This window comes from Schistocerca cancellata, chromosome 1, assembly GCF_023864275.1.
Source record: "Schistocerca cancellata isolate TAMUIC-IGC-003103 chromosome 1, iqSchCanc2.1, whole genome shotgun sequence".
NCBI lineage: Eukaryota > Metazoa > Arthropoda > Insecta > Orthoptera > Acrididae > Schistocerca > Schistocerca cancellata.
The window spans coordinates 988,861,268-989,426,259 of record NC_064626.1 but is presented as its reverse complement, the minus strand read 5'-3'; the positions used below and the strand labels follow the sequence as shown (position 1 = coordinate 989,426,259).

At 42.6% G+C, this 564,992-nt stretch overlaps 2 protein-coding genes across 2 annotated transcripts; one reads left to right on the top strand and one right to left on the bottom strand.

The window, feature by feature from the left end:
- Positions 1 to 44,319: 44,319 nt before the first annotated feature.
- LOC126088584 (serine/arginine-rich splicing factor 11) lies at positions 44,320 to 66,569 on the top strand. Its single transcript, XM_049906787.1, has 2 exons — positions 44,320 to 44,453; positions 62,471 to 66,569. The coding sequence occupies exon 2, from the start codon at positions 62,484 to 62,486 to the stop codon at positions 64,635 to 64,637; it is 2,154 nt and encodes a 717-aa protein (XP_049762744.1). The 5' UTR covers positions 44,320 to 44,453; positions 62,471 to 62,483; the 3' UTR covers positions 64,638 to 66,569.
- A 59,749-nt stretch (positions 66,570 to 126,318) lies between these two features.
- Positions 126,319 to 471,027, bottom strand: LOC126088591 (LIM/homeobox protein Awh). The gene is made up of 6 exons (XM_049906798.1): positions 470,912 to 471,027; positions 245,549 to 245,730; positions 199,073 to 199,290; positions 151,883 to 152,122; positions 141,829 to 141,975; positions 126,319 to 129,833 (listed from the first exon to the last, which is right to left on the bottom strand). Exons 1-6 carry the CDS (start codon positions 470,915 to 470,917, stop codon positions 129,766 to 129,768), a joined length of 861 nt encoding a protein of 286 aa, XP_049762755.1. The 5' UTR covers positions 470,918 to 471,027; the 3' UTR covers positions 126,319 to 129,765.
- Positions 471,028 to 564,992: the final 93,965 nt, after the last annotated feature.

Here is a 564,992-nt window from a genome sequence, read left to right as displayed (position 1 = left end):
ACGACATTCCCCAAATATTTTATAAGTCCGAAGCGAAAAACGTAAGAATATTTCGTCATATGCAAAATATTACTGTCTCGCCCCCATGTGGATTAAACCACACCAATCCTAACCAAGTTCCTAACCATGCGGGCCTCCAAAGAATATGAAATGAAATGAGGTGGCCCTGAACTACGCACCCTCCTACTCAGTGTTGAAATATTAAACGTTTTGGCTGGTTTCATTGTCTAGGGGCTGGGATACGTAGTTGCCGCATTATAGGCCAAATACTGCTGAGTCTACAGTATATGATAAGAGTACACACATAATCGAATGATCGAAGGTTTCTATCACTCGGCAATTGCGAATTATGAATGTAACATAAAAATTTATAAATGAAAGATTGCAATTAAATAAAATCTGCAGGTACTACCTTAACGACTTTAAATGATGAGTACGATAGTAGAAGTATTTTTGAGAATGCGGTATATTTCTGCTAAGCACTTATTGGTGTCGATGGCCCAGCTATTAAATAAAGTATAAGTTAAATAACAGGGAAACAATAGCTTCCTGCTTCACACAATTAGTTATGAACAACAACATAGCTCGTGAGATATTCACTTCCAAATGCGTACTACGTACTCACTGTAGAAAACACGTAAATTTCACAAGTTAACAAATCGGCAATCCAAAGAATTTCTATCACTCGCGACCACGCGTAAACCACTCCACTCTCCAAGTCCTTCCGCCGACTCCGCGTACGTCGCGCACTTGGTCCAGCACTTCCCCTGTCATGTGCCGTACTCCCGTCTCCCGAACTCACTTCCATCCAGTCTCCCCATTCACGAGCGCTGTGATTGGCTAGAGCACTCGCGCCATGTCTTCAAACCCACGCACCCACATAAACATAATGAAACACATTCGAAATACTGGATTTACACTTAAATAACTTGAAATTAAATAAATATTCCTACGACTGGACAATAAACACGCTCTAACACACATTATTAAATACATAAACAATTAAATAACATATACCAAAGGAATAGCAACAAAAGGTAGGCCAGTAGCCTAGTGCCTCTGTGTTTTCTAAAAAACTGTAAATATTTAAACAATTTCTTCATGAATAATATATATAGGATAAAAACAAAGACATAGACGAATAAATATATTTATAAGCATGCTGCTACCATTTTTTCTTGTAACTGTGGAGTACTTATGGTCTGACGCAATCATTGTAATCGACCACTTTGACCTCCAATAACTCATGTACTATTCAAGTTACATGCCTGTAATTCATACCAATTTGGGCTTACACTAATAGCTTTCTAAATACACGTAGATCGACAAAATCGGACGAATCATTTAGATTTTGGAAATTCGTTACTGGGTGTTACTTGTATAATTTATCGTCAGATACTGAACTTTAAACTAATAAATATATTGAAAATATGATTACACCATCAGAATCGTCTTGCAAATAATAGTAATGTACGTGTTTGTTTTTTAGGTTTCATCATTAATCTGGCTACTTTTAATTCCCATACAAACTGTGAAATGTCTGCCATTAGGGTTTCACAAAGTCCACCATCTTTGGCACTCCCGGTATGTCTCCATCAACACAGAGTCACAGTGGAATTCCCAGCCACGCAGCTGGACCATGCGCCACAATTCGCCCATTACCTCACAATCAAGACTCTCTCTTTCAAAATGACAGCCAAGCTTATAAACCCTGTACTGAGGTGAGTCAAAAGAAATATTATGTATTGCCTCAAAACACTGAAAAACTGGATTTCAACATTTTAAATACATGTTATCCATCAAATAACAAGTAAATTTTCTTAGCTTTTTGTGTACAACTTTTGTTTTTTTCTGTCTGCAGTAGATGATTTATAAATAATGATGCTGTGGGAATGATCACATTTTTTCCACTTTTTGTAGAGTAAATAAATAAATACAGTTTATCATGTTGATGTTTCCCACTTACATCTAGTCTTGGGTACTGTCGCTACTTTTACGCTTTTAATTATTATTTAGTCAAAAAAATAAAATTTTGTAGCACATAAGACACACTTCACACTGAAATTCAAAATTGTATACTATTTCAACATGTCTACTACGACTGCCTGATCTAACCACTGAAACCTCATTTGATGTAAAAGCTTAATGTGTTGCCGAAATATAAATTCTTATAGCTAGAATATATACCGAATATTCAGTTTGCAATAGCTTCTAAACTATTTCAGATATTCACAGCACTTCTTTACTGGCATAATCGTCTTATTCTTCCAGTTAAAATGAGCCTACTGGCTCCTCATTACCTCAAATGGATTAATATTTATTAATTTTAGTCTTATTTTAGTGTTTTGCAATGGCTGGGTGAGTGGCCATTTGGACTCTCTCCACTGTCCCAGTCCAATGTCTTGGCTTTTCTGCTCAGAAAACAGCCCAGTTGCAGCTGTCTGCCTCGCCACCAGGATTTCTCATACCTGAGAGCGTTTCAGTCACAAGTCAAGGCAATCACATCTGGGGGAAGAAGTGTGAACTCATCCCTTTACTTGTCTTTTAAACTGTCCCAACGGACACACCCTCTCGTATGACTGTCAACACATGCACGCCGGCCAATTGCAAACGCATTTTCCTGCCTGAATTCAGCATGTCACCACTCTAGTAGGCTGTACGCTTTCATTAGTTAGCTATACACAATCACATTTAAACAGCTGCTCACAGCAACAATTAGTTAACCTTTTACTGTTGGTGCATTTCTTACACATGGTTAGTATTTAAACTTTTTTACACAGATTTTTAGTAAGCTGATCATCTATAGTTACAGGTTGTTAGGCGTGTACAGGTTCTAGAAGTGAAGCATTTTCAGTTCTAAGTGGTTAGCCACTTACATTGCCATCTAGTTAACCACTTATTATTATTGCAAACACTAAACCTTCTACAATCTACAGGTAATGATTTATTTTTGCTGTAGGTGGTTAGCTGTAAGTGAACAATGGCCTACAGACATTCTACTTTGAAGCTGTACATGCTCTGTTTTATAGTTAAAAGTAGTGTTTATGGTTAACAAGTACTTTTAGTCATTCTCAGTTAGGTAGTCAAACCTATTGTACTTATTTCATACGACTTATGCGAATGTTGCTACTTATACTTCCTTCATGAAGTGTCTTTAGGACTTTTTATACATTTATGAACTAGTTATTCCGCTGTAACAAAAGTATACAACAATACTACCATTCCCTTTCTGCTATAGTATTTCTGACTCTTCATTTTTCTACTGACTGGGAACTGTTTCTTCATTTACTCCAGTTATTGCTTCTCGCTCCTTGGTCCATCTCATGCACTGTTTGTATGGCCGTATTTCCTGCTACCAAGCTACTGACATCTCTACATCACTTCAGCAATCTGTTCTAAAACTTACAGTACCATACATTTGGCATAAATGCCACTAGTTTCAATTCTTTCACGAAACATACTTGCGACCTGAATATAGTCCAGAAAAGTGTGATAGGAATTGACCTAGATTTTTTCAGTGCCTTTGAGTCAGTAAACCAAACTTGACAAACTGGAGGCCATAGGCATTGTAGAATAGGAAGGACATTGTCTGAATCCTATCAGAGGCTAAGAAAGTGGAAGCAAATGTTCTACGGGATAATGTTTTTGGCCCCCTATTATTCTTGATCTATATAAATAACATTAAAAGCCTTAACAATTCGTTCAAAATTATGTTATTTGAAGATGATACAAACATAATTGTAAGTAATGACAGCAAATCCTCATCCACTATAGCTGAAAAATTTCTAAAGTGTGTGCAACAGTGGTTTCATGCTAGTAAGTTAACACTTAATTTAAATAAAACAAATTACATATAGTACAGTAAAGTAAATTGGAAGGATGACCATTTATTACTGAATGACCAGGAAATAGGGAAAGAACAATTTAAAAAATTTTTGGCAATGTGTCTTGATCATGACTTGAACTGGAAAGATCGGGCATATACATATCCCAAATACTCAGTTCTGCACGTTTTGCACTAAGAACAATTTCTAGAGTTATTAGCAAAGAATGTGTAAGGTCAGTGTATTTTTCTTGTTTCCATCCTATTGCATTTTATGGAATTATGTTTTGGTGTTAACAAAATATCACTTGGGAGACATTTTTAAATTACAGAAAAGAACCATTAGAGTTCTTACATACTGCTCTCCACAAACACATTGGAGACCCTCATTGAGTGGATTAGACAAGAACACAGATAAATTCAGATTTTGTTAATTATGATACACATAGCAGTAAGAATCTGTGTGTAGAAATAGCAACTAAAACAAAAACTCAGAAACATGTGAGCCATCAAGGAATAAACATGTGTAATGTTGTGCCAATTTGCATAAATGGAATAAAAAAAGAGCGAAGTTTAAGTAAAAAATTAAAAAAATACCTGTTAAATAAATGTTTTGACAATCTAGAGAAATATGTTTAATCCCTAAATCACTAACAAACACTTGTACTTATATTTTCTTTATTGTTATTTCAATCATGCTATTCTCATTGTTAATTTTATATGTTTTCTTTATACTCTTTTAACTATAAATGATGTGATAAATTTGTTTCTTGAAGTGTACTCTGTGTATGTCAAATTATTACTTACTTCTTCAGAGAGCATGTATAAGATCAATGCATCACTTCATTGTAACTGTTAATTTTATATTTATTATATTACTTTGTAGAATTGTGCTGTGTATATGCTGCATGGTATTATAACCATTCCCATATCACATAAGTAATGCAAAGGATGCTAATAAATTAAAGTAAACTAAAGTACTAGTTGTTCCACTATAATATAACTTTGCCCACACTTCTTTTTTTTAGGCACTTTCTGAAACTTAATATTAGCCAATGATTGAGAATTGTCTCTCCACTTACTCCAATTATATTTTATAGCTCCGTAATGCTCTTTGCCCTTTGTTTACACTGACAGGTACCCTGCTGGCATGCGTGTATAAAGATTAGTTCCCATATTTCCCATCCATAGTGCGACTTGTCATTGTCATTAACTTATTTTATTTATCATTGGTTTTTTATACATTACTTATTATGCTGTTTATGCACATAGTTGTGTAAGCTATTGTTTTATTATTTTATCATTTTATCGTTTTATCATACTTTTGCTCACACCCTGAGACCAACCTCAAGATTTGCATTTCATTAACTGATTCGCTCTAATTCTGTACGTACTTGGCTTCTTCATATCCTTTTTCTATAGCCACTATGAAGCACATGTAAACATTTATGATTCTTTTTGTATTAATGGATTCATTATTGTGTTACTTATCGCTCTTGTATTTTTAGGACTACAGTATTGTGATGCATGCATCTTATTGTTGACACTTGCAAATAATGAGATGGTTATAAGCATGTTCCATTTTATCTTTAAATTATTAAACTTTTTTGAACTTTTTGTTCTTAATTTTAATAGTGTTATCTACCTTCTACTTATTTGCAGTACAGCCTTCTGAAGAAGGGCGTTTAGTATCTGAAACCACTGAAGGAAATCAAATTCTTTTATGGAACTGATTACTGATTATTTTGATATATATTGTAATATAGTCAATGATTTCCTGAAGTTATACTGCCACCGGAGACCTTGTTAGTTCCTCTTTCAAAAACAGTACAATAATCTGAATATGTTCTTAGTATTGCATTAATTATCGCCATTTGTAACATTAAGTGGGCTGCAGTGAAACTACAAATCACTTTTTAATAATTATTCAATAATATTTGCTTACACACAGATCTTATCCATATATCATTTAATGGAAACATTATACTCATTCAACATATAAATTGACCATTATGTGCTCATAACTGTAGTAGTACAACCTTGAACTACCAGCAACCTAGAGTATATAATGTTAATATTATGTTCCCATTAAACTGTACACCATGGCTGAGGGCTGATACTATTTAGAATAAAAACACACATATCTTACTGTCAGAGTTGCTTGATAATCACCACACATAATGAGATCATAATGAAGACCATTTTATTGCAAAGATAGCTTACCATATAGCATAAAATGATCCATTTTTTGTATTGGCCTAAGTACAGTAATAGCACTGTCTTTATTGAACTTTTACAACTATCTCACTTGTATTTTAAAGGAAATACTTGACATTTTTTCAGAATGGAAGAACATAGTAAGGTTTCTTAAGGAGGCTATAATTTATTTTAACACAACTACACTGCTACTACATAACTGTGTGCAAGAGGTACTGGTAGAAGCATCAGTCTTATAAAATTTCGAAATTTTTTGTGTTAGTTGATGCAGACATTAAACATGCTGCTTGTTTTAGGTTTTGCAATACATGAAGCACAAATGTGGACAATTTGTTACATACAATCCACAGTTTCAAGCAATTCTTGATGTCTGCCTTTGTAACACTCTTTTTTGTGTTTCTATATACAAGACCACTCCTTGTACTGTTCAACTAAATGTACAGATGTTGTAAATAGTCTTCATGGGTTTGCCGCAGGATGACGTTGTGCAAATTCCACAGTAGTTCCTCAGAGCAACTGTCCGACATCTTCAGTCGGTTTCACCTTGCTGGTGGCTAGGTATCACTGATGGTATCCTCACGCCGACGCCCCTGTGTATAGAATACCAGCGTGAAGACAGTTTAGGCGCGGAAATCATGCTTGCACAATGATTTGCAGATAGATGGTACCATTCTCAGCGGCCCTCCTGTGCGTGTGCTGTACGCTATGTTTTCTAACAGTGCGGCCACACATCACTCACTAAAAACCACACTAGACCAATGCTATGACGGATCTGTTACCGAGAAAATCTTCATTTTCTCGTCGTGATTTAATAGCAGCCAATGCAGGATTCCAGGCTGCGCTCAGCTGAAAGCCCACATCCCTGTTGATGAGATTATCAGCTGTACAGATATATATTGCTTCCTTAATGACGCAATCCCACAAAGACGATGCCATGGATAAAACTTCCATCTTTTCATAAAACATGCGATGTCCTGTATTCAGACAGTGTTCTGGAATTGCTGACTTTTCCGGATGATGTAGGCTTGTATGACGCTCATGTTCATCGCAGCACTCTTGTACTGTGCGACATGTCTGGCCTGTATATGCCACCCCTCACTGACAATGAGTCTTGGACACACACCATGTTTCCTCAAACCGAGATCATCCTTAAACGAACCCAACAGGTTCCTCAGTCTTGCAGATGGTCGAAAAACACAGTTAATGTCATATCTTCCCAGGACACCTTCGTTTCTAGACGTCTTGGCACCAAAACACAGCAAAAAGGCGAAAGTGGTGGGTGTCTTCCTATCTTCATTCTGCTCCATAGGGTGAACTCGTTTGGTCCTGAATGCATTGCGTATCTGCTTCTCAGAATAACCGTTTTGTCGGAACACTGTCTTCAAATGTTGTTCTTCAGTCAACAGGCTATCGGGATCAGATACTACACGCACTCAATGAACTAACGTATGTAATGCGCCATTGTGCAGGATGATGGCATCTTGTGGCCTGCATATACGGGTCTGTATGTGTTGGCTTGCAACAGAGGCTGTGTCCCAAGTTCTGCTTTTCTTCATATCAAAACATCAGGAAAAGGTAAAGTACCATTTTTATATTCGGCTGGAGCGAATTTAAACGTTGAAGAAATGTAAGTAGAGTATCAAGTCCATGTGGCCAGATCACAAATGTATCGTCAACATACTGTAGAAAACAAATGGCTTTGAGAGTGGCTGAATGTAGTGCTTTTGCTTCAAAGTCCTTCATAAAATAACTGGCCACCACAGGGACAGAGAGCTTCCCATGGCGACACTTTCCACTTGTTCAAAATATTGGTCACGAAATAAGATCTATGTTAAAGTAAGCACATGTTTAAATAATGCCATTATGTCCTCCTCAAACTTGTTGTTAATGAGGTCTAAAGAGTCCTGCAAGGGCACCTTTGTAAATAAGGACACAACATCAATACTTACCAAGAGATCCGACGATTGCAATCGAAGAGTTTTCAAGCGACCTATGAAACCTTCAGAGTTTCGAATATGATGGTCCCAATAGTGATCTCACATATTTGGCAACAAAAGAAGTAGGTGCTCCTATGTTACTTACAGTGCGACGGAGATGCATCACATTCTTATGGACTTTGGGTAGACAATAGAGTCTAGAAAGAACTGCAGCTTGTTGACGCAAACCCTTGGTGACTTGTGCTGCAATCGACTTCTTCCTGATGAGTTCCAAAGTCTTTCTCGGGATCTTACCCGTCGGAACACTTTTTTATTTACTGTATGCGAGATCGCCGTGCAATTTATGTTCCTTGCTATTACATTATGTGCGTGAGAGAAGCACAGTAACATTTCTATTGTGAGCAGGTAAGATGACGACTTGCGTCGTTTCATAAATCATGCGATGTCCTGAATTCAGGGAGTGTTCTGGAATGGCCGAATTTTCCAGTTGATGTAGGCATATATGACGCTGATGTTCATCGCAGCTTCCTTGTACTGTGCGACTAGTGTGCCCTATATATGCCGTCCCACAATGACAAAAATCTTCTACACACCACATTTCCTCAGGCCAAGATCATCCTTAAACGAACCCAACAGGTTCCTCAGTATTGCAGATGGTCGAAAAACACACTTAATGTCATATCTTCCGAGGACACCTTCGTCTCCTGACGACATGGCACCAAAATACAGCGAACAGGCGAAAGTGGTGGGTGTCTTCGTATCTTCGTTCTGCTCCATAGATTGAACTCGCTTGAGCACGAATGCATTAAGTATTTCTCTCTCAGAATAACCGTTTTGTCGTAACACTGTCTTCAAAATTTGTATTTAAATCGTCAGGCTTTCAGGATCAGATTGCAATCTATGATGTAACGTATGTAATGCGCTACCGCGCTGTGTAGGATGACGGCAGCTTTTGGCCTGTAAATATACATCTGTATGCGGCGGCATGCGGTAGAAGCTGTGTCCCAGGTTCCATCAGTTTTCCTTCATACCAAAACATCAAGAAAAAGTAAAGTACCATCCGTTTTCATTTCCATTGTGAAGTTTATATTCGGATGGAGTGAATTCAAAGGCCGAAAAAATAAAGGTAGAGTATCAAGTCCATGTTGCCACACCACAAATGTATCATCTATATACAAATGGCAAAATACGATTGATTCGAACCCGAATGCAAGAAGGCATGCCGAGAAGACGTACTGTGTTTTATCGCACAGAGAAGACTTTGGCCAACGCTGCAATTTCGGTGCTAGAGAAATGTCTGAATTTTGCATCCACACTGGGGACCATTCCCATCCGAGATGTGATTGGTAGAACAGAACAGGCTTTTTCGAAACTTCTGCTGCCGAATAGATAAGGCGTGATGCATCTTTACTCGAGCTCCACCTAAGGAGTTCAACTTTAACATCACCTCAGCTGAAAGAAATGCTCTACGAGAATTGAGAGGAGACCTAGACACTGTCGTCTTACCTGCTCACAAAGGAAATGCTACTGTGCTTCTCTCATGCACAGAATATAATAGCAAGACATACAGACTGCTCGACTATATTGCTTACAGTAAATTAAAAGATGATCCAACGGGTAGGATCCAGAGAAAGAATTTGTAACTCACCAGGATGAGCACGATTCCAGCGCAACTCACCAAGGGTTTGTGTTTTTCCTAGACTCTATGGTGTGCCCAAGATCCATATGAATGTGGCGCCTCTCTATCCCACTGTAAGTAACATAGGAGCACCTATTTATTTTATTGCCAAATATCTGACATCACCATTTGGATCTCTTGTGGGCAAGTACAGCCATCATATTCAAAACGCTGAAGGTTTCATAGGTCGCCTTAAAGTAGGATAATTCATTAGGTTCTAGCTCAGTTTTTGCAAGCTAGCTTACTCACTCATTTCACTTGCTCTTCACTAGCTCACAAAAACCTACCTAAAATCTACTGAATTGTCCTACTATAATCCAGTTTTCAAGTCTAAGTCACATAATTTCATAAAAAAAGGAATATTTTAGTTAAATTATTTGAAAAAATTAATAAAAAAGACAGTTTTTTGTATCACATTCACCAGTTTTCACAATAATTACTTTTTTCATACAAAAGATGAATGTAAGGAAATAAATTTAATATTTTTTTATAAAAGGTAAACATAAGAAAATAAATAAAATGAATTATGGTGAATATAAAAAAGTAAATAAATAAATTCACAGAGTGAATTCCAGATCATGAAAGACATTATTTTTATTTTTAAGTTGCTTCAATCCTTTATATTTCAGTTTGATCTGTTCTCTTTCAATGAATTGAAAATCCCAGTCAGTAATTAATTTAGTATGTCTATCTGGTAAAATAATCTTAAACTCATTTTTAAGCTCCATAAAAACTTTTTCTCCATATCTAGCATACAAATACTCACATCCAGTACTGTTATATAAAACATTTATCTCTAACTCAGTTAGTTTTTTAATCTTTTGTAAGACCCTTAATTGTTGAGATTCTTGATTTGAGCCTTCTTTTATATAGAAATATTTTCAGTAACGGTGTTTTCTAGCACAGCACATCTGTGTGGAGCTGAGGCAGGTGGCGCAAGTATTATTATAGACCCCATTTGCGGTATGTAGGGTGTGTGTTATGATCTGTAGATGAAGTTTAGGAGTGTTGGTGTAAAGTTAACAGATGCTATACGCATTTGTAGCAAAGCTATTAAGGCTCAAATTTTAGTTTCATATTAAACGTGTTGCATTTGAACATGACTGTTTAGCAGGTCTTGATAGAGTGCTGCAGTAATTGCGGGGTAGATAGGTTAAAAAAAACTATTTATAAAGACAGAGACGATAACGTTTTAGAAAAGCACATATTGCATCAATTAAGAAGTATGAAAGATGTTAAAGAAATGAGACTGGAGAAAACCTCTTTGTAAATACAGGGTATATCAAAAAGAATCATCTGATATGGCATGTCTATGTTTCTGAAACTAATAAGCATATACAATGCATTTTATTTTTGATGAACAGGAAACTCTAAAAGTTATTTCATACATTTTCATAGATGTTCAATAGCCTGCATTAAGATTCACGGTATATGCCAATGCAGTATTCAAATTATTCCCACATTGCAGCGAGCATGTCTTGAGTTACATCTTCCACAGCTGCTGTTACACGATGTCTCAGTTCATTCATTGTTGTTAGTAACATAGGCACATAAACAGAGTCTTTTATAATCCTCCACAATAAATAATCACATACAGTTAGGTGCAGTGACGTTGGTGGGCGGTAATGTAAGGCTGAACCATTTGTTCCAGTGTGATTATTCATCACTGATTTAAAAATGTTCACACTCCCAGATGCCAGTGTGACTTTGTCCCATCCTGTTGGTAAAATCAGTCTCCAACTGTGGGAACGGAAAGTTTTCAAACATATCTAGATATGTGCTTCCTGTAACAGTATTCCTAGCAAAGAAAAATGGACAATACACCTTTTCAAGTGAAACTGCACAAAAAACATTAAATTTTGGAGAGTCCCTCTCATGTTATACAACTTCATGTGGTTGTTCTGTACCCCATATTCTCACATTATGACGGTTCATCTTTCCATTTAAATTGCTTGTTGCTTCGTCATTAAACACTAAGTCTGGAAGAAAACGGTCATCCTTCATCTTCCCAAGAACGAAATTACAGAACTCCACACATTGTTGTCTGTCACCTTCACGAAGATCTTGCAGTAGCCGAAATTTGTATGGTTTCATGTGTAAACGTCGACGCAACACACGCCAGACGACATCAGGCTCGCGTTGAGCTGTCAAGCTGCAAGGAGACCAGATTTCTGTGGACTCCTTGTGAAACTATGGAGGATGCGTCAGACACTCAGGGATGGCCTTTACACAAAGGATCTGTTTCTCGAAATTATTCATGCCATCATCTAATGGTCTGTTCTGTAGGAGGATACACACCATGTTGTTGTGGTCTTCAGTCCTGAGACTGGTTTGATGCAGCTCTCCATGCTAATCTATCCTGTGCAAGCTCCTTCATCTCCCAGTACCTACTGCAACCTACATACTTCTGAATCTGCTTAGTGTATTCATCTCTTGGTCTCCCTCTACGATTTTTACCCTCCACACTGCCCTCCAATGCTAAATTTGTGATCCCTTGATGCCTCAGGACATGTCCTACCAACCGATTCCTTCTTCTAGTCAAGTTGTGTCACAAACTTCTCTTCTCCCCAGTCCTATTCAATACCTCCTAATTAGTTACGTGGTCTACCCACCTTATCTTCAACATTTTTCTGTAGCACCAGATTTCGAAAGCTTCTATTCAAATACCTTCAGAAATGACTTCCTGCCACTTAAATCTATACTCGATGTTAACAAATTTCTCTTCTCCAGTAACGCTTTCCTTGGCATTGCCAGTCTACATTTTGTATCCTCTCTACTTCGACCATCATCAATTATTTTGCTCCCCAAATAGCAAAATTCCTTCACTACTTTAAGTGTCTCATTTCCTAATCTAATTCCAGCAGCATCACCCGATTTAATTCGACTACACTCCATTATCCTAGTTTTTCTTTTGTTGATGTTCATCTTATATCCTCCTTTCAAGACACTGTCCATTCCGTTCAACTGCTCTTCCAAGTCCTTTGCTGTCTCTGACAGAATTACAATGTCATTGGCGAACCTCAAAGTTTTTATTTCTTCTCCCTGGATTTTAATACCTACTCCAAATTTTTCTTTTGTTTCTTCTACTGCTTGCTCAATATACAGATTGAATAACATCGGGGAGAGGCTACAACCCTGTCTCACTCCCTTCCCAACCACTGCTTCCCTTTAATGTTCCTCGACTCTTATAACTGCCATCTGGTTTTCGTACAAATTGTAAATAGCCTTTCGCTCCCTGTATTTTACCCCTGCCACCTTCAGAATTTGAAAGAGAGTATTCCAGTCAACATTGTCAAAAGCTTTCTCTAAGTCTACAAATGCTATTAATGTAGGTTTGCCTTTCCTTAATCTTTCTTCTAAGATAAGTCGTAAGGTCAGTATTGCCTCACGTGTTCCAACATTTCTACAGAATCCAAACTGATCTTCCCCGAGGTCGGCTTCTACCAGTTTCTCCATTCGTCTGTAAATAATTCGCGTTAGTATTTTGCAGCTGTGGCTTATTAAACTGATAGTTCGGTAATTTTCACATCTGTCAACACCTGCTTTCTTTGTGATTGGAATTATTATATTCTTCTTGAAGTCTGAGGGTATTTCGCCTGTCTCGTACATCTTGCTCACCAGATGGTAGAGTTTTGTCAGGACTGGCTCTCCCAAGGCCGTCAGTAGTTCTAATGGAATGTTGTCTACTCACAGGGCCTTGTTTCGACTCAGGTCTTTCAGTGCTCTGTCAAACTCTTCACGCAGTATTGTATCTCCCATTTCGTCTTCATCTACATCCTCTTTCATTTCCATAACATTGTCCTCAAGTACATCGCCCTTGTAGTACGAAAGTAACTGTGAGCAGTTATTACTGACCTGCACTGCACAAAACGTAGTACACGAAATGCTTTCTGTTGTTGAGACAGCATTTTTACTAGAACTGAAGTGGGTGCATGTTGCAGTGACGTTGAAGGGCGGTAATGTAAGGCTAAACCATTTGTTCCAGTATGATGATCCATCCATTCGAGAGTTTGCTCTTTCCAACAGCACATTGTTCACGCACATATCTCAAATAACATAACTGTTATGATTCTTTGAAAGTGGGCGGTTCTTTTTGATACACACTGCATTCTACCTCACATAATGCCGCCATAAGCTCAGGGCAAGGTGCAAACATGTGAACAAAATTACAAGGTTAAAATTCATTTATAATGGATCTTTCAGAACTGAGAGCATTCCTTATCCAAATGCTTTCTGTTCCCAGTCTATGGTAGATATTACGTGTGTGTGTAACATTATAGAATTGAAACTTTATCAGAGTAAAATTGGTTAACTTGTGGTCTATGCAATATTATGTATATATGAGCAAAGTATTTAACGCATATGCATGAAAATACAAGTGAAAGTTCATTTTATAATGTTTGCGACCAGGGTGGCTCATAAAAGTTTTTAGTACAGCAGAAGTTATTGTAATGCAACCGAAGACGATTTTCTTATTTTAACAGTATTTGTCTAAGAGAAATGCTATTTCTACAGTAATTAGTAGTAAAACCATTAGTGTTGAAGGATTAACAATATATTTTGAAGTATTGTTTGTAATTTGCAGGTGACTACAATAAATCACAAACTAAATTATTAATTAATGAATGGACTCGGTAAGTGAGGATGGTGATAGTCCTAATATGCCCCTATGGACATTGCTAAAATGCATCTGCAAATTTTGAAACATAATAATAGAAATTTATTGCAAATAATTTAAAAATGGTGTTGTAAAGAATGTAGTTGGCAAAGTCAGGGCTTTTCCTATGTATAATATCAATCTTTTATCAAAGATAATCAAGGCATGACACTAACATCATTGGCACATGAGTGCATGCACCAAGGAATTGTGAACTGACAATGAGAGAGACTAGATGTGAGTAATGTCGAAAATGCATGTGAAACTTTGTGTGTGAACTTTGTGGTGCTGAAATGTTTGGCAAGGGATTTTGAAGATACTGAGCAATAGTATGACACACAGAACAGCATTTATTTAAGAAAGGTGCGAGAATATTAATGGGAGAAGATTACAGTGTGACCAATGTATTCAGTTCACAAAACTGATCATGAAACCTTACAATTTATCGTTTGCAAATTTAACCATATTCATTATTTTTTGAGAAATTATAAAGTTAATTCTTCTGGTAAAGCAGAGGAGAAAACATTAATTAACATTATGTTATAAAATCTATGTGTTTATCTCTATGTTGTGTGATTCTTGGCTTCTGTAATTCTGATGTTGCCTTTTTCTTTTACTGCTGAATGTAACATATTCAGTGCACATTTATTGTGTTGCTAGTAATGAATGTTATTTATTAACAAGAAATGATAAGTAACAATTATAAACAGGAAACATTACAGTAAAGTAACATTTCTCTATCATTACCGCATTTTGTGTCAAAACTAATAAATGACTTTTGGTTTTGAATTACTACAAAGTGATTAGTGCAATGCAAATAAATAACGTTTTCCAATTCCAGCTGAGGCCTCATAACATGCATTAAACATTACAGTGTACAGAAATTTCAGTAATTATATATGTACATTCCCAGTTTCACTCAACACAATCAATTTCATAACTTTTGCTCAAACACGAGCTGTTGACCACATTATTTTAGAAAATAATTATAGTTTTGCAAATGTTCAGTTCAAAATTAATAACATTCTCATTGACTATGCTAAAGGGTTTAATGCACGTATACATTTGTTGGTTTTGACCGTTATTATCGCAGTATATTTTCTGGCACAATAACTTTCTGTTATATAATTACACACATTCTGCTTGTACGAAATTCTTCAGAATAGACGCATTTTCGGAAAATTACAGGACATCAGATACACATGTCATTATATTCCCAGAGAGTGTGGATGTGTTATACGCTGAATTTGACAGTGTGCTGTGAAAGATTAGTTTTTACAAGAAGCTCATTTATGAAATGCAGCCACAAATAATCCAGAGCTAATAGAGATCATCATGACTGATACAGGGATTAGTGATCACAAGGTCGTTGTAGCTAGGCTCAATACCGTTTCTTCCAAATCCACCAGAAACAAACGCAAAATAATTTTATTTAAAAAAGCGGATAAAGTGTCACTAGAAGCCTTCCTAAGAGACAATCTCCATTCCTTCCGAACTGACTACGCAAATGTAGACGAGAAGCGGCTCAAATTCAAAGATATAGTAACAACAGCAATTGAGAGATGCACACCTCATAAATTGGTAAGAGATGGAACTGATCCCCCATGGGATACAAAACAGGTCCGAATGCTGGTGCAGAGGCAACGGAAAAAGCATGCGAAGTTCAGAAGAACGCGAAATCCCGAAGATTGGCTAAAATTTACAGACGCGCGAAATTTGGCACGGACTTCAATGCGAGATGCCTTTAATAGGTTCCACAACGAAACATTGTCTCGAAATTTGGTAAAAAATCCAAAGAAATTCTAGTCGTATGTAAAGTACACAAGCGGCATGACGCAGTCAATACCTTCGCTGCGCAGTGCCGATGGTACTGTCACCGACGACTGTGCCGCTAAAGCAGAGTTATTGAACGCAGTTTTCCGAAATTCCTTCACCAGGGAAGACGAACGGAATATTCCAGAATTTGAAACACGAACAGCAGCTAGCATGAGTTTCTTAGAAGTAGATACCTTAGGGGTTACGAAGCAACTCAAATCGCTTGATACGGGCAAGTCTTCAGGTCCAGATTGTATAACGATTAGGTTCCTTTCAGATTACGCTGATACAATAGCTCCCTACTTAGCAATCATATACAACCGCTCGCTCACCGATAGATCTGTACCTACAGATTGGAAAATTGCGCAGGTCGCACCAGTGTTTAAGAAGGGTAGTAGGAATAATCCATCGAACTACAGACCTATATCATTGACGTCAGTTTGCAGTAGGGTTTTGGAGCATATACTGTATTCAAACATTATGAATCACCTCGAAGGGAACGATCTATTGATACGTAATCAGCATGGTTTCAGAAAACATCGTTCTTGTGCAACGCAGCTAGCTCTTTATTCGCACGAGGTAATGGCCGCTATCGACAGGGGATCTCAAGTTGATTCCGTATTTCTAGATTTCCGGAAAGCTTTTGACACCGTTCCTCACAAGCGACTTCTAATCAAGCTGCGGGCCTATGGGGTATCGTCTCAGTTGTGTGACTGGATTCGTGATTTCCTTTCAGGAAGGTCGCAGTTCGTGGTTATAGACGGCAAATCATCGAGTAAAACTGAAGTGATATTAGATGTTTCACAAGGAAACGTCCTGGGACCTCTGCTGCTCGTGATCTATATAAATGACCTCGGTGACAATCTGAGCAGTTCTCTTAGGTTGTTCGCAGATGATGCTGTAATTTACCGTCTAGTAAGGTCATCGAAAGACCAGTATCAGTTGCAAAGCGATTTAGAAAAGATTGCTGCATGGTGTGGCAGGTGGCAGTTGACGCTACATAACGAAAAGTGTGAGGTGATCCACATGAGTCCCAAAACAAAACCGTTGGAATTCGATTACTCGATAAATAGTACAATTCTCAAGGCTGTCAATTTAACTTAGTACCTTGGTGTAAAATTACGAACAACTTCAGTTGGAAAGACCACATAGATAATATTGTGGGGAAGGCGAGCCAAAGGTTGCGTTTCATTGGCAGGACACTTAGAAGATGCAACAAGTCCACTAAAGAGACAGCTTACACTACACTCATTCGTCCTCTGTTAGAATATTGCCTCGCGGTGTGGGATCCCTACCAGGTGGGATTGATGGAGGACATCGAAAGGGTGCAAAAAAGGGCAGCTCGCTTTGTATTATCACGTAATAGGGGAGAGAGTGTGGTAGATATGATACGCGAGTTGGTATGGAAGTCATTAAAGCAAAGTCGTTTTTCGTCGCAGCGAGATGTATTTACGAAATTTCAGCCACCAACGTTCTCTTCCGAATGCGAAAATATTTTGTTGAGCCCAACCTACATAGGTAGGAATGATCATCAAAACAAAATAAGAGAAATCAGAGGTCGAACAGAAAGATTTAGGTGTTCGTTTTTCCCGCGCGCTGTTCGGGAGTGGAATGGTAGGGGGATAGTATGAGTGTGGTTCGGTGAACCCTCTGCCAAGCACTTAAATGTGAATTGCAGAGTGATCATGTAGATGTAGATGTAGAAGTAGATGTAGTATGCCTCATTGACATATGGCAACCCTTCCATATGTTCTCGAAAAATTCCTTGGTCTAGTACAAAAACTGAGCAATGTTGACCCCAGTGATGTCTCTTCATTGTCCTCTACTTCACGTATTCTATAATATGGAGAATTCAGTCTGTATCCATCCGAGAGGTCCAGACTCATTACCGACACATGGGCCCTTGTGTCCACTAAAAATCACTTGTGTTCCATACCGTTCACCATGGCAACAAGCCACATTCCGCCTCTGCATATGTCTTTGTAGCACTGAATTTCACAGTGAACACCAGTTGGCAATTATGGAATTGCAGTGGTGATTAATGTCCTTCTACAGCCCCATTTCTTATTCCTAGAATCCTGTGCCCAGTGTCCTGACCTTCTCACTAATAGCATTGTGTTTGATGGCATTGCTTCTGAATGTGGCCAACACATCGACACTTATAACATTTTAGTTCCAAGCAATAAGCACTTCACTTATCCTGCACTCGCATTGCTATATCGTATGTTCCAACATTAATGGCACCAGCCAAATTTTTCGAATTCTTCATCTGCATTCTATCAAATCGAAGCCCTTCAAAAAATATCTAATGCTCTATGCTCCGGCTCCTGAAGGATAATTTCGTCTGACACCTCAGTCTACAAAAACTCTTAAGTTTGTTCATTTATCATCCTTATCCTATTTGAGAATTTTTGCATCAATTCGTTCTTATTTTGGGATATTCCATTGAGCTGCTCCCTAAAGAATCTAGTATGGCCCTGTTTGCAGTAGCGCAGAATGAGCCCAATTTTGAGTTGCTGCAAGGTATGTGCCCTATTCAACTCTTTGTCCTACATTACTATGTCTTTGCCTTGCCCACCAACTGCAATCTGACCATGTGCAAACATGCTTCGTCTGACCAGTCACACAGCCTCGCAGCAGCTTCCAAATGATCAATGAATGCTGCCACATCATTGACCAAAACAAGGTTAACTAGATTAGCTGCAGCTAAATTCAAGAAAGGAGTGGATATTGTGAATGAAGCTTTTGTTTCTACTGGCCCAGCTAGTTCAACCTATCTACCCACATTGCATGTCATCCAAGTATCCACTTGCCTTTGCAAAGCAGCATCATTTTCGTTCAGCTCAGCAATCTGTTCCATGAAGGGGTTTCGATTATTCGTTTTTCTAACTCCAGAACTCATGGAACCTCTATCTACCACAAATACAATATACTTAAACCACACAAACATTAAAAGATAACCAATACAAGCATCCCAATATAACAACATGAAGAAATGCCTTCAATCTTTACATTATATAGGAAACCATTTCGATTCCATATACTGATGTGCCTCATGCCCATATGGTCTGGAAGTACTACATGTTACTGGCACTGACTGTGTGCAAGGAAATTCATGGTCCAGCAAGTTACATTGCCTGAATATCATGGACCATAAAAAGTGCTCCCCATAATTTCCCTAAAACTGAGTCACATCTATTGGTACTTCTAATTTCTTAAATCAACCCTGCAGGTTTCTTCGCACATCAGATCTCAGTACCATGCCTGTGTCCAAGAACAGAAGAAGCCACAAAAGTAGAAATGCTTATTACATTCGTACCATCAAAATTGCAACCCAGAGTTGGCAATGAAACCGAAGTTAGAGTGTTCTCCCAGTAGATGTTAGCAGTCGACACTGCAGATAATTCTGACACCACAATGTTGGCGTGTCGGAAGCAAATTCTTCCTTCACAGATGGCAGCCGTCAACATTGCAAAATGTTTGGTCGGGATGTGACTCTTGGGTGGCAGAGAATTGGCTGTCTGTATGTCAAGAGAAGATGCTGCTTCCTCGCTGGGACTTGGTTTATAGGGGTGCTGGTGGCTGTAAGTGCTTGGCGAGCCGTTAGTGAAACATCCTATTCATTTTAGTACAGGGATGGGTTATTGCAGATGGGATGCTATTGACCCTCAGTGATGTCATTGGCTCCCAGAATGCTGAGTGCTGTGGTCAGCAACTGCCAGCTCAGGAGCAAGTACAGTATGCATTAGCAGTGACAGGCAGTGGCATCAGCGAAGCTGCCCCAGAAGTGTGGCAGCCTGGCCAACTCGTGGTCGCCGCATACCACAGTGGGACAGATGGTGTTCGAACTGTACCATCTAGCACAGCCGAATTCGAAGGTGTGTGCCCACAATCCGTGGTGATCAACGACGATGGAAGACTTCAGGAACTGATGTACAGCAACGGAGAGACTGGACTGCTCTAGCCCAGGTTCAAACATCCATCCCACAAGGTAAGTGGCCACCAGCAGGAGGCAGTCACCCAGCAGGACACTCTGTGACCGGAAGGCGCCAGGTCACGCGCTTAGGGTCCCCACCTTGGGCAGTAGCCTGTTGTTATTGGAGACGAAGTGCTTTGTAGGCGATTGGGCACTTAACCTTGCACTTCAGTAACCTCCACTTCAAATTGAGCAGCTGATGAAGATGGCAGTAGTCAGCATCACTTACACACCTCGATACTTTCGTGTACAGAGAGCATCTGAGAACATCTGAGAGTGAGTGTCTGATTTGTGGGATATTTATGAGAGTCTTCTGGCCAGTACTTCTATAGCAGCATACAACTCAGTTAGAGGTAACAGGCTGTAGTAACGAGATGCCGCCATTGTGTGTTGACGATAACTTCATTCGTTCAGATTTTGTTCTTTAGTCAGTTCCTGCAGATGCCTAGCCAGACCTGTAGAACTGTCCAACTTCATCTTTCAGTTGACTGACTAACCTATTCCGCTTCATCAGCTTTCTGAATAAGAGTTTTTTCGTTCTGGAGACGCCTTATTGGGAAACAGTGTCTGGGCTTCAGGCTGATGCTCGCTTGCCCCTGTATGATGTCATTGCAGCAATTTTCTTAACTGCAATAAATACGCCACCGCCATTGGCCTCTATCTTACATGTACGATTACTATTTCCATCTGTTTTTAGGATTTCGTTGCTAATCAGTTCCAGTTTAAACCAAGTTTCTATTCCTAATACTATTTCGGCATTGACATCTTCAATAAGCGACACTAATTCTAGGACCCAACCAAGTATGCTCCTGCAGTTTACTAATATCATATCACCCTTTCTATTTCGGATCTGCTATGACTAACGTTTCCTGAAATAAAGGGGATAATTGGTGTTCGTGTCTGGCAAGCATTTCACCACTGAATCCAGGGGGGTTGCTCCATGTGGGTGCCGCTTCCTCCACGTAGTGCACACCTAACCACATGTGATTTTGTCACAGAATCATCTGAGCATCTGGTTTAGGCCTCCCAATCTGGTCCAAACCAAAGGACTGTGATCGACTCTGGGTACAATGCTAGAAGTAGTGAGCTTAGCCTACACCCCTCATGTGATGTTAGCTCTTGTTATAAAATAATCCAACAGCTGAAAAGGCACTGGATGCCTAGAAATCGATCGGTAGGCGTCATTTGTGCTGGCATGAGCCAGGATTCGAGGCTAGTTGCACCTATTGCGTTGAACAGCTACTGTCAGAGCCTCTAGCATGTCTCAGACGAGATATTCTGACAAACATACTGAGTGCACACTGGCATTCTATCCTGATATGCATGCTATTTCACTGTGTAACATTGGAACTGCCAATGACTAGCATGCCAATACTCTGTGCTTGTGAGGACTGGGTAGGAAAACCAGCCACTGGTCCAACAGAAGAGGCATCCTGTGCTGGCTCAGATATGTTATCCACACTGGGTAGCACCCTGCTCATGTTGCTAAAGCATAAGTATCCAGTCATAGGGCCCGTTCTCACTTTCCTCCTCCGCCTGGAGATCTGCAAACACACCACTGTCCACCAATACTCTCGAGTGAAAACAGACCGACCGATCAAATATTCCCTTTCAGAAGATACAGCGAGAACAGGATTGCCACGAGAATCTAATGGCACCAAAGCTGTTGCAGACTTCGTCACCGGTGCCCCAATGTCGTACCAGCTTTGAGTGTTAGACCTAAGCCTGTCGATTAAAAAGAATTCAAATTCCAACTGTTTTTGGATAATGGTCAATTATGCTTGCGTCCATATACAACTGTCACAGTTCCTATCCATATCGTAGTGTTTAAAAAACTATATAAAATCTCAAAAAATTAAAACAAGGTGGTCATGATTAATTAAGAAACAACAAACAGACCCCAACAGCACCTAAAATTACACTAATGTGGCGCTACTGTAGTTGGGATGCACACAAAATACAAAGAAGATGAATAAATAAACATTAAAATCTGCCCTGCAAAGTTCCCAGTCTACATGAAGGCCAAAAAAAAATAAATTGTACTACTGGAAACAGACATACTAACAGTTACTTTCCGCTGGAAAGTCAGCGCACACGAAAGGTAATACACAAAATAAATACGCAAGCACTCATAAAATGTATATAAATAGTTAATCAGAAGAAATATTCACTCCTTGCCAGAAGCTCATGAGAAAAACACTAAATACTGTGTACTATCTGAAATTCCTGCTGCTGCTATTGGTGGCTGCTCCCCTCACTTGGGTGTGTGGACCTAGACTCCATGGGATATTAACCCTAATCTTCCATTCTATGGATCTATCGATGCGTGGGTGGATCTGTTGGGTTTTGTGGGTCATGTCAATCAACTGCTTGTTTAGAAACTGTTTTGGGGACATACAAAAAATTAAATAACAATTAAACATGGTGTGTGTGTGTGTGTGTGTCTGTGTGTGTTCGTGCGTGCGTGTGTGTGTGTGTGTGTGTGTGTGTGTGTGTGTGTGTGTGTGTGTGTGTGTGTGCATATTTAACTACTGAGGTAGCTCTTGAGGAAAAAAGTGATAGTGTTGTAAGTTTTGACATTTTTGTCATTTAGTATGGACTCAGCTTTTTCCTTTAGTATTTGCATATTTAGGGTGTTTAAAGGATGTCAAGCTTTCGGCCTTTAAATTGGACATATAGCATGCCAATGCTTGTGCTCTTAACATGATACTTAGTTTCATCCAGGTGGCAACTACTGCTGATATGTAGTATTTTTTTGTTTCTATGTGCTGGCATATGATCCCTGAATCTGATCTCAAACAATGTTCCTGGATGACCTATGTAGAGACAGTCACATTCCAAATAATATTCATTTGTCAAATTTCGATAAGTGTTGAGGACGTTACATGGCTGTATTCTCCTAATTTATTTGAACATTCTACAGGTCTTGTGAGAAGCAAGTTTTCCATTCTTAGGAGAATGTATATACACCTTTAAGTGTCCATATTTGATCCTGTGCAGTTCATTTTGTGGGCAAATTAACCTTTATTACTGCATACATCAAACCAGTTTCTTTCTATGTGCTCATGATACAAATATATTTGTTGTGAAATTCGAGCCAATCCCGTGAGCGCCGCTGCTGTAACTGGCATGCTAGAGTACCTTCTGTGTAAATAATCCCTGGTATCATAAACTGCCATCAGGGACCACATGTACCATATTAAATGTACTGTTTTGTTGTTTCCTATCTCCTGTATTCATTTAAACAAATAGTTTTGGAACACCCTGTATAATTACATAACATGGATGGAGCAGGTGCTGTGGTTCCATTAATGTCGACTACCTTTCAGACAATAACTGCCCAAACAGCTCCATGAAATAATTTCACAACTAAAGTATTCTGCCAGTCAAAAGTCGGCAGCCCAATGAAAGCATTTCAACTAGTCATTTCCTGTTCCCTCTAACAGCACTATCCTGTAAGCTGCTGCCTTCTACCTGGACTTTCAAAAATGTTCTTTCTGATGTGTGCTGAAAAACACAGCAGTCACAAGCATTAAGCCAGTCTAACATACTTACACTATAACCCACTTTGTAGTTTTACAGAAAGTCCAGCTCATCAAATGATCATTGGCGTTCATGGAGCCACAACATCAGCTCTCTGTTCACTGCCATCCCCTACCATAAATGGTTTAAAGGTGGTCACGTTCTGACTGAAACAGATCAATGTTGCAATATTGTTGTGGTCAATACTATTTTAAATCAATTTTTAAAGTATTGAACCCACATCGCTGATCTTCTCCTGAAGAAATGTTCTCAAAAATTACGCATTTATTAGTGATACAGGAGTAGTGACAATGTTAATCCTGTCTTACATGTCAAATTGAGGCTGGTGACACTCATGTAGACTGATTTAGTAATGTAACAGGATTACTTGGAATCTACTAATAAACGTTTTCGAGTAGATTAATAACACAGCTGTGAGTGGAACCTGGCATGACGCCACACTAGATTCGAGTGTAGATGAAGGGGACATTTTATGATTTACAACTGCAGTAAGAGCCAGAAATTCAAGATTGTTTCTGAAGTTAGTGGGTAACATCCTGTTAATGAGGAAATCATTGTAGATGGAGCACGTACTTGGAGTGGACGATTAAGAAGGAAATCGATTGTGTCCTATGCCAAAAGAAGCATCTTGACCTATGCGTTTTTAGCAAAACTGTGGAAATCCGAGTCTGGGACAGTCTCATATTATCTTATAATTGCGAGTCCATCTTGGCCACATTTGTCTGGTTCTTTGTCTGTCATTGCAAATGGCATGTACTTTTTATGTTAATTTGTATCAGTCCTACAAAAAAAAAAGAAATAGAAAACAAGGTAGGAGAATCTCCTGTCATTGAAGTGTCGCTTGGTTTCGCAAAACCTTACTGTTTACATTTCTAAAAAGTCACAAAAGTTTCATTTGAGTGCCTTTGCAGTTGTAGCAATATTATTGTGCATATGGTTAGGATATAGTAAGTGTTACAGTAAGGAAATACGGTGCAGAAATGTATTCCAGCGAAGGATAAGTTTTAATTTTTAATTTATAAAAAAAATTAATGAATTTATAGACTTATTTGTTCAGTGTCAATTTAATATTCACAAAAATGTAGTTGTATGTTATCCAACTAACGAATTATTATGGTTTATTTTAATTGTATAGTGGCTGTGAATAACAATAAACTCCGTTTCTATGGCAATAAACGTTCTTTTGGTCAAGTAGTGTTTATTATTTAGCTTTTTAGGTCAAAGAAACTGCCTTTACAAATTGTGTGAACACAGTACACAAACATAACTTCAATTGTCTTTAGTAAATAAAGTTTTATTCCTTAATTAATTTTCATTTTCGTACATAAGTAAGTTTAATTAAATCAAACTGCTTCAGTTTAAAATTACATTTGAACTACATAATCCAACTGTTGCCAAATAATTCTCATATATTAATTATCTTATCAAAAATTAGATTTAGTTATTTCTTAGGCATTATCATTCACTGAACATAGATTTTTAATTGAATATCTGAAGAAAATTTTACTATCAAATTGACACATTAAAAAACTATTGTAGATTCGTCAGAAGTGGAATTCATTGTGATGAATGTGAGGTGTTGTGATTCAAATTACATAAAGATTGGTACTGGCAGCTTCTGGAGATACAGTGGTTGTCACTATCACTGCACAATAGAACAGCTAACCTTGAGATCTCGAGGTGAAAAGATTTAGTTTTGCAAGCTGCAATTAACAGTAGTAATGTTAGCATTAGACCAAAACTGTGTATTACGATAAGTCATTCAACAGTTAGGTTCAGATCACAGAAGAAAACAGCTGTATCACACAATCATTAGGAATATTTGATTCAATTTGTTTTATTGATTCTTATTTAAGTATTTTCCATCCAACAGATGTCGTCATTTTACATAAATTTTATAGCTACAAAATGAGTCATACATTTTTATCATGTTGAAAGAATAAATAGTATTTATACTTTTCACATTCAGTAATCATTAAATAAAAATATGTAATGCAGAATAACTGAAGGAGAAAGAAAATGTGTAACACAATGTTCATGCTAAGAAACATTTTAACGAATATAAATGAGATATGCTTGATACATGGTAATCATTAAGTATAAATGCATTATGAGAATAAAACACCAATGTTTAAAAAAAAATTTTTTTTGAAGAGCTTATGTAATAAAAAGGTCATATCATACAGCAGCTTAAATAGATTAGATCATTTCTGGTACACATTTTAAATTTTTCTATCGTATAGAATGCTTTTTCTTCAAGCCACCTTTATGTAATATTTCTGAAGACGTTCAGTGATACACTGTGTGCTGTAGGTGGTAACATTAAATAACTGTATCTCTATGTCCATGTAACTATTTTGGTTTTTTTAAAGTCTAATAACTGGGGTGTCTATCATCTGCCTTTGACTTGTGTCATTCCTTTGTACAGACTCTTGCACTTTATGGCTCTCTCGGTTTTTCTTGACATGCACCAAGCGGCTGAGAATTAACAGTAATGCAGCTGTTAGTATTTTGAGCTCTTTAAAGTATTTATAAACGTAGGCTTCCGTACCCATTGTCACACCCAATAAAATTTTTCTGGGTTTCCGACCACATTGTCAATATTTAAAACTATGATGTTGCGGTCCCTGTTGCAAGTGACCTTCTTCATGGTGTTTTTCTGTACTGTTGAATGAGAAAACTTTGTTTCTTATGTACCAGCAGATGTGGCTGTAATCTAATTGTCATAGACTGTTAAGGATGAAGAGGAGGAAAATAAAAGTTTTTACTGGTGTTTTTATTGTTTCTTTTCATTGGTGGAAACCCGACTTTTTGATTCCTGTTCGCTTGGAGGAAATCGGTGAATGGACAACCAGGCGGCAATTGTGACGTGGCGTTTGTTTTCCTGCTTTCTAGTGCCGGCTGAGGCTTGCCAGTCCAGTACTCTACGTACATGCGGCCGCTGTGGTCTCCCGCGCGCCTGTGTGTATTGCTTCACGTGAGCTGTCGTCCCGTAACGCTGTTGTTGCTGGCAGCCGATGCATCGGAAGTCGGTACCCGTCTTCTCTGTTCATTTGCCTCTCTAATCTTCCTCCTGAAATTAAGAGGCTGTTTCTGTGGTGTCACCACCAGACACCACACTTGCTAGGTGGTAGACTTTAAATCGGCCGCGGACCGTTAGTACACGTATCAGTGATTGCAGACCGAGCGCCGCCACACGGCAGGTCTAGAGAGACTTCCTAGCACTCGACCCAGTTGTACAACCGACTTTGCTAGCGATGGTTCACTGACAAATTACGCTCTCATTTGCCGAGACGATAGTTAGCATAGCCTTCAGCTACGTCATTTGCTACGACCTAGCAAGGCGCCATTACCAGTTACTATTGATGCTGTAAAACATGTACCGTCAAGAGCGACGTTCATCATTAATGGATTAAAGTTAAGTATTCCACCAGCTACGTCCGTTTTTCTAAATTCTAATTTCCTTGCCCTGTTCCAGACCTCACGCCAGCCTGCGTGAGCTAAAACGCGTGCCTTTCGGCTTCCTCTAGTAACACGGTGTTGGCTCTCCTGCCAACCACAACAGTTTCACCAGTACGCGAGCTTCACCAAAATCAATCTCTTCTCCATACTCATCCTGGTGTTCTGTCACCGCTGACTTCTTGTTTTGTCTTAGTCAGACATATCCTTCGTGTTCAGATGTCCGTGTGCTGATAGGTCATCTCGTCTCGCCTACATACTCTAATCCACATTCGCCCCTGATTTCATATCTCCAGCAGCATGTAGTTTGTCAATTGCATCTGTCGTTGTGCGAAGAGCTTCTTTTATTCTGATGCTGCTTCGGAAAATCGGCTTGATGACTGCTCGGCGGAGAATTTTGTCCACCCATTCAGTGACACCCTGAACATATCGTTACAGAGAGATGTTTTTTTGCTTCCTTCTGCTTTCCTCTGTTGCCTTCATTCTTTGTTGCCATAGTTTTATCTACTAGTTTCATTCCATTCCATAACTGTTCGCACCAAAAATGGCCTTGAGGTTTTGTAGTTCACGCTTTAGATGTTCCTCATCGCTGATCCTATGAGCAGCCGGCCGCGGTGGTCTAGCGGTTCTGGCGCTGCAGTCCGGAACCGCGGGACTGCTACGGTCGCAGGTTCGAATCTTGCCTCGGGCATGGGTGTGTGTGATGTCTTTAGGTTAGTTAGGTTTAAGTAGTTCTAAGTTCTAGGGGACTTATGACCTAAGATGTTGAGTCCCATAGTGCTCAGAGCCATTTGAACCATTTTTTTTTGATCCTATGAGCCCTCTTGGTTAAAGTGTACAGGGCAGATTTCTTCAGCGTAGGCTGATGATGAGAGGAGGCAGGTAGGTACATATCAGTACTGGTTGGCTTGCTTTACACTCTATAGCCCACTTTACCACCAGGCTTTTTGTAAATTTCCACCTCGAGGAAAGGCAGCACACCATTCTTTTCTACCTCCATAGTGAACTAGATTCTGCTGTGCTGTGTTGGTGGAAATTTCGTAGCTCTTCCTCTCCACGTGTCCAGATAACGAAGGTATCATCAACTTATTGGAGTCCACATTCTGTGTGTAATGGTGAAGACTTGAGCGCTGTTTCTTCAAATGCTTCCATGACTAAGTAAGCTGCAATAGGCGAGAGAGGGGAGCTCATAGCTACACCATCTGTCTGTTCATAGAATTCCCATTTCCACCTGAAATAGAAGGTCGTTAAACAGAGGCGCACTAGCTCGCACATATCGGATGCCATGCGTTCCTCTAGGATCTTCATGCTGTCTTGTACTGGTACATTCGTGAATAAAGACTTCATGTTGGACCTAACCATCAGGTCTGTGGCCGAGATACAATTTTCTTTTAAAAATTAACTCGACTAGACTATTGCACATTACTAGGATCAGGAGGTCCGTATTTTAGCGCCGCACACAAAAATAAAGTTCCATCGTTTAGTTTAACGTATTCTTGTGCACGCATCATTTCTGTAGCAGGCATGGCCGAGTCGCAGATCTAATTCATTTACACTGCAGCTAAAGGGCGCGAATAAAACCAGCGCCTCTGGCGCCGCGCACGTGACCACTGACGTACGCCAGAAAATTTGACGCTCGCGCACTAACACACATGGTAGGCGACTGCGGGCCGCTACAAGCTCCTTGCGCGACCGTGTGCATCGTGCGAAACAAAGGTCGTGTCTCCAAACGGTCGGTTTCCAGGGCGACCCACCGAGCGTCGTGTCTTTCGCGGACGGATGAAAGACACCGCGAAATGAGCGAATGAGCAAAACTTCGAGTAAGCGTTTGTGGTGAGTCGTGTTATCTCGACCCACGTGGTCCATGGCGAGAAATATCAGAGACGCGTGTCGCGTTGCGTTTTCCAGCTGTCACTGACTATTTGCTTTGGCTCGTGCGGGCCTGTGCACATGCGCCGTCGCCAAAATATGGCGTAATGGTAAACCTGCGCGTACTCTCCGGCGAATACTGGGCACTGTTTGCTTGTGTCGGCTGTGGTCGCAGTTCCACCGTTCGCGTGTTTCTCCGTTACGGCCGCCACACAGATCCTCCTTTGGAGAGTGGAGCTCCATGGCTGCGAGAAAGCGCGGCGATCAGCCTGTGGCATGCATTTGTTTAAAGAGTTTGCGCGCTGCCTAGGCCTACGAGAAAGACAGGCTGCGGCGAGAACGTCACGAAAGTAGTCCTGCGCTCGCTCGTTCGCTCAAATCAGCAAACTACGTTTCTACACGTGTTAACTCGTAACTAGGCGTGTCTGTTTAAACGAAAACTGAGTCTTCTACTGGAATCCGCTATTATGGAATCTTACTGTTATTAGCCCTGTTATGATGGGAAGTCCATGGGCCTGCTTATAATTTGTTAAGGCTGTACTGGTGTACAATAAAATAAAATCATGCTAAAATGATTATCAGTTGCATAAGGCACCAATTCCAGCATGTAAGCAGAAGAGACTAAATGCTATAAGCAAGCCGTTATACCATTTATTGATCTTAAATTAAATTTTGCTGTAGTACTGTTCATCAGTAAGACTTCATAACAGCAGATTCCAGTGGAAGACGCAATTCTAGTTAGTACTTACACGCCCAGCTGCGAGTTAACAGGTTTAGAAACGCATTTTGTCTGCTGAGTTGAGCGAGCGAGCGAGTTCGGGACTACCTTTATGACGTACGCGCCGCGGCCTGTCTTTCTCGTGGGCCTTGGCACGCTGCGTGGTGACGTCAGTGCGAGCGCGATGGCGGCAGATCGCTCAGCGGTTCAAGGGCAGCAGTACGTGACGTCATCAAATGGGGTAGGCGAGCATACGGTGGGCGTCTCCTCGCACGGTTGACTAGTGAGAGCAGTGGCAGGCAGCCACCATTAGCTAAGAATGTGTCTCGATGGCTGATGCACTCATAGCTTAGTAATGACTTAAAGCGTTCACTAGTGCTGCAGTTAATATACTACAATGGAATGAAGTTCACTATTTGAATTCTTCAGAATGACATCCTGAATGACAAATCCACACACATACTGGTATGTTACACTATCCCACAAGTTTGCTTATAGACATAGTTGCGGAAGCACAGTGCGGCACTATATCCGGCCTCAGTACTCAAGGCAGTGGAGGTATGGAGGTTGCACATTAAGTATAAACTTGCGTGAGTCAGGTGTCGCTGTGACTTGATTGTTGACTCCTGGAGCTGCAACAGATAAGCCCACAGAGGCTGCTGTCTGCAGCTCGACAGGAATTCGAGTACGAAAACCGGAGCAAACGTCGATCTGGCCTCAACGCCCGACGCGGCAGGGGCACAGGGAGGGGAACACAAGTCCAGGAGCTATGAACGACAAGCAGTTGTTTTCTGAATATTTTCGTGGTCCACTGGAACTTGTGTGTATGCCTTTGCGCAGTCGATATTACTAAATATGAACAGCCCTCTATGGCCTAAAACTTGAAAGTGCGGTTCCTGTTATCGATCTGGCACTGTTCGTGAATTAAGGGCGTGATAGTCCCCACAAGGGCGTCATGAATTGTCTTTTTTGGAACCAAATGCATCGCAGTCGACCATGGGCTGCTTGACGGCCGAACGATGCCTTGCCGCAGCACAGCCTTGAACTTGACCTTTTCTACTGTGAGTCTATCAGGCGCGAATCGAATTGGGTGGCATGATGTGAGTGGGCCAGGTGTAGTTATTATGTGGTGCACTGCTGGATGCTTGATGTCCCTCGCTGCACCAGCCAGGCAGGTGAGTTCAAGAAAATTTTCCAGAATGTCAGCATAAGGTCCAAGGCACTTCACCAGTTTTATGCTATAGAACGCTGCCTGCCAGCTCTGCCCATTACGATGGATGTGATACTTGGAAATTTTTCTGCACTAATTCAGTGCTATCTTAGAGAAATCCGTAGCGGTCGGGACTCTCACATATTCTGCCAGTAATTCAATGGAACTTGTATTTTTCGTGAGTTAAGCTGATCAGTCTTGGAATTACTTGAACTGAGCCTAACTTTAACTCAATTTGTTGGTGGGGACTTTATTTCAACACTTGTTGACACTCAGATTCGTTTCATCGTGTATCTATCAGATTTGTATTTCATGAGGTTAGTGTTGATTTTCCTTTCAACAATTTGAGCTGTCAACACTCTCTGTGTTTTCTAGTTTTCATAATTATACAGGGTGCTCTCAAATTCCCCTTACAAGCTTCTAAGGCTTGTAGAGGGTACCAAGTAGATAATATTCTGTATTGGAATCCATTTCCAGAGAAGTACCATTTCCGTGTTACAGCAACTTGAAAACATTTTTGTAACTCGATCACTTTCACAATAATTTATTAGGTGTGACCCAGTACATCACTGGTTTTGCAATACCACTCGTTAATACCCAAACAAGCAAAATGGAAACTTAATCATCTTTTGCAAACACTGTTTTTTTACAATTAAACGGTTTTTATTTCTTTTCAAAGGAGGGTTAGCATTCTGTTCCACAACATGTAAAGTTTGATATATCAACCACCACGTTTGGTGCTCACACCACAGCTATGAATTATGCTGTGGTGCACACAGTCTATCACACCTGGTGTATTTGCAGTCTCTCCTGCAGAGGCCATGACTTGTGCCACTAAATCTTCATCTGTCGCTACAGGAATCTCATAAAACAAACTCTTCGTGCAACCCCAGAGGAAAAAGTCCAGGCCGGCCGGTGTGGCCGTGCAGTTCTAGGCGCTTCAGTCTGGAACCACGAGACCACTACGGTCGCAGGTTCGAATCCTGCTTCGGGTATGGATGTGTGTGATGTCCTTAGTTTAGTTATGTTTAAGTAGTTCTAAGTTCTAGGGGACTGATGACCAGAGATGTTAAGTCCCATAGTACTCAGAGCAATTTGAACCATTTTTTTAACCATTTTTTGAAAAAGTCCAATGGAGCCAAATCTGATGATTGTGGAGGCTAAGCAATTGGACCACTTCTCCCTATTCATCTGTGTCGGAATCGTTGGTGCAGATGTTATCCAATATGAAGTGAAAAGTGAAAGGATGCGCCATTATGCTGGAAACATATGTCTTGTCTTCAATGGTACAGCATCAAATAACACACCCAATACTTGTTGTAGGAGGGTCAAATAGATGGAACCAATGAGCTTGGCCGAAAGCATGTGCAGTCCAATCACATAACTGTCCAGAATAACTGTCCACACCTTGATACCAAATCTGTGCTGGAATCCCTCAACATGCGTGGCATGTGGGTTTTCGGCTGTTGCGACATGGCTGTTTCAAGAGCTAAGAACACTATTTACATTCATCTGTGAGGAGGATTCGCCAAGGAACTATTAGGGGCTCATTGATACTGCAGCACAGAAAATGCATACAGAACTCAACGTGTGTGAAAAATCAGCTGGCATTAGTGACTGTATCCTTTAGAGGCGGTATGGATGTAGTTATTGGTCATAAGGAAGATACCAGACAGCACTGGGAGCCATTACACTGGCAATTGCTAGTGTACTTGTTGATGGGTTCTCTTCGATGTGATGCATTACTGCCTCTTCCAGTTAAGATGTGCAATCTCTCCTTGGAGCACCACAGTCATGCTCTCTGACGTGAAGGTATCCCTTTTTCAAAGTCGTCAGGTAATTATGGCGAAAAGGGTAAGCAATCGAGTCAGATGTTGTGGGTAACGATCTTGACAAAAGCGACGAGCGGCTGTTTGATTACCATGAGCTTTGCCATACAGAAGAATCATGGCAGTGTATTCTTCAAACTTGTACTCAACCATGTTGGTCTAACACTCCCAGATTAATGAATAAGCTCGAACCATGTCAGAGAGGTTGGATAGACGCCAGATGACATCAGCTGATCTGACCTAAGCACTGTCCACCATGACTACCCTGTTGCACACCTACCTATCAAACTAGCAAACACGTTTCCAAAAGGCTGTTGCACTGAAACAGTATGTTTCTGGACATGGTTTATCATTCAAAATATTGTCTGCTTGGTCTCCTCTACAAGTCCCAGAAATTTATGCAGGAATTTTAGAACACCCTATATAGTGTGACCACTTACCAGTATCTTGACGGCTTGAGCTACTTGTGATTCATTATGTGTGGTGTGATTAAGGAGAGTAGCATTATTATTGAACTTTCACAGTTTGTAGTTGGGGAAATTTTTAGATTGCTGCACCTACGTTCAGTCTAACACTACTTAATTATACCAAAAACATTTTTGTTACTAATTAATTAAAACAACATTAATTATTTTTAGTTATTATCCCATAGACAATGAGATCAGCATCGCTGTCACAATTTTATTAATTTATGTCTGGAATTATGGAGATTTTCAAATCCAGCATTTACTTCAGTTAAACTCTTGGACTGAGAGGCTGCAGTTGGCACTTAAAACAATTTCTGTTTCATGTCCAGCTGTGGAGATATGTCTGGAGGTAAAACGCCAATTGCATCAAGGGATTTAATTTATAGATGTGCATAGAGGGCATTACTTTCGTCATGTGATGGCACAATTATCACTGGCTAGCGCCATCATTCTCGATTAAAAGGGAGTTATCATCATTCTGTTAGTGCAAAATCGACATCCTTATTTCACCTAAATAAATGTTAAAATTGGTATGGTGTTTTGTGAATCTTACGTCCTCTCTACACATATGAATATGATAATGCATTTTCTTTGCTAAAATGCACATCTCACTAAAGTTTATTTCATGGTTCCATCTTTTAAAGCATGTTCTTTTAAGGCCGATTTGTCAGTATGTCCCAAGTGGCAATTCTTTTGCGTTCGGCTATGCCAGTATTAATACTTGTTTTTGTGATTCCATTGTTTACTTTTTAAAAATTACACAGAATTTTACATGCCCCAGTTATCACTACTTTGCACTGTACATACTTTGCAGTTCTTGAACATACTTTTATCTTCTTGGTGGTTCTAAAAATCGTTTTAATCCCGTATTTTGCCACAGCCTTACTGATGCAATCTGTAGTCTTTTCAGTAAATGGTAACAAAACTTCACAGTTGACAGCCATTAGTGCTGGCCTACTCTCTTCTTGCATTAGTAACCATTTTTCCCTGAAAGCCAGCTGTAAGTTATTGAGCTCATCTTCTAATAAACTGGCTCAAAAATTTTGTTTGCCCTTCACACAAATTTCTTAATGGCACACCTTATTTGTCTTGGGATATGGTAGGAGTCCTTATGGTGGTATCAGTCAATGTGTGTGACGTTCCTATACACCTTATGACCTAAGTCCTGACCATGCATTTGATTACAGATACATCCAGAAAATTAAATTGTCAATTGCTGTCTTTCTCCACTGTAAACTGAATTTTTGTCTTGATGCTATTGAACATACCAAGAAGACATACAACTTCCGCTCATTGTGTGTCCACATTACAAAGGTATGATCCAGTGTCATCAAGCTAGTCTTTCACTGGTTGCCTTTAGTGGACATTGTTCGAAAATCTTCATAAACAAATTGACAATAGCTGGACTAAGAGGGTTGTCTACAGATATCCCACCAACAGCGTGGTAACGACCAGAGAAAACCACCCAATCAGTATTACCTGGCGAATGGTACTGTCCTCTATGTAGCTTTAAAATTCTGAATCACTTTGAGCCCTTGACGCAGTTTACTTCTGAAGATATCTCTCACATTCTGAGATGTTAAAGAACAGTTTTAAATACCCATCATAGACTCTCAGCCCAGACGTTTTAACTGAATCTCTGTCAAAGTTCACTTGGTTGGATTGTCATTAAATTTTGACAAGACACAGTAATTTTCACAGAACTCCATAAACTACAAAAATAAGTCTCCCAAACAATGATATACAGGAAGTATCTGTTGAAAATCCACTGCCTAGATTAATGAATCCCATTGGTTCAAATTTGTTTGCAGTACACATGATTACTGCTATAGGAGATTTAAAAGTGAGGCAAACAATATATTCTGCATGTTTCAAGTCGATAACGAGCTGTAGAATCATTACCTGCAGAAATTCAAGTTACAGGGATAGTATTTTCAGTATGCAGATGTGTGTTACACATTATATCTAGTGCTAATTGAAGAGGATCCTGCACAGATCTCTTAACATACTGGGCATTTTGACAACTATTTCACAATATTCCATTAATACCCTTTAACATTCCCAAAATTTCTCTTTACTCAAAAAAATATACCATTAGGACCAAAAACAACCTCTACAAAGATGTCAAAGAATTAATGTTAGTATGTAAAGCACTCAGATACACGGGTGCTTATTTTTTTCAGTGACCAGCCAGAGTGCATTAAATGTCATGTGGATAATGAGGTGTAGTTTAAGACTGAACCAAACAACGTTCTAATGGAAAACTCCTACTCCACTGAAGAGTATCTGAGCAAATTTAATATTTTTAAGTCAATGTATATTTAGAATTAGCACTGTAATACAGTCCAGTATTGTTATTTAATTATTTTACATTTAATATAAATTAAATGTATATCATTTACTCCTTTCCACATCCCAGAGACCACTTTACATCGAATTCATGGAATACAATTAACATAATATAATGTTATTTCACTTCCATTTACTCTGGTGTAAACAAGGATCTACTTTTTGCATACACTGCATGTATCACAAAAAAAAGACATTGGTTTAACATTTACAATCCATAAGATGACAAAACCCACTGGGTCACTAAGAAGAGATAATTTTTGAAGCTGTAAAGGTGTTTCCAATAAGTTATTAAAATCTTGTGCTGACTCCATAGAAGTACCATTATTTTATTACTGTGGTCAGTCATTGTCTGAAAGGGTATGTATACTTCAGTAATGCTTATGCAAAACTGGAAATAATAAAGGTTATCATTTTTTAGCTTTAGAGTACAAAAATATCTGAGGTCATAGGTTCTCAGTTCTTGTAAGTACAAACTAATTTCACTCTTTCCAGTTTCTTTTCCAAAACGCCCTGGGCGTAATTTTCTAGGAAAACTGACTCATTTTTATGAGTATTGTTAAATGCGTCTCAGTTTGGTTTTCATAACGTATTGCCTGGAGAGAAAACCTTGTAATACTCAGAAATGAAGTCCAAACATAGCTAATCAAAAAAATTGTCTTGTTGGTACATTCTGTCTCTTCAGTAAGGACTTTGGTTTTGTGGGCAATGAAGTTCTACCCAGGAAACTAAAATATTATGCCATTAAGAACTCACTTGCATGGATGGAGTTTTACCTTCAAACAAAGTGACGAAGTGTTGTCTCACCCAACTTTTTCACATGAATAAAGCTTATCTTTCTCTTTCTCTCTCTCTCTCTCTCTATGTGTGTGTGTGTGTGTGTGTCTATATATATATATATATATATATATATATATATATATATATATATATATATATGTGTGTGTGTGTGTGTGTGTGTGTGTGTGTGTGTGTGTGTGTGTGTGTGTGTGTGTGTGTGCATGCGTATCTGTACTCTGGTGTGGCAATGAATTTATTCTAAAAACTTGCAAGTTTTCTTATTCTTTTGTGTGAGTGTCAATGAATCAACACTTCTGCTGTTCAAAAGAAGTATACACAGTAAGCTCATCCATAATAATAAATTTAGCAAGATAATAATGAATTTGTATCTAATTATGTATTATCTGGATTTAACTTACATTTTACTTCTATGAATACACAAAGATTTATCGACAGCAGCAGGTGCAATAGTGGAGGCAGAATATGGTCACACAGTCTCAGACAACATTAAAGTCTTGTAAGCTATCACTCACAAATTATTGAAACTGGTATCTAAAGGAGAGCAAGAAATTGGGGATTCATAGAATTTCAAGAGAAAATTAAAACCATACCTCATGAAATACTTCTTTTACAAATTATCTGACTATCTACATACAAGAGTTGAAAATTCCTGTTACTTGTAAGACAAGAAGGAGTCTTATTTTTAAGGCTGCATGACAAGTGGTATTGTATTGTAAAATGGCCTCACTTGCTATAGACATAAGTAACTACTCACCTTGGAAAGTATCACCATATTCATGGTTTTATTAACTTGCCGTAGGAGGAATGCATCATATGTTTAATATAACTGGGAAATAAATGCCTTTTAGAAAACGTGAGTTCCCTTATTTGTTTCAGTTACCTAGTCTAAGCACAAATAATATTAAGCAATATATTGATAGTTTATTGCTAATACAATATACGGATGAAGTTTCTAAGAATTTCTTGGCTTTTTGGTCAAATGTTTGAGTGAAGCAAAAACAAGACTCCCTATAAATTACACAGTAGGATTTTGTAGGAATTTTCCTAGCTGAATGAAGAGTGGGAATTTTGCAACGTGAGGAATGAGGCCAGTGTGATATTATGAAATATCTTGAAAGTAATCATGGAAATTAAGAAAAAATTAAAGCCAAATGAAGAGCGCAAAGTGGACAAATGGCTTTTCTAACTAACCTGCATGACGAATAGCTCTGAAAAAAAACACAAACGTTAAACTGCTTGAAAGTAATCAAGGTGATTATGAAAAACTTAATTTTTGGTTTAAGGGGAAATTTTTTCTGGATTTTAACATAAAAATAAAAGTGCGAAATGAACAAATGGGGTATCAAATTGACATACATGAGGTCTAGTTCTGCAAAACCATATTTAATTACTTGAAAGTAATTAGCATAGTTAAGAAAAACTTAATTGGTGACTTGTAAGAAAATTGAAATGTTTCATGAACAGCAGCTGATAGCAAAAGTAGATGAAGTGTCAAAAAGTTCTGTTGTCCAAGGCCTAGCTATTTTGCGTACAAACAGTTGCACTGGTGTGATGTATGATTGTCAAAATGCCTTTCTTCAAATCAGTTACTTAATCCAGAAGTTTTGAAAACAGAAGATGCTAAGTAACCCAATGTGGTGTCAAAAAAGTCACACTTTCTGAACAGATCTTGACAACAACAAAAAATTGGAAAAAGGTTAATTGTTTTGCGAAAAGATTTGTCTAAAAATAAGAAATAAAATAGTTTAGAAAAACATTTGATGCACACCTTGAATGATGCTGAACATTATGTACAGCAAATAAGGTGACGACTCAGGATTTAAAGTTCAATTCCTAACTGAGGGCCGATTGCGTAAAGCATTTAACCATAGATTAAGACAGAAAATGACTTCAGATCAAGCTTAACCTGTAAATCTGAGTTATATAAACGTTAATCCCAGATCGTAATACCATGAAGTCGGATCATATTTGACTGGCGAAAATTTGTGGTTAATATTCAACATCTTTTATATACGTTGTCTCTCAGCTCAAGTAGCAGTAACTATGCAACTCGTATTAAATTTTTAACTACCAAACACACCCATAAGCTGCTATGACAGTTCCATGAACGTGCGTCGACAGATAGAACATGTACAAGTATCTATATATAGCAGCCTACCCAGTTAGCTGTGCAGTCTAACGCATGGCTTTCCGGGCAGGAAGTAGCGCCGGTCCCCGGCACGCATCTGCCGGGTGGATTTGTGTCGAGGTCCAGTGAGCTGGCCAGTCTGTGGATGGTTTTTAGGCGGTTTTCCATCTGCCTTGGCAAATGCAGGCTGGTTCCCCTTATTCCGCCTCAGCTACACTATGTCGGCGATTGCTGCGCAAACAGGATCTCCACATACGCGTAAACCATCATTAGTCTACCATGCAAACATAGCAGTTACACTCCTCTGGTGTGAGACGTTCCCTGGGGTGTCCACCGGGGGCCGAACCACGCAATAACCTTGGGTTCGGTGTGGGACGGTGGAGAGGTGAAGTGGACTGCGGCAGTCGTTGTGGGGTTGTGGACTAGTGCGGCTGCTGCGGGGATGGAGCCCCTCCGTCGTTTCTAGGTCTCCAGTTAACATAACATACCATAACATAACATCTATATCTACCCCCATGCAAGTGATATAGACGAGTCAGTGGCTCAGAGGTTGTGGTAGTGATCACTGTGCAATAAATCACGTGTTTGAACACACTTCGACTCACTGATTTTTTTTTCATTTGTTTCCAACTTCAATCGGACTTGTACACAACCTTTTACCATGACTCGTCTGCAAAAGGGGTTCGGTTGCGCACAGTTGCATTTGTGCCCTATATTGAGTAAATAGCCAGCCTAAGTACAGCAGTGAATGAATTCAAGTATTTGTCTGAATCACGATCGTTCACAAATGATTTACACCAACAACAGTTTAGAATGAAAACTTTTTTTTTTACTAACTCACATCCACAAAACAAACTGACGGCCACGTGATACTATGTCGGCGGCTCGTAGCCGCACTGACGGACAACGATCAAAAGATCTCGACCTTTGTCCCCTATCCTCTGTCCTGTGTTCGGTCACGTGACACTACATTAGTCAATTATTTCTAAACATAGCCATCATGCATTTATGTAGAACTAAATACCTTATATTATTTTGTAGACAGTCATAAGATTATTTACATATTTAAGGGCACTCCACTTTTTGGCAGTTGCACCCCTCTTCTTTTGTTTAATCACGTCTTTGCCTAAAAGGTGTGGCATTCGAAATACTCATTTTGCTCTATATAGATCGAAAAATGAGCAGTACCTTCACAATAAAAGGCAATAACTTATTATGCAGAGGTTCTCAAACATCCTTACAGCTTAATTATTATGCAGAGGTTCTCAAACATCCTTACAGCTTAATTTTTATATAAACATTTTCTTTAATGTCCAAAATATTATCTATGCTACTATGCTTCAAATTTGAGTTTTGACTATTTTGAAGAGCTCTTATGTTTATGGAGTACTCCTATTTCATTGATCAGATACCCAGCAAATCCAATGATTAGCAAGACAAGCACACCTTACATTATTAACATATGTACCAAGTTATGCACTTAGGCATAGGCAATTATGTAACTAAGTAATTCAATGTGAAACTGTTATATGCTGCCTCTTCTCTTTATCAAGAAGGTGACTCCATAAATATTGACTTGTGGTTGCTACATCCGAACTGTTCTTCCACAGTAAACATTACCACATCCAGCAAATTAGTTATACTATTACAGTATCCTTTGTAACCTCACATGTTACTACTTGAAGATAACAACATTCCGTTCCATACCATTGAAACCATGCCATACTCTCCGTTTTCCGAACGTTCTGGACCATTGTTGGGCAAAATTCTGTGTACAACAACTCTATGCTATGTGAATTACATTGTTACTTTCGTTTTCTTTATGTATATCTGAGTTTTCAGATGTGTCCACTGAGGACGACGACGACGAGATCAATTGAGCTCCCTGCATGTTCCATGAAAGGGTGAATCCACTCTTGCAATTAAATAACAAGTCATTTAAGCTAAGGTTTCGTTTGGAAAAAAGTGCTGTAGAGCAGTTAAAATTAAGGCTTAGAGGGTATCTGATGAAACCAACCAAAAGAAACGAGCCACTGACTCCAATGTGCTTGTTGCTGTTAACCTTAACATTTTATGCCACAGGAACCTTTCAGATGGTGGTCGGTAATCTGCTTAAAGTAGACATAGAAACGGCTTGTAGAGCTGTCCATAAGGTATCGGTCTGCATTGATTCATTGGAAAATGAATTTATCAAAATGGCAATGGATGAAAATGACGTTAAGAACACCCAGTGTGATTTTTATCAAATGGAGCATTTTCCTGGCGTTTTAGGTGCTGTTGACTGCACTCGTATTCCCAAAAAATCGCCATGGTGGCGACAATGCTAAGATATTTAGAAATCGTCATCGGTGGTTTTCTTTAAATTTACAAGTCGTTAACCTCCGATGTTTAACTATCGTAGCTAAATGGTCAGGATCTGCACATGACAGCAATATTTTCGGAAACTCACACGTGGATGTACATGTTGGAAACAGGAGAAATTATTGAAGGCACACTTCTGGGAGACAATTGCTACCAGTGTTGCAGGTATTTGTTGAGGCTGGTACTTTGTGAAGAAACTGCAGCTGTGCAGATCTATAACTGTGCCCACAAGAAAACAAGATCAGCAGTTGAGAGATTGTTTGGGGTAGTAAAAAGACGATTTCTCTGTTTGAGTTTAGTACTCAGAGTGAAAGTAAATCGTACAGCAGTTATAATAGTTGCAGCATTTGTCTTGCACAATATGGCTGTCAAAGCATCAGCACAGCAGCCTGAACGCATTTGCTTGGAGACGTATGTGTGCAGAAATTCCAGTACCTGCAGGGCATGAAGTCAACAGGAAAAAAAAAAGCAGTGAGAGCGGCATTCATTAACAATGTATTTATGCAAGAAGTTAAAAAATAGGAATAAATGTCGGTTTCAAAGCCAGATTTTCTTTTCCTTTCTTTTAGATCTAGTTATTTTTCTGTATCCTGGTTATTGAATTCTGTTTCAGAACAGGACCACCACAAATAATATTATAAACTACCGGTTGCACAACAAATTTGTCTCAAAACATTTACCAGAGTGTATTAAAATGTATACAAAACACAGTTTATAACTTCAGAATGAAAATATGTCCACAGAGAAACTCCAGTAGGCTACATACTAACAGAAAACGAAGGTAACAGCAATCATAATGCAATGGTTGCGGAATTTATTAATAAGGTATTTATACAACAAGTTACAAGACTGGAAAAACTTACAATGTGTCAGATTAAAAGTCTGATTGTCTTTGCATTTCTTTAAGTTCCAATTCTTTAATTTCTTTATCTATTTTTTTTAGGGCTACCATTCTTATTTCACATTCTGCAAGCAAGCACTCTACTTGGATTTTATGTTGTCGCTCGAGGCATTCCAATCTTCTCTTGAAAAACTGGTATTTCTTATCGAGAACATTATCTGTTCTTTTGTTTTTGGTACGAGATTCTGACTCTATAACAGAATCCTGGCTGGAGTGTTGCGCATCTATCTATAATTAGAAGTTATTATCTGTGCTGTCACGGTTATTACATTGTTTTAGTGCATTACCGTTGTTACCAGCTCAATATAAACATTCTCTCCTTCGTTTTATTTTTATTGTCATCAACAAGAGCAATACTTTCGTTTGAAGTTACAGCTTTCTCCTCGTTTACTGATGTTGTGAATGAACTGCAACCAGCGTTATCTGAATCTGTATCAGAACAATAACGTAACGAAAAACATTATGAAATAGCTTTTACGCAGCAAACTTGCTTCAAATGTATTTATGGGATCGTAACAAAAGGTTTACAAACCACTACACGTAACTTCATGATGAAAATCTGCATCGTCATTGTAGGGGTTGGAACCAGGAAAAAATTGCGGCTTTAGGACTGCAATTAGCTTTTGTCCGCTTTCTGTAAGAGTAGGCCTAACGAAATTATTGCTTCCAGTTTTACGCATTTCAACCTTAAAAACATCTGACATTGTTTTTGCTCCAGTTTACTTACCACATACATAAAAAATGAAATGTAATAATTGGAAAGTACGTCTTGAAATTATACCTTGTCGTGCGCTAATGCTTTCTTCGTCCATTTCTTAACACTTTCGTAACACATTTTCAAACTCTTCCAATCACGATCTGTCCCGATGTTACAAAAGTTAAAGTCAACAGAAACTTTTCTCAATGTCTTTACCTTGTTGGCAACAGTGACCTTTTCTGCTATATTTGCCCTCATTATATCTTTAAACTGCCCCAACAAAATTTCCAGCAGTAAATCTTTCTCGTATTGAGAAAAGTTTGAGGATCGCCCCTTTTTCTGTTTCCTTGCGTTCCACAGCTATAGCGTGACCCCATCGATAATAAATACTGTGTACGTATGATGTACGATAAATATCTGTTGTTGAAGCGCAATAATCGTGTCGACAGCTGATTTCAGCCATACTCCAAGCAAGTTACATGCTACCATAGATCAAATCTGAACCTGCTTCGGTGGTTCCAAATTCAGCGTTATAGAGTAGAGATGAGTCCTGAACGTAGCTCAGTTTCTGATCTAATGTCAAATTTGATCTCCAGTTAATTAGGTAGTTATACAATGGGCTCTAGAATCCTAGAATTTTAAAGAGTGGTAGAGGACATTTTTGTGGTGGATTGTGTAGGGTGTGAAGTCTGCCTTTGTGTGACCTTGACACATTTCTATCATCTATGACCGAAGGTGTAAGGAAGTTCCAACAACTTTTCAGCCACATTTTTTTTAAAGTGGAGAATCCCTTAAATGTCTTAAAAGCAAATGTACATCCAACAACTTTTCACCATGAAATTTTTTTTCTATTGAGAATCCCTTAAATGTCAGAAAAGGAACTGTGCATTCTCAATCAAAACATTAGCTATACTTCATTTTGGGCTTCATTCAAAGAAGTGTCAAGTGTTTCTCTTATCTATTTTTTCCGACTTTTGGATAAATGATTTCACAAAGCATTTGCCCGTTTCTTCTTCATTTTTTTCTTTCTTAAAGCGTATCGTGAAGTGTTTTACATATCTGAAGATTCTCCTTCACAATGTAATCTACAAAACATAGCAAATGATTGAATTAGCGCACAATAATTTGCCAGTATTTCTACTAGTAGTGGTTTGCGTTTTATTTGACACCATTGTTCGCAGTTGTTACTAATGCTTCCCTAATATTTTGACCACAATGATCTCAGAAACCTAAAATATATCGTGTGTGGTTGTTGCTACTGCTCCTTGTCCGTAACGATTGTGAAACATTATGATTCTAAACAACGTTTCAATACGCGTGATCTTTCAGATTAGTCAAATTGCTCGGGATATTCCCATTGGCGTTTGCAAGAGTATAGGGAGACCGAGAGGGGAAACTTGTACCCCTCCTCCGCCGATCCTAGAATATGGAGTAGGCCTACAGAGATTTTATTCATTACACAATCCTCATACCCAATGGATAACCGTCAATTGTCTCGGTAAGGTATAATAAGTTCCTTGTGTCACTTGTAAAATTTTGTTCTTGTGGCATGACACGTCTCGAACTTACCAACTCATTTATATTAGAAATGACAGTATTGGAGTCTTCTTTCCCTGAAAAAAATTTAGCAGACTCTCATGAACGTGACCGATTTCACACAAAAAGTTTATGATGAACAAAGTATTTTGCTAATCTCCTTGTGAAATATTTCGCTGCAATATCAGATGGGCAAACTAGTTATCGTTATATAAAAATTGCGTGGGGTTGCTGCAATCCAGCGATCCAAATAGACGTTACTGCTGCAATCTGTGTATATTTCTCGTGGTTAAGCAATGCACAGCCTCCTGTAATATATGGAGCGTGAGCAATGCAATCTCTTTACGACCCATCTTTGGATTGTTTCGATGAAGCGAGGGGTGTTTTGTGGTGGGTCGCGTTGCCCGGTTGTTATAGATATTAATCAAACTCAATAAATAGTGAAGAAGTTATTTAATAGTGTATATTATATTTCAACGCAGGTATGTATTACCAGTTATTATCTGCTACGTAGTGCTTATGTTGTACGTCGCTGAATAGACTTATTTTTGTTAGCGTTATGCACAAAATATGCTTTAACTTTCGAAACAGGGAAAAATTGTGTGTGTATGCCACATACTGTCTCCGTAACGTTTTTTAGAAATCTGCTAGGACAGCTAATATGTTTTTTTGACGAGTGGGTGTCTCTTGCAGTGTGTTGCGTCTATTGGTGTTAAAACTAGTCCTACTTTTCTAAAAAGCTTTACTCGAAAATTTTTGCGAACTACTAACTTCGCTCATTATTATTTTCAGCTGATAAGCTTCTTTCAGCATAAGCTAAAATAACATACAAAAGACTTTGTTTACATTCTCTGTAGCAACAGGAATAAAAAATCTTATTCATATACTTATCTGTTCTTAAAACATATACAACTCGTTTGATATTTGTTGAATTGTTCTCGTATTTTGTAAACATATGATAATTTAACTTTAACCAGTGTGCTTACAGAAATTGACAGCAGGTGTCTTTTGGTTGTCAGATGTTAGTTTCACATCTTTCAGTAAATGGGAAACTTGCCGGGGAAGGGGGGTGAGAGTTTTAAAACTGCATCATATTTGTACAACAAACAACAATTCGTTAAATATGGAACTAATTACTTGCTCAGTTGATAGTCTGTCTCTAGTGAACTTGTAGTAAAGAGAGTAGTTTTGCCGTCCGCAGCTCGTGGTCGTGCGGTAGCGTTATCACTTCCCGCGCCCAGGTTCCCGGGTTCGATTCCCGGCGGCGTCAGGAATTTTCTCTGCTTCGTGATGACTGGGTGTTGTGTGATGTCCTTAGGTTAGCTAGGTGTAAGTAGTTCTATGGGACTGATGACCATAGATGTTAAGTCCCATAGTGCTCAGAGCCATTTGAACCATTAGTAGTTTTGCCCAAAGTTCTGTCACTTATTTCCATTATGTATATTCCATTCATGACTGTAGTGAGAATTTTCTCTACCCAGCCCTGTGTATTTATTTTTGATCTTAGCTGTCCAATCACCAGCAAAGGTTTGTGTCAGCAGCAGTTTTGGTCTGTTTATCATCTGCCATTGTGTGCTATAATGGAAAGGGGGGGGGCACATTCCAAAAAGTCATTTTTTTTTTTTTTTAAGGCCTACTGTTACTGTAGAGTAATACTTGTAAATGTGGGTTGATATAAATCCACTAATGTTACTGTTGCAAAATGGGAAAAAGGTAGAGAGTTCACTGCATTTATTTTGCTTTCTATTTTTTTATCTTTTTTCCTGTTTGCACAACAAATAGAACTTCATTGTTTTTCCAAACTGCACATCATTTAACTTATTTGCGTTCATCAGAGCATCAATTTTTAAGTCTTCATTCTTCAGGCACTATTATTTTGGGACTACTCATCAGTAGTTGTTCAAGATATCCAACCAGATTTGTCTTGTAAAAGAGCTTTATCCTCTTCACTATCAGAAAATTCATCCACTATAACTTTTCTTACAGCCTTGCATTTAATTTGTCTATTCTTCAGATTTCATATTATTAAATCTCATGGTTCAGATTAATATTAGCCTTTGATATTGCTTAGCCAACTCTGAAGCCAATTGTCACCTTGAACCTAACATAGACCTTGATTGTGCTACGGATCAGTTTGTCATCACAACCTTCATTCCAGTAAATGGAAACAGAAAAAAATTGCATTCTGTTCTCTTTCTGTAAGTTTACATATCACATTGCATGACACAACCTCATTACATCAAGAGACAAAGCAGACCTGTACTATTAGTAGTCTTAGTTGACCCCACTTTCCACTCTTTTCCTGTCCAGTTTTTCGATCTGACTTTATATTGTCAATTCTTCTCTTTTCTCCTTCCATCAGCTTTATGTTTGATTGCTGCCTTTGGAAAGGACTAGACATCTTTATAGGTGTCTTTCCCTGTTGCTCTCTGTGCAGTTCTTTACTTTTTCTGTTGTAGGTCTAGAAGTAGACATTAAAAAATTGCATTTTCTTTATTTGTGCTTGGTTCATCTATACTCCAAACAGTGGAAAATCCAGGATGGAATGATGACACTATTATGAAAAGGATTTATTGCTTCTTACCAATGTAGTGGAGATGTTGAGTCACTGACAGGCATAAAAAAAGGCCTTCTTTTGAATTGGACAACATACATGGCCTTGGCAGCTGGAGACAGTGGTCATGAGTGTGTGAGGTGCATTTGCATGAATATGTATATGTGTATGTTGTATAATTCAGAACGATGGGACGTTAAACACCACTAACCTAACCTATAATTCCGAAGAATGCCTTTTGGCTGAAAGCTTAATTGTTTAGCAGTCTTTTTGTTAACTTACCTGTGACCCAACATCAGAAGCACACTTCAGTGTGACACGAACCAACTACAGCATCCAGATTGTATACTCAGTCTCGTGTGAAATCATTTGAACAAATAGGTCATTCACAATAGTATAGAAAAATTGTGTGTTTGCCATATTAGAAGTGTTCCATTTTGTAAGCTAGTGTTTTGAAGTTTTTGTAAATTGAGCTGTTGACAATGGCTAGTGTAACACTTCAGTTCCAGCTTTTTTAAATACATCCCAACTACTTTGCCCACTTAAGCCCAGCCTCTTCACATATTCGTATGCAAACTGTCATGTCCATTTGTAAGTTGAACCATGGTTCACATTTTTAACTTTTAATTATGTAATTGTAAGGCTTATCTTCCTCATTATCTGCTGAAATCTTGTTGGCTTTTGTGCTTAGAATGACAACAGTTTTGCAATGTTGGTGTTTGTCTACCATCTTTCATGTTTGTATTAAATGTGTTGGGCATTACAGAAGTGTCCGATTCCACCCCTCTGCCTTGACCCATGACATATGAATATGGTGGAAACAGCTGGTTCCAGCAAATACAATGTGGTGACAATGATGTCACTACATACACATGCCAACAAATATCACTCCAAAAATAAAATGAAACTAGTGGGACACCTGCAGAAAATTGGGGGTTTTGAGTGAGGAAAAGCTAAAAATACATCAATAAAGAAACACTGCACCACCCTAAAACAAATAATATCCAAACAAATTTAAATTAAAGAATTCTCCCATCAAAACCACAGGAATGGGGCATTTCACTAGACCTATATAGCGCAACCATAACCATCAATACCAAAGACCCAACACCCATAAGTGTGAATAGTTGAATTGGTTGTCTCTCTTGACCTCTATAGCTCAACTGCAACTATCAGTACCAAAAAACCAACATCTCTAAGTGTGAAAAGTAGAATCGGGCATTTCTCTTCGCCTCTATAGCTCAACTGAAGCTATTAGTACCAAAAAACAAACCCCCAATACTCTAGAAAATAGAACTAAAACCCCAGCACTCAAAAGCCCAAATACAGTACATGAATAAGAAACACCCGATCTGTAATACATGTAAAATAGACAAAATATCACAATTACTGTAGAATAAAACCAGAACAAAAATTCATTACCAACAAAAGCCTCCGGCAATACCACCTGGGTTTCCCCCTCCTCCACACACACACACACACACACACACACACACACACACACACACACACACACACACACACACACACACACACATGAAGTTCACTGTCATATACATATCTAACTAAAAAGAAAATTCTTTCCACACAAACACCAAACTAATCAGACCTGACAAAAATTTCAAACACATAAACAAAAAAGAAAAACTTTAGTAACTCACTGAAAACACTTCCACAACATACAGTACTGCACTAACAACCTAAACTCAAAACCACGTGAGCATGATGACAACCAAAACTTAAATGAATCCACCACCACATACTAAACTTAGCAGTCGACATCCACCACCAGAAGGCACCATCAAATTTTAACAGCACAATGTCTAGTCCGCCACACACCATCAGGTGGCTTGCGGAGTATGGATGTAGATGTAGCTGCCATAGTGATGACACACACAACGCTACCATTACGTCACGGGTCAAAGCAGATGGGTGGAATTGGATGCTTCCATTGACCCAATGTATTGCTGTTTCCATATATGTCAAATAACTAGGAATAATAATTCTATATAGAACGGCAGCTGTTCTAAGAGAACAGAGAGGTGAATGTAGATACGGGGTGGATAGCCGGACAAGGGTGGGGAAGATGTTTTGTTGTCTGTAGGAGCATGTAGGGACAGGACAGTAGGCTGCTAGGTGGAGCATTGGAAGAGCAGTGTTAGGGTGGGAGAGGAGAGAGATGGGCAGTAAAAGGCAGAGGACTGCTTAGGTGAGCTGGGGGTAGAAGGCAAGTGTGAGATGGAGTGGGAACATCAAAGGGAAGAGGGCAGGTACTAGTGAAGATTGAAGCCAGAGGGCTGTGGAAGGAAGGAAACCTGCGCTATTTAGAAGAAGAAAGAGGAGGAGGAAAAGACACTACCATTACGTCACGGGTCAAAGCAGATGGATGGAATTGGATGCTTCCATTGACCCAGTGTATTGCTGTTTCCACATATGTCAAATAACTAGGAATAATAATTCTATATAGAACTGCAGCTGTTCTAAGAGATATGCCATTTTATACGGCTTTCATGATTTTGCAATTTCTTCCTCATTCACTTCTAGTTTCGTAGGCATATACTTTGGTGTGCATCTCACATCAAGTTACCCAAAGTATAAAAGAAATAATTTTTTTCACATATAATTTAATATAGTAATACATCATTACAGACAGAGTTAGGTGGTGCAGTGGTTAGACACTGGACTTACATTCGGGAGGACGACAGTTCAATCCCGTGTCCGGCCATCCTGATTTAGGTTTTCCGTGATTTCCCTAAATCGCTCCAGGCAAATGCCGGGATGGTTCCTTTCAAAGGGCACAGCCGACTTCCTTCCCCGTCCTTCCCTAATCCGATGAGACCGATGACCTCGCTGTCTGGTCTCCTTCCCCAAAACAACGAACCAACCATCATTACAGAAATATCTAGAGGAGGCTTTGAACAGCAGACAGGCACATTTAACTCCCCTCCTCCTCCTCCTCTCTCTCTCTCTCTGTGCCACTGTCTACTGTTCTTTGCGTGTGTAGCCCCACTGAGATGAGGAGAGTTATCTCAGCTGAGGTGGGCAATGGGATATGGGAGAGGTGAGTGTAGATACGGGGTGGATATCTGGACAAGAGTGGGGAAGACGTTTTGTTGTCTGTAGGAGCATGTAGGGACAGGACGGTAGGCTGCTAGGTGGAGCATTGGAAGAGCAGTGTTAGGGTGGGAGAGGAGAGAGATGGGCACGGAAAGGCAGAGGACTGCTTAGGTGAGCTGGGGTAGAAGGCAAGTGTGAGATGGAGTGGGAACATCAAAGGGAAGAGGGCAGGTACTAGTGAAGATTGAAGCCAGAGGGCTGTGGAAGGAAGGAGACCTGCGCTATTTAGAAGAAGAAAGAGGAGGAGGAAAAAAAAAACTGGTATTGGTGGGATAGGTCCAAATGGCATAGACTGTGAAGCCCCCACGGACCTCACGAACACTGTGTCATGCAGTGTTTTTGGCAGTTGAGTGATCCAGTTGTCTCTTGGCCCCTAAACCTTGGGGACAGGTAGTTTATTAATGGTCAAGCCCACAAAGAATGTCGTGCAGCAGTTGGAGCTGAATTAGTTACTTTCACATGTTGCCCTGCCTTTTGTTGACAGGAAATAACTGTGACAGATCTGGTGTAGGTCTTATCATTGACTTACCTAGTAACTGCACAGAAGTTGGGTAGTTACTGCTAGCCATATAGCAGGTACATTTTGTAGCAGAAATTGCAGTAAGCCCTACCATTTCTCTTGCACGTGGAGCTCTTTGTTGATAATTTACCATGAGCATTGTGGTCATTAGAAGAGTGGGTGAAGCAGAAGTGAGGTGTTTAGATTGGTAGATGTGAATGTGTTAACCATAAGGTTAACACAACTTCGATATAAATGAGACCCAAGTTTGTTTTCAAAACCAACCAGTCCCAGAAAATTGCGAAGTGTAAATCACATGATGAACCATACCTTGATGACATTTAAAATAAATGTTAGTGTGTTCAAGTGATGTACACTCATGGGACTGTGATGAGTGTTCCCTTAATTACTCTATTTTTTCCGCATCATGTCTTCATGGTACGACTACCTTATTTAATTATAATGCATGCTACAGAGCTGAAGGTGCTGTAGCAAAGATGTGATTGACAGCTAGAATTCTTCATCTGTTCTCCTGTCTCCTAATGCTGTGAGAACTTGCCAAAGTTTGTTGGTGGTAGATGAAAGAGCCTAAAACACCCAGGGTGCCCTACTCTTTATGTAAAGGTAGAGCAACACTGTTGGGCTGTCTAGGATGAATTAACTGAATGATTTGTAGACACTGACAGGTAGCACAATAATACACTGACCTCCCATTTGGGAGAACTAAGGTTCAAGTTCCCATTCAGCCATGTAGATTTAGATTCTTTGTGGTTTCCCTAAATCGTTTAGGGCAAATGCTGAGATGGTTCCTTTTAATAGGAAACAACTGAATTTCTTCCTCGACAATTCCTAACCCTCGCTCTATTGATGTCAGTCTTCCTCCTGCCTTTTCAGTGAGATATCTGACTACTTACCAGTTTCTGTGGCATGCTGATTTCAATAAATCCTGTTTTATCGTGTTGCTTCTTATTTACTAACTAGCAGGGTTATATTGCTGAATTTTTAGATTTTAGTATGTCAGAGCTCATCCCTCAATCATTAAAGTGCAAATTTTACTATGTGCCTCTGTTGGTTTATCAATTTTTTGTAGGAGTTCATTGATCCCAGTTATCTGACTTATGTTGTTGTTGTGGTCTTCAGTCCAGAGACTTGTTTGATGCAGCTCTCCATGCTACTCTACCCTCTGCAAGCTTCTTCATCTCCCAGTACCTACTGCAACCTACATCCTTCCGAATCTGTTTAGTGTATTCATCTCTTGGTCTCCCTTTACGATTTTTTACCCTCCAAGCTGCCCTCCAATACTAAATTGGTGATCCCTTGACGCCTCAGAATATGCCCTGCCAACCGATCCCTTCTTCTAGTCAATTTGTGCCACAAAATTCTCTTCTCACCAATTCTATTCAATACCTCCTCATTAGTTATGTGTTCTACCAATCTAATCTTCAGCATTCTTCTGTAGCACCACATTTCTAAAGCTTCTATTCTCTTCTTGTCTATTTATCGTCCATGTTTCACTTCCATACATGACTACACTCCATACAAATACTTTCAGAAATGACTTCCTGACACTTAAATCTATACTCGATGTCAACAAATTTCTCTTCTTCAGAAACAATTTCCTTGCCATTGTCAGTCTACATTTTATATCCTCTCTACTTCGACCATCATCAGTTATTTTGCTCCCCAAATAGCAAAACTCATTTGCTACTTTAAGCATCTCATTTCCTAATCTAATTCCCGCAGCATCACCCGATTTAATTCGACTACACTCCATTATCCTAGTTTTGCTTTTGTTGATGTTCATCTTACATCCTCCTTTCAAGACACTGTCCATTCCATTCAGCTACTGTTCCAGGTCCTTTGCTGTATCTGACAGAGTTACAATGTCATCGGCAAACCTAAAAGTTTTTATTTCTTCTCCATGGATTTTAATACCTACTCCGAATTTTTCTTTTGTTTCCTTTACTGCTTGCTCAATATACAGATTGAATAACATCGGGGGTAGGCTACAACCCTGTCTCACTCCCTTCCCAACCGCTGCTTCTCTTTCATGCCCCCTCGAATCTTATAACTGCCATCTGGTTTCTGTACAAATTGTAAATAGCCTTTTGCTCCCTGTATTTTACCCCTGCCACCTTCAGAATTTGAAAGAGGGTATTCGAGTCAACATTGTCAAAAGCTTTCTCTAAGTCTACAAATGCTAAAAACATAGGTTTGCCTTTTCTTAATCTATTTTCTAAGATAAGTCGTAGGGTCAGTTTTACCTCACGTGTTCCAACATTTTTATGGAATCCAAACTGATCTTCCCTGAGGTCGGCTTCTACCAATTTTTCCATTTGTCTATAAAGAATTCGTGTTAGTATTTCACAGCCATGGTTTATTAAACTGATAGTTCGGTAATTTTCACATCTGTCAACACCTGCTTTCTTTGGGATTGGAATTATTATATTCTTCTTGAAGTCTGAGGGTACTTCGCCTGTCTCATACATCTTGCTCACTAAATGGTACCGAGCGAGGTGGCGCAGTGGTTAGCACACTGGCCTCGCATTCGGGAGGACGACGGTTCAATCCCGCGTCCGGCCATCCTGATTTAGGTTTTCCGTGATTTCCCTAAATCACTCCAGGCAAATGCCAGGATGGCTCCTTTTAAGGGCACGGCCGACTTCCTTCCCAATCTTTCCCTAATCCGATGAGACCGATGACCTCACTGTTTGGTCTCGTCCCCTAAAACAATCCAATGCAATCCACTAAATGGTAGAGTTTTGTTAGGACTGGCTCTCCCAAGGCTGTCAGTAGTTCTAATGGAGTGTTGTCTACTCCCGGGGCCTTGTTTCGCCTTAGCTCTTTCAGTGCTCTGTCAAACTCTTCACGCAGTATCATATCTACTATTTCATCTTCATCTACATTCTCTTCCATTTCTATAATATTGCCCTCTATATACTGCTTCCACCTTACTGCTTTCCCTTTTTTGCTTAGAACTGAGTTTCCATCTGAGCTCTTGATATTCATGCAAGTAGTTCTCTTTTCTCCAAAGGTCTCCTACATTTTCCCGTAGGCAGTATCTATCCTACCCCTAGTGATGTACGCCTATACATCCTTACATTTGTCCTCTAGCCATCCCTGCTTAGCTATTTTGCACTTCCTGTCGATATCATTTTTGAGACATTTGTATTCCTTTTTGCCTGCTTCATTTACTGCATTTTTGTATTTTCTCCTTTCATCAATTAAATTCAATATCTCTTCTGTTACCCAAGGATTTCTATTAACCCTTATCTTTTTACCTACTTGATCCTCTGCTACCTTCACTATTTCATCTCTCAAAGCTACCCATTCTTCTTCTACTGTATTTCTTTCCTCCATTCTTGTCAATCGTTCCCTAATGCTCTCCTTGAAGCTCTCTACAACCTCTGGGTCTTCCAGTTTATCCAGGTCCCATCTCCTCAAATTCCCACCTTTTTGCAGTTGCTCAGTTTTAATTTACAGTTCGTAACCCAATAGTTTGTGGTCAGAGTCCACGTCTGCCCCTGGAAATGTCTTACAGTTGAAAACCTGGTTCCTGAATCTCTGTCTTACCATTATATAATCTATCTGAGATCTTCCAGTATCTCCAGGCTTCTTCCATGTATGCAACCTTCTTTTATCATTCTTGGACCAAGTGTTAGCTATGACTAAGTTATGCTCTGTGCAAAATTCTACCAGGCGGCTTCCTCTTTCATTCCTTGCACCCATTCCATATTCACCTACTATGTTTCCTTCTCTTCCTTTTCCTGCTATCGAGTTCCAGTCACCCATGACTATTAAATTTTCGTCTCCCTTCACTAAATGAATAATTTCTTTTATCTCATCATACATTTCATCAATCTCTTCATCATCTGCAGAGCTATTTGGCATATAAACTTGTACTACTGTGGTAGGCGTGGGCTTCATAAATATCTTGGCCACAATAATGCGTTCACTATGCTGTTTGTAGTAGCTTACCCGCATTCCTAATTTCCTATTCATTATTAAACCTACTCCTGCATTACCCCTATTTGATTTTGTATTTATAACCTTGTAGTCACCTGACCAGAAGTCTTGTTCCTCCTGCCACTGAACTTCACTAATTCCCACTATATCTAAATTTAACCCATCCATTTCCCTTTTTAAATTTTCTAACCTACCTGCCCAGTTAAGGGATCTGACGTTCAATGCTCTGATCTGTAGAATGCCAGTTTTATTGCTCCTGATAACAACGTCCTCCTGAGTAGTCCCTGCCCGGAGATCCAAATGGGGGAACTATTTTACCTCCAGAATATTTTACCCAAAAGGTCGCCATCATCATTTAACCATACAGTAAAGCTACATGCCCTCGGGAAAAATTACGGCTGTAGTTTCCCCTGCTTTCAGCTGTTCGCAGTACCAGCACAGCAAGGCTGTTTTGGTTAGTGTTACAAGGCCAAGTATCTGACTTAACAGTTTATATTTTATGGCATTCTTCCGCATTGAAACAATACATTTTGCATCAAACCTGAGGACTTGGTCACATGCACCCCAAACCAAATTCACAGTCTACTTCAGTGATAACTTTCCCACATAAATTTGTTTATTGGATGGTGTAGGTTATTGGAAAGGATGGTGTAGGTTATGGAAAAAAGGCCACTTGAGTGCATTTTCTTGAAAAGTGACAAGTTGCTCTGCTGCCAGTTGACTGGATTTAGAGCCAGAATTCAAAACATGCCTAGATTCAACACACCTGTGAGATGTCTGTTCTATGGTCTTCGGATCAACTTAACAAGGGCAGAAAATTTTTTCTTCCCATGCATAGATAGGTGAATGATGCTGTTACAGTTAAAGACTAGGAACATACAATAACCAGTGCCTTCAGTCTGAGATAATTGTGCTTTACTATATTACTGGATGGTCCTGTAGCTCCATGGGCTAGTAAGTAGATTAACGCATTAGTTCTCTTGCTTCTGGCTAAAATGAGATCACAGAAATATGCACTTTGGTTAACAATATTATTTTCAATATAATTTTAATTTTAACAATATTGAGTCAGAAAAAATGAAAGAAATAAAGGAGTTTATTGAGAAAATGTGAGGAGCTTACTGAAGAAGTTGAGAGGAACATAACTTTTAACAGTATGTTGGTAAGATTTCATATTGTCATCTGCACTTTACAATATCTCCACTCATAAGAATTCAGAGATATAGTAGAATAAGAATTAAACACATACGTAACTTCTCATTAATACAGTTAAATTATTTCATGTTATTATATGCTGTTACAGTTAATATATGTCTTTTTAATTAAAATAAATGTAACCAGTGAAAGGTCTGAATCCATGCTGAATGAGAAGGTGGCACCAGACACTTAGGTTCAGCAAGGCCTTGTGTAATGACAATAAAAACAAATATTAGTGACTAAAGGTCTCTGCTGTGTTACTCCTTGTGCAATGAATATCCTCATGTCCCCAACAAGTGAATCAAATTAGTTGAAGTGGTATGTCGAGTACTGTGTTCTTAGTGTAGGATATTGGCATGGAATTAATCCCATAACTGTTTCAATTAGACACAAATTTGGAGGGGGGTGGGGGGTGTTCATGAACAAGATGGAGGAAAGTGGCATAGGATAACTGAATTTATATTTGATGTGCAGGCTTGAAATTTTGCAGTTCATTCAAAAGATGTTTCAGAACATCATAATTACTAAGACTTGGTCAGAAAGTTAAAATTTTCTGTGGATATATATGACACTCTTCTGATAATTTTTCATGCACAAATATTACATCTTCTTGTGGCATTTTCCTTTTTGTTTGTAGCTGCCACATGCAATGGAAAATATCTTTCAAGAAAGTGGAGAGGTTAAACATCATTTGACAAGTGACCTTGCTTTCCAGGTCTGTCTTCCACATCTGAGTGATACTTCAGAACCACTTTTCCAGCCATCCTCTGAATTATTGATTGACTCTTTCAGTCTTGGACTTCCAGTAAATGAATACTTTGTTGGTACAAATACAAATGCGTTGCTGCACAAATATGGTTAAAACACATTCACTGCAAGCTCCATATGTCCTGCTGATCAAACGATGTGGACAGTGCAACTTCATTGTCGTATTCACTGTCCTCTTGAATCATTCATCATGGTGCTGCTGCATACTTCACTGCTTTCACTTAATGTTTTAGTATAGACTTCATCGTTGCACACTTTTGATCATGAAAGAATACATTCGCAATCATCCCAAGTATGTTGATCTGATGACCCACCTATGTTAACACAACAATTGTCAAGTCACTGCTTTCTAAATATTTGTTTTATAAATCTACCTGCTTAAGAAGGTGGAGAGAATTCAGTTATAATGCTGATGATGCCAGTAAACAGGTCATATGACATATTATGACAACCACAATATTGTGACAAGGATAGGGTGCTTCTCACTGTAAAGATAGTGAAAATACAGCTAAACATTGAACTTTCAGCCAAAGCCTTCTTCAGAAAGAAAAACACACACAAACACAAGCAAGCACATCTATGCACATATGACCACTGTCTCTGGCTGCTGCAGACAGAATGCAACTGCATCACATCAAATGGAAACAGCAGACCAGATCAGGGCAGTGAAGGGGCGAGATGGGGAGAAGTCAGTGCTGCCTTGTGGAGCATCCAGGGGCTAGATGATAGCAGGACAAGGCTGCCAGCCAAAGTGTCGGCTGATTTTATTTTTTATTCATTTATTTATTTTTTTGGGGGGAGGGGAGGGGAGTGGGGAGCAGAAAAGGAAAGGAGCAGAGAACGGGAAAAGACCAATAGATGGATTGGCAGAGAGTGGTGTCCAGTGAGGGTGAGGGGATATTAATTGGGAGATGATGATAGGACAGAGTGTGGAAACTGTTGGATGGAGGGTGTGGGGGCAGTTACAATATGTTGAGGCCATGATGGTTGTATAAGCGGAGAATGTGTTGCAAGGATAGCCCCCATCTGGGCACCTTCAGAAAAATTGGTGATGGAGGAGAGGATACTGATTGTCCACGCTGTGAAGCAGCCATTGAAATCGAGCATGATATATCCAGCTGCATGTTGTGCTACAGGATGGTCCACTTTGCTCTTGGCCACAGTTTGGTTATGGCCATTCATCCTGGGTTGACAGTCATCCCAATCTAAAAAGCTATGCAATGGTGGCAGCAGAACTGGTATATAACATGGCTGCTTTCGTAGGTGGCCTGCTCTCTGATGCGATGGGATAAGCTTGTGACATGACTGGAATAGGAAGTGCTGGGTGGGTGGATTGCACAGGTGTTGCACCTGAATCTTCTGCAGCAATATGATCCGTATAGCAAAGGGCTGTGATTGGGAGTGGCATAGAAATGGACTAGGATGTTGAGGTTGGATAGGTGACGGACCACCTCTTTCAGAGAGGAAGGAATGATTTTGGGTAGTGTGTCCCTCATTTCAGAGCGTGATGATAGATAATGAGAAAGTGGTAATGAAGGATGTGGTTGACTTGTTACAGTCCAGGGTGGTGTTGGGTGACAAAGGGAGTGCTCCTTTGTATCAGGTTTTTGGGAGTGGGGGAGGTGGAGTGGGGGTGTTCGGGAATATGGAATGGTATTGGGTCTGGGGGATAGTGCCTGTCTGCACATGAAAGAGCATTCCTGACACTGCCTCTATAGGTTATCCAGCCTGCTGACATCCCACTTCCACCTAGTGGCACTATAATCCAACCCCTATCCTACCCACAATGTTCCTCCTCATCAACCCCTCATAGCATCCATACCCTGCCCAGCTGACCTTTCCAAATTGACACATCCCCAAAACTCCCTGCCAACCCTCCACTAAATCCAGAGACGAAACAATCCCAGAAAACTTCTGCTAACCTTTCCACCAAAATCCGCAGGCCCGAAAAGGCCTCACCTTCAACACTACACCCAAATTTAGTATGTTAGACATGTCAGATACCTGCTCTTTTCCTTCAGATTCTTGCAGTGGAACAATTTATTTGCCACCAATCCCTCCAACAAAAGCCAATGCTATCCCAACATTGAATACTGCGTCTCCCAATTCGTACCACCAACCAACTGTGATCCTACTCTCCTCCCACCTTACCACTTCCTGATCACTTTCCAGGAATTCCTTACCTCGCAACTCAGCAGTACCATCCTTCCCCAGGTACCTTCCTAAAGGCCACCAACCTCTCAGCAGAAGAAAGGACAACTTCAAAACAGATCTTGACTATTCGTCCTACCTGCGGACAAAGGTTCCACACCTGTGTGAATTGTGGTGACTACCTGGCAGAAGACATCTGCCTAAACTCTGTCAGAGTGACCCCTACCAGAAATCAAACAAAACCTCCAGTGCCTGCTTAAAGCCTTATGCCCTTCCAGAACATCTTCCCTGAATCTGTTTCCCTCCTCACCCCTTTGACACCCTGCACCTGTACTTTCTGCATGCTCTCCAAAATCCACAAACCCAGCAGCCCTGTGTACCCCATTGTAGCTGTTTGATGTGCTTCCACTGAAAGAATTTCGGTCCTATTTGACCAACACGTCCAACCAATTGCCCTGGGTGCTAATGACCATTGAAGTTGTGCGCCCTAAAACCACCGACTCTCCATCATCCCTGCCCCTTTACCTCCTGAATCCCAACTCATCACTTTTAACACCACTTGCCCACACACCAGCATCCCCCATGCCCTTGCTTGCTGCTATTCAGCGCTACCTCTCCCAATGTCCTTTAGACTCCAAACACACTACCTCATTTCTTTGCCAACCTGCTTATGCGCTATCTAGAGGGATCCCCCCCCCCCCACCACCACCACCACCACCACCACACCACCCCTGTGCCACACCCCACCCTATCAGTCCTCTGATTGGTTTGGCGTGGCCCACCACAAATTCCTCTCCTGTGTCAACCTCTCCACCTATGTCCTCAATTATTTGCTGGATGTATTCCACTCTCGGTCTTCCTCTACAGTTTTTACCCTCTACAGCTCCTTCTGTTACCATGGAAGTTATTCCCTGATGTCTTAACACACATACTGTCATCCTTTCCCTTTTTCTTGTGTTTTCCATATATTCTTTTCCTCTTCGATTTTACAGCAAACTTCATCGTTCTTTACCTTATCGGCCCACCCAGTTTTTAACATTCGTCTGTAGCACCACATCTTTGATTCTTTTCTGTTCCAGTTTTCTCACAGTCCATGTTTCACTACTATACAATGCTGTGCTCTATAGCCACCCCTAACCACTGGTCTGGTTCATGTTCATTCATGATATCTTCATATTCTGGGCTCAGGGCCAAGACATCCTGTTCTCATTTCTTCACAACCTTGAAACGTCTCCCATCCACTTCACCTGGTCCTCCTTAACCCAGTGTGCTACCTTCCTGGATACTGACCTCCTCCTCTCTGAGGGTTCCATCCACACCTTTGTCCACATTAAACCCACCAACCACCAAAAGTATCTGCTTTCTACATTTGCCATCCCTTCCACACCAAAATATCCCTCCCATACAGCATAGCCAATCGGGGATGGCACATCTGTAGCGACTTCAGTTTCCTTGACCAGTATGATGAAGCTCTTACAAAGGCCTTCACAGACAGGCACTATCCCCCAAAACCTAGTCTGCAAACAGATTTCTTATCTCATATCCCCACACATCACCAGTCGTCCCTCCACCCCTGAGAACCAGCTATAGAAGACTTGTCCCCTCACTCTCATTATGCATCACTCCCCGCCAGTGCATCCACCTGTCTTTCACCATTATCTGATCCTCCTCTGTTCTGCTTCCTCTTCCCTCTTGACCTTCCGCCCCAGCCTCCTGACAGTGTGTCTTACTACGAACCTGAATGTAATATCCTTCAAAATAGAAATGGGTGTGAACTGACTCAATGTAATATTGTGTCAAATACATAAGAGGTTAAAGATGGCAAACAAAGAACACAGTAAGAGGTTCTGAATTCTATAAATGGAACAGTCATTTTCTTGAAGTAAGGAAGATTATTTGAAGTACCATTGGAAGACTATCAGTTGCAATGCTTTTGAGAAAAGGTTGAACTTAATGGCATTTCAAAACTGTGGTGAGGCAGAGGCAAAACATGTAGCTTATCCATTCTGACCATTAAGCACTGTACTGTTTTAAAAATAATGGTTGGATTGCAACTACCACAGTGAAAAACCATTTTGCTTGTACAATTTACATTTATTATTAGTCATCTAAGAATCATCTAGTGGTAATACAATGAAAACAAATAGCTCAAAATGCAGTTATACACAGAATATGTAAGTATGATTTATGAGGATAGGACAAGTGGTCAACCAAGACTTTGAAGGAACAATGCCAGCATTTGCCTGAAGTGACTCAATAAAACCTAAGCAAGGATGGCCAGACATAGTGAACTCCACAGTTCCAAATATGAGGCCAGTGTCTTAACAGCTGCACTGCCTCATTCAGTTGGTCCCTGTTGTACAATGTTCTTTGATTAACACGCAATTTGCATATTATAACTGACACTATAAAACGTAGATTTGCTCCTCATCGCTGCACACACACACACACTAAGAACACCTGCTTCTGGACCATGGCAATGCTGATGTGTCATTTGCACTGACTCCAGGCCTGTCAACATTCAATTATGCCCCATGTATGTTTACCTGTCCTTCCCTCTGTCCATCTGAAAAACTGGGTTAGTTACTGCAACTGTCAGCCAAAACCCTGTTTTCTTGTACTTTAGTGTTCCATTGTGTTGAGATGTTGCTAGTTGAACTTGCACTGAGGACACAACCATTCTTTCGAAACGTGGAAAAGAGCATTAACCTGGCCGTTGCAACATTACAGCTGGTTGTCACCTAATTCAATAAAGTTTGTCGTTGTTTCTTATAATTGGATCAGAAATTTGATGTATAGAAACATTTGGAGGGTGGTAGTACGTTTGTGATATGTCTTACTTTGGGGAAGAACCACATGTAGTATTTTAATTAGCATGGAACAGCTTGGCTTGCAGCCAGATGACATTTTGCCTTGATATTTCGATTGACAACCATTTGGCCATCTTTTGTACTTTGGGTATTGCAGGTGCGCAACATGGCTTTATATAACAAATTGGTGTTGTGGTGGATGTGTATAGGTTTCCACTACATTATTGCCCTCTGTTGAATTAGCACACTATTGAATATTGCTCCATCTGAGACACACTGTTGCATGTGCACCTGTGATGTTACAAGCACGCCCTTTGTTGAATTATGGACCTGTGGAGTTAAAATTCAGTCCTCAACATAACAAAATTATTGTTGGATGTGTCATTAGGCATAAAATTCTCTATATTTGTGAAGAACTGGGAAAATCACAAGGTCCCCAAGCGTTACCTGGTTTAAAGCCACTATCACAATTAATGAGATCTTCTGCCAAATGCAATTTCGTAGATTCCCTAATAATTGAATCCCAGAAGGATTTCATCATGGCCAAGCATTTTGTAACAAAATACGATGCATATTCAGAAAGTAAGTGTGTTGTGGCCATAATGGGCTGTAGATTTTTAAATTTTTTTGAGGGTTGGCAACACTGAGTAGTAGAGAGGAATCCCCTGGCCAGATAAAACATTGCAGGAACACAGCAGTATGTAAACTCACATTGCAGTGTCTAGTTGCTCTTCTTCCCTCTTTATCTGCCCTTCCACCTACCCCCATGTTTGTGCATATTATTTTTTCCACCCTGAAGAGCAAACCTGCATTTGACAATAATCACTCCTTTCTTGTATTTCTGGCCATCACTCAATAAATTCATCTTTAAGGTTAATGGTCATCTGTCTAGTCAGTCATTGTGATTTTAAATACATAAAAAAATTGTATTTCCTTGGCACAGTTAGTTCAAAAAGTCAGTAGGATGAGTCATGTCACAAAGAAATCCTATACGATTTGATTTTTATCACAAGAATGTGTCTTGTAGCAATACATACTGTCCATATTCATATATCTCATGTTTCTATTCTAGTGTGTTCAAAGGTAACGTCATGCATGAGTTTTGTGTGGGAAATTTGAATATTCATCATTAAGTTACTCTCAGAGGAGAAATCTGTCCTTGCTGTGTGATATAAATAGTATCATGTGTAGGATGGGTTTAGTAGATCAGCATCAACTTTTGATATTTTGGTTTTCAGAGTTTTTGTATTTTTTCTTGAAAGTGAAAATTATGTGTGTTATAAACCAATTCTATTATCTTTGTTCACTTTAAGAGTATTCACGCAATAGCTCAGCTAGTGAAAATGTCTCCAGTGACACCTAAGTTTGTAGTTTTATGTGATCAATAATGTTTAGTTGTTAATTATTTATTATTAATACTGTATCTTTTTTTTGCAGGACTGTTGCACACATGAAGATGACGGCAGGAAACACCAAAGTTGTTCAAATAACAAATATTGCACCACAGGCAACAAGAGATCAAATGCAAACATTATTTGGATATTTAGGAAAGATAGAAGATATTCGCCTATATCCTACAATTCGTGATGTTGCTGTTCCTGTACAGTCTCGCATTTGCTATGTGAAATTCCATGATCCAGTTTGTGTTCAAGTTGCACAGCATATGACAAACACAGTGTTTATAGACCGTGCACTTATAGTTATTCCATTCCAGAATGAAATTCCAGATGAACAGAAGGCACTGGAGCTAACAAATCAAGGAACCAGTCTTTTTCCAACAGCAGAACCAAAACTTCCACCAAATGTAACAAATCAGCTGGAGGGTGTACCACCAAACCAAGTTATTACCACGCATGATCCAAAACTGATTGCCAATGGTCTACCGCCATATCCTCCTCTTCCGGCAACATTAGACTCGAGGAAAATAGAGGAGATACGGAGAACATTAATTGTAACAAATATTGAACAGTCTTTAGGTGCGCAAGATCTAATGGAGTTTTTTTCCACTGCTGGTGAGGTGAAATATATGAGATTTGGTAACAGAGAAGGGGATATGGAGCGATATTTGCTTATTGAATTCACAGATCAGGCTACCATAATTCCAGCACTGAAACTTAGTGGGAAAGATGTAAATGGAAGGCCGATAAAAGTTTATCACTCGACACAAGCTATTGTGAAACCTCAAGCTAAAAGTAATGAGGCTGCACAGAAAGAAATTGAGGAAGCAATGACTAGAGTAAAAGAAGCCCAGAATTTAATTTCAGCTGCCATTGACCCTGTCATTGGTCTACTAGCAAAGGAAAAAAAACGAAGTCGCAGTGGATCTAGAGGGCGACGATCCAGGTCACTTTCCCGCGGAAGGAGGAGATCAAGATCCCGTAGTAGAAGATCACGTTCAAGATCGAGAAGACGATCCCGCAATAGGGGCCGATCAAGATCTAGGCGTTCACGCTCTAGATCATCGAAACATTCACGCTCAAGGTCAAGGAAGAGGAAATCCCGTAGTCCAGGAAGAAGGCGCAGAAGCCGCTCTAGAAGTCGTTCTAGAAGCAGAAGACGCTCACGTTCCAGATCAAGGAGGTCAAAGTCAAAATCTTCAAAAAGTCATGATAAATCAAAGGACAAGAAAGAAGATAAGAAAGACTCCAAAAAAGAGAGCTCAAAGAAGGATAAAGAGGCTGACAGTGAAACCAAAGCAGACAGCTCAAGCAATGCAGAAAAGGAAACCTCTGATCAAACTGCTATACAGAACTCCGACACAAAAGATCACGATAAAGATAAAGATAAAGATAAAGATCAAGATAAGGATAAGGATAAGGACAAAGACAAGGACAAGGACAGGGACAGGGACAAAGAAAAAGACAAAGACAAAGATAAAGATAAGTCTAAAAGTAGGAGTAAGGAGAAAAGTAAAGAAAAGAGTTCTCGTGAGAAATCAAAGTCATCAAGAGGAAGATCGTCATCACGTTCAAAGTCACGACATCGATCTCCACGGAGAAAAAGCCGTTCGCCAAGGAAGAAAAGCCGGTCTCCTTCTCGAAGAAAAAGCCCATCTCGACGTAGAAGTTCATCTCGGTCCCGCAGAAAAAGTCGGTCACCTCGCAGAAGTCACAGCAAACATTCGCCATCACGTAAGCGGTCCCGAAGTCGCTCAAGATCCAGAAGAGATTCTGACAAAAAGAGAGAGAAAGAAAAGAGCAGTGATGACAGGAAAGACAAAGACAAAGATAAAGACAGAGAAAGCGATAGGGACAAGAAGAAGAAAGATAAGAAAGAACACTCAGAGAAAGAAAGTGATTCTGGATCCTCTTCAAAAGTTCCACGGAACTATGATGAGGAGGAAGAAGGTTTTGATACAAATGAACAGGATAAAGGGGATAAAAGTGACAAGAGTAATACAAAAGCTGTTGAACAGAGGAACACGGGAGAAACAGTTGCTAACAAAGGTGTTTCAGAAAATGTGGGTGATGGAAACTCCTCTCAGGCTGATGGACTATCAGATGGAAAGGATAGTAGAACTCCAAATGGGAAGGTACAGCAAAGGGAGATGCAGGAGGCGGGACAAAGTGATGCAGATGATATGGACATTTCTACTTCTCCTTAGCATTTTCGGTACATCCATAGTTGTCTGTGAAATGGAAAACTTATTCAGCAGCTTGAACATTTTGTGAGGAACTACATGCTTACTGTAAAATTATGTGCAGTTTGTTAGAAAGTGATAAAATTTTTCTTATATGTATTCTTACATATTTGTAAGTTAAAGGAATCCATTCAACCTCAAAAATAGTACTGTTCCACTTTTTTCATATTTTTGTTGTTTTTAAGTGATGTGCTGTAGAATAAAAGGAGGATTCTATTGTGTTTCTGATACGCAATGCACCTATAAAGAAGTTGAGCCAGTAGTTGGAAGCTTTTTGGGTCTTAGTTCATTTGTAATTTATTACTGTGCTATTCATAACTGAATCTTTCAATACTGCAACAGATGAGGCGCATATTTCAGTTTTCAGTTGATTAATCTGTTTTGCATGTGTATACAATTGATTAGTAATAATCCACTTGATTTGATTCTGTGTTTAAGAATACCAAATTGTGAATTACTAAAGAAGCTGGAATGGATCAGTGATACTTTGGTTTTGTGTTTTTATATACACCAAAAACATTTTATGAACACTGTGTAAATTGGTGCGAGCACTGTGAATAAAATGGGTTGTAAAAAAGTCTAAACATCTAATGAGATTGAAAATGTTGAATTTTATAATTTTACACCATTTTTTTTTAATAAGAGAAAACCAGATAGCATGTTATTGTGACATATTTTTGGTTTAGGGCATAGCATTTGCTGCATAAAGTGTCAGTGATGTATGTGTGTGTATACTACTAAAATCGGTCAGAATGTAATTACTCTGTAAAACATTAAAATTCTATTAATGTTTCTATAGATTTTACCAGGGATCCTTTGAAGAAATTCTGTGGCGCTCATTTGTGGTTTACCTTATATGTGACAGTACAAGTAACATGCTAAAAATAATACAAAATATGGTAATTTTATGTTAAAAATGAATTTTTTTGTGAAAGAATTTATAGTCAAGTTGTAAATATGAATCGAATATAAACTGTAAAATTTTGTGATATGAAATCCCATTGCTGTATATAAATAACACACTTTTGTATGTAAATATTGCATTTCTGGTGAAGAAAATGTTTATAAACTTAAATAGGAGAATGAATTTTAATGCTACAGAGAGATTAGTGAAAATAATTTGGAGTCGCCTAGTCTGAAGTGGATTGTTAGAAATGCAACTGCAACATTAGACTCATTATGTATTGACCATACATATGTAGGTTGTTGAAATTGAGAGAATATTTGAGATGAAGCACAATAATAATACAAGTAGTTATTGATGATTTAAATGGTAATGTTGGAGGAGTTTCAGATTTAAAAGACTTGGCTAGCAATATACCTATTTCCTATCTTCACAAGTTATGGTACCAGATGGTAGTGAACTGGACACTTATAGACTTCAGCAGATTAAGAGGCTCATTGTAAAAGAGGGATCTGATATTTAAAGATATGTCCTACCATTAAGGTAGTGTTGGTATTTTTTCAGGCATTCTGATACTTGGAAAAAGATTGAGAAGTTGCTATAATCATACTTTTAATCATTGTATTGAAATACTGTGTAGGATCAATCCCCCTCTGTAAGATGTAGAAAGAGGAATAACTTTACCATCTCAGAGGTACAGAAGCATATTAGGAAATATTTTCTGAAGACATTTGTGGGGAATGAAACTTTATGTTGAAGTGAATGTGAACAATAAGTAGTTCAGACAAGAAGAGGTTAGAAGCTTGTGAAATGTGGTACAGACAAATTATAAAGATTAGATGGTTAGGTTGAATAACAAATGAATAGGTACTGAATTCAATGGAAGGAAAAAAAATGTGTGCCACAAATTGAGTGAAAGGAGGATTGTTTGATAGGACACTTCCTCAGGCACCAAGAAACCATCAATTTGTTATTGGAAGAAAGGTTTATGTTCAGGGGGGGGGGGGGGGGCAAGGCTCAGTACATAAGCATGTTCAGATGAATTTAGGATGCATTTGTTATGTAAAGATGAAGAGGCTTGCATTGAATCGACTAGGGGGGGGGGGGGGATGAGCTATATTGAACCGATCTAGATCTGAAGAAGAAGAAGAAGAAAACAACAGAAGTGTGTTGTGGCTTATGATTTGTGTCTGTTTCATACTCAGAATTCAGGGTATGATGAAGTATATTTAGTTCAGTTCCATCCCACCCCTCCCACTGGTGTATGTGTGTGGGGATGACTGTCAGTTAACAATTGACTGAATGTGAGTGCCTGGTTGTGAGACTTCTGACATGGTAGCCACTGACCACCATTACACTTTTTTCACACTGTGACCTCTCCTGGGTCCAATTGTTAGTACTCTTCCATCCTCTTTCAGTTGAACTTGACAGCTCCCATTGACACTTTTTGGCCTATGTGGTCACAGTGTGTTTATGTCCTTAAAGGCGGAGAATGGGAAAGTGTCTTGGGTGTCCTTCCATGTCATGCTGAATGGAGCAGATGTTTTCTTTTTTCTTTTTCTTTTTTTTTTTTTTTTTTGTGGGGAAAGTAAGGTCTTTAACATCTGCTTATGGTGCTGATGTCTGGTTATCAGTTTGCACACGTCATGCCTAATTGGGGCATTTGTTGCAGAATTGGTAATAGCTGGATGGTAGGTAGAAAGTATACTTCTGTTATATGCAGTTGTTAGTTATTTTGATTATGTCAACATTTTTGCATGCGGCTGCTGACAGTGCAGCAGTCCCTGGCTCAATCAACAGAAGAGACATCAACTTAAGTCATACTGCATGACTGGAAAATATTTGGCTTACTTCTGAACAAAAAATTTTAAATTTGTAGATTTACCTCGTGCAGTTTTGATAATAATCATACCAATGTTGTATAGGATTTTTTACGTACGTGATTGACAACAGTTCCTTCAGCAGCTCCAAGAAGACACATAGAGAACAGTTTTACATAATAGAAAGGAGCCATGTGTATGGGGAAAAGCACTACATAGTTCGTAAAATTGAATTTTGTTGAAATTTCACATAACTCTTTTTATAAGTAGAGTTTTATACACTAACACCATGACTGGTTTGTCCAAATGTCTGTAGGGGCTAACTCTCAAAGTGTCGCAAGGACAATTTTGAGGAATAGTTTCAGACAGGCTTGTGGACCTTACTGTGCATTTAGTCCATTTACAGAGAAATGTACATTTAGCTGGTTGTGCAGAACCAACAGAATGGGCCAGTCTTTTGTACCAACCAGTTCCTTCCATCCCACCTTTACTTGGTGATGTAGTTGAATGTCAGATTAATAACATGGAGTTATGGGAATTTAAGATTTTTCCATGGTGTTTAGCATGAATTTAACTTCTTGAAAAGTTCTGTCTGTGAATTCCGTCAAATAGCAACATTGTATAGTTTACGCAATAAACCGTATGTTGTACATGTTAACAGTTGAAATTGGTTCAGACAATGAAGCAAAGCAAGGGTACACTATATTAATTTTTTAAATTATGTCCAGTAAACCTTATTAATGACAATTTGTGTTCATGGACAAGGTAGAGACCAAAGTCCATAACAGCGGAAGACAAGTAATACTTGACAGTGAATCATGTTCTGCTTCATAATAATTGCACCTGCACAGAATCTCCCCAGCAAACAATGGAATGGTATTCAGGTTTCCCATTCTAGTATTCACTTGTTTATTTCATCTTGCATTGGTTTGAATTATTGTGTCAAAGTATCAGAGCAGAGCTACTGCCTCTGATGATCTGTTACTGACAATAAGGTAAAAGACAGTTAACATCTAATCATGAAAATTGCATTGTATTTCTTTATGCTTAATCAGCTGAATAGTGCTTTATGTCTTAAATATAACTATAGTTAGTTCTCTTAATGTCAGAGATTTAATTGTTCGAAGATCACTTCATTAAATAGTAGAAAACATTGGTTGTGTGAGTAAGGTATATCATGTTAATTGTCTCATTGTAATTCAGCTTTGAACCATGTCAAAGACTGGTAGTTTTTTTACTGGGTTTGGTCACATTGGAGGTAGTATGCCCTTAACTTCCTCCAGTCATTGAATTATTTAGACAGTTAATTACAGAGTGACTTACAGTTCAACATGATTGTAAGTGACATTACAATTTAGAGAAATCTAAGACTGAACTGTAGATCGAATCCTAAACCATAGGATTTGCAGTCTGTGCGTATTGAGCCACCTGGTTTAACAGTATACAACATCATGGCGCTGTATACGGTTGCTGCCGTCCAAGATTGTAATGTTCATTGAGCTAGAGTATGTTATCTTGTTATATCTTAACCAGATTGATTGACTTTTTTGTTTGATCCTATTCAGTTACATTATGTGCAGAGTACTTGTGTGTAAAATAGGACAAGTAACTAAATCTTATGTCTTAGGCTGTGCAATGCAATATAAAACATTATGTTGACAAATATGATAGTTATGTTGTATACATTTTTCTCTTGATTTATATCTAGATCGTGAAGTTATTTTCATTCTCTTTAATACAGGTTGCTACAGTACATGCAGGTAATAAAAATTTCTCATTATTTACACATCTACTCCTCTACACTATAAAATTCTTTTTCCATTAAATAATCCTTGTGAAGTTTCTGGTATATGTTTTCACTTGTACTCTCCTATAGACTCGAGGACCTTTTTTCAACAATTCTGTCTCTGTGGTATCTTTCTCCACAGGTCTTTATTTCTTGTGTTATATGAATGAACATCCATTTTTTCCTGGTATTCATTTGCCATAGATTAATAATATTATTATCCTGTGTAAGTACATGTGGAAATATTATAATTTTAGCTTATCAATGGTAGTTTCACATGAGTCTCTTTGTTTTTCATTCATTGTAGTTCTAAAGGCCTTTTTTTGGTACAAAAATTATTTTCCTATTGTTGGTGGTGGAGTTTCCCCAAAAAGTAATTCATTACTGTAAGTATGGTCCAAAAAGACGATGGCACACTAGCCTGTATACAAGTTATTCGTTGGAATTATGTACAGGCTGTTTCATAATAAATATTACCATGGTTAATTTACAGCAGACATTGTCTGTATGTTGTCTCCATTGGTGCTTGTCACATGTAACTCCCAAAAAATTAAAAAGATAGCTTCTTTCAGTCTTGTTTCATCTATGAATATATCTGTGACATTCCTTTTCTCTGTTCATGAATATTGTCTCGTTTAGATTTTTAGATAAGTAATTATGTATAAAACACTGCACTGTTATTTGTTGAAATAAATGTGCTTCTTTCCATTTGTTTCCTAATTTCTTTCTATGTTTACTAATATCATTTCGTAAGCATAATGTATTTTGCACTGATTTCAAACATCACTTATAAAGTGAGTGAAGAAAAGTCATCAAAGTTCAAATCGAGGTTCACCATACTCACTGGCCCTGATTTCAGATCTGCACCCAGATGCGGTAGTCACATACTGCATGTCCATAACTGTATAGTTTATCAGTTAGTGATGTATGGATGATTGTGTCAAAAGCTTAAGATAAATCTAGAAACATATTGGATACAGAGTTTATTTTGCTTCATGGAAATAGGTGTTTCTGTAGATTTCCCGTTTTTGGAACCATGTTGTGCTGCAGTCAGAATTCTCTGCCTCCCAAGGAACTTATTCAGTATGCTGTGCACAAGCATGTCTAGTATTTTTTGAGGAACCAGGCGTTAAAAAAATACTGGTCTGTTGTGATGTGGGTCATCTTTTTAACATTTCTTGTATATTGTTACTAGTTTGCTTATTTTTCATATTTCTGGAGATGCTCCTCCTCTGAATGAGCAATTTGCTGTATCCTAAACTATTTCAAGTATTTTTTTGCTCACATGCTTAATCCCGTGTCGGTGGCCATGGTTGTGAATACACAAGTGTGGGATGGCACTCAACCCGGGGGTAAGCTAGTTCATATCCTAATGCTGGAAAATATTTTCACTGCAAGTATTCGTCCGGCAAGGGGGGGGGGGGGGAGGTGGTGGCGTAAATTTCCTGATCACCAGACTTTGTGCCAACAACCTGGTTTAAAGTACCACACCTCTCTGCATTGTCTCATGAAGTGAGGGTATGTGACACTTCATGGTGGTCTGCCTGTTGAATGGGGATGTTAAGCTTGGCAGTCTCCTTGGTGCTATTCGTGAGGAGTAGGTTATGTGTTGGCACGGGTTTCACCCTCTGCCTTCTCTCATCATCGTCGTCATGATAATACAACACAAACTTTACACTACTACTACTGCCACACTCTCTCTCTCTCTCTCTCTCTCTCTCTCACACACACACACACACACACACACACACACACACACACAGTGTTAAAAATAGCGTGTGATGGAGCATGTTGTTGTAAATAAACAAACAAAAATTCGCATGCTTTATTAGACAATTTGATATTTTTCATATACTGTAGACATATTGGATTTTAGTTTCTGAATTATTTTTATGAGTTCCAGGAACTCTGAGTTGGATGGTTGACCATTTGCCCAGAATGCGTCAACCCTTGAATTTGCTGTTAAGTATATTAGCAATTGTTGTTTCATCTGTAACTTCGGTGTTCTAAATCTTCATAGACTTAATAATATGAGGGTCATTTCAAAAGTTCTGCACATTGTAAGATAGAACTGAAGAAAATAAATTATTTTACAAGATACCTTTATAGGCCTTCAATATATCTCCATTTTTGCTTTTCACAGGTGCTCAATGTTTTGGCAACTTCTGTATTCCAGATAGGACACCTTCATTATTGAGCTACCTGATTACTTGAGCCACCTCTCTGGAAGCTTCATCAATTGTATCAAGACGTTTTCCATGCAGTTGGACCTTCAGTTTGGAGGACAGATCAAAGTCTGGTGGACCCGTTTTTGGATTGGGGGAAGTATTTCCCATCCATATTTGTCAAGCGTTTCTGTCACTGGTAGGGCAATATGCCGTCTTGCATTATTGTGCTAAATGAGGATCCAGCTGCAGTTATGTCAGGCCTTCTTTGACAAATTTCTGGAAACAAAACATTTTGCAGAAACAGCTTATATGCACCCGTTACAGACATCCATCCCGTGGGGTGCTACTTGTAGGTATGACTGAATTTATGTCATGTGCAAAGATCATCATAATTTTCACCTTTCATTGCTGGTGTCAGAATTTTTTTGGCCGTGGTGAGTTGGAGCTTCTCCATTGTGGCAACTGAGACTTAAATTCTGGCCCAAAATCTTGTATGTAGGCTTCATCAACTGCAACAACCCCTTTCAGAAACTGTGTATCTTCTGTTCGATAATGTTGAAGAAATTCTGCAATCTTCTGTGTGCTCTTTACTCAGATAATGTGGAACCCATCTGGCAGCAACTTTTCTCATCTTTAACTTTTCAGTATAATTCTGTAAACTGAAGGGATAGGCATTCTGGCCCCCATATGCAATTCCCTCATGTTTTTCATAGAATCTCTCTCAAACTGTCATTAACAATAACCTGAGAGGTGTAGTCTGTTGTAATAGATGGCCTTCCACCTCTTGTGTTGTCCTCGGTTCTTACCCAACCTTCACAGAAATGAGCAGACCACTGTGATATTGTGCTATGATGCACTACACTATTCCCACACACATTTCTCAAACTATTGTAAATTTACATTGTGTTCTTTCCAAGCAGGGATTCGATTTTGGCATATGAATGCTTGTCAATACATGTAATCCAACCTGACTCAGTTTCAACTACCATTTTAAAACCGAATTACTCATGACACAGCCATACGAACCAGCACACACATATAAGACCATCACGCCTAAAGTCTTTCTAACAACTGACGTGAACTTCAACTTTATTGTACAACCGTAATGGCCTTGCATAAGCTGTGTGCAGGACTTTTGAAATGACCATATTTACGTTATTTGCACTCTTTCCACTATATCTGTCAGTGTTAATTACATTCCATATTATTTTACTTTCGTGACTTGAATTTTTTTATGGATTTGTTTATTGAACTTGCCTTTGCTTCTCTTATTAATTGTCTGTACTTCGTTCGATACTGTTTGTGTGTCTCCATATTTCCTGTTTGAGATCCTTCAGTCTAGTCTAGAGTTCGATTATTTCTTTGGTAATCCATTGCCTACAGCGACCTTGCTTTTTCTGACAGGTCAGTTTGGGAAAGGCTGCATGAAAATGGTGCATTGGTGTGTTAAGAAAGGCATACTAAGTTAAAGAAAGGTAAAGTACATATTTAATCTAAACAACAACAAAAATCTGATTTAAACATATTCCTCACCTACATAAAATTTATGTATGTATATTTCAGGGACAATAAAAGAAAAAACCCACTGAAGATGTTGCAACTGTGATGAAACATAGTTGGGGATTCAACAAAACAAAACCAAAAATTTGTGTTTTTACTAGGTGGACCTTCTTTTGAGTCATCATGAAATTCATCATACTTTCCATTTTTGCCTTGTGTTTGCATTGTTTCAGTCCTAACTTCTTTCCTCAGTGTTGGTTCTAAATTTTTTTTTTTTTTTTTTTTTTTTTTTTTTTTTTTTTTTTTGCACTGGTAATCCTGACTTCTCTATAGTCTTCATTCATCTTCAAGATATCTTTGTAGATATGACACCTTAACCCGTGATGATCAGAGATTGCTGTTTGTAGAACTTTTATTTCACAATCACTATTTTCAGTATTGGTGATAATGTTGTAACAAAGGTGCATATACTGTTCCTTCTGAAAGACTTTTACTAGTTAATGTATCTTAAAGTATTTTACACAGAAGAAGATGAGTGGTGAGGCTGTGGGCTGCGGAAAGACTGTGGTTTTGAAGCTGTGGGCTGCAGAGAGAGAGAGAGTGGTGTTGAAGCTGTGGGCTGCAGAGAGAGACAGTGATGCACTGACCAATAGTGTCGTTCTCCTGATACTGTCTGCTGCGTGCACTTTAAGGGTGCATGTTGAAATTTATTGTTGGTTTTTGTTTTAGTGAACATACGATTGCGGACATTTTGACAGTTTGATGTTGCTTATGCAGAACCTAAATCACACAACAAATATTACCTTAACAAGGGATAGCATAAATGGTCCATAGCAGTGGTTGTCAACCAGATCCCTACTGCCCACTATTGGGCATTGCAGTTTTCATGGAGGGCAGTATGCTTACGAAGTAGAAGGGAAAATGCTTGTTTCTAAAATCTTGTGTTGTTCTTGCTACTTGCTTAATAAAAAGTATTTGACTAATGGTTAAGTTATCAACCGTTTTCATCAGAGTTCTCACGTGCTTCAGCATGAATAAAAAATTAAGTAAAGCAAGAAAAACACTGATGATAGAATGAAGGCTTTCACAGCCAGATGACATTGCTGCTGGAAGACCTTTCAGGGTATAAGGTTGTGATCCATAAAAACTCTTCTGTTCCTGTTTCATCTAGGACTGCACTGGACGTCTTCAGAGGCATTTCTTCTCCATTGAGGCATGCCGACTCGCAGGTCGGAAGTCTGAGAGTGACGTATAATGTAGGAAAAGGAAGCGTGGTCAGAGTTACATGTGATAGGCCGAGATTATCCTTGTCAAAGATAAAACTTAGCTATCAATTGTCTTTTTTGACAAGATGACATTTTTGACAAGATGACAATCAATAGTAAGTTTTATCTTTGACAAGGATCATCTCCATTTATCACATGTAACTCTGGTCACGTCCCATTTTTCTACTGTATATATCCGACCTGTGAGTCGGCAAGATTCAACGGAGGAGCAGTGCCTCTGAATATGTGCAGCAGAGTTCTGAACTAAACATTAGGATCAGAAGAGTTTTGTGGACCATGACCTTATACTCTGACAGGTTTACCAACAGCAAAGAAAAACACCATTTATAGGACTTCCCGGTGCATGCTTGAATTTCAAAATATTGGCTTTACTGCTATCCAGGTGCCTACTAATGCATCGGTCACATTTAACCCTAAATGAAGGCATACATGTGTTTATTAAAATGGCAGGTAGGAATTAGCAATGAACTTATGTTAACTTCTCACTTTTCACAGACTGAATTTATTCCAGAAAAACTAAACAAAATAGCCTTTTACACTATTTACAACAGTTTGTTATTTTAATAATATTTGTTAGGTCGGCCAGTGTCATTTGCTTGCTTAATCTTCAGAAAAGCTATGAAAATTATTCGAAATGCTTCAGTACACTTCTAACTTGAAGTTCTACAATAATGAACTAACAGTATTTGTAATTGCATCATCACAATTAACTGCCAAATAGTCCATAGACATTTAGACAAAGTCAGCTAACCCAGAAGTATTCAAAGTCCAAATGCTGAACAATGTTTCAAACTGTCTTTGATCAACACTCAAAAAAATGTTCCAACGATCCATTCACACAATATGAATTTCTTCTTAGTTCAAACAAGCTAAAATTATTTCAGAGTTCCTCGCAATTTTCACAGGTGAAACTTTTACAAGTCCCGACCAAATATTTAGAAAATATTTTGGTTACATATGTATGGCAACTTCCAGCTGCACATACGACCTATCTGTATGAGAGTTTGGCCGCTGGTACTTACAGCCTTGCTCTTCCTGAGTCAACTTGAAGTATTTCTGACTCTCAAAAAAAGTGTATAAACTATAAATTAAATGCTATGTAGATATACTGCAAGTGAATTTTGATGTAAATTTGATCAGCTTTTCAATGCTGCTCTTAGTTTTTGTTTTGCTTTAATGGTTTTCACAAAAATGTTTTTGCTTACATCACTAATAAATATTAAACAAACTAATTACAGTCATACTTCTCAAATTACCTCTATTTACTAATGCTGCTGGTACTTTTACTCTTACATGTTTTATTTACCAGAAGATATGCACAGAAAATCTACTAGAACAGTTCCATAGTACTCACTGAGCCCTGTCCATTGATACTATGTTTGTCTGGATCACTTTTAGCCTTTGTGAGCTATTAATTTTTAATGACTGTTTTACATCCAAAACATTTACTAACTTCTAAGCCGAACCTTGCTATGTGGGCGCATCTTCACTCACATAGTCCCCTATTTTTTTTTTCTTTAAAACCATGTGACTGGTTTCTCTGTCACTGGTCTGGCTTTATTTTTATGTAGATTTTCTCTTATTTCATATTTTCATTATCTAGTTAGTTTGGCCATGGCATTTGGTGATACTGCAAAAATATTCTCTTTGGCACATAATGCACTATATACCCATCTTTTCAGCTGCGCACTGCTCTAATAAGTTCAGCATACTTTACATATTGACTGAGGGACATCGTTCTCTAGCCTGTAGTATTTGATAAGTTACACGCGGCAAAGAGCCAGTGCCTCAGGCATTCTTGGATGGATACTGTTTTGGTAAATTAGGGGTTCTCAAGCTGGTGATTGCTGAGCATTACCTGTCATAAGTTCCAAGTATGCATTACTGGAGGGTAGATGGTACAACAGTAGAACATTGTGTGTCGCAGGGAATCGTGATCTCGGGTAAACTGCTGTGATCATGAAGACACTACAGCGATCTAAAATAAATCCTCAACTTTAAGGTGTGTTACTTGATAGTGTGATGAATGACTTTGCACAGAGACTGATTAACCTCCACTGTCTGTGAAGCAGTAACTTCTCATGTGTGGAATTTTGTTTACAGTGCCCCACAATCCCTGGCACATTCCCAATCGCATGACATTATGTACTTGCGAGCAACAGTGTTTGTCTGGGATGTATACAAAGATCTATTTTTAAGACATGGGCATGTAATGTATTTGTGCTTTGTACTTAGCTTGTTATAAGTCCAGAATAATTTTAGGTCATATACATTTTAAAAACAAAATGTGCCAGAGTGAAGTTTTTAAGATACGAGGGCTGTCTAGAAAGTAGCAAATGTTTTGAAATAAAAAAATTAACAACGTGGAAAAACCAAAATTTACTGTATACATTTCAGATTCACACTCTTAAGCTATTTTTCTATTTTTGTCACTGCCATAATCATGAAATGATGACTCGCTTGAATTTTGTCATTAATTTTTATCACCAGTTTATCAGTCACAAGGGTAATAGGCCCCCCCCCCCCCGCCGCCGCCCCCCCCCCCCCCCTCCCCCCCCGGTATTTTTGCGGTTCCAGTGAAATGAGGAAAGAGAAACAGCAGCCAAGGAAGCCTGTTTGGTAAACATTACAATGTAATGTTCTTTCACCCTGTGAGTAGTTACACTGCTGTAGAGTCAGAAAGTCATTAGCCATCAGGAGGAAGAGTGGAAGTGACAATGAGATGCTAGGATCAGTGAAACTGACTATTCTTGGCGGATCTCCTGGTCACAGGCGCAGGACAAAATGACACTGTTTATGGCCAATATTTTCTAAAACATGGATGTGCAGTCTGCTGAGAGAATCTAGCTGGTTGCAATGCTTGTAAAGTATACATTTAAGGAGTAACCACTTACTGGAGTGATGAGGAAGTACATGTAAATTAAAGGGAAAGAACAGACACTCTTTGTTTTAGCTGAAGACAAGGTGAGTGTGGAATGCATTTTGAAATTTGGATATTGTTACTCCTTCCTAAACCAGTAAGTTGGAGGGCCTAGTGTGACACAAAATGACTGGCTCATCCATTTTAGTTAAGTGAGCCAGACTGCTGTAGTATTTTAGTGTCAGTTGGCTTCCATGTATAATTTTATCTAAGATTTTATGACCTGAGCTATATAATTGTGTGTGTGCGCGTGTCTGTGTTTGTTTTCATTTTAGGAAAATTTCTTATTTGCTTTAGTAGAAAAGTTTTTAACATTTTATGGTTTTTATGACATTTATTTCAATATATCATATATCAAGTCCCTGAAAAACCATTGACTATCATAATTGATTTTGCAACTTTAAAATTCAACTAAGTACCCTTTCTCTTAAATAGTTATTCATTATGCGTGGTTACTAGTGTCAGTTCGTGTGTTTTCTCACGGGTCCTGCTACTTGCCATCTCCTTCCTCTACACCTCACACCACTGTGATTGCAATTTGTAAAACAACAGTTTTCACATGCAATAATGTTTGCAACAACATAAAATATCTCTGTAGTTACATGATTTAATAAATGTTAAATACTGAAATATTGTGTGACATGTTCATTACAGCTATGACTAATTCTTAATTGAAGATATTTAACAAGATGAGTAAGTGATGTGTGAGCTGTTTAAACCTCTAAGAGGATTTTTGCTGGGATTTCCATCTTAAAACCCCTATTTTGCATACAGTACACTTTTACCAATTTCAGAATTTTCATAAACAGTCACATTTGGCTAAATCAATTAAATCATGGAATTTTTTTAAATGTGTGCAAAACTTTAATAAGGCATTTAATTTTGTTATGTTGTGTTTGAAAGGGTTGGAAAGATATTTTCTTTAATTCAGTTGACATTTGTTAATAAGATTTTTCTTAAATAAGGACTTTAATGAGCTGGATGATTTCTCCAGTTCACTGCTTCAAGCTTTGTGTGGAGGTCTTGAGCTGCTTCTTAATTTTAAAGTATCTTTAATGAGAAATATTAAACAACTCTGTGCTTTCATTTTATTTATCTTGGTTAAAATTTCTCTCATTCCCTAACCATATAATTACAAATGGGCATGATTCTTAGTTTTCTTTTTAAAAGTAGATTAATACAGCAGAGCCAGGGCTTAATACTTATTGGTTCTTAAATATCTAGTTTTCTCTTCTGTTGTGTCTATGTTCAAAGTAAAATAGTCTTAACTCTCTTTAATAAACCATTTGTTCCAGCTGTGGCTGCACATTTGTGATTTAAACATTGAAGGTATTACCTTGAGACTATTTTGTAGACCACATGCATTTATTTCAGCATATCTTCTTGCATTGGCAGTCATTTTAATTGGGGTTCAAAATGGTCAAAATATATATTTACCTGTTGATTTCAGAAGTCCAAAGTGATTTTAAGGTTAACTGAGTAAAATAAATAATTTTTATTCCAGACTCTATGTTTAAAAGTGTGTTTTCTTTTGTTTTAAGTGTATTTCAGGGTTTTATTAATTATGTACTAATGGATTGCTGAAGGGGATATCCTTGGCTGTTCTGCTGCTTTCCTTTATTATGTGTTCAGCTTTTGTGTTCCAGAACACTTGAAAACCGTGTGGCTGAAATATATGCACTCCTAAAGGGACTGGAGCAAGTGAAAAACTGTAACAGGAGAAGGTAATCATTTGCTCTGATCTTTTCAATGGTGTACAAGCAATGCAAGAAACTTGCGAGCGGATGGGGGCAAAAAAAAAAAAAGATAAATAAATTCAGAACAACCAAAGTAAAACAGCAGATGAAAACCAATGTAGACACATCACATTTTATGCTGGGCACCAGGACACTGTGATGCAGGACCATGCAAGTGATGAAGCACCCTAAGATGCATGTAGGTGAGGCAGTTCGACCCATCCTCAGCGTACTATGAAGTAACAGTTGTGTAGAAGAACAGTGTTGTTGTTGTTGTTGTTGTTGTGGTGGTGGTCTTCAGTCTGGAGACTGGTTTGATGCAGCTCTCCATGCTACTCTATCCTGTGCAAGCTTCTTCATCTCCCAGTACCTACTGCAACCTACATCATTCTGAATCTGTTTAGTGTATTCATCCCTTGGTCTCCCTCTACGATTTTTGCCCTGCACGCTGCCCTCCAATACTAAATTGGTGATCCCTCGATGCCTCAGAATATGCCCTACCAACCGATCCCTTCTTCTAGTCAAGTTGTGCCACAAATTTCTCTTCTCTCGAATTCTATTCAATACCTCCTCATTAATTATGTGATCTACCCATCTAATCTTCAGCATTCTTCTATAGCACCAGATTTAGAAAGCTTCTATTCTCTTCTTGTCTAAACTATTTATCGTCCACGTTTCACTTCCTTACATGGCTACACTCCATACAAATACTTTCAGAAACAACTTCCTGACACTTAAATCTATCCTCGATGTTATCAAATTTCTCTTCAGAAATGCTTTCCTTGCCATTGTCAGTCTACATTTTATATCCTCTCTACTTCGACCATCATCAGTATTTTGCTCCCCACGTAGCAAAATTTCTTTACTACTTTAAGTGTCTCATTTCCTAATCTAATTCCAGCAGCATCACCCGATTTAATTCGACTACACTCCATTATGCTAGTTTTGCTTTTGTTGATGTTCATCTTATATCCTCCTTTCAAGACACTGCCCATTCCATTCAGCTGCTCTTCCAGGTCCTTTGCTGTCTCTGACAGAATTACAATTTCATCGCCGAACCTCAAAGTTTTTATTTCTTCTCCATGGATTTTAATTGCTACTCCAAATTTTTCTTTTGTTTCCTTTACTGCTTGCTCAATATACAGATTGAATAACATCGGGGGTAGGCTACAACCCTGTCTCACTCCCTTCCCAACCTCTGCTTCCCTTTCATGCTCCTCAACTCTTATACCTGCCATCTCGTTTCTGTACAAATTGTAAATAGCCTTTTGCTCTCCATATTTTACCCCCACCACCTTCAGAATTTGAAAGAGAGTATTCCAGTCAACATTGTCAAAAGCTTTCTCTAAGTCTACAAATGCTAGAAATGTAGGTTTGCCTTTCCTTAATCTATTTTCTAAGATAGGTGATAGGGTCAGTATTGCCTCACGTGTTCCAGCATTTCTGCGGAATCCAAACTGATCCTCCCCGAGGTCGGCTTCTACCAGTTTTTCCATTCATCTGTAAAAAATTCGTGTTAGTATTTCGCAGCCGTGGCTTATTAAACTGATAGTTCGGTAATTTTCACATCTGTCAACACCTGCTTTCTTTGGGATTGGAATTATTATATTCTTCTTGAAGTCTGAGAGTATTTCACCTGTCTCATACATGTTGCTCACTAAATGGTAGAGTTTTGTTAGGACTGGCTCTGGCAAGGCTGTCATTAGTTTTAATGGGATGTTGGCCACTCCCGGGGCCTTGTTTCGACTCAGGTCTTTCAGTGCTCTGTCAAAATCTTCACACAGTATCATATCTCCCATTTCATCTTCATCTACATTCTGTTCCATTTCTATAATATTGTCCTCATGAACATCACCCTTGTATAGACCCTCTATATACTCCTTCCACCTTTCTGCTTTCCCTTTTTTGCTTAGAACTGGGTTTCCATCTGAGCTCTTGATATTCATGTAAGTTCCCTTTTCTCCAAAGGTCTCCTACATTTTCCCGTAGGCAGTATCTATCCTACCCCTAGTGATGTACGCCTATACATCCTTACATTTGTCCTCTAGCCATCCCTGCTTAGCTATTTTGCACTTCCTGTCGATATCATTTTTGAGACATTTGTATTCCTTTTTGCCTGCTTCATTTACTGCATTTTTGTATTTTCTCCTTTCATCAATTAAATTCAATATCTCTTCTGTTACCCATGATTTCTATTAACCCTTATCTTTTTACCTACTTGATCCTCTGCTACCTTCACTATTTCATGTCTCAAAGCTACCCATTCTTCTTCTACTGTATTTCTTTCCCCCATTCTTGTCAATCGTTCCCTAATGCTCTCCTTGAAGCTCTCTACAACCTCTGGGTCTTCCAGTTTATCCAGGTCCCATCTCCTCAAATTCCCACCTTTTTGCAGTTGCTCAGTTTTAATTTACAGTTCGAGTCCACGTCTGCCCCTGGAAATGTCTTACAGTTGAAAACCTGGTTCCTGAATCTCTGTCTTACCATTATATAATCTATCTGAGATCTTCCAGTATCTCCAGGCTTCTTCCATGTATACAACCTTCTTTTATGATTCTTGAACCAAGTGTTAGCTAGTTAGTTAGTGATTAAGTTACGCTCTTGCAAAATTCTACCAGGCAGCTTCCTCTTTCATTCCTTACTCCCATTCCATATTCAACTACTATGTTTCCTTCTCTCCCTTTTCCTACTGTCGAGTGCCAGTCACCATGACTATTAAATTTTTGTCTCGCTTCACTATCTGAATAATTTCTTTTATCTCATCATACATTTCATCAATCTCTTCCTCATCTGTGGAGCTAGTTGGCATATTAACTTGTACTAGTGTGGTAGATGTGGGCTTTGTATCTATCTTGGCCAGAATAATGCGTTCACTATGCTGTTTGTTGTAGCTTACCCGCATTCTTATTTTCCTATTCATTATTAAACCTACTCCTGCATTACCTCTATTTGATTTTGTATTTATAACCCTGTATTCACCTGACCAGAAGTCTTGTTCCTCCTGCCACCGAACTTCACTAATTCCCACTATATGTAACTTTAACCTATCCACTTCCATTTTTAAATTTTCTAACCTACCTGACCGATTAAGGGATCTGACATTCAATGCTCCGATCTGTAGAATGCCAGTTTTCTTTCTCCTGATAACAGTGTCCTCCTGAGTAGTCCCCGCCCGGAGATCCGAATGGGGGACTATTTTACCTCCGGAATATTTTACCCAAGAGGACGCCATCATCATTTATCCGTACAGTAAAGCTACATGCCTTCGGGAAAAACAGTGTATCAGCAGGGAAATGAATGACTTTGAAATAGCAAATACCTAGTTGCCTGCCGGTTCATTCCATGACCATGGTATTGCAAATCTCTTGCCAGCCACACCCGTGGAAGCAAGTGCAGTAGAGTGTCGATTATCCGAACTAATCAGGGGATACGGGTGTTTGGAAAGCCCGTTTGTTCATATATTATATTCGAACTACATATTTCTATTTACTAATAAGATGTAACAGAGCCTGCTTTCCTGCTTACAAGTTGCTTGGTCTGATTGTGACTGCTTTCATCTTGAGCTGCAGTTCCTTCTCTAAATCCTCGCACCAACGAAATAATGGCAGACATCGAAATAAGTGTCCAAGGAATAGAAAAGCAACTGAAATCACTCAACAGAGGAAAGTCCACTGGACCTGACGGGATACCAATTCGATTCTACACAGAGTACGCGAAAGAACTTGCCCCCCTTCTAACAGCCGTGTACCGCAAGTCTCTAGAGGAACAGAAGGTTCCAAATGATTGGAAAAGAGCACAGGTAGTCCCAGTCTTCAAGAAGGGTCGTCGAGCAGATGCGCAAAACTATAGGCCTATATCTCTGACGTCGATCTGTTGTAGAATTTTAGAACATGTGTTTTGCTCGAGTATCATGTCGTTTTTGGAAACTCAGAATCTGCTATGTAGGAATCAACATGGATTCCGGAAACAGCGATCGTGTGAGACCCAACTCGCTTTATTTGTTCATGAGACCCAGAAAATATTAGATACAGGCTCCCAGGTAGATGCTATTTTTCTTGACTTCCGGAAGGCGTTCGATACAGTTCCGCACTGTCGCCTGATAAACAAAGTAAGAGCCTACGGAATATCAGACCAGCTGTGTGGCTGGATTGAAGAGTTTTTAGCAAACAGAACACAGCATGTTGTTATCAACGGAGAGACGTCTACAGACGTTAAAGTAACCTCTGGCGTGCCACAGGGGAGTGTTGTGGGACCATTGCTTTTCACAATATATATAAATGACCTAGTAGATAGTGTCGGAAGTTCCATGCGGCTTTTCGCGGATGATGCTGTAGTATACAGAGAAGTTGCAGCATTAGAAAATTGTAGCGAAATGCAGGAAGATCTGCAGCAGATAGGCACTTGGTGCAGGGAGTGGCAACTGACCCTTAACATAGACAAATGTAATGTATTGCGAATACATAGAAAGAAGGATCCTTTATTGTATGATTATATGATAGCGGAACAAACACTGGTAGCAGTTACTTCTGTAAAATATCTGGGAGTATGCGTGCGGAACGATTTGAAGTGGACTGATCATATAAAATTAATTGTTGGTAAGGCGGGTACCAGGTTGAGATTCATTGGGAGAGTCCTTAGAAAATGTAGTCCATCAACAAAGGAGGTGGCTTACAAAACACTCGTTCGACCTATACTTGAGTATTGCTCATCAGTGTGGGATCCGTACCAGATCGGGTTGACGGAGGAGATAGAGAAGATCCAAAGAAGAGCGGCGCGTTTCGTCACGGGGTTGTTTGGTAACCGTGATAGCGTTACGGAGATGTTTAACAAACTCAAGTGGCAGACTCTGCAAGAGAGGCGCTCTGCATCGCGGTGTAGCTTGCTCGCCAGGTTTCGAGAGGGTGCGTTTCTGGATGAGGTATCGAATATATTGCTTCCCCCTACTTATACCTCCCGAGGAGATCACGAATGTAAAATTAGAGAGATTAGAGCGCGCACAGAGGCTTTCAGACAGTCGTTCTTCCCGCGAACCATACGCGACTGGAACAGGAAAGGGAGGTAATGACAGTGGCACGTAAAGTGCCCTCCGCCAAACACCGTTGGGTGGCTTGCGGAGTATAAATGTAGAATGTAGAATGTAGAATGTCATCACAAGGCAGCGTCTTAACAAGGAAGTGCTTCAGAAGCAGTCGGTATATTTTCATCTTCATTTTCTGGTGCAGTAGTTGATGAGATGCTTGAAACATCAGCTTTATCATTGAAACGGTTTACATTTTCACTATTGTGCATGATTTTGTGCCCTGGATCTGCATCATCATTTTTGAACATCTTCATCACATTCATAGCAATTGGATTCTTTTAACATAGTGAGCATTTTGGGCATCTCACTCTGTTTGTCATTTTCAATTAGACTTGGAGAAGTTTCCACGCCAGCCAGGGTGGCCGAGCGGTTCTAGACGCTAATCTGGAACCGTGCGACCGCTACAGTCGCAGGTTCGAATCCTGCCTCGGGCATGGATGTGTGTGATGCCCTTTGGTTAGTTAGGTTTAAGTAGTTCTATGTTCTAGGGGACTAATGATCTCAAAGTTAGGTCCCATAGTGCTCAGAGCCATTTGAACATTTTTTTTTTTAAGTTTCCACAATACCTAAAGTTTTTTCCATACTTCTTTCAAATTCTGTTCCTTTACACTAACCCATGTTGCTCCGATCATAGGATACTTCTTTCAAATCAATGTTTTTATTCTTTCTTTACAGACTTTCATCCTCCACCCCACCTCCCTTCCCTCTGGTCTTCTCTTTCCAACAATAACTTACATAGCAATTCTTTTCTGTAATAATGTTCAAAACTGTCAATAATGCCTTGATCAGTGGGCTGTAATAAGAGCTGCAGATGGAAGAAACGTCTCTTTTATAAACTCTTCCTCTTAGTTTATGATAACATATGATGGACAAATTGTTATATTGTCAAGAAAAAGTAAAGTTTCCATTTTTCCTCTTTTGCTATTCTTTAAATGATGACCTTTTACAGAGGTACAGAAACTTCCATAAACCACTCGTGAAGATCATACTATACATCCAGGGACTGTTTTGTGTGGTTTAAACAGTAGGCATCGCAGACATATCAACATGTTTGAAACAACACTGTTTCTTACTGTCACCAATGCAAGGGCAGTCGGTGTCTACAAGTGCATTAGCTGAAGCTAAAGTAGTAATACAATACTTGCTTATTTAAGGACCAGGTGCTGCTAATTTATAACATGAAGAAAGAGTTTTTGTTCGCAAAATTTCCAATTGAGCCCAGTCTCATCAGCATTGTAAATGCTTAGAGAGCATAATCTTCTCCCCTTAATAGGTCCCTTATTTTGGTTTTGAAAGAATTAACTGCTGAAAAATCAGCAGACAGATTTTCTCCTTGTATTTGAAGCTCACGAATGCAGTGTCTCAACTTAAGCATTTTAACTATCCTTACTTTAAAATTCGAAAGCCCTGCAAGATTTTCATTGATTTTCTTTGTGATGTTCTTTCTGTAAACAGCATAATCTAGATCCATGTTTGTGGTGAACTTCATTGTTTTATGACTTATTGATCCATCAATAGAATCAAACAGATGTAAAATTCATGCTCATCTTCTCTATTTAAAAAAAAAAAAATATCCATAATTGTCATCTTACCACCCTTCATTAGATAACTTGGTTGCAGATTCACCTTCCTTCAACCTTTTATTAATCTCATGTGTATATCTCACAGAAAGGACAACACATTTATGTCTAGGCATTTTATATCGCAAGTCTAATTTATGCAGCAAAGTTGACACAAGTCATCGTAACAGAGTGCAAATGATTAGTATTGTTGGCAACTTCGCATTAGTGAGACAGTGAGGAGGGTGGAGGGGGTCGGCGGTGAGACAGTAGCAGGGTATGGCAGTATGCGCAAGCAACATGTTGATTATGCTGTTCAGTTGGTGGAAGTTCAGATAATCGACTCTCTTCTTCAATATCTACTAGGCTAAGAATAGGTTATTGTCTGTCTTCCTCGTGTAATATCTACCACCTTGTAAAAGTTGTGGAATATTTCAGCTGGGAGTGTTTAATTTGCTGCTTAAAACAGTACATTTATTACTTTGGAGTGTTTCAGACACTGCAACAGGTGTAAGTAATGGCAGTGGAGTGCTGTGTTTGTGCCAGTCAGTTGCTTAGGCTCAGTGTAATAAAATGGGTTGATGTGGAGACTGAACCAAATGGCAGAAATGAGCTATTCTGTCTGAACATGCTCATGGCCACATTGTGAATGAAGTTGATTGATTTGTTGGTATAGTGATGCAGGTTAATCAATGTGTCTGCAAGGAATGGTGTACTACTGACAACCATTTGACAATGTAAGAGCAGTGGTCATAAAAAGAAATGTCATTGTGCAAGTTGTTTTGTTTGGTGTCACTCCAGCAATGTATGTGTCAAGAATAGTATGAAATGATGACAACAGAAACTCCCAGTCCCTGAGAAGAGAAAATCTCTGACCCAGCTGAGAATCAAATCCAGCATACCTGGATCTAGAGGCAGCAATGCTAACTACTAGACCATAAGCTGTGGGAGGTCATAAAATGATCCTAACCAACAGGGGCTGGAGATGTAACGTGCCATGACAATGAAAATCAGTTTCCAACCCAACATGAATTGTTGCTGTCAGTGGACACATCCACCTCAACCAGCTGAGCAAACAGTGTTAATGAAACTGCATACAATGGATGTTTGGAGTCTTCTACATTCAGAGTTTCAAAGGGAGCATTTGGCAAAGACTAATTGAAACAGGGGAATGGAAAATTAAAAAGAGGTGTTTGGCAAAAAGAGAAGCAGCTGTATGAATATGGAGAGCTCAGATAGAAAACCAGTACCAAGAGAGAAGGGAAAGGTGGAAGAAATATATAGAGGGGCTACACAAAGATAATGGACTTCAAGGCAATATTATAGAAAGGGAAGAGGAAGTAGTTGAAGACGAAATGGGAGGTATGATACAGCAAGGAAAATTTGACAAAGCACTGAAAGACTTTAAGAGGAAATAAGGCACCTGGAGTAGACAAAAAACTGGGAGAAATCAATACCATAGATCAGTTTGTGTTCCAGAGTAATGTTGGAAGATAGGTAAAAGGAAGGTCAACCTCTGTTAATAGCTTTTGTAGACTTAGAGAAAGCTTTTGAAAATGTTGACTGGAATACACTCTTTGAAATTCTGAAGGTAGTGGAGGTAAAATACAGGGAATGAAGGGGAAGCAATGGTTGAGAAGAGAGTGAGACATGGTTGTAGATGTCTCTGATGTTCTCCAACCTTTGTATTGAGTAAACTGTAAAGGAAGCCAAAGCAAAATTTGGATTAGGAGTTCAGGGAGAAGAAATAAAAACTTTGACATTTGCCAATGACTCTGTCATTCTGTCAGAGACAGCCAACGGCTTGGAAGTGCAGTTGAACGGAATAGCCATAGTCGTGAAAGGGCAATGTTGAGAGAAACATTAACAAAAGCAAAATAATGCTAATGAATTGTAATCAAATTATATCAGCTGATGCTGAGGGAATTAGATTAGGAAATGAGCACTGAAAGTAGTAGATGAGTTTTCCTACTATTGCTATAAAAATCAGATTTTCAGTCACAAGATAATGGTTTCTGAAGGAGAACTGTTTAACAGCAAATCTAAATTTAAATGTTAGTAAGTTTTCTCTGAAGGTATTTGTGTGATGTGTCACCTTGTATGGAAATGAAATGTGGATGATAAGCAGTTCAAACAAGAAGAGAATAGAGGCTTTTGAAATGTGGTACTACAGGAGAATGCTAAAGATTAGGTGGGTCGATAGCATAACAAATGAAGAATTCCTGAATAGAATTGGAGAGAAAAGAAGTTTGTGGCATAACTTGACTAAAAGAAGAGATTTGTTGATAGGATATGTTCTCAGACATCAAGAAATTGTTTGTTTATTATTTATATGCAAGTCTCTTCATCTCTGAATAACTACTGTAACCTACATCCACATGAACCTACTTACTATATTTTTCTCTTGGTCTTACTCCTTGTACGCGTGCGCACACATGTGCACGCACAGTCACTCTCTCTCTCTCTCTCTCTCTCTCTCTCTCTCTCTCTCTCTCTCTCTCTCTCTCAACATAGCTGTTAGGTAAACTAATCACAGGGTATTCACCCATATTAGTAAGAATTGGATGAACAATGTAGACGTATTATTCAGTGTGTCATTTCAACACAAGCCAAAATAGTGAGAGATTTTAATGTATTACGAGGCTGCAGGTCAATACAAAACCAACGACATATGTATGTGTTACACAATTTTATTTGTAGTTTTTGCTCTTTCGTAAAAGTATAAGGAGTAGAATTGTTTATGCATTCACTCCAAACTCAAATTGTTTTTGTTATTCCCTTTCCTAGGCATATAATATATCCAGTTATTTATCAACAGCTATAGCTCTTTGTCTGCTGTGCAACCACCTCAGCCTTTGACGGCAGCTGGACAGGCAGTGTTGGTGTTGGTAGGGGTCAGCTCTTCTTTCAGGTTTGGTTTGGAGGAATAAACTTCACTGTCCTCCTAAATATTGATTTTGCCAATTGTTCTCCAAAACTACTGATAAGTGAAAATTAACACCAACATTGTCATTATGAAACACCTAATAGTGCAATCAGTCCCAGGTCATCATGTGATCAGGCAAAAAAGAATTGCATTTCACAGGAAAGAAGTAGGTTTATCATCAAAAGTCATTTGACCACTACTGTATAAAGACTCCCACTAGACTTCCTCATGCACTATGATCTACAGATGTATACATATGTGTCGCCCCTGCACGTGTTCTAATATCTACCCACATTATCTAGGTATTTCATTACATCTTGGAATCCAGGAATGAATGTACGTGACCCACAACCGTCATTGTATCTGGCTATGTCTTCTGCCCACATCCATTTCCTTTATCTTACAGACATAATTTTCTTTCACTCTAGTGTGTTTGTTTTTTTTATTTTTCTCGCTCTCTCTCTCCTAATTTCCATCATGTATGTTTTGATTGCATGGTAGGCAACCCTGGCTTTAATGGACCAGTGCTATTAACCAAATTGGACAATACATACTGATTGTGACACTGTATTTTGAGACATATGTGGAGCTGTTTTGAAAATTCTGTTTAGTTTACTGTAAAGATTCCAGTTCACTTTTACTCTTCTGTTTTATGTATTTTGTTGTGTTCAGTTGGCGTACCTATAAAAACTCATCACCAGGTTTTGTGACTTATTTGTTAATAGGTACAATTATCATTTTAATGTGTTGATTATACCTGCGTTGGAACTTATATAGTGGCAGCTATTTATTCACAACCGATCTTTGCACCTGTTACTGTCCTTCAAAGTCGTCACCAGCATTGTGTAGAACCCATTGCCAGTGATGTGGAAGGCGTAGTATACCATTAGCAGAGCCTATTCTGTTGATGGTGTGAATGGAGCGGTCTACTGCCTGTCGAATCTCTGGAACAGTTCTGAAGCGAATGCCACGAAGTGGTTCCTTTATCTTCAGGATAAAATCGAAGTCCAGGGAGTGTGCTGGATGGTACAGTACTTCAGTCCCATCAACCAAACAAAGCAGCCACAGCTTGCGCTGTATGCGCCCATGCCTTGTCGTGCAAAATGATGGGTGGGTTGCACAGAAAGGGTCGCCGCTTCTTTCGCAAAGCTGGTTCAGACGATGCTCCAAAAACTAACAGTAATACTGTACATTGACAGTCTGCTGTGGAGGAACGTAATGCGTTGGGATAACATCATCATAGTCGTATATGAGAATCACCGTAACTTTAGACTGCTCCATTCACAGCATCAACAGAAAAGGTTCTGCTAATGGTATACCAAGCCTTCGACATTGCTGGCAATGGGTTCTACACAACACTGGTGACTACTTTGAAGGACAGTAGCAGGTGAAAACATGTAACTCTTTTGTACTGGTTGTGAATTTAAGTTCCAACCCTCGTAGACTTACTATAATTTAATTCTCTCTCTACCTTCAAACTGACTCTATTAAGTTTTTCCCCATTAGATGTAAAGAGTACAGTGTAATCAACAACACAAAGGTGATCCTATAGAATGAATTAACACACTTTTGTTCTGTATTATTCCAGCATAAGGGTCTGAAAACGACATGTAGGAAGACTGTGAAGAGTTTTAGTGATATGGAAGTTCCTGTTTCGCTTGTGAATTCCTCACCATTGTGATGAAGTCAAATAGAAAATGTAATATTGATGGAATGGCATTCAGTCCACTAAGCCAAGTCAAATAGTGAAAAATCTGGGATGGAGTACAGTTATAAAAAACAGTATATATTTTACTTGCCACATAGAGAAGGTGATTAGTGGCAGACAAGCACATTGAGAGGAGACTGCTTGATATTATCTTTTATCTGATTAAGTCCTCCATTCGATGTAGACCACACGCACATGGGTGCACACATCTCTGCTGTCATCTCCAGGTGCTAAGGACCAATTGTAGCTTCTGTAAGTGGCAGTCTCAGCTGGGGAGGGCAACAGGAGTACAGAAGACGTGTGGGATGGGGAGGGTGACGGATAACATGTCAGGGGTGAGGGGACTGACAAGTGCAGTATCAGGAGGCTATGCTGTGTGGGCAGAATGGAAGAGGGGAGCAGCAGAGGGGGGAAGGGACTATGCAGATGCACTGGGTGGGGGAGGGGGGGGGGGGAGATGTAGAAGGTGAGTGTGAGAGGCTAGATTGGGATTAGGGAAGAGGGTAGGGCTAGGTGGAGGACGGGGTCCAATGAAGGTTGAGGCCAAGGAGGTTTTGGGAACAAAGAATACGTGTGACAGATTGGAGTAGGTGGTAATGGAATTATGTATGGGACAGGTCTTGCATCTAGGCTGGAGTAGATGCAAACTGTCCCATACATCCTCATGCTACCACTTACTCCCATTCTGTCACAGGCATCCCCTACCCAACCAAAGACAGGCCCACGTGTGAAAGCAGCTATGTGGTCTACCAGCTTAGCTGTGACCATTGTGTGGAATTCTTTATGGGAATGACCTCCAACAAGCTTTCTGTCTACATGAATGGCTACTGTCAAACTGTGGCCAAGAGACAACTGGACCATTCAGTTGCTGAGCATGCCATGTCCCCTTCCATGCTCGCTTTCCAGCCTCTCACATGTGCCTTCTGTCCCCCAGCACACTTGCATAGGTGTTTCCCTCTTCCCATTTGCCCCCACAGCATAGCTCTGTGATGCTGCACATAAGTAGCACATCACCCTACCCCTGCCATGTCTGTCTGATCTGTATCTACTTACTACCCACTTCAGCTGAGACTGCTGCTCACTGCAGTCACAATATTGGGCCTCTGGTAACAGGTATTAAACCTCTGTGTCCAGAGGTGACAGGTATTGGGCCTTTGTGCCCAGAGATGGCAGTTGCTCCCTCCCCCCCCCCCCCCCCCCCTCTCTCTCTCTCTCTCTCTCTCTCTCTCTCTCTCTCTCTCTCTCTCTCTCTCTCTCTCTCTCTCAGGACCAACTGTAGCTTCTGTGAGTGGCGGCAAGGGTATATTACAGTCTATCCTTTCCCTGTCCTTGTTATTTCTTCCTGAACTCCCCTCAGGAGACACACAACTCTCCTGTGAATACATGGGTGATGAACACAGGGCTCAAGCTATAGCAGCACTTGCTCCCTTTCCCTGTGCTTTCATCTCAGACTATCATTTCTTCTCTTACTCTCTTTCTCTTGGTGGCTGCCTTTGATGATGACCTGGCTATTACATAGGTTCTCCTTTCCTTTCTCAGAATAATCATTCATTTACTTTGTGTCACATTTTGCCTGAAGTAAGAGGACTATCCAGAAAGTAACAGACGTTCTGCACTCTTGTGGCAGTGGCAGTGGCTGGGGCTACAGCCACCACCTTGGTGTCATAATGTTCCTACATTAAGTGGTGGTAGTGTGTGGTCTGTGTCTCTGCTTGCTTTCTGTGGTGTGTTAAAATGTGTGCTGCGATAGAAAATCATGCCACTTGTGAGGTGTGTTCTGTGATTAGGTTTCTGTTGGCAAAAACTGCAAACCGTATGAAGTTTATCACAATCTTCATGATGTGTATGGAAAAGGAATGATGAGTGAAAGCCAAACATTGATTCTGTGCCAATGTTCATGATGAGGACCATAGTGGGAGACCTAGCTTTGTAACTGACAAACTGGTGATGAAACTCAAAAACAAAGTTCATGAAAATTATCATTGCATGATTATGGAACTTTTGAAACATTTTCCTCAAATTTCATGAAATGATCATGGAGAAGTTTGGTTATAACAAATTTTGTGCTGGGGGGGGGGGGGGGGGGGGGAGACTAACGGAAGCCCACAAAAAAAAAAAAAAAAAAAAAAAAAAAACAGAGACTGGCTGCAGCACTGACCTTCCTTGAAGATTACAAGAAAAATGACAACAAAGTTATCAGTCGTATCATAATTGGGGATGAGAAGCATGTCAGTTATGAAACAAAAAGGCAGTCAGTGGAATGAGGGGAGGGGGGAGACACATTCTCCCAAGGAACTATTTGCTTATGCTGTCAGCAAGAAAGAACATGGCTACTGTGTTTTGTGTGTGTTTCATCCATTTCCTTGAACTTAGCTTGGAGAGCTATTGCCAAAAACTGATAAAATTAAGACAGGTGATACAAAACAAGAACTGGGAAAACTAAGTGCAAAAGTTTTGTTTTTTCATGACAGTGTATGTCCTGAGAGCTCCTCTGGGGTTTTGGATGGGAGGTGTTTGATCATCCATCATAAAGCCTGGATTTGGTGCCAGGTCACTCACACCTCTTCCCAGTAATGAAGACATGGCTTGCTACACAACCCTTTGATACTGCTGCCAAATTGCGTGCCAGTATAAACTGGTGGTTGCAATCACAGGCGGCAAATTTCTACAGAGATGGTGTTGGAAAACTCATGCCATGGTATGATAAGTGACTCAGTTTGAAAGGCGATTATGTAGAAAAAATCTTAAAAATATATATAACAACATTTGGATTTTATTTCAAAATGTCAGTTACTGTCTGGATAGCTCTCGTAATTTTTAGTTCCTTTCTGGGTTTGATTGTCATTTTCCAAAGCCTCTGCCCTGCTTCTACCTTGGCTGCCTGCATTGTGCAGTGCCCCATTGGATTTTGTGTTTCACATATGCCGTGCCGTCTCTGTGCGTCGTCTGCCGCGCAGTGTCTGGCGCAGCGTAACTTCGCATCGCACTCTGTCGGCGATCGTTTCCGTCGCACGTCCTGCCCTCTGGGCAGTTGATGCGAGCAACAGGACAGAGAGCCACCTAGCGGATAACATAGGAACTACTTGCAACAACCTGCTCGCAAGGGAACGGACGATTTGTCTCGGAGCGGGTGAGTTCACCGCTCCCCCCACCCTCGGAACTCGCCCGCTCAACGCTCACCCCACTGTCTCGACTCTAGCCAGAGCGATGAGCAAAGCGACTCAGGTGTCACTGTGGTCTCTGCAGTCTCAGCTCATGCAGTAATACAGCTCGCGGCTCGACTCAGCGCCTCTGCATCGGAGTTCGTCCCTACTGGATATTGTTCTTCGTAGTAATATCGCTATGTATATTACATTATTATGTTATGTATACATCAATTGTTTTTATTTTATTTTTATTTGTTTAAACTGATTAGATTAGGTTCCTGATGACTCCTCTTACTATAGGATTTTTATTATGGACACTCGAATTTACGCTTTAATTACGAGCGAACCGATAAACGTATCGCAAAATGTGATACACCAATATTTTCCTTGTTTTATTCTGCGTAAGGCTATATGCAGCACTTTCGTTTTACAGTCAAATTTATATATTTTTTTCTTATTCTGGTACGGATTATGCGATTTTAGGCGTCTTCGGAAGGAAACGTTCACTTTAAAAATATATGGCTTGCGATGTATTTGTATGAGGTTAATGAAATTTTAATACATTATAGCCAAATATATTGTTAATGTAAATCTCAAGTTACAACATTTTCCGATCACCCAAAAAACCACGATAGTGCAAAATAAATCAATAATCAAAAACTTTGTCATATCGTGGAAATTTCAATAAACAATACAAAATTCTTACTCATTATCTGTGTTACTTCAAAATAGGATCAAATAAGATCAAAATACAGGTATAGTACTGGAATAAACCAAGTTTAAAGGGCAATGTGCCTTCCATTTATTTTCTATTGTAAATGAGTGGTGAGTCATGAAAAAGAGCTAATTCATTTCAGGGAGTGAACAGTTCAGATCCAATCTCTGAAAAGAACAGTTTTGCCCATCTCTAGTCACTACCACACAGGTCATCATGTGCTCTCCAGTGGATAGATGGGAGAAGGCCAGGACTGCAAACCAAGAGATACATGGCCGAATATGTGCCATGTGCTACACTGAAATGTGTGGGGCACCTGTATGTAAGTGGCAGAGGTCGAGTTGTGACAGTAAATTTTCGACTTACCTACCTCGGAAAGTAAGCATGGCGTCACTCCGCAAAGGGTGGTTCCGGGAGTTGATCAATCAGGGCAGCCAATATGTTCAGGGGTACTGCACCATCTGGAGGAAGATATAAATTGCATACAGTTATTTCCTGCCTCATCCTTATCCTGACAGCCACAGCTTCAAGAGGGGTTTGAAAGGGCACGGGTTCACTACATACTGAGTTCACCTGACACTCTATTATAATCACTACAGTTCCTGTAATATCCCTTATAGCCACAGAGGGCATAGGTCGACATTGCTGGGAACCAGGTTTTCTGGAGGGCAATTCAAAAAGCAGGTGTAAAGATTAACAACTGCCGTAGCTCAGCCAGGTGGTGGAAAAAAACTGCCACAATTCCACCGGAGGATTATGTGATCATGAGACTGGGAAGAAATGAAACACTCAACGAGGCTGTCTACACCTTAGGGTCACCTGCTGCCAACAGATGAGTACCTGTGCAATCAACATCCATTGTGTCTGAGGACCCAGCGAGATCTAGGTCCTCGGTGGACGCCAGAATCTCCACCTCATCCTCAGGCACAGAGCTTGTAGGTAGTGGTGGTATGGGTGCCACCACAATGCCTTGGTTCTTGGGGGTCTTTCTCTTTTTAGGTTTCTCTTGCTGCTCCTTAGGTTTGTCTAGCTGGGAGGGCTTTACTGATTCAGTCTCAGGGACTGAGAAGGAGCGTGAAGCCCTACAGCCAGCTACCTGCGGTTGCTTCAGCCACTGGCGTGTGTCAGCTTTGCCACTGGTGGGAACCTTGGAAGGGAGTGACCCAAGGGTTCCCTTCCAAAGTAGGTTGTGCAGGAGCAACAGGGAGGAAAGTGTCCCACATCATCAAGGGGGCAGGTGGAGTCTGACGGCTCTGAGAGCAAACTGTATGCGGCAGAACGGATGATGGTAGAACCGCTGTCATAGCGGCAGCATAGGTTGATGTCATATGCACAGGATGTAACCTCTCATATTTTCTTTTAGCCTCAGTGTAGGTCAGTTGGTTCAGAGTCTTACATTCCATTATTTTTCTTTCTTTCTGGAGAATCCTGCAGTCTGGCGAGCAAGGTGAATGGTGATCTCTGCAGTTCACGCAGATGGAAGGCAGGGCAATGGGAGTATTGGGATGTGAAGTATGTCCACAGTCCCAACAGGTGACGCTGGAAGTACAGTAAGAAGACATACGGCCAAACTTCCAGCACTTAAAGCACTACATTGGGGAGGAGGGGGGGGGGGGAAGATATATGGCTTGACATAACAGCAGTAGACCATCACCTTGACCTTCTCAGGAAACGTGTCACCCTAGAAGGCCAAGATGAAGGCACCGGTGGCAACCTGATTATCCCTCAAACCTCGGTGGATGCATCTGACTATATGGACACCTCACCACCCTAAATTGGTGCACAGCTTACCGTCAGCCTGCAAAAGGAGATCTCTGTGAAATATAATACCCTGGACCATATTTAAGCCCTTATCGGGTGTGGCGGAAACAGAAGCAACCCCCGGCTTGTGACAAGTGAGTAGTGCCCATGACTGGGCAGATGATGCTGTTTTGATCAAGACTGACCCTGACCACATTTTGGACAAGCTCTCCACCTCCACAAACTGCTCCTCTAAATGTTCCACAAAAAACTGAGGTTTCATTGACAAGAAAGATTCCCCATCAACACTCTTACATACGAACATACGAAGTTCCGGGATGATTAAGCTTTGCTGCCATCCTTAGCCTGGCGTTCCTCCCATGGTGTGGCAGGAGGAGGGGGAAGGGGGAGACAGTTTGGAGTTATATTTCTTAGCATTGAAGTTACAGTTAGACCTTGACCGCTTAGAGGCTGCTGGTGTTTGGCCACCAGCAAGAGATGATGTACTACACTTATACTACACTTCATGGTGTGTCATCTGCCCTGATGCCACCCACTCCGACCAGGGGCCCTTCCCACAGGAGCCACCCAGTCACAGCAAAGGCCACCTGGCAGGACGGCCATGGCCGGGAGTCCCGATGCCCCAAGGTGACAGGCATCTACTCCTTGGCATACATGGGGAGTTAATGGTGCAGGCATCAGCAGAGTGACCCCTGTGTGGTCAGGGGGCTACAATCACCAGGGTACATAGCAGCCCACCACAACAGACTCGTTACTATGCTGGATATCAGGCACAACCAAGCTAAGAAGTCCATTATCGTCAACAGCACAGAAAGCGATAATGTACAGTTGATGGAGTAAAATGTGCCCAGGAGGGTGACCTCACCCAACAGCTGGAGAATGAAAGTGCAGCTCCACATCAACGAATGATGTGAGAGGTCTCAGCACGTGATGAACACTATGTACCATGTAAGGAGCCCTTCCTCAATTGGCTCGCTCTTCAGGAAAATTTTGAAAAACGGAGGTCAAACCCTACAGGGGACCATCACATAAAGGTTAAAACGTGAGAGACTCCTTTTAGTCACCTCTTACAAAAGGCAGAAATACCTCAAGACCTGCAGAGGGAAAGGCGGGGGAGGGGGGGAGAGAGAGGTTACAGTTGTGGATCTTTAGTGGCCCAGAAGCCTATGGAGGTTGGCAAACACCTGGGATGATAAGGCATACATTCCCAAGGTGGAGATGTAGCATCCCCAGCATTCCTTCTTCCTGCATTTAATTAGGTAGTGAGACTTACCACAAAGTCACTTAAAAGTGAGAAGGTCTGTCTGCAAATGGATTCACTTTAATAGTTGCAGGGCTCTTCACAATCCTGAACAGCTACCACAATGTCTTTGGTCCACCATGGCACCATCTGGTGATGAGGGGACTTGTAGGAAGGGAAGTAGCAGTTTCAGCAGATTGGTGGTTGCTTCAGAGATGTCTTATACACTCTCTTCAATGCAGCCTCACAGATGGAATGAAGGTAGTAGCAGCAGCATGTAGCTGCTAGTTGGCTCTTCGTAGCACCCATTGTTGTAGTCTGTCTGTCTCTTGGTGGAAACGAAATGACAAGATCACCGGAAAGTGGTCACTGTCACAAAGATTGACAAGTGGTGATCACTGTATTGAAATTATGAGCCTCAGGAAAAGAGATCTATAAGGTGAAAGCCGAAAAGGTGCATGAATGGGTAGGAGTAAGATCATTGAGGGGAAACTGAGCATGCTTTTGACAAGAAGCTGGTCAATTAGGAGGACCCTACCAGACAGTGTTACTCCTACACTGTGACAAAGGGGAAAAAAGGAGAGGAAAGTTGTTGGATTAAGTGGTCAGAGTTCAATGTTAGTAAGTGGCTTTCCACGTGGCAGGGGTAAACAAACTTTGGAAATCACGATCGCTGGGGTCATTTCCACCTGCATCGCTATTGGAATCCACTTACTGATGACATCTGTGCAAACCAATTTACAGACCATTCTAGATGCTTTCAGTTCCAATAGGATGCATGATAACCACAGAGTATTGATGAATGATCATCAGTTAATCACGTTATTTGTAGAGCGATGCAGCTTTCAGAAGAGAAAGAAATAAGGTGATGTAGTTCTGGCAGGTGAAAGTAATATCCATTAGTTGCACTGAATGACTATGTTGTGAGTGTCCACGTAAGGTGTGATGAGGCCAGGAGGATGCATTACACCTCAGGGTCACTGCTTGTCACAAGTTGGGATACAACCACATCAGTAAGCATTTGTTCACAATCTAATTGCATTGGGGGTTCTGGCACTTCAGGATCAATCGAATAGCCTTGTCATCTCTTCCTTTACAGCTTTGGTGGGCAAGATTCTTGCAAGAGCCCTTCCATTATGAGCGTGGGGCGAAGAAGGAAGAGTGAGCAGCCCTGGGACCCCCAGGCTGTAGTTCTTCAGCCATTGGCTGGCACAGGGCCTCTGATCTGTGGATTTCTGGGTTTAGGGGACCTGAGAGGAGCCCTGTCACCATTAGATGCTGAAAGAGGAAGCTGCTTCTCCGGCCAAGTGTGGGAAGTGGTTCCTGAAGATGATGCCACCAGAACACAAGAGAGGAGAGCACTGGGAGAAATGATTTGAAAAAGAAAAATTAAGGTACCAGTGGTATTTCTCATAATATGAGTCATCATGTCAACAGGATGTAGATTATCATATTTTTCTTGTACCTCAATATATGACAAGTAGTCAACAGAATTTGACTACTTGTGGTCCTGCATTTTTTTTTCTTTCTTGAAGACTGGGCAAACCAGTGAATATGGAGGATAGTGTTCCATGCAGTTGTGTGGCTGAAGCATAAGGATCAGAAGCACCTAACGGGTGGTGTGACGTAAGATTCCACATCACATCACTACATCATGACTGACTTTTTGCAGAGAATCTCCCCTTCAAAGGCTAAGATAAAGGAACCTGCACTTTTTCTACAATTCTTGGGACATTTTTGACATGTTGGACAAAATGTACACCTCACAGCTCGAGATTAGCTCGTACCTCCTCATCTGTTTGGAGCATCTGTGGAAGATGATTCCTTGGACCGTATTTAAAGTTCTGTGTGGGGCAATGGTAACTGGTATGTAAGCCAGATGGTCACATGTCTAAAGAGCTGCTGGAACGTATGGTATGCGGCGGTTGGGTTGGGTCCTGGAGTCACGTGGCTTGCCGTCTCCATGTCAGGGCAGCTTCTGCCAGGGTTGCTCTACCACTGATAATCTTGTGTCTACAGAGTGTGCCATCCGAACAGCCTTTTCCAGATGCTAACATCTCGTTGCTGTCTTTTTTGACTTACGTAAAGCATACGACACGACCAGTTGACATCACAACCTTACCACATTGTATGAGTATGGTCCCTGGGGCCTACTCCTGATTTTTATCCAAAACTTCTTATCGCTCTGTACTTTCCATGTCCAAGTCAGTGCCTCCTGTAGTTCCCCTCGTATTCAGGAGAACGGCATTCCGCAGGGCACCATATTGAGTGTAACTCTCTTTTTAGGTGCTATTAACGGTCTAGCAGCAGCTGTAGGGCTGTCGGTCTCACATTTTCTGTATGCAGATGACTTCTGCATTTCGTACTGCTCCTCCAGTACTGGTGTTGCTGAGCAGCGCCTACAGGGAGCCATTCACAAGGCGCAGTCATGGGCTCTAGCCCATGGCTTCCAGTTTTCATCCAGGAAGCTGTGTGTCATGCATTTCTGTCGGTGTTGCACCATTCATCCAGAACCAGAACTTTACCTTAATGACGATCCACTCACTGTCGTGTAGACATTTCGATTCCTAGGACTGGTTTTCGATGCCTGATTGACTTGGCTACCCCACCTTCATCAGCTGTAGTGGAAGTGCTGGCAGCACATCAGTGCTGTCCACTGCCTGAGCAACACCAACTGGGGTGCAGATTGCTCCATGCTGCTGCAGCTCTAGAGAGCCATTGTACAATCCTGCCTTGACTATGTGAGTCTGTTTTACAGTTCGGCAGCACCCTCAGCATTGCGTTTACTCAACCCAGTGCACCACTGTGGCGTTCGCTCAGCAATAGGAGCTTTTAGAATGAGTCCAGTAACCAGTGCCCTGGTGAAGGTCGGAGTCCCTCCATTGATGGTTACGCATTCACAACTGCTTGCCAGTTACATTGGACACGTTCATACTTCTCCTGTGCATCCAAATTACTGTCTCCTTTTCCCAACCTTGGCGGTTCATCTCCCGCAACGGCGGCCCAGGTCAGGGCTTACAATTGCGGTTCGCGTCCGTTCACTTGTGTCTGAACTGGAGTCCTTCCCGTTACCACCTCACCACCCCTCCTCGAAATCCATTCTTGTTCACCTCTATGGTGTACACCTAGGCCACAGATTCTTCTGTACCTTTTGCATGGCCCTAAGAACTCCATTAACCTTGCAGCTCTCCACTATCATTTCATCTCGATTCTTGATATGTACCGGGCCCATGAAGTGGTTTACACTGGCGGCTCGATGGCTGATGTGTACTTTCAGGGAGGACATATTGCACAGCACTCCTTGCCAGATGGCTTCAGTGTTTTCACCGCAGAGCTGGTGGCCATATCTCGTGCTCTTGAGCACTCCGTTTGTGCCCTGGCGAGCCATTTCTCCTGACTCCTTGAGCAAGCTATCGACCAGTGCTACCCTCACCATCCTATGGTAGCACCAATTCAGGAGTCCACCTATGCCCTAGAACAGTCCTGTCATTCAGTGGTGTTTGTGTGGACTCCAGGACACGTCAGAATCCAGCTGACAGGCTGGCCAAACAGGCTATGCAGAAACCGCTTCTGGAGATGGGCATCTCTGAAACTGACCTGCATTCTGTCTTACGCCGCAGGGTTTTTCAGCTTTGGGAGACAGTATGGCATAGCAGTAGTACGCACAAAAAACTGTGTGTCATTAAGGAGACTACGAATGTGTGGAGGTCTTCCATGCAGTCCTCTCTCAACGGATCAGTTGTCCTCTGCCGGCTGCACATTGGCCATACATGGCTAATGCATGGTTACCTCCCCCAACGTGAGGACCCACCTGGGTGTGACTGTGGTTCACAAATGACGGTCGTCCACCTCTTGCTGGACTGCCCACTTTTAGCTGCTTTGCAGTGGACTTTTAACTTTCCCAGCACCCTGCCTTCGGTGTTGGGCGAGAATGCTTCAACAGCAGCTTTAGTTTTATGTTTTATTTGTGAGGGTGGGTTTTATGATTTGATCTAAGTTTTAGCACATGTCCTTTGTCTCTCTGTGTCCTCCACCCTAGTGCTTTTGGGGTGGAGGTTTTAACATGTTGCTGTGTGGCTGGCTTCTCATTTTTATTCTCATGGTCAGCCAGCCAGCCATGGTAATCTGCTCTCTTTTTTTGATGTCTTCTGCATGTTTCTTGCTTCTCTGTGTGGTTTTTGTGTCCAATTTTGTCCGTTTTGTGTTTGTTGCCCTTCTGTCATTTTTGTGGTTTTCTCCTTTCTTCCAGCTGTGTTTTGTATGTCTTGATTATTTTACTCCCACCCTTGTGGAATTATTTTAATCGGAACAAGGTACTATTAACCCAGCAGTTTGGTCCCTCCCTCCTCCTCCCCCCCCCTCTCTAGTAAAACAACCTACCAATCACAACTGTATTGGGTCTCTTCCTTCAGGATGGTCTCTGTACTGATGTTTTGGCTACGCGTTGGCTCTTGTTGAAGAGCTTGCTACCCACTTCGTGACAGCACCCTCTTCTTACATGGCTGCTTTTCTGGATGAATAAGTGACAAATTGAAACAGCCCTCTCTCTTTCATCCCTAGGCATGCCAAATTATACAATGAACCATTCACTAACAAAGATTTGCTTCAGGCTCCAGCCCCGTCTCACGATTTGGGCCCCGGCCCTGGTTTCATTTACAGTTGGATCATGCAGCATCTGTTACTCAATGGTTCAATCTTCTCTGGATCTTCAACCATACGTGGCTCAACAGTGTCTTCCTTTGCAACTGCAAGATATTCAAATCCTTGAACCAAGCAAAAGTCCAACTACCATTGACAGTTGCTGGCCAATTAGCCTCATCAGTGCTCTGCAAACTGCTTTTGAGGAATTGTTGCCCCTGCTAGGTTCTGAAATGTCAGGGCCTTTTGTCATCCTATCAGTGTTTTTTCTGAGAGGGTTGATCCACTACAGATTATCTGATTAGATTGGAAATGACAGTCTGATAGGCTTTTCCTAAATGCTATCATTTTTTATCTTCATACGGCACCACCTGGTGCCATCATATTTTACTTACCCTCGGTTACTCCAGATTTTGAGGCACCCTACCAGCTTTTATTCACCAGTTTTTATCACACTTGTTGTTCCAGGTTGGAGTTGGTACTTCAGTCAGTTCTCCATGAGTCCAAGAGAACAGCATCCTGTGTAGGGCTCTGTGCTGAGTGTTGACTCTTCCTCATTGCCATCAATGGTTTAGTGATCTCTGTCAGGCCATTGGTCATCTCCATATGGTGATGAATTTTAAATTTGGTACAGCCTTGGTTGAATGCCAGCTCCAGTGTGCCATCTGATGGGCCTGTGCTCGGGTACAAAGTGCTTGGACAGTGTCGTACATTCCTGATTTTTCTAATTTGCCTTTGACAAGAAGCTGACTTGACTGCCTCAAATTCATCAACTAAAGGCTTACTGCACATGAAAGCTTAAAACTCTCTGCTTCCTTGCCTACACCTGTTGGATGTGGGTTGTATTATTCTTCTTCATATCTACCAGGCTCTGGTCCAATCACACTTGGACTATGGTTGCCAGGTTTATGGCTCAGCACCTCCTTTGGCTTTGGAATTGTTAGACCCAGTGCATCACTGTGGAGTTAAAATGACCATGGCACCTTCGAGACTAGTCTGATAGACAGTCTCCATACCAAAGCAGAGGTCTTCCCTCTGCAGTTAAGACAATATGAGCTCTTGCACACTTATGCAACTGCCATTCAGCAGTTTCCTGATCATCCAACATATACTATTCTTTTTGCATATTAGTGGCATCTATCCCCTGACAATTGCCCTCTGGTGGGATTACCAGTTGGAAAGCACCTTGTAGCCCTCAGCCAGGACTTGCACCTATCCTCCTCCTTGGAATGTACTTCCCTTTTTTTCTCACCTCCTCGCTCCACACCTTTTGTTGGTACCCAGGCCATGTTTTTATGTGGAACACGTCAATGAGCAGTCTTCAGGCAATTGACCAATGTTGCACCTGTAACACTGTTAGTCATGACCTTAACTCTGGACTTAATCATACAGCGTGCTCAGTTGCCTTTCTCTGGGTCCCAAGTCATGCGTGTGTCCCAGGGAATGAACTGGCCAACCATTTAGTTAGAGATAAGATTTACCCCCCCATTTGCTTTCATGGTACAAGGTACAGATTTGCTGATGCAACAAAAGCCTCTGTTCACTCAGAGATGGAGCAGTATATGTTGGGCTAATACCCCCTTTAATAAACTCCATACTCTCATGAAGACTGCAGTTGCATTGCACTCTTCCTTCCTTTCCTCCCAGAAGAATCCATCATTGTATGACACCTCTGCATCAAGTATATCAGACTGACCCATAATTTTAGTTTACGTAATGAGCCACCCCTGCGTTGTGATTGTGGAACCTTCCTGAAAGTCACTCATATCCTGGTGGAGTACTCCATCCTTCTGGCTCAAAATGCTAAGCACGGTTGTCCAAATTCCTTGTCTCTCATTTTGGCAGACTAATCGTGGCCAATTGATATGGTTCTCCATTTTCTCTGTGGCAGTGGTTTTATTTGAAACTTAAATGTAAGTGTATTAACCTCAATTAAAATAGCTTTGTGATTGAAATTTCAGTGAGTTGAGTGGTGAGAGCCAGGTGTCAGCCAAAGATAGATGTTTTAGGGCTCCATGTGCTCAATGTGTTACCTCAGTCACAAACTTATCTGAGCTACAGTTATGGTACCATCAGCAATGTGCCACTTCTTAAGAGTAAGCAGTCAGCTATCATTTCAGCAATAATGACCAAAATGCATTAGAGGCTGGGGACAAATTTGAATGAGATCCATACTCTGAAAATATCTTTAAAAGAAACTGAGGTTATGGCATGATTGCTTGAACAGAAGCTGATAAAGAAATCTGATAAACTTGAACAATATCAGAGATGTAATAATCTCAGACTTTTTTGGGTTCCTGAGAACAACAGAGAGAATACAGGCGAATTAGTGATCAATCTTGCTTGAGAGAAGCCAGGCCTGCCGGTGACACTGAGTGACATAGACAGAAGTCATAAGACGCTAGAATCTTCGAAACCTAGATCCATAATAGTAATCAGAATAAGATCTGAAATCTTAATAGGGAAGAAAAAACTCATGAAATCACGTCCGACAATACACGAGGATCTCACCTCTAAAAGATTAAAGATTTTGGACTGTGTGACCTCAAGATTTGGGCTTCAAAACATGTGAACAAATTACAGCAAGATTAGGGTGAAGACAGAAAATTGGAAATGATCAGTCTACAATGCAGATGAACTTGAATGCCTGTACTTTAGTATTTAAGAAACATGTCAACTCTTGCTGCCTCTAGTTTGTATGTTTACTTTTGTGTCTTTATTTTGTAAAGCAACTGTTTATTTTGTAATAATTTCCTTAAAATAGCTTCCTATTATTATCAATTGTTTGTTTAGGTTTACTTTTAGTACTAATTATAAATTGTTTGTTCAGTTTTTATACTTCCAGTACCACTATAGTTCATTATTTCACTATTTCTTCACTATTTTGACAGGGCTCTGATTCAGATGATTAATTTGCTGTCTTACTTCAGTTTTTATTTAGTAATTTATTATCATGTCACTGTTGTTACTCATCATTAGAACTGTTAACAGTACACTTTGTTTTTATTCTATTGATCTTATTTTCAGTATTGTGCACACAGATTATTTTAGATCTGTTTAGTGAGTTTTTGTTCTGATACTAGTCAACTATTTAATGACTACTGTCAAAGCCTGCTGGCTTAGGCTATAAAACATCTCCCCTTCCTGAAGATATCTGCTACTTTCACTACCAGGAACCAGAGCTCCACTACTGCAGAACACCTTGCATCTGTGCTTTGGTCAAAAATAAAAAAAAAAAGTGTTAACCCTCTTCGATGAACCATTTTCATATGACTGAGAATTTAGTATTCTGAGCTGCAACATCTTCCACTTTGGTATCATAATCAATGATCATCTTGACAGATAACTTTGCTCCATTGAGTGATTCTACTCAGGATCAAAATGTTTTACACGTTCTTAATAATTCTGCACTGAGAACTTGCCTTCCGACTCACTGAACACTTCTCACAGTTTTTACATTTGTTTCGACATTATTCTGCTTTTATTGGTTATGAATGAATTTGTACGTAGCGCGTATAGTGCAGGAATACTTAATATACTTAGATTTTTTTGGAGTGGATGACATGATTTTCTTTGCCCTACATTGTGCATATCTCTAATGATGGTTTTCTGAAGTTCTAGTATTCGACACATATGGTTTGAGTTACCCCAAAATACAATTCCATACCTTATTACTGTCTCAAAGCAGCTGTGGTATACTATTTTTGTTGGTATCCCATCCCATCACATCACATCCTGCTGATATTTTACTTTTTAGTGATAGCATCGAGCCAAAGAACATATAATTAACACAAACATATATGTTTGTAATGAATGATGATAAAAAAGTCTCCCATAGTGCAATACTGTTCCCACCAGCTTCATTTATGGTGCACTGCGTGTTTTAAGCTGCCATTCACCTTGACGATGGCATTTGTGGAGACGACCATTGACCTAGTGTAGAAAAAATGTAATTAACTCAAAGATATGCCTCATTTTCATCAATGGACAGTTGAATCCTGATGGTCTTGTGCCCACTGCAGTCGCAATTGACAATATCGTTTGGTCAACACGTGAACACTTGGGGGTGATCTTCTGTACAACAATGTGTGCTGAACAGTTCTGAAACACTAGTGCATGCACCAGCATTGTGCTCTCACCATCTATTCTACTTCACAGAGCAGACAAGGGTCAGAACCCTACATTCTGTGAAGGGTCATGGACATCCAACAATTTAGCACCTAGTGATAATTTCACTGCCCTACTTCTTTTCATAGATGTTCACAACAGTAGCATATGAACATTCAACCAACTTCATTGTTCTCAAGATACTCATTCACAGACTCTGTGTCACAATCATCTGCCATTTGTCAAAGTCACTTATCTCAATGGATTTCTCCTTTTACAACACATATCTTCACTAAGATGATTCCCCATTCGTGTCTGTTTGTCTTGCATACTTTTGTTACCATGTCATGTGCCCACATTGCTGCCATGTGGCATTTTTATTAACTGGCATAATGTCATCATATTTTAACTGAGCTGGAAAACATCCCTCTTCAAAAGAGTGTTGATTACGAGTAATAGTGGATGTGCAATACTATGATGTATTGATTTTATTATTCTAGTGGGAACCTCATCCCATCCCAATGAATTTAATTTTTTTTTAGGGACATTATGATTTTAATGACATCAGAGCTTGAAACAGATGAAAACATAAAACCTAAGAAATTTCTCTCTGCTGCACTAGGAATTGTACTTAGTGGAGAGCAGTCACGAATTTTATTACAACTAATGAAGAAGTTATTGAAAGATTCACATATGGCACTGGGATCTGTAACTGTCCTACCATTTATAGTTAGTTAAGAGGGCCATTTTCTCTCTGCTTCTCTCCTAACCTCACTTGTTAGAAGAGACCAAACAACTTTTTGTTTTTGCATTTAACCCTTTAACTGCTCTGGATGTGTTAATGCATGCGCCTTTGTACCTGTCCCTGAGTGCTCTGAACGTGTTAATGCATGCACCACCAGTCCTTCTACATGGTACTTTGAAAGTGTCTATGTGTAGACTCGTTCAAAGTACCAGGTAGAAGGACTGGTGGTGCATGTAAACACATTCAGAGTACACATGGACAGATACTAAGGCGCGCGCGTTAACATGTCCAGAGCAGTTAAAGGGTTAAAATGAATGTATTATTTGCAGAACGCTTTGCTAGTTTAACTACTTCCTCAAATGTTTTTTTGAACGTGCTCACATATTTAAGAAATTCAGGAGTTTGATTAACTTTTGCCTCCATTGCAGTTTCCTCTTCTTAATGCTACAAACTCTAATTCCTTTTGTTACCCATGGTCTACTTTATGAGACTCAGTCCATATTGTTACAAAAGGGAAGCATTAATTGAATATGCTCATGATTTGTCATTTGTTGAAGTGTGTTTGCTGACTGACCATACAGTGAGGCTTAGTTTTTTTAATAAATACCCCAACATTTTCTTGGCTGGTTTTCCTACATCTATTTGTTGTGCAGCCTGAATTTAATTTTGATAATGATACAAATAGTGTAGTATGGTCTGATACTCCTAAATCTAAAACACATTTTTCTTTGATGCTGTAATTATAACTATGTACACTGAAGAGCCAAAGAAATTGGTACACCTGCCTAATATCGTATAGTGCCCCTGCGAGCACGCCCAAGTGCCGCAACATGATGTGGCATGGACTCTACTACTGTCTGAAGTAGTGCTGGAGGGAACTGACACTATGAATTCTGCAGGGTTGTCCATAAATCCGTAAGAGTATGAGGGGGGTCGAGATCTCTTCTGAACAGATTGTTGCAATGCATCCCAGATATTCTCAATAATGTTCATGTCTGGGGAATCTGGTGGCCAGTGGAAGTATTTAAACTCAGGAGAGCATTCCTGGAACCACTCTGTAGCAATCCTGGACATGTGACATGTTGCATTGTCCTGCTGGAATTGCCCAAGTCCATCAGAATGCACAATGGACATGAATGAATGCAGATGATCAGACAGGAAGCTTACATATGTGTCACCTGTCAGAGTCATATCTAGATGTATCAGGGATCCCATATCACTCCAACTGTACACGACCCACACCATTACAGACCCTCCACCAGCTTGAACAGTCTCCTGCTGACATGCAGGGTTTATGGATTCATGAGGCTGTCTCCATACCCGTACACATCCATCTGCTCAATACAATTTGAAACAAGATTCACCCAACCATGCAACATGTTTCCAGTCATCAACAGTCCATTGTTGGTGTTGAAAGGCCCGTCAAGATGTAAAGCTTTGTGTTGTGCAGTCATCAAGGATACACGAGTAGGCCTTCAGCTCTGAAAGCGCAAACCAATTATGTTCATACGCTGATGCTTGTTGATGGTCCAGCATTGAAATCTGCAGAAATTTGCAGAAGGGTTGCACTTCTGTCACATTGAATGATTCTCTTGAGTCATCATTGGTTTCTTTCTTGCAGGATCTTTTTCCAGCCACAGTGATGTTGGAGATTTGATGTTTCACCAGACTCCTGATATTCACTGTATACTCAAGAAATGGTTGTATGGTAAAATCCCCACTTCATCGCTATCTTGGAGATGCTGTGTCCTATCATTCATGCACAAACTATAACACCACATTCAAACTCACTTAACTCTTGATAGCCTGCCATTATTGTAGCAGCAGTAACTGATCTAACAACTGCGCCAGACATTTGTTGTCTTATGTAGTAGTTGCTGACCACAGAATCACATTCTGCCTGTTTATATACACTCCTGGAAATGGAAAAAAGAACACATTGACACCGGTGTGTCAGACCCACCATACTTGCTCCGGACACTGCGAGAGGGCTGTACAAGCAATAATCACAAGCACGGCACAGCGGACACACCAGGAACCGCGGTGTTGGCAGGCAAATGGCGCTAGCTGCGCAGCATTTGTGCACCGCCGCCGTCAGTGTCAGCCAGTTTGCCGTGGCATACGGAGCTCCATCGCAGTCTTTAACACTGGTAGCATGCCGCGACAGCGTGGACATGAACAGTATGTGCAGTTGACGGACTTTGAGCGAGGGCGTATAGTGGGCATGCGGGAGGCCGGGTGGACGTACCGCCGAATTGCTCAACACGTGGGGCATGAGGTCTCCACAGTACATCGATGTTGTCGCCAGTGGTCGGCGGAAGGTGCACGTGCCCGTCGACCTGGAACCGGACCGCAGCGATGCACGGATGCACGCCAAGACCGTAGGATCCTACGCAGTGCCGTAGGGGACCGCACCGCCACTTCCCAGCAAATTAGGGACACTGTTGCTCCTGGGGTATTGGCGAGGACCATTCGCAACCGTCTCCATGAAGCTGGGCTACGGTCCCGCACACCGTTAGGCCGTCTTCCGCTCACGCCCCAACATCGTGCAGCCCGCCTCCAGTGGTGTCGCGACAGGCGTGAATGGAGGGACGAATGGAGACGTGTCGTCTTCAGCGATGAGAGTCGCTTCTGCCTTGGTGCCAATGATGGTCGTATGCGTGTTTGGCGCCGTGCAGGTGAGCGCCACAATCAGGACTGCATACGACCGAGGCACACAGGGCCAACACCCGGCATCATGGTGTGGGGAGCGATCTCCTACACTGGCCGTACACCACTGGTGATCATCGAGGGGACACTGAATAGTGCACGGTACATCCAAACCATCATCGAACCCATCGTTCTACCATTCCTAGACCGGCAAGGGAACTTGCTGTTCCAACAGGACAATGCACATCCGCATGTATCCCGTGCCACCCAACGTGCTCTAGAAGGTGTAAGTCAACTATCCTGGCCAGCAAGATCTCCGGATCTGTCCCCCATTGAGCATGTTTGGGACTGGATGAAGCGTCGTCTCACGCGGTCTGCACGTCCAGCATGAACGCTGGTCCAACTGAGGCGCCAGGTGGAAATGGCATGGCAAGCCGTTCCACAGGACTACATCCAGCATCTCTACGATCGTCTCCATGGGAGAATAGCAGCCTGCATTGCTGCGAAAGGTGGATATACACTGTACTAGTGCCGACATTGTGCATGCTCTGTTGCCTGTGTCTATGTGCCTGTGGTTCTGTCAGTGTGATCATGTGATGTATCTGACCCCAGGAATGTGTCAATAAAGTTTCCCCTTCCTGGGACAATGAATTCATGGTGTTCTTATTTCAATTTCCTGGAGTGTATGTCTTTATTTGAATACGTATGCCTATACCAGCGTTTTTGGTGCTTCAGTGTACAATATTAGCAATACATATTGAAGTAGTTGCTGTAACTCATATGCTTTGATGAAAATTTAGATTCTTTACACGTGAAGCAAATTTGTCATCAGTTCTTACATCTTTGTTGAAGTCAGCACATATAACTAGTTTCTCATGCAGTTTTTCAGTTTTTAATTTATCTGAGAGTAGATAGGAGATAGGAAAGTAAACATCTTTCAATAGTCATTGCCAGTAGAACATTACCAAAATATGAAAAGATTTATACCATTACTAAAAAAGAAGTTTTGGGAATTCACTAGGCATTTATTAAATTCAAAAATTACTCACCTACAGGAATGTTATCACAAGACGGGCACTTTTCTTACAACAGTTTGATTATTCAGTAAAATAAATTAATGGGAAGGAAAATGCTATTGCAGGTGCTTAATCTAGTCTACAGCTGGGGAGTGAATATGAAGACAGCAATGAGCATGATGAGAGAGATTTAAAAATTATTTATATGTTAGGAATTAAGAATCAAAAAGAAATCAGGGAAATTTGTAACAAAATAAGGAGAAAAAACCATAATGAAAATCGGAGACTTGTGAAAAGTTATTTGGGGAAGAAAGGAAAGGAAAAAGTAGAACAATATTACAAAATTCACAAGGGCGTTGTATTTAGGAGAAAGAGTCCAAACAGATATAAATGTAAATTACATTGGCCAAAATGTTAAACAGATACTCTCATAAATTATGTACATGAAACTTTTGGGTATTGTAGAGTCATAAAGTGTATTCAAAAGAGTCAGGAGAATTATATTTTTACAACCTTACAAGAAGAGTTAGAAAGAATTTGGCTGCTTCTAACAGATATGAACATGTGGAAGTCAGTAAACCTGCATGTAGGGGACATGTTCAAAACCTAATTGTGAAAAAACAAATGCATCTTGTGGGAGTCAATTTTTTTGGACAATTATCATAATTAAAATGGGGTTTTAGTTACATCTTTGTTGTAGTAGATCTATTTTCCAAATTCATAAAATTGTATCCTTTACACAAAGCAGCCAGTAAAAGCATAATATAAAAAAATCAGGAATGACTATGTTCAAAATGTAGATGTCCCAGAGGCTATTCTTTCTTACAATGGAACCCAGTTCACTTCTTGTACAGAAAGAAACTTAAAGCATGTATTAATTTCAGCATACCATCCATCTAGTGACCCAACAGCAAGATATATGAGGGAGATAGAGAGACTGTGAAGGACTTTCTGCAGCAAAGACAACTGTAATTGGGCTGAATACATAAGCAGTCTTGAGGATATTTTAAATGGTTCACAACATTTGTCAACTGGTTTCTCACCTTATGGAATTTTGTATGACAAGAAACCTGCCATTCTTATTAATGAGTTAACTGAATATCTAACATGCAAGAGTCTTACTGCACAAGAAAGGGGAGAAATACTCAGTAAAACTGTGGAACAGATATGTAACATTAGAAAACAGAGACATGACAAGATGCTGAAAGTGACACAATTTAAGGCGGGTGATGCTGTTCTTTTGAAAACCTAATAAAAACTCTGAGGCTATAACAGTGGTGAAATTAAATTTTTTTTTTTTTTTTTTTTTTTTTTTTTTTTTTTTTTTACAAGCATGCAACTAATGTTGATAGTTAATTTCAAATGTGCCAAAGAGTAATAATCTTATATCCACTGTGTATATTTATTTTTTTGTGTTTTTCTGCTGTCTAAATAGATCCCTCAGTGTGATGCTCATCCATTAAACATCATGTGTGTGGCAAACACAAGGTGTGTGGCCTTGTTTCAATGTTTTGATTTTCAATGCTACAGTCCCTCTTTCTTGTCTTTAACTCTGTCCACCACTCACACATACCTTCCTTTGTTAACACACTAATTACCTTTTTGTCATATTCACTGTGCTTTATTATATCTATACCATGGGTTGAGATGATATCAAAATCATTTTGATATTTATTGTGAGCTGTATTACACATATACCAAAACCATGATACTTGCTCTGCACTACGCTACATGATTTGTGATATGCTCATGAATTTTGTTTAGATGAAGCGTAACACATCGTACTTACTGTCACAATCCATGTGTGGAGTTGGAAGTATCTATGTAAATGTTGTTACAATTACACTTTGTTGCATATGTGGTAGCCATACACTTGAATTAATGCATACTCTAAAGCATATCGAAGTGAAAGGATTCATATATATTAAAACCAGCACTTGACAGATGGCATATGATAGTCAATATTTCTTTGGCTTTGTTGTGTGCAACAACTTTAAAATAGAGGATAGCACAAAGAAACAACCAAACATAAGAAATTGGAGCCTCCCAAAGTATCATGTTTTATTTTTGGGAGAAATGCAAAAACCGCAAGTTTTATGTAAACTTTATTATACCATAACTAAAAAATGATTAAAGGTTATCTTAAAAACCATGATCTACATCAAGCAGATGAAACCTAAAAAATGTATGAATAAAAAAAAAAAAACTTGTCTTGTGATGTCCTACAGTTGATGAAAATGAAGAGAGAACCAGATTTTGTTGTTTGTTGCCTGAAAAAAATTGTGTAATACACTTTTTATTTTTATATAAGTTATATGATGATAAAAAAGTTATACAGTGAATAGAATATGCAAAGAAACAGAAGTCAAGATTAAGAAAACAGTAAAAACATTGAACAACAATTTGAGACTGTAATAGGAGTGGTAGAATTGGAATGAGGAGTGAGTTACTATCTGAAAAAGAGCAATACTGGCTGAAAGAGACTGAAGTGGGATGAGGAATGGAGAAACTATATCAGGAAGGAGACTGACTGAAGGCAACCGACTGCAGAGAATGACCATTCCGGGAACACGGCCAGCCATGACCGAAGTGAATGGGGGTTGAAACCAGCTGTGTCTGAAGTGAATGGTGAAAGACCATTCTGGGAATGAGGCCAACTGCAACCAAAGTGAATTGCAAAAACCATTCCTTAGTGCTTCTGTTTACTTTAGTGGATTGTTCCTTGGACCTATTTGTTTGTGAATGACCATTGTCTGTAGAACACTTCATGATAGGATGGAACCTCCTTGGTATAAAGTCTCTGTAAGGAAACTTCTAAAGGAACAGCAACTGTTACACAGTACATGTAAAGCTTAGGGCTACAAACAGAGAAATGCTAATTGAAACACATTTCATCGTTAGAATAGCAATGTGTGAATCCTTCAGCAACTACTGCAGCCTTATCTTATTGACAGATATCTCAAAAAACTGAAGAAATTTTAGTTGAATATAAATGCTGTCAGTGGCAGACAGACTACAAACGAACTAAAATATAGGATAGCTATGCAAAATCAGAAATGCTGAGGCCCAGTTTCAAATGGTACTTCACAACAGAAGAACAGTAGATGGCAGGATAGTATTGTACTTGAGACTGTCTTAAGTATGTGGAAGTTTCCCCAAATTTGAAATTTAAGCATTGGGTAATGCTATTTCTTTCCACCAAGAACTTTGACCTGTGAGAGATTTATCAGAGTGAATATATATTGAATCTGAGCATACTGTTATATTCCAGCAAGGGAAGAGATATTATCTCAGGTCAGATAGCTATGAGTGCTCAGCCCTGCTAAAAAGAGCTTCATATTGCGAATAAAGCTGTTGCTATACAGGAAGGCTTAGGAAAAGTTCCTTGCATGTATGTGAATGGAAACAGGGAAGTTCAGCCATGGAGAGGTTAGTGCTGTCTGTTGTACTAAGCTGGGACATAAAGTATATAGTGGCCATTAGTGTAGGCATACTGGCACCTATCTTAGATGTGGCTAATTCCTGGAGGAAAACCCACGCATTACAAATTGAAGACGTACATAAAAGCTGGCCAGTGTGGCCGTGCGGTTCCTAGGCACTTCAGTCTGGAACCGCGTGACCGCTACGGTCGCAGGTTCGAATCCTGCCTTGGGCACGGATGTGGGTGATGTCCTTAGGTTAGTTAGGTTTAAGTAGTTCTAAGTTCTAGGGGACTGATGATCACACATGTTAAGTCCCATAGTGCTCAGAGCCATTTGAACTTACATAAAACCACTAAACTTGAGGTTCCAGAGAGCAGGGAATTCTGATAAGGTACACTGAATGCCAAAGCCTTGCTGCACCTGTGCAGAGTTATTGTGTAAATGTTTAGCTGTAGCTCTAAGACAAGGAAATGTTAGGCCAAATAAATGATCAGAGGTGCCACAAACTGACCGTTGGCAGTAAGTTATAACTATATTTTCATTGGTATTACCTTGTGAACTATTGATTTAATATTAAATAAGAAGTAATTTTATGTTTATATGTTTCATAACATCAAATTAACGTGCATTTTGGGAAGCTTCATACAAATCTACATTTATGCAAGTCTGTCAATAGGCTCAAAAACTATAAATATTGTATTTTATTAAGCTACATCGTTAGTGAGGTAGTGAAAAGGAACAGCCAATTGGAGGCTATAGCGTATAGCTGTGGTAGCAGCAAACACAAAGGATGGAAGAATTGGCTGAAAATTGTTTGGTGATACACCTGCAAGATAGTGACAAAAACATTCATGCTGGGGAGTTTGGTGAGTGGAGACTTCAGGAGAGGACAGTGCAGACAAGTCAGTCTTCTGAGTTTCTGGGCAATATATAGCCACGAAGTGGAAGGTTATAAATTTTGTGACAGAAGTCAGTGTGGAATTTAGATGTATACACAAAGCATTTTATGTTGTGGACCATAAAGTTTTCATCAAGTATTATGACGAAACAAGTAGTAAGTGTAGAAAATAAGTTTTGGTTTCCATTTAGTGAGCTATTAGTGAAGCATTGTGTGCATTGGCTGCCACCTTGTGTTATCATCTCAACTGTTTTGAACTACAAAAGGACTTGTGTTGTTGAAAGTATAAACTACAGCATTGTCTAATTTGATCAACCATACTGACAGCCCCACTTAAATTCATTTTATGCTGCAGTTAGCATCTCTGCAAGGAAGCTTGATAAATGTTAATTTCAGAAGTTTTGGACCATTCATGATCAGCCCACAAGTAGGCAATTTTTTGAGCCAAAGACATTATTTCAAATTCAATTGTGAGCTCAAATTCTGCACCCAGGATGTTAAATGAGTTTATAATTTATTTGTTGAACAGAGAGTATTCAAAAATATCCCAATGAGTATCGCAAGGAGCACTGCCTATTTCAGTCCTCGCCCCACTGCAAATGTGATAAGGATGTTAAAATCAGTGGCATGTCCAGGAGGCACTGCCCTAAAGTAGTACTGCGCATGAAGATGAAGAGGGCTATGCTAGCAGTAGTGTATCTACTGGCAGGGTCTCCCAAGATGGACAGATCTTAGTTGATGAACCAGCAACAATGCCCTATCTTCCCACTCTCTATCTTTCATCCTTTCACATTGTTAAGAAAAGGAGACAGGAACGTTAGTAGTTTTAGAGAAAGAAAATTGTGTAGGGAAAGGTTACCCCAAAATCAAAAACCCTGGTCCTCCAGGTTGGGGTTGGTGACAGGTTACCATCCCATCACAGGAAACTTATTAACAGTAACCAAACAACAAGGAAGCCTTGGAATTTGGTAATACAAAATAGAAGAAAAGTGCAAGAACAAGGTGTATGATTAGAAACACGAAATATTCATAATTTATATAAAACAGGTGCCTCAATCAGCCTGTCCAAGAAATTTGAAAGATGTAGGACAGATTTAGTTACTTTACAGGAATTCAATGGGAGGATACTAGTACCCTTGATGTTGGAAAGTATACAGTCTTTTAAGGAAGCTACGAGACAGGATACACAGTAGGTACAGAATTTTGTGCGAGTAAGGCTCTAGCTGCTAATGTATCTGGGTTGTCATCGGTGACTCCTAGAATAGCAGTATAAAGGTTAAACATGAGTATATGTAACCTGTTATTTATGAATGCACATGCACCCTCAGAAGAAAGTACATGCCAAGTAAAGAATGAATTCTATTCAGAATTGGAGGTTGTCATGGATGCCATTCCCAACAGTAATTGTAAAGTCCTAGTGAGTACCGTATTTACTCGAATCTAAGCCGCACTTTTCTTCCGGTTTTCGTAATCCAAAAAACCGCCTGCGGCTTAGAATCGAGTGCAAAGCATGCAGAAGTTATGAAAAATGTCGGTACATGCCGCCACAACTAACTTCTGCCGCCGAATATATGTAGCGCTACGCAGGCATGTTTTGTAGGCACAAGGATAAATACTGGCGCCAAAATCTCAGCGTCAGTAAATAAATTTAAAAAAAAAAAGTGGAAGACGACCTTTTTTTTCTCCGCCGCGAGTTTCGACCACTGCATTTTCAGACATTATCCAACGAAGTAAATACAAATTTCGTATTGTTCATCTTCGAATGTAGCACAATTTCAGTGTACTACGAAAATCTGACTGGCAAGACTGTTTGGGATGTTTGTCAATATGGCCAACTCTAAGTTCTGAATTTTTTCCTATCTGTGAGAAGAGATGGTTGCTAATAGGAAACTGATGAAATTTGAATCATATACAGTATTCTCTTCACCATAAGAATTATACGAATATAAACATTTTGCCATATATTCTTTCGTGTTTGCTGCTATCTCATTTAAATCCTGTCTGCCTAATAAACTACGAAACTAGAGTGAGACAACAGCAAACGCGGAAGAATATACGTATCGTGTCATGTTTATATTCGTATTATTCTTATGCCTAATAGTGATACAGTCAGAAATGAAGCACGGCAAGTGACGAGATTTTTAAATCTAAAATGACTAATTTATGTGCAGAATTTGATGTAATAAAGAAGCGACCGCAAAGATTTTCAAACGGAGAAAAATTTTCGGCTAACTTTCGTTCAGAACATGTTCTATCATACGCAGTCTATTATTTGATTCTTGTTGATCGTTATCAAAGAAAGCAGCAGTGTAAGTAACAACAAATTGCGGTCTCTTGCCATTGTTTCGCTAATGAGACTATTCCTCTTTTTTTTTTAATTGTACGCGGCGGTAGTGCGCACAAAAGCAAGCCGTGCCGCGAGCCGCGACAGGCCGTAAACACGCACTATCAGAATGCGACAAACAATCCATGACACAGTGCAGTAATGCATTTTCAGCTTAAGAGTGACGCAAACACCTATAACAAAGAAAACGGCAATTATCAGATCAAAGCAAAATAAGCAATCGATTCAAACCAGACGAAGCACGTGAAAAAGGAAGGGCACCCGTATAAATACGGACGGAGCGCCTGACGCATAGCAATGGCTACGTGGTAAAGCTTAACTGCTAAGCTTAGACACGAACCAAACTACTGTAGCTGTATCGTCATTCATTCGACCTAAATTGTGTCTCATATTACAATGGACAAACTTTGTTTCGATTTGGAGGTGCGGCCTAAAACTTTTCTCTCCCCTTGAATTTCGAGTCTCAAATTTCAGGTGCGGCTTAGATTCGGGAAATTTTTTTTCCTTTATTTCGAGTCTCATTTTTCAGGTGCGGCTTAGATTCGAGTGCGGCTTAGATTCGAGTAAATACGGTAGTATGAATGCTAAAGTGGGAAGAGAAAACATATTCCATTCAATATCTGGAAGACACAGATTACATAAACTCAGCAGTGACAATGGTATCGGTTTCATAACCTTTGCAACACTGAAAGGGATGTTCATCAACAGCACAAATTTCCAATGGAAGGATATACAGTACATAAAAGAACTCTGGTGCTTCCAGATAGTAAAACAGTTAATCAGATAGAGTACATCGCAATTGACATCAAAGCAAAGAATTGGGTTCTGGATGTAAAGACAGCATGGGATGCAAGATGCGGGAGGAACCACTTCCTAGTAAAAAAAAGCAGCTATGATCATAACCCACACCTACAGTTAGAAACAATTTTAGGTAAGTAGATCACTTACCAATCGATGGACTCAAAGGTACCACACCACAGCTGCAGCCTAGCCATTGCTTTGAAATTCTTCAGGAAGCGGATTCACGTGAGAGAGAGAGAGAGAGAGAGAGAGAGAGAGAGAGAGAAACATGCAGGAAGTGTGGAAAGAACTCAAGGATGCAATAACTAAGGTGACAATTGCAGTCACCAAGAAGCAGATCAGGGACAAGAAGATGTCCTTTCATACTGTTCCTTCTTCTAGTCAGTGTTTACCATATATTCTTTTCCTATCTGATTCTACAGAGGACCTCCTAATTTCTTACCTTATCAGTCCACCTAATTTTCAATATTCTAAGTGTAGCACCACATCTCAAATGCTTTGATTCTTGTCTGTTCTGGGTTTGCTGCAGTTCATGTTTCACTACCACATGATGCTGTGCTCCAAATGTACATTCTCAGAAATTTCCTCCTCAAATGAAGGCCTATGCTTGATATCAGTAGACTACTCTTGGCCAAGAATGCATTTTTTGCCATTGCTAGTCTGATTTTTATGTCCTCCTTGCTTCATCTGACGTGGGTTATTTTGCTTCCAAGGTAGCAGAATTCCTTAACTTCACCTACTTCGTGATCACAAATTTCGATGTTAAGCTTCTCGTTATTGCCATTCTGCTACTTCTAATTACTTTCGTGTTTTTCCGATTTAGGCTCAATACATATTCTGTACTCATTAGACTGTTCATTCCACTCAACAGATCATGTAAGTTTTCTTTACTTTTACTGAGGACAGTAATATAGTCAGCGAATCTTACCAATGATATCTTTTCACCCGAAATTTAATCCCACTCTTGAGCCTTTCTTTTATTTCCATCATTCCTGCTTCGATGTACAGATTGAAAAGTAGGGCTGAAAGAATTCATCCATGTCTTACGTCCTTTTCAATCCTAATATTTCGTTCTTGGTTTTACAATCTTGCTGCTCCTTGTTTGTTGTTGTAGATGTTGTATATCACCTGTCTTTCCGTAAAGATTACTCCTTTTCTTAGAATTTCGAACATCTCGTACCATTTTACATCGTCGAACGCTTTTTCTATATCGATAAATTCTATTAGCGAGTCTTGATTTATCTTGTCTTGTTTCCATTATCAAGCGCAACGTCACAACTACCTCTCTGGTGCCTTTACCTTTACTAAAACCAAACTGACCGTCATCTAACGGATTTTCTTCTCCATTCTTTTGTATGTTATTCTTGTCAGCAACTTGGCTGCATGAGCTGTTAAGGTGATTGTGTGATAATTCTCGCACATGTCGGCTCTTGCTGTCCTCGGCATTGTGTGAATGACGTTTTTCCGAAAATCTGGTGTTGTATCTCGAGTCTCATACATTCTACGCATGTAGAATGTATGAGACTCGAGATACACCACCAGATTTTCGGAAAAACGGCTGCAACATGGATAGTCGTTTTATTGCCACTTCCCCCAATGATTTTAGAAATTATTTATCCCTTCTACCTTCTTTGATCTTAAATCGTGCAAAACTCATTTAAACTCTAATTCTGGGTCTCCTACACTATGTGATCAAAAGTATCAGGACACCTGGCTGAAATTGACTTACAAGTTCGTGGCGCCCTCCAATGGTAATGCTGGAATCCAGTATGGTGTTGGCCCACCCTTAGCCGTGATGACAGATTCCACTCTCGCAGGCATACATTCAATCAGGTGATGGAAGGTTTCTTGGGGAATTGCAGCCCGTTGTTCACGGAGTGCTGCACCGAAGAGAGGTATCGATGTCGGTCGGTAAGGCCTGGCTCGAAATCGTTGTTCCAAAACATCCCAAAGGTGTTCTATACGATTCAGGTCAGGTCTCTGTGCAGGCCAGTCCATTACAGGGATGTTACCGTCGTGTAACCACTCTGCCATAGGCCGTGCACTATGAACAGGTGCTCGATCATGTTGAAAGATGCAGTCGCCATTCCCGAATTGCTCTTCAACAGTGGGAATCAAGAAGGTGCTACATCAATGTAGGCCTGTGCTGTGATAGTGCCACGCAAAACAACAAGGGGTGCAAGCCCCCTCCACGAAAAAAACGACCACACCATAACACCACAGCCTTCGAATTTTACTGTTGGCACTACACACGCTGGCAGATGACATTCACTGGGTTTTCGCCACACCCACACCCTACCATCGGATTGAGTCCGCCGCTCGTGGTCTCGCGGTAGCGTTCTCGCTTCCCGAGCACGGGGTCCCGGGTTCGATTCCCGGCGGGGTCAGGGATTTTCACCTGCCTCGAGATGACTGGGTGTTTGTGTTGTCCTCATCATTTCATCATCATTCAGGAAAGTGGCGAAATTGGACTGAGCAAAGATTGGGTAATTGTACGGGCGCTGATAACCACGCAGTTGAGCGCCCCACAAACCAAACATCATCATCATCATCATCACCATCGGATTGCCACATTGTATACCATGATTTGCCATTCCACACAAAGTTTTTCCACAGTTCAATCGCCCAATGTTTATGCTCCTTACACTAAGCGAGGTGTCGCTTGCCATTTACCGGCGTGATGTATGGCTTATGAGCAACCACTTGACCATGAAATCCACGTTTTCTCATCTCCCGCCTAACTGTCATAGTACTTGCAGTGGATTCTGATGCAGTTTGGAACTCATGTGTGATGGTCTGGATAGATGTCCGCCTATTACACATTACGACGCTCTTCAACTGTTGGTGGGCTCTGTCAGTCAACAGACGAGGTCGGCCTGTACGCTTTTGTGCTGTGCGTGTCCCTTCCCGTTTCCACTTCACTATCACATCGGAAACAGTGGACCTAGGGATGTTTAGGAGGGTGGAAATCTCGCATACAGATGTATGACACAAATGACATCCAATCACCTCACCATCTTTGAAGTCCATGAGTTCCGTGGAGCGCCCCATTCTGGTCTCTCACGATGTCTAATGTCTACTGAGTTTGCTGACATGGAGTACCTGGCAGTAGGTAGCAGCACAATGCACCTAATATGAAAAACGTATGTTTTTGGTTGTGTCTGGATACTTTTCATCACGTAGTGTTTGTCTTCCCCATCGACTACTTTTTATTCTTCTGTCATGTCATCAGACAAGTCTTCGACCTCACACTTTCCGGAACCAAAAGGATGGGCCAGATATAATAGGAAACAGTTTGAAGACACCAAAGTGTTTACTCCCGTAATTGATCGATCCTTATGGTTCATGTAAGTGTATGTATAGTGTGTGGCCACGAATCAAGGGAAGACACTGGCACCTGAGTCAGTCATCAGTTGCTGAAACCTGTGCAGTGCATTTGTCTCCACACAGTCCTGATGCCTGACATCCAAATCAGCGGCGAATAGACTTGCTATAGAGAAAGCGGTAAGGTTCTGTGGAGGAAGTATGATATCAGTTCATTAAAAGATTGTTGTCATCCTATTTGATGGATCACGTGTGTGAAAGCATTGTCTTTTTGAAGATTCACTCGAAACTCGAATTCTTGTGTACCCACAGATATGCTATGACCCATGCATCGTGCACTGACTTTCATCCCACGTTCAAAATCATTAACTAGCTATGTGCTGCCATGTATGTCTGCCTGAAACACACAGCTCTGACATTGTGGCTTCACTCAGTCCACACGCCACACCTACCCACATGTGGACATCATACACGGCACATCTTCATACATGACAACCTTTCCAGTTACTTTTGACCACTCAGTTTATATGTTTTATTCAGGCAGAGCTTATCCAGCTGATAACCTCAACGCATTTTGCCTCAAAGAATGAGTCACATACCTTCGAGATAGAACAAGTCAGAGGGCCTAACAAAGTTTAGTTAGTGGGTTAATAGCCCATGTCTCAGCGGAGTCAACGTTGAGTGGTGTTTGTTTTAACTTGAGACAACTAAATTTATCGAAAACGGCGCATTTTATGAAAAAAATGTTCTACATGAAAAGTTAATATTAGTAAAGTGGATATCTGTCTGTGCTACAACTGGCCATATCCTAACCACCCCTCCTGTGTGGGCGGGGTGAACTTTGTATTTTCAAATGGGAAGTCCCCATTTCATTGCATATTCGGATTCTGCCCTAAAAAAATATGTACAGTTTACTCAAACCAGTGTTTTTAATTCGCGGTAGATGGCACTGTAAGCGACATACATCAAGTGCGTCTATTTTTGCAAATAATAACCGACACATTTGATTCTACATTTCATTTACGATGTAAATGTAGGGCAGACCTTTATTTGTGTCACACCGGGTTATTCGACCTAACATACGTATAATGCTTGTCTTTCGAGGGAGATCCCCATGACAAGTGCTGAAACCTAGCGGACAACCCCCAAAGTGCTGTCAGTTTCCTTTCGTGCCTGGGGTGAGAACTATTTAGCGTGAGTAGTAGTTTTCGTTTCTCTTGAAGATTTCACTTAAGTTTTGGCTTTCAGACTATTGAGGTATGTAACATTTGCACTTAAAATAGAAACGTAGCGTTGGTATATATTTTGCACATTTAAATGTCATTAGTTTTGTTTGTTCTGTTCCCTTTTCGTTGTAGGTTACTTATGTTCGGTATGTTAGCAAATCGGGTAATGACGCCACCATATGACGGGGCTATGCTGCCATCCTATGAATGTGGCGTCATTATGTTTATGGGATTTTCATACAATTTCAAATGCCTCGTGTACGAATAAGGACTACAGAGAAGGCACAATGGTCTCAAGAATATCTGCAGGCTGTCATGCAACAGGTTGCTGAGGGAAAATCAGTTAGAAGTGTTGCATTGGCATTTCAAGTACCTAGGTCTACGCTTCGAGGTAGATTGAAAAATAAGAAAAACCTTGAACCCCATTTTGAGTAGACCTCCAATTTTTAACAAGCAAGGGGAAGCAGAACTGACAAAATGAGTCATTGGTCTAGCAAACCTTTTTCATGGAATTACTGTTACAGACTTGAAACAGTTGGCATATGATTCGGCAGAGGATCTTCAAGTAAGGAAAATAGCAGGGGAGGATTGGATATGAGGATTTGGAGGGAGAAATCTTCAAATTTCTTTGCGAAAACCGTCTGCAACAAGTATTAGCAGAGTGACAGAGTTCAATAAAAAGGAAGTCGAACAATTTTTCAAAAATCTCAATTCAGTTATGGATAAATATAAATTTGAAGCATACACTGTATTCAACATGGACGAGACTTATATTCCTTCATTGCAGAAACTGGGTCATATTTTAAGGCCTAAAGGTCAAAAACAAGTTCGAGATGTGACCAGCTGGGAAAGAGGACGCAATATTACAGTTGTGTGCTCTACGAGTGCTTCTGGACAGTATATCCGGCTGATGTTCATTTTTCTCAGAAAAAGGACGACTCCCTTACTCAAGAGAGGAGGACCAGCTGGAGCCCATTACAAATGATCACACAATGGATGGTTTAATGAAGACGTTTTCCTTGATGGTTTTCCTTACTTCAGTAAATTCACAAAGTCTTCAAAGGATGAACCAATTCTGCTCTTACTCGAGAATCATATAAGTCATATATGGCTGGATTCATATGAGTTTTGAGAGTAAAACCACATTCATGTGTAATCAATTCCTTAGCTTACATCCCACAAAATACAACCACCTGACGTCACATTTCCTGTGTCTGCTGAAAAATGCTTTCAATAAGGGATGTGACATTTCATGAGATCAGATTTATACGGAAAGAAAACACCATATGACATGGCAAACGGATTCAATGTTGCGTCTTTGAATGTGGCAACAATTCAGGAACGCTTTTGTGTGTTTGAAAGTAAATGCAGATAAATTTAAAGAAGAGGACTTTGCACCATCTCTGAGTGTATAACCATTCGTAATAGATGACCGAGAAGATGAAGCGGTCAGTCATTCCAACGGTAACGACGAATCCGCAGAGCTTCGTACAAACATAAGTCGACCTATACAATAACAGAGGAACTACCCTCAAGAGACAGAGAACAACCCTTTTGAAGCTGAGGGGCTCGATGTATACACTGTAGATGGTTTGCTTGGAGTTCCTGAGTACTCCAGAACGTCGTCAGGAAGTAAAGTTGGAAAAATTTTCTAAAGTTTTTCGATAAGCTATCATCAATGCCCAACGCGGCAGTGATTAACGCTGAGGGAAATCCAAAGCGAAAAAGTCACTCTGCTATTTTAACGTCTACTCCTCTGAAAATTCTTGAGGACAGCGAATATAAAAGAATGGAAAAATTATCAAGGAAGAATTAACCGCCAAGAAAGCAGCAACGAGCCTTTTGGAAGGAAATACGACTACCATGAAAAACAGGTGTTATAGTGAAAAGAGAATTTGTCATCCAAGAAAAGCAAACTACTATCTTCAATCTGTAGAATTAAATTGGAGGAATCGTCAAGCGAACACAACATAGATTTAGACGAAAAAGTCTTATGCAATGACGATGAAGACGACATTTTCGACAAAAGATCAGATAATCTTTAACTGTGCCTTGTTTGTGGAGAGTACAGCTTCAATGAGTCTTGCTTCAGCTGTAGGCAGTGTGGACAATGGGCTCACTTCGTGTCTAGTGGTGCTGATTCAAATTGGTTCAAATGGCTCTGAGCACTATGGGACTTAACTTCTGAGGTCATCGGTCCCCTAGAACTTAGAACTACTTAAAGCTAACTAACCTAAGGACATCACACACATCCATGCCCGAGGCAGGATTCGAACCTGCGACCGTAGCGGTCGCGCGGTTCCAGACTGTAGCGCCTAGAACCTCTCGGCCACTCCGGCCAAGTTGCTGATTCCCCAGACAATTGTTTGTGACGTTGGACAGAGACTCTAAAACTTAACTTTAACCTTTTTCATGTGTATTAATGGTTGTAAACATGAATTGTATAAAAATATTATGATTATTAAATAAATCTTTTATTAAATTATTTGATTTACTGTATTTTCCGTTATTTTCTTAGTTTTATAGCAGACGACATGATTATTCCATGGGTGTGGCAGAATTAGTCAGATATGGGAAAATGGCACCACTGTGCAGACATTTAATTTAAAAAATTTTTAATGCAATTAGAGTGAAAATACAAGAAACAAAAAAGTGGATAACCAAATTTCTGTAGAGTCATATTATATTTATGTAATTATAATTAATTTTTATATACGTCAAAAGTCATTTTCCCTTATGGCGGCGCGATTCCCCTGGTCTCCCTAAAGCTTTGTGTTCTACCGGTTGATATCAATATTCGAGATTTATTTGGTGTTGGAAATTTGACTGTACAGTAAAATATGGTCAACCGTTTCAATGTCTGGGTAGAAACTACGTTAGGGTGAGCCACGAACAACGATGTGGATGTAATAGTTTTTCGTTGCCATCGGAGTGCTTGATATTGGTGAGTCCCCTTGCTTCTCACCAGGAACAACGATGTGGATTTAATAGCTTTTATTCCCACCGAGAAGCTTGATATTGGTGAGTGCCATGCATCTCAGCATTGGGGTGCTTCATTTCGGTGAGTATCGACGGCACGTGCGACTGTCACTGTCACTTTATGTACATTTTACCTTATTATAATGGTTCTGGTTTGTATTCTGCTGGTAGCCGCGTAGCGGCCAGTGCGAGAGTTAACGGCGATTGGATGGAAACACACGCCGAAATCAGTCACCCTGATGGCGGGGCTCTAGGGTGACCACCGAAGTCAAGCATTCCGATGGTTGGAGTGTCTCCGCAATTAATCCAGTAGGGAACGGAAACTATGTTACCATTCATGCAGCTAATCTGTCATAAATGTCAGTATCCTGTACAATCACATTTGCAGTACTCAAGCAACGTTTGAACATCAATATCAAGCATTAAAACACATAGATTTACGTTTACATCGCAAATGAAACGCAGAATAAAATACATCGGGTCTCATCTAACACGCACGAATGTGTAACAGTGGTGGAAGTAAACAGTAAGTATTTTTTTTTGGGGTGGAATCCGAATATGCAGTAAAAATGGGAGCGGGGGGGGGGGGGATACCATTTTAAAATACAAAGTTGATCCCCTCATACAAGAGAGGTGGTTAGGCGGGGTGAAAATACAAGAAACAAAAAAGTGGATAACCAAATTTCTGTAGTGTCATATTATATTTATGTAATTATAATTAATTTTTATATACGTCAAAAGCAGTCAGATGTCACCTTTTTTAATATTAAATTTTTAGCTAGTTAATTTTTTCGTACGATTTGTAGTTTTTGAGATATTTAGTTGTCTCAAGTTAAAGCAAAAACCCTCAACTAACTGTGAGGTATGGAGAGAGCCAAACAGTCGGAGGGTAATTTATTTGTGAGGCCTTTTTGTGTTGTACGTGGCGAGAAAGGAAAGGCACAGTACAGAGTAACAACTAACTGGATGTCTGTGTCGATAAACATTCAGCTATTGAAACAAGAGACGTTCATTTTTTGTTGTTACGTTTGTTGCAATCAGCAAGAATATTTAGAAATTACTAGTTAAGTATCACATTAATTACAATACCTTGAGCAAAGACTCTGTTCAGAGCTTGCAGTCAACAGCTTGAGATGAAATTGTACATTGATCTCCGTGGATGTGAGGACTGGGTGTAATAAAATGCTTTGTACTTCTCATAGAGATATAATATATATTATTTACAAACAATTTATGTACACTGAAAAAGATCTAATCCATAACATGAATATATACAAAACACTATAGCACAGACTGGTGAAATTCTCAGGCTAATATGAAACAGTGACATTACAACTTAGTAACATTTTTGTAATTAGAAAGAAATTGCTCTATATGTGTCTTTGGTATGGAGACCTCACATTCAGACATCTTAAACAATTGCTAAAAATACTGATGTGGCAAGTAACAAATTTGCAGCGTTAATCATCTTGTCTTTTTTCGAGAATTCGTCTTATATCAAGACAATACTTTTTTAATCTGGAACAGCGTTATTTATTTTATGCATTGTCTTATCATCATACACGTGATACATTCAGACTTAAAGTAAAATTTTGGTTACAGGACTCATACTTCAAGCAAAATCTCACAAATTTGCTTTGTTTAGATTGTTTCTCTGAAGGTCTTCTGACCATCACACGAACGGACCTTTGTTTTATAAGGAATGAATGCCTTTTCTTGCAACCGTCTGGCTTTCGATGAACATCAGTAATAGACTATTGTAACAACAAAAACGGCTTACTCGCCAAAAATCAACTGAGAATTCAAGAAAATGAGTGAGTGGGTGCAAACACACACCGTTAGAATTAACGACATATTTCCATATTGGAGCAGAACATGCTCGCATCAAAGAAAATTACGAATACAAAGGCGAGATTGCAGTTGAAATACAAGAGAAAAGTTACAGGTATTGAAGAAGGTTTAGATGGTGTGGTTGAAATGCCTGCCCAGAGGAGGATACGGTGAACATCTACAACAATCTGCACAAAGCATTCTACCGGAAATAATGCTCTGAAGATAAAACAGTGTTGTTTAAAGAGTATGCATTGTGTATTGCATATTACGGATGACAGTACTTACATAAGAGAGCGATTTTCCACGGCTGCTCACTTTGCCCATTAACTTCCACTATTAGCGCCAATCAATACATCCTCCAGGCACCTTCGCAACAAAATCGGCAGTGTCCTATTCATAGGATCCATCTCGCCATTCGCTTTCAGCGATTTGGAAAATGCTAAATAAGAGTGAGCCGACGGGGATCTGAATCCCACTCCTCCCGAATGCCATTCTACTGCCTTAATTTGCATCTCATCGACCGGTCTGAAATACAGGGCACGAAAAGGGAAAACAGAAGGTTCAATGTCGCAGGTTGACAAATCACTTCGTTGTCATGGATGTCCTCAAGAAGCGAGAGTTGTTTTGAAAATACTGCACTGACATCAAATGTCGAAGCTATGTCCCAGTTGCGGTCAGAATGTGTTTGACAATTTGTTTCTGTTAAATAGACTGATGACGCTATGGTTGGTTTCAGAATATGTAATGTTCGCAAAATATCTTCCACTGCGACGCAGTCGGCACCCTTTCCACTGTCAGGGGCAAAATCCAACGAAATAGCTCCCATCTTTGCTTTTGTACGGCCAGTGGCCCAGAAAATGGATACGTCGCACCTGGTCAAATGCAGCATTGGTCCAGGCTTCCCGGCGTGTCACCTCAGCTAGTAACATAATTTTTTAAAGTGTTGAAGATATCGAAATGAGGTGTCCGTGTAGTGAGGGTACACAAAGGAGAGATTATTATGGTCTCAACTTCGCTTTTACCCATCCAGAAACTGAGACAGCTACGTATTATTATTGCAAGTAGCTACAACTGTAACACAATTCATGTCCTTGAAATGTAGGGTATAATGATTCATGTTGGGGTTTGCAACGAAAAGTTTCACAAGAGAATATGTTAAATACGAATGTTGGTTCAGTACAGTTTCACCTGCTTTGCCACGTAAACACTGGGTAACGGGGCGCAAACAGCTCTGTGCCGACTGGCGACCACCTAGGTCTCCATATTTATTACATTTACTGAAATTTCTTGCGAAAAATTTTCACTGCACACCACAACCAGCATCAATCTTCATACTCTTCATTTCAATGGACCTTGAGTGCTGTAAAGAAATTCATAATGTCATTCAAAATGCCTCACTGGTTCTAGTATCCTGCTAGAAATGAAAACCACAGTCGCCTAGATTTCAAAGTAGGCGAACATAAATACTATCACAAGTCAATAAGTATGGCAAGATTAATTTCCTTACGCTCTGGATGTAAGTAAACGACATAAAAACATTAAAATTTTTCTCAAGAGATACCGTATACATGTTAAGATGAGAACGACGGGAATTTTATTGTTAAACTGGTAACTGACAACGAAGGCGAAGAGTACTTCATTAACACCTTGTCGATAAATGTGATGAGAGCTGCAGTAAGCATTTGTTTCTAATTACACTGACAGTCTCCATACCAAATGACTAAATAGTCAAACATGTAAGATTCTACAGGTAGAGAATACATTAATACCGGAAAGCTTAGTAAATAACTTTTTAGAACTTTTTAACATCCAAGTACTGTACACAGTTCAACAGGTAATATCTTGGCTTCTGAAACAGAAACACAGTTTCAAAAAGTTTTGTCACTGGATACAGTCATTTGTATAAGAAATTCACTCATGTCCTCCATTAGGTTCTTGGGGCTGATTTCAAACAGTACAAGAAATGTTCGTAGGATTCCATCTTTTTCAGAACGGACAGTTCTCGGCAAAATGCAGTGACTTAAATAAAGTCAATGTTCATACAAGAGTTTAAGCAAAGCTTTGAAATTCCATTTAATACACTGATGTTACACTATGGTGAAAAGCACGGATGACAGATAACTGGAGAAAAACTCGCTCCACATTTAATATACGATATCTTCTGAAACGAGGTTACATTTGCGTGATCAAAATAGTAAAGGCATATCCTCCAGCAGTTTGTGCAATGCACAGCTCTGTGGCGATACTTTGTGGCATTTAAGCGATATTCTGAAGAGGACAGCTTTTTCTTTGCGTCGATTAGATCATAGTTCCTAAAGACTGCAGTGAGCTCATATATACACAGCAGCACTATTACGCGCCTGAGACTGTCTTCAGAACTCAAGCCGTGAAAACTGAAGGTCTCATCTTAACGTACGTTTTTTCTATCAGTATCTGTGGCGAATTAACGACTACAGAAGAAAAATAAATTATGTAGGAGCCACACAGACAATGACAGTCTTCTTTTATCGTACAGACTAAGTCTAGCAGCATAGACATAAGTTACTGGTTTACAATTAAGGCAAGAATCATTCGCATATTTCAGCTTTCAAGTATAGGACGATCAGTAACAGAAACAGTGAGAAGGATAACCAAGTATTAGCGTTTCCAGCAGTCCTTGTGGTGCCAGTGTGTAACGTGGACGAGTAGCTTGCTTATCACGTCCCCTAGTAAGACGCGCAGTCCGTCCACTAACGGAGACGGCACCGAGCGAGCGAGTGCGGCAGTGGGCGTCATAGGCAGCTTCGATCGGCGGCCGCGCGCGGCGCCAGCAGTCACCCGTCGTCCAGGTGTCCCGCCAGCGCCATGGGCGCGTCTCATACCTCACCGCGCATGCACTGCACCATCGAGTCGGAGGACAGCTCGTCCATCGAAGAGTCTTGCGCTGCAGACACAAAATCAGGGTGCACGATTAACACACAGTATGAAGCAAAAGGGTGCTTTGCAACTTTTAAACCATTTTATAAACCACGAGCAATGCTTGCTGTGTCTCGGAGTGCCTGTGATTAATTTTCTACCGAAGTGAAAACTATCCTACGTCAACAGTTGAAGTCCGTTACCATAGTCTGCAAAAGGCGTGGGAAGAGAGCGAAAATCCCTAATTCTCTCCTTGGGAAGATCCTAGAGCAGGCGGTTTGCCTTGGTTTTCCTGCTTCATGAACACCAAGTGTACGTCCATAACGTGTTGATAGACGTGGGGACTGCTAGTATAGTGCATCGTTTTGGCAGACAAGTGTCTACATAACAAGCGAACTGACACAGTGGTAAAACAGCCGTTTGCTAGAGGGTAGATCAAATCCCTGTCCAATCATCTAAGTTTAGATTTTCCATGTTTACCTTAAATCGTTTAAGGCGAATGTTGGGAGAAAGTTGGAAGAACACCGCCGATTTCCATCCCCCCCCCCCCTCCTCCCCATTCTACCCCAATTAGAGTCTTGCTCCTTCTGTACTAACGTTAACGTTAAACACTGTTACACGTCCTTAACTCATGAGACACTGAGCAGAGATTTTCGACTTGACCTGGCACAATGTCGCACAGCCTGCAGAGTTTGCATTGTAGGCACTGCTCTCCTTTTCTCGCTGGCCAAATATTGTTCGGATGGAGCAAACCGCACTATTGTGCATTAACGACTTAAGTTTATGTATTCCCTTCACTATACTACACCGATACTGACAAATAATGTACATTTCGGTCAGAAATTCGAAAACAGAAAACCATATTATCTATTGTGGACGCATCTTTCTGGAATGTTTTTGAAGTATATCTTAACTGCGCAATCTATACAGTGATGCTCAGTCTAAGTGTTCTCGAAATTACCGCTCAATTATTCTCGAAGGAAGATAATGCACTGCGATAAAAGTTTTATCTTCGCATGCACTGTAGAAGGACAATGGTACATTGAAATTGAGTCTCAGTAAACAACCGTGACTTCTACGATACCCTCCCTTGGGCTCACCGGAAATGAAACAAAAATCTAAAAAGAGAAAATAATACGAACGAGGGTAACTGAAGAGCAGCGTGAAAACTGCATTTTTATGACTCTAATACAAACGGATTATTGTAGAGTGCCACAGAAAATTGAGACTTATCAGATTCTTCACTGACAATTCTGCAGCAGCCGCATTCCATTAAAAACCCAAATGAGGAAATGCAATCAGGAAGTGTGACAATTTATGGTCCGTGCTTTACTACTTAGATATGTATGTATGATTATGTATGTATGCGTGTCCTCCTTGAGAACTAGATTATGCCTAACCTTCTGTCGAATGTGAGTTCCAGTGATATTTCCTTAGATATTAATGGCGCCTGTACGAACGTTCCACACACCTTAATTAATGAGGATCCATGTAGATCAAAAGTCATCGCCAGACACCCTCGTGATGTGAAGGGTGCTGCGGGGAATAATCTCGGACGGTAACTGCATGACTCTCCCATCCGATCTTGGAAATGTGTCTGCCTCGTGCAAAGATGTGCCAGTGGCGTTGACTGCAGAAAAATATGAAGGTGGATTCTCGACGAAATATAAGAAAAGTATATTTTTTAAAAGCAGGATTAATGAGGTGCAGCTGAAATTAGTTCTACACAAGCAGCGAGGAATAACTGTGTGCTGATATGAAATTCAATGATCACAACATGGGTATAAGAAGTAAAAGAATTTGTTCTTAATGTGCTTATAAAACCATTTTAGGTTGTCATCAAATATTTTTAGAGTAAGTGGTATATGGATCGGTTGGATTAACATTCAATATTGCGGAGAAAAATAAGTGGAACAGATATGTTTGCTAATCAAGCTATGTCACATAAATGACGAGAAAATTTAAGAGGCAGAGAGTGAATGTGTTGCAAGCAAAACTCCAAGCATACTTTTACAAACGCTAAGGAACGTTTGTGGTAAATGTTGTGAATATGAGATAACCGTATATCTTGTGCTGAGACCTTCATTCCAGGCTTCGTCCATCAGTACATTGGAAAGGAATTGCATGGTGCAGCAGTAAGTACAAAAATGGCTAAAATGGCTCTAAGCACTATGGGACTTAACATCTGAGGTCATCAGTCCTCTAGACTTAGAACTACTTAAACCTAACTAACGTAAGGGCATCACATACATCCATGCCCGAGGCAGGATTCGAACCTGCAACCGTAGCACCAGCGCGGTTCCGGACTGAGGCGCCTAGAACCACTCGGTCACAACGGCCGGCGCAGTAAGTACATAATTGAGTGCCATTGGTAGTAAAAGCCCATCAGTTATTGGAAATGTTAGTTGCAAGGTTGCGGATGCTGTTGTTGTGTCTCAAAATTTGGAATTCACAGCAAATCATTCGCAATTCAAAAACAGGTATTGGAAATCATCGAGAGATCAGAATCTAACCCAAGCAGAGGACGTGTTAAGCAGAAGTTAAGAAAAACCCCAATACCATTATTTTATCCTTGATAACAATTACAGAGAATGTAAAAGAAAGTTTTTTTTGCATACTTAGTTGGTATTTTATGTGACTCTCCTTGGGACAACATCTAGGCGGTAATCAATTTCACGTCATACATTTTGAAGTACATGTGGAGTAACCGCGGCGAACGCATTGTAAATGCGTGTTTTGAGTTCTACAATTGTTTTCGGTAAAGAAGGCACGTACACGAGGTCTTTCACATAACTTCATATAAAGAAACACATGAGTATGAGCTCAGGAGATCTACGTGGCCAAGAGCAGAACACAGCGTTGTCGTGTCCAATATGATCAATCCAACGGTTTCGAAGATGAGGATTTAAAAATGTGCGAACCTCCATATCCCAAAATAAGGGTGCTCCACCCTGCCGCCGGCCACTGAGGCCGAGCGGTTCAAGGCGCTTCAGTCTGGAACCGCGCGACCGCTACGGTCGCAGGTTCGAATCCTGCCTCGGGCACGGATGTGTGTGATGTCTTTAGGTTAGTTAGGTTTAAGTAGTTCTAAGTTCTAGGGGACTGATGACCTCAGATGTTAAGTTCCATTAGTGCTCAGAGCCATTTTCCACCCTGCCGAAAGATGTAATCCGTGCATTACGTGTCAAACTGCGGCATTAGCTATTGCTCAAGCAAGTCCAGCGAAATGTTTGTTGAAACAGGTAAATGAACAGAAGTGAATCATTCAGTCTTATCTACACTGTGACGATAGAACGACAAATGTTAAATTCTAGCACCCAGAACTCTGCATGACAATCACTACTTTTACTTTTGGCACGGAACTTTTCACTTTTGTTTCACAGCGCATGCGCCGGTTTCCTTTTCGCTGCACTTTCACAACGGTCGAAATTTTAAAAAGTCTTTTCCATTCTCTGTATTCTTATGGATGGATCCCTATAAATTAAATACTTGTAGCCGTCTGCACTCGCTATATTAATTTTGAATTGCCCTGTATAGCGTGATTTTTTCGCATCATTACAACGGATGGTTTTTACGGAAGATAAATGCACTGTATATCATTTTCAAGAGCTAAATAATGGTGAAATCATGCGTCTTGGCGAAAACAAGAGTTAGTGGCGTGTGTATACTGGTCTACGTTGGCTTTGCAATCTGATGACGAGGTGTGAAATCTTATGGGACTTAACTGCTAAGGTCATCAGTCCCTAAGCCTACACACCACTTAACCTAAATTATCCTAAGGACAAACACACACACCCATGCCCGAGAGAGGTCTCGAACCTCTGCAGAGACCAGCCGCACAGTCCATGACTGCAGCGCCTTAGACCGCTCTTCTAATCCGCGCGGCCACAATCTGATGACAGCGGTAAGGCAGAGTAGTTAGCGATCATACAACAGAAGAGCAGGACATGGCGTGTTCCAAATGCAGTGGCACGGTATGATACATTACGTTACTTTGTTAGTGCTAAGAAAACGCGGTCTGTTGGGGAGCTGCATCTTTCGTATTTTTTGGCATATCTTTCCTGAGTCATGGCTTAGTTAAGTATAGATCAGTATGATACAGAAAAACAGAAAAGAGCGAAGCGAAAAGGAAAGAAATACCATAAAGGAATGCTAGGAGGAGCACGAATCTGATTCAACACACGGTTGATGACATTGCATAATCAATTTAAGCTGCAGACCATATGATACTGGGCGTGGCGATGCAGTTAGGGAAGTCGTATTTCAACAAGAGAGGTTTCCAAATCTACGTCCAATATTTTTTAGTTTTCGTGGTTTCCATAAGTGCTTCAGATGAATGCTGGGATGTTTTCTTTGAAAAGGCACTAGCTGATTGTATACATCATCCTCTCCCCTCTGAGCCTTTGCTTCGTCTCTGTTGATATCGACGCTGAAGAGACGTGAAGCTCTACCGTTGTTTAAATCTCTGGTTCGAAATCGCTATTCTTTAATGGATCTACTCATATTAAGTCCTGGCTGTCTGTGGCACACCAATAGGTAGCAAATGACGATTTACGATGCATGTCTGGTTGAGGACAGTAAGTAGTTGACCAATGAAGAATCCCCTTGTGCTGTGTTCCAAAGAATGGATGCTTCAAATGGGATTTCGTAGCATCGTAGTGGGAACTGGGCATGGCGTTTGTACGCGTAATTTTCCTGAAACAGCAATCGCTGCTAAGGATACATAAAGTTCGCAGCAATCGTATCACACGGTAGTAAGCTACCGGTCATGCCGGTCACTCTGATATCGCTTCAAAACGTGTTGGGGCATGCCCAACATCTGGTGGAGCCTCGAGAATCACCGGAAACAATAGTAAAGTCGATGATGTGCGGTTTGTTGTTTTGTCGATAATCTTCTCTATATTATGTGGACAGGCATCTTTTTTCTGTACATTTTAGAACGAAGAAATGAGAGAAGACAAGAGGTAAATGAAGAAGCCCCATTCGGCTTAAGAAATGTGGGAGCGGCGATGGCAGATAAAGGCTACTGTGGCTTAAATTGTATGTACAGTAATAAACGAAGGCAGTGAAAAAAATTCCTCGAAGCGAAAAATATAGAACGGCAATACATATGTCACAGATGCTATATACTTTCTGCCTGAAAGGAAGGAAGATGAGGAATAACTGATGACGAGTGGGCAGTCTGCTTGGTAAAGACTTTGGGTTACCTAGAGGGTAAATCAGAGAAATTCGGTTGTGTAGTACAGCCGAAAACATTCAATTCCGTGTTCCATCCGCGAATGGAACTCTAAGTGAGGATTCTGAAACATCACATATCCCCTGTACATCGAAGCAGCAATGACGGAAATAAAAGAAAGGCTCGAGAGTGAGATTAAAATCCGGGTGAATGGATATCAATGATAAGATTCGCTCACGATATTGCTGTCCTCTGTGAAAGTAAAGAAAACTTACAGGATCTGTTGAGTGGAATGAACAATCTAATGAGTACAGAATATGGACTGCGACTAAATCTAAAACAGACGAAAGTTATGAGAAGTAGCAGAGGTATCAATAGGGAGAAGTTTAACATCAAAATTGGTGATCACGAAGTAGGTGAAATTAACGAACTCTGCTATCTTGGAAGCAGTATAACCTGCGTCGGACGAAGCAAGGATATGAAAACCAGACTAACACAAGCAAAGGGGGCACTCCTGGCCAAGAGAAGTTCATTGGTATTAAACATAGGCCTTAATTTGAGGAAGAAATTTCTGAGAGAATCGAAGTGTTTGAGATGTGGTGCTACTGACGAATGTTTACAATTAGGTGGACTAATAAGATAAGAAATGAGAGGTTCTCCGAAGAATCGGCAAAGGAAGGAACGTATGGAAAACACTGGCAGTAAGAAGGGAGAGTATGGTAGAACATGTGTTAAGACATTACGGAATAACCTCCATGATACTAGAGGTAGCTGTAGAGGGTAAAAACTGTAGGGGAAGATAGAGATTGGTACACTATGTGATCAAAAGTATCCGGACACCCTCAAAAACTTACGTTTTTCATATAAGGTGCATTGTGTTGCCAACTTCTGCCAGGTACTCCATATCAGCGACCTCAGTAGTCATTAGACATCGTGAGAGACCAGAACGGGGCGCTCCGCGGAACTTACGGCCTTCAAACGTGGTCAGGTGATTGGGCGTCACGTGTGCCACACGTCTGTACGCGAGATTTCGACACTTCTAAACATCCTTAGGTCCACTGTTTCCGATGTGGTAATGCTGTGGAAAAGTGAAGGGACACGTACAGCACAAAAGCGTACAGGCCGACCACGTCTGCTGACCGACAGAGACCACCGACAGTTGAAGAGGGTCGTAATGTGTAATAGGCGGACATCTATCCAGAACATCACTCAGGAATTCCAAACTGCATCGGCATCCACTGCAAGTACTATGACAGTTAGGCGGGAGGTGAGAAAACTTGGATTTCATTGTCGAGCGGCTGCTCATAAACTATACATCACGCCAAAAAATGCCAACCGACGCCTCGCTAGGTGTGAGGAGCGTAAACATTGGGCGATTAAACAGTGGAAAAACGTTGTGTGGAGTGACGAATCACGGACACAATGTGGCGTTCCGATAGTAGGGTGTGGGTATAGCGAAAGTCCGGTGAACGTCATCTGCCAGCGTGTGTAGTGCCAACAGTAAAATTTGAAGGCGGTGGTGTTACGTTGTGGTCGTGTTTTTCATGGAGGAGGCTTGCACCCCTTGTTGTTTTGCGTGGCACTATCACAGCACAGACCTACATTGATGTTTTAAGCACCTTCTTGCTTCCCACTGTTTAAGAGCAATTCGAGGATGGGGATTGAATATTTCAACACGATCGAGCACATGCTAATAATGCACGGCCTGTGGTGGAGTGGTTACACGACAATAACATCTCTGTAATGGACTGGCCTGCACAGAGTCTTGACCTGAATCCTATAGAACACCTTTGGGATGTTTTGGAACACCGATTTCGAGCCAGGCCTTACCGACCGACATCGATACCTCTCCTCGGTGCAGCACTCCGTGATGAATGGGCTGCCATTGCCCAAGAAAGACGGGTGTCCGGATACTTTTGATCATGTAGTGTATATATCCAACGAATGATTGAGAACGTAGGGTGCAAGTGCTACTCGGAGATGAAGAGGTTAACGTAGGAGAGGAATTCGTGGCCTGCCGCATCAAATTCAGCAGACTGATCCTAAAAAAAATCTATTTTGGAAGAAGAGACATGAAAAGTGGCGAAGGGACTGGAAACTTCGATACATGTCAGCAAGGAAAGAAAGGCTAGGACTCATACTCTGCTACAAAACGACGTGAATGTATTAAGCAACGTTATGTAAAGAAACTAATTAACCAGAAAGCTACACAAGTAGGTGTCAGAGGTTTGAGATGGTCTTCGTCTTATCCATTCAGTTTTGAAAAAAGACTGTTTCATGTATACTGAGAAATATGATTCCGTGTCTGAAAGAAAGAAAACACTCAAAAAACGTCGCGGAATGTTTGAAATCCATTCTTTGAAACACACACTGCTCGAGAACGCGGAGAAAAGCGATGGTTATTTCGGTAGAAAGTTTGCCGAACTCGTCAACAGTGTTTTGTTCTTAGTAGCTACAGAAGTTCATTATCATCAAGATTTCAATAAAAATCCTAAAAAATATGTTGACTGAAAATTACGCGGTGATGGAGTCTTCTTTGCCACAATGCCAGCTCCCTGGCCATTGCACCTCGCCTCCCTCTATCCGCCGCTCTTTGTTCATTTTCTTGGCAATGGCCGAACTCTGTAGAACCAGTGGTACAATTAACGAGCTGTCATTGAAGAAGATGAGCGAATCAGTATAGTGGAAGCAGCTGCAGCCATCATCCATGAAGAAACTGTACCCACAAGTTGTTATTGTGGATCAAGATGTTGATCTTCTAATGCTACTTATAGCTCTTGTTCCAGCTGACAAAGTTATTATCATGATGAAGGTAAAGGCAGCCTCAGAACAAGGTGCAGGTAACACCACTCACATCCACAGCTCCAAGGAATCAATACTATTTCTTAATGCAGTAAATGGTTGCAACAGCACTTTAGCTATGTTTGGTTAAGGGAAGTTATAGACTTTCCAACTATTCAATCGATCCATGTATTTTCATAATATTTCACAAATATTCAATGATCGAACTTCGTCTCCTGAGGCCACTGCAAAACTGTTGAAAAATCCATCCTCTCTCTCTCTACACAAAAACAGGAAAGGATCTTGGTGGTGACACCTTAAGCGATATCAGATTTCAATGCTGTAATGTACCTAAGGGGCAGGCGAGCAATGCTGTCATATTCTCACCTTCGCCACTCACTAGTAACACTGCATGCCTCCACCCCGATTGAGTATACACACAAGTTCAGCCATTGTTGGAAAACAGCTCGAATCCCAGAAACTGGGGTTGGAAAGAATCAAATTCATTCCACTCTCCAACCCACGTGGAAGTGTCATCAGCTCCAGACAACATATTACTCGATTCAAGGTTGTGGAGGAAAATGCAAGTGTGTGAAGGCTGACTTACACTGCACATCTACTTGTAAAAGCTGTCCAGAACAAAACCGCAATAAGTTGACTGACAATGATTTGGCAGAAAATGTAGAGAATGGTTTTCTGTAAATCTGTTACATAAATATAAAGGAGAGTGTTTGTATGTATGTCCAGGATCTCATACAAATCCCCTGGATCGATTTCAACCAAGTTTGGCACAGAAACAGTAGATCTCATGAGTATCAGCAATGTATGCTTTACAACCTCCTGGCTCCAATAGTTGTGGAAATACAGATGAAAACTTGTTTTCCCAACCCCCTGTCATATAGACATACCTGCATGAAAGGTATGTTGTGCAGGAACAGTATCAGTTTGCCTAATCGACTTGCTTTGCATGGATGCCTGTACATCAGAGGCAAATGATTTTTAAGCCCCTTATCTGTAGCTTACACTGCATGATGGGTATTTTAGGCAGTAGTAGCAGCCTACTTTATTGAATTATACTGCAGAGGTTACACATGGCGATGAGGATGGCTGGTGACAGGTTGAGATGGACAGAGTGAGGGGAGAAGTAAATGGACAGAGAGAGGGTAGAGGGAGTCTATGAAGTGGGTGTCTGGCTTAGACAGGTAGTGGATAGGTGGGTGAGGTAGAGGGGGAGGAGGATTTGATCAGAGGGAGGGTAGAGGAAGCTATGGTCATAAACAGGGGGTGGAGGAAATGGACAAAGAGAGAGGGAGGAAGAGATGAAGCGAAAGAGAGTGTGAGGAGGAGGAGATAGACAGATAGAGGTAGTAGGATGAGGTGGACAGACAGAGGGACGACGAGATGGACACAGGGAGAGGGAGAAGGAGTTGTGGTCCACATGTGTCAAACACATACATGGGTGAAGCAGCAGAGAAAAGCTAGTAATTATGTACAACGTGTTATTTGTTCAACAGGTACTGTGGAATTTTAGTTGTAAGAGTATTATAATATGAAGGGCTTATTTCAATAGTGGTATAAGTCCATTTTCGTTCCTTCTGAGATACAGAGTCCTAAAGTTAAATGAGCGCTGAAAAATCTCAACTGCAGATTTTTCAGCGCTCATTTAACTTTAGAACTCTGTATTTCAGAAGGAACAAAAATGGACTTGTACCACTACTGAAATAAGCCCTTCATATAATGATTGTAAATGTAGTACAAAGACAGTAATTGTTAATTAATTTTACAATAACTCACAATTCTCATGACAAATGATTTTTATTCCAAAATAAAAATAAATATGCGTGATACAAAACAAAAGCTGTATAGTAGGATTGTTCTGAATCAATAAATGTTAGTTTTAAAAGGAATTTCTCTCTCTCTCTCTCTCTCTCTCTCTCTCTCTCTCTCTCTCCCATCTTCAAATTTTAGTACTAATGTTTACGTGCTACATATACAAGTAGTTGTGGAGAAATAGAAGAAACTTTTAACTGAATTAAAATCGAATTTGAAAATTATGCGAAACTCTCCCACATAGAATGTCTCGAAAGCTCGTTATCTTGCTTAAAACCTGCATGTGACTATCTTTGAGCCGAATTTCATTAGAAATGTGTCAAAATGTGTCTTCGAAAAATGAACCCTTTCTCGTAAGAACTGAAAAAGGTTGAATTAACGGTTGGGGGAGGGTAATTTCCATCTGCTGGGGGAGAGAACTTTTCTGTTTCTTACCATTAAATCCCCTACGATTGTTTTCCCAAAGTTTCAAAACTTTATAATTATTTCCCCCATTTTTTTCTAATTTGCCTAGGGTAATAGAGATAAGTGAGAAGATAATGTCTAAAGCGTATACACAGTTCAACAAAAGTGTGGAATACTAACGTAAAATGTAGTCTACGATACTAGATGTCTCATTGACCTGGGCACTTCTTGCATCATCCAGTTAGTGCCCATATACTGGACGGTGTTTACTACTGGTATGTTTTGTGGCCGTTTCCCAGTTACGTAAACATACCTCTGCCTTAGCGGCACACCGCGAGCGTCCAGTATCAATATCAGCTTAATTCAGCTTGTGTTCAGCATTGCAGTAAAATGCCGTGTAGTGGTATACAACAATATGATAGGGTCAGGATAGTGGCTTTACTTTCAGCAGGTCATACACAGCAAAATGCTGGCGACCGGTTACATGTCACTGAAAGTGGTGTTTATAAGTCGTGGAGAAAGTACAGAGAGATGGGAAACGTGAAAGATAGATCTCGCAGTGGCCGTCCTCTTATGACAACACCAATGCAGGATCGTTTGCTCCATCTGTCGGCTCCCAGGGGCCCACATCAATTGCCAGATAAACTGGAAATGACTTCTCCCGGGCAACAGAGACTCGTATCTCAGAACAAACAGTGCGTGGAAGAATGCATCAGGGTGGTCTTCAGTCGAGAAGACGAATAAGAAGTCTTGAGCTGAACCAACGCAATCAATGAACCTGGGCTCTTGCACATCAGCATTGGACCATTGCAGAATGGAGTAATGTCACGTTTGCTGACGAGATAAGGATTGGTTTGCAACCATCACTAGATGTGTTAGGGGTCGGAGAATCGCTAGACAACACCAGGAACGCCGATACGTTCAGGAAGCCGATCCGTTTGCAGGTGGAAGTTAATATCAATTGTGTGTGAAGTCTTATGGTACTTAACTGCTAAGGTCATCAGTACCTAAACTTACACACTAATTAACCTAAATTATCCTAAGGACAAACACACACACCCATGCCCGAGGGAGGACTCGAACCTCCGCCGGGACCAGCCGTACAGTCGATGACTGCAGCGCCTGAGACCGCTCGGCTAATCCCGCGCGGCGGAAGTTAATATTCTGGGCGGCAATAATGATGGGACGGCGAACCCCTCTAATTCCCATCTACGGCAATTTGATTATTTCCCGATACTTCCAAGAGGTCCTACAAACGATTGTAAGGCTCTAGAGACGTGAAATCGGTGACAACTTCATCCTAGTCTATGATAATGCAAGACTGCATCGTACTTTAGCATTGTGTCGGTATCTTCGAAGATGCAACATCAGCAGCATACATTGGCCAACGTAGTCCCCAGACGTGAAAGCAACTGAGCATGCGTGGGACCTGTTGAAGGTGGCCATTGCACATCGTCCAAATTCACCCGACAATCATCAGAATCTCACTGAAGGAGTGGGACGTCATACTCCAAGATAAACTTGATGGCCCCATCCAGAGCATGCCTTGCGGGCTGGAAGAACTCATCCGTGTGTGGGGAGGACACTGATAATCATCATCATGAGATAAAGATTTTCACTGTTATTGTTTTCATGATGTATTCTTAGGAGGGGGCCTACTTTGTTTTCTAATGAGTTTGTGTAATTGAACCAATTTTTTTTCAGGCGGTATTATGTTTACTTTGTCAATAAGGTATTGTAAAAACCTCTGTGGGTGTGCTATAAGAAGTCACTGTAATAAACTCCGCGATGTTCCAAACTTTTGTGGAGATGTGTATCTGGTCCAGCTTACCGTGTGGCACGAAGAGGGCGGCGGCGGCGGCCTTGGGCGGCGGCGGCTGCTGCGCCTGGAAGGAGTAGGTGAGGTGCAGGTTGATGTGCCGGCCGAACGTCGCCGCGGCTTCAGCGTCGCGAGACAGCGGCGGCGGCGCGTGGTGCACTGCGGCAGCACAACACACAGCGTTACTGCGGCACGTGCTACAGTCAATGGCAGCTACAAATGCAGCCAGCCTGCTAGCTCGAGTTGCAGCGTAAATTCGTGCACAAGGCCTGTGACCATAATGTTAGTTGAGGGCATTTTGTATTGTAAGTAGGCTCTTTAGCTTTTTATGTTGGTAACGCCACGTAGCGCTCTATATGAAAATCACTGGCTGTGCTGTGTGCAGTGTGTGGCTGGTTGGCATTGTTGGAATATTGGCTATTGTAGTGTTGGGCAGTTGGATGTGAACAGCGCGTAGCGTTGCGCAGTTGGAGGTGAGCCACCAGCAGTGGTGGATGTGGGGAGAGAGACAGCAGAATTTGAGAGCGGACGATTTGCACGTGTTCCATCAGAAAGAGTAAATTTGTAATACTGTATATCATGAACTGATTATATATATATATATATATATATATATATATATATATATATATATATATATATATATATATAGTTTGTTCTCTATCAAAATCTTTCATTTGCTAACTGTGCCTATCAGTAGTTAGTGCCTTCAGTAGTTAGAATCTTTTATTTAGCTGGCGGTATTGGCGCTCGCTGTATTGCAGTAGTTCGGGCAAAGAAGATTTTTGTGAGGTAAGTGATTCATGAAAGGTATAGGTTATTGTTAGTCAGGGCCATTCTTCTTCAGCAATTATTGCAAGTCAGATTGCGTTGCGCTAAAAATACTGTGTGTTAGTTTAGTGTTGATCAGAATAAGTAAAGAGAGAAATGTCTGATTACGTTCAGTTCTGCTCAGCTGTTTGAAAATCAAAGAACGTAAGAGGTTTATCAGCACAGTAATTCATTAATTTTTCTAGGGGGAAGTTTCTGTATATACTACTATAAAGGATCGCTTAAATACAACACGACGCCTTTTGGGCGTAGTCCAAGTGTAGCGTCGCAAGAATCATTCTCACACATTCTCTTACATATTCATGTGACGCTATAATGTGAGTTTAATCTTCCCAGGATGGGCTACGCCCAAATCACCTGAAATATAATTTTTTAATAACAAGCTATCTTAGTCACTAAAACGAAGAAACTTCTTAAAGGCTCAGATATGTTTGGTAATTTTGCACTGCTTTTTAAAATTTGTAAACAAGAACAATAAAATACGACTGCTGAGAGTATCTTTATAGCATGTGTTTTTTATCTGCTATTGTATAACGCTTCATTCATTCTCGAATGTAATACACTTTCGAAGTTATGATTATTTCTTAACTAAACTCTTCTTTGTTCCCCTATTTAATTTACAGTGTGTTTATTCATTTAAATGGAGGCAAATTTCTTTAACTCTCAATTATATACGGTAAATTTTACACGGGCTTTTAAAAATTAAAAAAATAAGTAACAAAAAAATTTTAATGTGTGTAAGTAAGAACAAAAATGTACGTCGCGTAGGGTCCTGTCAGCATGTTTGTAACATTTTTTTTTCTTTTATCTACTGTTGTCTAACGTATCATTCCAGCTGAAATGTACTACAGTAACGTGCCCTTTAAGTCTCAATTTTTTTTAAGCAGTGGGAAATCCAGGATGGGATGTAAAAATATTATGAAAAGGAAAGTTGTCACTCACCATACAGCGGAGATGCTGGGTCGCAGATAGGCACAACAAAAAGACTGTCACAAATTAGCTTTTTGCCAACAATGTCTTTATCAAAAATAGACGACAGACAGCTGTTGCTTCAACTGCCTGAGACTGCATTCAAGTGTGTGAGAGTCGCGTTTGTCTGAGTGTGTGAGTTTCAGCTGCCAGAGACTGCAGTCAGGTGCGTGTGAGATGCGTTTCTGTGTGTGTGTGTGTGTGTGTGTGTGTGTGTGTGTGTGTCTGTGTGGTCTATTTTTGACGAAGGCCTTGTTGGTCGAAAGCTTATTTGTGACAGTGTTTCTGTTGTGCCTATCTGCGACTCAATTTTTTTAACTTTTTTAATTTAATTATGCATCGGGAAATAGTTTTAAACTGTTTAGATGTGCTCATCTATGACTTACCCACATGCCACGTGACTACACGACAAATTTTCTCCCCGCCACATCCTTGTTTTCTACATTAGTTCCACATAACGCTGACAAACTGAACTTTGCGGCTCCACGTATGTATGAGTTCATAATATCTTGTCATTTCTACTGTGCATGAGACAAGTGTCCGTAACATCACACTTCCGTTAAATTATTATTGTTATTGCCTTTTTGTTCCAACCTAGACCTGAAGAAGATCTGCATCGCACATTGAACGGTTTTCGTAAGTAAAAAGTTGTGATCGTTTGTTTATTTATTATAACAAAAGGGTCATGCACCCCAAGATATTGCGTCAGTTATTAGGAACAACGGCCCGTTGTTTTTAAGCGGTCCATTACAACAGTATATAAGAAGTTCTCACATCCTGGTAGCCACCACATTTACTTATTTACTCGATTTTTATTTTATGCATGCACATTTCTACACGGTAGCATGTACCGATTTCTTCAATGTACGCAGTGGTAATGAATCTATCACTTCGCAGCGGAGTATATGTTGTTTTGAAACTTGCTGGCAGATAACAACTGTGTGCTGGACCGGGATTCGGAACCGGAACATTGACGTTCGCGGACAACGCCCTTATTGGCTGAGATGTCCAAGCTTAGCTCGCGACCTCCTCTCACAGCTTTACTTTCACCAGCAGCCCTGTTCTTACTCTGTCGAAAAGTTTCAAAACAGCGCACACTCACTTGCAGAGTGAAACATTCATTCTGGAAACAATCCTCTAAGCTGTGCCTAAGCCATGTCACCACAATATTCTTCCTTCAAGGAGAGCTTGTCCTGCAAGGTAAGCAAGCAGAACTTCGGTGAAGTTAGGAAGGTGCGGGAGAGGTACTGGCGGAAGTACAGCTGTAAGGGGGAGGGGGGAGGACAGGAGGGGGGGGGGGAGGGGATCGTGCGTCATGACTGGATAGCTAGGTCGGTAAGAAAATTGCCCGTGAAAGCCTACGCCCCTTGCTCGAAACTTATCCGCCACACACCTTTAATTCGCCAGGAAGTTTCAATATTATGAGCAGACAAATAATTAATGAATTTCTCACATGCTGCAGTGCCCTAAGATTAGCTGCTGACCAGTCAAAAAGTTTGTAAGTGTAAGACACCATTTTGGCTGACGCTTGCAGTTTCACTCCAATTTCCTGGCATTTTTGTGTGTGTAAATAGATCATAGTTCGTTGCCATATATTTTGTTGTGATAATAGCGGTCGAAATTTTAATGAGACAGTGTCATTATGTATTGTACTGCACATTAACAGTATTGTGGCATTAATCTTTGTTTTATAACCTTTCCTTATGTGTCCCTATACATGCGGTTGAGTCATACCGTTGTCAAGAGTTCGATCGTAGAGAGGAAGCCTGAAGACATCTGTGTTGTCAGCAGCGACTACTGCGAATCAATGAAAAAGCTTTCTTTACAGACGTGACATACATTCCATTCTTCACACATCTGCACTGATGCACAGTGCGGCTGTAGATCTAAACGGGATGACAAAGCGAAAAAAATTATTCCGTGACGAGAAATAGAAGAACCGGGGTTCCCCAAATCACTTAATGTCGACATGGTTCCTGTCGAAAGGACATAACCGATTTCCTTCTCGGTTCTACACGATTCAAGCCTACTGTCCATCTGTAATTCAATAAGACGTTAAACCCGATTTTCCTTTTCTTCTTCGTGATACAAAAACGCACACATTTATGTACAAACTACAGATATAGGGTAACTATCGAGGACCCTCCCTGCTAAATGCTACATATAAAGTATTCTCCAAGATCCTTACTACGAAGCTTACTCCCTTTGTGGAAGAGAGAATTGGAGACAATTAGAGTGGCCAAATATTCACATCACGCATACTAATTGAAAAAAGGTTATGAACGTCAAATAAGCAGACACCAGCTTTATATCGAATTTAAACAAGCCTATGATAGCATCTCAAGAGTAGCATTGCGAAATGTAATGGAAGAGGATGGAATACCTAAGAAGCTCGTTAATCTTATTATGATTATCGTCAGTGAAACCAACTGTAAAGTGAAAATACAGGGCGAAATCTTCAGAGAAGAGGAAGTGAAGAAGGGACTGAGGCAGGGTGATAATATTTCCTCACTGTTATTCAACTTCTGCCTAGAAAAAGTCACAAGTCATGTAGAATAAACAGAGGAGAAACCATTTTTAACTGTCCACGTTCACTGCAGTACCTAGCTTACGCAGACGATGTGGTATTGCCCGCACGAAACACTGCTGCGCTAGGAGATGCCTATCAACAAGTGGAGAGAGGTACAAGGGAACTTGGCCTGGTAGTCATGTCAAAAAGACCAAATATGTGGCAATGACCAACCAGCGAAACCTACCAAATCTCAGAATAGCCGACAAGGAGTTTGAAAGGGTGAGAGACTTCAAGTATCTCGGATCGACTGTCACAGAGACAAATGACATCAGCAGCAGCAGGCAGCCGATGCTACTTTGCCGCACTACCCACGCTTAGGAGCTCGCTTCAATCACGAAAATCTAAAATCCTCATCCATAAAACAATTATAGCAGCAGGCAGCCGATGCTACTTTGCCGCACTACCCACGCTTAGGAGCTCGCTTCAATCACGAAAATCTAAAATCCTCATCCATAAAACAATTATAACACCAGTTGTTATATATGATGCCGAGACATGGACCTTGACTGCAAATGCGGATAGGATCCTTAGCATTTGGAAGAGAAAGGTTCTATGTAAAATATATGGCCCAATATACGATCAAGAAGTTTGGCGCATCAGTACGAATGCAGAATTAGAGCAACTTTTTGGAGAACCTGACATTGACACTACCAGTAAAATAAGAAGACTGCGGTGGGCAGGACGTATGATCAGAATGGAGGAAGATAGAACATGTAAGAAGACTTTTTTGATGGCGAGGCTGGAGGCAGACGACGGAAGGAAAGTCCCAGAAAGAGATGGGTGGACGGAATTGAAGAAGACATGAAAAAGCTGGGCGTCAGAGTATAGAGATGGAAAGCCACGGACCGGATAGAATGACAGGATATTGTGATGCAGGCCAAGGCCATTCAAGGGCTACAGAGCCGAGGTGTAAGTAAGTAAGCAAGTTTGTAACTGGAGGATTTAATACACACTGTAAATATTTCATGTATTCGTTCAAATTTAGCCTTAGTATAATTTATAGACACACCAAAAAAAGTTTTTATCACCCCGGTTCCCAGAGCGCCTGAAGACAGACGTTGACTGTGGATATTGTATCACAGACACAGTGCATTTGACTGTTCAGAGATGTCACTAAACCCGCCGAAAGATGTAAACAACCATGCAGGAGCAGCGCCTATTAGACGGAGAGGGTCCGGCAGCCTATCATTTCCAGTCATTCCACCAGGAAGGAGGTACACGGCTCCTGTTGTCTGTAGTTCAGCCATGCCTAGACGGTCAATACCGCGGTTTGATCGCGTCCGCATTGTTACTTTATGCCAGGAAGGGCTCTTAACAAGGAAAGTGTCCAGGCGTCTCACAATGAACCAAAGCGATGTTGTTCGGACATGGAAGAGATATAGAGAGAAGGAACTATCGATGACATGCCTCGCTCAGGCCACCCAAGGGCTTATATTGCAGTGGATGACCGCTACCTACGGATTATGGCTCGGAGGAACCCTGACAGCAACGCCACCATATTGAATAATATTGAATAATGCTTTTCGTGCAGCCACAGGACGTCGTGTTACAACCAAAATGTGCGCAATAGGCTGTATGATGCAGAACTTCACTCCCGATGTCCATGGCGAGGCCCATCTTTGCAACCACGACACTATGCAGATGGGCCCAACAACATGCCGAAAGGGTCGCTCAGGATTGGCATCACATTCTCTTCACCGATGAGTGTCGCATATGCCTTCATCCAGACAATCGTTGGAGACGTGTTTGGAGGCAACCTGGTCAGACTGAACGCCTTAGACACACCGTACAGTGAGTGCAGCAAGGTGGAGATTCCCTGCTGTTTTGGGGTGGCATTATGTGGGGCCGAAGTACGACGCTGGTGGTCATGGTAGGCGCCGTAACGTCTGTATGACACATGAATGCCATCCTTCGATCGATAGTGCAACCATATCGGCAGCATACTGTCGGGCACTCCTCTTCATGGACGACAATTCGCGCCCCCATCGCGCACATCTTGTGAATGACGTTCTTCAAGATAACGACATCGCTCGACTAGAGCGGCCAGCGTTTTCTCCAGACATGAACCCTTTCGAACATGCCTGGGGTTGATTGAAAATGGCCGTTTATGGACGACGTGACCCACTAACCACTCTGAGGGATCTACGCCGAATCGCCGTTGAGGAGGGGGACCATCTGGACCAACAGTGCCTTAATGAACTTGTGTGGATAGTATGCCACGACGAATGCAGTCAAGCATCAATGCAAGAGGACGTGCTACTGGGTATTAGAGGTACCGGTGTGTACAGCAATGTGGACCACCACCTCTGAAGGTCTCGCTGTATGGTGGTAAACATGTAAACATGCAATGTGTAATTTTCATGAGCAATAAAAAGGATGGAAAGGAAGTTTATGTTGATCTGTATTCCAATTTTCTGTACAGGTTCCGGAAGTCTCAGAACCGAGGTGATGCAATACTTTTTTTGATGTGTGTATTACAAATTTATGATAAACAATTTGCAGCATAAGCACGACACTGACGTTTCGTATTGTCAAGCTATATGCTGTTCGTAAAATCCTAAACTGAAAACTGGAAGAGATAATTTATAGGCAGAGAATAAACAAGTAAGTAAAAATGTGGAATATGTTAATGTTTATTTTGAGTAAAAATTTTCTAGGCAAGTGCAGTTTGACTGCTGGCGGCCGTATACCAGCTATACATTTTTCTGAAGTAAAAACACTTTTCTGGACAAGAACTAGAATCTGAGCTTTTAGCTTTGGTTGATAACGTATTATCAACTGATAAAATCAACAACGTCCTTCGGCTAGATCATTTTCTGTGAAAGGTCAAGATGATGTGGCACCGAATTTTGATGTGTCTGGAAGTCTCAGTATTCTTTCGCCTTGTGAAATGCTTTCGTACGTTCCTAATGCACCGCTGGAACTGTGTCTGTGTAACTACGCGTAATGTGAAGCGGTAGCTACACTGGAGTAGCTGAAGTGATTCTGCTATTCGACACTCCCCAGCAGTGGACAGGGGACCGCAGGGCTTCGGATTCACTCTCCTAGTCCCAGGAGGCGGATACTGTGGCGCCTCTAGGGACCGCTCCTGGCTGCGCGAAGCGTAATTGTCCGTAATAACATCAGCGCGCCCACTGGAGAACTCCGCTTATCTGTGTTCCACTGAGATGGGGCCGCAGCTTCGGCTCTACTGGCCCTCACGTTCACGGCAAACTAAGATCGAACTTTATCTTTTCAAATCCTAGTAACGCAGTTTTTCACATAACCTTCGTTTAGAAGACGCCTCATTCGAATGGAAACGAGAAAATCAATTGCATGGTTTCCAACAGGAGAGGAAATGCTTTTCTTTTCATTTTATTCGGTTCTGCAAGACTTTGCAACAGTAATGACTCTGCACAGTAACTCGTGCGCACGTGAAACGTTAGTACCTCCGTGTAACTTGATAACTAGTCAAAGAGGTTGCTTCCGCACTGAGATACCTAATGAAGTACTGCGCTATCCGCCTTCAAGTTTCTTTTGGGCAGAGACATGGACATAAACCAGGTGCCGATCCAGAGGACATTTTACCAGAAGAGTTACATACATCCACTGCCAAATACCACATCTAACTTTCGAAGAAGCTTGAGGCTTGATCGGCTGCAGAAAACACTCCAGCTACGTAAGGGCAGCCATTCCGACGCTAACCATAGCTGCTGCCTACAATAAATGCGACATGGATCGTATGAGTCCATTGGAAAGTCCAGTAAGACAGAAGGGGGCCGCATCGCAGCGCAGGTGGACGAGCTCTTGGAACAATGGGATATGCGGCGAATGGAAGGACCTGCCCGTTCCCTCGACTTCAATTCCATCGAGAACACGTGGAATGCGTTGGGGAGACGAATAGCAGCACGTCCAAGTGTACCAACGACCACCCAGCAGTTATTAAAAGCGCCGTGGAGGAATGAACGCCCTGCCACAAGGAATGCTTACCAACCTTGTGGCCACCATGGAAGCGCGTTGCAGAGCATGCATTTTTCCGTCCATGGTGACCACAAGACTTCTTAAGAAACGTGGTCCGCCTTTTGTAACGTTCGGAAGACCAACATGACCCGTGAATTTAGGGTAATTATTGCCTTTGAATAAAGTATCATTTCGGTTAGCCTCATTCCGTATTTCTTTCAGTTACTTTCTGAACTATTCTGCAGCACTTCTTTCTAAGTATGGTCCAAGTTTCTTTGAGCTACGTAACTTGGCAGTGATGCTCCATGGGGAAATGACTTTCAGCCTTAGGTTTTGCACTCCAGAGTAAGCACACACTTCGATTTTACATCGTGTAAATTATGACGTTGTCAAATTCGTTTATTGCCATTATAATTCTTAAATGAATTGCATGACACATGTAAATCTCAAATTTTCGAATGAATGCTTTTCAGATTATGTATTTCTTTGAACTGTGATTTCTTGAAAGAAGTGTTGTAGCGATATAGTGAACAATGATGTAAATAACTTGTTACTACAATAAATTGTTACTACAACGTATTTCACTGCTAAAGTTCTAGGCATCAGTGGCACCTTTTTTTAAAGAGTGGGGATGACGGCAAGTTATACACTCTAAGAAAAAAAAGAAAAAAGTGATGACACACTGCGAAGGAATTATCCGAATGGGACGGAAATCGGTAGATGTGACTGACTGTACAGATAAACAAATAAGTAGACGGCAGTATCCTACCGCTGTCCGTGGCGTCCTCAGACACTTCTAGGTTCGTCATCGGAAAGTAGAACTCATCACTGAAGACAGTTCTACTCTAGGTAATGGGAGTCCAGGCCGAAGACAGGTCTGGAGACGCCCTCAGACAGCGATAAGATACCAACCTGCCTATCACCCACAATATGGCCCGACGACCAGTATTTATGGTCTCAGGTGTCATTTCCTTTCATAGCAGGACCCCTTTGGCTGTTATCTGTGGTAACCTTATACCACAGCGGTACGACGACGATATTCTGCGCCCAGTTTTATTGCCATTCATGGCAGGGCATCGTCGGCTTACATTTCAGCAAAATAATGCCGCCCCCCCCTTTACGCGGCGACAGTTTTTACTACTTGTCTTCGTCCTTGCAAAACCCTCCCTTGACCAGCAAGATTGTCGGATCCCTTCTCAACTGAGGATGTTTGGAACATTGTGGACAGGGCCCTCCAACCAGTTCGGGATTTTGGCGGTCTCGCGCGCCAATTGGACAGAATTTGACACGATATCTCTCAGGACGACTACCAACAGCTCTATCGATCAGTGCCAAGCATAAGGGTTAGAGGTGGACCAACGCGTTATTGACTTGCTCAATTCGTGAAGCTGTTTCTCTTGAATTAATCATCCATCTTTTCCAAAAATTGTAGTTATTTGTTTGTATGTACAGGTACGTCACATCTACCGATTTATGTCCCTTTCACGGTGCTTCGTTTTTTTTGTGTTGGAGTGTACGAGTATTTATGAGGGGGGGGGGGAGGGGGAGGGAGGAAGAGAACCAGAAACAAGGATGACAGATACCAGCTTCATATAGAAGCTCCACCTCCACTACCACTACCACTACCACCACCACCACCACCACCACCACCACCACTACTACTGCTAGAAACGAATTCCGGATCCGAACACGACGTACACATTAAAAGCTTTAAGCAGACCTTTCAGGCTTCGTTGGTGGCAGAAGCGTACTCACTCTGTGTCTTCATCTTGCCGGTGTGCAGGTGCTTCTTCTGGCGCGCGCGCGAGTTCTGGAACCAGACCTGGGTGACGCGCTTGCTCAGGCCAGTGATCTGCGCGATGCGCTCCAGATCCTGGCCGTCCGGGTTCGAGTCCAGCTGGAAGTTGGCCTGCAGCACCTGCAGCTGCTCCTCCGTGAACGTGGTGCGCACGCGCTTCGCCTTGTTCTTGTGGTAACTCTCCGAATCGCCGCCCTCTAGACGACAACGCAACAACAGAACAAAGCTAGTCTGATTACGAGACCTCGGCAAGCACAAGTCATTAACAACTAACAAAAACAGGACTATGTCGTAGCTCACCGTTTCACACTCCAAAATTGGTCTCCTCGCCTAATCTTCGCTTTAAAAATTAGTGTGGAGTGCTATTAATGTTATTCGTTTAGTTATTTATTTACATTGTCCTTTATCCTCATGAGATTAGGTCTTCGTGACCTCTCCTTCATAAGACTAGACACCTTAAGCTTTACAGGGTAGACTTAGATACTGATATGTAACAACTCGTGACAAGTACTTTCCTTGGCAGCGTCACATGTCTGGAGGTTCAATTTTTTTCAAATTGTCTTTCCTCAGCACAGACACCCATGTATCAACGACGGACAGGATTGAGAAATCCATGCAAGTATTACAAGACGCCTAAAGCATAAAACCAGGGCAGCCTCAGAAAGCATCACAGAAAACATCTTCCACTGTTTCGACCTTCAGATTTAAGGCCGCCGATATACATCGATCCACAATGCAAAATTTACAGATATATTTACATCTACTGCATAGAAATAGAGAACACACTGATGCAACCCTCAGCAAGACTATACCAACAATTAATACAAGGCGCTCCTATGCACCCTATGGCAATAAAATATCCCCGCACAAATTCGTCACAATTTTGGAGAAATGTGCAGGCAAAGATTTTACTCACAAATATTAGACCTGTGTGGCTAGATGTCATCATCAAAACTTACCCAAGGCTTGCTGCGAAACATAAAATCAAACCGACCTCCTTAGCCTTACGCAATATGTGTAGCATTGAAGCGAACATAGAACACTTATCTATATAAATAAATAGTACTTGGAACTGGGTGAACAAAAAAACGATATTATCACGAGAACCACCATAAATATGTAAAACGTAGACAAAGTTTCTGCGACCAGATTGGAAATTTTTCCGTGACGCTAAAAGCAATACAATTGCCTGGCTTGTTGGACACTTGACTTTTATCTCGCCACATTGGAGGGCACTGATGTACAGCAATTTATCCACTATTTGTCATTGCAACATCTGAGCCTTAAATCTCATCTAGGAACCAGATATGGACCGTCAGTGCACTATTATCTCCTTATGTTTCTCGAGACAGTTTAAGAAAGGAAAACGATGAAGACTACGCGTTAGTCAGTAACATAATCACCTGTTGGAACAAGACAGTTCTGAAAATCAAGGTAAGTTACAAAGAAATAGACTTATAATGCAATCTGTTTTGTGACCACATATGAGAATGCGTCAGTGTTACATCACTGTTCAGTGTAACTTTCTCTTTTTTTTAAAATTTTTATTATTAATATTGTAAGTAAGAGAAGCAAATGACGTGTTTTGTATCTCACAACTAATTCAATATGTACACAGTTTAATTAACAAAAATTGGGCAGCACACTTTCATCTGCAAGAAAAATTGCACCAATCATTCTTATCATTAACATAAATATCGTTTGTCGATTTTCTTGTAATAAACGTGAAACTTTTAATACAGGAAAAAATTAAATTCTGTATCAATTTTTGCAATTCTACTGTTTAATTTCTCCAATTTTCTTCTAAAATCAGTTCAAACAACATATAACATAGTAGGAAGAAAATATTGTGTAAAAAGAACTAAAAAAATTATGTTGTTTTAAAAATTAATATTCCTGTAGATACAAAAAATGGCAATACATAAGAGTATGCTTTCGATTTATATTACAAAAACTGGTTAACTTTTACTTCGCGAACTGTAATACAAAATCTAAACCTACAACAAGAAATGAAAGAAACGGGAAACAGAGAAAAATAAAATGGAGATGAGTAATTGTAGCGTGTCTAAAATTTTGAGATTGCAGATGGTGGTGCACACTGTCTCAGTGGAAGTTAAGGGGGAAACATCATTATTTCAAGAGATAAGCGATCAATTTGTTTCTGAAATTGGCGAAACGTGTAACTTCTATGATGCTGCGTGACAAGTTATTCCATAACCAGGCATCAGCAACACAGGAAGACATGGCGTACATGCATCGGGTGTAGGAGAAGGAATGAAATTAGTTTGGAATGTAGAGATAAAGTGTCTTATGACTGTTCTTGATGTAGGAATGCTGTATTTGAGGACAGATATTTAGGATACTTACTATCAACGAGCTGATAGATCAAAAAGGGCCCCGAGACGGTACATAGAAAGGAATAATGTGAACACACTGTGGTGTTTTAGTAAGATTGATTAAGCATAAATATATATTTGCCAAGTCAAACATAATTCAACATTGTCTGTTTGTGAATAGAAATGGACGAGCAACGGGGAATAGTTTCTATTCTTGGGAAAGGAAATTAACTCTGCTTCTATTTTCATGACTGATCCAATAATCCCTGACCTTATCATGAGAAAAATGCATACTTAGAAAGAATATTACTGATGCTATATCGCCGGTACACGGGCATACTAAAGAGGCGAAACAAAATCACTTTTCGTAGGAACGCCTAGTTTACTGCCGACAGAAAAATTCGAGGTTTACTTCTTCTTATTAAAATTGTGACAACCGTGATTTGACATTGTCAGTATCACACTATCTAACCACAAACAGCCATTAACATTTATCGTGCAACTCCTGCCTCATTGGGTCCAACTGTACTTAGAAGAGTCGTAGACGATAAAGTGCATATGCGAAATTTATGCATGATAGTGTGTGACCCTCCACGTAAAAACAAACATAAGACTGAGCGGCTAAGTGTCGATGAAAGTCACGAAAAACCATTGCACAGCCAAGATCTGGCGTCGTTCAATGTGTCCTTCTCGGTCTATCAAATGACTCCCAGTCCATACAAAAAATTCACGGACGTAATCTACATCTGCATCCACACTGCCCAAAGCACTGTCAAGTGAATTTCAGAGGGTACTTGAGGTTGACGTATTTATTAGGACTCCTTCCCGTTCCATTCGCTTATGGAATGCAGAGACAGTGATTGCTTTAACGCCTCTATGAGTGCTGTAATTACTATCATCTCGTCTTCGAGGTCTGTACGAGAGCGACAAGTTGGGAGCTGTATGCTATTTCTAGAGTCTTCACTAAACGCCAGTTCTTGAAGCTTAGTAAGTAGACTTTCGTGGGATAGTTGGTGTGTATCTTGCAGTGACTGGCAGTTCATGTTTTACGGCATCTCACTGACGTTTTCTCGTGAGTCAAACAAATCTGTGAGCATTCTTACTGCTCTTGTTGTGTACGATCATTGTCCCTTGTTAGTCTTATATGGTATGAGCCATATTCTAGGTTGGGTTGCATGACTTTTCTAATTAGTCTCCTTTGTTGACTGATTACATTTTCCTACTATCCCACCAATGAACCAAAGTCTGCCACTTGCTTTACCTATGAGTCCATGAGATTGTTCCATTTCATATCCCACAAACTGGTACATCCAGGTATTTGCAGGAGTAGACTGGTTTCAAATGCGACCTATCGATATTATAGTCGCACTTTTCTCCGTTTTGTGAAGTTCATAATTTTACATTTCTGGACATTTAAACCATGTTATTTTTTGCACCATCTGGAAATCTTATCACGATTTGAATGAATATTTTTGCAGCTCTTTTTGAAACAGTACTTTATTATAGATAAATGCATAATCCGCGAGAAGTCTGAGGTTACTATTAACGTTGTTTACTAAGTCATTAATATACAAAATGGACAGTGAGGATTCCAACACATTTTCCTGGGGTACGTCTGAAATGACTGCTACAGCTGTGAATGACCCTCCATACAAGATAACGTGCTGTGTCCTCGCTACCAAGGAATCTTCCATCTAGGCAAACATTTTCTTTGATACCCCCTAAGATCGTACCTTTGTTAGCAAACTTCGGTGTGTTACTAGTCAAATCGAGTGTAACTCAAAATTGGTGCCCTGGCATACGATGTTTCTACTGTTTAGTTTTTAACTTTTGTGTTGATCATTTGAGACAAGTTAAAAGACTGAACCCGTTTGGGACTAATGAGGACACCTCCCTTTCGCAGGCACTGATTTTTCTATCGATCTATCCGGAATGCCTTGTGGACCGATTAGAAGCTTCATTTTGTCACTGTTTTTCATCCAGTGCTCATCATAGCATAAAGACAGCCAAGAGTAAAATAATTTTTGTGGATTACAACTCCCGGGCTGTGGTTGTTCCACGCTCTTCGCTAAATTTGTTCACGACTGGTGGGGGGCTATTTTCACAGAATCATAAAATAGGAGTAGCTGATTAAGGCTTTGAACCCGTTCGCTAAAGGTATCTGGTGCTTCAATCGAAGCAGCACTGACTGAGAAAAACAGAAACCCCCTTTCGAGCCCCGTCCGGCCCACGACACGGTTTTAACTTTGTCACAATTTATGGAGACATCGCGTACCCTTATTCGGCCAAAAGTAAAATACTTTTATTCTTCTGAATCTCTCTGGATTAAGACAGAAGTCAGCGAAAGAGCTCGCAGCGGGAACTCCTTTATTTTAGTTCTTTTCCTCTGAGCATTGGGGCTGTGTGACAACGGTTAACATACGATGCGAAGGTCTCACGTCTCGCCGATTGTGGGATCGCTGCACTTAGCATCAGCTCATTACCTCTGTTATGATCACCACAGGCCTTGTAGGCATGCACTAGACAACAAGAGATTAACTATTACGACTGGCGTCTCGTAATTTATTAAGGAGAAAGAGCGCTTCATCATGACCCTTAGTAATGCCAGTTATGTACTTTCACCAGACTTCTAACTTCTATAACGGCGTTTTATTTACGATAATCCGAGGCGAACAGAACATAAATTTTCCCTTAAACTTACGCAGGGGGTAAAGCTGCCATCTAACTACAGTATATCCTAACGGGATCGCATGGCTCTTTTCCGAATCCATGGTACAAATCTTCAGCGGTTGAACAAACACAGACGGCGCTTTGTACAACACATGTGCCAGCGAGAAGCAGTTGACAATAATATCGACACGAGCTCATGTTGGGACATTGTTTATGGAGTTCTTTATGTTCTGTTTTTCGCTGTGAAAAAGAAAGGTACAAATTTTTGGAGGTCTCGAGTCTACGAATCAACAATGATATAACTTCCAAGGGGTAAGTACATAAGTACAGCTACGGAGAAACTAAACGAAAAATTATTCTCCACAATGACTGCCACGTTTTTGCGTGAAAAACAAGCCGATAACGATGTATAATCAAGTGACACAATATATCAGCATAGGTACTGAAATTACATAGCGTTCCAGGCTGTAACATCCCAGTCCTTCCGGCATTTGTAAGAATGAATTCGGAAAACGAGCGTGAGCTTGTTTTAGATAATTTTTCTTAAAATCTAAATTCGTCAGCGAGTGCTACGATATTCGTTTGTGACTGTGACCGGTACGCTCACTACGACAACCCATTACTTTTGATAGTGACACGAGTTTTCTGTTCGCAGAGTCCTCACTGAATGCTACAGTCTGCACAGTGTCTGTTGGTTATGCTTTAATGGCTTCCGGTTTGGCGCACTTACGAATGCAGTGACTAAGACGTTACATTTAAACTGAACTGTGGCATTTTGAAATGTCAGCATTCTGCGCTTGCTGTCTAGCATCATAAAAATTCAAGCAACTGCTTAAGATTGGTGTCGTAAGAACGTAAATGTTTTTAGTAAATGTCAAATTTTTCTCCTTAAAAATCGGTGTATTAAACACATGCACATGAACTGTTTATGTTAAACTGAGAATATTGTTTATCTGTAACAGATCTGACGATACATTTTTTGAAGCTACGCTGCCTCTGTACTAAAGCTTACACAGAACTGTAGCAGACAACAGTCCTCCTACTGTGTGTGTGTTCATTGCAGCTGTCAAGTTTTCCTCTAAATGTCTTAATACAGCCGTGTGGGAAATATGCTGTAGCATCTGTTTCGATAATAATCGATCATCGTGTTGGTAGAAATCAAACTCCGATGATACTGACATATCTTGTTTTCTGCTGACAATGGGCACAAGAATATTCTAGAAAAGTGTGGTTTAAATAGCGTTTTACCTAGTGCTGAGCATCTAAGGCTGCTTAACATCGACCACTTTTCTACAGTGAGTAATAGGAAGCTAGGAAACGTGATGGTAACTTGAAAAGACGTTATACAGCATGGACTGGAGAATTAATGTATACATTCCTAAATTAATTGTATCTTTAATCAGTCGGCGTTCTTTTCCCACATTTTACTTGTGGTGTTTTATTAGTGTAGAGACTAGGCTAAACGCGCCATGTTTATTTAAAATTTACTCAATAAAACTTTTGTTCGTCGTGCGTCACACGTTTGCATGAGTAACCGATACACACACAAAACTGGGCTCAGTTCAACCTTCGTTTGGATGGCCGGAGGAAGCCGCTTGGATATCATTCTCTGGCTGATTAATACGTTTGTACTCTGAATTTGATTAGTCATGCAAGGTGACTATTAATCATGTCACGCGGAGCTCGGGTACCGTCATTCACGCACGCTTATTGTTTTGCTCTGTGCTGACTTAGTAATTGTTTAAGAGTCACCCGTGCTGCTAGGGTGCCTAATTCTTTGTCCTAATCGTATCGTGGGCAGATACCCTGGGGCCTTGCTGAAAATGTAGCCGCAGATACAATTTACCAGTTCGTCTTTGGATGTCTTATTCTGTGACAGAGCCCCCAATATTTGCTTCGTCGTGACCGATGCTGACACGTAGCTTGGAGTGTTGTGCTCTGCAACAGCGCCAACATGTTTGACTGTTGTAATCGGGCGTACTGTGGTGTTCACGTCAGCGCAACGTTTGGCCTATGAACATCACTCCTCATTGGTAGGGTATTTCGTATACCCTGGCGTTACGTAAGCCGAGATAATCCTTTACGCTAACTAGCGTTGCCCTCATTTTGGCTAGGTTCAGTAGATGAGGAGCAGACTGTCTTAAAGCGGTGTTTTCTGATGATCCGTCAAATCTTCCCTGACACACCTGCAATATATCGGACGGAGGCTGTGACCACTTTTTTTTCGCAGTCTTCTTCTGTCTTTGTAGGTCATGCTGTCATCGTAGCGTAAAGGGCTCCTCTGATCTGCCATTCCAGATGCCACTCAACTGGAACACCGTTTTTAGATCGCCATGTTCCATGGCCGCAGTTTGATTTTTTGGTGGTAATAGTTACAAATATCTTGTATTTATAAAGTTACAACTGAGTCTTTCTTCCATCCGTATTGAATATGAAAGATACTTTGTCTTCGGGCACTAATCTACGGATTGGTTGTGTGTATGTGTATTATTATTATTCTATTAAATATTTTATTTAATTTGTGTGCATCAGTGCTTAGTACATCGATTCAGCTTAACTTCTAACGAATTGTAGTTCAGTTAAATACATCATCTCAAATGCATTTATCATCATCATCATCATCATCATCTTCTACTTCTTCTTCTTCTTCACTACATGGAGCCGGCTGTACGACCTGTCCCGGAAACCATCTTGGCCTCGTACGTCCGACACATTAGCTGTGCAGTGGGCTTGCAGGTCATGGTGACTCTAGACAGACGATTTTACTGCTTTCTTTGTAAATGGTTACCCCGGTTGACCTTACATTTTTCAATTTTGCTTTCCAAATCGAAAATTTGCAGTTCTTGTCTTATTTTTGCGTTTCGTATTTTATTCATGAGGCTTTTGACTGCTCTGAGAAATTTCGGTTCAGTTGTAATTTGCCTTCTGTCTTTTTTCTAGAGAACCCACGCCTCAGTTCAATATAATAGCGCCTGTACCGCCAGTTTTTATAAAGTTTCTCTTTAGTTTCCTTTCTCGTTTTGTATTTTAGAGTTCTGTGAACTGTTCCAAATATATAGGGTGTATTTATGTGAGCGAGGTCACAGTAAGGTGGAAACAAATTTCACGTATGTTATAATGCTCTCACCGCAGTGTAGATTTAGTAGTATGATACATGCAGAAGATATTGTTATTTTACGACAGACAGAACATAATTTGCAAAGAGGGCTATACATCTTAAGAACACTGCAAAACAATATGTACTGATAACGTCTCTTTATAAATCAAAAGTGTACCGAGACGAACGGAAAAATATTGGAGCAGGTACCCACCTTTAACTCCTTGTATCTTAAGAGCTACAAGCACTTGTTCATCTTCGCTGCTGTGAAACGCATCTCTTCTATTAAGAAAAAAAATTGCTCATAGCTCTTAAGGTATGCATTTTACAGCCCATGTCTGCCGGACAACTTTTTCTTATGTTGAGCCATACAATCTCCTGCCAAAATATCGAAAGCAAAGAGATTCCCAAAGAAAAGATTTGTTTCGCTGTATCGAAACTGAAGAGGTGCTCATAGCTCCCAAGGCATGCATTTTAGAACACTTGTTTACTAGACTTTTCTGTTTCGAATGATCGTTTCTGTCATATTTCTGAATATTGACCATTCCTACTCAGTCTGGGTATTTGCTCCAATATTTTGCCATTTATCTCAGTTTACTTTCGGTTTGTGTGGAGATATTATCCGTCCATATTGTTTTGCTGTATTTCTGAAGATGTATAGCCCTCTTTGTAAATTAACTTCTGTCTGTTGCAGAATAACATCTTCTGCATGTAACATAATACATAATCTACATTGCGGTGAGAGCATTATACCATACTTGAAAATTTGTTTCCATCTAATTGTGACCTCGCTCACATTGATATTAAGAGGCGTTGGAGGAAAAGAGCAATTTTGTTTAACTCCTTTATTTGTTTTTATTGTTGCTTTTAGTGAAGCATCTATTTTCCTCTTCTTTGCGTTTCCTCAAATTCCCGTGCTTTGTCGGTTGACCTGTGGACTCAAGCACCGCTTCAGAGTTGACGTTGACAGCAGTGGCGGTCAGTCTATAATGGGCCCCTTTAACTGCCTCAAACTAGTCCACGAAGACAAACCCTCACGAAAGCATTTAAAAGGTATCCTGTGTTAATAGAAGCTTGTAATTTTTTGTTTAGAAATACCATTTTCGAGACTCTTAGTTCTCAAAATAATGCATTTCCCGAGAAGTAGCTGGAGCATTTGGAAAATAATGTATGTAAAAATATTAACACTATTAGGAAAGTGTTGTTTAGTGAGGGGGGTGGGGTGAGGTTAAGAACCAAGACACTTATATGATCCCCTTCTTCATCCACTCCTGTGGCTTGTTTTTTGCGTGTGTCATCGGTCTTCTGGCTGGTTTGATGCGGCCTGCCACTAATTTCTCTCCTGCCAACCTCTTTATCTCAAAGTAGCAGTTACAACCTACATCCTCAGTTATTTTCTGGATGTATTCCAATCTCTGTCTTCCTCTACGGTTTTAGCCCGCTAAAGCTCCCTCTAGTACCATGGAAGTCATTCCTTTGCAACGGTCGCAGGTTCGAATCCTGCCTCGGGAATGGATGTGTGTGATGTCCTTAGGTTAGTTAGGTTTAAGTAGTTCTAAGTTCTAGGGGACTGATGACCTCAGAAGTTAAGTCCCGTAGTGATCAGAGCCATTTTTTTTAAAGTAATTCCTTGATGTCGTAACAGATGTCCTATCATCCTGACCCTACTCCTTGTCAGTGTTTTCCACATATTCCTTTCCTCTCCGATTCTTCGCAGAACCTCCTCATTTCTTACCTTATCATTCTACCTGATTTTGAACATCGTCTGTAGCACCACAGCTCAAATGCTTCGGTTCTCTTTAGTTACGGTTTTTCCATAGCCCATGTTTCACTACCATACAATGCTGTGCTCCAAATAGACACACTCAGAAATTCCTTCCTCAAATTAAGGCCTATGTTTGGTACTAGTAGATTCCTCTCGGCCAGGAATGCGCTTTCTGCCAGTGTTAATCTGCTTATGATATCCTCCTAGCTCCGTCCGTCATTGTTTACTTTGCTGCGTAGGTAGTGGAATTCCTTAACTCCATCTTCTTCGTGACCATCAATCCTGATTTCTTTCTGTTCTCATTTCTGCTACTTCTCTTTATTATAAATGCTGTAATTGCGGCGATGAACTCTTAATAAACCGGACAAGTGCGAACAGAACTCGAGTGTTCCGTAAAAACTAAATTATGTATATAGGTAGTACATCAATAGATTTTGATGAATGACTTTTGGAGTACCAAAATATGCGACATAAATGCCCGTATCTTTTGATTGCATTGACTTAGAAGATTAAATTTCTTACACCGCCAACGGACCGTAGACCTTAGTAAATGACATAAATTTTATCTTGTACGGCTAACCATTCGTGAGGAAAAGAAGTTTTAACAGACGGACAGATAGACAAATGGACAACAAAATGATCGTATAGGGGTTCAATACTTACTGACTGAGGTACAGAACCCTTAAAAAGGAACGCAAGCTGCTGAAGCCTGTGTGACTGCCCGCTGTTAGCAGCCGCAGGCCCAGTTACTGTACGACGTGCCCGGGGCAGGCGCAGCCGCGACAGGGGACCGCCCAAGGCGGGCCTCATTGCTATGCAGCGCTGGCCGCGGAGGGGCGGGGAGACAGCGGCAGGCGAGTTCCACGGCACACACGCCGTTAGCACAGCGTCGGCAACACGAGAGCCGCCTTGTAGCGGCCCACGCGCCACCGGTTCTCCGCGACACCTCGCTCCCGGCTACCGTCACAGCTACAACCACGTCGCGCACGTTACCCATCACGGAGCCCACCGCTTTCCAAACCAGTCCTATTTCGTACGGTGTAAACAGTTCCCTTTCGAAAGTAATTACACCATCTCTCTGAACGGTATCCTGCTGACAAGCGGACTGTCGTTTTCGAAGTATTTGTACCTTCATATCGATATGTAAGTTCGCTGGACAACATGTTAGTCGTGGCATAGACGTCTGCTCCTTCCTCCTTTTATCAGGCCCTATAGATCCTCTAACGCCATGCACTCCTCCTAGCCTTTAGAATCCGCTTACCCTTCCCCTCTTCCACCGCCACCCCAATCCACATCCACTCAAGCTTACCAAATTTCCCTTCCTCCTATTCCATCTTGAACATCTCCGAATATCCCCGCAAACTCGACAATACCCATCCCTTAGCTTCCACGTGCTCACTGCTCCTGGTACTCTGTCGCGCACATTCCCCCAACGCTACACCTCCACATCATCTTCCAACGAAACTTCAATCGCCTTCCCTTATCTGACCATGAAATCCGCCCTGATATGTACCCATCCTAATAGATTGAAAAGAACTCGCCCCACCTCCCCCGGTCAGGGCCCCTTCCTCAGCGCCGTCCACTCTCATCCTAAGCCTTGGTCGAGAATGGCATCGCTCTTCGCTCTCCAGAATTCCCCACCTATCCACCAGCCCACACACACAGACACCCTCCGAAGTACTACCCCAACTGCTACATCCTCATGACATCCCTCTTCCTGTCAGTCCAGGCCCACTCCTTACTTTAGACTGGCTTTCTACTTCTTTTAACTTATGCTCCCGTCCCTCTGCCTTTTATCTTTCATGAAACTTTCTACTGCCGTATCCTCTCTTTTTTAATTAATCAACTAATCCGCCTTTTACATTTTAAATTAAGCAACTCTTAAATTAAATAACTGAATATAGTCTTCTTATTATGTCAACATTGATTTTGTCCCCTGCCATGTCCAATTTCATACTATGTTTTTTAACTTTTTCCTCTCATATGGCTGAAGAGCGGCGCCTTGTTTCCGCTGAGAGCCCACCCGCTCTTTCTAAATGATGCGAGGCGTCAAGTGCACCGACGGCCGAAGGAGTCTTGGATCAGAAGTGTGTCGGGGATATAACAGGGCTAATCGCAAAGTAAGGTCTGATCGGCTGCGAAACGAAAATAAAAAAAGTTTTATTTGCAACAGTAGTTAGCTACACCTTCCAGTTACGTCTCTACATAGTCGCAGCCCCGACTCACACATCTGTCGTAGCGTTGTACCGACTATCCAATACCCTCGTCAAAGAAGGCAGCAACTCTCTCCGCTGGTCTACAGCTCGTTGTTTGTGCCAAAATGTTGTCTTCATAGCCAGCGGTTCCCGTGAGTAATGATGAAACTCAGAGGAGCCAATGTGCGTGATCAAACACTTCCCATCGAAAACGCTGCAGGAGTATCTTCATTGCCTCTAGAGAGACTGCGGCTGAGAATATTATCATGAAAAAGGAAACACATGTCAGTTACGTTCGTGGAATGCATGACATCATGTGAAATCTCTCACCAGGCTCTCATACTGGGTGTGGGATACTATTTATCTAGATACATTTACGTGCGCACTGTGCTCTCAGAACTAAGAGCGACGTGACACGATCGACACTGCCCAAGAAATCTGTGCGAAGCTTCATGGGATTTTCACTGTGGCTTCCATTTCGCGCCAGATCGGACCTTGCTTTCTGAATGGCTCTCCTTGTTTCGGCCATAGGTGGTCATAGATATCTGAGATTAACTTGAACATGAACCGGAATGCGTCCGGCCATCCTGATTTAGGTTTTCCGTGATTTCCCTAAATCGCTCCAGGCAAATGCCGGGATGGTTCCTGTCAAAGGGCACGGCCGACTTCCTTTCCCGTCCTTCCCTAATCCGATGAGGCCGATGACCTCGCTGTCTGGTCTCCTTCCCCGAAACAACCAACCAACCATGAACCGGAATGTTAGTTTCAACACGCTCTGTGACTAAGTATAGCCTCATCTTCTACATCTTCATGATGAGTATCTTCCAAAATATCAGCCGTATTTGCAGAGCTACATAGGCACTGTTTGACGAGCACGCTGGCATTTTTTCGCATTTCGACTGATCTGCTAAATCACTCGATGTTAATACTGCAGAAAATGTTTCCTTTCGCACTATTCGCGACTGGAACAGGATGGGAGGGGAGGGGGAGGGGATATCTGCATTCAGTCTTTCCGCAGATATTGTGTTCTACAGGCAGTATTTTAAGGGGATAAAGACGCAACATTTGGAAGTAATCGATAATTTTATCATTATCCACTACTTTCAGAATATTGCAAAAAAGGGATGATTGTCCATGGTACTGGGAATACCTGGTAGCTCTCACAGTGGGTATGTAGTTGCAAACACGTTCTTAGAGGTGGAGGAGAGACAGCGGGTAGGACTTCCGCTGCGCCGCCACGTTATGAATGGAGAGAAGAGCCGCGGATGACACAATGAGCGCCTGCGTGACACACGGCAGAGGAACGCGACGGCGCTGCGGGACAGTATAGCTGCAGGCGCGGGACCTGCCTCACTGCACAGCTACCGTCTGTTACGTGGCGATGGCGGTTATCGCTGAAACAACCAGTTTTCAATTATACCGGTTTCTTTCCACGCCAGTTTCACCTGATTGTTAAAGCCGCTCAAAATAAGCGGCTTCTGAAATAACCGATTTTCGGTTTTTTATTCCTATTATTTACAGTAATAAACGTAGAAACCAAACAAAAGTTGAAAAATTTAGTCCCTCTCAGTTTCAAGATACATAGAATCAAAATAGGAAACTAAACAGACAAATAACGTAAACTTAGTCTGTCACCGTTCTCTGCTTTTCTAGGAAAGTGATAAGTGGTTGAATACCACAAAAAAATCACCAGTACTTTCCTCTTGATTCTAATTTTTTTGAAACTGCTGAAAATTCATGTTGTAATCGGTGATCACGCCGTTATTCGGGCATTACGAATAGTCAGTGCTAAAGTTTGAGAACTGAGGTTGAAGATTACTTTTCATGTTAATTTGTCCGTTTTCATGGACTACAAGCAGATAAAGGCGTATTATGTAGACACGGGCAGTGGACCAGCTGCTTTCTATTTTTATTGTATACTACGAATGAATTTTTGTTAGGTAAATTATTAATTTATTACTGTCACCGTAATTCCCTTCTTTTATTATTTCATAGAAAAGGCAGAAAATTTTTTAATCTTTTACAGCAAATGAAACATTCTACTTCATTGACAATGCACTTCTTAGAGATATTTCCAGTCTAACACAACAGATGCCCGGCGACGACAGCGAGAAACTGCTGTATAGACCAGGCGGGGTATGTCTTGCACAACGCAAGTACATGCGTACCTTAAGTCACACCACACGGCAGCACAGCCATTATTGTTTCAGCAATGCTGCATCAGTTCTTAGTCAAGTGTTTGTTGCTGTCGATACTGTTATTAAAATAGAACTGATTGCTTTTCCCATTTTCTATAATAACGTAATATTTCAAAGTAATGCAGATTTGACGAATAAAAAATTACACCCCTTTTAAAAAATATTTAATTAAAAACGAAGAATTTTACCACCACTGCTATGACTAATAGATATTTCGGTTTTTTACTCGGTCATTAGTGATAAAAAATAAAAACAGTGCCGTGGAATCATGTCACAGTATTGTAATTCATACGGACGTAGCAGATGGATAAGAGAAACTCTAACACAATTTAAAAAAAAAACCCTAGATTGATCTGTGTGTAGTCCCAGAGTAACAGTGGAAGGTAGGAGACTTTCATTTCACTATTTGGTCGCATGTCATTATAACATCTATTACCATCAGTATCCGTACTGTACCGATTGTGTTAAGATATGCTACAGCGTAAATCGGATGATAGCACACGACAGCTTGGTACTAGTATGTATCTGGTTAATAATTTTTTCTTTCCGGTTTTGGTTTATGAAATTAAAAACAAAAAACACATTAACTTTATTCGATAGAAAGCTTGAAATGTTATGTGCAAGGTTACATTAAAATCATCGTGCAGAAAACCGTACGGTTTACTCCTTCACCACATGAAAAAAATACCAAATACTGCAAATTAACATAAATGAGGTAACAAGGACTAGGTTCTGCATAAATGTCGACACATCAATCTGACACTGTATACAGCCATAAATAAAACAACTGTAAAGTCAAGCGTACATATGACAGTCATATCTGATGTGTCATTGGTTCATTCTCCCATCAAATTATGTTCCATTTACGTAGTTGATATTATGAAGATCACACTGTCAAGTTAACTCTAAAGCCGTATACGTGAGAAGAAGACAATTTCTTCCGCGTAAACATTTCCCATTTTTTTGCAGCGATTCTCTTCTTGTCTGAACTAATTACCGTCCATATTTCACTTGCTGTGGTAGGACACTGATATTCAGGAGGAATAGATTTAGATGATTGAGAGGTGTCCGTGAAACCTTGAGGCGAATGTTCCCTCAGTACATTCCTTCAGTAAGTTCACCGACCAATATACAAGTCGAGTCAGGAGGAGAGGTACATGCTTTGAGGTATGATACTATTGGTGAGTCTGAACAAAGAACTTCGAATTAACATATTCCCTTTTCTTGAACGTATACGACATATAGGTGTTTGACAATTACGGGCGTCAGTCTCAAGTAATTCTCTCACCTGTGGGCAGGGAAAATCTACATTCTACTGTGGAAACAAAATTTCAACGACTTTTCTCGGTGAACGTGTGGTGCAGAATTATTGATGACCAGCTTTCAGTCCAGTTATTTTAGATAACCGGCTTGATGGAGCGAGGTATCTTTATTTTCAAAATGTGATACCAGACTACTTGGAGGATATTCATTTGCCAACACGACATCGCCTATACTTCCAGCACGACGGAGATCCTGCACATTTCGTACGGCCAGTGACACAATACCTCACTGAAACGTATCCTGGGCGTTGTATCGGTCGCCATGGAGTCATTTCCGACCTTACTCCTTGGATTTTTGTGAGGTTGGCTTAAGAGAGAAGACTGCAAGCGCAGACTGGAGGAACTTATCTTTCGTGTTTTACACGCGTGTGCTCAAGTAAAGCGACGTACGAATGAGCTCAGATCAACAACACAGCAGCTGTTTACAAGGGCTGCAAAATGCATTGCAGCTGAGGGTGGCCTTTGTTCCATTTACTGTAACCTGTATTTGTCCTGTTTAAGCCGGCCGAAGTGGCCATGCGGTTCTAGGCGCTACAGTCTGGAGCCGAGCGACCGCTACAGTCGCAGGTTCGAATCCTGCCTCGGGCATGGATGTGTGTGATGTTGTTGTTGTTGTGGTCTTCAGTCCTGAGACTGGTTTGATGCAGCTCTCCATGCTACTCTATCCTGTGCAAGCTTCTTCATCTCCCAGTACCTACTGCAACCTACATCCTTCTGAATCTGCTTAGTGTATTCATCTCTTGGTCTCCCTCTACGATTTTTACCCTCCACGCTGCCCTCCAATACTAAATTGGTCATCCCTTGATGCCTCAGAACATGTCCTACCAACCGATCCCTTCTTCTAGTCAAGTTGTGCCACAAACTTCTCTTCTCCTCAATCCTATTCAATACTTCCTCATTAGTTATGTGATCTACCCATCTAATCTTCAGCATTCTTCTGTAGCACCACATTTCGAAAGCTTCTATTCTCTTCTTGTCCAAACTATTTATCGTCCATGTTTCACTTCCATACAAGGCTACACTCCATACAAATACTTTCAGAAACGACTTCCTGACACTTAAATCTATACTCGATATTAACAAATTTCTCTTCTTCAGAAACGCTTTCCTTGCCATTGCCAGTCTACATTTTATATCCTCTCTACTTCGACCATCATCAGTTATTTTGCTCCCCAAATAGCAAAACTCCGTTACTACTTTAAGTGTCTCATTTCCTAATCTAATACCCTCAGCATCACCCGACTTAATTCGACTACATTCCATTATCCTTGTTTTGCTTTTGTTGATGTTCATCTTATATCCTCCTTTCAAGACACTGTCCATTCCATTCAACTGCTCTTCCAAGTCCTTTGCTGTCTCTGACAGAATTACAATGTCATCGGCAAACCTCAAAGTTTTTATTTCTTCTCCTTGGATTTTAATACCTACTCCGAATTTACCTTTTGTTTCCTTTACTGCTTGCTCAATATACAGATTGAATAACATCGGGGAGAGGCTACAACCCTGTCTTACTCCCTTCGCAACCACTGCTTCCCTTTCATGCCCCTCGACTCTTATAACTGCCATCTGGTTTCTGTACAAATTGTAAATAGCCTTTCGCTCCCTGTATTTTACCCCTGAAACCTTTAGAATTTGAAAGAGAGTATTCCAGTCAACATTGTCAAAAGCTTTCTCTAAGTCTACAAATGCTAGAAACGTAGGTTTGCCTTTCCTTAATCTTTCTTCTAAGATAAGTCGTAAGGTCAGTATTGCCTCACGTGTTCCAGTATTTCTACGGAATCCAAACTGATCTTCCCCGAGATCAGCTTCTACTAGTTTTTCCATTCGTCTGTAAAGAATTCGTGTTAGTATTTTGCAGCTGTGGCTTATTAAACTGATTGTTCGGTAATTTTCACATCTGTCAACACCTGCTTGCTTTGGGATTGGAATTATTATATTCTTCTTGAAGTCTGAGGGTATTTCGCCTGTTTCATACATCTTGCTCACCAGATGGTAGAGTTTTGTCAGGACTGGCTCTCCCAAGGCCGTCAGTAGTTCCAATGGAATGTTGTCTACTCCAGGGGCCTTGTTTCGACTCAGGTCTTTCAGTGCTCTGTCAAACTCTTCACGCAGTATCGTATCTCCCATTTCATTTTCATCCACATCCTCTTCCATTTCCATAATATTGTCCTCAAGTACATCGCCCTTGTATAGACCCTCTATATACTCCTTCCACCTTTCTGCTTTCCCTTCTTTGCTTAGAACTGGGTTTCCATCTGAGCTCTTGATGTTCATACAAGTGGTTCTCTTCTCTCCAAAGGTCTCTTTAATTTTCCTGTAGGCAGTATCTATCTTACCCCTAGTGAGATAAGCCTCTACATGTGTGTGATGTAGTTAGGTTTAATTAGTTCTAAGTTCTAGGCGACTGATGACCTCAGAAGTTAAGTCGCATAGTGCTCAGAGCCATTTTTTTGTCCTGTTTACCCACTGTTTTCATTTGTTTCCTCTGAAACTTAAGAAAAGGACATACGTTCATATGACATATTTTGTTCAGAATCACTAATACTGTCACCTCTCAAAGCATGTACCTTTCCTCCTGACTAACACTGAATGCGAAGAAGACAATTTCTTCCACGTAACCACTTCGCCAGTTTTTTTGCAGAGATTCTCTTTTCGTTTGAAATGATTAACATCCACGTTGCAAGTCCCGAGTAGGATACTGATATTCAGGAGGAACAACAAATCCTATTCAGATCAAACATATTCAGATTTTTGAGAGGTTTCCGTGAACCACTTGAGGCAAATGTTCCCACAGTAAGTTCATCGTCGAGTCCTTCACTTACTTTGTCGTCGGACTAGCAATAGGTCTCTAATCACTTCGAAGTCAACTGGTTGTACAATACCAGAGGAACTGTTGAAAGTATCTGCTCGGCTGCAGGCGGCCCTGGGTGGTCGCGAGCCGCTGCCCCGCTGCAGGTGCGCCCTCTGAAGCGACAGCTGCTCACAAAGAGCTTCCTTCTTCCTCGCTACAGCGCCGCTCGGCCGACACCTGTTGGCGCCTCTGCCTGCCTCCTGGGCGGCTAGCCCCTATTTCAGGCAAAGATTCCTTCCACTTTGGGTGCCACGTGCTTACATTCAGAGCGACGACGAAACTAATTTGTGTTTACGCACACAGCGCTCAAAGATGTTTAAAAGCTAATATCACTGTTCATCGGACGTTACACAAGTTCTCCTCGTAGAGGTCAAGCTATACTCTGAAGTACTAGATTATAATCTAGTGATGGAAGAAATTATGGTTACCACTTTTTTGGCCAGCAATGGGACAAGAGCTCACGGATAAAAATTTTTAAACTTCCGAACAGTATGTGTTGGGCCTGTAAACAGTCTCACCAAAGACTTAACCGCCTTCAAGACAAGCGGTATAGTAACACGTGGTATAGTACATAGATACTTACCTACATACATACATGTACAGGGTGGTCCATTGATAGTGACCGGGCCAAATATCTCACGAAATAAGCGTCAAACGAAAAAACCACAAAGAACGAAACTTGTCCACCTTAAAGGGGGAAACCAGATGGCGCTATGGTTGGCCCGCTAGATGGCGCTGTCATGGGTCACACGGATATCAACTGCGTTTTTTTAAAATAGGAACCCCCATTTATTATTACATATTCGTGTAGTACATAAACAAATATGAATGTTTTAGTTGGACCACTTTTTTCGCTTTGTGATAGATGGCGCAAACGTATAAGTACGTGGTATCACGTAACATTCCGCCGGTGCGGACGGTAATTGCTTCGTGATACATTACCCGTGTTAAAATGGACCGTTTATCAATTGCGGAAAAGGTCGATATCGTGTTGATGTATGGCTATTGTGATCAAATTGCCCAACGGGCGTGTGCTGTGTATGCTGCTCGGTATCCTGGACATCATCCAAGTGTCCGGACAGTTCGCCGGATAGTTACGTTATTTAAGGAAACAGGAAGTGTTTAGCCACATGTGAAACGTCAACCACGACCTGCAACAAACGATGATGTCCAAGTAGGTATTTTAGCTGCTGTCGCGGCTAATCCGCACATCAGTAGCAGACAAATTGCGCGAGAATCGGGAATCTCAAAAACGTCGGTGTTGAGAATACTACATCAACATCGATTGCACCCGTACCATATTTCTATGCACTAGGAATTGCATGGCGACGACTTTGAACGTCGTGTACAGTTCTGCCACTGGGCACAAGAGAAATTACGGGACGATGACAGATATTTTGCACGCGTTCTATTTAGCGACGAAGCGTCATTCACCAACAGCGGTAACGTAAACCAGCATAATATGCACTATTGGACAACGGAAAATCCACGATGGCTGCGACAAGTGGAACATCAGCGACCTTGGCGGGTTAATGTATGGTGCGGCATTATGGGAGGAAGGATAATTGGCCCCCATTTTATCGATGGCAATATGAATGGTGCAATGTATGCTGATTTCCTACGTAATGTTATACCGATGTTACTACAAGATGTTTCACTACATGACAGAATGGCGATGAACATCCAACATAATGGATGTCCGGCACATAGCTCGCGTGCGGTTGAAGCGGTATTGAATAGCATATTTCATAACGGGTGTATTGGTAGTCCAAGCACGTTCACCGGATCTGATGGCCTCGGATTTCTTTCTGTGGGGAAAGTCGAAGGATATTTGCTATCGTGATCCACTGACAACGCCTGACAACATGCGTCAGCGCACTGTCAATGCATGTGCGAACATTACGGAAGGCGAACTACTCGCTGTTGAGAGGAACGTCGTTACACGTATTGTCAAATGCATTGAGATTGACGGACATCATTTTTAGCATTTATTGCATTAATGTGGTATTTAGAGGTAATCACGCTGTAACAGCATGCGTTCTCAGAAATGATAAGTTCACAAAGGTACATGTATCACCTTGGAACAACCGAAGTAAAATGTTCAAACGTACCTACGTTCTGTATTTTAATTTAAAAAACCTACCTATTACCAACTGTTCGTCTAAAATTGTAAGCCATATGTTTGTGGCTATTACAGCGCCACTTATCACAAAGAGAAAAAAGTGGTACAACTAAAACATTCATATTTCTTTACGTACTACACGAATATGCAATAAAAATGGGGATTCCTATTTAAAAAAACGCAGTTGATATCCGTTTGACCTATGGCAGCGCCATCTAGCGGGCCAACCATAGCGCCATCTGGTTTCCCCCTTCAAGCTAGACAAGTTTCGTTCTTTGTGGTTTTTTCGTTTGACGCTTATTTCGTGAGATATTTTGCCCGGTCACTATCAATGGACCACACTGTATACATACACAGATATCCAGAGATGACAGATCCTGCAGACCACACACTGCCTCCATTCCTCTGTGTTTGTGGTCGGTGCCTCCAGGCGTGTTCGGCCCCCATGGCTGCCAGGATCTGCACCAGGACGTCCATCCAGAGCATCCTTGGAGGTCCTATGGTACGTCGGTGTTTTTTCCCTAAAGTGCTTCATTCACGTGTCTTTCTTTCGACATACGGGCCAAATGACCCACCCAGTGTATTCTTTTGCTCTTCAGCTTCTGTAGGATTGTTGGTTGTTGCACCAAGAGGCAGGTTTCCAAATCCTTCATCCTCTTCCATTCTCCCTGAATTAAGATCGGTCAGCGTATCTTCCTCATTACTTTTCTTTCAAGTATTAATAGTTTTTACTTTTATCGTATAATCATGTTCCACGTCTCTGAATCGTACGTGAGTGCTGGGTATATCACTATGTTATATAGTCTCATCTCAGTGTTCGTTAAATTGATTTTTAGCTGAGCTTTTTCCTGAGAGAATACATAAAGTTAATTCCCACTGCTATTTTTTCCTTGATGTTCATTTCTATGCTGTTGTTGCTGGTAAACCAAGATCCCAAGTAATCGAAGTGGTGAGCATTTTTGAATATCATGCCATCGACCTCCAGAAATTCTTGCTGCTCTTCTCTTCAATTTAATTGCATGAACTCCGTTTTCTCTTGATTCGCCTATAGCCCAACCTAATGTGTCTAGTTGTCCATTTTCTGGTACATTTCTTTAACGGGCGGTTTGATTCGCTTAGCAATACTTTACCATTGCATATATGAGCCAATTGAAATTACCATTCATTGGTACTCCAGCCCACGCCTGTTGCCTACACTGCCTTATTGCTTTCTCTAAGACGACATTAACCAGAACACATGAGAGAGCATTCCCTTGTCTGAGACTTATCTCAGTCTCGAGCTTTTCTTATGTGACTCCTAGGAAAGGCAGTGCTGCCCTTGATCCATCCGTACAAGTTTGCACCATTCTCGCTGGCTTCTTAGGTATTCTGATGTCACACATTGCGTTGTATACGCTATTCCTGTGGATGCTGCCATACAAGCGTTGAAAATCGATGAACAGACTATAGCCACTAATATTGGTTTATGACTGTAGTACCGTTATTTCTTTGATATGTATTACAAAGTGGGTGTGTTATTTGTTTCATGTACGTCGGCAGAGATCTGAGGAGACAGAATGGCTAAATTTGGCGCGGGCGGGTGTCACATGTCACCAGACGAATTAAAATCACATCCGGTGGACAGCTGTCAACCGAAAGAAGAAGCCGAAGTGACAATAAATCTCATGCGACGTTTGGGATGTGATTATATAAAAAATGAACTCGGAATGCACATAGTGTGTAATCGTGAAACTGTATTCAGTTTTGTTTCGGGTCTTCTGTTGTGCTGAAATTTATATTGTTAAGTTTGCCTTTGGGCGTTTATTAGAGCACAGTTCATTGTATTGTCGTGCGAAGTCAGGCGCACGTACAAACCACAGTGAATAAATAAAGTTCACGTATTTTACTGAAAATTAATCATCTGGCTTATGAGTGTGATTTCATTCTCATTCATGAGAAAGGACAAGGTTTATTTACTCAGATAAATGCAGGAATAACATTTGCTTCAATATTTTGCCCAGGAGATAATTTAATTGAAAGTTTTCAAAAATGCAACATACTGCTCTGGTCCAAAAATATTTCGACGACACAAGTCAACCAAAGCATAACGTGGATTTAGCGGAGGAAAAGATATTACCAATGCATTATAATCTGATGAAAAGATAGAATGAAACAAGTCTGCCTAACAAACGGATCAGAAAATTTTATTACTACTGAAGTTGAATTTTTAAAACAGAGATTACCTGTTCTTCACTGGTAAAATTGACATTTAACTCAAACGTTACCGGCGATTGGTAGGACGACGACGACGATAAACAAAAAAAAAAAAAAAAAAAAAAAGGTTCAAATGGCTCTGAGCACTATGGGACTTAACATCTGAGGTCATGAGTCCCCTAGAACTTAGAACTACTTAAACCTAACGAACCTAAGGACATCACACACATCCATGCCCGAGGCAGGATTCGAACCTGCGACCGTAGCGGTCGCGCGGTTCCAGACTGAAGCGCCTTTAACCGCGTGACCACACTGGCCGGCCACGACGATAAGCAACCGAGGTTAAGATGATTAGTGAAAGCTATGTACACTTGTTCTTTTTACAGCTTAATGTAAGCTTAATGCATCAAAGAACATATAATCAAAGATATGGAAAGCAACAGAATTGCTATGTCTGATACAATAATTCGTACGTCTAATCTGCTTCGTTACTAAACTGAATCCCCAACGGCGTACCTTATTTGTGCTTCTCTGAACGAAAAGGAAGGAGATTAGTGCTGAACGTTCCTCCGACATAGAAGTCGGATGGGGAAGGAAATCAGCTACACTCTTTCAAAGGAAGCATCCGTCTGTACAAGAAGCATATTGTACGTAAAGTATAACGTATGAGTCAACTTTTATTACAGGAAGGTACACGGTCACAAATATTATAAACTCAAGTTACATTCGGTCTAAGTAACTTGAAGGTACCTCGTATCCAAATAAGGCTCTGAGGGGCAGCCGCCCCAAAAATGTGTTAATATATTTTTGTATGATGTAGTACAGAATTGAAATTATCAGGAAACATCTCAAAAATTTTGCAGACGGAATTACGGATTTAAATAATGATAGTCGTTGTTTTAGAAATGTTGACATCCAGCGATGTTTTCCAAACAAGTAGTAGTTCGTCTTAAGGCTGCTCCTTGAAACGCTGCTTAGCCCCGCGAGGCAGAGGTTTGAGGACGTGGCTTCTAAGGAGTACGACTTTCATGGGCTTTTAGAAGGCTCAGCTAGCCGATTTTCACATTCCGCTTCCTACAACAAAGGGTGACATCGTTCTGGAGGAACCTTCCAGCATCGAATCGCAGTATCTGTGTTATTAACTCGTCGACGGTTAATACTAATCTTTCGAACATGTTAAAGCTACTTCTTTTGTTCTGACATTGACAGTTTATCCACAGTAGTGAAGAATTGGTGTTTGTCTTCCTAGTGTAGTGAAACGCAGTAAACGTAAATGTCACCATGCTGCGAGAGTCCCATGGAAGATTAACTGAAAAAAAGGGGCTTGAAACTCTTCGTACGCTCGAGGATTTGGCCCCATTCGTTGATACAGATTCGCAGCCTTCCTCAGTATGCAACCAAGGGCTTCATGCGATCCCACTCCTGCCCACACATGTTTCATGGGATGGGAACTTGTGACGTTATTAATGGTGATTTGTCCGTCGAATGGTAACGTACATCTACATCTACGCGATCAAAATTGACTGCCTGGCAGAAGGTTCATCGAACCGTTAAGTTCCGTGGCCTCCCTTTGCTATTACGCTTCCAGGTTTCATCAATAACATAAACACTAATCTCAACATGCGATTGTGCAGTTATAGTTACGAGTTAATTTGCGCGAGCAGTTTATTACCGTTATGAGGGTAAGGTGCCAATATGAGAGACAGACGAAAACATTTGAATAATGTTGCCTAACACTAGATATTAGCTTCAAAGGCAACAATGGCATTCGACTTCCTCTTTTTGTCACATAAATTCATAAGTCGCTGCATCTAGTGCTACGCAATACGGAAAACTTAGTTAAAATTATTAGATAACGCACGTAAAAAGAGTAACAATAAGGTAAAATTTGCCGCAGTAAGCAACGCTAAGGTTGCTATTGAAGCCGCAACTAGTCGAACTTTTTAATGGACTTTATTGTCTTTGTGAGCACCTAAGGGCTGGTTCGATCCATCAGACGTAAAAATCACTTTACGTGCCAGAGAAAAAACCAATGATCGAAAAGTGTTGGAAGAGGCCTCTTAGTAGTTGTTGCTTCACATTTAAAAACTAAGCAAAGCAACAAAATTACACATGAAAATAATAATGATTTTAATAATGCTTATTGAGCTTCATAACTGACGCCATTTAAACAAGTTCTCAACTTCAGTTGGAAAAATTAAAGCGATATCGAAACTGAACATAATTATTATCTTAAACGATGAATAGTTTTGTAATGTCTCAGCGGACCCAATTACTTACGTGGTCTTTCATGAAAACATACAATATTCTTTTTTATGACATGTTCGGTACATGATTGTGATTGTTGTACAGAAAACAGAATTTCACACAGAAAGTTGTTTCGATCACCTAAAAAGGTAAAAGAATGAGGAATACTTAATGCACATTAATTTCATGACAATGAAGATATATCTTAATTTTCAGTGATTGTTCACTCATATACACTGAAGTAACGAAAGTCATGGGATAGCGATATGCACATATAAAGATCGCGTATACAAGGTATAAATGGGCAGTGCATTGGCAGAGCTATCACTTGTGATCAGGTGATTCATGTAAAAAGGTTTCCGACGTGATTATGGCCGCACAACGGAAATCGACAGACTGCGAACGCCGAATGATAGTTGGAGTTAGACGCATGAAGCATTCCATTTAGGAAATCGTTAGCGAATTCAATATACCGAGCTCCACGGTGCCAAGAGTGTGCAGAGAATACCAGTTTCAGTCATTACCTCTCACCAGAGACAACGCAGTGGCCGACGGTCTTCACTTAACGACCGAGAGCAGCGGAGTTCGCGTAGATTCAAATGGCTCTGAGGACTATGGGACTTAACTTCTGAGGTCATCAGTCCCCTAGAACTTAGAACTACTTAAAGCTAACTAACCTAAGGACATCACACACATCCATGCCCAAGGCAGGATTCGAACCTGCGACCGTAGCGGTCACGCGGTTCCAGACTGTAGCGCCTGGAACTGCACGGCCACTTCGGCCGGCAGTTCGCCTAGAGTTGTCAGTACTAACGGACAAGCAACTCTGTGTGAAATAAGTGCAGAGATCTCTGTGGGACATATAACGAACGTATCTGTTAGGACAGTGCGGAGAAGTTTGGCGGCAATGGGCTGCGGCAGCACACAACCGACGCGAGTGCCTTTGCTATCAGTACGAGATCACCTTCAGTGCCTCTCTTGGGCCCGTGACTATATCTGTTGGATCCAAGACTACTGGAAAATCGTGGCCTGGTCAGACGAGTCTCGATTTCAGTTTTAAGAGCTGATGGTAGGGTTCGAGTATGGCGGAGACTACATCTACATCTACATTTATACTCCGCAAGCCACCCAACGGTGTGTGGCGGAGGGCACTTTACGTGCCACTGTCATTACCTCCCTTTCCTGTTCCAGTCACGTATGGTTCGCGGGAAGAACGACTGTCTGAAAGCCTCCGTGCGCGCTCTAATCTCTCTAATTTTACATTCGTGATCTCCTCGGGAGGTATAAGCCATGGAACCAACTTGTTGATAAGGCGCTGTGCAAGCTGGTAGTGGCTCCGTAATGCGGCAGGTTGTGTTTACATGGAATGGAGTGATTGTGTTAACTGGGAATGGTTATGTTCGGCTACTTGGAGACTATTTGCAACAATTAATGAACTTCATGTTCCCATACAACGATGGCGGGCCACTACTGTTCTCCACTGGTTTGAAAAACACTCTGGACAATTCGAGCGAATGGTATTAGCCGCCCAGACCACCCGACATGAATCGCATTGAACATTTATGGTACATAATCGAGATGTCAGTCCGTATACATTTTCTCAATTATGGATGGCTATAGAGTCAGCATGGCTCAGTATTTTGGCAGGGGACTACCAATGACTTATTGATTTCTGCGGTTTCGGGCGCTATCCGGTCATCCGCACTTTGAAATACGCGCCGCCAATTACGCCAAACCTTTTCCTACAGGCGTCACCCCGGCACCAGCGCGCTGCCACGAACGATTATGCCGCTGCCAATGAGATGCAAACATTCCCTCTCCAGTGGCGGATGTGCCTGAGTTCGAATGTTCATGCAATGACCCCCATTTTGTGTTTGCCAGTTGAATAACATTTACAGACTTTCAACGTGGCCAGGGCTCGACGTCTTCTGAATGGACATTTTACTGAAGAGTGACAGATTTATAAATCTTTAATATCTGTACATATTTATACACCCAGATCTACTGTTAGCAACTGGCGCTGAAAACACAGCAACGAAGTTATGCACACATCATCTCGGTTCCTAGAGTTCCGGAACCTGTACAGAAAACTGGAATAGAGATCAACATAAAAATCATTTCCGCCCTTTTTATTGCTCATGAAAACCACACATTGCATGTTGTACCACCATACAGCGAGACCTTCAGAGGTGGTGGTCCACACTGCTGTACACACCGGTACCTCTAATACCCAGTAGCACGTCCTCTTGCAGTGCTGCATGTCTCTATTCGTCATGGCAGACTATCCACAAGTTCATCAAGGCACTGTTGATCCAGATTGTCCCACTCCTCAACGGCGATTCGGCGTGGTTCCCTCAGAGTGGTTGGTGGGTCACGTCGTCCATAAACAGCCCTTTTCAATCTATCCCTGGCGTGTACGATAGGGTTTATGTCTGGAGAACATGCTGACCACTCTAGTCGAGCGATTCTTTATCCCGAAGAGAGTCATTCACAAGATGTGCACGATAGGGGCGGGCATTGTCGTCCATGAAGACAAATGCCTCACCAATATCCTGCCGATATGGTTGCACTATCGGTCGGACGATGGTATTGACGTATCGTACAGTCGTTGCGGCGCCTTCCATGACCACCAGCGGCGTAGGTCGGCCCCACATAATGCCACTCCAAAACAGCAGAGAACCTCCACCTTGCTGCACTCGCTGAAAAGTGTGTCTAAGGCGTTCAGCCTGCCCGGATTGCCTCCAAACACGTCTCCGACGATTGTCTGGTTGAAGGCATATGCGACACTCATCGCTGAAGCGAAAGTGATGCCAGTCCTGAGTGGTCCATTCGGCATGTTGTTGGACCCATCTGTACCGCGCTGTATGGTGTCGTGGTTGCAAAGGTGGACCTCGCCATGGACGTCGGAAGTGAAGTTGCGCATCATGCAGCCTATTGCGCACTAGGTGGCCGAACCCTGAAAGGCGATATCCCGGCCAATAAATGCCCTACGATCACTTCACTTTACTGTACTCTAATTAGGTTTCATTTAGAATTTGTTCCAGTTTTAGCATCTATACGCAACCGCTCGCTCAACAAAACAGCCGTGTCTAAGTAACGAAATGTCACACAGGTCATACCAATTAAAATATCCTTAACATCAGTTTTTAGTACAAATATAAGACATATGTCAAGTTCAAACATTTTGAAATACCTCAGTACGGATTTAGAAAGCGTTACTCTAGCGACACACAACTAGCTCTGCAGTAACGAGTATTATCGACAGGGTATCTCAAGCTGATTCCGTATTTCTGGATTTCCAGGAGGCTTTAACACTGGTCCTCACAAGACGCTTCTAACCAAATTGTGTGCCTGTGAAGTATCAACTTAACTATGAGACTGGATTCATGATTTCGTGTTAGATAGTTCTCAGTACAGAGTAGCGTACGGGAGCGTATCTAGTGATACCGAATTTATATCTGAGATTCCCCAAGGAACTTAAGTAGACTCTTTTCTGTCCTTGAAATATCTATAAATGATTTAGGAGACAGTGTGATTAGCCGTTTTCGATTTCTGGGAGAATATCCCGTCGACATCGTCTAGTAAAGTCAACAGAAATCACAACGAATTACAAAATGATTTAGATAGTACATATAAATTGTAAAAAGTGGCTTTTCATCTTGAACGTTAAAATGTGCGACATCCTCTACAAGAGTACTAAACGAATTCCGCTGAATTCCTGTTACACAGAAAATTTGTGTTCAGGGCGAGTCGAAGGTTGCGTTTTATTGCCAGAACAGAAAGCGTTAAAAATCCGCTAAATAAACAGCTTTCTCTAGGCTTTTCCATCCCATTTTAGAGTATTCCTACGCAGTATGAGATCCTTATCAAACAGGAGACAGAAAACATCGATAAAGTTCAATGAAGAGTTAGTCGTTTTATGTTATCACGAAAAACTGGGATAGCAAAAATTAAAACGAAGGCGTTTTTTGTTGATGCGAACTCTTTTCACGAAATTTCGATACACAAATTTCTGTGAAAATATTTTGTTGGTTCTCTCTTAGACAACAAGCGATGGACATCGCAATGAAATAAGGTAAATCAGAGCTCACACGGAAAGATTTAGAAATTCGTTTTTCGCATGCGCTGTTCAACCGGTGAAAACATAATTTTAAAGTGGTGTCCTGCATTCTCTGCTGGGCTATTAAGTGTAAATTATAGAGTAATCGTCTAAAAATACACGTAGCGATCACTCAGACATTATGCGACGTTAGAACAGAAAATACAGTAAGGAATACAACACATTTAAGTTATACCAATCACCGTAAGCAAAGGAAATCTATTTTTATTCATTTAGTTTCATTTATCATTTTGTTTCATTGTTAAAATCGGCACAAAACCACAATTTATAACCAATTTCATAGACTGTGGCTGCCATTATCGAAAAACCACATATATTATAGTCGTTTTTAGTAATTGGAAACTTCCATGATCGAAACAAGAGACATATAAACACAGAACGATCAGCAGTAAAGGCATTTTAGTTAGCTTTCAGCTGGTTGAGGAAAATACATCAATAAAAATTACATTTTGTACAAACATGGAAACGGCAATTTTAAAGGGAATTGAAACCTAGTGGTGAACCGAACATCGTATTCAAGAATTACACAAACATAAAATTTTATCTCAAACCTCCCACAGTTTATGGCGGTACTGGCTGAAAATTACGCAAATCTCTACGTTTCGTACCCGGTAGATGAAGTCTAGAGATAAACTACTAGTGACGGGTAACCGGGTCAGCAGTAGTGATTCAGGATCTGTAGGCTTTTAAAACTTTGTAGCACTATTCAGTCACTTCAAAAGCTCGCAATCAAAACGTTAACAATAAATAAGACAAATTTCGTTTTTTATCAGACTGGTAAAGTGAAATTAACATTACAATGTCAAATGATTGAAATACATGTTCGTGATTAGGAACTGACTTGGGAGGATAACACTTGCTTTTGATTTGCTGCCTATGACCTAGATTCACACTTGGCGAGACAATGGATAAGGAAAAAACTCCAGTTTGATGTAATCAATGAAATTCCGTCAGTTTATCATTCTGCTTCTGCTTCACTGCAAATCATTTTTAATGTCACTGATTATCACCATACAACCATTCGTCAGTATCCTATATCCTCATCGTAGAACAAAATATTACAAATTAATATTTAAACGTAAACGATAGCTGTCTAACATACTAATTTCCTTTCTTGTTATCCACTGGTGTGTTTTGTTTTCGTATGTGAATATATTTGCAATCCTCAGTTCGTCAGTTCTAGTTGATGCAGCATCGACGAAATGGCACAAAATTAAGGGAATTATCATTAGACAAAAGTGCCTGATGTAGACAGACAAATGTGTTAGGAGGGTTTATTGACTTTCTCCTGGGGAAAAGTTTACGCCAACTGGCACTAAACAAGAACGACAGGTGAGACAGTAGTAGCAAAAGCTAAATGGAGAAATTGTATGTTATACGTTGGCTCTGGGAAAGTGTGTTTTGTCTGTAGAGGACAGCGAATACTATGACCAGTTCAAGAATACCGCTCAACCATTTGCAGTAGTCAGAGCAGCAGTTATCGAACAAATTCAGAAGCTTACTGCTAGAATCGTAACGGGTCAACACAACCCATTGAAACTCTAACGAAGATGCTCTGGTAACCTTAAAGCGAATCTCTCTAAGAAAGGCAGCATTATTTTTGTGGAATCCTGTTAAGTAAAATTAGGGAACTGCCACCTGCGAAAAACTGTGCATAATTTCTAACGACTCGATGATTAGAATAATAATGATTATTTTGAGTAACGCGAAGTACATACCGTACGCTCCGATCCGTATGGAACCGCCCAGAAAGCAGCCCACACTAGTAAGAAGAATTAAACACTTTTCGCTTTACAGGGCTTGTGAAGCATTTACGTAGATGCAGATATCTAATTCACTGCACAGGACCGCGTCAGTAAGTTTCGTATTTTAAATTCGTAATGGTGACAGATCCATTGCTTGAAGCGACACTGCAACAATGCTATCCCGTCTACTGTCTTTGAAGATATCGATTACATGCTTTGAAGGAACTACAGCAGAAAAACTCATTTACGGCCTGAAACATAAGAATAGTGCAAAATATACAGAAGTACACTATTTTCATAGTAGAGCGTCTGCTGCCTGGCTCGTAGTCGGTTCAGACAAAGCGGTACGCTGGTGACTGCTTTCCATTAGTCATTATGCTCGGGTGCGGAGCTTCTACAATGGCTGTAATCATGACAGAGATCATAAGAAGAAAGAATGAAAAATCGCTGTGACGTCGCAAGACGCGGGTTACGTTTCGAACTTGAGTATCTCTGCCGCCGATCTTAAGCCGACGGATTTCTTCCTATCACACCGGCAATCGTGAAAGAATAGAATATTTAAGATGCGAGCGACAGACCCGCCCTGAGTTGACATATAACGATCTCCCTCGCCTCACTATCACCGATAGACGCGCTTTTGTCTCGTGAAAAATGCGTAGTTCTCTGTCAAACCTGACAAATCTTAAGTAATGGACTGCGCGACTCACAGACGCGAGGCAGAGGTTCTTCTGAGACGCTGCTAGCATTTTCTGGTGCAGGCACTCGTGGCATTTACTTTTAGACGCGTGAGTCAAGTCAAAATTACGGGTTTATGGTTTTGCTCAAAGCGTCGGGTCTCAGATAAAAGAGTACGTACGAGGGTAATCCCAAAAGAAAGGTCTCCTATTTTTTTATAAGTACATAGAACTGTTTATTTCTGCAGTGGTTTACATCATTTTACAGCTCGAACATTTAGCTATTTTTCGATATAATCACCATTTCTGTCGGTGTAGACGCTGTGGGAGTTTTTGTATGCCCATGTCATACCAGCTCGCCGCCATTGTGTTCAGACAGTTATGAACCTCTTCTTTCACCTCGTCGTCGGGGCTGAATCGCTTTCCGGCCAAATGTTCTTTTAATCTAGGGAACAGGTGATAGTCACTGGGCGCCAAGTCAGGACTATAGGGTGGGTGGGTGATTATGTTCCACTGAAACTGTTGCAGGAGAGCAACGGTTTGCCGAGCGATGTGTGGGCGAGCGTTGTCATGGAGAATGTGTACGCCCTTGCTCAACATTCCTCTTCTCCAGTTCTGAATTGCCCGTTTGAGTTTCTTCAGAGTCTCACAGTACCTGTCAGCGCTATTTGTGGTCCCAGCGATTCAGCTCCGACGACGAGGTGAAAGAAGAGGTTCATAACTTTCTGAACAGCATGGCGGCGAGCTGGTATGACATGGGCATACAAAAACTGCCACAGCGTCTACAAAAATGCATCGACAGAAATGGTGATTATGTCGAAAAATAGCTAAATGTTCTAGCAATATACTGATTAAGCCACAGTAGAAATAAACAGGTTTATGTACTTATAAAAAAATAGGAGACCTTACATTTAGTATTACCCGCATATAACTGTAGAATGGATAACTATTGTTAAACTTCAGGGTTAACTAAGTCTCCCCTTTCAGTTACTAATCTCCGTTAAGATTTTTCAGTGTAGTAACTACATATTAAATAATAAATCCATACGAAAATGCTGAGTACGAAGTTTCTTATCCTACATAAAGAATGTATTTGTATTCTGTCAATGTTTGCGTAATGCACAAAAGCTGTAAAACTGTAAGGAGAGGGCACGACGACGTTGCATATTTTACGTTTCTGTTTAAAGGTTACACAGACTATTAGAACTGTACAAGCTTCTTTTGCGCTTCTTTGTTGTTTCATGTCCCATAGCCGCTGAATTTGCCAGGAGTCGAGCGTTTTTTCCCCTGATATAAACAGACGTGATTAGTAGATGAAGCAACGAGCGTTTTTTCCCCTGATATAAACAGACGTGATTAGTAGATGAAGTACTGCTTTCCCTGCGCTCTGGTTTGCTTTATGGTTCTAAAATTATTGGGTTTCGATCAGCAGAAACAGGATCACTGTAAATCCTTCCTACTGAGAGCTGTTTCTCCGCAACCTATTGATTGTTTTCCCCAAAAGATAATGCACTTTACATATTCTTAGTACCGAAACTTTAATCAACACGTTACATTACCTGTTCAGAAGTATCCGGATAACCCTATGTAATGCGGAACTGGCCACTAGATGTCGCGAGAGGCCAATTTGAAACGAGGCGAGCAGTATTGTGTTGTCCGTGGAGAACCAGTGGCGGCTGCTGTGGTCGAGCGGTTCTAGGCGCTTCAGTCCGGATGTCCTTAGATTAGTTAGGTTTACGTAGTTCTAAGTCTAGGGGACTGATGACCTCAGATGTTAAGTCCCATAGTGCTCAGAGCCATTTGAACCATTTTTAGAGAACCAGTAACAGTAGAATGGGTCGGTCAGGACAGCACAGTGACTTCGCGCGTAGACTACTTATTGGATGTCACCTGAGTAACAAATCCGTCAGGAACGTTTCAGCCCTTCTACATCTGCCCAGATCGGCTGTTGCGGATGTGATTGTAAAGTAGAAACGCGAAGGAACAACTACAGCTAAATAAAGACCAGACCTTCTTTATGTACTGACGGGCAGCAACCGTCAAGCACTGGGAGGGTGATGTTTGGCTTGTGGGGCGCTCAACTGAGTGGTCATTAGCGCCAGTACAACGTCCCAATTTTTATACAGTCCAATTTTTACACAATCCAGTCCAAACCATTGTCACGAACGTTGATGAAATTATGAGGACAACACAAACACCCAGGACCTGACTGCGGATGGTGGTTGCAAAAATCTCGTGAAATTAGCCGAAGGAACTAATCGTGAGTCCGAAAACACTTTCAGGAGTCCAGCCAGCACAGTGACTGTGCGTAGGGAGTTAAAAGATGATGTCCGGGCAGCTCGTAAGCCAAAAACTTCTGTAGTCAATCATAAGCGACTCTTGAGGTGGACAGTGGATGGTTGGAAATAGTGATTTGGGCCATCGAATTACACTACAACCTGTAGTTATCCGATAGAAGGGTTTGGGTTTGGCGAATGCCTGCAGAACATTACCTGCCATCGTGTGTAGTGCCAACAGTGAAGTACGGAGCAGGTACTGTTACGGTATTGGGCCGTTTATCGAAGTAAGGATGTGATCCTCTTATCGCGCTTAAGAAAACACTAAATGCCGAAGGATGCGAACACATTCTACACAGCTGTGTACTATTTACAGTAGAGAACAGTTCGGAGGCGATGGCCGTATCAGTTTGAAGATGCACCCTGTCATAAAGCAGAATCTTTGAGGGAACAGTTTGTCTATGATAACATTGCTGAAATGGAGTGGCCTCCCCCTAGTCCCGAACTGAGCCCAACGGATCACATCTGATATGAGCTAGTACGTCGTATTCGCTCCAGAATCCAGCATTCAACGTCACTATCTTCTCTGGTTTCCGCTCTTGGGGAAGAATGGGCTGCCATCCTCCACAGACATTCAAACGCGTAACTGAAAGTGTCCCCAGCAGAGTTCAGACCCTCATCAAGGCGAAAGGTGGACACTCCCCATATTAATGTACAATAACAGGTGTGCGGATAGTATACCTGCTAGGTTCGGTGATAGAATGATGACGTGATATCACAGTAAGGCGTCCAAACATTTATGCGACTCTCTTGGAATACGTTTTTGTTGTTTTTACCTGACAGAATCTCAACAACTTCATTGTTTCGGCACTGTACGTTTCCCAACCGATTTCCAGACTTCTGCAGAACTTATTTTAGGTTTGTTAACGCTGTTATCTTACGTTAACGTCTTTTGCAGTAGGCGTCAGCAAACATAAAAGTTTTTGGGGGTGACAGAGCCACGATAAGTTGTAAAATAACGCTCGACTACTTTTCGGTCACGGGTGTAATGGCCTTTTTCTGAGTCTATTTCGTCATGACATCTCTCTTGGACAAGACATCAAATTACAATTTTCATGATGGGAGACAAGTCATATCGACAATTTTTAAAATTGATATCATACCCAACACGGGGTAAAGAGCGAATATAAGCGGGCCCACAGCATCAGTGTGTACGCATTGCAACAGCGGCAGGAACGTTGGTGATAGTTACTTTGCAACCTGACGCGGTTCTACACCCAGTAACTTACGTTAGCTAATAGCTACGGTCGTTTTGCTATTACCGAAAGCTCCGTATTTTACGTTTTATACAATATATTCTCTGTGAAGAGGTATAGATTTTAATCCAGGTATATGTTCACACAGCCCTGTCGTCAGAAACCTTGCCGAATAAATGCAGCTGACGAAACTTTTTGCCCACAACCACAACTTTAACTGGCTTGCTTGAGCAAAACGTCGCTAGGGTGTGGAGCGATTTCGTTTATAGCCCGAATACGATAGAAATGATGATAATACCCATTTTAACATCTCTACCTTCGTTATCGTATTTTAATGAGATAACATTCGTGCACAGTTTTTTCTTGTTTTTGTTTTTAGTAAACTGTGTAGGAAGTGAGCCTATTTTCTGGTTGGTTAGTAATTCGCTGGATGTATTCCAACCTCTGTTCTCCTCTACAATTTTTACCATCTACAATTCCCCCTAGCACCATGAAAATTAATTCGTGGTCTCTTTAGATGCCCTACCATCCTCTCTCATCTTCTTGTCGGTGTTTTTCGTATATTGTTTTCCTCGCCAATTCTCCAGAGAACCTTCTTATTCCTTATCCTATTAGTCCAACTAACTTCTAAAATTTTTCCGTAGCACCACAGCTCAAATGTTTCGATTCTCTTCTCTTCCGATTTTCCGACAGTCCATCTTTTAGTAACATACATTGCTGTGCTTCAGACGTATCTTTTCAGAGATTTGTTCCTCAAATTAATCCCTATGTATGATACTGGCAGTTTTCTATTCATCAGGACCGACCTTTTTGCCAGTGATAGTCTGCCTTTTATGTCCTCCTTGCTCCTTCCGTCATGGGTTATTTTGTTGCCCAGGTAGCAGAATTCCTTGACTTCATCTTCTTCGTGATGACCAATTCTGAAGTTAAGTTTCTCGCTGTTCTCATTTCTGCTGTTCTCATTACTTTCGTCTTTCTTCGATTTACTCTCAATCCATATTCTGTACTTATTAGACTGTTCATCCCATTCAGCAGATCCTATAATTCTTCATTTCTACAAAGGCTAGCAATGTCAAAAGTGAATCTTATCACTGATACCCTTTCACCATGCATTTTAATCCCACTTTTGAACCTTTCTTTTATTTCCGTCGTTGTTTCTCCGATTTACAGAGTGAAGAGTAGGGGCGATAGACTAGATCCCCGTCTTACAGCCGGCCGGTGTGACCGAGCGGTTCTAGGCGCTTAAGTCTGGAACCGCGCGACCGCTACGGTCGCAGATTAGAATCCTGCTTCGGGATGGATGTGTGTGATATCCTTAGGTTAGTTAGGTTTAAGTAGTTCTAAGTTCTAGGGACTGATGACCTCCGATGTTAAGTCCCATAGTGCTCAGAGCCATTTGAACCAACCTGTCTTACAACCTTTTTGATCCGAACACTTCGTTCTTGGTCTTCGGCACTTATTGTCCCCTCTTTGCTCTAGTATGTATCGTATATTAACCGTCAACCCTATAACTTACTCCTATATTTTTCTCTGAATTTCTAATATCTTGCTCCATTTGATATTGTCGAACGCTTTTTCCAGATCGACAAATCCTAAGAATGTGTCTTTGATTTTTCTTTAGTTTTGTCAGTCACAGTAGTTTAATTAGTCAGGTGCAGCTAGTCAATGTGTTAAATCCACGCGTTTAGCAGATGGCACTACAAAGAAATAGAACGGCAGATTACGTTAAGGCGGTGGGATGGATGTGCAGAGGAGGGGCGACACTGGCGCCAGTGGCCAGTAGCGCGGAGCAGAGCAGGTGTCGTGTTTGAGGCGGGCTGAGCCAACATTTGGCGCGGCGCGCTGTTTGATCTGGCGCCGGCTCACACACACACACACACACACACACACACACACACACACACACACACACACTGCACCTGGGTGCGTAATTGTTGGTGCGGTCCGGCCGCAGGGTGCTGTAGAGCGGTCTGCCCGTGTCTACCTATCATCACCGGACACAGGACCCTCCTGCGAGGCAAAGCGGTCTGTGTTCCACACGTGCAGTGCACTTATTTGTATGTGGAAGAGCGTCAACTATGGTACCTGCTGTGGGGACAGTGACGTCACACTACCCTGTGCTATGACCAGAGATCAGCCGTACGGAGTTCGAAAAAGCTGATTTAATAATCCGATGCGGCGGTATTGTAAACGTGCCAGTAGCACCTCCATGATGCCAGATATCATAGCTGCCTCCTAAAGCACAAACCACAGATTGGCCTCTACATTGGACACGGTCGTGTGTTTAAAAAACGCCAGTGATCAAACGTAGTCCGCAGCTCGTGGTCGTGCGGTAGCGTTCTCGCTTCCCGCGCCCGAGTTCCCGGGTTCGATTCCCGGCGGGGTCAGGGATTTTCTCTGCCTTGTGATGACTGGGTGTTGTGTTCTGTCCTTAGGTTAGTTAGGTTTAAGTAGTTCTAAGTTCTAGGGGACTGATGACCATATGTTAAGCCCGCATCTCGTGGTCGTGCGGTAGCGTTCTCGCTTCCCACGCCCGGGTTCCCGGGTTCGATTCCCGGCGGGGTCAGGGATTTTCTCTGCCTCGTGATGGCTGGGTGTTGTATGCTGTCCTTAGGTTAGTTAGGTTTAAGTAGTTCTAAGTTCTAGGGGACTGATGACCATAGACGTTAAGTCCCATAGTGCTCAGAGCCATTTGAACCATATGTTAAGTCCCATAATGCTCAGAGCCATTTGAACCAACCATTTTTGATCAAACGTAAATAGCTGCTAATGCAAAAATACTAAAAATGAACTGGTTTAAAATGGCGTTATGGAACTTAGGCGAACTTTATCTGGATATCAGGGCACCAAGGCATCTAAAAACTAAGTAGGCCATCGTAAAATCAGAAGATTATGATGTAGAAATATCATTTCACAACAAAGTAACGTATTTCAACTTTTATTTACTCTGTTAGTCTCAGTAACTTGAAATGACTGTATTTGTAACCAGTTACCTGTTCTCTAAAGTTGCGAGCAACTCTAAACTCAGGTATGCCTATATATTAATCAACATCAGACACAGATCAGATGTGCAATGGAAGAAACTGGATGGTCTTTGTATATTCGAAATAAAAGCTGCAGCTGATCCCATACCATTCCAGGATCTAAACCGGTACTTTACTTTAGCTACAATCACAACTGAATCGCAAACCAATCAGAGACTAATTGATTAATTCCAGGACATAAACGATGTTAGCCGCGAAAAATTTTGACTTAAACGTGTTACTGGAAATACTGCCAAAAATCCAACATACGTATCAGATCAGCATCTATTGGACATGCTGGTATCACAGTTCGAATGATGAAGCTTATTAATGACACACTACTGCATACAATAACTGATATCTTTAAGCACTCCTTGACAACAAGTGCGTTCCCTGAGAACTGGAAACAGGGACTTGTCCAGCCACTGCAAAAAAGACGTTGCCACTGCTCACTGTGGTTACCAATCTTCGCTGGTGCGCCAAAACACAAACATCATCTGGTGAATAGAGCGTTGCTCCACTTTTGGAACTAAACAGTAGCGATTCTAGGTAGCATGACTTCGACAAGTCCGGAGGTATGTGGCATCAAATATGTACACACAGGTCCCACAATTCCCGCCACTTACGGTGCAGTAGCTTTTGGACGCTGAGGTTGTGCCGGGTAGACTGCCGGAGCTGTTCAGTCTGGCTCAGATCAGGCGAATTTGGTGGCCAAGACATTAAAGTGAGTTCACATCATGCTCCTCCAACCACATTGGCCTTGCGACATAGACAGTTTTTCTTCTGGAAGATGCCATCGCCACTGGGAAAGAGGTGCCTTCGATTACCACCGCAAGCTACTTGAAGTCCCAGGCGAATGGTCCCAGAGCATAAACACTGCCGCCACTGATCTGCGTACGTGCGCGGTGCATATTTCCAGCAGTCGTTCGCCAGGTTGACGGCGTATTCGGACACGATCATCGACCTGATGTAACAAAAAACCTGATTCATCCGGCCAAGTGCCACATTTTTACTAATCAACGGTCCAACTCGATGGCCCCGTGTCCACAGCAACCGTAAGAGCCGATGTCGTTGGGTCAACAAGAGAACACATGTATGCCTCCTACAGTGGAGATCCGTGTTCAACAATTTGAGCAAGAGTGTGCTCCGAAACACTTGCACCTGCTCCGGCGTTGCAATGTCGTCCGATGTGCAACAGATTGCCGCCCATCCTGCTCTATTAAGGTACCCCGTATACTGACTCCTGTTCAGTTACTATCAGTTGTTCGTATTTCTCTACTTGTTGTTCATAACTGAATACAGTGTGCTTCATCAAAATTAAGAGAAATTACATTTTACTGCGTCACGTGACCGCAACGACAGCAGGCGGCATTCAGTCTCGTTGTGGGTTGTGGTCATAATGTTTCGACTCGTTAGTGTGTGTGTATGTGTGTGTGTATGTGTGTGAAGATTTTGTACATGAGGCAGCCAGAAATTTTTTACAGAAGTGGCTCATATGACGGAGGTTTCACCACCACTTTAGAGGTATTGAGATAGTTAAAGAAATATGAAGATTTATGTTACTTACCAACAGTTATAGTATTGTGTGAATAAGCCACACAGTTTCGGCAGCTGGCACGTAATATTGTCAGTACTCTGTCATAATTCGCTTACTTGCTTCCCTTACGCTTATTGTGCTGAATAAAAAGCCGGATGAGTGGTTTCAACACACCGCCTAGATTAAGCCTCCTTTACGGTCAGAATAGAGAAATAACAGTGATTCTCGATCTCGTGCAGCTTATATCTGCTTCGTACATCATGCTCGTCAGTAACACAGCGTATAATGCTGTATTATTGTGAGAACTGTCGAAGTTACGAAACTAGTAAAACTTGAAGAGGGCAACGGGTGGAAAGATTTGAATGTCGTGAGCCTTCTACGTCGAAATCATTAGAAACGGGAAAAAAACGTGGGACTGTATCGGAAAAAGAGTGGAATAACAAATACACTTTTTTGAAGGAACGGTCGCGGTACTAGCCTTTGGGGACACCATGATTAATTATGTCAGAATGTCAGGGCATGGATTTTGACCCCACTCCTCACAAATACGTGTCCAGTTTCTTACCCACATCCTTGGGCATACATCCGTAACCAAATCGTTAAATATCTCATTGTTACGTCCTACTACGAATTTCAGGCAGCAACTTGCTGCCACAATCGGAGCTTTGTGATACTTCTGTTAGCTTTACAAGGGATGATTATCGACTGCGATCCTGCTGCAGTCTGTAGGCAGAAATGTTTCGGTAGTAGCTATCGAATCTAGATCGGCGTTCATTGCGTTCTGCGAATTAGCTTTGTCTGGGAGACTTCTCCAGGACGACAAACGTCTTCATGGAAAATTAATAGACTGGAAGTTAGACTTATACGACTTGTAAATTACATCTAAGGCTGAGGACGGCACCCCCATACAAACCGCAGTTTCGTGAGTTAACATCTTGGTTCTGTTTTTATTGCTTATAGATCTCTATGTATGTGTAACACTATTATTGTTTTGAAGCAGAGGAAGTATATAATCCTACATGTTGTTCAAGCGGTTCAAAATGGTTCAAATGGCTCTGAGCACTATGGGACTTTACTTCTGAGGTCATTAGTCCACTAGAACTTAGAACTACTTAAACCTAACTAACATAAGGACATCACGCACATCCATGCTCGAGGCAGGATTCGAACCTGCGACCGTAGCGGTCGCGCGGTTCCAGACTGTAGGGCGTAGAACCGCTCGGCCACTCCGGCCGGCTGTTCAAGCGGTTTTCGTGAAGACTTGCAGTGTGCAAAGTAAAATAAAAAAAGTCACAGAGATCGAGGTAATTTCAAATTGTTACAGGGAGGACAAATGAGAATCATACTTTTTAGGAGAGAAATAACGATTTCTGTTACTCTCTTGACGATCTTTCTAAAATGAGATAGCCCGTTGCCAGTCGGAATGCAGTGGCAAATCTGATTATGCAGTTTCCTTCAAAGCACTGACACGTCAGTATTATTCCAGTGAGTGAACTGCATTCGGTTTTGGATAAACAAAATGAAATTATCAAAGATAGAAAGACCTTGTGTGTAACTGATCAGTCCGTGAAGAACAACTAACAAAAATGCAGTGTATAGAGGCAGTTTTGGTGTGCATCATTGGTTGGGTACTCACGTGAAAGGGTAAGGAATTACGAGTTTGTGCTACATTAGAAATCAGCGCCTACACAAATCCTAAAACAGAGATTTTAGAATTTCATCCCTTTACGATGTTGGAAAGACTCCTGGAGGTGTGAGTATCCATCCGGGAATTCACCTCAAATTATGCTGTTCTCCTGGGAAGCTGACAAGTAGTACGACTCAGATGAACAAGCGACGACGGGGAAGAGGACCGCCTGCTGCCAGTGGCACAGCATATATAGTGGAGTGGAGGAGAAGCGGGGAGGGGTGAAGGTGGAGGAGGAGGAGGAGGAGGTGCAGGAGTAGGACGAGGGGGAGGAGTTTCCAGTAGCGGCGGAGAGACGGGAGACTGCGTGTTTGAGCAGCGTGGCGCGCAGGTCATCTGCAATGTAGATGGCGGCGGCGCGGACTGCAAATCAATTTCAGACGCGATTTCACGGCGGGTAAACACGACGCGGCTGTGGCAGGGGCGGCGACGGCGCATGCGCCTCCGGCCTCTGCCGCCGCTCCGTTCCGCGCCGCGTGCGATGAATAAAAGATGACGGCCGACACTCCACGGCGGCGCCTACGAGTTACACACTGCATCTAGCCGACGCGTCGTACACGGCTACGAGGCTGCTCTTTCGTAAGGTAGCCCAGCCACTGAGGAAAACACAGCAAATCACTGGGCTCCACCCTTAAATACGATAACATGGCCCAAGTCCAAAACAGACGCCGTATTACGGCAAACACACTAGTTACCTATCTTCTGCTTCCTTCCACTATTGTAACAGCACTCGTTTCCTTTCTAATTTATGGAGAACGCTAACAATAACTTATTAGCAGCTGGTGGCATTTTAGAGGAATATTTCTGCTGCAACTAGATTACTGGAGGGAGATAGGCAGGTATACACTGAGTGGGCAAAGTCATGAGGATGCACTGGGCTACGAGTCGGTCGATGGCTGCTATAGCCTATGTGATGCATGTTTTTCTGTACAGTTCTGGCGGCCCACATTCAAACTGGTGGCAACTTTACTCACAGCAAACTGTCAGTCATCCCGCATGGCTCTGCGGGGACGACGTGACACTCGTTCGTCAAACACCTGCGGACTTCCTGAGCGTCGGTTTACGAGTGTGGAAACAATGTCTCCGCCATACTGAACATTCCGTCTACCGTTGACCTTGTAAACCTGAATTCTTGTGTAATCTCCGGTATGGCCTTTCAACCACAGATACAGCACATTGTACGTAAAGGAAAGAAAATGAAACTTCTTCAAGAGCTCGAAATTTACATCCACAGCTCCAACTCACAGCACCTTATTCTTAGTGAACAAGTACGCTTTGCAAACAAGTCATTTCTACACTTATTTCATGGTAATTGAGAAACAAAAACTATAACTAATTGCCCCTCTCAAGTAGTAATAAAACATCCTGAAACATTAAACGCCTTACAACATAAAATAATTTAATCTAAATACTTGATTTGCATAAATCGCATGACAGTCCAACGTATGGAAATGGATCACTTTACACTTACTTTCAATTTATTTGCCTCGTATTATTTGACAACGACTATTTAACCTAGAACAATTTGGACCCGCCAGGGTAGCCGAGAACGCTAACGCGCTGCTTCCTGAACTCGGGTAGGTGCGCCAACCCCGGATCGAATCCGCCCGGCGGATTAACGACGAGGGCTGGTGTGCCGACCAGCCTGGATATGGTTTTTAGGCGGTATTCCATATCCCGCTAGGTGAATACCGGTCTGGTCCCCAAGTTCCGCCTCAGTTACACGCGTCGCATACATTTGAAACACATTTGCACTCTTTCACGATTTACACTAGATGCAGACAGGTGGGGTACACTGGGGGTGCGGGGGGAAGGGCATCCGGCCTCCCCTAAAACTAAGCTTGCCAAATCCGTTCTAACCACGCCGACCCTGCGATCGCTGCGGGACTATGGCGTAAGCGAAAGAAGAATTTAACGTAGAACAATTTGCCAGTAACCATTTTATAGGGTGATTATTAATTAAACTTTGGCTACTTTAGAGGGCCCCCATGAACAACGAGTGATTGTAGTTGAATGAAACTTTAGGGAAACATTTCTGAGAACATGCAGAAGAGAAATAACGAATAAACCACTGAAAAAAAACGAATAGTAGCTTCCACCCGAGATGATAATATTTCTTAACTGCGTGCTATGTTACGTTCCAGGTTACAACCGTTGTTGTACGTATCGACTATCTGCGTCCACGACGGCCTGGAACAGCTCTAGAGATTGCTCAACTCCTGCACTAATCATCACAGTTGGGATGTTGACTACCTCCCTCGCTATGCTTATCTTCAATCTCCAAAGTGTGTTTGAGTCCCACTGATTAACCCTGTCCTTCAGATAACCCCACAGCCAGAAATCACACGGGTTCAAATCTTGTGATCTTGGTGGTCACACAGTTTGGAACTATCGCCCAGTGATTCGGTTTACTCCATGTGTGTTACAGAGTAACCGAGTGACTGCACGAGCAATGTGGGGTGGAACCCCATGGTGCATCTAAACAGTTGAGTCCAAAGCATCTCTGTTCGCAGACCAGTGATCGCGTCTTGACGAAGCATGTCGCAGTGACGTGTGCCGCACGCGCTTCGGTCCTTGGTCCGTGGGGTCCTAGTTCGTCCTCCGTCACCGTACCAGCACGGGCACCTAACGGTAAGTCAGGACACTAACACTACTAACAACGCAAATCCCCTCAGGGCACGGTTCGAATACCATTCCTATAAAGTTGGGGACCCATACGGTAAATAGTTTTCCGGCTACACTCTCTGAAGTGGTGAAAATTTTATCATCACCACTCTGCATATATTATAAATCATAGTATGATTCTACGATCACGTAACAGTTTTCATTTTCGTAACTTGTAATATCTGCTACACTTCCGTTTATTCAATATCTCTGTACTGTTAATATCCAAATTCTTCGACCATAGCCTCTTTATTCCATTGTAAACACGTTGGGTGTTGCGAAATCATGCCTTCTCTACAGTTATTAACATCTAAATTATCATTACTGTGTGAAAGGCGTAATACAGCAGTCTAAATAGAGGGTGACACACTGAAGACGGCGGTTTTGAACTGCATAGTACTAAGAGCGCAGTGGGGGGGGGGGGGGAGATCATAGTGGGGGTAGTTCTTCTCCATGCAAGACGCCATTTCATTTACAATGGAGCAATGGGACTTGCACCGTTTGTTCGCCAGTGACAGTTTCATTAGAAGTGGTGGATCAGTTACAGCTACGCAACAAATGTTTCGTGTTCAATTCGGTCTCGGTCGACTCGGAGTTGTTCCGAGTCGCAACACAATCCTCAGATGAGTGGATCACTTGAGATCAACGTTTAATATAGTGGATAAGAAGATTACAGGCCCGGGATGCAGTGTAACGATGCCAGAAAATGTTGTCAGGGAAAGCGATAGTCAGAAGCCCAATACGGTCTGACTGGTAGCGCATCTTACTCTACAAGCTGATAAGCGATATGATCAATGCAGCTTGCAGTGATTTTGATCTCACCTTCTGAAGTCTGCTAACTCACGACCCACCTCAATTTTCTCTACCCACCGTCTCTTAACACACTGCTCAGACGTGTGAACACTCGTGCCATATGACACATACAGCCAAAATATAATTCGGTTCCCTCATTCGTTGCTCAAAAACGAAGGTGTTAACTCGCCTTAAAATGTTGATTCCACATAGAAAAGTCCTTTATTGAAGCTACGACATACAGGGTGTAAAAAAAAAGTAAATAAAACTTTTGAGTGTTCAGAAAAGATAAGAAGAAGTATTTTTTGTGTTTGTCGCTAGTGATGTTCAGAGATGTGTTCAAGCCGCTGCATGATGAATATTGTTTTAGAGGAGTTGCTGACCTCGTATGGGTTTCTTCTTGTTGAGGGGAGACGAAGCGTTTGGAGTACAAGACATTGATATGCACTCCATAAAAGCTGGTTGCCCGTTTCACTGAAGATACAGCCATCATTCGTGAAACATCTGGTTGTTTTGAGAGTGTTAGACAATCATAAGCACGCTGAAACCATTTGTGCATTAATGTAATCGGATGACATTTTCAGCAGCATCTCTAAAACAATATTCATTTCTCAACAGTTTGAACAGCGTCTCTGAACATCTCTAGCGTCAAAGCCCTCATGTATCCCTATCAAGGAAATGGTGCACTTGCGACTTTTTCGTTGCATAAAAATGCATTTCTTTTTATCTCCTTTAATCACTCTAAAATTTGTACATGCAGTTCTTTTACACCTTGCATTACATCACCAGAAGCAGCGTAACAGAGACAGAGAAATGAGAGTTTTCTTATTTTACTGGTCATTTCAGCAGCAGAAATATTGCTGCTCATCACCCGAGTGATGTTAAAATATCTGCACGCAGTGTTTCTTTTTACAGTTCATTGTTGCTTCCGACTGGTTTGATGAAGCTCTCCACGCTAGCCAATCCTGTACAAGCCGCCTCTTCAGCTCTGCATAACTACCGCAACCTACATCCATTTGAGCCTGCTTATTGCATTCAAGTCTTAGTCTCCCCCCACAATTTTTACCTCTCCCTCCCCCCCCCCCCCCCGGCCGCCACACTTCCCTCCTTTACCAAACTGAAAATATCTCGATGCGTTCTATCAATCGATGTTTTCTTTTAGACAAGTTGTGCCATAAATTTCTTTTCGCCCCAGACATGGAGGATTTATAGATTTATTATTCAATTACCCACTTAATCTTCAGCATTCTTCTGTATCATCACATTTCAAAAGCTTCTGTTCTCTTCGTACCTGAACTGTTTATAGTTCACGTTTCACTTCTGTACAAGGGTACACTTCTGAACTTCTGATAAATACCTTCAGGAAATTGTTAACATTTAAATTTACATTCTGTGATAACCAGTTCATGTTTCTCAGAAACTCTTTCCTTGCAATTGCCAATCTGAACTTTATATCGTCTATAATTCCGCCAGTCAATATTGTTTTGCTACATGCGGCAAGTCTTTTGAGTCTCAGTAGATGTTACCGTGATAGGGAGGAAGGAATTATGGAGGGATGAAGAGAATAGGACAGTAGAGGTAAATGGGACGCTATGTCTGCGAATAGAGTGAGGGTGAGGAGGGGGGCCATGACGTTGGACTGGGGGATGTACAAATGGAGGCTGGAGCACAAATGAGCGAGATTGGATCAAGAAACTAGGAGAGGTGTTGGAGTCACGACCACAACTGATAGAATGGGTAGACGTCAGGTTCTGTGCCACGAAGTCTGTTGAAGCTGCCTTGGAGGATACAGAGGGTATGGAGATGGAGAGAAGGTAGAACGTGTTGGTGTAGACGCGGCAATAGCCCAGAAGTAGAAGGATTGGGTAGACAGTTAGAATCTGATATTAGAGTTCGTGGAGATAAACGAAGAATTTGGGGACTCAAGGGAGTTTTATCACTTGACAGAGGATACGCGAAAGAGAGGGAAGACAGATTTGTATGGCGAAGCGGAATGCAATGAATGAGATACTTTGGTGTGTTGAAAGTAAAATCTTCTAGCTTGTTATGCCGCGTCATGTTCCTCTACAGTTTCCTCCACACTACCAACGTTGCGACCCTTTGCTGGGATCTCTTTCGGGATCTCCTGATTTTTACAGTTAGCTGAACACGATCCAGTTTTCAGCTAACTCTTCTCACCAGGAAATCCTGGGCAAGATCTCGAAACGTCAGTCGTGTAGAAGAAATTGAAGAGAAATATGAAGAGACCTAGCAACCTAGAAGGTAATACCTTCAGTGAAAATTGTCAAGAAAACCTGCAGAAGTACATATTGTAGTGTGCTGTTGTAGGGAGCTGTTTGGAGAAAACACGACGACGTGAGTGAGATGGCGGACGTACCGTCAGAGGAGGTGCTGCCGCCGTCGAGCGTCTCGAGGTAGTGCGTCTTGCAGAGGACGCGGTCCTCGTGCAGCGCGAACTCCTCGCCCGTGGACAGCTGCCGCTTGCAGGCGTCGCACGCGAAGCACGCCAGGTGGTAGACGTGCGCGCGCGCCTTGCGCACCCAGTCGCTCGCCGAGATGCCGCGGCAGCACTTGGCGCACTTCGCCCCGAAGCTCCTGCAACACGCCGCGCACAAGGAGCAGCCTGCGCGTTGCTTGTCTTGTTACTTAATTACTACTGTACACTCGCGTTCATTTTTTTCCCTTCTTCTGGACTTAAATGACGTAGTAAATGTTAGGATTACGGGTAATGTTGCTAGCACTGGTGTGGGGAGAAACACAGTTGGAGGTGTGAGAAACACTGGGAGCCAACACTTTCATTTCGTTTGTTTGTTTGTTTTGCGCATAATTAGAACTGCACATCGTTCATTGTTAGTCCCTTCTGTATTTTATATGGTTCAAAATGGTTCAAATGGCTCTAAGCACTATGAGACTTAACATCTGAGGTCATCAGTCCCCTAGTCTTAGAACTACTTAAACCTAACTAACCTAAGGACATCACCCACATCCATGCCCGAGGGAGGATTCGAACCTGCGACCGTAGCGGTCACGCGGTTCCAGACTGAAGTGCCTAGGAACCGCACGGCCACACTGGCCGGCTTTTATGTACGTCTTCAATTTGTAGCGCCGTATGATAAGTCTGTATAGGTTTTTTATCTGTACTACACCATGCCTCCGTTTCATGTAACAAATCAACAGTTTTCGAATAAAACCTGATTTAAACATTGACAATTTCAAATTTGCTACAAATATTGTTAATTTTTAAGTAACAAAGAAGAAGATAATAATGCAGAACAAAAATGTTGCATAGATTATGCACCTCTGTATGTATCGTCATTGACTTTCTAGGTGATGAGCTGACCAAGATTTGCAACAAAACAAGTAAAGTTACTGCTCAGGTTTAGTACTAACTGAAGAGATCCAGTCAAGGGTCGCAACGTTGGTAGTGTGGAAGAAACTCAAGAGGAACATGACGCGGCCTAATAAGCTAGAAAATTTTACTTTCAACACACCAAAGTATCTCATTCATTGCATTCCGCTTCACCTTCCAAATCCGTCTTCCTTCTCCTTCTCGTATCTTCTGTCAAGTGATAAAATTCCCTTGAGTCCCCAAATTTTTCGTTTATCTCCACAAACTCTAATATGAGATCCTAACTGACTGCCCAATCCTTCTACCCCTGGGCTATTGCCGCGTCTACACCAACACATTCTACCTTCCCTCCAGCTCCATACCCTCCGTATCCTCCTCCAAGGCAGCTTCAACAGACTTCGTGGCACAGAACCTGACTTCTACCCATTCTATCAGTTGTGGTCATGACTCCAACACCTCTCCCAGTCTCCTGATCCAATCTCGCTCATTTGTGCTCCAGCCTCCATTTGTACATGCCCCAACCCAACGCCATGGCCCCCCTCCTCACCCCACTCTATTCGCAGACATAACGTCCCATTTACCTCTACTGTCCTATTCTCCTCATCCCTCCATAATTCCTTCCTCCCTATCACGGTAACATTTACTGAGAGCTCTCCTCGTGTGTTGCAGTCTTACTGCGGGTAACGGCAGGGGAAGTGCTAGCAGCGTCCGCCATCTCGCACTTAGGATTATTTATTCGGTGGGAGGGGGGAAACGACAATTTTGCTTTTCTCGATAGGCGATTAATCTCTACATAAACGATCTCCCAATCACACACAACACAACGATGGCAATCTACGCGGATGACACAGCCATCCTTGCGCAAGATTGGAAACCATCAAACATTATGTCACGCCTACAAACTGCACTCAGAGTGAGCCTTGGTTGGAAAAATGGCGTGTGCCATAGAAAGTTTTCTAATTTCAGGTGCACGTCAGTACTTGTACCAATTAGGCTACTGTAGTGTGAGTAAGTGTAGAGTACGGCGGTTTTCCTAGTAGCCTTGGTCAGTTAAGATCGTAACCGTGGTAGCTGTACGTTAGGTGTGTTGCATACCTACTGGGCGTTCCTCAGTTTGATCTCTGTTTGCGTATGAGTGTCTTACCAGACTCCCCTAGAAATCGGAAGAGGTGATTAACTGGAAATATCTTGGCGTTGTTATAGAGCTGGGTACCGAATCCTAAAATCAGAACTAATGGTCCGAACACACGCAGCGTCATTCACACCGAACCTGGTACCATCAGATCCAGTGTTCACACCTGCTACTGACCGAGAGGTTACACGCATTCTAGCCCAACCATCGCGCGACGACATTCGACATGCTAGCACAGCCGAAGTCTCCTGGGCTATAACGCATTCCGCTGCTAGGAAAGCCCCTGGTCATGACAGCATTCAAAACCGTGTCCTCCAGGAGTTCACGGATAAAGCAGCTGAGTACCTAACACACATAACGAATGCCATACTAAAACACCAACACTTCCCCGCCTTTTGGAAAACGGCCAAGGTCCTGATATTCAGGAAGCCGGGGAAAGACCACAGCCTCCCACAAAATTACCGACCCATCAGCCTTCTGAGCTCGCTCAGTAAGATTGTTGAGAAGGTGATTCTCAAACGCATCACTAGGCACTGCATAACAAATGACATCCTGAGACCGGAGCAATTCGGCTTCAGGAATCACCACTCCACAACACAAAAACTCCTACGAGTCGTTGAACATATAACATATGGCTTCAACATAAACAAAGCTACAGGGGCGGTGTTCCTGGACGTCTAAACGCAGGATAATGTGACAGCGTAGGCTTTTCTGGCGAAACGATCGTGATATTCTTGTCCGATCTGTCATCGGCTTCTAAAGTCAAAATGACGTCCATCCGTTCGTCGTCTTTACATGCGACACCTTGGCTGACATCAGTTGGCGAGACTGATAAAAGAGGAGAGATGCACCGTAAAAGTGAGTTTTCGGATGAGGTCGCTGCGTCTAATACACTCATACCTCACAGACAGAAGTTTCAACACTGACGTGCCGGGAAAACAATCAACACGACACGACACGGTATACACGCGGGAGTACCCCAGGGTAGCATCCTAGGGTCCCTACTGTTTAACCTCTACGCCGACAATTGCGGAGCCGTTCTGTTCACTTGAAGACCGAAGCAACTGCGCAAACACTGCTACTGCAGACCAATAACTCTACATGCACGCCCAATAAGTTTCCGCGAGAAAGTCAAATACTTCCGTGTCTGGCTGGACCGGAAATTACTCTGGGGGGACAACATACAACACATGACCAACCGAGCTAGCGCGAGGCTCAAACAGCTCTATCCTATGCTTAACAGGCGTAGCACACTGAACAGAAGGGTGTCGAGGTCCATGTACATAACACTTATCCGACCACTGATGACGTACGCAGCTCCTATCTGGGGATACGCTGCGCCTACACGCCTGTGCCGTCTGCAGCTCATACAAAACAAAGTACTCAAAATCATAAGCAATGCTCCTCGATACACACGCATCGCGGACCTTCACCGGGAATACCGACTTGAGACTCTCACGGAGGTAATCCACAAACTCACCACAAGACTATACAGAAACTCCAGACATTCGCAGAACCCGTTTATTCTGAATCTGGGGAACTACGACCACAACCATAGATGGAAACATAAAAGACCAAAAGACATACTTGTAAGGACATAACATCTATGGCCAAGCATACGCAAACATAACGGTACAGGCGAGCCCCTGTTAATCAGACTCCATTACTGGATATCCAGCTGAAATACACTGCCGAATAACTGGCACCATACAGGGAAGCCGTACCGTACACTGCATGCAGACAAGCTCCACACATCCCCCACACAGTGAGATGATCTATGGCCGATCTCCCACTACTGTATAACGATCTTGATTGTTCCAGGAATGTAGCAGCTGCAGCAACTGGGATACATCGCCATCGCTTGTCACGGTAATGATGCATGATACCTATACTAACAAATCCAACCTTGCATGAACTATCGCAGCTAGTAAGCCACTACTGCTCTTACTACCCATCCCACTGTCGAAGAGGTTTTTTTCCCACGGCACGAGCCATGGCACTTTTTTCCCTCTGCTCTTCCAATCGCTACCCTCACTCGCGTTTCGTCCACTATCTATCACCTGATGGACCGTGTTAATGCGTAGTCTTACCCAGACGCACGGACAACATCACAGCCCAGCATCCTGTGATCCACTTACTAGATAACTAACATGTTTACGGAGGTGACAGTAGAAATTTTGGTTTGGTCGCCACGTTGGCGCGGGCGTGGAGGGGCCCCATCTCTAATAAAACTTGAAGATCAGATGAGGATGAGAAGGCCCAACTAAAACTTTAAGCTGAAGCTGTTCTTCCGTTTTAATAAGATATGAGATTCATTCTCACGTTCACCTGAAACGGAAGCCTCTACAAAGTCTCTGTTCGTCCAAATACTTCGTCACAATTTGAAGGTCAGTTTTGCTTTCAAAAATGGTTCAAATGGCTCTGAGCACTATGGGACTCAACTGCTGTGGTCATAAGTCCCCTAGAACTTACAACTACTTAAACCTAACTAACCTAAGGACATCACACACATCCATGCCCGAGGCAGGATTCGAACCTGCGACCGTAGCGATCGTGCGGTTCCAGACTGTAGCGCCTTTAACCGCTCGGCCACTCCGGCCGGCAGTTTTGTTTTCCCAGTTGCGTTTTAATAACACAAGAACACTATTGGTGGACTTCACACACTTTCTCTTCATTTTGTGATAAATAATTTCGACGGAAGGTATGTGGACAGTGTGTTGCCCTTGTCGCTCTTATGAGCTTGAAAAATATCTGCAGTCCGTGTCATAACGACGCGAACAGTTTCCATGTTCATACCCTGCTGCTCTACCGACGATGAAAAAAAGCGACACTGCTCTGCTCTGGTGTTTCATCTTAGATTCACTTCATTTAATCTCTTTGATGTTCACTAAAAACAGTCTTCATAAATACGTAAATTATAAAGTCTCTTAACACTAATCGTACATGGGAAGGTGTCTGGCGCATTATTGCGCATCGTATCGTAAGAACTCAAAAGCCACTAAAACATTAGACGAGCAAGGCGTTTTCAACGGCAAAACCTTGATTTTCTTTCTCTTCCCGTTCACTACAAAGTTAATCAAAGGAAACAGAGTCTTCGTATGTTTACAAATTGTTGACGCGTAAATTATAATAGTGTTAAGTCTGGTACTTATTCAGAAGGCGTCGAGATCGCTGTAGAAGTTCTACTGATAAATCATATCCAGGATGGCTGGCCCTTCGGCTCCCGTTGTTACTCTAACTGCAAATAATCAAAGAGTCGCGGTGGGAGATGCGACCCAGAGTCCAGAAAAAGCCCGCTGCTTTTTCTGTGTAAAACAACTCGATTGTTAGATTGTTTTGTCCAGATAGCTGCACTCCTGAGTACTTAGTCCTCATTCCACAGAACTAGAAACACCTTATGAAAATAGAGTGTTTGCGTCACCTGTCAACCTAGGTATAAGACTATTCTTTACCGAAGTATTATTTTTGTGACACTGTCTATTTATAAATGCAATTCTATCTTTGATTACACAAAATATTAAACCTTTCGCTAGAGATAGCGAATAGCTGTGTGGTTGTCACAATATTGCGTCCAGAGACGGGTCTGCTAGACAGTCAAAGTTTGAACGATCAGTTGAGGAAATTAATAATAGATTTTAGACATTTTTCCTCCTTACGGTGACCAACCGCAAGTTTCTAAATTTCCGTCTCTCTTTTCGGCAGAATGCTGTACTGTACCATAGAACTAAATTGTTTCATAAACGGAGAACGACGAGCTGTGGACCAAATGTCTCGAACGGATTTCGTTGACAGCATTGAAGCGAGACCTTCAGATCACCGTGAGGTGCTGGTTGTCTCTGCTCTCTCTGGGGTCAGGTCGTCTCTAAGTCGGCAGTGAGTTTAACTGCCGACATATCGGGCTAGGGTGGGAGTCTGCTGCCGGTGGTTACTATTATTTACTATTATCTGATGCCCAATAATAAACCAGACACCTTCTCTTGTATTGTTACACAGCTTAAATATTGAAGGATTTATTACAGACCGCTTCAGTAAACATCCAAAGGATTAAATGAGGCGCAACGAATCGGTCGCATCAGAGCATAACAGTATCCTTGATCGACAGTAGACCAGCAGGATTTGTGCAGTAATAATTTTTCTCATCAGTAGGACACGCTCTACAGCTATTTTCAAGCTCAGAAGGGCAACGAGGATGTTATGTGCTGTCCACACACTCGCCGCCAAACCTACGCATTTATTGCGAAATGAGGAGGAAGTGTGTTTAATTCAGCGGTAAGGCCTGTGTGTTACTAAAACGCTAGTGGAAATTCAGAGCCATTCATCAAATTGTGACGAAGGATTTGGGCGAAAGGAGAGGTTGCGTAGGCCTCGTCCCACACAACCGGCAAGCACTGAAACACACTCCGCTGTGATGCACATTTTTAAGAATGAAGAGACACACTAACTCAAATTACTTACACGATTATAAAATGTTAATATTTATTTGTTTTCCATTCTGCGTGACAGTCGAATATTTTGACGAGTTGATTGGCATTTAAAATATCTGCAATGGAATCTTATCGTTAGTAGCAGAACAAGCCAGAGTTTTGTTAATTATCAACAACTTGTGATGTGCAAATTGATTTCGATCAGATCACAAAAGAAACTAGCGAATAAAGTAGTAGGGTAGAAATAAAAGGTTCTGAATCTTTACTTATTATTGGAACTTCCTGATGACAGGAAGCCGACGTGGATTCCATTCAGCCGATTTAACCATTACAAGGTATCTTAGATTTACGCGAGCTGCAGAGCACCGTAGGTATAAAATATTCTTATTATTATTTTGCCGCCCGGAGTGGCCGAGCGGTTCTAGGCGCTACAGTCTGGAACCGCAAGACCGCTACGGTCGCAGGTTCGAATCCTGCCTCGGGCATGGATGTGTGTGATGTCCTTACGTTAGTTAGGTTTAAGTAGTTCTAAGTTCTAGGGGACTGATGACCTCAGAAGTTAAGTCCCATAGTGCTCAGAGCCATTTGAACAATTTATTATTTTTCGCTCACAAGAAAGCACCAGAGGCGCTTTCCGCCAGAATAACAGCCCTAAGTACCAGTTACTAATTTGTGTCCGTTATCGAATGGGTAAAAGTTTCGTTCTCTTGACTTCTGTGTACCAACAGATCGCTCCTTGATAGTTACTTCAGAAAGATAAACTGGCGCATTGGACGCAGATCGTATGCTATGAATTAACATAAGGATGTATGCCAAGAAAAGTATATGTATATCCCTAATTTTGGTAGTTTCTGTTTCTGGATTTAGCAGAACTACCAATGAAAGGAGACTCTGCAGGAACATGCAGGAAATGTAACACACAGTAGCGCACTTTTGATTGCAGTTTTGACACATCGTACACAGATTGTGTTTTCGTCATAACAGAGTTAACAGGAACTGATCGAGAATTTAATACACCTACCTTCACAGCTGTTGTTGACTATGGAGAAACATTTGACAAGATAAAATGAGCCAAATTACTTCAAGTCTTACTTGGACAAGGGTCTCCTGCAACACTTCGTTTGATTAGTACAAAGTATATATGACAGAACGTATATACAAATTTTAAATGGAATGACGCAGAAAAATAACGCACGGACTTAGAAAATGGTATCTTCGATGACAAACTCTTTTTAATTTGTATGTTTTGGTGGTAAGGTCTTATGGGATCAAACTACAGAGGTGATCGGTCCCTAAGCCTACACACCACTTAATCTAACTTACGCTATGGACAACACACACACCCATGCCCGAGGGAGGACTCGAACCTCCGACGGGGGCAGCCGCACGGACCGTGACAAGGCGCCATAGACCGCGCGGCTACACCGCGTGGCAATTTATATGTTGGCGACATCATAAATAAAATGCAAAAAATTATTTCAAAGGCATTTTAAAATATATAAATCTACTTAATCTCTTTGCAGAGGATAAAATGATTTTAACTGGAAGACAAGATGATACACAAAGTGAGCGCTATCTGATAGAGAAAGCAGTCGATAATTTCAATTTAAAAACCTCCACATAAAAAAAGTCACAGTGCTTAGAGAAAGTGAACGAGGTAGGACTAATATAGTAATTAATTGCAAAGTAAAAGAGCAAGGTAACAAATTCCCGTACCTTGGGTGTGACAATTACGTTTCAAATGATGATGTGAGATACATAAAGACTAGTATCCCTGTGGTACAATGAAATAGCAGTTTTAAAAACAGCGAAAGAGATAACACAGCATAAAATATAGAAAGTAGCGTTAGTAATACTGTTAAATCATCAATGTTTCCAATCCCACGGGTCTAACCAAGGTTTTCTATGGTTGAAAGGCAAATGTTGCAATTGGTAATCCTCTCCCATCTATGCCCAATTGAGAAACCCTTTGCTTCATTGCATGTTCGTATGGTAACAGGCTGAATAGAACCACGACTCTGTTTTGGGCTGGACCTCTACATCTTGGAACTGAGAATAAAAATGGCGTTGCATGAACTTGAATGTTGGACACTTAATAAACGGTAGATCAAAATGATATTAACTGCAGATATGAGATTTATGAGAACATTAGCTGGTTATACATTAGTTGAACGAGATGAGGAAATTAGACAGTAATGAAATATACAGGGTGTCTCAGAAAGTGCTTTAATGTGTTATAGTATCCAAACTAATTAAGATACACCATTTCTGGCTTGTGTAACGCATTACTTTACAAAGTTCTTATGCCATTCAATGAATTTCAACGTGTGCACCTTTCATGGAACGCACAACATCCAATATGTATTTAAGCGCCGGCCGTTGCGGCCAAGCGGTTCTAGGCGCTTCAGTCCGGAACCGCGCTGCTGCTACGGTCGCAGGTTCGAATCCTTCCTCTGGAGTGGATGTGTGTGATGTCCTTATGTTAGTTAGGTTTAAGTAGTTCTAAGTCTAGGGGACTGATGACATCAGATGTTAAGTCCCATAGTGCTTAGAGCCATTTGAACCATTTTTTGTATTTAAGCTCCATCCATACTCGGCGAAACATGCTCGCATCAAACGTGGCATAGGTTGACAAGCATTTGGAAGACTCTGTTCTTGACATACCGTCACAGAAAGAGGTCCATCGACGTAATGTTAGGTGACGTAGGAGGCCAGAGAATTGGACCACTCCTGCCAATCCAGCAATCTGGAAATACACGGTCTAGAACATCTCGCATAGTCTGAGCCCAATATGGCAGTGCACCATCGTACTGGAAAAAGACCGTGTTTCGCGGTAAGTCAGTTGTGGTAACTTAAACAGCCTCCGCATATCAAAGTAATTACTAGAATTAATTCTTTTCTGAGAGGAAAAAACGACCCCACAATGCAAACAACCATCAAACAGCACTACACATTCTCTTTCCGGCTGTCACATATCCCTTTCAATACGGTATGCGGTTTGGTTGTGCTGCAGATGTGAACACTGTGTTTTTTTACCTTTCCACACACGTGCCCAGGAAATTCTAGGTTGTTTAAAAAATTTCCATCATCCTCTAAGCGGTGAAGAAGTCCACATCGGACTGCACGCTTTGTAGCATGTCGTTTGGTCTCAATGCAGGCAACAGCTGCATTCAGTATAAATACATCTGTAAACGTTTCCGAAGACCGAGTCGCGCGATCCCCTAAGGTCTTGCAGCTCTTGCGACGCCCTCCGAACAGACATATGTGGTGAACGTTGAAAAACCAACCGTATCTACTCTGTGTCGGGTTCACTTGTTCCAAGTCGTCCAGTATGACGCTTCATATCAGCGCTTTGTGTCTGCCAAACAGCTCACGTATCCAAGTTGGTAAAGGCACCATCGAGGCAGTTCTGACTTTGCGGTAGATAATGGAAGCAAGACTGAAGAAAAATCAAGACACGTTCATAGGATTTGTCAAGCTAGAAAAAGCGTTCGACATTGTCAAATGGTGTAAGATGTTCGAAATCAGTAGAAAAACATGTGTAAACTATAGGGAAAGACGGGTAACATCCAATACCTACAAGAACCAGGCGGGAACAATAAGAGTGGAAGACCTAGAATGGAGTGTACGGATAAAAAATGATGTAAGACAAGGGTGTAGTCTTTCTCCCCTACTGCTCAATATATACGCCGAAGAAGCAATGACTAAAATAAAAGAAAGCTTCAAGAGTGGGATTAAAATTCAGGGTGAAAGGATATCAATTTAAGATTCTCTGATGACATTGCTGTTCTCAGTGAAAGTGAAGAACTATTACGCGGTTTGTTGAAAGTAATGAACAATTTAATGAGTGCAAAATATGGAATGAGAGTAAATCGAAGAACGATGAGAGTAATGAGAAGTAGCAGAAATGAAAATAGCGAGAAACTAAACAGCATAATAGGTGATCACGAAGTAGATGAATTCCACTACCTAGGTAGCAAAGTAACCCGTGACGGACGGAGCAAGGATGATATAAAACGTCGAGCACTGGCAAAAACGGAATTCCTGGCCAAGAGAAGTCTGTTAGTATCAAACATGGGTCTTAATTTGAGTAATAAATTTCTGTAAATGTACGTTAGCAGCACAGCATTGTGTGCTAGTGAGACATGGACTGTGGGAATACCGGAACGGAAGAGAATCAAAGCATGTGAGATGTGGTGCTACAGAAGAATATTGAAAATTATGTGGACTGATGAGGTAAGTAATGATGAGGTTCTCCGTAGCATCGGCGAGGAAAGGAATATATGGAAAACACTAACAAGAAGGAGGGACAGAATGATCAGACATCTGTTAAGACATCTGTTAAGGCATCAGGGAATAACGTCCATGGTACTAGAGGTAGCAGTAGAGGACAAAAACTGTAGAGAAAGACAGAGACTGGGATACACCCAGAAAATAATTGAGGACGCGCGTTGTAAGTCCTGCTCTTCGAAATGAAAAGGTTGGGAGAGGAGAAACAAAATGCGGCGTATCGAGGTCTGCGAGGATGAGTGTTTCTTATACCGTGTTTGAAATTGCTTTGAACTTGCATGTCCGATTTGGTCTGAATAAATCAATCCACACACTGAGTATTTCCTTGAACGTTTGTGATTACGCTTCATTCACGACAAGCTGGAACACGCGCAAACAAAACTTCGTGCGTTTGGCCGTCATGTATGCCAAACGTCACGTGAATATCTTCATTAGTATTTATTCTACAACACATTGAAATTGTTGCGTACCTTTTTAGAAGCCCTATATGATTTAGGGACAAGTGGAAACAGTGTGTAACTAGAATGGAATAAACTAGATCACCGAAGTCGCTGTTGAAGTATAAGTCAAACAAGGGAGAAGGTTGATGGTTGGCGAAAGAAAAGATGGACGGATCAAAATATTTGATTTTTTTTTCCTGTATGTCTATCCTTCTGATTTCCGTGACTCAGTACACCACCTTCAGGCCTTAGCTGACACTAAGGAGGTGAACTCCAGTAGTATACAGGAGACCGTCAGTAGCCAGCATCTATGTCTGGCTTCCGTAGACTACTGTAACAGCGATGTTGTGTCTGCAACCATTAACTACCAACATTAACATCGCTCTTACTGAAGCCAGTTCATAGATGTTGACCACCGATGGGATCGTGTGTACTATTGGAGTTGACCCCCTCAACGTCAGTTAAGGCCCGAAGATAATGTATTTAGTCATCTAAACTAGTTGCTTTGTAATGAATAACGTCATAAAGACGGCTGGAAGTGTTTCATTTCATTACGAAAATATTTGATGGTGGAACAAACCAAAGACGGTATCCTTGATGTTATTGTTGTTGTTGCCTTTTTTGTTGATGATGATGGTAATGTTGATGACGACGGTGATGATGATTTAGAGAAGTAAATAATCTATCGTAAGCAATCTTAAAATAGTTGCCGGAAGTTTACTTATTCAGAAGGAGACTGGAGCGAGTTAAATATGTAAACAAACACTGTTAACGTTTTTAGAGTTTCATTTTAATGGCCGCTTCAAGCACGGACGGACCGTGTGTTTACGTACGGAATCAGCCATTAAATGGAGGCTACGAAGAATCGGGCGTGGATATTGAATTGACATGAGGGTGTAGCGCAGTAACGAGCGCAGCCGCCGAACTGTGGCGGCGGAGGGGCCGCAACCGAATTGCGCGCCGGAGAGCGCGGAGGCCGCGGAGACGGCCGGCGAGTGCGCTGTTTGCGCGTCTCATGCAAAGTGTTGCCCGCCGACGGCTGATCCAATTCCTCTAACGAGCACCCGCTGCGCCAAATTCAATCTCGCCGCCTAACTTGCTTACCATTTGTCTGCCGTGCTTTTGTTTTCCGTGACCAGAAAACTGCCGAGCTGCGTCTGCAGCATATCTAACGCGATTACCGACAACTTGCATCCCCCCCAGAATGGGGAAGGGGGAAGCGCGGGTTCATTAGGTCGACGAGGGCCGTGTGTGCGCCCCGCTTCGCGTGTGGGACGGTGCTCGCTGGCAGCGCAGTATTCCAGAGAACGACGCATACACAGGTTGTATGAACTCGGTCGTCAGCGCCTCACACCGTGAATCACCGTGCGTGCGAATACACAAGGCATGGCCGCGTAGGGTCATTGGTAGAGAGCTTGAACTCCACGGTTTGCCTTCAAGAGACATTGCCTGTAAAACACTATTTCCACCTATTCTGAAGTACACGGAGGGAAAGTACTGAGGAAGCACCGTCCTGTATTTGTTCTAGAAATGCACTTTTCCATTAACTGTTAGTGTCAGTGTGAATTTCTGTCCCGTCGTTCTCTTCAAACAATGTTAGAAACACGTTAGCATGTCAGTAAGGACAAGGATAGATACTGCTTGTATCTCATTCCAGGGAAGTTAGACTTGTCCGAGAAAACTTCTCACATCACGATTATGCCTAGCAGTCCGAAAATCTGTGACTGCTCTTATTTTATCTGGATCTGAACGGACTCCATCGCCATTACCTAGGTGCTTATAAGTTTTTTATTTCTTGGGCGACGAAGTGTTTTTTTCGCATTCTTGTGGAGGCGAGCAGTCTGAACGTGCCTTAACGTGTTCGTCAGAAGTCTTAGATGTTCTTCAGATGTTCAAATCCCCGTCCAGCCATCCAGATTTAGGCTATCCGTGATCTCCTAAATCGCTTGAGCAAATGCCAGGATGATTCTTCTGGAAGGTCACAGCCGATTTCCTCTGTCATCCTTCCCTAACCTGAGTTTGTGCTCCGTCTCTAATGATCTTGTTGTCGACGAAACGTTAAACGCTAATCTTTCTTCTTCCTTCACTCATCCAGAGAGCAAAGACACGTCGTCCATTTAAAGGGCTGAAGCAGGTTATCCACCAGTAGCCTGACTGCATGTCCATAACTGAATAAGATTTTACTTCTTTCAAGTATTCTAGGATCTAATCATTATGCGGCAATATGTAGACAGCTTCTTTAGTGATTTTGTTCCGACGTCGTTTGTCGACAGAGAAACCTCTTGTGCCACACGTCTTCTTCACAAGAAACACTGGAGAGGGCCAAGGGCTCTCTGAAGGTTCAATAATGTCATCTTGAACCATCTTCTCCACTTCCGTTTTATGTGTCGTTCAGCAGGCGACGTCCTATACGAGCGCTGGTTAATTGGTGCATGTCCCCAAGTGTTGACACGGTGTTTTACCATTGGTCACTTGGTCTGTCTTTCCTCCGCTTCTGATTGGAAAGCGTCCGAAAATTGACCCAGAATGGCTTACAAGCACCGACGTTGTCTCTCGGCCAGACCAGATCCTATTAGCAGTTCGATAGTAGCTTTCTGCACTGGGTCGTCTGCAGTGGCTCCAAAGCACGATTCTTCGTCGATGGTACTGAGCTGCCCATCCTTTAGGGATGAGCTGTGGTTGCTCGTGACAGTTAGCGATCCAAAGTTCCACTTGATCTACTGCAGTGTTTGTGGCCGTCGCTGGTATGTAGATTTCTTTTGTGGGCAATCGACAAAAGTTTCACGGTTTAACTGAGAATCTACATTGACGACTGGAACTTTTCTCATTGATGACGAAGAGATAGCAACATCTTCAACGGCAAACAGCCACCAAGAGCAATCCTTGTCATGTGTGCTATTTGCAATTGATTCGTCAATGTGGAGCTCTGCTCTTTCACAGCCTGCGACTGCTTGTGATCCCTGAAATTAGTCCTATCCGAGACTACATTCTGTTAAAACTACTAATTCGAAGGAATGTGTTCTGTCATTGATAGTTATTCTTGTAATACATCTTTCTGTTGGCTGGACGTATTTCCCTTTCAGTTATTTCGTAGGTGTGTCTCCATAAAACGCCGATGGATGTCAGATGTGCAGCTAACTTGCTGCTTGTTTGGGATTCATTGCTTTCCTGAATTTATGGACATAGGGAACGATGTACTGCTTGTATTTCCGCTCCTGTCCGACCGCTTTCACGTTAACTAACTGGAGGAGGAAGAGGAGGAGGAGGAGGAGGGGGAGATTACTGTTTAACGTCCCGTCGACAAAGAGGTCATTAGAGACGGAGCACAAGCTCGAATTAGGGAAGGATTGGGAAGCAAAGCGACCATGCCCTTTCAAAGGAACCATCCCGGCATTTTCCTTAAGTGATTTAGCGACATCACGGAAAATCTATGTCAGGATGACCTTCGTCCACCCGAAAGTGAATACAATGTGCTAACCAATTACCTAACTGGAGTCACGTGATATAGATGTTTTGCAGCACCCGACATCTCCACCAAACAACGTCAGGTCTCAACCACAATTAAGCCCAAATCCGAAAATTGGGCCATCAGTGAAGTACAACACTTAGGACTGAAGCCAACGTATTGACAGAACAGATGTTACTCCTGGACGGAGATGATGCTGTTTAAACATACCTCAAATATTATATAATATGAAAAATTATAAGCGTAATATATTTCGAAAACTTCCGAGAAATGACTGATACTAAATAACAAATATTTTATGGTGATGGGGATTCAACTGGCCACCCACAGCCAGCTTCACTAAGCGTGCTGCACACTGCATGGAACACAGATTACGGCAGTTTGTAGAGGTGATAGTAAATTCTTCCCGCGTTAGCAGCCATTTGTTACTTTTGGAAGCCCTATTCGCCACGAATTACAGTTTTTTCTCGTCTACAGGAAGTGGCTGTACTCGCCTACGGACCAGATTCAAAACTCTGTGAACCTATACACGTTTACTGTCTACAATTTACTCTATTTGCCGTGTGGACACTACTCTGAACACACTGAGGTGACAAAGGTCATGGGATAGCGATATGCACAGATACAACAAATGGCGGTAGTATCACGTACACAAGCTATAAAGGGGTAGTACGCTGGCGGAGCTGTTACGTGTTCTCCGATGATTCATGTGGGAAGGTTTCCGGCATGATTTTGGCCGCACGACTGGAATTAACAGACTCTGAATGCGGAACGGCATTGGAACTAGACAATGGGACATGCCATTCCGGAAATCATTAAGGAATTCAGTATTCCGATATCTATAGTGTCAAGAGTGTGCCGAGAATACCAGATTTTAGGCGTTACCTCTCACCATGGACAACGCAAAAAAATGTTCAAATGCGTGTGATTTCTTAACGGGCCAAACTGCTGAGGTCATCGGTCCCCAGACTTACACACTACTTAAACTAACTTATGCTAAGAACAACACACATACCCAGCCCGAGGGAGGACTCGAACCTCCGGCGGCAGGACAACGCAGTCGCCGACGTCCTGCACTTAACGACCAAGAGCGGCGGCGTCTGCAAAGAGCTGTCAGTGGTAACAGACAAACAATGTTGCGTAAAATAACCGCAAAAATCAATGTGGGGCGTACGACAAGCGTATCCGTTAGGGCAGTGCGCCGGAATTTGTCGTCAATGGGCTGTGGCAGCAGACACCTTTGCTGAAAGCACAATATCGCCTGCAGCACCTCTCCTGAGCTTGTGACCGTATCGGTTAGACCCTAGACACCTGGAAAACCTTGCACTGGTCACATAAGTCCCGATGTCAGTTGGTGAGAGCTGATGGTAATGTTCGAGTGCGATTTAGACTCCACGAAGCCATGGACCTAAGTTGTCAACTAGACATTGTGTAAGTTAGTTGGCTGGCTCTGAGCACTATGGGACTTAACTTCTGAGGTCATCAGTCCCCTAGAACTTAGAACTACTTAAACCTAACTAACCTAAGGACATCACACACATCCATGCCCGAAGCAGGATTCGAACCTGCGATCGTAGCGGTCGTGCGGTTCCAGATTTTAGCGCCTAGAACCGCTCGGCCACACCGGCCGGCGCAAGTCAGTGGTGGCGTCATGATGGTGTGCTGTGTTTACATGGAATGGACTGTGTCCTCTGGTCCATCTGAAACAGTCATTAATTGCAGACGGTAATGTTCGGCTACTTGGAGAGCATTTGCAATCATTCGTGGGCTTCATGTTCCCAAACAGCGATGGACTTTTTTTATGGATGATAATGCACCGTGTCACCGGGACACAATTGTTCGCGATTGGTTTGTAGAATATTCTGGACGAATCGAGAAAATGATTTTGCTACCCAGATCACCAAGCATGTAACCCATCAAATATTTTTGGGACATAACTGAGAAATTAGTTCGTGCACAAAATCCTGCACCGGCAACGCTTCCGCAGTTATGGGCGGCTGTAGAGGCAGCATGCAATTTCCAACGACTTGTTGAGTCCACGCTACGTCGAGCTGCTGCATTAGGCCGGGCACAGTGAGGTCCGACACGATGTTAGAAGGTATCCCGTGACTTTTGTCACCTCGGTGTCTGATTGATATGCTTCACAGACGTGGGATCCATTAGCCATAAAATTCATCATAATTCCTTTTCACTTTAAGTTTCAAGTCTCCTACTTCTTAAGACTCCCGAAACATCAATCATCTACACGGCTACGGAGCGCCATAAGTCATCACTACACGCAATTACATTCGGTCGACGGCACTAATGTGATGCAGTTGTCACAGGGGCGGCCGCCAGACAGGCTGTGTCGAGTTGCTTCACTACGCCAATCAAAAGGAGGTCCGACACGAAATTTGGAGGTATCCATGATTTTTGTCGCGTCAGTGTATATATAACATGCATTTACTTTGCTTGGTGAGTAGCCTTAAACGGATTTGAAGCGTGGACGATAACAGTACATAGAAGAAGAGATTGGATTGCTTTGAAATATGGTGCTAGAGAAGAATGCAGAAAATTAGGAAGGTAGATCGAATAACTAATGAGGATGTACTGATATGAATTGGGAGAAAAAGAATTTATAGCACAACTTCATAAAAACGGAATGTAGGTAGATAGGACTCATCGCAAGGGATCAAGGAATTGTCAGTTTGGAAATGCGAGGTGTAAAAACATAGAGCGAGACCTAGGCTTGAACACAGTAAGCAGGTTCAGACGTATGTACAATAGTTTTGTAGAAGATAAACTAGCGTAGACCTGCTTCAAACCAGTCTTCGTGCTGACGGCTACGACAGCAGCAACAATGAGACACTTACCTTGCCCGCTGAGCTTATCATTAGGCTATTTTTTCGGTTTGTAGTGCAACAGAGCACGGAGCTGTTTTCCGTGATACTGCTGCTATAGAGGCACCTGCTGGTTTTACGCGGCTGCAGCACGATTGCAGTGCCTGGAAAGCTGCCAGGGAGCGGTGGTAAAATATGCGAGGTGGCGAGCAGCCCCAACAGCATCCGCGAAGCATTTAATCGCGACCAGCAATTAGAGATTCAGGGAATTCGTCGCGTTTTCGGGTAGACAGGCGAGGCGGAAAAATAAATCCGGCCTGTAATTGCCAGACGTCGGCGAGGGGCCGGCAGCTGCGCCTCCTTGTCGCGGGCGCGCAGCACAGTTTGTGGCAGGGGCGAGTAAAGCCGCTTTCCGTGTCGGTGCTGGCGGCCGCAGATATACGGCACCGTGTCGCGCCCCTATGAGGCAATTAAATTATGCAAATTAACGAGAGAGTTGTCCGAGATCCCAATCAGGAGCCGGCCAACACGAATGGCTACACGGCGCGAGCTGTGTCCCGGCCGGGATTCCGCAGCCGTGTCCTCTGCCGCCGCTGCCGCTGCCGCCGCCGCCGCCGCCGCAGCAGCAGCAGCCACTGCTGCCCATTCAAATGAACCCCGCCCCGCGACGTGCAGTGGCGCGGCCCGCTGTGACCGACTCTTTCTTCTTTCGTCAGGATGCATCTCATCCTATGCCACATCCTGCGAAACGTATGTATTGTGGTTACTGTATAATGTGGATGGCATCAGACACCTCGAAATGAATGGACACTAGGCAGAGATATCAACGGATGCCATTTCCACTTTGCCCACATTCCGGTAAGATGGGTCACGGTTGGTGGCACAAAGAGAGTCACACAGCATGGCGGGCAGAAGGTTGCTTCAGCCGCGCTGGATATTTCCTGACCGCACCGCGGTATTACCTGTTGAAGTAAATCCCTGTGTCCAGTTTCTCGCACCAAACGAAACTAATAATGACTCAGCCGCCGACTGCAAATTCACAGGATTTCCGGTAGAAGGGGACCAGTTACTGCTGCGGAACGCTTATCGTTACTACGCAGAAACTGGTCCACGAGGACACCATCAGAAGGCGCGCCACTCGCACCACGCGAGCCGATCCCGTGCTATAGGTGAGGCCGATATTAGCTGAATTGCCGGACGGAAACGCAAACCATTCGATTTCGCCACCGTGACTTCTACCTCACCATTTCTGATGATTCTTGAGGGTAGGCCTGTAACTGTTAACGTGAAAAATAAGCCAGGCCTAACAACTATTCATGCGGGGATTGTCATATTTGTGTCACATGAAATGGAAATAGGTAATAAGGCACTTTTGTCTCGTTTGAATGTCGTTCACGATAATTGTCACATCGGTCATTGTTTGTCTGTGAAGGAGGAAAGGGATACCTCCCCGTCCCGTGTAGTTCGGAGACGCCGGTATTGGAGATCTCGTCAGATGAGGCGTCGTGTAATTCGCAGGAGGAGCGATGGAGTCCTAGGCGGCCTCGTATGATATCAACAATTAGTGTTGGAAAAATGTGTCGATGGTGTACACAATTTGTTGAGACTATTAAAAAAATAGACTATTAATGTAGAATTTAACTATGGTGGTAAAACAGCTAACGCTGAGGGCAAATTCGATTCATGTGACGTGCAGTTGCCGGCCTCTAGGCATTATAATAAGGACGAAACTGTATTTTTTAATAACAAGTATCAAAATGCAATTATTTACAAGGTGAATTATATATATATATATATATATATATATATATATATATATATATATATATATATATAATGAGTACACAGTATGGTTTGAGAGTAAATCGGAGAAAGACGAAGGTAATGAGAAGTAGTAGAAATGAGAACAGCGAGAAACTTAACATCAGGATTGATGGTCACGAAGTCAATGAAGTTAAGGAATTCTGCTACCTAGGCAGTAAAATAACCAATGACGGACGGAGCAAGGAGGACATCAAAAGCAGACCCGCTATGGCAAAAAAGGCATTTCTGGCCAAGAGAAGTCTACTAATATCAAATACCGGCCTTAATTTTTGAGGATGTACGTCTGGAGTACAGCATTGTATGGTAGTGAAACATGGACTGTGGGAAAACCGGAACAGAAGAGAATCGAAGCATTTGAGATGTGGTGCTATAGACGAATGTTGAAAATTTGGTGGACTGATAAGGTATGGAATGAGGAAGTTCTACGTAGAATCGGAGAGGAAAGGAATATGTGGAAAACACTGATAGGGAGAAGGGACAGGATGATAGGACATCTGCTAAGACATGAGGGAATGACTTCCATGGTACTAGAGGGAGCTGTAGAGGGCAAAGACTGTAGAGGAAGACAGAGATTGGAATACGTCAAGCAAATAATTGAGGACGTAGGTTGCAAGTGCTACTCTGAGATTAAGAGGTTAGCACACGAAAGGAATTCGTGGCGGGCGGCATCAAACCAGTCAGTAGACTGATGACAAATATATATATATATATATATATATCGTATTAATATTAGGGTTGAAAGACTTACTTTGGATAATAGTGCTAACAAAAAGTTTTTTGAAGAACAAGGTAATATGGAAAAGTGAAATTGTGTGTCAGTAATAAACTAGGCCGTTTTAGTTGTCAAGGTTTCGATTCTACTGGTGTTTCCTGGAGGAGCTATACTGTTAAAAATTCGTATCGTTTTGTCTCATATAGTATGACAGAGAAAGCGATGCCTCTTGATAAAGTAACAGATTGGAATAGTATTGAGAATGAGTGTCGTGCACGTAATACTGTATTTCAGACTAATCCTTTTTATGTTGGTGTACTAGTTAGAGGTATTGAACCTAAAGCAGATGATAATGTTCAGTCGGTAGTTAAATATGTATCGTTTATGGCTAAGAATATTGTTTAACGTTTTGTAAAAGGAAAGGAAATATATCGTTCTAAATAAAGGCAAAGCTTATGTCGGCCTTATTACTTTTTTACGAAAACTGGGACTACATCAGACACTATCCAGATATTCTGAAACCAGACAGCGATGCCGCTATCGACATACTTGCAAGGACTTTTTATGGAAACAAAATAAATGCTTCAGCTGCCGTAACTGTTTTGGGAGAACTGTGGTACTACAAACCTAACGTCGAACAGTTAATACAACGGTTTAGAGAAGCGTATAGAGAATATGTCTTTATGCCTAATGGTATAAGATGTGATAATAGCTGTTATGATTTTAGGCAGGGTCGGTACCGACTTCTGTGGTATACATATTAGAACCTCTGTAAGTAAAAACCTCAAAAGTCGTACCTCAGACGCACAGCCGAAGGCCATCTCAGAAAATGGCCTCTCGACCGGTAACTAACGTGGAGACTCTCCTGCCAGTCATCCAACAGAGACCAGATAAACTAAGACAACTAAAACTACTAACTGGCCGAACTTGGGGATGAGACACTTCTACTATCCTCCACACCTACAAACCCTTGATCAGCATGCAAATGTTCCACTGATATCCACTCCACCAAAGTTCTGTCAGTCCCCCAAAATTCCTGAAAGCCATGCACTCCACGTAGTTTTCCGTATCCGGTTATCTTCCTTCATAAGGATCCTTTACGATTTTATTAAATTCTCAGCTTCCCTGTTTCGTATTGAACATCTCCTTACAACCTACACGATCCGCAAACACTACTGAAACAATCCTATTGTCTGCCCTCTTATTTCTAAGCCTGGTACACTGCATCATTTGTGCCGACACACTCCAGCAAGCACTACAATTAAACACTCCACATTCTCTCCCAACGAAATATCCATCGTCTCCCTCTCTCAACAATGAAATCCGTCCCGATTTACTCGCTCTATCAGCTAAAAGCTCTTCCCCCCTATCCCATCTCATCAGTGCTCCACCCGTTTCCCTCCCTCCCTGTTTTATCCTAACCCTTTTCCCCCTACCCTAAACTACACCTCACTCCCTGCCTTCCCAGCAAAAATTGGTTCAAATGGCTCTGAGCACTATGGGACTTCACATCTGAGGTCATCAGTCCCCTAGAACTTAGAACTACTTAAACCTAACTAACGTAAGGACATCACACACATCCACGCCCGAGGCAGGATTCGAACCTGCGACCGTAGCAGCAGCGCGGTTCCAGACTGAAGTGCCTAGAACTGCTCGGCCACAGCGGCCGCCCCTTCCTAGCATGCACACAAACATCATCTCCTTAAATACTACCCAACGGAACTCAGTACTACAATCACGAAACACCTAACGTTTTCCCCCTCCAATTTTCCCAACGGAGGCTCTTCAAGAACAGGTCGGTTGTTCCGCTGACTGCCCATGCCCCTTCCTCGCTCATCTGTGACGAGCGGGATAAAACAACAATAAAGAAAATAAAACGGAAATACTGTTCACTACGGAAACAGAACTTCCGCATCTGCGACAAGAGCCCTACTGACGCCCTAGAGCTTTGTGATGGCATATATTGCACTATCCATCGGGCTGTGTACATGAATGCTGTGGACGAACCTTACTTGTCATTATGAGCTGAATGGAAACCATTCGGAGCACTGACCCAACCACTGACTTTGCATTCATTTGTTATGTGAAATGTTTTTCTTCTGTGTCACTAAACGTTGTGCACCGCCTTGTCCAGCAAGTAAATTTACGAATTTGCATCATTTAACACCCTATGGATTAGGAGCTGGCCTCTGTTCAACGTGGAATGAAGATCAGACAGCAACTGTAACGGAACTGTTAAAGTCAGGGTTTTTGGCTGCATTTGTCCGGAGGCTGGCATATGGAACACCTTGGAAAGGAGAGGAGAAAGTTTCTACATCCGCAAGTATATGTGTACTCCAATAGCTACTGCATAGTGCTTGGATTGTCCGTCTCATTCCATTCGCTTCAGTCCGAAACCGCGCGCCTGCTACCGTCGCAGGTTTGAATCCTGCCTCGGGCATGGATGTGTGTGATGTCCTTAGGTTAGTTACGTTTAAGTAGTTCTAAGTCTAGGGGACTGATGACCTCCGATGTTAAGTCTCCTAGTGCTTAGCGCCACTTGAACCATTCCATTCGCCTAATGAGCCAATTTACGCGCCTCTATCTCTCTTACTGTGTTTTGATGGCGTCATATCTATACTTCGCAAGACACCTTATGGTATGTGGCGGAGAGTACTCCTCGTATCACTATTTTTTCCCCACATTCTTCATTCCATTCACGAACGGCGGACGGAAAGAATTATAGTCGCTAAAGCATTGTATGAGCTCTAATTTCTCTGGTTTTCCCGTCGTGGTCGTTTTGTGAGAAGTGGGTGGGAAGAAGTCCAACTGTTCTTGCAACGTACGCTCTCAAAATTATAAACCTGACAATGATGCACAACGCCTCTCTTGTAGCGTCCGCCACTGGATTCTGGAGACAAGTGGCAAGAGAAAATTACGACATTCAGTTTGGAGACGCGGAAGAACAGACATGCCGGAGTGAAACTTGGGAAACGAAAAAGCTGTTTGTATTCAGAGCGATGGGATGCAAACTCCCAATTTCTGTCAACACTGAACGCAGCACATTACCTAGTAGAAACCGCACTGTGGCACCGAGCGAGGTGGCGCAGTGGTCAGACACTGGGCTCGCATTCGGGAGGACGACGGTTCAATCCCATGTCCGGCCATCCTGATTTAGGTTTTCCGTGATTTCCCTAAATCGCTCCAGGCAAATGCCAAGATGGTTCCTTTGAAAAGGCACGTCCGACTTCCTTCCCCGTCCTTCCTTAATCCAATGAGATCGATGACCTCGCTGTCTGGTCTCCTTCCCCAAACAACCCAACTCAACCCCAAACCTCACTGTGTGTTACACGAGAGGTCAGCGGTTGACCGATTGATATTGAATAGAGAGTGGCTTCATCAGACGTTTACCTGGATAAGCTGTGCGCAAAAACAAGGCACGCTCCGTCACAGAACCAAAAAAAAAAAAAAAAAAAAGGTTCAAATGGCTCTGAGCACTATGGGACTTAACTTCTGAGGCCGTAAGTCCCCTAGAACTTAGAACTAGTTAAACCTAACTAACCTAAGGACATTACACACTTCCATGCCCGAGGCAGGATTCAAACCTGCGACCGTAGCGGTCGCGCGGTTCCAGACTGTAGCGCCTAGAACCGCTCCGCCATCCCAGCCGGCGTTACAGAACCAACTATCCTGGTAGCTGCATGCAGCTAGTTCGCACACACACTCCAGGTGACCCTTTCAGGTACATTCGACCATGACCGTCCGTTAAATGGCATTTAAAATGGAATCTCGTGTCAGATTGTATAATTTTCTGTATTTCATAAGTAAAGAATTAAAGTCGTCTGACATAGTTGACCGGGAGCCCACGAAGGGCAGGTTCATCCGCCTAATTGGAAAGGTTTTTCCCGTTCTTTGCGCACACGTCGCCAAGTATGAAAAGTGTATGTGTACCTGGTAAGTGTAGGTGACTGCAATGATTGTTTCTGTTGATGAGAGAAGGGAGAGGGTGAAACCCACTGCCGACAGGCAGCCTCCTCCTCTCGAACAGCACCCAGCGGACCGCCGAACTTAAAGTCTCCATCCCGCGGACGGATCACCGTCAACAGTCACAGGCCCTAACTACACGAGACATTGTGGAGAGATTGGGAATTTAATCCAGGATATTGGTGCGAAGACTGGTGATCAAGAACCCTACATCACCGTCGCTCCTCTTTTTTGTCTTTAAAACAAAGATAAAGTAGCCAGCAGCAAGTTATGTCACTGGTCGGTTACCCATCCAAGAACTGGCCGTACCCGACGTTGCGTAACTTCGGTGATCTGACGGGAACCGGTACATCCAACAACGCAGGGCCGTTGGTGATTCCATACTCCTTTATGATAAGAATAAACTCCCAAAACATTCAACGAATTACATCAATCCCCAGAATAAAATGAATTGATTATTCAGCGAGGAGATTAAAATTCATGTGTTAGACATAATCTTAAAATAATCAGTCAATCCACCATATCATTCAGTATGGAGTAGTTGCTATCAAGGACGTGGGTCATTACCTTGTTGTCAGTTAGCCCTGTGCCTCATAAAGTTCTTGGAGTACAAAAAATTTTTGTTTCTAGGTTGACGAGCTCTTCAGCAAATGCGAATTACTTCGGCAGTAGAACGTGTACATGTGTGAAGGCACCTGTTATTTTCGTCAATTGCGACAGCAGGAAAGGAGAACTAAGCCATCTGGCAACAGGGCACTGCTGTTCCTTCTTTTCTGACATACCAAGTCTGGGAATAAATGTTTTATGATCAGCCAATCGAAAAATAAAAGAAATTAAAATCTGAACTTAACATCTTCTTTATTACATCCCACAAAGTAATAAAATAAAGATACTACGCAACTGAAGAGTAGCTGTTTTGTATTCTTGAAATCAATCGTCATGGACGCTAAATTGAAGTAATGAGCAGTATATATAGGGAGATTCTGAATAACATTTAAAAAATTAGATGACGCCGAGACAAGCAGTTTAACATAATAATTTTGTTTATGAATAACTTTTTTTCTAACAGTCACGATTTCCTTAAATATGATGTTTAACAGGACACGTTTCGGGAAATAATTCCCATTTTCAAGTGCGTTTTCCTTTGTGTACTACGCCATTTTTACATAATGTTTTTGAAGGGCGAAGAACTGCTTTGTTCTACTGACTTCACTGAAATACACAAAAAACGCTCCATTTTAGTTGGTTATCGATATTTATATGTAAGTAGTGGTGAAATTTGGAAGAAATTGTTTTCAAGGTCCGTTTGTGCAGTCTCACACATGTTAAACATCATACACTATTTTCTGTACACAGGATACATCGAGAATAACTAACATAAATAAAGTTACAATTATGGTTTTACATTTAGTCCACGGAGATAATGTTATAGGTCTTCCACAGAGTGTGATATGCTTTTGTACAGACGGTGTTTATCTTAACAATCATAATTGGCTTATATCTGTTTTACTATGGTGTTTATTTCCATGTGTTATTATTTTTATTTAGGTGTACTGTCGAAGCACCTGAAGAAATTCACTGATCCACTTTCCGATTTTTCGTTTAGTATTGTATCTTCATATTGTCTGTAATGTGAACATATCTCCAGTTCTTCTAACAAATCCACTCTATGCTCTTTATTTAGTCGGTGGAGTACTTTGACATTTTGTTTTATTTTTCCATATGGTTGTCCTGTATTATGTATTTGCGTGGCTATCGCTCGTGATGTGTGCCTTCAAACGCCGGGAAATACTCAAACCGTGGATAACAAATGTCGAACATGTTACGTCGCCAGATGACTGAGGGTGTTTTCGAGTGCGTGGATGAATGGAAGATTGAGCGATGCAATACTTGAATTCACGCAAACGAGGTAAATTTCTAACACCTTTCGGAAATATGTTCTGTTATAAATGTAAAAAGTTACGAAATTATTGCCCTCGCTGTAAACAAGCAAAAGCCATTCCTATTTTGTGTTTCTTTCCTATTGTTCTTTTTTTTTTTGTTTGCAGACTTTATTTAGTACAGGAAACGTATATGATTTACTGGTAGCGACGAAATTCGGGAGCGTGTACTCATTTAATTGTGACGCAATAGTGTAGTTTTTGTTTTACTGCACTTTGCTTTAAGCCTGCGGAGACCACGACAGCGATAAATAAAATAATAAATCTTACCGAGTGAGTTGGCACGGTGGTTACCACACTGGACTCGCATTCGTGAGAAAGACGATTAAAACCCGCGTCCGGCCATCCTAATTTAGGTTTTCCGTGATTTCCCAAAATCGCTTCATGTGAATGCCAGGATAGTTCCTTTGAAAGGACGCGGCCGACTTCCTTCCCCAAACCTGATGGGACCGACGACTTAGCTGTTTGGTCTCCTCCCCCGAATCAACCAGCCAACCAACCTAATAAATCTTACCTCAATGTAAACACGTAATTGTCTAACGCAGTGCAAAGATACACTATCTACCAGAAGCAAGACTCTAATCCTGAGCCCCATGCGCTTAAGTCACCCAAGTGGGCCCGGAGCCACTCCGACGTAAATACTTGTGTTTGCATGATCAAGCGCGACAGACCGATAGGCTCAACCGCTGCACGTGCGGCGACGTACGCCATCTGATGACGTCACGCGTTAATCATTTGTCATCCGCTCTTGCGATATTTCCCGACACCTGTAGTCCCGTGTGTCTTATATCAAATTTCTTGTCTCAGCGTCATTTACGTCGCTTCGGGAGTTTTCAAACGTTAATAAGAATCAATATATATATGTAGTGACCCCAAGCGAGGAGTTACCTGTACTACAGATTTGAGATCGCGTTACTGCAGCGCGGTAACAGAAGGTGCGTGAACTTTAACACATTTTTCGTGTTCTTTGGCTTTATTCCTTTGCTTTCTTTTCCTGGGTTAATGTATCGCATACTTTTCTGTGGCATTTACAGCAGTACACTACAGTACTGGTGACAGATTGCTGGAAGCCGTATCTACCGTAAAATATCTGGGAGTAGCTATGCAAAGATACCTTAAGTGGAAAGGCCACATAAAACAAAACGGTAGCAAAGGCCAATGCCAGAATGAGATTCATAGGCAGAATCTTAAGGAAATGTAACTCATCCGCGAAGTAAGTGACTGATTCTTGAGTATTGTTTATCAATCTGGGACCCCTATCAGGTAGGACTGATAGAAGAGATGAAAAAGGTCCAAAGAAGAGCGGCGCGTTTCGTCACTGAATCGTTTAGTGGGTGGGAGAGCGTTACAGAGATGCTCAAAAAACTTAGGCGGCAGACGGTACGAGGCATGCGTTGTGCGTCACGGAGAGATTTACACTTAGGTGACAAAGTCAAGGGATATCTATAGACACATAGGCTAATATACAAATGGCGGTGGTACAGTGTACAGATGGTGGTGGTACAATATACAGATGGCGGTGGTACAGCTACACGAGGTATAAAATGGCAGGTCATTGATAGAGCTGTCATTTGTACTTAGGTGATTCCTGTGAAAAGATTTCCGACGTGATTATGGCCGCACGACGGTAATTAGCGTACTCTGAATGAGGAATGGTAGGTGGAACTAACGCATGAGACATTCCATTTCGCAAATCGTTAGAGAATTCAGTATTTAGAGACCCACGGTGTCAAGAGTGTGCCGAGAATAGCAAATTTCAGGCATTACCTATCACCACTGACAACACCTAACGCAGCAGCGTTTGCGTAGAGCTGTCAGTGCAAATAGATAAGCAACGCTGCATGAAATAACCACAGAAACCAATGTGGGGCGTACAACGAACGTATCCGTTAGGACAGTGCAGCGAAATTTGGCATTAATGGACTACGTCAGCAGAGGACCGACATCGCTTGCAGAGCCTCTCCTGAGCGTGTGAACATATCAGTTGGACACTTTACGACTGGTTAGATGATTCTACATCTACATCCCGATATCAGCTGGTGATAGCTGGTGGCAGGGTTCGAGTGTGGTGCAAACATTACGAACCCAGGGACCGAAGTTTTCAACAAGTCACTGTGCAAGCTGGTGGTGGCTCCATAATGGTGTAGGCTGTACTTATATGGAATGGACTGGGTTCTCTGGCCCAAATGAACCGGTCATCGACTGGAAATCGTTACGTTCGGCTACTTGGAGACCATTTGCAGCCATTCATGGACTTCATGTTTCCATACAACGATGTTATTTCACCGGGCCACAATTGTTCGCAATTGGTTTGAAGAACATTCTTGACAATTCGAGCGAATGATTTGGCCAAACAGATCGCCCGACATGAATCCCAAGGAATATGTATGGGACATAATAGAGGTCAGTTCGTGCGCAACATGTTACACCGGCAACATCTTCGCAAATATGGACGGCTAATGAGGCAGCATGGCTCACTATTTCTGGAGGAGACTTCCTGCGATTGTTGAGTCCTTGCCACGTAGAGTTGGTGCATCACGCCGGGCAAATGGAGATCCGACATGAGTTTTGGTGGTATCTCGTGACTTGTCATCTCAGTGTACAATTGAAATTTCGATAGACTACTTTCCGGGAAGTGTCGGACAACATATTGCTTCCTATCACATACATGACCACGACGAGAAACTTGGAGAAATTAGAGCTAATACAGAAGCTTACCGACAATCGTTCTTCCCATATGCCATTTGCGGGTGGAACAGGGAAAGGGGGGAAGGGGGGGAGGAAATCGGTTATTGGTATCAGAAGTACCCTCCGCCACACATCGTCAGGCAGCCTCCAAAGTATTGCTGTAGATGTAGATTCAGTGATAAAGATTACGTAGTGATGTGATAAAGATGTACGTAGTGACCCTTTCTTTAATCAGTTACTGAAATCACTGTCACTGGCGAATTAAGAGCTTTTTTTAATTTTTTTTTTTTGAAATGTCGCTATCAGCTATAACCAGTAGCAGGCATTATATTAAACTATGACAACTTTCGAGTGTTTTACTGGTGTGTACCGATATATGCAAAAGCAGTAATGTTTTAAATGTAGATGTTCTGAAGGGCTTTACAAAGGAATTTTTACACAAAACAGATGTCGTTAAGCGGTAGATCGCTTACTATTAACGAAATCGACTGCTTCAGATGAGAGTGACTTGTCGTATTTTATGAAGTGGCAGAATTGTCATCCTTATTTAATCGAGAATAGGTAATAATCTCGAAGAGTGAGTTACAGGTATTTTGGGGTATAAGTCGTGAACTTCGTCGTCTCGTCTTCGGCGAGGCCGTGGCGTCGCGCATAGTCATATGTGGCCATAATCCGCGCAATCTTAGCCGTGTGCATTGTGCGAGCCAAATTACGCGACGTATTGTTCCAAAGATTAACTTGGAAAAGATTATTGGCGGACCTGGATTCATTTTCTGCGCTGTTGCACTATTACAACAAGTGTAAATAACAGTCGCTAGCCTCACTTTGACGTGCGAGACAGTGCTAAACAAGCATCACACCAAAACCCATAATTAATCTAGCTGCAGTCAGGAAGATCCCGAGATGCGAGGTCCTAGTGCTCATGTCTCCCGAATAGGAAAGTTCCGTAAGCATTCATTTTACAATTCGGAAACGTTACGGGAAATGACACAATGAATTAACAAAAGCGGCCTAAACCGGCCCTGTGGACAGAAAGAGTTTCCTGGGATGAGTTACTCAGCAGGTAATAAACAAGGCGCGCTTTGGAGCGATAGCAAAAAAACTGTCAGTCATTCCCGGAGTTGACCTTTCCAGCTAAGCGCGTGAAGAGAGTGGCTGCCTTCTTTGAGCCGGCGGGCACAGAGAGATCAGGGGGCGGCTTTGTTTGTGTCGGCCGGAAGATGCGCCGCGACTGAGTAAACACAGCTTTGTGCGCCTGCGCGGCCTGTTTGTGTTGGGCCGGGCACTGCGCCTGACGGGCCGTCAACCCGCGACACAAAGGCCGCGCGACGCGACGCCGCACTCCGCCTGCGCTGCGCTGCGATGACGCTGCACGATGCGTCCCGGAGGACTCCTCGGCGCTCTCCGTCATACCGTTACCCGCCAGCCCCTCGCCAGCTCTGCCTTGTACAGAGCAGCCTTAATATATGGTCGTCCACACATTTCTCGTACTGAACTGATCAAAGGTATTAGTGTTTAACGCACCGTCGGCGGCGAGGTTAGCACAGACAGAGCGTCTGGTTGGGGAAGGAAATCCATCGTGAGATTTGCAAAGAAATCATCGTAATATTTGTCTTTATCAATCTGGATATCCTACATTTGGATGACTGAACAGGGATTTCCTCCAGAAAGTGAGTCTACCTATTTACCACTGAGGCACTTCGCTAGGTAATTTTCTGCAGTATGTTACCACAGTATGCCCGGAGAATGAGTGAGATGTCGTACGGAAGGAAATTTGTAGATGACAGAGAGCCAACTCTCTTATGTTTCTAAAGGAGTTTACCGAAAAAGTGGTAACTGAAAATCTGTGGAACAGTTTTGACAAAGAACTGAGCGCTGTAAAGCAAAAAAAGACTTAAATTTTGGAATGAGGTGCAGAAACCTTGGCATTGAAATACTGTAGATATGAATATGTTCATCGAGGTCGATAGTTTGGAAATATCGATCTTTGGGGGTAACAAAGGATTACATGCAAAATACAAGTCATTTTAAGCAGAAATTTTTTGTAGTGGCTCTTTTATATCGACTGAAAGCAAAGGCTATCTAAAACTATCTCCGTCCGAACAGGACCAGGAAAGCTCAACAGTACCGACCGACTGCTGTGTCATCGTCAGCCTACAGGTGTCACTGGATGGGGATACGGAGGAGCTTGTGGTCAGCACACCGCTCTCCCCGGTATCGTCAGTTTTCGTGACCGGGGCTGCTATTCTCAGTCAAGTAGCTCCACAATTAACCTCACAAGGGCTGAGTGCACCCCGCACGCCAACAGCCCTCGGCAGACTCAGTCGGTCACCCATCCAAGTGGTAGCTAAGTCCGACAGTACTTAACTTGGCTGATCTGCCAGGAAGGGGTGTTGCCACTGCGGTATGGCCGTTGGCAAACCAAAGGCTTTGACATAATGTAAATGTTTTGATCAATACTGATAAACAAAATTAGCTATGTTAATTTTGTTTAAGTATGAACAGTTTATTTAAGATAAGATTATAACAACAAGCTTCGTTATCACAATATTAATGTTAGTGGTTCCACTTTTTCGAATTGACGTGATGTTGAACTTTCGCTTCGTATCGTTTCAAGATGTGTTTTTTAAGTGAGAGTTGTTGGACGCTGGGTTTCCGACCGATGCTGTAATTACAAGACTAATGCAGTACTTCGCTCGGGATGAACTATAAAGCTTGAGCCGTCTTACACATTTGGAGCGAAAAAGACTGAGAACCAAAATTTGTCATGAAGGCGATGTTTAACTTGGCGAGAGCTCGTGACCCTTGTTCCTGTGCCTGCTGATGCAGACCTGGACAGCAGCGTAGTTGCCGCGGCGCTAATCTGAAGTAGGTTGTGATGCGCTCCGGTTATACTTGTTCTGCACAGTAACGTCAGTGGTGGAAGACTGTTTCAACAACTCACCAATACGATTACTAATTATCTTTTTAGTTCCAAATAAGGGCCCATAATCAGGTAGAGGAAGCTCCTGGAAAATCGTTGACCTTTATCGTTCTCGATGCGAATCCTAGGGTTACGACGACAGAAAGTTTAAAGTAACCATACAAAAAGGAACAGAAGAAATCCGATAAGCTATAGAAAAATGAGGTAAAGGAAAGGTTGGTTACAATGAAACTTTGTAGACAGTGTAGACGGAAAACTATTTACCGTATGGATATCCAACTTTATAGGAATGATATTCAGATTGTGAGCTGCAGGATTTGCGTTGTTCGTAGTCTTAGTGTCATGACTTGCCGCTAGGCTCCGGTACTGGGACGGCGACGTAGGATTGGAACACACGCATCAGCGTGCATTAAGGTTGCATTCAACATGGGTCTGGACAATGTGAGCGGAGCTTTACTGGGAAAGTTGTCTTATCACAACAACAGCAATAGTGCGAGTGCAGACACGTTAAAGGAATGCGGAGAGGCGTCCTTTCCTCTCCAGGGCAGAAGGACATGTTTCAGAAATCCAAACTAACTGGCGATTTGGGAACTGCTCGTGGGAGATGCCGAAGTCCAACTGCGCCATAGATTGTAACTATTGCCACCACTGAGAATGCTGGACGCAATGTTCAGTCTTCAAGGAGGGCGCGAGCTGAGTGACGATAGTTGACACGTCATGGTCTACCTTTCGAAAAGTGCTGCGAACAATTGTGAAATGGCATCCGTACAAACTTCACATAACTCACCAACGTTTGCCACGTAACGCAGACTTTCGAGCATAGGTTTCTTGCAGGTGCTGAAGAAGACGACATGTACCCTTGGAACATTTTGTGAATCTATGAAGCACACTTTACCTTCACTGGGGCTGTCAACACTGATAACTGTCGCATTTGGGGTTCGTCACCACCAACGGACGTTCATGTAGTTCCTTTGCGTCGCGAACGCGTCAAGGTGTGGTGTGGCTTTGCGGTCCATTTTACTTTCAGGATCTCTGACACAAAGGACAAAGGACATGCAGCATGAACGGCACATTTTACTGTCGTGTGCTTCGCCAACATGTGCCGGAGAGAGGTGTTTTGGACACAGCTGTTTTGATTGACTTGCAACTCCATGCCACATTGCTCGTGAGGTCACTCTGTCACCCCGTAACACATTTGGAAAAACCAAATCATTGGGCGATCGTTCCAAAGTGCGTGGCCACCAAGATAATCAGGTTTGAGGCCGTGTGATGTCTAGCTTTGGGACAACCTGCTGCACAGGGTTTATCAACGGGACAATAACACACATTGGAGGTTGAAGATGACTGCAGTGAGGAAGGTAGCCAACGCCGCACCTGAGATGTTTCGGACAGCTGTAGAGCAACCTCTAGTGCGGTTCCAGGCTGTCGTGGATGCAGATGGTCCTCACAGTGAGCAAAGCTTGCAACCTGAAACGAAAACGTGGTACGAAATGACAAATGTTATCCTCTCATGTGGAGGTTAAAATGAGTTTGTTTCGATGGTTTATTCGTCCTTTCTCTACCGCATGTTCTTACAAATGTCACTACAAAGATTCATTGTCCTACGGTTATTCGTTTTTCATGGGGACCCTCTTAAGTAGCGAAAGTTTAATTATAACCGCCCTGTATATATTTACGATCTATGTGAGCATTTACTGAGAATTTTAAGTAAAGTTAATACCCAAAAGCGAAATGTTGTTCTTCAAAAGTTTGGCTCTGAGCACTATGGGACTTAACTTCTAAGGTCATCAGTCCCCTAGAACTTAGAACTACTTAAACCTAAGGACATCACACATCCATGCCCGAGGCAGGATTCGAACCTGCGACCGTAGCGGTCGCGCGGTTCCAGACTGAAGCGCCTAGAACAGCTCGGCCACCCCGGCCGGCTCTTCAAAAGTTATTATGGTTACTAGAGACTGCACTACTTTACCAGGTTGGTTGCAGAGAGCATTTGGATCCAGGTCTAAGAAGTAGAATAACAGGTAGAAATATTACCCCGCTTATTTTTGCAGCATGAAAACAAGATGGTAGCATTCAGACGAAACGAAGAAGAAAATTAATTTGGAATTAAATACTTACTGCAGTAAATAAGTCATATTAAAATGACTGTAACTGCGTAGGCGAGGATAAATTACAGCGTCAAGACTCGTCATTAGATCGCGGGACGAAATTTTGGAAATTTGTGGTAAGGTCTTATAGGACCAAATTGCTAAGGTCATCAGTCCCAAAGCTTACACACTATTTAACTTAAACTGTTTTTACAGATAACTTGCACCCTAGGATATAAGGCAGTCGATGTTTCGGAGATACTTTATTATTAAAGCGCATAAAATGTGAGTAACGCGAAGACACATCGCGAAGATTGTACCAACAGAAGTAGCTAGATTGGGGGTCGATTAGAAGCTAGAGCAGAGACCGGGATTTCTCGAGCGTGTCGTAAACTGTTCGAGCCTTTCGAGCTGTGGTGCCCGAGCCTTCAAACGGGATGTGCAGGTGTTGATAATGGAATTCCTGCCGCTGTGCACCTGAGAGCGGCCGCGACTGCCGCCCGCACGTCATCGCGCCCTCGGGGCTGTTTATTCAACACGGGAACAGCCGCCGGCCTGTGCCGTGCTGGGCTTGACTGTTTTGACACCGGCCGGCCGCATCCCAGCCAGCCGCGGAGAGATCGCGGACTCGTCTCTCCGTGGCCGCCGGGAATGCATCCCTGTCCCGCATCGCCGCATTCCTCGCCGGAACAATGGCCCGCGCGCCGCCGCACAGACATTGTCGGCCCCGAGATTACCGTCACGTGTCACACGGAGCGCCGCTGCCGGATGACAAATGGACCGCCGGCATTTGCAAGTCACGCCGGCGTCCCGAAAGAGAGACTATATCTGTGTGTGTGTGTGTGTGTGTGTGTGTGTGTGTGTGTGTGGCGAGCAGCGTCACTCGCCGGTGCGCGGGATTACCGCCCGCCTCTCCCGTCTCTCTCTCGCTCCGGCCGAGGCGTTTGTTTATTTCTCTCACCTGCTGCCGGCACCGTTCTCGAAAATCCCTCGCTGGCGCTGCCGCGATATCGGCCGGCAGGGGGGGCAGCGGCGCGCGCCGCAGGTAGGGGGGTCCGGCGCGTTAAGCGGCCGCCCAGATGGGAATCTGCCTCGTAAGCAAATCCCCCGGCCGGCTGCTCTTCGCCTGCCACCGCAGCCCGGATAGACTCCCACTGTGCGCCGGCCGCTGCGCCGGTGGCGGACAATGGATGTGCCGACTGCGCCAGCAGCAGCCACAGCCACGCCCTGCCCTGCTGCCGGGCCTTTCGTAATTGCGACCGTCAACACCGGAAGAGGCCACGGCAGCTACCGCTGACAGTTTCTATATACGTCACTTACAGGCTACACTGTGCGGCTTGGATGTGCACACTACGCGGTCCTACTTGGCCTTAATTGTTCCTGTTTTGGCTCGGGCTATCTACACTGACGGAAAAAAGTCACAAAACCAAGGAGTTGTACGACGTAAACGAAAGTTGGTAGGCGTGTTACTACATCTGAAAGAAGATGACTGTTCAAGCTTCACGCCAGTCGCGTAAAACTGTCGTTTGTAGCGCCACTACGAGGATGCAAATCAGGTTTGCTTTAACACGCGCTGTAACGGTACCTTTGAGACTGGATGTGGCGAGTTGCTGTCAGTCAAGAATCCGCTTTAGACGACTAACAGGCCATTATAACAGCTCGCTGAGTTTAAATGAGGTGGTGTAATAAGGCTGCGAGAAGCTGGATGTTCCTTGGAATTTTTTTGGAAATTTGTGGTAAGGTCTTACGGGGCCAAACTGCTGAGGTCATCGGTCCATAAGCTTACACATTATTTAATCGAACTTACACTAAGAACGACACACACACACACACACACACACACACACACACACACACACATGCCCGAGGAAGGACACGAACCTCCGACCGGGGAAGCCGCGTGGAGCGCGGCTACCCCGCGCGGTGGATGTTCCTTCCGCGTTATTGCAAAAAGACTCGGTAGGAATATAACCACCGTACACGATTGCCGATAGCGGTCATGTAGGGCCGCAAGAGATCGGGCTCCGGACGGCCACGTGGCACTACCGAGAGGGAAGAGCATCGCGTTCGGCGTATGGCCCTGGTGCATCGCACTGCGCCTGCAGCAGCAATTTGAGCAGCATTTGGCACCACAGTGACATAACGGACTGTTACAAACAGGTTACTTCAAGGACAGCTCCGAGCCAGACGCTTTGAAGCGAGCAACTACCGCCATTTCGACTTCATTGGTGTCAAGCTTAAGCTCATTGGAGGGAAGGGTGGAGGTCTGTTGCGTTTTCTGATGAAAGTCGATTCTGTCTCGGTGCCAGTGTTGGCCGTGTGTTGGTTAGAAGGAGGCCAGCTGAGTGCCTGCAACCAACCTGTATGCATGCTAGACACACTGGCCCTACACCTGGAGTTATGGTCTGGGATGCGATTTCGTATGGCAGCAGGAGCACTCTCTTGGTTATCCCACATACCGTGTCTCGTGGTTATCCAACATACCGTGACTGCAAGTCTGTACGTCAGTCTGGTGATACGAAGTGTTATGCTGCCTTCATAAACACCATTCCAGGGGGTGTTTCCCAACAGAGTAACTCTCGCCCACATACCGCTGTGGTAACCCAAAGTGCTCTACAGAGTGTCGATATGTTGCCTTGGCCTGCTCGATCACCAGACCTGCCTTCAGTTGAGTACATATGGGACACATCGGTCGACAACTCCAACGTCATCCAGAAACAGCATCAAAAGTCCCTGTATTGACCGACCAAGTGCAACAGGCAAGGAAGTCCACCTCACAAACTGACACCCAGCACCAACACAACAAGTATGGACGTTTTCATGACTGCATTCGACATTCTGGAGGTTACGTTTATTAAAGTACCAACATTTGATATTTACAATGGCTTATCTCGCGTTTACATTAACCTGCGATCTTGCAAAGTTAACCACTTAAATATGTCACCTAGACAAACTTATTCCCAAAATTACATTACTCTACATTTATTATTTTTCGGTCTTACGATATTTTTCCGTCAGTGTATTTGTTGTATTTTTCGTTGTTGCTGTTGTGGCCATCAGTCCGAAGGGTGGTTTGATACAGCTTTTCCTGTGCAACCTCTTTCATCTCTGCGTAACTATTACAAGCTACCTGCATTTAAATGTGCTTCATTATGGTGATGACTTGGCTTCACTTTAAAAATGCCCCCACTCACGCACGCCTTCTCCATAACCAAACTGAAGGTTCCATGGTGCCCCAGGATGCGCCCTATCAATTAATCCTTCTTTTAACCGTGTGATAAATTTCTTTTCTATGCAATTCTATTCAGCACCTCCTCATTACTTACCCGACCTATCTTTCTGATCTTCAGCACACTTCTGTATCACCACATCTCAAAACTTTCTGCATTGTCTTCTTGTCTAAACCGTATATCATCCACCTCTCACTTCGGTACAAATTTACACTCCAATCGAACACCTTTAGAGATGACTTCCGAACACTTATATATACGAGATATTCGAAGTTAACAAATTTATGTTTTTCTGAAATGCTTCTCTTGCTGATGACAGTTCAGATTTTATATCCTCTACGCTTCGACCATTGTCACTTACTTTATTGCCGAAACAGCATGACACATTTACTACTTTTTACGTATCGTTTCCTAATCTAATTCCACCAGCATCGTCTGATTTAATTAGGCCACATTCCATTACCCTTGTGTTACTGTTGTGTGTGTTGATTTTATACTCTTTTCAAGACACTGAATGTTGTATTCAGCTTAAGAGAGTCTGACAAAAGTATAATAACACTGGTAAATCACAAAGTTTTTTTGTGAACGAAAATCATCCACAGACTTGTGTAATATTCTACAATATTTATTATTTAACTAATCGATTTTCGACTGTTAGGCCATCATCAGGTACAAAGATAAATATGCGTCGCAGTGAATTTTGCGAGAACGAGGACTTTAGACCAGGTACGCGCAAACATTCGCTCAGTTGTCTGTCAAACATGACCATCATTAATATTAGATATATTCGATATAAGACGGAAGTGAGAAGAATTATTTCGACAACAAAATGATTTACAAACTATCTAGCTTAAATAAAATATATGACACAGAGAGTTAATGAACTACATAACAAATTACGACAACAATACACACATGAAAAATAAATTCAGCAAAATACAATAAACTTCGGTGACATAATTCAAGGTATAATTGAAAAAGATAATTTTTCTTAACTGTGGTTGTACAAACAAAAATTATATGGAAAGTTAAACCACAGTAACAGAAATAAAGTAAATTATACGGCATATAAGTATTAGGTGCCACTTACAAAGTAGTCTTTTGTGGGTAGATTTGCTGTACCTGCGGCTAGGAGTGAGTAAGGGCACTGTGTCTGATCAGTGATTACCAACTTTTGGCAAACAGCCCTATAGGTAGGAAAAGCCAATACTACACAGCCTGTAATATAAGTTTTGAGTGAGTGCTTGATGGGCGGCTCACATTTCGGCCACGTACCGTGATCACGTAATCTTATATTTAAAATAGAAGGTCCCCCCAAGATAGCAGTCCGCGTGACTTGTACAGCAGTAATATGGGCTGCCTGCCTCTGAAACAACCATTCCTCCGCTTTCTGTATAAAATAAATAAATAAATAAATAAAAAATGAAGTTGTATTAACGGTGGGAATCAGTACTTACAGTTTAACGCATGAAGACATGTAGCATCCATAATGCCTTGTTGTGTAGTGATATGTCTTATGAACGTTTGTCTGTATGTCAACTTCCATTGCTTTTTCGGAAGCATTTTCCCATCATTTAAATAAAACTAATGCCTGATAATGGTCTTGTAAACGGAAAACCGATAAATGAAATGAATTAAAACTGTGTAACGTCCACAATTTTGTGCTTTTCATTTACAGTCATGAAGTTGCTCTACCAGGAAGCGACGGAAGAATCAACATGTTGAATGAAACATTTCAAGGAAGCACTTTTCGGGGTTCCTATATCCCTAAAAAAATCACTTTTGGCCCAATATTGGATATAAGTTTCCCCATTTATGTATGCCAAGGAATGCAGTCACCGTGAGTTAGGCTGTATTTATTTAAATTTTTTCGGTTCACAGCTAATATCAGTTTTTAAGGCATTGTCTTGTGTTTAACCACAAAAGGTCCATACGTATCAGCGTTCTCATGTGATGTGCTTCCGTTCGTTCTCATTTACGTCACTGTTCATGATGATTTGACAGATAGTTGGTGCACATAAGGCAGGAAATGACCAAGTGATAATAAAATTTGTAAACCAAAACGAACGGAAGCACATCACGTTAATACCCTGATAAGTAGGACGCATTTTTCTAGCTAATCACTGGAAAACGGCTTGAATAGCTGAAACTAATAGTGGACCAAAGAGTACGTTTACACAAATGCAGCCTAAGTGGAAAAATTCCGCATTCCTTTAAAAAAATTACGGCTGTGGTTTACACTATGTATTATAATTAAACTTCCAGTGCATTTATGAAGGTTGTCACATTGAGTGTCTCCACTCCAGTTACTGTGACATGAAACATGTGCGAAAGGAGAAGCGTAATCTGAATTTAAGTGAGGTAGCAACTGAGAGCTATATATGAATGAACAAAATTGTAAGGTCCCTCCCATTTTTCTAGATCTGACAGTGATGCTAATGGTTGGCTATCGGGCTATAGTTTGAGAGATGTACTTCAGCCATGATTGCTTAGAAACCCTGAACTGTAGCCTAACTGTTCTTGGTGCAACTGTAAGTACTTCCAACAAAATTAATCATAAGACCTTCGGAAATAATTCAGTGCGCTGCTAAACATCTTAGAGTCGGTTACGTGTATTTCTGGCTCACAGCCCTTTCACTATATGTTTAGTCAACACAGTCTGCCCCACGACTGCCCTCGCAGCCCGACGATACTCTGTCCGCCGATAAAAGGCAGAGACTATAGAAAGTTTTAGGAGAGGGGTGTCCAACCTCTTGGCTTGCCTGGGCCACACTGGAAGAAGACGAGTATATTTGGGACGCACAGAATATAATTAACACTAACAGTAACATCTCAACAAAATAAATAAAAACGACTATGGACCAATGAAAGAGTAGCATCATGTGGCTTGAGTTTCAGATTGAATATATCCAACTTCAAAAACTTAACATAAACGGAATTTTATGGATTTTTTAATTTTTTTTACCAATTGTGTCAAAGGTGCTGTCTCCTTGGGCCGCACTAATACTTGCTCTGGGCCGCATATGGCCTGCGGGCTGCGGGTTGGACACCCCTCTTCTAGAGGGTAAGGATCGCCAGCTAGTGCCTGCTGCTGGCAAGGATACTGATCACGGGCCGCCCAGAGTGACCGAGCGGTTCTAGGCGCTACAGTCTGGAACTGCGCGACCGCTACGGTCGCAGATTCGAATCCTGCCTCGGGCATGGATGTGTAGGTTTAGGTAGTTCTAAGTTCCAGGGGACTGATGACCTCAGATGTTGAGTCCTATAGTGCTCAGAGCCATTTGAATCGATCACGGCATCCTTAAAATATGCCGCTGTGCATTCTAGTAACAAGAAAATCACTCATGAGGACATCTAACCAAAAGACCGTAATAGTCATGAAGTCACTGTCGGTTAGAAGTAGTTTCATACAAAACAATATGTCTAATCTTTATTAAACAAAGCAAGGTGAGAAGTTTTTGATTACAAAATTATTTTGTTGTGTCTACTCACACGACACTTAATCAACCGGGTCGTCAAGACCCACTCTAAAATCAATGATACGAGGATAATAATGCACTAAATGTAGGGGCACTACACGAGTATTGTGCTTTTCATCATTTCTAGTAGATAATACAATCATAAAGACATTTAAATAGCGGCAGCATTTACAGTTTCTAATACGGAACATTCGCACGATCGCTAGCTTCACCGGCAGAGCGTGTGTGATGTGGCAGTGCGGTCGCAAGTTGGTGGCCGTGCAGCGGGCGCTGTAATTCCCGCAGACAATGGGTAGTTAGCGGCGCCTCCAGAGGGCGGATAGCCGGATTGAGACGTGACGGGCTGGGGCGCGGCGCCGCGGCGTGGGGTCGTTCCCGCAGCCTGCGCGCTGCCGCACTGGGGATGGGGCGGAGAATGCAGGCGCCTGCCTGCCTCTGTAGTCGCAGCGGCGCAGCGTAGTGGTTGTAGCGGGGCGTTAAGGCGGGTGGGGAATCTAGCAACGTCGGTTAAGTAACTTGCTGAGGCAGGATTACGAATATGTTGCTTCCTTCGCTTTAATTACGCCCCTTTTCTCCAACTCTGACAGTATAGGTTCGCCGGAAGCGGTTGATTAGTTGTCAGTTCTTTCGATTCAATCATTCGACAGTGGCAGAAATTGTGGTGTCACCGCCAGACACCACACTTGCTAGGTGGTAGCCTTTAAATCGGCCGCGGTCCATTAGTATACGTCGGACCCGCGTGTCGCCACTATCGGTGATTGCAGACTGAGCGCCGCCACACGGCAGGACTAGTCTAGAGACTCCCTATCACTCGCCCCGTTGTACAGCCGACTTTGCTAGCGATGGTTCACTGTCTACATACGCTCTCATTTGCCGAGACGACAGTTTAGCATAGCCTTCAGCTACATCATTTGCTAGGACCTAGCAAGGCGCCATATTCAGGTACTATTCTGAACAGATAATATTGTGAATCATGTCCCTTCAAGAGCGATGTTCATCATTAATGGATTAAAGTTAAGTATCAAACTAATCACGTCCGCTTTCTGACTTCTAATTCCTTGTTATGTTCCAGACCTCACGTCAGTAGAGTCCTTCCCTCCTCACGCCACCCTGCGTGAGCTAAAACGTGAGCATTTCGGCCCCCACTAGTAACACGGTGTTGGCTCTTCTGCAAACACTACAGAAATTATCAGAAAGGATCAGCAGAATAACACTGTTCGCTGGTGATGCTGTTGTTTACAGGGAAGTATCGCCTTGTGACGATCGTAAGGAAATGCAGAATAACTTGGACAAATTTTCCACTTTGTGCAATGAATGGTAGCTCTCTTTGCATCTATATACATCTACATCATACTCCGGAAGCCACCTAATGGTGTGTCGCGGAAGGTACTACTGTTACCACTAGCCAGCCGCGGTGGCCGAGCGGTTCTAGGCGCTTCAGTCCGGAACCGCGTGACTGCTACGGTCGCAGTTTCGAATCCTACCTCGGGCATCAATGTGTGTGATGTCCTTACGTTAGTAAGGTTTAAGTAGTTCTAAGTTCTAGGGGAGTGATGACCTCAGATGTTAAGTCCCATAGTGCTGAGAGCCATTTGAACCATTTTTTTGTTACCACTAAACCGACTCTACCTAGCCTGTTCCACTCGGGAAAGGCGCGTGGGAAGAATAATTGTCGGTAAGCCTCTGCAGTAGCTGTAATTTCTCGAATGTTCTCGTCATGGTCATTAGGCGAAATGTGTGTGCGAGGAAGTGATCTGATGTCCAGCTATTCCCAAAAATTGCTCTCCCGAAAATTGCAATAGAAAACTTCTCCGTGATGAACAACGCTCTCTTGTAACGCCTGCTAGTGGAGGTTTTTGATCATCTCGGTAACTGTCTCGAGCCTACTAAACGATACCGTGACGAGACGCGCCGCTTTTCGTTAGGTCTTTTCCATCTCTTTTATCAGTCTACCTGGTAAGGATGTCTTATAGATGATTAACAAGGATCGGTCGAACAAGCGCCTTGTAAGACACTCGTTTCGTGGACGAGTTACATTTCCTTAAAATTCTTCCTGTGAATCTCAGTCTGGAATCTGATTTTCCTACTATTTGATATATGTGGTCATTCCACTTAAGGTCGCTCTGGACAATTATCCCTAGATATTTTTGGTGTATTCAGTTTCCAGCAATTTGTCATCAGTAGTATGGTTGTATAGTAGGGGTTTCATTTACTATGTATGCGCAATATGTTTATTTAGTTACATTCAGGTTCAACTGCCAGAACCTGCATCATACGTCAATCCTCTGCAGGTCATTCTGCAAATAGATGCTGTCTTCTGGCGTTGCTATTTCTTTGTAGACGACCGCATCATCTGCCGAGAGTCTTAAAGAGCATCCGACGCGTTTTGCTAAATATTGTAAACAATAACGGTCCTACCATGCTTCCTTAGGGTATTCCGGAAATTTTAGCGCACTGGACTCGCATTCGGAAGGACGGCGGTTCAATCTCGCGTACGGCCATTCTGATTTAGGTTTTCCGTGATTTCCCTAAATCGCTCCAGGCAAATGCCGGGATGGTTCCTTTGAAAGGGCACGGCCGGCTTCCTTCCCCGTCCTTCCCTAATCCGATGAGACTGATGACCTCGCAGTTTGGTCTCTTTCCCTCAAACAACCCAACCCAACTCCGGAAATTATCTTCACATCTGACTATTTTGTTAAGTTAAGAAAAATGTTCAAATGTGTGTGAAATCTTATGGGACTTAACTGCTGAGGGCACCAGTCCCTAAGCTTACACACTACTTAACCTAAATTATCCTAAGGACAAACACACACACACCCATGCCCGAGGGAGGACTCGAACCTCCGCCGTTTCCGTTAAGAGAAACTATCTGCAAGGAAGTCTTGAATCTAGTCGCAAATCTGGTTCGATATTCGATAAGCTCTATTTTTTTTTAAACTAAAAGGCAGCCCGGGACGCTGTCAAACGCCTTCCTGAAATCAATGAACACGGCATCAACCCGAGCGCTGTTGTCTACAGGTCTTTCGATCTCGTGGGGAAACAGAGCTTCCATTATGCCGCCATCAACGTATACCTCGCATAGGGATAATGAGAAAGAGGTAAGAGGAATTAGGGCGCGTACAGAAGCATATAGATGCAGACGTAGACGGACATAGTGCAGTGTCTTCTCATCTCGCAAATATTTATTTTCTCACTCCGTCTCTATGCAAAAGATTGCTGCGCGACTGTGCGTCCCCATGATTGACTGCCCTCGATCGTTTGTGGCCTCCACACTTAAGTCATACCACTACTGTAGAGCCGTCGCGAATGCCAACTAAAGCTGTTGTACATGGTATGAGTTCGTTACTGAGTTACGAATATGGCAGAAGACTCCAAGCACCGTTACATTGCGGCTCGAGCCGATTCACTAATCGAATGATTTCTTGCCCGCACGCAGTTCGTCTCACGACGAGTCTCTAGCTTTTGTGTAGCCAATTCGTCACCCTCAGCAGACTCCGAGTTATGGAAACGTTCTTTACTTGCATGTCTCGTCTTCCGCACACAGTTCATGACGACTATGCAGTTTTCGTGTCTCTTGAACTTCCTATTCTTAGCGGACTATGTCGGTAGCGAATTGGAGTATCAAATACATTTCGTCACTCCCCATATTTTCTTACCCACATGCATTTCGAGCTCGGCCCGGGCCGAATCAGCTGTAACCGTAACCGTCCAGAGTCCTTACTGGAAGATACGTGTCATATGCTATGTCCTGTGAATTAAAACGCCGCGTGACAGCAATAAATGGCGTTAGTGAGTTGTGCGGGAACTGTATGTCTTCCACATCAATTAGTTCGACCTACCTATCTTTCTTACAAAGTGTTCAGTTCCGTCACTGTGGTCCGAATTGAATGGCGAGATTAGTTCTATTTTACAACTACTCATTATACATCTTCCCGACATATTGTCGGTGGAACAGCGACCAATACAGTGCTGAAAAAGTATACGTTTGTGTCTACAGTCGCACCGGTTTTGGCACACAGACAGAAAACTGAAAAGTGTTCATCATTATATATGATGTCCACAAGCACATGTTCTGCAAATCGAAGAAAGAAATTGTTACGTCTGCCCCTTAAGTACTGTAGTGGCGACCAAGGCATCTGGCTGGGAAGCAGGAGACTTGGGTTATACCCTCAAACGCATTCTGCAGGACTTTTATTTACAACTACGGTAAGACGAACGGGCAACGAAGGTATCACAACTGCCTCTACGTCATTCTGTACCACAGCTCGCTGTAAACAAACGTCGCGCCGTCGGCTGTCTGTGGTCCATCGTGGTGAATTCGCGACAGTTTTATTCGGAATTTTTTCATAAAACAAGGCTTAAAATTTTAATTCTTTACTAATGCAAGTAGTTTCAGAAATTTATTTGTCTATCTCGTTATTATTCCTTATCGATTTACTTGCTTTATTAATCCTTCTGCTCCTAACAATTTCGGTATGCAAAAGGTACAAAGAAGAAAAACTGCAGAATGCATTTGGAATTTGAACACAGATTCTTTTCTCCCCAATCAGATGCCTTTGTTACTACCCCAGAGGCGCTTTCGTTGAAAGCGTTTAAATTGTGGGTACATAAGCGGCAATCTTAATGGTTCCTTTCCTCGATTTCTGCGATAATATGCAGCTGTGGACTCCCAAGACGATAATAAAAATTCCCAGTTTTTAATTACCTGTCGACAGTGCACATTTTTAGTCGATTGCGCATCATGAACTTTAGGGGTGGTTTTCTCAAAAAGGGGAAAGGGAGCCACAAAATATTGGTCTTTCGTTATAGGTTGTCCACAAGGGACCTGCCAATATGAGCCGAATTGGTTGGCCGCATCTTCGGCCCTCGCCTTGTTAGAACAACGTGTAACTACAATGAAATAATGTGCTGCAATACTCGGTTTACAGTGACAGCAATATGTTCCTCGTCGCTCTTTAGCGGTTACCCCCTTATATTTCCCTACAGAGCAAGATGTAACTTCCCACGTTTTCGCAGCGCGTACGAACGACAATACCACGTGAGCACGCATGGTGGGGTGAAGAATATGACTGTGTAATGAGTTTTGAACAAGAACTACATCTACATACATACTCCGCAAGCCACCATACGGTGCGTGGCGGAGGGTACCTCGTACCACAACTAGCATCTTCTCTCCCTGTTCCACTTCCAAACAGAACGAGGGAAAAAGGACTGCCTATATGCCTCCGTACGAGCCCTAATCTCTCTTATCTTATCTTTGTGGTCTTTCCGCGAAATATAAGTCGGCGGCTGTAAAATTGTACTGCAGTCAACCTCAAATGCTGGTTCTCTAAATTTCCTCAGTAGCGATTCACGAAAAGAACGCCTCCTTTCCTCCAGAGACTCCCACCTGAGTTCCTGAAGCATTTCCCTAACGCTCACATGATGATCAGACCTACCATTAACAAATCTAGCAGCCCGCCTCTGAATTGCTTCTATGTCCTCCCTCAATACGACCTGATAGGGATCCCAAACGCTCGAGCAGTACTCAAGAATAGGTAGTATTAGTGTTTTATAAGCGGTCTCCTTTACAGATGAACCACATCTTCCCAAAATTCTACCAATGAGCCGAAGACGACTATCCGCCTTCCCCACCACTGCCATTACACGCTTGTCCCACTTCATATCGCTCTGCAATGTTACGCCCAAATATTTAATCGACGTGACTGTGTCAAGCGCTACACTACTAATGGAGTATTCAAACATTACGGGATTCTTTTTCCTATTCATCTGCATTAATTTACATTTATCTATATTTAGAGTTAGCTGCCACTACACGGTGCTTGGGAAAACACAGTGATGATATTCAATGGTTTAGCGTGCTGCACTGCGTCATTCATTCTGGGATAACAAGGAAATAACTAACATGAAAGTAGGGCCTATTTCTAGTGGCTTACAACGTCTGGGATAGGTGCATTGCGCCCGAAGACCAGTCACTAAACGTTCTGAGCGGTCGTTTTTCCGTCGTTAAGTTTTACTCTAATTTCGACGAAGTATTGTCGTTTGTAACTACTGGTGAGGGTAGACGCTGACGCTGAGGCAACTTACTTGGCGTAGTCGGCCTTGCAGTAGACGCTGTCGTCCTTGATGAAGCAGGAGGGCTGCCGGTCGAGGGCGAGCTGGCAGACGCAGCAGCGCAGGCAGTGCGCGTGCCACGTGCGGCCGCTCACCTGCAGCAGGTACTTGTCCGTGATCGGCTCCTGGCACGCCGCGCACACCCGGTACTCCGTCTGCAAACCACACACCGCACATTACACCGCTGCACTCCTACGCCGCACACTTTAAATGCGAGCTCTTACATCTTTGCCATCGATGGGCGAAGGCGCATCGATGACACAGACGTGGAAATTATACACTCCTGGAAATTGAAATAAGAACACCGTGAATTCATTGTCCCAGGAAGGGGAAACTTTATTGACACATTCCTGGGGTCAGATACATCACATGATCACACTGACAGAACCACAGGCACATAGACACAGGCAACAGAGCATGCACAATGTCGGCACTAGTACAGTGTATATCCACCTTTCGCAGCAATGCAGGCTGCTATTCTCCCATGGAGACGATCGTAGAGATGCTGGATGTAGTCCTGTGGAACGGCTTGCCATGCCATTTCCACCTGGCGCCTCAGTTGGACCAGCGTTCGTGCTGGACGTGCAGACCGCGTGAGACGACGCTTCATCCAGTCCCAAACATGCTCAATGGGGGACAGATCCGGAGATCTTGCTGGCCAGGGTAGTTGACTTACACCTTCTAGAGCACGTTGGGTGGCACGGGATACATGCGGACGTGCATTGTCCTGTTGGAACAGCAAGTTCCCTTGCCGGTCTAGGAATGGTAGAACGATGAGTTCGATGACGGTTTGGATGTACCGTGCACTATTCAGTGTCCCCTCGACGATCACCAGTGGTGTACGGCCAGTGTAGGAGATCGCTCCCCACACCATGATGCCGGGTGTTGGCCCTGTGTGCCTCGGTCGTATGCAGTCCTGATTGTGGCGCTCACCTGCACGGCGCCAAACACGCATACGACCGTCATTGGCACCAAGGCAGAAGCGACTCTCATCGCTGAAGACGACACGTCTCCATTCGTCCCTCCATTCACGCCTGTCGCGACACCACTGGAGGCGGGCTGCACGATGTTGGGGCGTGAGCGGAAGACGGCCTAACGGTGTGCGGGACCGTAGCCCAGCTTCATGGAGACGGTTGCGAATGGTCCTCGCCGATACCCCAGGAGCAACAGTGTCCCTAATTTGCTGGGAAGTGGCGGTGCGGTCCCCTACGGCACTGCGTAGGATCCTACGGTCTTGGCGTGCATCCGTGCGTCGCTGCGGTCCGGTCCCAGGTCGACGGGCACGTGCACCTTCCGCCGACCACTGGCGACAACATCGATGTACTGTGGAGACCTCACGCCCCACGTGTTGAGCAATTCGGCGGTACGTCCACCCGGCCTCCCGCATGCCCACTATACGCCCTCGCTCAAAGTCCGTCAACTGCACATACGGTTCACGTCCACGCTGTCGCGGCATGCTACCAGTGTTAAAGACTGCGATGGAGCTCCGTATGCCACGGCAAACTGGCTGACACTGACGGCGGCGGTGCACAAATGCTGCGCAGGTAGCGCTAATCGACGGCCAACACCGCGGTTCCTGGTGTGTCCGCTGTGCCGTGCGTGTGATCATTGCTTGTACAGCCCTCTCGCAGTGTCCGGAGCAAGTATGGTGGGTCTGACACACCGGTGTCAATGTGTTCTTTTTTCCATTTCCAGGAGTGTAGGCTTAGCAGTCACGCCCCTAGTGGCGCTAACTGCAAGGCGCGGGTCCAAGTTTCGGTTCTCGCAGGAATCACAGTCTCTCATACAGCCCCCCCTCCCCCCTCACAAATTTGCGTCACCCCAACTTTTAATTGTACATAGATGCCTATGATAATAATTAAAATAATAAAATACGTAAAATGGTTTAATTAATTTATTTAATCGTATGGCTAGGGCCCCCCGTCGGGCAGACCGTTCGCCGGGTGCTGGTCTTTCAATTTGACGCCACTTCGGTGACCTGCAGTCGATGACGATGATAGGATGATGATTAAGACAGCACAGCGCCCTGTCCCTTGGCGGAGAAAATTCCCCGACCCAGAGGATTGACAATCCGTCACGCTGATCATTCAGCTACCGGGACCGGACAAACGATTTAATATAATAATAATAATTTTTTGACATCAGTACTACAAGGGAAACTTCTCATCGCACCCCCACTTCAGATTTAGTGGTAAGAGGGGCCAGTACACAGCCCGTCAAAAACCGAACACAGATCAAGCATGAAAACAGGAAGAAAGTGTAGAGGGAAACAGAACAAGAAGTGCAATATAAAGGAACAGTAAACACAAGTGGCGTCTTGGCTACATAGTTACGGTGTTGGGAGGATAAAAGGTCGTGTTCGAACATCGCTCCTACCAATTTTCTTTTTCTTTATGATCGCTTTATTCAAATTTGTGTCTGTGTCGTGTTGTAACGCCCGTTTGCAACAGCGAGGTGTAAAGTAGGGACATATGATGACAGTTGATTCTGATTCTCTATTAGCAGCCGAAAGGAAGCGGCTTTCGAAATGGAACCATAAATGTTTGATGACAAGGCTGTAAGTCAACTGAATCCTTCACCGGAAAACAAATCTAGTGTGTCATACACGGCATTAGTTGACAGTAAGTGTGTCATATGATAGGAATCTCTTATCGGCGCACCCAATTTGTATGACTGGTAAGTGAGTGAGATATACCTCCTTGCCCGATACAGGAGTTCGTATGAATGTGAATGTGATCTCTCCCAAGGAAATGATGAAAACATAATGGTTTGCCATATAAGCTGAAACAAATGAACGCAACAGTTTCACATCACACGGCTTCTCTCTTCTGTCAAAATGTATGGTTTTATCGTTTTTGAAACTGCCTTCCATTTGTAAGTTTTGAATCTTGAATTCCTTTGTTGTAACATAGTTCACACCCGGTCACTTCTTGTTTTCATTTCTGTGAGACGTGTATGTGGTATCTCGCCTGCTCTAACTATTCATCATGTTTACTTGCAACGGTAACGTATTATTATTACATGACTCATAGTCTATAACCAATGTATAGTATGAACACTTCCAAGACTACAGAAAGAGAACAAACATTTCAATGATCGGACGGACGTTCATATTGCTGTAAAAAAAAAACCAAACAAACTCGTGGCACGAGGAGTTTCGAATACAGCTCGCCCACTTGGCAGTCCAAGACCACTTACCCACGACGCCGCTGCTGTCACAGTCTCTTCTTTATTGTACTTGTTGTTCTTGGACCGTTCACTTTGTCTACTTTGCTCTTTTTTCACAGTCCAGTACACCTTCTTCCTGTTTTCACGCTTGATCAGTGTTCAGTTTTTGACGGGCTATCCAATGGGCCATTTTATCACTAAATCTGGGAGGGGTGGGATGGGGAGTTTCCCTTGTTCTTGTTACTAAATATCTTTAGCAGAACTTACACAAATTGCATTCCAGAAAAATACAGCATTTCAAAATTAATCGTTCGAAAATTTTAGAAGTGCGTGTGCTATATAATTAATTGAACAGCAACAAACTCTCACAACTTTAACAACATCAAAATTTACATGATATAAAAGCGAAGTATGTGTTCATCACTATGTTTCACCTAGCGCTATAATTGTGAACACAGATTTGAAGGCTATGACTACGCGAGCGAGTAAGTAAGGGGAATGCTGTGTCTGCAATTACTTCTGCATACGTTCAGGAAGTCAGTCTTTCTATTAGTTTTCTCGGTGAGGGACGGGATCTTTATCTTTTTGTCTTGGCTTACTCAACTTACTATGCTTTGCTACTTCCACCTCTGACCTCTCGTGCGGGGTCGGATTTGGCAATGACGGGGGCGCTTTTACCTGCGTGGAACGTTCTCCACGGACAGTAAGGATGCAAGGCTATCAACTTGGAATAAAACAAAAAAGTATCTTATGTTAAACTAGCATGTAATTTGCAGAATTCCTTTAAATTTTTTAGACCCATAGTTTTCATGTCACGTGACCGCCGCCTGGAGAACTACGAAGATGACAAGACGACAATGTAACTGACCACAGTGAAGGCGGAAGACAGCTCTCTTCGGGCATTCATTCACGTCAAGCAGATAATTATCAGGCTCGCTACGCCACAGCCTTCTCACCATCACTGCTGGTGGAAGTAGATTAGGACATCGTTCAGCTCAGCTGGACTCTGTCGAATTCGTCGTGTCAGCCTGTTGTGTTGTCGCAGGACTTTGCCAGCAGTGCTCGACTACAGGTTACAAACTCTGATACATTTACTCAGGTTACCTATAGTAAGGTAGGCTCTGTTGTTTGGGCAGTTATGAACTTGCTCACGTTGTTATCAAGTCTCATTGGTTGCACTCTGTGATAGACGCTGAACTTCTGTAATCTTAAGTGTCAGTGCCATCTATTTCACTCTTTTTCTTGAGACCTTTTTCCCAGGATCCGGTGATTTAAGTTATATTAATATTTAGTGGCCAGTAAATACTATAACCTTAAAAATATTTATTTGCTGTAGATTACAGGACGAGTTAATGCCCAAAACGAGAAGAAATAACTACAAATCAGAAGAAACGAGTGGTAGCTGTGATGAGGAGCCGAATTGAAGAGTTGAATTAATTGAAAGGTTTCTGGGAAATTGTGGTGCATTATAGGAAATTATTTCTAACCACGCTCGGAGGCTCATTCTCTTGACTGTTGTGGACGCGGGGCGGTTTCCGGCACCCTATGTAAAGGGGGCTTCTGGTCAACCTGCAGATGAAGAGTCAGAGTCCCTGCAATCCTTCTTAATGGGCTGTGGTCTGGACCTGCTATGCTGGCTTAAGAGCGAGTGATTCTCCCATGACGGAAGGTGTTTCAAAGCATACGTTGGAAATAAATTTTTCGGATGTTCCTGCAGGATGCAGCGATCCGCCTTTCTGGTCTGTAGGCAGAATGAGAAAAGATCTAAACGTTGTAACAATTTCGTAGAGTGATTTGGACCTCAGAAACTTGAGGAATATCCTGGCAGCTCCGATAGGTTCATTTCAGACCTCTTGTGTCGATGTTTGTTTTATTGCATAGTATGAAATATACTGACTTACACACACTCCCTCTTCTCTAGCTTCTATCCCATCGCACGAGCCCGCTGTATTTCAGATTTCGAAAACTTATTTTAACATCGTACCTGAATGCCTTTTCTGCCGCCATAGTCGTCAGTCAACTTAAAGTTGGGAAATATTATGCACCATCTCTCTGTGACCGAGTAAGTTTTGCTTTTTTTTTTTTAAATATTTTAACTAGTTGTGTATCGTATTTTCTGAGGGGAAGATTATTAGGAACTAGCTCAGTATTGGCCTAAAAGATCGTGGAAAACCGCATGAAAACCACTCTCAGACTGGTCAACGTACCAAACCAATGGTCCTTTACCCGCCGCGAGGTTCGATACGGCGTGGTTCATTTCTCTTCCTCACAAGCTAGCACGTTGCGCGTTATGCAATAAGACGAGGTAGCGCCACAATCAAAATAATAGCCAAGACCGTGAAAAGTGAGATCGTCCTCAGGTCGGCTGAAACACGTCAATGAGAAACGTTCTTTTAGTAAACGCAGTCAAGAAAGAAACAACTAAAATCAATGTCCAGTAACGTAAGGTGGTCTGAGGTATACTAAGCGCAGATATGCTCCAGTGGCTGTCACAGAGCGTAAACAAAAATTGTTAGAGAGCAGTCACATCGACACCTGAGAATCGTCTACTCGCTAGTCACGGGATCATGGGTTAGTGTAAAAGCTAAATCAAACAATTTCAAGCTCAAAGGTCACAGCACTAGTGGTAAACGTGCTTAAAACCCTCTCATTTAAATTTGACACTGGGGAGCCACAAGTAAATCCTGTACCACAAACAACGGTCTCCCAGAAGGCTCGGTTCTGGGCCCGCTTTGATTTAAGTTGTATACCAACGACATAGTCGCTACTGATTCTGTAAAGCTTAGCTACGCCGACGACCTGGCGATTGCAGCTCAAAACAACACACTTAAAGAAGGTGAACAAACAGTTACTAATGATCTACAAAAGCTCGACCATTATAACAAAAAGAGGAGACTTTGCCCGAACGCTAATAAAACAGAACTCAGCTAATTTCACCTAATCAACAGAATGGCAATCAGAGACTCGAATGTAATTTTCTGTAGCAAAAAATTACCACATCTTCGACACACAGATGTTTGGATGTGACTTTCAACACATCTCTGACATTTAGGAAACGCCTACAACTAATAAGACAGAAGCTAATATCTAGAAACAACATGTTAAGGAAACTGGCTAGTGCTAACTGTGGACATAATTCAGGCACCTTACGAACTGCTGCACAAGCAGTTGCGTATCCTGTCGTCGAATATTATTCTCCTGTTTGGCGTTGAAGTAACAGTCAATGAAATGGATATCCATCTAAATGACGCGATGAGGATAGTGACAAATACTCTTAAATCCCCACCAACAACAACATGGCCGTCAGTACTGGTCAGTATTGACCCTCCAGATTTCTAATGACAACAAGCAATAACACATGAATGGATGAAACTCAGAAGCTTCAGAGACTTACCTATTAATGGAACAATGAACAATTTACCACGTTGACGATTAAAATCTAGAGGGCCAATCTGGGTCAACACTGGCCAGCTAGCCCCAGAAAGCTATAATCTAAGAGATTAATGAAGAAATCAGTGACCATCCTTTCATGTTCATAAGTGGTTAGGCGACACAGATCTGACCATCCAACTCCCGGGTACGAACCAACTAAGAAAATTATGAGCTACCTAAACCGTACAACTGGCCACGCCGTAATCCGATAAACGTCACATAAGTGGGGAATTACCGATGATGGCCATTGCGACAGCGGAACATCGGAACAAACACTGGTACACATTTTTCACGACTGCCAAAGAGGAAAATTCATGCGTAGCCGGAAAGACTTTGTAGCCGCAACACATTCAGCAATTAACTGGCTGAAGTCTTTGGATGTCCTCTTATAATGAAAATAGATCTCTCAGCTATCTTTATCTACTGCCAGTTCTCTATATTATGACCACTGCCCACTGAGATGTTGGATACCGCCTGGTGGCGTTGCGGGCATATGACGCGGTAGCAAAAGTATGTAAGCGGATGATACACGGATGGGGTTCATCCTCAGATATGGGCTGTAAATGGGAAAATCCATTGAGATAAGAGACTTTGTCAAAGAGCAATTTATTATCACGAAAAGTCTGTGAATGAGTGTCTAGAAAACGGCGAAGTTGTTCGAATGTTCACGTGCTACTGTCGTGAGCATCTACGGAGAGAGGTAGAAGGATGTGAAACTGCCACTAGGCGCTAACTGGTTGGACGTCCGCGACTCTTCGCAGAACGTGGGCTCAGAGGCTGGTCTGCTCTGTAAAGTAGGATAAACGGGGATCTGCGGCATCTCTGCCGAAAGAGAACACGTCGGTGCAAGCACCAGTGTTTCGGACCACACCGTTGTTGAACATGGAACTCCGCAGCAGACCACCCCTACGTGTTCGCTTGTTGCTCCAACGACATTGTCAGTTACGATTAGAGTGAGCACGGTAGCTTCGAGATTCGACCGTCTATCAATGGATCTTCGAGTGAATCACATTTTTGGTACAGCAGGTCGCTGATCGTCTCTACAAACGCCGGCAGTTCGAAACTTGCAGCGTGACACGGACGCAGGTTGGTGCGAGTGGTATTATGCTATGGAAAACATTCTCCTGCGCTTGCATGGGACCTGCGCTAGTAAACGAAGACACGCTGACTGTGCGAACCACCTGCATCACTTATTCCCATCATGCTTGATGTCTTCCCCGATGGCGATGTCATCTTTCAGCAGTATAATTGTCTATATCTCTGAGTCAGAACCGTGCTACAGTGGTTTTAGAGCACTATAGTGAACTCACGTTGATGTCTCTGTGACAAAATTCGCTTGATGTAAATCGTATGAAACCCATCTAGGTCACTATCGGGCGCCATCACCGCGTATGCAAATCAGCGGCCCATTATTTATGCGAATAACATTATCTGTGCAGAGACATCTAATGCCACATACCTCTAGAAACACACCAACAAACTGTCGAATCCCTGATACGCAGAATTAGTCATGTATTTCTCCCAAAGACGAACAAACAAGCTGTTAAGCAGGTGGTCATAATGAAACTTCCTGGCAGATTAAAACTGTGTGCCCGACCGAGACTCGAAAACGGGACCTTTGCGTTTCGCGGGCAAGGGCTCTCCGCTGCAGAGTGAAAATCTCATTCTGGAAACATCCCCCAGCCTGTGGCTAAGCCATGTCTCCGCAGTATCCTTTCTTTCAGCAGTGCTAGTTCTGCAAGGTTCGCAGGAGAGCTTCTGTAAAGTTTGGAAGGTAGGAGACGAGATACTGGCAGAAGTAAAGCTGTGAGGACCAGGCGTGAGTCGTGCTTCGGTAGCTCAGATGGTAGAGCACTTGCCCGCGAAAGGCAAAGGTCCCGAGTTCGAGTCTCGGTCGGGCACACAGTTTTAATCTGCCAGGAAGTTTCATATCAGCGCACACTCCGCTGCAGAGTGAAAATCTCATTCTAGGTGGTCATAATGTTTTGACCCATGAGTTTATATGCACTTGTATTTATTCATATAATTTTATCTTATATTAACGTAATTGTATGTACTTTGAACATATAATTTTGTATCGGTTGCACCATTTTCACAGGCTGTATTAGATCGGGCCCATGCAGACATTCGTTCTCTCTGGCATATAATAATACCTGCAAGTACAATGAAGCATAGACACTGCTGACCACTGTAACTGTCAAAGTCGTAGATAGTGTCTCTGCATCAGTCCGCAAAATTTATTTACATTCCACAAGAGGTACGCTGCAAGGTGCGCTATTTCGACTGTTGTAACTAATACCGATATTGAACGAGATCGTACAACCTGCTTAAGTTTCTAGTCGGAATGGTCTACATCGCTTACAAAAGAGCATGCGTTCAATAATAGCAAGCTACATCTACATCTACATCATACTCCGCAAGTCACGTAATGGTATGTGGCGGAGGGTACTTTCGGTGCCACTATCTGATAGCCTTAAAGAGCATCCGACTCTTTCTATTAGATCATTTATATATATTGTAAACAGCAACGGTGCTATCACACTTCCCTGTGGTACTCCGGATATTACCTTTACATCTGTCGATTTAGTTCCGTTAAGAGCGACGTATTGAGTTCTGTTGCAAGAAAGTCTTGGATCGAATTGCAGATCTACTCTGATACTCCGTAAGCTCGTATCTTTTTCATTAAACGGTAGTGCGGGACGGTGTCAAATGCCTTACTGAAATCAAGGAACACGGCATCAGCCTGAGCGCCGTTGACCTTTGTGCTGTGGATCTCATGGAGGAACAGAGCGAGCCGAGTTTCGCAGGATCTCTGCCTGCGGAATCCATGTTGGCTTCTATAGAGGAGATGTTCATTTTCCAAAAGCGTCATAATTCACGTCACTAAAGCTACCGTATGACCGTACCGACGGTGTTTCTCTGGCAACTGGAAGTCTACAAGGCGTAAAGCGTTTGCAGCGTGAGCTCTCGGCGTTGCGGTGGAGACGGCGGCTCGTGCTGCAGCGGGGAGGTGTGGAAGCGTAGCGCCTCTCGGCCGGGGCGCCACGGGCCTGGCCGACGTGACCTGCAGTCCGCGCCGACGTCACGCCCGCCATTGGCGGGGGCAGCTCCAGGGGCAGAGCTGCTCCCACACACTGGCGCCGGGGAGCTGATCCACGCACAGGTTTTCTCGAGGGCACTACTCGTATCACTTGCAGGGTGATACCGAGAGGATGTTACAGACTTTCAGGTGTGATAAAGAAGGGTAAGTGCGTCAATTTGAGATAAGGGATCCTGATCCGGAAAAGACTGAGTCGAAACATGTAAGGGAAAATCGTTCTGATACCTCTGACAGTGGAATACACTGCCCTCCATAAATTTGTAAGTACTAAGTGATTATGGACAATGGAAAGGAAATGCATTACAAAACTGCATTTTATTGTTTTCTAAATGTTTATTAAACAGTACATACATAAATGCAACTACTAGAGTCCTAAAAATAGCCATCCTTTGTTTTCCTCGCTGCCTTGCATATTCTCGGCATGCGATGGGTCAATTTTGCCGGAGTTTCATTTGGAATTAGTCTTCATTCTTGCTGCACATGATCCCACAAATGATTCCTCGTTTTCGGATCCTGCTGTCTAACTCATGCCATACTTACTCGACTGGGCTACAACCAGGGGCCTGGGGAGGCCACTCCATGTTTTTCAAAATTTTCAGAACCTCAGAAGACTTCACACTGTTCTGACACAAATAGGTTGTTTCGGATCGTTGTCCTGCTGGAAGACGAACCCTTTCCCAATCGAGTGCAAAATAGATGTGTTGATATATCGCTGGAGAATACCATGATAATCAAATCAAATGGTTCAATTGTCTCTGAGCACTATGGGACTTAACGTCTAAGGTCATCAGTCCCCTAGAACTTAGAACTACTTAAACCTAACCTAAGGACATCACACACATCCATGCCCGAGGCAAGATTCGAACCTGCGACCTTAGCGGTCGCTCTGTTACAGACTGAAGCGCCTAGAACCGCTCGGCCACATCTGCCGGCTCCATAATAATCCTTTTGGTTCATTTTTCCATTTACTTTCACCAAGTCTCCGACTTTATTGCTTTCAAAAGATCGCCATACCATCATAGAACCCCCTCCATGCTTTACAGTGTGAATTACGCGTTGGGAAAGCAAGCGTTCATGGGGTAAAGGGCGTACCAATCGACGGTGATTACTTCGAAATATTTCGAACTTGGTTTCATCACTGAATAAGACTTCCTCAGTATCATGCTGTCCAAAGTTGGTGTGTCGTAGCCCACTGAAGGCTTTTCTTCTTGTTAACAGCGTGCAACAATGGTTTACTTGCTGCTACATAACACTTGAGGTTGTTTTCTGCCAGACGCCGTGTCACTGTTGACTCACTCACCAGTGTACTCGTAGTTGTATTTAGTTCAGCAGTTAATTAACGGACAGTTTTCAAAACTATTACATTTTCTGGTCACTACCAAATACCTTTTTAAGCGTTCTGATATTTTTCTGTGTGCTCCTGAATGAGAAAGGTGATCATAGGAGCTCGTATCTCTATGCAGGTGCACGGTCTTGAGAATTACGCTGACGGAAATTTTCGATTTTTTTTTGCTACTTGTCGGACAATATTGTCTTCTTGATGCAAAGTAATCTTCTTTACTCGTGTATCATAACGAATTTGGAACTCTGGGAGCGTTTCCAATTACTTTAACCTTGTGTACTTCCACCTTTGGCTGCGTATCCTACGTTCATACATACGGAGCTACAACTGAACATAAATGTAAACAGTGTACCTCTTCACAGTCGTGCCGTCTACTGGTGCCACATGGTGCGTTTGGTGGAACTGCTTGGACAGGTAAAGTCAGTTTATATAAAACTGAGCAATAGCAATATGTACCAATATGTATTTATACGTACAAAAATTATCTGTACAATAACGTAAGTGTAGCAATCATTATTTGGGCACACTATTCTGTATTGTAACCAATAACGCATATAGATCATTCCCATCTCGCTCCGTTGTAGTACGCAGCATGGTGTTTTTAAACTATTAAGGGTAGTGTACATGTAGAGTAAGAGGTGGTATAATGGACCCCCACTTCTGGTTGGAATTATTTGAAGTGCCGACTGATTCTTTTGAAGAATCAGTAGCAGTTGTATCCTTTGGGGAAAGCATTCCGCTGTTGCGTTGGACACTTTGTAGATCTAACTGTGCCATTTTGGACCCAAAGGGAGCAAAATCGGCTTCACCAAAAACAGCCGGTCGCATGAGTAAATTTCTGTCACTCTGAAACCATTGGCAGTAATTATTCCAGTTTAACACATTAGGTAGGCCTTTCCTAATAGTTCTGAAACGTCACATGGCCCAAGTGGTCTATAATTATGAGGCATCCTTTGTCGAATATTTTCACTGTAGTAGCTTTTTAATTACCCCATAAATGTTTTGTCCAGGAGTTGCATTTTATGGGTTGTATGAAGAGGAAGGCTTATGACGGTAATGTGATTATTCCTGGCAAGATCAACGATCTTAATATTTTGAGCACTGTGTTTTATGCCCATCAAGAATTGTGTGTGTTATGCCCATCAAGAATTAGGACAGGATGTTCTGCTTTCGGCTTGATCTTCTTACTAAAGTGTTTGAACCAGTCTGTAAATAGATTTCCTTGAATCCACCCAGACGGATGACATCTTCCAATGGCACCAGGTGGGGCCCTCTTTCATTAAAATCTCTGCCACGTTTTTCCTGGGGAAAATCATCAGTTGTGGGATAAATGTTCCTTTGGCACTCATAGCTATAACAAAGAACAGTAATGAGACTCACTCTCTCTCTCAGCAGCACTTGAAGCATCAACCCACCGTTTGTCTCTAGGACCAATCACTCGAGGAACCTTGTTTCGAACGATGGATAGGTTTGTTTCATCCACATTTAATATACGATCTAGTGGACACTTTCTTTATCAAGCTCAGCCTTCAGATATTAAAAAATATGTTTATGGCTTCGTCAGTGAAACAATTAGCATGAGAAAGGTGAAGTTGCTGAAAGATTTAAGGACAGGTAGAACACCTTTTTGGGCGGTTCATGAACTGGTCGAACCAGGCCCGAACTGCAAACTTCACCACTGAATGGAAGTGAGAGTCCATTTTACTCGCAATACTGGAAAGCTAAAAGCTGCATATCATCTCTCGTGACGTCATAAAATTTAGATTCCATTATAATTACATATTTAACAAGTTTGAAGACATACGATTTTTCGACAACTGCTTCTTCGAAAGGCAAGGCAAGTCAAGGCGAAAGCGCCTTTGAGGGGTTGCCTTAGGCACAGAAAACGATTTTTTTTGCTTTTTCTAGGCCCATTGTTTTGTCTGATAGTACCTGTGAAGCTTTTACCGTGTCTTGTTTAGCCTAAGTTCTTCTTTTCCTCCTTTTTTTTCTCCTACGCATTAACTCTTTACGGGTCATCTGCAACACAAACGGAAAACTGCAAAACTAAACGGAAGCTCTTATGATTGTGACACGAACCCCTTTTGTTTTGGGGCTCATATTGCCAAATCGAAAGGGTCTCGTAATATCAACACCGCCATTTTTGTGTACAGAAACTTAGCATCGTCTAACCTTGAGCATAAATTTCAGTATTAATACTGCACCATAATGATTTTGTTCATAGCTGTAGTTCAGCAGCTGCGGAATATTCAATTAACCTACAAGATCGCCGAATATTAATCGTATTTCTGAAGTAACTGGGGAGAAATGTTGGAGTTATTTAGAAGGGATTGCAAAGACTTGCCGTGGGGCATCGCAGATGAGCAGAACTGAAGTCTGCTACTCATTTAGCAACAAGATCGCGTCAGTTATTCGTGTGGTCACGCTGCACGCCGTAACTCGTGGAGGAGTGACCAGTTACGACTCCAGGCAAGGGGCGTTGCTGGGCTGAGCTAACGCCGTCGTTACGCTGAGAAACGGCGCCGGCCCGCACTTTGGACTCGTTTAAGGAACTTACTGCCGCATCCTCTTCCATTTACTTTCAAAAACGCAGCCTGCTTTCTGTTGGTTAGACAGTTCTATTTCACTCCAGATTTTCTTCTTAGTTTTATATGTACTCCAGGAGACTTCTTTCAGGCATTTACGAGTAGGCGGCAGTACAGCTGACTACTTTAGAAGGCTGTTCCTGTCACTACTTCTGTTGAGCATTGTAGATCACAGGAGCACTTATCTTCGTATGGTGCAAGGACACTATTGGCCTCCAAAACAGTAAAAATTCTTCTAGAGATCGACGCATAAGAAACGCTGGTTAGCGATCAATGTAGGCTTATTCCTCGTTAATAAGCTTCCGCTATTTCTTGACTTGTGCTGCCTCTCTTAATTTCTTTTTACAATACAGGTGACAATAGTTCCACCACATTCAATTCCAGCGGTTTAGGCGCCAGGAAAGACTTTATAATTCTTCTCACATTCATCAAATCCATCTTCGATGTTCTTTTGAGTAACACATAATCATTTTGGACGACGCAGACGTGATCTGGAAGTAATACCTACAACGCTGAATGAACATGTTCGTAAACTGGTTTCACAGACCTTACCAATTACGTTTGCTTTGTGAGGGGCCTAGGAAGCTCTTAAAAACATAATGTTAAACTATAACAGGAAGTCAATAATACCTCAGTCTTGGAAAGAGACTGATTTGTGTGCTTCCGCTGGTAAGCACGTCATACTGCAGGTTCGCGACAGCAAAGGACTTGGAAGAGCAGTTGAACGGAATGGATAGTGTCTTGAAAGGAGGACATAAGATGAACATCAATAAATGCAAAACGAGGATAATGGAATGTAGTCGAATTAATTCGAGTGATGCTGAGGGAATTAGATTAGGAAATGAGACACTTAAAGCAGTAAAGGAGTTTTGCTATTTGGGGAGCAAAATAACTGATGATGGTCGAAGTAGAGAGGATATAAAATGTAGACTGGCAATGGCAAGGAAAGCGTTTGTGAAGAAGAGAAATTTGTTAACATCGAGTATAGATTTAAGTGTCAGGAAGTCATTTCTGAAAGTACATATTTGTATGGAGTGTAGCCATGTACGGAAGTGAAACATGGACGATAAATAGTTTGGACAAGAAGAGAATAGAAGCTTTCGAAATGTGGTGCTACAGAAGAATGCTGAAGATTAGATGGGTAGATCACATAACTAATGAGGAAGTATTGAATAGGATTGGGGAGAAGAGAAGTTTGTGGCACAACTTGACCAGAAGAAGGGACCGGTTGGTAGGACATGTTCTGAGGCATCAAGGGATGACCAATTTAGTATTGGAGGGCAGCGTGGAGGGTAAAAATCGTAGAGGGAGACCAAGAGATGAATACACTAAGCAGATTCAGAAAGATGTAGGTTGCAGTAGGTACTGGGAGATGAAGAAGCTTGCACAGGATAGAATAGCATGGAGAGCTGCATCAAACCAGTCTCAGGACTGAAGACCACAACAACAACGATTCATGAGCAATACAGCAAATAGTGGCCGTGAAAACCTGCATTGTATGAACAGCTTTTCTACATGGAGTGTTTTGTTTGTCCTATTCCGGTCACGCTGTTTTTTTAACATCGCGACTTCTGGACGTAAATCAGGCGAAACAGTCGCTTTCATGGCTTTCTGTTTCTTGCTAAGGTTACCAATTCTATTTAACCCTGATCTATCCCTTTCAGTAGTTATAGTTTTGTTCATTATTGTTTTTAACAGGCGAAATATTATCATATACTCTGAATAGAGCAGATCTAGTTACGGCTTGTAGATGTGTGAATGTTTTCCGGCTACACCGACTACGCAGACGCGGATATTCTGGTGTCGTTGGAAGTATGTAGAGTCTAACGTGTCGGCAGCTCAACACCTCACAGCCATTCTGGTGACACAGTATAGTTTCAAATATGACAGACACATCGAAACAGGACAACGTCATTTCGCTACAAATAAGCAAGCTCCTTAAATTAGGCCCTTTATTTTCTCCACCCCCTTGTATGTGTTCAGGAGAGGTGTTTTGTGTACAGGCCTGACTGCAGTTGAAACAGCCACCGGGTATCCAAGGAACTAAACGCCCTGCAGAAGGCAACACTCGTTCGCCAACGCATGCCACGTCGCGGTTCGACTCTCTGGTGAGCGACGAGACGTAGACAAGCCGACATAGCCACGAACAGCCACATCTTCTGCACCTGCAGCTGCCTGCAGCATTGACTCCCTATCTGAAACCACACGAATAGATTTACACTAGTTTGACTTGAACGATTCTGTCTCCCGCGTTGATTTGGGTTTTCTTTTCGACCTCTGCATGCCATGTCCTGAGCCTTGAGTAGGGACATCGTTTGGACATGGTACTCACTAATGTCGGCCTGGCTGTTCTAAGTTTCAGCGACTACGATATTTGTGCCTGTTACATTTATGTGAAATATTGTAATAAATTTCTTTTTGAAACGTACACAATAACGAGTTTGCTTTACATCCAATTATGGATTATTTTTAACAGTGTTACATTACTGTACTTCCTTAAAAATATTTACTGAATTTCTTGATCCTTAGAACCCCTTCACTAAGCCATTTTTTTGCCTGCGTACTCTCGAAACAGAATATTCGTCGCCCCTCACGGAGTACTCTACTTCGTAGAAAACAAGCATTGTTTTAAGCCACATCTGAAAACTGCATACGTATGGTGTACAGAATGCACTCAAGGGCTTTGAAGCTTATTGCAGCTAAGGAACCAGTGCATAATTTTGTCCAATATGCTGGTGCGTCCTGATGAAAGAACCAACTGACAAGTCTCTACCTCGACGGATGGTTTTTAGCGTCTCTGTGAATTGGTTGGTTGGTTTGTTTAAAAGAGGAGGGAGGGGCGGGGTGGAAGGGACCAAACTGCGAGGTCATTGGCCCCTTGTTCCCAGTAGAACAATTACCCAAGGGAAAGAAGAAAACAAAGAAGTACGGCACAATAACAGGAGAAAGGAAGAACCAGAAGAACGAGAGAAGGACAAGAAACACTACAACGGACAAAACAGGACAAGAAAAACCACAGAGAGACGTAAGAAACAGGGAGAACAGATTAAAAACAAGAAAGCAGATTACCGTGGCTGGCTGATCACGAGAATAAAAAGGAGAAACCAGCCACTCTGCTACACATTAAAACGTCCACCCTAAAAGCCCTAGGATGGAGGACACAGAGGGACAAAGGTCATGACTAAAACTCAGATCAAATGATAAAAACCACCCTCACGAATAAAGCGTAAAACTAAAGCTACCGTTGTGACATTGTCGCCCAACACCGAAGGTAGGGTGGTGGGAAAGTTAAAAGTCCGCCGCAGAGCGGCTAAAAGTGGGCAGTCCAGCAAGAGGTGGACGACTGTCATTTGGGAGCCATAGTGACACTGAGCTGGGTCCTCTCGACGGAGGAGGTAACCATGTGTGAGCCACGTATGGTCAATGCGGAGCTGACAATTCCCTGCGAGAAGCCCGCAGGGAAGACTTCCACGTTCGCAGTCTCCTTAATGGCACGCAGTTTGTTGTGCGTACTGTTACGCTACTTCGTCTCCCAAAACCGAAAAACCTTGTGACTTGGAGGCGCTGTTTGTTCTACTTACTACTTTCCAATAATCAGCTTGACGAACGAGCTTATCGCTTCAGTTCTAAGCTTACATAAAAAACAGCTACTTTTCCTCTCTTACAGTCGGGACGTTTGGATTTCATCTTTAAAACATTCAGTTCCTGTTTCGCGCCTTCGTAGAAACATCGTAGTGTTAAAACCCACAGTTCTTCAGTTGTATGCCGGCGGGAGTGGCCGTGAGGTTCTAGGCGCTACAGTCTGGAGCCGAGCGACCGCTACGGTCGCAGGTTCGAATCATACCTCGGGCATGGATGTGTGTGATGTCCTTAGGTTAGTTAGGTTTAATTAGTTATATGTTCTAGGCGACTGATGACCTCAGAAGTTATGTCGCATAGTGCTCAGAGCCATTTGAACCAATCTTCAGTTGTATAATGCTGTTCACATTTCAACATACTTTTGTTGGTTTGATGAACATTTCTATCCACAGCAAGAGACAATTTGCCATCTCGTGCTCTCTCTCTAAAGAAATACTGTGACCAGAGTGAACAATATTTATCAATTTAATGTGGGGTTGCTGAGTAGTGTGAATTCCAGACATAAAAACGACGAATTATTTTTCTATATCGGGGAAAAACATCTGTGACGAGTTTGAATACCGGTACTAAGGGGGCAGTCTCTTGATTGCTCGATGAAGCAATTCGGCCTGAAGGGACATTCTCTGAAGTATCTGATACAGTAGAGCGATATGAAAAGACATCCTGAGTCATCGGAGACTTTTACTAAGATCATTGATCCACAGCAGTAATGGGCCAAACCGTCTGGTTTCAACAACCTTTTGTCTAGTCAATTGTTGTTTAGCTGTTGTCTTTGCGTTGTACAATTTATTCATTGTATGAATGTCTCTGCGAAACTGCTGAAGCTTGTCAGGGAAATTTATTTCAGCGTTTTTATTAAGCATGTTAAGATGCTGGTGCAATATTTCAGTCGTTTTCTGGATTTTGAAGTTATTTATCCATGTCGTTCTTTTCTTTAATTCGTGATTTATTGTTTTTCTTTCTTATTATAATACAACAGGAAATGCTCACCTTAAATCAAAAAATTCTTGCGCTGTAATTGCGCCAACAGGTATTAAATTTCACGTGTCGCTGATGTTACATTTATTTCCAGTGCGTAAGTACTGAATCGGTTGATCTCGATTCTGCAAACATTAACTTCGACCAACCGGAGAGCGTTTCTGATGTGTTACTGAGGTATAACGCTACTTTTGGCAAAGACTTCATACAAACATTCAGACAAAAAAACAGCTCAGATCGTAGTCATACAGTGTTTATTCTTTTTTAATAAAATAACAGACTCACACCGATTCATCATTGAAGGTTAAGGTTCGTAACACTTTTATGCACAGAAGAGTCGAAGGAACTGCTCCAGAGCGGTGTACAAAAGCTCGCAAAATTATCTGGACAGAGAAGATTCCAAATCAAACAGATCAGAGAACCTGGAAGTCGAGAAGAAACATTTTAGCGACAATGACTGCAAAAACATCAGAAAGAAAAGTGTTGCCAAGCAGATGACGAATTATTTAAAACATAAGTATTGTTAAGATAACGAAAGTTGTTACTTGCGACAGAAAATTGTTAAGACACTTATAGCAGTAAAAACAAAAGGATAACAAAATCTTTGTGGGTAGTTATTAATGTTTCAACAGCTATTTCGGCTCACAGCAGGAAACACTATGTACTTATTTTAGAATGAAATCCTTCGACACTTTTCCCCGTTCCAGTTACAAGTTGTTACTTATGTGATCTTTTCAAGGAATGGGAGCTCTGTAGATCAGTTTCTTTCATTTTCTCAGTACGTAATCCATTAGGTTAAATTAGGATAGTTAGGGAAGAGTATATATCTCAGGTCAGTTGAAGAAAAGATGTGAATTAACAAAACTGGATGGTATGTCTAGGTGATAATCTTGCACACATCTGAAGCTTCCTGCAACCAACATTCGTAGATTCTTCCGCAAACCGTCTGCATGTTCTCCAACACATAGTATGCAACAAGTAAACACTAAGTTTCTGATGCAACATGTCAGAATGCAATTTCAAACGATAATGCTTGCACCGTCGCGCCTGACGATAGCCAGTATACTGCCACGATCTATAGTTCCCCGTTCACTTATTTTGCGTGCAATATTCGTATGTAGGCTCCTTTGAAGAACAGAAATAAACCTCGAGGATTATTTGTGTCTCTCAACAAAGCATGATAAACTGCTCAGGAAAACAGGAAAAACAAAAATATTGTAGCTTATTTTTCAATAACAACATTGTGAAATTAACAAATGTTCGTAGATTATAAAAAAAAAAACAGAACAATACCTTTCGTTTTACTCCGGTTATTTAAACATCCTCTATTTACTTCCTGCATACTTTATTTTTACTTCTATTCTGTTCCATCCGTTAATTATTTCGAAGAAGAAACAATTTTAGGAAAATATTCCTACAAAATTAATTGAAAGTAGTGAGAAGGCAAAATGTTAGTGGTTTTGACAGTGCTGAAAAAAAGGAAATATTGGATAAGTATCTGTTCACAGACAGATTGTCAGGCTTTTTTTCAATTGGGATTCATTTTTTTCTGACAATTAACATGATACGCTTTCGCAGTGCTTTAGAGAGATCCCGCTTTCGCAGTGCTTTAGAGAGATGAGAAATATCAAGTTACTCTACCAGTTAAGATTCCACATTAAGCTGTAAGAGCGCTTACAAAAGTCGAGAGGGGGTGGGGGGCAACGACGCACCCAAATCGAAGGAATGGTAAAGCCATCTGATTGAAACTGTTTTACTTAACTATAAATGTTGGTCAGTAAGGTAGGTCATTCGCACTCTGTTAGTTGTGAGCGATGAGTTTACTTACAGCCGACGTTCAGCAATACGTACTAATGATTCCTCATCTCGACTGTGCAGTAACCACGAAAAAAGAACGATTTTTTGTCTTCAACTATGATCACTGAAGACAGCAAAAAAATATTTTTGAGGACTACTGCTTGTTTTTTAGCTAGATTAAATTGAAGAACTTTACGTTGGTAAAGCCGTTAGACGTTGAGTCGTTTTATATTTCCTTCACTGTTCAGCTTTACGAATAAGAATCCAGTGGTTTTTATGTGTACTTCTATTGATATATATGCCTTGGACTTGTGTAAGCATAAGCTGTGTCTTATACCGGCTATTATATTATCCGCGAGCGTTGGCAACGTGTAGTGGTACATTATCGTTTGCGACACATTGTAACAAGTCGTAACTCCAGTGTGCTACAATGTTATGACCGTTTCAATGGACTCCACATTTTAATCCATGTAACCATCGTAATTTTACAGTGATAAAAAATATGCACGTATCTAAAGCGGCCATTTCACTTCTATTCAAACAGCTGGCGGTAACCAGTTATTTAAGCTAAACTGGTTAAAGGAAGTCATTTTGCAGTAGATGTAAGAAAAAATTGACGATGGTACTCGTTAATTGTGGCTATTGAATAGCAGCTCGACGAGAAGAGGACGTCTGTAGTTGCTGGTTGATAACAAATTTCCATCGAGACAGAGAAGTTTTACTTTTATGTTACGCCCTCAACACGTCCGATTTTCTTATAATGAGCCCATTACGGGTAGGTGGTGCGCGGTACGTGGCAGCGCTATCAGTTAGCCTCAGCTGACGTTGGATGAGGTGGGCGAGCCGCGAGACGAGTGTTTCCGGCTGCGGGGCGTGCAGGCTGCGCGCCGCCTCGTGATTAGCCTATAAGTCACGCCCGAGGGAGTCGCTCGCGTCAGCTAATTAATTAGCGCGACCCCCGCGTGGCGGCGCGCGCCTTGCTCAGCGGAGGGCGTCTGATTGCGACACCTCCCCATTGTGCTAACCGCGCTTATTTTATCCTCAGCACTTTTAATGGTTTCCTCCGCTCGAGTGGAGGCCGAAGACACGGCTGGCAATCTGTATTCATCAATCACGTGCTCTTCAAGCTATCCCTGTTTCTCTCGTGCAGACCCGTTGCATCATCTTCGACAATGTTGTTCTCCTGCAATAACGAAATAGAGTTACTCATTTGAAAGCAACATGGAGTTACGTGCCTGAACCGGGACATGATGTAACTGTAGAATAATGTACAGAATGGCTCGCACTTCGTAAAACTAGTTCTAGCTTATTGTCACGTAAAGTCCTGAATGTTTATCGAAGAAACAAATGTGCTTTTTCCATTATGTTCCTGATGAGGTACTAGCTATTTTCTTTGCTTTCAAGGTATAATCGCCAATGATACTCTCGTACTTGGCAAGAAGTACGAGTACTTCACCCCCCTATGCATTTCCACAAACTCTTCTTAATATTACATTGTGATTTAACTATCCACTACGCTTAACTTTACGCTCTTAGGTTATTACAGATACACATGATTACTTATGACTGTCATTAGTTATTCAAAAATTATACTCAAATTCCATGCGACATCAAGCAACGAAAACTCCAGTTTGGGATATCAACACTGTAAAGAAAAAACAGATTGCTACTTACATCTAAAAGTATACTATGCAAATCACACTTAAGCGCCTGGTAGAGAATTTAGCAAACCACCTTCACTATAATTCTCTGTTATTCCACTCTCGAATAGCGCGCGGAAAAAACGAACACTTATGTTTCCGTGCGAGCTTTGATTTTCCTCACTTTATTATGGTCGTCGTTTCTTCCTATGTAGGTCAGCCTCAAAACCATATTTTCGCATTCGGAGGAGAAAGTTGGTGACTGAAATTTCGTGAGAAGATCCCACCGCAGCAAGAAACACCTTTGTTTTAATAATGTCCACCCCAAGTCCTGTATGTCCGTGACACTCTCCCCCTACGTCTCGATAATGGAAAACGCGCTGCCCTTCCTTGAACTTTCTCGATGTATTCCAAAAAGATAACACATTAAGTTACAGATTATTTACGGTAAGTAGCAGCCAAACTTTCCTTAAATTGTTTTTATGTGATATCTTTATTTACTGAAAGATGCATAGTTTTTACATTCCCAAAACTTTTCATCAAAACGCTAATGACACTGCAATCTAAAAAACTTTTACACAGATGATGATTCGATAAAACTCTAGTGTGAAACCATCTTGGTTGGTATATAATACTTTATTTCGTTACGTCGTCATCGGTACGAGGGCATGCTGGAAAGCAGTTCCTCCGAATTCTTCATGTGAAGATGCTTAAACCTTTTTTTTTTTAAAAAAAAAAACGTTACTAACATTCTATATATTTATTCTTCACGTCTAAATATTTATTTCTCAACATAGTCAACCTGGTGACGAACACTTTTTTCTCAACGAGAGACCATTTTGTTGATACAGACAGTTTGTTGATACCATCACTACAGAATGTCTGAGTTTATTCTAGGAGCCACAGCCTCGCCTCTGCTTGCACCACTTCATCACTATCAAAGTGACGATCTCGAAGGTGTTCTTTTAGTTTTGGAAACGGAAGAAATTGGATGGGATTAAGTCTTCCACTGTAAGATCGATGACAGTGAACGCAAGGCGTCAGATTGTTGCAGTTGTCGCGACGCTCGTGTTTAGTCCTGCATTGTCATGGTGAAGGAGAGGGTGCTCCGTGTGTGGACAAACTCTTCGAATTCGAAACTGGATTACAGCACGTTGTGTCTTACGCACCGACGTAGTCATATTACACACGCCATGTTACACATTACAATTTGGAGTCCTCTAGCAGCAGAAGGCTTCAAATATGTGGACATAAAGAATAAAGGTGTATGAATGTTAATAACGTTTGTTCTGTTTAAAAAGCTTTAAGAGTTTTTACATAAAAGATTCTAAGCCATTACTTTTCATTGCTCTCTTTAATATTGGTTACCGGAACTCTTCATGAATTCTGAGGGAATAAACCCCTTAAAGCAAAACAAACTTGACTGGTAGAATTACTTCACGTCAGCACTGATATCAGAGAAACTATCCAGTGGCAAACCTCTAGAGCTCACTGAATATTAAGCTTGTAAGATTGCTTTAGCCGTACTGGCCGTAAGAAGCGAGTACCACAGAAGGCGAATGACCTGATATGTAAATAACTCTTAGTAGACGTGAGAAGCGGACGAGATAAGTTCGCTGCGTCTAATGCTACAGTGCTCCTGTGTCCTAGCTCTAATTGAAAAACGAGACATGGCAAAGAATGGCTTCAGAAAACTGTAGAATCTGTCTCAGTTAAGGAATACACTGCACGATGTCAGCAACTATAAACACAGGAGACATCTCCACACTTGCAGGTATGTGTAAGGCAATTTGCGTCCGTTTTTGTATGGCACCCACTTTCTTCTTCTCGTCCTTTTCATGTTAGCCCATATCTGCTCATTGTGGGTATGTTAATTTTCGTATTTGCCATTGTCAATATTAGAGTGTGCTTCAATACTCTTCCTGTCGCCACTTCCTTACCCCCTGGGAGGGAAATTTTTGTACTCGAACCGTCTGCACCTAGAGTCAGACATGTGAAAGTGTGCGAAAATTTTCTAAATATTTTCAAATCGTCTGAGGTGGCAAATGGGTACCAGCTAGGTATTCAGTTAGCCAGAAGTGGGAAACCGCCAAAAAACCATATCCAGGCAGGCCAGCACCCTCGTCGTTTATCCATAGGGCGGATTCGATCCGGGGCCGACGCGCTGTGTCACCCTGTTTAACCACTCATTACGGTTAAGGTGGCCTTTAATACTTAATCGTTATTGTGTTTTACAAGTCTGTTGCCTGTAAAGGTACAGTTCCTTCCATACCAGTGGCGATACAGAGAAATAAAATAGAATTTTACTTGTCAAGGTAATTTCACACTGAGGGGTTTATCGTTTTACGGATCCTGCGCGCAGCAACGCAGCATTGCCCATGAGAAAAAATTGAACGCAATGTGGCTTGTTTCAAAATAGTCAGATTGGGTACTTTGAGAACCCATATGCGATTTCTGTAAGATCTGGCGAACAAGTTTTTTTTCCCAGAATTTCTGGCCTGTGACGGAGCGCCTGATACCACCGACGTGACTTCGTTATAACATCGCGATTATATGAGTGACTTCTGATATCACGCCGAAATAACCCGTTCACAAAAGCGATTGCTACCTCTAATTCACCTAGTTATCAGTCAAAATAAGTGGCGCAGTTCAATAGTCGACTGGACAGCCTTAAGGAATTACGTAATAATAATGTAACACGTTTGTGGTGGCTCTTGCGATCTCGGTCCTGTTGTAAATCAGATTCAGGTGGGATACGAATATACGTATGCATATAGGTGGGGAAAATCAGCTGCTAAGTAATCGTTGAAATTCATGGCGAAAATCTTCAGTTGTCTTATTTTACACGGTGCTACTAGTTTTGGTCATAGATCATTTTCAAGCCTAAGAGGCATAAGGAAAGTTATACCATGGCGTAAACGATTACAAATTTCTGTTGTAGGCCAACCATCGTTAGTAAAATCATCAGAAATATAATAATTGTACAGAGAAATTGTCATCGAATAGGTTTATTGACATCGAAAGTCAATAAGAAACTAAGAGGCGAAAATAGGTCAAGCAGTACATGGAAAACAAGAAAAGATAATGTCATGGTAAAGATAAAAACTGTTTTTACCTTTATTCCCACCACTTGTGTCTGCTAAACTTGAAACTGCTCTTTGACAGAAACTAGAAGCACTACAAAATAAGACAACGGTTTTCCTCATGAATGTAGAAGGATACGAGTTCATGTGTGGCAGGAGAATTGAACTAATGTATTCGTCCGGACCCCAGTGAGGACCCTAAACATTAAGACCACTGTTTAATAACGTGTTGGTCCGGATCTGGAACGCAGTACAGCAGCGGTTTTCGATTGTGGGTGGTATTAATTCGACAAGTCCTTGGAAGGTTGACAGAGATACGTGACACCCGATGCCTGTGCACAGATCACGCAATAAAGGGCCGATGATTTGGTGACGCAGAGCTGACAACCGATAGAGAATTTGTGGTTCAAGATATCAACGCGACTTCATTATCACGCGCTTCAAACAAATGTAGCGTGATTCTGACCTTGTGGCAGGAACAGTTATTCTTCTGGAAGATGCCATCACTGTCGGGGAAGACATCGAGCGTGAGGGGATGCAAGCGATCGCAATAATGTTCGGCTAGTCCACAGCTGTCATGGTGCATTCCGTTACTACCACAGGTCCCATAGAAGCTCAAGTGAATGCATCCCAATAACACTGTCCTCACGGACCTGCGTCTGGGAGCGGTGCATGGTTCGAGCAGCCGTTCGGACGGATGAAGGCGAATGCGAGAACAAACATTGACCTGTTGCAAACGTAATTTATCCAAGCGAATGTTTCCATTGACCCGTATTTGCATGTCCACAGATAGCCGCCTCTCCTGCTTTACAGAGCTCAAAGTTCTGTGGTCAGGCGTGGACGACCGACAACCTATAGCATACTTGTGTTTTCTCTGGCCTTCAACCACCAAGTGGCATTCAGTCTCGTGGTGGGCAGTGATCATAACGTTTAGGGTCTCCAGTCTATATCCGGCTGCCCTGAAGTTCAAATGGCTCTGAGCACTATGCGACTTAACTTCTGAGGTCATCAGTCGCCTAGAACGTAGAACTAATTAAACCTAACTAACCTAAGGACATCACACACACCCATGCCAGAGGCAGGATTAGAACCTGCGACCGTAGCGGGCGTTCGGTTCCAGACTGTAGCGCCTAGAACCGCACGACCACTCCGGCCGGCTGCCCTGAAGTTCTTGCAGTCTCTTGTAGATATCCTGTACAGCTCTTGCCTTTCAATATAGAGGTCGATGCGATGGAAATACGCAGAAATTGAGCAACAGAAGGTGAAAATCGAGCTGTGCAGCGTAGGCGACCCACCCAGAGCCGACTCCCACGAAGCGACCACTGCCGGAGCGGACTGTGGACCAGTACTGAGGTATGCTCCTGCCGTACGACCATGTGTGCACGCCTCTGCCGGTCTAATGTTAGGCACTCTTATACTGCCGACTCAATTACACTAATATCCCTAAGTGCAGGGATCTTCGAAAAAAAAGGTGATTAGAGACAGAGCACAAGCTTGGTTTGAAAAAAAGGCAATGAACAGTATCTTTTCAAAGGAAATATCCCGGAATTTGGGTTGAGCGATTTAGGGAACCATCGAATACCTAAACCTGGGCGGTCGGATGCGTGTTTGAACCGGTGTCTTCTCGAATGCGAGTCAACTGTCTCACCATTGCGCCACCTGGCTTGGTAAGGAATCGTCGAGATGCACGAAATGAGTTGAAGCATGGTGGGATCGTATGCTCTAAAAATGCTTTGTCAATATTGTGACACGACGAGCGATAATTTTTACGTGTGTAATTTTAACATACAACAGAAAATAGTGTAAATACTGTCCCTTAGTCTGTAAGTATTTTTAAAATTCATACAAAAGATAGAAATTTAGTGGTTTACGTCGTAAAAGGAATTAGCTATTGTCTTTTGTGCTACTTAGTATCCAAATTGACACATTCAGTTGCTGTCAGCTACGGTTGTTAGAAATTGTCAAACGTCTCGATTTTGATATTAGAAATTTGTCACCTTAGGTGGAGCAAACAGTGCGAGGTAACCTGATCACGTATAGTTTCACGACCGGAAATGTCATAGCTAATGTTCCGAGCTATAATGCGGTGGTCTAATTGATTTCAAATTTAAAACCAACGTACTTGAGCCCTACCAAAATGAAAGTGATGGTCTCCTGACTGCAAAGCATGTTCAGCAATAGCTGACCTGTGAGTCTCCCTCCTCCTACAATCGCCTTTGTGCTCTTATAGACGTTTTCTGACCGTTCTTTTTGTTTTACAACGCTCGTACACCTCTCCACAACTACACTCCTGGAAATGGAAAAAAGAACACATTGACACCGGTGTGTCAGACCCACCATACTTGCTCCGGACACTGCGAGAGGGCTGTACAAGCAATGATCACACGCACGGCACAGCGGACACACCAGGAACCGCGGCGTTGGCCGTCGAATGGCGCTAGCTGCGCAGCATTTGTGCACCGCCGCCGTCAGTGTCAGCCAGTTTGCCGTGGCATACGGAGCTCCATCGCAGTCTTTAACACTGGTAGCATGCCGCGACAGCGTGGACGTGAACCGTATGTGCAGTTGACGGACTTTGAGCGAGGGCGTATAGTGGGCATGCGGGAGGCCAGGTGGACGTACCGCCGAATTGCTCAACACGTGGGGCGTGAGGTCTCCACAGTACATCGATGTTGTCGCCAGTGGTCGGCGGAAGGTGCACGTGCCCGTCGACCTGGGACCGGACCGCAGCGAAGCACGGATGCACGCCAAGACCGTAGGATCCCACGCAGTGCCGTAGGGGACCGCACCGCCACTTCCCAGCAAATTAGGGACACTGTTGCTCCTGGAGTATCGGCGAGGACCATTCGCAACCGTCTCCATGAAGCTGGGCTACGGTCCCACACACCGTTAGGCCGTCTTCCACTCACGCCCCAACATCGTGCAGCCCGCCTCCAGTGGTGTCGCGACAGGCGTGAATGGAGGGACGAATGGAGACGTGTCGTCTTCAGCGATGAGAGTCGCTTCTGCCTTGGTTCCAATGATGGTCGTATGCGTGTTTGGCGCCGTGCAGGTGAGCGCCACAATCAGGACTGCTTACGACCGAGGCACACAGGGCCAACACCCGACATCATGGTGTGGGGAGCGATCTCCTACACTGGCCGTACACCACTGGTGATCGTCGAGGGGACACTGAATAGTGCACGGTACATCCAAACCGTCATCGAATCCATCGTTCTACCATTCCTAGACCGGCAAGGGAACTTGCTGTTCCAACAGGACAATGCACGTCCGCATGTATCCCGTGCCACCCAACTACCCTGGCCAGCAAGATCTCCGGATCTGTCCCCCATTGAGCATGTTTGGGACTGGATGAAGCGTCGTCTCATGCGGTCTGCACGTCCAGCACGAACGCTGGTCCAACTGAGGCGCCAGGTGGAAATGGCATGGCAAGCCATTCCACAGGACTACATCCAGCATCTCTACGATCGTCTCCATGGGAGAATAGCAGCCTGCATTGCTGCGAAAGGTGGATATACACTGTACTAGTGCCGACATTGTGCATGCTCTGTTGCCTGTGTCTATGTGCCTGTGGTTCTGTCAGTGTGATCATGTGATGTATCTGACCCCAGGAATGTGTCAATAAAGTTTCCCCTTCTTGGGACAATGAATTCACGGTGTTCTTATTTCAATTTCCAGGAGTGTACATGGAACCCTACAAATTCCTTCTTTTCCAGCGGTTTGCAAACATTTAAGGGGCAGCCACAAACGGGTACCTTATACAGAGAAGACACAGAGATTGTAAAAGACCCCAGGAATTTCAGTGTGCCGGCCAAGGTGGCCATGCGGTTCTAGGCGCTGCATTCCGGAACCGCGGAACTGCTACGGTCGCAGGTTCGAATCCTGCCTCGGGCATGGATGTGTGTGATGTCCTTAGGTTAGTTAGGTTTAAGTAGTTCTCAGTTCTAGGGTACTGATGACCTAAGATGTTAAGTCCCGTAGTGCTCACAGCCATTGGAGCCAATTTCAGTGTGAAGGAGGAGGGCGTGAAATAGAATGATATCTGGATCCCAGTGCTGAAGAAGATGTGTACCAGTTTTTCGTCACGGGGTGACAGCAACAGATAACGACGGCAATCGACAACAAACCAAATGCATTCGGGTATTCAAAACAAGTGACGTCACGTCACTGCGCGGGAGCGCGCGTAAACGGAATTTTGCTGCAGTGAGCAGCGAGACAGGGTGTGAACTGGACATTCAAAGCGCTGCGATCCCCCTCCAAAATGTCCTCCGGAGATGGGGACGGAACGTTAGGTTTTGGTGTGAAATCCATCGGACAACGGCATAGTAGGCCGGAACATTTTATTAAAAGTGCGAGAAAAGGTTCTCCTCATAACGAACTTTCGTTTTTGTTCTTGCCTGGAATATAAAAATAACTCCGATTATACAAAAACGGCCGGTAATTTTTTGTGCGAGAATTTGCAGAAAATAATGATGATAACATTTCGTTTGACCCTTTGAAGAGCACGAAGAACGGCTAGATAATTTTAGTCTTCTTGTTCTAATATTTCCAAAACTTTATCCTATCATTATATCTGTGAGCATTCTCGCGTCCATTAATATTTTAGTTTCAGACTTCTTTCTGTTAGTGGTTAGAACGTGAATTTATAAAAGTCGATGTTCTGTCTGTATGTCACTCTTGTAGTTGTATACTCACAGCAGCTTCCTTGAAATTCTTTTCGGTGTCAACTAACAATCTCACTTTGGTTCTAGAGCCCCGTTTACGACGTTAAAGAGTTTATTGATTACTCGTGATTTTTTCATTCATGTTATACGTTCAAAAAGTTTCAAGAGTCTTATCTGTGCAACTAAATCGTTCCGTCAAGTGATATAGTTCTTTAGAACCTTTTCGCATTCGACAGGATCCGAATATTTTCTGTGGTATCTGTCGTTCCATGTTCTCGATGTCACTGAAATTCATGGTTAATGATATGTATCAGTGACGTAGCGTTCTAGTGGGAGAATGACTGTTTGGCAACTGCGTATTTAGGTTTTGATAGAAAGGAATTTCTTGTTATAGATTTTCCAGATAGCTGTGTAGGCTTCACACAGTTTATCTGCACGGGTTTTACTGTCAGTGTTGCCATATCTCGTCGTGAGGAATCTCAGGTCTGCGTTTTTGGAGTCCTTGCTCTTCACTATCTTTAAGCTTTGAACATTTGGGATCGGCTAGATGGTAGCGAATTTAAAAGATATATGCGCGTGAGAGAGGTCGAGGAAATGGCATGGAACACTTATTTTAATTGTTTATCATGTAGATAGAAAAAATTCCCGTTTTTTTTGCAACTGTATATGTAATTTGCTTCTAACCGCAAAAATCATATGAACATAATTGAAGTAGTGACCGCTACGGTCGCAGGTTCGAATCCTGCCTCGGGCATGGATTTGTGTGATGTCCTTAGGTTAGTTAAGTTTAAGTAGTTCTAAGTTCTAAGGGACTGATGACCTCAGAAGTTAAGTCCCATAGTGCTCACAGCCATTTGAACCATAACTGAAGTAGCAACTGTGGAAGAATAGTAGCTAATATTGACATCTTACGATAGTCGTTTCAGAAGTCCTACGCACTGCGCTTGCGCGACAGTTACAGTGTCGTGATCAACTTGAGATCTGTATCAGTTGTGAGCGAGATTTCAGGTGTGGCTGTCGTGTATGTGTTTGCTGGTCCGCGTCACTGTGAGTAATACAGTTTTAAAATAGAAGCTAAAACCCAATTTCCTATAGCAATAACGAATCCCTTCGCGTAAAGAACCCAAAGGAAATATCCAGCTCTTTGAGAGAGGTGCGTGGGAATATTGTAGTGGACCGTAGCACTCGCGGATGTCTGCTCGTTTCTGCGAAGATCGCCTAAGCGCTGAGGACAGTCGAAGAAGTGGAAGGTCATCAGCTGCAACAAACGACACCTGTTAATGATATTTTGAGAGAGGATCGACGAAAATCATGTGAGGAAATTTCATATGAATCCAGATTGTGTGTCAATTCACTTTACAGAATCGTAACTGACAAGTTAAAGGTGAGAAAAGTTGCTGCCAGACGGATTCCACAAGATCTGAGTGAAGAGCAGAATGCAGGTCGCAGAAGAAACGCAGAAGGATTGCTCCAACATTATCGAACAGAAGGAGAACAGTTTCTGAAAAGGATTGTTGCACTTGATGAAACTTGGATCTGGGATGTTGAACCAGAACTGAACTTTCAGTCCTCAAAATGGAGAAGTTCCGTCTGTCCAAGCCCGAGAAAATCCCACCGCCACCAATCAAAGGTGATACTGATGATGATATTTGCTTATTACACGACTGTAGTCATAGCTACAAATAGAGTGCCCCAGTGTATGTCTGTAAAAGGCGCATACTACAGGCTGTTTCTGCAAAATGTTTTCCCCCCGAAAACCCGTCAAAGAAGGTTTGGCGGCTTGCAGCTGGTGTCCTCATTTTGCACCATAATGCAAGACCGCATATTGCCGTACCAGTGATAGGAACGCTCGACAAATACACATGGGAAATACTTCAAAACACGGTACAGTCTTGATACTAATCATCAACTATGATTAATTTCCCAAATTGGAGGAACAACTCCGTGGAAAACACTGTGATGCAGTAGATAAAGCTTCCAGTGAGGTGACCAGAGCAATCAGATAGCTCAACAATGAAAGTGTCCTATCCGGAATACAAACGTTCCCAAAACGGTGGGAAGCTGTCATAAGCAAGAACGGAGATTATATTCACAGCCTGTAAAGAAATTTTGTAAAATTAATTAATTTCTTCAATTCTATCTCACAGTGTGCAGAACTTGTGAAATGACCCTCGTACTTTAATTCACTTCGAAGATATCGTTTGAAAGGGAATGTGGACACTAGCACCTCACTGGTAAAATTGTAAGATAGCGTAATGGCACCGTGCGAGGGCTGCGTCGCTGTGGAAGTGATCAGGCGCCGGAGCCTTATTTAATTACCCCGATTCAGGGCGGGCCGCGAACGCGCTATCTGGCGGTGTCATCTCCGCCTGACCGCCGCCCAGACGCTGTTTAATTACTATCGGGACAATCACACGCTGCTCATTTGTCCGGCGCCTCGCCCCCCCCCCCCCCTTCCATCCCATTGTTCTCCGGCTACCGGCTAGTTATTACCGCACACTCTACACCTGCTAACGAATTTGTATTCCATTTTGTCTGGCGGCTGCCCCTCTGAGAACTGCACCACATTAGCGCCGTCAACCGTATGTAGTGGCGTTCAGTGATGGCTTAAGGCGCTCTGTAGCCATGTAGACGATTGATTTTTCTGGAGTCTTAAGAAGTAAGAGACTTGAAACCTAAAGTGAAAAGGATTTATGATAAATTACATAATTACTGGACCCCAAGTCAGTGAAGCATATCAGTCAGATATAGACTGAGGTGACAAAAGTCACGGAATACGTTCTAATACCGCGTCGGACCTCCTTTTTCCCGGCGTAGTGCAAAAACTCGACGTGGCGTGGACTCAACAAGTCGTTGCAAGTCCCCTGTAGAAACAGTGAGCCACGCTGCATCTATAGCAGTCCATAATTGCGGTTCAGCATTTTTGCACGGACTGACCTCTCGATAATGAACCCTAAATGAACGATGGGATTAGCGCCGCACGATCAGGGTGGCCAAATCATTAGCTCGGATCGTGCAGAATGTTTTTCAAACCAATCACGAACAACTGTGGCCCGGTGATACGGTACCTTGTTGTATATAAAAATTCCACCGTTGTGTGGAAACATGAAGCCCTTAAATGGCTGAAAATGGTCTCCAAGTAGCCGAACATAACCAGTTCCAGTCAGCGATCGGTTCAGCTGGAACAGAGGACCCAGTCCATTCCATGTAAACAGATCCCACACAATTGTGGTTCAAATGGCTCTGAGCACTATGGGACTTAACAGCTATGGTCATCAGTCCCCTAGAACTTAGAACTACTTAAACCTAACTAATCTAAGGACATCACACAACACCCAGTCATCACGAGGCAGAGAAAATCCCCGACCCCACCGGGAATCGAACCCGGGAACCCGGGCGTGGGAAGCGAGAACGCTACCGCACGACCACGAGCTGCGGACCACACCATTGTGGAGCCGCCACCAGCTTGCACAGTCCCTTGTTGACAACTAGGGTCCATGGCTTCGTGGGGTCTGCACCACACTCCAACGTTACCATCAGCTCTTACGAACTGAAATCGGGACTCATTTGATCTGACCACTGTTTTTCAGTCGTCTAGGGTCCAATTGTCATGGTCGAGAGCTCAGGAGAGGAGCTGCAGGCTATGTTCTGCTGTTAGCAAAGGCTCTCGCGTCGGCCGTCAACTGCCACACCCTATTAACACCAAATGTCGCCGCACTGTCCTAACGGATACGTTCGTCGTATGTCTCACAATAGTTCTGCGGTTATTCCACGCAGTGTTGCTTGTGCGTTAGCAGTGACAACTCTGCGCAAACGTTGCTTGCTCTCGGTCGTTAAGTGAAGGCCGTCGGCCACTGCGTTGTCCGTGGTGAGAGGTAATGCCTGAAATTCGGCGTTCTCGGAACATTCTTGACCCTGTGGCTCTCGGAATACTGAATTCCCAAACGATTTACGCAATCGAATGTGTCGTGCGTCTAGCTCGAACTATCATTCCGGGTTCAAAATCTGTTAATTCCCGTCGTGTGGCCATAATCGTGACGGAAATTTTCTCACATGAATCACCTGAGTATAAATGATAGCTTTGCCCGTACACTGTCCTTTTATAAATTGTGTACGCGATACAACCGCCATCTGTATATCTGCGTATCGCTATCCCTTGACTTTTTGTCACCTCGATGTATTTGTGGCGAGTCTTCTAAAATGCGCATAGCTCTACAACAGACACATCTGACTAGTCTAACACAAAAACTATAAATATTGTATATGAACGAAAAAGGCTACAAATATTAAAAATGTTTGATTAAGGAAAGAATGATAGTCTACAAGGAGCACTGGATATGTTTTAAATAGAACATTGATAGCCGCATCTCGTGGTCGTGCGGTAGCGTTCTCGCTTCACACGCCCGGGTTCCCGGGTTCGATTCCCGGCGGGGTCAGGGATTTTCTCTGCCTCGTGATGGCTGGGTGTTGTGTGCTGTCCTTAGGTTAGTTAGGTTTAAGTAGTTCTAAGTTCTAGGGGACTGATGACCATAGATGTTAAGTCCCATAGTTCTCAGAGCCATTTGAACCATTTTTGAACATTGATACACAATAATAAACTGTCATCTTTTGTGTTTTAAGGGAAACTGGAATAGGTTGCAACTAAGCGAACGAAGATGTAAATCTGGGATATATGAATTAAAAGTTTCACACAAAGGATTTGTTTCCCATTGTGAGCCCACTATAGGGGCTGGAGACTATTTGTCAAAATCGGCAAATCATTCTGTGCAGTCGAAACATGAAGTGCTAGAATGGTGTCGTCCTTCTCTGATATACATTTATGCTACGCCTTGTATTTCACCTCTGTTGAGAGAACAGTCGAAAATGTGTTTCACTCTGACAAAACATGTAGTCATTATTATTTTCCAGTCGTGGGGTTTTACATGAACTCGAGACAAAATTTTATAGCATTTCGTGCAATAGCAGGTACTTCAGTATCCTCAGGCCTTTCGAAATGACATCCTGTCCAAGTCTGACCATATAATTTTATTAGTTTCACAGCTTTCTAGCACAACTGCGTCCTGTTCTTAACCTGCAGCCGGCCCCGGTGGTCGTGCGGTTCTAGGCGCTGCAGTCCGGAACCGCGGGACTGCTACGGCCGCAGGTTCGAATCCTGCCTCGGGCATGGATGTGTGTGATGTCCTTAGGTTAGTTAGGTTTAAGTAGTTCTAAGTTCTAGGGGACTGATGACCTAAGATGTTAAGTCCCATAGTGCTCAGAGCCATTTGAACCATTTTCTTAACCTGCCTGTACTGCATAACGCGCAGGAAAACACGGAGATGAGTCAGACCCCACATCTACGTCTATATCTACACGATTACTCCGCAATTCACAATTATATGCCTGGCAGATGGTTCACTGAACCACATTCAAGCTATTTCTCTAGCATGCAACGCTCGAACGGTGCCCTGAAGAAAAGAACACTCAGATCTTTCCGTGCGAGCTATGATTTCTCTTATTTTATTATTATGATCATTTGTCCCTGTGCAAGTGGGCGCCAACAAAATATTTGCAACCGCTGAGGGAAACGTTGCTGATTGAAATTTCATGAGAAGATTCTACCGCAACAAAAAATGGCTCTGAGCACTATGGGACTTAACATCTGAGGTCATCAGTCTCCTAGAACTTAGAACTATTTAAACCTAACTGACCTAAGGACATCACACACATCCATGCCCGAGACAGCATTGGAACCTGCGACCGTAGCGGTCGCGCGATTCCAGACCGAAGCGCCTTGAACCGCTCGGTCACCCTGGCCGGCCTACCGCAGCAACAGGCCTTTATTTTAATGATGGCCACCCCAATGTGCGTATCTTATCTGTGGCACTCTCTCACCTATTACGCGATAATATAAAAAGAGCTACCCTTCTTTGAACTTACTCTATGTCTTGCGTAAATCGTATCTAATTCGGATACCATATCGCACAGAAGATTGCGAACAAGTGTAGTGTAAGCAGTCTCTTTAGTAGATTTGTTGCGTTTTCTAAGTGTTCTTCCAATAAATAGCAGTCTTTGGTTTGCTTTCACCACGATTCCAGTTTAAGCTATTCATAATTTTTATCTCTGAGTATTTAGTTGAATTTACAGCCTTCAGATTTTTGTGATTTATCGCTAAAACGAAATGAAGTGGTTTCCTTTTAGTATTCTTGAGGATGACTTTATACTTCTCATTATTTAAAGTCACCTGCCACTTTTCGCACCATTCAGATATACTGTATAGCCTAAAACAGTTTGGAACTGGTTTTGATCTTCCGACAACTTAACTAGACGTTAAATGACAGCATCATCTGCAAACAGTCTAAGGGGCTGCTCAGGTTGTCTCCTAAATCGATTACGTAGATCAGAAAGTGTAGTGGCCCTCTAACACTTCCTAGGGGAACGCCGTATCTGGTTCGATTCCCGCGGTATATTGATGACCATTGGTCTGGTACAACAGCCAGCATGGGTGTAGCTTGTGGGCGGTTTTCCACGCGGTTTTATTCAAATGCTGCGCTGATACGCAATATCCTCAGGAAATATCACACACAAGAAGTTAAAATACGATAACACACAGAATGAAGGACCGAGCGGGGTGGCGCAGTGGTTAGACACTGGACTCGCATTCGGAAGGACGACGGTTCAATCCCGCGTCCGGCCATCCTGATTTAGGTTTTCCGTGATTTCCCTAAATCACTTCAGGCAAATGCCGGGATGGTTCCTCTGAAAGGGCACGGCCGACTTCCTTCCCAATCCTTCCCTAATCCGATGAGACCGATGACCACGCTGTCTGGTCTCCTTCCCCAAACCAACCAACCAACCAACAGAATGAAGTTGCACTATTCACAGACGGGTGGTATACATGTCTTCCCCGGCTTGAGTTAACTGACAAGAGTGGCGACATGAGGGGCATTTGGCAATAAAGTTAAATAACACTAAATATGCCAAGTCATTAAAAGTAGCGGCCCTCTTTATGACGTCATAAATGCTAGAAAAGAGAGATAGCTGCTTCCCTGTTTTAGATTTGTCGCAGTCCATACGTTAAATATTGTTTAATTGTTTCTGTTGTTGGTGTGTTGTGCTATATTTTAGTCCTTTCCAATTCTGTCTTGGTTTCCTCATTCTGTTGAAGCTGGCGAGAATATGATTGTACGAATCACCGTGACAGACGCTGTGCTATCTAGCTTCCCTTTGCATTGTGTCGCTTTCCAGCACATCTCCTTCTCCGTTTCTTCTGACCCATTGGTAGCTACCAAGGCAGCATTTGAACTTTGGCTTCTGAGTGGTCTTTACCGCTATACGATTAATTATTTCATACAATTAGAGAGCTGACTGTGCGTTGATGTTTACTGATGTTCAAGCAAATCATGTTCAAGCAAATCTGTACCTTCTATCGTACTCTGTGTAGCTTACGAGCAGATATTACATTACAGGGACACTATGCGTGTGTGCGTGACCGCGTGAGCTCGTGTTTGTGCGTGTGTTCGTGTGCGCTTTTCTACCACATTAAAAATGGTTCAAATGGCTCTGAGCACTATGGGACTTAACATCTGTGGTCATCAGTCCCATAGAACTTAGAACTACTTAAACCTAACTAACCTAAGGACATCACACACATCCATGCCCGAGGCAGGATTCGAACCTGCGACCGTAGCAGTCTCGCGGTTCCGGACCGAGCGCCTAGAACCGCTAGACCACCGCGACCGGCTCCACACTAAAGAAGCGTCTCTAGGGGATAGTCGATTCACACTATTAACTCTATGTCCTCAATGACGTAAAATCCTTCACAGTTCACGAACATTAAAAATAAAATAATGTACTCACCCTACATACGTTGCAAGTTATTCACATCTTATACAACATGTATGGATATATTGCTTACAATTGGCAGGCATTTATAGTAATTTTTGTAGAATGTTCCTCGCAGTAAATTCTTTAAATTCTGATAACTTTCTAGCCCCATAGTGCTTGGAACTGTTCCAATTTCAACAACTGAGCTTCCTTGGATGGTTATGAATAGCCTGAGAAAGAGCTGAGCGGTTCTAGGCGCTTCAGTCTGCAACCACGAGGCTCCTACGGTCGCAAGTTCGAATCCTGCCTCGGGCATGGATGTGTGTGATGTCCTTAGGTTAGTTAGGTTTAAGTAGTTCTAAGTCTAGGGGACTGATGACCTCAGATGTTAAGTCCCATAGTGCTTAGAGCCATTTTTTGAAAGATTCTTAAGTCACAACTAATTATTTCCTACGCCCCTTAAACGTTACATGGTTATTACAATGACACAACCTTCAAAATATTGTCAAGAGTTTTCATACTACAGAATTTCGATCGCGAAATCACAGAAGTAGATGCTCGTTTCCGACATACACTGCCGGACGTTAAAAGTGAAACATTAGGAAGGATCGCTAACAACGAAATTTTACTCGTGTGTACTGTTGTTCAGTAGGAAGAATACATGACTAGATTTAAAGAAATCTGGTTGCAAAATTTAGTACGGAGAGTTTCCGGCCCTGGCAGCATCATTGGCTGTAAGCTGGATGGACTTCGAGTTGAACCGAGCTTGGAATACGGATACGGATATGTCTTCCAATACTGCTTGAACTCTATGTCGGACTTCAGAATCGTTGTCGATGGCGAGTGGTGACGTACCATTCTTTCGGCAACTTATGGTCAGATATTTTCAGTTGGTGAGAGATCTGGGGACTTGGTAGCTGGGGCAAAAGTCCAACACCCTCTTTATCGAGACAGGCCAGGACAGCACGGGCATCATGGTGTCTTCCTTTATCTTAATGATGAAATGATGATGGTATGGCTCTGTTGGCCGGGAGGCCCCATTCGGGGGAGTTGTGCCGCCGTATTGCAAGTCTTTTTTTTTTTTGTAATGTGACGCCACATCGGTGACTTGCGGGTCAATGATGATGAAATGATGATGGACACATAACACTCAATCCCCTGCCGGGAATCGAACCCAGGCCCCTGCGTGGTTGGTGGTAACGCTACCGCTACGCTACGGAAAGAAACGTTAAGGGGATCTGGAAGATACTACACAATCACCGCAAACAACATGTCATAAATGCAACTGCTGCTATCTAATTTACTAACTATGCGAACCAGAGTGGTCGAGTTGTATGTCCAACGATACCTCGTTACCATCACGCCAGTTCCTGTGCCCGTATGACGGCCATATGCAATTTCGTAACGTTGGTTCTCCTCGGATCCTCGACACATGGTACTGATCCGCCCGCGACTCAACTGAAAAGACGAAGTGGTGTCATTCCTGTGTTCTGTGCTGTCGTTGGGTGCAGTACTGTCGCCTCGCTCTGATGCCGCAAGAAAGAAAGTCTTGCCGAGATTTCATGCTGCTCCAGACGTCACCGCGCTGTCGGGTGAATACTGCTACCGCTGCAAACAGGTACATTTTATGTTCAGGCTATGTGACTGCACGATCGTGCAAGATCGAGCGAACAGTATATCTGTTCGCTCCGGCATTAATCACTGGGATCATACAAGGCGTTGAGTATGTCCCTCCTGAACCCATAGTTTGCATATTCGGATGACAGTCATGGAATACCAGTCAACACGAGCAGCACATCGCGGAACAATAAACGACACTTGCGATCATCCACATTGTCGATTTCTGACACATGCTAATATTCTTCTTCTTACACGAGACATAGTACCATCTCACAAACAACCAGGCCGGCCGTTGTGATCGAGCGGTTCTAGGCGCTTCAATCCGGAACCGCGCTGCTGCTACGGTCGCAGATTCGAATCCTGCCTCGGGCATGGATGTATGTTATGTCCTTAGGTTAGTTAGGTTTAAGTAGCTCTAAGTCTAGGGGACTGATGACCTCAGATGTTAAGTCCCATAGTGCTTAGAGCCATCTTTTGAACAAACAACCGATTTTCAAATGTGTTTTATGAATGAGATACCCAGTGCGTAGTATTTGAATCTTATACACGGTCCAGTCACTTTAATGTGACACCACCGATGTTCAACGTCGCCGTGCGACAACCACAACAGGTGGCACCACTAACGGTTGATCGTGTGTAAAGCATGGCGGGAGGATGCAGTGAACACTGTAGCTGTTGTCGTATTGAGGAAACGAAGCGGTTTATCTGCCGTCCAAAAGGACACGTCATTGGCTTTCGGACAAAGGTTAGAAGCGTTTCCGAAACGGCTAAGTTTGTTAACTGTTCGAGTACCGCCGTGGTTAAGACATATCTTGCATGGCAAAATATCCAAAACCGGCACCCAGGCAACTGTGGTGTACCAAGAGCCATAGATGGAAGGGGGTGAACGACGGCTGCGGAGATTTGTATGAGCGAACGGACGTGCTACTATGGAGCAAAGCAACTGACAGCGCAGATGGACCAAGGGGCTACAAACAGTGTCTCTTAAAGCTGGAATTTGGACGCCAATACCACAGCTGGGCGTCCACTGTGTAGCGACAGGGACCTTTTCAGATGCATCATGTTTTATGCTCCATCGGACAGATGGCCGTTGGCATCTAAGGCTTGAAACATTTGAAAGCGAACACCCTGAATGCATTATGGTCTGAGAAATGTTTTAGTTCCATTCCCTGGGTGATATCGTCATTCTCGAAGGCACAATGGATCAATAGAAGGATGTATTATCATTGGAGATCATCTCTGCTCCTAGATTGAATTAGTTTCTCCTCGGACGAACGACAGTGGAACGTGCCACACAGCTCACAGTGTACGTGGGTGATTCGAACAACACTGTGATGAGTTTACTGTGAAACGTCCCCTTAGAAAATTATGAATGACAGTGGTGGAAAAACTCTTACGTTATTTAATTTTCAAACAGCTGAGCAAAACTAAACATACTGACAAGGAGAAGGCCTCAGACACGGCCAACCGATTCGGCTCAAATTTCGCAGGTCGCTTGTGTACAACCCAAAACGGAGGAATCTAAGATATTTTGGGTCAACACCCCCTGTTTTTGAGAAAATCACCCCTACAGGTTATGACGAGCAATCGACTCAAAATTGGAGGGATCGAATGATTATGTTACAAGTACCATCCATCTAGTTGTTCGAAGAAAAGAGAGGACACATAACAATGACTGGAAGAGCCATTGTAAAGTGACCTGGAGTAGGATTATAGTTGTTTACCATCCCAAGAGGTTTGAGAAATTAATTTGCCTACCTTATTATTATAATTCCTTATTGATTTACTTACCTTATTAATCCTTCTATCCCTATCAATTGAGATATGGATAAATACAAACTAAAAGAAGAACATCCGCTAGGTTCCTTCGAGATTCGAACCCGGGTTCTCCGGTACACAGCTAGTTACTTTGGCCGTTGCGCTATCGGCGCTGTCGGCAAAAAGCGTTTACCATGTGGGTACAGAAGGGCCAGTTGTAAAAGCTTGTTTCCTCGATTTCTGAAAAAGAATGCGTTTTAGGACCCCGTAACTGATGATGAAAAATGCTCTTTACAATTATCTATCGATCCCTCCAATTTTGAGTTGACTGCTTGTCATAACCCTTAGGGGTGATTTTCTCAAAATTGCGGGGATGTTGACCCAAAATATCTTAGATTCCTTCGCTTTAGGTTGTACACAAGCGACCTGCCAAATTTGAGCCGAATCAGTTGGCCGTGTCTGAGGCCTTCCCCTTGTGAGACTGTTTTCTCTTTACTTACTCTAATCATTTCTAAACTGACACACAATATTTTTTAGCGCAACGCAGTCTGACTTTCAACAATCCCTACAAAAGAATGGCCCTGACTAACAATAACCTATACCTTTCATGACTCACTTACCTCACAAAATCTTCGTTATTCGAACTACTGCAATACAGCGACCGCTAATACCACCAGCTAAATAAAAGATTATAATTGCTGATAGGCATGGTTAGCAAATGAAAGATTTTGATAGAGAACAAACAATGGCCGGCCGGTGTGACCGAGCGGTTCTAGGCGCTACAGCCTGGAACCGCGCGACCGCTACGGTCGCAGGTCCGACTCCTGCCTCGAACATGGATGTGTGTGCTGTCCTTAGGTTAGTTAGGTTTAAGTAGTTGTAGATTCTGGGGGACTGATGACCTCATCTGTTGAGTCCCATAGTGCTCAGAGCCCTTTTAACAAACAATGTATTTATCTTAAAAGTGTTCAATAGTCATTTCATGACATCCAGTCTTACAAATTTCCTTTTTTCTGACAGACACACGTCCAGATCGTCCACTCGTAGTAACCTCTCAAAAGTCTGGCATCTCTCTCCCCACATCCACCACTGCTGGCGGCTCACCTCCAACTGCCCAATGCTACGGGTTGTTCACATCCAACTGCCCAACGCTACACAAGCGAATATTCCAACAATGAGTCCAACCAGCCACAGACTGCACACAGAGCAGTCACCGATTTTCATACAGAGCACTACGTGGCGTTACTAACATAAAAACCTAAACAGCCTACTTACAACTGTACTCCCCCGGCTACCAAACTCCCCGGGTTTAAACCCATTCGAGAATCTGTGGGGACCACTTCGACCGGGTTTAACGCGCCATGGATTTCCCGCCTAGCGCACTGATCATGGCACTGGAGGAGCCATGGCTTACCACCACTGTCGGAACCTTACTGAACCTTAATGACCTTCCTGCACGTCTCGCAATGCTCCGCGCTGCAAAAGTGTTTACTCAGGCTTCTGACAAGAGGATCACATTAATGTGATGGGTACTGTATTTCTACCTACTCTGTGCGGGTAAGGTTGGTTGGTTTTGGGGTTTGACGGGGACTAAACATCGAGGTCATCGGTCCCCAGTTCCAAACAGACATACTTGTAAAAAGCCTATACAGTAAAAGTGTAACCTCTGCACCCAGAGAGAGAGAACATCAAGGGGTACAGAGCTAAAATGAACACCGCAGTAACACAAAATAGAGAACACTTAAAAGGAGCAGAGCAAATAGTTGACTAGAATAAAACGGACTACAGTGGTTGATGGATCAGGTAAAAGGTCAACCACTCAACTACAAACGAAAAACCTCCACCTGGAAAGCGTCGATAGAGGTGCCAAAACAACTTGTTATCATAGAAGACAAGATTTTGGCATCCACGTCACAATTAAAAGTCGCTGGAGTGGGTGTAGCCTGCGAAATCATGCGAGAGCGCCCACACTAGAGCGAGTGATAAAACCCAGCTGGACGGATAAAACGTAAAACTGAGACAGCTATAGAGGCATCGTCACCGAGAATTAACGGAAGTGCAGCTGATAAATTAAAGAACTGCCGCAAGGGGGCTAAAAGTGGCCAGTCCATCAGAAGATGGACCACTGTCAGAGCGACACTTGGGCGGGTTCTCACGGCGAAGGCGATAGCTGTGGGTCAACCGCGTATGTCCAATTCGGAGACGGCAGAGAACAACTGAGTCCCTACGCGTGCCTCTCAAGGATGAGTTCCTTACGGCCGTGGACGACTTGACCATGCGGAGCTTATTTGGCGCGTTCAAGACAGACCATTCAGAGCTCCAGACATCGCGGACCTCGCGATGTAGGGCTGACCGGAGGTCTCGTTCCACGAGACCAAGCTCCAGGGATGGCGAAGTGGTGGCCAGCTTGGCCAACCGATCGACTCGTTCGTTACCTGGAATGCCGATGTGGTCCGGGGTCCACACAAACGTTGCTGAACGACCACACTCGGCGAGAGCAAAAACAGCATCTTGAATACCGCACGCCAAAGGGTCCCGAGAAAAACACTGGTCGAGTGCTTGCAATCCACTCAGGGAGTCACTGCATATGACAAATGACTGCCCAGGGCACGAGGAAAGGTGAGCGAGTGCACGATAAAGAGCAACCAACTCCGCAGTGAAAACACTGCTCCCAGTGCGGGTAAGATCACAAGGTGTGTAACGTGAGTGAGGGGAGGCCGTGCCCAGGCCATTGTTAATGGACGGGGGAAGCAACAGTCATACGAGAAGGAATCTGATGCCCGGGCAGCAGAGGGGGCGTTGCTGGCTGGCGCCGGCGCCGGCGCGGCCGCCGCCCCACAGCCGTCCAGAGCGTGAGCCGCCTCCGACGGCGCTCTGGAGATTTGTTTAACGCGCGTGTGGGGGTGCGCGACGGCGCGCCGTATGAATGCGGCCGGTAATTAATTGACGTGACTGGAGCGCGCGGTCGGCCATGTTGGGCGGCCAGCGCCGTATTGTGGCGCGGCGCGTCCACAAAGGAGGCCGCCCGGCCGCGGCGCCAAGCGCTTGCTGGTCCCTTCTCTTCCCACCCATCAACTCCATTCTCCGACCGTCTCCTTCCCACGGCATGCAGCCGTGGTATATGGTTACCTACAGGAAACCAGCGTGGTCAGTATAAAAAGCTCCACTCAATCTTCCGCTGAATATTACGAGTGACATTCAATAATACAACGCATTTTTCTCTACCAGTTTCGACTGAAAAATGCAGAACTTGCTGTGGTACATCGTGAAATATTCCCGCTTCAACCCTTGTAGTTTCATGTAGTTCCGATAGCTGGTGGCGCTGTATGTAGTAGCCTTTAAGATAGCGTCTGTAACGGAGATACATTCTAAGCAGAGAGCTGTCATTGAGTTTCTTTTTGGCGGAAAACCAGGGTATCGTAGATATTCATAGGCGCTTGCAGAATGTATACGGAGACATGGCAGTAAAGAAAAGCAAGGTGAGTTATTGGCCAGGCATCTATCATCATTGCAACAAAGTCGCTCAAATCTGTCCATCTCCCGTGTACCGGCCGACCACACCCAGCTGATTTCTTCAGTGTTGGAACGTGCGGACACACTCATTCGAGGTGATCGACGGATCACACTCAAACACCTTGCTGCCCAACTGGATATCTCTGCTAGGTCTCTGAAGGTGTTATTCCGTTTGATGCCCTCCCTCATGGTGCAACGATCAACTCTGAAGTGTATTGTGGTACTCCCAGGGAAGCGAATAAGCGACTTCAGCGTGTTCACGGCCATAATAACTCAAGACCTCACACAATTCTACACATAGGAGAGGAGGTCACAAAACTTCACTGAACTGTTCTTCCTCATCCATCCTACTGCCATCTTCCGACTTCTATTGGTCTGATTCAATGAAGGATGCACTAAGTGGAGAGCAGTACGTGGATGGTGGAGAGGTTACTGATGCCGCAAGACCATGGCTCAGACGTCGACCCGTTGAATGGTACCATGCGGACATACAGGCCCTCACAGTAAGACGGCGTAAGGCTGTCAGACTGAACGGAGATTATGTTCAAAAATTGTATATTTGTAGCCAGAAGACTAGGGAATAATATGGAGTATAGGAATCCTGATTAAAACCAACTTGCCTCGTATTTACGTAGGTGAGTCACTTGAGTGTGGAACGATAAAAAGGAGCTCTCGAGTTATGAGGTATTTCCTGTACCTCGCCCGGATAACGACATCGATTTCGCCACAGAAGATATCGATGTTATCGAGTCAGAGATTGCAGGATCCCGGAATTCAGGATACGAGGCGCTTCAGGCGAACCTCATGATCCCGGCACCTAGAGGCCAGAATACAGGCGGCCGGTTGTTCCACACTCAGATCGTTCACTGAGTGAAGACGGTACGCGTCATCCTCATGACACACTACTGGAACCTGGCTGCCCGAAACTAGATTGGACTACTGATTGCTATTTATTTATTGTTCAACTAATTCAACCTTTAAAGAGGGTGGCCTCTTTAATATTGAGCTAACAAATAAATTTTCAATTTTTCCTGACTAGTCTCAAACTTCAGCCTACTCTCCGTCACTAAGATATGGTCTGAGCAGCAGGGTGTCTGACAGAATCAAAAGCTTTTTCAAAAGCCGGATTACTTTACGTACTGTTATTTACTGTACTGATGACGACTTTGCAAGGACTGACGGTCTTTCTTGTACGATTCTTCCACCATCAACTTTGCTCGCTGTTACTGATACAGCTCGTTCAGGTTTTTGTGAACGGTAATTGTTCAGTGGTCGTTTAATTGTGTATTATAATAGTTGTGCACTTTGGCAAATAGGAACCAACCAAGCATAAAACAAAAGTATTCGCTGTACCGTGTCTTATTTTCAAATACGATTGATATGCATCTGTATTTAACTACTCATCCTATGTAACTGATGGTGGGAGGTATGTACTGCACCAGAATCATCTCCCCTTATCGTTTACCTCGTTTCCTGATGGTGTTCAGGAACGCCGGAAGACCGACTGTTGGTGAGCTTATATGCAACCCGAGGCTTCTCTCTTCTACCGGCATCAACATTACGGAACATTCATGTGGAGCCGGCCGAAGTGGCCGTGCGGTTCTAGGCGCTTCAGTCTGGAACCGCGTGACCGCTACGGTCGCAGGTTCGAATCCTGCCTTGGGCATGAATGTGTGTGATGTCCTTAGGTTAGTTAGGTTTAAGTAGTTCTACGTTCTAGGGGACTGATGACCGCAGAAGTTAAGTCCCATAGTGCTCAAAGCCATTTGCACCATTCATGTGGAAAAAACTCGTATGTGTCTTAATTAGTCCCGGATAAAGGCCTCTCGTAACTATAAGCTTATGTCTTACTGTGATCAATTACGTCTTTCCTGCAGAATTTGTTGAACATTTCTGTGACGTTCTGACGCGGACTGAACAAAGTCGCGACGAGTCACGCAGTTCTCTTCGGTGCCTCGTTTATATTTTCCAGTTATCCACCTCTTAAGAGTCTCAGTGTGAACTATTCATTCTCAAACGTAAATTATTGTAGCCGGACACCCTGATTCCACTGTACGTTTCGAAGGATTACATATTCATGGTCAGGTGGATTTACTTAAATTAAGAAGACAAACACATTTTTCTGCGCAAGATTTGAAGCTGTTTTTCAGTGGTCACAGGCTGCTCTACCAAATAGTATTTATATTACTCACACTAACTAAGTGGTAAGTTTTGTTCGGAAAACTGATTGTGAGCATTGAAAGAAAGTGCCACAGGTTGGTCAAAAAATGGAATATCTAAGTCACTTACGTCTCGTTAACTCAAGCAAATCCACCTGACGACGGAAGTATGGTGTTTCGAAACGCATAGTGAGAAGGTAATTAAAAATGACAGGTTACGTGTCTTCCTGATATTCGTAAGAATAGCGCTTTGACTTAATCCAAAATGTTCATATTTAAAATTCAAAAATTTTCTTGTTACATGAATTAGTATGTACCATACTCAACGGCATTTAATTCGACTTTTCACTTTCAGAAAAAATGAGATCGAGTTTATTCGCTTACTTACGCGCTTTGCGTCGTAATAGGCTAGTAGTGGGACGCGATGCGATGCGATGCCTTGCCGTCAGCGTCCTTGTGTTCCTTAATGGAAGGTGGCGCAGCGACAGATGGTTAAATCTAAAGAAATACTTGTTAAGAAAGTAGCTAATAAAGGCCTTGAGAACTATTTCAAAAAGACCGTTAAAGCAATCCGAAATTTTTCCCTTTCTTTTTGTGAGTTGTAATTTAGTAAGAAGTTCCGCAAAATATTGATATCAAACGTTTCGCAAAAAGAGGCTCATAATGTGTTAAATATGAAGGTCGAGACTATTGGCGCAATTCCATAATCACATGAACGTCATACAATGGAGAGGTTCCCTACTTAAAAAGCAGGAGCAGGGTCCAGTCAGCAGTATCGCGGTGAAGTACCTAAAGGTGGAACTTTCCCCTGTGTTTGAGACGCGGCAACCTGCTCTCCGCCTGATACGCAGGCAGGCCGAACCACAGGGGAAACAGTTCACTTTCCATTCAATGTCTAGTTTCCCGGGACAGTCTTATCATTGCCAGCTCCAAATTCAGTGGCTTTTTGCCTCTTCATCGACTGAACATTCTAGCAAAATTCGTTGTCGACTTCTGCACTTCTACTTTAACTGTCGACAGCTGCCTAAATCTGCTATAATTTTCATAAAATGAACGTTGAACTTGAGGAAAAATCTGTTTCCTGCTCCTGCTGTTAGCAGCTTCCTGGTAGGACTTTAAGAAGTTTTTTCTACAATGGCCCCCACGCGGAAATTACTCCCCCTGTAAGCCAGCCGTGTAGGCTTCTGTCACAGCCCATTTAAGAGGATCGGTGGACAAACCTGCCCATCAGCTCTAGAATGAAGACAGCCACCTTCCCCTAGAACCCGACCCTGTTGTAAACAGTAGCCAAAGAAACAGCACCCAGACACGGGCAGGAACTGAGATGTTAATTTAAGATGTACGCTACTGGCCATTATAATTGATACACCAAGAAGAAATGCAGATGATAAACGGGTATTCATTGGACAAACATATTATACTAGAACTGGCATGTGATTACATTTTCACGCAGTTTGGGTGCATAGATCCTGAGAAATCAGTACCCAGAACAACCACTTCTGACCGTAATAACGGCCTTGATACGCCTGGGCATTGAGTCAAACAGAGCTTGGATGGCGTGTACAGGTACAGCTGCCCATGCAGCTTCAACACGATACCACAGTTCATCAAGAGTAGAGACTGGCGTATTGTGACGAGCCAGTTGCTCGGCCACCTTTGACCAGACGTTTTCAGCTGGCGAGAGATCTGGAGGATGTGCTGGCCAGGGCAGCAGTCGAACATTTTCTGTATCCAGAAAGGCCCGTACAGGACTTGCAACACGCGGTCGTGCATTATCCTGCTGAAATGTAGGGTTTCGCAGGGATCAATGAAGGGTAGAGCCACGGGTCGTAACACATCTGAAATGTAACGTCCACTGTTCAAAGTGCCGTCAATTCGAAGAAGAGGTGACCGAGACGTGTAACCAATGGCACCCCATACCATCACGCCGGGTGATACGCCAATATGGCGATGACGAATACACGCTTCCAACGTGCATTCACCGCGATGTCGCCAAACACGGATGCGACCATCACGATGCTGTAAACAGAACCTGGATTCATCCGAAAAAATGACGTTTTGCCATTCGTGCACCCAGGTTCGTTGTTGAGTACACCATCGCAGGCGCTCCTGTCTGTGATGCAGCGTCAAGGGTAGCCGCAGCCATGGTCTCCGAGCTGATAGTCCATGCTGCTGCAAACGTCGTCGAACTGTTCGTGCAGATGGTTGTTGTCTTGCAAACGTCCTTATTTGTTGACTCAGGGATCGAGACGTGGCTGCACGATCCGTTACAGCCATGCGTATATGATGCCTGTCATCTCGACTGCTAGTGATACGAGGCCGTTGGGATCCAGCACGGCGTTCCGTATTACCCTCCTGAACCCACCGATTCCATATTCTGTTAACAGTCATTGGATCTCGACCAACGCGAGCAGTAATGTAGCGATACGATAAACCGCAATCGTGATAGCCTACAATCGGACCTATATCAAAGTCGGAAACGCGATGGTACGCATTTCTCCTCCTTACACGAGGCATCACAACAACATTTCGCCAGGCAACGCCGTTCAACTACTGTTTGTGTATGAGAAATCGGTTGGAAACTTTCCTCATGTCAGCACATTGTAGGTGTCTCCACCGGCGCCAACCTTTGTGAATGCTCTGAAAAGCTAATCATTTGCATATCACAGCATCTTCTTCCTGTCGGTTAAATTTCGCGTCTGTCGCACGTCATCTTCGTGGCGCAGCAATTTTAAAGGCCAGCAGTATAGTGAAACTGTATCTGTAAAATGACTGGATTGTTTGAAAATAATTCAGAACACACTGCATTTGAGGCAGCAGGAAGATGAGAGTTTCATCGATATGTATATACCCGGTGGTCAGAAAGTCCCTTTACGAACTTCTAGGACTTGTAGAGAGGAGTGAGTACATGATATTTTGAATAGGAACCCATGTCCTGCATCTTACCAGTTTCGTTCTACGGCGGTTCCAATTCAGACGTGTAGCGCCATTACGTCTGCTGAGGGAAAGAGAAAAGTCTCAAGTTGCTTGTTCTGGACCAGAACATGCATCATAGGTACAATGTCTATAACAACGTTGGTGGTCGCCACATCGACTCGTTGTTGTAATGCATCAATACTGTTCTGTACGTACAGTATGATAGGTTCTCTTTTGTTTCGGAATAATATAAACACGTAATATTGAAGTTAACACAACAAATATGCGTAAGTGATAAATGGCTGTTTCGTTTCGTTTACTTTCGAATTACCTAATAACTCTACTGCATCACGCCTGATACAGTTCCTCAAGGAGAAGTGACCGAGTTAAACATCTGAACTAAAACCGTCGTAGGACGGAAATGGTACGTTTCCGGACATGGGTTCCTATTCAAAATATTGTGTACTCACTCCCCTCTAAAAGTTTCAGTAGTTTGAAACGTGAATTTCCGGAAAACCTGTATATGTAGGTGCTTAGTAAACGGTAAACTTCGCCTAAAGATAAGGCACTTTACTGGTCTGTACACCAACTACATAAATAGCTGCTATCACAGAATATACTAGTAATGTCCCCAAAGTTATTTGTGTACCGCGCATCTGGTGACTGCCTCGCGCTGCGGCACTCTTTCCGGCGTTGGTCGTTCGCGACGTTGCGAACGAATAGGGCTGGAGTAACCTGCAAGCTGAGGTAGCGACATATATCGATCTACTGCGACCCGCAGAACAAATTGCGAACGTGGTTGGCGACGTTGATGATAATGACTATGGCAAGATTAATTGAGGGCATGACGTCGAGACCTTTAGCGCCAGTACTGAAAGATAGTGAGATAACCTTCTCAGATAGTGTAACGTGCAGCGCTCTAGCATGCGAGACCGAAAGATGACGCAGACGCTGATCGAATCCTCGCGGAGAATTAACAACCATTGCCTGGTCAACCTGAGAGTGGTTTTCTAGCGGTTCGCATACTTGGTTGGCTCCCCATATTTCGCCTCAGAGAATACGGGACACAAAATACGATAGTACACAAAACAAAGTTTGCACGATTCACAGGCAGATGGCGTACCACACTTAAACAATAAAATGAAATTAGCCAGTTACTAGAAAAGTGGACCCCATATTAGACGAGAAATACGCTCGCAGAAAGTAAGAAAGACTAAAATACGGTAAGACGAGTGTAGTTAAAACGGTCTGAAGTTAAAAAGAGAACTACATTGGAATGATGATAAAATAGTAGTTTTTCACACTGTCACTTTGCTCTCTCTCTCTCTCTCTCTCTCTCTCTCTCTCACACACACACACACACACACACACACACACACACACACACACACACGTATATACATACATACATGCACATACATACATACATGCACATACAGTAAGAATTCTTCAACATCAGTTCTTAAACAGTTGGCCGAAAGTAGAAACTAATCTCAAAAATGAGTGATTAACAGAGTACTGCAGATATACAGAGTGCATCAGGTAAGACGTGAACGGTTACACATATCGAAACGTGGTTTTCGGCAAATGTTAGTGTATCGCGTGCTGTTGTTTGGTTAATGTTTTGGCGCTGGTATCAACACAGGTATTGAAGTAATGGAACCGCATACGTTCTATAACTGCATTCGTTAGCTGTTGGGAAGACAGTTACTGTGATATGTTTATGTTGAAACCTGTCGTAAAAAAATTCGAGAAATGTCCTAGAATGTGAGAGCACGGTGCCTGGAAATTCATTTTCGGTGCGAACACTGCCAAGCAGACGTCTCGGACCAGGCTGCGTAGTTGTATACCATAAAGGAGGCAAGCGTTACGAGGATAAAGCTTCATTTCCCCTTCAACCAACTTACGACCTAGATGCAGGTTCATCTACGAATGTTGTATACGGAAAGACCTCATAGGCTAGAATGTAGCCTATCACAAAGGGCTTAGGAAAACTATTTCACATTTGTATATCCTCCCAGTTTTATGTGATTTGAAACATAAATCAACTGTCCATTCTTTAAAATAAAGAGGTCTAATACGCTACAAAAATTAACTACTGTATTAATTAGCTAAATGTTAGAAGAAAGACTTGACCTATCTCTTTCCCTGTACCTAGCTGTGTGTTTGTTAGAGAAAAAATACATGCCGTCGGAAAATTGTCACTGCCTACATTGCTCCAAATTAGATCGTATGAGATACATTCGTTGAACTAAACATTTTATTAAAATGCTTTGGTGACCACCTCTACACCACAAAATAAACTTTCTTCTTAACGAAACGTAGTTTCATGCTGAACGTAAGCGAGTAAAGACAGTGTTGCCAGCTACTTGCAGTAAACGCTGTCGACTTATTTGATATTGTAATGCAATTTCATACACACGTAAATGAAATAAATAAACAATTTCCTGACAGATTTATTCTTTATTTACGCATTTGTTCAAACTGTTGACCATGGACTGAAAGGCACATTTGCAGTCACCGTTCGAAAGAAAGGTCAACAGATGTATAATTACAGTGGATGAATTGGTAGCTCATAGATTGGTGATTAGACGATACATATCGTCTGGCGTAATTGGGGGCTTCATCATAGACTGCATCTTTGAGTGCTCCCCAAAGAAACAAATCGAGAGGAGTCAAGTCGGTGGACCTCACAGGCCATTTGACAACAGAATTTTGTTCTATCCAACATCAGGGAAAGTTCTCATTTAGTATTTGCGTTGGAACACGAGACAAGTGAGCAGGACAACCGTCGCGTTGCTGCCACATACACTGCCGAATATCCAGTGGTACCTCTTCTAGAAGAACCGGAAGAATGTTCGTCAGAAAGCGTGCATGCTGATGTCCATTTAGAACGCCTGAGATGAAGCCCCAACTAAGCCACTGTGTAATTTCCTATGACGATACATCATACGTTTACGCTCCGCGCCCGTTTATGATGCACCTAACGAAGCCAGTGTGGATTTTCGGATGCTCAGTAGTGCATGTTGTTGTTGTCGTTGTTGTCTTCAGTCCAGAGACTGGTTTGATACAGCTCACCATGCTACTCTAACCTGTGCAAGCTTCTTCATCACCGAGTAACTGCTGCAACCTACATCCTTCTGAAGCTGTTTAGTGTATTCATGCCTTGGCCTCCCTCTAAGATTTTTACTCTCCGTGCTTCCCTCCACTACTAAGTTGATGATCCCTTGATGCCTCAGAATGTGTCCTACCAAGCGATCCCTTCTTCTAGTCAAGTTGTGCCACAAATTTATCTTCTCCCCAATTCTATTCTGTACCTCCCCATTAGTTATGTGATCTACCCATCTAATCTTAAGCATTCTTCTGTAACACCACATTTCGAAAGCTTCTATTCTCTTCTTGTCTCAACTATTTATCGTTCATGTTTCAATTCCATACATGGCTACACTCCATACAAATACTTTCAGAAAAGACTTCCTGACACTTAAATCTATACTCGATGTTAACACATTTCTCTTCATCAGAAACGATTTCCTTGCCATTGCCAGTCCACAATTTATATCCTCTCTACTTCGACCATCATCAGTTATCTTGCTCCCCAAATAGCAAAACTCTTTTACTACATTAAGTGTCTCATTTCCTAACCTAATTCCCTCAGCATCACCTGATTTAATTCGACTGCATTCCATTATCCTCGTTTTGCTTTTGTTGATGATCATCTTATATCCTCCTTTCAAGACACTGTCCATTCCGTTCAACTACTCTTCCAAGTCCTTTGCTGTCTCTGACAGAATTACAATGTCATCGGCGAACCTCAAAGTTTTTATTTCTTCTCCATGAATTTTAATTCATACTCCGAATTTTTCTTGTGTTTCTTTTACTGCTTGCTCAGTACACAGATTTAATAACGTCGGGGATAGGCTACAACCCTGTCTCTCTCCCTTCCCAACCACGGCTTCTCATTCATGCCCCTCGACTCTTATAACTCCCATCTGGTTTCTGTACAAATTGTAAATAGCATTTCGCTTCCTGTATTTTACCCCTGCCACCTTCAGAATTTGAAAGAAAGAATTCCAGTCAACATTGTGAAGAGCTTTCTCTAAGTCTACAAATGCTAGAAACGTAGGTTTGCCTTTCCTTGATTTATCTTCTAAGATATGTCGTAGGATCAGTATTGCCAAACGTGTTCCAACATTTCTAAGGAATCCGAACTGATATTGCACAAGGTCGGCTTCTACCAGTTTTTCTATTCGTCTGTAAAGAATTCGTGTTAGTATTTGAACGTTAAGCACATTTATATTGACGTAGTTATTAAACGTCGCCTTCTCGGCTAGGAGCACACGCTGGAAAAACGGAGGGTCATCTCCCAGTTGCCGAAGGATAAATCGACAAAATTCTGTGCTATGTTCGAAATCGCGGTGGTCGAGTGCCTGATGTAGCGACAGATGGTAGGGACGGAAATTCTGTCGACGCAGGATGCGAATGACACTCTCCTGGCTGATTCCACATTCCTTAGCAATGTGTCTCGTACCATTGTGCGGATTCATCAGTGTCGTAGCCAGTACAGCTTCCTCGTATTCTCAGTCAGTTGCAGTCTCCTTTTTTGTCCTCTTTTTGACGGTCAAGCAGCCTGTCCCCACTAGCGTCTTAATAATTCGTGCAATTGCCTAGCGCTTCGGACATTGGCGATACGGATACCGATTCCTATATCGGTATACTGTGTTTACGGTATTTCTTTTACATTCACCATAAACAGTAGCACATCCAACTTCTCCTCACTGGTGTACATGCCTGCACGCAACGAACGTTGAAGCAGAAATAAGCGACCCCCACGGACAAGTAAACAGGCATAACTGTTGACTCGTTGTTGTGCGCCCTAAAACAGACACACTAATAACTGTTGACGCTCTGAAATAGCGTAGCACGAGAACTCTGCTTGGCAGTGTTTACGCCGCTAATGACGATTTCGGTAACAGCGCACTTAAATTCTAGGACATTCCCGGAATATTTTTCCGACAGCTTTGAACGTCAACATTAACAAACCCTTAACACTGTAACTGTCTTCTCAAGAGCTATCAATTGCAGTTCTAAAAAGTATACGGCCACATTAAAAAAAAAAAAAACGCACTTGCTTCAATACCTCCGTTGATACCAGCAGTAAAAACGTTAACGAAACAAAACAAAAAAAGTGTCCGTCGACGATATAACATTTGCCAAAAATGCATGTCGATATTTGTAATCATTCACGAAATAAAAGGGGTTTTATGTCTTACATGACTCACCCTGTATAACGGAGTATCCAAAAAGTTTCCGCTCGAAGGTGGTACAGTTCAGAATCGTCATGTCTATCAGGCAAAATCGACGTGAGTATTGAGGCAATCATCCCACCGACGCCCGTTTGGTAAAAGATCGTGTTATTCTGCGTGAAGAAGTCCGTAAATGACTGTTAGACATCCTCGTCCAACAGGAACTGTCGTTACTTCGAGGCCTTTTTTTTTTAAGGAGTCGAAGGCGTCACAGTCGCATTAGAGAGCGTGTGCTTGAGTGTTTCCCATTTGAGTTGGCGTAACTTCTGCATTACGACATTTTCGACATGGAGACGACAGTTATCATGAAGCACCATTCCATAACGATGGTTTTCAACAGACATGCTGTCTCATGCACATTCTTCATTCTCCGATATATGTCTACTCTTGTTTGTCCTTCGGCAGCGAAGAAAATGATAACCGCACGTTGGTCCTATCTGGACGTATTTGTTAATAGCGCTGCCATAGTTCACGTTTCCGCATTTACCGCACGCACGTCGGAAAGACTAAAATGCCATACTAATCCCTTATCTATATGCCGTAGCTTACATAACCGAGTCGGAGTTTCGTAAACCTTTTGATTGTCACTTATGTGTGGCTGCAGATACCTAAAACAGAGGACAGATCCCCCACTTAACAACAGACCTTGACCTTTGGTCCGAATATACAATGAAGTCTAAGAATAACATGGCGTAAGGTCAGTCGTACGCACTCTTATAAATGAATAATGCGTCTTCCCGCCGGAACAGGGAGTCGTGCTTTAATTGAGGTCCTACTCGGATGAAAGTGTCTTCATTGCATCGGAATGACCTGTATAAGGCACGCCGCACAAACTTGGGCTGTCCTTCATGCCTTGCCGCTCTTCCTCTTCCCAGTGTCGCATGACTTTTTGACTCAACAGCGAGGTGACAGCTTACGACGGAATAGTATAGAGTCGCAATGCGTCCGCTGCAGGCATCATTGGACGTTACGCTTATTAGCTCATTTCCCCTAATTTCCACATGCCGCACACACTACCCGCAGTTCGATACCTGGCATTCTTTCTGTTGAAGAAGGAACAGTCTGTCCTGTATGAAATGGATAACTCTGTCTGCTGGATACTTTACCGCAGTGTAGGGTACTATCGGAATCAGGGTGAAAGAGAAAAATTTTGGTTTGATGACGATTCATCTGCTCCAGTGCTTTTAGGATCACATACAACACAACAAAAGACCAAAAATCTGAAATTATCGCAATGTCAATACCAGAAGACACGCTCGGGGAACACTATTGAGGAGCCAGGTGTATCCTGTCGTTTTGAGCCGTCTCTACATACTCACATCAGTAAAGCTGCAGCGTTTATCTTAAAACTTAGAGAGAAAAATAGACTCTAAAATTACATTCGTGGTGCACTCTTTCTTAAACAGAGGAGGACGGCGGCTCATATCTCCGCCCGGCCATCCAGATCTGAGTTTTCCGTGATTTTGCTGAAACGATCTTGGCAAATGCCGGGATGGTTACTTCGTAAAGGGTTCGGCAGATTGTCTCCTCCATCCTTTCGTAATCGAGCTTGGGTTCGGTCTCTAATGACCGCACGGTCGACGGGACTTAAAACTCTAATATTTTTTGCTTACTTAATTTGTAGACTTTCCATACCGGAAAAATAAATTAGTTGAGCAAGCTTACTTCTGATATATGCAAAGAAAACAGCACTTCCGTCCAATAATGCACACAATTTCTCTACCTCAGAAGGGCTGCCGGCCGATTCCTCCATCCTGTGAGTCCCCAACAGCACCACGTAATTATTCAACGTATAGGCGTTTTAGCCAATCAGAAACAGGACTAGAATGCAGACATTGTCACACACCATTTGCTGCTCCTCCTTCCATCCTTTTGTAAGGTACCGCCTTCTGGAGGAACTTTAAGAACTTCTTCTGCAACGACCATCATTAGTCTCCCTGTGAGAAAGCCTAGTAGGCTCCGGTCACAACCCATTTAGCAGGATTAATGGAGAAACCGATCCATCAGCTCCAGTCAGAAGAAAGATTCCTTGCCCCAGAAAATGAGCAAGTCCTAGACAGGAAGGTCACACTGGTATGGCTAGGAAATGACCTGTTACATTCTTACTGTTCTTCGCGAACTCGGAAGGCGGTCCGCTCTGGTAAGCAGAGAGCGCGCTCGCGGCGTTCCCGCGTGCTAGGTGGGCGGCTGCGGCAGGCCGTTGACCGCGCCTCGCCGCGGGGGCTCCCGGCTCTTTTCACAAACGCCTCAAAGGTGGCTGGCCGGCGCACGTTACCCGAGGTGAGGTGCAAAGTGTTAATTGACTAATTTATTCTAAACCTCTGCCGTGGGCGGGCGCCCCACTATAAAGGAATTAAAGCGGCCCGGCCCATCGCGGGGTTAATGAATAGCCGGCAGGTTAATTACTCGGCCACGTCCGTCACGGAGCAGCTCTGCTCCGCCAGCGTCGGCCGGCGCGCTCGTCTCCGTCAACACCCGGTAACTCACGCTCACCGCACTAACCGCTCGCTCCCATTTCCCGCTTCTATGCACATCTGCTTGACTGCTCTGCAGTTCGCACTTAAAAAGTGCCTGGCAGAATGTTCAGCGAACTACCTTCCAACTATTTCTCTACCGTTCCATTCTCGAACAGGCCGCGGGAAAAACGAACACTTGAATCTTTCCGTGCGAGGTCTGATTTAGTTTTTTATTACCACGGTCATTTCCGCCTATGTAGGAGGGAGCCAAAAAAAATATTTTCGCATTTGGAGGCGAAAATTGACAACTGAGGTTTAATGAAAATATCTCGCCGCAACAAAAAGCGCCTTTGTTTCAATGATTGCCACCTCAACTCGCATGTCATAATCGTGACACTCTCCCCCCTATCTCGCGATAATACAAGCCGAGCTGCCCTTCTTTGAACTTTCTCGATGTCTTCTGTCAATCCTCTGGTAAAGATCCCATACCATGCAGCAATATTCCAGAAGGGGACGGAGAAGCGAGGTGCAGACGATCTCTTTAGTAGACCTGTTGCATCTTCTAAGTGTTCTGCCAATAAAACATAATCTTTGGTTCGCTTTCTCAACAACATTATCTATCTGACCGTTCCAGTTTAAGTTGAATTGACAGCCTTTAGTGTTGTGTGATTTATTGTGTAACCGAAATTTAAAGGGTTCCTTTTAGTACTCATAGGCAAGGTGTCACGCTTTTCATTATTTACAGTTGCCACTTTTCGCATAAACATAACTCGTCTGAACAATTTTGCAATTGGTTTTGATCTTCTCTTGACTTTACGGATAGTAAATGAGAGCATCACTCGTAAATGTTCTGAGAGAGCTGCTCAGATTGTCTCCTAAGTCGTTTATATAGATTAGGAGCAGCTAAGAGCCTATAACGCTTCCTTGGAGAATGCTAGCTTCTGTTTTACTCGATGATTTCCGTCAGTTACTATGAACTGTGACATTCCTGAGAAGAAATCACGAATCTAATCGTGCACCTGAGACGATACCTCATAAACGCTCAATTTGATTGGATGTCGCGTGTGAGGAACGGTGTCAAAAGCATTCTGGAACTACAGAGATATGGTATCAATTTGAGTTCCCATGAACTTACTGCAACATCAGGAGACAAGAAAAATCGCATTCCAGTCAAGAGTGTTGCAGCCCACACCCTCGTCGATGGACCTTGTGTATTTCTTGGATGTTCACTTAATTTTAGCTTGGATATAACACTTCCTGTGAATAAACAGCTAGTTGTGTTTCACAAGAGGATTTTTTCTGAATCTGATTACTACAATACTGGCCATTAAAACTGCTACACCACGAAGAACACGTGCTACAGACGCGAAATTTAACCGACAAGAAGAAGATGCTGTGATATGCAAATGCTTAGCTTTTCAGATTATTCACACAAGGTTGGCGCCGATGGCGACACCTACAACGGGATAACATGAGGAAAGTTTCCAACCGATTTCTCATACACAAACAGCAGTTGACCGGCGTTGCCTGGTGGAACGTTGTCGTGATGCCTCGAGTAAGGAGGAGAAATGCGTACCATCGCGTTTCCGACTTTGATAAAGGTCGGATTGTAGCCTGTCGCGATTGCGGTTTATCGTGTCGCGACATTGTTGCTCGTGTTGGTCGAGATCTAATGACGGTTAGCAGAAAATGGAATCGGTGGGGTCAGGAGGGTAATACGGAACGCCGTGCTGGATCCCAACGGCCTCGTATCACTAGCAGTCGAGATGACAGGCATCTTATCCGAATGAGTGTAACGGATCGTGCAGCCACGACTCGATCCCTGAGTCAACAAATAAGGACGTTTGCAAGACAACAACCATCTGCACGAACAGTTCGACGACGTTTGCAGCAGCATGGACTATCAGCTCGGAGACCATGGCTGCGGTTACCCTTGACGCTGCATCACAGACTGGACCGTCTGCGATGGTGTACTTAACGACGAACCTGGGTGCACGAATGGCAAAACGTCATTTTTTCGGATGAATCTAGGTTCTGTTTACAGCATCATGATGGTCGCATCCGTGTTTGGCGACATCGCGGTGAACGCACATTGGAAGCGTGAATTCGTCAACGCCATATTGGCGTACCACCCGGCGTGATGGTATGGGGTGCCATTGGTTACACGTCTCAGTCACCTCTTGTTCGCATTGACGGCACTTTGAACAGTGGACGTTACATAACAGATGTGTTACGACCCGTGGCTCTACCCTTCATTGATCCCTGCGAAACCCTACATTTCAGCAGGATAATGCACGACCGCATGTTGCAGGACCTGTACAGGCCTTTCTGGATACAGAAAATGTTCGACTGCTGCCCTGGCCAGCACATTCTGTAGATATCTCACCAATTGAAAACGTCTCGTCAATGGTGGCCGAGCAACTGGCTCGTCACAATACGCCAGTCTCTACTCTTGATGAACTGTGGTATCGTGTTGAAGCTGCATGGGCAGCTGTACCTGTACACGCTATCAAAGCTCTGTTTGACTCAATGCCCAGGAGTATCAAGGCCGTTATTACGGCCAGAAGTGGTTGTTCTGGGTACTGATTTCTCAGGATCTATGCACCCAAACTGCGTGAAAATGTAATCACATGTCAGTTCTAGTATAATATGTTTGTCCAATGAATACCCGTTTATCATCTGCATTTCTTCTTGGTGTATCAATTTTAATGGCCAGTAGTGTATATGCACAGCAAAAGAGTGACTTCTGCGTTCCGGACGAGAGAGAGGAGTTCTCAGTCTTCTTGTTTTTCAAATATAAGACAGAGGTTGACAGTAAACCATCTATCACTGCCGCCGGGATGCAAACTATACGTCATATATCGACGACTACATTTCCATATATATCCATAAACCGCGAGACGCTTGTGGTGTGTAGCGGAGGATACGTCTGGTACCACTGCCAACTCCTCCCTTCCCTGTTCCGTCTGCGAATGGTGTGTGGGAAAAATGACTCTCGATAAATTTTCGTAAAATCTCTAATTTTTTCGTCGTGGTCATTTCGGGAGACATACGTGGGAGGGCTAATGTGTTTCCTGACTCTTTTTCAAACTACGCTCTTGAATTTTCAATAGTAAACCTCTCAGCGATACACAATACCTCTCTTGTAGCTCCTGCCACTGGAGTTTAATGAGCATCTGCGTCACGCTTTCGCGTCCGCTAAACGATCCTGTGACGAATCGTGCCACTCTTCGTTGATGCTTGTCTCTGTCTCCTATTAACCCAACCTGGTAAGGGTCTGTGACTGATGAGCCGTACTGAAGAACCGATTTAACATGTGTTTCGTAATCCGCTTCTTTCGTGGATGAATTAGATTTCCTGAAGATTCTCCTAGTGAGTCTCAACCCGGCATCTGCGAGTCCTATAATTTGGTTATCTTGCCATCGTACTTTAGGTCGCTCTGGACGTTTACTCCTAGGTATTCTCTGGTGGTTACAACCGATAGCGCAGTCGACAGTAATGGATCAAATCACTTATTGAGGAGCGCTTTGTTATTTTTATGTACGTACGGGATCAAGTAATTACGACCACAGTGTACAAACATCACGATGTACGCCACGTGATGTGTCCTTGCAAAACGATTAGATAAGTGGGCTGACATTCAGTCTATACGAATTCTATCCCTGCCGCCAAGAATAGCAGAAGCGTTGTCTATGAACTATTCGGGTAGCTTTGAATCGGTACATGACAGCATCAGAAAACGGTGCCCATACTGATCCCATGTCTCTCCACTCTGAAAGGCGGTAGATGCAGTTCCGCCCTGAAGTCTAGTTAACAAAATATGAAACTGCGCAATATGGGGCCAGTACTCTGATCGTGAAAGTAGCTTCAGGCGCACTCCAACGGAGTCCTATGGGAAATCTACTGGGAAACGCCAAGAAATTAGAGCGAAATCTAGAGGATCGACAGGCAGGTTCTGACTGTTAGCGCTTAGTACAAACAGATGTAATGTATTACGCAAAAAAAAATGGACGGAATACCACACTGAGATTCATTGAGGTAATACTAAGGAAATTAAGTAATTCACAAAGCGGGATGCTTGCAATCTTCTGGTTAGATCCTGTGATTTTTAAGCGTTGCTCGTCAGTCTACCACTACGAGGTTGGATAAATGAAGGAGCAAGAGAGAGAGAGAGAGAGAGAGAGAGAGAGAGAGAGAGAGAGAAGAGAAGAGAAGAGCGTTTCGTTCCTGGTTCCTTTAGTAAGTACAACAGCATCACGAACACAGGTGGAACAAGAGAAGCTCTGTGCATCACAAAGAGGTTTACTGTTAAAATTGTAAGAGTGTATGGTCCAATAACAGTGAGCCACCATACTACTTTCTCCTATATGTATCACGTGAAACGACGGCGACCGTAAAATCAGAAAAGTGAGTCTCGTATGGAAGTTTACCAACAGTAGTTTTTTGCTCGCACCAGTGAATGAGGAAATTATAATAGTACAAGAAATCCCCTCCATAACATAGCACATGCTAGACAGCGAACGTATGGACGTGGGTGAATAATGATGGTGATAAACTGAAGAGCTCTACACTCCATTGATATCCTGGGTGCACATCGAATACGAAGGTGAGTGAACAACAACCGACGTATTAGTATAATGGGCAGTCAAATGAAAACGAAACAGATTGAAAAAAGTATGTAAACTGTTCATTATTTCATTATTATCACGATAATTGTTAATATACATATACTTCATTGCGAGACAAAACCGGTCAATGCCTTCACGGAAAAATGTTTTCAATTGCCTACGGGACCATGACTGTAGCTAGCTGTGCACCTCTCTGTACAAAGCGAATCGACGGCCACGAATTCTTTCTTCAGGGCTCCAAAAACATGGAAATCGCATGGGGCAGAGATCGGGACCGTATGGAGGACGTATGTAAGGGTTACCCAGCTAAATGTCTGCACTGTAGTCGAAACAACCTTGGCAACATGTGATCGTGCGACTACGTTGCAGTAGTTTCGATGAGAGATCCTTACACGGCCTCCATACAGTATCGATCTCTCCCCACGCTATTTCCATATTTTTGGAGCCATTAATAAAGACATCCGTGGCAGCAGATTTGCTTTGGACGAAGAAGTGCTCATCTGGGGACAATGATGGTTTCGTAGGTAACCGCAAACGTTTTTTCCATGAAGGCACTGACCGTCTTGTCTCACGGTGGAATAAATGTATTAACAGTTGCGGCGGTTACTTTTGAAGATATGAATCTCAGAATATATCTTCACTATACATAAACCAAATAACAGAACGCTGTTCGCCATGACACTTACAGTTAGTAGGGTAGTCATCTTCACAATGTTCGTGTGTCGGATTTTGTCCCTCTGCACAGTGGTGCCAGCTATTGAACATTTGCTCACTTTAGAAACATGCCAACTTAGACTACTAGAGTCATATTTCGTTTTTTTTTATTACAAATTCAAAATGTTTCGTTCAACTCATTCTTGTTTCATTAGACTTATGTTGCTCGTAAACTGTATCACAGAAATTTAGATGATAGACTGTAAACAATTATGGTGCACGCATCAGCCAAATGGTGACCCACAATGTGACCCATTTGCAACTGTCCGGTGCTGGTAAAGTTGTCTCACAAAAGTCAGTATCATCTCCATGTCGTTCACAGTGATCGCTCAACATCTGACGCTGTTCATGTCTCTTACATTCCCAACCAGGTCTGGCAACAATACTATCACGGACAACACTAATGCACTCTTGTGGCTGTTACGCCAATCACAGAGCGCAGCAACTCTAACCATTTACATACAAGCTAATGCTGTGTACATGTGCTAAGTTACACAGATATCCAACCACATCTTCTGGATGGTTCTATCTTTCTCTCTGTCTTTTTTATTTTCTCGGACAGTGTATAAAAAGGTATATTATGAGATCTTTTAATTAAATTTTCCCCTGAGACATTTAAATCTCTTCATTATCTACGGTAATGATCGAAGCAGAAGAGATGAACTGAAATTTGTGCTGCAGCCAGGACTTGAACACAGGTCTTCTTGCATGCCAGGCAGAAATGGTAACCATTGCACCACCACAGCACGATCGTCAACATTGCTGCACGAACTACCCAAGTTGAGTGCCCTTCCCAAGACAAACTTCATATCTTCTGCTTAATTTCCCTTACATTGTCACTACTGCCAGGGCTCTCCGACATTAGAATAGAATACAGGCCCGCCTATTACGCGAGCCTATTTTCTTTTTAATATCCAGACATGTTTCAGCACATTTCTGGTATCACCAGAGAGTACCTTTATTCTGTTCTTATTCTCTAGCGTATCGGGTTTCGTGGGACTATATTTACATTATTGTACGCCGGTAGCTTGCCGACTGCGAAATATTTTCGTAGTGTAACTTTGCTGACAGCAAGCTTATTTTCGTAGTATCTACCCTCATCTGCGTGCTCATCTGTTATATAAACACGTACAGAACAACGGCACATATTTTTGAGAAACTCCGCAAGCAAGTTCCACCTTTCAATTCAACATACCAAAATGTTTATGTTGCTGCCGCGTGCAAGGGCAAATGGCACGAACGTGTATACAATAATGTAAGCAGGGTCCTACGGAGCTCAACATGCTGGAAAATATGTGAACGAAACTACCCACTTATAACGGCACAAAGTTACTGAAACATGTTCGCACATCTAAAAAGAGCGGTTGTTGTGTGTGTTAGGCAGACCTGAATTCCTATACTTTAGTTTGCAAACACTGCTGCTGCTAGAACTTCAAAATCAGACATGATTATTTGACAGCGTAGCTTTTTTTTAAAATAATTACGTGTAGGAAGTTATGTCTACACTTTACTAAATAAAGCAATTAAAGAATAAGTTGAATCTCTGTCTAGATGTGTTCTGACGGCTTTAGAAACAGTCGTTCTTTCCGGCATGTGTTCTAGATTAGAACGAAATATGAAGACATAAAAATCATTGTGATTTTGTATTTTGCAGAAAGTAAATGACAAGCACTATAAAGCAATGTTGTGAATCTGTTATTTCACATATTCCTGCTTGACTGCTGTGCACGACAGCCGTGATCAGTGGTCTCACCGAATATGCAAGACAAATGAATCTCCCTGATATACTTAACAACGTACATGATTAACTGTCTGATCATATTTGCGTTTCTGCGCAGGGAACGGGCTTTAGAGACGGACAATTTACAGTCGGTTCATTTGCATGAGACTTGTGTGCCAGCTGCAGTCGAAAGTAGTTAAGAGCGAGCCTGATCGTTAACAGAAGTATATTCGTCCGAGTCACGGCAGCCAGATGAGCTGATGGCGGTCGCCAGCGGTGTCGATTCTGCCTATCGACGCGTCTGCCCGCCTATCTAAACAGGGAAGCGGCCGCCGGTTCGCCCAGTGGCCGCTGTGGGGCGCCATTGTCACGGGACGTGTTCCCTCGCGAAAATAAATCACTTTTAACGCTCGCCGCCTAGAAAGTCACGCCGGCTCCGACAATGAGTCGACCTTTGCGGCGAATGGCGTGCGGTTGTCGATCATTCGCCTCTATTGTAAACAGCGCCGTCCCTGTACGCCGGCACACGACGACCCGCAAGTGCTTACCGCACACGATGCTTCAAAAGCTACACACCAGCCGGTTTCCTTAACTTTGTCCCTACTTCTCTTTACGTAACGGTATTGTACGGTGTATCCCTAAAATTACGATTAACACTTGGTCACTATTCCGTGCCCATTTGAGAACAGAAGAGGCTCAAAATCGCTTATAACGTGTTCTATTCGAATGCGGATGCATATTTATTTTATTACCTTTTTTTTTTCTTTTTCGAGCACAAGTAACTTAACAGAGTTTGGTGTTAGAGTGGGCCATGTTCACCACCACCACAAACATCATCACTATCATCATCATCATCAGCTCCTCCACGCATTTATCATCATCAGCCATTTATCAACCAATGCTGGATTTAGATCTCTTCTAGACTTCTACAATTTCTTTCAATTCGTAGTTATTATTCCTCAGTCTACAATTATTTTTACTGTGCAGACAAGAACGAAAAAAGAAGAAATTCTGTCATTTGCAACTGAATATTTGTTTTGTTTTCAATCAAACATGTTTCACTTATTCATGTTAGGAATCATTAGTGATCTGTAAAACCAAATATAAGGGTTTTATTTTATACATTTTGTTATGAGACACGTAGTTTTTCCGCACAGCACATTTACGTTATGCAATCTGTCAAACACATGGTTGGAGACCGTGGCTGTTATATGAAATATATTATTAGTGATGTACAGCAACACTTCCCTTAATATATCGTTAATGAGAAGACTGAGTTGGCTATCTTTCCTTTCCTAGAAAAATTCTAGAATGCACTTTCCACACTCCAATATAAATAATGTTTGTACACCTATCTCCAGATCAAAAAATGGCTCTGAGCACTATGGGACTCAACTGCTGTGGTCATAAGTCCCCTAGAACTTAGAACTACTTAAACCTAACTAACCTAAGGACAGCACACACAACACCCAGCCATCACGAGGCAGAGAAAATCCCTGACCCCGCCGGGAATCGAACCCGGGAACCCGGGCGTGGGAAGCGAGAACGCTACCGCACGACCACGAGATGCGGGCCCTATCTCCAGATCAAGTAACTAATCTGATACTACTGTGTGTGTCTACAGTAGTTAGTATTATTCATGGTACTAAATATTAATAAATTTTAACATATTATCGTCGTCGTCGTCGTCGTCAATGTTCAAGTAGCACATAAGGATTTCACATACTTTCTTGTCTACATTTCTGTATTGCTATATAAAACAGCGTAACGCTGTAATTCTCAAAATCCCACTTATTTATCGTTATGTGTCTATATTTAACACCCAACGTTTAATGTAAAATACTTTTTCAATTTAGCACAACAGCAATTTACCTTTCTTTCCAAAATTACTATATATCTTTGTATCTTCGTATCACAGCATCTTTGACACTCACGTACTTTGTAAACTCTGCATTAGTTTCCAAATGTTGTGAACCAAAACATGTGGGGCACATATGGGAAATTGGTTTTGTCACCAACCGAAAGTGTTTTCTGACGCAAACCAACATATGTGATGGTGAAAATACGAACATCTTTGCGAACATATTTCGTTGGAAGAAAACTGCAACGACAAATGCACCATTTGGATATTTTATATAAGTTGCATTCTAACACAAATCTGTAACACAACCATCTTTGTTACAAGTTTCTAGCTCTGAATTATTTATTGTTTATTCTAGACCAAAAAAATGGCTCTGAGCACTATGGGACGTAACTTCTAAGGTCATCAGTCCCCTAGAACTTAGGACTACTTAAACCTAACTAACCTAAGGACATCACACACATCCATGCCCGAGGCAGGATTCGAACCTGCGACAGTAGCGGTCGCGCGGTTCCAGACTGCTGCGCCTAGAATCGCTCGGCCACCCCGGCCGGCTATCCTAGACCAACTCACACAAAAACAATGTATCATTTGTTTCGACGAATGCCTGACAGCCGTCTGATGATGACTTGTGTAAATTCGAAACCAGTACCAGTACTTTTTTTTTTTAATAAAGTGAACTAAAACCAATTTGTGGCTGGATGCTGTACACAGTCAACAATTTATTAGTCTAAATTTGGCACACGATTAATTGGAAACTTATATGTGTTCATCTTGTGCTTACAGAAAAGCCAGTGAACAAAATAATCAAAAAATAAAAGAAACGAAAAATGATAAACCACAGTCCTATAACTGTAAATAGTGATAATCTAATTGTGCTGCCAGGAAACGCTACATATCTCATAACAAAGTATATATAGTTAAGCATTTAAATTTTTAGTATAGACCACTGATGACGCCTAATACGAAAACAAAACCAAGATTCTCTAGCAAGAAACGAAAATATTTAATTATCTACAGGAGAAACATAATTAACAATGCAACTATTAGAAAACAGTTCATAGCTCGATTAATGATATATAACTCAATACAATAATAAATAGAGGCTACGGAACTAAAGGCCGGCCTTTGTGGCTGAGCAGTTCTAGGCGCTTCAGTCTGGAACCGTGCGACCGCTACGGTCTCAAGTTCGAATCCTGCCTCGGGCATGGATATGTGTGATGTCCTTAGGTTAGTTAGGTTTAAGTAGCTCTAAGTACTAAAAACTACTGCGGTAAGAAATAAGACGGGAAATGAAAAGAGAAAATGGCAAAAATTAACGATTATCTCTTCACTATTGTGGCTTCTTTACGTACGCCGTCTAATGTTATAACCATGCAGAAACAGCTTCATCTCAATTATGACATTATTTTTATGTGACAAACTTAATACGATACGAATAAAATTAATTTTGGAAAGTAGAGGAAACAGTAATAGCTATAATGGAAACAGCAATGTCATCAGATTTGCACGAATTGCAACGAATTTCGTTGTCGGGACCTCCGAGAGAAATTTACATAACACGTTGCGAGGAACTTGTCCAATTGAGTTGGAAGTGAGAAAACAACAGGAAAAATTATTATACCTGAACTTGGCCTGATTCTGAAATACAAAGGTAGTAGGACTGCGCAATTCCAGTTTACGGGTATCTTTCTAGCGATGTTAACTATCAAACTTAGAAAGTGTTACGCGGAAATATCTTTTAGCATTTTAAGTAATAATTATGGCACTACATAGATCTGCGCAGTTAAGCATAGACTATTAAATAAAGGTAAATTGTGATGCTGCTGTAGTCTGTACTTTAAGCGCACATGGTAGTTCACAGTTCACATGGAAGTACATTTTCTCCACGGTGAGCGATATGAATTACGAAACAATAATAACCATTTCTGTTTCTTTAAGTATAACCCTGTGATATTATTCGACGCAGCTCTTCCATTACACTTGTCGTTATCTCAGTAAGATGGTACCGTGCCACTATCTTTTGGAAATATGTTATTTTCTGAAATTAGTAGTTTTTGTAGACATGGTGGTCGCTTTCTAAGTTTCATTAATTTTCATTTCTGATCTTGTTTGAACTCATAAGTGTAAATATTGTACATTATTTTACACATCGTAAATGCTTCCGACACGAATAAATAAAATAAATTTCTGATACGTTTGAGCAATCGTGGAAGGTAAGAAGCATCCTTTATTCTACATTCGGAACATAAATTTTTATCGCAATATTCTCTTTCACAAAGAGGATCAGGTTTGTGGAGCGAAACAGTGCCACACATCGTTCCTATTTGTTGTAATCTTAATAAATGATCTGAAAGAGATATATTCTTGTATTTCTAAACTTCGATATCCAGCTGATAACGAAAAATGTTATAAACCAAAAATCAGAGTAATCCCAGCGAACGTGTTGGTGCAGCGGGTAATATACGGGACTGGCGCTAGGGATGAAAGCGATCAAATCTCCGTGCAAGTTCCTGGTTTAAATTTCGCTTGAGTTATCTAAATCGTATGAAGTGGTTACCGGGATGGTTTTCCAACAAAGCCACAACCGACTGCCCCCTTCATAGCTGTCTGAGATAGTGCTGTGTCTCCAAACTGTCATCTTCCTTCTATCGTATGACCCACACTACCGAAAGCCAAACATCTTTCTTCTCCCAAGTAACCAGAATGAAGGTAATCAAGGACATTCGAGGCGCCATAATCAATTTTATCGTGGGATTATACAGTGTGTTCAGAAACAGACTGGAAAGCTTGTAAAGGTGTTACAGAGCTATGCTGACAAGTAATTTCTCAGAAAAAATTCGATCCGTTGCGCCGTTTCTGAGCTAATTATCGTTGTAGTTAGCTAATCAGGCCGTTGCGCGCGCAAAATTCAAGTGTCACGCCAAAAGTGGACATGGGACAACGATCGAACCCTTTCGAAAGGTTGAGCACCCTCGTGCGCTGTAATCTATGCTACGAGAACAACTGACACTAACTGCATCTGGTGGGCCGCTTGAGTCTAACTTCTACAGGAACCAGATTGCAGCTGTACGAGGAGGAGATCACGAAAGAGATGCCATAGCTGAGGAGGGAGAGTATATGAAGTGCAGACTGGCAATAGCAAGAAACATATTTAAAAAAAGAAAAAAAGAAATCTGTTAAGATTACACAGAAATTTAAGAGTCAGGAAGTCTTTTCTAAAGGTGTTTGTCTGGAGTGCGGCCTTGTACGGAGGTGAGCCTTGGGCTGTAAGACAGTTCAGACAAGACAAGAATAGTAGCTTTTCAACTGTGGTGCTACTTGAATTGTGGTCCACCAAAACAGTACATGAATGACGTAGTAAATGGTAAGATTACCGGTAGTGCTGGTAGCATTGGTAGGGAAAGAAACAAATGAACGTATAACAGAGAAACTAGGTAACGACGACTTCTCTTTGGTTTTTAGTTTGTTTGTTGTTTGTTTTGCACATAATTAAAACCGCACATCATTAAGTGTTAGTCCATTGTGTGTTTTATATCCCTAACGAATATAAATTGCATTTATAAGGAATAACAATTAATTGAACGTGTAACTTCTGCGGTTTTATGCAATCAAAGCAATTACTCTTGATGCAAGTACAGTTTATGTGCACATGTAGTATGGGTCGATAGCTTTTATAATTTTTTACAAGTATTTCATCTTGTTTTCAGCTGTCTGATTTTTATTTTACAATTGGAATTTCGGCATTAAGCCATTTTCAAGCATCTACAAAACATAACACAACGTAATGAGAAAAATTTACAATGGGAATAACACCGGGCACAACCAAATTTGTAGCTTTCTGACACACACACACACACACACACACACACACACACACACACACACACACACACCATACTTACAAGATTTTGATATATAGGCAGAGATAACAACGTAACGTGCACAACTGCTCATCAGAGAACAACTAGTAAGCGATACTAGTAAATATTTTTCTTTATGAGTTGCGATTTTGAGTGGATTGTGTATATCACTGAACTACACGTGTGCTCTCGAACAACACAGTAGAGTAAATGTCTAAAACAGTCGAGAAAAATTTTATTTCTGAGGTCTGTTTGTTCACTGAGTACGAATTTTGATTGTTCTTAGGATTCCCTATAAATTTCAATTTCTTCTAGAGCGTCCATTAATTTGCCTTTCTCTACCCTGTAAAGTACCTTTAATGATTCCTCGATGCTGTGAGTGTTATGATTATAGTTTCACTGATATGCACTAAATGAAGATTTACAGTTCTCGCTTATGTTTGTGTACTCTCTGAATCTGGAGGGGAAACCTCTACCTGCTCGCCTGACATAGAAATTTTCGCTTTCACCACATTTTATTTTATTAATCCCTCATTGTGCAAATGATTTTGTTTTGTGCATTGTGTGCCTGATTATTGTCCCTATTTTGCTGTTCGTGCGGAACCCGATTCGTACAGTAGTGTTATGAAAATTGGCAGCTATTCTGTCTGATACGTCACCATAATAAGGTGAAGCAATGTATTTCGTTTTTTTGGTTCTGTTTCTTATGTTAATGTTATTTCTTTATCTCTATTGTTGCTTTTGTTGTGTAATTTGGTTGCATACATTTTGTCTACCTTATCAGCATTGTAGCTGTTATTTGTTGCTTATCGGCATTGTAGCTGTTATTTGTTGCTTTATGTTTTTGTACACACAACTCTTCGGTAGTTTTGTCCTCTTCTAATTGGTGGTTAATGGTTCTGTTGATCATGCTGTGGAGAAAGGCTTTCTTAAGCATTTCTAGGCAGCATTAATTGTTGCGGGTTGTGCTGCCAGTGCAGGTTGGTTTCCGAAATATTCTGAATTTGTGGGCCATTTGTCATTCTTTATCATAAAATCTAAAAAACTGATTGACTGTTGTTTTTATAGTTCCATAGTAAAAACGATTTTTGAATGTACGCTATTAAGTTGTGACAGCATACATTCTTTTCAGCAATTTTGTCGTTGAAGGGAACAAACCGACCTCAAAAATAAAAATGTTCTCATCTGTTTTAGACATTTATTCTAATGTGCTGTAAGTGCACACTTGTCGTCGTGTGATATACATAATCCACTCAAAATCGCAGCACATAAAATGTAATATTGACTAGCCTCGCTGGCTAGTTGATGTGCTACTGTATTGTGCATATTACGTTGTTATCTCTGCCTGTATCCCAAAATCTTATAAGTACGACATATGAATGTCAAAAAGCTACAAAATTGGTCGTTACTATTAACCTCACTGTATCTTATTCTGATTACGTAGTAGATGCTTGAAAATGACTTAATTCCGACATTGCAATCGCAAAATAAAATTTTAGCAGCTCATATGAAAATGATATCCTTTAAAAACTATACATAGTTATTGTTGTTATTTTGTTCTCAGTAGAACGTTCTTCATGATCAAAGGCAAGAGTTTCATGTTATTATTGATAAATGCGAACGTTGTTTCTGAGTAAGGGAAATATGTTTTATACGAGTTCGACGAAATTTTAAAGCGATGTTTGATAAAGACTTTTTTTGGAGGGCGGGGAGGATTGCGAATTCTAGTGTTACGTGATAAATCTGTATTATTTTATTTATTTTTACTTAACAACCCTCCGTTTAACATTACAAATTACCAATTTTTGAATAAATCCTGAGTTAAACATTGGCAATTTCAATTTTGCTATAAATACTGTTTGTTTTTAATTAACAGACTGGAGGATAACTATGTAGACTAAAAATATTTCGTACGTTAATGATTATAAAGAATCCGCCTCGATTGCAAATAGAAACCGGATTTTGAGCTAGGTTTCTGCGCGGATAACCACGCCTTCTTCGGAACACACTAAAACTACAAACTGCAGTATCTAGTAAGACACTGATCGCATACGTAAAGAAACCACCCGTTATGAGATACTGCCCGACAGGTATGCAACACACCTGACGTACGGGTAATGCGAGCTCGAGCTTAACTGTGCAAAGCTACTAGGAAAACTAGCATATTCTACGCTTACTTATGATAGTCTACAGTAGCCTACAGTAGTTTTACAACTCTAGGTGCTACAGATGAAAGCTGTAGATTAGACGGGTAGATCGAATAAGTTACGAGAAGGTACTGAATCGAATTGGGGGGAAAATAAAATTAACTGCATAACCTAACTAAAAGAATGGATCGTTTGTTGGGTCACTTGCTGAGACGACAAGGAACCAGCAGTTTGTCAATGGAAAGAAGTGTGAGTGATCAAAATTATAGACAAGACCAAGGCTCGAACGAAATAAGCACTTTCAAGTGATGTAGGCTGCGGTAGTTACGAAGAGATGAAGAGGCTTGCACAAAGTCGATTATCGTGGAGAGCTGTGTCAGACCAGTCTTTGGATCGCAGACCACAACAACAATAAGTATTCGAAGGACAACAGTCACGTTATTTAGTACGAGAGTGACTTAATGCCTATTAACTGTCGTGGAAAGCGTTATGTAGGTGGCAAGAACGCTTGCCGTGTACGGCATTGCCAAAGTGACAACAGCCACAACAGATCGAAGCAAAAGCTGCATGCAGCTGGCGAACCACGTTGTGGCCACCCTCGCTGCGTTGGCTACAATAATAATGTTTATGTTTCTTGATGACAATCAGATGGACTGAAACTGTGCCTGGGCTCAGGACTTTTTGGTAGGGCGGACGCAGCATCTTACCTAGGATGGGGATTCATCCTCAGATGAAAACGTAACTTCGGGTGTTCCCCAGGGAAGTGTATTGGAATCCTTGCTCTTCATTTTCTGTATTGATGACGCTGCAGACAAGATTAATAGCAATCTCAGACTTTTTGCAGATGAAGCAGTTATCTATAACGAAGCACTATCTGAAAGAAGCCTCATAAATATTCGGCTAGTTCTTAAGATTTCAAAGTGTGTAAAGATTGCAACTTTTAAAGAACGTTCAGAAATGTAACATTGTGCACTTCACAAAACGAAAAAACGTAGCATCCTACGACTATAACATCAATGAGTCACTGCTAGGATCGGCCAACTCATATAATTACCAGGGTGTTACACTTTGTAGGGATATGAAATGGAATGTTCACATAGGCTCAGTCTTGGTCAGAGCATGTGGTACGTTTCGGTTCATTGGTAGAATACGAATGAAGTACAATCAATCTAAAAAGGAGACTGTTTACATATCACTCGTGCGACCGGTTCTAGAATATTACTGAAGTGTTTGGTGATGTTTGGTTTGTGGAGCGCTCAACTGCGCGGTCATCAGCACCCGTAGAAATTCCAAAGGTGTACACAGTCCAAAAATGGTTCAAATGGCTCTGAGCACTATGGGACTTAACTTCTAAGGTCATCAGTCCCCTATAACTTAGAACTACTTAAACCTAACTAACCTAAGGACATCACACACATCCATGCCCGAGGCAGGATTCGAACCTGCGACCGTAGCGGTCGCGCGGTTCCAGACTGTAGCGCCTAGAACCGCTCGGCCACCCCGGCCGGCCACAGTCCAATGTAACCACTTTCACGAATGATGATGGAATACGAGGACAACACAAACACCCAGTCCCTGGGCAGAGAAAATCCCCAACCCGGCCGGGACCTCGTGATCCAGAGGTAGCAACGTTAACAACTAGACCATAAGTTGCGGACTTGCTCAAGTGAGTGAGACCCGTACCAAATAGAACTAAGAGGGGATACTGAATGCACACTGAGGACAGCACAAATGGTGCCAGGTTTCTTTGGCTCGTGGGAGAGTGTTGTAAGGATGTTGAAGAAATTGAATGGGCAGACTCTTGAAGATAGCTGTAAAGTAACTCGAGAAAGTCTAGTAACAAAGTTTCAATAGCCGGCTTTAAATGTGACTCTCCGTGTCGCTGACATAAGGATCGTGAGGACAAGATTAGAATTACAGCACGCACAGAAGGCTTCAGACAATCATTCTTCCGGTGCTCCAGACGTAAATGGAACGGGAAGAGGCCCTAATGACTGGTGCAATGGGACGTACCCTCTGCCATGCACTTCACGGTGACTTGCATAGTATAGATGTAGTTGTAGAAACTGGTAGCAAATAAAGGTTTCTCCATTAACACCTCACGGCCTATAAAAATGAGCTGCTTTAGATGTTTACAAGCTGATGGGCACAGCCGACTCACAAGGGAACCTCCCCATCGCACCCCCCTCAGATTTAATTATAAGTTGGCACATTCCATAGGCCTTGAAAAACTAAACACAGATCAATCGAGAAAACAGGAAGAAATTGTGTGGAACTATGAAAAAATAAGCAAAATATACAAACTGAGTAGTCCATGTGCAACATAGGCAACATCAAGGACAATGTAAGCGAAGGAGCGCCGTGGTCTCGTGGTTAGCGTGAGCAGCTGCGGAAGGAGGGGTCCATGGTTCAAGTCCTCCCTCGGGTAAAAATTTTACTAATAAGTTTAGTGTCTGTGTTTTGCGACCGCAACGCAAAACCGTGTGATTAGGAGACGAAAGGACGTGCCTCTCCAATGGGAACCGAAAACATTTGATCGCAAGGTCATAGGTCAACCGATTCCTCCACAGGAAAACACGTCTGATATATTCTATACGACACTGGTGACGGCATGTGCGTCACATGACAGGAATATGTTGTCGACTCACCTAACTTGTACACTTGGCGAATGGTTAAAAAGGTTCTTCTACCTTGCCCGATTTAGGTTTTCTTGTGGATGTAATAATCACTCCTAAAAAAGTGATGAAAACATAAGCGTATGTCACATAAACTGAAAATAAAATGTTAAAATTTTCACCCAAGAGAAGGCTTGAACCATGGTTCTCTGGTTCCGCAACTGCGCACGCTAACCACGGGACCACGGCAACCGTGTGGTTACTGATTCCTTGTTGTTGCCGATCTTGCCCATGGACTACTCAGTTTGTATATTTTGCTTATTTTTTTCACAGTTCCACACAACTTCTTCCTGTTTTCGCGATTGATCTGTGTTCAGTTTTTCAAGGCCTATCCACTGTACCAACTTATAACTAAATCTGAACTAAATCTGAAGGGGGTGCGATGGGGAAGTTCCCTTGTCAGAATGTAATAAGGAGTATTCCTCGGGGATCTTGTCTGTCTTTGGAAGTTTCGTCTTTGCAAAAGTGACATCTCAAAATGACGGTGCAGCACATGAGGAATAGTTTCCATATTTATTTCAATATTTACCTCCTATTCCTGTTTTGTAGCAAAGTCACGAAAAAGAAATCCGAAGACGATAGCGCCTCTGCTACGCCAGTGGCTAGGCGGCTGGGAAGAGGCGACACCTAACAAGGCTGTAAACACCGCCCACAAAAGGCGCCCAGGCTCCCAGGCCGGCCGGCCGCTTTTGTATACAAATAATATATAATGCAGTCCGGGCCCCGCTGACTTCTAAACTCGCAGCCACTCCATAGCGCCCCCCGCCAGTCCATCTTTCTGCCATTTATACGGAGTGGAGTGGAGGGGCGTGCGCTGGGGGATTCCCCACCTGCCCCTGCAGATCCGCGGCCAGATTTGTTACGGGCCGCGCGCCACAATGCCTGCGGCCGGGGCGTGCTGCCTGATGGGGGTTGTTACCACCCCGCGCGGCGCAGCTGCCGCACCCCGGCACCCTTCCTGCCCCCTCCAGCGCGCCGGCGAGCCGCGATCGCATCAATCTGCACGCCTTCGGCTTCGAGGCCTACAAAACACTTTACGGGCCATTGCGCCCCGCGGCGCGCAACAAGCTGGCCGCAGCGCTGCTCATCTGGTGGCCTATCGGTGGTTACGCGCTCGCTGCGTTTTTGAACTGGAAACGAGTGGCGTCTGGGCCCAACGTGATTCCTGTCTGATTGCACGTGCCGCATCTACTCACTCGTACACACTCTCAAGAAACTGTTAGTGGTGGACAGAACTTCGTTCCGTCATTTATTCATACCTTCCCTGTTCCATATGCGAAAAACGACAGTCTGTATGTCAGCGAACCTTAGGGACGGACGTTAAATACAACGGACGTTAAATACAGAGATGTTTTTCTCGCTGTAATATATCGCACCATGTCATCGATGTTTCCAGTACATCGATTACTTTTTACAAATGAAACTATTTTCGAAACAACGACTTTCAAAACAAACTATACTTTTTACAGTATCGTGAGGTTTGAGCTGCATCGTCGTTACCGTATCGAAAAAAAAAAAAATGGTTCAATGGCTCTGAGCACTGTGGGACTCAACTTCTGAGGTCATCAGTCCCCTAGAACCTAGAACTACTTAAACCTAACTAACCTAGGGACATCACACACACCCATGCCCGAGGTAGTTGGCGTTATTGTATCCGCACCAATGAATACCAGTGATATCAAAATTAATGCACTAAATTGTATCGGAAACTTTCAAATTCAATTACGGAAGTATTAAGATATTAATGGACGATTGGCTGTAACTAGAAGACTTTAGCGGTTGTAAAAATCGTTTATATGGACATGTGTCATTAATACTCTGTTTCCGTACACGCAGCTCACGTATATGAATTATATTCTATTTGCGGCAAACTTTATCTTTTGCTTTTTATCACGCCGAACACATTTTTACGCTTGTTAGCGACGGAAACGTACTGACTGGGTTTTACGATGCGTTACTTTCATTTTATAAATTTTACTGCGGGTTGCCAGAATGAAATTTTCAGTCTGCAGTCGATGCATAAAAAAAAGTTGCATCGTATATATCGAAGAGTTAACAATACATCGGTTCAATATGATACATCGATACTGTTGTTGTTGTTGTTGTCTTCAGTCCTGAGACTGGTTTGATGCAGCTCTCCATGCTACTCTATCCTGTGCAAGCTTCTTCATCTCCCAGTACCTACTGCAACCTACATCCTTCTGAATCTGCTTAGTGTATTCATCTCTTGGTCTCCCTCTACGATTTTTACCCTCCACGCTGCCCTCCAATGCTAAATTTGTGATCCCTCGATGCCTCAGAACATGTCCTACCAACCGATCCCTTCTTCTAGTCAAGTTGTGCCACAAACTTCTCTTCTCCCCAATCCTATTCAATACCTCCTCATTAGTTACGTGATCTACCCACCTTATCTTCAGCATTCTTCTGTAGCACCACATTTCGAAAGCTTCTATTCTCTTCTTGTCCAAACTAGTTATCGTCCATGTCTCACTTCCATACATGGCTACACTCCATACAAATACTTTCAGAAACGACTTCCTGACACCTAAATCTATATTCGATGTTAACAAATTTCTCTTCTTGAGAAACGCTTTCCTTGCCATTGCCAGTCTACATTTTATATCCTCTCTACTTCGACCATCATCGGTTATTTTACTCCCTAAATAGCAAAACTCCTTTACTACTTTAAGTGTCTCATTTCCTAATCTAATTCCCTCAGCATCACCCGACTTAATTTGACTACATTCCATTATCCTCGTTTTGCTTTTGTTGATGTTCATCTTATATCCTCCTTTCAAGACACTGTCCATTCCGTTCAACTGCTCTTCCAAGTCCTTTGCTGTCACCGACAGAATTACAATGTCATCGGCGAACCTCAAAGTTTTTACTTCTTCTCCATGAATTTTAATACCTAGTCCGAATTTTTCTTTTGTTTCCTTTACTGCTTGCTCAATATACAGATTGAATAACATCGGGGAGAGGCTACAACCCTGTCTCACTCCTTTCCCAATCACTGCTTCCCTTTCATGCCCCTCGACTCTTATAACTGCCATCTGGTTTCTGTACAAATTGTAAATAGCCTTTCGCTCCCTGTATTTTACCCCTGCCACTTTCAGAATTTGAAAGAGAGTATTCCAGTCAACATTGTCAAAAGCTTTCTCTAAGTCTACAAATGCTAGAAACGTAGGTTTGCCTTTTCTTAATCTTTCTTCCAAGATAAGTCGTAAGGTCAGTATTGCCTCACGTGTTCCAACATTTCTACGGAATCCAAACTGATCTTCCCCGAGGTCGGCTTCTACCAGTTTTTCCATTCGTCTGTAAAGAATTCGCGTTAGTATTTTGCAGCTGTGACTTATTAAACTTATAGTTCGGTAACTTTCACATCTGTCAACACCTGCTTTCTTTGGGATTGGAATTATTATATTCTTCTTAAAGTCTGAGGGTATTTCGCCTGTCTCATACATCGTGCTCACCAGATGGTAGAGTTTTGTCATGACTGGCTCTCCTGAGGCCATCAGTAGTTCTAATGGAATGTTGTCTACTCCCGGGGCCTTGTTTTGACTCAGGTCTTTCAGTGCTCTGTCAAACTCTTCACGCAGTATCTTATCTCCCATTTCATCTTCATCTACATCCTCTTCCATTTCCATAATATTGTCCTCAAGTACCTCGCCCTTGTATAAACCCTCTATATACTCCTTCCACATTTCTGCTTTCCCTTCTTTGCTTAGAACTGGGTTGCCATCTGAGCTCTTGATGTTCATACAAGTGGTTCTCTTCTCTCCAAAGGTCTCTTTAATTTTCCTGTAGGCAGTATCTATCTTACCCCTAGTGAGACAAGCCTCTACATCCTTACATTTGTCCTCTAGCCATCCCTGCTTAGCCATTCTGCACTTCCTGTCGATTTCATTTTTGAGACGTTTGTATTCCTTTTTGCCTGCTTCATTTACTGCATTTTTATATTTTCTCCTTTCATCAATTAAATTCAATATTTCTTCTGTTACCCAAGGATTTCTATTAGCCCGCGTCTTTTTACCTACTTGATTGTTTGCTGCCTTCACCACTTCATCCCTCAGAGCTACCCATTCTTCTTCTACTGTATTTCTTTCCCCCATTCCTGTCAATTGTTCCCTAATGCTCACCCTGAAACTCTCTACAACCTCTGGTTCCTTCAGTTTATCCAGGTCCCATCTCCTTAAATTCCCACCTTTTTGCAGTTTCTTCAGTTTCAATCTGCAGTTCATAACCAATAGATTGTGGTCAGAATCCACATCTGCCCCAGGAAATGTCTTACAATTTAAAACCTGGTTCCTAAATCTCTGTCTTACCATTATATAATCTATCTGAAACCTGTCAGTATCTCCAGGCTTCTTCCATGTATACAGCCTCCTTTCATGATTCTTGAACCAAGTGTTAGCTATGATTAAGTTATGCTCTGTGCAAAATTCTACAAGGCGGCTTCCTCTTTCATTCCTTCCCCCCAATCCATATTCACCTACTATGTTTCCTTCTCTCCCTTTTCCTACACTCGAATTCCAGTCACCCATCACTATTAAATTTTCGTCTCCCTTCACTACCTGAATAATTTCTTTTATCTCGTCATACATTTCATCTATTTCTTCATCATCTGCAGAGCTAGTTGGCATATAAACTTGTACTACTGTAGTAGGCATGGGCTTTGTGTCTATCTTGGCCACAATAATGCGTTCACTATGCTGTTTGTAGTAGCTGACCCGCACTCCTATTTTTTTATTCATTATTAAACCTACTCCTGCATTACCCCTATTTGATTTTGTATTTATAACCCTGCAATCACCTGACCAAAAGTCTTGTTCCTCCTGCCACCGAACTTCACTAATTCCCACTATATCTAACTTTAACCTATCCATCTCCCTTTTTAAATTTTCTAACCTACCTGCCCGATTAAGTGATCTGACATTCCACGCTCCGATCCGTAGAACGCCAGTTTTCTTTCTCCTGATAACGATGTCCTCTTGAGTAGTCCCCGCCCGGAGATCCGAATGGGGGACTATTTTACCTCCGGAATATTTTACCCAAGAGGACGCCATCATCATTTAATCATACAGTAGAGCTGCATGTCCTCGGGAAAAATTACGGCTGTAGTTTCCCCTTGCTTTCAGCCGTTCGCAGTACCAGCACAGCAAGGCCGTTTTGGTTAATGTTACAAGGCCAGATCAGTCAATCATCCAGACTGTTGCCCCTGCAACTACTGAAAAGGCTGCTGCCCCTCTTCAGGAACCACATGTTTGTCTGGCCTCTCAACAGATACCCCTCCGTTGTGGTTGCACCTACGGTACGGCCATCTGTATCGCTGAGGCACGCAAGCCTCCCCACCAACGGCAAGGTCCATGGTTCGTGGGGGGGACATCGATACTATACACTGAATGTATTTAATAAATTGTCCATCCGTTCCATACGCATTCTAATCTTTCTTATCATGTACATGTGGTCCTCCAGCAATAGGTATGATGGTAGCACTACAGTCGTTTCTCGTTTCACGAATTGTCTAGAAAACGGATTGTTTAAACTTTCTCAGTGGTGAGGCAGAAAAAGAGTCATGTTTCCTCCAAAACTATCGTTAAATTTTGCGTAGTGCTGCGTCTGCCGTATGAATACGGTACACAAATACTACACACAGGACAACACATGCCAAGCCGGTCTCCAGCATGGCGCCGCGTAGTTATGAGAAGTCGCCACTTAACAGGAATCATATCACGCTTCCACCAAATGACTTACAAATAATCCGATCAATACGCCAATAGTTGGGCTTGAGGCTACATAACGGGGCTGGTACCATGAACTACTTCCTTCATCCTCCAAATAGTTCGCAGATGAACATTCTTCCGCTGACCGAAGATTTAAACGACCATACTTCGTCACTGCCAGTTTCAATTCCAGTTATCGAGAAGTAACAGTAGTTATCAACAAGTACCTTCGCGTTGCTGTAATCATCACCGTGTGCCGCAATGTATGTCGTTAACAGAAACTGAACCTATAAACACAGACAGCAGCCCAGACGGAACCACAATTAAATTAGTTAGACCAGCGTTTAGAACTCTTACATTAGGGCCATGGCTTCTCAGCAAACTGAAGCTGAGTATTTATCGTGTACATTCTTTTAGTGAATGAATGTTAATTGTTATTCATAGTACTGCAAAATTATTTTTGTTGTAGTCTGAATTACCCTGTTACTAGACAGTTGCTGCATACAAGCACACTAACTCAGTACAGCAACTTCTTCCCGTGGTAGAAATATCACTTCCGGCTATGTATATGTTGGATGCCACACTTATTTCATGAATACAATACATAATATCTCACACCCAAACTTCCAGATGTCAAACAGTCAGATCAGTACCATTCGTTGTATATCGACGGAGTAGCAACCAAAACTCCGATATAGTTTGTGCTATGTGCTGTCGTCCAGGACGACGAGTGTAAAGAGCAAGTAATAAATAGCACCTGACGTACAGAGCGCCGGAAAAGCGCAGCTGTGAGCGTCTGTAATGCACAGCTCCCGTAAGGAAGTCGGTAGAGCGTTAGTTTGTCGTACCAAGGGTCCTGGATTCGATCACTGGTCACGCCAGTTTTTGTACTGTAGTACGTTTGAAAATGTTATATAGGATAACATGTTCCAAATATGTAAAAGGAATTTATAGCAATGTTCTATTGGCACTTCGATTTCGCTTCGTTTACTTGGAAGCAGCACACCTACAGAGTACAATTATTGTAGTTTCACAGAATAAACAAACAGTCGGAATAGAAGAATAAAAAAAAATTGCATCACACACAACGAGTATTATTATTGTTACTGTTATTATTACTATTAATACTTCCACGCGTTTGTTCGCTGAAACTATAAATGTACTCTACTATCCAATAAAGGGATCGAAAACGAACTGCCAATAGAATATTGCTATAAACTCCGAACAATCCTTTTACATGTTGTACTATATAACAGTTTCACACGTACTACAGTTCAAAAACTGGTATGACTACGGCTCGATCCAGGGACCCTTGGTGCCACAAAATTACGCTCTAATGACTTCCCCACGGGAGCTGTACACGACGGACGCTCGGAGCTACGCTTTTCCTGTGCTCCATGTTCATTATTACGTACCGTTTGCGCACATTAACCTGGAAGACAGTACATGGAACAAGTTATATCAGAGTTTTGGTTGATACTTTGTCGATATACAACGTTTGCTATCGATTTGACTGACATCTGGAGGTTTTGGTCTCAGTAACACTGCCTACAAATCTAGTATGATGGCTTCAGATCGAGCTGGTGAGGATACCTATAACTAACAGAAGTCAACGATATGATGCACTATACTTTCCAAGATTCTGCTAAAAACGTACGTTGACCATTTGTCCTCTTTGCAGTTCATTTCACATGTTGCTTCACTTATACAGCTTCGCAAAGGCTTGTCTGCAAACAGTCGCTGTTGAGTTAAACATTTTTGCAGTAACAAACGACACCAAAGGCATGATCGATCTAGGAAACTGATCTACCGTATTCGAGTGACGGCCTACATAATGGATGGAGAACGGTGCAGGAGAATGCTGGAAGTCTGATAACAAGATTTTGCTCTTTCAATAGTGGAGAAGACATCATACGTTGGTATGACATCTAACGCCAATGACATTCTATTGTCATTGTCCTTACTGCAGGAGGTATATCATACAAACGAACCACCAAGTTATCTAAGACAAGTTTGCTGTTCTGAAATGGACTAGTATTAATGCATTATTATCTGTGATTTTTACTTTTCGTTCGAGTACATTTACAATTTCTTCTACGTTGTAGCCATCTGCTGTCAAAAGCTAGATCCTTATCATATAACTAAGTAGCGGGGTAAGGTATCCTTACGTAAAAATCAACATACAAAAATGGAAAACTCGATTTTTTACGTATCTCGTCTAAGTGAAGAAAATTCCACGTGTTTTATTTATTAGTCCATGTTCCTTTGGACGGAACCAGTATTATCACATGGAACGTTTGTAAGTGTCTACTGAAGATATTACAAAGAAAATGACGTCATCTCAGCATGCACTGACTGCTCACAGAAAGGGTGAGGCTGTTTTTATGACTTGTAGTTGTGTTTTCCAAACAGTTGGAGCATACTAATAATATAAACGAGACAGTAGCTCGCGTCCGTTACGTTTTCACGACTACACTGCTGAACTGCTTTCGATTAAACTTGGTATGGAAAATCGACCCCTGTGAGGGTGAGGTAGGGAATGGAACATCTTTTTTTTTCTTACACCAGTGAACATAAACGGTGTTAAAAATATTCAAGTTGTTACACAACGTACACTGTTGTATAATGCGTAACATGGTGCGCAGATGTGCGACGCTCCTGCCTACATCCCTCCACACGCGCCGCGCAGCAGCGACGTTGCACGTGCGGTGTGTGTGGGCAGCTGCGGGGGGAGGGCGCACACCACGAGCTACGTACGCTTTCCAGGCACGTGAGTTCAGCAGACATTACTGCACTTTAGAGAGCCTGTATAGGGAGAGAGTGGCCAACCAGACGATACGGCGGCCATTTTTCTGCCAAACTGCGGGCGGGACTTTTGAATGTCCAGTAGTGGAGTAGTGGAGTACACACTCACCGAATCAAAAGCACAAGAGGATATGGGAAATCATCCTTTCTTTACAGCTATAACATGCTCATAGTAGCCTACTACGTTCAGCACAGGAAAATTTGATACAGTGGCTGTAAAAATTATTCGTTACTTGCATTTATCTCCTTTAAAGTTCGATGACTTCGCTGTCTGGTCTCCTTCCCCGAACCAACCAACCAACCAACCTTTAAAGTTCGTTTACTAGATATATTGCAATGAAAGTAAAGTAAATAAAAAAATATAGTGTATAGCATTTGTTTTGTATCGGAATTGCATAACGCTAAAGATTTAACGTACCTGTATTACGTCAGATGAATGAAAGTTGTAAGCAGTTGTTTACTTGTGACATGCAAAAACTGTGAGACGTATTAGTACTTCTTGTCACGTCTTCAAACTTTTAACATGTCACAAGTAAACAACTAACAACTACTTACGACTTTCTTTCATATACTGAATACCTCTCGTAGATAACAAACGAAAAAGATTACAAAAATCAGGTAATGATAAATGTAGGCTACTGTAATAACGACGAAATATAACAAGAAAACTACCGTATCCCTTCTACAGTAAGGAGACCTATTAAAAACTGTCTCCAACAGTACCTACAATTATTTACTACGAATAATGTTTCAGCAACGACGACAACTGCGGAAAACGTGCTTACAACTTGCCTGCGTCAACAGTCAGCCAATAATACTGACTTACTTCGCATAGATAAGAGTACTTGGTTGGTTTCCACAAGGCTCCTGTTTGATTTATGTCAGCCCTGTTGACTGCGACTGCCCACTGCTTTCGTCTTTCTTCATTGCGTGGAAATGCTAACATGCGAAATCCACCTTCGTCTCTATTGGAACAATCAAATGCAGCGCAACCTGGCGTCGTTTACGAACGTCTGCAGAACGAAATAAAGATGTCAAAAACAATACTGTACGATTACTAAGGTGTTTACTTCAAACACGTAGGCCTACCGACTTCATCACAAAACGCTTCATTATTTCAACTCTTATTTAAGATCGCAAACGCTAATTACATACTAAAAACGATATACAACTAAAACGAACGTGCATGTACAACGCATAACAAGTGTCTCAATAATTCAAATACCTTTTAATCGTTTCCAAAAGTCCTCAGAACTTCAACTCAAAAGCACAGCGAACATAAGAAGCGCGAGAGACGTTTGGCAGAAAAATGGTGCCAAAGTTAATCACCAATCACGGATAACTTCACCTATGGCCACTCTCTCTGTATACAGGCTCCCTACTGCACTTGCAGCTTACATACTCACATCATTCATCGTAAAAAAAAACTATTGATATATGAGCGCAACTGTGGGTAACATCTAGGGTATTTCAAAAAAATGTACTGTATCATAACGCTGCAAATAAACAGAGGTGTTTTATTAAGTACTAGTTGTATCCGACCACACTTTGCTATGACTTGGTCTGCTTAAATGAAAAAAAAGAAAGCACACGTTTCTAATATGGAATTGGACGTAAGTCCCAAACTCCTCCTCTCCCCTGTTTGTCCAGCTCCTTCTCCCTCTTTCTTTCTACATCACCTACTCCTTCCCCCTCTCTCTGTGCATCACCTCCTCTCCCTCTCACTGTACATCACCTCCTCTCCCTCTCTCTCCGTATCCTCATGGCCCCCTCTCCTCTCCTTTCTCTGTCCATATCTCTTCCCCTCTTTCTGTCCATCACCTCCTCTCCCTCTGTCTCCTCCTACCCTCTCTCTCTCCTCGTCTCTCAGTCCATCACCTCTTCCCCTTTGTATGTCCATTTTCTCCTCCCCCCTATCCCTCCACCTACTCCTGCCCCCTATCTCTGTCTATCTCCTCCTTCCAGTTTTCTGTATCTATTTTCTCCCAACCTTCGCTCTGACCTTGAGCCCTGTTTATTGTTTTGCAAACTCAGATTTTGCATTAGGTTTCTAACCGTAAACCAATAAGCCACAAATATAACTTCCCTGTTGGCTAACAACGTGTCACTGTTGCATATTTTATAACGTTTTCCTATTATTAAATTTACATAAATTTATGTTTTATTTATATTTAAAAATAGTTAAATAAAAACACGCGCATATTCCAATGGAACGTTGTGTAAAAATTTCAAAGCAATAGTTCAATTAATTTCGGAGGTTAACGATTATGAACAAACCCACATTTATATTTTTATAACGTTTCCCTTTTTATAACACATATGTATATACCAGATGGCGCTGAAATAGGTAAATAAAGCACTTGAGTAGTAGAAGGCAACTTTTTGTCAAAATTTCAAAGCAATCCATGAAGAACCTTCGGAGATTTGAAGGAACGAACATCTACGTTTGTACTTCTATAGAACATTTAATTGTTGCTAATCGCAAATCTCCGAAAGTTTTTGAACGATTGACGTTCCACTGGTATACGCTCGTGTTTCTATGTAGGTCTACCTATTTTTTAAATATGTGTAATAAACATATTAATACAAATTCGATAATAAGGAAACGCTGTTACAAAAAAATCTCAAAAAGTTACATATACACGCATCATAACTTAAAGAATTAGGTACCTAAAAACACTTTTGTAGTGTAATGCATTTTATCAAAATTTCAAACCAATCGGTCAAGACCTTACGGAGATACACGATTCTGAACGAACGAACAATAATTTATATTTTTATTTATATAGATTTAGAAACAGAAGAAAGAATGTTCTGACATGATAACTTTTCAGTATATGATATCTTTTCGAGTACACATTGTGATGACGACAATAGAACAATTTTTAATAAACACAGCCCATAAATGACATGTTGTGCAACAATATTATAGTTTGCAAATATTCTTTCCGCGTTTATCTATCTTCTACTACAAAGATAAAAAAAATTGTCACTACCACAAATGAATGAAAGATATTTTTTTACTGCTAAGTTTGCTCCTATGTTTTGTTCCAAGGAGATAGACTGAAAATTGTTTTACACATGTGACTTCTTTCCAAATGTCATAATCAACAAAAGAATTTTTAACAACTTGAATCCGGTAATATCGCAGGTTTGAAAGATGTATTACAGAATCTTTATGAAAAATTTGGCTTAATACAGAACCATCGATTTGCACGAAAATTATTTGTGATTATCCAACGAGAAAATCAAGATTTATTTTGTCTATTCATCGTTCGGAATCGGTTGACACTATACAGAAAATAAGGGGAAAAAAAGCACGGGTATTTACTTTTTGTCAGGTTACCAATAAACTCATCAAAAATTTCTAAAAGTGATTTGTGCTTCTCAATATTTCGGTAATGACGAGTAACATGTTCCATTCGGCATAAAAGTCTGAAGCGGCTCAACGAGCGATGAGTAGCAGTCGATATAGCAGAGAATGTTGTGTGAAGTATAATTTAAATATATAATTACGGTGCCAGAAGAGCTTAGGTAGGAGTATGTTATCGTTACAGTGACGATTAGGGAACTACGTTATGTAATAATGAACTGACAACATAACGGAAATTGGATGTCAGGAATTTTTCTTTATATATTCTTGTCTTATTTTTGCCCTGTAAAGTTCAAGTGACGCTCTTTCTTTTGAACTGGCTAGTGAAAATTGTCTCTAAGATGCATACCTTAAGAGCTACGAGCAATACTTCATCTCCAATACTGCGAAACAAATCTACTGTAAGCTGTTTCCTTTCCATATTTTGAGAGGTGGTACCAAACCAGGGAAAAACTGTGCAGTAAAGATGGGCTCTAAAGCACGTACTTTAAGAGCTACGAACACACAACTCTCCTACTGAACAACTGCTCATAGCTCTTAAGGGACGTATTTTAGAGTCCATTTTTCTTTATTGTTTTGGTCACTACTACAACCTCAAAGCCTGTCTGTGGAGTTGTCGTTCAGCCTGCAGCAACAGGGTGTGTCAAAGTCTTAGCATCAAAAATATAGGGATGAAAGATCGCGTCATGGGGAACAACTTCTGTTCACTGACGCTTTCCGGCAACGCTAATTGCCCTCAAGCATTCTCGGCCCTAGAACAACTGAACTGGCGGGATCTACTAACCAACTGTGTTGCATACTATCTACCTCAGTAAATAGATACAGTGATTGCCAACAATAAAACCTTAAGAATGATTGCCTCTAAACAGAGAAAGATATTCTAGAAGCGATTTAGAAATTTTAATTTTGCTGGGCTACCGTCTTTCATACAAGAGTTGCGCTCAACCAAAGCTACTGTTCGTTAGTTTTGGTACACAACGTAAATGACGTAGCAAATGCTAGGATTGCCGGTAGTATTGGTAGCATTGGTACGCAAAGAAACGGAAATGAGCGTTTTAGAGAGAAAATGGGAGCGGACGATTTGTCTTCGCTATTTTGTTTGTTTAGTCGTTTTTTTTTGCAAATAATTAGAACAACACTTCAATCTGTGTTAGTCGATTGTGTATTTTATATCATTACAGAATATAAACTGTATTTTGTAAGTACAAAAATTAGTTGATCACCTAACTTCTGCGCATTTGTGTAACAAAAGCAATTACTTCTGATGCAAGCACAGTTTACATACCAAACATAAAAATATATAATTATTATTGTTATTTTGTACTCAATACAACGTTCTTCATCATGATCAAAGGTATGAGTTTCCTGTTATTGTAAATGCGAAAGTTATTTATGAATAAGAGAAATATATTTTACTGAAGTCCGACGAAGTATTGAAGCAATGTTTGAATATTTTTCGTTTTGCAGGTTTTTTTTTAATTTTACCTTTTTGCAGAGGAAATTGCGTTTTCTTGCGCTATATGATAAATCTGTATTGTTTTCTTTATTTTTTACTATAGCATATCTCTGTATCACGCTATAAATCAATAGTTTTCGTATAAAACTTAAATTCAACACAGAAAAATTCAATTCTGCTGTAAATACCGTTTACTTTTAAGTAACAAACAGGAGGATAACTATGTACAAAATAAACGTTGCGATGGTTGCGCGGCCCTTTACATATATCCTCACTCAGTTTCTAGACGTTTCTCTGCTTCCGTTTTTTTAGGGGATTCTAGTAAGGCACTGATTACATACGTAAAGAAAGCGATCGTTATGAGATAACCCCCAACAGGCATGCAACACACCTAACGTACAGTTAGCGCGGGGACCACAACTGACCAAAGCTACTGGGAAACTTACCGTAGCCTACGCTTACTTATGATAGTCTTCCGCAGCCTACGGTAGTCTTACAACTCTAGTTCATATGGAGCAGATGACTGGATTATATGCAACACACGAGGCATATACAGTGTTAACGTGCTGCCGCCTACGAGGGGTATAACCAATACAAATTGACCCTTTGAGTCGCTGGGAAGCATCAGTCACCCCCATACGTTTGAAGTAAAAACTTGGAAACGTCGTGTACATATAATCATGATCATTTATCACTCCACAGTTACGTAATGTGAGTGTTAATACAAAGATCGCCACGCTGTTGTTACATGTGCGATTATTACCGATCCTGATTTTTGCCAAATAGCATTAATCTATGAAGAAGATTAATGCCCCCGGGGTGAATTTTCATTTTTAAAAATTTTCCTCATTGCTTTAGTTCCTCTTTCTGTGTAGATAGCAAAAGTAGATCTGGATTCAGTACGTTTGGATGTGAGTTCTTTATATTCGTTCATCACATTGGTTAATTAACTTAATACATTCTCGTTCTCAGTAGCAACTACTTTTCTTCTCCTATTCTATTCGTACACAACTGTTGAGTAATTTTTCGACATCGCGTCCTGCAGTCGAGATGTGTGCAGATGAGATGTATAAATGAGTTTACCAATAATTATCCGGTGTGGATGATCAATGATAGGAAAACTAGTGCTCACATATCTCGTCTGATTAATACGTAAGCTCTTTTACTATGTCAATAGTGTCAGGAGTGTTTCCGTGGATTTGGTCGTCATTTCATGAGTTTCTTCCGATTGCTTTTATGATCTGCTGAAACAGTGCGCACAGAAGGAATAAGTTACAGAAAATCTGACACTCTAAAACAACTGCAATAGGAAGGAAAATTAACACTAGTGCTCGACCAATACTTCAGTACTTGTCGAGTGTTTGGGCTCCCCACCAGGTCGGATTAAAGGCAGAAATCAAAGAAATTCCGAAGCGTGATGTTAAATTAGTTACCGGTAGGTTCAATCAACACACAGGCATTATGGAGGTACTTCGGGAACTCAACTGGGAATTCCTGGAGCGTAGACGACGTTCTTTTCGACAAACGCTACTGAGAATATTTTGAGAACGGGCATCTGAAACTGACTGCAGAACGATTTTACAGACACCAACGTGCGAGTGCACTTCGCTTAAGGACCACGAAGATAAGATGAGAAAATTAGTGCTCATACGGAGACTTATAAGACAATTGTTTTTCCCTTGCTCTGTTAGCGAGTTGAAAGGGAAAATAAATGACTAGTAGTGGTACAAGGTACCCTCTGCTACGCACCATATGGAGGCTTGCGATGCATGTATGTAGATACAGAAACTCCTTGAGATCTGACAACATAGTCTAATAACAATAAATACGATTGCTTAAAATATTAAAATATCCGTAAGAAAAGTTGTGCTTGCAGAAGATAAAAAACTTCTCTCCAGGTGAACTATACAATGATTAACACTAGTCTAAAAAAAAAAAAAAAACTGTAACTGATGTCGATCATGACTACCGTTTCAAGGTAAAGAGAAATAGAAAAATTAATAATGGAACAACAAAAAGACAAATTTTGCATTAAAGATAAATAGAAGTGTAAAAAGTTTGCATCAGCGTGGCAAACATGTCCAAAAATATGTAGCAGGTATGTTAATAAAAGAGTAATTGTAGGATTATAAAAGATGAACCGCCTAAACCAAGAGATGTCTGGGAAGTGTAGTCAACACAAAACGATGGTTTACTCGTTTGGAACAACAATGGAGACGGCACATGACCATGAGAAAGGAACCGTAGAAACATATTCAGAACCAAAGGCAGTCTGCAGGCATTGCGTAACGATAAAACAACGACAAAGGTGTATGGAGATAAAAGTGTATAATTAAAACATGTGTACTGAACTGCAGATTAAAACATCTTATGTAACAGGTAAACAGGAACGAGAAAATATCAAAGGATCAGTTGGCTACATAGTATTAGCCGTGAAGACACTTCTCAATGAATCCACAAGTCAGTCAGAGATAAGCAAGTGCAAAAAGAAAAAACAAATATGGGATAAAAATGTGGTGTATTGAGCAGACATGAAAATCTACTTGAAGAACTAGTTCTGTCGATTTGTCACGAATATACTTTCGGTCATTGCATGTGGTCGGCGGCGTGCCCAGTCTGCGAACGTCCCGAGACTGAGTGATGCACGTCAGTGTATGAGATCATTTCCGGCGATATTTCATGATTTTAACAGTCAGACTGTAGAAGTATCTGTTGATTTTCCTGAGTAGTAAACCTGCAAACGATTAAAAAAGGAAAAAAAAACTCTTACTAAAAACAAACATAGTTACGTAAATGCAGCTGAACTATGCAGCAACTGGAGCAAACGGTGACGTACAAGAAGCGCCCAGTGGTAAGAGTTAACATGAGAGGAGGGGTTTCGCTAACATTGAAGCAAGATAACTAATCTTCTCACGTCCGTTTGCGCCAGAGTAAAGGGCTGAGGGCTGAAATGGATTGTGGAACAAATTGATCATCACACTGAAACGTCCCCTTTGAACAATTATACATGACTGTGCTTAAACTGACACACAATATTTTTAGCGCAACGCAATCTGACTTTCAAAAATCCGTGCAAAAGAATGGCCCTGACTAACATCAACCTATACGTTTCACAAATCACTTACCTCACAAAAATCTTCGTTACTCCGAACTACTGCAATACAGCGAGCGCCACTACTACCAGCTAAATAAAAGAGTCTAACTACTGAAGGCACTAACTACTGATAGGCATAGTTAGCAAATGAAAGATTTTGATAGAGAACAAACAATGTATTTACCTTAATAGTGTTTAAAAGTCATAATATATATAGCAGTTCATGACATCCAGTCTTACAAATGTATTGTCTCTGATGGACAAACGTCCAGATCATCGGCTCTCAGATTTCCGCCATCTCTCTCCCCACATCCACCACTGCTGGCGGCGGCTCACCTCCAACTGCGCAGCGCTACGCGCTGTTCACATCCAGCTGCCCAACACTACAATGGCAGACAACAATGCAAACTAGCCACAGACTGCGCCCAGCACAGCCAGTGATTTTCATACAGAGCGCTACGTGGCGTTACCAATAAGAAAACCTAAACAGCCTATTTACAACACCAGCAAAAATGTTGACCTTCCTTAAGCGGAATGAACGTTTCTGCAATAGCAGTTCAGCCCTCTGAACGGAGAATATCTGTAATTGCTTTCGTTATGTGCCACGAAAATTTTCTGAAGGCACTTATAATAAATAATGAGTTAAAAAATAAATGTTAGTTACTGCGTAACTGTAGCACATTTTGTATATGAGACTTTTTTTTTGTATTTTGTGAAAGATGGCACTTACTGGTTAGCGCCTGATTTCTTTAGTCTCTAACGTTTCTTCTTTTTCTTAATTGTCGCTTTGGCCTGGGAAACCATACGCGTTCTCTTCTTACCTCCACTAATCCTTTCTGTTCTTGGCTTTCGCGGTCCATTCTCCTTTTCTCAGGGGCGTCGTCTCATCGCTTCTGTATCCTTGTTGACATCATCCTTCCGTTGTGTTCGTGGTCTTCTTCGGCCCCTTCCGCCTTCCACGGATCCTGAGAATGCTCGTAGTCTTTCCTCTTCCATCCTAGTTAGGTGTCAGCCCGCATCGATCTTCTTTTCTGCATCATTCGGAGAATATCAGCTTCTGAGTATAGGTCTGCCAGTTCCTGGTTTTTTAATATCCTCTATTCCTGTGGCTGTATTTCTTTCTTTGGGCCAAATATTTTCCTTAATGTCTTCCTCTTGTTTCTAGTTAGACGTAAATATGAAGCCATTTCTACTGAACAGAAGAGTATCAACTCGCTGTACGATAGGTTGCACACAGAAACTGACACTGTAAACACCCAAGCGTCTTCTGCTAACTTAAAGTTATTTTCTTACCATTTTGGTCAAATAACTACCTTAGAGTCCATAGAAGTAGTCTGCGTTTGGACTGAAATTGCGTTTCATGCGTTACGTTTACTTGGTGTAAAATAAAAAATTGCGAAGTTCGGTGTAACCGTCTGTAAGAGTGGAAGAAAACGCAAACATCGTATCAGAACTAACGGGACGAAGGATAGACAAGAATTTTGCATAAAGCGACTGGAAGCCGTTGTAATATTACGAAATGAATTATTATGAAACTGTTACTATGAAATGAATTATACCACACGTCATAACAGTTGCATGCACTTCATTTGACGACGCTTCAAACAGTTACGTTCGCCTCATATTTTTGGTTCTAATTGCAGTAATACCGCCGATTTCTTCAGCAGCTGATACGACTGGCCCAGAGAGGTGAGCGTTGCAAATCTTTTAAAATATAGTTTACGCCACATTTACAATGCTTTTACAGATATTAAGAACAACTTGATCAAGATATGCTGAAATTCGTGTCGAGCGAAAGCTGATAAGAGGAAGAATGATGTCCGTCTCGCGTTTCTTATCGCACCGTTTTCAGTGAGAAAGAGCACTGTTGCGAGAAGACTGCGTCGCTGTCTGTGGGGGCGTGACACAGGTACTGCCCGGTGATCGCTGCACGTTCTTCACTGTCGTGATGGTGAGCTGCGATTGCCGTGATGAACTGCCTCTGCCGCGCCAACAGTGCTCTTTTAGTTGCCTGGAAAGACTGCACTTATCACGCACTTTGTCTATCGATCAGCCGTCTCTACCGCGCTGCACGGTGCATATTGCGCGCCTGTAGTCATGGCGTTAGGTACGCTGGGAAGATGTCCCACTAAACGTTTACCGTACATAATTCGGCGTTCTGCGCCACACGTAACAGAATCAGCTCGTGGCAGGGAGAATCTACAAAATATCAGTCACGATTTACTGAGCGTTTCAGTTTGACTGGGCAATCACTGTACCAGAATTCACGTGCATAAGTATTCAAAGAAATGAAAACAGCTTTCTTTGACTTCTAAATGGTGGCGTAGATTCTGCTGGTAAAGATTGTTGGCTGAGACAGCATGTAAACGGTAGCAACATTTTAGGCACAAATATGAAGACATTAAAGAAGAAGAAATAGTAATAATAATAAAAAAGCGAGCTAGAATATTGATGAAGCGGGAAGTTAACCACCTGATGCGGCTGGAGATCAGACAAAATTGTGTTAACGCAGCGAGAATATGCATTTGTATAGCGATCCAGGAGGCTTATAGCTTGTGATTTTAGGATTGTGTATGAATGTGCGACGATGCGAGTGGCGTTTACGACTGTAATATTAATCAGATATGGGATCAAAAGTGTCAGTACGACATCTCCGAAAATTTCAAACAACTATCAGAACTTTTCTATGTGTATTTCCTAGCAGTCAAGCATTCGCTATAAATAGTCTTTTGTGTATACATTCTAAGGCAAAGAACACGACGCATCTGGAAAGAATTGTCCGAATGGGACGAAACTCGGCAGATGTGATGTACGTGTACAGAAAAATTGCAATTTCGGAAATACTGGATAATTTATTCAAGAGAAAGAGCTTCACAAATTGAACAAGTCAATAGTGAGTTGGTCCACCCTTTGCTCTTATGCAAGGAGTTATTCGACTTGGCACTGGTAAAGTTGATGGATGCCCTCCTGAGGGATATGGTGCCAAATTCTGTCCAATTGGCGCGTTAGATCGTCAAAGTCCTGAGTTGGTTTGAGGGCCTGACCACAATGCTCCAAATGTCCTTAATAGGGAAGAGATCCGGCGAGCTAGTTGGCCAGGGTAGGGTTCAGCAAGCACGAAGATAATCAACAGAAACTCTCGCCATTTGCTGGCAGACATTATCTTGCGGAAATTTAAGCTCAGGATGACTTGCCATGAAGGGTAACTAAAGGAGGAGTAGAATATCATCACGTACCTTTGTGATTTGGGTGCCACGGACGACTACCAAAGGAGTCCAGCTTTGAAATGAAAAAGCACTCAAGACCATCGTTCCTGGTTGTCGGGCCGAATGGCGGCGAAGGTCCGGCTGGTATCCCATCGCTGTACGGGACGTCTCCAGACACATGTTAGTTGGTCATCGAGAGTCAGTTCGACGCGAGACTCATCACTGAATACAGTTCTACTCCAGTCAATGAGATTCCAGGTCGAATGTGCCCGATACCACTGCAAACGGGCTTGTTGAGCCAGTGGTAAGCAGCGCAAAGGGCGCTGTGCGCTCAGCCACCTTTTTATAAGCCGCCTTTTGGTGGTGGTTTTGTGGTCACTGAAGCACAACTTGCACGTCGGATCGATGATAATGACGAATCAGGGGCTCTGAGTTCTCTCTAACGATTGCTGCGTCCTAAAGTTCTGCCGTCTCTCTAGGTCGACCATTTCCTTCTGTATTCTGTGTTCGGCCATGGTTAATCGATTCCTGCCAAACTGTCGAATAGCAGCACCGCACCTATTCATTTTTCGAGCGATTCGACGATTACTCCAACCGGCTTCCTTGAGTCAAACTACACGTCTCTTTCAAATACAGACATCTGCGTATATTCTTCACGTACCTGTCTGCGTGGTATTGTTACTGTCCAGCTGAGAATACGGAACGAAATTTGCAGAGACTCTATGCTCTGATATCGACATATCCCTTCCTTACTACCCATGGCAGCTGCACGGTGAAATTGAGCTGCAGCGTTACGAATTCATCCATTGGCCGTCAAAGTTTACAATTTTGGATTTTTCGTCGATAAGTGTATGAATATCAATCTGTGAACAATTTGCATTACTCCTTCGTGGTTCGTCTTTTTTTGTTCTAATAATTCTTTTAAACGTCTTAGACTGTATTACGGCATCATGTCACATTATAAACCAACGTTTCGGCCATTTGTATTTATACCCGAAGAGAAAAAAAAGATTCTACTGAAAGTGGTACTGACCACGAAGGTCCGCCGCTCACAAACTACAAGAAGTTCTGACTAAAGAAACGACGTTGACCGGCGACTGGTACAGCTTCTCTTGACTTGTGGAGAATCTTCTTAAAGTTGTAAGATCCAAATATTTCTGGACATTTTCTTTGGTTTCAAATGTTCGGTCCTCATCTAGTAGACTGAACCATGTTTGGTCTTCATCTGACTGATGAAATCTTGAAACTTCGCCCGAAGTGGATATTTCATACAGTGTCGTGGATCATTCATAAGCATCAGTTTTTGGCCACCGCAACGTGGGCAGCCTAAGACAAGATGCAAAGGCCAACAGTAAATGACATCTGAAGTTCACAACAGATGGAAAGGCCAAATTTTAGAAATAAGGTTTTATTAATGCTCAGAACAGTACTGTTTCATCAATTATTTATATCTTACCTTGTGGTTTTCCTACTCATGAAAATTCCTGTTCACACAGTATACTTTTAAATAAAATTATGTTAATTATCGTTAGCTTATTAGAATCGTTTTTGTGGAGCTGAAAAATTTGCATTTGGAAACAAATAGCGGAATACAGCTGCCACGTCACAATTCTCAATTGCATAATGACGATAGTAATAGCTCAGCGATTATTATAACTGAAAAATCTGCCACGTGCTGAGGATAAGCACGCATTTTTCATCAAAATTATTCAAACTGAAGTAGTGATCGTCAAGCAAGTTCGAATGAACAGTCAAAAATTAAGAAAAGATTTTATGATCTATACGATAAACAGTCGGTTTAAAACAGACGCCCCTATTGTAGCAGGAAATGCGGAAATAGAAGGGGCGTTTTCTTAGTCTGCTTCATAGTTTATAATGCAACTCTCATATGGACCACAAAATATTAATGTTATTTCTTGCTTACGCGTCTCGGCATTTCGCCATTGTCAAGGGGACGTACTACTGTTCATAAAGGTGTCGCGTCCTACTTCCTCATAAATCTTTCATACGATATGTATAGTACCTGAAAATAGCGTCATGGTTCTGAATTGGTAAACAAAAATTAGAGCTTCACTTCCCGCCAACGACGAACCTTTTAGAGATGGAGTACAATCTGTAATCGGAAAATCGATAGTACCTTTTTCAAAGAAACTGCTCCGATATTTCACTTATCAGTTTAGACGAATCATGGGAAACCTAAATGTCGGTGGTCAAAGGGATCTGGATCCTTCTCCTCCCAAACACAACTCCAGTGTCTTAAAATCGTTGGTTTGTGTCGGGCTTAGCAACACAATAAAAAACGCAGATGACATTAATTACATACGACTTAATCGTTAAATTATAAACTTCGGGGAGAGAGGAAACACTGAAACGAGTATTCAGTACAGATTAAAATAGTGTGTATTTTATTAGTGTAGGGCAACCAAAGCTTATATTAGACATTACCAAAAGTTCTGCAAAAATTTATAAAAAAGTCATTAACATTTTTTTTGAAAATAAATGGAAATTATTCAGTGCCGCATTAACTCTTCAGAGGTTCCTTCATTAGGTAATACAAGCGGTTTCACACCATTGTAGGTGCGTCTTCACTTTTTACTTCAAAGAGAAAGAGAAAATGTGTGATGTCGCAACATTCAAGTTGTAAACCGATTAGTTATGTATCTTCTTAAAAGGATGACCATCGAATGGCTAAACTCAGAATTACACGCCGTAAGGTGAACGTCGGAAACGTAAAAAAAAAAGTCTGAAAATTCGTAAAACACGCTTCCGACCTTAATATTACGGTGTAAATTACTTGTTTAGCGATTCGATCAGCCGTTTAAGAGGTTACGCAACTAATCGGTTTACAAATTGAATAGGAGACGAGGTACTGGCGGAATTGAAGCTGTGAGGACGGGGCGTGAGTCGTGCTTGGGTACTTCAGATGGTAGAGCACTTGCCCGCGAAAGGCAAAGGTCCGAGGTTCGAGTCTCGGTCCGGCACACAGTTTTAATCTGCCAGGCAGTTTCATACAAGTTGAATACTGGAACATCGTACATTTTCTCTAGCCTCAGAAGTGGAAAGTGATTATCATCCGAAGATGCAACTATAACGGTGTGAAACCAGTAGTGCTGCACAATAAAGGAACCTCTAAACGGCTAAAGCGGCCTTGAAGAATTTCAATTCATTTTCAGAAAGAAATCTAAACATTTTTTTAAGATGTTGTGGAGAACTTTTGGAAATTTCCTTACGGCAACAGAAACAAAGCCCTAATTTTCTTGTCGAATTAATTGCTTGCTAAATCGTTTTTAGCGTTATCTTTTCTATTTACTGCGTAGAAAACAAGTACAGGATTTTTGTTTTGTGTCCTACAAACAGTCTGTAATGCAGCACATAAAACAGGAGAGGATGTTTATTGGTTGATTCGTTTGTTGAGAAATAGAAGCACGCAACTGCTGTCGGCGCGTTGGTATCGCCCTCGGCAACGTACATCGCGAGCTGATAGCCTTGCAGAGATGCCACATCGATTAGCGCGACCCCTGCACAGCCGTGCATCCACAGTTTTTAACTGCACGCCGTCACGAAATGGGGTGGCGACCCACTTGCTCGTTCGCATGCCTCTTGCCGGTGCTTACCGTTCCACAGCTATGTACAAAACAAAAGAATTTCTCCACGTACTGACCAAATGATTAGTTGTCTGGATGCTTGTGTATTATAATTTACGGGTCCGCTGAGAGGATAAGCATAAATTTTCCAAAACGGTCTTAATAATTATTAATTTATCAGGGTATAGATGAAGGTTTGTTACTTGAAGGGCGTCCTTGAGTGCATCTTTCAACATTTTTCTGTTGCTTATAATGGTTTCTTCGTCGTTATTCTACCGTAACTACTGTTGCTTCCAGATGATGCAGTTCTATTAAAAATGTGATATAAAATTAGCTGTACGTTTCGTTTCTTGTGTAGTGCAGTATAGTGAATTAAACTAAAAGGCACAATTATATCAGAACGTCCGCCATAACTGAGCTGCTCAATCCTTGTAAACCACCTGAATCTTATAAACTGCCGTCGCATCTGTAATAAAAGTTAGTCATAATTGATGTGCTCAACCCATTTAAACCATCTGCATTGTATAAACTGCCGTCGGATCTGTAATAAAAATTAGTATTGGTACATAATAAACATTTCCATCTAACATTTTTTTTATCTGAGGCAGTGCTACTGTTTGCTTTAGGATTTGCCAAATATGCAGTATTTGCTAACTAGGAGACGCAATGTGCACAAAACAAAACTGATACAGTCCATGTACTGGGCTGATGTTAGGTTGGCTAAATTATGGTGAATGTCAGGCCAGACACGAAACCAATGAACAACACTAAGTACGGAGGTGAGACGTCATGTAAATGTTATCAGGTAGGAAATAACGAAATCCATGTGGAACGCCGCTGTGAATGTTCCTTAATGGCCACAAAAAGGAAAACTTTTAAAGAATTTTCGTCTAAATACGACGCTTTATTATTCAGCAATGAAATGGCAATATACACAGATAAGCCAAAACACTATGACCACTACCCACCGTGACTTTGGATGCCGCTTGGTGTCGTTGCGAACACGTGACGCGGTAACGAAAGTATGTACGCTGAGCAGACACAGACGGTGATTCAAATAGCGAAGATAAGGGCTGTAAATGGGGAAATCCATTGAGATAAGCGACTTTGACAAAGGGCTGATTATTGTTACGCAGAGCCTGTGAACGAGTATTTGGAAAACGGCGCAGCTGATCGAATGTTCACGTGCTACTGTCGTGAGCATCTACGGAAAGAGGTAGGACAGTGAAACTACCACTAGGCGCTAACTGGTTGGACGTCCACGACTCTTCACAGAATGTGGGGTTCGGAAGCTTGTCTGCTCTGTAGAATAGGATAGATGGTGAACAGTCAGTGGTATCTCTGCCGAAAGAGCATAATTCTGGCGCAGGCAGAAGTGTTTCGGAGCAGACCATTCATCGTACATTGTTGAACATAGAGCTCAGCAGCACACAGACCACCACTACATGTTCACATGTTGACCCAACGACACGATCAGTTACGGTTACAGTGGGCGCGGGACCATCGAGTGCGACTGTCGATCAATGGAATCGTGTAGGCTCTTCGAGTGAATTAGATTGTTGCTGCACTAGGTCGATGGTCGTTTCCACAAACGCATTCAACGAGGTGAACGGCGGTTCGAAACGTGCAGCGCACCACGGACACAGGCTGATGAGAGCAGTATTACGCTATGGGAGGCGTTCTCCTGGGCTTGCACGGGACCTTTGGTATTAATCAAAGTGATCTCGACAGCTGTCAACCACCTGCATCCTTTCACGCTTGATGTCTTCTCCGACGCCGATATCTTTCAGCGGAATAATTGTCAGTGTCTCTGAGCCAGAACCGTGCTACAGTGGTTTGAGGAGCATTATAGTGAACTCGCGTTGATGTTTCAGAGACCAAATTCACCTGATGTAAATTCTTTGGAACCCATCGGGGTCGCTATCGTACGCCATCACCGCGTGCACAGTCCGACCCGTATAGCTGCATGTCAGCGTGACGTACTGCCGCCCCAAGGGGCCCGGGTTCGATTCCCGGCTGGGTCGCGGATTTTCTCCTCTCAGGGACTGGGTGTTGTGTTGTCCTAATCATCATTTCATCCCCATCGGCGCGCAGGTCGCCCAATGTGGCGTCGAATGTAATAAGACCTGCACCAAGGCGGCCGGACCTGCCCCGTAAGCGACCTCCCGGCCAATGACGCTAAACGCCCATTTCCATTTCCATCGCGTGCACAAATCAGCGGCCTGTTATTTATGCGAATTACTTAGTCGTTGCTTTCTCACGTTTCACGCCAATGTTTGCTTAAAAATGTCCTGATGTTTCACTAGCTCTTTCACTAGCCCAAAGAATCATCTTTCACCTTTGCACACTGTTGTTTCGTGTAATCATTAAGTATAAAGTTGCATTTGAATTCATCACACTAATATTTTTAATTTAAATAACTCGTTACAGTGCAACAGAATTGCGCCGCCACGTATTATACCACTTTTACGGCAAAAATTTTCTGTTTACTGTTACATCTTTCTCATGTCAGTGAGTTTTATGATAGACAACTGTGGAAGTAGGAGGGAATTATCTCCTTGACGAATACCCGAAGTAATTCTTGATTCGTAATGATTTTTATGATACAAAAAGTATTTAGTTCCTTCGGCGATACGTTTGAAAAGAAATGGCTAATTCGTTCGTCTAGCACAATATATTTGGTTTGGTGCCTTACATCATCTTTCTGACGTGTCCTCAAGGGCAGGAGTCGCATGGAGTTAATTCAATACTTCCTGCTGAATTTTCAGGAGGCACAAGAAAGTACAAATAAAGATCAGTTTAGAAGGTGCCTTTAAGACTTACTAGTGGCCAACTCCTCCTACTCCATTGACGAATTTTTTAATAGAAACAAATGATGTATTGTATATATTCATACTATTAGTATTGTTATCTTCAACTTTTATAGTCCTGTCCTCCTCAGTTGCGCGCAATATTACGGTATATTAATAATTTTTATTTATGGACCGTCTGACAGCAACTGAATAAAACACAATTTTAGTGCCATACGCGTTTCGCCTTTATTTTCTGCAAGGCATCATCAGTGGCAGGTTGCGTGGACAATTTCCTACATATTACGCTCCTGTTGCCTTTTTGGTGTTGTTCTTCTTCTCATGAACGCCAATTTGCGGTTTTTTTCGCCATTCCACAACACTATACACAGAACGCTTGTTAAACAAATAAATAAATGTCTAATCCTATAAAATTATCTGTACTGTGAAGAAGTAGCTATATACTAACACCAGAAGTGTGCCATATCTGTAGACATATGACGTTCTTTGGCACACGAAATCAGCAGCCGATGTAAACAAACGCTTCCGCCATCTTATATTTAGTTAAGTTCACTGATCAGTATGGATTGTAAAAGAAAATCAAACCTCTGTCTTACAATATGAAAAGATGGGCTTTTCATGAAGTAAGTGCAACATATAGAGCGTTTAAAACTGTGTAATGAGAAAAACTTTGTTATATTTTAGGAACAAAACGTAAAACCTGTTTTAAACGATACATCGCAAAAACTTTGCTATATTTTAGTACAAAAATATAAAACTTGCAAAGAAATCAAAGTTACCACCTGACGATGCGCTCAGGCTCGAAACTGTATTTCCTACAGAGCAATTTATGAAAACAGCTGTAGCGCTCTCCGACCAGAATGGATAAGATAACAAAGTATATCTGCCAGAGGGAAAAAGACAGTAATTAGCGGGAGCCGTGGCCCCTAGCCTGCTTCCACCTCGGCAGCAAGCTGCTCGACCGAAAGTGGCGACCGCGCCAGGACCGGCTGAGACCCGTGGGCAGCGGAACGGAGGCTGCGGCGTCCCCACCCCCACCCCCAACCACCCCCGTCCACAGGCATTACACGCGGCCGCTAAGCGTTATGGAGCTCGTAGCGCCATCGCCTCCACGGCCCGAAGTCGCGTTCTCCCATTGTGACTGGGATGGCTGCGACAAAAGAGGGGTGGCGGCACCAGGTAACGGCGGCCCCAGAAAAACAGCCCGACAAAAGGCAGCGGCCGAGCCACCGGTGAGTTGTGGCCGTCGGGGCCTGGGCCCCGCGCAAGAATGCGATGTAGTCTCGCGCGCCCCGGGAGCACTTCATAGTTGTCCCCCACCCTCCTCACCGCGAGCCACAGATCCGCGTGGCCGAGTCGGCGGCCTTCCGCGTTTTGTCGGCCTCGCTCGTGCCCGCTGTCGCGTTTTGTCCCCTGTTCTCCACCGGACACACTCAAAGTCGCCACTCGAGCTAATCGCTGCACAATCCGCCTCTTTACAAACGTCGCCACGGTTGCTTTAAAGCTGCCAATGGTCCGTAGGTTCTTTGGAGCTGCTTGCGTTGGTAGTACCGCACAATACTGCAATGCTAAGAATAGGTCCACGCGACACTCCAGCTACCCTTACCGCATCGTGGGGGATACGATGCCACTTTCCAACCACGAGAGCTTTTGCGGTGGTTCTATTTTGCTACGCTTTAATGCGAAATGTTTGGTCAGACTACATTCAGGCACCATCGGCGCAGGAGACAGTATTGGGTACAGAGAAGTATACATAAACGATCTGTCAAAGATCAGCAACATTGTATGTTTGTCTGCTGACGGTGTAGTGTGTACAGCAAAGTATCGTGATTGTGTGGCCTAATGAATAACAGCTCTTTTTGGTTCAAATGGCTCTGAACACTACGGGACTTAACATCTGAGGTCATCAGTCCCCTAGAATTTAGAACTACTTAAACCTAACTAACCTAAGGACATCACACGCATCCATGCCCGAGGCAGGAGTCGAACCTGCGACCGTAGCAGCAGCGCTGTTCCGGACTGAAGCGCCTACAACCGTTCTTCCACAGCGGCCGGCCCTAAGATTCCAGTAATAGTTTTGGTACAGTCATTGTTCACAAGACTAAGGTAAAGATTAGCAATATTAAGGGCCAACATTTTTAATCTGAATCGTTTTGTTTTGCAGTCAGATGGTATATGTAAATTTCATTGAAAATGGATTGCCTTCTCGCAGTCGAGTTGTTTGATGTACCGGCTGGTCTCTAGTTCGCATCGTATAGCGCGAGCTCCCCATCTTTTCCGTTCAAAATTAAATTTTAAAACAGTTCTGTTGCCTTGATTGAGTTGCATATATTTTTATAATAAAATAAATTTTATACCTTTTGTTCACATACCAACTAGATACAAGCACGAGTTTAAGTTTTACACGTTACTTTCAAGTGGCCTCACTTTTCCACAGGACAATGCTCGTTCAGCGTTGGTACGTGTGTCTGTGAACTGCCTGCGTGGTGTTGACGTACTCAAGTGGCCAGCTAGATCCCTAGATCTGCCTACGATAGAAGATATGTTGTACCAGTTCATACGTCAAGTCTATCCCAGCGTTAATATCAGAGTTATCGAGGACCAGCCGCAACAGTTGTGGGCCCGGTTGTCTCACCAGACGGTAGAATGGCTTTATGACACCCTTCCCAACCGAATCAGTGCACGCGTCCAGTCCAGAGGGGGTTCAACGTCTTACTGATGGACGAGCTCATAATTCTTTACGAATCTGACACTCTTTTATAATCACTGAAATAACATCATATACCCTCACAATCTGCGAAGTTTCATTTCGTCTCCTCCTCTCTTTCTGGGTGCTTCGCGTTTTTCGTCACGCAGTGTACATATTGTGTAGACATAGATACATGCATTGTTACATATATTTAAAAGTGAGAAGGAATTCTATTTGGTTTCCGTACCAGCAGTAAACTAGCAAAATGCAAACTTGTCATAAGAGTCGTGCTCCATGTCGCGGTTCATTTATATTTCACTACACAAAAGAATATTATTCGGGTATAAACTGAATATAACACCAGTCACTGTAAACTGCCCTAAACGGCCGCCAATTTTATTAAACAGTTCATATAAGTATACTGTGAACAGGAAAAGGTTCAGCACACATCCCTGACACAAGAGGAATGCAGGATTCACAGTTAATGCCACCGGCCAACTCAACGGAGAACACTATCGAGCCCTAGTTAGATGGCGTGTGAACCAGATGTAGCCCATTCGAATCCCAGAGGTGGAACAAATTTTCATCTCCGAAATGTGTGGTGAAAGGAGAGAAAAAATGACGCGGTACGGCCATCAGATTGCACTTCTGACATTGGATCCGTGTTTCGGATAAAGTAGCCAAGCTCGTTATGCACTTTGGTCTCACTTGAGAACAGCACGTGACGTGCATCACTGGGTGCACTCTTCCCATCCATAATAAACAAACAAAACAAGTTTTATACACCAGTTTCATCCATTGCGCTCAATATGGTAAGTGGATTCAATCAAATGCACAACACGTAAATACAGCACAGGAAAAGTGCGAAAGTGCACGAAAGAACATAAACTTTCGGATTATGGATTGACTGTACGAACAAACCTTTGGTTCGCTAAACTAACAGTATGTCCTCCTTCCCTTCTTTTTTTCACGGGCACCGGTCTTGGCAGTGTTAAACAGAGCAAGTGCATTACAAGAATAAGGTAGAATGTTCAGCTTCGAATGGAGAGAATGACTGTTTTTCTGAAGGAGGAATCTTCCTGTTATTTGTTGAGTTAGTGCACTCGTACAGGTTAAAACACAGCAGGTGAATGCGAAGTTACATGTTGTTCTATTTTGTGAGTATAGCACGTACCTGAGTGAGTCTTTTCAAAATCTGTTTGAAGTACTTTGTCCTGCTTCGCAAGTGTGACATACATTTTAGTAACGAATACTGCGTCACTTGCATTGCTTCCTTATAAGAAACACGGAATAAATTAAAAGTAGGATGTACTTTAGGATAACGTGCTGAAGCTGAGAAAATAAAGTCTTCTCAGTTTTTCTGAAACGTTTAGCGACGTAGGCAAGGAATTTGCGGTACAGTTGATTATTGAGTGAACAGCGTAGGATTGTACCTCCAGTTCCAGTGAGTTTAATTATAGGCTTGTTTAAAACTGTTTCCTGCACCTAACATTATGCTTCACCGTCAACTGATATGACAGCAGCAGACTTCCGTGGAAAAAAAATTGAGTATGAGCAGTCATCAACCGAAAAGTCAGAACACACAGTATCTTAGCAGCCATGATTTGTTGGAGGTGGTACGTCCTTACCTTTGACTGACTAGTGAACTGTCTCACAAAACATTGCCTAAGACAAAAGTCATCTTAAGTGCCTGAAGAAACCTTAATAACGACTGAAGATATAAACCGAAACCTTTGTGTCATACGGCGAGAAGTATTCGCTGAGACAGTAACATACGCTTGGCAACTTTGTACACAAAATTAAACAGATGATTGTCATAGAAATATTTTATTTGTTAACTGACTAGGTATTGGAAATACTCGGTCCTCCTAAATTACAATAATCTGGCAGAAATAGAGATGATTGGACTTCGTCGTTACCAACATCTTTCTCCACGTATCGGAATAAGTGCTATTAGCACTGAATTGCAACTCTTATTCCTAAATTCTACACTTTGCAAGTTGCAAATACTTGCTTTTTCAGGAATTTACAGCAGTCGCGCCCGTTTTGAACAATGCTGGTGGAAGATTTTAAAAGGTCATGGCACAGTTGTCACCTCTCCAAAAATTTTAGGTGCGAGGTACCTGCGGCAGAGATCATGCTGCATGAGAGTTCGACTGAAATCAGTATTAATATTGTTTGCAACGTCTTACAAGGAAATATCACCAATTCGACCTCATTTTTTACGGGGCAAAAAGCACATTTAAAAGATATCAGCTCCAGCAATCGATTCGACGCGAAAACTTGGGCCTTAATTCTGATAGTACGCACTCATGAACTTTCGATTGCACAGCTTTCAAAAACCGCGCGCGCCTGTTGTTTGCACTCGCTCCGCCCCTTTGCAGCTGCTTCAAGTCCCAGTGAAGTGGGTAAGAGATTTGTGAAATACTGTTGTGACACTGATAATACACTTATTTCATTATGTCAAATTGCACGGGTTCTAAGATGTAGCTTATGCCAGCAATCTCTCCGCTTTGAACGTTTTTATGTTGCATTTCACAAAGGCAGTGTAAAAGAATGAAAGGAATGAGCGTGTCATTCAAGTAGGGGAGTGCTGTTTCATTATTAACACTACTGTTGTCCTTTATTTTCTTTGGATTTTAAAACTGGCATTGGTAAAGCCAAGTACCTTTGCTAGAGGTGCGCTGATCTTCAGCTGGATTGGCGTGATAAAATTGCAGATCGAAAATAATTCATTTCACAATAAATCTTCAGTCTCTTAGAGTGACTCATTTTTCTTTTGACGCATATACATAGCTGCAGATCATCAGTACGACAATATTGTTAAATAATATTCTTCTACCACTGATGCTAGCCTCGTACATATTGAAACGTCCCCTTAGAAAAATTTATGAATGACTATGCTGGAAAACCTCTTACGTAATTTGCTTTTCAAACAGCTGAGCAAAACTGAACGTACTCAGACATCACTCTCTTTACTTATTCTGATCAACACTAAACTGACAGACAATATTTTTAGCGCAACGCAATCTGACTTTCAAAAATCCCTACAAAAGAATGGCCCTGACTAACAGTAACCTATACCTTTCATGAATCATTTACCTCACAAAAATCTTCATTACTCGAACTACTGCAATACAGCGAGCGCCAATACTGCCAGCTAAATAAAATATTCTAACTACTGAAGGCACTAATTACTGATAGGCACACTTAGCAAATGAAAGATTTTGATAGAGAACAAACCTAAATAGTGTTCAAAAGTCATCATATATATATATCAGTTCATGATATCCAGTCTTACAAATTTACTGTCTCTGATGGACACACGTTCAGATTATCCGGTCTCAAAACTCCGCCATCTCTCTCTCCACATCCACCACTGCTGGCGGCTCACCTCAACTGTGCAGCGCTACGCAGTCGCATCCAACTGCCCAACACTACAATAGCGAATATTACAACAATGCCAACCAGCCAAAGACTGTACACAGCACAGCAAGTGATTTTCATACAGAGCGCTACGTGGCGTTACCAATATAAAAACCTAAACAGCCTACTTACAATATTATAAAGCAAACTACGCCAAGAATTATTCTGTGGTCTACTGGAAATCACTGCTAAGTAGACTATGTTGATCACAGAAAAATGGAAGTTTAGTGTTCAAGGTTCCTTCAACAACGACGAATTTTCCTTAAGCGATTTAGAGAAATCACGGAAAACATATATCTGAGAGGCCAGACGCGGTTTTGAACCGCCGTCCCCTCGATATGCGACTCCAATGTACTAACCACTGCGCCCCCTCGCTCAGTGAATTTTATGTGAGTATTTAACTATAACAAACTTTTCTGTTAAAAATATAACTGGCGTTGCATAACGCAAGGACGATGTACATTAAATAAATTCGCAATTGTGAATAAGGACAACCATCGGGTGTAGAATGAAATGACGACAATGAAAATTTGTGCTGGACCAGGTCTCGTACCCTGATTTCCCGCTTATGGCGCTTATTCCGTGCACGACTCGCGGCCAGACCATACATCTACACGTCGTCAACCGAGAGCGATGTAGCTGAAATTACAAGGGAACGTTACCAAATGACGGACAGCGCATAACGCAACAGCAGACTACCTGGAGGTGCAGCGCGAGGCCCATAGCGCGTCCTCTGCCGGAGCGTGCTGCAGTCACGGGCGGACCATTGTAACTGGCGCGCGTCGTCTGGCTGGCTATCGCTTTCTGCGAGGACCTGTCTTTGTGGCCGCTTGACCGCTGGCAGCGCCTCCCCAGGCGGTCCCGCGCCCACAAAGGACCGGCACAAGACACAGACACGGGCACGGGCGAGGTTCTCCAGGGGGGCTGGCAGCACGGGCGTCCACTTCCCAGGTGATGCCGACTGCTGACCACTCGCCAAACGCTGAGGACCTCGTACTTCGTACTCGTCCTCCAACAACATTACCAAATATAAATGGAGGTTAGCTATATGTTCCGCTCAATCTCTGTTCTTAAAAGAGTGCAATTAACTATTTGGGTCGACTACGATTTCAGTGCACCAGTGGGATTTTCTGTCTTGTGGCCGTTACTGTTCTGGTTACCTGCCCTGGGCACTGACGTAAATTCAGGCAGTGTTCTTTTGACCGAGTTAACTATTACCGTGTTTCAAATTCAAGTGCACCAGCGGAATTTTCTGCCTAGTGGCAGCGTCCTTTCCTCACTTGTTGTCGCTGTCCAACATGGTGTGTAATTCTGACAGCTAATACGTACTCCATTGTGGATTATCACGTTTGTAACATTGCCGTTTGGGGTTCTCATGTACTGATTGACGGGAAGCAAGTCGTTTGTCGGTCCGTGGCTGCCCCCTGGTTGGGTTGGGACGGATCAAGTGTAGTTGGGCTCACCACCTGTCTCACCTAAGTGAATGAGGGCAGACCGACCTCCCTGGGGGCCTTCTGAGTGCCACCGGTGTTTAATTATCTGGTTATTGTTTGTTTCCCAAAATTTTGCAAAATTAATTTTTAAATTTATCATTCAAGCTTAAAACACTGCTGCTTTCTGCCTTTAAAGATTATGGTAATATATTTTGAAATTTTGAAGTTTGATTGTGGCCCTCAGCCATTGGTATTGCACCCTTGTAGATGTTGTTTCTTTAAATTATTTTATTGCTATATTAATTGGATTTTTACCTTGTTGTTAAACATGCTGGCCTTCTGCCTTTAAGGGTCTATGGTAATATATTCTGAAGTTTTGCATTTTAATTGTGGCCCCCAGCCATTTGTGTTGCACCTTATAAAACACTGCGGCTTTCTGCCTTTAAAGATTATGGTAATATATTTTGAAATTTTGAAGTTTGATTGTGGCCCTCAGCCATTGGTATTGCACCCTTGTAGATGTTGTTTCTTTAAATTATTTTATTGCTATATTAATTGGATTTTTACCTTGTTGTTAAACATGCTGGCCTTCTGCCTTTAAGGGTCTATGGTAATATATTCTGAAGTTTTGCATTTTAATTGTGGCCCCCAGCCATTTGTGTTGCACCTTATAAAACACTGCGGCTTTCTGCCTTTAAAGATTATGGTAATATATTTTGAAATTTTGAAGTTTGATTGTGGCCCTCAGCCATTGGTATTGCACCCTTGTAGATGTTGTTTCTTTAAATTATTTTATTGCTATATTAATTGGATTTTTACCTTGTTGTTAAACATGCTGGCCTTCTGCCTTTAAGGGTCTATGGTAATATATTCTGAAGTTTTGCATTTTAATTGTGGCCCCCAGCCATTTGTGTTGCACCTTATAAAACACTGCGGCTTTCTGCCTTTAAAGATTATGGTAATATATTTTGAAATTTTGAAGTTTGATTGTGGCCCTCAGCCATTGGTATTGCACCCTTGTAGATGTTGTTTCTTTAAATTATTTTATTGCTATATTAATTGGATTTTTACCTTGTTGTTAAACATGCTGGCCTTTTGCCTTTAAGGGTCTATGGTAATATATTCTGAAGTTTTGCATTTTAATTGTGGCCCCCAGCCATTTGTGTTGCACCTTATAAAACACTGCGGCTTTCTGCCTTTAAAGATTATGGTAATATATTTTGAAATTTTGAAGTTTGATTGTGGCCCTCAGCCATTGGTATTGCACCCTTGTAGATGTTGTTTCTTTAAATTATTTTATTGCTATATTAATTGGATTTTTACCTTGTTGTTAAACATGCTGGCCTTCTGCCTTTAAGGGTCTATGGTAATATATTCTGAAGTTTTGCATTTTAATTGTGGCCCCCAGCCATTTGTGTTGCACCTTATATATGTTGCCTTTTGGGTTTTAAATCATTTTATTGCTATCTTAAATGAATTTAGATTTTTTTAAAGATTTCTTATTGGCCTTCTGCCTTTAAAGGTCAATGGTAATATATTCTAAAATTTTGGAAATGAATTGTGGCCCTCAGCATTTGTATTGCACTTTGCGTATGTTGTTTTCTGAATTATTTTGTTGCTATCTTAATTGGATTTTTATCTTGTTAAGATTTCTTGTTGGACGCCTTCGCCGTCAAACAGTTGCTAAATTACAATAAACCACAATTAGGAGCAGAAACTGACTTCAACCCTTGGCCCTTTGCACAGTCCTATTACCTGTTCTGCCCAGCGGGTCTAGCGGGCGTTTCAAAGACATGTTCATTTCACGCTGAACGTGGTGCACAAGATGTCAAATGGACGAAACTCAGCACATCATAAACGTTTGTCATCGATAAAATATTTAAAAACACACAGCGCCTTGTCCAAAAGGCCAGCATCTACGTAATTTTGACCAGCCCCAGAGGACGCGCTATATCACTGAAGTAACAAAAGTCATAGATACCGATATGCACATATGGAGGCAGCACAAGGTACAAAAGGGCAGTGCATTGGCGGAACTCTCATTTGTACTCAGGTGATTCATGTGAAAAGATTTCCGACGTGATTGTGACCGCACGGCGGGAATTAACAGACTCCGAACGCGGAATGGTAGTTGGAGCTACGCACATGAGACATTCCATTTCGGAAACCGTTAGGGAATGCAATATTTCGAGATCCACTGTGTCAAGAGTGTGCCGCGAGTACCAAATGTCAGGTTTTTGTATCTGTCACAAGGACAACGCAGTGGCTGACGACCTTTACTTAACGACCGAGAGCAGCGGCGTTTGCGTAGTGTTGTCAGTGCTAACAGACAAGCAGAACTGCGTGATACAATCGCTGAAGTCACTGTAGGATGCACGACGAACGTATCCGTCAGAACAGTAGAGCGGAATCCGGCATTAATGTGATAAGGCGCCAGACGACCGACGAGAGTGCCTTTACTAACACCACGACATCACCTACAGCGCCTCTCCTGGGCTCGTGACCATATCGGTTGGAGCCTAGACTACTGGCGTTGTCCGCGAACGTCGAAGTTCCGGTTCCGAACCCGGTCCGGCACACGGTTTTTATCTGCCAGCAAGTTTCAAAACAACGTACACTCCGCTGCGAAGTGATAGATTCATAATATCGTTACCAGTGTTCACACTGAAGAAATCGGTAATGCTACTGTGTAGAAATGTGCATGCATAAAATAAAAATCGAGTAAATAAGAAAATATGGTGGCTACCAGGATATGAGAACTTCTTATTCACTATTGTAATGGGCCGCTTAAAAACAATGGGCCGTTGTTCCTCATAACTGACACAACGTCTTGGGGTGCATGAACTTTTTGTTATAATAGATAAACAAACACCGTCTGGATCACAACTTCTTATTTACGAAAACCGTTCAATGTGAGACGCAGATCTTCTTCAGGTCTAGGATGCAACAAAAAGGCAATAACAATAATTTTACGGAAGTGTGATATTACGAACACTTGTCTCACGGATAGTAGAAATAACAAAATGTTATGAACTCAGGAGCAACAGTCTGGATGATTGACTGACCTGGCCTTGCAACATTAACCAAAACGGCCTTGCTGCGCTGGTACTGCGAACGGCTGAGAGCAAGGGGAAACTACGGCCGTAATTTTCCCCGAGGGCATGCGGCTTTACTGTATGGTTAAATGATGATGGTGTCCTCTTGGGTAAAATATTCCGGAGGTAAAATAGTCCCCCATTCGGATCTCCGGGCGGGGACTACTCAGGAGGACGTCGTTATCAGGAGAAAGAAATCTGGCGTTCTACGGATCGGAGCGTGGAATGTCACATCCTTTAATCGGGCAGGTAGGTTAGAAAATTTAAAAAGGGAAATGGATAGGTTAAAGTTAGATATAGTGGGAATTAGTGAAGTTCGGTGGCAGGAGGAACAAGACTTCTCGTCAGGTGAATACAGGGTTATGAATACAAAATCAAATAGGAGTAATGCAGGAGTAGGTTTAATAACGAATAGGAAAATAGGAATGCGGGTAAGCTAGTACAAACAGCATAGTGAACGCATTATTGTGGCCAAGATAGATACGAAGCCCACACCTACCACAGTAGTACAAGTTTATATGCCAACTAGCTCTGCAGATGACGAAGAAATTGAAGAAATGTATGATGAGATAAAAGAAATTATTCAGATAGTGAAGGGAGACGAAAATTTAATAGTCATGGGTGACTGGAATTCGACAGTAGGAAAAGGGAGAGAAGGAAACATAGTAGGTGAGTATGGATTGGGGCTAAGAAATGAAAGAGGAAGCCGCCTGGTAGAATTTTGCGCAGAGCATAAGTTAATCATAGCTAACACTTGGTTCAAGAATCATGAAAGAAGGTTGTATACCTGGAAGAACCCTGGAGATACTAAAAGGTATCAGATTATATAATGGTAAGACAGAGATTTAGGAACCAGATTTTAAATTGTAAGACATTTCCAGCGGCAGATGTGGACTCTGACCACAATCTATTGGTTATGAACTGTAGATTAAAACTGAAGAAACTGCTAAAACGTGGGAATTTAAGTAGATGAGACGTGGATAAACTGACTAAACCAGAGGTTGTACAGAGTTTCAGGGAGAACATAAGGGAACAATTGACAGGAATGGGGGAAAGAAATACAGTAGAAGAAGAATGGGTAGCTCTGAGGGATGAAGTAGTGAAGGCAGCAGAGGATCAAGTAGGTAAAAAGACGCGGGCTAGTAGAAATCCTTGGGTGACAGAAGAAATATTGAATTTAATTGATGAAAGGAGAAAATATATAATTGCAGTAAATGAAGCAGGCAAAAAGGAATACAAACGTCTCAAAAATGAGATCGACAGGAAGTGCAAAATGGCTAAGCAGGCATGGCTAGAGGACAAATGTAAGGATGTAGAGGTTTATCTCACTAGGGGTAAGATAGATACTGCCTACAGGAAAATTAAAGAGACCTTTGGAGAAAAGAGAACCACTTGTATGAATATCAAGAGCTCAGATGGAAACCCAATTCTAAGCGAAGAAGGGAATGCAGAAAGGTGGAAGGAGTATATAGAGGGTCTATACAAGGGCGATGTACTTGAGTGCAATGTTATAGAAATGGAAGAGGATGTAGATGAAGATGAAATGGGAGATAGGATACTGCGTGAAGAGTTTGACAGAGCACTGAAAGACCTGAGTCGAAACAAGGCCCCGGGAGTAGACAACATTCCATTAGAACTACTGACAGCCTTGGGAGAGCCAGTCCTGACAAAACTCTACCATCTGGTGAGCAAAATGTATTAGACAGGCGAAATACCCTCAGACTTCAAGAAGAATATAATAATTCCAGTCCCAAAGAAAGCAGGCGTTGACAGATGTGAAAATTACCGAACTATCAGTTTAATAAGTCACGGCTGCAAAGTACTAACGCAAATTCTTTACAGACGATTGGAAAAACTGGTAGAAGCCGAACTCGGGGAAGATTAGTTTGGATTCCGTAGAAATATGGGAACACGTGAGGCAATACTGACCCTACGACTTATTTTAGAAGCAAACCTACATTTATAGCATTTGTAGACTTAGAGAAAGCTTTTGACAATGTTGACTGGAAAACTCTCTCTCAAATTCTGAAGGTGGTAGGGGTAAAATACAGGGGGAGAAAGGCTGTTTACAATTTGTACAGAAACCAGATGGCAGTTATAAGAGTCGAGGGGCATGAAAGGGAAGCAGTGGTTGAGAAGGGAGTGAGACAGGGTTGTAGCCTCTCCCCAATGTTGTTCAATCTGTATATTTAGCAAGCAGTAAAGGAAACAAAAGAAAAATTCGAAATAGGTATTAAAATCCATGGAGAAGAAATAAAAACTTTGAGGTTCGCCGATGACATTGTAATTCTGTCAGAGACAGCAAAGGACTTAGAAGAGCAGTTGAACGGAATGGATAGTGTCTTGAAAGGAGGATATAAGATGAACATCAACAAAAGCAAAACGTGGATAATGGAATGTAGTCGAATTAATTCGGGTAATGCTGAGGGAATTAGATTAGGAAATGAGACACTTAAAGTAGTAAAGGAGTTTTGCTATTTGGGGAGCAAAATAACTGATGATGGTCGAAGTAGAGAGGATATAAAATGTAGACTGGCAATGGCAAGTAAAGCGTTTCTGAAGAAGAGAAATTTTTTAACATCGAGCATAGATTTAAGTGTCAGGAAGTCGTTTCTGAAAGTATTTGTATGGAGTGTAGCCATGTATGGAAGTGAAACATGGACGATAAATAGTTTAGATAAGAAGAGAATAGAAGCTTTCGAAATGTGGTGCTACAGAAGAATGCTGAAGATTAGATGGGTAGATCACATAACTAATGAGGAGGTACTGAATAGGGTTGGGGAGAAGAGGAGTTTGTGGCACAACTTGACTAGAAGAAGGGATCGGTTGGTAGGGCATGTTCTGAGGGATCAAGGGATCACCAATTTAGTATTGGAGGGCAGCGTGGAGGGTAAAAATCGTAGAGGGAGACCGAGAGATGAATACACTAAGCAGATTCAGAAGGATGTAGGCTGCAGTACATACTGGGAGATGAAGAAGCTTGCACAGGATAGAGTAGCATGGAGAGCTGCATCAAACCAGTCTCAGGACTGAAGACCACCACAACAACAACAATGGTATGGGCTGTGTTTACATGGAATGGACGGGGTCCTCTGGTCCAACTGAACCGATTATTTTCTGGAAATGTCTATGTTCGCCTAGTTGGAGACCATTTGCAACCAATCGTGTACTTCATGTTCCCAGACAACAATGGAATTGTCACCAGGCCACAGTTGTTGTCGAATGGTTTGAACGACATTCTGGATATTTCGAGCGCTTGATATGGCCATCTCGATAGCCTGACATGAATCCCACCTAACATTTATCGCATATAATCGAGAGGTCAGTTCGTGCACAAAATTCTGCACCGACAATTGCGGACGGCAATAGACGCAGCGTGGCTCAGCACTTCTGCTGAGGACTTTCAACGACTTGTTGAGTCCATGACAAGTCGAGTTTCTGCCCTACGCCGGGCAAAAGGAGGTCCGAGACGATATTAGGAGGTATCCAATGACTTGTCTCCTCAGTGTATTTCCTGCCGAAATGTAATCATATATCTGCGATGTCACAAATGGCCTAACACGTCGTTCATCAGAGGCTAGCATTTTCTGCATAATTCATATGGAGTCTAAACACTGCGTTTAGCCAAAACATTATGGTCAATGGATACCGCGATCTCGAATGCTTCCCGGTGTCGGTGCGGGCACGTGACGAATCTAGCAAAATATATAAGCGGTGCAGAGAAGAATGGAAATCATTGAGCCGCAGATGGGGAAACTAGATAACATAAACAACTTTGGCAAAGTGAAACTTGTTGCGCCACGTCACCTGGGAACGACGATCTTAGAAACAGCGAGGATCGTCGGCTGTTCGCTACTGTAATGAGCATCTATGGAAAGTATTTGAAGAACGGCGAAACCACAGGCAAGTGACATGCTGTTGGACGTCCTCAAATCATCACGGAATGTGGCGGTAGGAGGCTTGCCTGCTGTATAAAGCAGCATAGGCGGAGATTCAAGGCACATCTTGAGACAGGGGACAATGCTGATGCAATCAGTGTTTCGCAGCACACCGTTCGGGGCCATTGTTTAACATGAAGCACTGCAGCAGTTGGCCTCTACGTCTTTTCTATGTTGACCCAAAGATTATCGTCAGTTACTACTGAAATGGACTCAGGATCATCGAGTTTGGATCATTGATCAATAGAAACTTGCTGCATGCTCGGATGAATCACGTTTATTGTTATTTCAAGTCGATGGTCGTGTCCGAACACGCCGTCATCCAAGCGAATGTTCGCTCGTAACTCGCTCTGCGCATGTGGTGACTATTATGCCCGGAGAGACGTAATCGTACGCACCATAGAAATGGAAATGAGCGTTTGGCGTCATTGGCCGGGAGGCCCCTTGTGGGGCAGTAGCCACCATGACAACTGTGGACTACGTGAACATTGTTGCAGACCATCGGCTTAATGTCTAACTCGATAACATCTTGCAGCAAGATAACTGTCTGTGTCACAAGGCCAGAATCGTGTTGCAGTGGTTTGAGGAGCACGGCAGTGAGCTCACGTTGCTGTCTTTTCCACCAAATTCGCCTTATCTGAATCAAATGGAATACATCTGGCAAGATATTAGGCACCAGCTTGGCGCCCAGAAGTCATTAACCCGTCATTTACGGGACTTGCGTGACCTTTACGTAGACATCTGGTCCCATATATCTCTGGAAACCTGCCAAGGACGTGTCGAATTCATGCCACGAGGAGAGGTACTGTATTGCGCTCCAGAAGTGGACCAGCGCGCTGTTAGGAAGGTGGGCATTATAATACTAATACATAGTAATGAGTATCATTATGGTGTCTTTGAACGTAGCAGCCATCCTAGTACGTGGGTGGTCTAGGTCTGCGTAATTCTCACAAATATGTGTTGCTCTGTATCTAACACAGACTTCCAAGTTGGTCAGTGCAGATGATGACACTATCACGAACTTTTTCCTTGTCCGCCTCGGTATCTACTACGCGAAGGGGCCCGGGTTCGATTCCCGGCCGGGTCGAAGATTTTCTTCTCTCGTGGACTGGGAGTTGTGTTGTCCGTATTCTCATATCATCTTGATTGAGATTACATGGTTGTATTGACTCAATAAGTTCGATCCGAAAGCCAATAAATTGAAAAAAAAAAGTTTTCTCTCTTTCACCGGCCCTCGTATAAGCACCGATAGCTGTTCGATAGCTGTTAATCTGTGGAGGAATTCTACCTAGAATCCATTTATTTCAGAGAAGAAATATCAAGACAACGGCATAGATTTAAAAAATATTAATTCGCGATCCCCTGAGAAACCCAGTGTATGTCGAATTCCCACGAACGGACTGGATTCGAGTTTGAAAAAAGTATTCGGTTTCCGGTCTTGCCCGCTAATGGTATGAATAAGTCACAGAGACACTTTCAGAATCTGAAACAAACACAGGCATGACATGATTCCAAGTTCAGTTTGCAGTGTTTGCAATTTGGAGGTTACTGCAGCTCATGTACTACGCAGAAAACCTGTTTTACCTGGGAACTGGACGAGAAGAAAGTGAGCCTGAATCACCAGGACAGTGTGAGATTTTGTTCGTTCTGTGTTCTGTAGAGTTCGGTGGACATTATAAGTTAATATCGTACGACCGTCAGAGCGATACTTGTATTTACTGCTTCTCCACTTAAAAACAGTACGGAACTGCTAATCGTTGAAATGGGAGCAAGTAACTCCTCTGAAGGCTCTGTAACGCATCGCAGAAAATGTGGGCTGTTACTATCCTCCCCTGCTCCAACTCTCTCAATCAAAAGTATTGTGCCTGCACACATACCTGTATATCATCGGATGCATAACTCAACGCCTTATAGAATGTGTTCTGTGGAAAGTCTTGCCCATACAACTTATTTCTCAAATGAAACAGTCGGCTGAAGAAAGACTCAGTTCTTCTTGGCAACAGTTATGCAGCCATTATCAGATACGCGTGGCAGATGTACTAAAAACTTCCGCAAAGTCCTAGAGCTGGTGGCGGAAACAATATCCTTTTGGGTGAGATGGATTTGTGGTGTCATATTCCGCGAAGCTGTTACTTCAAGATTATTGAGTAACGCCGCTACTGACAACCACATTTCATTAACCAAGAGTAACTTTTTCGTGTTCTTCCGCAATCAGCGAGCTGTGAGTTTCTTCACCAAGTCCCAGTCTTATCGAGCTCAAACTGAATGGCCACGCGGGGTAGCCGCGCGGTCTGGGGAGTCTTGTAACGGTCCGCGCGGCTCCCCCCGTCGGAGGTTCGAGTCCTCCTTCGGGCATGGGTGTTTGTGTCGTTATTAGCGTAAGTTATTTTAAGTTAGATTACATAGTGTGTAAGCTTAGGGACCGATGACCTCAGCAGTTTGGTCCCATAAGACCTGACCACAAATTTCCAAATTTCAAACTGAATGCTTAGATCGGACATTGAAGTTATTCCTGATTTGGCTGCCCGTTGTGAACAACCGTATCGTCTACACATAGTCTGATCTATAACAAAACATTATGTTCAAAACAGCAGTTAACATGTGTTCTACTACGACACTGCTAATTACAAACTACCTTGCTGTTTCCATAAAATCTCATAAAAAACGTTATTATAAATGTTCTACCAATAATACTGAGTGAAACAAAATTTTCAGAACTTTAGAAAGGTGCCCTGGCCATTACGTACTATTGGTAACACAACGGAACAGGGGCCACTGATAAGCTCTCAAATGGTTCAAATGGCTCTGAGCACTATGGGACTCAACTTCTGAGGTCATTAGTCCCCTTAGAACTTAGAACTAGTTAAACCTAACTAACCTAAGGACAGCACACACATCCATGCCCGAGGCAGGATTCGAACCTGCGACCGTTGCGGTCTCGCGGTTCCAGACTGCAGCGCCTAGAACCGCACGGCCACTTCGGCCGGCGATAAGCTCTCAGTCTTGTAAACTGCGACGATTGGAACATCTGGTATCGTTTTATTAGCTGGAATCGGTGCAGAGAGAGTTCTGATATTTGTCTCAGTTAGTGCTTCATGGCAGTATGCTCTTGATACCAATAACAATTTTGTGAATTCTAAATTTCGAAGAGACAGGATCGCTTCTCAAAGAAGAAACCGTCAATTTTTGATTGTTTTCATTTTAATGGGTTTTTGAAAACTAGTTTCTACTGATCCTTTACTTCAGATTTGTTTTATTATTATATTTTTCATTAAAACACACTTTTTTAAAATTATTTTCGATTTTAAACAGTACGCAACAGGACTTATTCGGATAATGCTATGTCCTCTGAGTATTTCGCGGCGGCGTGCCTGAATGAAATCTCGGTTTTCAGCATTCGACAGCTGTCTCCGCAATCGTCGTCAGGAGTAAAATCACGTATTACTTGGGATGGAACTGTGTTCCGCTTATACAGGGTGTTCGAAAATTCCCGTTAAGAACTTCTAGGACTTGCAGAGGGGAGTGAGCACATAATATTTTGGATAGGAACCCATGTCTGGAAACGTACCGTTTTCGTTCTACGGCGGTTTCAGTTCAAATATATCACTCATCCACTTCTGCTTGTGGAAATGAATTAAGCGTGGCGCATTACCATTATTACTTAACAGTTCGAAAGGGAACATAGCGAAACATCCATTTATCATTTTGGTACATTTCTTTGTTTTAATACTTAAACATTATGTGTTTATATTATTCCAAAACAAAACAAAAAACTCAGCAAACTGCATGTACAGAACAGTGCTGATCTATTACAAAAGCGGCTCGATGTGGCGACCACCAACGTTGGCACAGATACTGTACCTAAGAAGCATGTTCTGGCACCCTATCCAGCCCACCTGGTATCTTTTCAATTTCAAGTGCAGCGGACAGAATTCTTGTCGGCAGATTTTCCTCTGTCTCTACGGGAGTCTCGTAAATTAAACTTCGCATACAACCCCATGCGATTGGACCACCTCGACCTATCCATCTTTTACCATATCGTCTATTGAGATGCCTCCCAACCGCAAGTGAGAAGTGAGGTTGTGCACCATCATGTTGAAACCACGTTTCCTGACGGACATTTAGTGGCATGTCATTCCGTCTACCCTATCGCGTACCAAGACAAGCGATGTCTGATATCAAACGAGGATGTCAAACTGAGATTTAGTTGATTGATGTGCTCATTATCCATCAAACTTCTGGATTAAGTTAGTTGTTCAGAAAAATACTCTACGTTCAGCCTTATGGAAATCATTAAAATTCCTCAAAGCTACAGTTGTGTAACAGAAGTTGGTGATTTTCATTTCTTTTCTGGGGTCTTCATTGCAGGGAGATGGAATTTCGAGATCGCTTCCGGCTACTCCCTTCAGCACACACAGGTCTGCTCGTCCCTTGACACCCTCTCTTATCTCTCTCTCTCTCTCTCTCTCTCTCTCTCTCACTCACACACACACACACACACACAGCCGCGTCGCGGGCAGATGATGAATGGCCACGGCTCCGCTTTCAACTCTTTCATGGCCGGCGGCGGTGCCAGAGCCACGGTGTGCCGAGATAAATCTGCCCCCTGCGTCCCAAGTCACCAACTTCATAACAGCACGGAGCAGCGCCACCCGCTCCCAGGTAAAGCACAGAGCTGTTCTGGCGTGAAAGTACTTCGGTACTCTCAGTCATCTCAGAGATCTCCACACGATGTTCGGGGTGCCACAAGACTCTAGGTGCAGATTACATATTTGTGAAACGAGCGAAATGAACCCAGTGCACTTAAACGGATATTGTTCGAGAAACGGCGACTCATTTCTAGAGCGCTCGAAGCGTAGCCACAGCTATACAGGATGAAAAGTATTTAAACCGACAAACTCTGGGAGGCTGTACGGGACATCAAAACAAATACTTTTCCCTAATGTCATTTTTTTGCATGAGGATTATTTAAACCGGTGGAGGCCGTATTACGCTCTTCAGTTGTTAGAGGCCGTATTACGATCTTCAGTTGTAGGCAACTGCTGTCCACCAGTGTAGTAGAGCATTGTCTCTGTTTACTAATGGAGCGATACTCCTGGAGTGAGTACACTGATATGGTTGGTGCGTACTACGTAGCGCACCACAACGGACGAGTTGCACAGCCAGTTTATCGACAACAATATCCCAATCGCCGTATCCCGCATCATACGACATTTTCTGCCGTGTACCAACGTCTGCGTGACACCGGGTCATTTAGCAGATTACCTGGACAGGGACACCGTCGGCGCCGTTGCACGGTAAGAACGCTGCAATTTGAGGAAGCTGTCTTGCAGCATGTGGAACGGGATCCTTCAATCAGCACTCCGTAACATGGGGACGAATCAGACGAATGTAAGAACAGTCCTTCGAGAGCAAATGTTACGTCCATTTTACTTACAGCGTGTCCACAATCTGGAACCAGTTGATTATCCAACCAGAGCATTGCCAGAATTGCTGGAAGACGTCCCGATCCCTACAAGACAACGCATGTGGTTCGAACATGACGAGGAGCCGGCACATTTCAGTCGTCGTGTGCGTCGATTCCTGGACTGACGGTTCCCAGAAACGTGAATTGGCAGAGGTGGTCCTGTACCATGGCCTGCTCAATCCCCAGATATGTCCCCTCTGGACTTTTTTGTGTGGAGAGAGATGCGCAACCTTGTTTATGCAACTCCTGTTGCATCAGAAGGGGATCTGATTGCCCAGATAGTAGTATCAGCAGCAGCAGGAAGAAATCAGGATACTCCTGTGGTTTTTGCACTTGCAGACAGAACATGATCCGACGGTGTAACCTTTGTTTACGTGTCAATGGAGGCATTTTCGAAAATCTACTGTAATTGAAATTGGCTTGTGTTAATGTGTTGTCTCTTGGTCATAAAAAATGGAAAAGTGTTTGTTGGTTTAATTAATTTGCCGCCAGAGAAATCTTCCTCTACCGGTTTAAATAGTCCTCATAGGAAAAAATGACATTAGGGAAAAACATTTGTTTTGATGTCCCCTACAACCTCCCAGAATTTGTCGGTTTAAATACTTTTCACCCTGTATAAGGACTGCATGACATTATGAATGTGGTCATGCAGACCACTCTTGTCAGTGGTCCAAACAATTTAGGCTGCGTATCATCATCACACAATCACATACGTAAGACCTTTATGGAAACAGACGAGGGCCGAGAAAGCTTATGCTCAGAGTGGCACAATAATGGTACACTTTCTGGTCAAAAGTACCCTGACAACGATTGGTGAACATGAATATGGGGTGTGTCCGCCCTTCGCCTTTATGACGGCTCGAAATGCTGGTGAATGTCTATGGCAGCCCATTCTTCCTCAACAGTCCAAGCCAGAGAAGGAACTGACGTTAGGCGCTGGGGTCTTGGGTGAAGAGGACGTTTTAGCTCGAAGCAGATGTGTTCCATTGGGTTCAAGTAGGGACTGGGCAGCCCAGTCCATTTCAGTAATGTAAGTATCGACAAATCGTTTCCTCGCACGTGCTGCTTTAGACAGGGTGCACTGCCACGATGATACAATCAATCATCGTCTCCGAACTGTTCCTCTTCTGCACGCCGTACACAAAGCTCTAAAATTTGTTCATGTACAATGGCATTTAGCGTTTTCTCAGACGCAATATAGGGACCACACCCTAACAATGGAAAGTACCCCTAGACCGCAACACCACCTCCTCCTTACTTCACTGTCGGCACTATACATGTCACGTAGTGTTGTTCAGGTATTTGCCAAACTAAACCATTTCATTTCATTGGATTGCCACAGGGTGTAGCGTGATTCATCACTCGAAATCACTCATTTCCAGTCTTTCACTGCCCAGTGCCGTCCTTCTTTACACCACTTCAAGCGTCAGTTAGCAATGAATACAGAATGTGTGGCTTATGCAGAGCTGCTCTGCCGCTGTATCCCTTTCTTTCTAACTCCCTGAGCGCAGTCAGTGTGCTAGCTGGTGTGCTGATGACACTTTGAAAATCGCGACTGATACCTTCCGGTAATTTCATGTGATTGTTTACAACCACCCTCCGCAATGTCCGAGGGTCCTTTTCATCAGCCCACGAGATCTGCTTAATCCTAGGTCAGCTGCGGTTTCTCCTTTGCGTTTCCACTCCACAATCGCATTACCAAAACTCGACTTGGGCTTTAGGAGGATTGAAATGTCCGTGATGCACTTCTCAGATGACATCGAATGACTTGTCTACGTTTGAAGTCACTTGAGCCCTCCTGACCGACCCCGCTTCTCTTACTACTTTTCTACTAATAACACAGTAATCCCCGCCTCCCTTTATTTTGTCGAGTCAGATTCTCGTGACATCTAGTGTCCGATTGCGCATTATATAGGGGTGCTTGGATACTTCTGATCAGACAGTGTATGTAACGAATGTAGCTACCCATGTCAGATATTGAAACGTGACTTTGGAAACAAATTTTTTTTTCTGATTGGGATGTGACGTGACTTTTAACTTATAACGGAGAAAAATGACATAATTGTGTCTCAAATATTTCTTGCATTACTTGGATACCATCCCTATACATGATTAACTGCTACTCCGACAAGGTTGCTTGCAGTTTTTGGGCAGTTTATTAGGAGGATTTCCTGCCCCGTGTTCACGAAATGCAAACAGTAAAATGCTGATGCGAATTAACGGTGAGCCAAACTACCGAGGGTGCAATGACAAGCGTGCTGGTCTCAGGCACAAGGATTTAGAATGAAAACGCGAAAACTGTAGATAAACAAAAAGTAACAGTGATAGAGGAAGAGGGATCGGGTGATAAAGTTGAAGGTGGATCAGATGCGGTTAGGGGAAATGAAGAACACAATGTGGGGAAATTTGACAGTGTTTATCTGATGCAAAGTAAATGCAATTTTGCAAAATACCTAGTAGCGACAAATACTTCGCACATCAATGACAGAATTTTCGTAAGTAATTCGGCAGCGGAAATACACTACTGGCCATTAAAATTGCTACACCACGAAGATGACGTGCTACAGACGCGAAATTTAACCGAGAGGAAGAAGATGCTGTGATATGCAAATGATTAGCTTTTCAGAGCATTCACACAAGGTTGGTGCCGGTGACGACACCTTCAACGTGCTGACATGAGGTAAGTTTCCAACCGATTTCTCATACACAAAAAGCAGTTGACCGGCGTTGCCTGGTGAACGTTGTTGTGATGCCTCGTGTAAGGAGGAGAAATGCGTACCATGACGTTTCCGACTTTGATAAAGGTCGGATTGTAGCCTATCGCGATTGCGGTTTATCGTATCGCGACATTGTTGCTCGCGTTGGTCGAGATCCAATGACTGTTAGCAGAATATGAAATCGGTGGGTTCAGGAAGGTAATACGGAACGCCGTGCTGGCTCCCAATGGCCTCGTATCACTAGCAGTCGAGATGACAGGCATCTTATCCGCATGGCTGTAATGGATCGTGCAGCCACGTCTCGATCCTTGAGTCAACAGATGGGGACAACAACCATCTGCACGAACAGTTCGACGACGTTTGCAGCAGCACGGACTATCAGATCGGAGACCATGGCTGCGGTAACCCTTGACGCTGCATCACAGACAGGAACGCCTGCGATGGTGTAATCAACGACGAACCTGGGTGCACGAATGGCAAAACATCATTTTTTCGGATGAATCCAGGTTCTGTTTACAGCATCATGATGGTCGCATCCGCGTTTGGCGACATCGCGGTGAACGCACATTGGAAGCGTGTATTCATCGTCGCCATACTGGCGTATCACCCGGCGTGATGGTATGGGGTGCCATTCGTTACACGTCTCTGTCACCTCTTGTTCGCACTGACTGCACTTTGAACAGTGGACGTTACATTTCAGAACTGTTACGACTCGTGGCTCTACCCTTCATTCGATCCCTGCGAAACCCTACATTTCAGTAGGATAAAGCACGACCGCATGTTGCAGGTCCTGTACGGCCCTTTTTGGATACAGAATATGCTTGACTGCTGCCCTGGCCAGCACATACTCCAGATCTCTCACCAATTGAAAACGTCTGGTCAATGGTGGCCGAGCAACAGGCTCGTCTCAATACGCCAGTCACTACTCTTGATGAACTATGGTACCGTGTTGAAGTTGCATGGGCAGCTGTACCTGTACACTCCATCCAAGCTGCGTTTGACTCAATACCCAGGCGTATCAAGGCCGTTATTACGGCCGGATGTGGTTGTTCTGGGTACTGATTTCTCAGGATCTAAGCACCCAAATTGCGTGAAAATGTAATCACGTGTCAGTTCTAGTATAATATATTTGTCCAATGAATACCCATTTATTATCTGCATTTCTTCTTGGTGTAGCAATTTTGATGGCCAGTAGTGCAATATCCAAACAGAATATATTCTTATTTGGCGCCAGAAAAATTGTGATGTACCTGAAGTTAGTTAGTAAGTGAGTTACGAACTTGACTATTTCACATTTGTAACTCGAACTTCCTAGATGTATTATATGAATGCGTGGTTCGCGTTCTTTTCGACACGTCCGATGGGCAATAAATCCACAATCCCCAGCGGGAATCTAGAATTAGTGAGCATGGAGAACATGGACGGGTAGTGCAGATAGGTGGTGGTAGGTGGAAGCCTGAGTCGGCCGGGACAGTCTGCACATATGCGACAAACACTGTGTCTGGGTGACGCAGTGGTTAACGCAGCTGCCTAAAAAGCAGGCGATCCCGGGTTCGAGTCCCAGTCCGCCACAGATTTTCACTCGTCGCCGCTGATTCCGCTTAAACTCCCGATGCAGCTGATGTCAATAGTTCCTTCCCTTTCATTTCTCTTTCTTTCTCCCCCTCCTCCATCCATCTTGAATTTACGTAATTTCCAGGTGTAATTAACATCGAAGATCTGTTTCAGCTACGCTCACTTCGCTGTGGGAGGCATTCACCTAAACGTCTTTTGGTGGACAAGGTTCATGAGTGTGACAAGTGATGTAGAGTGTACACTATCATATCGCCCTAAAAGATATAGTGAATTTATTTTCTCAGGCGAGTGGATTACGTTAGTGGACGAAGAGACATTGGTGTGCTCCTGAAAGGAATGGAGGAGTCGGACCTTCGCCTGCACTGTGGCCAGAGGACTGCGTTACCGCTTGATGGTTGTCTGTTGAGGCCGCCAGCACGCACCTAACAAATGGCATCAGATTCCAGGCGGTGGCTCTGAGAGGTGCTGTCGCTAGAAAATTCATTGACGCCTCTGGACGGGCCTGCCTCCGCCAGCTGCCTCGTTGTTCAGTTGTCAGCATGCACGAAGCATCACTGTATATCCAACAAATCGCTTGACGTTGGACTCATGTTCGTCAACGGTTCTGCTGTTTTATAAAGCCGTTGTAGCAGTAAAACTATTGTGAAATCGAAAACGATCCAATAAAATTTTAAACTGGATGTAAAGATATGCAGTTCTTCGCCGATACAGATAACGTGAACGTACACTGGAAAAACAAACCAAAATGTTATGACTTCCGTAGAATAACATAGTTCATTCAAATATAATTATCAAGGGATACCTTGAAGCAATCGTACATCCTGTATGACACGTTCTCAAGTACTACAGGGGGAATCCCCATTATAGCGACTGACATAGGACGAGCAGGTGAGCATAAAACATTGTTAACGGAGGGCGTGGCCGACCTGTTAGGTTACTACGGGCGCAACGGGGATACATGTTAAAGTGAAGCATTCGGTTTTCCTGTAAAGCTATAGTCGAAGTTGTGAAAGTCAAAACACAAAAAATAAATCATTTTGATTCATCAAAAGAATGTGCCTTTAGAGAACTTAAAAAAAAAGTATGTGAAATGTTATGGGACTTAACTGCTAAGGTCATCAGTCCCTAAGCTTACACACTACTTAATCTAAATTATCCTATGGACAAACACACACACACCCATGCCCGAGGGAGGACTCGAACCTCCGCCGAGACCAGCAGCACAGTCCATGACTGCAGCGCCTGAGACCGCTCGGCTAGTCCCGCGCGGCTAGAGAACTTCATTCTGTTTGTTACATCGATTAAAGAAATAAGACTCGAGATGAAAAGTACATCCCGCAACGACACTAAAGTCATCGAAACAATTAGCAGATCAGACGAAATATCAGACATTGTGCTACCATGAATTTACTCTGATAACAAACCAAGAATTAAAAATTTTAGATATAGCATCTAATACGCTTTTAGATTTTGCTTCTTTGAGTTAGAACATCAAAGAATAGTTTTTCAGTCAGTGTAAAAGATCAGAACAAGCAAAGCAACATCGTGGCATACCTCACAAAGAGCGGACGCCATCTCCGCAATTGTCGTGGGAGGTGCTAGCAGAACTCCAGTACGAAATGCGAGATTAACTGAATTTTTCAACGGTTTTCGGCAGAACTTGTCAACAGTGTTAAATGGGAAACACATTCCTAATGTCTTGAAAATACTATTTTTTGGTCACGAACCGGCTCGGCTTAGTATGCCATAGTAATGTGAAAACCGAACTTCGCTAATATAGATAAAACGACGGGCGACAGATATTACTGTAAAAGAGATACAAAACTGATGATATATATACAATGTTTACAAACGAAAGTACAAAAATTTGTAAGTCACATAGCAATAGTTATATTCAGCTAAAATGAAAAATAAAATTTTAATAACAGATGATAAACAAAGTTGAATTTACACAATTAATGTAATTGGCAATAATCTGTGAAAAGAGAAAATGCATAAAATAGCGCCAAATATTAAATTCAAGTTTTAATTTTTGATCTGTAGTTAAATGTAACTGATATTTTTCTTTGTAAACAGTCTACATCTCATTTATGTATTTTTGATGTACTCTATGGAAGTATTATCTATGTATTTCGCGCGTCATGTTATCTGAGTTTCCGAGATTTAGTTGCCACCTGCCAGTTGGCTAAGAAACCAAAAGCCGGGTACTGGTCAGTGACCAAATAAATAGTATTTTGGGCTTTTTAATATCGAACTACAAGCGCATCATAGACACATTTAAAATATTTCAAGGGGGAATACTGACAATGTCATTCGAATTATAATGTCACTTGTAGTATCTGAGATCTTGGGGGACTGGAACTGTCGTCAATAAATTTGAAGTAATCGGCACTGATGCAAACATACTGCAGAATAAACTGATGACTTCCTCGAGATCCTTAGAGCCGTCAAAGAACCGTCATGGATGAAATGGAAATCCGTAATTTCCTAATTGTTGATTCGTGTCCACAGCATTAGCTTGCTATCGTGATAAGAACGTAGCGTACGTTACACAAAAATATGAAACTTCTTTTTTTCTAAATAATGCAATTCTCTAGTCATCAGACCGTCGTGTTATACTGCACTTTATGTGCCCGTTTCTAAGTTGTTCCTACGCCAAATGTCTTCGGACACAACGGTGTTGCGGCGCTAAGATGAGTACCTACGAGGGTAATCCCAAAAGTAAGGCCTCCTATTTTTTATAAGTACATAGACCTGTTTATTTCTACAATGGTTTACATCAGTTTACAGCTTGAACATTTAACTATTTTTTGACGTAATCACTATTTCTGTCGATGCATTTTTGTAGACGCTGTGGCAGTTTCTGTATGCCCATGTCATACCAGTCCGCCGCCATGCTGTTCAGAAAGTTATGAACCTCTTCTTTCACCTCGTCGTCGGAGCTGAATCGCTGGGACCACAATTAACGCTGACAGGTACTGTCAGACTCTGAAGAAACTCAAACGGGCAATTCAGAATCGGAGAATAGGAATGTTGAGCAAGGGGGGGTTCACATTTTGCATGACAACGCTCGCCCACACATCGCTCGGCAAACTGTTGCTCTCCTGCAACAGTTTCAGTGGAACATAATCACCCACCCACCCTATAATCCTGACTTGGCGCCCAGTGACTATCACCTGTTCCCGAGATTAAAAGAACATTTGGCCGGAAAGCGATTCAGCTCCGACGACAAAATTTGAGCCACGATCCTATGGAAAGCGTTACGTAGCAACCACTGCGTCCAATTGTTCCTTGAATTTCGATACGGTGAAAATGTGGGAACTTTTCCCAGTTCCGTCTTATTCTTTCACTAACGGGGACAGATAATAACTCATAAGAATAATTCATTGCTAAAGAAAGAAACGTTTGGTAACGTAGGCTGGAAGTGTATGACGCAATGTTAAGTATTTTAAAAATCTGCTAGAAAGTCGTTCTCGCTTACAAGTTCCTTTCAATTTTGTCTTTCATTACTTTCCTGCATTTTAAACCATTTGCATGTAGTTAATGCAAGTAACTTTACGAATATGATGAACACGACAAAATATCCTTTCTAACGCTAAAACCTGTGCTGCACGCACCACGTCACTCACGCAGAGAGCGTACAAGGCACGTCTACTTTCGCTGACGCAAAACGTGAGGCACGATGACTTGCTGAGCTCGTACGGTAGGACGATCGATATAGCAAATGACGTTTTAGGGGAGCCGAATACGTTCCTCTCGGAAAGCACTGTTGCAGTTTACGGTGTATAGATAATCGGATCTCTCACTTTTGTTGATAAAAGATTTCCTTTGCAATTTGTAATTTAGAATTTAGTTTATTTTGCGAAACTGCGAATGTCTCTGATGCTAACATTTCCTTCGTCTTCTCGTGCTCGATATTCTTAATATTATGAGCTTTATTATATGTTTTCTTTTGTAAATCTACACTCCAGTTTCCGAAAGAACTTCACGTCAGTTTACAACGTAGAGAAATGGCACTGTTCCACAGAGTCACCTTTCCTGTCTCTGTGTTATATAAGTGTCAAAAATGAAATGTTGCCTACAAATTTTATAAAGCCAGTTATATTTCTGGACTATTCAAGAAATGAATGAAGTTTCTTGTGAGTAGATAACTTTAAAGAGAAATAAACTATGGTGTCCCAGAGAGGATAGAGAATTAATGAAACACTGTAAAACCGTGTGTTATTGTACTGGATAAGTGACAACTGACTTTTACACGTATGTTCTATTTTCTTCGCTAGCGAATTTATTTGCGCGCCCGACTTTAATAGTGAGTGATACTGCCTTAATAACCAGTTCAGTGTCTTCCAGCTACTAGAACCACTGTCTCTGGCTAATAGTATAGGCATTAACTCCTGCTTTTAAAGAAACTTATTATCTCCATTAACAAGCAGTTTTCCATATAGCACGGAATAAATCTGTGGGTGGGCAGGATTTGTAAGCTAGTCACAGTGCACTGCGGAGATGACGCTCTGATGGTACTGGTACTTTGTGAGCGTACTGTGAATATCCGCATGATATTGCAGTCTGTAAGCGTCAAATTTGCCAAAATCACGAATATTCCCGGTACATCTTTGGTGGGAAGACAAATGTTTGTGCACTTTTACCAATTCTGTGGACCATTACAAGCGTACAGTAAATAGCGAGTTGTATTATGCCCTGTCGTAGCAATCACTTGCAGCCTTGCTGTTACGGTAACCGGTCTTGAACTGTCGCTACCGAAGCTACGACGATATTGGTTGGTGTTGTTGTTTGGATAGGTGATTGTGAGGAATGTAAAACTGATGTGAGGTGAAGAAGTACAACCTGAATGATCAGATTATGTTGGCTAAGAACATACTGCTTACTGGCAATTTCATTGTAGCACCAACCGTCGTTTTCTACGGCGGAATGTGCATGTTTACTGTCGGAATGGTAATAGGAAATACGCTTCCGTAGCTGAGTGGTCAGCACGACGTATTATCAAGCGTGCGACCCGGGTTCAGTTCCCTGAAATCCAGGGATTTTTTCCGGGTGGGACAGGGTGCACTCAGCCTCGAGAGGTCAAATAAGAAGCTACTTAGAAATTTCGCGAGATTTGCGAAGCGGGAGAGCAGTATGCAGGCGCCATGCCCCTCCTTATCGTATCCCAATGTCATCATTCGTCAGAAGATGACGGCTCGTCTGCACTGGATGACGCGTCAGTGCCGGAATGCGGAGCTGCTAATGATAGGAGAATCGGAAACACCCAAGAAAGTGGTGACTGTACATAGTACAGCATTTTACAGTTCCTTCTTCGTCTTCTCTCTCTTCCTCTTCTTCTCCTTGTATATTATCTACCGCTGGCACCGCTTCTCCGCTCCCAGTTCCTATCTTCTTCTGTCCTGACTTTCCTCAACGTTCATATTCCTTACTTGCATTGCCTCCTCCATTTTTCCAGTTGTGTCAAGGGCGACCCCTTTCTTCCGCTGAGATGATATCCATCTTGCTATCCTATCTTCATTTATCCTATACACATGGCCAAACCACATCAGGTGTTTTTGTTAGATGTCGTCACAGAATCCCTATCCATTTTCATCCTTCTTCGGATTACGTCATTCTTACCCTACTATCCTAGTACAGCTCGAGTACCGTCTTAAGTTATCTATCTCAGCGGCAAGCAGTTCCTTTTCTCTTTCTATTTCTCTCTCTCTCTCTCTCTCTCTCTCCAGGCTTCTACTCTATAGCTTCTGCTCTATACAAAACTACACTCTGCGCTATAGTCGTATACACTCTCTTCTTCATTGTTATTCTTATCTTTTTTTCCACACAACAGAGTTCATTGCCCTTGTTACAGCTCGTCCTTTATTAATCCTACTAGTGATTTCATCATTGCTTGTGCCCCACCACAAAAGGATTTTGCCTTTTCCACACCTAAAATTACTTCTCCATCTACCTCCAAACTATTTACTTTTTCCGTTCCAATAGCCAAGTGCACACACTTCTTCACATTCATTTTTAGGCCAGGCTTATTGTATTTCTCTTTAAGCTTTTTTTCCCGTGTAACTCAGATCATCATCTTCTGCTAGTACAATCTGATCATTTGAAAAATACAGGCTAAATATCTTTGTGTCATCTACTATAACTCTCTGAACTTTGCATTTTCTATGCCAAGTCTGCAGGATTGCTCCTCGATACAGCTTACAGATGGTCAGTGACAACCCTCATTCCTGTCGTGCGCCCTTATTTACCTCAGATTGTTCTGTCTGACTGATTGCAATCCTTACTCTCGCTTTGTTATTTTCATATAGTCATAACAGCCTTTAGCAATCTTTGATCTGACTCGGTCTCCTACTTTTCCCACAGTTTCTTGGTGGGTAAATTGTATGCGTTCTCTAGGTCAATCGCTGCAACAGGTGTCTCCAAGTTCAACCGCTGTTTTTTCACATGTTAGTTTCATTGTGAAGATGATGTCCTTTACCGATATTCCAGCTCGGAATCCTGCTTGCTCTTCTTGTTGCTTGTGACTTGTTTCTTTCTCTACCAGATCTTCAGTACCTTCTAGCATAGTTTACCTACGAAAGGCATCACTTCCACTCCCCTGTTATTACAGGGTGGGGCAAATTAAAGTACCTCGGAGAACAGAGCTCCAGGGTACAAAGAAACACAACAGAGGAAGGGAAATACAGTACTAACCTGACTATAGCAAATGTTGAAAGTGAACACCATTCATCTTTTCGCACTTTTTGGCCCTGGTCGCAAAATTACTGAAGGTGGATCAAAGTTAGACTGCTGGAACTGGTGCAGTCTCATTCGAAATGCTGCAGTTGTTGAAGACTGTGAGCGTTGCTGCGATACACCTTAGACTTGAGGGCTCTCCACACAGAGTAATCACACACTGACAGATCAGGAGACCCGGGTGGCCAGCTAGGGCTGCGACCAGACTGACTTCTACTGACAACTTTGTCACGCATGAAGTTGTATGGCCGGCCGGTGTGGCCGTGCGGTTCTAGGCGCTTCAGTCTGGAACCGCGTGACCGCTACGAAAAAATGGCTCTGAGCACTACGGGACTTAACATCTGTGGTCATCAGTCCCCTAGAACTTAGAACTACTTAAACCTAACTAACCTAAGGACATCACACACATCCATGCCAGAGGCAGGATTCGAACCTGCGACCGTAGCAGTCGCGCGGTTCCGGACTGAGCGCCTAGAACCGCTAGACCACCGCGGCCGGCTGTGACCGCTACCGTCGCATGTTCGAATCCTGCCTCGGGCATGTATGTGTGTGATGCCCTTAGGTTAGTTAGGTTTAAGTAGTTCTAGGTTCTAGGGGACTGATGACCACAGATGTTAAGTCCCATAGTGCTCAGAGCCATTTGAACCATTTTGAAGATTGTATAATTCCGCTCCAAGGTTCGGCCGACTGTTTGGGCAGATGCTCCGACCTGTCGGGCTTAAGTGTACGTCTTTTCCTCCTCCATTAATGCTGTCGCAAATGGCTTGAACATGTCCGGACCACTTTTATTTGGCCCACTCGATATTAGGATCATTACGTGACCCTTCCTTGCGCAACTACCTTATGGAACATATTTTCCATTCCGATGGAACATCTTCTCCGTTTAGTACTCTTCCAAATTGCCTCCTTAACAGCTCCAACAATTCCGGTGGACCAAACTTCACCAGCTCTCGATATATTGATACATATCTCAAAGCTCTTCACAGCCTGTTGAAGAACTTTTATACCCAAACGCCATAATTCCTCCTGTTATATACTCACCGCACCTTGATGTGGAACCTCAGGAATTTTCCTCGAAATTTGGAAATTTGTGGTAAGTTCGTATGGGACCAAACTGCTGAAGTCAGTGGTCCTATTCACGTTCAGGAACGCCAAATAAGCTCCTTTTTTCCTTCCAATTATCTCTGCTCTTTCTGCAGTCCATCAACCTGATTACATCTTCTCATATTCGCCAAGTGCCTCTTTCGCAGTTTCATCTATGGCCTTCTTTATTCACTTATATTCCTCTTCTACTGTTTTCTCTGCTCTCTCTAATTTGTTTGGCATTCGCTGTTTGGTGCTTAGTGCTGTCTACCCTTAAACTGTCCAATGTATGCCTTATGATCTCAGGCTGGTCAGCATACTGTGACGTCTTCTGTACACCACTACTCCTGAAAATACAGGGGATATTAATTTTAAAATTCCACTAGATGATGGTCGCTTTCACAATCTGTCCCTCTTTTAACATTGACATAATGAATTTTTAAATTGGCCTTTTTGCCTCAAGATTAGATAACCAATAATTGATTTCAACGCTCTTGTATGGTTATACCGTGAAAATTTTTGTATATCCTTGTGAGCGAGGTGTATTTTCTACTCGCAGTTCGTACTGCTTCAACAAATCCACCAATCTTTTCCCATTCTCAATCTTAATGTTCTTCCCATACAACCCAAGAGCCTTACATTTCCTCTCTTTTCTTACTCTGCTATTAAAATCTCCTGCAAGTACCAGTCCGTGGCCACTTCGAACAGCTTCTATAGTCTCTATCACCATCTGTTCAAAATCTTTTGTTACCCTGAACAGTGATTCTTCAGTATGGGAATACACTCCCATTCTCCCTATATTCGTGGCTACAGCTCTCAGATTGCGCTTTATCAACCTTTTATTAACTGCTTCCCCCGAGGTTACATATTTTGACCACCGTATGTTTGCAGTTCCACGAGCACAAATTCATCCGTCAAACTGGCGTCAGTGCGAATAACTATAGGTAACCTTCTCTCCGTCCAGTTCCACCTCGATTGTCTCGGATTCGCAGTACATTTCCTATCTCGAGGCCTTCGTAGCATTACATACAACAGTGCAGTACCAATCATCCGTTAACACGAGTACTTGCAAGTACTCCAAAAGCATACGTCGTCAAAACAATCAGAGGAACAGTTGACAAACGAGATGGAGTTCGAAGAAACACAACACCACTCCTAACGGAAGAGAGAAAATACACTAGCAAATCGCGAAAGAGAAGAGAGAGAGAGAGAGAGAGAGAGAGAGAGAGAGAGCTCTGTCGCCTATCGACGTGTGGGACGGCGCTCACGTAACATCTGATTTTAGGTGAGAATAACTGGAAGTAAGAGGAAAAACACAGGAAGAAATTAAAAATTCAGATTTTTCAGTTTCCTTCAACTTTAGTTCCTAGACAGAGACAAACCCCGAGTTTCTAGCGCAGTGTTAGTTCTCCTCTTTCAAACGTTCTATCATGTCCTTAAAATCCTTCCAAATATTAAAATTTTCGCTTATGTATTCGAGCACCCCTTTTACTGTGTGTATAAAATTTCATCGGCACTATAATGTTAAATATGTTTTTGTTAACGCGCTGAACATATAGTTTTAAGCCTTTGTTTTTTCCTTATAACAAGTGTGTCTTTGTACACGGTGTGATTTTTGTATCTTGTTGGTAGAAACAGGTTTAGACACTGTCATTTATAGAGGTAATTCATCTCGGTATACCTATAACTTCCTCAGATTTTATTGAAATTCAGTTTGTTTATATGAAATATCATAAGTGCTCTGAATTATTGAAAATAATGAACAATCCATATGGAATGTGGTGCCAAGAGAACTACAGCGAGCTACAGAAATGTTGGGTTCTAGCTAGCCAGTACAACAGGCAATAATCCCACAAAATGTTATTCTCGAGATTTCTCACGAGGTTCAACAATGACACCACTGCTTTTAACTAAAAGAAATGTGAAATACGTAAATCCGGGAGAAATACGACGATCCCTCGTAGTACGCTCCAGCGAGCGTGATGATACGAGAAGTATGACGTCCGCAACTGGAACAACACTGCAGTCGTCATGGGAGGAAGGAGGGAAGATGAGGGTCTATGACCCGTGGACAATGAATTCCTTAGAGAGAGGTTCAAACTCGAATTGGACAGGGACTCGAAAGTATATAGCCATCTGATTTGATCCATTATAAATGGTTTTTGAAAGCCTGCGACTGTAGATACAATAGGTTTGTTTATAAATAAATAAATCCTCTGCTACCAGTCACGATTTTTCTTTATTTTACTATTCGCACGACGCGTTTTGAGAAATAATTCCCATTTTCAAGTGCGCTTTTTTGTGTGTGTTAAGCCATTTCTTTTGATGTTGTCAGTGTGTGTGAGTCTGCTTCACAAATGGACCATTAGAAAACTTAAAAGTCAACAAAATGAAGCAGACTCACACACACTGACAACATCAAAAGAAATGGCTTAACACACATAAAAAAAACGCACTTGAAAATGGGAATTATTTCTCGAAACGCGTCGTGCGAATAGTAAAATAAAGAAAAATCGTGAGTGGTAGCAGAAGATTTATTTATTTATAAACAAACCTATTGTAAATAGCCATGTCCATTTCAAAAGCATTTATTTATTTATCCTTGCCAAATGTATTTCACTGGCATCCGCATCAGGATTTTTAGGAAAACCATTGAGAACCTAAATCAAGAAGACTAGTGATTTCAATCCCACTCCTTCCGATTATTATGAGTCTCCGTGGAGAGTAGCATTGTACTGTGACCATGTTTTTGGATTGTTAGAATCAGAGACCAGCAGACATTCATCGTAAGAAGCAGAAAGAATTGGTAAGTTTCTATCGCTCCAGCAGATCTATGAGTGACACAGGAAGTTTACTACCGTGTGCTGTGTCCGCCGCCAGATGAGGTACACAATTATACACACAAACAGCGCCACACGCCACGCTAATCTTCAGCGTGGGGCCAATTAGTAGTGGTTAGTCGCCACATAGATGACGCACGTAACATGGACTACATTATGCTTCCGGTATAAGACATATCTATCCGGCATAGTTATGCTCCGACGCCACAGTAGACGCTGTGGACAGGGACTGCATTTTGCTTCCACCTGACGTCAGACAAAGAGGTCGCAAATGAACATTGATCCGCGTATTTAAGCGGACGCACATCTTCACTCTGCCAGCTGTCGCAGTTAGCAGTTGCCATCAGTCATCGGACCAGAAGTCATCGGACAGTCATCGCACAATGTCGAAGTATCCGCCAAGACTCGCAGTATGCGTTATTAACAGTAACACAAGTTAGATATTGTAAGCGACAGCAGAGTCTGACTGGAATTAAATTAGTTAGTCATCGTTAAGTGAGTTAGGTTTAGCGTTCAGAACTTTATCATCAGTGCCACGTATTCACATCACAATCACACTACAGTTGAGTATTTGTATTAAGTTTTTAGTAAGTATTTGTTAATTGTTACAGACTGCGCTGCCAACATTATTTTTGTCGTAGTCCAGTTTTGCCCTGTGACGAGACTAGTTACAGAGTGTAAGCACAGCACATCAGTACAGGAACTACTTTCTGTGGTAGGGGGTTCGCTTCCTGCTACCTTTATGTTGGACGCCTTAACTCATTTGGTGAATACAACACTAGGGCGTCAACAACGAATGTTACGTCGCGCTCCGAGTGTTCTCACACTGTTCGAGATGCCGTTACAAAAGATCGAGCGATACGAGAGACCAGGTGAATAACATGCGACCAAAGTGTTAAATAAATTAACATTAACTGTATTTTGTGTACCATAACATTCACAATGAACTGCAGTACCACGATTTGCTGTTAGGTGAATACAAAAACAACTTTTCCTTCCAGCGGCAGAATTTAGTTTCAGTACATGTAAAGCTCTAATGCAACTTCGTGAGATCGAAAGTGAAGATCGGTTCTCCAATTTCAGCCAGAGATCTAAATGTAGATGTAGATCAAACGAAGAAGCAAGGCGTGTAAAAATTCAGCTTTGCCAAAATCTCGGAAATTCAGGGTTCTTCTTTGCTTTGGAAACAAAAGATTACTCACATTCACGATTCAAAAGGTGTGGAGCCGAACCATTGTACATACTGTCGCAGCTTGATAATGTGAGTTCACACACAGCGCTGTAATCGACCCTAAAATTACAAATTCGACTTTAACGTCCAACACATCGCATATATTCTACTATTATATAGCGATTATGAAGGAAGAGAGATTATACTAGGGTGGTTATATAAGAAGAATGTTTTTACGTCGAATTGTGAGTCACAAAAATGTTGACAGACTTTCATGATCAGGATATATCCATAAATGCAGATTATTTCGAAAATTAGTAAAACATCCTTGTGATACTGTAGGTACTCCACAAATTAAATATGTTCTGATCACCTTGAATTCTTTATCAGGCAAATGCTGAAACTATCATGCCAAATTTGAAGACAGTAATAAAGGAAATTGGAAATTTGTGGTCACGGCTTATGGGACCAAGCTACTGAGTTCATCAGTCCCTAAGATTAAGCACTACTTGATCTAACTCAAACTAACTTACGCTAAGGACAACACACACATCCATATCCGAGGGAAGACGCGAACCTCCGACGGGGGGAGCCGCACGCGGATCGTGACAAGGCGCCCTAGACCGCTCGGATACCCCGCGTGGCCTCAGTAATAAAGGATGGAGTTCAACGCACTGAACAACTATTATAGGGAACTAGAGGACAAGCCATACCATGTAATAGCATCAGAAAATGTTTAAAGTATGTGAGTTCAGGAAGCACAAAGTAGTTCGCTACATGTTCCATAGATTATTAGAACGGTTCTTTTGTGGAAATTAAGTGGGACGAGTCAGTTTAGAAGATATGGGCACATGATCAGTGTTACTTTTGATTTATATAGATAATCGTTATAATTATTCTTTTGCCCTACTCATTTTCTCATCCACCTGCGCTTAAAAACTTTTTTTTCAAGATACCGGTTATTAAAGAAAAATTCATCCATGGAATACAAAGAGTTATCCAGGAAAGATGATTATAGGTTAGTTTTCGAATTTACAATGTTACGTGTGGCATTTTATGCTACGGCGCAAGCGATTAAACATTTTTGTTGCTGCATACTGAACTCCTTTCTGAGTGACTGACACTGAATGATGGACAATAAGGTCATTTATTCCTGTAGAGTTGTAGTTATGGACTACACTATGCTTCTAAAATTGAGATGCATCACCTACGACAAATTTCGTGAGCGAATGTATGTATTGTTATAGTGGAACACTACATACTGTTCTTATTGCTCGCTTTTGTGCAATCAGTACTTGCTATGTGATCAGCTATACAAAATGGGCGAGCAGGCTGATTCTCTAGTTCAAAAGACTTGCAGCTATTAGAAGAGCAAGTGTAGCTGAACGTAGTTGCATGCGCAGCTCAGTGATACACTTCTTCCAGTTCAAGGTTTCATCAATTTTTTCATCCAACATTTTGGAGCAATCTACTTGTTTACCGACTGCTGTTCATATGCTGCTTCAATTGTTCGCAAAAATCTATTTGTTTTAAAGAAATACAGTGCGTTTTCTCAAAATCTAGGAAGAGTCCATTTTCAGAGAACCACATAATAACTGTTTGAAAAACGTTATTAACAATCTCTTCTGCAGCTTTCTCTCTAATGGGATTTATTATAACACTAGCATCGTCCGTAAAAAGTATCAATTCTGCTTTATGGATGTTAAGTGGGTCACTCATATATATGAGGAGTAGAAGTGGACCCAAAATCTAAACTTGCAGGACTCCCTTTGTGACTTTTCTCCAGTCACTAAATCTTCTTTCCTTCTTACGAGGTAAGTACAATTGAAATAAAAATTAAACAAGTAGACTTTTCTTAGCAACTTTATTTTTATATGAAAGCCCGTATTTTAACATACTTTCCTACATAATTTCCACCAATATTAAGGCACACATCGTGTCGTACAACCTGCTTTGAATACCATTTCTCGTAGAAATCTGTCACCTGCGCGTTCCTTTCGATGATTTAAACGTTTTGTAACGACTGTATAAAGCACACTCCCTGGCAGTTGAAGAGACTGGTAACATAATGTCGAAATTGTAAAGCTTCTGTTCTCTCTTACTTTTTCATCAATTTTATGCACCAGATCGTTAGTTATGACTGAGGGTCACCCACTTTTTTTCTCATCATCCACATTCATAAAGTCATCTTTAAAAGCTCTCACCCATTTCTGTACCAACCCGTTGCTCATAAGTGTCAAGAAGTTTTCTTTGTGCAGCTGTTACAGAACATACAAATTATCGAAAATTATGCTCACGCGGCAGATTTCTACGAGGATAGTATTCAAAGCTGGTTATACAATACGATAAGTGCTTTAATACTGGTGGGAATTATGTAGAAAAGTAGATCAAATTAGAAGCTTTCATCCAAAAATAAATTCCTAAGAAAAGTCTACTTGTTTTATTTTTACTTCAAAACGATACTTACTTAAAAACAAAAAGACGCCTTGTATTGTTTGAATTATTCGGCAGAACTTTTTCCATTATTTTGGTTAAGTATGACTAAAACCAGTTGTGTGTGCCGGCCGGAGTGGCCGTGCGGTTCTAGGCGCTTCAGTCTGGAACCGAGCGACCGCTACGGCCACAGGTTCGAATCCTGCCTCGGGCATGGTTCAAATGGGTCTGAGCACTATGCGACTTAACTTCTGAGGTCATGAGTCGCCTAGACCTTAGAACTAATTAAACCTAACTAACCTAAAGACATCAAACACATTCATGCCCGAGGCAGGATTCGAACCTGCGACCGTAGCGGTTGCTCAGTTCCAAACTGTAGCGCCTTGAACCGCACGGCCACTACAGCCGGCGCCTCGGGCATGGATGTGTGTGATGTCCTTAGGTTAGTTAGGTTTAATTAGTTCTAAGTTCTAGGCGACTGATGACCTCAGAAGGTAAGTCGCATAGTGCTCAGAACCATTTGAACCAGTTGTGTGTAAAGTCATCAAATGGTTCAAATGGCTCTAAGCACTATGGGACTTAACATCTGAGGTCATCAGTCCCCTAGACTTAGAACTACTTAAATCTAACGAACCCAAGGACATCACACACATCCATGCCCGAGGCAGGATTCGAACCTACGATCGTAGCGGTTGCTCGGTTCTAGACTGTAGCGCCTAGAACCGCTCGGCCACAGCGGCCGGCTGTAAAGTCATCAGTTCCACATAACTTAACATTTTCTAAGAGAGTAAAATGGTCCTCGCAACCAAACCTCTGTGTTAAGACCGCAAAAAATAGCAACCGGCGATATATTATTATTTAGGTCGTATTATATTTGGTGAGTAAATGTGTAATTAGCATCTTAAGTCGTGTTACCCTTCTGGAATCCAGACTATGACGTGCTAAAAAATTGCTTCTACTTAAATCAGCGACTACTCTCGATTACATTACTTTTTCGAACATTTTTTTCACACGTCGTAGGAATGCGCCGGCCGCAGCTTCGATGGTCGGGGAGGCGCGGCGGCAGACGGAGGTGCGAGACGGCAGTGTGAGCGGGGGTGGTGCGGGGTGCAGGCAGGGCCTTGACCGGCGGGGGAGGAATGCCATCCATCACAGACAAACGGCCGCGGTCTCCGCGCCGCCCCTCTCGCTGCCGCCAGCGTCTGGCCAGCGCAGATTGATGCCGGAGGTATTTATTCCACGTGTTGTGATCTACACGAGTTAAACAGCCCGTCGCTGCAGGCGCGTTTCTTCCCTCGGCCGAACGTGTGACGCGCGGCCGCAGGGATGTGTCAGCGGACGCTGCGGCCTCAAAGGACGCGCCGTGCGTCAGAGGCGGGCGTCGTTAGCTCCGAGGCGTCCTGGCAGCGCGGCCTCACACAGCTGACGGATAGGCGTGCCTAACACTGCTCGTACCTTATCACATCGATTCTCGCTGGTGGTCCCGCACCAGTACTTTGTCGTGTGTCATCATTAGCTTCTGCACTCACATGGAAACCGACGGATTTCTTTACGACAGCAGCAACTTTTTACATTACTCAATGTGACAATCATGAGGACATGTAGTTATGGCGAATACGTATATGAATAAGGACCTAATCACAGTTACAGTAACAGATTATATATATATATATGCTCAATTATCACAGATATAACCCACAATTTTGTTGAATTACGTACCTAACTCTTTCTTTCCTACATTTTGTCCCGCTGTATGGTAACCGATATCTACGATCTGAAAAAAAATTACTTTCATTTTAACACTGTGAGCGGCTGTCCGTTGCCACATTCGCCAGTTAATCTAATGGAAGGAATTAGTGTGGCCAACTAACTGCTTTTAAACTTTGGTCTATGCGTTATTATATTTCAACTGTTTACAAACATTATCCCAGGACGGATGGTCGGTATTTAGGGATGTGATCATTCAAACCAGAAAATTGCAGTAAACATGGGCTCTAAAACGCACATCTTAAGAACTATGAGCACTTTTTCATCTTCGCTATTGCGAAACACATCTCTTCTCCTGAGCAAGTCCCCATAGCTATTAAGGCTGGGGCCTATGTTTAACAGACAACATTTTTTTTTGTTTTGGTGCATACTGCCTTCTCCCAAAATATTGAAAGCAAAGAGCTGTCTGCAGAAGAGATTGGTTTGCAATATCATAGATGTAGTCGTGCTCATAGCTCTTAAGGTATGCATTTTAGAGCCCATGTTTATTAGGCTTTTTTGCTTCAAATGATCATTCCTGTCAAATCCCTGAGTATTGATCACTCCTCGTGTAACACCCTATGTATCGTGTTTTCTAATGCAGAGGTTGCATTTGCCTAAACGAGTGTGGAAAACCACGTGTGCCGGCCGGGTTGGCCGAGCGGTTCTGGGCGCTACAGTTTTGAACCGCGCGACCGCTACGGTCGCAGGTTCGAATCCTGCCTCGCCCATGGATGTGTGTGATGTCCTTAGGTTAGTTAGATTTTAGTAGTTCTAAGTTCTAGAGGACTGATGACCTTAGAAGTGAAGTCCCATAGTGCTCAGAGCCATTTGACCACTCAAAACCACGTGAAAACCAGTCATTTTAGTTGGTGTACCAGGTTGTCAATAATTAAACGCGCGGACTGGATCCGAGTCTAGCTCACCTCCCTGTCTCGCCCGTTAGTGCGCTGCGCATTAAGCTATAACAGCAGGTCTAATTTACTCATCTGACTAATTTTTCCTGTACTCTCAATTTTAATGAAAATACAACATTAAGCACAGTTGAATTGAATACTTTAATCAAGAAATTGGTACATGTGTCCAAGAGTCTAGAACTTGGGTCTGAAGGAACGTAATTTTTGTGCTTTTATCCATTTGACCGATAGGAAGATGTTATATTGAGTGAACGACCCGGCTGATGATTCTCTTTCACAAAGAAAATATTTAGAGCTCTGACTTCTTCAGTTGGTGCTAGCGGCAGACTAGATGTGCTCGCTGTCCGCACTCTAGCTAGTCTGTAATCCAGCGAATCTGCCTGGAGGCCAGAAGACGAGTCGTTTAGTCTACTGCTCGCACCATCTGACGAAATTTAACTAGTAATGAAATGAAATCGTCAGAGTGGCATCAGAAGTGTAAATATTTGTGAATTATTTTTTCCTTGTAATGTACACACGTAGGCTGGACAGTACGGTGAATTTCTCTACATCGAACTGTAAAACAACTGTTGGAGATGCAAGAGTGCATAATGTAAGAGACAAATACTGTTTGTCAGTAACTGTTCAACTGCTTGTAAATGAACATGCCTAATCAAAATACAGCGGCAGCCATCGTGCGTTGCTTGTTAGTATTTAAGTACAGTATATTAGTCTGACACTCTAGATACTATTAAACGTGAATAATGACATAATAATTTTCAGGCCTTTCGTAAAAATGAATTTGATATTCTGACGTTCATATACTTTGTCTCAACATCCTCTGAATATTTTTGAAAGCATAACTCCTGAAATAAAACCGAAATGAGATTTAGAAGGAAGTAATGTCAGTACTTCTACCGAATTATGGACGCCATAAATTGCGAAACGATGAAGATGGCAGCTTTCTCTGGAATGAAATTTTATATATGACATGGGGTTGGTAAAATCTACTAACCTTGCTCCGAAATAATTTATCGATAAACGAAGCCAACCAGCCATATTAGTGTACACGAAACAGGAGCTTGCTAGACACAAATAAAGCAAATGCGTTGTAATGTAGCTCATCTCCTATTTATTACCTCAATAATTTCGGTAGCGAAAATCTTTAAACTGAAATCTACGATGAATGCTTAGAAAACAGGTTGGAGCGCCAGTCGAGAGCGTCCTACCGTTTCAGTTACAAAGAATAGAGTCCGATGATCTCTTTATAAATTGAAGGCGCCACCGGAAGCAACTCTTTCAGCGCTGTACAGCTACTTGTGCATCTTCAGAAAGAGAGAAAAAATATCCATATTACATACTCACATTTAATAGGAAGCCTTCTGCACCCACTGGAATCATTGTGTCGTTAAAAAAAAAAGAAAAAAAAAAAGCTGGTTGCATGAAGAAATAGCGTTGATAGATCGATGGCGAGAAAATGGGCGTATCAGACATAATTTTTTTAATAACGGTTACGAACTCGCCCCTTAAAGCTACTTTATCGAGACACACAATTGCCGCCCGATCTACTTTCGTTAACCACATGAAGCTCTTCATTCTAAATGTTTGGAATTAATTAACATTTAGAGCAGATTATATTCTTTCGGGCTACAGAACTGTCGAAGGATAATTCCGGTCTCTTGACGATCCTAGACAATTTACAATCCTAGCAAGTGAACAGACGGATCTTAGACCAATATTATGTTTGCTGTTACTGTATACGCTCGACAGACTTCTTAAATGTGTTGGACGTGTTTTATCTCTTAAAAAGTGTGAGGATAAAAATCTTACGTCAAAATCGCAATTTTTTTTGTTGACTACCGTTTTCGGCTCACTGACGCTCCATCTCTAGAACACTCTAAAACGTTGTTCAGTGTGTGACAACCATTACACATCGTCGTAATCTTAGGGCTAAGTCGCCCTTAAAATGAAAAATCTTAGTTGGTTATGTAAATTGTCGACGTTAATCACTAATTACACATATTTAAAATCAACAGATCGCGTGTCTCATCATTCACAATGTCAAACTATAACATATTTTATCTCTGTTTAGCGAAGACTGCTTAGAAACCCAACTACATAGATAAAATAAAATTCATTACAGACAAGTATCTGTGCACCTGGTTTCAGTGACACAATGTGATAATGTACTAATAAGAAAAGCCGAGTCTGGAACAGACCCATTCTCGCATTAGCCCCTGTTACCATTCCTCTTTGCCTTGGTCTCTTCCACAAGTTGAACCAAAGACCAAAAAAATTCTACCTTCTCTCATCGTAACTAGCAGAGTTCTGCAACATTGCGAACATTCATTACGTATTAGTCATGCTTTTTTAACCAGAAGGTAAAGAAAGGTAAAACCTGTGACGCTCATCCTTTGGACGGGCTTTTGTCCCGACTGCAGGCAGAGCACAGTCTTTCATTTACCGCGGCACTAGGAGCTGGGGGGGGGGGGGGGGGAGGGTGGCGACCTATACTTAATCTGATAGCAGACTGAATGCACCTAGGCCCGTGTTGGAGGGAATGAACGACAAAAATTCCTCGCTCAACCCAACACTGAGCACGGCACTTACGTGCCAGAGTCCAGTGCTCTACCCGCTAGACCACCATGGCAAACAACTTTGCTAAACTAGCCTCAGATAAATACGGCACTATGCCTCATCTACAAGTGTTGTAAGTTTACATGAAGCAGGACTAGGCAGATACTTTAAAAAAAGCGATTAGGAGACTGTGGATAATCGTAGTAATTCTGTTTATACTACACGAGAAAGATTCCGCGAATTGCTTTAGTCAACAACTCCACACCTTTGTAGTATGAGACACTGTCAATGAAATAAGGTTGCCAGTATGCGATAATAGCCATCGATCACAATACAGGACATAAAATCTGAAGTCAGTAACATTCCCTTTAAGTTTATTAATTTTTAAATAGTCTTATTTGCTATCGTTGCAAAAAAGGGATATTAAAACTAACGGCTCGTTGACTTTGAGGTCATTATCGATGGAGTAATAGCTCAGTTGGATAAAAAAATGAGGAAACGAAATTTGTACGTTGTATTAGCGTTTGGGAGAAATTAATGTTGTGTCACTACTATTTTTGAGCTGATTACCGATCAAACAAGGTACCTTTTGTCGTAGATGAAGTCTCTAACAAACATATGTGTAATGGCATTCCACTCGGAAATAGCCAGTTTGAATCATGATGGCGAGAAAAATTTCATCGTTAGTATTTCACAGACAGGAGGGGTAGAGGTTACGGCATCCATTTCCTTTATCACCAGGCTACACGTCGAAGTATTGGGTTAAATTCCAAATCCATTCGCAGTTGCGCATAGAATAAGGGCATGTGAAACTGTTGACTGCATTTAATTTGTCATATGGGGGCGGAAAGGTCGACGCTCCCTGTGGTGGTGTTAGAGAAGAGTGAGGAGTGAGCAGTGTTCAGTTTCAAAGTTTCCCTGTCTCCCTGCGAGACGACGTGTAAAGTAACTCCAAGATGGTGTCTCTTGGCAGAAAGTTTACACAAACGGCAACCGAACCTGACATAAAATCTCTCGTGGTCAACAGCAGCAAGTGCAGCCACAACGAGGAATCCACCCGCTTCTGAGCTACAGAAGAGTTAATATTGGACCATCAGTCCGGAATACGCACCTAAATATAGAAGGCATCAGTCGCAACAAATGTACTTTGGCAGAATGGCTACGTGTTGCCCTCCTATTGCAACTATTCTCTCTTATGAACGTTACGTGTACTGGTATTTGTTGTATTAATATTAGTATTTGTACTGCATCTGTATTGTATTTGAAGATTTGCATATATGCAATTTTATATATCTTACATCATTTCAATGTTTGTAGTAGTAAGGTCACACGATAAATAATAAAAGAAAACTGTCTCCCTTATCATCATCAACATCCTCTCAGTCTTTTGCGGTGGCATAATCGAATATAATCTTTTCAATGTACAAGGCGCGTTACTACAAATGAAACACCAGAGCTTTCGATAACTATATGCACCATCGTCATCAGGAATCGTCTGGAACTTTCTACTAAAGGCCGAAGTGACGCATGCGCGGAAAGGCGAGTTGAGCAGCTCATAGCAGTTCAGGCACGCCGAGAGACCGGAGCCAATGAGATATACGGGACCTGCAACGAAATTGAGACGTCACACTAATCGGCTTGTCCGCCACACTTCTCGAACGCTCAGCTCCGTGCAGGATCCGCGGAAAATCAATATGTAATAGAAGAAGTAATTTCTCGTGTGTTATCGACATACATTTAACTATTAAACTCGTCTGAAATAGTTACTCGCTGGTGATGGCTGCTGGCACTCGTAAGACCTGCAGTGTCACGTGCTATGATTCACTCGTCACGGCCTGTCGTTCTCGTGGACCGAGTGACGTCAGATCGCGCGAGGGGTCAGCGCTAGGTTTCAAACTGCCACTCCTGCCTCCCAAGAAGCGTCAGACATCCGTCTTTGTTTTCGTTCGATACCCGGAGCCCGTCTCCGCGCCCTACCTGGTCTCTGTTAAAGCCGTTGCTGTTTATTCTAATGTCGGCTGCCTTCTTTATAACGGAATCCGAATATGATGACACATAAGCAGAGACTCCAGTCTTTTCAAATTCCATTTCCAGGCAATGTTCAGCAATGGCAGACTTCTCAAGCTCGCTTTCTTTAACATGCCACGTGCGCTCAGGGCAAGGCTCAGGAACAGTGTGAGTAAAATGGCTCTGAGCACTATGCGACTTAACTTGTGAGGTCATTAGTCCTCTAGAACTTAGAACTACTAAAATCTAACTAACCTAAGGACATCACACACATCCATGCCCGAGGCAGGATTCGAACCTGCGACCGTAGCGGTCGCCCTGTTCCAGACTGTAGCGCCTAGAAACGCACGGCTATTCCGGCCGGCACAATGTGAGTGGTTTGATGCTGCCACCTTCGCAGAGGTACCATACACACGGCGCGCTAAGAGCTACGTCATCTTTAATGAGGTATAACATGTATCTTGGAGGCAGGTCGGAGCACTGGTCTCGGTCCATATCTCTACTCCACACGCCTTGCTTGTTGCCTCACAGTATGACATGAATGTATCCGGCATGACTTGTTCCGCCAGTTCTCGAGGCCTGTGGCACTTGAAAGCGTCCCGCAAGCGTTTCCAATGTCTCCCTTGCTGTATCCATACTTTCCGAACACGCATTTCAAATTCTGCAATTCACACTGTAGGTGGTCGTCGTCTGCATACTGACTTCTTCAGGACCGCTTTCTTACGTACAGGATGGTGAAAACAATTTGCGTTCAAATACTGGTCAGTATACGTTCGTTTCCTGTACGGCGAATAATCAGTTCGGCCTCGTGCCTTCGCCTCCACTAAAACATCCAAAACACGGTAGCTTTCTGTTGTATACTACTTTGCACACAACGGTGAAGAGGTGGGCCACAGAGCGCTACTGCAGCTGTCCTCGTAGGGAAGCTGGACAGTCGCACAAACGTAAATACAAAAAATAGAAGTTTTAATTAATCTATAGCTTTCTCCAAGCGTTGTGAAGAAACTTTACAAAAGAAAAAAAGGCGATAAAGGTCCAGCTATCACAAGAAGCAAACAAAAGGGCGGTAATGCACGAGCAAACTGTAGAAGGCTAACTAAGAATGAAGACTGTCGAAGCTGCCGTCTGGCGTCCTATATCGCAGCGGCAGAGGACGCTCGCAGTCGGAGCCGCTGAAGGCTTGAGTCAGCAGGTACACATCACTGGATCCAACGGGTTCCCGTGCGGCCACTTTTGGTATCTGTCGGAAACGTGCCTATCCATTCCCGCTGTGTGACGCCGGTGAGGGTGGCACTGATCTATGATACCACACTTGCCATCCGCCTCCATCTTGCCGGCCGGAGTGGCCGAGAGATTCTAGGCGCTACAGTCTGGAACCGCGCGACCGCTACGGTCCCAGGTTCGAATCCTGTCTGGGGCATGGATGTGTGTGATGTTCTTAGGTTAGTTAGGTTTAAGTAGTTCTAAGTCTAGGGGACTGATGACCTCAGAAGCTAAGTCCCATAGTGCTCAGAGCCATTTGAACCATTTGGACCCCTCCACCTTGATAGTAAGTTTAATGTTGGAATGCACACCATTCACATGATAGACCAACTGCTGCAGTGCACTTTTATAGTGAGGCCGTGTCAGGAAAGTGTCGTTAATTTGGGGCGGAAAGCAAAACGGGCGAATAACTTTGTCCTGAAAGTGCCACACGAAGAAGTTCTTGAAGACTGAGGACACCGATGGTTCCATCGCTGTGCCATAGGTCATCCCATAATATTCGTCGCGGCTCAAGAAGTACGTTGCCGTTAAGGCATGACGGAACAACTTGACGATCCCGGGTGGGGGCTGCTGGGCCAAAAGATTCAGCGTGTCTTGTACCGGCACCCTTGTAAAAAGTGACACTGCGTCCAGACTTAACTATTACGTCGTTTTGACCTATCGTCATCCTCTTGAGTGTCTCAACAACAAATGTCTGCGAGTTAACAACATGACACATTGCGGCGGCGCAGTTCCTTCCGTCCCTTTACGACGTACCTGCACCTATCTGTGAACATTGTCTCAGCAGATCATCATTAGGGAAGCCGAGCGAAACCTAGTGTACTTCGACGTGAACGAGGCTGCAATTAAAGTCACTAATCTACGTTTCGGGAGAAAGTTTTCATCCGAAATGAAAGGTTGGAAATTTTGTCCTTAATTAATATATTCTGAAACTTAGGGGAACAAGTATCACTGCCAGGCCCGTGCTAGTCTTAACACAGTCATTCACAATCCCTTTCACTCACGTTAGCAGGTTTATGGTGTTGCATTTCCCGAAAACGTAATAGCTGCAAAAAATACGGATTGTTTTTAATTGAGAATGCTCGCCAAATATTAAGTCTGTCGGTACCTAATGCAGTCACAGTTTATAGCCACCGACCTGCTCAATACGCCACGCGGAATTTATGTCTTTTCTCGTCACAAAATTCACTTAAAAATTCCGAAATTTCTACACACCCGTCGGCATAATTATGCCTTCACTTTACAACACTTTTGATGTATGAAACACTGCTAGATCCGGCAACTTATCATTTCCATCGGAACTACTACTACACACGTCCGAACTGTTTCATGGCTAGGCTCCGACTCCTCTCTAGAATACTCTAAGTCTTCTCTACCAGCAGAGAAAGGCGCGCGAAGAATATTGATTTACCATTGGTCAGTTTACTCAACAGCCAATAGCAAAGCAACATTCTCCGGCGTCAGTCCGCGCTTTTCATCAATAACCAATCACAAAATAGTAAACCTAACAACTGCACTTTTTACTGACGTAATTATCTAACATGCTGAAGTTTTGTTTAGGCATAAAGTTATTTACTATTGTTATTTATACCTGAATTAACTTTCTCTTTACCATAAACTTACTTTACAAATCTATTCTACAAAAAAATGTTCAAATGTGTGTGAAATATTATGGGACTTAACTGCTAAGGTCATCAGTCCCTAAGCTTACACACTACTTAACCGAAATTATCCTAAGGACAAACACACACACCCATGCCCGAGGGAGGACTCGAACCTCCGCCGGGATCAGCCGCACAGTCCACGACTGCACGCCTGAGACCGCTCGGCTAATCCCGCGCGGCAAATCTATTCTACAAAAATCCCCTTTGTCGACATCCATACTTCTTCGAAATGTTCCCACATTAAATCCCACTTCATAATTCGTTAAACAGTTATCTTCATATTAACCTTAACCCACACTCACGCATCATTGATACTGCTAAAACATCTTTATAACATTTTACATACACAAAAAGACATAATAACACCTTATGAAAATACTAGAACAGTTTATGAAAAATATTCTATTACTTTAGTGCACTCTAGTGGGCACAATCGAAAGTAAATCACAGATCACAGTCCCCTATCCAATACTGTCCTCTATCGGCTGATACATAAACTACGTGCGCGTCCAGTCTCGTGTCACCATTTGTCACTATCCAGCTTGTAACCTCCCCCCAGTTTCGCACCGAACTACTTTATTCGCATACGCTGTAGGTGAAGTTATATTTTAATTATTTTAGCATAATACATATCTTTCCTCCTTGTCATGAGACTCATTGTTGTCCACTTCCGTTATTGTGAAAACTACTAAATGATAACATCTCCTTTCTTAAATGCTGGAATTTATTAATTAAATCACTCAATTTATAAACATTTATGAAAGTCAAACACTGTGTGCCATTCTGCCACTCATCTCCGGCCTCGCTACCGAGCAACCTCTCTCTCTAGCCTCTCACACGTGACTTCCACCGACGGACTCCAACACTCGACTACTGCTTACCCACTCGAACATTGTTGACTGCACTGCAGTCTTTGCTTAAACCATGTATGATCTCTGCATAGTGCATAATCGATACTACGTAAGGGTACTGTACCCTTACAAGCTCTTAGACACATCTCCCACTTAACCGCCTCCAAGGCAGGATCGGTATACGGCGCTACGCTTCAACGTCTTTTGAACCGAAAAGATTTTATTGAATGATCATCATCAAGCAGTGGTTATACTGTACATGCAATTATTACAGCCACCTACACAGACAGACCTAAGACACCAGATATTCTAGCTGTCCATCAGCGATAATCAGAAGGGTTTGCACCAGGTTGTGGGCCGCACGAGTCCCACTGCAGAACCAGATGCTACTCCACAGAAATCATGGTACGCACTTCTCCGCCGCACTGATGGAGGTAAATGGAATATACGGTGCTGGCCCTACGCCTGAGTGGAGAGCCAGGAGCGCCGAAGCCGAGGCGCGAGTAGCGGAGGGAAGTGCTCGAGGCGAGGAAGCGGCGCTGGCAGCGGGCTTTGATATTCAAGAGGCGTGCGTGTCAGGTCGGGCTGGGGGTCGGCGAAATGAAGTGTTCCGCCGCGCCACAATGAACCGCCGCATCTGATAGTCATTAATAAGGCGACGCTACCGCCACCTGACAGCCCGACACCTGTACAAATGACCGCGGCCGCAGGAATAACACTCACATAAACGCCGTCCTCTCGCCGCCACTGCACCACCGGGCAATGCGTCTGCGGCTCTGACGCGAGTAACAAAGAAAACAAAATGAAAACTCGCAAGTTTCCTTTCCAGGAAGCGCCTTTCCCTACGCGTTTCCGTGGGTACACACGTTGAATATTGTGGTAAGAAATGCTAAGAAGCGGGATTTTCATAATAGTCAGGAAAAAAAAATCATTCGTCTGCTACTCCACTGGACTACTGCAGTGACACAGGTGGATTCCTAATTGCGCTTTTCCAGTTGTCGAGAAGGGAATGCTCCTAAGGGAACGTATCTCACACAGTTGTCTGGTACATTATTTTATCCACTGTCAATTTAAACAGGTTCAGCTACCCACAACATTTTTTGGCTTATTGAGGCGGTCAGTTACGTACACGAGTGTGGTGACGCTCGAGTTAGAGGTAAGCTGGTTCAAATTCGGGTGGTGGATGTTATTTTCACTGTCTATTTGGCCGGAAATGGAAGGAGAAGTGGTGACGTAAAGTTCCTGATCACCAGTCTTTGCCGGTGGAAGTGGTCGAGCGGTTCTAGGCGCTTCAGTTTGGAACCGCGCGATCGCTACGGTTGCAGGTTCGAATCCTGCCTCGGGCATGGATGTGTGTGATGTCCTTAGGTTAGTTAGGTTTAAGTAGTTCTAAGTTCTAGGGGACTGATGACCTCAGATGTTAAGTCCCATAGTGCTCAGAGCCATTTGAACCATCACCAGTCTTTGGGTCAACGTTCTAGATGAAATTCCAAATCACTCTGCAGCCTGCGATTAGGTGCTCTTAATGCTGATCCGCCCGTCGGATAGGGACGTTAAGCTTGGCGGGAGCCGCTTGTTGCTAATCGAGGAGAGGCGTCATATCACGGTCCGCGCGGCTCCCTCCATAGGAGGTTCGAGTCCTCCCTTTGGAATGGGTGTGTGTTGTCCATAGTATAAGTTAGTTTATGTTCGATTAAGTAGTGTGTAAGCTTAGGGATAGATGACCTAAGCAGTTTGGTCCCATAAGATCTTACCACAAATTTACAAATTTAATCGAGGAGATTGTGGCATGTGCCGGGACATACAAGAAAAACATAACACTACACTATATACGCATTCATTGTACTCACCCATACTCCACACATTCACGTATACCAGCTCTCAAATATCCGTACGGAAAGACGCCAATATGCGCGGAGGAGGAACGCCCATTTCGACAGGCAGTGAACCCACCCCGCGGGGTTTACCAGCCAAAATTAAGATACGACACTTACATTTTTACAATTTTCCAACGCTGGATAAAATGGAAATGAGCGTACGGCACTGTGGACCGGGAGACCTCCATTCGGGGAAGTTTGGCCGCCGAGGTCAAGTACTTATGGTATTCGACGCCACATTGGGTGTCTTGCGCGTTTGAGATGGGGATGAAATGATGAGGACAGCACAACACCCAGTCCCTGAGCGGAGAAAATCTCCTGCCCCAGCCGGGAATCGAACCCGAGCCGCTTGGCTTGCCAATCCGCCGTGCTGACCACTCAGCTAACGGGGGCGGACAATGCTGGATAAACTATTATTTTATGGTATAGTAGCCACGAAGTATAACTTTGGTAGTTATACCGTTCACATGGTCGAATATATCTAATTCCACAGCAAATTAGAAAGGAGATCGAAGACACACGAGGACTGTGCTGCGCCGGACTGCGCTATCGGTTGTAAGCATAGGCTTTAGGAGCGAGAGAAAGTGTCGAGAACACATCGTCCATTGTTAAGTGTCTCAAGGATACATATAAGGCCTTCGGTCACTTAGCAAGCAAGACAAATGCCCAGTCGCCGGTCACTAGAAGGGCAATCTAACGAGCCGAAGAATCGCGGCCAGCTGTTCAGAGGACGAAGAACAGCTCGCTGTCCGTTTTCACGCACTCAGCATAATCATTACTGTCCTCGTCCGGTGTGTGTGTATGGGTTCCCCAGTCTACGCCCTCTTCAAGTAGGGAACACTCCCATATCTGTAGAGCTAGTCAGAATATTGATTCTAAGCAGCCAGCAGCTGATGGACCGCTCGATGTTGCTCCGGGATCGCAGTAGGGCGTTCTTCTCTATCGTGCATTATATTTTATCTGGGCATCTGCCAGATATTTGCAGATGGCAACTTCTTCACGGGCTGCTTGCCTCATAAAACCGCAAAGGGAGCGTGACGTTTCGGAATGGCCTCCCTCACACCTCCTGGCAAAGTACCGGTGTATCCCTTTATCGGCAGCTGGCATTTATATCTCGCAGGGGCCACTCCATAATAACGCACTAGCGTAAGACGAGAGAGGCAGCAATAGATGACGGCAGCGGTGGATGGCGGACGCGAGTCACCAAACATTTAAACAATCACTCGAGCCGCTAGTGAGCTGTTGTGGGGTGGCCACTGCGAGATTTAAAAGACGGCTGCCGATACCTTGAAAGGTCTCTGTTGGATTCTTTTCATGTGTAATTTCTTAAATCTGTTGCCATTTATGGAATAAATTCCTCTTCTAAATGTACTGTGGCGTTTCTGACTATCTGGGAGGAGACTGAGCAGTGGAACGTGTTACTTTTACACATAAACAAGAACGATCTGTCACACTACTACACTTTAAACAACAGTTTATATGTAATTTTTATATGTAATTCATGTCACACAGTCTCATACGGAACCTACATCCGCTTTCTTTTATATACTGTATATGATAAGATACTGTCATCCCCCTTCCCTTTTGTTTGAGAGGATGAATGAGCATATGTATTTCTAGTTGCATGCTTGAGGGTAGCAGACAAGGCTGTCTGCTAGAGAACAGTAGGACCAACGTCGGAACAGGTAGCTACGCTTCCTAAAAGCAAAGAGGTTTCTATCCTTAGTATGGTCCTGTCCGTCCGTTGTCATGTTGGTATAGGAAGCTGCCCCTCTGGCGACTTCCGTTGGTCTTTGTGAGCCTCCCTCAGGAAGCACGCTCGGCAGTAGGGCAGTTGCAGGGTGGCCGTGGCGAGCGTCTGAAGTGGTAAGATCTCCGGCTAAGCGCGTGTCTGTTAAGTCCGTAGGACAATGGATTTCTTAAGTTCAGCCTAACTGAAAATTTAATCACCTTGATTTCAGGTTTAGCTCTAAAATATCTAATGCTATCTTAAAGTGCAGCGGAGTGTAATTCTCGTGTTAAATTCAGATTATTTTGCGGTAGTTGCTTTGTTACTACTTTGTGAGTAAAGTGGAACCACGTGTTGATCAGTAACTCTAACTAAGTTCATCAATCTTAAATGCGAATGCTTGTGTGATTATAACGTCTCGTCTTGACTATATTTTCAATATAGCAACTTTTCTTTATGTTCAGCCCACGTGGGGTGTACTTTGCGAGACCACTACCACGTGCTTATATAACTGTTTGACCCATCAGGTTAATAGTAAGACGTTAGTAACCAGTTCAAGGTTTTTCTTTGGTCAATTGCTTTTCGATCTAATTATCAAAATTATTGTGGAGTTGTACGCTTTGTGTAAACCAAGTTGACCACGTGAAGCATGTGGTGTAATCATCAAAGTAGCCCTCAGCTATTCTTTTTGCGAAGATTTCACAAAGATTTAATATGAATTTAGTATACCAGTGTGTGGTATTTACATGACGGACAGGATTGTGGTATGAACGTAATTTCTTTGGGTAAAAACTGAATCTGTTGGTTGTGGTTAATTTCTTCTTGCTTATGTTTCAATGTTCTTCGTGTGTTATTTTATGAATGGAGTGTTGTATGCAGTTTCCCAAATCTTGGCTCCATATTTTATGTGTTCCGTAAGATTACAATCTCACATTCTTTTCAATCGTAAATAAGGCACCAGCTCAGTTATAACTCACGTATAATATGCTGAAATTTCAATGAACAATGTTAAAATAAATTTCCAAGTATAAACTGATTTCTTTCTTTTTATTTAAATTCTCCTTTTTATATATATATTTTACCGGTTTTGTATGACTATTAAAAGATTATCATTAATGTTAGTCTGCTAAATATCTGATGAAACAGTTGCCCAGTAATCCACGGTAAACGTCCCCAGACAGATCACGGCTTTTAACCCACTTTCATTGTCAATTAGTTCCGATTTCAGCATACCAAATTAAAGTAACAATATTACAACCTGTATAAGGAGACGGACTGTGATACGGCGGCCTTGTGGCCGAGCGGTTCTAGGCGCTTCAGTCTGGAACCGCGCGACCGCTATGGTCGGCATGGATGTGTGTGATGTCCTTAGGTTAGTTAGGTTTAAGTAGTTCTAAGTTCTAGGGGGCTGATGACCTCAGATGTTAAGTCCCATAGTGCTCAAAGCCATTTGAACCATTTGACTGTGATACACCGGCATTTCGTCAGAAGATTGGTAGAGGGAGTATTGTCATCTCAAGTTTTCTCGGCGCGATTGATTAATAATGTGCTTCCGGGTGTTCGGCCAAGTTGTTTCCATTTCAGGCACAGTATTTCGGCGATCGTCCCAGCCGTGCTCAGAGTTTTACGCTGTGAATATGTACTCGCTGCCAGGATACCAAGCAGACTGAAGTATAGACGGTCTGAATGTATTAAAAGCTGGCCAGCGGTCACATCCAACAGAGTTGGAAACACTGGCAGAATCTGACTTTCCCTGAATGTCAGTGAGAGCTCTGAAAAAACAAAAAAGCGTCGAAGGGCGTAGTGGGCATCGGGAAGCGGCGTGAGATCAACAATAGTTCAGTCTTGTTGGAGTCCAGGCACCGAGTACACATAACAGCAAAATTAGCAGCACCTGAAGAAGACGGATGGCACTGTCGTCGAAATACTCTGTATAAAACAGAAACAACAACTCGGCAGAACACCCGGAAGTACTCTTATTAATTAGAGAGAAAGCCTTTCTGAAACGCAGCGTTCACAATGCGATCTTATGCGGCAAGAAATTCGTCAAGACTTTATTGCGTTGACACAATGCGGAAACATTCGATGTAAGCTGTCAGAGAATGGCGTCAGCTCCACATGTCGTACAATTTATTAGCGTCTGCAAAATACACAAATGTTTTTCTATTTGTTGGAAAAGACTACTGAAAAAAAGGCAGGGTCATCCGAGAATATCAAGTTAAGTGTTTCTTCGCCCACCTTCTTGGAAGGCAGAAATTGTAGGATCGGTGAAAGATGATTTGTAACTGAGGAAGATCTAAATCCATAATATATCTTGCTATGGATCTTGCATAAAAAGGTCAGCCAACAATCGTAACAGAAGAACCTTGCGTATGGCAGCAACACTCGCCTTTCGCAACACACAGTGCGCTATTTCAGAGTATTGTGTATCCAATAGACATTCAATGTAAAACAGCTATTTTGGCTACGGCTACATCGTTCTGAGACTATACTATTACGACGTAAGACGGAAAACATTAAATGGTAAGTAGTTATCATTTACATGAAGCATTATTTCCACTCTTTGCTCTCAGCGAAAACGACAGAATACGACGAGGGTCGCTACGAACTGCAACCTACCAGACTGCTCAGGTTCACACTTTCTATACAGAGGGCGCAACCCGTTGGCCGAGTGTCGATCTCTAAATTACAATCTTGATGCATGCGTGACACGCGTACAACGCGCTAGTAAATTGTGTGACGTGGGTAGCCGATGTAAGCCTTCGACGGATCATCTGAAAATGTACGGCAGGTGCCCAGATGAAATACCGTGTGTGACGGTGAACAATGACCGGCTGCAACATCATCGAGTATTCAATACGTCAGGAATACTTCAAGATTCACTATTCACTGACTGTCATACATTACGAGGGGCGTACAGTAAGTAGTGTAACATTTATTTCTCTGACAATGTCGACTGAAAAAATTGGGAATTTGTTGTGCGATATCGTAAAATATTCCCACTGCAGCCCCTATAGTTTCATGAAGTTCCGGTAGATGGCGGCTCTCTACGTAGCCTTCAAAATGGCGTCTGTAACGGAGGGGCGCGCCGGCCGGTGTGGCAGTGCGGTTCTAGGCGCTTCAGTCTGGAACCGCGCGACCGCTAGGTGGCAGGTTCGAATCCTGCCTCGGGCATGGATGTTTGTGATATCCTTAGGTTAGTTAGATTTAAGTGGTTCTAAGTTCTAGGGGACTGATGACCTCAGATGTTAAGTCCCATAGTGCTCAGAGCCATCTGAACCATTTTGATTTGGAGGTGCGTTCCAAGCAGAGAGCTGTCAGTGACTTTCTTCTGGCGGACAACCAGAGCATCGCAGATATTCATAGACGCTTGCAGAATGTCTTCGGAGACCTGACAGTGAATAAAAGCTCGGCGATCTTTGGGTGAGGCGTCTGTCATTACAACAAGGTCATGCAAACGTGTCCCATCTCCCGCGTGGGGCGGCCGCACACAGCTTTGACTCCTGCATTGCTGGAACGTGTGGACATTTTCATTAGAGGTGATCGACGGATCAGAATCAAACACCTCGCTGTATACCTGGACGTCTCTGCTGGTAGTGCTGCCACATTCGTCCACCAGTTGGGATACTCAAAGGTGTGTGCCCCGCGAATTCCTCCTCGTCCAACACAAGACCATAAAGACCATCGAAGGAACATTACGCGGAACTGCTTGCGCTTTACGTGGCTGACTGTGGCAAATTTTTATCGAACTCCGTCACAGACGATGAAACATGGGTTCATCACTTCGAATGGGTACGGAGTGGCGCCACACCACCGCTCCTCCGAAGAAAAAGTTCAAAGCCGCACCTTCAGCTGGTAAAGTTATGGTGGCGGTCTTCTGGAACTCTGAAAGGGTTATTCTATTTTATGTCCTTCCTCACGGCGCAACAATAAATTCTGAAATGTATGGTGCTACTCTCAGGAAACTGAAGAAATGATTTGATCGTTTTCGTCGCCATAAAAATGGAAGCGAACTTCTCCTTCACCATGACAACCTCACAAAAGTCTGCCTAGCCGAGAGGAGCTCACATAACTCCAGTGGAATGGTCTTCCTCATCCACCCCAAACCCCGCATCTTGCACCTTCCAACTTCCATGTGTTCTTCCCGATGAAGGATGCACCCCACGGGAATCGGTACGTGGATGATGGGGAGATTATTGATGCAGCAAAACATTGGCTCCGACGTCGACCACTAAAGTGGTGTCGCGCAGGCATTCAGGCCCTCCCAGTAGGGTGGCTTAAGGCCGTCCCATTGAACGGAATTTATGTAAAAAAAAAGGGTTTTGTAGCCAAAATATTGGCAATAATATTGTGTTGGACTCCTGAACAAAAGCAACCTGTTTTCAGGAAAAATGATACAATACTTATTGCAAGCCTCTTGTACGGTGTCTGAAGAATTCATTAGCTATGTGCCGACTGTTGGCTGTATAGACCAGTCCTGAAGCCACTCTTTACCACACTGTCTAGATACGTAGTTCACTGTCTGTAGCTGCGGACTGTCAATCCAGTGCTTCGCTCGAGCTCGTCGCATTTCAGTGTAAGAGAGTGAAGTAATCAATGCCTGCATGCTGATGAGTTTGATACAGTCGCAGGCCGGTTGTTAGTGTTTATGTACCATTTCTGCATGGTTTCGTTATCTTACCTTTTCTTGTTGTCCTTCATTAGAACGCCTCTCTCTCTATGTTGAAAATATACACTCCTGGAAATGGAAAAAGAACACATTGACACCGGTGTGTCAGACCCACCATACTTGCTCCGGACACTGCGAGAGGGCTGTACAAGCAATGATCACACGCACGGCACAGCGGACACACCAGGAACCGCGGTGTTGGCCGTCGAATGGCGCTAGCTGCGCAGCATTTGTGCACCGCCGCCGTCAGTGTCAGCCAGTTTGCCGTGGCATACGGAGCTCCATCGCAGTCTTTAACACTGGTAGCATGCCGCGACAGCGTGGACGTGAACCGTATGTGCAGTTGACGGACTTTGAGCGAGGGCGTATAGTGGGCATGCGGGAGGCCGGGTGGACGTACCGCCGAATTGCTCAACACGTGGGGCGTGAGGTCTCCACAGTACATCGATGTTGTCGCCAGTGGTCGGCGGAAGGTGCACGTGCCCGTCGACCTGGGTCTGGACCGCAGCGACGCACGGATGCACGCCAAGACCGTAGGATCCTACGCAGTGCCGTAGGGGACCGCACCGCCACTTCCCAGCAAATTAGGGACACTGTTGCTCCTGGGGTATCGGCGAGGACCATTCGCAACCGTCTCCATGAAGCTGGGCTACGGTCCCGCACACCGTTAGGCCGTCTTCCGCTCACGCCCCAACATCGTGCAGCCCGCCTCCAGTGGTGTCGCGACAGGCGTGAATGGAGGGACGAATGGAGACGTGTCGTCTTCAGCGATGAGAGTCGCTTCTGCCTTGGTGCCAATGATGGTCGTATGCGTGTTTGGCGCCGTGCAGGTGAGCGCCACAATCAGGACTGCATACGACCGAGGCACACAGGGCCAACACCCGGCATCACGGTGTGGGGAGCGATCTCCTACACTGGCCGTACACCACTGGTGATCGTCGAGGGGACACTGAATAGTGCACGGTACATCCAAACCGTCATCGAACCCATCGTTCTACCATTCCTAGACCGGCAAGGGAACTTGCTGTTCCAACAGGACAATGCACTTCCGCATGTATCCCGTGCCACCCAACGTGCTCTAGAAGGTGTAAGTCAACTACCCTGGCCAGCAAGATCTCCGGATCTGTCCCCCATTGAGCATGTTTGGGACTGGATGAAGCGTCGTCTCACGCGGTCTGCACGTCCAGCACGAACGCTGGTCCAACTGAGGCGCCAGGTGGAAATGGCATGGCAAGCCGTTCCACAGGACTACATCCAGCATCTCTACGATCGTCTCCATGGGAGAATAGCAGCCTGCATTGCTGCGAAAGGTGGATATACACTGTACTAGTGCCGACATTGTGCATGCTCTGTTGCCTGTGTCTATGTGCCTGTGGTTCTGTCAGTGTGATCATGTGATGTATCTGACCCCAGGAATGTGTCAATAAAGTTTCCCCTTCCTGGGACAATGAATTCACGGTGTTCTTATTTCAATTTCCAGGAGTGTATAATCTAGTTTGGCAGGCGGATAATAGCGGGTAATACGGCAAACCTGTTACGACGATTAACGTCTCAGTGGTAGGGAGCACACTGATATTATTATGACTATCTTGTCATTTTAGTCCAACGATTCTCTCAAGACAGCGATGGTAATTTTTGTTCAAGCAAACTATATGCCTCGTGGAGGTAGCCTAAATTTTTCAGTCATAATTAAGACTAGGTAAGACGGTAGATTAGTGGACGTACATCTCCGTTCGAAGTGCACTAGACAGAGAGTTGCACTGATGCAATTTAGATTGCATTAAATTTTGGCATCAGTGTTTAGCTCCGTTGACGGGCTACTCTTAATGTTTCGATGACTCTTGTTGTTGATTGTGATGGTTTGTGGTGTTATAGACGCTTTATGAGCTCGTTGGACCTATGTATTACTAGAGTCTGAGTCCAGTACTCCAACAAACTATCTCAGTCCTTGGATTATTTAGCCGATCTTCCTAGGAACCACCCCTCTGCTATTTCTTAGAACAATCAGTCCTTAATAATCAACAGCGTCACAGTCCACGCCTCATAAGAATTAACAATTTACACTTCCGAATAATTCATAAAATAGTGTATAAAAATAGCATATACGATTTAGTAAAATTAATTGAACTCAGATTGTGGTTGCGGCTCATAGCGTTACCCAAGCTGATGGCATATTTATTTACTTCCAGGACTTTTTTTAATGCAATTTTTAGCTGCTGCTCGGTAAATTAAACGTGAATTTGCTTAATGTCAGGCGAGGCATGTGGCTGAAGACATTTTATACTGAAGATCTCACCACGTCGTTTACTGTAGTTAGACAACCTCAGAAGTGACAATAGCGCCGTGCTTGTCACTAGAAAGAAACGTAACACCGACAGTAACGTAGATTTAAAATCGTCTTATTTGTTGCGAACTGCAGGAGGACCAACAGATGATCGAAGCTGGTGCAAAGGTTGGTAAGCTGCCCTTTGCACATAAGCAAACGCTTGTGCGTACGTATGCAAAAACGACCTAGTCCAGTGATCGCTGAAATCCGTCACTTCTACCAAATACATACAGTCTTTCAGTAGAGTAATTTAAGGCGCAACATTCTCACTCAGTGGAACAATGATAATGAGGCGCATTTCATCCACGAGTCAGACGGCTCGCAGGACATTTGTCTATTTATTAGTGTTGTTCGTCAGAGTGGCAACATAACCGAGCTGAACGCTCGCAGCAGAGATAATGAACATTCAACGATTACTTTTGCGATTCGTCAGAGATTTGTTTTACCAACGCATTAGTATCACAGAAACTCTCATCAATCTTCAGTTAGAGTGCTGTAACATCACATGAAATATTTCCCTTTACATTGCCAGATCATATATTTCCAAACGAGCCAAGAAATATAGTATGTCCTTCAATAGACATCTCACAAAACTATCATGGCGCTAATGTTACGGACGTATGAGTTTACATGCAGGCGTACTAACAGCCGCCCTCCCCTCGCACCATTCGCTAACCTAATAGCAGTGACATCAAATCATGCTCTCTAAGAGAAAAAAGGTAGATCTGACGTAAATCTACAGACAAACAAACGGTTACAGTTTCAGAAAAATTGGATGATTTATTCAAGAGAGAAAGCTTCACAAACTGAGCAAGTCAATACCGCTTTGGTCTACCTCTGACCCATATGCAAGCAATTATTCAGCTTATTGATTGACAGAGTTGTTAGATGTCCTCCTCAGGGAGATCGTGCCAAATTCTCTCCAGTTGGTGCGTCAGATCGTCAAAATTCCGAGGTGGTTGGAGGGCTCTGCCCATTATGCTCCGAACGTTCTCAGTTGGGGAGAGCCGGCGACCTTCCTGACCAAGGAAGAGTTTCGCAAGCACGAAGACAAGCATTAGAAACTCTCTCCGTCTGCGAGCGGGCATTATCTTGCTGAAATGGAATCCCGAGATGGCTTGCCATGAAGGGTAACAAAATGGAGCGTAGAATATCGGCGATGTACCGCTATGCTGCAAGGGTGCTGCGCATGACAGCAAAAGGGGCCTTGCCATGAAATAAGATGGCACCTCAAAGTCGTTGTTGTCTAACCATATGCTGGGTGACAGTCAGGTTGGTACCCCACCGCTGTTTGGGGCGTCTCTAGAGGCGTCTTCGGTCTGGAATCTCGTTTAGTGGGGAAGAACTGTCGTCAATGATGAGTCCTGCTTTAAACAAGACCAAGAATGACGGTCCGAGATGCAACTCCATTTCATATCAGTAAGCAAGTGTTTGTCATCCTCGGAACCCTTACATCACAGCGGCACGATATTATACGTCCCGTTGTGTTGCCCTTCATGGCAAGCCTTCCTGGGCTTACATTTCAGCAAACTAATGCCCGCTCGCATATGGCGAGAGTTTCTAATGCTTGTCTGTACAGACAGATCGCCGGATCTCTCCCCAGTTGAGATCGTTTGCAGTATAATGGGCAGATCCTTCGAACCAGTTCGTGATTTTGACGATATAACACGCTAATTGGACAAAAATTGGCGTAATATCCGTCAGCAGGACATCAAACAACTATCAGTCCATGACAAACCGAATAGCTGGTTGCATAAGGGCCAGAGGTGTACCAACGCGTTATTATTTTGCTCAATTGGTGAAGCTCTCTCCGTCTCTCTCTCTTAGATAAATCATCCAGTTTTTCTGAAATTGTAATCGTTTGTTTGTCTGTCTGTACATGTGCATCACCTCTACCGGTTTCCATCCCTTCGGATAATTCCTCTGTGGTGCGTCATTTTTTTTTTGTCTTAGAGTGTATATGGCACGATGTTACATACCTTTCGGAGTACCAACTCAGTTATGGATCCAAATTAGCGAAGGATAACACGCCAACCCCGTCGTCAGTCGTAAACTGAGTGTGTGTGGTTACAGCTATGAATAGGACTACATGTCAGAATATTAGCCACCAAGTTAAAAGAAAACGATACTCTGGAGCGCTCATAGATGGTGTAGAACTGGCACAAGGTGGTCATGTGACGCTCCACTGCTGTCGTAAGCCATGGTAGTCAAGTGGTGGATATGTGCCAGTCGATTTTCATGGAATCAGCGCAATGACATTGTCGACGTAGAGATGTGACAGAATGGCAGACAGGGGCTCTCGTACTTGGACGAGCCGATAAACACACCGTGAATATATTTTCCCGATTTGTTGCTGTATCAACGCAAACTTTCCAAAGTGTCTACAGGAATGGTGTACCTCTCTGTCACATAACGCGGCAATAAGAACAGCCATCGTAAGAGGATCGCAACCGGCAGGGACCGGAGAGAAGTGTGTCGACTTGTCAACAACAAACGGCTTCAAACCCGTCAGAAATTGCTGCTGTCGCTGAAGGCGGGTCCAACTGCACCAGTCTCCGAGCAAACATTGCGAAGGGAACTGTAATAAATCGACATTTGGAGCCCAGTACTTCGCAAAAGGCTGTTGCTCACAGCGGTGCATAAAGCTGCATGTCTTCTTCAGTGGGTTTAACGACATAAACTGGAGGGCGGCTGAGTGGAGACGTGGTCCATCGAGTCGCGATATTGCCCCTTTTCAAATAAGGCCAGTGTCGAATGCACCGACGGCCCAATAACGCACTTAACCCGCAATGGATGGAGGTTGTAGTTCACCAGGGAGTGTGTTCTGTGGTTTCTTGTGTTTTTTTTCGGATCTTTACTTGTGCCCACTCATTCCGGTTACCGTGCACAAGAACCACGGCACTTATTTTAACATCATTCACAATGAGTAAGCTGTGAGCTCTCCGATACTCCAAGATTACTACATAGTTGTTTGCAGCGCCGCATACATACGTTTCTGGTTTCACGGAAACTCAGGCGGTCAACCGCACAGCTACTGGCACGCTTAATCACCCGACGTGAAACCTATAGAAAATGTCTGGGACTATTTGGGACTGCGGGTGAGAACAGCAATAAATGTTCCCGCAATTTTGTAGCTCTGTGGGATCTTATTCATCAGTGACTTTGTCAGTAAAACTTTGCCAATCGATCTGAGTAAAAGCCCTAAGACGATTTGGTTTTATGTAAACCAGTAAATCGTTTGAAATTCTCTTTTTTTCTATTAATTGACCGTATTGGCATTGAAACAGAAGATAACAGAGAGAAGGCCGAAATACTGAATAATGCATTCCTAAACTGTTTCACCCCGTAAGATCGTAACACTGTCCCTCCTTTCAGTTATCGTACGAACGTCGAAATGGCAGGTACTGAAATAACCGGTGGTGGCATAGAAAAGCAACTACTATCGCGTAGTAGTGGAGAGGCATCGAGACCAGATGAGATACCTGTAACATTCTGCGAAGATCATGGAAAGGAACTTGCTCCCCTTCTAGCAGCAGTTTATCGTAGATCGATGAAGCAACGAAGGGTACCTAGCGACTGGAAAAACGCTCAGGTCACTCCCTTTTTCAAGAATGATCGTAGGACAGATATAGGCCTATATCGTTGATGTCAATCTGCTCTAGAATTGTGGAACATGTTTTTGTGTTGAAAAATTATGACGTTTTCGGAGATCCCGTCTATATAAAGTAACATGGGTTGTGCAAACAGAGATCTTGCGAAAGTCAGCTCGGTCTGTCCCTCTATGAGATCCATAGCGCTGTAGACAACGGCACTCAGGTTGATGCCGTGCCCTTGACCCCAGGAAGGCATTTGAGACCATCCCGCACTGCCGCTTGGTGGAAAAAATACGAACTTACCGAGTATCGGATCAAATTTGCGACTCGATTCAAGATATCCTTACACACTGAAGTCAGCACATCGTTCTTAACGTAACAAAATCTACAGATGTAAATGTAACTTCCGGAGTACCGCAAGGAAGTGTGATAGGACCGTTAATGTTTACAATGTGAGTAAATTATCTATTAGAAAGCTCTGCCAGACTGTTCGTATATTCTGAGTTGTCTATTATAAAGTAGCAGCGCCAGAAGACAGTATAGATTCAGAAAGAGCTCCAGAGGACTGGTGAATTGTGGTAGCACTGGCAGTTGACGCTGAACGTAAACGAATGTAACATATTACGCATACATAGGAAAAGAAGTCCATTACTGTACAACTACACTATTGATGACAAATTGCTGGAAGCAGAACCTACCATAAAGTATATAGAGTACTATACAGTGCGACCTTAAGTGAAATGACCACATAAAGCAAATAATAGGAAACTCGAAGAACGTTAAGGAAATGTAGCTCATCCACGAAGGATGTGGCACATACGGCGTTTGCTCGACCTATTCTTGAGTTCTGTTTATCTATCGGATTCTTGCCAGGTAGAAGAGAGAGAAAATCCAACGAAGAGCGGCACGTTCCGACACTGGATTCTTTATTCACCGCGAGAACGTTACAGAGATGCTCAACAAACTACAATCGCAGACTCTACAAGAGAGGCGTTGTGCTTCATGGAGATGCTTACCATTGAAATTTCGAGAGAGCACTTTTCGAGAAGTGTCGGAGAACTTACACTCCTGGAAATGGAAAAAAGAACACATTGACACCGGTGTGTCAGACCCACTATACTTGCTCCGGACACTGCGAGAGAGCTGTACAAGCAATGATCACACGCACGGCACAGCGGACACACCAGGAACCGCGGTGTTGGCCGTCGAATGGCGCTAGCTGCGCAGCATTTGTGCACCGCCGCCGTCAGTGTCAGCCAGTTTGCCGTGGCATACGGAGCTCCATCGCAGTCTTTAACACTGGTAGCATGCCGCGACAGCGTGGACGTGAACCGTATGTGCAGTTGACGGACTTTGAGCGAGGGCGTATAGTGGGCATGCGGGAGGCCGGGTGGACGTACCGCCGAATTGCTCAACACGTGGGGCGTGAGGTCTCCACAGTACATCGATGTTGTCGCCAGTGGTCGGCGGAAGGTGCACGTGCCCGACGACCTGGGACCGGACCGCAGCGACGCACGGATGCACGCCAAGACCGTAGGATCCTACGCAGTGCCGTAGGGGTACGCACCGCCACTTCCCAGCAAATTAGGGACACTGTTGATCCTGGGGTATCGGCGAGGACCATTCGCAACCGTCTCCATGAAGCTGGGCTACGGTCCGGCACACCGTTAGGCCGTCTTCCGCTCACGCCCCAACATCGTGCAGCCCGCCTCCAGTGGTGTCGCGACAGGCGTGAATGGAGGGACGAATGGAGACGTGTCGTCTTCAGCGATGAGAGTCGCTTCTGCCTTGGTGCCAATGATGGTCGTATGCGTGTTTGGCGCCGTGCAGGTGAGCGCCACAATCAGGACTGCATACGACCGAGGCACACAGGGCCAACACCCGGCATCACGGTGTGGGGAGCGATCTCCTACACTGGCCGTACACCACTGGTGATCGTCGAGGGGACACTGAATAGTGCACGGTACATCCAAACCGTCATCGAACCCATCGTTCTACCATTCCTAGACCGGCAAGGGAACTTGCTGTTCCAACAGGACAATGCACTTCCGCATGTATCCCGTGCCACCCAACGTGCTCTAGAAGGTGTAAGTCAACTACCCTGGCCAGCAAGATCTCCGGATCTGTCCCCCATTGAGCATGTTTGGGACTGGATGAAGCGTCGTCTCACGCGGTCTGCACGTCCAGCACGAACGCTGGTCCAACTGAGGCGCCAGGTGGAAATGGCATGGCAAGCCGTTCCACAGGACTACATCCAGCATCTCTACGATCGTCTCCATGGGAGAATAGCAGCCTGCATTGCTGCGAAAGGTGGATATACACTGTACTAGTGCCGACATTGTGCATGCTCTGTTGCCTGTGTCTATGTGCCTGTGGTTCTGTCAGTGTGATCATGTGATGTATCTGACCCCAGGAATGTGTCAATAAAGTTTCCCCTTCCTGGGACAATGAATTCACGGTGTTCTTATTTCAATTTCCAGGAGTGTATTACTTCCTCCTATATACATCTCACGAAGTGACCACAGAAGGAAATTCGAAAAATTAGAGCTAATGTAGATGTTCAGTGACAGTCATTCTTATCAGCAGTCATTCGCAAGTGGAACAAGAAAGAGAGGATCAGTTAGTGGTACCAGAAATATCCAGAAGCAGCGCACCGTTAGGTGGCATGCGGAATACGATATAGATGTGGATGAGTAGCCTCAGATGGATACGGGACACTGAAGAAAATTGAGGACTTTCCTTCTTGCAAGAATGAGACCATCATCAAGACTAGTTGGGGATGTCAAACAGTATTAGCTTGATTTCTTCCTGGACGTGATTAATTTTTTGTCCAATACGCATTACACTGAGATGGAAAAAATTGGGATAGCGGTACGCACATTACATATGGCGATAGTATCGCTTACACAAAGTATAAAAGGGTGGTTCATTGGCGGGTTTCATTTGCACTCAGGTGAATCATGTGAAAAGGTTTCCGACGTGATTATGGGGCAACACGACGGGAAGCTTTGAACGTGGAATGATAGTTGGAGCTACACTTATGGATCATTCCATTTCGGAAATTGTTAGAGAATTCCATATTGCGAGATCCATAGTGTCAATTGCGTGCCAAGTATAGCAAATTTCAGGCATTACCTCTCACCACGGACAACGCAGTGGCCGACGGCCTTCTCTTAGCGACTGAGAGGAGCAGCGTTTGTGTAAAATTGTCAGCGCTAACAGACAAGCAACACTGCGTCAAATAACCGCAGAAATCAGTGTGCGACGTACGACGAACGTATACGTTAGAAAAGTGTGACGAAATTTAACGTTAATGCGCTATGGTAGCAAACTACCGACGCGAGTTTCCGCTAACAATACGACATCTCCTGCAGCGCCTCTCCTGGGCTCGTGACCATATCGGTTGGACCCTAGACTACTGGGACACAGTGGCCCGGACAGATGCGTCCCGATTTCAGTTGGTAGGAGCTGATGGAAGGGTTTGAGGGGAGCGGAAGCCTGACGAAACTGTGGACCCACGTTGACAACAAGGCACTGTGCAAGCTGGTGGTGGTTTTATAACGGCGTGGGCTGTGTTGACGAGGAACCAACGGGGTCATTTGGTCCAGCTCAACCGATGACTAGCTGGGAATGGTTATATTTGGCTACTTGAGAACTATTTACGGCCATTCATGGACTGCACATTCCCAAACAACGATGGATTTTTTAAGAACGGCAAAACACCTTATGAAGGAACCACAATTGTAGAGGACTGGTTTGAAAAACATTGTGAATAATACGAGAGAATGATTTGGCCACCCATCGAACATTTACGGGATATAATCGAGAGGTCAGTTCGTGCACAACGTCAAGGTATCGACATGCATGATACCCACTACTAACAAAGCCTATCCTTGCACAACCTATCGCAGGCAGCAAGACAACCGCTACTGCTCTTGCCGCCCGACCTAACTTTCGCAGAGGTTTTTTTCCCTTGGCTCTTGCTTTGGCACTTTTTTTCCTCTGCCCTTCAAACCGCTACCCTTCGTCAGATTTCGACCAATCTATCTCCAGATGAGCGCGTATTAATGGTTAATTCTAACCAGACGTACGCAAACATCGCAGTACCCACATCCTGCGACACCTCACTTTAGTGAATACTAATCCTTATGCAGAGATGGCAGTAGACCTTTTGTGTTGGCCATCATGCCGGTGTGGGCGTGGAGGGGCTCGACCTCTATTAAAAAAAAAAAATCGTGCACAAAATCCTGCACCGGCAACATTTTCGCAATTACGGGCGGCTATAGAGGCAGTATGGTTCAATATTCCTCTAGGGGACTCCCAACTACTTGTTGAGTCCATGCTACGTCGAGCTGCTGTGTTACGCAGGACAAAGGAGGTCCGACACGGTATGAGGAGGTATCCCATTACTTTGTCACCTCAGTGTGTAGCTATTGAGAGAAGAGTGATTGGTGTATTTTGCTTCACTTGTTTCCGAGCAAGCTGCCGGGACGTCATTACCTCTTGCTGCGTGTGTGCAGTGTGGTTACTCGTCTGGGACGTGGTGTGGCGGCGGCGCGCGCGGACCGGCGAGCCGGTGTGAAAGCTGGGTCGGCGCGGTGCGGCGCGGAGTGTGATCTCCCAGTGGGCGTGCAGCTCCCCGCTGCTTTACAAATGCGCCGCGCCGGGACGGAGTGCGCGCCGCAGGTAATATTCTTCCCTGCCTGCCTCCGTGCGGAGAGGAGCCGCCAGCCGCCAGCCGGCAGCCGCCGGCCGCCGTGATAAAGTCCTAACGTGGGAATGCTGCCCGCCTGAGTAATGGCCAGCGCCCAGGAATCCCGGCTGCATTACAACGTGTGAATCAACACTGACCCTCCCCTCTCCTCTACTCTCTGCTCGAGCCGCGGCGGTGGAGTCCCACGTCCAGGCGCAACACACCTGGATTAGCCGACTGCGGGTCTCAACCGTTCGATTCTTTCGAACTGCACGATACTCGGTTCTGCTTCTTGGCTGTGCCGCACCAGATACTAGGCCCATACGGTGGGTTAGACTAAGTGGTTATCTAACACTTCGCGCGTTTCGAGATGCTACAGACGTTGTTATGAATTGATAAAATGCTCGCTTCTGAAACAAAAACGTGGAATGAAAAGTTAATCTGTTGTAAATGACTTTCGAGACAATGGTATTCGGTCGGCTCAGTTTCTCAAACCAGGATGAATACCGTGAGACGTAGAGAAAATAAAGTAGGAAGATGAAGAATAAGATAAGAAAAAGAAGAGGCGAAAAAAGAACAGACTGGACACGAAAAGGGAAAAAAAGCATAGATAAGGAAACGCAGAAAGCATGAGTGCACATCAGACATGCAGGTAGATTCTGAATTACTCAAATTTCTTAAGTCTAAGGCATGCTGCCACAATAACATCAGCCAGATGGACACTGACGGAGAGGTTCCAAAAATTCATGACATTTGGATGCATTAGAACAAATTATTAATTTGATGCCGGTTTCGATCACTGACCTTCATCTGGCACGAAAAATTGGCTGCTGAAAGTCACATGTTAATCATGCTGAACCATACGATCACATGAACTGTCAATTTCATGAGTAACAATATAGAAGAACAATACTACTACATACATCAACTACCTTCCTTATGCACACACATCAGTTTTCCTTCCTCTTTGAGTAAATGTGTGTCATTTCCATTCCCTCACTCCTATTTCTTTCTGTTGCCTTCTGCACTAAATTGTACCAATGCTGTCTCAAGTTTCGTCGAGTTATGTTCCTTGGCAGTGACACTTCATGCGTAAGTTTCTTTGACTGATAAACCTTCTTTCTATACAATATTTGAGGTAGAATGGTTGGGAACGTGAACGAAGAGCTTGCTTGCTTCACTAGGAGAGAGGAGAGCCATGTAGATTTGACAGAGAGAAAAGCAATTGACAGTTGGTTCCATGCCTGCAAAAACGCAGCGTCTGGTCTTGTGGTTTGTTTGTGGTCATGGCATAACATAAGCTCAACTGGAACTGTGCACGTTTAAAGGGAAATGATAAACTGTTAGAAATAACGGGAATTGAGTTCATTTCACGACTGAGACGACAGATTTGCAATTGAAAACTTTCGTCAATAGGGTTTACTACATTTCATTGGCAGGAGACTTAGAAGATCCAACAAGTCTACTAAAGAGACAGCTTACACTACACTCGTTCGTCCTCTGTTAGAATATTGCTGCGCGGTGTGGGATCCTTACCAGGTGGGATTGACGGAGGTCATCGAAAAGGTGCAAAAAAAGGGCAGCTCGTTTTGTATTATCACGTAATAGGGGAGAGAATGTGGCAGATATGATACGCGAGTTGGGATGGAAGTCATTAAAGCAAAGACGTTTTTCGTCGCGGCGAGATCTATTTACGAAATTTCAGTCACCAACGTTTTCTTCCGAATGCGAAAATATTTTGTTGAGCCCAACCTACATAGGTAGGAATTATCATCAAAATAAAATAAGAGAAATCAGAGCTCGAACAGAAAGGTTTAGGTGTTCGTTTTTCCCGCGCGCTGTTCGGGAGTGGAATGGTAGAGAGATAGTATGATTGTGGTTCGATGAACCATTTGCCAAGCACTTGAATGTGAATTGCAGAGTAATCATGTAGATGTAGATATAGATGTACATAAATATCGTTTTTCTCAGTGGCAAATTGCTGTTTTTACTTCATTGTATGAATAATTACTAGGCTGATGCATAACTTCGTCGAGTTTTGTTTTTATTGTTGATATTCCGGTTGCTGTGTGTTTATTTATCGATTATCTTTTTTTATTTGTAGTTCACTGTTGCTGTTTGATGTGCACATTATCATTTGGAGATAGTGGAGCTGTGCATGGTAGGAAATTGAATGCCAAGTGGAGAAATCAGAACACTTCCTACATATTCTTCTGATTGAGTTCAACAAAGGGGTGACAGCAGCGGAGGCAGCCAGAAACATTTGCGCCATGTACGGGGGATAATGACATTGCACAGAGCACAGCAGCAAAATAGTTTTCTTCTTTTAAGGAGGATCAGAAATAACTTCGGGGTTTAGTGAAGATCGTTTAAGCGTATTAATCCACAATGATCCACTCGAGAACTGGCAAATGTGTTAGAACTGTGATCATTCTATCATCGTACGACATTTGCATGCAATGGTGAAGGTTCAAAAATCGGGTATAAATGGGTACCGCATGCTCTAAGCGAAAATCATAAAAATCAGCTGGTGACTACATACGCATCACTGCTTGCTCGCCGCCCGATGGTGGCCGAGCGGTTCTAGTCGCTTCAGTCTGGAACCGCGCGACCGCTACAGTCGCAGGTTCGAATCCTGATTGATGTGTGTGATGTCCTTAGGTTAGTTAGGTTTAAGTAGTTCTAAGTTCTAGGGGACTGATGACCTCAGATGTTAAGTCCCATAGTGCTCAGAGCCATCTGAACCATTTTAACTGCTTGCTCGTCATCGATTGGCTCGTGAACAAGTCTGATCCTTCCTATCCTATATCTTTACTGATAACGAGAAATGGCGCCTTTATGCTAACATACGGAAAAGAAAAGAATGGTTGAGTCCAAACGAAACAGCGACTCCCTCTTACAAAGACTTGCACGTATCCACAAAAGCTAATGTTATGCGTCTGGTGTACTAAGAATTGCTTCTCTGAGGTGTAGCCATCACTGTTAACATTTAACATTTATTGTCAACAATTGAGGTGTCTTGCAGACGCAGTCCGTAAACAACGACCAGGAAGACTGCGTGAAGTGATGCTACTGCATGATAACGCCCACCTGCATTCTGTCAGACTTCCAAAACGCACTGCGCAGAGGTTGGATTCTAAAGTCTTTCCGCACCCACCTTATTCAACTGATCTTGCGCCCTTATATTTTCACCTTTTCCGCTCCCTATTTAACAACCTTGGAACTTTATTTCCGGATGAAAATTCGCTCCCAACATAGCTCGACGAGTTCTTCGACTCAAAACCACGTGATATCTACAGTGGCGGAATCGGAAAGTTACCCCAGCGTTAGTGGACTCTTGTAAATAGACACGGAGAATATATTATTGATGACTGAAGTCTCTGTTATGTGTATCTGTTGTGTTTATTAAACTTATGAAGAAACGCTTCGAACTTATGCAACAACCTAATACATTGTCAAAAGGAAAATATCTCAGAATGTCAATGTTCGACTATGTAACAAGAATTATTTATATTCAAAATTGTTATGAATGTGAAGGAGGCCTATAATTTATGTCAGCTAATCAGAGCGTCTTCTCCTAACCAAAATTTTCTACACTGGTAGTTGAGACAGTGAAAACGGGAAACGGGGAATCCGAAACAAATCTCGATCTCTAATGATACTCGCCGTGGTTTCTCGATTTTCCGTCCATATCTAAACCAAGCGTAGCTGAAGCTACGGCGACGTTACAGCAGGAAATAAACAAACTCGCAGATGAATTACAATCTGGAATGTGTGCTCTAAGGGCGGCCGAGTCTCTCGTAAAGAGAAAACGTAAATAATGACACAGAGCGTGTGTACGGAACCAGAAGTTAATCGAAAGCCAGGGAGTCCTGTTAAATGATATATTAACAGATGATGTATGCCATCGTTAAAATCGACGCGCCATACATCTCTAAGAAATATCAGGAGAAAGAGGTGCTGCTAGATTACAAACGGGTGCATCGAACTGCGCGCCGCGTGGCCTAATTGACAAGTTTAGACGAATAAATTACTCGTGATTTAGAGTTGGGCGCGAGTGCCGGCGGCCGTACGCCCGTACTCTGTAATCGGAAGGCGGCTCGGACGTGTCCCATTGTTCTTCTGTACCGCGCTCCCGTAAGCGAATCACGGGCGCGCGGGACGCACAAACAGTGTTTATTTCGCCCGTAAATACGTTTAGCGCGGATGCAATTTTCAGGAGCGATATCGGCGTAATTAACCCCGCCCCTGATTTGCTACTGCCTGCTGCCTTATTGGGAAATAAAAAAATAATGAAAACAAAACAGAGCTCGGTCGCTGACAGCAGCAGTAGCCATTATCTGTACCGATACACAGCTCGTATATTACTGGTTGGCGAGGATGCGTTATGTGCTTGGTAAATGCACTTGACGACCCACATTATGACCGCACAGGAGCAGCGAAGAACTTGGTCAGTGAGGGCGAGAGTGATGATTATTTACGGTTTACAGGCATGCTGAAGAAGGAATGAAGCATACCACTGATATAAAAAAACTGGCGCACTTTTTAATATGCGTATCCACATGGGGTGGAAAATATGTTGGTGTGGTTGTGGTCTTCAGTCCTGAGACTGGTTTGATGCAGCTCTCCATGCTAATCTATCCTGTGCAAGCTTCTCCATCTCCCAGTATCTACTGCAGCCCACATCCTTCTGAATCTGCTTAGTGTATTCATCTCTTGGTCTCCCTCTACGATTTTTACCCTCCACGCTGCCCTCCAATACTAAATTGGTGATCCCTCGATGTCTCACAACATGTTCTACCAACCGATCCCTTCTTCTAGTCAAGTTGTGCCACAAACTCCTCTTCTCCCCAATTCTGTTCAATACTTCCTCATTAGTTATGTGATCTACCCATCTAATCTTCAGCATTATTCTGTAGCACCACATTTCGAAAGCTTCTATTCTCTTCTTGTCCAAACTATTTATCGTCCACTTTTCACTTCCATACGTGACTACACTCCATACAAATACTCTGAGAAACGACTTCCTGACACTTAAATCTATACTCGATGTTAACAAACTTTTCTTCTTCAGAAACGATTTCCCTGCCATTGCCAGTCTACATTTTATATCCTCTCTACTTCGACCACCATCAGTTATTTTGCTCCCCAAATAGCAAAACTTCTTTAGTACTTTAAGTGTCTCATTTCCTAATCTAATTCCCTCAGCATCACCCGACTTAATTCGACTACATTCCATTATCCTCATTTTGCTTTTGTTGATGTTCATCTTATATCCTCCTTTCAAGACACTGTTCATCCAGTTCAACTGCTCTTCCAAGTCCTTCGCTGTGTCTGGCAGAATTACTATGTCATCGGCGAACCTCAAAGTTTTTATATCTTCTCCATGGATTTTAATACCTACTCCGAATTTTTCTTTTGTTTTCTTTACTGCTTGATCAATATACAGATTGAATAACATCGGGGAGAGGCTACAACCCTGTCTCACTCCCTTCCCAACCACTGCTTCCCTTTCATGTCCCTCGACTCTTATAACTGCTATCTGGTTTCTGCACAAATTGTAAATAGCCTTTCGCTCCCTGTGTTTTACCCCTGCCACCTTCAGAATTTGAAAGAGAGTATTCCAGTCAACATTGTCAAAAGCTTTCTCTAAGTCTACAAATGCTAGAAACGTAGGTCTGCCTTTCCTTGATCTTTCTTCTAAGGTAAGTCGTAGAGTCAGTATTGCCTCACGTGTTCCAACATTTCTACGGAATCCAAACTGATCTTCCCCGAGGTCGGCTTCTACCAGTTTTTCCATCGTCTGTAAAGAATCAGTGTTAGTATTTTGCAGCCGTGGCATATTAAACTGATAGTTCGGTAATTTTCACATCTGTCAATACCTGCTTTCTTTGCGATTGGAATTATTATATTCTTCTTGAAGTCTGAGGCTATTTCGCCTGTCTCATACATCTTGCTAACCAGGTGGTAGAGTTTTGTCAGGACTGGCTCTCCCAAGGCCGTCAGTAGTTGGAATGGAATGTTGCCTATTCCCGGGGCCTTGTTTCGACTCAGGTCTTTCAGTGCCGGTTATATGTAGAAACATCAAAAACACAGGCTCATTACCAAGCCTAATAAATACGGTGTAGGAAACTTGTTAGCATTTAAAACAGCTTCCAATCGGCTCATAATGGATGAACATAGCTCCTGTATGGGTTTCAAGGGGATCTTATACCATTATTCCTGCAAAATAATGTCAAGCTCAGGTAACGATGGTGGAGGTCGATAGTAATCGGGCACCTTTCCCTAAAAAGTAGACCACAACGATTCAACAGTATTGAGATCTTGTGAGTGTAAGGGCCGGGGGAGATGCAGCAGTTCATCCTTGTGGACGGTGCGAGCTGTCGTCTTAGAACATAGGTTCACAATTGGGGAACAAACGCTATGCCATGGGATGGACTTGATCAGCCAAAATAGTCAATTAATCCTTGGTAGTAATGCGATCATGCAGAGTAACCACGGGGCTCACGGAATATCATGATTTGGCTGCTTATATCATCATCGAACCCTTGCAGGAACCAATTTCCACAGTAGACTCGGGAGGGCGCACTACCCGACGTAAACTCGGCCAGACGTTGGAAACAGTGTGAAACAAGACATCCGAGCAGATGACTTTACGTTTTGTGGCTTCGGCACCACGTTTTCCGGGCATTTGCATCACTGATGAGTGGTTTTGGAATTCCAGCTCGTCTTGAAATTTCCTGCTTATGGAGCTCCCTTCGTTTTGTTTTGGTGAAGACAGTATTCGTGAGTGCGACATTCGGTTCTGCAGTGAGTTTTGCAGCTTTCAACCCCTCATTTTTCGTCACAGTCCTCTTCAGTAAAAATGGTTCAAATGGCTCTGAGCACTATGGGACTTAACATCTGTGGTCATCAGTCCCCTAGAACTTAGAACTACTTAAACCTAACTAACCCAAGGAGATCACACAACACCCAGTTATCACGGGGCAGAGAAAATCCCTGACCCCGCCGGGAATCGAACCCGGGAACCCGGGCGCGGGAAGCGAGAACGCTACAGCACGACCACGAGCTGCGGACCCTCTACAGCAACCGTCTGTCACAATCACTCAACACACACTTCCTTCCGCGTCGGAGATTAGTGGATGATGTTTCTTCGCTTTGCCTGTATGTGATATAAATTTTCGATACTGTTGTAAGGTGGCTATAATTTCGCATCTTACAAGCACTCATCTACATATTTTGCTGTGATTTACAACCGGAATTAGGTAACGTTTGGTAGTTGTACATCGTATATATGAATACTTAAAGAAGACTGACAGTGTCACGTACATCTTGTAAATAATTGTTAACGCTTACTGCGTGAAAGGTGATGGATTGTCTTTTACTATCAAAACGGTGTAATGAATTATTGCCTACACTATCAGAGGTTGGAACGCCAGTGGAAAGGAAAAGGCAGGAGTAACTCAGGCCCTGTGTGAAGAAGCCCGAACAGGTGTGTTGGTCCTGCTGAAAACAGGAAGTATGACAAGACGGACAGTCGGGGCACCTGAGCGCTGAAGCACGATACTGCGGCGGCCGGCCGGCTTTGTAGCGGGGCCGGAAGGATAACCGGATAATACTTCGGAAACACTCAAAATCTTGGACGCCACAGAGAGGAACAAGGAAGCGTTACCTCAGAAATCACGCAGGCTGGGTTATTTCCGAGGATTTACTCTAAAAAGCGTACCATTATATGAATTCCTAATTAAGCCTGACGGGGATAGATATTTCCTCGCAAACTTTCCGCGCTGGACGACATTTGCCTGAAGCGATTTAGGGAAATCACGGAAAATCTAACTCTCGATGGCCGGATGCGGGTTTAAACCGTCGTCCTACAAAATGCGAGTCCAGTGGGCTATCCACTGCGCCACCTCCCTCTGTGTAGTGGTGCATGTGCAGAGTGCAACCACAGGTCGCCCGTTATTTTATTTGCTTTGACGGGTTTTCTTTCATCAGATGCGAGCAACCTCAGATATCCATTTTCCTAGCGGCAGCACGTTACAGATTAAAAGCACCGCTCGGTGACATTGTTAGCATAAAATGCGAGCGTGACCTGCGATTCAGGCATGCACGAAGACGATGTGTTCTCATAACGTTTGTGGTGTCGCCTAAGGAATGACGAAAATGATGAGATGGTAAGCGGATTAATTAGGATAGCCATACCTTCCCGCATTAAATACATCCGATCCACTAGCGCAAGGGAAACACGGTTGCCGTGATTTTTTCTTAATCCTGCTCTGTTGTGTTATTCAATCCGTACTGTATGATTTTCCAATCGTCCACTCCCTCTCATTGCAATCTTCCACCTACGCCATCGACCATAATCTAGGCGACTTCGGAAGGCGATGGATTACGATCATCCTGTGCAACGAAATAGCAGATTACGCAAAACTATGGGCAAAAAATACTCATGAAGCGTATTCAGACTCCCTCTGATGTTTTTGCGCTAGGACCATTACCGCAATTATGGTTTCCATTTCTAAAAACAGTTAATTTCAAAATATATTCACGTGTTAGAAACACTTACTGCATTTGTGTCTGATTTATACCTACTCGTGGAAGCATATTCTATATACGTGTTAAGCATACCAGAAAAAAAAATGTTTACAGGCACTATTTCCAGATATAAGAGGAAATCAAACAATGCTTTAAGTAAAAATCACACTTCAGTAACTTTTGAAACGAAGTGCTTTTAGACTCAGAAGCAAACAAAAATTGTATTTGATTTCAGATTACTGATGACGTTTTTAATGAATAACACGAAACGCGTAAGGTAAAGTAAATACGCGTTTTTTAGCAGTTGCAAAGACGTATTTGGAATGCTCTAAATGATAGAGAGAGAGAGAGAGAGAGAGGGGGGGGGGGGGGAGCGCTTGGGAGTTTGCAGACGGTTCGTTTGGCTACATGCTACTTGCTCTTCTGAGTAAAGCTCAAATTGAGGAATTCGTGTAGGCGGACTAGAGGACCTTCCCTCGATATTTCCTGGATCGCAGAGCTCGTATCCTCCAGGGGACACATATTGGTAGGTATATGCTCCTGTCACTGGCTGTTAAAGATTAAGTGTTGCAGTTGTTTTACATCAGTGAGAGGTTTGATTGGAAACATTAAAACTACTCCCAACTGACATGTCCATGAATATAAGGCAGCGTGTTATCAATACAGCACTCTCGGCTCTCACATTTACCTGCCTTTACTTTCAGAATTCAACGAGCTATGAAGGGCATTCAAAAAGTAACACATTTATCTCTGAAATAAGATTGGTTTATTCAGGATTCCATACACGATATTATTGCCTAAAAAAACTGTTTTTCAACATAATCTCCGTTCAAAGCGACGACTTACTAGGAGGGCTTATATGTCCGCATGGACTACTCTACTAGTCGTCGGAGCCAAAGTCTTGCTACATCAGTAACCTCCCCATCATTCACATACTACTTCCAGCGGAGTGCATCCTTCATTGGGCCAGACGGATGGAAATCAAATGGTTCAAATGGCTCTGAGCGCTATGCGACTTAACTTCTGAGGTCATCAGTCGCCTAGAACTTAGAAATACTTAAACCTAACTAACCTAAGGACATCACATACATCCCTGCCCGAGGCAGGATTCGAACCTGCGACCGTAGCGGTCGCTCGACTCCAGTCTGTAGCACCTAGAACCGCATGGCCACTCCGGCCGGAGGATGGAAATCGGAAGATGCGAGGTCCGGGCTCTGGGATGGATCAGGGGAAACAGTCCAGTGAAGTTTTGTGAGCAGACTTGTGTGAGGACTTGGGTTTTCATGGAGAAGGAGGAGGAGGAGGTGGAGGAGGAGGAGGAGGAGGAGGAGGAGGAGAAGAAGAAGAAGAAGAAGAAGAAGAATTTCTGTGGCGAAGCAGGCGGTGAAGTCGTTTCTTCATTTTCCTGAGGGTACCACAGTACTCTCTGGAGTTGATCGTTGCACCATGAGGGAGGACATCAAAGAAATAACCCCTTCACAGTGTCAGAAAACCATTGTTATGACTTTGTGGGCTGAGGGCGCGGTTGGAACACTTTTTTCCGATGAGAGGTGGTGTGGTGCCAACTCCATGGGTTGTCGTTTCGTTTCCGGTTCGAAGTGATGAATCCATGTTTCGTCGCCTGTGACGATGTTCCACGAAAAATTGTTACGATCAGCCTCATAACGTGCAAACAATTGCGCGCAGTTGGTCCTCTGTTGTTCTTTATAGTCTTCTGTCGGGCGGCGAGAAACTCAGTTGACACACAGCTATGAGTATCCCAACTGGTGACGAATGTGTCAGCACTACCAACAGAGACGTCCGATTGGCTAGACTAGGGTTTGATTCTGATCCGTCGAACACCTCTAACGAGAGTGCCTTCACGCTCCCACATTGCAGGATTCATAGCTGCGTGCGGCCGGCCGGCATGGGGGAGATAGGACAGTTTGCGCGACCTTGTTGCGATGATGACGGACACCAGACCAACGACTCATTGTGCTTTTGTTCACTTCCAGATCTCAGTAGACATTCTGCAAAAGCCTGCGAATATCAGCGATGCTCTGATTTGCCGCCAAAAGAAAATGACAGCTCTCTGTTTGGAACGCACCTCTTTTATAGACGCCATTTTGATGGCTACGTATAGTGCCGTTACCTTTCGGAACTTAATGAAACGATAGGGGCTGAAGCGGGACTATTCCATTAGGTCCCGCAACAGATCCCGCATTTTTTTCAAACGAAAGTGGCCGACAGAAAATTTGTTGCATTACTTACAGAACCCCTCTCGGAGCCAGAGCAGCAACCGTGTTGCCGTTCTGCCCAGTGAGGCGGTCTGCATTGGCTTTGGTGGCGCTGTCCTGCGTCTGACTTGCGTGGAGGCTGCTGCAGACTGCGGTGGTAGCGTATGTGCGCCGCGGCCGTAGCTTATCTGGCGGCGAGAGCTCGCGCCCGCGGCCCGGGCAGGTTTACGACGGCGCAGCCGGCGCGCAGGGGCGGCGGACAGCGAAAGGCGCTCGCCAGCCGCTCGCTGTCCGCTACCCGCTGCCCGCCGGCGCCGATTAGCATAGCCACCCACGGCCCGCGCCGTATAATGGGACAAGCCCCGTCCATTAGCGCCGCCTCCGCCACCAATTAAGATAAAACTGCATTTTTAGGTAAATACGGTGGCAGGTGAGCGCGTGCCTCATCTGCGCCGCCAGATAAGACCTCTGCCCGAAGAGCGCTGCTCGTCTCCCTAATAAAATATGTGTATCTTCTCGGTTCACGTATTCTCTTTCTCCCGGATTCCGACGATTTTGGCGCGTGTCCGCAATTTGGAACAGCAGGTAGTTAGCAATTAGCGTTAAATCCCACCAAATGCAAAAAGTGTGAATGCTACTGTCATCACAAGGTTGTTTGTCTCCTCTCCTACCGTAAGTGAAGGTACAGTCGTGCGCTTACTAAAAGCATCTGATCATTCACACAATGAAAGCTTTCACGATCGGTCGTCATGGTTACTGACAAGTCTTCCGGGCCGTATGGCCGTGGCCGAAGAAACTTCCCTATTCCTGACGTTTCGTCCACAGCTGCACTGGACCTCTTCGGAGGTGCTCCTGGCGAAGCTGAGTCATGGCGACTGACAAGTCGGACGTCAGAGGGCGACACAAATACTGTGTAAAGTGGGCGTGCGCAGGCTTACGCGTGATCAGCAGAGATAATCTTTGTCAGAGACAGCTGCCTGTCAGGGATAAACACTCATCTATCCAAAAGCAAGTGGAGTATATAATATTCCTTATACTACCAAGAGTAGCGTGAATAAAAGACTGAATGACAATGAAGTCTTTGTCGATTAGGGAAAACAGAAAAATTAGCTGTAGCAGAGTCAGGAAATCATGAACTGAAGTTCTCCGATGCCAAAATTTTATCTGTTACAACAAACTGTTAGCAACGACTATATGGACAAGCCACCGAAATATGTAAGCATAGAGAAAATATTTACAGAAAAGAAGAAGCCATGAAACTCGGCGGTTTAAGGACACTGGCTCTGCAGAATCGATAGATAAATTTTTATGCTTGACACGCGAAAATCGATATTAAGTTTTATCTCTGGCAAAGATTATCTCTGCTGATCACGTGTGAACTCGACCACGCCCACTCTACACAGTGTTTATGTCGCTCCCCTAAGTCCGACTCGCCAGTCGCCAAGACTCAGTGTCGCCAGGAGCACCTCCGAAACTGTCCAGTGCAGCCTTGGACGAAATGTCAGGAACAGAAAAGTTTCTTTGACCATGGCCAAGCAGTCCGGAAGACTTGTCAGCAACATTTGATATCATTGTTTAAATGCACCTATTCTACGGATAGCAATAATGCCTCCATCAGTACACTGATAAGCACGACCCCCTGGAGTCACTACCCTCATGCCGTGCGACCCGCCTATAGCCTTGATAACTGTCTTAATTCGGGCAGAAAGAGGTTGGCCGCAAGTTTCTTCATGTGTGCTCACCCGTTATTAGATCTTGTAGAGTTCCCAAATTGCAGAGATGTTAATTTCTGCGTTTTCCCCGCTTTTTCACATAGGTTCGGACATTTACTGTGGCATTGAGACCGCTTGATAGAGCAGGCCAATCGTACTGCGATTCGTGCCTGAGTGTTCGTCAAACCAGGAAGTATGCCTTACCCTGTGAACACGATTGTCGTCAGCAGACAGCAATGTGCGCAGCAAACTCAAAAGAGCAACAACTTGGCACTGCAAATGTTGCAAAAAAAAAATCCTACTTCATGTTCACAGTAACATGGTACGGAAAACACCTTCAAAACACCAAAGAAAACTCTGGCCTGCAATCCACTACGAGGATTGACGTCTCAGAGGGCCATCGGTGCAGTGATGGCTTAGATAAGTTGAAAAGGGGCGAGATCGCAACTTGCCTCCAATCAAATATTGCCTGCTTCTGTGTTACTTGCCCGTTGAAGCGGTGTAGTTTTATGTGTTGCTGTGACCAATGTTTGTGATGTTCCGGAATGCAAATGTCCATTCAATGCAGTTCGCTGCGCAATGTCCGATCGGTAAGTGGTTGAGATGGACCTACGTTCGCTGACAGCAGCGATTCCTGTCAAATTTGATACCGACTGTCATCACAAAGGTGTGACACTCGACTCCGGTCACTGCTGATTAGCATCTTTGTACGACCACTGCTGCTACGCAGTGATTCATGGCTGCGAGTGGTACATCATTTCTTGTAGACACGTTGGGCGGAATCGGTTCTGTACCACGCCGCACATGGTGGTTTGTAACGAAAGGTGGTCACATTTCCTCGACGCTGGTGCTTGTTACTTCGAATTGTCCCTTCTTGTAGGAAAATGTTTTTCGAATGACGCGGATTTGAGTCTTCCGATTCGCAACATCCTTATCAGTAGTCACTCCCAGGGTTAAGCTATTTTTCACTCTATTTTATTACAGGTGTGTTCGAAAACCGAGACTTGAAAAGTTTCAAGATGGTTTAACACTGATTCAATTTAGTTTCCATTTTACCACTACCAACCTGATGATTCGGCATCTAGGAGTAAAGAGGTAATACTGTGGAGAATCCCGTTTTCACTACGCGAAATACACGTTATCGGCAGCGCAATTGTCGTTCCGTCTTCCTTTAATACGGTTTTCTAAATTTACCCCACAGTTTGTCGCAAGTAAAAAGTCGCATTGCTTTAAAAGAAAGTTCCCCCTGGTGCATTTTCATATCGGATATACTGACCTGTTACGATCCTAACGGCGAGTCTCTGATTTCTGCTGTCACATACAAGGGCTGGACAAAAACATGGAAAAGCCAAGAATGCAACACATTATCACGCCCAATAGGTTGTAGGGAACCTGTTGGCATTTAAAACAGAATCCACTCGGTTCGTAATGGATAAAACACAATTTCTGTATGGTTTCCAAGAAAATCTTATATATTTCTTCCTGCAAAACGGAAGCAAGTTCAGATAACGATGTTAGAGGTAAATAGCGATCAAGCACACTTCTCTCGAAAGTAAATCACAAAGGCTCAATAATATTGAGATCTGGTTACCGTGGTGGCCAGGGAAGATGTGACAGTTCATCCACGCGCTCTCAAAATCAGTCCTGGACGCTGCGAGCCGTGTAAACAGGGGCCTTGTCTTAGAATACAGTAGCACCTTTGGGGAACAAATACTGTGTCATGGAATGGATGTGATCAGCCAAAAGGTCACATAATCCTTGGCAGTAATGCGTCTGCATCGTACGCTTGGGACGGCTTACGCCAGACAAACTCTTTGGACAAAACTCTTTGGACCAAATGTGCGCCGGCCGGGGTGGCCGAGCGGTTCTAGGCGCTACAGTCTGGAACCGCGCGACCGCTACGGTCGCAGGTTCGAATCCTGCCCTTTTTCTTTGTTGAACCCTCTATGTTACTTTATTTTGTGTTGAACACTCGCCGTCCAACAAACCGTACCAAAAATTCTTCGAGCCAGTCGCATATATGTGAAGATTACACAGTATGATCGTAAGCTGAAGCACGAAAGAAATTGATATAGGCATGCGTATTAAGATACAGAGATATGTAAACAGGCAGAATACGGCGCTGCGGGCGGCAACGCCTACACTGGGTGATTCACGAAGATATGCAACTATTTTTTAATATGTTAGTATACAAGTAAAACTAAAGAAAAATGTTCATGTAAACATAGCTACGCAAATGTTTAGGTACGCAGTTACGGCTAATAAAAGATTTTCCCTGAAATTTAGCAACTTCGCTAATATAAAGCTATCGCAAAACTGTACGAGGTTAACGTAAAGCACGATTTCCATTCATTTTGTTGTTATTGGTCTGGTGAATCTAATAAAACATGTCCGAGACGTGTATCTGCAGTAGGTTTCCAGAACATCAGGGAAGCATAGATTATTATACAAGAAAGTTTGTTTACTTTCCATTAAGAATGTAGAAACCATTATGTCATTGTTAGCAACCTTTAGTGAGTTGTTTCAGTCTTTCCTAACCTTGAAAGGAGTTCGTTTTCTACATTGTTCGGTGAAGGAACATAATAACAACAACGTATTTAAGTGAAATCACATAGTAACTGTTGTAGTTTGTAGATTATTTATGAAATAGGGATGCCGTTCAAATTTACGACAGAGGAATACGCCGATATGGTGTTTATTTAAGGCAAATGCTACGTCTGCAGTTAACGAATATCGCGTACATTATCCAGCTCGGAGGATTCCGAATGAACGAACCATTAGCGGAGTATTTCCAATGTTACGTGAGACACGTTCTCTACCTAGCGTTGATAATCAGATCAATAACAACAAAATAAATGGAAATCGTGCTTTGCTCTAACCTCGTACAGTTTTTCGATGGCTTCATATCAGCGAAGTTGCTAAATTTCAGGCAATATCTTTTATTAGCCGTAACTGCGTAACTAAACATTTGCGGACCTATCTTTATATGAACTTTTTTCTTCAGTTTTACATGTAGAATAACATATTAAAATATTTGTATATCTTCGTGAATCACCCTGTATAAGACAAGAAATGTCTGGCGCAGTTGTTAGATCGTTTACTGATGCTACAATGGCAGGTTATCGGGATTTAAGTGAGTTTGAACGTGGAGCTATAGCCGGAACACGAGCATGCGACACAGCATCTCCGGGGTAGCGACGAATTGGGGATTTTCCCATACGACCATTTCATGAGTGTACCTTGAATATCAGGAACCCGGTAAAACTTTAAATCTCCGACATTGCTGCGGTCGAAAAAAGATCCTGCACGAACGGGACCAACGACGACTGAAGAGAATCGTTCAACGTGACAGAAGTGCAGCTCTTCCGCCAGTTGCTGCAGATTTCAATGTTGGGACATCAACAAGTGTCAGCGTGCAAACCATTAAACAAAACATCGATATGGGCTTTCGGAGCCGAAAGCCCACTCGTGTAGCCTTGATGACTTCACGACACAAAGCTTTACACCTCACCTGGGCCCATCAGCATCGACATTGGACTGCTGACGACTGGAAACATGTTGCATTGCCGGATGAGTCTCGTTTCAAATTTTGTCGAGCGAGTGGACATGTACGGGTATGGAGATAATATCGCCAATCCATGGACCCTGGATGTCAGCAGGGGACTGTTCAACCTGGTGGAGGCTCTGTAGTGGTGTGGGCATGTGCAGCTGGATTGATACGGGACGTCTAGATGCGACTCTGAGAGATGACACGTACGTAAGCATCCTGTCTGATCACCTGCATCCACACTTGTCCATTGTGCATTCCGACGCACTTGGGCAATTCCAGCAAGACAAGGAGACACCCAACGCGTCCAGAATTGCTACAGAGTGGCTCTAGGAACATTCTTCTGAGTTTAAACACTCCAGAAGAGATCTCCACCCCCTCGTACGCTTACGGATTTATGGACAGCCCTACAGGATTCATGGTATCAGTTCCCTCCAGCACTAGTTCAGACATCAGTCGTGTCCATGCCACGTATTTCTACGGCATTTCTGCGTGCTCGCGGTGTCCCAACACGATATTAGTCAGGTGTAACAGTTTCTTTGGTTCTTCAGTGAATATTGGTTATTATTCGCCGGAGTGTCGAAGTGTTTCCGAAATGTATGGAGATAGAATCTACCAATTCACCTGTATCTATTATTTTCTTGGTTTGAAAGGTTATTTTATTAAAATAGGAGTGGGTGGTCGTTGTCGTAATTCCAATAAGGAAAGGCCTTTATATACATACGAATTTTTCGTTGATATATTCTGTCATCTTGAAATGACCTGTAGGTCGTGATAATCGTTGCAAGGCACGTCCCACATGTGGAGTGCCTGATAGAGAGAGGAAGTGGGATGACGCGTGAGGGATTCCCTGCATCGCTGAGTGCCGCCGGTGGCCGATACGGGCCGGAGTGACGGAGTGCCGGGCCGCTGCTATCGTTACTTAACGTTCCCGCGGGACCGCCCGCCTCACTGAATGAAAACCAGCCCGGCGTGAGTAAACGCTTTGTCACGCTGTTAACGAGAGCACGTAATTACCGTTTATCGCAAGCTCATTACGAGGGAGCAGCAAGCGTGGAGCGCGCTCGACGCAAGAAGCCAGAATTCTGGTCACGGGCAGGTTTGTGAATCACGAGTCCCAAGCTAAGCGTCTTGGGGCACTTCCGAAGGACGCGCGCTGCCTCAGCCTGGGCGGCGGTATGGGTGGCAGTACAGGGAACACAATTCGACGCTGCAATACCTTTCTAGTCGACAGACATTGAAACGTCCCCTACGTAAGTAGATTGTTTATGTTTTTATGTTGGTAACGCCACGTAGCGCTCTGTATGAAAATCACTGACTGTGCTGTGTACAGTCTGTGGCTGGTTGGCATTGTTGAAATATTCTGTATTGTAGTGTTGGCCTGTTGGATGTGATTAGCGCGTAGCGTTGCACAGTTGGAGGTTAGCCGCCAGCAGTGGTGGATGTGGGGAGAGAGATGGCGGAGTTTTGAGAGCGGATGATCTGGACGTATGTCCATCAGAGACAGTAAATTTGTAAGACTGGATGTCATGAACTGATATTTATATATATATATATATATTTATATATATATATATATATATATATATATATATATATATATAATGACTTTTGAACACTATTAGAGTAAATATATTGTTTGTTCTTTATCAAAATCTTTCATTTGCTAACTATGCCTATCAGTAGTTAGTCCCTTCAGTAGTTAGAATCTTTTATTTTGCTGGCAGTAGTGGCGCTCGCTGTATTGCAGTAGTTCGAGTAACGAGAATTTTTGTGAGGTAAGTGATTCATGAAAGGTATAGGTTATTGTTAGTCAGGGCCATTCTTTTGTAGGGATAATTAAAAGTCAGACTGCGTTGCGCTAAAAATATTGTGTGTCATTTTAGTGTTGATCAGAATAGGTAAAGAGCGAAATGTCTGAGTACGTTCAGTTCTGCTCAGCTGTTTGAAAATCAAATAACGTAAGGGGCTTATCAGCACAGTAATTCATTAATTTTTCTAAGGGGAAGTTTCATATGGCGATCCTGACACACACGTCCAGATCATCCGCTCTCAAAACTCCGCCATCTCTCTCCCCACATCCACCACTGCTGGCGGCTCACATCCAACTGTGCAACGTTACGCGCTAATTACATCCAGCAGCCCAACACTACAAATACAGAATATTTCAACAATGCCAACCAGCCACAGACTGCACACAGCACAGTCAGTGATTTTCATACAGAGCGCTACGTGGCGTTACCAACATAAAAACCAAAACAATCTACTTACATAGCCCCCATGCTCCCCAGAAACAATTTTACAAATTGTTTTGGACAGTGGCCAATAATGATTTGATAAAATTTTTCGTCAGATTGCGTTACGCTAAAAATATTTTGTGTCAGTTTAGTGATGATCAGAATAAGTAAAGAGAGTAATGTCTGAGTACGTTCAGTTTTGCTCAGCTGTTTGAAAAGCAAATAATGTAAGAGGTTTATCAGCACAATCATTCATAAATTTTTCTAAGGGGACTTTTCAACATAAAAATGTATGGTTTTTTATACCATCAATACACTTTGAAATTCACGTTTTAATCCTCATTAGTCGTGTACTACTGCGGCTGGAAGAGGACCACGCGGATATCTCCACTGTGTATGTGCAAAAAGAACTTTAATGAATGCTTTGTTGGGTCGTACTTGTTGTTGATGCTGCTTCTATCGCATATATTGGCTTATAATGTTATAAGTGCATCCTTCCATAAGTTTAAGGTTAGCCCGCACCAACATCAGATGTTTCAGCCCAACATCATGCCCCGTGCACCCACGCCCTCCCCATCTGTATTTGCATATTCCTCATCACCTCTCCATATTTTATATACTGGGAACTGACCTCGGGCTTGCCAAAAGCAACATAATCATCTTAGCACCAGCCGTATCACCGCCATCTGTGTTTTTATAGTAACGTAGCGAACCCGGCAATGCTTCACAATTGGTAAATTTGTATGGGAACTGGATATATGTCCTAATCTCCTCCTCCCCCGCTGTCATTTGCTTCTGTCCTCTCTCTTTCTTTATATCCTCCTCCTCCTCCTCCTTTCGCCCCCTCTCTCTCTCTATCAATCTTCTCGTCCTCCTATCTCTTCTCCACCTCCTCCTCTCTCTCTTCCCTCCTCCTCTGTCCATTTCCCCTCCCCCTCTTCTGACGATGAGCCATATTTATTATTATAGCCAACGAAGCCTTGAATTCGCTTAAAATAAATGGCTAAATCGGTTGAGAGATCATTGGTATATGGGGTGTGAGAGACCTCTCTGTGAGGATAGTTACTTTAAAGACAGTATTATGCATAGTTTTAACCTGCACACGAGTAGGATTACAAAGTTTCTGACGTTTCGGATTCCGTATTAGTATTCTAATCATAAGCCGATAAGCCGTAAATGCAACATTCCTGTTTTCTGTTAAAACCGCCCGTGAGGAAGAAACCAAACTGCACTTTGTTGTGTATACAATTTGTGTTTATAATTAGATACAAGGGGAAAGAATATGTATGGGATAAGAAATTTGTCCATTGGTTTAAATGACCGGCTTTCGTAGTTAAAACTGACATCGAGAAATAAAACGAAATCGCACAGCATTTATTTCTCACAGCCGGTTTTTTAGAGAAAACCTATACATAATTGTTTAAAATAATATAAAGCCGAAGTCCGTCAAATGTTTATTAGAATACCGTATAAAAAAGTGAAATAAGTCGGTTAAGAACTTTTACAAGATTTTTGCAAACAGCTTTTCCATATTGTATGTATTGAAAAATATGAAGCCCATGTTTATCCAAACGTTTACTAGGATATCGTTTAAAAATTTTGAGAAAACCGGTCAAGAACTTTTCGAGACTTTTGTGAACAATGTTTCCTCTTTATATATTATTATACGTTCGAACATTTAGTTGAGTTTGATTTTGAACATGGCTGCCCTTCAGCAACTGTGCATGTATGTGCTTCAATGGATTACAAATAACAGCCAACCAGCTCCAAAATACAGGTTTATTAAACCTTGACCATGGTTTCGATAGTTTTAAAACCGTATTCTTCAGAAGGTAAAAATGAAACTTGGAATCAGGTCCTATGATGCGTAAATGTCACATTCGGCGCCTGACGCTAGCTCTGAACGACACATATTTACCCTTCACAGGAACCGATACTGCGTTTTTACTTTTAAACGTCAGTTTTATACAAATATTTCAAGTGACATACTATAGCTATATTGTTGTGTCCAGCGTCAAATATGTGATTCTCATAGTTGACGGCTACTACTTTATATAACGTACTTTAAATGGTGGTTAAGTAGATGATGTGTACTAGACAGAGTCAACGACTCTCGCATTCGCTATGGATAATGTGATTCTACGCACAATATCTTGTGAAGCAGACGGTTTTAAAACTGCCGAAACAATGGTAGAGGTTTGATAAACCCGTGTTTTGCAACTGGTTGCCTGTTATTTCTAATCCATTGAATGGAGTATCGCGTAAAAATTTGAAGTAACTCTGTCAAGAACTTCTCGAGATTTATGCCAACAAAGTCTCCATTTTATATAGTATCCTTATATTTACATACTATATATGTTAAAAAAACTATGTAGCTTTTGTCTGCCCAAACGTTTACTAGAGCATTGTGTAAAAATCTTTGATAAAACGGTCAAGTACTTTTTGAAATTTTTGGTCACGACATTAAACAACGGATTGACTTTATATTAATAGTATAGATTACCAACAGGAAATAATTTTTACTGTGTTGTACTCGTCTAAGATTTTTAACATAACTGGTATATGGTTGCTGCAAGCCGTGCAGCCACCCTGTACCACCTCCTTCCCCCTTTTTTCATGTGGGGACCATTAAATGCTTAGTAAAGAGAAAAATGTAAGTTTATGGAAAAAGGCGTGTGGAATGAAATTAGTGCCATGTGTGTTGGGGAGCCATTCTTCCCAAGTTCAGTCGGAAGAAATGAAAAGTTCGTGGTCTAGCAGTGAAATGCACTGTTTTTAAGCAAAAACTAGGAATATTCACCGAGTTACTCCGCTTTTAGGTCTATGAATTTTGTATGTCACCCTCCCAGCGAGTACATCTCATTCCTACATCGCGATTCTGAAAGGCCTGCAAAATACTAACCTACAGCTGCCTGACTTATTCATTCGATTCTAAACGATTTCACAAAATGAACGAATAGTTGGCAGTGAGAGGAAGCTACATTCGATGAACAGGGTGGATATTTCAACAATCCGTACTTCAAACTCCCCTGCCAAAGCACTTTTTCTGCGCAACAGCATCACCATGGAAAAAGATAGGGTCATGTAATCTTCCGTATTGTTGGTTCAGGACTTGCTAGAAGCAGCATCTTATACCATCATATTACTTTTTGTATTGCTGTTTGTAAGTTACCGAATAAGAGAAATCATTTGGATTCCAGAATACATCGCCCATTGCCTTTCGATATTTTGTGCTGTATGGCCACTGCTTTAGTTGGTGTTACGTTTGAGGAGTGATAGTTGTACCCACGTGTCATCGACAGTAACTAATCGACGCTGAACGTAAGGTGGAATATTGTTTAAAGGGACCACACGTTGGTGAGAAATTCGTTCCGCCGTTTGCTTTTGATCAGCAGTCAACAAATGTAGCATCCATCTTGCACAAACCTTTGCCCCGTAAATTCGCATTTAAAATACACATCTTTCCTTCTGATTTGTATATGGCTACATCTATTTCATACAAGTCTAATCGCCAATCGTCCCGCTGTATATTGTAAACGTCTTTCTGACGGAACATCTTCGATAGCACTGCAGCTACGTTTAAATTAAGCTGCCTATTCCTTAAGCGTTGAAATAAAGGAGCTGACTCATTACAAACCTTTGCCAAGCCCGATCAATTTGCATTGGTTAAAATGTTACAAATTAAGAATTTCATGATGTACACTTTGTCCATTTAAATAAAACATACAAAACTAAGCTTCTTAAAAAACTTATAACAAAGCTATACACGAAGACCAAAGTAATGCTCATGTTTTTTCCAAGTTTCCCCGGCTTGTAATTTTAGGTATCATTCCGGTTAGAATAGTCCTGAATTTACTTTCTACCCTAGCCACGAACTTTTCACGTCGACCTTGTATTCGGAAGGAGTACAAATACCCGTCCTGTCGTCCTAATTCACGTCCTCCTTGCTGTTGCTGAAGCACTTCACGCTTTGTCTGAATAGTCCCGTATACATGTCACACAACACTTCTCTGAATAGGCTAGTGCTCTGACTCTATAATGTTCATTTTCTTTCCATTATCTTCGTACAACAATCGACTGCGTCATGAAATAGAAGAGATAGTGGTCCTAAACCGTCTCTGAAACGTAAATGTTGTAGTACGGAGCCGGCCAGAGTGGCCGAGCGGTTCTAGGCGCTACAGTCTGGAACCGCGCAACCGCTACGGTCGCAGGTTCGAATCCTGTTTCGGGCATGGATGTGTGTGATGTCCTTAGGTTAGCTAGGTTTAAGTATTTCTAAGTTCTAGGGGGCTGATGACCTCAGAAGGTAAGTCCCATAGTGCTCAGAGCCATTTGAACCATTTGTAGTACGGAAATTGTTGTCTATTAAACAACCTTTAGACTAGGATGACACCAAAGATGCAATGCAAATGTAAATCAGCGCAAGAGTCCAAAGTGAAGATTGTCACAACTAAATAAGATCGACGAGTTTGTCTGTGATTAGCTCAAAGCGAAAGCATGCTGTGAGGTGACTCTGACGCCGCAGAAATTATCTTTCTCTGTGGAGGAAATCATTAAGAGTGCCGACTGTCTAGAGATCTAACTGAGCTTCAGTGACTTCATTTGTCTGTGACGTAATACAGTTTCTATCACATGTTGTGAGAGCACCTAGTTGATGCTGGAAGTTAACTGTATCTAGAAAGATTTGCTCATAAAATATCTGAGAACATACACAGATTAAATTCTTTCTTTTCTGTCGTGCAAGCACCTGGTCAAAAGTATCTGTAAATGCAAGGTTCATATTGCTTTATGTTCAAATATACTTGAATCCAGTCCTGGATACCACCGCAAGTGCTTAGAAACGTCCAAATTAATCGCTCTAAAAGGAAAAGGTTCATCTAGACTAACTAATGATTATTAAATAATGAAAAATATATGTTCGGAATATATGATGACAGTGATAATTATTACGGTGCCAAGGCGGCGTGTGCCCGAATGCATACGAGTAGTTGGGCTGACGTGGAAAAATTGCATGCTTTTTACACTGTTAATGGAGAAATTTTGTAGCAGCGTGGTTCTTTGGGGAAGTTGTATAGAATACTGCCACTCACGTAACCAAATGAAAGACAACAATGTCCGATGTCCTTACGGGACATGTGACTCTTTGTTACAATTGCTAGATAGCAATTCTTATTAACCTAGAAGGACGAGCTACAGACGAGCATTACATCGTCAGTTTACGTGACTCCACGTAATATATATCCTTTCTTAATTGCAACGCCATCATTAGAGATGATATGATCCATATGATCCCAGTTCTCACGGATAGCCATGTTCAGGCGTGGCAAAATGATCATGTTAATTAGCTTCGTTGAAGCGTCTAATTACCCAGGTATCTGTGGTAGACAATAAACTTCTCTCCTTTATCATCGCTGATGAACTTGACACGTTGCACGACTAACGCTACAAATTTCCTTTGAAGACAATTACCGTAGACTTGTACGCATCTGTTATGCAAACATGTAGCTCAGGAAAATAAAGTTAATTGGTATTTTTCCTTCTCCTAGTGTCCCTTTGCGATCTCGCGGTATTAGAACAACCTGTCACTTTCCAAATGGTAGTACCAACCAAGGTACACACTATCATTGCCAAAATTTCTAATTAATTATAAAATAACGAAAGACGTGGTGCAGCTAGTGTGGGTTTAGTGTCAAGAACGGGTAGACTGTGGTAAAAATGAGTGAGATTACATCCAAGAAAACGGATCACACGTAAGAAAGAATGTATCTCTTGCATCTTCGGCAGAGCCACTGCGAGGCATGTAAGGCGTCTTTTGTCTGTCTCCTTTTGTATTCCGAAAGGCGCTAAAAGACGAACAGGTATATTTTTATTTCTCATGTTGTAGCGTTGACACTTTGAGAAAGTGTACGAGACCCAGGCGTCCTGTTCAGACAACGTGGTCTTATAAGTTCGAAGTGGAATTCTAACCAGCATATTAGAGTATGTAAATCGCTCTTAAGTACGGGGCTTACCAGAGGGGAAAGCTACCGAAACGTTGCACAACTCCATTACCGTCAGTGCTGAATTAAACAACCACATAATTTCCAAACAGAAACTTCAGGAACTCAATAAATGTTGTGTATAGTGTATTGACACATAACTGTAGGTGACAAAGAGACAGTTTCCAGGCACTCATATTCAAGACAGGCCGTGATACAAGGGGGCGACTCCACATTTTGGACTCTGACCAAACGTCTGGTGTTTACTATGCTTTTCTATTGTTGTGATATCCCTCGAAAACCTTTTGCGCTTTCTTTGTTTATGGAAGCAGCAGTATAAATCATATGAAGTCATGGCTAACGTGTCAGCCATTTATCATTTTATCATATACATATTTTTGTATGTGTAAAAAGAATGTGTTTGGTGTCCTCTTTATCAATCTGACGCAGTTTCGTGGCAGTCTGGTCTACTATCCTGAACCGCTAAAAATTTTGGGTAAGAACGTACTGCAGCATAACTGTTATTGTTAATGGAAATGTGGAACTGTTGCAATACGTTATGTGAGGAGTTTGAAACTAAGTTTATGAATATAAGCTCAGACTGGCCAGAGCATATCGAAAATTTAACGTAACTCTAATAACTGTTATACATCCAACTGATGCTACCTGAAAGTTGGTTAGAAACAGCTTACGTTCCTAATGCAATGGAATAGCTGTTCCACAAAGCGCTTCATGGCGGTGCTTTACTGAGTTAAAATATTACTGGCAGATGTTAGTAACTATTCAGTACCACAATACATCCGTATTAGAGTTTCGTAGAATGAGAGTCTCAGAAATGAATATAAATTTTTTTTTACATGGTTAGATACTTAAAATCTAAAGACAAATCTGGCAAATAGTCTGTCACGCTGGGTTAGGAAGTGCAGCACGGGGGAACGTACCCGTGATTTACCCCATCCATTTCGCCATATTCTAGAGGCACCTTAACGATGCTAGTTCTCCATACTGCAAATAATTGTGTGTTGCCCGCGATTTGGAAGGCTTCTACCTTTATTTAGGAGTGCGAATCTGTTAGGAAAATCTCAGCTGAAATTTGATCATTCACTGAAATTGTTCCTTTATAAAGATACTCCAGTTTACAATCAGCCTATGAGACATAATAGACGATCAAAAGTAATCGCGTACATATCAAGAAAAACATGACAATCTCTGGAGATTATAGACGACATACAAGAGACAGCTCCCTGAAAAACAGGCGGAGGCCTAAAATGTAATTGAAGCATATTCCTTTTAAACAGAAAATTATTTATATTCAAATTTTTTGAAAAAAAACCCTCACTTTTTTCCTTTCAAAGATGCAGCAACGCAATTACGTGGTGCTTAAGATTCAAATCTATAGTTATCTTTCGGGTTTGTTAAGAGTGAATGATTTATGTTGTGTTCAGCCGAGTTATTGATTTCATTTTTATGCAGGTTATTTGCCCGACCGATCCAGACGTTTTTTAAACGCCGCGAGCTGTGTTTATGCGTGCTCGCAGCCAGACTGTAACTACTGGGTCGAAATAAAGTACATAAAAACGGAATCAATAAATCGGCTGAATACCCGAAAGCACACCACAACTCAGTTTTTTACCTCTTCACGTTCAGTGCTGTGTATACGGCTGTATCTAGCCGGATCAGGTATGTGACTGGAAACGATGGAAGCGCTGTGTTATATTGTACCTCGGAGGGAAACAGTGTGAGCTGTTTGAGAGTTCAGATATAATGTAGAAAATAACGATAAGTACACTCGAAGGCAAAAAAAAGACGCACCATGAAGCAATTGTCCAGATGGGACGGGAATCGGAACATACGACGTACATGTATAGACAAACAAATGACTACAATTTCAGAAAGAAATAGATGATTTACGGAAGGGAAAGAGCTTTACAAATTGAGTAATTCAATAACGCGTTGGTTCACCTCTGGCGCTTATGCGGGCAGGTATTCGGCTTGGCATTGACAGAGGTCCTCCTCACGGATACCGTGCCAAACTCTGTCCAACTGGCATGTTAGATCGTCAAAATACCGAGCTAGTAGGACGGCCTTGCCCATAATGCTCCAAACGTTTTCAATTTGGGTGAGATCGGGCGACGTTGGTGGCCAAGGTAGGATTTCGGTGCACGAAGACAAGCGGTAGAAACTTCTGCAGTGTGCGGCTGGGCATTATCTTGCTCTAATGGGAGCCCAGGATGGCTTGTAACGAAGGCCAACAAAACGGGGCTTAGAATGTCGTCGACGTACCGCTGTGCTGTAATGGTGCCGCGGATGACAAACAAAGGGTTTCTGCTATGAAATGGAATGGCACCCCAGTTCATCACTCCTGGTTGTCGGGCAGTATGTCAGGCGACAGTCAGGTTGGTATGTGATCGCTGCCTGGGGCGTCCCCAGACACGTCTTCGCTGATCATTGGGGCTCAATTCTACTCCATTAACTGAGATTACAGGCTTAATTTGAACGACACCACTGCAAAACGGGCTCGATGTTGTAGGGACGTCAATGGTAGTCGGTGCAAGGGTTGTCGTGTGCTCAGCCCACTATCTGTGTGTCGGCTATTAATGATCCTTGTAGTCACTGAAGTACCAGCTGCACATCGGATCGATGATAATGAATCTGGTGCTCCGAATGCTTCCATGACGATTGCTCGGTGCTAACGTTCTGTCGCCTCTCTGGGTCGATCGCTTCCTTCGTGACACTGTGTTCGGCCTTAGTTTACCCATTCCTGCCAACATCGTCGAATATTGAAATCGCTCGTATTCAAATGTAGAGTCTTTCCAGGTGTCTTTTCTTGCTCGACTGGCACTCATGACATTCTGATGCACTGGCACCACCTGGTGGCACATGGAAATATCTAGTCTTATAAAATTTTTTGCCGAATGCCTAGGTGTAACTTAGTGCTAGAATAGTGTGCTGAATAAAATATGTCATGCGCGGGAGACACATCGACATGACTGAAAGATATTTACCTAATAAAATGAAATACCTGCAGTCATTGTTTTGATGTTATTTTACTGATGTTATTTTCGGTGACTGAATGCACCACTTCTGTCCTTAACTGTCGTTGAGTAGTTGAACTCCAATTTGTGCTGACGTAAGCTGGCGCTAGCACACTATGCGACATAGAGGTTACGAGAGTACCGATAGAGGCCAAAAACAACTCGCAGGAAACGCGCCGCCAACGCCCTTTCGGCCACCAATATTTAGATAGCCGCCGAGGACCTGAGGGCCAGTTAGTTCGAGTTTGTAGCACCTATTGAGTTCCAGTGTGTCACCGAGTCGGAGCTGCAGTGTTAGCCTCTAGCACAGAGACAGGCAGCACATAGCAACCTTATAGTGAACACAGCTGACTTCTACTTCACCGGCAGTGAGGCTAAGGTGGAATATACAGAGAGCTATATATTTATACGAATGTAGTGTATGGACGTATAAGTTGAGAATGTAGGTTTCGCGGGAGGCGGGCGCGAGATAGTCCCTGCAGTCGCCCTATCCTCTGTGCCCTCGGTGGTTCAGATGGATGGCCGGCACGGTAGCTCAGCGTGTTCGGTCAGAGGGTTACCTGCCCTCTGTAATAAAAAAACTGAGTGAAAACATCAACAACGAGCTTCGACGGATGTCATGTGACGTCAGCTACGACGAAATACAACGAACCATAACGAAAAAAATGGGGGAAAAAAATGGATAGAGCGTCTGCCATGTAAGCAGGAGATCCCGGATTCGAGTCCCGGTCGGCGCACATATTTTCAGCTGTCCCCGTTGCACCACACAACAACTAGCTAAAGTTAGGTATATTGCTATTCTTATAAATAAAGAACCCAGTTAATATTTGCATGCAGTTTGTGTTATAGGAAGAGGATACTGGCCACCAGTCAACTTCCTCTCGTTGCTTCTTATGGTACAGCTCTACAGAGACAATGAGACGATGTAAAACAATCGTAAACACGATTTCATCAGTGGCCAACATCTATGGACTGACTTTCGTAGAACACTGTAAAAGCGATATTGTGTTCGCAACTATCAACTACCAACTCAGCTGGTAGTTGATGATTGCAAACACAACATCGGTTTTACACCACAGATGTTGGTCACTGATGCTATCGTGTATACGACTGGGGTTCAACCTCTCAGCGTCGGTTAAGGCTTAAGATGATGTACTGAGTCACCGAAACTGGTTGCAATATAATAAAATAACATCAGAACGACGGCTGCAGGTGTTTCATTTTATTACGAAGGTCAACGGCCGAAGTCCCGCAGACCATCAATCACAAGGATGGACATATAAAAACTTGGAATGATATTTAGTGCATGTTTAGGAACACTTCGTGCTCCTGGACCATTGCACTCCTCTGAATACAGAAAAAGACGTGCACTTGATTCAGTCAGTATCAGATTTTATCGGCTGCCAGAATAGAGAAACGTAAAATTCCTGCGCCGCGGCGCTGGTGAGCGTCAGCTGGCTGAGCGTTAATAACATGTGTATTAGCTGGCCGAGGGCAGGACGCGGGACGCGGGACCCGCCGGCGGCAGTAAAACAGTCGGCAAGCAGGGAGCGGCGGGCCATTAGGGAGCAACAGTTTCATAAAGTTGTCCGCCCCGCAGGGGGCGCCGGCTGGCCGTGGATGCGCTCTCTGGGGAGCAGCCCCGCGCCCCGCCACGAGACACCACACCGCACCACACCACGGCTGGGCTCGCCTTCCAAGACGCTGCGCTTCACCGGGCGCGCTGCCTCCGTACCTGGCGCACAACGCAAAGCACTAAATACGTAACGCGGTTTGTCTAACAGAGTATACATTATACTTAATGCGAAACTAATTTTCCCTACAAAGGGAATATGCCTGCTGCATTCATAGATACTCCATTTTCTGCTATTTTGTTCATCTCTAGTTAACAGCTGCCAAACCATTGTCCTCAGCAATTTGATGTACAAGGGCCATCTACAACAATGTTGACAGGCCGAATATTCCATTAATCATTCCGGATGTACATTCTAGTTTTCTACGAGAACAGCAAACGAAGGGCCTATTATTTTGTTGCATCCTTAATGTTTATAACTTCATTAGATAACGTGATACCGAATAAACTACGATTTTTTAAAAAAGGGATTTACCGGCCAGCGACAAGAAGGGTGTTGAGGTATGACGCTTATTAAAGCGTGCAGTGATCCGTGGCGGGGAATACGCTAAATGGGAAGTTTGAAATCGCCGGTAACTCACAGTACTAGGCTGCCTTCATTGCAATTTAAATATCGGGACAAGGGGGGTAGGTGCGCTACATTAGCATTATTAGTCTTCAGATTAAACTCATTTGTTATTTGTCGCCACTGCTTGTCATTACTTTCACTGAATATTTTAATTTGTACTCCAAGATAAATTTTTCCGCCTATATTAACACGTATTTTACGTGTACTCGTAATATTAATATCCTCCTGTAGCAACACATTTTAGATCCATTTACTTCCTTGTTTCCCAATATCCACTCTGACTTTATTTCATTTTCATAAAATGCAGTTATAAAAACTGAAGTTTCAAATATTTATTGCTCAATTTTAGGAAAGTGATTGACATCAGGAAAGCTATTGAAGAAATATTTCTTCTATTCTAGAAGTTTACTGTTTTTGCCATTTCATTCCTCTCTGGCTACAGAACACGTTACAAGAAATAATCATGTGCCACATGAGGTGGTTCGTTTGGAATGAAATCCCTTGTCTTAATACACGTAAAATAATACCTATTGTCTTAGGCTTCCTCTATTTCACCGTTCCCAAATTCCGTGTTTAGCTTGCTGTTATCCTCATTCACAATAATCTTCCAGAATTTTGATATTCATCTACCTCTACGTGGTTACTCTACAATTCGCACTTTAGTGCCTGGCAGAGGGTTCATCGAACCACAATAATTCTCTATTATTCCACTCTCGAACAGCACGCGGAAAAAGTGAACACCTATATCGTTCCTTGCGAGCTCTGATTTTCCTTATTTTATTATGGTGATCGTATCTCCCTTTGTAGGTCGGCGTCAACAAAATATTTTCGCATTCGGAGGAGAAAGCTGGCGAATGTAATTTTGTGAAAATATGGCGGCGCGAGAAACGCCTTTGTTTTAATGATGTACACCAAATCCTGTATCATGTCCGCGACACTCTCTCCCCTATTTCTCGATAATACGAATTGTGCAGCCCTTCTTTGAGCTATCTCAATGTACTCCGTTAGCCCTATCTGGTAAGGTAAGGTGAGGTCTTATGGGACCAAGAACTGGTAAGGATCCCACACCACGCAGCAATACTCCAAAAGAGGATGGACAAGTGTAGTGTAGGCAGGCTCTTTTGTAGATCTGTTGCATCTTCTAAGTGTTCTGCCAACAAAACGCAGTCTTTGGTTCGCTTTCCCCACAACATTTTCTGTGTGTTTTTCCGAGTTTAGCTGTTCGTCATCGTAATTGCTAGGTATTTAGTTGAATTTACGGCCATTATATTTGGTTGATTCATTATGGTTATTATTGTACGCACTACTCTTCTTTACGTTTGCCTATTGCTTGGCTTATCCCTGAAATAAACTATTAGCTAAGAAGATTTTCCGAGACGTTTCATAATTCTTACAACGTGGATTATTTTTTCTTTACCAGACGGGAAGTGTTACGTATGAACTTCGATATACATTACTTCGTAAATTTGTTTCTTCTCTGTATTATTCTTTCGCTTCCCTTATTAAATTTCCGCTATACTAGTTAAACAATGGTGCTTACCACATAGTTTCCAGCATTTTTAAAATGAGCTTGTCTTTCTTTATTTTGGTTTTATATCTTTCTAAGCCTTCGATGTCCGCACTGAATGTACTTTTATTCATACTATTTCTTACATTTCAAACAAAGTTTCGACTAAAGGAGAACGTTAAAATTCGATGTCTATATTGCTGAAAATATCTCCAGCACACCAGGAGGTTTAAAACTTGGTGTGCAACCTGTACAGCAAGACTGCCGTCTCGCGTATACAATGATAGCATGAGTACGTCCCATTATGAACGCTGTGTGCAACGATCACGAAACCGGAAAGTTACATATACAGAAGTGTCGGTGGCAGCAGAATGGCTTGTGTCAAATATCGCTCGAAATGAACTCTTACAAGATCAAGTATAAATTAGTTTAAAGCACTAAAATATTATTTCTATAGCGATGGACTTGAGGAAACGTCGCATTGATAATGGCAGTAACATAAATTCTTGTGAGCTTCATCACCATTATCAACATAGTCATCATCATCATATCATTGTCATTATTATTATTGCTATTATTATTGTTAGTAGTAGTGGTAGTCGTAATAAGTTTATTAGGAACATTGCCAAGAATTATTTTTTGTTAACGTACTGGTAACGAAGTTTTAAGCAATAATTTAGCAACAGACTGTACACTGATGTATATTGTAGAATGTCCTTAACATATAACCTAGGAAGACTGAATTAAAAAAAAAGGTCTCTGCGTGACTATGCGTATTAATATAAAGCTGTTCCATTGTCAGTGTCGTACAAGAGAATTTCGTGAATAATGCTCCGCACGCGAAATGTGTGAGGACTTGTACCAGAAGATATTCTCTTGCAGTGACAGCATCTCTCGTTGCTATTTCGTTCCAGCATAGCTGTTTATCGTGTTGGAAAACGCTGTACTCTACGCAATCATCAATGCTGTGCTTCCAACAATTAGGAAAAGGATTTTGACTGAACAGCAGCAAAAGCGGATTTCTGCCCATAACCAGAAAGTTTTTGATCTCACGTTTTTGGAGTACTCGTTCTGACTAGTGGATTCTACATGTACATGATACCAGTTCACGTTTTAACTATTTCTCGACAGTTCCACTCTCGAATATAACGTGAGATAAATGAACACCCGGATCTCTCCATGTGACCTCTGATTTTCCTTACTTTATTACGATCATAATTTTTCCCTATGCAGGAAGGTGTGAACAAAATATTTTGGCATTCGGGAGAGAAAGTTGGTGACTGAAGTTTGCTGAAAAAATCTCGCTGCAACAAAAAAGCCTTTGTTTTAATGATTACCACCCCAACTCACTTATCGCATCTGTGACACACTCTCCCCTGTTTCACGATAATATAAAACGAGCTGCCATTCTTTGAACTTCCTTATCTATTGGCCGACTAATGAAAAGCAACCATAAACCGCTGTCAGCAGAGACAGTCACTGCTGCAGTGTTATCACGAAAGTTAGCTGAAGATCACCCTTAACAAGACTGTAATTAACAACTTGCAAATGTAAAAGGGTGACAAAAAATTATAATTGCAATAATCATACAGCTATAGAAACTTGATTTTGTCCTTTGTTAGAAAAATAACTTTTGTTTAGTATCCTGTTAGAAAAGAGCTACGTCAGTTTACAAGACTCGGTTATATCTGCTTTGTTTAAAGCTTTCCAAGCAGTCAACGTGTAACATCTTTTCAGATTTCAAAAAGGCTCAGTTAACCTGAAATGACATGTTTGTAAGGTGTTTCATTCTTTAATAGTAACGGAACAGAATAGAACAAAACTCAAAAAATGGATTTATTTCCATTCACTAGAAAGTACCGAAAGAATGCAGAAACACCGATGTTGACCTGTCCGCATCTACGAAGCAATTTCTTAGCGTTTTACTAATTCATTGCTTATTTACTTAATATTTAGATTTTCCAAGTAGAAACTATCATATCAACAGTCACTTATAATTTAAAAGCGACAGTTTTGCGTTTCTTAATGCTGCGTTGATGTCTTGTTTCCTTTTTTTTTTGTATTTGCAAAATATTGTGTTATTTCGCTCTACATCGTTAAAATTTTTCTCCCTGAAGTAAACGTGGCTGGATAGCCGAATGTTTTTGAGCCTAAAAGAGCAAAATCTCAGACCTAAAGCTCTCCAATGACTGCATGACTCTGGAACAAAACGGGAACGATGGAGCAGTTTCGTGACGCAAAAGTTGCTCTCACGGTTGCACTATTCTATGAAACTATGGAAAACTGTTGTCAAAATAATTAAAATGCCGTAACTAACAATCCGTATCGGACACTATACACATAAACAAAATCTTATGATATGTTAACACAAAAATTGATTTTTTCGGTAGGAAATGCTCTGGAATTAATGCTACACAACTAGAAAAAACCACAGTCAGAATGGTTTTCCACAACTAGCGCTAATGCCATACTTAAAACAGTCGCGTCAAAAATTACCAGACGTCAAAAATGGTTCAAATGGCTCTGAGCACTATGGGACTTAACATCTATGGTCATCAGTCCCCTAGAACTTAGCACTAATTAAACCTAACTAACCTAAGGACAGCACACAACACCCAGCCATCACGAGGCAGAGAAAATCCCTGACCCCGCCGGGAATCGAACCCGGGAACCCGGGCGTGGGAAGCGAGAACGCTACCGCACGACCACGAGATGCGGGCTACCAGACGTCAATCACAGACATGCACTGGGAATAGTTTATGGGTGTTAATTAGTAACACACCAGCGTACAACAGACGTAACCCAAGAAAAATGCACAGACCGATCTACATACCCTGTGGAGGAGAATCGAGGGGGATTATAATGCCGATCGCAGAATATGACAGGTCGGAATTCAGTAGTGTTGTTTCTTACTCGTCCTTTAGGTCTATTTCCCGACGCTGAGGAGAAGTTTATGTTTTTACTTTTCTGTTTTCGTGTCATTACCAATCTTGGAAGGCTTTTTTCGCCATAATACAGCTTGTCTATTGATTCCACCAACAACATTTGTTGTTTTCACGTGGAATTGCCACTGGTAAGTATTAACTAATAACGGTGTCATCCAAACTTAGAAATATGAACATAGATTGACTTAATTTTCATTTTAAATAGAATTTCACATTTATCGTCGTAAATGTTGGGTGCTCTGTGCGGGCTATATAGGGAATCAATTGATGATAGCAGTGCAAAGCAATTCGAAGTCTTACATTTACGGGTTTAGCATGCAGAACCTCCAATTGTTTCAGTAAGGATAACTTTTTTATTGCTTACTCGTTGATGTGTACGAGAATAAGTTTTAGATTGAAACTAATGTGAATAGTTCACCATCTCTCAATATTTTGAGGGAGAGCTTAGTTCATTATTAAAATTATTCGACGTAGACCATATTAAATCCCCAAAAATCTTTTAACTACTAAGCTATCTATCTTTAACACAGGAATGCCCTTTAATGGAAAATATCCACAACGTCTTGACGCTTTTCGTTTATCTTAAAGCAGTTAACAAGGAGCAATGCCTCTACACACAAGTCTCCGGACATTCTGAAAAACTGGAACTTTTGAAGAGGTAATGTAAGGGCAACTGGAGAATCCACTCATCAGAAGATTTTTGACACAGTAAAAAGCGCTCGAATATTCGAGTAAACAGATGAACAGAACTACGTGTACTCGAGAGACGGGTGTGAACACTGAGTGGTAACGATCCGCAATGAGAAAATCTTTAGATCTGTTTGTCTCTTCAAGAACTAATCCATTATTATTCAGAGGGCTTGCAGTTCACAATAATAAATAGAATTTATTGTATGTACGATGCAAATAACAACAAAATTTGCAAATACTCCTGGGGAACTTTATTAGAATAAGAAGTGGCTGCTTATTACCCATAAGGTATTCCGCTGGCATTGTGAAAAAGAAAAACCTGTGTACCGGTGGCTGCACGTAGTCTGTTATCCGGATTGATAGCCTATGTGTAGTAACTGCAGGCTACTACGCTTGATGATCTGTTTATACACAGCAATCGCATTTGGGAGGAATTTTGAAATCCCCGAGCATAAACCTAATTTATGTTGTAAATGATTTCTCTAAACCATTTGTGAGGAATGCATGTTGATTCCTGCAATAACTCCGTGGCCAATACATTCTACAGCCTCGTCAAACTGAGCTGTACTCCATTCTCGATAGCCTCGTTGCAGGCGAAACTGGAATCTGAGTGCTGAAATGCTGTGTTATACCAAAAAGAGAAAGCAGAGTGGGGTGTGGTACCTGAAATAAGCTCGTAGAGATTGAGAGGTCAGGGTTCCCGTTTCCAACAAGCGTCTCGCAATCTGCATTGGCTAATGTCCACTATCAGGGACGTAATGTGATTACTATACGTGGTGTTACGGGTGGAATGGTCAATATTCAAGGATATGACAGAAACACGCATTTAAAGAAAATACTTCATATGGACATCCGCTCTATTTCGAATGGTTTCCGAAATAGAGCACATTTAATACACACTTTTTTGGGGCTTGTGGCATGCACGTGTGTGTCTGAGCCACCTTTGAGTTTCATTCTAGTCCATCCTACGTCGTTGTTTTCAAACTCTTTGCTCGGGATAGGAATAGGAGTGGACCCAAAATTGAAACCTGTTTGACTTCCTTTGCACTTTCTCCCTAACAACTAAACTTTTCTACCTTCCTAGTACTGTTTGAATCATTCTGCACAACATTTTGCTTTCTGTTCGTTAAGTGTGATCAAAACAAGTTGTGTGTAAAGGAATCAGTTCCGTAAATAACAAAGTACATCAAATATGTTCTTCCTGGAAAAGTATTCTGAATAGGGCGTATTCCGAACGAAGGTGTTTTGTCGTGTTTATCATTCTCCACCTGCGGTATACAGTGATAACGCAAAGAAAATGCTGTAGGAGTGAAATTTTAGAACCTTAGGCTTGTATCGCTTCCTTCGAAGCGGGCAAGTGTCAAGTTCAACTTAGGATCTTGAATTTTGGCGTCGCAGCCCGTTGTCGATCGTATCTCATTAATCCGTGACCCGAGAGTCTCCGTCCGTCGCCTTGTTTGTCCCTTTGCCTTTGTCATAATCCTATTGTTATATTAAGCGCTCACAGAGGAAGGAACTGGGCGATCTGAAACTCGCGCGACACACCATTGTTCTAAGGCAATTATCAGGACGGCATGATCAGTCACAGAAATAAATGACCATCCGAAAGAAGAGGGCGTGCCTGATGCATTTCCTTGAATTATCTCTAGACTGCATTCCACTGTACATGCTCGAGAAACATGGTTGTGTACCCGATGTGAAACAATTTTAACTCCTGATGATTGATATGTTATTTTGGACGAAACTACGCATCAAACGTATATTATTGTCATGCCCTTTACCTTACAGAAAAATTGTATAAAAACACCGATTTATTGCGTTATTCTTTGCCCGAACACAGCGACTATAGCCCTTATATTAACACCTACGTAAATAAATATTTTCGCATTCGTTACATATCCGCAGATAAAATGGCTTCTTCAGTTACTGAAACTTTAATTACGTGCAATATTATATACCGTTAGGATTAAAATGATAGTTTATAGAGTCTAGATCAAGAGAATACGTCGGAATTTTCACAGCTTCAGATAAAAACTTCTGAATTTTATTTGTGCAACACTTGCTTAGTGGTACGAGCTGTATGTTTCGATGAAAGCCTCCATGTTTGTGTGTTAATTTTTATTCTATATGGACAGAGCTAAAATAATTGTCATGTGTCTCCCAGCCTTTCGATCTGATAACATCTCTGTGACTTGCATGTCAATTCGGCATCTACATTGTGCCTCTAGGTAGAGTAGAAATCGTAGACAATTGTTAGAAGATATTTTTCAGGAAATCGCACGAATGAACATAAAGCTTAGTACCAGTTTCGATTAGGTCGCTGATCTCTTTTTGACATGTGCCTACCATATGTAATAGCGTCTTTCGAGGGTGGACTTGAAATTTTAGTTTCAGAGTTGCTTGTTGCGATTTTTTAAAAATTGTGCTTATCTCTAGGTTTTATAAATTTCTTGAAGGACAAAATGATCCGTCAATATATCTAGTTTTCCTTTATTTTCACTGCCACTTTTTTAGCTCTGCTACTTCTCAATCTGTAATGGAATCAGATACGTATATAATACTGTATTCTAGCAACAACATGAACGTACCATCAGCAATGAATATGCACGCACATTGACGTCATAAGATCGACCATGTAATCGCTCAAGATAAAACTTTCGTTATCATAGGGCTGCGTAGCCAGGGAAAAATTAAGTGGTCATGATAAGAGCGGTAATGCTGTTACGTTTACATCAGTACCTCTGACAGTAACGTGAACTGTTTGCAACCCATACAATGTGTTCATTCTTTTAAATTTAGCTACATCACGCTGCTGGTACTCCAGGTTTTCATGCCAGTGGAACTGTTTGTAAAACTGAGCGAATGAACGAAAACTGAAAAAGAAAATCACCGTAATATGAAAATAAGTAAAAGAGTTAACATCAACCAATACGAAATACAAAAATTCTTTTAGAATTAGAAAACTGAATGTAAAAGAGCTCGAAGTCATGAAATATAGAGAAATCAGGAACAAAATGGACAGATGGAAGAAAAACGTAACAAAGACAGAAAGATGAAGGCATACTGACTAGAATCGAATAATTAAAAAGAAAAGGTCAGGATCACAGTTTTTGCGATACTTCCCTTTAATGTTTTTTGTCTTCTCAACAGGCAAGTTTTTAAAACTGACTAGATAGTGGTGCACGAGAGTATTGCATGCAAACTATATATTACGGAAACTAAGAATTTTATTTTTGGCTCTTAATTCAAGTCAGCTACGAAACTGATGGAATTTTAACGTTAAGGTTATTACATTACGGCGCCAACCCAAACATCGTCGTTAAAAAATCATCTACAGGGAGCCATATTCTCTGAGAATCGTCTCCGTGAGTAACTGTCATCGTACTTTTATTGTAAGCGTGGTCTGAGCAGTCAGACGGGAGAGAAGGATGCGTACCGTGGGGGGGGGGGGGGGGGGGGGTTAGGGGTGTAGCTATGAACTCCTGAGGGCTGGCAGAAGCCGTTTACTGTCGCTGCCATATGTCGTACGTCGCTGGCCGGTTTGCGGTTGGACCAGGGGGTGACGGGGGGTGGTGAGAGAACGCAGAGGGGACCAGCTTCTGAGCACTGCTTGCGCGCTTCTTCCCTTGGATACTACGCACTAATCGTTCAGACAGTGACTTGAAAATGGGTGTATTCTCGCTTAGAAATGCTGAAAATTGTTTCTATTCGCGTTCAGTAAAACCTTCAATGCGTCTCCTCAAATTCTGAAACAGACTTCCCAAAGAATAGTTTGCAAGCACCTTAAATACTTAGTCGATGTCTCTAAATTGTCAAAACTGTTAACGGGGAAGCGTTAGTTTCAACGAGTTGCTTCAGAGCATCCTGCATGCAACGCTGTTTGTGAACCGATGGTGTTGGAAGTGCTGCTTCCGCCTAGTGCTGTGTACTTTCTGCTGTGAAGTGGTGGCGACATGTCTCATTCACAGTACCAAGTCGGCGCACAAAATCAGGTGATTTATTTTAAAAAAACGGATCACTCATTGCTGTGTAGTTTCAACTTTTTTTTTTTTGCTAACCTAAGCAAGTGCAGCACATATACAGCACAAGTCTTCTTTCTTCTAGTTAAGTCTTCAAGCAAACTGTTTTGTACTGTCTGTTTGATATCCTGTAATGTCAGCTATTTCATTTAACTTTGATTGCTGATCGTTCAGTATTGTGCCGTACTTTCCTTTCCGGTTTCATTTGTAGTTGCACATTTGAGGCGTCCCTCATGCTGCTAATTTTTGAAATTAATTTGGTTAGTCGCCCATGTCTTAAATGTTCAAAACGAAGGAAGCTCCTTATAAAACTCAAGCAACTCCGGATGAATTTCACTTGACGAAAAATTGTCCACAATAAAGAATTTCCTAGTGACACGGTATCTCGGTTTATCCTTTTGAATGAAACATACACAACACCATTATTTTTAAAAAGGCCACATAAATATACAGTAACTATTTCGCAGATCAGGTTGACACTTCCTTTACGGTACTGTAAAGTATTTGACATTACACTCCAAGTTCCATATTCTGACCAGACGGAACACGCGGCGCCGACAGGCTGCCGTGTCATCCTCTGCCAATGGCGTTATTCGGGGGTACTATAGAAGGTGTGGGGTCAGGTGGACGCTCTCCCTGCCGTTGTCGATTGCGAAGCGTGTACCAACGTAACAAATACAAAATTTCATTGATATCAACGCCATCACTGTACCGAGGCGAGAAAATTTCGCCTTGCTCTCCCGCAGCGTAATATATCTGAAACGTTCCCTCAGACACCAATGGGCAATGCCACAACCGATACTTTCCTAACTAAAGGCTGCAACGGCTACCCATCCATATCACACTACAGTTCGATTTCAACTGGTTCGCATTTGACAGCTAGTGGGCTGGACTACTTCCGCCAGTTATAAATCAATGGGAGTCTGGCATAGTCGACTCCACTGTGTTGCTTCTTAGGCTGCGCAAAGCGTTGTGCTTGCCATTTATATCACAGTGAGACGTTGCAGTAGAAGGTTCGTTTAGATTTAGTATCGCGTGCCTTATGATGTGCGATGAAAATAGTCGAAAGAGGGATATAGGACAGGCAGTATAGGCATCTGTGCTACACACGAACGTCGGATTTTTTAATGTGATTTTGGTAAGAGACAGATTTTATTCAGACTAGTTACAAGTTAAATATTAACAAAATTGAAAATACACGCGATCTTTAGAAGCTTGTACATGTCGTACGGAACGCAATACGTAACTTTGAAAAGGTGCCTTGCTTGTGAGGTATTTTGATAACCAATGAAAAAAAAACATGGCTTTTAGACATGATGTGAAAGTTTGAAGCTGTTTCATGGGAGGGAAAATTTCACCCGTTTGATTAATATATTGACACTTCTTAAAGACAGTGTAGGGCTCTGAGCACTATGCGACTTAACTTCTGAAGTCATCAGTCGCCTAGACTTAGAACTAATTAAACCTAACTAACCTAAGGACATCACACACATCCATGCCCGAGGCAGAATTCGAACCTGTGACCGTAGCGGTCGCTCGGCTCCAGACTGTAGCGCCTAGAACCGCACGGCACAGTGTAGGGAGCTATATTTTAAGTGAATTTCAGATTTTTGTCGGAAACAGAGACTATGAAGTGTGTATCTATCGTCACGAAGAGCAGAGCTGTGGCGGCTGCTTTTAGACACTACTTGTCGCAAAAACGTCGCAACTTTACGTCTTCATCGCCAGAAATCAACCAATTTAAGACTGTATTTCGTATTGCGATACGCCAGGGTGACCGTGTGTAGTATGTTTAATCAGCTGTCCGCCTGAAAACCACTGGATAGGCCGCCCGCCTTTCAGTTCTGGACGGGGCACTAAGTTACACCGATACAACGGCTCGAAGGAAATGTTCCGGTCGGACAAAAATGCAGGACCGGATTCTCGCGGAGTCGCTGGACCGGGTTCCGGTGCCGCAGTAGCCATTTCAGTGCCGCAGTTACGAGGAGCCGCGAGACGCGAGCGAACAGAACGGAAGCCGGCGCGCGGCGCCTTTGAGCTCGCGGCAATTTGCCGACTGCTCGCCTCCGGCCGGAATATTTGAGGCGCCGGCGCTGACACCTGGAATCCGTGACTGAGCGCCGCACAACTTCGGCCGCCTTCAAAGAGCGGAGCAGAGTTCTGCCGAGCAAAAGGCGGATCCTGCACTGATACGGTCCCATTAAACTGCTCCAGCGGTCTCAAAGATTACGTACTTCGGATAAAGGCACGTAATTAAACGCGGTAGTAGCGGGGAAAAGACACTCCCCACGTGCGGAACGAAAGGATTTCCATTATCAATTGCTTTAGAAACATATTATCCTTAATTAATGTAAATCATTCCTGTTGAGAGAGGCAAGAAGAGACGTTAATGGCCCTATATCGGTTTGTGCAGCGTTAAAATTTTGCAAATAGTGGCAGGTAATAAGTCGTTCTTGTACATGAGATCAGTGCATTTAGTAAAGCACGCACGATAAAGACAGGTGCAAGATTCTACTACACAGGTTTTCTGATAATTACCTCGAGATGGCAATACAGGTACTGGTTATTTTTACCCCTCCAGGGTACAAAAAGTCCTAAATGTTTCGATTCAGTGACGGCTGAAGAAAGAATCGATTAGTATAATGCTGCTGCAAAATCAGCGTTTCCCTTGAAATGTGACCGTTTTAGATTAGGCTTCACTGTGGCTTCAAGTTTACTGCTATAACCAGTCACAATTTATTTTTACTTCCGCTACGCGTTTCGGAGGTTTAAACGTCCCTCATAAAATGGTTTTACGTCAGTTAATAATATACCTGTGTATAGTATATACGACTTTTGGGTAGCCTGTGCTATGTCTCTACTGTCCGACAGGGTTACACAAGAAAAGAAACACTACTTTAGTACAAGACTCAAAGTTTTCTGTAGGTCCTTGACTCAAAGATGAACATCAATAGAGATTTAAATACCTCCAGTTGTCACAGGCTCCTTTTCCTGTCTTGTTTACATTACATAAAACGTCACATACACTTTTGTATACACTGAAGTAAGCAAAGATGACGCATTAGAATCTAATGATAGCGGCAAAGAACATACATTGATGTTGCGTGTTTGTGTAGGGGGGAGGGAGGGAGGGAGCGCACAGTTTGTTGATGAATTTGCCACTGTTCGCAGAATTATCATTCTTTAACTTTATTAGACTTTAACACGTCATCTTTGCTTACTTCAGTTTATAGCAAGTGTATGTGATGTCATATCTGAAATGAACACGATAGGTAAATGAGCCTGTCACCACTGGCGGTATTTACATGTATATTACTTTTCATCTTTGAAGTCAACGGCATGCACAAAACTGAGTCTTGTTATAAATTAGTGTTTCGTTGCTTGTCTTCTGATATCAGGGTGTTCCCTGGATTACACAACAAAAGTCTTACACCTAACACATACATATCTTATTAACTGACATTAATCAGCCTTATGCTGGAGGTTCAAACCTCCGGAACGCGTAGTAGAAATTAAAATAAATTGTAGCTTCAATTAGTATTCCTCCTGATGAAATTATTTAATGGAAGTGTCTAAATTAAGTGTGCAGGTTTTATTCACGAAAACAACTGCGTACAAAATTCTTGCGACCGATTTTTGGGCGCTTCTCGTCATTATGCGTTGCTCGCCAGGTAACAGAAAGTAATTAAGCAACATTCAGAGAACAGCTGAGTGTTTCGTCGCGGATATGTTTAGCCAGAATAGGAAGGTCACAAAAATTCTCAGTAAGTTCCAGTTAAAAACACTATGAAAACGATATTGTCCCTTAGATAACGGCTTTTTTTTTTTTTTTTTAAATTCCAAGACAGTACTTGCCATATGAGTCGAGAAACACCTTTCTTCCACCACACCCAATGACCACGACAGTAAAATTCTAGTTCATACGGTTCCACTCAAGAATAAGATAGAAAGATGTTTGAGGCGGGGAAAAGGGAATGCCATTGTTATCTTATATACAAGCGAAACGATGGCTTCCAAAGAACAGACGTGGTCGTAGAAGGGTCTTTCCTGACTAAGACATTGCAGAAAGAATTATTTCACTATGCTGTCATGTTTCACATTCTCTATAATAATTTTAGGTGTCAACGGCAGAATATACAGCCTACGTTGAATAAAACTAGTGGTAGGTAAGACGGTAAAAAAATATAAGACATATAAAAAAGTATTTGACCAGGTGAACATCCGCAACTGAAGAACGTATTTGTAGAATAAAGAAGTTTCAGATCACTTACAAATATACCGAACAAATAGTGACTATTCTAATTTTACAGTATTTGTGGCGGAATACGTTATATGATCTAAACTTAGAGCCATTCAAATTCGTCAGACAAACAGAGGCTAGTGTTAAGCGTCTAAAATACTGCAGAGTTTTCTGGAACTGAGAACTGAGACCAGTTTAAAGTGAAGTGTTCGTAGAGATTAATTTTCAGTGAATTAGGAATGAAAACAGACACAACACTGGTATAATTCTACTGCAAAGCACATGAAACAACGCAAAAGAAACGTATCTTTCGTAAGAAGAATAATAAACGTCTAACTGTAGGAATTATGAAAATTAACGACTAATATACAATTATTTTGAGCCGTTTTATTGGTGTTTCTTATGCGTCCTATTAAACTCATTGCGCTAATTTTCGATGAGTGTTGAACGGTACTGTGTATGTAATGAATCGTAAAGAAATAGACGTGGTACACTCAGTCAGCCCATTAGTTTGAAAACCACACAGCTCTTCTAGGCATTGTCTTAGATCGATGGCTTGGCCTTGTCTTTGGTCTATATACAAGCCAGTTCACAAGGCCATGTTTCGGCACAACTTTACGTTTGACACGGTATCTGAATTGCAGTAAAACTAGGTATTTCTTACCGAGTGAAGAGGCGCCATGTTTAAGGCGCCGACTCATATTCGAGATGAGCAGGGCCTGGACATAGACCGGGAATGAATATTTAGGTTTTCCGTGGTTTTGTTAAATCCATTAAGGCGAATGTCTGAGGGTTCCTTTGGATAGGATGCGGCCAATTTCTTTCTTCAACCTTCTCCTACCGGAAATTGTGATCGTCTCCAGTGACCAAATCTACGAAGGGATTATTTTTTTAACTGACTATTCTCTTACAGAGTGTTTCAAATTAAAAAGACCTAAGTAAGAGGCGATAGACAGTAAGTATTATTCTTTATGAAAGGCAAGTATCTCACAAATAAACAACGACATCAGAAATACAGCTTTTTGAAACATTGTCACTTCAACGCTTTCGTCGGTGAATTACGCTGCGAATGTTGCCTTGGCAACAGAAGCTGAAACGTATAGTGTATTCCAGAGGTACAACTCTACAGTGAAGCCTGTCCTAGACAATGAATCTGACTAATTTTTTTTGCATAGTCATCAACATCAACCGACAATTTTTCTCAGATTATTGCACAGGGTTTTAAAAGTACCATAGTCGACAGGTGAACAGCACACATACGAGCGGAACTGTTTGCTGACAGCGCACGTTACTGAGGTACCATCTCCGATTAACAACACGAGAGTTGTCTAACCCGTCTACAAAATATGCTGCAGTTGCTGGTTGCATTATTTAACGTTTGTCGTAAACTGCAATTACCAGTGAATACAAACATAGAATTATTTTATTTTATTTCAGTCAATGATTATAAAACTTTTGGTCCTTAGACTGCCGGTTTCGGTGCAGCATAGGAAATTAAATATTAGACAGATTACTTCTTAAAGCAATAAAATATACACGAGAGTAATAATTTTTCGTTATGGCATGTTTTATTGTTTTATGATGTAATCTGTCTATTCGTTGTATTTAATTTCCCATGTTTTGCTGCAGATCTGAAGATGGCCATTGCTGACCGAAACCGGTAGTCTGAGGACCAAAATTTTTGTGACCATTGCCGGAAATAAAAGAACTTTCTTTTACACTCCTGGACCACTCTTGTAGTTTGCGACTATGTCGCAGCTTGTAAATACAAATATGTTGATCTGTTAATGTCTTCCCATACCTGACAGCTTTTGAGAATCATATATTTATATCATTTTTTTTCTTTCAGTGGTCTATACTGTCAAATCTAATAGATGGGAAAATCACTTTTATCGAACATGGACTCTCTGGATGACCTACTTGTCGCCATGCACAATGAAGGGCTTAGAATTGCAAAAATGGTTCAAACGGCTCTGAGCACTATGGGACTTAACAGCTGAGGTCATCAGTCCCCTAGAACTTAGAACAACTTAAACCTAACTAACCTAAGGACATCACACACATCCATGCCCGAGGCAGGATTCGAACCTACGACCGTAGGGGTCGCGCAGTTCCAGACTGTAGCGCCTAGAACCGCTCGGCCACTCCGGCCGGCTTAGAATTGCAAAAAACAAAGACCACAGGCTTTCTAAAATTATGAAATAAATAAAGGAAATGTTCGTACGTGCAGTAAACGTGTAAGTTTTATTGATACAAAATCGTTTCAGAGTCTTTCGGAAATGTATGTTAAGTACCAGGATACGGCTCGACTGCGAAGAATCTCAAAATTTGTTTTACACTTTTTTTTCTTGTTTCAGAAAGGAGAGGAAGTGAGGTCGTTTGTAATTCGTATGACGAGGCGGGCTCCTCGGCTGCTGGTGGCGGGATATTTATGGCGCCATAAATTAGTCAGTCGCCAGGGGCAGCGCCACTGCGGTAGCAAGAGGCCGCAGGCCACATCTCGCCGCCGGTTCAGCCCCTCGGCGCCGCTAACCGAGCGAGCTTTCCCCTCTAAGCGTACGTCTCTTGCTTACTCACGACTGGCGGCATCTCGAGAATACGAAAACCTCAGTGCTTGCGCTCGAGATTCCCGCGCGGCAACCGCCTGCTTTTCGAAGTTGTGGAAAGGCGAATGACATTGCCAGCCAGGAGGCGGTGTAACGTTCCCGCCGGGTCTGCGGTAATAGTTCTTTGTGTCCTGATAGCGATCACTAGTGTTACTGTCGTTACAAATATTTCTGCGTAAGAGTTAACAAATTTTAAGTGAAGCTTGAGGTTCTAAATGAGTACTAAACGTTGCTACTTGAATGGCGAGCGCAATTTTACCTTGCCCATGTCGGTCTAATGGACAGCGAATGCCAGTAAAAATCATCTTTAGACAAAACATAAGATAGTACTCTGTGGCACGCTACATCCACATCTACATGGATACTCTGCAAATCACATTTAAGTGTCTAGCAGAGGGTTCATCGAACCACCTTCACAATTCTTTATTACTCCAATCTCGTATAGCGTGCGGAAAGAATGAACACCTATATCTTTCCGTACGAGCTCTGATTTCCCTTATTTTATCGCGGTGATCGTTCCTCCCTATGTAGGTCGGTGTCAACAAAATATTTTCGCATTCGGAGGAGAAAGTTGATGATTGGAATTTTGTGAGATGATTCCGTCGCAACGAAAAACGCCTTTCTTTTAATGATTTCCAGCCCAAATCATGTATCAGTTCTGTGACATATTTCGCGATAATACAAAACGTGCTGCCGTTCTTTGAATTTTTTCGATGTGCTCCGCCAGTCCTATCTGGTAAGGATCCCACACCGCGTAGCAGTATTCTAAAAGAGGACGGGCAAGCGTAGTGTAGGCAGTCTCATTAGTAGGTCTGTTACATTTTCTAAGTGTCCTGCCAATAAAACGCAGTCTTTGGTTAGCCTTCCAATTTAAGTTGTTCGTAATTGTAATACCTAGGTATTTAGTTGGATTTACTGCTTTTAGATAGACTGATCTATCGTGTAACTGAAGTTCAACGAATTCCTTTTACCACTCATATGGTTGACCTCACACTTTTCGTTATTTAGGGTCAACTGCCACTTTTCGCACAATTCAGATAGCTTTTCTAAATCGTTTTGCAGTTTGTTTTGATCTTCTGATGACTTTATTAGTCGATAAACGACAGCGTCATCTGCAAACAACGGAAGACGGCTGGCTGCTCAGATTGTCTCCCAGATCGTTTATATAGATAAGGAGCAGCAAAGGGCCTATAACACCTTGGGGAATGCCAGAAAACACTTCTGTTTTACTCGATGACTTTCCGTCAGTTACTACTGTCCTCTCTGACAGGAAATCACAAATCCAGTCACATAACTGGGACGATATTCCATAAGCATGCAATTTCACTACGAGTCGCTTGTGTGGTACAGTGTCAAAAGCCTTCTGGAAATCCAGAAATACGAAATCGATCTGAAATCCCTTGTCAATACCACTCAACACTTCATGTGAATAAAGTGCTAGTTGTGTTTCACAGGAACGATGTTTTCTAAACCCATGTTTACTGTGTTTCGATAGACCGTTTTATTTGAGGTAATTCATGATGTTCCAACACAATATATGTTCTGAAATCCTGCTGCATATCGACGTTAACGATATAGGCCTGTAATTTAGTGGATTACTCCTACTACCTTTCTTGAATATTGGTGTGACCTGCGCAACTTTCCAGTCTTTGGGTATGGATCTTTTGTCGAGCGAACGGTTGTATATGATTGTTAAGTATGGAGCTAATGCATCAGCATACTCCGAAAGGAACCTTATTGGTATACAGTCTGGACCAGAAGACTTGCTTTTATTAAGCGATTTGAGTTGTTTCTCTACTCCGAGGATATTTACTTCTACGTTACTCATGTTGGCAGCTGTTCTCGAGTCGAATTCTGGAATATTTACTTCGTCTTCTTTCGGAAGGCTGTGTTTAGTAACTCTCCTTTGGCAGCTCTCTCTTCGATAGTGTCTCCATTGCTATCGTGCAGAGAAGGCATTGATTGTTTCTTGCCGCTAACATACTTCACATACGACCAGAATCTCTTTGGATTTTCTGCCAGGTTTCGAGACAAAGTTTCGTTGTGGAAACTGTTATAGGCATGTCGCATTGATGTCCGCGGTAAATTTCGAGCTTTTGTAAAAGATCGCCAATCTTGGGGATTTTGTGTCTGTTTAAATTTGGCATGTTTGTTTTGTTGTTTCTGCAACAGTGTTGTAACCCGTTTTGTGTACCAAGGAGGATAAGCTCCGTCGTTTGTTAATTTGTTTGGAATAAATCTCTCAATTGCTGCCGATACTACTTCTTCGAATTTAAGCCACATCTGGTCTACACTTATATTATTAATTTGGAATGAGTGGAGATTGTCTCAGTAAGGCGTCAAGTGAATTTTTATCTGCTTTTTTGAATAGATATATTTTTCGCTTGTACTAGAATTAATACATTTCTGTTCGTAGATACGAAGGCGAACCAAACTATCTGCAAGCTAGAAAGCAACCGCCTCCACCCTCCGTCTGTCGATTTGGGCCAGCGCGTACCCTGGATATCTAAAAATAAGAGCGCACCAGCGCTGGTGCGTTGGAGTTTTGTATTATACGTCTTCTTCTTCTTGTGCCTTTATCTCACGCCGACGCAGTGTCGGCATTCTTGTTACACGGATTTTGCACTGTTAGCTTAAGGGGTAGCCGGATGCTCTTCCTGTCGCCACTCCGCTATCCCCCGGAACACAGTTACTCATGTGAAACTGAGCGAAAATTGTCGAAATGCTTGTGATTCGCGTGACTGAGGCGAGACTTGGGCAACAGTGCGCTGTTCACTCAAAAACCACATGCAGGCTGAGGGGCACAACGTCCGTCGTCGTTAATCCGCGGGCCGGTTCCGATCCACGGCCGGCGCACCTCCTCACCCCGGAAGCTGCGCTTTAACACGCACGGGTATCCAGACGGATGGTTTGCAATATTATATTTATGCAGACTTAATAGTCGTACTGCTCACAAGTGAAGTTCACAGAACTGTTTTACCATCAGTATATCGACGCGCGGAAGCTTCTTTCTCTCGTTATCTTGATTTTCGGCACTGTCTCTACCAAATGGACACACAGTAGAGCAGATAAAAGAATGGACCACGTTAAATGCACCTGTGTCCTATTTCTTTACCTCATTTGTGCTGCACTGATAAATTATAAGTGAATATTCTGCTAAGCTACATTTATACAAGAGGTCTACCAATTCAATGCATACCTCTGAACGGAATCTGCAGGTAAGAGCCCACACTGACGAAATGTACTGAGTTGCAAAAAACGGTCGAAATTTCAAGGAATAAGATAGGAAAGTGCAATATGTTTGTATCTGCACATGGAACGAAACGCACTATAATTATTTTTGTCCCAAAGACTTCGTCGGGGTTTAACTATTTTAAAACACTTAAATTAACAAACAACAATGACGAAACAAATGAATGTAGTACATTGTAGGCGTGAAAAGGTAATTAGTAGCTAGTAAGCAATGAAGATTATATGGCGTTTGTCGGCATTTTACTTTTCTTTGTTATAAAAAAGAACGAATAAATGCAAAGTGTTCAGAGAACTCACAGCAAGGCTGAGTGCTACAAGCAGTACGTAACTACTACTTTGAGACGTGCAACCTTTTGCAGATATAATATGTATAATTATTGTAATGATTCCCCCGAAGAGCCGCTCACTATTGATTGAACGAGAGAACTGAAAATTAATTGTGGCTTATTAGGCGTGTGTAACACTTAGAAAGGTAGAGGTAATTGTTTGTTCGACACTGTAGTATTTCTTCGAGAAAGAAATTAACTGCAGCTAGAAATATATTCCGACTGGGTACAACGAATTGCAATTCGTTCGTTCTGCTTATTTCCATGTGATGAACGCAATAATAATAATCACTGCGAAGAAGACCAACAGGTGGTGGAACTAACTCGCGTCTTGTGCTACACCTACAATACGTGGGCTGCAAACGGGCTTCTCGGGGCTCCTTTTGTACGATGCAGAAACGGGCGGAATGACAGCTTCGTAATAGGCCTAAGTGCGCAGCTGTGTGAGCAGCGCTGCACCGCATTGTCGGTGGAAATGGAGATGCTGTCAGTATTCGGCCGACAGTCAGCTGGAATAGGCGAGCATTTCGTCCTCTCCGGAGGCTATAACAAAAAAGGCAAGGGGGTGGGGGGGGGGATGTTGGGCAGACGAGTGTGTCGGGTGACGGCTCCCACGGCCGGCCGAGGCGCCAACTGCCAACTGCACAGTCCGCGTGCGGCGCCGGCCGCATCGACGCGCCCTCTGTTGACGCTTCGCGGCCCGCCTGCATACTGATAAAGCAATTATTTGGTAAACACGGGCAGTAATTACTCAGACCCCGCTCTGACCTCTGCCCATAGGGTGACGCCTACAGCACTGCTAGCGGGGTTAAGCGTCCGTTTGTTACCGAATGTCGAGACATTTGTGAAAACAATAAAAAATTTGTACGCATTTTATTGCGTGAGCAGCACGGAATTCCGTTCTATATATATCTTCATAGCGTGTTAATTAATCAAGAATTTGTGAAAGCTAATGACTATCTAGGTTTACTACAATACGTAACATCACTCAGTACGATAGTCATTTAACCAGCAAAAGTAAAATAATTCTGGCATAAAGTGGTCACGTCTTTTTTATTATCTTAGGGATCGCTGCATCTTTGAGGCAAACATTTAAAACTATTCACAGAGGCATATTTGATATTTTCAGCTAGTTTTGTGGCGATAGCTGCGCGCGCTCCTCTGCAGCGAAATATTTTGTATTTTCTCTATGTCTGGTGTGAGGCAAGTGACAAATTCATTTGCATTTCCAAACAAAACACTTAGAAAACCAGATTCCACGTCATTCTGAGTCTTATTTTTCCTTTTCCCTGTCTCTGGCCACTTCTACCGGCCAAAGTGGCCATTTTGCACAGTTTCAGTTGAGCTCTCTTTTTCTGCCGGCCGCTGTGGGCAAGCGGTTGTAGGTGCTTCAGTCCAGAACCGCGCGACCGCTGCGGTCGCAGGTTCGAATCCTGCCTCGGGCATGGATGTGATCGATGTCCTTAGGTTAGTTGGGTTTAAGTAGTTCTAAGTTCTAGGGGGCTGATGACCATAAATGTTAAGTCCCATAGTGCTCAGAGCCATTTGAACCATTTCTTTTCTACTACAGAAGGAAAATTTGAGTAATAATACAACTGTTTTGCACTTACAGAATGCATACAGTTTATTCAGATTTAATTCTATGACACGAACACACAAAAACAATAGTCTATTTGAGTGGCCAAATTACTCAGCCTTCCGCCACCTGAAAGGCACCGTGAGAGTACGTAAAACGAAAAAGAGATAAACGCAGCACTGAACTGCAACTTGAGAAACATAACTGACAGGTACATCAAATTAGATTTTTACAAAACATTAATCTGGCTCAAAAACCAGCAATCGAATCTTGGCGAAGAAAATGAAAAAAAAAGAGTAGTTCACGGAATGTCAAAATATATAAGATTTTAGCCTTGAGATTAATAGGTGAGTGTAAAAGTAGTTGGGACGAACAGTGTATAGGGCTTTGAAGAGAAACGATCACAGTAGACGTAAAGCGCGAATAGTCACTTAACTGTTGAAGTGACTGGCGATTGTAACAGAAAATAAGCAAAATCAGAAATGGTAGACACACAAGTAAAGCACCGTAATATCTGCGGCGGATCTACCTTGAAAACCCTCACAACGAAGAGAATCTATGGATTTTCTTAAGATGGCTGCGCATGACTTTTGTAGGTAGCGTGATGACAAATGTAGCACTGCTCTCACAGGGGCATAAAACCACTCGTTATTCCTACACTCGATCCGTGATTGGTACAGAAGCAAACCTCAAAATTCAGAACAATGAAAACCTTTGTTTAACACAATAATTTGCAGTGTTTATATATAGAAAACGTAAACACTCTACCATCAGATACTATTTACCCCCCACTATTCCGAAAAGATTCTGTCACCCGCTAGGCAAACCACACAGTTCAGCAACAGCAGAGAAACGATCGAGCTGAACACACAATTTTCGGACGACACGTCTTCATTGAAAACGCAGGAGACGTTAAGGTCCAAAAATTTCTTGCGAAAGGTATCGTCTGTGATCTAAGGGTGACAATATACAAGATACAGATTATATCGTTTACAATAAATTCTTGCTGTCGGCGTAGTCTATGATTCTTGCTGCAATAATTATGCAAAACAATACCCAAAAATGTTCAGAAAAGTTCCTCTGCGTTTGGTTCCTACACAATATATTCCTACAAAATATCAGACTAATGAGAAAGAAAGGTCTGACCCTGTTTCATTAAAGAAGCTTCAACAGAATATCGAGGATAAAATCGAGGCTCGTAGAAACTAATAATGTACGTGTAAGGAAATTATGCACTGGACTGAAAGAAAACAATGTGCATATATCAATGCGAAACCATTACTTGACATAGACACGCTACATATATTCAAAACTCGGAGAATCAGGTGACGAGAGAAAATACAGCTTCCTAATTATGTATTCATGATTTAGATAATCTGGAGCACAAATACTTTTTAACCTACAGTATGTAATTATAAATTAATTTATTTCAATTCTTCGGACAACTGGTGGCTTTCAAAGCGCCCATAGACGAAGTTTCTGTTTTGCATAAAACTGTACACAAATGATACCCAGAAAATGAGTTTACATGTAGTCTAATACTCTAAACTGAGTAGTATTTTGGTGAATACGTGCCCCTGGCATTCTCCTCTCGTCGCTGCAATGAGCTGTCGTTTGTGACATTTCTTAGCGGTAGCAACATGCTAGAAGTCATGTACGATCCACATGTCTTGATGTATGCCATTCTTGTTGTAAAAGACATACGTTTACAAAATAGTTGAGAAAGTGTTTTAGAAAAATTTGAAATATGGTTTCCGACTTGTTGTTGTAGGTGTGTAGATTACATTGCCCGAGCATCCATAAATAGTGCAGTATGCAGCGATACTAAAGGTTAAGCAGTTGTTTCGGTGGTTAATAGAACCATTACCCTCCAAACATTTTCTTTGACAATGTACACGCAAATGTTTACACGTCTTTGTGACTCAGGGAGAGCAAATACTATAAAAGAAAAGCTGATCTTTCTACTTCAAAAACGAAGATGAGTATCCATAGTGCTTTCACTGTTTGATAAACATCAAGGAAAGTAGCTTCATGACACCAGTAGGCTCTACTAGAAAAATAACCACACAATCTTCTGCAATCTGATCTTTTATCAGTATCAAAAGTCGCAGCCATAAACCACGAACATAAACAAGACTAACAAGTGATAATATTGCTGCGTCAAAGACTTTACACAGATTATAAATTGGCAATTACTGTGATTCAGTTCCTAGAAGAGCATGGCATCGTGATTTACCCTTACTCATTAGAAGAGTGTTGTATGCTTGCAATGAATTAAAAAATTCTTGAAACTGTGTTTTTAGAAATTTTGTCAGAATTCTGGGAAGAGGCTCACAAGGCCGCCTGAGCATATTGCTACTACCGAACGAAGGAGTGTCCATGAGAATAGTACTGCAGGAATGTTCACAGAACAATTATTCCTTTAGTAAGTTCAAATAAATTCCATAAACTTAATACTGGCGTGGTGGCAGCACATCCTTTCCTTTGAGCTGCTTTTAGAATATGTAATTTCGTAGTGGTTATTATCACACCTGCAAGCAGTCAGTACCTGTAATCTCTCAGCAATTGTTAAAACACAGTTTTAACACTGCGCGCCTGTGATACGTTTCTTCGAGAAAAGACCTTGGCACTGCAGTTTCTACAATGAAACAATACATAATATACCGTCTGTGATACGTTTCTTCGAGAAAAGACCTTGGCACTGCAGTTTCTGCAGTGAAACAATACATAATATATATGATACGACAGATAAAACACATGATAATTAAAAAATAATTTATCAAACAGCCATCATCTGCGTGGAACACAGTGACCATTAAAAACTGAAGTACAGATAAACCACCACAAATCGCGAATATCCGAGCTATTATTAGATTCGCTCTCGTTGTCCTCACGACAACACGTTAAAGGTTCAAAGCTCCAACTCGCACAACTTCGTGTTAACGATGGTGCTGAATGGAGCACTGAACCTTTAACATGTTGCCATTAGGCCAATGAAAATCTGAAGATGCTCTTATCTTAAGAGTGAAACTAGTAATAAAGCAGATAATCTGTAGCTGTTCATTGCTACATAATATGAAAAGTTAACACTGAACTTAGCAACGCACAGTAAACATAACGAGAAATCTCTTAGACTCGTAAAACGTAAGACGGAGGATTTAATGTAGTCGATCTTGTTCAGAACGAGTTCATAAAATTTTGCATGTCTCTGGTATGAAATTGTCATTTTAGTGCGTTATAATAAAACGTGAAGCCCACTGTGTTTGAGTGACTGAAAGAACAAAGTCCCCTTCAGATTGCCACAAATGAAATACAGTTTGCACTGTCATTAGCACCGTGTATAATTCAGTTTATGTACTTTGCATGTGATAGGCAGATCATACAACATCTACTGAAGTATCTTAGGCTGTAATGAAACACTGACGCAAGAGTTCATGAACAACTTTGCTTCATAGCTAACAAATTCCAGTTCTGACGGCTGAGTTATCCCAAACGGTATCATGAATGTCACAGAACAGATTACAACCTAGAACTTCTCCGCTGCCAGTGGCAAATGTTATGGTTAAGTCCGCAGTTCGGTACCCGAAAAAAAACGCCTATAAACTGCGCTGCGAAGTTTTCTCTCGTGTGCGGATTTCTCTAGACGCTCCTACATCAGTCTTATGCCCTCTAGTAAAATAATAGTCTGAGGTGAAGTCACGTACAATGTAGATGTTAGAGGGCATCGTGAAGATATAATTAACGAGAGTGGACAGAATTTAGCGTTTTGTTTTTATGATTTTTAATTTTTAGAGATTAAATAAAAGCGACTGCAAACAAATTACTAAATGATGCTCAATCCTTCATTTGAACTACACGGAAAGGAATACCTGATTATCGTACAGTTAACTTTTCGTAACCATTTATAACGTTTTGTCGCATTTTCGAGTTTCTGAATAGCATCTCTGTCTATAAAACAATGTTAACTCTCAGTCTGTTCGACCAAAACACAAATATTTCGCTCTAAAAATAGAATGTATTGGTAAACATCTGATGATAAATATACATACAGAAATTCTGTGTGAATAATCTCACGAGGAAACCAAGAAGTTACTTATTTTCTGAGAGTTAGGAGAATAGACATCCCGTGAAAGTGGAGAAACGACAAATGAAATGCCGTCTAAACTGCGAAAGACAGAAATGGAAGTATCTGAAATCATCAGATACACTAAACACTGCAATATACACACTGTTGCTTAAGGGACAACATGTATCAACAACGGCGACAAATATCTGGATGCAAGCCTTCAGAAAAATATATACAAATGAAACGAAATCGAAGGCGATTGTTGTGTGTTGTTTAACATTGCGTACATGGTAAAATGAGAAGGGTGAGACGGTAATAATCGCATTCTGCTTCACGAAAGATTCATTAGAACAATCGTGAATTACGAAGCTATCTTAAAAAGTTTAATGAACAGCTAAGAAAAGTAAAAATAATGGTCTTGCATCTGATCTGAAAGTACCTTTCAGCTCCAGCTAGAATAAATAGATACTTCAATTTATCCAAATTGTGTATGTTTACAACCAGGACTGACTGACAAGCCAACCAAATACTGATTATTTAAATAGTTTCTACTTTCTGCGATTCTTCAGAGTTGCCTTAGAACAACAGGCAACGGAGGCAGAATCGCACCTTAAAACCTTTTTAGCAGGTTCACAATAACTTTTGAAAGAAAAAAGTGTCACTTGTTGAACCGACAGATGAAAATGTCTTCAACAACATCTTAGTTGCACAGCTGTGGCATTTTTACTATATGGATCAACAGAGAAGCAAAAATAAAGGAACAAGACGCTGTAAATATTCGCAGTAAGTGTACTTGCATATGTAGGCACGGATACGTTAAAATATTATTTCGAATACTATAACAAATTATGAAACTTTCAGTGACAGGCAATAAAACGATCTAAGGCCGATGTAGCGGTGCGTTCTATTTGAAGCCAGCGCGCTAGGATGAATCTTCGCAGTGTGAAATCCATCGTCCAGCAATAAAAACGTATGACTACCCTTTGAGATGTCGCGCTCTGCAGTACCCATGTTTGAAAATATATTTAATACAGACGTAAATATTGCGATTTATGAAGCTAATGTGTACAAAGGTTCAAAGACTCGAATGCCATCGACAAAAAAAGGACATTTTACATTTTGTAAAGAGGAGAAAGCATTGGTAACAGCGATGACAGACTACCCAAGAATGAATGCTGTACAAACGAAATTGTAACAAAGATAACAGACACACTTGTGCAAAACTGTAATAAAAATAACAGACACACTTACGATGGTACAGAAAGACCGAACCAAATTGGGATGAGCAACCGAGAATTTCTGTTAACGTCGAAGCAATAGGATACCATTTGCGTTATGAAAACACGAGGGATTTGAAAGCATCACTGTATTAATAGAAGATAACACTGATGCACTGTCCAAAGATGATGTCCTTTCCCTTGCGTACGTTTATTGCGACTTTCACGACAGTGGTTCGACGCACGCAACCCGAGCTAGGTGACTCCACTAACAATGACGTTTGTAGCTGTGGTGCGACGACGCGGCGGGCACTGACCTTCATTGTGTCCAGCTGAGGGCGCGTGTCAGGGGTGTGTGGCCGTCCGCCGTGGTCGAGTCTGAGTCCGCCGCAGACGCGCGACGCAGCGCAGCGCAGCACGCGGGTGTCGGCCCCTCTGCAGCCACTGACGCACTGGCGCGACCGCCGACCCGGCCCCCGACTTGCTCCCCCGGCATCGATCCTCCTCGGCGAGTCCCGAGGCGGGGCGCGGAAACGGCCGAACGGCAAGTCTGCCGTCTCCATTGGTCCACCTTCCGACCAATGGCTCACTCCCGGAGGCGGAGTTTCTAGCTCGGTCGCCGTCCCTGCAACGGGGCACATAAAATTACCCACGCCCACCCGCCTACGGTTGCGATCTTTTTATCCTTTTTACCCCGCTACGTTATTATTCTCCTCCTCTCCTTTCGGCTCCTTTTTTTAGGATAAAAAAGATCGAGTGTGCAGGTTTATACGAAAGCGAGTTTCAGTCCGGCTGGTGAATGCTCCACGGACTCGTACCATTTGTAAAACTCGTTCCCCGGGCCGCCTACTGTTTCGGCGAGCAAACAGTCGGGTAAACATTCACGCGCCGACACTTGCAGTTAGTAAAAGGCAATTGAATTACAGAGTCAAACACGCTACCCGCTGTTTGCAAAACACTCTAGTCAAATTTTGGGCAAACACTGTTGCAATAGCAGAGCAAATAGCGAACGCGCGCAGCGGTGCGGTCAGCTCGGCGCTGTCCCGCAGGTAACGAGGTTACCCCCCGTGCCGCGACTCCGTGATTCACGCCGGCTATCACAGCCGCCGGGGCATAAATATTGGCGTTAGGCGAAACGCGATACCGGCACTCGCGTCCGCCAACTCACTGTGCGCCAGTGACCGGTAAGTCGCAAACGAGTTTCTCGCCCGGAATCCGGTTGATGTTCCACAGTTAGAGCTTAGACAGCTGGTAGGCTAGAATTAATTCTTTCGGAAGAACCGAGAAAAGACCAAATGTACGCCTTTGTCGTTATATTACGCACCTGCAATGCCGTCATAACCTCCTCTACGAAGAAGTAAAGCATCTATCAGTATTTCTCTTTATTCTGCACCCATTTCTAACGACCTCGACCACCCCCCTCTCCTGAGAGCACTGCAAAGTATGTGACAAACAACACTTTTCCTTGTACCATAAGTTTGTTTATTTTTCGGTTTCGTACGTGGATAGAGCGTGATAAGCGGACTAATTTTCTGAGAGTCGAAGTTGGGACCAATATTACAAATGCCCACAACTCGGAATGTATTTTTTACATTAGGTTCGTGAATAATGGTTCAAATGGCTCTGAGCACTATGGAGCTTGACATCTGAGGTCATCAGTCCCCTAGAACTAACAACTACTTAAACCTAACTAACCTAAGGACATCACACACATCCATGCCCTAGGCAGGATTCGAATCTGTGACCGTAACGGTCGCGCGGTTCCAGACTGTAGCGCCTAGAACCGCTCGGCCACTCTGGCTGGCGGTTGGTGAATAAGTTCGTAGCATTTTTGTATTGCATGTTGGTATTCTGGTTGCTATGGATTTATTTATCGATTGTCATTTTCTATTTGTAGTTCACTGTTGCTGTCTGAGATTATATATTGTCATTTTGTCATTTGGAAATACTGAGTGGAGCTGTGGACACTAGAAAATGGAGTGCCAAATCGGATCGTTTCCGACATATTCTTCTGTTTGAGTTCATTAGAGGGGTGACAGCAGCAGAGGCAGCCAGAAACATTTGCGCCGTGTGTGAGAATAACGCCATTCAATAGAACGCGTTAAAATTTTTTTTCTCGTTTTAAGGAGGATCGTTTTGACAAAGGAGGACGTTTCCAAACGTTCAGGATGACCTTCGAGGATTGACGAACATCGTTTAAACGCATTAATCCAGAATGAACCACGTGACTGCACTCGAGAACCGGCAAACTGTTATCATTCCACCATCGCGCGACATTTACATGCATAATCGGGTGCGTGGGTACCGCATGCCTCAAGCCAAAAATCACAAAAATCAGCGGGTGGCCTTATGTGCATCTCTTCTTGCTCATCATCAATTAGCATATGAATAACACTCATCATTCCTATCGGCTTAAGCAAGCAGAAAACATTGAAAACATGAAACCATGTAACAGCAGTAAGTGCACTTACTGCTGCTACATCGTTTCATATTTTCAATGTTTTCTGCTTGCTTAAGCCGGTAGTATGGCGTGGTGTATCTCCTTCTGATGTTTGCAAGTTAGCTATGGCGTCTTTTCTGGTTAAATAGCATGCATATTATGTGAATTTGTCACAATATTTTTCCACTGTGAAGATGATCAATGGTCGAAACCGGTTGTGAATAAATATATTGTAAGACAGCACAATGTGTACCATGCATCAAGTATACAGGAGTTGGGTTGTGAAGTCATTCCGCACCCACCTTAATCACCTGATACTGCGCCCTCAGATATTAATCTTTTCCATTCTCTGCCTAACAACGTTCAAGGATTTTCTTTTCCGGATGAAAATGCGTTCCGAACATGACCCGACGATTTATGCGCATCTAAACAACATATTTCTACAGTCACGGTATCTAATAGTTATTCTAGTGTAGGCAGACTTGTAAATAGTGAAAGAGAATATATTATTAATGGCTAAAGAATCTGTTATGGGTATCGATTGTACTTATTAATATTATTGAAAAAAGCTACGCACTTACGCATCAATCCAGCATGTTATTAAAGCTTAGAGTACAACGGTTTTTGTAGCAGGCATCAAATGATAATGTAACAAACATAATTTAAAACATAAGCACTTCATAGTTACTATATAATTCTAATACATTTCAATCTTAGAATTAGTAAACACGATGCAACATTTAGTGCATCGGACGTCGTAGTCTGTTGGACTTCTCCTTTTAGTTCAAAAATGGTTGAAATGGCTCTGAGCGCTATGGGACTTAACTTCTGAAGTCATCAGTCCCCTAGAACTTAGAACTACTTCAACCTAACTCACCAAAGGACATCACACACATCCATGCCCGAGGCAGGATTCGAACCTGCGACCGTAGCGGTCGCGCGGTTCCAGACTGTAGCGCCTAGAACCGCTCGGCCACTCCGCCCGGCACACGTTATGTTAGATTAGGGATACGAAATTGAAGTGAAATAGAGATAACTTTACAATGCTAGAAATATAAAAATTTAAATGTTGAAACATCAAAAGACCGTGTATTTGACTTTATTTCTAAAAACCGGAACATTTAGGCGTCGCGGCAGAACCCGATGGGTACAAGAGGACTGAGCTCCAAAAATCAGAAATGTCCAGGCCATATAGGGACATCTAAGTTATATCTGTGCCTCACATACTACCTTATCGTGTGTGATGGAGGATGTTTCGGGTACCACTCTCACCCCCCCCCCCCCCACCCCCACGTCCCGTCCTTTCCTGTTGCGCCGGCCGGTGTGGCCGAGCGGTTCTAGGCGCTACAGTCTGGAGCTGCGCGACCGCTACGGTCGCAAGTTCGAATCCTGCCTCGGGCATGGATGTGTGTGATGTCCTTAGGTTAGTTAGGTTTAAGTAGTTCTAAGTTCTAGGGGACTGATGATCTTAGATGTTAAGTCCCATAGTGCTCAGAGCCATTTGAACCATTTTTTTCCTGTTGCAGTTGCGAAGTGCAGGAAGAACGACGTTGGTAGATCTCCTTGAGAGCTCGAATTTCTCTAATTTTATCTTCGCGATCCTTCGGCTTGGCGAGATATATGTGGAGTAATCAATATATTGGCTGGCTCTTCTGGGAACGAACACTCTCGGAATTTTAACAGTAAACCACAGACGTCTGGCTCGTAGCGCCTACCACTGGAGTTCGGATCTTCTATGGTTCGTCAACCAATGCAGTCTAGTAAGAGTCCCAGGCTGACGAGCAGTATTTAAGAATCGGTCAGACGGTTTTGTAAGCTACGTCCATGGTGGGTGCACTACACTTTTTAAGGATTCTAACAATCTGGCATCTACCTTCCCTGTGATTAGTTTCATGTGGTCGTTCCACTTTAAATTACTCCACAAGCAAATCACAGATATTTAATGGAAGTATTATTGTTCTACAGTCATGTAATCACACAATAATGGGTCGTTTCGCCTGTCTATGCGCAACATGTTACATTTGCTTATGTTGATGGTCAATAGCCCACCTCTGCCTCAAAACTCGATCCCTTTTAGGTATCCCACCATTTCGCTACAATTTTCTAGCGTTGTGATTTCTTGATATACAACAGCATCATCTGCGAACAGCTTAATGTAGCTTCCGAGGTAGTCATTAGGTTATTACACAAAATGAAAAGTAATGGTCCTACAACATTCCCTCGGGATACGCGTATAGTTACTTTAACGGCTGAAGATTGCTCTTCGTTAAGAGTAACACGCTTACTTCTCTTTACCAGGACCTCTGCAATCCAGTCACAAAAGATTCGAATATTCCGTACGCTCGTATACTGTTCATTAAGCAACAACGTGAACCTTGAGCTTAACAGTTCCACAGTGGCGGACTGTCCTGGAAAGCGATTCTCGAAAATTTCTATGCTCATCCAATTGTCTTCTTGCATGAGACGGTTCTTAACAGCTGAGATTTTCAGCATTTATTACGTTCTATAGCGAGTGAAACAAACGTCTGACCTCTCAAATTGTCCTTGCTTAAATGTGTCCGATGTCCCGAGCTACTCCAATTTGGCATGAATTCCTCAGACTAGAGTAGTTTTCCAGCATAAAACGTGCAAGTGCTTTAGAACCAGTTTCTTTCCCAGATGAGCTACAGATTCTCAAAATCCCTTTGCTTAACTACAACTCAACTTACGTAATCCTTCTGCTTCATACGCTCATGCTTTGTCACTCCCAGTTGTGACTCATTAGTCGTCTTACGTTTAATGAAGCGCACATCTTTACATTTCTTCACATGAAGGGCTAACTACCTTATTGACAGTGTCCAACAATGTAGCGCTTTGCCAGATCTTTCCTTATTACAAGTATACTTCCTCTTCAGGCATCTGAACAAGCTCCTCCTGTTATTAAAGTGACACAAATGGCAGGAGGGAACGCAAGTCTTAATCGGTTGATGATGTTTCGTGGTACTGGTGAGTACAGCAGTTAGGTCATTAGCCCCATAGTAAAACATGACAAGCCGAAGGTGGATTAAAATGGTAAAAGAGTACATTTACGGAGGAAAATCTGACTCAGTGTCATTCTCATTCAAATAACCATTCACTGTAATACCAAACACAATACTATGTTTGTGTAAATTCGCTCTTTAAAACATCAGTTACTGTTTGTTGACTAGGACTGAAGGAATAAATAGTGGTTATCTGCCACGCGTGAAAAACTGTATGAACGACGCACTCTTAATACACAGTAAAGATTTCCCCTTCTAGCAATATTGGTAGCAAGGCACAGTCATCGTCATTGTCAGGTAAAACAGCGGTAGGTAAGGCTGCAGACTTAAAGCAGTCCTACTGTTGTCATGTAAGAGACAATTATGTATTTCAAATATCAAATACGCCGTACGCCACAAGAACTGCAAATTGATAATTTTTCTCACTGGAAGAGAAATTTATGCTACATAGGGTAATATCTCGTGCCAAGACGAATTAGGTTCAAATGGCTCTGAGCACTATGGGACTTAACTTCTGAGGTCATCAGTCCCTTAGAAATTAGAACTACTTAAACCTAACTAACCTAAGGACATCACACACACCCATGCCCGAGGCAGGATTCGAACCTGCGACCGTAGCGGTCGCGCCGTTCCAGACTGAAGCGCCTAGAACCGCTCGGCCACACCGGGCGGCAAGACGAATTAGGGTTTAATGGAAATGTAGCTTAATAGCGTATTACAGGAATAATATGCTCAAGAATGGAAAAGAAAATTGAGGATCTTTTGTATGATGCTGGATTTGGCTTTCGGAAAGGTAAGGACGTTGCGACAGATAGTGGAAGCCAGACTTAAGCAAAATCAAGACGCGTTAATAGAGTTTGTCGACCCGGAAAAAGAGTTCCACGATGGTAAAATGGTGCGTAAGCTATAAGGAAAGCCATATAATATACGATAAGTAAGCTACAAAAACCAAGAGCGGCAACAGAAACGGAAGACCAAGGACAAAGTACTCGGATTAAAAAGGGTGTAGGACAGGGATGTAGTCTCCTGCCTCTACTGTTTCAACGTACACATCGAAGAAGCAAAGGCGGAAATAAAAGAAAGGTTTAACAGTGGTATAAAAATTCAGGGTGATAAGAGTCGCTGATGACGTTTCTATCCTCAGCAACAGTGAAGAATAATTACAGAACTTGTTGAATGAAATGAACAGTGGAGGACGGATATGAATTGGTAGTGAACCGAAGAAAGGCGAGTGTAATGAGGAGTAGCACAAACGAGGTTAGTGATAGAATTAAGATCAAAATTGGTCTCCACGAAGTGAAGGAATTATTCTACTTTGGACACAAAATAAAACATGACGGACGAAGCAAAAACGACATGAAAAGCGTATTAGCATGGGCAAAGAAAAGTCTGCTGGCCTCAGACATCGGCCTTAATGCGAGGAAGAAATTTACGAGAAGGTACGTTTCAAGCACAAAATTGTGGGAAAGTCGGCAGAGAAGAGAAACAAAGCGTTTGAGACATGGTGCTATGCGGGAAAGTTGAAAATTAAACGCGCTAATGAGGGATGAGCAGGTTCTCCGCAGAATCGACGAAGCAAAGAACGTATAGAAAACAATGACGAGAAGAAGGGTCACGGTGATAGGATATGTGTTGAGACAGTGGTCGTCAAACGTTTTTGCTCATGAGGCAACACTGACATTGAGGGTCCGTACCCGGGGCCGCACGTGTACCGATCTTACTGGTAAGCTACATAAATTAGTGTTATGAGCCCCCAATAGAACAGATATACTAAGGGCGCGATATGTCGGTCGCCGCCCGCGCGATATGTCGGTCGCCGCCCTCCTCCCATAAGTTATGACTGTTAGAAGTCGGCTGTATTAGGAGCGCTCCGTGCTGTCTGTTCCCTTGGTACCCTTAGCGACGTGACACTAACTGCCTAAGTGCTGTTGTGGTGTGTGCTAGAGCGGATGATTAACTGATAAATAACAGTAACTGTACGTACATTTAAATGCGTTAGGCGGTATGAAACGCGACACAAATGTTTATTAACGTTTTGATGTCACTCTTCTTCTACTCATTGCACTCTATTACAACAGTCATAATTAATTTAATGTTGTATGTTACAACCAAACAGCGATTTTGAAGATGACCATTTCTGCAATGTGCCGGCCGGAGTGGCCGAGCGGTTCTAGGCGCTTCAGTCTGGAACCGCGTGACTGCTACGGTCGCAGGTTCGAATCGTGCCTCGAGCATGGGTGTGTGTGATGTCCTTAGGTTAGTTAGGTTTAAGTAGTTCTAAGTTCTAGGGGACTGATGACCTCGGAAGTTAAGTCCCATAGTGCTCAGAACCATTTGAACCATTTTTAAAAACAGAGTTAATCACATGGTTTTTGACATTGGATTATGAATACTTTGCTTACTTCTACTGAAGTTCCGAATTTGAGTGCCGTTTGGGTATTGTAGAGCTGGCTACAGTCCAGATGAAGTGAATATGGAACCTATTAGCTATGTAAGACATGCAGTCATGTATTGTCCATTATTGTAGGACATATAGTCCTACAATACTCACGCCAACGAAATGCCCATGAAAGAATAAGGATTATCGTTAAGAAAATCCCTCTCACGCAACTCAGTTATACCAACTACAGCACAACTATTACTGAAGTTCACGATCTTCAATACATCATTAAGTACCCCGCGGGCCGCAGTTTGACGACCACTGTAAGTTAACACATCAGGGAATAACTTTCATGGTTCTAGCGGGAGGATAGAGAGCGAAAAAACTGTGGAAGAAGACAGAGACAGGAATGCATCAACAAATAACTGAAGACGTAGGGTGCAAGTGCTGTTTGAGATGAAGAGTTTGGCGCAAGAGAGGAGTTCGTGGCCGGCCGCATCGAACCAATAGAACACTGATAGGTCCAAGAAAAAATTCCCGCTAGTAAATCTCACCTTAAGTGTCATAACAAACTCCTGATTCCGAGTCTTTTAGTTACCAATGAGTAGTATTCTAGATAACTAACATGAAAAATTATAACTACAGGAAAGGGTTTAACGGAAGTGGTTTTTAACCAGTAGAAAAGAAGCAAAGTAGGCAGTGTGCAGTTTAATGTTCCATCGACGATGAGATTATCGGAGGCAGTTAACTTATAGAATGAATAGCTTAGGGCGTAATCCATGTTCATATGCGCATAGTAAGTGTATGAAATTATCTGAACATTTTTTTGGTATTTCTGCTTCTGTCATCACACTTGAGATTGACCTAATATCTACTGTGTCACATACTTTCACAGACTGAACGGTGCATATGATAGTTGATGCGAAACTGAGTATTTTTAAATGAGAAACTCTGTTGACATCAACAACTTACTTATTACAGCAAAGTCTGAAACTCGTAGCCACTGCCGGCCCGGGGTGGCCGAGCGGTTCTAGGCGCTACAGTCTGGAACAGCGCGAGCGCTACGGTCGCAGGTTCGAATTCTGCCTCGGGCATGGATGTGTGTGATGTCCTTAGGTTAGTTAGGTTCAAGTAGTTCTACGTTCTAGGGGACCGATGACCTCAGACGTTAAGTCCCATAGTGCTCAAAGCCATTTGAACCATTTCGTAGCAACTGTTCAAAGAAGTGACTACGAGTCTCGGTGCAGCCATTATAACAGAGCTGAGCCCTGGGGGCGAAATCATCGTTTGGCCTATCACTGGCACACGTTCTTAATGGTAGGGTGTATCTGTTGCCCCACCAGTAATCCTTCCAGCCTTCCCTCACAAAATTCAGATTCCCTAGGAAACTTGTAGGTGCTTATTGATGAATCTTCTCCAGTACGATCTAACACAATCTCCTTTAAAAATTTTCCATCAACAATCCCTCTGCATGTACACCTATACTCGTGAGCAGAATGACTGTCGGAAAGACCGCTGCATTAGCTCTGTGGTTCGAACTACCCTGTTTGTCGTAAGTTTCTATTCACGGCGGTAAATTTTTTCAAGTCGGGATAATGCCTATTGTGTTCATCTTTTGCGTCTTCTGTCCACCACGTCCTACTGCAGTATGGACAATGTAGGCCTACATTAAGTTGTATATAGTCGCAGATGACAAACTGCAAAGAAAAACAGACACTGTAAAAACGTAATACAGCATAAAAACCACACCATGTGGTAAGAAGGTATGAATACATAATTTTATGTGCTCTTCAAAAATTTGTAATTACGATTTAGATGGTTCAAATGGCTCTGAGCACTATGCGACTTAACTTCTGAGGTCATCAGTCGCCTAGAACTTAGAACTAATTAAACCTAACTAACCTAAGGACATCACACACATCCATGCCCGAGGCAGGATTCGAACCTGCGACCGTAGCGGTTGCTCGGCTCCAGACTGTAGCGCCTAGAACCGCACGTCCACTCCGGCCGGCTACGATTTAGAAACTAATACTTACATATGTTATTGTTAAAGCAAACACAGACAAAAGAGCTTCAACCTCAAAATGCATTTAGTATTTTCAAGTTAAAGTTCAATAACGGGCCCACAACTTACCCACGAAAAACATGCTGATACCATAACACCACCCGTATACGCGACGGCAGCTAATATTCTCCAGGCATTCGCCAAAATCAAATCATTCCGTCGCATTACCACAGGATACTGAGCGATTCATCACTCAAAGTCACTCATTTCCAGTCATGCACTGTCCAGTAGTGTCGCTCTATATACCAACTCAAGCATTGCTTAAGAACGTCTACAAAAATGTGTGCCTAACGAGTAACTGTTCCACCTCTGCACCCCTATCTGTTTAACTCCCTACGCACAGCCACTTTGCTAGCTGGGCTGTTGGTTCCACTTTGGAACTCAGAAGCGGGCGATGTGGCCGAGCGGTTCTAGGCGCTTCAGTCCGGAACCGCGCTGCTGCTACGGTCGCAGGTTCGAATCCTGCCTCGGGCATGGATATGTAAGATGTCCTTAGATTAGTTAGGTTTAAGTAGTTCTAAGTCTACGGGACTGATGACCTCAGATGTTAAGTCCCATAGTGCTTAGAGCCATTTGAACCATTTTTGGAACTCAGAAGTGACTCCTCCCGGTGATTTCATGTGATTTTTTTACAACAACCCTCCGCGATGCTCGAAGAGCCCTCTCTGTCAGCATAACACGTTACCAGTTCACAATCACATCACCAATAGTCGACATGGACACCTCTAGAAGGTTTGGAATGTATCTGCTGGAGCTGTTGCTCAGTTTTCATCCAATGACTAGTCCACGTTCGTAATGACTCAGCTGTGCTGACCCATTCTGCTGTTACTGCTACTCTAGTGCCACCATCATACACCCTGTCTCATTTATACTGGGTGGACCTTCTATCGTGTCATCCAATGGTCAATTCCGTATTACATAGGGGTATTCGGACACTTACCAGCTAGTGTATATGTCAAAATTCCTACAACAACTAATATCCTTTGTTCGTCAATCAATAACGAACCTAAATAATGCTTCATTCCACCGTGGGCACAGTTTGTTTTGAGAATTGTATATTTTCGACACATTCACACGCAATTCAAATGCGAAATTACCAGTTTCGGCTGTCACAGGCCATCTTCAGATCATAAGACGTACGTAATAGCGCACTCCAGCCACTGAGAGAAGTACGTGGTCTAATTCCAAGATTGTTTCTTGTGTTTTTGAAGGTAGCGCTACCAACCTCGGCGCTGCTGACCGTTATTTGTTGTGACGCGTGGGCAGTTTATAATGATCTGCCTAGTGCGGATTGCTTCAAGATACCACACTGCCTAAATATTTATTTCATGTCGTTGGTCCCTTACTCAAAATACTCAGCTTAGCATCATCACTGTAAAACACGACTACCTGCTGTGATGTATCAAATAAGAATTTCGAGTGATCAAACACTACCAGACTGAGTAATAAAGATCTTAGCTCTATCTGAAGTGTGAGGGCATAGGAGCAACTGTATTCACATATAGATTCATACGATAATCGCTTACCGTATGAGAATTATTATGCCTGAAACTACTCAGGCTATAAAATAAATAACACTCTTTGCCAAAGCGTAAAATGGCTTGCGAAGTATAGACATAGATTTCTTCACATACAGTGATGTACTTCTCACAATGTTCAGCTACATGCATACTTATGCCAATATTTTCATACATTTAGGAGATTGAGCGACGACGTTGGAGGATGTACTTTGCATTTTGTATCTGTACCATATACAAAACAATGTCATATCTGTTCACCCAAAATTATTTCACAGCTGGTGTGAAGACGTCAGAGAGATTTTGATACTTGATCTGAGATTTTCTACAGAAATTCGTATTTTGACATGCAAATTTTTTTAAGTTTTGCGCTTCTTATATGTGGTGTTGTTGTATAGTGACCTGAACTTTTTTAAATATTTGAACGATAGTGTCAGATATTAAAAGGAAAATCGAACAATTACAAATTTATTAACAAACAACAAAATATTTTAAATAAATATTAATATTTTAGCAATACGTGATATAAACTAATTGACACGACGAAATAAGTCCAGGACGACACTAGCAAACCGGAGTTTAGCTTAACGGGACTCGACATCAGTTTTACGTGATCAAGACGATAGCTCGCAGGTAACTGAAAGCTTTGGCAAAAGGCAGTTAGGGTTTTACTTCTCGTCGCCAGCTTTGAATCAAAAAGGATGGGCAAGGCGTGTCCTTTTCAAGGCACGAATTCTAGCGTTTGCCTTGCTCGGCATAGGGAAACCGCGGAAAACCAAATGTAGTTGTCCTGACAGGGGTTTCAGGCCAGTTGTTTTACAATCTGAGTTGAGCGTCCGAACGACTGCGCTACGTCGGTCGATGAACACGTTGAAACAGGCTGCTTCTGTGTGTGTGAGTGCGAGGATCTGTATAGTCATCCTTAGATCATAATTTTTTTTAACACATTAACAGCACATACAGTGCTATGAATCCTGAGACGTGCGCCCTGTCACTTTGTCTATAAATACAGGGTGACAATTATTGAATTATATGAAATAAAATCGCCATAAGTTTCGAACGGTTTGCGTTAGGATGTTCAAGCTGTACGGGGCGTGATGAGTATTAGTATGAGCATTGTGGTTTGGTTTAGCGACGAAACCGACTTTCATTTGGATGGGTTCGTCAAGAAGCGAAATTGGCGCATTTGGGGACTGAGAATCCATCAAGAGGTGACTGTGTGGTGTGCAGTGTTCAGTCACGGAATAATCGGTGCGATATTCCTTGGTGGCACGGTGATTGCCGAAAGGTATGGGAAGGTTTTGGAAGATGATTTCATCCCCATTGTCCACAGCGACCCTGATTTCGACAAGATGTGGTTCATGCAAGACGGAGTTCGATCCCATCGAAGCAGGAGAGTGTTTGACGTCCTGAAGGAGCACTTTGGCGACCGCTTTCTGGCTCTGGGGTACTCTGAGTCCACTGGCATGGGTGTCAATTGGCCGTCATATTCTCTGGATCTGAACACATGTGACTCCTTTTTGTGGGGCTATATTAAAGACAAGGTGTACGGCAATAGCTCCAAAACCACTGCCGAGCAGAAAACAGCCATTCAGAAGGTCATCGACAGCATCGATGTTCCAACACTTCAGCGGGTCACACAGAATTTCGCCATTCGTCTGATCCACATCGTCGCCAATGATGGCAGGCATATCAAACATGTCATAACCTAAATCTGAATATTTGTAGTGACGTTTGCATGTTGAATAAATTGTGTGCACGCCGTAGTTTGTAGCTAACTTACGTTTTTTTTTCAAATAGTTCAATAATTGTCATCCTGTGAGTATACAATTGGATTTTCCAAATGTTGTGAGAATGTGTCCCATAGCTGTCGAGCATTCTCCACACTAATTGAAATAAGCAGATCAGCTAAACTACGGACCGACCAATCCCGCTCCCATCCTTATGAAAAGTGAATTAGGTGAAACCCAATTGCGCCGATGTTGTTGACAATACAATGAGCATACATTAATGACAGTAGTTTGTACCTAGACCCGTATTCAGAGGAAGCGTGGTTAATATTCCCTTCTGACTACTGTAATAAAAATTTTCCGACTTTAGTATAAATCATTTCAGGTGCAATGGAAGGTGGTCCATTCGTTAAGACCACGGGTAATTCATCTCTGCTCAGCTGAACGCCTGCTCTGTTTGTAGTGAGCTCTGTCTCGTAGGGCCATTAAACTCTAACTTATTTTTCTTATCATACGGAATACCGGCATTAATCTCTGGAGCTTTACAAACCGTACCCTGTTACATTTTTAATTTATTACGTATTTCCGTAGTACATTATTTGCAAGCCAAGGCATGCACATTTCTTTTTGCTAGAAAGCTTTATGGTTGGGAACTTACCAACGAGCATTTCCATTTTTTCCGAAATTGATACTTTACCTACCATTCCACTTTTTTATCGAGTAGACTACGAGCACTTTGCAGAACAGTCCGTGAAACCTGACTGATCAAGTTGAAGCACTAGCAACTAGCAATGGTGACAACAGTGGTGGTGCACCAGAAGAAAAGATAGAAGACGAGATGCAACTAAAGAGAGCAAATTTAAATGCTCCATAAGTACTTACAGTCAACTGAAATTATCCTTTTTAAAAATAGTCATTCCTGTTACAGCATGGATTTGTATTCAATAAGAGACCTATGGTTTTCTTTGAAGGTATTTCATTACTAATGACACCATTTTGCCAAGACACATCAAATGAATCCGCAATAAGGCCTACCATCAGCTGTAGAATGGAATGATGACAATGAAAATTAGTGTCGGACCGGGATTCAAACCCGGATTTCCGCTTATCACGAGCGGTCGCCTTATTATTTAGCTATCCGTGCACGACTCACGGCCGCATCCAGACTTCCATAAGTCGTGAACCATGCTTCTACGACCTGTACTCGTACAAACATTATGTATATTCCCGTACATGTCAGACGCTGTACTTAAAAGTCGATTGCCCGATGTCGGCAGATAAATAGGATAATATTTCAGTGCCTGTTGTATTCTGTTTACGATGCAATATCGTATTTTGCCAAGATGTCCCGTGAGACACTGCAATTTCTGGAGCAGGCATCATTTTGCTTTGATATAACAGGGGATAAGGATGGGGCCGGTCGGAGTGACCGTGCGGTTCTAGGCGCTACAGTCTGGAGCCGAGCAACCGCTACATCACACACATCCATGCCTCGGGCATGGATGTGTGTGATGTCCTTAGGTTAGTTAGGTTTAATTAGTTCTAAGTTCTAGGCGACTGAAGACCTCAGAAGTTAAGTCGCATAGTGCTCAGAACCATTTGATAAGGAAGGGAGCGGGATTGGTCGCTTGTTTGCTGCAAAGGAAGGTGCGTGTTGCTCACCTTTCTGACTGCAGCCGTGAAGTGGCTACGAGAAATCAACAAAGGCAGTTACCGAGCAGCGCTGGAGCGTCGCGGTGTGTGTCAGCACGGGCCGCGGCGGTGCTGTCGCTGCTGTGGTGTTTGTTATTCTCCCTGTTTCACTGTCCCTGTTAATGCATGTCGATACAACGAATATCTCACTAGACTAATTTGAGCCGCTCAATCGAACGGGCATCAAAACTGCCGCTTTAAAAATCATTTTGCTCGTAACATGAAACAAACCGACGCTTTCTGCCGGCACTGCGCTGCATTAAATATTGGATGAGCAGTTTTTGTTTGAAACTTCCTGACAGATTGAAACTGTGTGCCGGACCGAGACTCGAACTTGCGATCTTTGCCTTTCGCGGGCAAGTGCTCTACCATCTGAGCTACCCAAGCACGACTAACGCCCCGTCCCCACAGCTTCGATTCTGCCAGTACCTAGTCTCCTACCTCCCAAACTTCACAGAAGCACAGAGTTGGAGTCTCGGCTCGGCACACAGTTTTAATCTGCCAGGAAGTTTCATATCAGCGCACACTCCGCTGCAGAGTGAAAATCTCATTCTGGAAACATCCTCCAGGCTGTGGCTAAGCCATGTCTCCGCAGTATCCTTTCTTCCAGGAGTGCTAGTTCTGCAAGGTTCGCAGAAGAGCTTCTGTGAAATTTGGAAGTTAGGAGACGAGGCAGTGGCGGAATTGAAGCTGTGGGGACGGGGCGTGAGTCGTGGTTGGGTAGCTCAGATGATGGCCGGCACGGTAGCTCAGCGTGTTCGGTGAGAGACCTGGTTGGAACAAAATAAAAAATAAAATAAAAAAATAAAAAAAATAAAAAGATGATAGAGCACTTCCCCACGAAAGGCAAAGGTCCAGTGTTGGAGTCTCGGTCTGGCACACCGTTTTAATTTGCCACAAAGTTTCATATCAGCGCACACTCCGCTGCAGAGTGAAAATCTCATTTTGGAGTTTTTGTTTGGACTGACTACAGCTACACATTGCCAAAAGATAACTGCAACATCTGCCGAAACATCAGAGAAAGTGCTCCTGACGACCCATTTTGAGAGACATACTGTGTCTGTTCAGTGAATTTTAAAGCATAATTTTGCCAAACGGTCTAACTACAAATTCTAAGAAGTTTTGGTCTGACAAAATCAGTAAGCAAATCGATATCATCTGTTCCGTCGATCAATGACTGGCAACGAAACGGAATACGACAGAGAGAAGGCCTAAATAACAATTCAGCCTTCCGAAATACTTTCACGGTGGAAGATCGTAATACGGTCCCTCTTTTCAAGTACCACGGGAGCGTCGAAATGGCAGATATTGGATCAATCAATCGCGGAATATAAAAGCGACTACAGCCACTTAGTGCAAGGTTCTACAAAGATTATACGAAAGTCTTGCTGCGCTTCTAGCTTGCAATAGTTTATTATGGGTCGTTGGAGCACCGGAGCACCGAATGGTAGCTTGTGATTGGAAAAGTGCGCAGGTAACTCCCGTTTTTAAGAAGGGTCGTCGGACAGATGTACACGTTAATAGGCCTTATCGCCGGCGCCCATCTGCTGTATAATTACAGAACACGGTTTTTGCTCACGGATTGTGAAGTTTATCGTGAGCAAAAAAGTACTCTGTGAAAACGAACATGTATTCCGCAAACAGAGATCCCGTGGAACTCATCTCGCTATTTTCGCCCATGAAATGCAGAACGCCGTAGACAAAGGCGCGCGGAATGATGCCGTAGGCATTCAGTAGAGTTCCACACCTTCATTTGCTGAACAAAATACGACCTTACCTGAGTATCGTACTAGATTTGTCAGTTGATTCAAGTCTTCCCTGCAGATACAAACCAACACATCGTTCTTAATGGAAAATATCGACAAATGTAAAGACAATTTCGGTGCCCCAAGGGACTCTTTATAGGACCGCTACTATTTACAATTTGCACTAATGATTTAGTGTATTACGTTGGAGGATACGTGTAGACCTAAAGACGGAACGAATTTATTCTTACGTTTCTTTGTTACAGCGCAGCGGTGTCGCTGACAGGTGTGCGTCATTCTAGAAGGGAGAGACTGGCGCCTGGAGATCGTTTGACGCGAAGAAGTGAGTCTGTCGCGCCAGAGCCATCACGCGAATAGGACGCGCATGTGTGTGAGAAAATCTATCGTGGTTAAAATAATAAATTTGATGACGCCGTGGTCTATGATGCGTCTACGATGACGTTATAGCCTTAACCATTGGCGCCTGCGCTCTTCTAGCAAGTCAGCGCATATATTACAGCAACATGTCAGTCAGCACCTGAAGATGACGAGCAGCCGTCTCGTCGAAATATTGTGCAGCTTCCAAAACATTATCCGACGTGACGCCCGTGAATAATTGAAGCAGTTACTACGTCGGGAAAGTCTTAAACAGCGCAATAAGTTTGAAGCTCACTATTAATTTCGTTTCGGGGTAGTTGTTGTATAATTAAAAGGCGATCGTACTTTTAAGAAATCGGCAGTGGTAAACTCATAAAAGCTCGTTATAGACTAGTGACTGTAATTGTAGTGTGAATGCGATCAGAGCAAGTAGGAATGTGATACTGGAATTTGAAGAGAAATAAATTAGCTGTATCATACAAAAGTGTACACACACTGCAGCCTATTCATTATTTTCATTAGAATGTTTTGAAAGTGAATGAATTATAGAACAGTATGGGAAAGGAAGGAAGGAAGATTGGGCTTAGCGTCCCATCGACATCGCTGTCATTAGAGACGGCGCACAAGGTCGGATTGTGCAAGGGTGAGGAAGAAAATTGGCCATGCAGGGATTTAGGGAAATCACGGAAAACGTAAATCTGGATGGTCGGTCGCGGGTTTGAAACAGTGGTCCTCCCGAATGTGAAAAGAGTGGGAGAATAAACATGGCATGGGTCGTAGAGCTCGAATTATCGGCGCATGTACTTTGAGAATAAGTTCGTCCCCCAAAACTGGCTACTTATGAATGCCCGATGCCTAATTTTCAGACCAGCCAGACCATAGCAATTAATAATCAAGTATAAATTAATGAATAGTACGGAGTGGCGGCATACATCTGCGAGGCTATTTGCGGAAGGTTGCTACGTCGTAAGAGCGTTACAAAATGCATGAAGACGTGCAGTGGAGTGATGGTTGCTGGAGAGAGAGGCCGTTGACCCTGAACGTAAATACATAGAACATACTACGCTAAAGTAGCTGAAGGCATACGCTACTGTACGATTACAATGCAGGGCAACGAATTATTAAATGGCTCTGAGCACTATGGGACTCAACTGCTGAGGTCATTAGTACCCTAGAACTTAGAACTAGTTAAACCTAACTAACGTAAGGACATCACACACATCCATGCCCGAGGCAGGATTCGAATCAGCGACCGTAGCGGTCTCGCGGTTCCAGACTGCAGCGCCAGAACCGCGCGGCCACTTCGGCCGGCCCAACGAATTATTAGAAACAGTAAATACCGTTATGAAGCCTAAAGTAGAATGACCACGTGGTACAAATTTGCGGAAGATCATTGGAAGAATTATAAGGGAATTGGTTTACAAAACTCTAGTTTGACCTATTCTTGAGTATTGTTCATCAATCTGGGATCCTTACCAAGTTAACTTAGTAGAAGAGATAGAGAAGGTTCAACGAAGAACGACGTGTTCCGTCACTGGATCGTTTAGTCGGCATGGGGGCATTATGGAGATGCTCAACAAACCCCAGTGAGAGGAGCTACAGCAGAGGCTTTGTGCACCACGGAGAGGTGTGCTGAGTAAGTTGCAGGAAGAGTCGGGCAACATGTTACTTCTTCGACATACGTCTCAAGAAATAATCGCAGAGAGAAAATCCGAGAAATTAGTCATTGACAGTCACTCTTCCCACCCGTCATTCGCAAATGGAGAAGGGAAGGGGGATGTGATAGTGGTACCATAAGTATCCTTTGCCACACACCTTAGGGTGACTTGTGGAGTATACATGTAGCCAAGTAGAGCTACCAACTGTATCAGCGAGACATACAGAAAACAGTAAGTGTTCAATCATACATGCTTAAGGTATGTCAGACACAGTTTTAGCTTTCGTTGATATTTGTCCGTTGAAAGTGATGTACTGAGTCCCATTTGGTTAAAAAACATTCATTGTACTCACGCATATGATTTCATATTCTGTGAGAATCTAAACTCTTTACTAGACGGTAGTATGAGGAAGATTATGTGCCGGCTAATTTCCCAGTTTACATCTCAAAATGAGAAGCGAACTAATGCCAAATGTTGAACGTAGTTTAGTTCTCTTTCTGTATTGATCAATGTGAGCTGCAATGTCCTGTTCAATCATGTGGTACCAGGATCATTATAAGGATTACATATACAAGGTCACAGGCTGCAGAGATTGTTGGGGTAATTGAAAATGGCTCTGAGCTCTATGGGACTTAACTTCTGACAAGGGAACCTCCCCATCGCACCCCCCTCAGATTTAGTTGTAAGTTGGCACAGTGGATAGGCCTTGAAAAACTGAACACAGATGAATCGAGAAAACAGGACGAAGTTGTGTGGAAATATGAAAAAAATAATCAAAATACACAAACTGAGTAGTCCACGCGCAAGATACGCAAAATCAAGGGTAGTGTGAGTACACGAGCGCCGTGGTCCCGTGGTTAGCGTAAGCAGCTGCGGAACGTCGGGTCCTTGGTTCAAGTCTTCCCTTACGTAAAAATTTTATTTTCGCAAAGTTATGATCTGTCCGTTCGTCCATTGACGTCTCTGTTCACTGTAATAAGTTTAGTGTTTGTGGTTTGCGACCGCACCGCAAAACCGTGTGATTAGTAGACGAAAGGACGTGCCTCTCCAATGGGAACCGAAAACATTTGATCGCAAGGTCATAGGTCAACCGGTTCCTCCACAGGAAAACACGTCTGATATATTCTATACGACACTGGTGACGGCATGTGCGTCACATGACAGGAATATGTTGTCGACCCACCTAACTTGTACACTTGGCGAATGGGTAAAACAGATTTAGGTTTTCTTGTGGATGTGATAATCACTCCCAAAAATGTGATGAAAACATAAGACTTTGTCACATAAACTGAAAATAAAAAATGAAATTATTCCCTCCAGGGAATACTTGAACCAAGGACCTTTCACTCCGCAGCTGCGCACGCTAACCCTGAGACCACGGCGCTCTGTCGTTCTCTTTGCTTTATGTTGCCTATCTTACACATGGACTATTCAGTTTGTATATTTTGCTTGTTTTTTTCATAGTTCCATACAACTTCGTCCTGTTTTCTAGATTGATCTGTGTTCAGTTTTTCAAGGCCTATTCACTGTGCCAACTCATAACTAAATCTGAGGGGGGTGCGATGGGGAGGTTCCCTTGTGAGGTCATCAGTCCCCTAGAACTTAGAACTACTTAAACCTAACTAACCTAAGGACATTACACACATCCATTCCCGAGGCAGTATTCGAACCTGCGAGCGTAGCGGTCGCGCGGTTCCGGACTGTAGCACCTAGAACCGCTCGGCCACTACGGCCGGCGTTCGGCTAATTCAACAACTTTAAACTGTTATTGCCAACATCAATGAAATTCTCCAACAGCAGTGTAACAGAGATGTTATTTTATTTTGAAGGCCACCAGTTTCGGCATTCCACTATGCCGTCTTCCGGCCCCATATGCATCTCTCCAAATAAAAGATAATGCCAAATTCAATCGTTTCACTAGTGCTTCAATCGAATGATAGTCAAACTATTGCCTTCATGACATCCAGGGATTTATGGCACTACATGTCATTTTCGTTTATTTGGAGATATGCGTATAGGGCCTGGAGATTGCATAGTGGAATGCCGGAACTGGTAGCCTTCAATATAAAATAAAATAACATCTCTGTTACACGGATGTTGGAGAACTTCATTGGTAATGACAGTTACTTAACCAGCCGATGTCCCCTGTCTATGGTGGATTAGCAGACTTCAAACTATTATTTAGTGCCGCGCGGGGTAGCCACGTGGTCTGGTGCGCCTTGTCACGGTCCGCGCGGTTCCCCCCGTCGGAGGTTCGAGTCCTCCCTCGGGCGTGGGTGTGTGTGTGTTGTCCTTTGCGTAAGTTAGTTTAAGTTAGCTTAAGTAGGGCGTAAGCTTAAGGACCGATGATCTCAACAGTTTGGTCCCATAAGACCTTACCACAAATTTATTTATTATACTATTATTTACAAATCGACTGTATGTTTAATCAGTTGGGTGAATCGCTTTGTTTACCTTCGCTGACTGTTTCAATAAAAGCGAAAGACGAAGAGAAATTACAAAATTATAAAACAGAACAGAATAAAAATGATGATCAAAGTCATTTCAATATAGGTCTAGATTTAAAAATAAAATAAGTTCATTACATCTCACGAAATTCGAATCCACAACCTCCTGCATGTAAATCTCTTACAGAATCCACTACATCACACTCACTGGTCATACAGGACTCGAGAGTCCATTACCGCAGTAACGTATTTTCGCCATCTGTCCCTGTATTGGGCTATTTTCTTCCATTCACCTTCAATACCTAAGCTACTCAAATCAGCCTTCACCTTGTCCTCCCATCTACGCCTCGGTCTCCCCACAGGACGTTTTCCCTCTAAGTGCCCTACCAGTACTCTGCGCGCTGCCCTGCCCTCATCCATTCGAGCTATGTGACCCGCCCATCGCAGCCTACGTGATTTAATAATACTGATTATGTCAGGGCTTGAATAGAGTTCGTGGGTTCTCGCCACTCTTCGCTAATGTCATCCCTTTTTGCTCCGAAAATTTTCCTCAAAATTTTGTTTTCAAATACTCGAAACTGCTTTTCATTTCGCACAGTGAGAGACCAAGTCTCAAACTCATATAGCATAACTGGTAGAATAACAGTTTTGTATATTCTAATCTTTAAATTCCTAGACAATATCCGTGATGAAAGTAATCTATTCAGTGAGAAGTAGCACGCATTTCCCGCCCGTAATTTCTTCTTCAGTTCGGATTCAATCTCATTTCTCGAAGTGATGTCCACGTCTAGATACTTAAATGTGTTCACTTTTTCAAACTGCAAGTCTCCAACTCTTAACATTTCCTGATCTACTGCTGTTGGCATTCTAGTAGTAACCAGATATTTAGTTTTGTCTTCACTTATCCTTAGACCTACATCTTCACTAGCCTTGATTAACGCTATCACATTTGCTGGTACAGATTCTTTCCTATCGCTAATGACGTTTAGATCATCTGCATACCCTAATATCTTAATATTTCCATATAACTCCACACCCTCTGAATTATCTGCGGCCATTCGTACAATATATTCTAGGACTAAATTAAAAAGTAGCGGAGACAGGGCTTCTCCCTGCTTAAGTCCGTTCTTTATTACAAATTCTTCTGACTCCAATTTCCCCATGCGTGCTCTACCTTTTGTGTTTTTCAAACTCCCTTCTATAAGTCTAACATACTTCTGTGGAATTCCAAGTTCCAAAAGAATTCTGTACAATTTTGATTAGAATACTGAATCATATGCTTTCGTAAAATCTATGAAAAGATTATGAACTGGTTTATTGTATTCCCATTTATTTTCCAAAATTTGACGCAGGGTGAATATTTGGTCTATAGTTGATCTGTTCCTCCGAAAGCCAGCTTGATAATCCCCCACAATTTCATCTGCATATGGTGTAAGCCTGCTTAGCAGAATATTCGAGAAAATTTCGGAACATATTGGTAATAGCGATATCCCTCTATAATTACTGCAATCCATTTTGTCGCCCTTCTTAAAAATTGGGACCAGAATCGAATCCTGCCACTCTTCAGGTATCATCTCTGAGTTCCATACTTAAGTGATCACTTTGTGAACTATTTCCACCAGTTTCTGTCCCCCATTTTTAATAATTCTGCAGTTATGCAATCTGATCCTGGTGCTTTATGGTTTTTCAATTTGTTGATTGCATCTCTTACTTCCTTTAACGTTGGCTCAGGTATCTGCGGTTCTGCTGTATGTATTTCGTACGCCTGCTCTTTTCCCGCTTCCTGGTGTACATTTAATAGATGCTCAAAATAAGCCCATCATTTACTTAATATAGCACTGGGGCACTTCGGCATCCCCTCGAAGTGCGTTTGTCCTAGCCTTGATCCCCTTCCTATATAAATTTATGTCTAGGTAAAGTTCCCTAATGTTTTTTATTTTACTGTTTGTTTCCTTTTTTTTAAATTTGATTGTTCAAATAATCCCTCTTCTTTGCCCGTAGCCTACGACCAACTTCCCTTCTCATGTTGAAGAACTCCTCTCGTTTTCTGTCTCCTATTCTATCCCAATCTAATCGCGCTTTTCTCCTTTCCTCTACCAATTTCTTGCATTCCTCATCAAACCACGGTTTCCTCGTACTCTTCTTAATTGTACCTATTGCGACCTTCGCTGCCTCTTTGATATTATTCTTCACAGCGATCCACTGTTTATTTACATCCTCGTCTTGATTTTCGTGTGTCCTGAGAGCATCAAACCTATTTGAAATTTCTATCATGTACCTTCTTCTAAAGTTTTCATCATTTAGCTTGTCAGTGTCGAACCTAACAAGTTCTACGTTGTGACACGTTGATGTTGCTGTAGATAGCCGTTGGTGAACTTTGGCAACTACAAGAAAATGATCAGAATCACAGTCTGCTCCCCTGAAAGTCCTAACATTTTCTATACTAGTGTGCCATCTCCGATCTACAAGAACATGATCAATTTGGTTTATGAATGTCCTTCCTTTTGAAATATGTGCTCTCAACAATCATGTCTTTTGAAACAGCAAAATTAACCACCCTTTTGCCATTATCATTCGAAATGTTATGCAAACTTTCTTTCCCAATTGCAGGCCGGAATGTTTCCTCCTTCCCTATCCTTGCACTAAAATCACCTATGATTAATTTTGTATCGTACTAGGAGAACTCATCCCACAGTTGATATAGTTCTTCATAAAAGCCGTCTTGAACAACTTCTTCAGTGTCCTTAGTTGGTGCGTGTACATTAATTACTACTAGTCTATTCCACCTGCCGGACAACACTATAACTGATAGTCGGTCACTAATGAACCTTATATCTCTGATTGCGTGAAGCACTTTTCTCTGTACTGCGAAACCTTTTCCGAAACTGTGAGCTTCCGCATCTCCATAGAAAAATGTATAGTTAACCCTCTTTATGCTACCCTCCCCCTGCCACCGAGTTTCTTGAATAGCTGTAATGGCTACATCGTATCTATCTAATTCGTCTAATAATGTCTGGAACGTTCCTGGGCTGTTCAAACTTTTAACGTTCCATGTTCCCAAGCTGAAAGTTCCTTTCGGCCTGAATCTCTTCGGAGTAGGTTCCGCCCGGAGATCCTAATGGGAACCTAGTTTATCTCCGGAATATTTTACTTCAAAGGGTCCCATGCCCATTAATGTTGCTGATTCTTGATGAATAGATTTGATAGTAAGAGAAGAAGAAATAGGGATGGTTCATCACGCCATTGCCTGTTCCCCACCGGCTGTCCACGACTGCTTATCCACTACATCACACAACCAAACTATATAAGATAACACTTTTAACGCAATTGAGTGTCACAAAAATTTCGAACTGTTTTTCGTCAATTATTCGCAAACGAGGGCCCACCAGCGTGAACGGTTGCAGTGTGTGATATCTGGGATCTTAACCTACATCACCGTTTAGATAGTTTTAAAAAGTAAAGCGCATTGTTGGGGACTAGTTCTTGTAAGCTTCCTTTGTAATTTGCGCCTTATAAAATGGCAAGATACCGTATGTACAGGATAAGGACGTCCTGCATAGTTGTTATACGCACACTGCGAGAACTCATTATGAGACCAGCTCTTCTCATATCGAGTAATGTAGCGACTTACCAAAGGGTTCGTTAAACATACGAAACTGGTGATTCACAGATGCTCAAAATCATGACTGTTTTATACGTCACTGAAAACACGAATGCTACCGAATCTCGGATTTCCGTTCTTTATTGTGCGTTTATCTTTGCAAAGAGCCTTGGAAACTAGAAAGATTTACGAGTCTGCACAATATCTCTAAAAGTGTGAATGCGTTTATGGCCAATTAACGTGTCCGTGAGATAACCTAATATGTCCTGTGATTATTGCATGTGTGTGAATAACGTTTACGTACATTAAAGTACCGTTATTTGTTATTTTTAATGTTATTTTACATGCACTTAAAACGCCATAGCTCCAGCCTGTGTATTAACTCAATGTCTCACTTCCACGCAGGTTCCGAAATCGAAATATCTAAAGCTACGATTACTTCGCTACACCAGCTGTTTTCTTGAAGTGGATATGTAAGGTCTTAATGCGTACGTAGATACAAATTTTTAGCGATATTGATACTATACTGCCTGCTCAATTTTTTCTAGGTTTTCTACGTTTTGGTGATTTCTTGTCTAGGCTGTACACGTACCGGTAATTGTAGGTAGTGTAATGTTTTCGTACAGTTCGGTAATCGTTTTTAAAGTTACGTGAGTCATTTTTTCATCTCACTCGACTACAGGGTAATATCAGCGAACAGCATCAGTGAGGCGCGTCAGAGGAAGTTGTTGTGAGGACAAGTGGGCCGCACTTGAACAAACAGAGCGCATATTGCAGGGCACGGAGGCTGTTGTCTGCATTCCGGTCGCTTCACCGGCACCCGATATGCACGACATGCAAAGGCCACCACAGCACTGCTCACCGGATGAAATGTCTAAAATAAAAAACAAAGCTCTGTAACGAGGGCCATGAGATAGCATAATGAGGACTGCCTTAACGAATCACATGGTTACCGCACACTTTTCCGAACTTTAATGGCAGCTGTCAGAACCAGTTACGCCATTTCTCTTTCAAGCTTCTCCCAAGTTATTCTTACGAGAGTGATGCATGTGTACCAACCTTCTTCCCAACGAAAAAAATTCTGACAATAATGACTATGCAACGTGGGTCCTCCATGTGTCAGTATTACGTAGTTATTCATATCAAAGTTGTATGAATTTACGAAGTACAACAATCAGAAACCAGAAAAATACATGAAAGAGTCAGTAAAATGTATAGCTTAAATAAGAATCAGGGAATGAACATTGTAAACCCCAAGACCAAAATTTTCAAATGGTTCAAATGGCTCTGAGCACTATGCGACTTAACTTCTTAGGTCATCAGTCGCCTAGAACTTAGAACTACTTAAACCTAACTAACCTAAGGACATCACACACATACATGCCCGAGGCAGGATTCGAACCTGCGACCGTAGAGATCGTGCACCAAAATTTTGCCCCTGTGCATGCTTAAGAACATTCAGCACAGTTTATCAAGTGCTTCCCTTCCGTTCTTTATCACATACCTGTGAACTCCGGCACCGAAATAGCTACACTTACACACGTGATACGGCGGCGTGGAGATGATCACTAGTAGACTGGATAACAGCTTAGCTACTGAGGCGGAATAAAATGTCCATCGCAGATCACTCTTACGTCACTATCATGATCCTTACATGGGATATGTGTTGCTGACAGAAGGACTATCGCACTGTATTATTCAAATACCGATTCTCTAAATAACCTAACACGGTTACGCGGGAATAACGTCACCTTTTTTGCAGAAGTTTCCATTTAAGTTACCTAAACAACTCTGTTGTAATATCGACTTGAAACGTTCGCCGAGAGCTAAGGTTGGTAGTTTCATTTAATAGCTGGGCAGCACAGTGTGTGCAACGACCTGCTTAAATACTAGTCCTCTGAGTCCTGAACGATGTGGGCTATTACCTAAGACACTTCCCCATCCAATCATAGCAGTTTATGTTTCCCACATGTTTGCCTGAATCAATTAATGAGACTGCTGGAATGATTCATTGCAAATGTTCGGTGCCAGTTTCGTATCCACCTGTGTTGCTATCCTAATGGCCGCAGTGACGTATGGAGTTAAACTTTAGCCTTCCCTGAAAATTATGTAGTACAAAATGAAATAAAAACGAGCGAGGGGCACAATAGATGAGAAACACCACTCACATTCGGAAGGATTGGAGCTCAAATTCCCACCCGGCCATCGACCCCTAAATCGATTAAGGTGACTGCACAAATGCTTCCTTTGAAGTGAACACGGCCGTGATTCTTCCCCAATCCTTTCCTAATAGGATTCTGAGTCAGTTTCCAATAAATTCGTTGTCGACAAGACGTTAAGCTCCGAGCTTCCTCGTATAATGAAATTGATATTGTCAAGACGAACATTTTAAGACTGCCAATGTTCTCGTCGTATTCGAGAAGCACAGGCTACAAGGGGCAATCGAGTTTCATATTTTCCTACACTTGTATTCCGTGCTTATCTGTTTCAACACAACACTGGAATCTATAAGCGCATGGTACAGACACCAGCATTGTACATTTGACGCTTTATGACTAGTCTGTGGTCAGAAGTGGATATTCGGGCAGAAGGCTTGCATTATTCTGCATCGTCACACTTATTATCTTTACTCGTGAACAATGGTGATGCGATTTACTTGCAGCATGTTTCACTCACTGCTAGCAGGTATACGCTGTCGTCCTCTTACACTGACGCAAGTATGTGAGAAAAATGATCAGATAAAGTAGACAAGTGCTAAAGTTACGGGACTCACTGTCGCGTGGAGCAGAGTTAAAATTTCTGCCTTATAATTCAGATTTTAGTGAGATATTCTGATTTTACAGCTTCTTCGAAGATAAAGCAATGTACTATCAAATATAACACTGGTGATTTTAAATATTGTATGTTTAATTGTTGCGTGGAGTTCTAACGCTCCAATTTTAACAGGGCACCGATGGTATACTTCCACTCTAAGTGACAAGAGGAACATAATCTAACACATCATCTAATTTTCTCAGCTTTCGCACGACAGTGTTGCAATGCACGGTTAGATGGAACAAATGATACACCAGTACAGCGTTCTCGCTTCCCGCGCCCGGGTTCCCGGGTTCGATTCCCGGCGGGGTCAGGGATTTTCTCTGCCTCGTGATGACTGGGTGTTGTGTGATGTCCTTAGGTTAGTTAGGTTTAAGTGGTTCTAAGTTCTAGGGGACTGATGACCATAGCTGTTAAGTCGCATAGTGCTCAGAGCCATTTTTTTTTTTTTTTTTTTTTTTTTTTGATACACCAGTACCTTGGACTTCTCACGCGTTTCGAGATTCCAAGATACCTTACCAGCCCACGTACTTTTCAGTCTCCTTCTACACCACCACGTCTCAAACGCTTTGATTCTCTTCTTTTCCGGTTTTCTCACTGTCTATTATTCGCTGCTACACAATGACGTGATTGGGATTCTCAAAAAATCTTCTCCAAATTAAGAGCGATTTTTGATACTAGAAGACTTCTCTCGGCCAGTAATGCCTTCTGTGCTCGTAATAATCTCCTTTTTATGTCCTCCTTGTTTCGTCCTTCATGTGCTATTTTGCTTTCAGAGTAGAAGAGTTTCCTCACTCTGTCTACATCGTGGTCGCCAATTTTGATGTTAAGTTTCTCACTAATCTCATTTCTGCTACTCCTCATTACTTACGTCTCTCTTTAGTTTACTCTCAATTCACAGTGTGTTCTCATTAGACTTCATTACAATCAACAGGTCCTGTAATTCTTCTTCACTTCCGCTGAGAATCGCAATGTCATCAGCGAAACTTATCATTGCTTTTCTTTCACCCTGAATTTTAGTCTTACTCTTGAGGCTTACTTTTATTTCCGTGATTGCTTCATCGATGTATGGATTGAACCGTAGACGCGGACGCCTACATCTCTCTCTTATACCCTTTTCAATCTGAGCTCATCGTTTTTTAGTCTTCCATCCTTATTGTTCCTTCTTAGTTCTTGTACTTATTGTCTTTACTCGTCTTTCCCTAAAGCTTACCCCTATTTTTCTCATTTCGAAAATCGTGCACAATTTTCCACTGTCGAACACTTTCTCCAGATCGACAAATCCAACGAACGTATCTTGATTTTTCTTAAGTCTTGCGCCCATTATCAATCGCAGTGTCAGAATTGCTTCTTTGGTGCCCGTACCTTTTCGTAAATCAAACAGATTGCCATCTAACAGACGCTCAATTTGTTTTCCGTACTGTTATATTTTAGTCCTGCCAGCAACTTACAACTGCGCTATAGTTCTTCACTAATTTACACTCCCTCTCACCCACTTTAAATGATTTTTTTTCCCATAGCCATGAGTGTGTGTGTGTGTTCGGGGGGGGGGGGGGGGGGGAGGGAGACGCACGCACTCTTTTCTCTCTGCCTCCCTCCCTCCCACCTTCCCTCCCTCCCCTCTCCCCAGCCGCCCCCCCACCCACCCCCCAAAAACACACAAACGCACGCACACGCATACACTCACACTCAGCACGGCTATAGAAAAAAATCGTTCACAGTTTGGCAACACTGACAACCTACACTGCGCTAAGTGCGAGACACGTGTATCTACAGTACTACCTCGTTTATGAAGTAGAAATAGCACCACTGCAGCGTAAGAAAAAGTTGGTTCATAATAGGCGAATAGCTGCGAAGAGTTAATGTGCAGCCAAGTTTCTTTTGACTTCAACCTGCACTAACAACGAAGGAAAAACGATTAGTCTGCAGAATACGTAAACAAGAGGTAAAAACACCCTAAGTAGATTATAAGTCAATTTTAAAAGGAAATACTGTGTTTACTCTATGAATACTAAAATGCTGAGATATTATGTATCCGTATTTAAAAGTGACAACAGAGGATAATTTATAAACAAAAGCAAAACGCGTCTGGTGAAAAATACCCTTTATTTGCAATAAGCTTAAGATGGAAAAACCAGATAATTGATTATAACAGCTGCTGCTGAAGATGACCGTGCAAACACAATTACTGTTCATTTTATCATGATTCCTTATTATACCTCGTCGCGAATGCACGACTACGATTATGAGTATTATTTTTCTCTTCCAAAGGAACGTAGTTCGTTGTAGTGGTATAAGTGTGTGGGGGAAGATTATGCAGTTGGCACTCTCATAGTATTTAACAGATCTGTAAAACTGTGATCTTGATTTCTCGAAAACGGTTGAGAACTACATCGCACTACAGCAGTATTTGTTGCATACAATTACGTACTACAACCGAGCGAATGGTGAGCATAGTCGGTGATCCGTTGTGTGTACGGTTCCCATGTGACACTTGCAAAACGGATTCTAGAAAAAAGTCAGCATTGTAAACATGGCAATACGTAAGTCACATACAGTGGAATACTACACGAAGAATGTAGTTGCAACACGACAGGATGCCATACTACTTCAGCAACGATTATTAACGGCTTCGTTGGATAAGGTGAACTTTTGGGCTTACCATCGAGATCACATTTCCTTAAACGCCTGGATGTTTCGACCTGGGTGAGGATGAAGCGTCATTCAGCGAAGTGATTACCTTTTGCTGGCGCTACTGCTACCGTTTACTATAGTTTGGGAGACTTCGTATATGTAGGGTGAACCCCAACTCCACCGAAAAATTTCGGAGATTGTTTGAGGATATTTTCTGAGTATTTTGGTATTAGGAATTGAAAGCGGTAGGGAGCCGGTGTTGAGTGGTAAGGAGCTAGATTAGAACAAGTTTATTCAACTTTAAACAAACCACTTTGTTTAAACAAGCAGGTAATTTCACAAGCATAAAATATTTCAGAAGAATAGCGCGTACCATCAGAGTTCATTAATATGACTTATGAAGAATTCTGATGACAGAATTAACAGAAAAAACTTACAGCAATTTAATGACATCAACATTAACTAAAACTGCCAACCACATTTACTAGTACACTTAGAGTAGCAGCAATTGCCACCACAAATTCAAGCAACTATTGTCAACAGAAACTGCTATAGTGATTTACAAAAATGGCTGCTGGCAGAATTTTATAAGATGATCAATGAGCAAAACGGCAACTGCCAACAAGAACTATTATTACCCTTTAAGAAAAAAGCAACTGCTGGCAGAATTTAATAAAATGATCAGTGAGGTAGACAACAACTGGAGACAAGATTTATTATTACTATTACAACCAAAGAAAGGCAGCTTTTGCCGGAATTTAATAAAATGATCAGTGGGAAAAAGAGCAACTACCAACATGATTTAATATTACACTAAAGAAACGCAACTGTTGACAGATTTCAATAAAGTGATCAACGAGCAAGACAGCGACTGCGAACAAGATTTAATATTGCTGTCATAACTTAAGAAAGGCAACTATTGGCAGAATTTTAAAAAAAAAAAAAGGTCAACAAACAAAAGAGCAACTGCCAACTTGAGAACCATTTTAGAAGAGACAATTGGCGTAAATTTAATTTCGCGTAGTACTAGCAATTAAATCGAAAATTAAATCATGTTCAGAGTGAGTAGTCTAGCAAAACACGGGAGCAAATATGTTTACTAATACTGGCTCAGCATAGCCATTTTAAATAACGCAAAACGAGCAGTACACACCTTAATTGAGACAACTTCGTATAGAAAAGGTACTTTCCTGATCCAAAAAATGAATGCCATTATCAGTACTCTGAAACAGTACCGATTTCCGTCTGTAAGATGGAACAGTCAGACAGCGACAGAAGCAAAAGCAAAACAGAAATCTGACGTAGGAGCACTCCACTAAATAGCTGGCCAGTCTAACTAGTTTCTTAATTTAGCTCAATTAGCGCAGCTTATGGATATCATAAAGCTTTTAATAACAACTCATCTGTCTGTTCCAGTAGGGGCGTTCCTAATTACACGCCGTCCTCGGTTCCGGGGTTCATGGATGCACAAAGTGAACAGACGGAATTACAAGATGCCGTTCCTGTCCAACGCGAGGCACAGATGAACAATCAAAATAAATTTACAAAATGTACTTACACAGCAAAGACCGCCTTGCGATTTAGGATCGCTCGTCGACGCAAAGGTACAGTGAAATGTATTAAATAAAGCTTTAAATACCACACCACAAAAGTGATTTAAATTACATTCGGCTTTGCCATTTTGAACTGAACGCGATCCGACTTGGCCTGGCGGCTCCACTGATACCGCAAGATTAATAACAGACAATCGGTAGGAAATTACTTAATAACCAGCCTGACATAACTAGTTCTCTGTTTCTACTGTGCTTCTGACAAGTTTTTGGGTCATCAGGAAGGTGAACACACAGACGGTCAGATCGCATAACGACATAATAATCGTAAAAACAAAATGCTCAGCGTAATTTTTGAGGATCGATGAGAAAAAAACAACACGAGACACAAATAACGGAAACTGCTAGTAAGCGGGTGCTTTAGCCGCACAGCTGTAGTTCAGGAATTAATAGGCCGTAATCCACGGGCAGCCCTTACGAACAATGATAGGAACTGACGGACTGGTAGCAAACCAGCCACCACAGGTGACACAGGATACCTTCAGATATTCAGTTAATAATAATGGCGTGTGACGAGGGCCTCCAGTCGAGTAGACAACTCGCCTTGTGCAAGTCTTTCGATTTGACGCCACTTCGGCGATTTGCGTGTCGATGGGGATGAAATGATGATGATTAGGACAACACAACATCCAGTCCCTGAGCGGAGAAAATCTCCGACCCAGCCGGGAATCGAACCCGGGCCCTTAGAATTGACAGTCTGTCGCGCTGACCAATTTTTTTTTTTTGTAATATTCACTAATATCATGAAATTATGTGAACACATCGGCGAAAGAGAAAACAAATATAAATTCTGGTTAAAGAAAAAGAAAGGAAAAAGGAAAAGCAAAAAGAAATAAAACCCGCGCAATCTGCGACGCGCTCTCTCATCCGCGGAGGTCAGAAATAGAATAGTTCAAATGGCTCTGAGCACTATGGGACTTAACAGCTGAGGTCATCAGTCCCCTAGAACTTAGAACTACTTAAACCTAACTAACCTAAGAACATCACACACAGCCATGCCCGAGGCAGGATTCGAACCTGCGACCGTAGCGGTCGCGCGGTTCCAGACTGAAGCGCCTAGAACCGCTCGGCCACTCTGGCCGGCCAGAAGTAGAATAGATCGTAGGCGGTTGAAACTCAGACACCGCCGGGGGAAGAGGGGTAGGTGCCCTCTGAGCCAGGCACCCCCCCCCCCCCCCCCCCCAACTCAGTGGAGGTCTAACAAAGACCGCTCGAAGATAGTTAGCTAATAATGTTCGGTAACGTGGCGTGTTTTGGAGAGCTGCATGGGCTGTTCGTAAATAGGTCCAGAAGTCGAGGCGGGATTTAGGTCCCTCATGAAAGAGATAAGCGACCGCCCACTCTTTGATCCACGTAATAGCATGACATTTGGCGGCGGCGAGGTTCGATTGTGTCTGGTGGCACCCGGAGATAGCAGGCAATGATTTGCTGCACGAAGCGCCATACATCTTGCGATGAGGCGCATGTCAGACGGTGTTCATCAGTGTCCAGTTGCTGGCAAAGGAGACAAAGAGGGGATTCTGACAAGCCAATGTTGTGCAGGCGCTGCTTCGTGGCAAATTTCCTGTTGACTAAGTGATACCACAGTTCCCGGACGTTCGTAGGGAGGAAGGGCTGGTGGACGGTAGTCCACACTATGGGCCACTGGATGGAGGGATCTTTCGTCACCATAACATTGCGGGGAACACAGTGCAGCAACAGGCTGCAAAAATCCTTAGTCCTGGGTGGGCGTGTATCTGGGAGACTGGTATGTATGTAATTGTAGTCGACGAAAAAGGTCGAAATATGGGACAAATGAGGCACGATATGGCCGACAGACACCGGTGGTGAGGTGGAAGCAGGTAAGAGGACTTCAAGCAAGCTGCGTGTTAGAGATGTGCCCTGGTCCAGCCACTGTTTTCTCACGGTACTCATGTACAAGGCTGCAGCTCGCATACGGACATTGACGAGCCCGACGCCACCATACCGTGAGGGCAGGGTATGTGTCTCATAACGGACTTTAAACATTTAACCAGCCATGAGATAATAGCCAAAAGCCGCCTGAAGGTTGCGCCCAATTGCAGTTGGCAGAGGGAGAACTTGCGCGATGTGAACCAATTATGATGCCACATAAAGATTAAGAAACTCAACCCGTTGAAGTGTGTCCTGGCGGCGCAAGAGGTTCTGGCGGACGTCGTTGCGGATGACTTGTAACAGGCGACGGAAATTCGTTGCCGCTGTGCGTGTGACCGTGGGAGTAAAGGTAATGCCCAGGTATCGGAAAGTCCGCACAAGCGACAGGGGTGCCACTTCACCCTCCTGGAGGCCTCGTTCAATGTGCATTGCAGAAGATTTGGCGACACTCATGGCACTGCCAGCGGCAGCCCCATACCGGGTAATCAAATCGAGGACTTCTCGAATCTCAGGGCCGGAGCGAATGAGGAGGAGGAGGTCATCAGCATATGCCCGACAGCGAAAAGTGTGTTGGCGTCGGGTGAGACCAGAGAGCTTGGTCGTCAAGCCCCCCAATAAGGAGCTCAAGGGCAATGGCATACAGGAGGGTCGAGAGGGGGCACCCCTGCCGTATCGAACGGCAAATAGGTACCGGCCCTGCTAAAGGTCCATTGACTTGGACACGTGAACTGGCACTGTCGTAAAGACGCCGGATGACGTCGAGAAACGGAGGGAGGGGTGCCCATTCGGGCTGCCACCGAAAACAGGAAACGATGACGCACTTTATCGAAGGCGCTGTCGAAGTCTATAGCGACGACCGCTGTACGGAGTCTGCAGGCCGCCGCCATCGCAATTAAGTCGCGGCATTCCCCTGTGGCAGTCTGTATGTTAACCTGTCCTCCAGGCGTCGTTTGCTCTGACGATAGGATATGAGGGAGTATTGTTCGGAGTCGCATTGCCAGTAAGCGCGCGAAAATCTTGTAACTGGCATTGAGTAGGGTGAGCGGTCTGTAACTCGTGACCATCGAACCACGGGCTGGTTTGTGGACTGGTATGATGATGCCCTCAGCAAAGGCGGGTGGGATTGCTTGGTCACATGTCATCAGCTCTTGATACATAGTCGTCCACCGTGGTGCCATGAGGTCCCGAAAGGTACGGTAAAACTCAATCAGTAAGCCGTCAATGCCGGGCGATCTGTTGACAGCACCCTTGGCGATTGCGTTGTTGACTTCGTCTAGCGTGACCGCCACTGTCAAAGCATCCGCCTCCGTGTGGGGGAGGGTGCGCGTGACGTAATGCAAAATGGAGTCATCTGCTGCAGTTTCAGCGTCTTCTTCACTATAAGTACGACGGTAGTGCTCGACGAATGCGTGGACGATGTCATTCTGAGTGGTCACCTGCGTGCCATGAGGCGTGGTCAGAGTGCTGATGATCTGCCGACGACGCCGTCGTTTGTCGGACACTATATGATGCATGGATGGAATTTCTAAATCCGCGTGATCGTGGCGTCGCGTCCGTATCACGACCCCTTGCAGTTTCCGGCGTGCCAGCGCAATTATCTTCGCCTTAGTTCTTTGCCGTTCCAACTGGTTGTCCGGGGTTGGCGGTTGAGCGTCCACATCTCGGAGAATCGCATAATAGAAGTCAACAGTGGTGCGATGCCAGTCGGCCATGTCGTTCCCGTATCTCATCAGTGTCCTCCGGATCGCCGGCTTGGCGCAGTCCAACAACCATGTCAATGTCGAGTGTTAGCGGGGAAGGCGTCGTTCGCAGGCTGTCCACGTTTCAGTGACTTGTTGGCGACACGCCAGGTCATGCAAGTGTGAGGTATTGAGTTTCCATGGCGCGCGGCTGCGCCATACTAATAGCGGCGGAAGGAGGACCGTACAGATGTAAGCGCAATGATCGGAAAAGGCCAGCGGCCAGCGTTCGGCGCCCCTTATCGCAGATCTAAGAGTTTGTGAGACATATATCCCGTCTAGGCGGCTTGCGGAATGACTGGTAAGAAAGGTATGGCCAGAACGGTCGCCGTGTTGAACTTCCCAGGTATCGTGAAGCAGGAGGTCTCGCACCACTATACATAGTTCCTGGCATGTAGTATAGTGGAGAATCTGATCTTTAGGATGCAGAACGCACTTAAAATCACCTCCTAGTAGGCAATGGTCATAACGCCCTAAAAACAGGGGAGCGATTTCCTCGGAATAAAACTGGACTCTTTCATGCCGTCGGTCGGTGCCTGAGGGAGCGTAGACATTAATGATGCGTGTCCCCATGGCAGTGAGTGACATGCCCCGAGCTGGTGGAAGGAAGGCGACATCGGTCACAGAAATCCCGTGGCGGACGTAGATGGCCACTCCGCGGCCCATAGGATCACTCGCGGAGGCATGGGCGGATAGCCATTGATATCCGGGAGACTAGCCAAGTTAACTTCCTGCAGAAGGGCGAAATCAATATTCGAAGCCCAGAACATCTCTTGCATAAGGCGGATTTTCACCCTGGAACGGATGTTGTTGGTGTTGATGTTTGCTATCCGGTAGGCCTGGTGTCGGATTGCTGGAGGCTGGTCCACTCCGCTGTCCGCGCAAGGGTGTGGGCGTCGCAGCGGAACGTTATCCCGCTGGCCCGCAGGGGAGTCTGGGGAGAGTATGATTAGTGGTGCGGCCGTGACGGCGCAGGGTCCCGTAACGGGTCCTGCTCCTCGACCTCCTCCTCGTGCCACGCCGTGGAAGCGGACACTGGTGTATCTTCCATTTTGTCTGCAGAAGGTGTTGTAATGGTGCGTGGTGTAGTGTCGCCTGTGATACGTTCATGATTTAGTTCAGCGTCAGCACGGGGCGCAGGCACACCGATAGATGTCTCCGCGCTAATAACGTCTTCGTCAGCAGTAGCGGGTTCTGAGGCCTCGTGCTGGTCGACGGTTACGTCCTCCTCGACTTGTAACGTCTCCTCTTGGCGGAAACTGTGCGACGTCTTCGCTTGCGACGTTTCGGAGAACGTTGTTTCCTTGTGCAACCCTCCGTGTCCGACGACGGAAGGGAGTCGCGTCGTTCTGGCAGAAAGGCCGCTGTAGGAACGATGAGCGAGTCGATCTCCATCGTGTTTTCGAGGTCAAGGTCAGCGTCCGGTTGCGTCGGCATCTTCTCAGCGGCGTCGATGGCCGGCCGAGGCGGCGGGCCGTTCGAGGCGCTCTCCGACGGTGTCTGGTCGGGCTCGTTGGTGGCGTCGTTTGTGGTGCCCGGGCGACGTTGCAAAGCGATAGGAGAAGCTAGAGCAGCGGCATAGGTCACTGGTAGCACTGTAGGTTGCGACGTGGGTGGTTCTTCGGCAGCTGGAAGTTGCGTAATACGCCATTCTAGGCATTCGGACCTAAGGTGGCCTTCTTTGCCGCACCCGGAACAGGTCCGAGGCTGGCCGTCGTATATAATTATTGCACGGCATCCGCCGATCTGTAAGTAGGACGGGACGTGGCTTCGGAGATCAATGGTGACCTGTCGGACCCCGTTTAGGACAGGATACCTCCGAAACTGTGTCCACTTCTCCGCAGTGTGGCCGCGGACTGTGCCGTATGGGCGTAGTGCCGCGACGACTTCCTCAGCAGGAAGTTCGAATGGCAATACGAAAATGCGAATCTTTGGCATATCTAAGCCTGCGTGGTCGACGGTTACCTCCCCCACATTGCCATCAGCATGACAGAAGCGGAGCCCCTGTTTGGTCTCACGTAGTATGCGTTCGCACGCCGCGTCGTTAATGATTTTCACATAGACCGTGCTGCTCACGATTGACAAATGTATGCCGATAATATCGGTCGCCGGGATCTTCACTTCCTCTCGCAGAAAACGTTCCACCTCAAGTGCTTTGGGTCGGGCATAATCGTTGCAGAAAGTAAATCGGAGTGTTGATTTACGGTAACGGTTCGCCATGGATCGTACAAGGTAAGCCGGCACTTAAGCAACGGCCGTCAGAATGTAAACAAGGCGAGCTCGCGCTCCGCACGAAGTCAACACGTACGCGTCCGCTCTGTTGCCCTGCCGAAGGCAGACTGTCCACTCAGCTACCGGGGGCGGGCAGATATTCAGTTGCTGCCTCGTGATGATTGGGTGTTGTGTCATGTCCTTAGGTTAGTTGGGTTTAAGTAGTTCTAAGTTCTAAGGGACTGATGACCATAGATGTTAAGTCCCATAGTGCTCAGAGCCATTTGAACCAACTGTCACATTGGAACAAGTTTCCCACGAATCGGCAACAACCGGTACGTCGGAACACGACAGACTATCGTTTTTAGCGTATCCGCTGCTCCAGCCTACCGCCGACCCTGAAGACACTGCTGTTGTTCGTAACTCACTGGCTGCGCGAACTGACATATAGCTCTGCCCACCGCGGCTGTCCTTATATCGGACGTTACAACGCGCGACCTTCCCTCTGGTAGCGTTCCACAGTCAGCGGTGCTGCCAGCCTGATGCAAACGTTGTAGTTCCAGTTTTCAAGAAGGGTCGTCGAGCAGATGAGCAAAACTATAGGCCTACATCACTGACATAGATCTGTTGTAGAATTTTAGAACATGTTTTTTGCTCGCGTATCATGTCATTTCTGGAAACCCAGAATCTACTCTGTAGGAATCAACGTGGATTCCGGAAACAGCAATCGTGTGAGGCAGAACTCGCTTTATTTGTTCATGGTACCCAGAAAATATTAGAGACAGGCTCCCAGGTAGATGCCATTTTCCTTGACTTCCGGAAGGCGTTCGATTCAGTTCCGCACTGTCGCCTGATAAACTTAGAGCCTACGGAATATCAGACCAGCTGTGTAGCTGGAATGAAGAGTTTTTAGCAAACAGAAACACAGCATGTTGTTCTCAATGGAGAAACGTCTACAGACGTTAAAGTAACCTCAATCGTGCCACAGGGGAGTGTTATGGGACCATTGCTTTTCATAATATATATATAAATGACCTAGTAGATAGTGTCGGAAGTTCCATGCGGCTTTTCACGGATATTGCTGTAGTATACAGAGAAGTTGCAGCATTAGAAAATTGCAGCGAAATGCAGGAAGATCTGCAGCGGATAGGCACTTGGTGCAGGAAGTGGCAACTGACTCTTAACATAGACAAATGTAATGTATTGCCAATACATAGAAAGAAGAATCCTTTATTGTATGATTACATGATAGCGGAACAAACACTGGTAGCAGTTACTTCTGTAAAATATCTTGGAGAATGCGTACGGAACGATTTGAAGTGGAATGATCATATAAAATTAATTGTTGGTAAGGCGGGTGCCAGATTGAGATTCATTGGGAGACCTTAGAAAATGTTGTCCATCAACAAAGGAGGTGGCTTACAAAACACTCGTTCGACCTATACTTGAGTATTGCTCATCATTGTGAGATCCGTACCAGGGCGGGTTGACAGAGGAGATAGAGAAGATCCAAAGAAGAGCGGCGCGTTTCGTCACAGGGTTATTTGGTAAGCGTGATAGCGTAACGGAGATGTTTAGCAAACTCAAGTGGCAGACTCTGCAAGAGAGGCGCTCTGCATCGCGGTGTAGCTTGCTGTCCAGGTTTCGAGAGGGTGCGTTTCTGGATGAGGTATCGAATATATTGCTTCCCCCTACTTATACCTCCCGAGGAGATAGCGAATGTAAAATTAGAGGCCGGCCGGGGTAGCCGAGCGGTTCTAGGCGCTACAGCCTGGAACCACGCGACCGCCACGGTCGCAGGTTCGAATCCCTTAGGTTAGTCAGGTTTAATTAGTTCTAAGTTCTAAGGGACTGATGATCTCAGATGTTAAGTCCCATAGTGCTCAGAGCCATTTTTTTTTGTAAAATTAGAGAGATTCGAGCGCGCACGGAGGCTTTCCAGCAGTCGTTCTTCCCGCGAACCATACGCGACTGGAACAGGAAAGGGAGGTAATGAAAGTGGCACGTTAAGTGCCCTCCGCCACACACCGTTGTGTGGCTTGCGGAGTATGAATGTAGATGTGGATCGGTAGAGTGCTATAAGTGAGCAAAGCACAAGAATATACACTGCCGGGAAAAATTAGTAAACCGTTTTAGAACTTTCCAACTCATTCCAGATTAAATGTGCAACGGTGCATACAGAGTACATGAAAAGATTACATTTAAAGACAGTAGTACAAGCGGTTCTTAAGTACCATGTATCTACTCACTCTGCAACACCAATATTAGTACATGGTGTAGACTGCACTGGAGGTAGTGCAGGCGCTGACCCGACTCTGGCATTGAGTCGATTGCATAGATGGCAAATACTGTCCTTGGATACGTTATGCCACGCCTGCTCGACCTTTTCACGTAGATCTGTAAGAGTTGTTGGTTGACGAGTCAAACAAGTAACTTTTTGTCCCATAATACCTCACATGCCGGCCGAAGTGGCCGTGTGGTTCTAGGCGCTACAGTCTGGAACCGAGTGACCGCTACGGTCGCAGGTTCGAATCCTGCCTCGGGCAAGGATGTATGTGATGTCCTTAGGTTAGTTAGGTTTAATTAGTTCTACGTTCTAGGTGACTGATGACCTTAAAGTTAAGTCGCATAGTGCTCAGAGCCATACCTCACACAAGCTCGTCTGGAGCCAAGTCGAGAGATCTTGCTGGCCAGGGACGATGCTGCACGTTTTGTAGAGCACGTTGAGTTCCACGGGATGCATGTGGGCGAGCATTGTCCTGTTGGAACAATGCGTCACCTTTCTGTTACATGAACGGCAAAAGAATGGGTCTAACAACATTCTGTGCGTACCGGGCGCTGGTTAGCGTCCCTCCAGAAGCACCTAACGTGAACGAGAGTTATAAATTATCGCATCCCTGACCATGAGGCCTGGGGCGATACCATTGTATCCTCGACGAATGCACTCTACGAGACCCCGCTCACCAGATCTACGTCGTACGCGCAAACGCTCATCACTTTGCGACGGTACCTAACAGTTACTGCTGAGTAGTTGCTCTGTATAACAGCATCCCATTCGAGCAAATCAGTAGCGTCTTTATCTGTGGATATTCGTTCTTTAGGTACTTAGACTATGCACCAAACAATAGGTAGCTGTGGTCGTAGGGTCGAGACGCTCACGTCTGCTTTCATGCGTCGTAGCTAATTCGCCGGGTTCGATTCCCGGCGGGCTCAAGGATTTTCACCTGCCTCGAGATGACTGGATGTTTGTGTTGTCCTCATCATTTCATCATCATTCATGAAAGTGGCGAGTTTGGACTGAGCAAAGGTTGGGAATTTGTACTGACGCTGTTAACCGCGCAGTTGAGCGCCCCACAAACCAAACATCACCATCATCATCGTAGCCAATTCGCTGCAAATAATACCTTGTGGCTGTCATCCTGCAGTCCAATATGCATTGGCTGGAATTGCGAGTTAATAAAATACACAGAAAGACAAAATAATAGCTAAATGAATAATTTAATAACAAGGGTTCTGTTCTAACGTCTGTAATTGGTGTAGACTACTGAGAATTATGTTGAATAATGTTTATTCAAGAAAAGGCATCTCAAATAAACGGTAAGTCACGTACGATATTCATTTAAAATGCAGGCAGGAAGTACCCTTGTCAAATGCAGAAAGTTACGTTAAGAGCGTTACGAGAATGGCAGCAAAATCCCCAAACTAAGTAGTCGAAAACTAAGTCCGTTTCGCAAACTCAATACACGAAACATTCACCAGCTCAAAACAGTTCAGTGTTCAACATGATAAGTCACAAAATAACACACGCGATAGAAAGAACAGTAACTCATACTATGTCTATTTTCAGTTCAGTAAATCGAGAGGAAATAGTTAGAGTCCTACTCTGGTCCACATTCACACCTCTCGAAATATAAAGTCCATTCAGAAGTTAAGGTATGGGAGCCGTCATTCAACGCCCACAATTAAGCATCTCCACGACCGAATTCTACTCGATACTTTAGGCATGTCTGCCTTCTTCCAGAACTCGACATAAAGCGTCCAGAATCGCTCCCTTGAGCTCTTCACTCGGAAAGTCTCAGTCTCCACTTGACTCCGGCAGGGTTCCGCCACCAACTGTCATTTGCTGAAGGCCATCCCTGCCAAAAATACAAGCTCTACAGGCATTATTTGGCTCAACATGCCCATTTCCCGGACTAAACTAACATATTACAACAGTATTTAAATAAAGAAATATCATAAACATATGGCTGCACTCAGATATTTTACAATAAATATGCGTAATAGTTGGTTCATAAATAAATAAGCCAGTATTCTAGCGCAAGTGTGTTCACGATAAATGATCACAGATTGTCATTAAACATTATTCTTCTAGACAGAAGCGTCTTTTGGTTCACTTACCTATCGTAGTGCCCGCCAACGCATGTAACTGACCACTTTTAAATCAGCAGAGTTTTTTAATAGCACTTGCAGTCAACATTTACATAAAGTCACTGGCAGTTCATTAAATAACTACTCAAGTATGACAAAATATGAGGTACTCACACTATATTCATTTGCTGTGAAATTGTGGAGTATACGACGTCCTGATAAATATTTGGATAATGAAAAAGACACAAAAGATGTCGCAGGTCAATAAATAAAATAGATACAGGTGAGTGACTTTCAGGGATGGTAAGTATCATGCAATGCTATCATCTGAGATATTGTTTGTTGAGATCGCATCAAGTTTTTAAAAGTTGTTAACTCAGAGGTTCATTATGAAAATATTTAGTCGCTGTAAATTACTAACTTTTGTTATTTGAAAGATACTGAAATTAAATTGCAGTTGTTTCAAAGAAAATGCCTTTTTTGCATGCTGCACATCGAAATTTTTATTTATGCACCTAGACGCGTCTCGCCTTTTTTTAGAAGGCATCTTCAGTGGGTGTCAGGTAACTTTTAACTCATTGCATCTAAGCAAACTGCTTTTTCTCATCTGACCCACTGAATATGCCTTGTAAAAAAGGCGAAACGCGTCTGGGTGCATAAATAAAAATAAAAATTTCGATGTGAAGCATGCAAAAAAGAAGGATTGTCTTTGAAACAACTGCAATTTATATACAGCTGCTGCGAAAATGGCCGCTACAAGAAAGGTCTATATTGAAATTATTGTTGTGTCATTGGATGCGCTTCGTTTTTCTAGGATCGCTGCTGTATTCACATTTGCATTAATATTCGACTGTAAATTATTACAGACTCTCAAAGTGCTGTAAGAAACCATCTTTCATCTTTGTCTGACACTCCTCCATTTCTTGGATCACTGTCTATCCTCTTAAGCGTCAAAATTCTCCGCACCGGGATTTTCCTATTTCCGGCCACACGCTAATTGTCTCTGCACCTGGATTTCCCTGTGTCGGTCGCGTAGCTGGTCTTGCCATCGCATGCTCTGAGACCTTGAGCGCGCTCTTACATTCAGCTGTGCCGCAAATTTATCTTACCTTGTACCAATACTAGGCGGCCCATTAGCTCGCCTAAATACATGTAATATTACAATTTCCGTACAGGCGGTATATGTTTTCATTGATGCAGACCACGGCGCGCCATTCCGTCCTCCAAGTGATACTCTGACAGCACCAGTCAAGCCGTGCAACAGTGGAAGACGGACTAGAGGCGTGCGTTCCTGTAATCCCACTGCTAGTAACCTGTTCGCAGTAGTTCATGTTGACGCGTCTGGGCTCACAAGCCCTCTTACCTGCGCTGTGGTAGTTCTATGATCTGCCACTGCTGCCCTTACAATACCACGATACTCGCAGGCGTCTATGCTGCGTGGATGCTCAATATCTCGTCGACAGATGTGAGAATGTTCGCCTTACTACTAATACCAGCACAATTGCACAACTGATGCAGAACGTCCAACTTGAAGGCACTTTTCCGAAAGAACCATCCCGCCATTCGGAAGGCCACAATTTGACTCCTTCCAGAATTGCTCAGTTGGATGTAGGGAGCACGATGCCTGCTCCCTTCAATCACTTACACCACATTAAGCCTTCTGACTGAGAGCATATCTCTATTAAAGGTAGCCGGCCGTTGTGGCCGAGCGGTTCTAGGCGCTTCAGTCTGGAACCGTGTGACCTCTGTGGTCACCGGTTCGAATCCTGCCTCGAGCATGGATGTGTGTGATGTCCTTAGGTTAGTTAGGTTTAAGTAGTTCTAAGTTTTAGGGGACTGATGACCTCAGATGTTAAGTTCAATAGTGCTCAGAGCCATTTGAACCATTTGAATGTATTAAAGATAGACACAGTTGGCGCTCTGGTGGCTATGCCACTACGATATCTGTGGCGGACGTTGAAACCAACATCAGTGCATCTATCTTCCCTTCGGGTGGCATACGAGTATGCCGTCAACGGATCAAAATCAACGTCGTTTTTTCAGGTGTACGATTTTTTTTTTCAGGTGGTATATGATCTGCAATGTTTCGTTAGAGAGTAATTGCATTTCGTTTTATTTCCTATCGCACAATTATTTTCGTATCTGTATTGGGCTGAAAATATCTGCACAAAAATGCAAATTTAGACGCTATGTACTATGTTACTTCCTTGGAAACAAAATTCTTTTAATGACACTGGGTATTTGCTGTTGACAACAGTAATGTCCGTTTCACATTTTACTCTCAAGTATACGTTCAGCACTGCTCTGTCCACTCTCTTTCTTGTTTTTCCGACAGTGTGAGTTGTTTGTTAAGAGTGAAGCACAACAGTAAGGACAGGGTCACTAGTGAATATTTGGTTTCTGTGCACCTCGTCTCTGGGTTCACGGAATGCAGTATAGGAATTCAACGACGCTACGTTGAGCTGTTCCCAAAGCTACGGTAACCACAACACAATACTTTTGCACCTGACTGTTCTTGCATTAGTGTGTGTTTTGCGTTGTTTTGCTTCTTCATTTTCATGTAAATCAAAGTATATATGCAGAATGACGCGACGAATCAAGATTTGTGCCAAGACCGGGATTTGAATGTGGGTCTCCTGCTCACGAGGGAGATGCGCTAACCATTACGCCACTCTGGTACGGTGACTTTGCACAACTGTAATGGGAATTCGGGATGAGCAGGAAGACGAGCTTAGGTAGTCCATGCAGTCTTGCAAAGCCACTGCGCCAGGGCGGTGTAGCAGTAAGCGCATCTGCCTAGTGAGCAGGAGATCAGGGTACGAATCCCGTCATTGGTTTCTTCGCGTTTCTGCATATATACATCATAGATGTCTGGGACTTCAAAATGACTCTGGAGCCATATAGTTTCATTTAATGAAATGAAAGTAATTGGGGCAACAAACCGAAAAGACATAATTACATTATTATTCCGCACTCTGCGCCAGCGGAGACCATGGATCCGTTATACAAGTACACTCAAAAAATATACCTGAACAACCTTTGAAACTGTCGGTGGTGTTAGAGTGCACTCTGTAGATAAAATGCCATGCTTCGATGATGCAGTGAAGTAGATGCTTTCAAACATAGCCGGCCGGTGTGGCCGTGCGGTTAAAGGCACTTCAGTCTGGAACCGCGTGACCGCTACGGTCGCAGGTTCGAATCCTGCCTCGGGCATGGATGTGTGTGATGTCCTTAGGTTAGTTAGGTTTAATTAGTTCTAAGTTCTAGGCGACTGATGACCTCAGAAGTTGAGTCGCATAGTGCTCAGAGCCATTTGAACCCATTTTTCAAACATACAAATGGACACCATAAACATTACTACCATTCAATTATCTGAAAGAGAATTGCATTACTACTCTGTAAACAAGCAAAGGGTTGGCGCTCTGCATCTCCTTCGCTCCCCCTCCTCTCCACCGCCATCTCTGTGCTTAACCTCATCACAGCGTAGTATGTTTATTGCAATTAACACGACTTAAAAATGGTACACTTGAAACCAACAGCCCATGTTGCAGTGCTTGCCACAATAGCGCAGTTCCTTTTTCATTTTTTCATTGGCGATGCGAAGCCTTAACAAACAAATCAGTAAACCCAAACGCTTAACTACATCCTCCACGGAAATGGCGCCCTGGGCACAAGTTTCCGATTGTCATAGCCTGATTGCTCCACTGTTCTTGTGGAGCAGTGTAGTGATCAGATCCAGCTGGTGATGCCAGAATGAGCCGAGTTCGTACCCGAAGGAGAATGCAGCAGTTACTGGAGCTACGCGTGAACGACGCCTGTGTGAACGTCGCTATGGCGCGTTTGTTAAGAGCACTGACGGAGCGCGGGTACCTGTGTTGACGGGCCGGCAGCAGCGGATGCAGCAAGCAATGGCGCGGTTACGCTGGCTATGACTACGGGTGTGGGACCCCTTCTCATCACCCCCCCCCCCCTTACGGGCTTCCCCACCAGCTGATTGTGCGGCCGCAGCCGCCTGCTGCCTCTGCTCTGTGAACCGCACGTCCCAACTCACTAACTGCGACCCTCTCTGCTTTAACAGCTCAACCGTGGGTGCCAGCACTAATAGTTTACTCATCTGTACAGTATTTTTACAGCCATATGGCATACACCGATCAGCCAGAACATTATGACCACCTACCTAGTAGCCCGTATGTCTGCCTTTAGCACGGATGACAGGGCGACACGCCGGCCGCGGTGGTCGTGCGGTTCTAGGCGCTCCAGTCCGGAGCCGCGCTGCTGCTACGGTCGCAGGTTCGAATCCTGCCTCGGGCATGGGTGTGTGTGATGTCCTCAGGTTAGTTAGGTTTAAGTAGTTCTAAGTTCTAGGGGACTGATGACCACAGCAGTTGAATCCCATAGTGCTCAGAGCCATTTGAACAGGGCTACACGTGGCACGGAAGCCGTGAGACCTTGCTAGGTCGCTGGAGGGAGTTGGCACTACATCTGCAGATACAAGTCACCTAATTCTCGTAAACTCCGTGGAGGGGGCGATAAGCTCTGACGCCACGTTCAATCACAACCCAGATGTGTTCGAGCGAGTTCATATCTGGAGAGTTGGGAGGCCAGCACATCAACTGGAACTCACCCTGTGTTCCTCGAACCACTCCATCACACTCCTGGCCTTGTGACATGGCGCCACCGGGAAACGTGATCGTCATGAAGAGATGTATGTGGTTTTAAACCAGTGTACGATACTCCTTGACCGTCATGGTACCTCGTACGAGTTCCACTGGACCCGTGGATGTCCGCGTGAATGTTCCCCAGAGCATAATGGAGACGCCGCCAACTTGTCTCCGTCCCGCAGTACAGTTGTCAAACAACTGTTCCCCCACAAGACGACGGATTCGCGCCCTTCCATCGGCACGATGAAGAAGGTATCGGGATTCATCAGACCATGCAACTCTCTGACAGTGCCGATGATCACGTCCCGATTTCAGTTGTAGTTGCCGATGTCGTGATGTTAACATTGGCACATGCGTGCGTCCTCGGCTGCGGAGACCCATCGTTAGGGAAGTTCGCTGTATTGTGTGTTCAGACACATCTATACTCTGCCCAGCAGATGTTACGTCCGCCACAATTCGCCGGTGTCCCATTTTGCCAGTCTGCCCGGCCTACGACGTCCAACATCTGTAACGAGGGGTGGCTGCCCAACACCAAGGCGTGTGTACGTGGATTCACCTTTGTTTCGCCACCTGTCGGAGACGCGCAGCACTACTCGAGCATCCGACAAGTCTGCAGTTTCCGAAATGCTCGTGGCAAGCCTCCAGGCCATCACATTTTGCCATCTGTCAAACTGAGACAGATCATGCACCTTCCCCATCCTACATGCGGACAGCACGCTCACTGACAACTACACGCAGCGTGCTTGTGACTAACTAGCAGTCATTCCTCACCAGATGACGCTGCTGTCACCTGGACTGGTTTATATTGACAGTAGTTCGGTGGTCTTCAGAAGGACGATGCTTTGTTCCTTGAGACATGCATCCAGGAACGGCGACATATGAAGTTTGGTGCCGGCCGCGAGTCGTGCACGGATAGTTAAAGCAGTTAAGGCTACCGCTCGCGTAAAGTGAGAAATGCGATTTCGAGTCCCGGTCCGGCACAAATTTTCACTGTCGTCACTCCCTTACACTGTTCATGATTGTTCGTAGTCGCAACTGCGAATATATTTCATGTATTTGATAACGACTGTAGCCACCGTAGTGCCTGTTTTTTGGACGTGCATACGTGTCCGAGGAAACATTGCATCGTACTTCTTAACAACAAAGGCATTGAAAAACAGTAAAATTTCTGAGGTTGTTCAGGGATATTTTGTGGCTATTTTGATATAAGGTATCAGTTACTAGCTACAGAGCAATGATGTTCTTATGATTTATTTCGTTTCATACCCTAATTACGCCTGTTTCTGTGAAAATATGTTCACAAAAAAAGGTACAACAAAAAACACGGAGTAATGGTAGCGACAGTATGCAAACTTTTCTACCATGTGTTTAATTACAGGCTAAAGGAAATGATGAAAACATAATTACATATGCAGCTAATTTTAAACAAGGAGTAACTTTGATGTGGTGGTGATATGCGTGCTGCTGGTGATTTATTTACAGTCATGGCAATGTTGATGCTGACATTTATAATAGCGGTGATGGGGAGGCTTAACTGCCTACTCCACGGTTGACGCTTATGTATTACTCTTGAACAACGACATGGAAGGAGGAGAGGGTGTTGTATCTTTAAACACTTTTCAAACTTTTCACTGTGATAGTAGTATAAAGCGTCTCCTTATTCCATTTCGAAATGTTGGAATTCACTTTATGTGTGCTGCAGTCTTCTCATGAAATTTCAAAAATTAATCTGGAAAAGTAAGTTTTTTCCGAATGTGAAAAACTATTCCAAGGTACAACATGAGCATGTATGAAGGAACAAATATACAATTCAAATTTAAAAGTGTTGCAATCGAAAAAATTCTGTCAATACTGTATTTAATGGCCTATGTGTTACCTTTTTAATTAAGTATGCCCATGATCGCTAACTTCAGCAGCCGTGACTGTGTGGAATAATTGTTTGTATCAAATAGAAATCAGACTAATTTATTTTATATTTCATTTAATATATTGAAACGTGTTTCAAGCAGGTCTTGCTAATCATCAGGAGTTTATTCGTATAGATTTTACTTAAACAAAAATGTCTCAGTCTAAATTAAACTAGAACAGTTTTGTTCACTGTTCTCCTGCTGGAGTTGCTGTGGGTGAATTATGGGTAGAGGCGGGCAGTAGGTGGCCAGAAACCGATGTCCAGGACTGTCATCTGCTGATGTAAAGCTGTGCCTCGTTGTTGTGATTGCTAGCACAGCCTGCTCGGGATGCAGATAGTTTTGTGTTGTTGTATTGGCGTGATAATCGTATGATATACTTTTTATATGTCGGTTGTTCGCTTACGATTTTTACGTTCCGTAGCTCCAACTGCATCGTTTCGCTTTAAGTAAATCATCTTCAATGGTTACTGTTTTGTTTACAAATCGCTCTAACGTGGTCGTTAACATTCCTCATGATTTATTGTTACTTGTGGCCATACTGGCTACCTTTGGGAACCGCGACTGTGTAGGTAATGACTTACTTGTATTTTTATTACTCAAGTTTTTTCGCTTCTGAATTTCTTCCATGCGTTCTCCTATACAAAGGTGTTCCATATTTGTGTATGTCCGTTCTTCTATTCGTTTGGAAAAAAGGAGGGAGTGGGGTCACATCTCCTTATTTGTGTGTGCGAGTCAGTGTGTGTAACTCTTTCAGTGTATATATATATCGTGTGTGTGTGCCAATTTTTAATTTGTTTAAGCTGTTTATTATGCTACTGAGGTGGTATTCGTCAGTTGGTATGTTGTCTGGCTTATGAGCTTGCTGGAGGGAAGATATTATTTATCTACTAAATGTTCTACTGGCTGAAATAACGTTTTGTTGCTAATGTTTGGTTCGTCGTTTAGTGTGTCTGTCTTGTCTGTGATTGGTGGCTAAACATGCAAACAAACATAAGCGACCACACGTTTAAGTAACATTTAGTCATCTAGTAAATATCAAACACACACGCGCGAACACACATACACATACACACACGCACACACACACACACACACACACACACACACACACACACACACACACACAGAGTCGTTTCAAAGAAACACAACACAGTGAAGTAGCAGATACCACCACAGCCTCACGAACAGGAGACCATCGCATTTCGCACCGTTGAAAGTAATTACATAAGGTGAATATAGATATATAAAATACATGCAAACAAGAAAAAAAGAAAAAAAACAATGCAGTGTAGTGTGTTAAACATCGAACTTCTGTGTACAGAACAGATAGAAATATTGTAGAAGCCAAAAAACGCAAGTTATAAGAAAGTCATTGCGCGTATGACAACCATTAATGATATCGTCGAACCGACTTGTAAACAAAGCCACAACAGCTACAATAGGCACTGAAGATGCTTTATATAAAGCGGTACGGATGTGGTCCAAATAAACTTTTATACAATCGCAAAAAACGGTATTACTCTCACAGTACTTGTAAAACTGCAACTGAGGAAAATAAACAAGTAACAATTTTATTATTATTTTTTGTTTCTTGCCGCAATCACACTTATATTGTTTTATTACCTCCTTCAACCCTATCAAATGGTCTCTTCCAATCTAACTCGAAAGAAACTTTTATAGTTTTACACATGATATAAAATGTATTAAATATTATAAAATAGTAAATTTTAAAATTAAAGTTTTAAAATGGCATCAACGTCGAAAAGACGGAGAGGACCATTATCCGAAGAGCACAAACAGGCACTTCTTGCTGGGCTCAGAAGATACTGGCAGGAAGTCGAAGCTGGAAGAAGAACAAGACCTAAACACTAAAATGAATTTGGTTATTATCACGCAGTCCATAGAGGTTCAACTCGACAATAAATAAGACTACAATAAAATAATAAAGTTCTCATTCCATCTAGCAGAGTAGTACTTTTAGCCTCATTGAGGCTCATCTATTGTCGTTAAAGTAACAGGGTTTAGTTCTGAAACGTTCTTTGTTTCGTGCCTCGGAGCTCCGATAGCGTGCCGCGAAACCACATTCGCTGCTGCAGCCAGAATCCACGCGCTCGAGACGATGTGCGGCGTTCGAGGCGAACTAGGCGAGGCACTGCTCTACGGATTTCATCGGAAAAGTTTATTGGCTGACGCGGATTAATTCTCTGCTCTGCTACGCTATCCAACCTACCTAAATAAGAGTCACTGCCTCGCTTTAACCCGAGAGACAGGGTTAAACGTTTAACAACTCCAAAGAAAATGATTATAAGACCTACAGCTAATTACTTCCAAGAAAGATTCAGAGATGCAGAGATTTTGCTATTAGACTGTAATATGTACACTGCTAACAGTTCAATACGCCACCCCAACTGGCCAGCACCATCTTCCCGCCATAATCACCACAACATAATAGGATTACAGTTCAAAATCAATAGGGAAGGACTGACAGAGAAACCGCACATTAAACACTCATATAAGCTAAGGTAACTTACTGGATTCAATAAAAATCTTGCCAAGTTCGTTTCGTTCGTTAAACATCGCGACTGTGTGCAACGGTTACACCGCCACAATGCGCGAGTATAAGAAAATTTTATCTGCTCTACTGAATGACAGAATTCACATGTAAATTGACAAAGAGCAAAGTTCTCTAAAAGATCAATTGAAACAACAACAAAAAAATGCCGCTAACACTGTGGTGGATGCAAAATTATGTAGAAGACTGCGCAGAGAAACCGCGACAAGGTTTCCTCATCTGGACAGCTCCCGAATTCATAGTTAACGAGACATAAATAAATTATAATCAATTAAAGAACACAAGTTGCGCAGCAAAACAGGTAAGTTTTGAGCTGCTCAGAATATGGATTGCGCTACGACAATTGTGACATTGTTGTTGTTGTGGTCTTCAGTCCTGAGACTGGTTTGATGCAGCTCTCCATGCTACTCTATCCTGTGCAAGCTGCTTCATCTCCCTGTACCTAATGCAACCTACATCCTTCTGAATCTGCTTAGTGTATTCATCTCTTGGTCTCCCTCTACGATTTTTACCCTCCACGCTGCCCTCCAATACTAAATTGGTGATCCCTTGATGCCTCAGAACGTGTCCTACCAACCGATCCCTTCTTCTAATCAAGTTGTGCCACAAACTCCTCTTCTCCCCAATCCTATTCAATACCTCCTCATTAGTTATGTGATCTACCCATCTCACCTTCAGAATTCTTCTGTAGCACCACATTTCGAAAGCTTCTATTCTCTTCTTGTCAAAACTGTTTATCGTCCACGTTTCACTTCCATACATGGCTACATTCCATACGAATACTTTCAGAAACGTCTTCCCGACACTTAAATCTATACTCGATGTTAAAAAATTTCTCTTCTTCAGAAACGCTTTCCTTGCCATTGCCAGTCTACATTTTATATCCTCTCTACTTCGACCATCATCAGTTATTTTGCTCCCCAAATAGCAAAACTCCTTTACTGCTTTAAGTGTCTCATTTCCTAATCTAATTCCCTCAGCATCACCCGACATAATTTGACTACATTCCATTATCCTCGTTTTGCTTTTGTTGATGTTCATCTTATATCCTCCCTTCAAGACACCATCCATTCCGTTCAACTGCTCTTCCAAGTCCTTTGCTGTCTCTGACAGAATTTGTAAGTAGGCTGTTTATGTTTTCTTTATGTAAGTAGGCTGTTTATGTTTTCTTTATGTAAATAGGCTGTTTATGTTTTCTTATTGGCAACGTTACGTAGCGCTCTGTACGAAAATCACTGGCTGTGCTGTGTGCAGTCTGTGGCTAGTTTGCATTGTTGTCTGCCATTGTAGTGTTGGGCAGCGGCAGCTGGATGTGAACAGCGCGTAGCGTTGCACATTTGGAGGTGAGCCGCCAGCAGTGGTGGATGTGGGGAGTGAGATGGCGGAGTTTTGTAATTTGTCATGAACTGCTATATATATTATGACTATTAAGGTAAATACATTGTTTGTTCTCTATTAATATCTTTCATTTGCTAACTATCCCTATCAGTAGTTAGTGCCTTCTGTAGTTTGAATCTTTTATTTAGCCGGCAATAGAGGCGCTCGCTGTATTGCAGTAGTTTGAGTAATGAAGATTTTTGTGAGGTAAGTTATTTGGGAAAGGTATAGTTTAATGTTAGTCAGGGCCATTCTTTTGTAGGGATTTTTGAAAGTCAGATTGCGTTGCGCTAAATAATATTGTGTTTCAGGTTAAGCACAGTCTCGTATACAATTGTTCTAAGGGGACGTTTCATATGTCGACCCTTAGCCGAGGATACCTCACTGGAATCTTCTGATTTTTTCTTGTAGTTTGTGTATTTAGTGTAGCTTTTGTTTATTGATAGCGCGTAATTATAGAGAGAATTTCCTTGGTAGTTGTGGTTTTTCATTGTTGCACAGTAAAACAGTTGTGGCATGCATGTAGATTTGCACCAAGTATTTCGTAGCTGCAATTAACTAGATATTATTTTCAGTGCTATGTTAATGTGTTCTCTTATTTTTGCTCTTCAAATTGTGTTTTTCTGTGTTATCGTGTGAAATATTGTCACAATAATGGCGTGTGAAAAACGTAACACTAGGCTCCAAAGTAAACTGAGAAATAATAGTGACGACGAGCGTAGCTTATCAGCACCACTGTGTAGTGAATTAACAGACATTCCAAGTAGTAATTTGGTAATTGTGCATAGGGAAATGGAGCGGGCCGCAAATAATGGTGCAGACAGTGAAACAGGTTGTGAACAGGGAAGCATTATCGATCGATCGGTCGGCAACAGCTCGCCTCAGGAATTCGAAATGACAGGACACAATTTTACAAATACTGTAGATTCAGGTTTTGCGTCCTCACCGTTTTCTCAAATAAGTCAAGACACATTTTCAGCTTGTCAAAATGTGAATGTTGCCGGTGCAAATGCACTGCCGAAAAGCGTAGAGGAACAGATTCCAGACACTAATGCATTGTTATTACAACTAATGCAACAAATGGAACAAAATCAGAGACAAACACAGCAAAAGCTTCAAAAGTTAGACACAATGGAACAACATCAGAGACAAACACAGCAACAGTTAGACGCAATGGAACAAAATCTTCACACCACGCTTAAACAAACACGTGAAGATTTAACTACTGAGTTACATAAAATAGAATCGAAATGTCAAAAAGCCTGTAATGACGTAAAAACACAAATTTGTGAGCATTTCCAACCTATTTTTTCGCGTCATGAAAATGCATTACAGAATCACGAAGCAGCCATAAAAGAACTGCAAACTATTGTTCATGAAAATCATGAGACCTTGCAAGCTAAAATTGACTCAGTGGCGTCTACCGATTCGGTTACGCAACTTGCAAAAACTCAGGAAAACTTAAAGGACACAGTAGAAAGACCCATGGAGGAAATTAGTTCATTATCAGAGAAAGTAGTTGAACTTTCGGATCAGCTAAATAATTTATCTACGAAGGTAGATGATAATCTGAATGACACAAAACCGGTAGTCTTTAATGACACAGAAGAGAGCGAACAAATTAGGAAACTGAAACAAAATCTGAATCAAATTGATACGCAACACCAAAGAGAAATCCGGGAAGTACAAGATCAGCTGACACAGGTAATACAAGAATTACGTATTTCAGAGGACACTCGCGCCCCAATAAGGGAAGAGGGACATAGAAATACGGAACAGCCACGAAATAATAACACAGGGCATTTCGGAATTTATGAAAGAAATTGGCAATGTGCACCGAATTTTGAGATGGAACCGCCGAAGCGACGTAACAATGACCGACATGCGACTCGCCGACATGATGATTTTGACTATAAGCTGTTCATTACTACACGTAAATTCAAAACGTTTAAGAATTCTGCCAACGACATTCATCCACAAGCGTGGCTCCATCAATTCTCTCATTGTTTTCCTCCCAACTGGTCATTGGAGCACAGGTTAGAATTTATGTGTGGCTACTTGGAGAATGAACCAGCTGTAAGAATGCGATCAGTCATTCACGATTGTCACAGTGAAGGAGAATTTTACCATGCGTTCCTCTCAGCATATTGGTCACAAGCTACACAAGACCGAGTAAAACATAGCATCATGATGATGAAACACTTTGAACAATCTGAATTTTCCAGTCTTGTCAAATATTTTGAAGACATGTTGCACAAGAATCAGTACCTGTCAAACCCATACAGCCCCTCAGAACTCATCCGCATTTGCTTAACCAAATTACCTGAACATTTACGGCATATTATTTTGGCAGGACGTTGCAAAGACGACATTGATGCTTTTCAGGGACTGTTACAAGAACTATAAATTGACACTGACAATCGCGTAATGCGAAAACAGGAAAACAATCACTACAGGTCACATCCGTCACAATTCCGTGACGACGGAAACAATAACTGGACACGACAAGCCTATTCTCACAACGTAAATCGTGACCAAAACAGACACCACCCGTATGACAACCACTGGCAGAGTAATAGTTACAGAGAAAGATCGCATTTCCGTAGTAATGAATATGAGAGAGATAACCATAGAAACAGACAATATGGTAATCAGAACTATTATTATCAAGGGAGACAGAATAATTTCAGACGCAACAGTTCAGCGCGCAGTTACGATTCAGGGAGAAATTCTCCACCACGTGACCGACATGAAAGAAACTGTGTAAACTACCGACAAAACGACAGACCTGAATTCTATCAGAACTGGCGAGCTTTAAACAGAGCTGGGCCCTCTCGGCAAGGCGAATTTGTGGAAGTTAGGCCTCCTAATCCCAGTAACGACGCGCGCCAACAAAGAAACAGACAATGACTCACACCGCAGGCAGCCGCGTGCGCCGGCTGGCTCAGAGAAAAATAACATAGACGCTAACCTTGAGAAAAATTTTAGCACTCCTCACCGACGTATACCACATGATCCTTGCGTTAAAGTTGAAACTCTGCATACTAGGAAGAGTAAAGGTTTACACCACATTTCACATGTAAAACCGTTTATTGAAAGATAATCTGCTTTTTTAACTTTGTCTTTGCCATAAAACGTTTCACTTCACGTTACTAGTATGCTTTAGAAACTGTTACCATGCAACAATGTTTAAAGTTAAATATCCAGTCAAGAACCAAGAGAACTTATTCAAACAGAAATTACGAATGCATTGTTATTGCGAACAGATGACACAGTGTTATTGTGTGTGTACATTCTTGCTTGTTAGTTGCACGATTACGTAACGACTATAAGGCTTACATACTTAGAACATATACTGCTAATGAGATTTTAATGCAACATTTTGGTTTACTTGAAAAGATACTCTTTAGTTGTAGTACATTCGGTGAGATTAACGATGACACAGTTGTTAGTTTATGTGACAGCTACACGATTTTATCATGACGCTACTAATGTGTGACACAATTTACATTGTTGCTTTTGCGGAGTATCTGTTTTATATCTGCACAGTTTTTCTGAATTCTTCTGGAAAGTAAAACATGTTTTAGTAGTAACTTTTGTGGTACAGCTACAATGAGACAGCCTTTTCCGTAGCACAACAATATGTTACAGCACAGTACTGTCTTCATCACAACAATAAGCGTAATAACTAAGAAATCTATACGCAAAGCATTTCACTTTTGTTTATCATGAGGTAAGTACATTGGCTTCTGCTGAACTTAGCTTTTGGAGGACGATAACTACGACACTCCCACAGAGATTATCTTACAGCAAGACGCACATTTAGCGCTACAGGACACGTATTTGAGTGATTAATTTTGTACTTAAAACATTTATTTTTAAAGATTTTTGAATTACAAAGAAAGTTTTCCATGATGCATTTCATTCCATTGCTGTAATCTGTAACACCTGAGGGTATAATTACAATAATCCTCAGGGGGGTACACGCCTACTTTGTGTACCATGTGTTTGGCAAGCACAAGGAGCCCTAGCTAATATGGTATTTGCTTATACAACTTTACACATCGGTACCATATTTCTCTAATACATAAATTACACAGCTATCTGATCATTTAACTGAGAGAGACAAACTTTTTTATTATGTCTATGACACATGTTTACACAATTACACAGTTGGGTAACTTCGCACTTATGAAATTGTATTTTGTCTGTACTGTGTGAACTGTTCATATTTTTTTGGACCCATTGTGATACTATGAGAGCTTTGAATGATGTATTTGGTACGAGATCATGATTTTTAAAGTACGTTTGAGGTATATGACACTATTTAAATGAGCAGAGAATTCTTTTTAGGTTTTGAAATTATTGGAGGAAGCTACGACGATTTTGAGATTTGACTGAGGTGTTATGATGTTATTATTACGACGACGATGTGTATTATGCTGCTGAGGTATGTTTGTGATTAATAGGCTGATGCTATATGAGTTATTTGATTAAGCCACGTAGCTGTTATGATGAAATATTGAAGAAGTGTCGACGAATAAGGTAAGGAATAATGAGTTGTGTTTAGGGACTCTGGTTTGTGAAAATGTTCTTGGAAACCAAGATTCGTACTTTAAGAGTTATGTAATGTGTGTAAATGCTTGAATGTATCACAATGCCGGCGAAAATTTTTTGGACACTTTTATATTTATAGGGTTTTGTTTCTACACATTTGCAATGCAAATTCTCGACCCGTGAAATTTTGTATATGAGACTGTCACTGTAGCGGAAACTGCTGTCGTAAATATTTCCGTAAGAAAGTTAAGTGACCACCTGCACATAATGCGTCGTGGGCACACAGCTGTGTCAGACGCCGGGAGAACAAGTCATTAGTGAGTGCCTCGTCAGAAGCACAGGTAGAAAAAAAGAAAGGGGAGGCCATTGTCCTCGCTATTGACGTTTCCTTGTTGAAAGCATACTGTGGAGCTCGTAATTTATGATATTTACTAAAATGCCTAATGAAATGATTAGAAACATTTTACATCTATTGTCTTTGTAGTTAAGAGATTGCTCATTTTGTTTAATATCTAGTTTCTAGCTGCACTGCAGCATTGGCTAAAATAAAATTTTATAGATGTACTAATATAAATATTTTCTGTCTACAGATCCAGTAAATAATAATTTTGTGATATACTTCCAAAAAAATGAGGGAGCACAAAAAGACAATTCCCTTCACAGGAACTGCATACATAATTTTTTTTCATGTACTTGGTAATTTTTTGTAGGATAAGTTTTTTTGGTGCACCACTTTAATTACATAGACATTAAGATGTGAATATACATTTTCCCTTTTCTGCATTGTTGTTTTTACTGTAATATTTTTTCTGCTTGAGCTATGTCATGTTTAGGTATAAGTTACTGCTGTTTGCCAGGCATAGTGTTACTGAATTTGACTTTGTGTTACTCTTCTAAGCCAGTTTTACTACGGATTTAGTTTTCCTTGTTTGCTGCACAGTGCCTTATATTAGTTGTAATTTATGCTGCTTGCTTTGCCTTTTGTATTTTTTTTCATTGCTGTTTATATTAATTGTTTTATGTGATGCTGCATTGGCTCGTCCCTTAGTTTAGCATCTGAGCTCAGTAGATTTAAGTTAGCTTAAGAGGGGGTAGACTATATAAGAAACTAACTATGATGACTTGGAAGAAATGTATTGAGAAGCTATATGAAAATGGTTTGGGCAAAAAAAAAAAAATACTGTACAGTGGAGAAAAACTATTTTGAAAGAGGATGTGAACAGAATACAGAAAGCAGGCTTAGATAGTACTTTTGGGAATAATGATGAACAAAGGGAGATCTCCATGCAAAATACTGCAGTAAAACAAACCCTGTCCTTTCCTTTTGTGTTATCCCACTATGTGTTTGTGTACCCTTGTGTATTTGTTTTCTCCCTGTCTCTGTGTAGTTTCATAGAATTTTTTCTTCTTTTAATATTCAGCTACATTCACTATGATGAGGAATACTGTTATCCTCAAATATAATTGGCATTAATAATATGTTATTTACCTTGTAAATATGCTTAGACATTATTTATTCTGTTTTATTTTACTGCTCATGTGTAAAGTTGATGTTTCGAAAGTTATTCTGATCTTTTATGTATGTACTTATAATTCCTGTAACACTGATGTATATGTTAGTTCAATTCTTTTGTAAAGCCCATATTACCACAAATGTTATCTGTATTGTTATGTTCTTTAATGATGTATTTTGTACCTTTGTAATTGTATTCTTATGTTCTAATATTGTAATTGACACCAGTTCATCAAATTAAGTAACTTGTAAGCATTCATTTCACTGCACACATTTCTGTTGGTCATAGTAATGCACAATATGTGAGAAGTAGGGACTGTTAGAGTTTGCACGTGTGTTGATAATTCAGCAAGGGACTGGATAACAGCATTGCTGGTTCTAAGGAAAATTCCAAAATTTTTGTGAGTGCATAAATGGTGGTTTATGGACTTGCAAAATTCTCCGCAAGACTCTTCGATGGTGAATGTGCACCTGCACAGTCACAACAGATGGCTGCTGGCCATCTCTACAAGGACTACAGTGGGTCTGCATCTTTGATGACCCACCAATACCATTATTTCTACAAGGACTACAGTGGGTCTGCATCTTTGATGACTCACCAATACCATTATTTCTACAAGGACTACAGTGGGTCTACACCTTTGCTGACTCACCAGTACCACAATTTCTACAAGGACTGCTGTGGGTCTGCATCTCTGATGACCCACTAATACCATACTCTCTACCAGGACTACAGTGGGTCTACTCTGTGATGACCTACCTACCAATCTTCTTCAAAACGTCGAATGACTCTGCTGTGGGTTTGCTCTGTTGTGGCCCATTACCTGTCTGCATGTCAAGAGTCAGCACAGGTTTTCCGTTGGAAGGACAGCACTACTTCTTCAAGACTGCATGGAAATCCACTACTTCTGTGTGCAATTTCTTTTACTAATGAGACTTTGTGAAAAACAAAAACTGTAATTACTATTATGATGAATGATCAGGACTGTCTTTATGGACTGTGAGAAAATTTTAGCTTTTGACCAACATTGTATCAATAAGTGTGTGCATTTGATATCTTTGTTATTGTAATTATGAAAAATTTTATCAAATCATTATTGGCCACTGCCCAAAAATATTTTGTAAAATTTTTTGTGGGGAGCATGGGGGCTATGTAAGTAGGCTGTTTATGTTTTCTTTATGTAAGTAGGCTGTTTATGTTTTCTTTATGTAAATAGGCTGTTTATGTTTTCTTATTGGCAACGTTACGTAGCGCTCTGTACGAAAATCACTGGCTGTGCTGTGTGCAGTCTGTGACTAGTTTGCATTGTTGTCTGCCATTGTAGTGTTGGGCAGCGGCAGCTGGATGTGAACAGCGCGTAGCGTTGCACAGTTGGAGGTGAGCCGCCAGCAGTGGTGGATGTGGGGAGTGAGATGGCGGAGTTTTGTAATTTGTCATGAACTGCTATATGTATTATGACTATTAAGGTAAATACATTGTTTGTTCTCTATTAATATCTTTCATTTGCTAACTAACCCTATCAGTAGTTAGTGCCTTCTGTAGTTTGAATCTTTTATTTAGCTGGCAATAGAGGCGCTCGCTGTATTGCAGTAGTTTGAGTAATGAAGATTTTTGTGAGGTAAGTTATTTGTGAAAGGTATAGTTTAATGTTAGTCAGGGCCATTCTTTTGTAGGGATTTTGAAAGTCAGATTGCGTTGCGCTAAATAATATTGTGTGTCAGGTTAAGCACAGTCTCGTATACAATTGTTCTAAGGGGACGTTTCAAATTACAATGTCATCAGCGAACCTCAAAGTTTTTATTTCTTCTCCATGGATTTTAATACCTACTCCGAATTTTTCTTTTGTTTCCTTTACTGCTTGCTCAATATACAGATTGAATAACATCGGGGAGAGGCTACAACCCTGTCTCACTCCCTTCTCAACCACTGCTTCCCTTTCATGTCCCTCGAATCTTATAACTGCCATCTGGTTTCTGTACAAATTGTAAATAGACATTCGCTCCCTGTATTTTACCCCTGCCACCTTCAGAATTTGAAAGAGAGTATTCCAGTCAACATTGTCAAACGTTTTCTCCAAGTCTATAAATGCTAGAAACGTAGGTTTGCCTTTTCTGAGTCTAGCTTATAAGATAAGTCGTAGGGTCAGTATTGCCTCATGTGTTCCCATATTTCTACGGAATCCAAACTGATTTAGCTCGAAGTCGGCTTCTACCAGTTTTTCCATTCGTCTGTAAAGAATTCGCGTTAGTATTTTACAGCCGTGGCTTATTAAACTGATAGTTCGGTAATTTTCATACCTGTCAACGCCTGCTATCTTTGGGATTGGGATTATTATATTCTTCTTGAAGTCTGAGGGTATTTCGCCCGTCTCATATATTTTGCTCACCAGATGGTAGAGTTTTGTTAGGACTGGCTCTCCCAAGGCCGTCAGTAGTTCTAATGGAATGTTGTCTACTCCTGATGCCTTTTTTCGACTCAGGTCTTTCAGTGCTCTGTCAAACTCTTCACGTAATATCGTATCTCCCATTTCATCTTCATTACATTCTCTTCCCTTTCTATAACATTGCCCTCAAGTACATCGCCCTTGTATAGTCCCTCTATATACTCCTTCCACCTTTCTGCTTTCCCTTCTTTGCTTAGAACTGGGTTTCCATCTGAGATCTTGATATTCATACAAGTGGTTCTCTTTTCTCCAAAGGTCTCTTTAATTTTCCTGTAGGCAGTATCTATCTTACCCCTAGTGAGATAAGCCTCTACATCCTTACATTTGTGCTCTAGCCATGCCTGCTTAGCCGTTTTGCACTTCCCTTCGATCTCATTTTTGAGACGTTTGTATTCCTTTTTGCCTGCTTCATTTACTGCATTTTTATATTTTCTCTTTTCATCAATTAAATTCAGTACGTCTTCTGTCACCCAATGATTTCTACTAGCCCTCGTCTTTTTACCTATTTGATCCTATGCTGCCTTCACTACTTCATCCCTCAAAGCTACCCATTCTTTTTCTACTGTATTTCTTCCCACCATTCTTGTCAATTGTTCCCTTATGCTCTCCCTGAAACTCTGTACAACCTCTGGTTTAGTCAGATTATCCAGGTCCCATCTCCTTAAATTACCACCTTTTTGCAGTTTCTTCAGTTTTAATCTACAGTTCATAACCAATTGATTGTGGTCAGAGTCCACATCTGCCCCTGGAAATGTCTTACAATTTAAAATCTGGTTCCTAAATCTCTGTCTTACCATTATATAATCTATCTGATATCTTTTAGTATCTCCAGGGTTCTTCCATGTATACAGCCTTCTTTCATTATTCTTGAACCAATTGTTAACTATGATTAAGTTATGCTTTGTGCAAAATTCTACCAGGCGGCTTCCTCTTTCATTTCTTCCCCCCAATCCATATTCACCTACTACGTTTCCTTCTCTCCCTTTTCCTACTATCGAATTCCAGTCACCCATGACTATTAAATTTTCGTCTCCCTTTACTACCTGAATAATTTCTTTTATCTCATCATACATTTCTTCAATTTCTTCGTCATCTGCAGAGCTAGTTGGCATATAGCCTTATACTACTGTGGTAGGCGTGGGCTTCGTGTCTATCTTGGCCACAATAATGCGTTCACTATGCTGATTGTAGTAGCTTACCCGCACTCCTAATTTTTATTCATTATTAAACCTACTCCTGCATTACCCCTATTTGATTTTCTATTTATAACCCTGTATTCACCTGACCAGAACTCTTGGTCCTCCTGCCACCGAACTTCGCTAATTCCCACTATATCTAACTTTAACCTATCCATTTCCCTTTTTAAATTTTCTGACCTACCTGCCCGATTAAAGGATCTGACATTCCACGCTCCGATCCGTAGAACGCCAGTTTTCTTTCTCCTGATAACGACGTCCTCTTGAGTAGTCCCCGCCCGGAGATCCGAATGGGGGACTATTTTACCTCCGGCATATTTTACCCGAGAGGATGCCACCATCATTTATCCATACAGTAAAGCTGCATGCCCCCGGGAAAAATTACGGCCGTAGTTTCCCCTTGCTTTCAGCCGTTCGCAGTACCAGCACAGCAAGGCCGTTTTGGTTAGTGTTACAAGGCTAGATCAGTCAATCATCCAGACTGTTGCCCCTGCAACTACTGAAAAGGCTGCTGCCCCTCTTCAGGAACCACACGTTTGTCTGGCCTCTGAACAGATACCCCTCCGTTGTGGTTGCACCTACGGTACGGCTATCTGTATCGCTCGGGCACGCAAGTCTCCCCACCAACGGCAAGGTCTGTGGTTCATAGGGGGTGGGGGGGGTGGGGTGGGAATTGTGACATATTTCCCTAAAATCAGGTAGGATGCACCAGTCGGCAGCAGAAGATGGCCGAGAGACGAAAGTCCCCGAATCTTAGCCCAAAACCCTCAAGTGCCCGACCTTTTTTTTTTTTTAATAGAAAAAGCTCCACATGGAGGAAACGACTCAGTACTGTTGCCAATGTGACGAACATGGTTATCACTCATTTTCTGTAAAAACAGGGGAATGCAGTAGAAACTTCTCACTCTAGGCAAGCAAAACGCACATTAACAAACAAGGGGCTGGTACTGGCATGAAGAAGTGTCCCACCGATTGGTCAGCCTCTTCGCACCAAACACGGTAGTGGGGGAGAACTCATTCAATCGGATACGATAAAACTTTGCAGCGAAAGCAACCGAATTTCTCAAGCTGCTCGGGTGCCTTACAGTGGCCTTTTCCTTGATGTCTGTACAGAAAATGCACCGATATTACGCTAAATTACTCTTGGAGCAGCAGTGGCGGCTCGGCGGTCCTTGCCCCAGCGAGAACGGCTGCTGGCTCTCATCAGCAAACGCACGGACGGACCGTGGCTCCACATCCGCGAAACTGTTCAACTCCCAGAGGGCGCTCGCCTCTGCTTTTGACCGCCTTCTGATGACAAAAAAAAAAAAAAAAAAAAACTTGATCCCACAACGACAGCGCATCTTCCAAGTGGGAAATACGCAAAACTTTCCTCTCAAGCAACCATGTCCAGTACTCTCAATAAAGTAACCAAGAAACAGTGTCAGAAAATGAAACGATATCGCACCGCTATAGGTAACAGTTATATCATAAGTGATGTGATGCTACTGTTGGACGATGTGTGACGAACGGATGACCCTGGTTTCAGCCAATCTGTAGTCCAGAATGTTTGATATTAACGTTAAACAAACGTCGACCAAAGAACCTGATACAGAAGCAAAGACGTAGTACGTCAACAAGTGGCCATGAAAGCTTCAACAATTTTGTGCGATCCTGAAGTTTTGTTACAAAACAAATACGTAGAGAGTCGTTTATGAATCGGTTATAGCACAGCGTTTATCCTCTGTTTACGAATTCAGCCTATGAATAAACGTCCTTTGCTCACAATTAGCCACCTGAGCACTAAATAAGGAAACGTCTTAACAGCAGTAACTTTTCAAAAAAAGTTGTGTTCTTACGACATCTGCTGGATACAAGAAAATTCAATATCACAGAAATGGAAGGAAGTGCAGTAACTCTTGGGAGATTATCTACTTTTGCCTGATAACTCTGGGTGAAATAGATAGCTCAGAATTGATGTTGTGCAGTGTGAGAGGTTTCGTATTTCCGATAAAAGATGAATATAAGAAAGATATAGTTGGTCGTTTGATTAATTTTCGAAGTCTTGTGTTACTTTGAGCCAAGTGAACGTTGTATTGTGCAGAGCTTATTCCACATAACAGAACAAGAGAAACGCAAAAATCGGCTCTACAGTGGAGTGCTGTGCTCCGGGAGAACCGAAAGCAGCATCGCTGCGCTTCCGTCACCCTACAACTCAAGAATGTAGAGGACATCTTTGTTGTGCGTTCACAGGCAGCGTCGCAGTTACTTACGCCGAGGCAGAAAATAAATATGCCTCGGTGTTCCGCAGTTACAGGAGGAAATTCAGGGGGTGCTGGCGGGTCCTGAGGCCGTGTTTGCATCCGAGGCGCACACAGCGCCGGGAGCGCCCACTGGAAACCCGATAATGCGGCGGATGCAGGCAGGCAGCCGCGGCGCAAGTTTGCTGCCACCCCGGCGCTCCCCACGCCGGCAACTTCGTCTCGGGAATATCCCCTCTGGGTTTCCCAGCGAACGCACTATGCCAACTTATTTCCCTCAGACAGCAAGTTGCTGATGTCTGTGTAAGACGTTTATAGCGCGTGCAGTTTCAACAACGAGCGAAAAGAAATCTTAGGTTCTGTCAATAAAATTACAAACTTGTAGCTCCGTTTGCATGAAGATCCTCAGTACAGCCACAAATTTCAGTACAAAAAGAATTGACTTTCTTGTCCAATTTAATTAATTTCAGGACGCTGGTGACTTAAGACATTCCAAACTCCGATAACTTACACGAATCATATTGACTGTGGATGTCCTGTCACGGGGGACTCCCCTTTCCACATTAACTCTGCCGCCAGCCTGGGCCACGCTTAACACCGTGTCGTTCGTATCCATCTACAAACATACAAGTGCCTGGACCATGCAGCTGAAACTATATCTGAATGTTTTAGCAGGTTTGATGCGGCTCGCCACGACTTCGTCTCCTGTGCCAACCTCTTCATCTCAGAGTAGCACTTATGCCTGAAGTCCTGAATTATTTACTTTATGTGTTCCCATCTTTCTCTTCCCCTAGAGTTTTTTTGTTCCTCTACTACCGTTGAAGCTACTCCCTGATCTCTTAATACATATCCCATCATCTTATCTTTTCTTCTAGGCAATGTTTTTCACATTATTCGTTTCTCACCGATTCTCTCGAGAAACCCGAATTTCTTATCAGTTCATTTAATTTTCAACGCCTTTCTATAGCAATACATCTCAAACGCTCCGAGTTTCTTCTTTTCCACTTCCCTCACGATGTATGATTCACTTGCATACAATATTGGGGTCCAGACAAACATTCTCAGAAGTTTCTTCCTCAAGTTAAGCCGATGTTTGATGACAGCAGACTTACTTTAGACAGGCATCCCCTCTTTGCCTATGCTAGTCCGCTTTTTACTACCTTCGACATATGTCCTTTTTATGTCCTCCAACTATTATGTGTTATTTTACTTCCAATGTTACAGAATTTCTCGACATTATCTACTACGTGGTCCCCTATTCTGAAGTTAGGTTTATCGCTAATCTCACGCCTGCCACTCCTGATTACTTTCGTATTCCTTCAGTTTGCTCTCAACCGTTAGCATGTGCTCATTAGATTGTTCGTTCCGTTCTACAAATGTTGTAAATCTGTCTCGCTTACACTGAGGATAGCAATGTCATAACGAATCTTACCAGTTTCGTATTAATTCTGTTTCTGAACTTCTATTTCCGTCATTGCTTTCTCGATGTACAAGATGCGTCAATGCCTTATGCCATGTTTAATTCGAACAATTGTCTCGTGGGATTGAGGTTCGCATTCCTCTACAAACACAAGAGTGCAATCAATAGCTATTTGGATCCAATGAGCTACAACCCTATTATAATAGTACTAGACATAAAATACGTACACTGCCTAAAAATGTGAAGCACCTTGGATGGGAGGAAGAAACGCAATGAAACTTCAAGGGTTCAGAGAGTATGTGATGCTCTTTTGGCAAAATCGAGTCAGATTTACAAAGAACCCAGTGCAGTACAGAACTGCCATTTATCACTGAACACAATGTGACGCTATTGATTAGCAGCTCATGTTTCCGGGCCAAGGCACACCAAACGCAGCTGTGTGTGAGGTAGTGTTGACGAAGCCCTGCGCATGGGACGGTAATTCTCTAGTCCATCTGCTGCTGGTCTCCGACCAGTGGAGTCTACATCTACATCTACATCTACATGGTTACTCTGCAGTTCACTCTTAAGTGCCTGGCAGAGGGTTCATCGAACCATTTTCATACTACCTCTTTACCACTTCACTCTCGAATGGCGCATGGGAAAAAGGAACGCCTAAATCTTTCCGTTAGGGCTCTGATTTCCCTTATTTTATTATGATGATCGTTTTTCCCTACGTAGGTGGGTGTCGACAAAATATTTTCGCATTCGGAAGAGAAAGTTGGTGATTGAAATTTCGTAAAAAGACCTCGCCGTAAAGGAAGCCGCCTTTCTTTCAGTGACTGCCACCACAACTCGCGTATCATATCAGTGACACCTCACCCCTATTGCGCGATAGAACGTTACGAGCTGCCCTTCCTTGCACTTTTCCGATGTCCTCCGTCAATCCTACCTAATAAGGATCCGACACCGCGCAGCAATATTCCAGCAGAGGACGGACAAGTGTAATGTAGGCTGTCACTTTAGTGGGTTTATCGCATCTTCTAAGTGTTCTGCCAACAAAGTGCAATCTTTATTTCACCTTCCCCACAGTCTATGTGGTCTTTCCAATTTAAGTTGCTCGTAATTGTAATTCCTAGGTATTTAGTCGATTTGACAGCCCTTAGATTTGTGCGATTTATCGTGTACCCAAAATTTATCGGATTTCTTTTAGTACCCATGTGGATGATCTCGCACTTTTCTTTGTTTAGTGCCAATTGCCACTTTTCGCACCATACAGAAATTCACTCTAGATCATTTTGTAATTGGAATTGATCGTCTGGTGATTTACTAGACGGTAAATTACAGTGTCATCTACAAACAGTCTAAGTGTAAAGTAATTTTACCTCTTTCTCGGGTCGCTAGACAGCATTCAAACAAATCTTATTAATGAGTTTATTATAAAAGGAAAAGATTACAATACTTAACTTGTGTTACACAGATGTGTCACAATCAAAGAGTGACATGCTAAATAACCAATGTTCTTCAGTATAACAATTCCACGTTTGAGGGACATAGAATGTACAAGCAAAGTAACTAGTATTGACGCTTCTACGCTTCCATACAAGTCGCTAGTGTTGAAACTACTCTTCGGCGCTTATGTCCTCTTCGCCAGCCAGAGTGGCCGCGCGGTTCTAGGCGCTTCAGTCTGGAACCGCGCGACCGCTACGGTCGCAGGTTCGAATCCTGCCTCGGGCATGGATATGTGTGATGTCCTTAGGTTAGTTAGGTTTAAGTAGTTCTAAGTTCTAGGGGACTGATGACCTCAGATGTTAAGTCCCATAGTGCTCAGAGCCATTTGAACCATTTATGTCCTCTTCGCATACGGTCCGCTGCTGTCGCGTCGTCGTCCTGGAGGGGTCGGTCAGCGTGCAATTGGCTGACGTCTTCTCACAGCCGTCTCTGTTTTATCGTTCCCGACTGGCATGCCGGCGCTTGAGTGACTTTACACCGTAACATTCCTCCCCCCCCCCTCCCCCAAGGCGACGGACGGACAGTCGTCGTATGAGGAGCACGACAACGGGAGGGAGGAGCATGGATGCAGCGATGGACTGGGGACGTGTCAGACTTCCAGTCGTAGCTCTCCATTCGGCCTTCGCTCAGGTGAAAATGTCCTACAGAAAACGCCCTAATGGGTATGCGACCACCTCCCGAGGCCCATACCACGATGTAGATGGCGTCGGCTGCTGCGGCGTGCTCGGGTCCAGTTCCATTGGTAGGACGAGAGGAGGCGGGGGCTCCGTCTCCATTGAGCGTCCTGCGGTGTTGTGATGACACCCTCTGGCCGCTGCTGTGGCCGCGCTGTCCTCGGGATCCGGGAATCTGGGGGAAGAGCACGTGACAGTGGCGCATTTGATTGTGATGTCGGCGCTGCAATCCGTCCGGGCCTGAAATGAGATACATGCATGCGCCAAGTCGACGAAGGATCTCGCCTCGCGCCCACCGTCTGCTACCTTGAAAAACACAACATCGTGGGGCGCGAAGCGATACTTGCGGCCTTCCTTCTGCGCCAGATGCTGAGGAGGGTGGAGCAGGTGGAGCAGTGTCCGATAGCGGCGGCCGTGAAGCAACTCCGCGGGCGAAGATCCATCTCGTGGATGAGAACGATAGGAGGCGAAAAATAGTTGCAGTGCTTGATCCCTGGTGTGTGCGGAGCGAAGTTTGGCCATCTGGTGCTTCAAGGTTCTGACAAAACGTTCCGTTTCGCCGTTGGACTGTGGATAGATCGGTGCACTAGACAGATGCTGTATGTCATTGCGTTCACAGAATGTTTCAGATTCATGTGATGTGAACTGAGGGCCGTTGTCCGACACTATGACTTCAGGCAAACCTTCGAGGCAGAAAATAGAGGACAGCTCATGAACTGTGCTACGTGACACTGTCGAGTTCATTGGTACAGCAAAAGGAAACTTGCTATAAGAGTCTACCACAATCAACGAACGAGTGTACCAAAAAGGTACCGAAAAATCTTTGTGCACACCTTGCCATGGTGATTGCAACTTAGGCCTGGCTGAGAATTTTTGTGGTGGAGTGGACTGATATTCCGCACACTGTTCTGCTTGGGTATCCATATCCTGCCCAGCACTTTGTCGACGCGCTAACTGTTTCGCAAGAACAATCCCCCAGTGTCCTGTCATTTTGAACAAGAATCACACCTTGCTGTAGAGCGAGGCTACGCCGACGTACAAAGTATCGACGTACTACAGAGTTCGTTATGCTATGCAATGAGCAAGGCCAGGTTGTTTGAATGTATTTTAGCAAAATGTGCAAATCAGAATCAGCTTCCGTGGCCAGAGCAATTTTTCTACAGTTCAGAGGAAAGGATTGTAGCAATTCAGAACTGTGAGCATGGATGTGACAATAAGATGCAGCAGAAGCGTCATAGTTTGTATCAGGGCCAAACGGAAGGCGAGAAAGTACGTCCGTATTACAAAGTTGAGCTGTCTGACGATACACAATCTCGTACTGGTATTGAGACAACAACAAAGCCCATCATTGCAATTTCTGGACAGTTTGTACAAGAACTCTACTCGTCGAATGAAACAAGTACTGCAATGGCTTGTGATCCGTTACTAATCAGAATTTTCTGCCATACAAATAGTGGTGGAATTTGGTGACACCATACACAATAGCCAATGCCTCTTTCTCTATTTGTGAATAATTACACTGAGATTTGGACAACAATTTTGATGCGAAAGCAATATGCTGTCTTTATCAGTGCGAAAGCACTGCACCGATTTCGTAAGAGGCAGCGTCATCTTGCAACACAACTGGTTTTTCGGGATCAAAGTGAACCAAGCATCGATCAGCAAGCAATGCATCTTTAAGTTTTTGAAAAGCTTTTTCGCACTCATCAGTCCAAATAAAAGGGTCATTCTTACGACGCAAGCGATGCAATGGGGCTGCGATTTGTGCAGCATTTGGAATGAACAGAATATAACAGTTAATTTTTGCTAAGAGTGACTGCAATTCTGTGACACTGCGAGGAACTCGCAGGTCACGTATGGCTAACAAATGTGACTGAAGAGGATGTACACCTTGACTGTTTATAACATGACCAAGACACTGCAACTTAGGTTTAAAAAAACCACACTTGTTCAGTCTACACTTTAGTTCTGCATCAGATAACACACGGAACAAAGCACGCATATTTGCAATGTGTTCTTCAGGTGTACGACCTGCTATTACAATATCGTCCAAATAGATTGAACAGTTTGGTACGTGAGCAGTCAGCTGTTCCAAATATCATTGGAAAATGGCGGGTGCGGGATCACTCCCGAAAGACAAACGCAAATATTTAAACAAGCCCAAATGAGTGTTCACAACACACAAGTTTTGAGATTCTTCATCTAGTGGTATTTGAAGATATGTGTCGCGCAAATCAATTTTTGAAAAGTCGCGACCATCGCCTAATCTCTCCATGAGATCGTCAGGGCGCGACAATGAGTAAGTATAAATCACAGTTTGTGGGTTGACTGTAGACTTAAAGTCAACACAGACGCCAATGCGACCTGAAGGTTTTGAGAGCCAAACCAGTGGACTTTTCCCATTGACTAGCTTGTATGGGCGCAATAGCTCTGCTTTCTTGCAATTCTTTAAGTTCAGCTGCTACTTTGTCCCGTAACGCAATGAGAACAAATTCTGCCTCGGTAAAATTTCGGCCGAGCATTGTCTTTCATAGTAATATGGGAAATCTTTCAGCAAGCTAACTACACTGTCTTTGGTATTGAACGCAGTCATTGACAACACGTTGTCCTGAATTTTAAAGCCAAACAAATCAAATGAACCAAGGCCAAATATGTTCTCACAATAGCGTGATTGTGTCACAGTGAAAGTAACAGTTCGCCTATGCGAGCGATACATGGCAGGCAAAGTACATTTTTCGAGAACAGGAATGTCTTGTCCGTTATAAGCCATCAGGTGCTTGCTAGTTTTAGACAGGCGTGGGTAGTCTAACAGTTCATATGTTACGATTCAGCAATTTAACAGAGGCACCCGTGTCGAACTGAAATTACACACGTTTTCCTCTAATATGCAAATGAATAAAACGTTTGTTGGACTGGGGTTGCCCTGAAGATACTTTTTCGCTTGCTAGTTTTGCTAATGTCTGCAGCAGGCTTTGAATACACAGCATTGATGACACAGGCCTTATGACGAGAATTTTGTGAGTGGGCAGAATTCTTCTGTTTGTTACGTTGCAAACATACGGAGTGTATGTGTTCTTTCTTGCCACAAGCGTAACACTGTGTTTGTCTGGACGGGCAGTCTTGGTGTTTGTGCCATGAATAGCACCGTGGGCATGACTTAATTCTGTTCACCTGTGTAGAGAACTGTTTACACGGTGTGCACGCACGGGCTGTTGCTGGTTAATGGGTTGGTTGCGAGCAAAGGGCGACTCAACCCGACAAATTGATGGCTGCTCAAATTTATCGGCCGACACAGCAGCTGAATCATACTGATCTAGAATTAGCACTACAAGCTGGAATGATGGATCCGACTGTTTCAAAATCTGTTCCCCAAGTCTGACATCAATTACATTGTATACGACTGCATCGGGCAACATAACATCTGAATATAAAGCACCACAAGCACCTCTCAATTTGCATTCCTCGTCATATACTGCAAATCTGTTACCCGCTTGCGATAAGTTTGTTCTGACATTTTCTTGTAACAAAAGGATTGATACCTAGTTGCCACCACATTAACTTGTTGGTCATAATAGTTAGTTAGCGAATCTACAACCTGATCATTGCAAAGTTCACTTAGAGTGGTGTTAGGGAACAATTTCTGAATGAGGCGAAAAACTGCGTTACCTACCGTTGACAAAAAGTAATGTAGTTTCACGGTATCTGGTACGTTGTGAGCAATTACGTGGGCTTCAAACTGTTGCAACCACTCGAACCATTCCTCGTCTTTTTCATTAAACTGGCGACAAGGCGGTTTGGCACTCGGAGCTACATTTGTTGCCTGTTGCACTGCATTGGTGGCTTCAATAGTGAGCAGCTGCTGTTCTGTGTTTAGCAGCGTTGAGATTTGCTGCGTTTGAAGCTGAAACATCTGTGTCAACTGAACTGCATCTATCGCTTGCAGCTGAGGCGCCTGAGCTGGGGTGGGAGAAGTCGGTTGCTCATATCGGAATGGTCAAATGCAATAAACAGACAAGGCAAGCAATAAAAATAAGCCCACAAGCAAAGAAATTTTCCGAAACGCCCGCCTGAAAACACTGATTATTAAAAACGCTACAAGAGACACTGTTAAGGCAAAGAAACACACCCCTGCAAAGAAAATACAAGGTAGAATTAAAGCGTCAGCAAAACACAAGAGCCGGCCGGGGTGACCGAGCGGTTCTAGGCGTTACATTCTGGAACCGCGTGACCGCTACGGTCGCAGGTTCGAATCCTGCCTCGGGCATGGGCGTGTGTGATGTCCTTAGGTTAGTTAGGTTTAAGTTGTTCTAAGTTCTAGGGGACTGATGACCTCAGAAGTTAAGTCCCATAGAGCTCAGAGCCGTTTGAACCATTTTTTGAAAACACAAAAGCCCACGGCAAAAGAAAACAGAAACAATCTGTGGTGGCTCTGAAGCGTTAACAGGTTGTCGCAATGGGAGTCGTTCACCCTCTCATTGTCAAATGTTAAATCCACCCTAGTCGTCAAATGTGGGGTGTCTAGGATACCTGCTTTCTCGGATCGCTAGACAACATTCAAACAAATCGTGTTAATGAGTTTATTACAAAAGGAAAAGGTTACAGTACTTAATTTGTGTTACACAGATGTGTCGCAAGCAAAGGGCGACGTGTAAAATAAGCATTGTTCTTCCGTATAACAGTTCCAAGTTTGAGCTACATAGAATGTACAAGCAAAGTAACTAGTGTTAACGCTTCTATACAAGTTGCTAGTCTTGCAATTACTCTTCAACTGGGCTGCAACCAGTCAGGCGCGGCGCTTTACGCATAGGGGCCGCTGCTGTCGCGTTGTCTTCCAGGAGAGGGGTCGGTCAGTGTGCAATTGGCTGATCTCTTCCCGCAGCCCTCTCCGTCTCTATCGTTCCTGAATGACGTGCCGGTGCTTGACTTTATGCCAGAGCAGGCGATAATACCGTAACAAAAGGCTTTTTCGCATCAGTTACAGCTGTGTGGCGTGATTTTCGTCGAGAGTACCGCACTGTAGCTCCTACAGCTTAAAGCATTCGGCGTCAACAGCAGCTTCAAGGCAACGGTTGTTTATGTAATGAAAAAACGCACGGTACTGGTGTAACATTCTACAGGTAGCTGCGAGTGCTGTTCAAAGACGTAGAGCGCATTCAACGGAGTTTTCTATAGGGAGTCCACAGAAGTCTTCTCATCATGCCATCGGAGAATTAGCCATTCATCATGTGTCTAGAGTGTTTTGTGGCGACACTTGTTTTTCAAATCATACAGGACTGAATTGCTTAAAGCCTTTCATGATGACTACAAACAAAGTGTAGGGCTTTGTGGATTCAATCTAGGCGTGAAGATTGAAGATAACACTTTCCTTTCATCTTTAGTTATCAGTGATGAGACAACGTTCCAGTTAAAATGAACAGTGAACGGCGACAACGTAAGAACATTGGGTATACAGCAGTCACACACCATTGTCGAGCGCGCGAGAGACTCTCTCGAATTTCATGTGTTTCGCACTTGTTTCCCGAGAAAAGATCTGCGGACAGTTCTTTTTTTCGGAAAAGGTAGTTACATAAATCAAATATCTGGATACGTTGCAGATCTGACTTTTCCCGCAATTCCGAAAATGTGACGAAAATTTCGTTTTTCAAAGACGGAGCACCACCGCACTGACACGACACAGCATGTAAGAGCATTAAGAAGCAGCTGCCTCAGCGATGGACAGGCTTTAAGGAAACTGGGATCTCGCGTTGCACCATTGGCCTACGAGGTACCCTAATCTGAGGGTATGCGATTTTACTTGTAGGTGTTTGTAAAAGACTCGATCTATCCTTTCGTCCCCTCCAATTAGAGGAACTGGGACGTTGCATAGCAACAGCAGTGGATGCGGTAACCCTAGGCAGAGCCTGAAAAATGTAGGATGAGACTGAATTTCGAAAGTATAGGACGAGACTGATCACCGTCTGATTATTTGTCGTTCTCTGGTGGAGGGAACACTAAACATTTGAGAAAGGCACATGAAAACTCTGAGCCTAATCATAACTCCAAAATGCAGTCCAAGGCTGTATCAGGATGCTTGTAACATATGTGCTAATACTTGTAAAATCCGATGGTTCGTTTTAAAATAAAAACTTTATATTCGTATGTCTACGTTAAAATCTGAATAGGTAGGGTAGTCAGGAGCTAGCTGGTGGAGTGGCGAGGGATTAGATTAGATAAAAACCACATAACACTTTAAAACACATTTATTACACGTAAAATTTCCAAGTGGATAAACTGGATCTGAATTACGCTTTTAATTAATCACGACCACAACGGACTTAAACAAGCAAGTGTTACAGAAAAAAAACTTTAGCGTAACTTCTCATTTAAACCTTAAAATGCCCAATTAACTTTAAACTCCTGAAAAATTACTGCAGCTACAAGCGAATATTTCTTACAGTGAGAACAGTTTAATAATGACAAAAGTAAAATTGCAAGACACCAACAAAGTTAAAAACCAATTCAGCATTCCATTCAATCAATTACTTTCTGAGCCAGTCAATACATTAAATATTGCACATCTGTAAGGCTGTACGTTGTCTCTACAGTAATAACAGACTCACGGGGCATAGCTATTGGTATCAAGTGATGCAATAATTACGTGTAGCGGTAACAAGGAACCACTAAGCCATGACCTACATAACGCTCGTCAGCCATCAGTACAAGCTCTAGGATTTACAAGTACGATTATAAAACTGCTTGTAGCATACGAAAGAAATGTAAACACAGGCCCAGAACAAATGAACATACACAATTTAAAAGGAACCAGATCAGATTTTCACCAATTAACAAAATTTAACTACTTGAACTTTTGAAACTATCGTGCTGATTAAGGAACCGACTTAAAGTAACCATTTAAATGTATCAACGGCCCCAACCATGTCTTACAGCCGGCCGTAGTGGCCGAGCGGTTCTAGGCACTACAGTCTGGAACCGCGCGACCGTTACGGTCGCAGGTTCGAATCCTGCCTCGGGCATGGATGTGTGTGATGTCCTTAGGTTAATTAGGTTTAAGTAGTTCTAAGTTCTAGGGGATTGATGACCTCAGAAGTTAAGTCCCATAGTGCTCAGAGTCATTTGAACCATGTCTTACACAATTAGACAGTTATTTAACCACAGTAACACTCTCAGTCACCAAACTTGCTCTATCTCAGTATACTTAAATTATTTCGCAACTACCATGACGAATTTTATCACAACCAGGGTAAGTACACCAACTCGTTCTCGGACTTACTAAACAAAGGAAGTCTCCGCAACAAGCGGACAAATTAAACCAGATCCATAGGATGGTCACTACCCAAGTGAGAATTCACCGTCGCACTGCTGTACCACAACAGCTATGTTTCCTCCGAAGGCTTACAGTAAAAGTTACCGTCCGCTATGGCTCAGGCCAGCGAGCGCTCTCGCCGGGACGCGCCTCAAAACACCACGGCAATACAGGCGCCATCCACCCGTTCGCCATTCAAGTGCTTACCAGGCGCACCGCTACCGCAACAGAGGTCACGCCATCTGAATGAACACCATTCTCTCTGCTGCTGCGATCACTGACCAAGCGAGCACCCCTGGGCTTCCGCTCCCCTCCATCTTATCCTCTGGTCGCAACCAGAGTTGGCCACTATCGATACATGAGGCAAAGACGATATTCGCGCAAAAGTGAATCGAATTGCCGCGCCACGGCTCACAATCTTCAACAAGAGTGTATCTTCATTCAGAATTAAAATTAATGGATTTTTTTCTGGGGACAGCTCAATTCCGTAACCAATCACACTTATTAGTGAAAACATGTTGGTGCTCGAATGGGTGCAAACCAGTTTCAATACGGGTTGTGTACGAGTATACATCGCCAGTATTTGAACGGTAGATGCAGAGAGACAGCGGGAAAAGCTCATGATCGCCAGATGGATTTGTGTATGGAAACAACAATGTAGGTACGGATCCCTGGATGGCTAGGGGCGGATGAAACTATTAGTTTCGATCTCGAATGCGCTTGTTGTTTTATGTGTAAGTCCCGATTTCTTTCCCAAACAAGGAACTAAAAATACTTCAAGTTAGATAAGGAGGAAACATAATGTTTCACCGCTGTTATATCGTTGCAAAAGGGACCCAGAAAAATGTAGCTTTCAATCTGTCTGTGTCCTTCACGTGTGTCGAATGGTTATTAGTTTGTAAAAGAAACAAAGTCTTTCACAAACCAAGAGAAACTAGGTAAGTGCAGAAGTAACGAGAACAGAACTGGTGAGAAGTACGCACAAAGGCATTCCGGTAGACGACGTCAAACAAGAACGACAACTCTGCGAATGTGCAAAACTTTGCTATCGGAGGGAGGAAGGAACACTACGCAGAGAGTTAGGTGTAAGCCTGCAACGAGCAGAGCGAACGAAATACATGTTGTGGCAGCCATTGCTCGTAATCCACATGTTAGATCCAGAGAAACGGCCGGTGCTTCTGGAATAACTCAGAACAGCGAGTATCATGCCACATCACTTCTCTGGGATTGCAGAAAACTCGAGTTACAACTCGGTTCTGACGCAACATCAGGACAAAAGGCTTTTTTTTTTACGAATTCTCTTTACAGAAGAGGTTATCTTTAACAACTATGTAAAGATGTGTATAAGAAATATGCTTTATTGAGCCGCTGAAAATCCGCATTGGCTGAGAGGATTGAACTCGGAAGCAGTGGAGCGTATGGAGCTATTAAACATTACGTGATTGGTCCTTACTTCATTGAATCTTAACGGGTAAAAGACACGCAGAATTTCTTACCGAAGTGCCAATAACTCTCCTATAGGAAATACCACTTGAAATACATATTATTGTATGTGTGGTACCAGCACGGTTGGTGCCCGCTCTCTATTCACTCGTGGCAAGGAAAGCACTCACCCAATTCCTCCAAGGTCGCTGGACAGGACTTGAAGACTTTATTAGTTGGTTGCACATCTGCCAAATTTTACGCCACTCGACATTTTTCTCTGGAGTAAACTGAAATACGAAATGTATGCACAACTACAGACGACATAAAAGAATTTTAAGCATCGCGTTGTTGCAGAATGTGCATTGATGTCGAAGGAATCTCTTCAGCCTGTCCAGAAATCCTTGCGCCAGAGCCTGCAAACTTGTATTGCAGTAGATGGTAAGCATTTTGAACATTTGATGACATAAAGTGAATTTTAAGGAAATGTGTATGAGCTCATTCTTTTATCAGTCCCTTTTTGTTGGTGTTGATGACGTAATTTTGGAATGTAACTGTATTTCTTGCCATTAAACTCATGGCGCGAATTTAATATTTAACAACTTTCACACCTCAATTCACTGTTTTATAAATTTATTCAATTGTTGAAGTGTACCTTTGTTTGAATACTCTGACAGATACAAGAGTAGAACTAATGCCCTAGTTAACAGGTGAACCACCTTTAGATGTCACGTCCACTGGTTTCCAGTTGGTGTGGTGGTCTTACTATATAACTTACGGTATGTGATTACCATTAGGTTTAATGTAAACTTTTCTCCACTATCCTGCTTCCGTGAGGAGACTCTTGTAGCGCCGTCAAGCTGGAGCTCCCCAACAGCCTGAGGGGTAATTCCGTATAACAACACCAACTTGTACACAAGACAGAAATCATATCACGAATGTACGAGATTTGCGAGAGAAGTTGTGAAACTGATTTTATATCTACCAAGGTTTTAATTTTGTTTCAAACAACGATGTTGTCCCTTTCAAAGCAGTTCCCTTAGGACCTTTAACAGGTCGGTCATTCCATAGAATGTTCCCCACAGTCCCAAAATTACGTCATTGTAAGCAATTTTTCAATTTCGGGAAAAGAAAAAAGTCATAAAGGCTCAGATCAGTTTGAGGTCAAACATTCTGTGATGGAAGTGGCCCTGTTACACGGGACGTTATCACGATGCAGCACTCATTTGTCTGAGATGTTCGGTCTCACTCGATGTGTCCTCTTCCTGAGTCTTTCAAGGACATCGCTGTAAAACACGTTGTTAAACAGTTTGTCCTGGAGGGACAAATCCTTTATGCACAATATCCCTACTGTGAAGAAGCAGTCAGCGTTATTTTGGTCTTTTTTTCTCATTCGAACTCTTTTCAGCCGAGATGTCTCAGTGTGCCGCTGCTCACTTTGCCGCTTTCTCTCAGGATCGTACTCAAAAATCCAGGATTCATCGTCGGTGATCACACGACCGAACCATTCGTGGGCACTGGCAATCCTCTCAAAAAAGATTCGATGCAGACGTTTCTTCAATTGTCCTACTCAGCTGTGAATTTTTTCGGTACCACTTTGGCACAAGCCCTTCGTGTTTGCAAATCTTCGGTCAGAATTTGATATCCGGTGAATGTGTTGAACAATCTACCCACCATCCTTATTGTTAAACATCGGTCTGATCTCAAAAGAGCAAGTATACATGCAAAGTTTTCGTCGGTTCGTGAAGTCGAACGTCTCCTTGAGCAAGGTTCATATTCAACGTGTTCCCGGCCTTCCAAAAATGATTTGTGCCAGTGAAAACTTGTTCTGTTGATAAGGAACGTTCCCCATAGTCGAGATTCAACTTTTAAAGCTCACACTCGCGGATGCCTCAAGTGTAACACAAAACTTGATTGCATGACGTTGCTGTTCCATTTACGTTGACACATAACAAAAACACAGATTCACTGGTCGCGTTCCCAAAAATCATATGATGGCTGTACGCAGCTGAAACTCGGCCTGAGCACCTGGAATAGATGAACGCACCAATCTATACTAGTGGAACTACACAGCACTGCCAGTCCGCTCGCTGTGTTGTCGGTCTCATTATCTACCTCAGGCACCTCGAGTATCATTTCTCAAGTAAGCATCCCCTCCTCTAGACACAGGGATGGATGAGGTATCGTTAGAAAGGGTTTTTAACCGGCTTCTGAAATTGCATACCGATTTTGCGCTAAAGCTTTCTATTTTAACTGAAATATTTTAACTAAAAGATACTTTTCACGATCATGGGCAAAAGGGTACCATGGGTGCCCTGCTTCATACCTATCTTCTACGAAGCTAACTTATTAATCACGAATAGCAGGCTCCATTTCCGTACTACCTTATCACAAATACCACTTTAATTATTTTAAAGTATTTATTAACTGGACAATTTGTGTAAAGCATTGTCATAGATAATAACTGTGATCGCAGCGGTAGCCAGTTATCTCTCCTGGTCGTACAAGCTAACTTTTCTAAATGAAAATACTTTCCGAAATACCAAACATATGAGTCATTGTCGCCTTGAATTGTGGTACCTATTGCTTCTGCGGCCTAACGTGCTTACATTAACTGAATTTTGTTCAAAATCATGTGTATGGAAATGTGTATACTAGGATGGATCGTAAATTTTAATTTTTAAAGATGTTTGCTCTTCATTGCCAAAACTACCCTTATCCTCCTTTTGCCCGACGTGGCATGGACTCCAGAAGTCATTGGAAGTTTCCTGCAGAAATGTTAAGCTATGCTGCCTCTATAGCAGTTCATAATTGCTAAAGTGTTGCTGGTTCAGGATTTTGTGCACGAACTGACCTCTCGATTATGTCCCATAACGGGCGATCTGGGTGGCCAAATCATTCACTCGAATTGCCCAAAATGTTCTTCAGTCCAATGGCGAATAATTGTGGCCCGGTGACATGGCGCATTTCAATCCGTAGAAATCCCATCGTTGTTTGGGAACATGAAGTCCATGAATGGCTGCAGATGTTCTCCAAATAGCCGAACATAACCATTTTCAGTCAATGATCGTTTCAGTTGGACCAGAGGTCCCAGTCCATTCTACGTAAACACAGCCCAGGCTGTTATGGAGCCACCACCAGCTTGCACAGTGCGTCGTTGACAACTTGGGTCTATGGCTTCGCGGGGTCTGCTCCACACTCGAACCCTACCATCAGCTCTTACCAACAGAAATTGAGACTCGTCTGACAAGGTCAAGGTTGTCTGACCAGGCCAAGATTTTCCAACCGTCTGGGGTCCAATCTAGGGTCCAACCTTCAGCTTGCACTTGCACCTGGGCTGGGCTCTAGAATTTTTGCGTGTCCAGGGTCTGGAAGATGAGAAAGTAAACTGACTTAGTAACACCACAACTACCCTGCACCGTCTGCCACTACAGTTTGTTTATCACTTCTGTGACACTCTTACGCTGGCTGACTGAACGAACCTGTGACTTTTTCGTTAATCCAACTTGGTAACGGTCTCGTAACTTCGAACTATATTCAAGAAATGGTCGTATGAGGGGTCTGTTAGCGATTTTTTCGTGCCTGAAACACAGCATCACTCTGAGCTTCGCCATTACAGTATTATGTCGTCTTGGAAGAACGAATTAAGCTGGGTTTCAGACGATCAGTATTTGAGAAAACCAGACTGATTCCTACAGAAGGGTTGTTCGGTCCCGATAAAGGTCATCATACTTGAGCACAAAATATGTTCAATAATTCAACAAGATGCGCCCCTTTGTATGGTACTGCTCGTATGTCCTGACCGCCTTTCTTACCTTGGGAAGGCCGTGCGGAGTGGCCGCGCAGTTAGAGGCGCCATGTCACGAAACGCGCAGCCCATGTCACCGGAGGTTCGAGTCCTCCCTCGGGCATGGATGTGTGTGTGTTGTTCTTAGCGAAGGTTGGTTTAAGTTGGTTTAAGTAGTGTGTAAGTCTAGAGACCGATGACCTCAGCAGTTTGGTCCCATAAGACCTTACCACAAATTTCCAATTTCTAACAACAGCGCCAGTTTAATAAGCCACAGCTGCAAAATACTAACACGAATTCTTTACAGACGAATGGAAAAACTAGTAGAAGCCGACCTCGGGGAAGATCAGTTTGGATTCCGTAGAAATACTGGAACACGTGAAGCAATACTGACCTTACGACTTTCCTTAGAAGAAAGATTAAGGAAAGGCAAATCTACGTTTCTAGCATTTGTAGACTTAGAGAAAGCTTTTGACAATGTTGACTGGAATACTCTCTTTCAAATTCTGAAGGTGGCAGGGGTAAAATACAGGGAGCGAAAGGCTATTTACAATTTGTACAGAAACCAGACGGCAGTTATAAGAGTCGAGGGACATGAAAGGGAAGCAGTGGTTGGGAAGGGAGTAAGACAGGGTTGTAACCTCTCCCCGATGTTATTTAATCTGTATATTGAGCAAAGCAGTAAAGGAAACAAAAGAAAAATTTGGAGTAGGTATTACAATCCATGGAGAAGAAATAAAAACTTTGAGGTTCGCCGATGACATTGTAATTCTGTCAGAGACAGCAAAGGACTTGGAAGAGCAGTTGAATGGAATGGACAGTGTCTTGAAAGGAGGATATAAGATGAACATCAACAAAAGCAAAATGAGGATAATGGAATGTAGTCGAATTAAGTAGGGTGATGCTGAGGGAATTAGATTAGGAAATGAGACACTTAAAGTAGTATAGGAGTTTTGCTATTTGGGGAGCAAAATAACTGATGATGGTCGAAGTAGAGAGGATATAAAATGTAGACTGGCAATGGCAAGGAAAGCGTTTCTGAAGAAGAGAAATTTGTTAACATCGAGTATAGATTTAAGTGTCAGGAAGTCGTTTCTGAAAGTATTTGTATGGAGTGTAGCCATGTATGGAAGTGAAACATGGACGGTAAATAGTTTGGACAAGAAGAGAATAGAAGCTTTTGAAATGTGGTGCTACAGAAGAATGCTGAAGATTAGATGGGTAGATCACATAACTAATGAGGAAGTATTGAATAGGATTGGGGAGAAGAGAAGTTTGTGGCACAAATTGACCAGAAGAAGGGATCGGTTGATAGGACATGTTCTGAGGCATCAAGGGATCACCAATTTAGTATTGGAGGGCAGCGTGGATGGTAAAAATCGTAGAGGGAGACCAAGAGATGAATACATTAAACAGATTCAGAAGGATGTAGGTTGCAATAGGTACTGGGAGATGAAGCAGCTTGCACAGGATAGAGTAGCATGGAGAGCTGCATCAAACCAGTCTCAGGACTGAAGACCACAACAGCAACAACAACAACAACAGCGCCAGACAATTGTTGTGTTATATAGCTGTTGCCGACGGCAGCGCCGTATTCTGCGTGTTCACATTTCTCTGTATTAGTGGTCTGTCTTCCTCTGAGCAACTATATCTACAAATTAGTAAGTCGACGTGATGAATTCCTCAGTTAAGGACTGTGAACAGTAAGATTGTAGTCTTCTAGTTACAAGCACTGAGTTGCAAGGTTGTTATTGCAGTTAATGTAAAAGTTATCAAAGGCATTTATATGCAGACGGACTTCAAGAACAAATGGACACACATCAAGCAGAGGAGACCTAAAAACTAATGAATAAACCTAATACAGTATATTTGGTGGAAAACTGTAGCAGAAAGTTCAGTTGCAGAAGACGGATAATAGTTATTCTTATATGCAAGATAAACACCATTTTATTACTACTCATACATCGGTGTTAATGCCAGCTGCAAAAGGTGAGTGGATAAACGCAAGAAATGCAGAATCTAATACAACCGGACCATTTTCTATCGAAGATAACGGAGTTTTCTCGGCGCTACGACAGTGGATATAGGCCCATAGTTAACAGAGGAGAGGAGCACCTGGCGCCAGTTAACTGGAGATCGAAAGAAGGAAGGAACATTACGGTTTAACATTCCGTCACGGCCATATCATTAGACAACGAGAATCGGATTGGACAAGGACCGGCCTGGTGCAGGAGCCCTGGCATACGCAAAGAAACCACTCCGACATTCGCCTTAAATGCTATAAAGAAATACGTTGATTTGGGTGTTCTGTATTTTGGAAAATGTTTGACAGAAAAGGTTTTCGTAGCGTAGTTCTGAGCACGGTCTTACCAGTTTAATAAGGATGACCTTGAAATCTGTGAATGCAAATTATTCTTTTAACTTTTCGGGTAAATAGGTAAATACGATGTTATATTTACTTAAAAATAGAAATTAATTCTATGCACTTACTGTACTTAAGTTTAAACGAGTCTCTGTGCAATGCCTGAAACATTTTGCCTATTGAGTAACAATGAAGAAGAAAAACACAGTCGAGGTGTAATATTTACTTGTTCGATAAATCAGTAATACTGTTGTGGCACCATACAATGGATCTCTGTTTGTTGATGATGTGAAGAAGCAAAGAAAGACACTGTCTCATTTCTTTTGTCATAATTATGTTTCTTTTTTTATTCCATCTTCAGTATCCGTCTTTCATTGTCTTTTACGCTAACTTTTTACTATTACCTCTCGCTTCTTCACGGCTCATTTAACTTCAAGATTTTATTTTGTTTTTACTGCCGCCATGGGTTTCTTTTGGCATATTACTCACATTTCACACAGGAATATCATTACGAGAAACGCACTTACACAGAATTAATATGACTCGCATTAGTTAGTAATTATGATGATTAGTATAGCCGTTATTATTATAGTTATCATATGTAGACCAACTCATGTAGGGGAGACAGTTTTATCTTGGAACACTGTTCATATTTTCGCCAAGTACATAAGTTTAATGTATTTTCTTACTCTATTTTGCAATGATAGCATTAACTTTATGTTTACTGCACTCTTTGTCTGGAATGACAAAAATTACCTTGGAAAAATAAGCTTTTTTGCAAATGTGGAGAATTCTACCAAGGTACAGCATGGTCATGTACCTAGGAATAAATGTTCTTTCCAAATTTAAAAATGGTGCAGTAGAGAAGATTTTTTCAGTACTGTATTCAATAATCTGTGTGTTACATTTTTACTCTACTACCAAATATCAGCGAGTGAAAGCAAATTAACAAGAAATATTATCAGAAACCAGTTACAAGTCAAAAAGGTTTTGAAATAGAAGCTATTAGCAACTAACACAAATTTCCATTTTCAAAACACTGATAATTGTTAAGGAGATTGTGTTCATTTGCAAACATCACGTGTTCCATGGTAGAAATACCTTCTGTTTCACGGTATAAGATAGTGCGCGACTGATAGTGCTTGAACGTCTACGTGTTATGTATCTAGCTTTAAAAATACACAGTATTTTACTCTCCATAATCTTCTGTAACTGCAGAATTAAAAATATCCTCAAAATAGCTTTAATATAATGCATAGCACTTCATTATGTAAAACTCATAATATTTACAAACGCTGCACGAAACACAACCTCATGTCTGACAATAATAAAACTCTAGAAACTGCCGCGGCCGCGGTGGTCTCGCGGTTCTAGGCGCGCAGTCCGGAACCGCGCGACTTCTACGGTCGCAGGTTCGAATCCTGCCTCGGGCATGGATGTGTGTGATGTCCTTAGGTTAGTTAGGTTTAAGTAGTTCTAAGTTCTAGGGGACTGATGACCATAGCTGTTAAGTCCCATAGTGCTCAGAGCCATTTTTTCTAGAAACTGCTTATGGGAGTCTCTAGAACCTTTTCCTTCATGTGACTGTAAAATGGATCACTAGACTGAAACACGGACCAGGGAACATGATGGTCCCTAAGTATAGGGCCCACTGTCCTCTGAGTATAACACTCCCCCTACCGCGCGAGGTGGCGCAGTGGGAAGGCGCTGGACTTGTCTTCGGGAGGACGACGCTTTCAAACCACTGTCCAGCATCCAGGTTTGGCTGATGACAAATATTGGGCTGGTTCTTTTGGAAAGGATACGACGGGTGTCCTTCGCCACCTTTCCCCAGCGGGGGCTTGTGCTCTGTGTCCAATGATCTTGTTGTCAAGGGGAAGCTAGACTATAATCTTGAGGCCTACTAACTAGGCAGACTGCAGTTTGTTAGATGTAAGAGAGGGCCTGAGGGCTCTAATCTTGTCAGGTCGAATAAATACATAAATAAAAAATATTTCATGTCTTCGTTGACAAGATCGAATACCTGTTGGTTCTGTTCAGTGCCGCCTTCTGAATAACTATATTGGGCAAGATATGTGGCAAAACTGAGTCTGTTGAAGGTTTTGAGATGGAGTGCGTCTTTGTAGTTCTTAAATCTTGTAATGAAACTTTTGCCAGTTTGTCCAAAGTAGAATATTGACATGAATTACAGGTAAATTTGCATACCACGGACTTGTAGTATCGTTGAATAGTTGAATGTTATGTAACATTTTGTTTTGTACTTTACTATGAGCAGAAACACTTTTACTTAAGTCGTAGACCTTTAAAAAATGGCAACTTAGCAAGAGATGTGATGTAGGAAAGGTAAGCTTACGGCCATGATGTTTCTGTTTGTAGGTAGTTTTCCTTCAGTTATATGGGCCGATTTTCTTTTCTGTACAAATTTATCTGTTATGTTTAGTTTCTTTCCATTAGAATAAGCGATAGATTTTTGTAGTGCTTATTAAACATCGATTTTGAAGGAGGCCTTTTTTCGTTGGTATACCTTATAAATTTGATAGTACTGTTCCTGATTTATGTTCCAAATTTTTAAGTGTAGGTACCTGATGTTCTCTGGTGTCTCGTATTCCACAAGGAACTAAGTTTTGTTATACGCATGCTCTAGCTCTTCTGCTAAGCTTTCTATTATTACAGCTTTGTCATTAAACAATGAGTAGGCCACTGAGATTTAATACAACGGACAACCTTTATGTGAAACTAGCAACTACATCTTTTATGTAGATGTAGACACTGCACAAGTGGGTCATACGCACTAAGAATATTTGTAGACGGCAGATGTAAGTATTGGGCCGAGAATGCAAAACAGTATTCACAATTAAATACTATTTTTTTGGCGTCTAAAAGGAAGGAACATTACAATTACCATCCCGTCGACAGTCGGTGATTTGACGCGGAGCACAAGCTCAGATTACGAAAACATGGGAATGGAAATCGCCCTTGCCATTTACGGCAACAAAGGAAGAATGAATTGACTGTTGGTATTAATAACGATCATCCTCCTTTACCTCCTCTGCATTACTGCAGATGACGTGTCACTGAGCACATTTGTTCTGTGCATGCAGTACACGTGAGGCGCCTAGTTGTTTCCACTGCATTGTGTGGAATACGAAGGTTCTGTTACAGTTCACTAACCTGCTGTCTTCAAGTTGATGTCCCCAGCGCAGAAAACAGCACGCAGGTCATAGGTTCTGTATCTTGAGGCTGAAACTGACTTTTAGCGAGGTTCTGTTCTGAAATAATGTATCACTTCTTTGGGATGCCACTCGCGTATTTTAATATAGCCACACGAGAAGACTACATGATCTTAACACAACACCTTCTGATACAGCAAAGTACATGATCAAACACAATGTTTACGAAAATGTATATTTACACTATTTGTGGCACGTGTCTGTGCCTCATGACTACCGGAGTGAATCTTGTAATACTGAATGCCGGCAAACACACCCTGCCACAGACAACATGACTGTACATCTCGACTGCCTACTCCCGAGTGACGAACAGGAACTTAAATAAAAAATGGAAAAACATCCTACGACAGACAACAGGTCTGTTCTTCTCGACTGCCTAATCCCGAGTAACGAACAAGAACGTAAATAAAAATTGGAAACACGTCCTACGACAGACAACATGTCTGTTCTTCTTGACTGCCTAATCCAGAGTGACGAACAGCCCGAAACACTTCGCGCGCCATACCAGAAAAGGGGTGACCCGAACGCTTCCGAAGTGTTTCGTCTGCAATTTCGTCAGTCTTTTGCTTTAGATTTAAATTGTTTTTAATAATTCTAAAATGACTGATTGATAGTCAGCTGTTGAGAGATATTTATATTAAAAAGTGAAGTCATTCCAATGAGTAGTTTAACTAATAATAATAACTATACTTTAACGTTTGGGCGCCCTTGCTCCGAACACAGCAGCCAAACACAGAGCAGTAGCATTATGCAGGCGGTCTTTCTCACGGGAATGGTACCGAAACTAACGTGTGTCACAGGTACCTCACACCACATTTCGTCAACTATATACTTCTTGCATCTCCACTGCTCTGGGAACAGCTTCTCGGAGCCTAATTTGATCGCTGACTAAACCAGAAACATTACACGTTTTCAAAGGAACCTGCGCTGAATTTGCCTGGAACTATACCGAGTTTAGCCGTCATCTTACCGCCTCGCTCGGTATGGCATCTGATAATATAGTCGTAAGAAAACAAACGCAAAACGACACAGTTTAACTGGGCCTCATCGTTGCTCTGAATTGCAAACAAGGTCACGTAAAACGAAACAGGCCTAACTACAGGGCATTATCAAAATAAATTAAAACCAATTTACTTAGGACTGCGGACAGAGCGTATGGAATTTATGTGCTCAAGTTCAGTCTGTCACCAAAGCTTTGGCCGAAGCATTTGGTCCAGTCAGAGACGGGAGGTGGCGCTGCAGCAGCAGCAGCAGCCTAGCGCGCGGTGGGTGGCTGTGAAGCGCCGAGAGCACACGGCTTCCGGACCAGTGGGCGCGATCGCAGCGCCGCGGGCGGCCACGTGGCGCATCCTTCCGGCTGAGCGGACCCGGCTCGCTCCCACGGCCCGCCAAAGTCTTCCCCGTGAGTCGCTACTGCGTCACTGCACGCCTAATCCCCTCATTGTCCTTCCCATGAACTTAGGCGTGAGTGAGTCTGTTGTGTGAAATCGAAACGAAACTGTTCTGTAAAGCGGTAGCCTCTGTGGGTAACAGTTCCGTATAGACCCGTTCCTGTAACCTTACAATCGCAGAGGAATTAATCACAGCCGTATTCGCACACGACTTTTTTCTACCTTTCCCACAGAAGCAATAGTACTTGTTTCATCCAAACATAAGCCTGGACATAATCTATTTATATCACTAATAAAAACGTTTCTTCTAGAATTCGTGGTATGTTTAGTAAACTGACAGATAACGAGCGAATGTTATTAAGCTGGACAGTCACACACAAAGGAAATGCCGTCATCTTCCATACTTTACCAGTGTGGCTGATTAACGGGGTATCTCCCTGGTGCGTCTAACCTAAAACTAAACCGTCCATCATTCCACGAAGCCGAAATGGTACTCGTCGGTGAGGGTCACACTTCTCGGATCAGCGGGCGACTTGTTGTCAGACTGGCGTGTCAAATCTGTTTTTCCCTTAAAATCTTCGTTAACGCAAGTTACGAAGATCATATACCCTAATGTGTCACATTTATTTACTAGCTTTAGCACTTTTCTAAGTCTTATTCTTTACTATGGTTATTTATAGAGGCGTGAAGTATCTATAGTCATGCACCACCCGCTATTTAAACTGAATCCAGCAGTAAAAGCCGTTATACTTCAAACAGGAACAGTTAGTCATGAGATGCAGTCGATGTGTATCTGCCTAAGGATAACGTGAACACATAATATCGCTCTCGAGATCGAGTTCGGTTACATGATTCGCGATGCATTTACAGTAAGTTTGAATGTGAAGCAATTTAATATTTGTGGCATATGGATTTTTCTGAGGCCAAAAGCAGTTTAAAAATTTTGGAGGAAGGCTAACTGCAACAATAAACAATACATTTGGTTACACACTGTCACTTGTTTCCAGTTGCAGCATTTCAGGTCACATCAAAACCTGCTTCTTAAAGAACTTGTATATCATCGTTAGACTAATAAGGGAACCTCCCCATCGCACCCTCCTCAGATTTAGTTATAAATTGGCACAGTGAATAGGCCTTGAAAAACTGAACACAGATCAATCGAGAAAACAGGAAGAAGTTGTGTGAAACTATGAAAAAATAAGCAAAATATACAAACTGAGTAGTTTATGCGGAAGATAGGCAACATTAAGGATAAGGCGAGCTCAGGAGCGCCGTGGTCCCGTGGTTAGCGTGAGCAGCTGCGGAATAAGAGGTCTTTGGTTCAAGTCTTCCCTGTAATCAAAAGTTTACGTTCTTTATTTTCGCAAAGTTATGATCTGTCCGTTCGTTCATTGACGTCTCTGTTCACTGTAATAAGTTTAGTGTCTGTGTTTTGCGACCGCACCGCAAAACCGTGCGATTAGTAGACGAAAGGACGTGCCTCTCCAATGGAAACCGAAAACATTTGATCTGAAGGTCATAGGTCAACCGATTCCTCCACAGGAAAACACGTCTGATGTATTCTATACGACACTGGTGACGGCATGTGCGTCACATGACAGGAATATGTTGTCGATCCACCTAACCTGTACACTTGGCGAATGGGTAAAAAGATTCTTCTACCTTGCCCGATTTAGGTTTTCTTGTGGATGTGATAATCACTCCCAAAACAGACAGATAATAATTGTCTGAAAATAAAAAATGATGAAAACATAAGAGTTGGTCACATAAACTGCAACTTATGAATGCAAAAGTTTCACAGTCGCACAGTTTTCCCTGTGCTCTGTCAAAACATGTTTTTTAAAGTTTTCAAATCTTTCCGTGTGTAGACCGTCAAATCCTGCATATGTTCAAGCAAATCTGAACATGTCCTGGAATTTTGGAGATGGACGGACGGACAGATAATAATTGTCTGAAAATAAAAAATTAAACTTTTCACTCGAGGGAAAACTTGAACCAAGGACCTCTCGTTCTGCAGCTGCTCACGCTAACCACGGGACCACGGCGCTCCTGAGCTCAAATTGTCCTTGATGTTGCATATCTTACGCATGGACTACTCAGTTTGTACATTTTGCTATTTTTTTCATAGTTCCACATAACTTCTTCCTGTTTTCTCGATTGATCTGTGTTCAATTTTTCAAGGCCTATCCACTGTGCCAACTTATAAGTAAATCTGAGGGTGGTGCGATGGGGAGGTTCCCTTGTAAGTTAATAAACCGTGTCGATTAGTTAATTATGACTGGCCAATTAGGACAAAACAACCGAGAAACGGAGGTGTAGAGAAAGAAATACGTTACGTAGCATTGTTATTAATACTGACTACGAGTTTTAAGTGGAGTGACCATCTGTCGCCGTCCTAACTCAATACGAAATTTGGCTCATTGCATTATTATTCCAGATGCATATTCGTTGGCCCTGTTTGTTTGATAACGAGCTCTGGGCGACAATTCATTGGAAGACCCTCACACACCAACTTAGCCGAAGTTTGAGCTCATATCTGTGGTATGAAGACCTTCTCAGTTTACCTTGAGGTCAGTCCCGATAAGTACGAACATACTTCGCTGGTACAAAAGTATTACTGTCTTTGGCAAACATGACGTTAATTGACCATTTTCTCACAACTCGGACGAGCTTCATTCTTTACTAGATATGGCAACGACCGAGTGCTGACCTGTCTCACGACCTACGAGACCCTGAAACAAGTAGCTGCAGCACGTGATCATTACTCGTTGAGCTCACTTGCATCGTTAATCATACGATGACAACTCTCATTTATGATCTCTTGTTATGGCGCATTGGACGGCCATTAACTTCTGGTGTGTCGAGTATCATTGCATAAGCATCTTCAGTCTAACGTGGAACCTGTACCCACTATGGGTTTTCGCATTATACGTATTAAGAATAAGAACTTGATCGTTAATAAGGCAAACTGATCGTAGTACATAACATCGCTGACCGATCATCCAAACCCCAGTGAAGTGACAGAGTGTATTTCAGTTAAAATTTCCGGCCTAAAAGACCCTGGTCGACATACGCGGTCATTCAGGAGGAATGCCACATGATTTCTGAGGTGATTATACACGTGGAAATAACCGATATGGTCCTATGAGCATGTGCCCAATTTTCGATCGTTATGGAACTGGAGCGGGTTGAAGACTACACACATCCATGAATGATTATGAAGACACGTGTAAATATTGCCTACCGAAATGCTGTATAGGCGCTGTGGTCGACAGAATTAATGGTGGGGCAGATGACTAATCCATCCTCCCAAGAGGTGTTCAAAAAGTCCCCTACTCATCTCAATGCACTTGTCAACGCGTTGGAAGGTGTCTTGAGTTGCGCATAGAACATCATCGCGGCGGGTTTTAATGCTGATGAAAGCGTCGATGATGCGAGCGACATGTTCTTCACCTTCGTAGCACACACATACCCCTTTAATCAACTCCACAGCAGAAATCTAAAAGGATTAGGTCGGGTGATCTGGCACGCCAGTTACTGGATCTTCAAATGGCTCTGAGCACTATGGGACTTAACATCTGAGGTCATCAGTCCCCTAGAACTTAGAACTACTTAAACCTAACTAACCTATGGACATCACATACATCCATGCCCGAGGCAGGATTCGAACCTGCGACTGTAGCGGTCGCGCGGTTCCAGACTGTAGCGCCTAGAACCGCTCGGCCACTTTGGCCGGCTACTGGATCTGCCAAGGCCAATCCACCGTTGACGAAATGTGTTACTCAGATACCGGGATACTTGTCTGGTACAGTGAATCGGTCATGCGTCATGTTGCAGTTACATCTGCCATCGTTGCCTTAGTGTTACGTCCCCCAAAAGTGCAGGTAGGTCTTCTAATGGAAAATGTGTGTATGCTGTGTCTGTCATGCGATTTGGCAGGAACTCAGGCCCTGTCACAAGATCATCAATCATACCACCCGAGACTTTCACTGAGAATCTAACTTCGAATCTTGTTTCCCTAGTATCATATGGGTTCTCCATCATCTATGTATGAGAATTGCGGGTGTTCATAATAACATTGCTTGTAAAAGTATCCTCCCCTGTAAATAAAGTGTGTTGTACGACGTTTCTTTGTACAGCCAACCATTCAAAAAATTGTTGTCTGCTGGGTCACATGAATGCATATGTTGAGCGGGCTGTAGACGGAATAGCTGCAACCCATTGAAATGTGACATATGCTACGCTCGCGTTTGTGGAATATCGAGCTGCCGTCTAACGACTGTGTACTGGTGGTGGGACTCCTTTGTACCATTACAGTAATGTCATGCCTTTCCTCAACTGATTGAACGGCCTCATGTTCTGATGTTAAGTGTACACTGTTTGGGTTCCAGATTCATGCAATATTTGAAAAGCCCTGGGAAATACCCTGGTACAAATGTCTATGGTATTCTGTCACAGCCACACGGGCACTGCCATTACAGTACCCATACACTAAAAATATGTCTTCGTATCGTGCATGGGTAAACATATAGGGCATGTTGGTATTTATGGACACAATCGACCTGTTCGATTAACAACACTCAAGCACAACATGCACACAACCCCATGACTGTTCCACTGATTCAACCCACGATAGCAGACCGGTATGCTTGCAGCTGTTGCCTGTGTGTGACGTCACAATACTGCCATCTGGTGCAGAACCCTGATATCTGTTTTAGGAGGGATCAGTCATCTGTCTCATTATCATTCGCCGGCCGCGGTGGTCTAGCGGTTCTAGGAGCGCAGTCCGGAACCGCGCGACTGCTGCGGTCGCAGGTTCGAATCCTGCCTCGGGCATGGATGTGTGTGATGTCCTTAGGTTAGTTAGGTTTAAGTAGTTCTAAGTTCTAGGGGACTGATGACCACAGTAGTTAAGTCCCATAGTGCTCAGAGCCATTTTTGAACCATTATCATTCCGTCTACCACAGCGCCTACACTGCATTTCGGTAAGTAAAATTCATATTTGTCTTCATATCCATTCATGTAATGTATGTGTGTATTCTTCAACCTGCTCTAGTTCCGTAATGATCGAAAACAGGACACATGTTTGTAGGACTTTTTCGATTTATTTTCTCACGTAGAATCACCTCACAAGTTATGTGGTATTCCTCCTGAGTCGTCCTCTATAAAACGTTTCTATGATGTTTCGTCTCCGACTGCAGGAGACATCTTCGCAGCTTCGGTGGTAAAACGGCATCTGTATCAAGGGCTCGAGGGACCATGAATAAACAGAGCAGTATACAGGGCACCACTATTGGTCAAGAATACTCTACTCAAGGAAAGAGAAAGTCTGGACTAACAAGGAACAACAGCCGTGAACTGGGAAAGGTTATTAACAAGATTACGCATCTCATCAAGAAAGAGTTCAGGTATAGGGTTGAAACGAATGTAACACCCACCAAAAAATAAAAGAATGCTAAGGACAGCAAAAGATGTTCGGAATCAACTGGTAACACCTGCGGTATATACAGTTCCGCATAGTTTGTGGGCAAGTATGTGTTGAAACTACAAAAAGAACTGTTAACGCCAACTTTCTGAACACGAAAGGAACGTCCGCCTGAGAGACACTGAGAAATCAGCCGTAGCGGGACATGCTTTTGGTCATGCAAACCATGAAACAAAATTGAGACCAAAGTTTAGCAAAAACAACGCATTATCATGCGTGTATCTGTAGGGAGGCCATAGAGATTTTAAAAAACTGTAATAATTTCAACAAAAAATGAGTCAAATTAAATGAAATATGGCTGCCGCCTTTGTGCCAAGAGAATGTCGGCTGACCGAGATGACGACACCACCAAGAGATAATGATGCATTCCGCACACGTAACGAACGGTGATGTCTTCTAAACAGCTCTACAAATTCAGAGGTTCCTCGAATCCTTGGGGCAGATGCTGCCTCCAAGGGTGTCCCTCACAGATGAGAAAGAAACGTCAGTGAATAGTTTTATGTATCGACCATGGCGTCTCATAACTGAAGTATTTACTGAAGTAAATACGAGCCATGAAAGTCTACATTTTTATAACAGAGAATATGTTCCTGCAAACAATTGATACAGCTTAAACTGGAAGCTAAGAACATCATACGTTGTTACCATGCCCAGTTTCATACACAAGTTATATGCCTATTAGTTGATTACTCGAAGTTGCCCAGGCACTTACCTATCTGAATATTAAACTAGATAAGAAAAGGGATGATATCTGTCGGTAGCAGATTATTCCCACACCAAGCTATATGCACTTCTTTGAAAATGTTTCAAACGTTTCAGAGTCAAGTCGTAAGTTGTCTGTTAAATCGGCACTTTCGATGCCCAATTTTGCTTTTTCTATATTACAATTATTTTGCCAACTAGTTGTCACCGCATTACTGGAAAGATGATTCTGTACCCAGTATCAGCTGGACACTCTGGCTATCTTTGTGAGGTTTTTACCTGTGAAATTTATCGAAGACATGGTTGGCTACTTCAACATTTAATTGTATTTGCTATTACTTTCCGAAATGTATTGCAGAACTAAATTAGTCCTTTTCCTTTCTCATCCTAGCATGAAGCCCATGTATTTTCGTAACTTTGTCTTCTATTCCCACACTTACTATAGCATTCCTATTCCATGATTATTAGACTTTTCATCTCCGCTTACGTACCGTATTATCCTATGACTTTTGCTCACACACTTTCTTTGTGTATTCGTTTTCTGCTTGTGATGTCGGCACATATACCTGTTGGCATTGGTTCCCTGTCGATTCTGAACTGTTCACAGCAACTCACTTCCTGCCCTATTCTTAAATGGCAGCTTTATCCAACAAATTTCATGTAACCTGTTTAATAATCCATTATACGAACCCAACTAGAAAATCAAATCAAACCACTAG

What these genes read in the sequence shown, in the direction of transcription:
- LOC126088584 (XM_049906787.1), top strand. Translation starts at nt 62,484, where the DNA reads ATGAAGATGACGGCAGGAAACACCAAAGTTGTTCAAATAACAAATATT.
- LOC126088591 (XM_049906798.1), bottom strand. An exon ending in TGCAAGGCCGACTACGCCAA is followed by an intron (nt 199,291 to 245,548) that starts GTAAGTTGCCTC and finishes GGCGTGTTGCAG; the next exon opens with GAGCTTCGGGGCGAAGTGCG. An exon ending in CGGCAAGATGAAGACACAGA is followed by an intron (nt 141,976 to 151,882) that starts GTGAGTACGCTT and finishes GTGCTGCCGCAG; the next exon opens with TGCACCACGCGCCGCCGCCG.